Here is a 434,772-nt window from a genome sequence, read left to right on the forward strand (position 1 = left end):
CATCAATTTTTTGCAGCCTCTCACTTAGTTTGAATGTAATCGACATTTAATATTGCTCATTTTAAAGATCTTTTCAAGCACTATTGGTATTGGTAACATTATACACCCAAAATCGACCGTTTCTGTGTTATTTCAAGTTGAATACACTGATTTGAGCATGCACCAAAAAACAAACTCTTTTCACCTACCACATTATCTCTTTTTGTATTATAACTACAATAGAAGATTTATGAACGAGTCTCTTCGTTTTCTTATAAGCTACAAAAATGTTTTATATAGTTATTTAGTTAGAGGCATAGTTAAGGTATTCGCAAAAAACCGTCCGAAAAGGTGTCATTTTTCAATGAAAATGGCCAATTTTCAACCACGAATAACTCAAAAGTATTGTTTAAAAAAAGATATAGAATATAATTAGGTTTTCTAGCGACTTCCGTGGTTATTTTGACCAAAAATTTTTCCACACCCTTGAAGGGGTGGGAAGATCACCCCCAAGATACAAGTGCACGTTGGCATAGGGTAGAATTTGAATTAGGAGATAAGTAGAGGCTATTCCCAAAATTTCATTAAAATCCATGCAGTGAGTATAATTCGGAGGTAATATCCTGTTGTTGCTCTCATCGACTGGCGTATAAAGCAATTTTCTCCCCTAATTCACAGCATCTTTTAAGAACCTTTTCTAAACTTAACCATCGAAGATGATTGTGGTATAAGACATCAGTATGTTCTGTTTCTAACTCTTCCAAAAATGCTATGAACGCACGATATTTTAATCATTTTGAACGAATACAATTGACAATATTAGTTATAATTGAAATGACGTTGTCTACTTGCAAAACATTTTTGCATAACACCTGTTCTGGAAATTGTTCATGAACGTAACCTTTAAGTTTTCTGAACATCACAATATTTGCTCCTCTTACAGTTGAGTCCGCGAATCTTTACCCGTGATGCCGTTTGATGACTCACGGGTAAAGATTCGCGGATTCAACTGTAAATTTGGTTCCCCGTCGGTTGTTACACTTACTAGGGGGTTACGGGTTAATTTAAAATTTTTTAAACAGGTCCTGATTAGTTCAAAAATATCGTTTCCATTTGTTGAAATTTCATGGATTTCATTGAGGGAAACCGGCACATTATGTGCCGGAAACTCAAATAATTGCCCGCGTTATGTTGAAAATTTGCGGAAAAATCACTCGCTGCGAAAGTGTCAATTAATAGCTGCATTATCTATATTTATTTATTAATATTAGTAATAATTTTAAAAAATCTTTAAATGAAAATAATTTATTTTTTTCCGCGGGCCGCAAAAAAATGTATAAAGGGCCGCACTTTGCCCACCCCTGTAGAGTCTATATGTTTGGAAAGCAGATCACCTCGAGTTCTTGTCAACGGTACTCTTTACAGCTCGACGATTTATTTGTGAAGTTCTGCAACCGGTTTTATAATCCTACCTACAAACCATTCCAAATGCGATCTTTTAACAGGATAACGCAAGACCTCATATTGCCCGTGAAACCATGGACTTCATAAAAGGATCTGGTATAGAGACTTTGGAGTGAGCATCAAGATCAGCTGATTTGTCATCGATCGAACTTGTGTGGGATATAGTAGGTCGATACCTAAATCGATTGCCACGTCCTCCAGCAAACTTAGATGACCTGAGGCATGCATGGAATATAATATAGACCACTTAATTCGATCAATGTCCCATAGAGTAACTGAGTTTATAGAAAATCAAGGAGGGTCCACTCATTATTAATTTTTTGGCGAAAATCACGTTGCACATTGGTTTATAATTTTATCAAATAATAAGAATATTATAATGTATACTTCCATAAATAAATGTTTAGAAAATATATTTGTCCTTCTTGGTATTGCATTTTTTGGCCATCAGTATTTTTTAAAGTTAGGCAATTCTATTATTGGTATGTCAATAACTTATTAAAAGCTTTGTATGACCTATTGTGTCTCTGAATTGTTGCGCAAACAAGTGTGTTTGTATTACCAAGAATGATGTCCTGAGAGCTAATTATTGAGGTTTTGTGTGCTTTTCTTATTTGAAGTGGCTTCTCGCCAAATATGGAGGATATTGTAAGATACCAGATATTTAAGTTACTAACTTTGGTTGTACGTATTTAAGTATTCACTGATAAAAGCGCATCATTTATACTAACAAAACTAAAAATTTATATTAAGAGGAAACAGTAGCGATCAACAGGTAGCGAAAACGCGTTCCAAGATTACGGCTGTAATTTTGAATATTTTTTCGAGATATTTGGCACACGTATTCGTAATATAATTAAGAATGGCGGTACAGATCCCAATAGGGAACTTGCACTTTTTTTTATTAGATAATAATGTTCAGTTTTGTTTAAAAATTAGATTTCCAAAATTTCACGCTTCAAAAACTCGTAATAACTTAGAAATACATATTTAAAGTCTTCTGCGGTATAAAATAGTTCAAACGGATCGTGACGTCACATAGTTTTGCATTAGTTTTGATTATGATTATATTTCGCTGTGTCTAGGTAGACGCTAACGTGTACGAAAATAAAAAAGTTAGGTAGACGCGAATTAAACTTCATCAAGCCAGTGACGTCATTATTTAGCTTGCGCAGTGACTATATATTTTGGTACATGCTATTTTGATATGTTTAGTGTTTGTTTGATAGAAAAATATTTGTTAAGGGAAGGGAAGCAGAACTTTTCAGATGTTTCAAACTTAATTGTAATAAATCAATGTATATATATAAAAGTATATATTTAGGTTAGCAAAATAATTATATGTATTTAGTTTACATGACATATAGGTACAAAATATTGTTAAAATAATTTTTATACGTAAGTGAATTATTATAATCAACTATTCTAAATGCAAAATAAGCCACAATTTAACTAAAAAAATTATTTTATTAACGTTTCGACGTCCAAATCCGATGTCATTGTCAAAATACAAAAATTAGTCAGATTAAATAAATTATTAGAAGAATTTTTTTACTAAGCAACAACATTTTTGTTTATGTTAATAGTATTTTGTATTTTGACAACGGCACCCGATTTGGGCGTCGAAACGTTAATAAAAATCATTTTTTAATAATATTGTGGCTTATTTCCCATTATAAATAGTTAAAATTTTAGAATAGTTGATTACAAAAATGCCACAAGGATAATAGCTTCAGAACGAGTTAATTATTATTGTGAAAGCTTTAGGTCTTCCTTTTATTTTAAACTTGGACGGTAATACTATTTCATTTATAACTAAAAAAATATATATTAATTTATAGTCTCTTATTTTTTCGTACTGTTTTAAAATGTTCTTAAACTCATTAAAGGAACTAAATAATTATTGTCCACACTCCATAGTTAATTTAAAAACAAACACTAAACAAATAAAAAATAAGAAATCACTGACACTCTAACTTTTTATTTGCGTACACGTTAGCGTATACCTAGACACAACCTTATATTTAGGTATATTCTTCTTCTCCTTCTTTAGTTTATTGGCCTCCACCTACTTGGGTATTTGGTCAGCTCATCGTCGTGGAATAAGTCAAAAATATTTATATTCTAATGACATATATCGTATGTCATTGTAATAATATATACGTTTGTTAAAATTGAAGTTTTATACTGTTTTTGAAGGAAAGGAACGAATGTTTACTATTGAAAATAAAACCATTTTGTAAAAGTACAAATTTTCTATGAATAGTTCAAACGATCAAAAACACTTGTAACGTCACATAAATGTATTTTCTACTGACGTTTATAACGTCTAATTTAAAATTTTGTTTACTTTATTGGAAAAATCTAAACGTAAAACTGAGTGACGTCACGACGCGTTTTGGACCACCTGTTTTAATTTGAATTTTTAATCGTCTTTAGGGGCCAAACGAAAGACAAACAAAACTTTTTTATCTTTGATACATGTTTTAAATTATGTTCTGTTGTGATTTATAACATTTTTTTCGAATTTAAAAATTTATGCAAGTTCCCTATTTGAAAAATATAATAATATGTAGAAATTACTCTGTAATTAAATACAATATTAAAAAAAACGAGCCTGTACCGCCATTAAGAAGAGCAAAAAAATACACTTTCTTCAAATAAAGTTTTTTATCCGATGCCTAGATTTTGTGTCATTTTGGAACTACTAAAAGTTTTTATTTCATTAGTAGTTCCAAAATGACACAAAATCTAGGCATCGGATAAAAAAGTTTATTTGAAGAAAGTGTATTTTTTTGTTCTTCTTAATGGCGGTACAGGCTCGTTTTTTTAATATTGTATATAATTACAGAGTAATTTCCACATATTAATATATTTTTCAAACTGGACTCTGTACCGCCATTCTTTATTATATGATGAATACGTGTGCCAAATATCTCGAAAAAATATTCAAAATTACAGCCGCAATCTTGGAACGCGTTTTGGCTACCTGTTTGTATTAAATAGTGGGTTGTTACTGCCTTCTGGTTCTAATTAATTAAAAAGACTAAACACGTCTTACTATACATTATATTTTATTCACTGGTATCCAATATCTAAACAATAACATGAATGATTCATAGCGCCTCGCCTTACTACATACTAACTTCTAATAATTATTTGTATATCTATATCCATACTGATTGCTCAGCGTGTTTTTATACCTATCTGAACCATAACAAATATAGTTCAAGTTCACTCGTAATAAACATGTGATACAAACTATAAGCTATTGTTTTTATGTATGTTCAATACCCTAAAGGTTAATAACATCATATTTAAATTATGATTTATACAGAGGATTCATAATATACCACATCTCCGCCGTTTTTAAAAAAGAAAGTCATAAGAAGAGAAGAAGAATATCTGACGGTATATTCCTCTTTCCCTTTTACAAAATGTTTATGGTTACCTAATACTATTTTCAAAAATTAAATTTCCTAACTATCCTAACTAACTGTAACATGGTACGTTTCAGAGTTTTTTTAATCCTAAAAATTGTTTATTATTATCACTAATTCACTTTCTGTTCCGTCTTGCTTTTTAGTCTTTTCTCCATTCACAAAACAGTGTCTACATAAAAACAGTGACTAAACCTATCGGGATTTTTAATATAGTCTTAGTGCCTATATGCATCTCCTATAAGCAGGGGAATAATCTAATCTACCTAACTAAAAATCTCGTATTTAACTAAAAGTCCTAAGCTAAGCTAATATTACTCGAATAAGTAAAAAAATGTATCCTTTACTCTATTAATAATTCCTATTTCAGTCTTCTTTTGATTTATTTATATATGTCTTACTAACTTTAAAATAATGTACCTATAATAAAAATGTAATCTCTCTAAGAACTTCACTTTTTGTGTCCCTTTGCTTACTATCAACTAACACTATTGTAAGATATTGTCTATCCTTAATTCAAACACTTCCATTTTCCGCGAAAATTTAACCTGAATTCATTATATACAAAAAATAAGTTATTTATAGTTTACGTTACTTTAGAGAAAAAAAATTTACAGCTTTAATTCTTAGACATATTTCAATGATTAGCTACTTATTTGCTTAGTATCTTCTTAATTTTGATTCTTTTCTTGCAATTTTTATGTGTCTTCTTTCATTTTTCCCCCATATTTTCCTCTTCTTCTTCTTGTCTGGTACTACAACTCATATAATTCATTTTTCTTCATATAATAGCACTTCTACAGTGTACATAATTCATCTTCATATACATATTTCATATAACAATCATATATCATTTATCTCATATATCATTTCATATAACATCATAATCATCACTTCATATACTAGCTCCGATACCCTCGTTTTACCTTAATAAAAGAGGTTTCACTCGGATGTCTTAGTTCTCCGCCAATATTAACCCGAATTTTCGCCCTGATCTGTACGCACCATTTAGGTGGTATAGTTAACTCAAAACACGAAATAGGTATTTTATGCGGTTCAAATTCTTCTAAAAATATCACAACCTCAATCCCTTGCTTTGAGGCCGTTGTTTATTCACGAATAATCATGAATAAAATAGGTACCCTTCAAAACACAGAGTGGGTCTCTAATAAGCGTTCAAGCTTCTATAAATCACTTAGTACCTTCCTAATTTGACAAGAGCCGTGGCTTTCTTATTGTCTCAAGTTGCATGATAATATTCAACTTATAATATTGTTAGTTCTTCTTTTTATCTATATAGTTCTTCTCCAAATTCCTTATTTCGACTCATCAGGTCGGTTTGTTAAAAATATATCTCTTGTTTACAGCAATGTTTATCTTAAGCTCTTATATCAACGTATGTCATCACTAATCATTATTCATTAAAAAGAATATCATTTATCACTCAAAAAATATTAATTCAGGTTCATATCATACAAAATTTAACACAAAATCGATTAAAATGTATCTGTAGAATCAATAAATATCAATAATAAAAACAACTGGCTAACAAAAATTCAATAATAGTATACATATTCGACAAAAATTCAATAAAAATTCACAATAGCATATGCAAAAGTTAGATAAAAATATTCAAAATCAGTTCATATCTCAAAATTCGATATAATTTTTTTTGGAAAAAATTCGATATTCCATTTAAAAATAACCGTACTAAAAATCGAAATCGGATAGAGATTTTTCAAATAAATTTAATAACAATTCAAAATTCAATAAAAATTCAAGAATAGCATATATAATAAACTTCTATAAAAATATTCAATTCAAAAATCACTTCATATTTCAAAATTTATAGATATTCTTAAAAAAAATCGATACTTCATAAATTATTCAAAAATCAGCAAAGATAAATATTCAATGTTCAATAATAATATAAAAACGAGGGAAGCATTTTTAATAAAGATAGACATTCTTACTTACATTTTATTTCCACTTTGTCTTTTCACTGGGTTCGGTTCCTGTATTCTTCCTGGGTCCTGGTCAGTTTTCGCCGTCTTCGTTTCTAAGCTGGTGCCGCCATCTCTGCTCCTTTCAGAAGACCTCCTCTAAAATCCTGGCAGGGTCGCCATGTATTAAATAGTGTGTTGTTACTGCCTTCTGGTTCTAATTAATTAAAAAGACTAAACACGTCTTACTATACATTATATTTTATTCACTGGTATCCAATATCTAAACAATAACATTAATGATTCATAGCGCCTCGCCTTACTACATACTAACTTCTAATAATTATTTGTATATCTATATCCATACTGATTGCTCAGCGTGTTTTTATACCTATCTGAACCATAACAAATATAGTTCAAGTTCACTCGTAATAAACATGTGATACAAACTATAAGCTATTGTTTTTATGTATGTTCAATACCCTAAAGGTTAATAACATCATATTTAAATTATGATTTATACAGAGGGTTCATAATATACCACATGTTGATCGCTACTGTATCACCTTAACGAGACCCACGTGTTCTATATTCAAAAATGTACACACAACCAGACTTATATGGAATCACCATGTATTTCAAAGTTACATTTATTTCTTTTGAAAAAACTTGTTATTGTTGCGAAGAATAAAGGTTTTTATTGAAGATAAACAAATCTGTAAGACAATCGGATTGTACAGCTCGGTACGGTATAGGTTATTTGCTTGAGTTGCAAATTGAACGAAAATAAATAAACTAACTTTTGCGTCCAAAAACGAAAATATGCCTCATGTGGGGTTATAAAACTTACAACGGGGAAAGATTATTGGTCTTGTGGAGCAAGTAATGTTCTCAGAGGGACATAGCTGTAGAGCTATGCTAGGTAAAAACCTATGCCAGGTAACAGGAACTAGGAAAGCTCAAAAATAAAGCAAGGGAAAGTCACCAAAAAGTAATAACGGCTCGTCACAATCGTTTAATTGTCCAATCAGCTGGAAAACACCCAACCATTTCTCACCTGCAGCTCCAAAGGCAGCTTTTGGAAGCTACAGGTGTAACTGTTTCAGTTGAAACGATAAGAAGAAGAGTTCGTGCCAAGAAGTATACAGCAGGAGACAGTTATGAGTTCTCGAGTTATCCAGGCAGCATAAGATTGATCGCCTAAATTGGTGTCTTCTCCACAAAAACTGGAACATTGGGAATTGACAAAATGTGCTATTTTCAGAAAAAGTCAGGATTTGTGTAAAATCAGAAGACCCACGAAATCGTGTACTTAGAGGTCGAGGAAGACAAGCAAGAACGAAAACTGTCAGATCTGTTCACAAATATAAAAGGGGAACTGTAAGGTTTTGGAGTGGAATTGTGATCCGTAAAAAATCTCCTTTAATTTTCATCCAATCAACTTCAACTACTCACAGGTATGTTGATAACCTGTACCTGTAGTTAGGCTCTGGATAGGTGCAACAGGAGAAAATTTAATTTTCTTGCATGATAATGGACCTCCACATATCATTCGAGTGACTAGAGGAACATCATTGAAGCAGAAGGTATCCCTTGTTTGGAGATGCCTGCTTGCTCACCCGAGCTTAACCCTATAGAGTATTTGTGGGATATGCTTAAAAGAAAAATTAGAGTTCGTCGGGATAATCCACAAAACACCGCACGGCTAGTACAAGCTGCTCTCGAAGGATGGAGCAACCTATACCACAACAAAATGTTGATAATTTGATTAGGAGCGTGCCACGCAAACTGAAGCTTGCATAAGGACTAAAGGTGATAACACTGACTACCAAAAAACATAAAAAATAAATAAATAAAAAAATTTAAACATTATTCGTTTTACATTGAAATTTTTTATGCTATTGACTTTAAAACAACTAGTTTCAATTTGTTTGTTAAATACTTTATTGTTTAATTTAATTGTTATGAATTTGTTATTAAATTGTTTTAAAATAAATATTGTTTGACTTCATGTATTCGTTTTTTTTTTAATTTGCACGAAATAATAATAGGTCTGGATCCCGCGTATGAAAAAAAAGTTGATTAATAGCAAGCTGAAAATTTGTTAATAGCTTAAGGGTGTCTAGTCGGACAAACCTTGATATATGGGAACACTGGAACAGGGGAAGTTTTAATTGTGGAACACGTTAAAAATTTGGAACGGTCACACCACGAAAACGGCATATTTATTTTGTCCGACAGAACAGACTTAAACTCTCCAAACAGAGATTAAACTCTCATGCAAAAATCAGACTGCTATTTATCACCTGTCATAATTCCTGGCATTTGACATATTCTACATGTTCCACTCATTAAAACGCCCATTTGGTGATAAATAGCAGTCTGATTTTTGCATGGGAGTTTAATCTCTGTTCGAAGAGTATAAGTCTGTTCTGTCGGACAAAATACATGTGCCGTTTTCATGGTCTGACCGTTCCAAATTTTTAACTTGTTCCACAAATAAAACTGCCCCTGTTTCAGTGTTCCCATATATCAAAGTTTATCCGACTAGACACCCTTAAGCTATTAACAAATTTTCAGCTTGCTATTAATCAACTTTTTTTTCATACGCGGGATCCAGACCTAGATTCCATATAAGTTTGGTTCTGTGTATTATTGAAAACCGGAAATAATAATAGATCAGGGCCACAACCTTTGAAAATAGTGGAGCAAAATAGTAACAGCATGGAACTTTTTAGGATTTTTTTCCAATCGCTTTGATTCATGAATTTGCAATTTGTTGTGTATCAATGTAACACGGAATCTTACGTTTTTTGAGTAATTAAACTAAATTCTAATGAATAGTTTAAAATTTTTCATAACACTGAACATAACATAAAAACACTGCTTTGAATTTTTACTTAATTACAAATATCAAACGCACTAAAATTAACAACACAAAACACAATTACAAAACAAAACAATTCAATAGCGGGTATGTCCACCTCTCGCAGCAACGACTACCCGCAATCAGTTTGGCGTACAGTAAAGATGTGTATTGTCTAGGGAATAGCCCGATATTCCTCTATCTGGGCCATAACTGTACCAAATTTTCTGGGGGCCTAGGAGACGGCAAATACCTTTTTTTAATTCATCCCATAAATCCTCAATAGGATTGAGATCTGGACTGCATGAGGGCCATTCTAATCTTATCAATTCAACCACTATTTAACATATGTATGTTTATGAGTCAATCAGTGTTTTCATTTATAAAAAAGTGTACAGCTTTTACAAGAAAAGAGATATTCGGATAATTCAAAAAGCAAAATCTTAGGAATATCTCCAGAATTTCTTAAAATTAGGAGAAAATACAACTCTTCCCTTCACCCCGTATAATGCCATCTAAGTACTTGAAAATCGAAGTACAAATAATAAAGTTATAAATTGTCAAACTTAATCAAACCTTTTGAATGACGAAATTTTGTGCCGGTGAGTGTAGGTACTTATATACAAAACGAGAATCGTTCTGAAATCTTAAAATTAGTTTTGAAAAACGACAAATAGATTTTCTATTTTAAATATGCTTTTAATATGCTTATCTTTCTGAAAAACCTAATTATATTTTATAATTTAAAAACAGCCGAACTAGGACGAAGAAAGTGAATCAGTTTTACTTGGTTCATAAACTTTACTCTTCTAGTGATTCTAATGCGGGTGCATATAAATGCACGTCTATTATAGTTTCACTTAATATTTACGAGGTTGACCTTCGCGTAAACACGACCAGATTATAAAAAAACTCATCAAACAACAGACATAATACACTTTTTTGTCGTCGACGTTTTTTTGTTTTTTAATTATTGTCCTTAAGCAAAGATTAATGATCTGTTTCGTAAACCTGCTAGTGGGATAAATGGGCTTAATTTTTTTACACTTTATTTTTGTTTCATTGTTACACACTGCTCAAAAAATTTTAAAAAATATATAGGTACATATACCTAATTCGTTTTTGAAAATTTACAGCATTTTACAGCATTTTACAGCATTTACAGCAGTTTTTTACAATTTAGCATGTGAAAAAATTTACATTTGAAACATTTTTGTATATACAAAGAATTATGGAATAAATTCATTTTTTTCTTCTTCTGTAAAGAAAGGGAGATTCTTCTGTAAAGAAATCACGAAACAGGTCGATTTTTATTTTTAAATTATGAACTTTTGGCATATCAATACACTATTCCAAGAAATTAACGCACCACCTTAAAATAGGTGATATTTGAAGTCTCGAATTTCATAAACCTGTTGTTCAATTTGAGTGATTTTTTTAATATGTTATAGCTTTATTCGTTAACAATATCGCTGTACTAATATTGCTGCTAGACATGTAAATTGTCATTGTATACCGGGTGTACCAAGCAAACTGTGTTTTTTATCTAAAGTTCACCACACCCTCTGGAATATTTTAGCATTTATAAAATACTGAAATTAAAACCCAACTATAGCCTCAAGTTTTCTTAACATTCTGTTTTTGATTCACTCGCTTACTCTGAATAATAAAAAAGTTAGGTACTTTAACAACTAGCCATGTTCTACATCGATACATGGTGTTTCTAAATAAGTGCGACAAACTTTAAGGGGTAATTCTGCATGAATAAATAATGACAGTACCTAAACATATGTCCGCAAATTCTTCGTTTTCGAGATACGGGATGTTGAAACTTTTCTTACAAACTGGCGATTTATTTATTGCTCTAAAACTGGTTGAGATATGTAAAATGAAGTTTTAATATTTTCCATTGGCGCACATACGGGTCATATTACTCGTATGCACGCCAATGGTGAATATAAAATTCTTAATTGTATGTCAAAAAATGCGCAATAACTACTTTTAAAACCTACCAAATTTTAATTCAATATCTCAACCGGTTTTAGAGCAATAAATAAATCGTCAGTTTGTACGAAAAATTTCGACACCCCGTATCTCGGAAACGAAGCATTTGCGGACATACGCTTACAAAGCAAACTGTCATTTCTTTTTCATTCAGAATTACCCCTTACAGTTTGTTGCACACCCTGTATTGATGAAAAATATGGCTAGTTGTTCATAACAGATGCTTCAAAGGTCAGAATAGTCATGATGATTGCCAACCTTCGACGCGGAGGTGGCACTTAAAGAAGAAGTTTTACTAAATGTCTTTGTGTGATATGTGATATACGCTGTGATATGCTTCTTCTACTTTTTTTTTCTTGGCTTTACAACTCTAAGTGAGTCTTGGCCGCGTTTACTATTTTTCTCCACTCTTGCCGGTATTGTGCAATAATCTCCCATTTTTGTTGTAGGTACCTATATGTGTGTTGCATTTTTGTCCCATCTTACGTAAATCACTCGTTACTGCATCCTTCCATCTTTTTTTGGGCGACCGTCCCAATAACAATGATGTTCGTATCATGTTTTAAGCATATCCTACCAACATTCGTCGAAGTATATCCTTTTTAGTATATGCGTAGTACAAGCATAGCATGTACCATAAAAAACATTCTAAATTTCATGTTCTTTTCATGTGCTTCAAAGAATATTCTTGCACCGAATATACTGAGCACATTCGTGTACGTAGTATCTCGGAATGTTCGTAAAAGTTTATTCTTAGAATATACCTTAATCGAATATTCTTAGTATATGCGTAAGTATATGCAAAAGTATATGCTTAACACATACTTGTATATACTTTTAAAATATCTTAAAAAGAATATACTGTATGTACCTATAGGAAGAAGAATAATGTTAGCCTATAGGTTATCAACTTCGTTAAGAATAATAATTAATAAAGTTTAGGTATTTTGGTAGGTACTACTGAACTATCTAATTCATTTTTTTAAACCATTTTAATTGTATGGTAAAAAAGTTTAAAACTTAATTCTATTGAAGAAAAATGAGAAATTCTCGTTTCGTTTTCAACTGAAATGAATATAATATACCATGAGTATTTTTAGGTATAATTTTATTTTTAACTACATTACATTCAGGTAAAGGTCCACAACCAAACAACGTGAAACGGGAATCCGGAAACGGTCATTCATTGTCATTCTGACCCTTGCATTTTGCATTGCATATTATACCTGCACAGCGGAAGGGGGTAGGTAACAGATAACAAGGGCAAAAATATGAAAATAGTTTCCAGTACAGTTAGTTAGGCATTTGTGTCTACGCTGTTAGGACGAAGCGAAGACGAAGTATTTCTAGCTACAAGGATTAAAACATTTTTAAGAAAATACATAAATAACTTTTTTATTTTGTTTGCCGACAACTTGAAGATAATAAATTCATATTGGTACCTACTTCAATATTTCCTAAATACCTAGTAAGTAAAAGTATGTATATAGATACCTATACATTTTAGTAATTTACATACATATTATATTATATATTTGGCTATTATATAATATATAAGCAGCATTTTTATTTTGATGTGCACATAATAATAACTAAATATATTACTTTTATTTTATATATACCTACTTACCCATATAATATTTATTTATTATACATAGGTACCTATATTTTATATTTTATACTTACTTTTTACGTAATATTGTAGAATGTAATAACTACATTCTCATATGCAATTAGAATATGTAAATATGTTAGTAGAACCTAGGATGAGATTGGGTGATATTGAAAACATACTTCTGAGAAATATATAGCACATCCTTGGAATATTCTTTCCATATACTAAAAATATGTGCGATAGTACATTCTAAGTATATAACTAGAAGGTATATAGCACTTCCTTGGAATATTCTTCCCATATACTAAAAATATGTGCGATAGTACATTCTAAGTATATAAATAGAAAGTTTATAGCACCTCCTTAGAACCTTCTAAAAAGTATGTTCTTGGTATATACTAAAAAGAAGTGCGGTAGTACATTCTAAGTATATACATAGAACGTTTAAGTACTGTAATGTAGTATATACTTAGTATCTTCTCTGCACATTCGCAATGGTAATTACGCATATTCTCAGTATATACTTTTCTGAAAAGTATGTTCTATGAATCTACTAAGAACATGAAATTGTTATGTGGGGTCTGACCTTCTGCCATCGAGGCCAGAGGAAAATGCCCGATGATAGAAGGTCCAATCACTGTGTGATAGGTGTATTAAGATATTTTATATTAAATGATTATAAACTTCTTGTGTTCTAGTTTAATCCACATATACAACTATTGCCATAACTAATGCTTCGATTCTTTGTGCTTTGTTGATGGGGCGATTATGTATTTGTTTCATACTATAAGCTAGTACTTAAACTAGAAATAACTTAAATTTTATCCAAGCCAACGTGATTTTTAAAAACTAGACCTTTTGTCATACTTCATTTTAGTTCTAATTATTTAGGTGACTAATATGGGAATTTATTTCCAACGATTCCTTTTTTGGATGTCCTCTTCTTTTTTTTTCATTTCTCTATCCGTCAATATTGTTTTAACTTTTTAGTTCTCTGGCATTCGTATAAATGTAACATAATGTGACCAAACCACCTATCTCTTTGGGAGTTTGGGCGCATTTTTTTGCCGTTATTATTTGTTTTCCATATATCCCCATTAATTCTTTATTTGTTCGTCTTCTACAAAGATTTTATGTCGCTTGTATCCCTCTTAAGATTATCCCCCAAATTTTCCTTTTTTTTTCCAGATCTCACTTTCTTTTTTCCTGTTAGTTCATAAAATTTAACTAGCATACACCGTTGGTCTGAGTACTGTTTCGTAACTTCTTCAGTTGTAACTCCAATAAATTTTAAATCATAATCTAGTTTGCCTTGATCTCACCTACCGATCTTCCTCTGACTCATTGTCCCATCGACTGTTGCACCTTTATATTGTCTCTTTACATGCTTTACCAATCTAAGACGTGCTTTATGATGATTACCTTGATTAATTTTAGAAAGTCAGGTTCCCCGAAACTTCTATAAATTCAAAATTACAACGCCTGGGCCTCAAACCTTCCTCTTTTATTCCTCCATATTCTTCTTAGGACTTTCCGCCCAAAACGTTTAATTTTTTGGCGATTCTATGTAAGTGAGCACGTTTCCTACAATGCTAACACTAGTTAGCACTGCTCTTATTAGTGCTTTATAGGCGTCACTGTAATTTTTTCGGGGAGTCTTGAGGTCATCCGTCTTCTTAAACCATAGTAACACTTATTGACAATCATTATTCTTATTTGAATTTTTCCCATATTTCGCCTATTCTGTGAATTATCATAAATAAATCATCCTTTTGTATTCCACAACAGCAATAATTATCTACAAGTACCTGCCTATTACTACCTTTCACAGTCGCTGCCGTGAAGAGAGGCAACGTTGTCAAGAAAATTCTCATTTAGTTTCCATGGCCCTATCCTCCGTACACTGAATCGCATGTCTGACTGTTTGACCTATACAACATATTATTATGCTCTGATGTTTAATTATATTATGCTCTAGATTAATTAATTAATTATGTTAATTGCTACTCATGAAAACAAAACCAAATTTAATAAAACTTTCCAATAAAAAAATATTCTCCGGGCTAATTGATTTTAATGTATTACCTTTCGTTTGTGGCTTCTAGTATTTCTCGTTGCTTACTTTATCCAGGACAATATACTCAAAATTATATAAATTGTATAACTATTATTTATTTATATACTATACCACAAATATAAGATTCAAAATGTATGCTGAACTTTATTCTGTTGTAAAAATTTCTTATCTAATAAGAAAAACTTTAATTCTACTATCTCCTTTTTTAAACCAAAATTCATTCAAATGATTCGGTAGACTGTTCTTATTATTATATAAAAAAAAACAAATTTAATTTTCACTTTTTAAATAGATTACTTATATCTTCTATGAATTTATGAATGAATAAATTATGCTGTAAAACTGGTAAGTTGACAAAAAACAAATATGGTATGTAATATAAAACAACTCTCTCTTTTCACAAATAATCTGACTAACCTTTTTTATCTTCTTTGCTTCTTCTCATGGATTGTGTTGTCCTCGGTTCTCCCACAACGTGCTCCTCTGATGCTGTGACTGTCCTCCTTCAAACTGTTTCACAAACAAAAAACAGCACTCGCTCGAATTCTCTCCTGAATTAAATCTGACTCTGATACAAACAATATCAATCTTTATAATTCCAAGATTTCTTCTCTCAGCTCGATATCTCGTGCAAGTTGATATAAACCGGCTACTCGTTCCAGACAGAAACTGGAATCTATTCGGACACAAAGAGTTTGTACTTCTAGACTTGATCACGATTTCGTCTTAAACACGAATCTGCTTCAACGTCCACCAAATTAACCACTTTACACAAAAATACTACTTTCGAACTGGACTGGTTGCTTCCGATCTTAATTACACAGTGCATTATTTTCCCCTCATCAATCTGAAACTCAACCACTCTATTCTCCCTCCATCGGTTTCGTCGCCAGTCACAAGCATTCTCAACACATCATATCCCTACTTTCATTCTTAAGAGCAAAAATAGTATTGTAGACAAAATTTCTGTCTCGTCAATTTCCAGGAGATATTAAAATTTACTTACAATCTAGAAAAACCATCTTTCCTAACTAAACAAAATTATTTACGATCGTTTCTTTCTAGGAAACCATTTAGAAACATGGTCTATTGTTCACTCCAACGTGGCACAATTAACTTTCTAAAACGACCGTAATCTAGTTCATTGTTTCGAAATGTATTAATCCGTTCGTAGAAACTTTACCACTAAACTTTTACTATTCAACGAAACACTGCTTACGGCTAAATTATTTTATTTACAAATGTTGGTCATATACAGGAAAAATTTACGATCTCGTGGTCTTTGACATAAAATTAATTCTCTAAATTCTCCCCATAAAAATTATATAACAATATATTTGGTATTTTTTCATTTTCAGTACAGACGCTCTTAACTACCGGAATGCTTCGGTCAGAGACTCTATGAAGCTATGATGTCGATGTCATCTTCAACAACTTGTACAGATTTGTAGAAGATAGTGCCATTCGTTTTACGTCTCTTGGACTCTTTTATTCTCTTTAAAATCGTGTTTTAAAGAAATAATATCAACAGATACGTAAAAATTAGATTATAAAAGACTTATTTCCATTTATTTTGAAATTCTTGTGCTGGAGTGACTAATCATCCGAAAGAAAGCAGGTTTATTCCAAGGTCTACTTTAATGGTTTTTTTTTTCGGTGGCTCGTTAGTTGTGAATATGTTATTTGCATATATTTAGGAGCTATATGTAAACCAATAAAAAAATACAAATTTACATTAACCGTTTATTAAGTAATACTTAAATAATAAATTAATAAAATTAACTAAACATTTTTTTAATATCGGTGACTCGCGACTTAACCTCAGGCGTATTATCATTGGCAATTTCAGGCAAAAGTTCCATAAACACTTTACTTAAATTGTCAAATTCCTGCTGCCTATTTTTCTCTTTCAATTTGGTGCCTAAACAGAAAACAACATTTAAAGCTTCTTTTCTTAGCCTAGTGTGTTTTCCAACGCTTAAAGCACACTGAACAGATTTTAACACATCTTTAATGATCGTGTCTAAGCTTCCCTTTTCTGCATCAGTCAAGTTATCTTCGGATAAGAGCAATAGTTTATCCACATATGCATAGAGTGCGCCTACAATACTAACTTGAACGGATCTTGTGTTTGTTGGCAGACATTGTACAGTGTGTTGCGCTATAAGCTCTCTATACTTCTCTTGAGTAAATTTACTATTCGAGGGCCAAGCTTTACCTAACGTATCATACGCGGTTTCCTTCAACTTGATTTTATTTGCTCTATTTTTATTCGTTTCTTCGCTAGATACATCGTCACTTTCATCTTTACTATTCTGATCTGTCAAAATTGTTTGTATGATGGTGTACACATCTTCAAATTTATCAATTTGTAGAGACGATATTATTTCCCCCAGTGATTGTAAGGCTACGATTTTGTAGGTTATTTCTTCCTTTTTGCTTTCCTTCAGAACTGCTTCTACTATGTTCGATGTGTTGATGTCAGTGTCAGCCTTGATTGCGTCTCTAAAAATTAAAAAAATCACACATTAAATGGTTTTCTGGTAAAAATTAACGATAGTTGAAAGACTGATAAGTTTGTACACACTTGAATGAATAAGGGAAAATGAAAATGTAGTATGTCAAAGTGTGTAAATAATTTATTTCCTTAGCTGAGCGCTTTCGACATAAACGTCATCATCGGAGCTAATGGTCAAATACTAAAAAAGTACCGCTGCATAGAGGTGTAAACAAGTGCATCTTAGGAATGTAAATTTGATTTTTAAATTGTGAATGCTAACTTAGTCCTCCGTACAATAGCAAACAGCAAAAAAAACAGAAAGAAACGGCCACATACACGTTGCACAAAAACATATAAACTTTTTTCATGGTACGGGTGTCGATATCACCCGTCCATCCTTGGCCTAGTCAGTCAGCTGTTGTTACTAGGCCAAGGATGGACGGGTGATATCGACACCCGTACCATGAAAAAAGTTTATATGTTTTTGTGCAACGTGTATGTGGCCGTTTCTTTCTGTTTTTTTTTTTTGCTGTTTGCTGTTGTACGGAGGACTAAGTTAGCATTCACAATTTAAAAATCAAATTTACATTCCTAAGATGCACTTGTTTACACCTCTATGTAGCGGTACTTTTTTAGTATTTGACCATTAGCTCCGATGATGACGTTTATGTCGAAAGCGCTCAGCTAAGGAAATAAATTATTTACACACTTTGACATACTACATTTTCATTTTCCCTTAAAAATTAACGAGAAACAAATAAAAATTACAACCATCGGACGATTAACACAAGAAATTATGTGAAAAATCATATCAGTAGACTCTCTCTATAACGAACACGGGTATTACGAGGTTTCGCTTATAACCAGGTACACTAGATGTCCCATGAAATTCCAATTGAACTGTAACACCTCTATAACGAGGCATATTTGGTTATAACGAGGAAAAATGAAATCGAAGAATATGTTTCTTTAGCTATTTTAGCGCAGTAATGGCTATAAATAAATACACCAGCTGCCTGTATACAGAAATTCCCGACATATGTGTGATTATCGAGGCCAGTGCTGTAATAAAATCCACCGCCTATCATAAACTTCTTCCTGTTCTGTTTATCTATCGACCGATATTGAATATTGTAGGAAATTTACGATTTATGATGGCGAAGCCCTATTGTTGAGGAAGCAATATTTAGCATCTTATATTGCTCCAAATGGCTTCACTATAGGAAGTTATTGTTTTAGAAAACTATAGATTCATAAGTATGCACAACATTATTGTTGTCTGATATAACGAGATCAACTTATAACGAGGTGATTAGTCCGCCATTTCAGTTCTCGTTATAGAGGGAGTCTACTGTAAAAACAGGAGAATACCAAGTTTTTCAAGTAGTGGTATTAGTTAATTTTGGTTCCACTTTGTATGATCATCATTCTCCTTCTTCAGGTGCCATATCAGAATTATCCGACGTTGGCGATCATCACTGCGAAGGCTTCTCGATCTTCTGGAATACGGAATATAATTGTCCGCCATTTGATATCTGAGTCCATTCGCGAATGTTTTTTAATCAAGAAACTTGTTTTCTTCCTACACCTCTACGGCCTTCTATGTTGCCTCTCATCATCATTATCAAGACCTTTTATTCCTGCTGGAATGTTTGCCGCTCTTATAGGGCTTTTCATCGATTGTCATTTGTTTCGAGCTTTTGTCATGTCATGTCACATAATATTAGTATATCTACGTCATACGTCTTTGGTTTGTATCATTGGTATATGAATAACGTATGACGTAGATATATTAACCCACTAGCAACCACGGATACCATATGGTATCAAAATCCCTCTCAATATTATTGAGGCTCCACTGGAATTGTTTTAGTGGGAATTCGAATATTTTAAGTTTCAAGGTTAGCAGACATGACAGACTTTCATTCTATCTCATTTGTAAGCCGATTGCTGTATATTTTATTGGAGTGCAATTTTTTTTCCTGAATAGTTTTTATTTTCAGTCGAAATTGTGGATGTTCGACGGCGCAAGTATATTTTCGCAGTAGTATTGCATATTTTAGTAGAAGTTTGATATAAACGCTATTGTAAATAGATGAAATATTTGTTTTGAGCATAAATATTTTGAATCAATTTTAATTTGCTTTTGATATGAAGCCCTAAATTAGCGTGATACCATATGGTATCCGTGGGCGTTTAGGAGAAATTGTTTGCCAAAGCGTCAACACCATTGATTCTTATGTTACAAGAACTAAAAGAACCGAATTTACCATTTCTTACATACAAATAACTCGTTTGCCGGCGTAAGCTTGTTTTCCTTCCTTCGTAATCTAGGATTTGGAGCGGTAGGCACGACATGAGAAAATCGTATATCCCGATCATGCAATTTGACTAGCAAAAATTTGTTTAAAAAAAGGATCGAGGGAAGTATGAACAAGTGATTGAAAAAAATAATAGTATTCTACAAGTTCGTTGGATGGCCAATTGGCCAACTCAGTAGTGACAATGTGTTCTACACATCCTGTGTCCAACCATTACGACAGGTTCGGAGATATTCTCAGAACGAAAAAAGAAACATATTGCTGCCTCGTCCTCAATGAATTGAAGCCTATAATAAAAAGATAGGGGAACTGATCTTATGGACCAAGGAGTAGCTTCTTACCGAATTATATATGACTAATAGACGTAGCTATTGGGACCATGCAAATTCGGAAAAGCGACACCTGGTTTCTACGCTCTGCACTTTTATTCGCACTTTTAATTATATTGGCCAATCATATGGTCCTGGTTACTGGATAATTGTTAAGGCCATAGTCCAAAAAAAATAATAAGAAGAAAAAATAAGATTTAGGTTATGTTATTAAAACGTAAATAATTGTATGTAGTAAATAAAATTAGTTATTAAAATGCAGTACTGCAAGCAAAATACAATTAATTAAATTTACGTTTATATAATAATTGCATATCATATCAATATTGTGGAGCAATATATAATTTTTCTTCTTAAGTGACAATAGGTATGAAATGTAGGTGAATTTGACAATTTCAATTGACAATATGAATTATTTAAGAAAGTTGCAATTTTTCTCCGCTATTCGCGCACAATCGTTTCGCGTATCCCTTCCAAGTACTTGCACACCGCGAATACAGAACGCATGGTATTTATACAGAAAAAAATCGTAATACATCAAATCTAGATTTTCGACGGGAAACCGTTCAAGTTTATCTGAACAAGTATGGTACCGCTCCAAAAAGGGATAGAAGAACTGCTCTTAACAAAAATATTTTTCCAGATGCACGGTTTGATGCTATAGATCATTTCATATAAGATTTTCTTGAAGACGATATGCAGTTACAGATTGTAAATCTTTTGGCCGAACAATGTGCCAAAATTGTAACGTGGGATTATGTTTAATTGTTTTGCAGCATTTCATACAAAATGAATAATAGAACATGTTGTAATTTTTATTTACCAACACGTAATTTTGGTTTTAATTTTTGCAATAAAATAAACTTCAACGCCCACTGATACCATATGGTATCAGCATTTTTTTAACCCCTGTACATAAATTTTAGAAAAAAAATTATTTTTAGTCAGTTTTAACCAACATCTTTAAGATATATAAGAATTACCCAAAAATTCAAAAAAAAATTAATTTGGGCGTTAATGGGTTAATATTATGTGACACATGACAGAAACTCGAAACAAATGACTGTGAATGAAAAGCCCTATTTAGAGCTCATTGATATTTTCATCATTTCCTCCATTTTTACTCAACGATAGAAACACTACAGTCAGCTTGTCGAAAGGTTTGTTTCTTTTTGAGTTCTTACCTTGTAAATTTAATTTCAACTTTATTTTCAATTTTAGGCTACTGTGGATTTCTCTCACAATCAGGCAACGTCGCCGTTATGCTGCTAGGTTTCGTAACCTTACCGCTACTTATCTGTCAATTGTCAAGTTGAAATGTTCACTGTATTCGCGGTGTGCAAGTACTTGGAAGGGAAACGAGAAGCGACCGTGAGCGAGTCGCGGAGAAATATTGCAACTATCTTAAATAATTCATATTGTCAATTGAAATTGTCAAATTTACGTATATTTCATACCTTCTGTCATTGAAGCAGAAAAATTATACATTGCTCCACAATATCGATATGATATGCAATTATTATATAAAGGTAAATTTAATTAATTGTATTTTGCTTGCAGTACTGCATTTTAATAACTAATTTTATTTACTACATACAATTGTTTACGTTTTAATAACATAACCTGAATCTTATTTTTTCATATTATTTTTTTGGACTATGGTCTTGACAATTATCCAGTAACCAGGAATAATATAATTGGCCAATATAATTAAAAGTGCGAATAAAAGTACAGAGCGTAGAAATAGAGGTCGCTTTGCCGAACTTGCACGGACCCAATACCGTTGTTTACACTATTTATGTATGTATGTTGGTTTATAGTTTTTGAGTTTTGCTCGTGATTTTCTGTTCTTTTTCTCGTTTTTTCTTCTGGTCTCTGTATATATTTTCTGATTTTTAACAACTATTTTTCGACTTTTTATTGGAGCGAAATAATTTTCAAGTGCTACTACTCACAAAAACTGTTTCCCAGTCCACTTTGCATCATATTTTCACTATTTTCTTTCTTACTTGTATTAAGGCTGTTCTGAAAAGTAATAATTATACTCATATACTCACTGGCAACTGCTACAGATACTAGCCAACGCTTTTAAAAGTTTGTCCTTTCCATTCCAAGTTCTCCCAGATAAACCAGCCAGTAGGATCTCTATTAAAGAGTTTCTATGTTTGGCATCCATCGAACTTCCTAGTTTGTTGGCAACTGTAGACACAGCGTTGGCAGCCTAAAATACCAAAATATACTTTACATACATGAAAAATTCATTTTTAATTTTTTTAATACATCTTGTTTAGTTTTGTTCTGAAGTTATTTCCTTATGGCTTTTTTATAATCAACTATTTTCAATGGGAAATAAGCCACAATTTTACCAAAAAAATGATTTTATTAACGTTTCGACGCCCAAGTCGGGTGTCGTTGTCAAAATACAAAATAATACTAAATTAAACAAAAATGTTGTTGCTTAGTAAAAAAAATCTTCTAATAATTTATTTAATCTGACTCATTTATATCGGCAATTCAGAATGTGCGATTAAGAAGCTCGCTGTAGCGAACTCGGCTGGTTCAGTGTTCGGTTTTCGCACACAAGTTTTGGGAATTCTTCTTTTTCGAAGGACCAGCTGCTGGAAATGCAGCACCTATAAGGATTACTCTTTACAAGGGATAGGGAATGATTGGTAGGTAATAACACACAATGTTGTTTACAGAACAATAAAAAATATGTATATTGACGAGTTAAATGAATAGAAGGATACGTGAGAGATAGAAGATATTATATGTTTAAATTATAAGTTTAATTGTATGTGTAAATTATAAGTTTTATTGTGAGACAGCTTATACCGCGTAGAGTTTAACTTGTTGGAACAGCAAATCGTTTAGGTGCAATGACAACACCGCGACTTTGATGATGGGTGATTAAATAAGATGTACATTATCTTTTTTCTACTTACAGTTAATAAAGCTATGACACTAATTATTTGGTTAGATTTGTTGAGAAACAGACGAAAACTACCGCTCTTAAAATGCGGTGTGCTCTTGGCAAAGGTTGGTAACAGACTCTCTTAGTTTGTAGTTGGGTAGCTTCTAGCTTTGTTCTTTGGCGGGAAAGATAGTTGGCTGGTATATGGGTAACAAACTAGTTTTGAAGGGACAGGTACAAGGTTCTAATGTGTTGAAATATTGAAAATATTTGTTCACTGTAGGAATTTATGGGAAATTTATACAAAGAATATTATTCAATATTTACTATGGAATCTCTAACAAGACAATTTTACTGCCACCGTCGCATTTGGTTGTCTTTTTAAAGACAGATCACATGCTATGATTTTTTGTGGCGGATATTCTTGAGTTGGGTTGATTTCATGTAATCAAATGAACTACACTCAGGTGCAAAAAAATCGATCCACTAAAAATTTGGTCATTTTTGAAGTTTCGAATTTCCTAAACCTGTTGTTGGATTTGAGTGATTTTTTTACCACGTTATAGCCTTATTCATTGACAATATCGCTGTAATAATATTGTTGCTAAACAGTCAAACTGTTATTGTATACCGGGTGTACGAATCAAACTGTGCCTTTTTCTCAAAGTTCGCATCACCCTGTGAACTATTCTAGCATTTATAAAATACTGAAATTAAAACCTAACTATAGCCCCAGGTTTTCTTAACATTTTGTCTTTCGATTCATTCGCTTATATTGGATAATGAATCAGTTAGGTACTTTAACAACTGGCCATGTTCGTCATCAGTACAGGGTGTTTCTAAATAAGTGTGACAAACTTTAGAGGGTAATTTTACATGAGAAAATAATCACAATTTGCTTTATAATCATAATGTCCGCAAACGCTTCGTTTCCGAGATACGGGATGTTCAATATTTTTTTACAAACTGACGATTTATTTATTCCTTTAAAACCAGTTGAGATATACAAATCAAATTTGGTGGGTTTTAAGACGTAGTTATTGCACATTTTTTGACATACAATTAAGAATTTTATATTCACCATTGGCGCGCAAACGGGTATTATGACCCATAATATTACCCGTACGCACGCCAATGGTGAATATAAAATTCTTAATTGTATGTCAAAAAATGTGCAATAACTACGTCTTAAAACCCACCAAATTTGATTTGCATATCTCAACTGGTTTTAAAGCAATAAATAAATTGTCAGTTTGTAAAAAAATATTGAACATCCCGTATCTCGGAAACGAAGCGTTTGTGGACATGTGATTAGTAAGCAAACTGTCATTATTTTCATGTGTAAAATTACCCCTTAAAGTTTGCCGCACTTATTTCAAAAAAACCCTGTACTGATGACGAACATGGCCAGTTGTTAAAGTACCTAACTTTTTTATTATCCAACATAAGCGAATGAATCGAAAGACAAAATGTTAAGAAAACCTGAGGCTATAGTTAGGTTTTAATTTCAGTATTTTATAAGTGCTAGAATAGCCCAAAAGGTGATGCGAACTTTGAGAAAAAAACACAGTTTGATTCGTACACTCAGTATACAATGACAGTTTGACTGTCTAGCAACAATATTATTACAGCGATATTGTCAATGAATAAGGCTATAACGTGGTAAAAAATCACCTAAATCGAACAACAGGTTTAGGAATTTCGAAACTTCAAAAATGACCAAATTTTTAGTGGATCGATTTTTTTGCACCTGAGTGTATCTTTTAGTAAAGTCGTCCCAGGAGCGCAAACTCATCAATATTGGCAATATCATTTTAAAGTCTTCTACTTTAAAATGTATAATACATGTCTGAATTGCCGATATAAATGAGTCAGATTAAATAAATTATTAGAAGAATTTTTTTACTAAGCAACAACATTTTTGTTTAATTTAGTATTATTTTGTATTTTGACAACGACACCCGACTTGGGTGTCGAAACGTTAATAAAATCATTTTTTTGGTAAAATTGTGGCTTATTTCCCATTGAAAATGGTTGATCTTGTTTAGTTGTACTGTTTTAGTACAGCAGATAAATCTGCTATATCAACGTTATCTAAAGCTACTGACCATAAGTAATCATAAACCATTACTTGTCTGTGAAATTTTCGTGATGTTGCAATGTTTATAAGTGTATAAAACATTGACCATCAGGTGTAAGGCATTCGTATTTGTTATTAGATGTGAATATGTCGAAATAGTGTTAGGTAGATCAGTACTGTTATTCGTTGATAGTTGTGGTTCGAAACCGTCTTATAATGTAAATATAAAGTTCTTAAACAGAAGACGTTGACTATGAATTTATTTAACTAAACACCAAAAGACAGTTTAAATACCAACATCTGCCATTATTTACCACAAAGTGATAAATATAAGTGGAAAGCTTACCACAAATCTAGGTACATCTAAAATAAACATTTTTCCTCAAAACTAGTCAAAATTAATCTTTTTATATTAACTAATATATTTAATGGTAATAAACTACAATTTTAAATAAAAAATAGAGTATGTTTGACATTTCTATGACTAAGACTATTTAACCATCACATCAACAATATTACTCAAAGATCCATGAAAATGCTTGGCTTTGTTAAAAGGACAACTCGTGATTTCACGAACGTGTTCACTATTAAAATGCTCTATTGTTCTTTAGTCAGGACGCACTTTGACTACTGTTCTCCAGTTTGGTCCCCACATTATTTACACCTCAAGAACAAACTTGATAGTGTTCAACATAATTTTCTTAGATATATTGGGTTCAAAAAACACATCAATTATAATTATACAGATATGGAACGATTTTTGAATATCTCTTCTCTGGATGTCCGTAGGAAGCGTAAAGATCTTACAGTATTGTTTAATATTATCAATGGCATATATTACTGCCCTGAACTCCTTGCTAAAATATTGTTGTTTGTTCCACCACGATCAACAAGACCAATTCAAACCTTTCATATTTCTTTTCATAGATATAATTACTCATATTTTACTTTTGTTCCTAGAACACTAAGACTTGCTAACTCCCTAGGTGACCTTTTACTTTTTGGTAACTCTGTTGATGTTTTTAAGAACCATTTAACCAAATTAAATATTTAGCAATGTCATAACCTTGTTATTTGTTAGTAATTAATGTTTTGTAATTATTTTACTTTGTCATGTCTTTTTAAATGTTTTGTACTCTCTCATTTTATTCTTATATATTCAACACTGTAATTATCAATATCTTATTAATGTATTACCGAATTGGGCTTGCCCGTATAAATAAATAAATAAATAAGATGTAAATATAAACGTAAAATGTGACAAATTTCCAGTTAAAATTGTGTTTCATACCCATTAGAAGTAGTACATAGTTATATTTTTATTTTTGAGAATCATTTTTATACAAGGTTTAAATACTAGCAAATACCGATGTTTACCTGTGCTTTCATGGTCCACGAAGGAGATTCAAGTGCAGTCTTAAGTATATCGCAGATATTTTTCAAATTTTGTCTGATGCCAGTCTCAGTTCCTGGACTTTGTTCTGACCATATCTCATTCCAAATTTCTAAGGTTTTTTCTGTTTCCGGTGTTTTTTCCGCATGCATGGCAAAGAACACTAACGGCAGTATCACTTCGGCGTACGTTTTGAGAATCTCCTGGTTGTGTATTCCTATTGATTGTATGGTTAGAGCGCAGGCAGATCTTATAGAATCGTCTAAAAAATAGTAGATATATTGTATATAATGATAGAATTTGCAATAGAATATAAACCAAAATAATACTCAATTAATCATAAATATATGCATAAAGTAACATGGATTTTCGTTGACTTCTTCATCTTTTTTTGTATAGACATGACTCTGTCTGTTTTTTCAATGTGCCTCTAGTAAGTTGTCGTTCCATCGTTTTCGTGGTCTTCCCACTTATCCTCTTCCTATTGGGGAACCGTCTCTCGCTGTTCTGACTACCCTATTTGTTGTCATTCGGCTTATTTTCGTTAACGAAACGAAAAATCAATTAGATCATAAAAACAATAGATTCTTAACCGTCTGAAGCTAAAGGAGTAACAAAAATAAATACAAGTAAGGCACCTACAAGATAAAGTCGTAACAGAATAATTAGAGGAGAAATAAATACTAGAGACTGGAAAGAACAAATACCGACAATCTAGAAGAAGGATGAGGGATAACTTAACCCTCTTCTTGGCAATGTAACAAATTTGTAACATTTTCATTTTAGGTCCTAGGTAAGTTCCAGGTAACTTGAGGTATATTTTGTTAGTCATATTTTGTACTAATAATATAAAACTATCCCTAAATGGCAATAGTTGGCTTATATTTTTATTATTCCCGATTTCTGATCATTTCTAATTGATGCCATCTGTCATCTGTTGGATATATTTGATAAATTTTTGAGAACGTCCTCGACTGCTTTTAGTAACTTTTAATTTTTTGTAAGAAATAGTGTATTTTTTTATTTTGGTGATTGTTTTAGATTGTGCAAATCCTATAAATAGAAAGTGTACATTTTAGTTGTTTTTTGTTTCTTGAATTATAAAAAATCATCGCATATTTAGAAATGTAACAAATTTGTAATAAATTCAAATTTGGTACTTAGCAATAAATTAAAGGTAAAATTTCTATTTCATGAATTTTTAAATGAATCTAGAATGGCATTAATAGAAAGAAAACACACTTTTTACATTTTTATTTTGGTTTGCCAAGAAAAGGGTTAAACAACCATTGTAGAAGGGACAAAAACTAAGCATTGAAAAAACAGAAATTAGAAGGAGACCAAAAACTGCAAACGAGTACTAGACAAGAAAAACAAAATGAAAATAAAAAAAATCTGAAACAACAAAGACGAAAATATAACATATTATGACGCTAAAAAAGAAAGAAAATTAATATGTAGACAAAAAAGAGAAAACAAAGGGAAAATATCTAATAATAATTCAACACAATTACAGGTTTTAAGGAGAAAGAAACTTCTAGTGAGTTATTTGAAAACAGTCAAACGAAGAAAAGAAGCTTATTTTGACCCTATCTTTAGAAACGATAAGTATGGTTATTTGCACTTAGTCCTTGAAGAAAAGATCGAAGGAATACGAAGGAATACGAAGCAATGGACGAAAGGAATTGGTCCAAGTTGTCTTGGCTGCAAATAGCTAGAGATCAGGGAGCCCGGCACAATTATACGATTAGCACAAGATAGTGAAGAATTCCAGCTAATAGTCGCCAAACTTCTCCCTAATAACCGCCTTGCCAAGTTAATCTGGTAGGAAGCCCCCATAGGAAGAAGGCTCTTAGGACGTCCACGAATGCGATGGAGAGACAATATATGGTCAGATCTAAGAACAATGGGGCTACCCACTAACCCAACTATCATGAATGACCGTTCGAGATGGAAGCGAGTGTGCAGTCAAGCATGACCCACCCCGGGTTGTAGTGATATGAGAAGAAGAAGAAGAATATCCTATGAGGAGAGGATACATGAACAAGAAGAAAAAGTGAGTTATTTTCAACATATTTATGTGAAGACAAAATAAATATTTTTTAAACCCCAATATTTACCTTCTCTTTCAAAATACCAATTCTGTAACTTAGCAAATAGTTTCTCCAAACTAGAATCCTTGGCTGTAGAGACCAAATGCCCTATAGCTGTTGCATTGTGTTTTCTGATTGCCGAATTTCGATCTGTCAAACCGTTGACCAGCACAGCTAACAGCTTTCCTAAAAGTGGAAAAGAATATACATTAAAATATGAAACAAATTATGAACTACAATAAAACAAACTGAAAGTGTACTTCCACAAGATACTAGAACATAATTAATATTCTGATTTTTTTACTTTTCTTTCTTCTCTTTCTTTACTTTTTACGTTTCTTTATTTAATTACTTATTAGTTTTGGAATGGTTTATATCTTTTACTACAACCCCTCTAACTTTTTGCGCTTCCTAAACCACATTTATTTTTTCTCCATTCCCTAACTCCCTCGTATGTTGTACTAAGTTTTCAGTTAAATTACTATTATTTTGTTGAATAAAATACATTACATACAAACCTGTATAAGGTTGAACATCCTGTCCCATTTGCACCACTAGTAGTGTTATAAAATGGGCACAGGCGATTCTAGTACCTAAACCCACAGAGCTTTTGACCAAGTCCACTATTTTCGGTATCAACTCTTCTAAAATAGAGGCATCGGCAAATTGTAAGCTCTAAAAATAAAAACCAGAACATTTATCAATATAATTAAATTTCTTTCACTTCTACTTAAAAATCATACAATACAGTTGAGGAATCATTATTCAAATCGCATAAAAAAGAGTATGTGTATGTGTACTCATGTACGCACATAAGAAGTTATCCTTCTTTTGATTTAAATTTGAAAAATAAATGCTCAAAGTTTTCCTGGGACTATATTAATTTAATAGTGAATTAACGTTAGTTGTTAATAAATTAATTTCAAACGATATTCAAATTTTATTTTGAACCATCTTATTTAGTTTATATAATTAAATTTACTATCGAATGATACTTATAAAAGTTATATTTTATTATTTATTTAATATTTATTCAAACTGTCGTTTTTTCTGTCAGTGTGTAAAGAAGTATAACTTAAAAAAAATTTAAATTTTTTCAAAAATTAAGACATGACAAACAACCTTATAAGAATGTTGTGAGAATGAAATAATTTAAGAGCCTAAATGTTTAAAGAAAAGTACTATCTAAGGCTTACTTACCTTTGAAACCGTTTCCGTTGTAAAATGTGATTTAGCGATAGAAGCCCTAGCCTCATCCACTGCCTCTTGCGCTTCAGACTGGGCACCCAAACGGGTACTCAAATACGACAACTTGCTGGACTCCAATTCTCCGGTAGCTTGAAGAAGTGCGGGAATTAGTTTGGGTAAGAACTGTTTAAGTTGTTTCCCAGCAGACTTGACAAGTTCGGACACGGTCTGCAAACTATAACAATTTGCATTTGTTAATTTATGAAATTTTTAATAAAAAATCCACATTTTTATAAGTTATGGACATAAAAATAAGTACAGTATTATACTAGATTGTTCAATAAGTTTTGCGGTTCGATAAGAGAGGGCGTTGCTGCTAACCTATTTTTTTATGTTGGTACACTCTTATGTGAAGTATGTGAAATTTTATCTCAATCTGTCAATTCATTATTTTTTTAGAAGCCATTTAGTATCGATGTGTCACAGTATTTTTTACAATGGAAATAATCAATAATTATTATCGTGCAGTGATTGAATTTTTATTTTTGAAAGGTTTAGAAGCAACGGAAATTTATGAACGAATGTTGAAAGTGTATAGGACTCTTCGCCTTCAATTATTACTATAGAAAGTGGGTTGCTCAATTTAAACGTGGTCGTTCAAGCCTTGAAGACGATCCCAGGGCCTATTTTACCACTAGTCCCGTGAGGCACCTGCCTCGTGTCCGTATTTTAATGGGGCCCGGAAAGATCACCAAACAAAATATGTTGATTACAATAACAAAATAAATTTTCAAAATTCTTTCATTTTATGAGCAGGAAATGATAAATGATAACAATAAGAGTTATAATTAAACGATGTTTAATTGTTTAAATATAAATTTTATTTATTGTTACATAATTAATACATTTAAAAAAGTTATTATTAATATTAAATTATTTAGGGGCCCGAAAATTGTGTAGTGCCTCGGGCCTGATTTGAAGTGAAGTGGGCTCTGGACGATCCATGTCAAGGACGCCCAAAAACAGCAATAACACCAGAAATCGTAGAAAAAAAACACAGGATATGGTATTGAAAACTCGTCGAGTAACTGAAAGTGATTTAGTAGAATTCCTAGGCATCTCATTGGGCAGTGTAAGCAATATTTTGGCCGAAGTATTGGATTTCAAAAAGCTGTGGTCACAATGGGCGCCGCATTTACTGACAACGGAACACAAACATATTCTAATGCGACTTTCTCAGCAATATTTAGGGCGTTTTCGAAAGTATAAAGTAGATTTTGTGCGTCGATTCATCACAATAGATCTTGTCTTGGTCTATCACCATGATCCTGAATCAAAACAAGAGGTTAAACCAAAAAAAGAGTGGTAGAATCTGGTTTTTCGACTCCAAAACGAGTTTGTGTCCAGAAACCGGCCAAGAAGATTTTGGCATCAGTTTTTGGGATGTGAGAGGATTTTTTTATTACTTGCAAACTGATAAAACAATAAATTCTGGATATTATTGTAACCTTTTGGACCAGCTGAAGGAAAAAATCGTGAAAAAAGATCCAGTTTGCAAAAGAAAAAAATCCTCTTTCATCAGGACAATGCACCGGTCATATGAGCATTTTATCAATGGCTAAAATCCATGAATTAAAGTTCGAATTGTTGGAGTATCCACAGTATTAATCAGATTTGGTTCGTAACGTCTTCCATTTGTTTCAAAACCCAAAAATAATTATGCGTGGAAAGCGTTTTTCATCAAATAATGAGTAATAACAGCTGTGGAAGCTTATTTTGCAGTGCTTCCTGATTCTCCCTTCAGGGATGGAATTTATAAATTGAAATCTCCTTGGAACAAGTGTATTGATGCTCAGGGAGACTATACTTAATAATAAAGTGTATTTCAAGTCATAAAATTGTGTTTCTCTTATCTAATCGCAAAACTTATTGAACAACCTAGTACTTATATTTACCTCACAAGACGAATCTCAGCAACACTATTAGTTATTCCGTTATTGAGCAAAACAGGTAAAATAGCCTCTACCATCTTTACACCAGCCTTTCCTTGACTAATATCACAGCCACGTATACAAAGCTAAAATTTAGGAAAGAATATGGGTTAATAGATACATATTTAGAAAGAATGGGACAAAATAAAATAAATGTTTATAATAATTACAGTCCGGAGTATAAGCATTTTACTTTTTTGCTTATAATAAGGATTTTTAGTAAAATGGTTATTTTAAAGATATGTTGCTTATCTTTGTTTATTTTTCTTCTTATGATAAATTATAGTGAAATTTCATGTTAAAAATTTCAAAGTCTTAAGCAAAATTCTATGAAGTATAAAGAACTATAAAACTGTAATAATTCAATAAACCATAAGAATTTTAATCCCTTAGGCTTAAGAGATAAATGGGAAAACCCATCATTATACCTGTCATGTAATAAACTAATATTTATCTGCAGAGAGCCCAAATTTATTATATTGTAAAATAGTACCGGTACATTTGTCTAAATTTAAATACGCACCAATCATATCTGCAGATGTTGAAAAAAACTTTTTCTACGTATAAATATATGTATACAGATAGAAGACATAGCTTTTTACAAGAAAATTTTGAAAAACATATTATTGTTAATTGTTTTTATGCTAATGGCCATGAATAAAAAATATATTAATATGTTAATTATTTTTCGATTTTTTTTTATTATATTCTAGCTTAACACTTTGGAAATTTTTTATTTATTGTTAATAATAGGATAATTAAAAATAAATGTAATTTAATGTTAATGTCCTTTATTCATATTTATATCATTATACCCATGTTTAGTTACACTTTTTTTTTCTTGAACCTTACTTATTTCATAAAAACTTTGCTTATTTTTGCGACATTTTTTGCTTATACAGTATGTCCCTGTAAGTTGTATCCATATGGAAAACTTTTTTATTATTCATTTTACGAAAAAAAGTTATTCTTCATAAAAAGCTCTGCATGGTCCAAAACCTATGATTTAACCATCAAATATAAATTTTTTTGAATATTATACGAGGTATGTCAAAAAGTTTGAATTTCACTCAAGAGTAAAGTAGCTTTATTTTTCACAATATTGAAAATTTCTATTATGAAAAGTTGTTTGGGATTAAAAACTATATTCTAGTATGCAATTACATCCTTCTAATTTAAAATTTTTTTTTGAAAAATTATGGAAAGTAACATTATTTTCAGTTATTTCAATCCAGATAACTCTTTTATTATTAATTTTACGAAAAAAAGTAATTCCTAATAAAAGTTCTGCATAGTCTAAAATCTAAAATAAAACCATCTTATGTCAAATTTTATCAATTTTATACGAGGTATGTCAAAAAATATGAATTTCGCTCAAGAGTAAAATATGTTTATTTTTCACAATTTCGAAAATTCTTATTATGAAAAGTTATTTAGAATTAAAAACTATATTTCAGTATGTAATTACATCCCTCTAATTGAAATATTCTGAACTATAGAGGTACTTTACTTTTGATCTAAATTTATCTTTTTACATACCTCGTATAAAATTGATAAAATTTTATATAAGATGGTTGTATTTTAGGTTTTAGACCATCCAGAACTTTTTATTAAGAATCACTTTTTTTCGTAAAATTAATAATAAAAAAGTTATCACAATTGAAATAACTGAAAATATGTTAGTTATCCATAATTTAAAAAAAAAAAAAAAATTCAATTAGAAAGATGTAATTGCATATTAGAATGTAGTTTTTAATTCCAAACAACTTTTCGTAACAGCAATTTTCAATATTGTCAAAAATAAAGCTGCTTTACTCTTGAGTGAAATTCAAACTTTCTGACATACCTCGTATAAAATTTATAAAATTAAAAGAATAACTTTTTCCGCAAATCGCCAGGAAATTTTGACATTCCTGTCAAAATTTCTTGAAGAAAAAGTCAGGACTTCCTTACTGTAAGGAAATGATATTTCCGTACAGTTGTTAGTGTTCTACATAAATGATAATTCAACCTCAATACGTTTCCATAGTAACCCAAGTAATTTTATTAGGAATTTCAAAGCACCATTTATTTGGGAATAAAATTATCGCGTTTTTTTAAAATCAATTAATATCTGTCGAATTTTAAACGATTTGCGGAAAAATAGTATGTTTACCTCGTAGGAAAAGCCACATTCCTGGACTCTGTGTTGCTAAGTCTCGGCTTGCGCCTCGACTTAGCAATCTTCACAGTCGTCCAGGAATGTTAAGCTTTTCCTACCCGGTAAACAATGTACTATTTTTCGTAAAATGAATAATAAGAAAGTTTTCCATATGGATACAACTTACAGGGACATACTGTATAAGTGCTTATTTTGACCTTTCTGTCATGCTTATAATCCGGACTTTAATAATAATACTGTTCAAAAAGTTCAATTATCTTAGCGAATAAGCTTGGCGCTGATGCTAATTATGAGAGTAATAGCACTAAAAGTAACTCTTAAGTAAGACTTTAGGTTTAGAAAAAAATATATTTTTAAACTCAATCTCCTAAACTTACCTTACTCAAAATTCTAGCAGTCCTATTCGCAGTTATTCTCGTTTGTTCGTGATGGTCATCCATGACTCTGAACAATTTAGACCATAAATCGTCCATGTAATCTACAGCATCATGTATGGATCGATTGGATGATCCCTTCAAGAAATCCTGTAGTGCCAAACAACAAGATTGTCGCACTCTGTATTGATGAGAGTTGATATTTGCTAGCAGATCCACCAATATTTCATGGTAGTATTCATCTATCTAAAAATAATACAAATAATATACATATAACTACTCTATTTACTCTATTTTATGCGAATTTATTTAATCAAAAGGACGAGGTCCTAAACAAGATTATTGTAAGTTTTGAAGATGACCCTAAAAAGAAAGTAGGAAGCTAGGCACAGGAAAGTCTATCAAAGCATGTGATAATTTGCCAGGTGGAAATAACAGTAATCTATCACTGCGTGGAAGAAATAGGAAGGCAGGAAAGAACGTACCGTTCAATTGCCATCTTCACAGATAGCCAGGCAGCGCTTAAGACACTCAATTCTGTAGAGGTTAATTCTAAGCTAGTATGGTATTGTGTGGTGCCCTAAATAAACTAGAAGACCGTAGCAAGGTTACGGTAACCTGGACACGTGAGCATGATGGTCGTAAGAGCACTGAAAAAGTAGATAAAATGGTCAAACAAAGCTCATCTATGTCATTTGTTGGACCGGAACCCTTGTGAGCCCAGTAAATGAACGGGAAATACGGCGATACCGTGTAATTTTCAGGGGCAGCTCCGAATTGCATGAAAATTTGGATTTAGGTTCTACATACCCTCCACTTCAAAGTTGAAATTGTGCCGTTGGTTGCTTTTACTTGGGGGGTGACAGTCACCCCTTCTCGGGGGGTGAAAAAACATACATTCAAGACCGGAAATGGATAAATTGACTGATTTTAAGCAACTTTCGTTCTATAGAATTTTTTAATGCAAGTCAATGATACTTTTCAAGATATTTGCGATTGAAAATATTTATTTTTCGACAAAAAAACTAAGTTTTCAGACGGTTTTTTGCCAATAACTCAAAAAGTAAATATTTTATCGAAAAAATATCTTTAGCAAAAGTATAGCTTATAAAAAACCGAAAAAAATGGTGTATCAGTAAAGTCTATAACTCGCGTAAAAATAAAGTTGTAGCTCATGAAAAATACGTTCTTATTCGTCTAATTCCAAATCGAATATTTCAAGGTGACATCACCGAAAAATTAAGCACTTTTCGGGAAAACCCATTTAAACTTTTTTAAAGTGTTGAAGAAAAGCTTTATTTTAATCGTTTAAAAAAGTTTCTAGCATTAAAAATAAGCGAGTTACGCTCAAAATAAAGTTGGACCCCGTTTTTTGGTAAAAAAATCATGAAAATCTCACCGTGTTTAGCTCCCCAAAATGAAATTAATCGTTACCGCTTTACAAATAATTTACTTAGTTATCTATTTTTTATATGATCTGTCAGTTTCACCGGTTTAAAGTACTTATTTTTGAAACGGGTATATTTAAAAAACTTGAACGGGTCACTAAGCACGAGTGTATGCAAATTTTGAACAGCCATATCTTAACTAATTTGTGTCTTACGGAAAAACAAAATGAAACTAACATATTTATAATAGCCAAACCTACATTTTTTACTCTTTAAGATTTTTCTTATCAATTTTTAAGTTATTTTGAAAAAAGGAAATTTTTCAAAAATTTTTAGAAAATTTATTTTTACTATAAACCCAATTTTATTAATACAGATAATATAAACAATACACATACAGTTAAAGTAAATGGTAAAGCAGTAACGATTAATTTTACTTGGGGTGCTAAATAGAGGGAGATTTTCACGATTTTTATTTACCAAAAAAAAGGGCCAACCTGTTTTTCAGTGTAACTCGTTTATTTTTGATGCTAGAAACTTTTGAAAAAAACAAATGTAAAGCTTTTTTTAAATATGTTCTATGGGAAATAAGCCAAAATTTTACTAAAAAAATGAATTTATTAACGTTTCGAAGCCCAAAATAGTATTTTGTATTTTGACAACGAAACCCGATTTGGGCTTCGAAATGTTAATAAATTCATTTTTTTTTTAACTTTAAAAATGTTAATAAGCTTTTCCCAAAAAGTGCTAAATTTTTAGGTGATTTCACGTTGAAATAATCGGTTTGGAATTAGACGAATAAGAACGTATTTTTCATGAGCTACAACTTTGCTTTTGCTTAATTTATAGACTTTACTCATACACCATTTTTTTCGTTTTTCTATAAGCTATACTTTTGCTAAGAATATTTTTTTCGATAAAATATTTACTTTTTCAGTTATATGCGAAAAACCGTCTGAAAACGTAGTTTTTTTTGTCGAAAAATCAACATTTTCATTCGCGAATAACTCGAAAAGTATTGACTTACATAAAAAACTTTATAGAACGGAAGTTGCTTACAATCTGTCAATTTATCCATTTCCGGGCTTATTTTAAACACGCGTTTTTCACCCCCCAAGTAAAAGCAACCAACGGCACAAATTCAACTTTGAAGTGGAGGGTAAGTAGAACCTAAATCCAAATTTTCATGCAATTCGGAGTTGCCCCTGAAAATTACACTCCAAAACGGTCATTTATTGGACTATGTACGGCGCACAAGGACAGCAAGAAGAACAGCTACAAGAAAGTGAGTAACTCACAAATCTCTGGAATGGTGAAGGAATTCACCAGGACAAAGATAGGCGAAACAGTTCATTACAGAACATTCGCCAAAAGCGGATAGGGCAGTCGTAATAAGCAAAGACAGGAAACAGAAGCCCCAGTAGGTCTACTAATAGGGCACTGTAAGCTGAATAGGCAGTTGAAGCTGATAACCTGTGCAGATTCATGTCATCCAGAAGAAGAAACAGCCAGAGTCAGTCTCTTCGTCCTTATTACATCTTCTAAAAAGGATGAGGCTATAGAACTAGAGGACTTATAGGACTAGAGAATCAAAATAAATCTGAAGAGGTCCTCAATGGCACCTTATTGAATCTATCTATCTGGACACAGCTAAAATAGATTACTTTAACCTCAAAAGTACTAATTTTGATAGTTTTATTAAATTGCTTGAACAGTTTAATTAACAAATAAATGTCCACTTACTATTTTTCCTGGTTCTGGCACCAAAACTCTCCAAATGTTGTGCATAGATGCTTGGATATTGGGCGTAGGATCGTACTGATACCTGTACAATTTTGGGATTATAGTCGGCAAGAAAGCTTTCAGATCTTCGCCGCATTTTTCAGCAATGGTTGAGAAACCGAAGGCAGCTCCTTTCTTGGAATTCCAGATGGCGTTGTGGTTTGCTAAATGCATGAACTGGTAAATCAAATCGGGTTTGTTTAAGTCGGATGCTAACGAGCAAAGTTCTTTGTAGGTGGTTAAGTTGCCTCTGAAAGATTTTTTTAAATTGATGTTTAATTACGGCGTACAAATGAATTAACGTAAAATATGATTTACAAAAAATTAATACATATATTTTTTGTGGGTTAACTTAGGTTAGGTATAACATGTATATTTTTCATTTAACATGGTCATTACAAAACATTCAAAAGAGAAAGAGGTACTCCATTTCCAGTTAGAAAGGATAGATAAATACAAATATCTAGGAACATTGGTTAGTCAAAACGCAGAACAAATACAAGAGATTAAAAGCTGTATAGAAATAGCAAGGTCCTCGTTATAGTCTGCTGCTGTTGATATCATAGCCAACCTTTGATAGAAGATGGAACCTTAATAAGAAGAATATTTATGTGATAAAATTATGTGGAATTTGAAAATTCCTTCTCAGATATATTTAATTCTTGTGGCATCTGCCAATTCGGGCCTCTTCACTTTACGATCAGCTAGAATCAGTTTGTTGTTTATTTGGGTTTATATGACTGCGGACACTAAATTCGCCAAAATAGAATCAGTTCGTGGACAGTCCAGTACATGGTTTGATATACGCCCATTTAGACAAGGCGAAAACGGCGGGTTTGTTGGAAAAAATATTTAGACCTGGATCCCGCGTAAGAAAAAAAAGTTGATTAATAGCAAGCTGAAATTTGTTAATAGCTTAACGGTGTCTAGTCGAACAAACATTGATGCACGGGAACACTGGAACAGGGGAAGTTTTAACGGTGGAACATGATAAACTTGTCGTCCTGACAAGTTTATGATGGTGAAAAATAGCAAGTTGTTTTTAAGTTTATTCAATAGCCAACGTTATATAATATATGAAAAAATGTTTGTCCGACAAAAAGGTTGGGCATTTTAACGAGTCCGACACGTAGAACATGTCACATCACAGGAACTATGTTGGTGATGAATAGCAGTCTGATTTTTGCATGAGAGTTTAATGAAAAGTTAAAAAAGCAATTGGAAGTTCTGTCGGACAAAATTAATGGGAAATTTTCCTAGTCGGACATTCTAAACATGTAAGATATAGACAAAAATGTTGGTGATAAATAGCAAGGTAATTTTGATTTGTTTATGTACAAATTATATTTTGTAACGAAAAAAGTTATATGTCGGACAAAAAGTTTGGGCAAATCGAAGGAAATAAATAAAAAAACATTTTTTCAGAATGACTTAGTCACATATTGATAAAGCTATTTTAGTTGTATATTATTATTTATATTCACATATTTGCATGTGCATATACAGTCGGAAAAATGAAAGAATACCCATGAAGGAACATATAAAACACGCTGTATTTTCCTGTCACCGTGTCACAAAGAAAATTGTTCAGTGCAAGTACATGTAACAAGAATTATTACATGTAATTGCGCTGGCCAATTTTTTGTGTGACACGGTGACAGGAAAATACAGCGTGTTTTATATGTTCGTTCATGGGTATTCTTTCATTTTTCCTACTGTATATACATGCACACTCCAAAAACAGTGAGGTAAGTATCAATGCATGTATATATTGCAAAACAATTATTTTTTTGGGTGGAGTTTGTTCTAGATATTCTCAAAATGACAATAAAAAATGTCAAAGAACATGTGAAAGCAATCTCTTAGGGTTTTCTAATTAGGCGCATCAGAAAGTACGGAAAATTTCCTACAAAAAACGTTGTATACATTTTTTTCCATACTCAAATCTTAACCCTGTAAACGACATTGAAAAATGTGAAGAGTCTAAAACTTTGGTGCTTATAAGAATTATTATGCTTAGAAGTATGTATTAGAAGGCTGCATTTGTCAGTGTGACACTTTTGCCCGATTTCATCAACGATACCTAAATATTTAAGAATTACCTAAGTGGGTTTAGATATTTCCTAACTCTAAAACGGATTTCACCATACGATAAGAATTGCCTAAACCGCTTAAGCATTACCTTACGGTAGGATACGGATCTCGATCTCCCTAAACTTTAGGTATTACTTATCGTTGACAGTCAGGTTATATTTTTACAATTTTGACTAATGTACTTTTGAAGTTTGTCAATAATTTGCTTCTTACCTTAATTTTTCTATTATTCTGTAATATTAGGTATATTAGTTGTAATTTTGTATTTTCTTTTATATTATTAATATAATATGTGTTGGAAAATATAGAAAATCCTTTGGGAGTTTTTTACAGGTCTATTGACAAAATTATGTAGTCTACCTACTACTTAACAAACTAGTGTTGTGTTTCAAAAACCCATTCATGATATCACTAAAAGTGAGTATAGAAAAATTAATAATAAAAGAAGCAATTTTCAACATATTTATTTTAAAATTATTTTTTCATTAATGACAATTCAACTAACTTTAATTTTTCGACATTGTGAAATTTACAACTCTTTTCTTTTCCTCAATTTCACTGTACATACATATACAAATAATATACAAAACCCTAATTCACAAATAACAACTCTAAATAAAATAACTAACAGTACAAAACTGAAACCAACTTGGCAAACGAACAATAATGACAAATAATCGAAAAAGTAAGGTAATGTCATCTTATTCTTCTTTTTATTTATCAAAAATAGTTCAAACGTACCCGAAGTAATACCTAGGAAAGAATTTCCTAGATAGGCAGTTCTTTTAGTTGTGAAACGCTATAGTTCTTAAGTATTGACTTAGGAAGTTCCTATCGATAAGAATTACTTAATAAGGCAACTGTTTAGGTATCGTTGGTGAAATCGGGCATTAGTGCTATACAAAGTAGTATTTGAAAGTACATGGTCTCTGAGTTTCTGTTTGCCACGTGTGTTGGAAATTAAATTTTATATTAACTATGGAGTGTTTTTGTGTATATTTTTGAGTGTCAACAGTTTAAATTTTAAGTCGCCAAATCAAAAGTTAAACCATTCAACGGAATATTTTTGAGTAATTTTCGAACATTTTACAAAGTTAGTAAAATACTTGGTCATCAATTCAATGATATTCAGTTGCCAGGTAATTGTGAAAATTCTATTGAATATCATTCTTCGTGCTATAATGCTTTGCTTGATTGAAAAAGGGTACCTAAATAAATTATTACTAAAATTGTATAACGTAATTTTTCTCAACTTTCTACAAATGAAATAATAATGTAATTAATATATCACATGGCTAGAAATAATTTGCTGCCAAAATAAATCGATTAGTTTAAATTTGAAGCTACGATTGCAATTTATTATGAATTATTGTCAAAAGTGACAGTTTTTCTTAAATGGAAATGTATTCATAGACATAAGGGTAGACAGGGAATACAGTGCAAAAAGTCGATAGGTGGTCTATCTATCTCTTTTAACCAAGCGATCCCGCGCATGTGGCAGACAAAGATAGCTAGACCACTCAATCCATAATATAATTTGCCTGATCTACTATAAATGTATTACAGTAAGGTATCTAAATGATGTTGAGATAAATCGAAAGAAATCGATTGTAATTGATTGCAGGTACTTTTGACATAGAATAATCACCCCTTATTGAAATTTCAAAAATTATTTTTTTTAAATTGTCCGACTACAAAATCTACCCCTTATCTTTTTCCGACAACAGTCATTCTTGGTAAGGAATAATTTACTTAATTAAATTTCGTCTTTGTCGGAAAGCTATTTATCACCAGCATTTTTGTCTATATCTTACCTGTTAAGAATGTCCGACTACGAAAACTTCCCCATTAATTTTGTCGGACAGAACTTCCAATTGCTTTTTTAACCTTTCATTAAACTCTCATGCAAAAATCAGACTGCTATTCATCACCAACATAATTCCTGTGATGTGACATGTTCTACGTGTCGGACTCGTTAAAATGCCCAACATTTTTGTCGGACAAACATTTTCTCATATATTACATAAAGTTGGCTATCGAATAAACTTAAAAACAACTTGCTATTTTTCACAATCATAAACTTGTCAGGACGACACGTTTATCATGCTCCACAGTTAAAACTTCCCCTGTTCCAGTGTTCCCGTGCATCAAAGTTTGTCCGACTAGACACCGTTAAGCTATTAACAAATTTTCAGCTTGCTATTAATCAACTTTTCTTTCTTACGCGGGATCCAGGTCTAATTCCCATGAGATTTTTTTGCATAATCACATTCGTGAGACACCCCAGAACAAGGTTCAAGAAGTCGCCCAAGCAAAAAGTGGTCCCAATTTGTTTAAACAATGTTTTTTAAACAAATTACTTTTTTAAAAAACTCTGATAAAAATTATTATTATGAAAGTCAGAAAGTGGCTAAATCAAAGTTTAAAGCCCCCTCTACATGATCCTGAAGAAATTTGTGTCATTAATTTATTACTAAGCTGTTATTTTTAATTATTAACAATGAGCGGTAAGATCGTATTGAGGCGGCCGTCAATGCGAGTGAGAGTAGGATGCACTATTGGACCACCGGAATGGCATCTCTTTCGCACTCACCATTGACGGCCGCCTAAGACGTGTATGACGCTCCTTGTTAATAATTAAAAATAACAACTTAGCAATAAAATAATTACACAAATTTCTTCAGGATCTTGTACGAGGGGCTTTAAACTTTGATTTAGTCACTTTCTGACTTTTATAATAATAATTTTTAACAGAGTTATTAAGCCTCAAAAATCGCCATTTTTCGTTTTTTTTTCAATTTTAATTGCTAATAACTCGAAAACGATCAACTTTAGAGAAAAATTACAAGAGACCTTTTTTGTTTACAATGGTCCAAAAAAACCTAAAAAAAATTGTCCGGGCAAAAATATTGATTTTTGCAATTTGTTTAAAAAAAATTGTTTAAACAAATTGGGACCACTTTTCTCTTGGGCGACTTCTTGAACCTTATTCTGGGGTGTCTCACGAATGTGTTTATGCAAAAAAATCTCACGGGAATATTTTTTCCAACGAAGCCGCCGTTTTTGCCTTGTCTAATTACAAAATGCACGGAATCAAAATTTGACAATGTAGTCTGAAGGAGCATTAGTCCCATAATTTTTATCCAGCTTTTCTTTTGTTTTCTTTATCGTTTTATTTCTCAAATAATAATCAAAAATCGTTTTTTTTTATATATGCATCAGCTGCCAATAAGCCAAAAATATACTAATGGCGCACATCGTGCTAAAATTTGACATGTGTGCCTAAAAAAATTAGACTTTCTAGAACTAATGTTTTTTGTGAGATCGCAGCGCCCCAATCGGCAAAGGAGGATACTTATAAGACCACCAGATAATATATTAGCAGCACCTTAATTAAATTTAAACTAATATATTCGCAGTGGTACTTACCCCGTAGGTGACTGACCCAATTGGCCTTCTTCAAATAATTTTGTATCTGAAGTCACAGCTGCAACCTGTCGACTGCCAGATGTCAACTGCTTCACCAAAGCTTGTAGCAGTTCCTCCGATTTGTAAGTGTCGTAAACTACACACAATCCTTTTGAAGCGACATCTTGGATTATATCTACGAAAAAAAAGTATTTTAAATCACAATTTTAAAAAGTTAAAGACTGTTGTGTATTTATACTAAACTATAAACTAGACAAAACAATAATAGGGAACTTGCATAAAATTTTAAATTCGAACAAAATGGTATAAATCACAACTGAACATAATTTAGAACCTGTATCAAAAATAAAAAAAAGAATGTGTGTGTACTTTGTACGCACGTAAGAAGTTATACTTCTTATATGATTTCTTAAAAATAAATATACTTTAAACAGTTTGTTTTAATTTTTTTAAACACCAAACTAATTTTGTGCTTACCGCTTTCAAAAAAATAAAAAAAAAAGTATAGGATTGCTCCGGACGCGAACTCAAGACCTCTCGATCTCTGGCCGAATGCTATACCAAATAGGTTACGAAGACTCTGTCGGTATCGGTTCGGACGTACCTAATGACAACTCACGGTAACAAACAGACAAGGTGAAAAGTATAATAAAATATACAATAAAATGTTTTAATAATACTCATCTTACTCCTGAGGAAAACAAATCCAAAGACACAAAAATTATAATAAATATATCTACTATTATTTACTAAAAACACTAATATATTCTTTTCACACCTTTTCTTGCACTGATATATTATATAAATATATATAAATTATACAAATGTATATAAATTTTATGCATAACTTGAAAGATTCAGCAACTAAACACCATACTGTCTGTGTGCGCATGCGCGCAGTATTATGAAATTTTACTCTCAATCGCGCCTAAAGAAGTATAACTTCAAAAAGGTTTGTTTGTCTTTCATTTGGCCCCTAAAGACGACTAAAAATTCAACTTATACCAGCCACCCCAAAACGCGTCGTGACGTCACTGGGTTGTATGTTTACATTCTACCAATTGTATATATAATTCTGGATTAGACATTATAAACGTCAGTAGAAAATACAATTATGTGACGTTACAAATGTTTTTGATCGTTTAAACTATTCATAGAAAATTTGTACTTTTACAAAATGGGTTTATTTCCAATAGTAAATCTTCTTTCCTTTCCTTCAAAAACAGTATCAAACTGCAATCTCAACAAACTGGTATATTTTATTACAGTGACATACGATAAATGTCATTATAATATAAATATTTTTCCTTTATTCCCCGAGACGATCTGGCTAAATACCCAAGTAGGTGGAGGCCAATAAACTAAAGAAGAAGAAGAAGAAGAAGAATATACATAAATATAACCATAAACTGAACCACATAGTCAAACTCTGTGACGTCACGGGTCGTTTGAACTATTTTAAGATAAAGAAGACTTTAAATTTGTACTTCTAAGTTATTATGAGTTTAAGAAAGCGTGAAATTTTGGAAATCTCATTTTTATACAAAACTGAACATTATTATGTAATAAAAAAATGTGCAAGTTCCCTATTCCCTTTATCCTATCACATATCCTATTATATCTTATCATCACCTATTATATCCTCATAACTAATCACATATTTTGGAAACAATTCACAATATTCTTACCATTATTTTCACTCAAAAAGCCCATAAAGATGTTCTGCAACTGCTTTAGCCTCTTCGTGATAGGTTCCCTTTCTCCGCAACATTTGATCACAGCCAGTAACCAAATAGCTGATGCCTGTTTGGAATTAGGGTGGGATTGTTGGGCTAGACTTAAAAGTTCCCCTAGTAACCATTCCAAACTGTCGTCCGCCTGAGGTTCGCTCACCAGAGGTACATAATCTTTGGGTAGGGTCGTCCATGGGTTTCTAGCTTCTGGTGACCATATACCTTGACAGCACATCACCAGAGATTCTCCTATGGTGAAATGAACTTCAATATCTTTGGTCTGAAATTAAAAAAAAAAACGTTAATATCAATCACAATACTGACTTATCCATTCATTACTGAACGTAAGATCCCCCATTAACATCCAGTTAATTCTATTTTGCACCACTTTGATTTAGAGACCTAAAACCTAGTTTAAATCCTGACCAACATATTGTAGCATTTTTTTTTAACCTGGATAACACTGCTTCCCCTCTGCCTACCTAATGTCGCGCCGATTCATTCAGTTTTCAGTCATTCGTCATTCCACAGTGGCAATGCAACTCATTCTCATAAGCAATGTTGCCGATTTTAGAGCTTCCTTCATTGGGGCATATCTAAACAAACACTAGAGTCTGTATAAAAAATTCAATTCTGGAGGGCTGGGTATACCTGGCAAATATATCAGACCCATCCAAATGACGATTCATTTAGAGCAAACAGCATTGTATACAGTGATGAGCGCGCTAATAACTGGAAAAATAGCACAAAAGATGGAAAACGTATTAAGTTGTGAGATAAAAAGAAATGTAACTAGTCGAGCTGGGAAATTTAGCTATATTAACGTATGAATTTACATTATATTGATTGGTTCCCGCCTTTACACGTATCAGATGAGTATGTCAACTAAAACTGTCACTGTGACAGTGGCAGTTGCCAAACTCATCCGATACTTTAAAGGTGGGAAACAATCAACATAATGTAAATTCATAGGTTAATATAGCTCAATTTCCCAGCTCGACTAGTTTAATTTCTTTTTACCTCACAACTTAATACGTTTTCCATCTTTTGTGCTATTTTGCCGGTTATTAGCACGCTCATCACTGTATAAACTTACGTGCATAGAAATCGACCCACTTAAAAATGTGGTCATTTTTGATGTCTCATATTTTCTAAACCTGTTGGCCGATTTAAGTGATTTTTTGAACATGTTATAGCCCGATTCTTTAACAATACTACTGTAATAATATTGTTGCTAAACAGGTAAATTTTTATTGTATACCGGGTGTACCAATCAAACTGTGTTTTCTTCTCAAAGTTCGCATCACTCTGTGGAATATTGTAGCATTTATAAAATACTGAAATTAAAACCCAACTATAGCCTCAGGTTTTCGTAACATTCTGTTTTTTGATTCATTCGTTTATGTTGGATAATAAAAAAGTTAGGTACTTTAACAACTAGACATGTTCTTCATCAATACACGGTGTTTCTAAATAAATGCGACAAATTTTAAGGGGAAATTCTGCATGAAAAATAATGACAGTTGGCTTTATAAACGTATGTCCGCAAATGTTTCGTTTCCGAGATACGGGATGTTGAATTTTTTCTTACAAACTGACGATTTATGGTAGGGGAGCAAAGTATTCTAAATGTGCAGTCACTCAAGCGCTTTGGAGACCTATTGGGTTGTGAAGAGTAGGTCCTAAAACCAAAAAAAGTTTAGTAAAATTTTCCATTTTAGTGGGCGCTTGCCATTTTTTAATTTAATTTTCCATTTCCAACAATCGTTTTTTCCGATTATAACGCCATCTATCCATAATTCGAAAAAATGTTTCGAATAAAAGTTACTTATTTTTACGTAAGGAATCCAAATCTGCAATAAAAAATGGGGGTTCCTATTTAAGATTTTAAAGTAACCCCCCACCCCACCTCCATGGGGGTCGTGTTTGGTGCCATTCGATAGATTTTTCAAAAATATTGAGTAAGTGTATTTTACAGTTTTTCGATCTGATGTTTATTTCGCGAAATATCGCGGGATTCGTATTTAAAATATTAAATTTACCCCCCACCCCTCTCCGTGGAAAGTCGTGTTTGATATCATTCGATTGATTTTAAAAAAATATTGAGCACATATTTTTTAGTTTTTCGATCTGTCATTCATTTCGCGAAATATTCGCACTTTTCTTGTGAAACTTTGGGACTCATCCATTTCCTTACGCCCGGCTCAAATCGTCAGATTTTCGAAATATACACTATTTTGCATGTACTTAGCTTACCTTATCTTAATCTGACAATTTTGAGTTGTTTTAAGGACAGATTTTTTTTCGGGGCCCCCTTAACGAACTCCCCTGTCTTAAGAGCCAATATATGGTAGAGGTACATCTGCAGGGTACCAGGTTTCTCCCCATATGCTAATCTGACGCGCTCGAGTAACTGCAAAAATCCCCGCTTGGGCTCCCCTACCATTATTTATTGCTTTAAAACCAGTTGAGATATGAAAATGAAATTTGGTAGGTTCTAAGAAATAGTTATTGCGGATTTTTTGACACAAAATTAAGAATTTAATATTCACCATTGGCGTACATACGGGTAATATGATCGGTCATATTACCCGTATGCGCGCCCGATCGGTCATATTACCCCCAAAAAATTCAACATCCCGTATCTCGGAACGAAACATTTGCGGACAAACGTTTATCAAGTTAACTGTCATTATTTTTTCATGCAGAATTACCCCTTAAGAGGAAACAGTAGCGATCAACAGGTAGCCAAAACGCGTTCCAAGATTGCGGCTGTAATTTTGAATATTTTTTCGAGATATTTGGCACACGTATTCGTAATATAATAAAGAATGGCGGTACAGAGCCCAATTTGAAAAATATATTATTATGTGGAAATTACTCTGTAATTAAATACAATATTAAAAAAACGAGCCTGTACCGCCATTAAGAAGAACACAAAAATACACTTTCTTCAAATAAACTTTTTTATCCGATACCTAGATTTTGTGTCATTTTGGAACTACTAAAATTTTTTATTTCATTAGTAGTTCCAAAATGACACAAAATCTAGGCATCGGATAAAAAAGTTTATTTGAAGAAAGTGTATTTTTGTGTTCTTCTTAATGGCGGTACAGGCTCGTTTTTTTAATATTGTATTTAATTACAGAGTAATTTCCACATATTAATATATTTTTCAAATTGGGCTCTGTACCGCCATTCCTTATTATATTACGAATACGTGTGCCAAATATCTCGAAAAAATATTTAAAATTGCAGCCGCAATCTTGGAACGCGTTTTGGCTACCTGTTGATCGCTACTGTATCACCTTAAAGTTTGTCGCACTTATTTAGAAACACCGTGTATTGATGAAGAACATATCTAGTTGTTAAAGTACCTAACTTTTTTATTATCCAACATAAACGAATGAATCAAAAAACAGAATGTTAAAAAAACCAGAGGCTATAGTTGGGTTTTAAGTTCAGTATTTTATATATGCTAGAATATTCCACAGGGTGATGCGAACTTTGAGGAAAAAACACAGTTTGATTGGTATACCCAGTATACAATGAAAATTTATCTGTTTAGCAACAATATTATTACAGTGGTATTGTTAAAGAATCGGGCTATAACATGTTCAAGAAATCAATTAAATCGGTCAACAGGTTTAGGAAATACGAGTCATCAAAAATTACCAAATTTTTAAGTGGGCCGATTTCTATGCACGTAAGTTTAGTAAATAACTGAAAGTGACATTTAACTTACTTCTTTGGCGGTATTCAGCAATCCCTGTAGCACTTCTCTAGAATGAGGGAACTTTCCTCCAACGCACAACAACCCTAGACTTCTGGCAGCCTTTTCTCTAACTTTTGGAGATAACTTTGTGTTATTCATCACGTCCAGCAATTCGTTTACGATATCCATCTTTGTAACAGCGTCAATCGCCATCTTTTTGGCGTCGGGGCTTCCATTTTCTTTTGGTTTGCCATCTTCCAGAGGCAAATCACACACCCGACCTATCAAACCAATGCTGGTACATGCTGCGCTTACTAGAAGAGCGTTCTGATGCTTCAAAAATGGAACTAGAATTGATAAAAAATAAATCATTTTACGCAGTGGTAATAACCTAATAACTAGTACATCTACATAAATTTTACCTCAAAATAATTAGCAAAGAAATTATCGGCATTAAAAAACACATATACAGGGTGATTCATTAAGAATGTCCCATCTCTGAGTTGTAGATTCTAGACCCCAAAATATTAAGTTACAGGGTGTTTTTTTTTTTAAATTTAATAACTATTTTTACCGAGTACTTTAAAACTATTTGACATATCCTATACTGGGCAGAAAGTGTAGGTACTGTACATTCTACTAAATTATGATAAATAAACGCCATTGGCGAAATTGCTATTTAAGCGCCATATTTCCATTCTTAAATACTTTCTACGTAAATAATATACTCTTTATCAGTAACGTTAAAGTCATTAGTTATCGAAATATTTTTATCGGCACGAATGAAGAGTATATTATTTACATAGAAAGTATTGGAGAATCCAAAAAGTGTACCAAAATAGTAATTCCGCCAGTGGCGTAGAATGTGGGAAGGTTCAACCATTCTTTCCCCTGTCGTACGTCTCTAATATTAGCCAGAAAGGTTTATTTAACATTTTAGTAGGGTGTACAATGTAGCACTAGCGAATGGGCACCAGGGCGCCATTTTGTAGCAGTCCCACGAAGGGGCGCTATTTGTATAACACCATTATTATTAACACGTTAAATGCGTCTGATAGCTATATCTCAGCTCAATATCCTCCCATGTTTTTCGCAACGTTCGCAATATTGCACGTGCAAACTTGTTGTATTACATAAGCACACTCAGAGCCCTTATCTCTGCAAAGGAATTCACAACATAAACAAATCAGCTTCAAAATAAGATATTCCAGTCTCACAGTCGCCAAAAATACATTAGTAAAAGATTTACGAGTCCCGATTCTTTTGGCGGTGCGAAACATATCGAGGTCCCTCAGATAAAAGAGATATGAATATCCATGAGAACACAAGATCAATCCAACATTGTGAGAAACGAATTACGTAATACACTGAAACACAAACATGATTTTAAGTATACAGGGTGAAGCAAAAATAATAATGACTTTCGGACCGTTACAACAATACCTACACTTTCTGCCAAGCATGATAAGAATATGTCAAATACTTGTAAAGGACTGGATACAAATAGTTAATATTTATGTAATAGGGATGATTGATTTCAAATTTAAAAATTATTGTACCCAGTACTTTAAAATTATTTGAAATATCCCTATCCTACTTGTCAAAAAGTGTAGGTACTGTATACCCTACTAATTTATGTTAAATAATCGTTTCTGGCTAATACCAGAGGCGTACGACAGGGGAAAGTGAATTGTTGACCCTTACCAAATTCTACGCCACTGATGGAATTGCTATTTTAGCATAATTTTTAGATATTCCAATACTTTCTATGTAAATAAAATACTCTTCATTCATAACAATAACATTTTTGTTTTCGAGATATTTGAAGTTAAAAATTAAAGAGCGCAATATATTAATCAAAAAAACTGTGCCGTTTCATTTTCAACTTCAAATATCTCGAAAACTAATGACTTTATCGTTACGAATAAAGAGTATATTATTTACATGAAAAGTATTGGAGAATCAAAATATTGTGCTAAAATAGCAATTCCGCCAGTGGCGTAGAATTTGGGAAGGCGTAAACCATTCACTGTCCCCTATCGTAATGTATTTGATAGAAATTGTAGTAGTTATCAAAGACAGTTATTAAAAGCCAAAGAAAGAATAGGGTATAATATCTAGCCATCAAAGACGCCTTCAAATATTACACGCACAAATAAAAAGCGTATAGATAATCTTCTTCTTTCTTGTATTAATGCTGAAAGTTACTATAAACATTGCGATGAAATCAAACTTTATGTTCAGGTATATGACCCACACATTTTATGTTTAACGGAAACTTGTATCACTAGCGATTTTTCAGATTCTGAGCTACAGATCCCTGAATATGTAATGGTACGTTGTGATTCTAGTAGTCGTCATACAGGAGGAGTTCTAATTTATACGAAAGAATACATAAAAGTCAATAATATCAAAACATTTATTATTGACAAGAGTTTGTGGGTTTTGTCTTTGGATGTTGTAATTAATGGATCATATTATGGAATAGTGGGTATTTATAGATCGCCAAGTGGTAGTATAAGTGAATTCATTGATGTATTTTTCAAGTGGATGGATGATTATTATGAATCACATAGTAGTTGTAGTATAGTCATTGCTAGAGATTTCAACATACATTATGATAAAAATTGTCAGGGTAAAAGTAAATTGAAAGAATATATAGAAAATAATGGAATGCAGCAACTTGTAAATGAATATACAAGAATTTTTAAAGATTCAAAATCTATGATTGATCTTGTCATAAGTAATGACTATACGTTAACTGCTCATGTAGAAAAAAATTACATAATATCTGATCACTGTATTGTCCATGTGCTCAATAATAAAGTAACTAAAAGTGAAATCATTGAAACAAAACAAATTCGTTCTAAAATAATATATGATAATATGGTAAACATGTTGATTGAAAAAGATTGGGCATACTCTTCGGTAAACATCGATGAAGTTACTGATACTTTCGTCAGTAATATCGTAGATGTTTTGGATAGAGTGTCACCAGTTAAAACTGTGGAAGTTAAGAACTTTGGTAATAAATGGTTTGACAACACTTGTAAATTGGCAGTTAAGAATAAAAATATTGCTTATAAAAGATTTTTGTTTACAAACGATTGCGTAGATTGGAATAACTATAAAATTGAAAGAAATAACTGTGTTAGAATTTTAAAACAAGTTAAAATTAGATTTTATGAGTCAAATATTGATAGGAATAGGGGTAATTCTAAACAAATGTGGAAACATCTCAAACAGTTAGTAGGAACTAATAAAACTATATCACAATTTCAAAGTCTTGAACATGAAGGTGTAACATATAGTGTAAATTTGGCAAACATATTAAATCAATATTATGTTGATAGTATTAAAGATATTATTGTAAGTTTTGACCAAAATAGTGATATTAATTTAAATTTGCAGACAGTTGTTTCATCTGATGTAAATTTTGAAACTTTTGAGAGCATATCACTAAACCAACTATATGATATAATCAAATTACAATATAAAAAAAATAGTACGGATAAAGTAGGTCTTGATATAATCAAAAATCTATTTCATGTGTTAGGTTATCCTTTATTAAATTTAATTAATATGAGTTTAGAGAAGGGTCTGGTGCCCAAGCAATTTAAAATATCAACTATAGTTCCTGTTCCAAAAGTTCCTAATACTAATAAACTTGATCAATTACGTCCAATAAATATGCTCCCATTTTGTGAAAAAGTTTTAGAAATTGTGGTGTACAATCAGCTGATTAAATTTATTACTTCAAATAATATCCTGTATAATTACCAGTCTGGATTTAGAAATTCTCATTCATGTGAGACCGCATTACAGTTAGTTGTCTCAGATATGAAAAGTATTTTAGATACGACAGGGGTCGGTATATGCGCAGTTTTTATAGATCTCAAAAGAGCTTTTGAAACAATAGATCGTCATATACTTCTTTTGAAATTAAAGAAATATGGTTTTAACGGGACAGTTTTTAATTGGCTGGAAAATTATCTGTCAAATAGGTACCAAAGGACTAAATTAAATAGTGAAATGTCAAATCCACAGTTAAATGATATTGGTGTGCCGCAAGGCAGTGTACTTGGACCTCTACTTTTCATATTATACATTAATGATTTGGGAAACGTATTAAGCAAATGTAAAATTCATCTTTTTGCTGATGATACATTAATATATTTTTATGGGGAAGATTTTGTTGATGTAGTGGACACGATGAATCGTGAATTGCATTTATTAACTGAAAGATTTAAGTCAAACAAATTGAAAGTCAATGAGTTAAAATCCAAATACATGTTTATTGGTAATAATACTCTTTTCGGGAAATTCTTAAGTTTGGATGTTCACATTAAATTAAATAATGAAAAAATTGAAATGGTTCAGGAAATAAAGTATTTGGGATTCATATTGGATAGGGAACTAACTTTTAGTAAACATGTTGATTACATTTGCAGAAAGATAGGGAAAAAAATAGGTTTTTTTCGAAGAGTATCACCATTTTTGACATTTCAAACTAAATTAACAATTTATAATTCGTTAATATTACCTCACTTTTTATATTGTTGTTCATTGATTTACACAGGATGTTCTAATTATGACAGGCTTCAAATTCTCCAAAATAAGGCTATGCGAGTAATATTGACATGCAATCGATATACTCGAATTCAAGATATGCTGAAAACTTTAAATTGGTTAAAAGTTGAACATTTTATGTATGTCCAATCTATGACATTCTTATTTAAGATGGTAAACCATTTATTGCCTGAGTATTTGAACAGTCAGTTGGTCCCGATAGCAAATGTTCATGAGCATAGCACTAGAGCTGCAAATTCAATAAATTTTTATGTTAGAACAACCAACAAGTCCAGTTCAATGAAAAGCTTGTTTCATAAAGGAATTGTACAGTTCAATAATATACCTTATCACATCAAAAATAGCCATAATGCAACTATCTTTAAGAGATTATTTGTCCATTATATTAAAACTAAGACCTAGAAACCAATTGGCAATGTTTGTTGTACTTCCAGTGTTTTTATTTTTATTTTATTTTTTTATTTATATATTGAATGTTTCTGATTAATTTAATTTGACAATGCTTATTTCTTTATTTGTTTAGTCTCATGTTTTTAATTTTTGTAAAAATTTTTGTAATACTTTATGATAATTATACAGCGCTCCTTGCCTTGACAATTCTTATGTAATTTGTACAGGTGTGGAGTGCAATGTTTCTGTTTTGTGTATTATCTATTATGATAAATAAATAAATATCTATCTATCGTACGCTTCTGGTAGTAGCCAGAAACGTTTGTTAATAATCTAGTAGGGTGTACGGTAAGTACACTTTCTGCGAAGTATGAAAATGATATAAATATGGTAAACAGTTTTAAAATACTGGGTAAAAATAGTTAATAAATTTTTAAATGAAACACCCTGTAAGTCAGTACCGAGGCATATTTTATTTGAGTGATATGGGTTAAATCTTAATATTTTAAGGTCTAGAATCTACAACTCAGATATTGGACATTCTTAATGAATCACCCTGTGTTGTTCTGAAGCTATTTTCTTGTGGCATTTTTACAATTTTAACTATTTAGAATGGGAAATAAGCCACAATATTATTAAAAAATGATTTTTATTAACGTTTCGACGCCCAAATCGGGTGCCGTTGTCAAAATACAAAATACTATTAATATAAACAAAAATGTTGTTGCTTAGTAAAAAAATTCTTCTAATAATTTATTTAATTTGACTCATTTATATCGGCAATTCAGATACATATGATACATTTTAAAGTAGAAGACTTTAAAATGATATTGCCAATATTTATGAGTTGCGTTCCTGGGACGACTTTACTGAAAGATAGTTCATTCGATTACATGAAATCAACCCCAACTCAAGAATATCCGTCACAAAAAAATCATAGCATGTGATCTGTCTTTAAAAAGACAACCACATGCAACGGTGACATTAAAATTCTCGCGTTAGAGATCTCATAGTAAATCACGAGGGAAAACCAGGAAAAACCTCGTGATACTATCCCGACATCGTAAGTATTTGGTCTTACATTTAATTTACTCTCAAAATTAATACCAAATTCTGACTTTACTATAATTTTGTTTAAATTATAAATAATATCAATAATACATGGGTATATAAGTAATACTAAAATATAAAATATGTACTAACTCGACTATTGACTTACTAATTGTGGTATTTTCTTTCTATTGACTTCCTCTTTCAGTATGGGTATCCACATCCTACTGCATTCCACCGAGGAATTTGCGACACAATTGGTTTCGTTTAGCATAATTAGAGCCGCTTCTTTGATTTTTCTCTTTTTACTATCTGTTTCTTTCAGGACTATACTTGAATCTCTCCACTGAACTCTATGTTCATTATCCCATGCGTGTTGACATATTTGAGATCTATCAAATTCTCTATTTTTAATATAAGACTGATGTTCACTTATTCTAACGTTTAATGGTCTTGATGTTTCGTTTCACCTATATAAAACTGTTCGCATTCACAAGGTATTTTATAAATACAATTCTTTGTCCTTTCTTGTTCATTGTTAGGTTTAGTTTTAGATAGAATAGATCTCAATGTGTTGGTTGTTTTGAATGTTGTTGAAATGTTGAATTTATTTCCTATTGTTTTAAGTTTCTCGGATAGTCCTTTTATGTATGGTATTGATATTTTCCTCGTATTATTTCTTGTGAATGTTGTAGGATCCCGTTCTATGTTGTTCTGTTCCATTCGATCCAATCTTGACAATTCCTTATTTATAAACGATAAAGGATAATCATTTTTTAATAAAACAGATGTTAAGAATTGTTTTTCTTCTAAAAAGGAATTTTCGTTAGAACAAGTAATTTTGGCTCTATCATATAAGGATTTTATGATTCCCTTTTTAACGTTGATGTTGTGATTTGATTTTTTTTTTCCTGGTTTTCCCTCGTGATTTACTATGAGATCTCTAACGCGAGAATTTTAATGTCACCGTTGCATGTGGTTGTCTTTTTAAAGACAGATCACATGCTATGATTTTTTTGTGACGGATATTCTTGAGTTGGGGTTGATTTCATGTAATCGAATGAATTATCTTTTAGTAAAGTCGTCCCAGGAACGCAACTCATAAATATTGGCAATATCATTTTAAAGTCTTCTACTTAAAATGTATCATATGTATCTGAATTGCCGATATAAATGAGTCAAATTAAATAAATTATTAGAAGAATTTTTTTACTAAGCAACAACATTTTTGTTTATATTAATAGTATTTTGTATTTTGACAACGGCACCCGATTTGGGCGTCGAAACGTTAATAAAAATCATTTTTTAATAATATTGTGGCTTATTTCCCATTCTAAATAGTTAAAATTAGAATCACCCTGTATACCGAGTATAGATCCTGATTCGTAAATACATACCTAAAGATTCGATGCATAATTTCACAAGATCAGAATTCTGTTTCCTATTCACTGATAACTTCAGTTCAAGACATCTACCAACTGCTAGCAACGCACCATGTTGTTTTTCCAGAGTTTTTGTATTCGCTTGAGATATCAAATCCTTCACTTCTGTAGCTAAATCAGCATCGCTAGCAGAACAAGTCAAAATTATGGAGTACAGTAAAGAGCTGATCTCTCGAATTTCTTCTTTGATTGCCGACAATTGGTCCTTTACCCATTGGAAATTGTTTAGTACGTACTGATGTAAATTTGGGACACAACCCACCAATTCTACCATACAGCACAAAGGTTCCGGTGCTGCAAAACAGGTAAATATATTAGGCTGCTTAATAATAAGTTCTGTGGTTGGATTAAAAAAACACAATTTTATGATTTGAAATTCACTTTATTATTCAGTATAGTCTCCCTGAATATCAATAAACTTGTTCCAATGAGATTTCAATTTATTAATTCTTTATCTGAATATTGAAATCTAAGTGTTCAATCTCAAATTGATCCCTTGGGTGTTTCTTCCAAAATAAATTTTTTGGGCTTGACTAGATTTAAAAAAAAATATTGTTGTTAAATTTTTGAAAATAATGTATAAAGCACTTTGAGAGGTTCTTAATTAAATGTGATAGAAAGTTGAGCTTAATTCTTTTTATATATAGGTTTTTTGAAAAAAAAATGTCCATTCTAATGATTTACCTGCCACTCTAATGATAAAAAATAAAACAACCCCTAAGTTTACATCAAAAATCAACTTATATTAAAAGAAAAAAGAACATTTCATTTTAACATTTTGCCCCAAAAAAATGTAGAAATAATAAAAAAAGAAACATCAGCTATGTGAAACCATTCACTTGATTTCATTCCTTTACCATACAACATCTAAACTGAAGATTTAAATAAATTATCAATATAGTCATATTCTTGTATTTTGTAGAATCTACTGGAAACTGGTTCAGGTGGATGCACTAGCTGACATAAGATTCCATTTCTAGTAGTCACAGTTTGACGATCAGCGATATCTGGCCAGAAAAAACTTTTACCATTTTTCATCATAAAGTTAACAGTCATAATGTTTCGATCAATTTTTTCAATGATTCCTGAAAAAAAGTGTATAGCTTAATAAAATTTAACAATTAAATTTTAAAGTAAAGAAAAGCAGTATAGTAAAAAACTGTAGTCTCTTACCTGGATACCAATCATTATCAAAAATAGCTGTAACCCAGGTATCTTCACTAAATTCTTCTATTCCTGTAGGCCGAGCAGTGGCTCTTCCATTGTCATTTTCCTCACTTAAATATGAAGACTGTAGCGGCGCTACTTTATTTTCAATCGCATAATGAATACAATTCTCAAAGCTGCATTTAAAGCAGCTTAAAGTTCTAAAACTCAGCTCTCGAGTAATGTGATTCCAAGTTACTTGATGTGTTTGCATTGTCCCTTTATATGGCTTTAGTAGTGGATGCAGAAAAGCATCAAATTTTTCAATATTATTTTCATTAAGACATTTGATATGTATATTGCTGATGTTTTCTTGAATACATTTCACAAAGACATCAAAGTTATTTATGTCATGGTTAAATGTTATGAGTTGATCTGCAGTTCTTTTAATGGTTGCACCAATACCGTCTGGAGCTCCCTTTCCATGTCCTGCCTCTGAATAGTTCCAAGAAATATGTTGGATTTGTGGAAATAATTTTGGTAAGACTTGCTGTAGGTAAAAGAACATTTTTTTATTTCGATACTGGCTGCTTGGACTGTCTGAGAGAAAATGAATTGTTTTAAATTCAGTTTCTAACTCATGCTGGTAATGGTTTATAATTATTTCCATATGTGCCATTATGGAGGCAGGATCATGTCTTAAGGACTTGGAGACGGTACAAAAACTCTCTTTTTTTGATTTATGGTACATCATACCAGTATGAAGTGTTATTTGGTCTCGGGATGCTCCAAAATGCACAGACTGTGCTTCATTTGCATACTTGCAGAGAAAATTTTCGGAAAAATCTATATGAAATAGAATTTCATTTTTAGTTAGGCTTTCTTTTAATGTCTTCATTACTGAATATTGATGGTTAATTGTCAAAATATGTCGTAAAATTTTATTTTGATATAGTTCTAATTTCTGAATTAGTGTTGCTGGATTAGACCTCACTTTCTCCTTTTTGGTAATGTGAACAAGAATGTCCTTTTTAGTTTTGACACTAATTCGTTTTTCTTTTAGCGTAATCCACCTCTCATATTCAAATTTTCTTATCCACATTTCATCTTCCACATGGTAGAATATCTTCTTAAATTTGCAATTTTCACATTTTCGTTCCAAACATGCTTCATTGTATTTTGAACAGCACAAAGTTTCAAGAAGTGTATCTATGTCCTTTTCCAATATTATATTATTTGTATATAAACTTGTTATAAGCAATTTTACCTTTTCATGCAGTATACAAAGGCATGTATCCCTTCCCGTTAATTTTTGAGAGATGAACCAAAATGGGCGAACTTTACAAAATAAGGCATATGACACTTTCAATGATGGATACTCTGACTGAAACTTGTGAAATAAATTCTTTAAGGTATTGTTTAGGTATCGTTTTTGCATTTTTTGGCATTTTCTTGTAACTGTATCTTTTTTACCAGGGCATATACGAGAGTTTTCTTCTTGTAAATAGAAGTCATGTATGGTCTTTTTTAAAAAGCTAAAACCAGTAAATGATTTTCTTGTATGTATACACCGTTCTTAGGCGTCAACGCCCTTCGGTAGGGATCTATGGAGGAGTATCACCAAGCCGCAAGCCCTTATCCCTTGCCGTACCGCTCCTCCATAGGCCGATCCGACGCCAGTTTATCCAGACCAAGCCGTAGACTCTATTGAGTTTTATACTACGGCGTTGGCCTTTTATAAATTTCATGACCTAGCTGAGGCTCGAACCAGCGACAGCAAATCGCAAATCCACTAAACTTGTCGATAGACTGAGCCCCAGCCAACTGGACCGTCAAGACCGACTAAATGATTTTCTTTCGTATTTAAAAACTTCTGTTCTATTCCTATTGGCCCTCCTTAAACCTGGAAGAAGGAAATGTTTGGCATCTTTCAGTAGTTTATATTTTCTCAAGTTGGGACCCTCTATTGCCTTTGTAAATATTTGTTTGGACTTGTCATCTTTTAGGGATAAAAATTTAGAAGAAAGATCTTCTTTTAGAGCTTCTCCAAAAAGTAATTGTCTTTTTACTTCCTTAGGGACTGTTGGTGAATTTTTAAGTAGTTCTGTAACCTTTGACTGAGGAGATAAAACCGACTTTTTTTTCTTAATGGCTCTGTAAAATCTTTTTTTATACATTGCAAATTTACATTTTAATTTTTTATTTTCCTGTTGAGTTTTTTTTAGTTCCCTAAATAATTTCGTTTGGTTTCGTCTTTTAACCCTTTTTCCTTCCCTTTTTTGTCTGCTTACACTGCTAATAGGTGTACTACTAAATGACGAAGCAAAACTAGTGGACGGTTCATTTTCCTCAAAATTTACTTCTGGGTTTTGTTCTTCAGGCTCACCATTCTCACTGACTGGAGGTGTATTGTCATTTAAATTTTTGAAAAATTTCTGCCGGTTTCTATCTTTTTTTGAATTCTCCTTCCAAGATTTCCTTTTTGCTTTTAGTTCCCTGCGACTTAAATCCTCTTTTAATTTAACAATGCCCTTTTCCTTAGCTTTTTCATATATTTGATGTTTTTTTTTCCTGCTCTATTTTATATCTTTCTGCGTTATTTTTATTTTTTGTCTCCTTTTTTTTTCGCATTCCCTTTTTTTACGTTTTCTTTCTTCTTCACTTTGCTTTTTGCGTGCCATTATTTACTAGTCAAAGTTAGTTTTTCAAAGTAATCTACAAAGATAAAAAATAAATCATTAGCATGGCATAACATCATTAGCGTGGTTTAATTTGTGCACGCTAATGACGAAAATAAATAGCCACTCTAATGACAAAATGTGTATATTTTCTTATAAAAATTCCCTCAGTATTTTTTGAATAAAGAAAGATATTCTAATTAAAAGCTTATTTATTAGTGCCAAATATGATCATAAGTTAACTTTTTTAATTTTGATTTTTTCTGAAAAACTTACCTCCATTCTAATGACGAAGCTTAATACACGACCACGTGCACGTACTTTTTAACGCGTATCTCTGAAGACTAAATAAATATTGCGCAGGAAAAATACCTTAACTGTATTGTTGGAGGGGATAGAAATTTAAATATAAACGGTAATTTCCGGTTGGGTATATCACGCGGGAATTTTAAACTGTTAACTGTTGGTCCACGCTAATGACGCGGACAGTTGGGGACAAACTTTAAGCTGTCATATTAAGTTATTTATATTACATTTTAAAACTGTTGTTGTATGGTTGGAATAAGTGGTTATTAGGGTACATGTAAACTATTACAAAATAAGTTATTAAACCTCCATGATGAAAATATTGCTATGGATTCATTGAAAAATCAGGTCGGGGACATCCACGCTAATGATTTTTAAAATTTATTTATTTTTTTTTAAATAAGAAAAAGAGCAAAATATATAAGTTTTTATAAATTGTTTAAATTATTCTAAGGCCAAATGTTCTAACAAAGCAAAAAAAAATTGGTTTCTATTAGTTATTTAAAAAAAAACAAGAGGGACCTTAAAATGTTAGCTTGGGGAGAAAATACCCCTTAATTTGTAATCTCACATTATTCTTAACTTCCTAAACTTTTATAGTTTCACCGTATATAATTGAAACATTGGGAAACATATCTACATAGTAATATTTTAATAATTAGAGTCCATTCAACCTGCAAACTTAATAAATTGCCAAATAATATATTTTCCAATTGAACTTCCTAAGTTTTGGAATAGCTTTCTTTAAACTGTAGTTGCAAGCTTTCAACATATTCAAAGACCGTAGTTTGTTAAACTTCTTACGATGTCAGTTGGGACAAGTATAAAAACAAAATTTGACACCAAGTGTCGGCTTCTTCTGTAAAACATAGGGGGCGCAATAAAAATTAAATAATAAACTTTTATTGTCATTGACAATAACTCGGATTGTGACTCTGACAATCAACTTGGCATTGTGTATTGTGTTTAATATTGCTTGCCGTCTTTGAAACATGAGAAGGTATTTTTGCCAGATAACGATATGGCTTGAGTGTAAGCACATGTTTTTTTTTCGAACAATTTGACCAATTACACTTCAGTATTGTCCAATAATATACGTTAAAAAGTAATAAGCCACACCCAGGGGACTTTTAGTCCATTTGGACTAAATACAAGGAGTGATCAATTACAAATGTTTATACAGTTTATCTTTATTTCTATGTTCGCCGTAGAATTACTGACCGCACCTCAAACTCATTGAGCCTCTATTCATGTACACAAAATAATTTATTATTCGCTACTCGTATTTGCTTACCTGGATTGGCCACCATCAGATTTCTAACTAAATTAACGTATTGTATAACAGAACTTTCGTCGTTAAGGTCCACACTTTTCTCTTGAAGAAACGAAGCAATCATTGGAGTATGTTCGCAAGGATGTTTAAGGACGTCTCTTGTTAACGGAACGTCTAAATCTTTGATGAGACATAATCTTAAATAAACCAAAATCTGAAAATAAAAAGACAAAATCTGAAGAACAATTTTAATAAATTAAATAAAGAGATAGATACCGAAAAATAACACTTTTGGGTAAAATATTAGAATGGATTCTTTCGGAGAAAGGGAAGAGAAACAATAGCAGCAATGAATTTAGAAGAGGCAATAAAGTATTACAAGAAAACTGGAGAAGTATGGGAAATAAGGAAAAAGGCTTCAAATAAATATCCAAATAAATCCTCACATTAAGGAAGCAAAAAGAATAGGGCTAGAGATAAACCACCACAAACAGAGAAAGGTTCTCAGCTTTTAAAACGCCAGATTTAGTAATTTATCGCCTTTTCTGGCCACATGGTACAACCGCATACATGATGACATAATAGTGTTGTCGTCTCGGTCAGTATCGACACAGCGGGCACGCAGCGCAGTCACATCCTCGCTAAAATAACAAACCCTTAGGAGATATAAACGAAGCACGCTTGTTTACCCAAAATAAATTAATATATTACTGTTCGTTGTTTTACACTTACTTTAATTTCATAATTGTTTCCGTAAACCACCAACGGAACAGCTATAATCTCTAGGGATTGTAATGCGAAATGAATAAAGGAATGAATTTACTCAAAAACTAATCTATCCCATAACAATATTCTTACCTCCGTATATGTTGTGACACTAAATGGCAACAAATGGCTTCCCACCGAAAAACATTGCTTTTTAGCTTTCATAGTACTTTCTGCTTCGCCATGTATGTACTTAGTTATTTCTTCGAAAGATGGCATTATTACTTTGTTCTTTATTTTTTCTCTTGACAGATCAACATCATTCTTTCTGTTAGTTCCGTACAGTGCTTTAAATGCTTCTGTAGAAACTTCGTCTTTGCTAAAAATCATGAGGACTATGTAGTAGCGTGCTATCAAATTATTTATTGGGAAAATATTACAATAATTATATGAAGTTTTTGGCTTCTAAATCAGAGAACTCTTTCAAAATACCAGTATCACATTTTAAAATAGTACTGAACGTATTTTGGAGATGCGTTTCTGGGGCGACTTTATTGGAAGTAGTTTTTTAATTAAATGAAGACCTCGAGAGTATTTCTCAGACAAATAATGGTTGTTAAATATATTTTTCTGATTACGATTTTATACCTCTTTTATACTTGTATGTATTATCTAAATTTTTTATCATTTTAACGATAGAAAACTTACTTATCTCCAGTAGCCGTCAACAACAAATATTTTGATGGTACGTGGTCAGGAGGAAAAATTGTTGCCAAAGTTCTAGCAGCGGCGAATCTTACCATCGGTTCTTCGGATACTATTTTTGATTTTATTAGTAGAAACAAACGGTTTAATCTAAAAACAAAAAAAAATTAAGTTACATAATATATCCTTTAACGAGCAATTTTGTGTAAATCAAAAAAATAGGAATAGTGTGTATAGTAAATCTATACACCCTGTATAAATAATTATGTTAATGTTTATATCTCTGAATAGAGAATTAAATAGCCTTTCAAATGAGTTATCACACAACCCCTACTCTCATTTAATAAAATCATCGATTACGTCATCACGCTCAGATGACTAGTATCACTATAGTTTATTTTTTAACCAGGAGAAGTAAACTAAAAAGACAGATTCACACCCAAGAAAGTCACTAGAATAATAACCAAATACATCTTCTTTTTTGGTTGATCTAGTCGGCCCTCAACCTTAGTCCAAAAATATTATATTAAATTAATACGTCGCACAGTGGTTCAAAAACCCAAAAATATGGCCAAAATATGAAAGCGTTTTTTGATTTGCATGAAATTATTCATCCAGGGGTTTTTGAGGTCGCTAATTACGAATCTGAAGTCTAAACTGCAAAAAACAAAATGGCGAATGTAATATGGCAGATTTATTTATTTTAAATATATTTAATACCGTCGAAATTTGATATCTGGGGGTTTTTCAGGTTGCTGATTACGAATCTGAAATCGAAATTTCAAAAACAAAATGGCTGGTGCAATCCGCCAATTTTTTATTCCAAGATAAAATTCGATTATTAATCATATGAAAGTCAAAACTAATTTTTATTTTATTCTTTCAACAATACTGTACGTGGCCCTTTTATCTACTATTTTACACTACGATACTGAAATAACTAAAGATCTACAGTCATAACAACTACCTGAATGCCTCGGCATGATCTGTTTATTCTGCGTTGTTAACGATTCATATTGAAACTCATAGCGCAGAGCGCTTGTACAAAAAATCTCGCAAAACCAAAGGAGCAGATAGTAGCAGCTATTTTTTTGTATTTTAAAGAGAGAAATATAAGCTAAAAGATTATTGTAGTAACATCTTGGAATTCGATGGAATACATAACTATTTGGCTATCTGAAAATTTAATTTTTTCAAAATGTATACCTTCTTATTACCTAACTTCAACTTAAAATCTACTAAATATAACACATACATATACACATATTTTGATATTATCGGCTTTTATTAAAAATGTCTCCACGAATAACCTCCATTTTGCAGAATTGAATTTGCGCACTTCATTTTCGAGATATACGCACATGACTGTGCGTATAAAATATTCGTTATTCTAAACTGCGGGTATGTTCCGTACGAAGTAGTCCAGGAACCGAAGCATTTCACCTCGCAATTTTTACAGAATGGATCGATTTGCTTGAAAATTTGAAAATAAGTAGTGGATAGTTCAAGGATCAAAATCTATATGATGCCGAAAGGCGCTTTACCATGGGGGGCGGTTGCCACCCCATCTTAGGGGTGAAAATTTTTTATTATATTTTGACTGCAAAAGTTGATAAAAATATTCATTCTAAGCAAAAAATGTTCTATACATTTTTTTGATAAAATTAATAATTTTCGATTTATTCGCTATCGAAAGTGTTAGTTTTATACAGAAAAAATCAATGTTTTTTGATATTATACTCATTTACCATTCACTCAATTTTTGCCGTAGAAAAAATTTTTTCAAACCAAGTTCTTGGGAATTAAATAACCTACAATTTCATATAAAAACATTTTTTCGTATATCTGATACTAATGTTTCTATTCTGAAGAAAATGGCATTTTTTGCCAAACTACAAAAAGTCGTTATTCGCTTTTAACTCCAGTTTTTTTAAAAATAATCATTCTAAGCCAGTCAAACTTCTAGAATCTATTAATAATACATAAATAAAGAAGAATGAATAATGCCAATGACTAAAAGCAAGGCTAACTTACATTATTATGCTTCCAATTGGATTTCTTTTTTTTTTCTCAAAAAAATATATTGATTTTTTAACCGTAACCTTTTTAATTTTTATCTTAGAAAGTTTGGTAAAAAATAGTTTTGTAGGTTTTTACAAGATCTATAAGACTATTAATATTAAATTCTTTTAAAATCCTCAGTCGCAAAAAGTGGTGACTTTGAAAGGGTTGGTAAAGGTGATTTTTGCATGTTATTACAAGATTTAATTGTCAATAGCTCACTCAATTTTTACCGTAGAAAATATTTTTGCAAACCAAGTTCTTGGGAAGTAAATAAGCTACAATTTCATATTTAAATATTTTTTCGTATCTATGATGATAATCTTGCTATTCTGAAGAAAAGGAAATTTTTTACCACACTTCAAAAATTCGATATTTGCTTTTGACTCCATTTTTTTTAAAACTAATCATTCTAAACCAGTTAAACTTCTAAAACCTATTAATAATACATAAGTAAAGAAGACGAAGTAAGGTCAATGACTAATTTTATTCAGGGTAGTGATTAGGGGTTTGCTTTCAATCACTTTTTCGCTGAAAAATATAGGGTCTGACATTCTTTTCATTATAAGCCACTTAATTTTTGAGCTAAAGACTTTGTTTTATTTCTGGAGATAGATATTTTTAAATACTTCAAATTAGTTTAAACAAGTTATCCTCGAAAAATGCATAGTTTTCCCGTCTTTTGACTTTGAAACTACAATATTTAGCATTTGACGAAGAAGAGCTAACATATAATAAAGTATAGCTCGATTACTATTGGTCTTAAAAAAAATTAAAAAAACGGTTTTGTTTATTTTTTCAAAAGGTACATTTTTGTTAAGCAAAGTTGTTTTGATAAAACGAAAACTTTTTGAGTTATTTGCAGAAAACTGATTAAAAACATTAATTCTTTTAATATAAAACTAACACTTTCGATAGCGAATAAATCGAAAACTATTAATTTTATCAAAAATACGTATAGAACATTTTTTGCTTAGAATGAATGTTTTTACCAACTTTTGCGGTCAAAATATAATCAAAAATTTTCACCCCCGACATAGGGTGGCAACCACCCTTATGATAAAAGCGCCTTTCGGCATCATATAGATTTTGTTCCTTGGACTATCCACTACATACTCTCAAATTTTCAAGCAAATCGATCCATTCTGTAAAAATTGCGAGGTTTTGTCCTATTTTAAGCTTCATTACTTGGACTAAAGGTCTACTTTGAACTGAACTGAAAATTCAGATATAAGAGATATAGCTCTAGAGTTGCCAACACTGAATAGGGAATTTAATTCTCTTTTAGAAAATGTAATTGCCGAAACGTCGATTTTTTTTACTTTTGGCCAGCTTTTCGGGATTTTGGACCACTGTGGAGTCGCTAAAGAGTTCCAAAAACAACTGCTTTTTATATAAAAGCAGACTAACAATCTAAAAATTAAAGGAATAACACAGAAAACACAAAAATCGCCGATATAACTTAATTATCCTATAAAATGTCACTAGTGTCAAAATTTGATAAATGTCATTAGTGTCAAAATTTTATAACAGTGCAGTAAACTTGCCTGCGGTTGAACCAATTACAAACAGTCAATACAGCGCGGTAAATTTGAATCACTCCTCTTGGTTAAAAAAACAAACCATAGTATTATATCTATATACGCCAAAAAGTCCTAATTCAAAAATAAAAATCGACCCGCCTGAGAATTTTTCTTCAAAATTGCCCATTCAATTTATGCAAACTCAAATGTCCTCACTTATACTACAGTGTCGCGCCCGCTTAATTAGCAATTAAAAAACAAAGGGGTTTTCGATATTGTTTTCGATATTGTTTTGCAAAAAACTCCTCGGGATTTCATCAATAAATGTTTAAAGAATATCTACCTACCTTGGCAACATTGAAATTTTCAGTTAAATGTCCGATTCAGGGTTAAAATGGCCGATTTCGCGATTTTGTAAATTTTTAATCGCTTATATGTCAAAAACTGTTAACGTAAGAGAAAAGTCACTAAAGACTTTTTCTGTTTGGAATGATTCAGAAACCCTAAAAAAACTTTGTTCGATGCAAAAAAATAGTTTTAGGAAAAACCCCCAATCTTTCCCCTCTCTTGGCAAGGTCTATTATGCTGTTCAGAATAGCCTGTCGTTGTACACATTTCTTCTAAATGACTTACACACATAAATATGTACTTAAATTTAAACTTTACAGGAGAAAGTTTATTTTTTCCCTAAACTATGCACTTTTCGATCCACCTGGTAGATACACGTGCCGGGCTGATGCCTACCAGGTCATGGTTTTTAGCCTTGGTGTGCTATGAATTATCACTAGACAAATTTCTAGCCTTACAGGAAGGATATTTTTCGAAATTTTTAAATATATAAATTTTTTTATTAATATTCCGGGCATATTTGAGAAGGAGCATAAGTCAATTATAATTATTGAAGTTGTCACCTAACTTTATCTGCAAAAATCCGAATGCCACCTCAAAACAGATCCGCCCTGGTCTATCCGACTTGGTCATTAAACGTAATCAAGTGTATTCAGACTAAAAAAGTCTTAATTTTTGAATTGTAAAGAGGTTACTCACTGGAGTAATTCTACTTGTCTGTATTTTGTAACACAACAATTGCTTAATACCCTATTGGCAGATTGCTGTGCTCAATGGAGTTAATAAAAAATAAAAGTTTAAAAAATAAAATAAAAAAAAGAGTTTAAAGTAAGGAAAAATATACTAAACACTAATTTCAAAATAACTTTTACCTGTCATCTTTGTTGCACTCCTCTGGAAAAATGTCGTACTTATAAGCCAATATCAAATTCAAAAGCCCTTCTCGTATCTGCAACTTTAATTCTTGATTGGCGTTTTCCATGTTGGAGAAGAAAGTTTCCAGCAGTTCATCACTGTGGTAGACGGATTTTGGTATCCTGTGCGCAAGCATTCCTATAGTGACGTAAGTTTGGCCATGAAGAACTTCCTCGCCTTCGGATATCAATCGTCCTAACACTTTTAGGAGTGTAATGTCTACTGGCTTTAGAGATTCTTCAGAAGCACTAGAAAACGTTAAAGATTAAATAAAACTGTATTTGGTTATGAGCCTTTGAAAAGATTCCTATAGTCGGAAGTAGCAACACGCTATCTAGCCTAGGAACGCGAAAAACAGAGCATATAAGATTAAATGAGACAGACAGAGAGTATCTTTTATATTGACAATACCGCCACAATATGTCAAAAATCTGCTGATGCAATAAGAAGCTTATTATTAATTCCATTTTATTTTGGGGTTAATCCAAGCCAAGTGGTCCAAAGGTGGTTGCTTGACTATTTTTAATATTTTTTATTTTTTTACCTTTTAAACTTCAGTCTATAGAGAGTACAAAATTGCATTCATATTATTTTTAAAAAATTTGGTTTGCCGATGACGGCCATTTTTGTTAAAGCGTGTCGATCATTTTCAAGCAAAACATGGCTTCGCTCTTTAGCCAATATTTTGGCTAAGGTTTGTCCTAGAACAATAAATCAAAAACCAAAATTTTTAGAAAAGTATGCTCTAAAAAAATTGCCTGTAGCATTATTTAATTTAAAACTACCCTTGAGGCCTTAAATGAACCTCAAAGTTTGAAAAGGTAAACTGATAAAATTCCATTTTCAGCATTTTTTAAACAGCATAAGGCAAGCCGATAATGATTTGTAATTTTTTTCTGCAAAAGACATACATACGTACATACTTTAAATAAAAAAAGTTTGAGCTTTGAGACTTGAATAATTTATTTTTAAAAAATCTCAAAAATGTAATTTTTTCAAAAATCTGAAAGTTTGACCCCTTATAAAAAATTTGAAATTTGGCTGAATGTTAGCAAGTAGAATAAGAAGTAAAAATTTGGAGTTGCAGACTTACGTCATATAGGAGTTACAGGCCTGAAAAAATGGTCAAAAATCAAAATGGTCAAAATTTGAGCGTTTGCGGGCAGGGTATTAAAATTCAAATAAAGTGTCTAATGAAATAAAAATTAATTTATTTTCACCAGATTTCACAATGAATACAAATTTATACAGGGTGGGCCAAAGAAAAGAGTCCACCTCGATATTTGGCAATAGTTACCTATTAGATTTTAAAAAAATTCCGAAATAGGTCCATTTTTATTTTTATTACATTGCAACTTTTTGGCATATATTTCATACTATGTGACGTCATCCATCAGAGCGTGACGACGTAATCGATGATTTTTTTTTAAATGGAATAGGGGTCTTGTGGTAACTAAAAATACATTGTACTGCTGTCAGAAAATAGAAAAAATGTTTATTTCACAAATAAAAATGTCTTTTCGCTTAAATTAAATCACAAACAGCGTCCCACCTACCTCTTGTTGACAGTTTGAACATTTAATTTAAGCGAAAAGCAATGTTTATTTGCCAAATAATAATTTTTTTTCTATTTTATGACAGCAATAAAATGTATTTTGAATTAAATAAATTACATACATTCTTTATATACAAAAATTATTTTTTGGCCACCCTGTATAATTATATTATTGTTTATACTACTGAACAGAGAATTGAACACTCTTTCAAATGAGATAACATACGACCCCTATTCCCATTAAAAAAAAATCATCGATTACGTCATCACGCCCAGATGGATGACGTCACTGACGATATCACGTCATGGAGACGTATGAAATATATATAAAAAAATTGTAATTTAAAAATAAAAATCGACCTGTTTCGGCATTCTCTTAAAATCCAATAACTGCCAAATATCAAGGTGAACTCTTTTCTTTGGCCCACCCTGTATAAATCTGTATTCATTGTGAAATCCGGTGATAATAGATTAATTGTTATTTCATTAGACAGTTTATTTGAATTTTAATTACCATGCCCGTAAACGCTCAAAGTTTGACCATTTTGATTTTTGACCATTTTTTCAGGCCTTTAACTGAGGTAAGTCTGCAACTCCAAATTTTTACTCCTTATTCTATTTGCTAGTGGCTAACATTCAGCCAAATTTCAAACTTTTCATCCGTGCCCATTAGAGATATAAGGGATCAAACTTTGAGATTTTTAAAAAAATTACATTTTTGAGATTTTTTTTGAAAAACTTTACTAAAGCCTCAAAGCTCAAACTTTTTTTATTTAAAGTATGTACGTATGTCTTTTGCAGAAAAAAATTACAAACCATTATCGGCTTGCTTTATGCTGTTTAAAAAATGTTGAAAATGGAATTTTATCAGTTTACCTTTTCAAACTTTGAGATTCATTTAAGGCCTTAAGGGTAGTTTGAAATTAACTAATGCTATGGGCTGTTTTTTTTTAGGGCATACTTTTCTAAAAAGTTTGGTTTTTGATTTATTGTTCTAGGACAAACCTCAGTGAAAATATTGGCTAAAGAGCGAAGCCATGTTTTCGGTTATCGGCAAACTAAATTTTAAAAAAATAAAATAAATGGAATTCTCTATAGACTGAAGTTTAAAAGGTAGAAAAATAAAAAATATTAAAAGTAGTCAAGGAAATAATTTATATTGGACCACTTGGCATGGATTGACCCTTTGATTAATAAACTCTCTAATACAAATGTTATTTTATATAATAGTAAATTTTTGAGCTTCATTTGGTGTTTATAAATCTTGAGAAGGCATACGTCACAGTTCCTAGACAAGAGCTATGGAGATGTATGAGGGAGAAAAGGGTTCCTGAAAAGTATGTAAAACTCGTGAAGGGAATGAGCGTACACCAAAGTAAGGACTTGTGTCGGTGTCAGTATACACAAGTTGCATATTGTAGGTAAACATGCAGTTATTGCATTTAAAATATTTAATGTTCGACTGGTATGTTATTTGACAAATAATTACATGATCTCGAAGTCAGTTAAGTATGATCGCCCTAGGGCATTAAATTTAAATAACTAGTTAAATACTGTCAAGTTGACAAATAACAACCTAAGTAAAACTATGGTTACCATAATTACGTTACTACTATTGCTGGTAAATGTACTTATTTAAAAACTAATTAATTCAAAATGCATTTAATTTTTTTGCATATAAAGAATAATTTAGTCGGACATTAAACGTTGAAGGCACCACGGGTATTATAGATAATAACGCTTTCGGTCAACGTATATCCCTCGGGCCAAAGGCCCTCGGTATATACACCATTGCCCTCAAGCGTTATTATCCTTATAATACCCATGGTACCTTAATAACTATAATACTTACTAACGAATTATATTCCCTGCAAAATTAAGAGCCAATGTTTTCAGTCTAGTGTTGGTGTTAGCTCCAAAGAAGGAATCCAAAATAATATGGATACATCTAGGGAAAATGAAGCCATTATCTGTAACTCTGCACAACGCTGTTAATAACTTGAGACGAATTCTTGTATTAGCTGAGGTTTTCTTTAACTCAGGCTTCACACTCTTTAATATGGTTCCGGAGAACAAATCATATAAAGGTAGAGATGTCTGCGGCAGAGACCAATCGACTGACCTAAAATCCCAAAAATTAGGGTAAGAGCTTTGTGCAAGAACAGCATAAACGAGGTCTTGACAATGGAACAAAAAGCCAACTTAAGTTGGCTTTTTCTACCAACTTAAGTTAGCTCTTCTACCGACTTAAGTTGGCTTTTCTGTTCCGACCTGTGTTGGATCATTAAATTAAATCAAATTGAAAACCATGGAAAAAACTAAGTATCATATTGTGAGAAATATTTTATTTAGTTCTTGTTAGCCCGATCAGTAAAACACACAATTTTACGAAAACCTCCAAAAAAATAAAGGAAGGATGAAAATTTGGAAATAGGTAGTTGAAATTGTCTATAATTATATAAGAAAAAGTTTACAATTCTACATCCCCTCCATTTTACAAAAATTGGGAAATACGGGGTGAAAAATATTTTCTCTTGAGTGAAAAAATATACGTTCAAAATAGGCCCGGAATTGGATAAAATGACTAATTCTAAGCAACTTTTGTTCATTTGTTCTATAGAGTTTTTTCACTAAGTAAATACTTTTCGAGTTATTTGCGAGTGAACATGTTCATTTAAAAAAAAAACATGTTTATGGACGGTTTTTTTTTCGCAGATAACTCAAAAAGTAAGTACTCTAGCGAAAAAAATATTCTTAGTAAAAATATAGCTTATAAAAAATTGAAAAAAAATGGTGTACGCGTGAGGTCTGCAGACCCAGTATAAGCAGATTTGTAGCTAATGAAAAGTAGGTTCTTCTTCGTCAAATTCCAAATCGAATACTTCAATGTGAAATAACCAAAAAACAGAACACTTTTCGGGGAAAATTCATTATAACTTTTTTAAAGTGTTTAAAAAAGGTTTATTTTTGTTTAAAAAAAAATTCTAACATTAAAAATAAGTGAGTTACGCTCAAAATATTGTTGGTCCCTTTTATTTTTTGGTACAAAAATCGCGAAAATTACCCCCTAATTAGCATCCCAAATAAAATTAATCGTAACCGCTTCACAAGTTAATTTACTTATGTATTGCTTATATTATCTATAAGTTTCATTGGTTCAAAGTGCTCAGTTTTGAAAAAAATTGGGTTTAAAATAAAACATTTTTTTAATTTTGAAAAAAAAAATGGAATTAACTTAAAAATTATTAGTAATACCAAAAATCTTAAAGAGTAATAAAATGTACGTTTTGCTTTTCTGAATATTTTTCCTTTTTTGTTTCCTTGTTATACTAAAATTGATTATGCTACGGCTGTTCAAAATTTGCCTAAACTCGTGAACTCGTTCAAGCCATTTTAACTACAGCTTTTTCAAAAATAAGCACTTTGAACCGATGAAACTTACAGATCATATAAATAATACGTAAGCAAAGTAACTTGTGAAGTGGTAATGATAAAATTTATTTGTGATGCTAATTAGGGAGTGATTTTCGTGATTTTTGTACCAAAAAATAAAAGGGACCAACAATATTTTGAGCGTAACTCACTTACTTTTAATGTTACAAGTTTTTTTTTTAACAAAAATAATCCTTTGTTAAACACTTTAAAAAAGTTGTAATGAATTTTCCCCGAAAAGTGTTCTGTTTTTTGGTTATTTCACATTGAAATATTCGATTTGGAATTTGACGAAGAAGAACCTACTTTTCATTAGTTACAACTCTGCTTATATTGGGTCAGCAGACCTCACGCGTACACCATTTTTTTTTTCAATTTTTTATAAGAATATTTTACTAAGAATATTATTACTAAGAATATTTTTTTCGATAGAGTACTTACTTTTTGAGTTATCTGCGAAAAAAAAACGTCCATAAACATGTTTTTTTTAAATGAACATATTTACTCGCAAATAACTCGAAAAGTATTGACTTGTATTCCCCTCTATATTTGAAAAATGGAGGGGATGTAGAATTGTAAACTTTTTCTTATATAATAATAGACAATTTCAACTACCTATTCCCAAATTTTCATCCTTCCTTTATTTTTTTTTTTGGGGTCAGATTGTTCTTTGATCGGGCTATACAGGGTGTTTCATTAATAATTGTCCATATAGTAACTGGAGAAATCTTAGCACAAAATACGAAGATTTAACCTAAAACACTTAAATAAAATGTGGTTCCTTACTGAGTTACAGGGTGTTTTGTCTAAAAATTTAAAAATTATTTTTGCTCAGCATTTTAAAACTATTCGACATATCCTTTTTATACTTGGCAGAAAGTGCGACTACTATACACCCTACTAAATTATGATAAACAAACGTTTATAGCTACTACCAGAGGCGTACGACCGGGGATAGTGAATGGTTGACCCTTCTCAAATTCTACGCCACTGGAGGAATTACTATTTTAGTGCCATTTTTAGATTCTCTAATACTTTCTACGTACATAATATACTCTTCATTGGTAACGATAAAGTCATTAGTTTTCGAGATATTTGAAGTTAAATATGAAACGGCACAGTTATTTTGATTAATTTGCGATATGATTCAAATGATTAAAATTTAAAAAGTATTTGTACCCAGTACTTTAAAACTATTTGGCGTATCCTTATTATACTTGGCAGAAAGTGTAGGTACTGTACACCCTACTAAATTAAGATAAACAAACGTTTCTAGCTACTACCAGAGGTGTACGACAGGGGATAGTGGCTGGTTGACCCTTCCCAAATTCTACGCCACTGACGAAATTGCTATTTTAGTGTAATTTTTTGATTTTCTAATACTTTTTATGTAAATAATATACTCCCTATTCGTAACGATAAAATGATTAGTTTTCGAGATATTTGAAATTAAAAATGAAGCGACACAATACATTAATCAAAATAACCGTGTCGTTTCATATTTAACTTCAAATATTTCGAAAATTAATGAATTTATCGTTACGAACAAAGGGTATATTATTTTTATAGAAAGTATTGGAGAATCCAAAAATTGAACTAAAATAGCAATTCCGCCAGTGGCGTAGAATTTGGAGAGGGTCAACCATTCACTTTCCCCCGTCGTACGCCTCTGGTAATAGCCAGAAACGTTTGTTTAACAAAATTTAGTATTTTGTACAGTACCTATACTTCCTGCCAAGTATGAAAATGATACGTCGAATAGTTTTAAAATTCTGAGCAAAAATATTTTTTAAATTTTTAGATAAAACACCCTGTAACTCAGTAAGGAACCACATTTTATATAAGTGTTTTAGGTTAAATCTTCATATTTTGTGCTAAGGTTTCTCCAGTTACTATATGGACAATTATTAATGAAACACCCTGTATATGGAAGCAAATAACATAAATGTAAATAACTTACCCAATCACGCGCTTTAGCTCTGTATCAGATAAATTAGCAACACTAAATCTAGTATCTGAAGCAGCAACCACCAAATGAGCTAAAATTTCTTCGTTGTTAAAAATCCCCTGTCCCAAAAACTTGACAATACCCAACTTAATCTAAAATCATATCAAATATTTTATTAGATACATAGTATTATAGAATTCAACAGACATACCTCTTCAAGAGCCTCTGGTTTCATAGTAGTACTAGTAACTCTTTTATATGATGTTTCGCTCATGCAAGGAGGTACTGGCAGTGTCACATTGTTGGACTGATTTTCATTATCCACTGCTTGAGGTGACAAAGCACTAAAGATATAAAAATTACATAGAATGGTCTCAAATAAGCTGATTTTTTCTTTATAAATATAACTATGTAGATAGGAGGGTTCTCTATAAGTCATAAAGTCATAAAGACAAGAAATATATAGACTAAAGTACTTTATTGCTTTTCCAAATATGTTCCACCAAGATCAATACACTTTTGCATACGATCAAACCAATTGGTAAAACAGTTATTCCAGTCTTCAGTTGACACCTGCAAAATCGCTCTTTTAAAGATATTGATGGCTTCTTCAGTGACTAGAATCGCTGCCAACGTGCCAATGCATTGAATTCTTAATCTTTGGGAAGTGAAGAAGTCGTTGCGACTTGCATCGGGGCTATACAGTGGATGGTTTAACAATTCGATGTGTTATAGCTCCAAAAATTTAATTGTCTTCCAGTTCGTAGGAGTAAATCCAAGATTCGTTGCCACTAACAATACTATAAACAAATAAACATTTTTTGAACATCCTTTGTTGAACCATTTCAATATTCTTTAACACATTTAAAGCTGTTTTAAACAGCTTTTGCTCTTCTGTGAGCAAATGAAGGATCCCACAGGAAACTAACTCCATAACACCCAGTTCTTCATCATGTAGGATCTTTCCCTGCTAATTTCAAAAATTCACTGTATCTACACGACTTGTATCGCAATGAAACTCTGGATTTACGTCAACAAAAGGTTTAGGTCACATTTTTTGTCCGAAAGTTTTATTGGTGGCCCTGTATTAAATAGTGTGTTGTTACTGCCTTCTGGTTCTAATTAATTAAAAAGACTAAACACATCTTACTATACATTATATTTTATTCACTGGTATCCAATATCTAAACAATAACATTAATGATTCATAGCGCCTCGCCTTACTACATACTAACTTCTAATAATTATTTGTATATCTATATCCATACTGATTGCTCAGCGTGTTTTTATACCTATCTGAACCATAACAAATATAGTTCAAGTTCACTCGTAATAAACATGTGATACAAACTATAAGCTATTGTTTTTATGTATGTTCAATACCCTAAAGGTTAATAACATCATATTTAAATTATGATTTATACAGAGGGTTCATAATATACCACATCTCCGCCGTTTTTAAAAAAGAAAGTCCTAAGAAGAGAAGAAGAATATCTGACGGTATATTCCTCTTTCCCTTTTACAAAATGTTTATGGTTACCTAATACTATTTTCAAAAATTAAATTTCCTAACTATCCTAACTAACTGTAACATGGTACGTTTCAGAGTTTTTTTTTTATCCTAAAAATTGTTTATTATTATCACTAATTCACTTTCTGTTCCGTCTTGCTTTTTGAGTCTTTTCTCCATTCACAAAACAGTGTCCACATGAAAACAGTGACTAAACCTATCGGGATTTTTAATATAGTCTTTTAGTGCCTATGTGCATCTCCTATAAGCAGGGGAATAATTTAATCTACCTAACTAAAAATCTCGTATCTAACTAAAAGTCCTAAGCTAAGCTAATATTACTCGAATAAGTAAAAAAAAAGGTATCCTTTACTCTATTAATAATTCCTATTTCAGTCTTCTTTTGATTTATTTATATATGTCTTACTAACTTTAAAATAATGTACCTATAATAAAAATGTAATCTCTCTAAAAAACTTCTAATGTGTCTCTAAAAACTTCTAATAACTCTCTTGTACCTATAATAAAGATTTAATCTCTGTTGCTGAATGTCTAAAAATTTCACTTTTTGTGTCCCTTTGCTTACTATCTACTAACACTTATTGTAAGATATTGTCTATCCTTAATTCAAACACTTCCATTTTCCGCGAAAATTTAACCTGAATTCATTATATACATTTAAAAATAAGTTATTTATAATTTACATTACTTTAGAGCAAAAAAATTTACAACTTTAATTCTTAGACATAATTCAATGATTAGCTACTTATTTGCTTAGTATCTTCTTAATTTTGCTTCTTTTCTTGCAATTTTTATGTGTCTTCTTTCATTTTTCCCACATATTTTAATAAAAAAATTATCTTTTTTTCTCTTCTTCTTCTTGTCTGGTACTACAACTATATTTCTTCATTTTCTCCACATAATAACACTTCTACAGTGTACATAATTCATCTTCATATACATATTTCATATAACAATCATATATCATTTATCTCATATATCATTTCATATAACATCATAATCATCACTTCATATACTAGCTCCGATACCTTCGTTTTACCTTAATAAAAGAGGTTTCACTCGGATGTCTTAGTTCTCCGCCAATATTAACCCGAATTTTCGGCCTGATCTGTACGCACCATTAAGGTGGTATAGTTAACTCAAAACACGAAATAGGTATTTTATGCGGTTCAAATTCTTCTAAAAATATCACAACCTCAATCCCTTGCTTTGAGGCCGTTGTTTATTCACGAATAATCATGAATAAAATAGGTACCCTTCAAAACACAGAGTGGGTCTCTAATAAGCTTTCAAGCTTCTATAAATCACTTAGTACGTTCCTAATTTGACAAGAGCAGTGGGTTTCTTATTGTCCCTAGTTGCCTCATAATATTTAGCTTATAATATTGTTAGTTCTTCTTCTTATCTATATAGTTCTTCTTCAAATTCCTTATCTCGACTCATCAGGTCGGTTCGTTAAAAATATATCTCTTGCTTATAGCAATGTTTTTTGTATGTCATCCCTAATCATTATTCATTAAAAAAATCATTTATGTATCATTAATCACACAAAAATTATTAATGCAGGTTCATATCATACAAAATTTAACACAAAATCGATTAAAATGTATCTATAGAATCAATAAATATCAATAATAAAAACAACTGGCTAATAAAAATTCAATAATAGTATACATATTCGTCAATAAAAAAAAATAGCATATGCAAAAGTTAGATAAAAATATTCAAAATAAGTTTATATCTCAAACTTCGATAGAAATTTTTGGAAAAAATTCGATATTCCATAAAATATTCAAAAATAACCGTACTAAAAATCGAAATCGGATAGATTTTTCAAATAAATTCAATAAAGATTCAAAATTCAATAAAAATTCAATAATAGCAAATATAATAAACTTTGATAAAAATATTCAATTCAAAAAATCACTTCATGTTTCAAAATTCATAAAAAAAAAATCGATACTTCATAAATTATTCAAAAATCAGCAAAGATAAATATTCAATGTTCAATAATAATATAAAAACGAGGGAAGCATTTTTAATAAAGATAGACATTCTTACTTACATTTTATCACTTTGTCTTTGTTCCCTGGGTTCTCTGCATCTTCGTCCTGGTCCATCTTCGCCGTCTCCGTTTCCAATTTGTTACCGCCATCTCTGCTCCTTTCAGAAGACCTCCTCTAATCTGCAGGATCAGCCATGTATTAAATAGTGTGTTGTTACTGCCTTCTGGTTCTAATTAATTAAAAAGACTAAACACATCTTACTATACATTATATTTTATTCACTGGTATCCAATATCTAAACAATAACATTAATGATTCATAGCGCCTCGCCTTACTACATACTAACTTCTAATAATTATTTGTATATCTATATCCATACTGATTGCTCAGCGTGTTTTTATACCTATCTGAACCATAACAACTATAGTTCAAGTTCACTCGTAATAAACATGTGATACAAACTATAAGCTATTGTTTTTATGTATGTTCAATACCCTAAAGGTTAATAACATCATATTTAAATTATGATTTATACAGAGGGTTCATAATATACCACAGCCCCCTTTAAGAGGCTATATGCAAAACTAAAAAAACCAAACCTCGTATAAATTAATAACCGCTAGAACGATTTTAATAGAGTTTGATGGGTAAGGGTCCTCTAATGCCGCCGATATTATAGTGGTAATTACATTGTTGTCAAATCTTCCGTTTTTCTGGAAATCTAATAAACTTTCTTATTTTGAATGCAACACCCTGCATATTTTGTGCGTTTTGAAGTCCTTAAGAAATACTGATTATTTTTCACGTTATATTCCCTATACCTAAATGCCACAATTTCGGAGTTATTGCTAAATTTATTAAAAAAAAATTTAAACAAGTTATAAAAATCAATTTTTTCTGCCCGGGTAGACATTATTTTAGGTTCTTTGGGAGCGTTCAAGTATTACGTAACGCAATTTTTAAAGATTTTTGACCCTCCCCCCTCCCCCTACCTAAACGTTACGTAACACCCAAGTGACCATTTGAACCTAAATGGAAAACTAGGTTGCGAAAAGTACCGGAAACCCGGTAAAAGAACTTTGTTATTATTTTAATCGCATTTGAGGTAATAATAAAAACTTACAATCATCATCCAGCCTCTAAAGTCCACTGCTGAACATAGGCCTCCTCCTCTCGTTTCCAACCATGTCTGTCCTGCGCCGCTCTCATCCAGTTTTTATTTAGCTTTCTTACGTCGTCTGTCCATCTTGTAGGCGGTCAACCGACGCTTCTCTTGTCTTCTCTTGACCTCCATTCCAATAACCTTTTTGTCCATCGCCCATCTGTCATTCTGGCTATGTGTCCTGCCCATCTCCACTTGAACCTGGCTCTTTTGATGACGTCAGTCACCTTTGTTCTTCTCCTGATTTCTTCGTTTTTGATTTTGTCTCGCAGAGTTATTCCTAACATTGACCGCCCATTCTTCTCTGCGTTACTCTTAGTTTGGTAGCCGAGGCTTTAGGTAAGGTAAGTGTTTCTGATCCGTACGTCAAGACTGGGAGGACGCACTGATCAAATACCTTTCTCTTTAGGGATGTGGGCAACTCACTTTTAAGTTTCTCTCAGTTTTCCAACTGCTGCCCACCCAAGAACGATTCTTCTTTTTAGTTCATGTGTCTGGTTATCCCTGCCAATCGTAATTTCATGTCCAATGACATGAAATATGTTCAAAACTTAGAATAATAATATTTTATTACTAATTTTACATTTACATTTTCCCTGCTTGGCCCCATCCTAACATACATTTTTGGCTTCATCCTTTATTGTTCTTCTCATGCATTCTTCTATTTTATCTTTTTTAATAAAAACTTAAAATAAAATAACATATTTATTATTTCAATATTTTATTTTGCTTAGTAAAAATTTTTGTGTATAACAAATAATATACGATGTTGCCAGTAGTTTCGGAAAAATAGTGAAAAAAATGTGTAAAACTTTTTGTTCTTCAACGCCCTGTATCGTGAAAACGCATGCCGTTACATAATTTTATACTAAGCAAACCCCAATTATTTTTCAGTTTTTCACCTATCTTAGAGATCGTGTTACCTTTTTCTGAAACACCCTGTATATATAAGAAGGCACTTATGGAATAAAATTATTTCTGTCCTTGTTTTAATCAATTTTAAAAAACGCTGTGACCCGTAGATTTTCATATAAAAAAATGTGTACTTTTTAAACATAAATTTAAATGTACAGTATGATTCATGCAAGCCTACCGTAGTCCATAAGCTTTACTTTTTAACACTCTGTATATTTTTATATTTTTAAAAGCTGCTTAACAATCTGATATCATGGTCTTTATGAATAATACAGGGTGATCATTTAAAATTATAATGTATGGAAACCACTTATGGAATAAAATTGTTGTCATGTGTCATTATTTTAGAAAATTATAAAAAAGCTAGGATACGTCAACTTTTAAATTCAACTAGGTATAGACTATTTAAACATAAATTTGAATATACAGGGTGATTCACTCAAGTCTAGCATAGTCCATTATCTTTAATTTTAATTAAACACCCTGTATATTTTTGTTTTTAGAAGCGGCTTAACAACCTCATCTCAAAAATGTGTATTATGTAGGGTCTATTATGAATAATGCAAGGTGAAATTTTGAAATTATGTATAATTTTCGTCAAGATATTAATCACATAAAACTTTGAAATTAATAATTCAGGAATCTCACTTTAAATAAGGGTATTATTTTTTTTTTTTAAATATCTATCAATTTTCTAAACTAAGTATCAATATAGTGGGTTTTGTATTTAATGCTTTTTATTTAAAGACATTTTTAAATAATTTGAAAATTTGCGTATTTAAAACATAATGAATACCTACTGCAGAAAACGATTTCAGAAAACATACATGATTTATGAACATGTAGTTCCCTCTGCAACCTCTTAAATAACATCTGTATCTTTTAATCTTTTGTTGTGGAGAGAGGTCCATCTAATTATTGCAAACACATATTACTGTGCTTCATCTGTGTTACAAATTTTAAGATTTTTTCACTTGAATAGGTACTATTGTCCTGTTGTCGGAACATGAGCGGAGCGTGACGGTGCAACATAATACAATTCAGGAGTCTATGTAAAACATAAAAGAAGTCCCGTAGTTTTTTTTTTCATTTAAGTTAAAAAAGAATGTTACGTAACGCGCTGTTCGAACCCCCCTTCCCCCCATGTAACGCGCCGTAACGTTTTACAAGACCCCCTCCCCCCAAACTGCGTTAAGTAATACTTGAACGCTCCCTTTGGGTCATTGGGAATAAAAAAGATCTTTTGTAATTTTCCTTTAAAGTTAATCATTTCCGAGTTATAAACAATTTAAAACTGAAAAAAATCGAAAAATGACGATTTTCAAGGTTCAAAAACACAAGTAAAAAAAAACATTTTTAAAATTACGAAGTACCTAAATTCAAACTCAAACCTTCTTCTATCAGCCCCCTATAAGAATTTTTGGCACGTTTTATTCTAAAATATTGTTTTTTGAAGTTATACTCCTTTACGCGCGATATGAGGGTGAATTTTTATATATTAAAACCTATGATCCGGGCACATGCGCGTTATAACTTTGTTCTGATTGGATGTTCAGATGACATGTCAAAAATTATCCAATATGGCAGCTGTAGCACAGCTGTGGTGTGGACGGTTGACGATTTGGTTATGTAATGTATGGTTGTTGCGTGTTAAAATTTGTGGGAAGAGAAACAACAAAGGTTAGTTAATAGTTATACTGCCTTTTTGTAGTTATACTTCTTTAGGCGCGATTTCATTGAGGGTGAAATTTTAGTAATCTGCGTACACAGGCAGTATGGAGTTCATTACTAAATGTTTTAATTTATGTATTTATCAGTCCAGAAAAGGTGTGGAAAGAATATATTAGTGTTTTTAAATATATTTTTCTACAAACGTGTTAAAAATGCAATTTATAGCACTCCATAGGAGCGTTAAAAATGCTACTTTAAAGCACCGGTGCTTTAAAAATTTTAAGGCACTGCAGTTAAAAGTGAATTGTCAAATTGTGAAACGTCAAAATATTTATATTTCATTTAGTAACATTAATAGATATTAATAATACCTATTTACGAATGTTTCTTCTAAAATTTAGGAATATATTAATTTTATAATACATTTAAGTATGTAGTAATTTTCTTTACAATTTTTACGTACCAATTTGTTTTGTTTATACCTAATATCGCCGTTGTCTAGCAAGTGTCTGCGTAGATTAGCGGTATGTGTATTTAGCTACGGACCCGTTAGTACTTGGTTCGATTCCCACATAAGGAAATTTTTTTTGTTTATTATTAATGGTTATTGACATCTTAGACTATTATTATATGGACTTATAAATGATTAAAAATAATTAAAATAATTAATCGGGATGTTGCCCAACTATTTACTGGGTTGCAAATTTATAATAATTGCCTATTTCAAAATGCACTTTTGAAATGAATTTTTCTTATGCACAAATGAAATTTCAGATTTCTTATTCATTACAATAGTTCACAAAATTTCCTGACATTCTCACGAATCCAACTCACCAAACTGCATTAAAATCCGTCTTACTGCGCCAAAAATCGAGAGTAAGGCCTTTTTCTGTGCTTCAATGCCTCGACTAATTCGGCCAGAGATTGAGAGGTCGTGAGTTCGAATCCAGTGCAATCCTATACTTTTTTTATTTTTTTTTGAAAGCGGTAAGCACAAAATTAGTTTGATGTTTAAAAAAAATTAAAATAAACTGTTTAAAGTATATTTATTTTTAAGAAATCATATAATAGAAGTATAACTTCTTACGTGCGTACAAAGTACACACACATTCTTTTTTTTTTTTTTAATTGTTAATGAAGCGCATATGACAGGACGGGCGATCGGGATGCATTAACAACTAAAAAACAATGTTTTAAAATGAAATAAGAACAAATCACTTAACGGTAGCTGATACAATAAGGTTTGAACTTGAATTTAGGTACTTCGCAGTTTCAAAATATTTTTTACTTGTTTTTAAACCTAGAAAATCGTCATTTTTCGATTTTTTTTTTCAGTTTTAAATTGTTTATAACTCAGAAACGATTAACTTTAGAGGAAAATTACAAAAGACCTTTTTTGTTCCCAGTGATCCAAAGAACCTAAAATAATGTCTACCCGGGCCGAAAATTTTTTTTATAAAATGTAGCAATAACTCCAAAACTGTGGCATTTAGGTACACGGAGTATAACATGAAAAATAATTAGTATTTCTTAAGGACCTCAAAACGCAAAAAAATACAGGGTGTTAAAATAAGAAAGTTCATTAGATTTCCAGAAAAACGGAAGATTTGACAACAATGTAATTACCACTATTACTATTACTATAATATCGGCCGCATTAGAAGACCCTTACCCACCAAAATCTATAAAAATCGTTCTAGCAGTTTCCGAGAAATAACTGTGTTGGCATACTTTTATGTATGTTGGCTTCTCCACTTATTTTTCAGAAAAGTATAAAATTAAGCCTTACCTGTATGGCAACAGAATCATATCCAACAGAATCTCTAGCAGTTGCATCCTAATATGAAGCTTTTCATTCAAGCCAAAGAAATTTAGTTTCTTCTCTGGCTCAGTAGGGATTTTAACTTTGCCCAAAAGAGGAACAATTAACAAGAGCAATCCATCAATATGTGACTGAGGTTTGTTATCCAGAGCATTTATCACAATTGGGACCAACTCGATTTGTTTCTCTAATGTTAAACGAGGAAATCCAGTTTTTAGGTATATGATAGTGAAATTCTGCAAAGGTTAATCAATTTTATAAACATGCATCCATTTCTACTACAAAAATGTTTCAACATTACCAAAATTATGTTGTAGATCTAAACGAAACGTAATTTTTAATAGCCTTCATAAAATACTTACAGTAACAAATGAAGTTGCTGAAGGATCTTGATATTGAGTTAGTAGAGCCTCTACTGGTAACTGGACTTGAGGCCTAGATTTAAGTCTCCTATTAACATGTATCAACAATTCCATTACCTATAACGTATATACCAAAGAATTAATAAAGCATTAGAGAATCAAAAAAAATACACTGTGTGTCAGAGAAAACGGGCATATCCACAAAATTTATGAAATTTTATATTTTTTTATATATTTCTCCATCTTCTTTTAATTTGTTTTATGTTATTGGTGTACCGATCAAACTGTGTTTTTTTCTCAAAGTTCACCACAACCTGTGGAATATTCTAGCATTTATAAAGTACAATGGAACCTCGATAAGTCGGATTAATTGGGACCGTGGCCAATCCGGGTTATCCAAAATCCAGGTTAGCTGGAGAATATGGTAAAAATTAATAAAATATGTTATACTTACAGATAACCTTAAAAAATAATGGCTGTTTGCATTTTATAAACATGTCTGCAAATGCTTCATTTCTGAGATACAGGATGTTGAAGTTTTTCTTGCAAACTAACGATTTATTTATTGCTCTAAAGCCCGTAATATTACCCTTATGCACGCCAATGGTGAATATAAAATTCTTCATTGTATGTCAAAAAATGCGCAATACCTACCTACCTATTAAAACCTAGCAAATTTCATTTGTATATCTCAACCGGTTTTAGAGCAATAAATAAATCATCAGTTTGTAAGAAAAAATTCAACATCCTATATCTTGGAAACGAAGCATTTGCAGATATATGTTTATAAAGCAAACAAACAGTCATTATTTTTTCAAGCAGAATTACCCCTGAAAGTTTGTCGCACTTATTTGGATAAAACCCTGTACTGATGAAGAACATGGCTAGTTGTTAAAGTAGGTATAGTCTGTTCGCTAAACTCAGACACAACTGGCTAGTGATTTTAGTACGTAATTTTTTTGTTTTTGGCCAATTTTGCCAAAATTGGCAAAATTACTAACTATTTAGTAATTATTAACTATTTAGTAATTTTTTTTGCCAATTTTACGAAATTGGCAAAATTACTTGCTAAAATCACTAGCCACTTGTGTCTGAGTTTAGCGAACCAACTATACCAAACTTTTTTATTATCCAACATAAGTGAATGAATCAAAAAACAGAATGTTAAGAAAACCAGAGGCTATAGTTGGGTTTATTCAGTATTTTATAAATGCTAGAATATTTCACAGGGTGCGGTGAACTTTGAGAAAAAAAAAGTTTGATTGGTACATCCAGTATACAATTAAAATTTACCTGTCTGGCAACAATATTATTACTGCGATATTGTTAACGAATAAGACTATAAATATATTAAAAAATCACTTAAATCGGACAATAGATTTAGGAAATTCAAGACATCAAAATTACCCATGCTGTGAGGTGCTCCTTTTCTCTGACGGGCAGTGTATTTGTATGTATGTACCTAAGAAGAAATTTACCTTTTTTCGGACTCCCTCTTGCTGAGATGACAATTTAAGTAGCACAGGGGGTAAGAATTTACACAGAATATTCTGTAATTGGTCATCTGTTTCTGCTGAACCTAAGCGGAGAAATACTCTTTCCAAAAGCACTAAAACACATATTTTGATAAATACATCAAAGAAAATTGTTATTAAATAATTTGAATATAAATATAGGATTTGGACATTATAAAATGGTAAACAATGGAAGATGATAATTCATTTTCTTTGGGAATAATTATTATTATTAATACTTACTTAACTCATCAGCGGCTGCTGCCATGTTATTGAATTAAAATTTAAATATCAAGTTAATACACAAAAAACAGAATTTAATCCGGATTAAATTAAAATATAAATTTCCAATATCCAATGATATTGAAAATATTAGAAATTTATAAGAATATTCACACAAATGTCAGAATTCTTGACATTTATTGATTGTCATCCACATACAAAGGCTAAATAAATCTTCTTTCTTGATTTGAAGTAAGTTGAAAACAAAAAGAAGAAATAGTAAGGTTATTTTTTAGGCCAGCTGTTTTCCTTTTTAGTGTTTTGGTTGTTCTGTTTGACAACAAAATTCTTATAAATTTAAAATTGGATCAAATACAAAGTATGTATGAATTTATTAATTTAATTATTTACGCATGTATTGTACCAATTTTACAAACGTATAACGTCAACCTGTACAAAGCAAAAGTTGGGTGAACAAAAAAAATCAAATGTAGGATTACCTAAACAAAATTAAATTACGAACTTTCTTATTAGATAATCATACTCAAAACCTGAACTGATTTCTTAAAAGTTGTTGTTTGTAGATATTCCAAATAACTCGAAACTGTTGCTATGCTTATTCTTCTTTTGACATCATAACCCTTGATGGGTATTGGCCTGTCTGGCCTTGTCGTTTCATTCAGATCTCTCTTGTACCCTTTTCCTCCATTGTCTTATATTCCTGGTTTTCAGGTAGTCTTCTATATCATCCAACCATCTCGTTCTGGGCCTTTCTTTTTTTCTCTGGGCTTTCATTGTAATATTTTCTTTGCTATTTTTATATCTTCTTGTCTCTGGGCATGACCCATCCCTGTCAGCCTTTTGACTTTTCACAAATCTTACAATAGGTTTGTTCCAGCATGAACTTTTGGACGGTCCAGAAACCGTTACGAAACTACTTGTACCGTTTGTTGGGCGCATGTTCGTAATTGTATCGCCCAGTTATTGTTCCATGACGGTAATTTGGAAACCGATGTTGGAACGGTTATCTGACTGATAACTGATAACTGATTTATCTATCATTATCATATATTTGTCATTTTTGTTGGTGACAGCTTGTGTGCTTTTAGTCGATCAAAGGCTCAAAAAAATTAAAGAATTAAATCCTAGTGCGCAAGTCAGTTCAACCAGCACATTATGCATTTGCCCGATTACTGAAATGATCATCATGAAACTGTCACCGAAAGATCACAATTCTTGTTGGAACAGTGGGAAGGACGATCCGATGACAATCATATTTTTATTGGAACGGATTTTGTTTACTACCCAGGAGTGTTACCGTTTCATGACGGTTCGCGGTCGTGTTGGGACAAACCTATTATCATACCCTCCATTCAATTCATTAACCTCGTCACCCACCTTGCCATATACTTTTCTCAGTATCTTTCTCTCGGATATCCTGAATTGGGCTTCATCTTTTTTTGTCATTACCCAGGTTTCACAACCATAGGTTACTGCAGGTCTATCAATCAATCAATCTAATCTAATCAGAGTTGTGTAGATAGTCATTTTAGTTTGGTTGTCTAATAATTTTGATTTCATCAATCTTTTATTAGCATAGTATGGATGATTTCCACTGGAAATACATGCATTAATTTTACTACTTAAGGAATTCTTCTATATTATCATTAAAACTTGGCGCTACAACCCTTTGTGAGTCTTGGCCTGCTTAACAATGTTCTTCCATTCTGCCCTGTCGGATCTTGAACATATTCATTTATAATCTTATGAAGGAACCGTAAATCTTCTTCAAACCTTCTATGATGTAGTGACGAGATAATAAGTATTGAAAGTATATCATCGTATGTGTATTGCTGTCTAATACAACCAATTTTGTGAACGCATACCTTCAAAAATTTATTTTGAACTCTCTCGATACTGTAAATGTCACTATTATAATATAATATTATGAAGGAGACCAAATGCGAAAACCATACTTCAAAACCTATGGAACTAAACTAAAGTATAACATCTTTACAGCTTTTGATTGTGTAAATCACGACATTTTGATAAAAAAAACTAAATTTCTACTGAATTCGAGGTATTTCTTTGAATTGGTTCCAATCTTACTTGGGGAATAGGAAACAACTGGTTAGAGCAAGTGATACTGACTCTAGTCTCAAAAACATTGTACAGTAGAACCTCGATTATCCGTCAGGGCACCGGAACAAAGGTATGACGGATAATCGAAAAGACGGTTAACAGAACATTAAAAAAAATTAAAAGTGCACCTCTCAAATTTGATGTGTATGTTTTGTGTGACAATATAAGAAGGATTTGTGTACGTACAATCGAATCAATTTGGTTTAAAATATTCTAAAATCTTTGTTTGTTTTATTGTTACTCACATTTTGCAACGGGTGAATTTCTTAATCGGCTATCATCGTTAAGATTATGCAATGTATACTTTATTAGTTTCTTTTTGTTGAGAATACCACTCAATAATCATTGCATGTTCGATGCAGCTTCTCTAGCTTCTTTGCTCAAATCGAGCTTCTTCTCTTGCGTCTTCAAATATTTGTCAGTTGCAATAGCATAATCGTCATCGCCACCGTCAAATTCCAAGCCTGTGTCAGCTTTTGAATCTGTTTCGTCGGCCTCTGTTGCCATTTCAACAATTTCATCATCTGTCAGCAATCAATATCAGTTTTCATCCTCGTCACAAATTAACCATTCGTTTGGCTTATCGCAATGTTCAAAAAAATAAGTTAATTAAATTTTTGCTTATGTAGTCAATAAAACTTATGTAGGAATCCTGACGGTTAACAGAGGTGACAGTTAATGGAGAGACGGATAATCGAGGTTTCACTGTATGTTGTAAGAGGGGTACCACAAGGTTTAGTATTGGGTCCTCTATTTTTCCTTTTCTTTATAAATGACATCACTTATTTAAAAATCCATGGAAGAATTTTTCATTTTGTTGATACCAGTATCATTTGGAACAACTCTTCATGCACTTCTGATTTGCTTACAGTAGAAACCTGGTCTGACTCTAATTTACTCTCTTTGTATGTGGATAAGACAGTAGCATTATCCTATAAAGGACTCTTCAACCCTTGCTTCTTAATGACAACGAAATCAGTACCATTGATTCTGTAAAATGTCTTGATATTTTTTAGACAGAAAACTTAAATGGTCCTTTCTTGTCGCATTTTTAACCTTTCCCAGCCGATGAACTTAAACTTTCACTTTAGCCGAACAGGATATAAAACGTGTCCCTATTCGAAGTTGTGTGTCACATGCAGATTTTAAGGGATTTTTAGTCACCTTCTAAAAGTGATCTGTTAAATGAATAAAAAATCATTGTTATCAAACTCTAAGTATTAAAAGGTAATAAAAAAATATTACATCGTATTATCATCCTTACAAAGAATACATTGAACTGTTTTTGTGGCAAAGCTATGATTTTAACAAACTGGTTTAGAACACTTTTGACACATTCTTCTTGTCCTCTTGTCATTATTTTTGGGGCATACATGTAATACGAAACATGTAATACAAAACATGTAATACAAAACTTGAACCACATATTATACAGTGTGGAATACAAACGTATCCCACAAGTAGGTTTTTATTTCTAGTTAATTTGGATTACAAAATTTACATATCATTGCGATTAGTAAGATGGAAAAACCTACACATTAAAAAATGATAAAACATAATATGATAAATCCAAATATAATTAATTACAACAAAATTTCGCTTCGCACTGGCTGGGAAAGGTTAAGCAATAAACTAGCCTCTGCTTGCTATGCAATACGATTTGTTTAGCAATGAATGGAATTAATTTAGCATCTTCCAAAATAACATATTTTTCTTTGTTCGAGTCTCATCTTCCATATGGTCTTCTTTTTTGGGGTTCTAGTACAGCTGCCCAATCTGATCATCATTATGGCATCCACACTCCTAGCGGAGTGATTGCCGCCCTCTTTGGATTCTTCCGATTCGTTTGTCGCGGTGAATCAATCCGCATTTAAATTTTGGTTTTACAATTGGTTGTGTGACTTGGCATCTTCTACAATTTTTCTCCATTCGTTCCTTTTTTTGCTTATGGTTACCCATTCTCTGACTCCCATCTTAAAATCCTCGACTATCTGGTTCTCCCATCTAGTTTTGGGTCTTCCTCGTGGTCTGCCTAATACAGGTCTCCATTTGGAAATTTTCTTGATGACGGCTTGTGGATTTCTCTTTTCTATATGTCCCATCCATCTGAGTCTCTGTGCCTTGATAAATCTGATGATGTCTTCTCCTTTCAGAAGTCCTCTTACTTCGTGGTTCATGAGTTTTCTGAATTCATTATTATATAAGTTTAGTGGGTCTGCTATACTCCGAATTATTTTCCTCTCTAGGATCCTCAATCTTTCTTCCTCTTTCTGGGCCAGACACATTACTTCAGCACCGTATGTGATTACTGGTCTAATTGCTGCTTTGTAAATTTTCAGTTATGTATTCTGAGTAAGCTTCTTATCTTTGAGGAAGTTATTGTATTTCCAGTAGGCTCTGTTTCCTGCCTGGATTCTTTCACTGATTACGATGCTTCTATCATTAGTTTCATTAACTGAGACTCGCAAGATATTTAAAGTGTTCTACCTTTTCAAACTCATATTCACCAATCCAATGTTGTTTTTAAATTACAAAAACGAGCAATACAGTATCTGTTTGTCCTCAGAAGAACAACTCATTGCACAAGCTACTTCAAAGATTACGGAATTTTAACATTTCCCTCTTTATATATTTTAGAAACTGTTGGCTTAATTCGTAAGCACCTAATCAAGCAAGACCTAATCATGACTACTCCACCAGAAATTCACCCTTTGACGATTATTTACTGATCCCATCCACTGAGTTAGTAAAGAAATCTATATTATATTTTGCATAAAAGCAATACAACCATGTTCCTTTACAACTTAAATCTGCAACATCTTTCGCCAAGTTCCGTAAAACGAGAAAAGCCTATCTATCTGAAAGACCATTTTATTCCGTAGAAGAGTTTCTAAATGAATACCTAAAAATTACAGTATGTACTTTTATGTACAAGTAACTAGAGTATTTTTATCTATATTTGGGTATCATGTACAGCAATTTAAACTTTCCATTGTTTTATTATGGAATTTGAAATTTATTTAAATGTTGCAATAGATTGTTTTTGTTTTATTTCATTACTTATCTTTTATAAAAGGTATATTTGTTAAAATCCCTATACAGGGCTACATCACACAACAAACAGAACTAGTTTTCAATGGGTTGACCGATCATCATCAGTGTTTTCTTGGATCTAACATGCTAACCACCAAAATAAAAAATATTTTGGTAAAAGCCCTTTAAAATTAATCCGTCATAGGAACATATAAAAATGATGTGAATTTAAACATGGATGGTTAAAATATCCTTACTTACTTACTAACTAGCCAACGCCCACCCTTGGCATGTTAGCCATTTGGCGGCGCGCTGACCAGTATAGACGAGCCGTTTCTCGTAGGCGATCTTCATCCTCCTTGGGTGGGTCTGTTATCAGGGCTGGGCACTCTGGGAGGTGAGCAGCATCCATCTGGGGCTGATTACATAGTGGACAGTTGTCATTTTCACGGACGCCGATGCGATGTAGATGGGAGGCCAGGTAGTCATGCCCCGTAGTTGTTCTGAACGCGGCTACACTGATGGGTCTCGGCAAGTTGTGAGGGATTGGTGACTCTATTAGGTGGGCCCAAGATTTTCCGGCACCGGCTTGTATTTGCTGGTCTTTTATCTTCGCTTTGATTCCTCTTTTAATGGTGGACTTTGCTGATGTGTACGATTGGAAGCTAGGGGGCTGTGGAAGAGTAGTGCCTTCTTTTGTAAGTTCATCCGCCGCTTCATTCCCTTCAACACCGACATGACTAGGGATCCATTGTAAAGTAATCAGCCACCCTTTTTCCAGCAAGTTCGATAGTTGGACGCGGCAAGATATTGTTTAGGCACAGTCGGTATATCGATTTGTCGACAGGGCGAGGATTGCGGCTTGGCAGTCGATGAAGAAGGCAACTTTTTGGGGGTGTTAGAGATTCTCGAGACTTTTAGCGGCTTCGTGTATAGCAGCAATTTCGCCATCATAGTTGGTGAGAGGGGCACCCACAGCTATGGAGCCTTTGGAGAACGTTGAGACATATCCAGCTCCTGTTCTTCCCGAGTCCGGCATCGAGGAGCCATCGCAGTAGATGTGGAGCCACTCATGCGCTGGGTAATTGGTGTGTATCGTCTCTAGGGCGGCTTTCCTTAGGACAATGTCTGACGATAAGTACTTCGGGTCGTTATGGTTTTCAAGACGCAATTCTGTGTTTGGTAGACAACGGGCGAGTGTAGTTTGCGCTGGGAAGGGGGCGGCTTTCGACAGGTCAATGTGGTATTTTTCCATGATTTGATTTGCTACTGGAAGCGGAGTGGTTTGTGTTTTAAGACGTGAGGCTGCTTGTCTATATTCGTCCCATTTTTGTGGAAGTATTCGTCTTTGCCTTTCCCAGAAGGTTAACGCGTGTTGCTCTCTGCGGCATTGTATTGGTTCAATACCGGTCTGGGCTTCCATTGATGTAATCGGTGTTGATTTTGGAGCACCGGTGATGACGCGAAGGGCAGTGTTCTGGGCGTCTTCAAGCTTGGAGGTGGTGTTTGTACTCGCAGTTATTGTAGCTTCACTCCCATGGTTAAAATATCCAATGTTTCACGCTCGAGGTACCATTGAGCTAAATTTGACTTGTTCACATCATGGCTGAAGCAAGACTTGCTTCCATACAGCCATGACGTGAACAAGTCAAATTTAGCTCAATGGTACCTCGAGCGTGAAACATTGGATATTTTAACCATCCATGTTTAAATTCACATCATTTTTATATGTTCCTACGACGGATTAATTTTAAAGGGTTTTTACCCAAATATTTTTTACTTTGGTGGTTAGCATGTTAGATCCAAGAAAATACTGATGATGATTGGTCAACCGATTGAAAACTAGTTCTGTTTGTTATGTGATGTAGCCCTATAGGGATTTTAACAAATATACGTTTTATAAAGGATTTCATGTTTTTTTGCAATAAATGGTATACAGCCAACTACAGAAAAATTTTTCTCGTGGATTTTTTTTACTTATCTTTTATTTTGTATATTGACAATTTATGTAATTTCAGTAAATTGTAGATGTTGTCACTTTCTGACGCTTTGTAAGCTTTGTCCATAAAATTGTACAATGTTCAGTGACAATAAAGCATATTTCTCTTCTATTCTATTCTAAAGTTTGTACTGAAAACTGATTACAATATCTAAAAATTTTGTAAAAATGGTAAATCCGTAAATATATTAATAAATTTAGTTCCTAATTTTTAAATAGTACTAATATAATAAATTTTAGATTATCTGAAGATGTCTGTGAGACCTGATGACCATCGTCGAAAATGGGACAAAGATGAGTATGAAAAACTAGCAGAAGAGAGAATAAAGGAAGAGAAATACCAAAAAGAGGAAGCAGAAAACAAGAAAAAAGGAATTCCCGTAAAAAGAGAACTCCTAAAAATCCGTGACTACAAAGTAGATCTCGACTCTAAATTAGGAAAAAGCATTGTTATAAACAAAAATACTCCTACATCACAGTCTGGTGGATACTACTGTAATGTCTGTGATTGCGTGGTTAAAGATTCTATCAACTTTCTGGACCATATCAATGGTAAGAAACATCAAAGGAATCTGGGTATGTCCATGAAAGTGGAAAGAAGTAGTTTAGATTCGGTTAGGAAAAGATTTGAAGCGAATAAGAAAAAAATGGAAGAAAAAAAGAAAGAATATGATATGGCGTCTAGGCTACAAGAACTGGCAGAAGAGGAAGAAAAGTTGAAAGAGTACAGGAAGGAGAAAAGGAGAGAGAAAAGAAAAATTGAAGAGGATGCTGAAGAAGAACCACAAAGTGAATTAGCTAGTATAATGGGATTTTCTGGGTTTGGTTCGTCTAAAAAGAAATAAGGGACTAGTTAATTGTTAAATTTTTTTAGTGTCACTTTTCTTCTCCCAGATATAAATATTGTTTTACTGCTTGATTCTTTAATTTATAAATAAATGTACTATAAAAAATATTTACAAAGTATGTATATGTTAACCCTCCAGAGGACAAGTGAGGCATGTCAGGTATGTTCCAACTTTCAAATTGTATACAAAAATATAGTAATTTTGGTAGTTACTATTGAAATTGTAAAATTGTACCTGCGTAAAAGTTTTTTTTTCAAAATTATTACAATGTAATTATATATTGGAAATCAGATATGTATAATAATACATAAAATACAATATTTTAATCCACTAGTCTACAAAACTATTTAAAACACATGTATCTGGAAATAATAGGAAGAAAGAATCAAGCTACCTTACTATGAGATCACAGCCAATTCATAATCTGAACAAGAATTCGTTTTTACACTTTTTTTATACATATATACTTAGAGTATATACAGTAGGAAAAATTAAATATTGCCCATGGACGAGTATAGGCGTAAACAGAGGGGGTTTGGGGGTTATAACCCCCCTCCCCATTGGGATGGACTTTGAGCTCTATACGCTTAACACCATATCCTTCAAAGATCTTCCAGTAGTTGTAACCCCCCTCTTAGGATAATCCTGGTTACGCCTATGTGGACGAGCATATAAAACAAGCTGTATTTTTCTGTGACCGTGTCACAAAAAAAAATTGGCCAACGCAAGTACATGTAATACTTATATAAGCTGTTCTTACAGTACTGGTACTAGTTCATTATTTTCTGGAACATCGAAAAGATGTGCTTAATATGATCGCTCATGGGTAATCTGTCATTTTTCCTACTATATATAAAATTTTGTATTATTAGTATAAATTTTGTAGAATATATTGTACTTTAGCCTTTCTTTCACATTACTACTTTCAAGAGCTTGTATGCAGTGATTTGTACCATTTTATTAAAACAGCAATAACGTATATAAAGAAGTAATTTGCCTGTCTGGCAACAATATTATTACAGCGATATTGCTAAAGAATAAGGCTATAACATATTAAAAATATCACTTGAATCAGACAACAGGTTTATGAAATTCGAGACACCAATAATGACCTATTTTGTGACGCGCAGTGTACAAACAGGAAAAATGATTGGTAATATATTTATTATAAAAGTATAAAATATAATAAAAATGGAATAATGTGAACAATTGTCCCAGATTTTATTGGCATATCGGGCACCAGCATCTGAAATTAACAAAATATATTTAACAATAATACCTTTTTTTGATATATCGCCGCCGCCTACGAAAAGGATATCTCCGAAAAATGCCGTTAAATAAATAAATAAATAAATAGTTTATTTACGGCCAATACCATTTACAAAAATACCACCTATCACAATAGGTATAGGTAGTATCACAATCATAAATACATATTAAAATATAGAACAATACCACTATATAAAGACTGACAAATCAAAAATATATATATATACACATATATACATATATATATACACATACACACATATACATATTAAATACAATTTAGCATTTTTTTCTTCAATTTCTTCTTAAAACTAGGCAATGAACAGTCAAAAAAATCAATATCGATATTATTGGCCCCCTTAGACATTCTTAAAATTGCTTTGTTCTGTGCATAATTGGTGCAATGAAAGTCTACAAAAAATAGTTCTTTACTACGAGTATTACATTGAGGAACTCTATATTTTATCTTCTCAAGAAGTGTTGAGCAATCAACCAATCCATTAGCAATCTTATATAAGAAAACTAAATCAAGAAATGATCTTCTATTTTCCAGTGATGATAAATCTAATAAGTTGAGAATTTCACTATAATTGATGTTTTCAGATGGTATATTTAGTTTATATGCAATGAATCTTAGAAATTTTTTTTGGACTTTCTCTATATTATCGATGTGGCATCTGTAATAGGGTGTCCATATGCAGCTTGAATATTCTAATATTGATCTAACTAATGCACAATAGACAGATTTAAGACAATTTATATTATTAAAATCAGAAAGACTACGTTTTACAAAACCAAGCATCTTCAAAGCTCTATTAACAACAAACTCAAAGTGCTTAGTAAAACTCAAAGATGAGTCAAAAATAATGCCTAAATCTTTAATGGATGTTAAAATTTCTAAGTTTTTGTTGTCAATAGAATAGTTAAAGAGTGTAGGTTGTAAGATTCTGTGATATCTCATTATTTTACATTTATCAATATTTAAATTCAGTTTATTGTCACAACACCACCTGAAAAAATTATCAAGATTCTCTTGTATTAGAAGACAGTCATTTACATCTTTAACTACCCTAAATATCTTTAAATCATCAGCATACAGTAATATTTTACAATCGGAAAAACAGTTTAAAACATCGTTGACAAAACAATTAAAAAGCATTGGAGAGAGATGACTTCCTTGAGGAACTCCTGATAAGACTTTAATTTCTGATGATAAGCAATCATGAATTTTGACAAATTGTCTTCTATTTGTTAAGTAACTTTCAAGCCATGATAATAATGATCCATGAATTCCTAATGCAGATAATTTTTTAACTAATATATCCTTATTCACTCTGTCAAATGCCTTGGAGAAATCGGTGTAGATCACATCAACCTGCCACCGGCTCTCCAAGGCCTCTAAAATGAATTCCTCCAATACAAGTAGGTTTGTAGATGTAGATCTACCTGACATAAAACCATGTTGTTCATTTATTAGTATGGATTTTATTTTTGGATATATTTTTTCAGTTATTAACATTTCAAAGATTTTAGCAAAAATAGAGATTTTTGAAACTGCTCTGTAGTTCTCAATAGATTTCTTATCGTTATTTTTGTGTATCGGGGTAACATAACTATATTTCCATTTATCAGGAAAAACACCTTGAGACAACGACAAATTAAAAACTTTACATAAAACCTGAGAAAGGATGAATCTACAATTATAAACAAAAATGGGTGAAATATTATCAGGGCCGCATTTTAGATTAAGGTTTATTTTTTCTATGCTATTATATACATCTACTTCACTAATATCACAGCTATTAATATCGACATAATTATTATATAGAAACGATTTTGCTGTATCTAAACTAGAATTCGAACTTGTATATGCAGAGGCAAAAAAACTTCCAAAATAGTTACAAATTTGTTGAGGATCATCCGTTGAAATATCGCCATAATTCATAGTACTAGGTAATTCATAATGATTCCGTTTACTATTTACAAATTTCCAAAATTCCTTTTTATTTGACACAATCCCTTCTAGATCCCTAACATATACATTATAGCTATTTATTGATTGAGTTTTACATTCTTTTCTAAGATTTGAAAAAATTTTATAATCTTCAGGTGATTTTGTTAACTTATATTTTTGTGAGCTTGTTTTTTAGAAAAAATAAGTTCTTTCAATTCGGGTGAGTACCATTTTGGAAATTTGCGGTTTTTACATCTATGTTTTGGTATAAAAACGTCTATAGCATAATGTAATATTTCATATAACATGTGTATAGCTTGATTAATATTATTACTCTTAAAAATATCATCCCAATTAAAAGAACCGAGCTTAAGAATATCATCCCAATAATTCTTAAAAGAATTAAGAATAGAACTTTCAATGAACGCCGCGAAAAACATTATTTTTGATTATGTGATTGTGAAAATTATAATCCCTAATAAAGTGTTAGCAAAAAAAATTTATTTTTTGAGGAGTACCACTGTGCCGGCGCTAGGGTATAAGGTGCTTCCTGCAAAACTATCAAAGCCCCCCCCCCCAAATAAACAGATACTCGTTCAACCCCAGCCTCGGGGACATTATATGGGTTCTAATGGAACAGTGAGACCCACATGTCCGAAGATCAAACCGGTCACACTGCGTAACCTGGAGTTGTACCTATCTGACGGCCCATAACCTGGAGTGATATATATCTGACCACCAAGCTATAACACCATCCCTCCCCATCGCAGTACATAACGAATGAGGAGGCTTGGTAGGTACTTAACGTTACCTTGGATACTCTGGGTAATGCTCTATATTACTTTATATGGTTAAACCACCTGATTTTAGGGGTAGCTAGAAGAGCTTTTCTCCCTATTAATGACTTGATTTTGGACTTGTGTCCTAAAAATGTGTGTTTCGGGCACCGACTAAGTCGGTGTCCCGCTATCCGTAAATGTCCCCGGTAAATAAAGTTCGGGACAGTTTTATTGAACCCATCATCTGACAAAACAACTTCACTTGAACTTTTTTAAGAAATTGGCTAAGAGAACTAAGATTGTTTTTTGTCATTTCTTCTTTTTCGATTTGTGCCCCAGATAATTTTTTTTAATCCATTTTTATTTACCTACATAAAATTAATAACTTTAAAATCTCAAGATTATGCTTCTGCAGTAATGTGAAACTGTAATTTAATAATAGTACTGAGTACATAACAAATATAATTTTACATTAATTGAATGCAACACTAGATTCTTTAACTGTAGATACAGAGTATACACCTGACAAACTATTCTATATTATATTCACATGAAATAATACTAAATCTAAAGAGCTCTAAACTAAATTTTATGATACTTAATTAGACAGGCGCACAGTGGTTCAAAAAGCCGAAAAGATTGCCAAAATATGAAAGTGTTTTTTGATTGGCATGAAATTAGGCATCCAGGGGTTTTTGAGGTCTCTAATTACGAATCCGAAATCTAAATTGCAAAACACAAATGGCGGATGTAATATGGCGGGTTTGTATAGTTTAAATATATGTAATACCGTCGAAATTTGATATCCGGGGGTTTTTGAGGTTGTTGATTACGAATCCGAAATAAAAATTTCAAGAAACAAAATGGCGGATATTTTTATTCCAACGTTAAATTCGATTATTAATCATATGAAAGTGAAAACTAATTTTTACTTTATTTTTCAACAATACTGTACCTGACCCTTTTATCTACGATTTTATCCTACGATACTGAAATAACTAAAGATCTACAGTCATAACAACTACCTGAATGCTGCTGCATGATCTGTTTATTGTACAAAAAATTCTCGCAAAACCAAAGGGGCAGATAGTAGCAGCTATTTTTTTTAATCTTAAAGAGAGAAATATAAGCTAAAATATGATTGAAGTAACATCTTGGATTCGATGGAATACACAACTATTTGGCTATCTGAAAATTTAATTTTTTCAAAATATATACTTTCTTATTACTTAACTTAACTTAAAATCTACTAAATATAACACATATACAAATATTTTAATACTATCGGCTTTTATTAAAGATGGCTCCACGAATATCCTCCATTTTGCAGAATTGAATTTGCGCACTTCGTTTTCGAGATACACGCACAAGATTGTGCGTATAAAATATTCATTATTCTTAACTGCGCTTCTGTTCCGTACGAGGGTCAACTTTGAACTGAACTGGAAATTCAGATATAGGAGGTATAACTCTGGGGTTGCCAACACTGAATAGGGAATTTCATTCTCTTTTAGAAAATGTAATAATATTCTCGAAACGTTCATTTTTTTTTACTTTTGGCCAGCTTTTAGGGATTTTGGACCACTGTGAGGCGGCAAGAAAGCAGTATCACAATCTTGTTTATTTTACTAGAAATCATTCACTCCCTCTCATAACTGCTGATACAAAAATACCAACAAATTTGAAGAAAATAAACAAAGCATTCTTATTAAGACCCAAGTTGTTTGGTTGAAATATGATATCTTTGACCAATAAATTATATTACTACATGGTATAACAATTCTATGCACCATCGCATATTTTATTTTACATGTGTGATATGCAAAATTAACAAACACAGATTAGGGTATTATGACGAATTTAAACCACATTTAAAAATTAAATTTTTTTTAATAACAGAAATAATTGTTTTCGTCGGCATCTATTATGAACTAAATATTTTCTTTATAAATATTTTGGGAGTTATTATCTTCGCGGACACGCATATAAAAAAAATTGTATCGCCAACACTTATCAAAGAGTTATTATTTTCACTGAAAATGTATTAGGAATCACATTAATCATAGGTACCAGCGATACATATATGTACAATATTTTTTATACTCAATTAATTTTTAATATTAACTATTCCTCCTCGATCTTTTCTCCTTCGTACCCGAGTTTCACACACTAAGAATTTGAACGTGCGGTCGCTAGAACGCACAATGACATCCCAATGGAGGATCGAGCAATCCCATGGTAACTTTCACATTACACGGCGACTTCACCGAACGTTTCAACCGCCGTGTAATGAGAAAGGTACCATAGGTTACTCGAGCCACTATTGGAATGTCGTCGGGCGTTTCAACCATCTCACTTTCAAATTCTTAGCGTGTGAAACGGGAGTTTTACCCAAGAGAGGTTGTCTCTCTCTTGGCATGGGGTCTTCTTGTTGAAGGTGGATCTAGCTTTTACGATCCGCGCTCTTATCTCTTGGTTTTTGGTCCATTCTTCATTTATGGTTCCGAGGTAGTTGTAGTGCATCGCTCTTTCTACAGGAGTTTGGTAGATGTAGAGTTGACATTTTATCTTTTTATTGCTAATGATCATAAGCTTCATCTTCTTTACGTTTATATTGAGTCCATATTGTTGACTGTAATACGTGATTTTGTTCATAAGAACTTGTAGGTCTTCTATAGGTTGTCCGCAAATACTGATACCTGATGTTATTTAGCCGATATCCGTTTATAGTAGAATACCTTTTTCAGTTTCGTGCAAAACTTCGATAAATATTCTTTCAGAGTAGAGATTGAAGATTAGAGGAGACAAAATACAGCCTTGTCTCTGTACATTGATTGATGAAAATGAACTGTATAAACTAAACCAAAAGGGACATAATATGTCCCTATAATATTATTATAAACTGGGAGGATCTTACCTTTGGTGAACCTCCTTTAATATAGCTTTCAGGCATGATGTCTTTTACAACTGGGAATTTCTTAATACGTTTGCAACTATGTGTAATCGTATTATCTATTACATCAGTTATCAAGCTGGTTATAGTCAGAGCTGCGTCTTTTCCACATACTTTCGCTGTTTTGACGTAGTAACAATCCAAAATCGATTTGTAATTTCTGGAAATAAGTAAATCAGAATTGAATTCAGGTCAAATTACACCTGTATGCACGCCAATGGTGAATATAAAATGCTTAATTGTATGTCAAAAAACGCGGAATAACCACCTCTTAAAACCTACCAATTTTCATTTAAATATCTCAACCGATTTTAGAGCAATAAATAAATTATCAGTTTGTAAGACAAAATTCAACATCCCGTATCTCGGAAACGAAGCATTTGTGGACATATGATAAGGCAAACGGTCATTATTTTTTCATGTAGAATTGCCCCTTAAAGTTTGTCGCGCTTATTTAGAAATAAACTATTAATGAAGATCATAGCTAGTTGTTAAAGTACCTAACTTTTTTATTATCCAACATAAGCGAATGAATCAAAAAGTAGAATGTTAAAAAACCTGAGGCTGCGTAGTTCGGTGTTTTAGTTTCAGTATTTAATAAATGCTAAAATATTCCACAGTGTATGGTGAACTTTGAGAAAAAAAACAAAGTTTGATTGGTACACCCGGTATCAGGTTTAAAAAATTAGAGACATCAAAAATGATCCATTCTGTGGGGTGCCCGTTTGCTCTTACACGCAGTATTGTATATTTTTTGATTATTTAATTAAGTTTTTAATACTAGTTAAAGTATCCTAACAGGTTAAATCTTCGTATTAATTTTTTGCTAAAGTTTTCCTAGTTATTAAATGGATAATTCATAGTGAAACACTCTGTGTATGTATTAACATAATACGTACGCATGGTGCGCACTACGAGGAACGCAGCCAGACTTCCTCCCTCTTAACGTCAACTGTCATAAAGCCTACAGGTTTATTTACGCTAGATGTCATCTCAAGGAATTTTTTCTGACAACAATAAATAACAATGAGAAAATACCGGTTGTAACTTGTAAAAGCATCTGTTAGATTAAAAAAAGCAAATATTTACCAATACCAATGTGATTAGAGTGTATTAAGCCTTTTAAAACCAAAATAATCTTTCCCAAAAACGTAAGAAAATTTACTAACAAACACGTGTTTGTGTTAACATAACAAAGTGAAAGATTAGCGTATGAAGTGTGTGTTCCATAGTACCTACTGGTGAAGTGGTATTGATAATGAATAATTCAAAGGAGAATCAAAACGCAGAAACTCAGAGTTTTGCGTCTGTTGTCTCTGATAATGACGACTGTATGTCAGCTTATGAGGAAGAATCCGATATCACGGCTGCAGTCGAGCGAGATAAAGTCACCGCACAACTTGCTGCTGCAGGCCCAGTTGGTGTAGCAGCAGCAGCAGCAATTGTTTCAGCGAGAAAAAGAGAAAAGTTGCATTCTTTTGAGACCAATCCTATGATCCGTAAGAGGCAAGAAACTAGACTGCTAATGAACTTAGGAAAAACAATTGACGAATTTGCAATCAGAGTTGGTAAGCAGGCTGTAGTACTAGTAGCTACACCCAATAGTTATAATGTCTTCGGTGCCAAACCTCTGGAAGACGTAATTAGGAACCATAGGGATATGATCATGGATGATCTGGACAATGCACTTGCAGCTCATGCTCTGCCACTGATTAAGCAAGAACCTTTACTTTTCGATCTACCTCCACTAATCATTGATGGGATTCCTACACCTCTTGCAAAATTTAGTCAAGCACAGCTGCGAGCATTTATTCCTTTAATGCTTAAATTTTCGACAGGAAGAGGAAAGCCTGGTTGGAGCAGAGAATCTATGAGACCACTGTGGTGGCCTGAACAGCTACCTTGGGCAAACATCAGAATGGATTGTAGAAGTGCAGAAGAAAAAGAAAAGATATCTTGGACACATGCCCTCCGACAGGTTGTTATAAACTGTTACAAATTTCATGGAAGAGAAGACCTCCTCCTTGAGTTTCCAGAAGAAGATAAAAAGATCAACCAGGCAACAAAAGCTGAGGCTGATGCTACTATGCAGTGTACACCAACAGTACTTCATCCTATTACCAACTCAGATGGCATATACACTGCTGTACAAGTTGATCCTAATAACCCCATTATCACATTACCAGACAGTACTACTACCAATTTCCATTTCATGGTAATGGGTGATGGAAACCAGGTTCATTATATTCAAACAATTACAGACGGTGGTCCCATGGGTGAATACATCAACTTGAATTCTGTCACAAAGGCTACCTTAAATTCCGAAGGGCATATTACGTTGACAAGAGAAGATGGACATGGTAAGTTCTGCAAATTTTAATCATTATACCTACATACTAACAGTAGACATTTCAACAGTTAGCAGTATTATCAAAGTACCGGCTCCAGATTATTGCTCTATGGTGGCTAAGCTCCAGGCTTTTCAGACAAATAGTGATGGCACGATTTTTGCTACTAGGATTTTTGAACTATTAAAAGAGGAACATGATTCAAATAATAACGGACACGTTAACACTAACCTCCAATGAGATTCAAAGCCATTTTATGATGATTCAGGATGCAACAGTGTTGACAAAGACAATGCAATGCTTGACTGATGGTAACAGCGAAGAAACTATTATAATTAAACAAGAGCTTTAAATTTTTTAACTAACTATTTATGTGTATTTTTTTAGGATATCTGTTTATTAAACTTTTAACTAAGGATGATGAGTGTTTGGTTCCAACAAAATAATAAGTTTCATTGCTGTTTTTCCTTTTTTTTTAAATAAGCTTACAAATTCGGATCTCTTAATTTGTGAAGAAATTATATGAAGATATTTTTGTTGCATTCTTAATCTGTTAAATTGACACAAACAGTGTTTTTCAATCCTATTTCACTTTATCTGTACATATTAATAAGCAGTGCTGTTTTTGTGATGGTACACCATACCAGTACCTCTTGGGACAAAAAATAAAAAAAAACAACAAAATTATAGACAAATTCCTGAATTTTTTCGTTGCTCCCAAATAGCTTTAAAACGCCTTTATTAAAGCTAAATTTAAAAAGTTTTCCTGGGGGTGGACCCCTTATAAAAACTCCTCTGACCCCGTGGAACATTGCATACCGGAACCTGTATTGTTACAAAAACAGCACTGTTAATTAATAAGTATAATGGTACTCAAGGAGAGGTAAAAGGCCAATGAAACGAAAAATACCAAAAATTATCTACTTAATTTAAGTAAAAATAAATATAAAACAATTTATTATCATTACTTGCACAGTTTCTCAGTTTGGCTATGCTCGGTCCAATCTGGCGGACCGTTGCACTCTTCAAAATCGTCCCTAAGTTCATACAGGCAGGGATGATAAATCAAGAATTCTAAAAATATCCATAGTATTATTAAATCGTCAGCCTAATATGAAAAATAAGTTCAAAATATTTAATTTTAGACTCTTGATAGCATCCTCTAGCATTATCCAAAAACTATGTACGGATCTGTTTTCTTCTAATATAGTTTACTAGATTTTGCTAAAATTGTCAAAATGAAATTGCATAAGTCCATTCATGTTGAAAACCATATTTATGAAAACTGTAAGTCCCACAAGTCCGCTCTTGTTTGTGGCCAAACCGTTCAAACATATCAGTGCTTTTCTGATGTTTATACAACAAAAAGTCTTTTCATTGTAAACGGATGAGTGCCTAGGGCCTAGAGGATACAGGTTAAATTGACATAACATATTGTTTGACAAATTAAACAAATTGATTACTAAAAACATGAATGGAAATTGTTTAGGGACAATTATATTTAGTTCTATACAAGTGGAGTTATGCACAGTTAGTTTTTGTGTCTCCTGTAAAACCAGGTATTTTGGACTTATGCATTTTTCACATTAGGCTGACAAAATGTGAATATAGCAGCATTTAATACTTACGTCTAAAAAAGTCTTGATTCAAGCAACACACTTTATCATTAAGTGCTTTTACTCCAGCAACTAATGTAACATATAAACTATGAGGATTCTGTTGTTTGCAAACTGTGTAGTACTTTTCTACATTCTTAAGCTTCTCTTCTAATTTACTGCAAAACAAAAATTCATTAAATATTCCTTACGCCTGGTTGCACCAACAGATCTTACGCTTAAGTTGTGCCTTAAGTTTAAATATAAATGTAAATCCTTAAAGTATAAGCCGAGCTGGAGCTTAAGATCTGTTGGTGCAACCAGGCATTAATTACATAGAAAATTCTTATGTTTGCTGGTGATGTAAAACGGTTTAGAAGAATTCAATCCTGGAATGACACTTTTCTGTTACAGGAATATCTTAAATCGTTTTATGATTGGTGCAGTTTAAACAAAATGTTGCTTAACAAAAACAAATGTCATAAAATAACATTTATGAGTTTGTTTTCTCTATAAATAACTTGCCATTAGCTTCCTGTCATTCTCAAGCCACATCAATCAAGTAACAAACTGGGCGATGAAAGTACTGGGATTTATCCAATGCACATTTGTAGACCTGTCTTTCTTCACATTTAGAACACTATTGTGGTCTCGTTAGGCCCATTCTAGAGTGTTGATCAGTTGTATGGTCCCCATCATATAACTGTTACATTGAACAGAACGAAAGGGTCCAAAATAAATTTTTGAGGAAATTAGATTTTAAGAGTTGATACCGGAGAGAGGTATATGACTATCAGTGGTAAGAGTCAGTCTTGATTTACCAACACTTGAATCAAATAAGACATTGTTAGATTTATGTTTCCTGTACAAAGTCTTTAATGCTATTATATTGTCCTCAATTGTTATCACTTCTTGTTAGTCTTAAAATTACATAGTAGAAACAACAGACAATCAGAAATCTTTTCAATGCCATTTCACCACACTAATTATTTTATCAGTGAACCAACTACATAATTGGTCCAGAGTACTAGTAATCTGCTAAGACAAAAAAATATTTTTTACTCTAAAATTAGTTTATTTAAAAAACAACTAAAAGGTATCTTAAAATAGGTAAGTGATCTCTTTTACATGTCAGTCTTAGTCTATCCTTGGTAATAATAGATAAAAAAATTTAAAATCTGAGCTATTTCATAAAAAGGGCTCTACATTTTATTGATTATGTATTTACACAGAGACAAAGCATTATAAGGCCCTAAGAAGCCAGTATGAAATTACCACTTGATTTTATTGATGTATCTTTTGGTTGACCATTGATAACTCGTTCAGTGCCCACTACGACAATGTGTCATTACGGGAGTTTCGTCAAGGGTTTCACACGAGTGTTAGTGATAATACTGGGTTACTAAATGGAATATGCGTTTGTTCAAGAAGGGCAATGAATGTGTTAATTGAGCATATTTGTGCAATATTCTGCACATGGTAGCCAACTTATGTGAATAACCATGTATGACTGAAGAAAACATATAGGTACAGAAAAGAGTACACCATAGATATAGATGAAAAACGTACTAGAATCTGTAATATGCCAGAATAACTTAAGAATATACTTTCACATATGAATATAATGGCTATGCTGCATTAATAGATGTGGGGATGATTTATACATAAGAATAGACAAAAATATAAAAGGACTACATCGATAGGGGAAACAGATTCCCTACTGGACAACTTCCAATTGAAAAAGACACCCAAAAAAGTACTTCTAAAGGAGTTCTAATATAATTATCTACATAATGATATTAACGCTCGATTTCATAATAAGTTAAAGTGGACTTTAAGTTGGTACTTTTATCAAAGGAATTGTAATACACATTAAAGTGAACTTTAGTTAATGTTCACTTTAAGTTGATTATGAAACCAGGCGTAAGCATCTACAATCTCATACTTGCAAATAGCTTCTTGTTCGATAATAGCTAAATCAAAAATACTTTCAGGGCTCCAAACTTGTATACCAGCCAAAAATTTCAATAATTTGTCTTCTTCGCATGTGACAGTACATATTACATGGTTTATTGTTAATTCGCCTAAATAAGGAAAAGAAATTACTACATATTTTAGTTAAAAATTGTTTCTCACCTATTAAAAATATAAATAATATAATATACAGTTTCAAATTGACTTGGAGCATTCTATTTTCAAATTTCAAATATGAAGGAAGTGACTGTCACTGTCAACATCCGTGCCTTTTACTATGTAGCTACTTTAACTATAGTTTTTCAGAACAAGGAACTCATATTAGATGTGGCAACAGTGTAGAGCTGTCAAATAGAGGGCTTAATAAACTATAGACTGAGCAGACCGTAGCCGTAGAGTCCTAGTGAAGTGACGACACTATCTTTTTCGTTGTTTGTTGTGTCTCTATCTTGCATCAAGTAAGTTAACAGCGTCTCTATTTGTTGGGTATGAGAGAGTGAGGAGTTTTATTGCGCGAGATACAGGTCGAACAACCGCAAGAGATATTTTCGTCTGCTAGCCTAGCGTGGCCGGTATGCTTGCTCTATTTATAAATAGTTACGAACAAAGCCCGAATTTGGACAATTCCTAGAATTGTACGGATGATTGATAGATTGTCCACTTCTCGCAACGTACCCAGAGACATGTTAAGGATAGACCTGGCTAGTCATATGCCACTCAATGCATCGAGGTGTAACGCCGACATAGGATTGAGTAGTCTAGCCATCTTTGTCTGTCACATGCGCGGGATCGCTTGGTTAAAAGAGATAGATAGACCACCTATCGACTGTTTCCATGCTGTTTCCTCGTGACGCTTTTTTGGTGAGTATGCCGTGTCTACGCTTAATATGTCAATGATTGTACCCCCAAACTGTACCGAAATGGTCAGAATTAAAAATTATTATCGAAACTCTCATCGATTATTACTGACTAGCGAAATATTTATTTTGTATTCATACAGATATATTTAGAGGCCTTCTATTCACTGTTGCCAAATTTCAACGTTCGGGATGATCCCAGAAAGCACAACTGCAATCCCAGAATTCTATGGTGCTCTCTGTGCTAGTGTAGGGTTGAAGAAATGAACGAATTATGCTAGAATTGTCAATGTCAATAAATGTAAAATAAAACAAATTTAATTTTAATATAAATATCAAAATGAAGTATCTCCCATATAAAATATTATTAATTTGTTTATTAAATTATGGTTTATCTGCATTTGCTTTTGGACCCGATCAATGTATAAGTATTTGTAAAAGTGCAAAATTACCTACTTTAGAACTGGTAAGTCATTATTTATTTATAATTATTGTTGTTATTACCTGGACACCGTTTTGTTTAAGGATTTCTATGAACAAGTAGTTTGCCAAAGGGGGTGCAGATTTTTTAACATTATTAAGTATAAAGATGTACCCAACATAAATCAAACAAGGAAAGAATGCCACATTTGTAAGTACTGCTATTACCTGAATATTTTAAGTATTTATTAATTTACCACTGCATTTTGCAGCATGTGAAGAATCATATATTGTTAAAGAGGAGAAGGATATATGCCAGAAAGGCTGTAATTTGATGGCAAGAGAACAAGAGGTAAATATATAGGAGTTATTTATTAGTTAAATAAATTCCATAAAGGACAGGGCACACATCATCATCAACGGTGCTACAGCCCTATAAAAGAGCCTCGACCTTCCCAAGTCTATTATGCCAGTCAGTTCTATTAATTGCCAACTGTTGCCAGTTTGCTGCATCTATTTTTCTACCATCCTCATCTACACCATCCTTCCAACCGAGTTTTGGCCTACTCCTGTTTCTACTTCCCACAGGTTGTGACATAAGGATTCTTCTATGAGGGTTGTTCTGCTGTGATCTTGCTAGATGTCCTGCACATCTTAGTCCTCCTATTTTTATAACATACTTCATCTTTACCACCAAATATATGTTCTGTGCTACATTTTCACAGATACCACCGAATATTCCTCTCAGGATCCTTCGTCCAAATATAAGCAGAAGGTTTTCATGTGCGTTGGAGGTGGTCCAAGTCTCCTCAACATAAATATGTCAACACTGGTTGTATAAGGGTTTTGTATATGGTTATTTTTGTTTTTTGGGTTAAGTTTTTGCTTCTCATATATCTGCTCAGTCCAAAATAGCATTTGTTTGCTAGGATTATTCTTCGCTTGATTTCTTCCATCATAACATTCTCCTTGGTGAATTTTACCACCGCCTAAGTATGTGAATTTTACCACCACTTCAAAAGTAGAGTTATCAACCGCGAATTGGTGATGGATGTTTCTGGCTCACACAGGGCACATATCTTATGGAAAATGTAATGTCACTCAAAAACAATTAAATTTACATGAATAGATTCGTCTCGAAATTACAATCATTTCATATTATTGCACAAACTCTGAATTTTGATTAATAATGGCGTAAATTGTAATTAAAGTTTATGGAAATCATATTTTTGAAGTCCATAAAACTGTCATATTCATAAATAGTTCTAGTCTAAAATATATTATCCTATTGAACACAGCTTTAACCTAGCGTGAGGATGACCCTTATTTTGTGGTCCATTGGCATTATATCTATAAACCAAGACCTTAATTTTAATACCTCCAGAAAGATTTACAGAATCATTTACAAATGTTCTTTGATTGTGTTGCAACTTGCTCACAAACTTTATTTTCTCTCTCTATGCAAATTCCCATTTGATTTTAGATTGATTTATATCAATTTACGCCGTTATTAACCAAAATTCATAGTTGGTGCAGTGATATGAAATGAGTGTAATTTTGAGACGAATCTATTCATGTAAGTTTTATTGCATTTGAGGGCCATTACATTTTCCATAAGATGTGTGCAGTCTCATTTAGCCAGATTTTTTAACTCTAAAGTTGTTCTTGAAAGAATGTTTTTAAAAATTGTTTGTAAAATGATAAAATTTCGATTTTTCTGCTTAGGCAAACAAGGTGCTTTTATTTAAGCAAATTGCTTGTATCCAAGGCTGGATTGTAACCCTTTACTGCCATGACCAAAAATAATATCATTTATACCATGACAGGGTCATATTTGACCCCATTGATTTTTGTATAAAAAAATCTTACTTTTTAGAACTACTTTTACATTTTTATAGAAGACAACAATTTTGATTAATTAGTTGTTATTTTATTTAAAAAAACACTTGGATATCCAGTCAAATTACCATAGCTATGCACTTTCCAGAATTATAAAAAAAAATATTAAAAATGTGCAGGTTACAGTGGTGGATTCTAGGTATCATAGCTCCTCCCTGAAGGAAAAGGAATGGATTTAGATTTCGTATCTAAAAAAGACAAGCAAGTATAACCTTATTTTTCAACATAACTTATGATTAACGTCTTCATACTGGTATGACTTCTGCAACTAAAATCTCGATATTTATGGCAGGCACATTGAGCTGTCTATCTTTTGGTTTTTTGAATATGGACATATTTTATACATTCCTCCCTTTTTTGCTCACTGTGACTGTGGATTTGGTTTTCTAGATTCTCTTGATAAACATGTTTGCTGAGATCTACGAGTTAAACAAGCCTTTAAAGGTTCGGTTCTTGGCCTAAAGCAGTTAAAAAGATGATTCTTCTATTATTTAATTTGCTGAATTCCACTAAGCATTATGTTAACATTTACTCCTGCAATGCCCAAAATGCGAAACTATATTATTTGAGCCCATCTACAAGTTATATTTAACTATTTAGATGGGAAATAAGCCACAATTAACTTGAAAAAAAATAATTTTATTAACGTTTCGACGCCCAAATCGGGTGTCATTGTCAAAATACAAAATACTACTAAATAAACAAAAATGTTGCTTAGTAAAAATTCTTCTAATAATTTATTTAATCTGACTCATTTATATTGGCAATTCAGACGTTATTATACATTTTAAAGTAGAAGACTTTAAAATTATATTGCCAATATTTATGAGTTGCGTTCCTGGGACGACTTTACTGAAAGATAGTTCATTCGATTAAGTACATGAAATCAACCCCAACACAAGAATATCCGCCACAAAAAAATCATAGCATGTGATCATACAATATATAAATATGTTGTTTAAATTATAAATAATATTAACACATTCACGGACACGCTGTCATTGTATACATGCATTCTTATGGAGTAAATGACTTCATATGCAGTCATGACCGCGAATGTGTTAATAATAAATATTACCCATACTGAAAGAGGAAGTCAATAGAAAGAAAATACCAACGAGTAGTAAGTCAATAACATATTGAGTTAGTAAATATTTTATATTTTAGTATTACTTATGTATCTATGTGTTATTAATATTATTTATAATTTAAACAACATATATATTGTATATTAAAGTCAGAATTTGGTATTAGCTTTGAGAGTAAAGTAAATGTAAGACCAAATACTTACGATGTCGGGATAGTATTACGAGGTTTTTTCCTGGCTTTCCCTCGTGATTTACTATGGAATCTCTAACGCGAGAATTTTACTGTCACCGTTGCATTTGGTTGTCTTTTTAAAGGCAGATCAAATGCTATGATTTTTTGTGGCGGATATTCTTGAGTTGGGGTTGATTTCATGTAATCGAATGAACTATCTTTCAGTAAAGTCGTCCCAGGAATGCAACTCATAAAGATTGGCAATACCATTTTAAAGTCTTCTACTTTAAAATGTATAATATATGTCTGAATTGCCAATATAAATGAGTCAGATTAAATAAATTATTGGAAGAATTTTTACTAAGCAACAACATTTTTGTTTATTTAGTAGTATTTTGTATTTTGACAACGACACCCGATTTGGGCGTCGAAACGTTAATAAAATTTTTTTTTCAAGTTAATTGTGGCTTATTTCCCATCTAAATAGTTAATTATAGAAATGCCACAAGGAAATAGCTTCAGAACAACATCTACAAGTTCTGTCAGTTTTATAGCATGGGCATATTTCTTATTCAATGACTCTACCCCACCTTTTGTCTCATTGTAAAAATGTATAATCTCTAGCTTTCCATTAACGATTGTATTGGAATGATGCATAGTTGTCACTAAAGACACCTCACGATTTTTCTCAAGGACGAAAATACAAGGCTCTCACTTCCTGTAAAACCAAATAAGATAGAATTAGGGGGCCTGTTTTGGGGTTGAAATTCAGAACCTATCTTTAATTTCTTCCAACAGCTTGTAATTTCATTGTGACCAATCAGCAATCCATTATACACATTCTGCACTAAGTACATGTGGCATAACTTTTACAACAATACTCTGGCAAATGTATTATATTTTTGTAAAATTTTGAAATGTGTTTAATTCATAGAACAATTGTAACATTTTTGTTCAATACAGATTTCAGTCCTCTACAAAATACAAATAATATCTCATGACTTTTGTTTTATGATAACTTAGGAAGCTTTTCTATGTTTTTCTAGGACTCATTTGATGATTCTCCATAGTGCAGCCGATATGTGAAACAATTGTGCATTTAATGATAGAAGCATATAATTTGGACCACATATACTACACATATAAAGGTTCAAATTTAGATCTGAGGCCATCTCAGATTTTGCCTTTTACAAAAATGGCGGGCTTTCAAAATGCGACTATACATATGTGACTAATAGCACGATAACTTTTGAACGAGATGTCCGATTTCAATCAAATTTGGTATATAGGTTCTGTTTTTGATGTGTAAGATCGAGGTCTTGAACCGGAAGAATCGGTTTACCAGAAGTTGTGTTTTTCCTGGTTTTTATGTAAAAATATGTTTTTTTTTAATTCTTTCACCCTGTATGTAGTAAGTTTTCAAAAAGTTAATACCGCCATTGAAAAGAGCGTAAAAATATTTTTTAGGAAATATTTTGAACTTTTTAGTTATGTTATACCATTTAATAAATACATAACGTATCTTCACATGTACATATGTGCGGCAGGTTCATGCAAATATTATAAGAATTATTGTGTATTTAATGCTAGAAGCATATAATTTGGACCACATTATTACATACTACACATACAGGGTGGTTCATCTTATCCGCCTCGGTCTCTGTACAGAAAACCACTTGATATTTTAAAAAAATTTCTTCACAGAAATATACAGGGCCTTTAATACTACAACCTAAAAATAATGTGAATTATACAGGGTGTTCCAAAAAAGAGTGGTATATCAAAGTTATATTTTTTCTTATGGAATGCCCTATATCTGATGACATTAATGAATTGACCTTAAAAAATAAGCTATACTCTCATAAGGGTTACCTATACCTAAATACAGGGTGTTTTGATTTATTCCGATTTTTATAAAAATATAAGGTTTTAGAAAAAAATAAATATCTACGAATCTAAGAAGCAGTAACAAATTCTTTCTTGGATCTTAATAATAGACTATTTAGCATACTTAAACAGATGCTTATTGCAACAAAATTTCTTACAGGGTGGTCAAAATATGAGATTGTTCTATTAACAAATTCAAGCTGTAATAACTTACTTATTTTAAATGGAACACCCTGTATCTTACTAGTCTATCGCGTAGAAAATTTACTTAGCTTTCAATTTTTACTAGGGTTTCCTATGCCTATCTTTTTACAGGGTGGTCAAAATATTAGATTGTTCTATTAACAAATTCAAGCTGTAATAACTTACTTATTTTAAATGGAACACCCTGTATCTTACTAGTCTATCGAGTAGAAAATTTACTTAGCTTTCAATTCTTATTAGGGTTTCCTATACCTATCTCCCTTCATTTTTTAAATATTTAAAGATTTCCTAATTTGTAAGCTTTAAAAATTAGAATTAAGTACCTATGTCGTGGTTATGTACAACACATCACCAACACCGGCAATATACTTAAATATCTTAGTCAAGATAGTTTCATTAATAAAATTCACATTTTTATCATTTAATCACACAGAGTGTTCTTATTTTAAATGACACACTCGATATTCTATTCTTTATAATGGAAGATATTTAAAATCTCTTCAATTCCATGTTAACATTCTCAATACACATGTTATTCTGTAGATATAAATTCCCATGTTATTCTGTAAATACCCATGTTTACATATTTTTGTACAATAGGCTCGTTTTCGTCAAAGTAGCCGTTGCATTTAATTGTTTGTAATTGCGATTTAAAGATTCAAACAAAAAGTGGCGTTCTTAAATTTACTTAATAACCGTTGGGGTAAGATATGGAAAATACTTATACGGAATGAAATATAATTTAAATATCTTCCAGAATACGGCATCTAATATATGGTATGCAGTTTAAAATAAACGTATTATTCAATTTCACATGTAGGCCAAAATCAACTAAAATAATACAACACTCTGTGTGACTACATGATAACACTGAAAATTTCATTAATGACAGTATCTTGTTTAAGTATATTGCCTGTGTTTTGGTGATGTGTTGTACATAAACACGACATAGGTACCTACTTAATTATAATTTTTAAAGCTTACAAATTAGGAAATCTTTAATATTTAAAAAATGAAGGGAGATAGGTATAAGAAACCCTAATAAGAATTGAAAGCTAAGTAAATTTTCTACTCGATAGACTAGTAAGATACAGGGTGTTCCATTTAAAATAAGTAAGTTATTGCAGCTTGAATTTGTTAATAGAACAATCTAATATTTTGACCGCCCTGTAAAACGATAGGTATAGGAAACCCTAGTACAAATTGAAAGCTAAGTAAATTTTCTACGCAATAGATTAGTAAGATACAGGGTGTTCCATTTAAAATAAGTAAGTTATTACAGCTTGAATTTGTTAATAGAACAATCTCATATTTTGACCACCCTGTAAGAAATTTTGTTGCAATAAGCATCTGTTTAAGTATGCTAAATAGTCTTTTATTAAGATCCAAGAAAGAATTTGTTACTGCTTCTTAGATTCGTAGATATTTTATTTTTTTCTAAAACCTTACATTTTTATAAAAATCGAAATAAATCAAAACACCCTGTGTTTAGGTATAGGGAACCCTTATGAAAGTATAGCTTATTTTTTAAGGTCAATTCAATAATGTCATCAGATATAGGGCATTCCATAAGAAAAAATATAACTTTGATATACCACTCTTTTTTGGAACACCCTGTATAATTCACATTATTTTTAGGTTGTAGTATTAAAAGCCCTGTATATTTCTGTGAAGAAATTTTTTTAAAATATCAAGTGGTTTTCCGTACAGAGACCGAGGCGAATAAGGTGAACCACCCTGTATAAAGGTTCAAATTTAGATATGAGGCCATCTTAATTTTTGTTCCTTTTACAAAAATGGCAGGTATTCAAAATGACGACTATACATACAGAGAAGGGCTAAATTATGGAATAAATTAATTTTCTCTAAAATGGACGACTTTGGAGAAAAATCCCGAAACAGGTCGATTTTGATTTTTAAATTACAATTTTTTGGCATATATTTCATACTTGTGACGTCATTCATCTGGGCGTGATGACGTAATCGATGATTTTTTTAAATGAGAATAGGTGCCGTGTGGCACCTCATTTGAAAGGGTGTTCAATTCTCTATTCAATAATATAAACATTAATATCATTATTTATACAGGGTGGCCAAAAAATAAATTTTTGAATTAAATTAATTGACGAAAAAAGAAGAATGTATACAATTTATTTAACTCAAAATACATTCTATCACTTTCAGAAAATAGGAAATAATGTTTATTTGGCAAATAAACATTGCTTTTCGCTTAAATTAAATGTTCAAACTGCCAAGTGGTAGGTGGGAGGCTGTTTGTGATTTAATTTAAGCGAAAAGAAATGTTTATTTGTGAAATAAGCATTTTTTTCTATTTACTGACAGCAATACAATGTATTTTTAGTTAAATAAATTACATACATTCTTCTTTTTGCGTCAATTAATTTAATTCAAAAATTATTTTTTTGGTCACCCTGTATAAATAATGATATTATTATTTATATTACTGAATAGAGAATTGAACACCGTTTCAAATGAGGTGCCACACGACCCCTATTCCCATTTAAAAAAATCATTGATTACGTCATCACGCCCAGATGGATGACGTCACTAGTATGAAATATATGCAAAAAAATTGTAATTTAAAAATAAAAATCGACCTGTTTCGCGATTTTTCTCCAAAGTGGTCCATTTTAGATAAAATTAATTTATTCCATAATTTAACCCCTCTCTGTATGTGACTAATAGCACGATAACTTTTGAACGAAAAGTCCGATTTCAGCCAAATTTGGCATCAAGATTATTTTTTTTATGAATAAGATCGAGGTCTTGAACCGGAAGAATCGGCTTACCAGAAGTTGTGTTTTTACTGTTTTTTTTTGTGTAAAATTATGTAGTTTTTGTTTCAATTCTTTCACCCTGTATATATTAATTTTTCAAAAAATAATACCGCCATTGAAAAGAGAGTAAAGATATTTTTAAGGAAATAGTTTGAACTTTTTAGTTATGTTAATTACCATGTAATAAATGGATAACGTATTTTCACATGTACCTATGAGCAGCAGATTAATTTGAATGCCCGCCATTTTTGTAAAAGACAAAATCTGAGATAGCCTCATATCTAAATTTGAATCTTTGTATGTGTAGTGTGTGTTGTCCAAATTATATGCTTCTACCATTAAATGCACAATAATTCTTATATTATTTTTGCACGAATCTGCCGCACATAGGTTCATAGGTACATGTGAAGATACGTTATGCATTTATTAATTGGTAATTAGTAATTAACATAACTAAAGAGTTTAAAATATTTCCTTAAAAATATTTTTAAGCTCCTTTCAACGCCAGTTTACCTTTTTGAAAAATTAATATATACAAGGTGAAAAAATTAATAAATAAACAACATATTTTTACAAAAAAATCAGGAAAAACACAACTTCTTGTAAACCGATTCTTCCGGTTCAAGACCTTGATCTTTTACGTCAAAAAGGGAACCTATATAACAAGTTTGGTTGAAATCAGACTTTTCGTTCAAAAGATATCGTGATATTAGTCACATGTGTATAGTCGCCATTTTGAACGCCTGCCATTTTTGTAAAAGGCAAAATCAGAGGTGGCCTTATACCTAAATTTGAACCTTTGTATGCGTAGCATATGTGGTCCAAATTATATGCTTCTAGGATTAAATGCACAATAATTCTTATAATATTTGTACGAATCTGCCGCACATAGCTACATGTGAAGATAAGTTATGCATTTATTAAATTGTAATTAAGATAACTAAAAACTTGGGATATTTTTACGCTCTTTTCAATGGTGGTATTATCTTTTTGAAGAATTAATATATACAGGGTGAAAGAATTGAAAAAACAACGACATATTTTTACATATAAAAATCAGGAAAAACACACCTTCTGGTAAACCGATTCTTCCGGTTCAAGAGCTCAATCTTATACACCAAAAATAGAACCCATATACCAAATTTGGTTAAAGTTGGACTTTTCATTCAAAAGTTGTCGTGCTTTTAGTCACATATGTATCGTCGCCATTTTGAATGCCCGCCATTTTTGTAAAAGTTAAAATCTGAGATGGCCTCGAATTCAGTTTTGAACCTTTTTATGTGTAGTATGTGTGGTCCAAATTATATGCTTCTATCATTAAATGCACAATTCTTACAATATTTGCACGAATCTGCTGCACTACCACCCGTTTATAGTAAATGGATTGTAAATCTTTTGGTTTAGTTAAAACAAGAAATATGACAAAGGTGCTAGCTCCCTGAACCAATAATATCGAGCCTTACACACATGTGCACACAAACATAAAATCTTCCATTTTTAAATAAACGGGAGAGCTCTAAAGAACTATGTTCTTATACTCAATACTCACTCTTAAGTATGAAGGATTAAACAAATATTTTTTATGTTATAGACCTTTATATCCGCTTTCATTATCGAAACTGAGAACAGCATTGTTTTGGCGAGCCCAGACAGAGAAATCGAACTCGATCTACTTTCTGACCCTAGCATAAAGAGCCAGCTGGAAATTGGTTTCAACATTGACTACAAGATCCCCGCTACTAACATACGAACGATGCCCATAGAAATAGAAGAAGAGTTTAAAGTGAAGGAGACCGGAGATTGGTTAGACTGTGCTTCTCGAAATTCCGGAATACCAAGATGGATACTTCTATCTGCAATATTAACAGCTGTGTTAATTGCTCTTTGGCTCAGTTTTTCGTCTGAAAAAAGAAGCGGCTCTGAAGACGATATTCATGAAATTGATATTGCTGACGATAAATTGATTTTAACCAATGACGAGTTACCTTTGGCTAAAGATGAGACCATTCTCTATTTTGGACCTGTTGTTTCTGACGTTATTAAGAAAGAAGCACCGCCCAAATACACCGCTAGGAGTGAAGAAGTTTAAATCACTAACTATACTTGGTAGCTATAACGTTTTGATTATATCCAGCGAGTGTTAATAATTATTTTTGTCAAAAGATGTTGAGTGAGTGTCATTGATGTGTTCATGAAATTGTTATCTGAAGCAATTATTACTACGAGGGTCATTCTTAAAAAAGATTACCTATGCTGCTGAGAAAGAGTGCGATGTGCTGGGAGAAATCTGGCAACACTGCCTTACCTATCACCTCTCCCTCTCTCTTAAACACCAGTTTCGCCTCACTGCATTGCTCAGTGTCGGCCTAGCAGCCTTTGAAGATGGATGTCATGGTCGCTATTACCGTCAATGTGAAATTTATGCTGTGTTTTTTAAATGCAAAAAGGATTTCACCTATTGACATTCGTCGTTAGTTAATCAAAGTTTACGGGTAAAAGTGCATATTTGTTCAACATGTTCGCAAATGGTACACAGAATTAAGTGAAGATCGGAGCAGAAGGTCTTCAGATTTATCGTGAATTTCCGTTCAGCCTTCACTGAATTCTCTACATGTTGAACAGATATGCACTTTTACCCATAAACTTCGATTAACTGACGATGAATGTCAATACATATTGACAATATTGCATATTGCAATATTTTGCATTTAAAAAACGTGTCACAGCATTAATTTCACATTGGTCGTAACAGCGACAGGACCTCCATCTTCGACAGCTGCTAGGCTGATAGATACTGAGCTATGCAGCGAGGCGAAACTGGTAGGTAAGAGAGAGAGGGAGAGCTGATGTGTAAGGCTGTGTTGCCAGATTTCTCCGAGCACATCCAACAGCATAGGGAACCCATAAAAATTTAGTGATTGAACACTATAATAGTACTATAGACAAAATCTCTAAATCTTCAAATTGGCTATTTTTGACAACCACATTTAGAATTGCTATTAATGCATTATTGTGGCGATAATCTGTTTTTTTATTATTTCATGTACACATCACAATTCAAATATATCTATTTTAAAGGCTGTTCTGCCATCTTACAATTGATCTCATTTATATAATGTTAAGGTATTTTTGAATATCCGGAAAAATCACAGTATATTTGATCGCCAACCGCCACTAAAGTCATTCATTATTGTACTCATTTGCGGCAGTAAAGTAACACTTATTGTACTGAAAGAAGAATTTTACTTTACCTGCCGAGATTAATCGGAATTGAATGTAAGTGGTCGATGGCAGTAATCGATTATTTATTTGAGTTAACTTACAATTTATTTACTTTAATTATTAAAATATTGTACAAAATTTACGACATTGTTAATTAAATTGACGTCGAAAAGTAAAATTCTGTAGTATTTTGTAATTATATCCATATAAAATAAATCAACACTACCGATTTAGAATTATTCAATATTGATAAATATTGATTAAAAATCGAAAGCGGTCATCATGCAGAAGTCACCTGTCATCACTGTCATGAAATTTTTATTACGTCTAAAATTTAAAAAATTCCTAAATTGTAAGTAGGTATTAAAACCAATATCAAATTGCTGGCGATAAAATTTTGTATGCACCACGTCAGTAAAGACTCTTTATCGAACTCGTCTGTTATTCGCCTCACTCGCTATGCTCGTTCTGCTCATAATATCAGACTCGTTCGATAAAGAGTAACTTTACTGACTTGATACATAAATAACTATATTACTTAAGATCACAGTTAATTTATGTAATTAACTAGAATTAAACTATGTAGATGTGAATCTGTTTTACATGGCCAATTTCAAAGTAAAAACAGATTTGTATACAGCTCCTCAGAAATCAGGTGTAGACTAGCAATGACCCCAACTGTAATAACTAAATTAATTATTATTAATGATTAATTGTTATTTTTCACATTGCTTCGTACAAAGCTGAAACATGGACTCTAAAAAATCAATAGAAGTAGGATCAAAGTCTTCGATATGTGTGTCAGAATTCAGTCAGGTACAGTATTCTATGCGTGTCCCGGACAGAGCACAGAACCTGCCACAGAGTCGCAGCCAATCGAGACAGCAAGCTAACAATATTTAGAGTGTCACCAAGCCCTAATAAGGGCTCAGTGAATGAGGAGATAGTACTAATCGTTGGGCTGAAAAGTTCGTAGGCTAACATTATTATTCAATATTATTCACCTTTCAGGGCGATACAACGATTATAGCGGTCATACAACTTTTCAATACCATTTTTATAATACAATTTGTCTTTAGCTTCCAAATAAGCCTCAGCGCCTTCCTTTGATATTTTTAGAGTCTCAGCTATCTCGAACAACTTCATTTTACGGTCGTACAAAATTATTTTGTGGACTTTTTCGTCGGTAATAGCCCCTTTGGGTCGTCCACTGCGTGCATCGTCCTCGGTGTTCATTTCGCCTCGTTTGAACTTAGCAAACCACTTCTCAACGGTTGATTTTCCTGGTGCAGAGTCCAAATAATGTTTATACGCTGTGAGCTCGTAGGTAGAGGGGATAATTAAAAATTCGCGAGCGCCAGTAGTGACAAGTTTGTAAACCTTTACTGGGAAATTTGCTTTTTGACGTTCTGCATTAAGCGTTGCATATTACAGCTTTTAAATGTCTCACGAAAGTTGTTGTCTTAAAGAGTGTCGAAATACTGGTTATAATAGTAACTGTGTATTCTACAACTTTCCTGTCGCTAAGCATAAGGTGATTCAACGACAAAAATGGATTGATGCAATTAGAAAAAAGTAAGTAAACACAATTTTAATTTTAAAACGGTAGAAAAATTTGAGCTAAGGGATCAGTTAGCACACTCTCGAATTTTGACGGTTTCAATTTTACAATCCAATCCTGAAACAAAATTTGAATGCGTGAAGATAACGACCAATCACAGCAAACGTAGGATGCCGTTAACTGTCATTCATAAGTTAATATTTAAGAAGTATTATACTATAATTATATTAAATTATTATACTTTTTTGGAGAATAAATTTTTTCTAATATTAGTTGTCAACATAAACGTCAAAACGATATTATTAAAAATAATTAAATGAATAATAAATTCTGTACACACTGCTATTAATTATTGATTACAATCCAATTACTTCTTTACGTTGTAAATATTACACGATAAGAATTAAATAATAAGTTTGAAACAACTATTATTGGCTGTTCTACTGTCCTCTTTAAAATTCTGGCCCAAATTGGAACACTAGTCAACCGTTAGATGGCGATAGCAGCCATACCAGCGAAACTCACAGAGTATAGGCAAAACTTTTTTCTTTCCAGAAAATTTCCGGTAAAAGTTATACTAGTAATCCTGTAGGTAGGTGGCGATACCAGCGAAGCTCGGAGTGGATAAAGCCAAGCTTTGGCTTCATTCAACAGTATTTTTTTAATAGTTCGACAGCTGTCAAATTTATACACGCATTTTTGAAGGTTAGGGCTGACTAAAGATCATAATATGGATTTAATACTAGTAGTGACATCTATGTGCCAGCCTACTAACTTTTCATCCCACTTGTTACTGTGATTATCAACATTCTTGTGTGATTCCCATGCGCATCACTTCCTGTAGCATTATTACTACTATTGTTTGATCATAATTGTATTAAAGATGGCGAACTGTAATAGCTACAGTACAGACACAGATTGTTGCAATGCGGTATTGTATAGTTATTTTTTACATTTTCTAGCACTTTTTTGATTGCACACTCCGACAACTGACTTATATTTTAATGTATATCGTATATCCTGTGATTTTTCCAGTTATTCTCTATTTTTTCTACTTTCGAAAGTGAGAAACTGTACTGACTGGTGTTGTTTGTTATCGTGCTTGTTTATTATTACGTAATCTTGTAATGTTTTTTATTTATTTCTAGGTGTAATATTTACTACTATGTGATTATTGAATTTACCAAAGTAATTAATAAATCGTAAGCAATGTAAAGTAAATGTTGTTCTTTGTAAATTATTGAATTCTCTACAGAACGAACTGTGTATGAATATGAACAAGGCAATTGTTGTTTTAAACTTAGACATAATAAAATTAATTATCTATTTATTTTTTGGTGTTTTTTCCTGTGATTCCCACTTTTTTCTCTTAATAAAGTATTAAAAATAAGGTTCAAGATCAATTGTAGAAAATTGAAATAAAGGGGTTTTGAAGGATGATCTATTAAATGAAAATATTTTTATCTCTTTGCAACTTCCGGTTATACCGGAAGTTGCTTATAACTTCGTTTTTTTAAATGGGACACCCTGTATATTTTTACATTTTTGGATTCTCTTCGATGTCTTCTTTCTTGAGTTTTCTTAAATGGAACACCTTGTATTTTTGTATTGTAGTGAAATGATATTTTATAGTACTTTTTTGTTTCTTAAGCATCCCCTATACCTAACTGCTTTAGTTTGTGAGTTATTGGTGATTCAAGCTAAATATTAATTGCAACAAAAAATACGTAAAATTTTATTAGGTTGGCCGTGAAAATACTCAATCCCAAATAATTTTTCAGAAATAAATACATATTAATCCAGACTGGTCCTTAAAATTTCCAATAATGGTTTAGCTATCAAAATATCTACGTAGTTAAGATTGTTGGTGCGATTAACAATTAAGCACAAACTAAAGCAGTTAGGTATAGGGAATGCTTAAGAAATAAAAAAGTACCATAAAATATCATTTCATTACAATACTAAAATACAGGGTGTTCCATTTAAGAAAACTCAGAAAATACTCATTCCGAGTTTCGACCAACCCTGTATACTAAAATTAAAAATTTAGCCATACTAATGATTCTTAACAATAGTAGAGTATATTAAAAATCATTTGAACGTTAGTAGAGTTTTAGATGTCAAACTACTACAATTCTACAGGGTGTTAATTTTGCTACGAAATTAATAAAAAAACGTAAATATCTTTTAAAATACGCTGTATAATATTACAAAACCTCATATTTTAAGAAAGAAGACATCAAAGAGAATTCAAAAATATAAAAATATACAGGGTGTCCCATTTAAAAAAACGAAGTTATAAGCAACTTCCGGTATAACCAGAAGTTGCAAAGAGATAAAAATATTTTCATTTAATAGATCATCCTTCAAAACCCCTTTATTCCAATTTTCATGATTCTGTTGCCTTTAGTTCTCGAGATATTTCTAATAGGCCCTTTATTTGTCTCACCCTGTATACCCCTGTACATTATTTGTTACGTGTGGGGAGGTCTCACAAATACCTTTCACAGAGTTCCCTGGTTCGAAAATAAAAAAAAATAAATGACCCCGCAACTATCTTAACCGGTTCCGGTCAAATTTAGCGAAAGTTTGGTGAATGATAGCTCTAAAATCGTAGATAAAAAAATCAATGGCCTAGTTCTAAAAAACTACACTAACCTGCAAAATTAACCGCCCACCTTGTATTTCTTTCAATTTGCAGAAAATATTAATATTGGACCACATTTTATGAAAGCTACGGTGAAATAGCCCGATCAAGGAACACAAAACTTTACGAAAAACTCCAAAAAAATAAAGGAAGGATGAAAATTTGGGAATTGGTAGTTAAAATTGTCTATTATTATATAAGAAAAAGTTTACAATTCTACATCCCCTCAATTTAATGGAGGGGAATACGCCTTCTCGGGGGTGAAAAAATATACATTCAAAATAAGTCCTGAATTGGATAAAATTGTTAATTCTAAGTAACTTTTGTTCTATAAAGTTTTTGGACGGTTTTTCGCAAATAACTCAAAAAGTAAGTATTTTATCGAAAAAAATATTCTTAGCGAAAATATAGCTTATAAAAAAGTGAAACGAATGGTATCTGCATGAAGTCTGTTGACCCAGTAGAAGCAGAGTTGTAGCTAATGAGAAGTAGGCTCTTCTTCATCAAATTTAAAATCGAATATTTCAACCTCAAATAACCAAAAAAGGAGAACTTTCCGGGGAAAACTCACTACAACTTTTTTAAAGTGTTTAAAAAAAGGTTTATTTCTGTTTTTTAAAAAAAATTCTAACCTTAAAAGTAATATTGAGTCAAAATATTGTTGGTCGCTTTTATTTCTCGGTAAAAAAATCGCGAGAATCACCCCCTACCCAGATAGCACAAGTACGTTTTATGGACATCCCCAATGGACGTACATCTGTGTACATTAGAACGTCCAATGGACGTCCCGCTAAGGTACAATGGACCTCCAACGAACGTCCAGAGTTCACAAAATTGGACGTCCATAGAACGTCCGCTACAAACGTACAGTGTACGTTGTTGAAGCTTTCAGTGTACATTTTATGTACATTCAATGTACATCTGATGTACATTCAATGTACATCTGATGTACATTAAATGTACGTCTTATGGACATTTTTGTAGGGCACTTTTCAGAAAGCAATCTAGTGTCCATAATTTTTTGAATACATTCATAGCAAAAAGCCTTTAGGTATAGGAAATAGTTCCTATAATACTAAACTTATACTGTAAAGTATTACACAAAATACCTTTTTTATTTCTCTTTATTATAACTTTATTATGTATACTTTATTATAGGAACTTCATTAATGCACGACTGCACTTGCACGATAAACAGCAAACACAAAGATATCACAGTATGTATACACAGTACAAAGATAAACAGTATTATATTGTATGTAATAACTTAATAAAGACAAAATTCAGATTCAGATAACGGCGTCCTATAATGCATGCACATTAAAAGAGGTTTATTTCTGTTCTGTTCCTTCATGGTTCCTTCCAAACATTATTTCTTAGAACTTGAGAGTCAGTACGGTTGTATATTGCAAGCAGGTTTGCCATTCTGTGAATTATCATAAATAAATCCTCCTTCAGTATTCCACAACAATAACAGCGATAATCCCCTAAAATACCTGCCTAGTACTACCTTTTACGACCGATAGCGTGAAGAGCGACAGCGTTGTCAAGAAGATTCTCATTTAGTTTGGCGGGAAATTTAAGAGTTACCAAATGCACATTTAAGATTTAAATTGGTAGTGTCTAATTATTATTGTAAGTTCTATAATTACCGATGCGCGATGTAGCTCCGTTATTCTGAAAAAGTTTACCATCGTTTTATCATCATCTAATATTATATAGGTTTAATTAAAATAATTTTAGTGGTTCAGTGTTTTAATTCGATGATGAAAAAATATGTGACTACATTTATTAGAAACTTCTTGTATTCTACTAATAATATTGCTTTGATTAAAACAAGAAGCTATATATAATTACTCATAATAATAGTCGCATTTTGTGTAAAATCTCCATGGACCACAAATGGATGTCCAATGTACGTTGAAATCAAACGTCCAATGGACGTCGCGTAATGGACGTACATAGTACGTCCAGTTTTGGTCCATGGACGTTTGGACTTTAAATGTACGTTATATGGACGTCCATCGGACGTTGTGTGCTATATGGGTAATTAGCATCCCAAATAAAATTAATCGTTACCTCCTGACAAGTTACTTTGCTTATGTGTTCTTTATTTATGATCTCGTAAGTTTTATAGTCTTAAAGTGCTTGTTTTTAAAAAGGCTGTAGTTAAAATGGCTTGAACGAGTCACTAATCACGAGTGTATGCAAATTTTGAACAGTCATAGCGTAACCAATTTTTGTCTACCAGAAAAACAAAAAAATCCAAAATATTCAGAAAAGCAAAACGTACATTTTATTACTCTTTGAGATTTTTAGTATTACCGTTGATTGAAATATTAATACATCAATCAACGGTATTACTAATAATAATTAAGTTATTTTAAAAAAGAAATGGATTTTTTTTTTCAAAATTAGAATAAAAAAATTTATTTTAAAACCAATTTTGTTCAAAAATGAACAATACATAAGCAAAGTACCTTGTGAAGCGGTAACGATTAATTTTATTTGGGATGCTAATTAGGGGGTGATTTTCGGTATTTTTTTACCAAAAAATAAAAGCGACCAACAATATTGTGAGCGTAACTCACTTACTTTTAATGTTAGAAGTTTAAAAAAAAATTAAAATAAACCTTTTTTTAAACACTTTAAAAAACTTGTAATGAGTTTTCCCTGGAAAGTGCTCTTATTTTTGGTTATTTCACTTTGAAATATTCGATTTGGAATTGGACGAATAAGTACCTACTTTTTATTAGCTACAACTCCGCTTTTACTGGGTATACAGACTTTATGCGTACAGCATTCTTTTCATTTTTTTTATGAGCTATATTTTTACTAAGAATAGTTTTTTCGATAAGATACTTACTTTTTGAGTTATTTGCGAAAAACCGTCTAAGAACATGTTTTTTGTTGTTAAAAATAAACATACTCTCGCAAATAACTCGAAAAGTATCGACTTAGTGAAAAAACTCTATAGAACAAAAGTTACTTAGAATTAACCATTTTATCCAATTCAGGACTTATTTTGAATGTATATTTTTTCACCCCCGAGAACAGATATTCCCCTCCATTTTTGTAAAATTTTTGTAGAAGTGTAAACTTTTTCTTATATAATAATAGAAAATTTTAACTACCTATTCCCAAATTTTCATTCTTCCTTTATTTTTTTTGGGTCAGATTGTTCTTTGATCGGGCTAAAAACTACCTCTGAAGAAAATAAAACAATAAAATTATTGAAATAAAGTCGTTTATCAAGGGTTGCTTCGCAAAAATCCAATGTTTCAAAAACTCTGTAGAAAATTCAAACAAACATAATTTTGAAAATCATAGACTAATTAAAAAATATATGAGTATTAATCATGGGTGTTGCCGGCTCTGGCCCGTAGGACTTCTTGGAGACTGTTCACGATATCCGATTGGGGGATATTGTGCCACTCCTCTACCGCAGCCGTCTTTAGCTCTCCGAAGGATGTATGGGCTGGTACTCTTGCTCTTACCCGTTTTTTGAAGTTGTCCCAAATGTTTTCAATTGGGTTAAGATCGGAACTGCGTGCCGGCCATGATAAAACTTGAATCCCGACCTCATTAAGGTACTCACGGGTGAATCTTGTGGTATGGTAACGTTCATTGTCATGCATTAATCTAAAGTTTTCGTCAATCACATAAAATCCTTTATAAAAGGTATATTTGTTAAAATCCCTATACAGGGCTACATCAAAGACATAACTAGTTTTCAATCGGTTGACCGATCATCATCAGTGTATTCTCAGAATCTAACATGCTAACCACCAAAGTAAAAAATATTTGGGTATAAACCCCATATAATTAATCCGTCATAGGAACATATGAAAATGATGTGGTTTTGAACATGGATGTATAAAATATCCAATGTTTCACGCTCGAGGTACTATTGAGCTCAATTTGACTAGTTCACATCATGGCTGTATGGAAGCAAGTCATGCAGAATACTGCACACGTATCCAATACCAGCTTAGCTGCAGTTCTGCCTTACCCTTAGAAAACTACTGAAGCGGCAGACAAAATGAAGATCATGCAATTGGTTGTCAACGTTCTAGGTGAACATGACACTTGAAGAAGAAGCCAACCATATTTTTGTGATCGGTATCTGGATATAGGTAAAATGTATATGGACAGTTAAAAATTAATTACTACTCAGTTAAAAAAGAATGAATTTAATAAAATCAGTATATTTACATATCTTACAACACTTTGCACCAAATTTTCTTTAATAATCCGCAGCTGTATTGGCCAAATAATCTCTTCGTCCAATGTTTGAAGCTTGTTTGTTTTGAAGAGCCTCGAGTTTGGGACAATCTGTAATTCTGTGTCCAAGACCACCACAATAACTGCAACCGTGTTCTCCTGAAACATTAAAAAAGATTAATAAATATCTAGAAAAAAGACTGATTTTATTGAAGAAAATCGTGTTAGTGTATCCTACATGTTACACAAAAAAGCGTCAGTCTTTTTAACGTTACGGCATATGTGGGTGGTCCGACAAGTACTTAGCTTGTCCGTCCGATGGCGCCCCTATCGCAAGAGAAATCTACTATCGTGTAATACATTCTTGTAGAGGGTCTATGTCAAAATCTCAGCCGAATCCGACTCGTAGTTTTGTTTTTACCACATGTGTAAGCGGGCGTGTTTGGAGATTTTAGAGATATGAAAAAAAAGCAATATCGGTCTTAGCGATCTTAAGCAAGCGTATGGTGACTCTTATCCTTGAAAATGAGTTTCAACTTGGTCGCACGTCGGTATTTGATAAGCCACGTCCAGGTACCCTGAAAACGGTTACCACAAGGATGAGAAGAAAGAAGTCGCGAGATAGCTGAGACAGTAGGCATCTCAAAAGATTGCGTGAGTCATATCCTGCATGAAATTTTGGGCATAAGAAAACTGTCTTCAGTTTAAGCGTAATCCAAAGGAATTTCTACGTTACTTCATAACAGTCGACGAAACATGGTTCCACTGGTACACAGCAGAAACCAAGGAACAGTCGATCGATACAGTGGACGTCACCCAGCAAACGTACACTGAAGAGGGCGAAGACAGTCGATGTAGATTACACAAGGTGTAATCTACATATACAGGGTGTTAGTAAATAAGTATGAAAAATTTTAAGGGCTAATTCTACATGAAAAAATAATGCCAATTTGCTCTATAAACATATGTCCGCAAATGCTTCGTTTGCGAGATACGGGGTGTTGAAATTTTTATTTCAAACTGTTAATTTATTTATTGCTCTAAGACCAGTTGAGCTATGAAAATAAAATTTGGTGAGATTTAGGAGGTAGTTATTGCGCATTTTTTGACATACAATTAAGAATTTTGTATTCATCATTGGCGCGCATACGGGTAATAGTCTGAATTTTTTTAAAGAAATAAATAGTACGCCACTGAGATATTTCAAATTAAAAATTATTTTTAAATTCCACGTTTAATTTTTGATAAAAAACCTTTCTTGCCTTTTTTCATATGATGCACCGTTTTTATGCAGAAAAATAAAACATTTTGGCGCGTATTTTTCATTTCTTAGTACATCATCAAAAACAATCCAATATAATAATACGAAGACAATAATACGAAGACTTTCTGTTTGCAACTTCAGAGTAATCTTCTTTAGGTACCGTCTGCTCTAAGGAGGTTGGTAATCATCACAGCTATTTTCACTTTTGAGATTGCAGCTGAGATGAAGCAGCTAAGAAAAATAGCAGGAAAAACGAAATTGGACAGAATAAGAAATGAAGATATACCCTATTCCACGAAACGCCTGTTCTGGATTACTTCGACAACGAATATTTTACTGTGCAAAATAAAGAGAACAAAAGTAAATTGCAAATTACATTGTTGTTTATTGGAATAATTATTAGCGCCATTTACTTTCGTACTTCTTATGTTGCACAGTAAAATATTCGTTGTTGAAGTAATCCAAAACAGGCGTATGTTCGTGGAATGGCCCATATTAGACAAAGACTGAAAAAGGAATCGATAATAACCAAGATACAAAAAAGAAAATTAAAATGGTATGGACACATTAACAGAATGGACCAGGGAAGACTACCAAAGCAGGTGATGGAATCAAAAAGATATGGTAAAAGAAGGAAAGGGAGGCCAAAGAAGAGATGAATCGATCAGATTATAGAAATTGGACAGGAAAAAGGGAAAACACATCAACAAATAAAACAGTTAGCAAAAGACCGCAAGAAATGGAAGATATGGATACAGGATGAATAAAACCTCCGACGCCCCTGAGGGGCATAAGGAGTTTCGAGAAAGAAGAAGAAGAGATTGCAAGTCGATGGAACTGCAAATATACCACTTTCTCAGACTGTTGAGCCAGGAGACGCGCTTCGAGTAATACAATATATTAATTGACTTAATGTTGGTAAATGATTAAAATTCGAAATATACCTGTATTATTAGTGTTAGATATATGTTTTTAAATTAGTTGGAATTGTCGTTCGATAAATAAATATGGATTTCTTACCTCCAAGAGCCAAATATTTTTCACTTTCTGAACAGAGCTCAGCGAGGAATGTAGGAACTTTTTGTTTCGCCTCCATCAATAAATGTTTGAGATCCAACAGAACTGATTCATCGTTGGATTTGTTGATGAACGTAGTCGCCAATCCCTTGTTACCTGATCTACCAGTACGACCGATTCTATGAACTAAAAAAATAATAAATTCTAATTATTTATTATCTTGTAATTAAGAATATACAAAATTAACAATATCATTGAGTGAAGTTATATAAAGTTAAAAAACTTAAGAACAATATACAGCAAGGGAAAAACCCTTACTGTGTAAGATAATATGGATCCAAAAAATGTATATAATTTAGGCATAATTAGGTCGTTACAGAAGGTGTTGTTTCTATAATCACAAACAAAGCGAAGGTTGATTGATATAGTTTGTTTATGTAACCTCGCAAGTAAGTAACGATACTCACGTACCGTTTACTTTCATAGTCCAAAATAAAGAAAGATATAAAAAGCCCGAAGAGGGGTAAAATAGAGGACTATTAAGATTACTATTATAGTAGCAGTCGTACGAGATGGATGTCTGAACGACTACCCCGCGAAACAACATATTCTTAACCTTACGTTTATGGATGTTGTAAACTTTAAATAAAAGTATAGTTTAGAGTCGGTGTTTTCCTAAGTTCCGATAGTTGGCTCCCTTGCCGTCCTTTAAGGACCCAACACGACATGGCGACCCTAGCCGTTTGAACCTGGACAGCTGAGGAGCAAGATAAGACGAAGAAATAGTTATGGGAAATAACCAAAACAAGAAGAAAGAAGAACAAATATTTATAAACCAGGCGGGAAACAGCGGAGGCACCACAGCTACTAAAGAAAAGGGTTACGATATATCGATCCCAGAAATATTTGTATTGGTAGCTGCTGTATTTGGTAAATACATGCATTAAATGCCTAAATATATTAAGTAGGCCATGTAATTTTTTTTATTAGTAAGCTAACTAAACCATTATTGATTAATACTTCCTATTTCATAGTTGAACTTGAACGGAATAAGAATAATATTGCATAACTTTCTACATTTTTGCTTAGGTGTGATATCTATTAATAGTTTTTATTTTTATTTACTTTACTGGTATATACGGAAATATTTATGTAGTTGATCGATTGAAAGGAACATTGGGAAATATTTATTTATGTTCGAAGAAAAATTTCAACAAATTTTCGAGGAACTAAGAATATTGGACAGGAATTTGGGAAAAGATACTTTATAAATGGGGAAAAATTTCAACTTGAGAGTCAGCAAAAAATTGGTTAATACAGTAGAGTAAATAGTCGTACATTTGGCGCAATACGGCTCAAAATTTTAGATTTGCGTTAGCATAACATCGGCTAAATCATTTAATCTTCTTCTTCAGATGCAAATCCACTAATGGATGTTAGCGATCACATTTTCCATTAACTCTCTGTTCCTTGCAATGTGTATCAGAGATTATATGTCTTTGATCTCTGTCCGTTGCCTTATGTTTCCGAGCCAGGACATTTTCTTGCGTCCTATTCCTCCCTTGCCTTCAATTTTACCCTCGATGATAAGTTGAAGGAACTGGTATTTTTAGTTTCGCATGATGTGACCCAAATACGCCGTTTTCTTTTTCTTGATGGTTTCGAAAAGTTGACGTTCTTGGTTGATTTTTTTAAGGACATCTACATTTGTGACTTTCGCTGTCCATGGTATCTTTAGGATACGGCGATAAAGCCACATTTCGAAGGCTTCTAATCTGTTTATATCCCTATACGCCATAAAGCAGCACCGACCATACGTAGTACTTAATAAACCTTAGTCTCAATTGAAGATCGAACTCTGAACAGGTCAGTACCTTCCTGAATTCTACGAAAGCTTGTCGAGCTTGATCAATGCGACATTTTACTTCCCAGCCCGATGCCCAGTTTTCAAAAAGCCACGTTCCCAGGTATTTAAATTTACTCACTCTTTAAGTTTATTACGAATAGTCAATAAAAATTTTTTTATGTTTATTAATTGTTTAAATAAAAAATAGTACATTGTTTACCTCGTAGGAAAAGCCACATTCTGGACTCTGTGTTGCTAAGTCTCGGCTTGCGCCTCGACTTAGCAATCTTCACAGTCGTCCAGGAATGTTAAGCTTTTCCTACCCGGTAAACAATGTACTATTTTTTTATTTAAACAATTAATAAACATAAAAAATTTTTTATTGACTATTCGTGTATGGTTCCCGCGAATGCATATGTCTGCAACTTTTCATTCATTTGCATTGGAGAAAAGGCAGTCAAATTAACATCTAAAGATTTTATGCAAACTACTGAAGTAAATAAAAGAGTTTAAAAACGACCGACGTAATCCATGTGGAACAGTTTTCTTTAAATTTGAGATACATACACAATAACATTCGTGAAGACTTTGTCAAGTTGACTGGCGCTTATTAGAACATAAAAATAATTAGTGAAACTCAATAAAGAGGGGAAGAACAAGGCCTAACAGGAGAAGCATTGGGAAAAATAAGTATCTAACTTGTTAAAAGAACTGCACTTGGATCCGAAAAAATGTGTAGGAATTTTGAATGTCTTTATGGCACTCAACAGTTTGTGAAAAGTGGCTTAAAACTCACCTTTGTATCCATAATTTTTAAAAATTACTCCCAAATTCCCCGATACCCCTCCCCAAAAAAGTTCATGGCCCCTCCCGAAAATCTGTACTGGATCCGCCCTTGCCAAAGACTCTTGAGACATGGCTTCCGAATAAATGTTAAATAAAAGAGGGGAAAGCACACATCCTTGCCGAACACCCCTTCTTATATGTATGGTTTTGTAAATAGAATTGCCTATTTTAATTGTGCCGCTTGATATCAGTACAAGTTTTCAATGCATCTTATGTCTTTTTGGTCTCTATCAAGTTTCTTGAGGATCTGCATTAACTTGTGTTGGACACGATCAAACGCTTTTTCGTAATCTAAAAAGCATAGAAACACGTTCTTTCTCTGATCGTAATAATTTTGGACCAGCACCTGTGTTGATATTGAAATCTATATGACTAGTTTCTGACTGATTATGAACCATTTATAGAAACTTATGCGAATATCAAACTTTGTAAGTCCCTTATTTTTAACACCGCTAACGCTAAAAACGCAACTGCGCATGCGAATCGTCAGAAACCAGTCATGGATTGTCTCTTGTTTCCGCGAACAAAGCTTATGTTAAGAGGATGGGTAGTACGTATTTTCGGCTGGAATGCTATTCTAATGAAGATTCATTTTTTTCGAATCCTGAGAAAACTAATAAGTATTTTTGAAAAATTTAAACGCATAATGAAAGATTACGTTATTAGTGAGGGCCGAAAGTCCCTGAAAACTTCTATAATGTTTATTTTAATAAATTACAGAAGTGAAAAAGTACGAGAAAATTGTGTTATTTTTAATTTCAAATATCTCATTCAAAATAAACTTTTTATTTATTCTAATGGACTTTCGGCCCTCGGTAATAATTTAGTCTTTCATTCTGCGTTTAAATTTTTTAAAAGTATTAATTATTTTTTTCAGGATTCGAAAAAAATGGACCCCATGTCCGTGGTAATATTTTCCAAATCTATCTTTGTCTTACAACGCACTCAGTCGAATAGAATATTGTCAGCATATTGTCAGTCAAACAGTGACAATCAGTGACAATTTTAAATATTTGACATGGCATCGGGAATATTTTGAGTTGTTGATTAAATAATATTGATATATAGTGCATTTGATAAATAATTGATTTAAGACGTGAACTTAATAAAAAGTTATTTATTGTGTATTATTTGTGGAAGATCCAAGCAAAGAATACATCAGGATAATATATTCTGTGATCCAAGTATTTTGTTGTTAAAGATGTTCAAAATTGTGAGCGTTCCATAGTAACAATGTATATTATTAAAAAATCACTTTAACACTTTTCCTCTTTTCTCGATTGAGTATTAGTATTTGTTGTACAAATAAATTATTACAATCACTGAATACATAGTTAGTGAAAAAATTATCACATATTTATTAACTGAATTAATAATTTGCAATTATACAAAAAATAACAGTTATCCAAAAACATTCAAAAACCATCTCTTTAAGTTATTGACATTTTCAAGTAGAATGACATTCTAATAATGTTTACATATCCATACTAGTGTGAATTTTACTACACGTAATTTGCCGTGTAAGACAGAAAAAGTAGGGATAGCCGTAAAATATTTGCGAATTATGTACCCGTGGCCTTAATAACGTATTACCTACCATAATTTTCTACGTCATCGGGCATGTCATAGTTAATGACATGTTGAATATCAGGAAAATCTAAACCTTTGGAAGCAACATCTGTCGCTACGAGTACATCTTTTTCTTGTTTTCTAAAGGCCTCCACAGACCTGGATCGCTCCTCCTGATCTAAAAATTTGAAATAATATTTAAAACAAAAGAAAGATGTTATGGTCCAATTGAAACAATTAGGCGTACACGTCATAGATTTAATGACATCATAACCCACTGGTACAAACTTGACGGCAAACAAATTCAACAAATTTTTCCTCATATATATTCCTCATATATTTTTCCTCACGAATATATTATATTCGTTTTTTCGCCACTGTCAAGTTTTGCAGGAAAGCGCTGTTGCCAAATAAAAAATATATATTTATTTACCACAGCAGCTACCAGCTATTGCGACCGTGCAAGTTCGGCAAAGCGACCTCTATTTCTACGCTCTGTAGTTTTATTCGCACTTTTAATTATATTGGCCAATTATATTAGTCCTGGTTGCTGGATAATTGTCAAGACCATAGTCCAAAAAAATAATAAGAAGAAAAAATAAGATGCAGGTTATGTTTAGCAAACGTAAACAATTGTATGTAGTAAATAAAATCAGTTATTAAAATGCAGTACTGCAAGCAAAATACAATTAATTAAATTTACCTTTATATAATAATTGCATATCATATCAATATTGTGGAGCAATATATAATTTTTCTGCGTCAATGACAGAAGGTATGAAATATACGTCAGTTTGACAATTTCAATTGACAATATGAATTATTTAAGATAGTTGCAATATTTCTCCGCGACTCGCGCACGGTCGTTTCTCGTTTCCCTTTCCAAGTACTTGCACACCGCGAATACTGTTTCTCTTTCTTTTTAAGAGTGTGAAACAAAGATATCTATCTGTACTACAAATCTCAAACTCATGCTGTCCTATAGAAGGTTATGTCAGATTTTTATAAATACATATATAAACAAGCTGAAAATGCGAGCATTATCATAATGAAAACTTTGTTTATTTACGTATTTAAATTCATAATATGGAAAATTTCTATTATGAAAAGTTGTTTAGTATTAAATGCTATGTTTTAATATACAATTATATCCTAATTTAAATATTGTGAACTATAAAGGTACTCTACTCTCGAGCGAAATTCATATTTTTTGACATACCTAGAATAAAATTGATAAAATTTGAGATATGATGATTGCATTTTAGATTTTAGACCATGCAGATCTTTTTATGAAGAATAACTTTTCTTCGTAAAATTAATAATAAAAAAGTTATGAATGAAAATGATATTGGTATTCGTAATTTGAGAAAAATTTTCAAATATATTTTTTATCTTTAGAAGGATGTACAAGTAATTGCATATTAGAACATAGTTTTTAACTCCAAATAACTTTTTATAATAACACTTTTCAATATTGTGAAAAATAAAGACACTTTAATCTTGATCGAACTTCATATTTTTTGGCATACCTCGTATAATATAGATTTGATATCTAATAAAAATAAATAAATACAAAATAAACAGTAAATAGTGAAGTGTAATTTAACATTACATTAACATAAATAAATAAAATTTGTTTATCTGACATTTCAATTTTATGCTGACGTGTAGTTGCGTCAAACGAAAACAAAGTAGAGTTGACGTTTCTATGTCGGAAGAAAATGACAATTTAAAGGAGGCTTGTAACGTCACAATGACGACTTTGAGGTCGGATATCTCGAAGATGGTTAGAGATAGCGAAATGCCGTTTTCAGATTTGGATTCAGAAGACAAAACTACATAGGTATCCATCGCTAAGTTGCCTCTAGATATTTCAGGAGCGGCAACGCAATAACACACACACTTTTGCGAATTTATAAACGAAAAGTTTTCGTTGAATAAACAGTATGTCCCTGTAAGTTGTATCCATCTGAAAAACTTTTTTATTATTAATTTTACGAAAAAAAGTTATTCTTCATAAAAAGCTCTGCATGGTCCAAAACCTAAGATTTAACCATCAAATATCAAATTTTTTGAATATTATACGAGGTATGTCAAAAAGTTTGAATTTCACTCAAGAGTAAAGTAGCTTTATTTTTCACAATATTGAAAATTGCTATTATGAAAAGTTGTTTGGAATTAAAATCTATATTCTAATATGCAATTACATCCTTCTAATTGAAAAAAAAATTTTTGAAAAATTATGGATGACTAACGTTATTTTCAGTTATTTCAATTCTGATAACTCTTTTATTATTAATTTTCCGAAAAAAAGTTATTCTTAATAAAAAGTTCTGAATGGTCTAAAACCTAAAATACAATCATTTTATATCAAATTTTATCAATTTTATACGAGGTATGTCAAAAAAGATAAATTTAGATCTAATGTAAAGTACCTTTATAGTTCAGAATATTTCAATTAGAAGGATGTAATTACATACTGAAACATATTTTTTAATTCTAAATAACTTTTCATAATAACAATTTTCGATATTATGAAAAATAAGCGTATTTTACTCTTGAGCGAAATTCATATTTTTTGACATATCTAGTATAAAATTGATAAATATTGACATAAGATGGTTGTATTTTAGGTTTTAGACCATGCAAAACTTTTTATTAGGAATCACTTTTTTTCGTAAAATTAATAATAAGAGTTATCTGAACTGAAATAACTGAAAATAATGTTAGTTATCCATAATTTTTCAAAAAAAAAATTTTCAATTAGAAGTATGTAATTGCATACTAGAATATAGTTTTTAATTCCAAACAACTTTTCATAATAGCAATTTTCAATATCGTGAAAAATAAAGCTACTTTACTCTTGAGTGAAATTCAAACTTTATAACATACCTCGTATAACATTAAAAAAATTTGATATTTGATGATTAAATCTTAGGTTTTGGACCATGCAGAGCTTTTTATGAAGAATAACTTTTTTTGTAAAATTAATAATAAAAAAGTTTTCCATATGGATACAACTTACAGGGACATACTGTATATTTATTGACCACAGTAGCTACCGGCTATATTGTTTCTCTTTGTCTTAAAGAGTGTGAAATAAAGATTTATTGTGAAATAAAGATAAAGACTATAAATGTCAAACTCATGGTGTCCTATAGAAGGTTATGTAAGATTTTTGTTTATAGGGCTTTTCATCGATTGTCATTTGTTTCGAGCTTCTGTCATGTGTCACATAATATTAATATATCTACGTCATACGTCTTCGGTTTGTATCATTGGTAATACCAATAACGTACGACGTAGATATATTAATATTATTTGACACATGACAGAAGCTCGAAACAAATGACTGCGAATGAAAAGCCCTATAGATATAAGTTGGTTAAAATATAAACTGTCTTATGAAACTGTCTACACACTAAATTCTGTTACTTTAGGTTCTCTATTTCATTTTGATTCAAATTGTTGGATATTTTAATTGAATGGAATTAAAACAATACTATATTTGTATTTAGTCTTCCCCGATTATAATTTGAAAACAATATTTTGACATTATATTTAACCTCCAATATTATGACAGGCATCAGTTACCATTTCCAATCTCACCAACTGTAATAATGACGTCATATAAACTTGTTACTAACTCTAGCCAATGAAATACTCGCTATAGTAAACATGGCATGCCAAAAAAGTCTCGATTATTCCCTATATATTTTTTCAAATTTAGAATATATCAACAAGGGGAAAATTACGTGCAACCCTTATTGTTTGACTTTTGCTTTAGACGTGTAAAATAAAGGAAAAAGACAATCGATCGTACTCACCTTTTCCACCGTGAATCGCTACAGCCTCTACTCCCTTCAGAAGAAGATATTCGTGTATGGCGTCGACATCTTGTTTTTTCTCTGCGAAAATCAATACAGGAGGTGGTGTTTTTTGTAAACATTCCAAGAGATATACTATTTTTGCTTCTTGTTTAACATACTCAACTTCCTAAAACATAAGATTAAAGAATTAAGTGGTGTATTATTGATGTGAAACGTCTATTGCGGCGAGTTGAGACACGCTGCTAGGGGGCAACGCTTCGCAATCCGTGTAGCTCTTTTAACTCCCCGACTGCCTTTGGTTCGGTTGCATTTCTCACTGCGCTGAGCTCTAATACCCGAGTTCAAGTTTTGACCTAGGTTACTTATAGAAAGTCTAGTACTTTACGAAGTAATTTTCGGTATAACAGGAAGTACCTAGCATGTCTGTCAAAATATTTTATTTCGAAAATGCACACTTACTTGCACAACAAAATAAATACTTACTTGCACTACATTCATAGAAGCGGCTCCAGCTCGTCCCACGTTTATAGTAATAGGCTTTACCAACGCCGATCTTGCAAAGTTCTGAATTTTCTTCGGCATAGTTGCAGAAAAGAGCAGTGTTTGTCTTTGACCCTAAATATAATGCAGTTTTTATATTAAAATAATAATTGCTTTCGTTTTGAAAATTGAAAAAGCCTCACATAAGCCACTGATACTCGTGAACTAATGATTCTATCGAGTTCCATTTTTGACATTTAAAGGTGGCTGGTTTCTAAATCAGATGGAGTCGTTATTAGTGGCTCCATCTATATTCAAATCAGGAGTAATTAATAATGTATGGCAGTTACCTCAACTAGAACTCATATAATATAGAGTATGTACACACATATAATAATATATTTTAGGCACCCAATAAAAATCTGAAGGTTTTACTTACATTAAAATAAGAAAAAATTGTTCGAACATCCTCTTCAAATCCCAAATCTATCATTCTGTCTGCTTCGTCCATACAAAGATATCTACACACTGTTAATTTGACGATTTTCTTTTCTAGCATATCCATTAGACGACCAGGTGTAGCCACCATTATATGAACACCTCTATAATAGGAAAAATTTAAATATTATTTTACAATTATAAGAAGAATGTACAAGAAATACAATTCTGATAGCCACTTTACACCATGCAACTAATTGCGCAATTAATTGCACAATTTCTTGCAGCAATAGAAATTGCATCGTGTCATACGCGAATTGCACATAAAAGCTGCAACTTCTTGCAGCAATTTCTTGCTTCAAGAAGTTGCAGCTAGATAGAACATGTCCTATTTTTCATGCAATTTTTTCTGCAATTTGGGTATATTTTTAGTAACTTTTAAGGCTACACTGTTTGTTTTGACATTCTGTCATCCTAAATTTCAAACTAAACAATTTTTGACAAAACTAGAGGAACTTTTTACCAATTTCACGCTTCACAGATAACATTATTCTGGGGGATAACTTTAATTATGCAACATAGGGATTAAAGAAACTATATTCTATTTTTATTTCTTTTGTATTTAACAACTTGTTTCCTTTTGTAAATGAATAATGTATTATAGGTATACTTGCATTAGGTATTAATTGATTTTGTTATACATAATACATATTATACTTTTCTCAAATTATAATCTAACATTTTCAATCTAATATATCTGATAACTCTACTAAAAAAATTACATTTTTAATTTATAAAAACAACATAACCCAAAACTTATGGTATGTCAAAGTTTCTGTCCATTTCATGTCAGTTTATGCAATTACTTGCACTGTGTAATCACTTTATTGCAGAAAGCTAGATGCAACTTATTGCAGAAGTTCTTGCTGCAAGAACTTGTGCAATAAATTTCGCAATTACTTGCATCGTGTAAAGTGGCTATGAGAAATGTTTACTTTTATCTAATCTTGTTTATGTATTTTCCACTTTCATGTTGGGCGAAGAGTGTCATAATAGGTTTGTTCCAACACACAATTTTTGTACAGTCCAGAAATTGTCACGAAACTGCTTGTAGCATTTGTATGCGCATATTCATCATTTGTTCCGTCCAGTGACGGTAATTCGAAAACCGATCCTAGTGCGCAGTTCAGCCCAACGAGTATGATACTTGCATTTACCTATATAGGTACTGAAATGATCTTCACGAAACTGTCACTGGACGATCACAATTTTGTTGGAACAATCAGAAGGATGATGCGATCCTTAGACCATAAAGAGTGAAGCCAACATAATACGATTCACACAGCTGTGCGTGACGTCAGTTTACGGCAGAAAACGTTAGAGATTAGAAGTGTTTATAGGCGTTGTAAACTTCTTAAAGTGTTCCAATTTAAAAATTTTCCAATACACTATTTTTTTAATTATGGTGTTATCTTGCAGAGCATTTAATTGTACGCAGCGACAAAAAAAAGGGAAAACACCTAAAATCCAGTTTACAGCAGTATAATAAACAAGCGATTTTTCAAAAAATTGAAGAATTTATAAAGTATCTTAATTCACTCAAATATTCCAACAATGGTGAACCACTGCATCTAAGCCAAAAATAAACGGGTTTTATTCGTATGATGCGAATGCGAATTTGGAAAAATTACGTGAAGGATCATATGGATGGAGGTCTGAAGTATCTTTCGGCCTATAAACTTTCTCAGTATCACTGTAGAAGTTTTCTTTAGTTCTATTATAGGAGTCATGGAGGTTACAACAACAACCCAACGGCAAAAAAAATTTGAAGATGCATATAAAAGACTCTTAATGCACACAAGTGTTACAGGATCTACCCAGGCTAATTGTATAGAACAGGCACCTTCCACAATTTTAGCAATGAGCACAACAAATACTGTGAAAATGAAAGCTGTTGATCATCAACTCATTGACAACTCTAGAACTGATGAAAATAATAGGGAAATAATAACTAGTAACCATGATTATACTGTAAATAATTTAAGTTTTTCAAAAAGAGTCATCTTATGTTTGTGATGTTGTTGACTATATCGCTGGGTTTGTAGTTAAGAAGTTAAGAAAACATTACATTATTGTGCCATATGTTTGTGTGCAATTGAATGTGATAATTTACAATGTCCATTCATAGGACACAAAAATTATAGCATATCAAAAAATTTTTTAATTCAACCTTCTAAAGACGTCATTCATATTTGCAAAATTGCTGAAAGCGAAATTAGAATTATGTAGGTACAATTGAAAAAATTGAACGATTCTAAATTATTGACAAAATTGATCTTAAACGTGCATGGTTCTGTGTTTAGCGAATACAAAGAACATGTTTGATCATGATTTTGAAACAAACCATTTGTTTAATCGAATAAAGATAATTTGTTCGCATTATTGATACATCAGATTGTACCACGAAGGTGAAAAACTAAATAATGTAATAAGAGTTAGAAGTAAGTTAACAAAAGCTATTTTGTTTTGTGGTCATTATTTAATAGATTTCCTACATATTTTTTCACCTAACGTGAAACTAACACCCAAAAGAAAATTACTCTCCTTTAAATTTATTTTTGATTATCAAACAAGAAGAGATATACCAACGATATAATTCCAAATAAACCATTTATTTTTACAAAATTATTTTAAGTCAAAAATATTTATTAATTACTTTGCTAAATGATTTTTCTTCCATATTTTTTACAAAATATTAAGTTATACTACAAAACTACTTATATTACAAAAGTTATACTATAATTAATCTAAAATTGGGTAATTTTATTAGTGCTTTGCTAAGAATCCAAACGAGTTCTTGCCGTATTGTGACGTCACTTTCGCGGAAGGTCTTTGCTTCAACGGTTCGGTACAAGGCGTGTCTATAAGTTTTTATGGTCTAAGATGCGATCAACGATCATTTTTTGTTAGAACCTATTTTCTTTACTGCGCAGGAGCGTGATCGTAACATGGCGGTTTTTCGTTGTGTTGGAACAAACCTAATAAAAACAAATTACGTGAAGACATTCAAGGGACAAGAACTGACAGCCAGTATACAGAAATTATAGAAAAAACATGTACATAACTTGCATTTAATTGTCATTATGCTGCTCCTACTTCTCTATGACACTCGCCGATTCGAGGCTCGTGTCGTATCTGTCATACTCGCATCATATTGATATTGATCATCATTAAATGCTCGTTGCTTAATATATAATTATAGATGTGTCTACATACTTTTGAATGACTTCTAAAGCTTCTGTTACAGGAACTCCACCAATAGCCAAACAGCTTCTTATTAATGGCATACCATGTTTATTTAAACTGTTGGAATAATGCTGAATGATGTCGTAGGTCTGTTTTGCTAATTCTCTGGATGGGCAAATGATTAATCCATAGGGACCTTCGTTTTTTATAAAAGGGAGCTTTACTTCTTGCTCTAGACAGAACATTATTAAAGGTAAGACAAAGACCAAGGTTTTTCCTGATCCTGTAAATGCGATACCAATCATATCTCTGCCAGATAACCTGCAAAAAATCATAACATTATTTTGATATTTGCTTGAAATAACATAGGCAAGGATCATTAAATGCGCTGTTGAAGGCAAAAAACATGTCCAGGGCAGCCAAGATTCGAATTAATGAAACAACAGTGAGACCAATGGTGTTGTATGCATGTGAAACTTGGACAATGAATCAGAAACAAAAAAGAGCCAGAGATTTGGGAGAGAAAAATCAAATCGTTTTTGGTGGAAAAAAGGAAGATAACAGGGAATGGCGCAGAAGAACAAACCAGGAACTAATGGAGATGTATAAGAGATAAAAAAACACACAGAAAATCAGGACACAGAGAGTTAGATGGTTGGAATATGTTTCACGAATGTCACAAGAAAGAAACGTCCTAAGAGTTTTGTTAGCAGACCAATGGAAAAAAAGAAGAGTTAATGCCGTCCGAACTGACCTAGAAGAAATGGGTACAAGAGACTGGAGAGAACAAGTGAAGGAGCAGAAAAATAGAAGAATCTAGTCAAGACTATCTAAGACATGGGGGCCTCTGAGACCTTTAGTGCTGTTATATATAACAAATGAAACATAAGTTTTGAAAATAATTTTACCTAAAAGTCCTAACCTATTTGGATGTTTGATTTAGTTACATTCAATACAATAAACAAGGCATAGTTAGGACATAAAATAGTTAAAAAAGTTAATATGTACTTAAAAGAACAATACAGTATTTTATACACATCTTACACTGTGGGTATTCCTTGTATCTGAATGGGTGTAGGTTTCTTTATATGTTTCTCTTTCAATCCAGCAATAATACCTTCATGCAACTTCATTTCTTTGAATGTTTTCAAGGGAGGTGGTATTTCATCTCCTTCAACTAAAATACGAAGACTCATTCTTAACTTTTCGTGCGCTTGGGGAGGTTTCTGTAAAATGTATCTGGGAGGATGCCAACTAAAAAGTGGAAAAAATATGTACAATAAATTATTTGTATAAAACAAATTTGTAACATATAAGACAATTTTCTTAAGATATCACAATGAGGATAAAATCTCATATTATGTTGAGCACATGAAAAAACATTCATTTTATATCTACTAGTTTTTCTTTGAAAATATGACAATTGTAGCTCATAATTTTTTCAATTCTCGTCGCCTCAAAGCAACAGTAGGATATGTACATATCCTACTGTTGCACGAGTGCACCGATCAACCAGTTAAGTCATATTGGACCGATGCAGTGTGTATGTATATACGCATATACAGTGCACTCACATATCCTACTGTTGCTTTGAGGTGACGTTATGTTGTAAGCTTCGAAAGGTATCAACAATTTTGATACTTTCGTAAGATATGATAAAGGTTTGAAAAGTATAGATAACTGATGTTTTTGGCATTTACCTAGTATGAAAATAAACAATTTCATATTATAATTTAAAATTATGTATGCATAAATAAATAAAAATAAATAAATAAAAAGAAGGTATTACCTTGTTTTTATAGGATCTCTATACTGTATACCTTTAGCCAATTCAGATACACCCATAAGAGCTTTCTTTTCAGCAACTATTTCTAAAATCTCTTCTTCCTTTTTTAATTGCTTCTCTACAGCACTTACCTTCTTAGCTAAAAATTTAAATATTTGTTATAAACTGCTACTGGAGTTAATACTGTAATAAATGAATTGTAGAGGATATATCCGAGATATATTATAAAATATATCAAAATGCCCAGTGTTAATTTATGCCTAAGTAATGTTCGTTAAAATGCCTTTTATGGTTACGAAGACACTATTCAAGCCAAACAGCTATGGTCTACATCTTCTATTTTCACTAAAAGGTTTTAATAACTGGTCATAAAACATTGTAAGTATTACTTTTGAATATGAAACTGTAAATCATATATTACACACCTGTATTTTTTGTCATTCTATTTTTACTAAAAGGTTTCTTAATAGTCTAAAAACACGTTATTGCTTTGAATCCAAAGTAAAAGGCAATAAAAAAGCTTCCAGAAAGAAGAAAAAACACTTGACACTCACCTTCAGCTAACTTTCGCAATTCAGTATGTTGGTCAAGTAATGGAATGTTATTCTTTCTTCCCCAAATTTCATCTTCTTCTTCATCCTCGTTTGTTTCATTTTCACTTGAAGACTTTGGCTTATTCTGCTCTGTTTCTTTTAACTAAAACATAGTATAGTCCATAAGAGAGGTATTGAAACAATTGACAATGATTTATATACCTGTCCAAGTCGACCCAATTTTAACAATTGTTGTTTTTTCCTTTCTTTAACTGGTACATAGGGGACGTAATTATCATCAGAATCAGAGTTACTATTCTCTTCTCGTCGATATCTCTGTAAATTTAAATGTAATGTAACTCTTATATGAGCTATACTTAAACATAACTTACCTTTACAGAAGGTCCACTATCAGTCATCGTGATTTAATGTTTCATTTAATTTGAATTAACTTTTGAACGTAATCTTTTCTTTTACGTTTTATTTGTTTATAATTTATCATCAATAAATTCTTGGCTATTTTCTTCTTCTATTTATTTTATTTTTATATGAATGATAAACGTCAAATACACGTCAGTCAACTCTTCACACATGTTCAAAAAGTCAGGTTATGATTGTTAAATTTGTTCAAAACATTGCACAATTTACTTCATTTATTTCGAATTTCGAATAAAATATATAGAATGCCTCTTTGTTCTGCCAAGTGTGGCAAAAACGCTATTTTAAAAGTAAGTATATAAACTGTATAATAGTATAATACATGTTGTGTATTACAAATTAAATATCTTTTTTAGAGACCTAAAACATCAGATGTTTTGTGTAAAGAATGTTTTTTCGAGGCATTCGAAAATGAAGTACACTTTACAATTACTAAAGCCAAATTATTTAGGCCTAACACGACGGTAGCGGTTGCAGCATCCGGTGGAAAAGATTCGACAGTGCTAGCATATGTATTAAAAACACTTAATGAAAAGTACCAATATAATCTAAATCTAGTTCTTCTATCAATCGATGAAGGGATTACTGGATACAGGGACGATAGTTTAGAGACTGTAAAACAAAATCGTGACGATTATGAAATGCCATTAAAGATTATGTCCTATAAGGATCTTTATGGGTGGACTATGGATGAAATTGTTGCAGAGGTTAGTTATTTAACAATACAACAAATATAGCTAAGATAACATATTGTTCATTATCAGTGGTGCTACAGTCCTAGCTGAGCCTCAACCTTCCCCAGTTGTTTCTGTTAATCACCAGGTGTTGTCAATTTGCTGTGCCGATCTTCCTGGTGTCCTTGTCTACTCTGTCCCTCCATTTCAGTCTTGGTCTACTTTTACTCCTAGTTCCCACTGGTACTGCTAGTAGAACGTCTGGGTGAGTAACTTTCATTTGCTTGTGACACATGTCCATCCCATCTAAGCCTACCTATTTTTATGAAAGATATTACATATCTACCATTTACTATTTCTTTATACTTCTCATATAATTTGAAGTTATATCACCTTCTCCAAATATCATTCTCGCAGATTGGACCTATTATTCTTGGCTTTTTGAAGATGAGCAGACAATTTGTGTCTGTTTTGGAGATGGTTCATGTTTCTGATGCATACTTTAGCATTGGTAGGATGAGTGTGCTATATATTGGTAGTTTGGTTTTTGGCTTAACTTTATGTTTTTAGCTGCTTGTTTAGTTCAAGATAACATTTGTTCACTAGCAGTATCCTTTATTTTTTACTTCTTCAGATGTATCATCTTCAAGGGAAGAGGATAGGGACAATCGAGTAGACGGAATTCATATCAAAGATATTGAAGAAGGATTGGCAAGAATAAAGATTGGAAAAGCGGGAGGTGCCGATGACATAGATCCGGAGATGATGAAGTACTGGGAGAATGAGGCAAGCTTTGGTTACTGGAAATAATGAGGGAAGCATGGAGAACAGAAAAGATACCGAAAGACTGGGAAGAAAATTTATTTATACCAATACACAAGAAAGGAGATGAAGTGGAATGTGATAACTATAGGGCTATATGCTTATCATCAGTGGCATATAAAGTCTACACCGGGATAATAGAAAGGAAGCTCAGGAAAGAACTGGAAGGAAAACTAGAAGAAGAACAAGCGACTTTTAGAAAGGAAAGAGGAACAACAGATAATATATACATACTGAGAAATATAATTGAAAGGAAAAACGAAATAGGAGAAGACTTATATATTACGTTTATAGATATTACAGCTGCTTTTGATTCTATAAATAGAGAAGTAATATGGTCAGTAATGGACGATCTGCAAATCCCGCAAAAGATAGTAAGCATGGTAAAAAGTACATATAGAAACGTACTTGCTAAAGTACAAATAAACGGAAACAGATCGCCAATAATAAACCTAAGGAGAGGAATAAAACAAGGAGACAGTCTCAGCCCAGTTTTGTTTATATTAGTAATGGATAGAGTAATGAAAAGCGCTAAAAGAAGGTCAAGGCAATTCCAGTCAACAATAGGGTACAGGAATTTAGTACCAGTGAGAATGGAGGGATTACTATATGCAGATGACTTAGTAATAATAGCAGACAATAAAGAGAAAATGCAAAAATTAATCGATGTCTGGGTGGAGGAAATAGAAAATTTGAAAATGGAGGTAAATGTAAAGAAAACGAAGACCATGATAGTAACCCAAAAGAAAAGGGAAGAAATAAACCAAAAGATTTTTAGGTGCAAAAACGAAATAATAGAAATAGTCTCGACGTTTGAATACCTTGGAGTAATAATATCAGAGAATGGAAAGATAGATCAAGAAATCTCATACAGAGCGAAAAAAGCAAATAAGATCTACTATGCACTAAATAAAACAATATTTGGAAAGCAAGAAATAGATAATGAAATAAAACTGAAGGTATACAACGAAATCTCTGTACCAACTTTAATATATGCAAGTGAGACATGGGTAAACAATGCAAAAGTAGACAGTACAATAAACGCAGCGGAGATGAAGCAGCTAAGAAAAATAGCAGGAAAAACGAACTTGGACAGAATAAGAAATGAAGATATTAGACAAAGACTGAAACAGGAATCGATAATAACCAAGATACAAAAAAGAAAATTAAAATGGTATGGACACATTAACAGAATGGACCAGGGAAGACTACCAAAGCAGACGATGGAATCAAAAAGATATGGTAAAAGAAGGAAAGGGAGGCCAAGGAAGAGATGGATCGATCAGATTATAGAAATTGGACAGGAAAAAGGGAAAACACATCAACAAATGAAAGAGTTAGCAAAGGACCGCAAGAAATGGAAGATATGGATAGAGGATGAATAAAACCTCCGACTCCCCTGAGGGGCATAAGGGAGCGTTCAAGTATTATGTAACGCAGTTTGGGGGGTCTTGTAAAACGTTACGGCGTGTTACATGGGGGGAGGGGGGTTCAAACAGCACGTTACGTAACATTCTTTTTTAAAAAATTAGTTAATCCTTTATAAAAGGTATATATTTTAAGGTAAATATATACCTTTTATAAAGGATTTACTATTTTTTGTATTACATGGTATACAGCCAACTACAGGAAAACTTTTTCCTTGTGGATTCTTTTTTAACTTAAATGAAAAAAAAAATACGGAATTTTATTTATGATTTACATAGACCCCTGAATTTTATTATGTTGCACTCTCACGCTCCGTTCATGTTCCGACAACAGGACAATAAATAGTACCTATTCAAGTGAAAAAATCTTAAAATTTGTAACACAGATGAAGCACAGTAACACGTGTTTCCAATAATTGGATGGACCTGTCTCCACAACAAAAGATTAAAAGATACAGATGTTATTTAAGAGGTTGCAGAAGGGAACTACATGTTTATAAATCATGTTTGTTTTCTGAAATCGTTTTCTGCAGTAGGTATTCATTAATGTTTTAAATACGCAAATTTTCAAATTATTTAAAAATGTCTTTAAATAAAATGCATTAAATACAAAACCCACTATATTGATACATAGTTTAGAAAATTGAAAGATATTTAAAAAAAATAGTACCCTTATTTAAAGTGTGATTTCAAAATTTCAAGTGAATTTCAACATTTCACCTTGCGTTATTCATAATAGACCCTACATAATACACATTTTTGAGATGAGGTTGTTAAGCAGCTTCTAAAAACAAAATTATACAGGGTGTTTAATTAAAATTAAAGATAATGGACTATGCTAGACTTGAGTGAATCACCCTGTATATTCAAATTTATGTTTAAATAGTCTATACCTAGTTGAATTTAAAAGTTGACGTATCCTAGCGTTTTTATAATTTTCTAAAATAATGACACATGACAACAATTTTATTCCATAAGTGGTTTCCATACATTACAATTTTAAATGATCATTATTCATAAAGACCATAAATTCAGATTGTTAAGCAGCTTTTAAACATATAAAAATATACAGGGTGTTAAAAAATAAAGCTTATGGACTACGGTAGTCTTGCATGAATCACCCTGTACATATAAATTTATGTTTAAAAAGCACACATTTTTATATATGAAAATCTACGGGTCTCAGCGTTTTTTAAAATTGATTAAAACAAGGACAGAAATAATTTTATTCCATAAGTGCCTTCTTATATATACAGAGTGTTTCAGAAAAAGGTAACACGATCTCTAAGATAGGTGAAAAACTGAAAAATAATTGGGATTTGCTTAGTATAAAATTTTTGTAACGGCATGCGTTTTCACGATACAGGGCGTTGAAGAACAAAAAGTTTTACACATTTTTTTCACTATTTTTCCGAAACTACTGGCAACATCGTATATTATTTGTTATACAAAAATTTTTACTAAGCAAAATAAAATATTGAAATAAAAAATATGTTATTTTATTTTAAGTTTTTATTAAAAAAGATCAAATAGAAGAATGCATGAGAATAACAATAAAGGATGAAGCCAAAAATATATGTAAGGATGGGACCAAGCAGGGAAAATGTAAATGTAAAATTAGTACTTAATAAAAGATTATTATTCTAAGTTCTGGACATATTTCATGTCATGGGACATGAAATTACGATTGTCAGGGATAACCAGACACATGAACTAAAAAGAAGAATAGTTCTTGGGTGGGCACCATTTGGAAAACTGAGAGAAACTTTTAAGAGTGAGTTGCCCATATGCCTAAAGAGAAAGGTATTTGATCAGTGCGTCCTCCCAGTCTTGACGTACGGATCAGAAACATTTACCTTACCTAAAACCTCGGCTACCAAACTAAGAGTAACGCAGAGAAGAATGGAGCGGTCAATGTTAGGAAGAACTCTACGAGACAAAATCAGAAACGAAGAAATCAGGAGAAGAACAAAAGTGACTGACGTCATCAAAAGGATAGCTAACTTGAAGTGGAGATGGGCAGGACACATAGCGAGAATGACACATGGGCGATGGACAAAAAGGTTATTGGAATGGAGGCCAAGAGAAGACAAGAGAAGCGCCGGTTGACCGCCTACAAGATGGACAGACGGCGTCAGAAAGCTAAATAAAAACTGGATGAGAGCGGCGCAGGATAGCCGTGGTTGGAAACGAGGGGAGGAGACCTATGTACAGCAGTGGACTTTTGAGGCTGGATGATGATTGTAAGTTTTTATTATTACCTCAAATGCGACTAAAATAATAACAAAGTTCTTTTACCGGTACTTTTCGCAACCTAGTTTCCCATTTAGGTTCAAATGGTGACTTGGGTGTTACGTAACGTTTAGGTAGGGGGAGGGGGGTACATAAAAACGTTACGGTGCGTTACATGGGGGGGAGGGGGGGTCAAAAATCTTTAAAAATTGCGTTACGTAATACTTGAACGCTCCCTAAGGAGTTTCGAGAAAGAAGAAGAAGCAGATGTGTCATTACTGCTTTTTATGAGAACCCAGAAAGGTAAACTTATTTATGACCCCAAAATTGTTGTGGTCTCTGCTGAAATGATGTTCAGCATTTCTAGCTGTATCTCTGTTATTTGGAATGCTGTAATTTTATCTTTATGGTACTTTTTCTTTGTGTATGAGAGCTTTATGCAGCGTTTTTGTTTTTGATGTACAGTAGAACCCCGATTATCCGGGTGCGGATTATCCGTGCTGCGGATTATCCGTGCTATGATTTTCTATTACTCAAGTTACGTTTTTGAGGTTTTATCAAAATAGCGTCATCGTAAATCACTTGACGGAAACTCTATATGACGAAAGAGAGACTCATAATGAAAGATTTATTTTTCTGTTATTTTTTATGGTAGGTACTATGTATGTGTATACATACATGTACATATGTATTATACATAAGAAATGCATGTTCAGATTATCCGTGCTTTTCAATTATCCGTGCTCGTCGGGACTGAAGGGTGGCACTCTACTGTATTTCTACTGGGTAGAAGGGGTTCTACTGTATTTCTTTTGATAAATTAGTTTTTTTGTAGATAGGAAGAAAGAATAATTGTACATTTTGTGGTGTCTTTAGAAGACAGGCTTTAGACAGGGGAGCAAACTTATTGAAAGTAGAGTATTTGGCAACAGGACATAATGCAGATGATATAGCAGAAACTGTTTTAATGAACATTTTAAGAGGTGATCTGGCTAGATTAAGTCGATGTACATCAATTATAACAGTGAGTAATATTTGTTAATATAAATTATTGTTGGTGCCAACATTCTTTTTTTTTTGATAAACGAAACTCATACACAGCATGCCTATAGGTGTGTTTGGCATCCTAGCAGGAAGTTAAAGCACTCCTATAGGTGTGTTTAGCACTCAACCTGCTAACATTGAACTTACTTTGTTAGCTGTACAGTGTTAAAGAATTTGCTAAAATTTCTTGACATGTTTTAGGATAGTGGAGATGGTATTCCTAGGGTTAAACCTTTAAAATATTGCTATGAAAAGGAAATAGTGATGTACGCATACTTTAAAAAATTAGTCTATTTTTCAACAGAGTGCATTTTTGCACCAAATGCGTATAGAGGGCATGCACGAGTTTTGCTTAAAGATTTAGAAAAAATTGACCCAGCTGTGATTATGAACATTATACATTCAGGTATTTATTTTATTTCCAAAGCTCAACAAGCCTTGAAGGCCTAGGACTAAAAATACAATTAATACAATACTTATATATTACAAAACTTGTATCAAGTGGGATGGATTCTTGTCCATCTTCTTGACATCTTGTGCATCTCTTCATGAAACTATAACTTCGGAACTACTGACGATAAAGACCTGGTCTGACTCTAATTTACTCTCTTTTAATGTAGATAAAACAGTAGCACTATCCTATAAAGGAGCTCTTCAACCTTTGCTTCTTAATAACAGCCAGATCAGTACCGTTGATTTTGTAAAATTTCTTGGTATTTTTTTAGACAGCAACCTCAAATGGTCCCTTCATATCAATTCGTTAAGTAAGAAACTCGCTTCAGCTTGCTATGCAATAAGATCTGTCTCGAGGGAACTCAATTTAGCATCTTCTAAAATAACATATTTTGCGTTGTTCGAGTCTTATCTTCGATATGGTCTTCCTTTTTGGGGTTCTAGTACAGCTGCTCAATTTGATGTTATTTTTAAATTTCAAAAAAAGAGCAATAAGATATCTGTTTGGCCTCAGAAGATCTACACATTGCAGAAGTTACTTCAGAGATCACAGAATTTTAACACTTCCATCTTTATACAGCGTGTCTACTTGAGTTGGAAACATGGGAAATTTTTTTATTATTAATTTTACGAAAAAAAGTTATTCTTTATAAAAAGTTCTGCATGCCTCAAAACCTAAGATTCAATCATCAGATATCAAATTTTCTGAATATTATACGAGGTATGTCAAAAAATATGAATTTCGGTCAAGGGTAAAGTACCTTTATTTCTCTCAATATCGAAAATTCTTATGATAAAAAGTTGTTTGGAATTAAAAACTAAGATCAAATATGCAATTACATGCTTCTTATTGAAAAAAAAAAAATTTCTCAAATTTAACGATACCCAACATTGTTTTTAATTATTACAAATATGAAACTCGTTTATTATTCATTTTACGAAAAAAAGTTATTCTTCGTAAAAAGCTTTGCATGGTCTAAAATCTAAGACACAACCATGATATATCAACTTTTATTAATTTTATACGAGGTGTGTCAAAAAATATGAAATTCGCTCAATATTATAGCACCTTTATATTTCACAGTATTTCAATTAGAAGGATGTAATTGCATATTGACACATAGTTTTTAGTTCTAAACAACTTTTTTAATAACTGTTTTCAATATTGTGAAAAATAAAGGTACTTTACTCTTGAGTGAAATTCATATTTTTTGACATAACTCGTATAAAATTAATAAAATGTGATATCTGTTGGTTGCATCTTCGGCCTTATGACCTACAGAGCTTTTTATAAAGAATACCTTTTTTTCGTAAAAGTAATAATAAAAGAGTTATCGTATGTGTAATGAATCAAAACGAAGTTAGTATCAATAAATTTGAGAAAAATTTGGAAAATATTTTTTTCCAATTAGAAGCATGTAATTGCATATTTGAGCTTAGTTTTTATTTCCAAACAACTTTTTAGAATAAGCATTTTCGATATTGAGAGAAATAAAGGTACTTTACTCTTGAACGAAGTTCATATTTTTTGACATACCTCGTATAATATTCAGAAAATTTGATACCTGATGATTGAATCTTAGGTTTTGGGGCATGCAGAACTTTTTATAAAGAATAACTTTTTTTCGTAAAATTAATAATAAAAAAGTTTCCCATATGTTTCCAACTCAAGTAGACACGCTGTATATTCTAGAAACGGTTTGTTTAATTCGTAAACACCTTCATGTCTTTCCAGCAAGGCCCAATCATCTTTACTCCACCAGAAATGCAATCTTTGATATTTATTTACCGATCCCATCCACTGGGTTAGTAAAGAAATCTGTATTATATTCCGCAAAAAACTTTACAACCATCTCCCTTTACAACTTAAACCTGCAACATCTTTCCCAAAGTTCCGTAAAATGACAAAAGCCTATCTATCTTAAAGACCATATTATTCAATAGAATTTCTTGATGAATAACTAAAAAAATTGAGTTTCACACGCAATAGCTTAAACTGTCAATTCCTAATGTTGTATTTTATTTTGTTGTAAGTATGCATATATACTGCATATTAACGATTTATCTAATTTTAGTAAATTGTAGTTGTTATTGATATTATTTTTCTTTTGACTGTATGTAAGCTTTGTCCATAAAATTGTAAAAATTTTCAGTGATAAAGCATATTTCTATTCTTTTCTATTCCAATCATGTTTGTTGTCTACTAACTTCACTTACTATTCTTCTCCATTCACCCCTGTTTGTTGCTCTTTCTTCCCAACTAATAATTCCCTCATTTCTGAGATCTGCCTGTATGCTGTCAAACCATCTTTGTCTGGGTCTTCCTTTCCTTCTTTTTGTGATTGGGCTCCGTTTTAGGATCATCTTTGACATCCTCTTTCTTTCCATTCTTGACACATGTCCTATCCATCTCACTCCCTGTGTCTTTATTAATTGACAGATGGTTGGTTCATTATACAGTTTCCCTAGCTTCCTGTTACTACCATGTTTTTGCCTCCATATATAGCGCTGCACATGTTCCTTTTAGGCTATTGATTATATTCAAAATAAGATAGCTAAAGGAAACTACAACGTTAACGCGGTTTTATTATTTCATATGATCAATGGATATCTATATATGAAAAAACCGCGGAGTGCTACCATTTAAAGGGGTGCGTTTTTGAGAAATGGGTGAATTAGTCCCTGGGCACAGGTTACATTAGGGTGAGTTCTATGCACTTTTGGTACAAAGATATCTACATAAAAATTGTTGCTGGTTAAATTTCCTATCTACATATCACTTTTTAAAGTCAATGATACTTTTTTTCGCAAAAATATATTCAAAAGAAAAAGCACAAAGAAACCCAAAAGAAAGAAATTTTGTTTTTTGTCCCATAACTTTTGTCCACGAGGATATAGGTGTGGACATTCCTTTACAGAAAAAAACCTACATATTTCTTCTTTAAAATGTTGTTTAGTGGAGGTAATTAGGATTTATAGTTTTCAAAATATAATTTTTCAAAGTTCGCCACTCACAGCAATTTTGGGCAATTTTCTTTGTTATTTCGCAAATATTGTTCTGTAACTTTTTTCTGCGTATTTTTAGGTATATGCAATGTACCATTGCATATACCTAAAAATATGCAGAATAATAGGAATAGAAATCAATTACCTTTAAAATGGTCTAATGCAGTGATACTCAACCTGTGGCCCGCGGGCCGCATGCGGCCCGAAGGCTAACTAAAGGGCCCTGTGATCAAATTATTTGTCAAATTTAAAGTGTTTTTCAAATTATTTTATAGTGTGCCGATGTGTTTGAGGCGTGTGGCGGACAGGACAATTTAATGACTTTAATTTTAAATTATATTGAAATTTTTAAGAACTCTGATTAAAAAGCAAGGTATTATTAACTTTTAATAATAAATTATTAAAGTTAATGAACAAATACTCATTTTAAAAATAATCAATACTTATTTACTACATTGCAACGACCCATTTAGTAATCACAAGGAAAATTCAGGTCCGGATTAACAAAAAAAAATTTAATAATTGTTACCTTGAAACAACACCCTGTATATTAAAATTTTCCAAATTCGTTTGCACATTTGAAAAGGGCACAAAAACTTAAGTTGAATTGCTCGCTTCAATTTTTTGCGCAGATAATTTAATGACATTAATTTTGAAATTATATCAAAATTTTTCTTTTGAAAGTTCGAGTTCTTAAAAATTTCGACATAAAAAATTACAAAATTAAAATCATTGAATTGTCTGCGCAAAAAATGGAAGCTCCATTAAAGCTCTTTTCAAACAATGTGCAAACTGGTTTTGAAAATTTCAATATACAGGATGTTGATTCAAGGTCACAATGGATTTATAATTTTGTTTACTCCGGACCTGGATTTTTCTTGTGATTAGTAGTTGGGTGGTTTGGGTTCTAAATGTGACATATGTGTACCAAATATCAAAAAAATATAGAAGGTGGTTCTAAAGTTATGGGTCCAGAAAGAAATGGGCAAAATCGATAAAACACCCTGTAACTCGGTTATAAAGTCGGTGGAGCAATAAATTTAGTATGTCTAGAACCGCCTCATTTACCTCTATTCACCATTCAAGTATTTCCGTTTCCCAATGAAACACCCTGTATCTTCTACATCTACATACACATCTTCTACACTACTTCATCTAGATTGCAGCCCGCAAGCTGTGGCAATAGCTACTATGTGGCCCAGGAAAGAAAAAGGTTGAGTATCGCTGGTCTAATGTATAATATTGTACGACTTTTTTTAAAGAGATGGTTTTTCAAGGTTTTATACTTTTAACGATTTTTTATAATATAATATAAAAATAAAATATTATATAATATATTATATATAATATAATATTATGTTATATATAATATATATAATATTATATATTATGTAGTAATACTCTGTGTTGTAATTGGAGTAGATTGTAAATTTGCACTTAATAAAATGAAAAAAAAAATATTATGTAGTACCTAATATAAAAAAAATAGTATATTTTACATTTTTTACGATTATTTTTGAAATTTCTCATTATAACTTATTTTTTCTTGTACATGAATATACTATATATTGCTCAATAAAGAGGGCTTACTTTCTGTTCTTTAAAATGGTGCGTCATCTATATTTAAATACATAATGGAAACCGAGTGATCCCTTGATATTTTTTTACCTGTATTATTTAAAATTATTTCTTTTACAAAAATTACATAAACATTAGTCTTAGAAAACATCACTTTAGTTAAAATTATTTAAACGTTGACATTTAAAAAATTTTCAATATCAAAGTCCATCTCTTCGTTAGCAGTAGCTTCAATATCTTCCTCCGACACCTCAGTTATCTTAAGTTGTGTTCACTACGAGGCGCCAAGCCTTACACGGATCCATGTATCGTACTGTCGGCAAACGTACAACAAACACTGAGTAAATACGAAGGGGGACGACAACAATAGATACAAGGCAAGGATACAATCCATTGCTATCCGTAGTGAACAAACACTTAGGGTCGTTTCACTATGGAGAGCAATGGATTGTATCCTTGCCTTGTATCTATTGTTGTCGCTCCCCTTCATATTTACTCAGTGTTTGTTGTACGTTTGCCGACAGTATACCTGGTATTGGATACATGGGTACGATACATTGATCGGTGTAAGGCTTGGTGCCTCGTAGTGAACAAACCCTTAGGGTCGTTTCACTACGGAGAGCAATGGATTGTATCCTTGCCTTGTATCTATTGTTGTCGCTCCCCTTCATATTTACTCAGTGTTTGTTGTACGTTTGCCGACAGTATACCTGGTATTGGATACATGGGTACGATACATTGATCGGTGTAAGGCTTGGTGCCTCGTAGTGAACAAACCCTTAGGGTCGTTTCACTACGGAGAGCAATGGATTGTATCCTTGCCTTGTATCTATTGTTGTCGCTCCCCTTCATATTTACTCAGTGTTTGTTGTACGTTTGCCGACAGTATACCTGGTATTGGATACATGGGTACGATACATTGATCGGTGTAAGGCTTGGTGCCTCGTAGTGAACAAACCCTTAGGGTCGTTTCACTACGGAGAGCAATGGATTGTATCCTTGCCTTGTATCTATTGTTGTCGCTCCCCTTCATATTTACTCAGTGTTTGTTGTACGTTTGCCGACAGTATACCTGGTATTGGATACATGGGTACGATACATTGATCGGTGTAAGGCTTGGCGCCTCGTAGTGAACAAACCCTAAGATTTCCCACAATTAGTACCCATGCACATGCACCCTTTGCAGAATATTGAACAACTAATTCCTATCTTCCTACAACCGCAGTTTTTTGTACATCCTTTGGTACATTTGCATGCTATTTTTTCAAGCAAAGCTTGTGGTGCAGGAGCTTTGACAGTAAATATTGGAATTAATCCATATTTTGAAGTTTGCCCGGCCGAGTCAATTGGATCCAAACCTATTACCTATAAAAAATAAGATTCAATCATAACACACAATCACGCATAAAAAAGTTAGAATGAGGAATTTAAAAAATAATCCTAAAATCAAAAATCGTTGCAAGTATTTATTACAGTTCGAAGAAGCATATCTTATTCAAAAATATTCCTAGAATTTTTTATAATACACCATTTTAAAGTAAACAGAATAAGCTTTCTTTTTTATTATATAATATATACCTAAATGTAGAAAAAAAGTTATAATGGGAAATTTAAAAAATAATCGTAAAAAATATAAAAACTCGTTAAAAGTATAAAGTCTTGAAAAAGATAACCTCTTTAAAAGAAGTCATACAACATTATACAGTAGAACATTTTAAAGGTAATTGATTTCTATTCCTCTTACATGTACCATTGCATATGCCTAAAGTTACGTAGAAAAAAGTTACAGAACAATATTTGCGAAATAACAAGGAAAATTTCCCAAAATTGCTGTGAGTGGCGAACTTTGAAAAATCATATTTCGAAAATTGTAAATCCTAATGATCTCTACCTAACACCATTTTAAAGAGAAAATATGTAAGTTTTTTTTAAGTGAAGCAATGTCTATACCTATATCCCCGTGGACAAAAGTTATGGGACAAAAACAAAATTTCTTTCTTTTGGGTTTCTTTGTGGTTTTTCTTTTGAATATATTTTTGTAAAAAAAAGTATCTTTGACTTTAAAAAGTTATATTTACCCATATAGCACACAACGTCCGATGTACGTCCATATAACGTACATTTAAAGTCCAAACGTCCATGGACCAAAACTGGACGTACTATGTACGTACATTACGGGACGTCCATTGGACGTTTGATTTCAACGTACATTGGACATCCATTTGTGGTCCATGGATATTTTACACAAAACGCGACTATTATATTAAGTCCCAATACAAACTAAATGAGAATCTTCTTGACAACGTTGTCGCTCTTCGCGCTATCGGTCGTGAAAGGTAGTATATCAGGTACTTTTAGGGGATTATCGCTGTTAATTGTTGTGGAATACTGAAGGATGGTTTATTTATGATAATTCACAGAATGGCAAACGCGCTTGTAATATACAACAACGGTACTGACTCTAAAAATAGTTTGGAACAGAAACAGAACAGAGATTAAACCTCTTTTAATGTGCATGCTTCCTAGGGCGTCATTATCCGAATCTCGTCCTTATGAAAATACATCCTGTGATATATTTGTGTTTTCTGTTTATCGTGCAAGTGCAGTCGTGCATTAATGAAGTTCCTAGTTCCTATAATAAAGTATATATTATAATGAAGTTATAGTAAAGAGAAATAAAAAAGGTCTTTTGTGTACTATTTTTAAGTATAAGTTTAGTATTATAAGGAACTATTTCCTATAAAGGCTTTTTGCTATGTATCCACAAAATTATGGATACTAGATTGCTTTCTGAAAAGTGCCCTACAAATGTCCATAAGACGTACATTGAATGTACATAAGGTGTACACTGAAAGCTCCAATACAACGTACAATGTACGTTTGTAGCGGACGTTCTATGGACGTCCAATTTTGTGAACTCTAGACATTCGTTGGACGTCCATCGGATGTCCATTGTACCTTAGCGGGACGTCCAGTGGACGTTCCAATGTACACAGATGTACGTCCATTGGATGTCCATAAAACGTACTTGTGCTATCTGGGTAGATAGGAAATTTAACCAGGAACAATTTTTATGTAGACGTGTTTGTACCCAAAGTGCATAGAACTCACCCTAATGTAACCTGTGCCCAGGGACTAATTCACCCATTTCTCAAAAACGCACCTCTTTAAATGGTAGCACTCCGCGGTTTTTTATATATAGAGATTCATTGACCATATGAAATAATAAAACCCCGTTAACGTTGTAGTTCCTTTCTATAGTACATAATCAATAGCCTATTTCCCATCTTTCCAATTTCTAAGTATTTTCTTTTTTCATTGTCTACTTCGTTACCATACATCACTGTTAGTCCTGTCGCCAGGGGGGGTACAACGGCCTCGTTAATTCAGATGGACTTACCCAAATTTTTTTTATGTATTTTGACCCGTAGAACACGAATTTTTTGGGTAACAGTTGATCCGGATGTCGATAAGATTGTTATAGACCAAGAACTTGAGGAATCAAATAACAGCGATTTTTGGCAAAACAAAACAATATTTTGTATTTTTTGGGTCATTTTAAGCAAAAAATATTTCTACAAGTTTTTTAGTAGGATGCACAGTTTTCGAGATAAACGCGGTTGAACTTTCAAAAAATCGAAAAACTGCAATTTTTAAACCCGAATAACTTTTGATTAAAAAATAAAATAGCAATTCTGCTTAGCGCCTTTGAAAGTTCAAGTCAAATTATGTCGGTTTTGATTATTTGCATTGCTAAAAATTTATTGTGTTATTGCTAAACAAAGCTACAAACAACTAGTGCGTGAGTGATGTTTCTATGATTTCTCATTTAAAATCGAACGAGTAGGTAGAATAGGTACTAGTGCAATCAAGACTATTTCTACGTTACATGCGTTAAAACGCATGTAAAAGCACGGGAAACCCTACGTGTTTATAGCTTTGTTAATCAATAAAAAAATAAATTTTTACCAATGCAAATAATCAAAACCGATATAATTTGACTTAAACTTTCAAATGCGGTAAGCAGACTTGCTATTTTATGTTTTAATCAAAAGTTATTCGGGTTCAAAAATTGCAATTTTTCGATTTTTTTAAAGTTCAACCGCGTTTATCTCGAAAACTGTGCATCCTACGAAAAAACTTGTAGAAATATTTTTTACTTAAAATGGCCCAAAAAATACAAAATATTGTTTTGTTTTGCCAAAAATCGCTGTTATTTGATTCCTCAAGTTCTTGGTCTATAACAATCTTATCGACATCCGGATCAACTGTTACCCAAAAAATTCGTGTTCTACGGGTCAAAATACATAAAAAAAACTTGAGTAAGTCCATCTGAATTAACGAGGCCGTTGTACCCCCCCTGGCGACAGGACTATGTGGGCCTTATCACCATATTACTTATATATCCTCAGCTTTTTTTTCTCGATACATATTTGCGAAAAGTGGCAGTTTTGTTTTCTTCGATATGTTTCTATTTTGTTTTGTCCATTTAGTGGAAAACCGTCATTAGAGAAGTATATTTTAAACAGTATCTCTATTTTAGGTGAGACCATAAAAGTAAACGAAACTGCAAACATGCCGACACTGATGAATTGCACACGTTGTGGTTATGTATCTTCTCAAGAAGTCTGCAAAGCATGTGTTTTATTGGAGGGCTTGAACAAAGGATTACCCAGGCTGGGTATTGGAAAATCAAGCAAGGTCAAGAGGATACTAAAGGAAAATGAAGATAAAGCTAACAAAACATGTATAAAAGATGATCAGTGCGGTGATAGTGAAGATAAAAAATGTGTATGTTCAGGAAAGCAAAATTTGAGGCCAGTAAAATTGGATGATATTGATATAGAAGATTTAAGAATAAAGTAATTGTACTTTTTGTAAATAAATATTATTTGTATTTACTTTTTTATGTTTTTCATGTAATTTTGATTAATAACAGCGTAAATTGATATAAATAAATCTAAAATCAAATGGTTGTGTACATGAGATAGAGCGAGAAAACAGATTTTGTGAATGGACAAGTCATCAATCTTTCTTCAGGTGTTAAGACTTTTATCTTATAGATAATAAATGACAAAGCACACCAAAGTATAGTTCTTTTAATCGCCTTAGCTCATGAATTACAATTTTATGGACTTATGTGATTTCCATAAACTTTAGTTACAATTTACGTAGTTATCAATCAAAATTCAGAGTTCGCGCAACGATATGAGATGATTGTAATTCATGTAAATTTTGTTGCATTTGAGTGACATTATATTTTCTATAAGATGTGTGAGGTGTCCTTTACAATATTTTTACATGTAACTACATAGAAACAGGAGGTTTGGGTATAAGAAACAAAAGGCATATTTACACTTAAATTTTTAATTTTATTTTATATAAATACAACAACAAACCTAATAAAACCAATTTTTATATGTACAATAAAACAGTAATGGTCACTTAATATTTATGCAACATAAGCAACATTCTTTCTCTCGATGTGGGATCGACAAATTGGACAGAATTCATTAATTCCTAATGCACAATCTTCACATAAACATACATGACCACAAGGTAATAGGATAATCTAAAAAAAAAAACATAAAAATTAAGTTATCAGCTTATGGTACAAAGTTATATCAAGTTAAATAAAAGACGGAAGTGGTCTGGTAGAAATAATGATGGAGTGGAAAAAACAATAAAGGCATTTGGAGCACAATGAAATAAAGGAAAAGTGTTTTCCACTTCTACGCCAGTCAATGGGGGCAAGAAGAGGATATTACCTCCGAATTCTATCCTGCTGCCTGAATTTTAATGAAATTTTGGGCCTAGCCTCTACTTATCTCCTAATTCAAAGTCTACCCTATGCCGATGTGTGCTTTTATCTTGGGGGTGGTTCCCACCCCCTTCTTAGGGGTGGAAAATTTTTTGGTTAAAATTACCACGGAATTCGCTAGAGAACCTAATTCTAAGCAAGAACTGTTCTATATTTTTTTTTAAATTCCATACTTTTTGAGATATTCGTGGTTGAAAATTGGCCATTTTCATTGAAAGATAGTTTTTCAAAAATATATTTTCAAACGGTTTTTTGGGAATAAACGGTCGATTTTAGGTGTATAATGCGACTAATACCTTTTGTAGTGCTTGAAAAGACCTTTAAAACGAGCTATATTAAAGGTCCATTACATTAAAACTAAGCGAGATATGCTGCAAAAAAATTGATAACTATTGTATTTTAAGAAAAAATAAGAAGTAATTTTAACCCCCATCCACCAAAATGTAAATGCATCGTTTTCCTTCCACAATACCTTTTATTATAGTGTTATTTCTATGTTCAAAAAGTTGGACGGGTTTAAAATGAATGGTTTTTGAAAAAAAAGATCAAATTATAGAGAGCATTTTTAAATTTTCTTAAAAATCTTCCTTTTTCTCCATGTAACTTGAAAATGATAAGAGATACAGTAATAAAAAATAAAAAGAAAATTTGTATCTGAAAAAAGAGATACAGTAATAAAAAATAAAAAGGAAATTTGTATCTGAAAAAGCCCTACATTTTTGTGTTGTATCTTTTTTTCGTATCTCTTATCTTTTTCGAGTTACATGGAGGAGAAGGAAGATTTTTAAGAAAATTTAAAAATGCGCTCTATAATTTGATCTTATTTTTTTCAAAAACCATTCAATTTAATCCAGTCCAATTTTTTGAACATAGAAATAGCACTATAATAAAAAGTATTGTAGAAGGAAAACGATGTATTTAAATTCTGATCGATGAGGGATTAAATATACTTCTCATTTCTTCTTAAAATACATTAGTCATCAACTTTTTTGCAGAATATATCGCTTAGTTTGAATGTAATCGACATTTAGTATTGCTCATTTTAAAGGTCTTTTCAAGCACTACAAAAGTTATTAGTATCATTATACACCTAAAATCGACAGTTTCTCTGTTATTTCAAGTTGAATACACCGATTTGAGCATGCAGCAAAAAAACAAACTCTTCTTACCTACCATATCCCTCTTTGTATTTTAATTAGAAGATTTATGAAGGAACAAATGTCTTTGTTTTTTTTAACCTACAGAAATATTCTATATAGTTTCTTTGTTAGGTGCATAGTTTTTAAGATATTCGCAAAAATCCGTCCGAAAAGGTGTAATTTTTCAATGAAAATGACCAATTTTCAACCACGAATAACTCAAAAAGTATTGAGTTCTCAAAAAATAATTATAGAACAGTTTTTGCTTAGAATAAGGTTCTCTAGTCTCTTCCGTGGCTATTTTAACGAAAACATTTTTCACCCACGACAAGGGGTGGGAACCACCCCCAAGATAAAAGCGCATATCGGCATAGGGTAGACTTTGTTTCTTGAGCTATTCCCTACTTACTGTGAAAATATCAAGTAAATCGATGTAGTAGGATGGAATTCGGAGCCAAATACCCTCATTGACTGCCCTATTCATAATATTATCATAATAAGATTTAATAATAAATTTAAACAGAGAATATTTTTCCTAGTAAAGAAAACATGAAAAAAATTGTGTTGTAAAAAATAGATATTTTCGAGATGTTGTCGATAATGTAAAATAATAATATGCTTACTTCTTTGGGGTTCTCCTTACAAACTACACAAATTTGATTCTCATTTAAATCTTCATCCCTAATTTTTCTTCTCCTTTCTTTCCGGGACAATTCTAATTGTGATCTTTGCTGTTCTTCACTTTCCTTTTCTGATTTTATCCTTAAGTATTTTTTAACTATAAAACCCGATATGACTATACCGATTGAACCAAACACAATACACATAATTCTATAGTTTGATTTAGAGCTATTAAGTTTTTTTAATAACGAAAGAATTCCCATATTCGTTAGATAAAATGGTTCACCTTCCGTAGGTGGTTGCAGTTTTAGATTGCCATCTTTTTCAGAAACTAGTTCTCCAATTCCTTTAAAATATAAAAAAAATTGTCCAATTTTTAATGTTTAATAAATATTTAAAAAATGTACCTGTTATTACACTACCAGTTCGGAGCATTTTTTCTGTTGATTGTATCCCCCTTTGACGTATTCCAGCAAAAAAGCTCCAGATATGATCAATAACGCTAGGCACTGTTGGGTGAAAATTATCAGAAATCACATCCATATCTAGAAGAAAAAAATATATTTAACTTCTAGAAAATGCTAAATACAGTACAACCTGCCATATCCGGACGGTTCTGCGCCAACCGGATCTACCGAAATCTACCGAGAAAGGCAGTCCTGCTGTTGGACAATGCACCCTCTGATCCCGACCCAAAAGAACTAAAAGATGGTGAAATAATGTATTATAGAATCTATAAAACGTGTCTATCAATGAAAGGTATTGACGGCGTTGATTACTGGAATGTATGAAGGAGAAAACGTTTCAGAGACTATAAAAAAAAGCGGTCTTGATATCTAGATTTTTTCATATCTGGATCGGTCTGTCGCCACATTGATCTGAATATGGCAGGTTTTACTGTATATTGAATTTTACCATACTTACATATAGGTATATGGGGCCGTCCATTAATCACGTGAGACTCGAAAGGGGGGAGGGGTCTAGAAAAAAATCACGAAATGTCACAATACACGTGATTTAAAGGGTCTTAAACCCCACAATGTATTACCAAGGGGAGGGGGGTTAAAAAAGGCAAAAAAAAAGATCAGGTGATTAATGGACCGTATTACCTAGACTACAGTCTAAAACTGTGTGACAGGGAAGATTTTTTGTATGTTAGGGTAGGCATCTCTTTCTAATCGTCAGTTTATCAAATTGGCAGCATTGGCTGCTGATTAGAAAGAGATGCCTACCCCAAATAGAGACATTTTTCTATGTCACACAGTTTTCGATTGGAGCACACAGTCTAGGTATTATTTATCTATGAGTTTAACAAGTAATTACAAACCTAAAACCTCAGCACCGAGTGGATCACAAACTTCAATTTGGATGCCTCTAGTTTCCAAAGCGAAAGGCATAACATTGTGAACCTCTTGAATCACTCTTTCAGAATCTGCCCAAAACCCTGCTGTACTTCTCTGAATAACATGCTCCTTAATCTTTAATACCTGCACTACACCAGTGACTGTAGGCTTCGCATTACTTACTATGGGATTGCCTAGCGGTTTAACTGTACCCCTAATTGCTACATAAGATAACTTATGGTCTGGATGAGTTTCTACAATTTCTTTAAGGTCTTTATTTATTTCTAAATAGGGAGCACCTTGTATCAAAGCCATGGCATTTTTCTTTTTGTAGTACTGTCTTATACAGACAGCTAAAATGATGGAATCTACTCCTAAGGCAATACTTTCTCCCAAGTAATCCATTGAAAAGTTTTATAGATTTTTGATTTCGCTTTTGTTAACTTTTAATAATTTTAACGTTGTAATTTTGTACTTTGAAACTTTTTTCAAGTGAATATTTTGAAGACATTATTTTATTACATTCATTATGCAAAACGTCAAATTAAATAACCTAAAAAATATGATTTGGCCTTGTATCAAAGTATCAGGATCAACAGTCACCATGGTCGTTTAAACCTAGCTTAACCGTTGCCTAGCAACGCCTGACGTTTAGTTAATTTGACAGTTCATAAACAATCCCTAAACAAATTCGCGGGATATACAAAAGCGTTTTAAATATTTTTAAACATATTTTAATATAGTTAAATAATTTTAATTATATTTAGATATGGCTGAAGAAGAAAAGAAGAAGGAAGATGATTCAAAGAAAGTAATTCACACTTATCCACTTGTAAGGGTGAGTCATAAATTATTGATTAAACGAACTTATAGGGCTTGTCTATTTTGATGATTAAAAATGATTTTACGTATTTATAATTGTTTTAAACTGAATCTTGCTTATATTGGTGTTTTAGCATTCCGATATGCCGGAAGAACAACGTATTGAATCTGTGGAATTAGTTGTTACTGCATGTGAAAAACATTCATCAAATAATGAGGTAAAAATTTTCTTTCTTTCTCCCCTTCCTTTTACCCTATCCGGGTGTCGGATTTGGGCTAGCTATTTTAATTTTCATTCACCCATCTCGTCCATTCTTTTCTATTTCCTGCCATTATTGTCAATTCCTAGAGTAATTTTTCTCTAACTTTTCCCGCCTCTATACTATATACTTGCCTGTATCTGTTTTTTTTTCTTGATGTGCCTGTTTTTCTTTTTACGATGTTCTTTGCTTCTTGCACTTTTCTTGTAATTCTGTTGGATTTCATCTTCATCAGATGGCCATACCATGATACCAGTTCATTGTCTCTGCTATTTTATAGTGTAGGAAACAGAGGTAACTTCGCAAACTGGACACAAGTCCGGTTTTATTTTTTTCTGGTATATCGATCATGGGGTGCTTATTATGAGACTAACTTTTTCTTAAAAAATTTCGGCCCGGAACCTTCATTTTCATCCCTTTAAAGGGGGTAATTTGTAACAGCCCTTCCTTTACGTTTTGCAAAAAATGTCCTTGATAGAAATATAAAGAAGACTATATTTCCTACAATTTATTCTACGACAGCATATGTCTATCATCCACCGTTTAGCGGGGGTGGCGCCCCAAGTTTACAAGTTTTTAAAAAAAATGTTTTAAAAAAATATTTTTCCCTAACTGTAATGGGAATCAAGAAAAAGCCCTGCGGCAATTAATCACAAATAAGTGGCTGATTTTTTGGTATAGTTTCAATCATAAACAAGTCTGGCTAATTGGCTGTGCCAAATCCATTTTTCAGGAAAAAAAAGTTTCATTAAAGGCAATTGCCCATTTTTTAATTACATGGTGTTATTACTGTTACATTAAAAAAACCCCTTTTTGTACCATCTGAACCGCTTATGCTAAAGTAAAAAAACTTTCAGCGATTACCCATGTACTGGTGTTATTTATATACAAATTTGTATAATGCACCCCCCATTTTTCCCCGAAACCACCCCAAAAAAAAAGGAGAATTAATAAAGGAAATATGCAAACATTGATTTTGGGCCACCGCTGTGGGCTTTAGGATGCAAAGAACGTAAAATATGCATAGGTCATAATTTGTAGCTTACATTGTTTTCTTTAATTTGCCATAAGTACTTTATCAATAAAATGAACAGGTGACGAAAAAAAAACAAAAACTGGAGCCCGCCAAAGCATTTCTGAGGTTTACGGCGCCACTTTGCCGTAATTGTTGCTTATACGAAAAAATGCATAGGACCTTATTTGTAGAGCAAATAGTGGTCTTTAATTCTTTATAAGTTTTGTTTCAGAAAAATGCATAGGCAATGAGAAAATTGTAAAAACATGCTCGCCAAACTTATTTTCAGGGATGGGGGTAGTTTCCGCAGGGATGTTGCAATAACCATATATATTTATGAAAAACCCTATTATTGGAGCATATGCCCATATGGGTCAAAAAGCAAAAATACATTTTTTTCAACCGCTCCTTTTATTTTTTTTGCCACAGGGGTTGCACCAATTAAGATATCGCTTTTGTTGTCCATGCATGGGTAATAAGAACGTGCACAAAATGATATCATCATAACGGCTCTTTGGGCTCTTCTGATTCATTTGTCGCGGTGAATCAATCCGCATTAACATTTTGGTTTTACAATTGGTTGTGTGACTTGGCATCTTCTACAATTTTTCCCTATTCGTTCCTGTTTTTGCTTGTGGTTACCCATTCTCTTATTCCCATCTTCTTAAGGTCCTCGACTATCTGGTTCTCCCATCTAGTTTTGTGTCTTCCTCGTGGTTCTGCCTGATACAGATATCTCCATTTGGTAATTTTCTTGATGACGGCTTCTAGATTTCTCCTTTCTATATGTCCCATCCATCTGAGTCTCTGTGCCTTGATAAATCTGACGATGTCTTCTCCTTTCAGAAGTCCTCTTATACTTCGTGGTTCATAAGTTTTCTAAATTCATTATTACCTAAGTTTAGTGGGCCTGCTATCCTCCGAATTATTTTCCTCTCTAGGATCCTCAATCTTTCTTCCTCTTTCTGTGTCAGACATATTACTTCAGCACCATATGTGATTACAAATTATACAAATTTGTAAATAACACCAGTACATGGGTAATTGCTGAAAGTTTTTTTAATCTAGCATAAGCGGTTCAGATGGTATAAAAAGGGGTTTTTTTAAAATGTAACACCCTGTAATTAAAAAATGGGCAATTGCCCTTAAATGAAACCTATACCAAAAAATCAGCCATTTATTTTTTATTAATTGCCGCAGGGTTTCTTCTTGATTCCCATTACAGTTGGGAAAAATATTTTTTTTTAAACATCTTTTTTAAAAACTTGTCAATTTTGGGGCGCCACCCCCGCTAAATAATGGGTGATAGACATATGTTGTCGGGAATAAATTGTAGGAAATACAGTCCTCTTCATATTTTTAATAAGGACATTTTTTACAAAACGTACAGGAAGGGCTAAGTTTCGCAAAAACCACAAATTACCCCCTTTAAAGGGATGAAAATGGGGGTTCCGGGGCGAAATTTTTTAAGAAAAAGTTAGTCTCATAATAAGCACCCCTTGATATACCAGACAAAAAAATAAAACCGGACTTGTGTGCAGTTTGCGAGGTGCAACCTCTGTTTCCTACACTATTTTATTTATTATTGGTTCTTGGTTGGCCATTCTCCTAACACTCTCGTTGCTTAATTTATCCCATTATGGTTTTTCAACTATCCTCCTTAGGTGTTTCATCTCCATTGCATTTACCCTGCTCTTATGTTTTTTCAGATTTGTCCAGTTTTCACTTGCATATATAGCACAGTCGCGGTATCACTATATTATGTGTTATATATTTTTATAAAAAAACCTATACAGAAGTAAAAACTTCAAATTGTATTTTGGTATAAAATCGTTTATTTAAAAACTATCTAAAAGTCATCCACATGGATTGCAAAACGTTTTCGTTGTGAACAGAACATCTTCAGTGCCTGGAATGAAGTATTTCCACGTTAGATTAAGGCAGAAAGGTTAAAATTGTGACTGTCATAATATATGGCTTACATTATAAATTTTAATAAAATATTGTGACTATACTAGTCGATATTAAAAGATTAAATTATGTATGTGCCTAAAGAGCAACATGCTTCCCTGCTCAAAAAAACTAGGTACTTGCCATTTCAATTAGCACAGACCAACTGATATGAAAGGAAAAGGAATGACAAAGAGTGACATGACAAGAAAACGTAAACTCAATTTTTGGTTACGAACTTCAAAAAGTGTAGTTTTAATTTTTTGGATTTTAATTAAAATGTAAAGGTAGTTAATAACTGATTGAAAATATAATTAAAACTGTTAAAAAAAACATACTTCATTCCAGGCACTGAAGATGTTCTGTTCAGAACGAAAACGTTTTGCATTAGATGGTTTTTAAATAAACGATTTTATACCAAAATTTGAAGTTTTTACTTCTGTATAGGTTTTTTTAAACTATGGTATACAGCCAACTATTGGGATTTGCCCATTGATTTTATATATTTTTATCCTTGTCTCTCGTGTATGTTCTCTTTTTCCCATACCAGTATTGGTTCTAAACTATAGTAAAACTTATTTGATTTCTTTGCCTTATTTGTTATTTCCAGTCTATTTTTCGGTGAGATAAATTTTAAAATCTGAAATAAGTTTTTGTAAATACTTAGCTCTAAATAATATTATAATGTGTTTTTTAGGCAGCTGCAAAAATGATCAAAGAAGAGATGGATAAGAAACTCGGCCCTCCATTTCATGTGGTTGTTGGGGAAGGTTTTGGGTTTGAAATATCTTATGAATGTTCCAACTTACTGTATATGTTTTTTGCCGGTACTTTAGCCATTGTTATATGGAAGTGCTAATATTGAGATAGGTACCTTATTTTGGTACAAACATATTTATACATACTATATTTACCTTATATGCTTCCGATTTATAATAAAAATAGTATTTAATTCCAAAGGATTATTTTGTTCAATAACTTTTTTAAATATAAAGCATGGTGGTATACTAAACCGATTTTGATAATTGTGGTAAAAAAACCAAGTAGGTAAAACAATTCTTTAAAGGAGTTTCAGATATCAAGGTCGGCTACCAAACAAGAACAGGAAACTTCCTTCAAATTGGCAGCGGACAGCTTATTAAGAATGCCAAGAGAATCCTAAAAACCTGAAGGAATACTTCTATCGACTTTAACACATTCAATGCCCATCACAAGCGCCACTTGGCTGAATACACTTCGCGTCATATAAAACTGGTACACTTTTTTCCCAATGTAAACCTGTGTTCACACTGGACACAATGAATCACTTCGTTGTTGCCATCACAGATAACGAAATTGCACTAAATCTAAATACAAAAAAATACCTATATTAACCTTATTTACCTTAAAAATGTACCTATATTTCGAATTTTAATACATATATTTAATTCCACACTTGTTCACTGTAAAAGTTATTCATTCATTTTGTATTAATTTCAAATTTAATTTTTAATTTTTCCAGTGTGTTTTATTTATTGTACACAACTTAATACAGTTGTGTGCTACAATTTACGAGAAACCAATCACACCTCTCAATTTGACATTAAACATAATAATTTAATAATTATAAATAATCATAAATCGAACAGATCAATTTCAATCGAGATAAATAAAGAATTTGAACCTTAAATAAAACTCATCAATTGAAATAACAATATATTTTTATTTTTGTATAACTAGAGTATATAAAACATAGTTTAATTATGTATAAAGCTGTGGTATTATTTCTATTAGTGGTTCAGTCAGCGATAACGGTATTATAAAGATTGTCTCAAATGTAACTTAGAAATTTTATCTTACTTTGGCACACAGAAAAAGACCTGCACAATTCGCATTATCTCACACGAAGTTTGTTCCAGCAAAATTTAATGCGCACGCGCCAAACGGGTGCGTACAATTGTACAAAAATATCTAAAACCGCGAAGGTCACTCAGGTAGCAAATCAAGGAGAGGGGACAGTTAAACGCCTTGGTGCAAAAAGTAAACATCCATTTAAAATGCATTGTGCACGAAATCAGTGGTTTTGCGACATTGTCAGATAAAATCGTCGAATAGTAGTATATTTTTAGAATACATTTAATATTTTTTTAATAAACATGAATACCTATTACAAGTGCCGTGAAAAATAGTACATTGGTACACAATCCCGTAAAATTATAAACAATGTTTTAAAATTTACAAAAGAGGAACCAGAAGAAAATTTTACTGTGAAACAGGTAACAAAAACCGAAAAACCTTTGAAACCCGATTGATCTGACAACGTCGCGTAGCCAATGTTTTGGATCCGTCTGACCTTGGCGGTTTTAGATATCGCTGTTGACTTGTACATCGTCTAAGTTTTGTTAGAACAAATACCTAGTGAACATCTTGTTGCCTAATATATTACCTACATATTGAAAAATGTGTTATAAAAATATACTTCTAACCTATTGCTATTTAAAATTATGCAATACTGAAATAGTACATTATGATACAGGATATATAAGAGAATATTTATTAAAACATGCACAAAGATTATAACGGTACGATTTTTAATGAGCAGTGGTAAGACATTTGACATTCAACCATTCATTTTGTCATTATATTATACTTGCATTATATGTATAGGGCAGTCAATGAGGGTATTTGGCTCCGAATTCCATCCTACTACATCGATTTACTTGATATTTTCACAGTAAGTAGGGAATAATTCAAGAAACAAAGTCTACCCTATGCCGATGTGCGCTTTTATCTTGGGGGTGGTTCCCCGCGTGGCGTACTTTATACGCCACAAGAAAGTACACTTAAAAACAGCGGATTTGTTTATTTTTTTTTTTGAAAAAATACACTTAGTTGTTTGTTATAAACCTTATTCGGCATCAGTGAATACTTGGAGTTCCTTCTCAGTAAGCCAATTGGGATTTATAACTGAAATCATGGAATAACTGGATTCTATGATAAATAAAATTACTAATAAAAAAATTTTTTAAATGTGATTTTTTACAGGAAAAAAAGTATTGTTTATAAAGAAAAATATATTTTGTGCCATAATGACTAAAAAACAATTGAAATATGTACTTATATTACTAGTTATATTAATATAATCGTGGCGTATATTGTTCACCACCGCAAACAACAAATAATAAACTGTAAATTACGATCTTCCCAGAATGCCGATTATAACGAAACTAAAACTAAATTGTAAAGCACATTCCAGTGATAGGTTAGAGAGACAAACAAGGTCAAAAATTAAATTTTTAAATATATTTGCAGTAGAATTCTTATATCTGGCGTACAAAATACGCCAGCGCGTGTAGTTAAAGGTTAAAATGAGCAATACTAAATGTCGATTACATTCAAACTAAGCGAGATATTCTGCAAAAAAGTTGATGACTAATGTATTTTAAGAAGAAATGAGAAGTATATTATTTAACCCCTCATCCATCAGAATTTAAATACATCGTTCTCCTTCTACAATACTTTTTATTACAGTGTTATTTCTATGCTCAAGAAGTTGGACTGGATTAAAATGCATGGTTTTTGAAAAAAAAATAAGATCAAATTGTAGAGCGCATTTTTAAATTTTCTTAAAAATCTTCCTTTTCCTCCATGTAACTCGAAAAAAAATAAGAGGTACGAAAAAAAGATAACACACAAAAATGTAGGGCTTTTTCAGATAAAAATTTCCTTTTTATTTTTCATTACTGTATTTCTTATCATTGAGTTTAATATCCCAACTCATCTCATTGAAATAGTAAAAGAAACACTTAAAGTACAAAGCAGGGTTCGAATTCAAAACGCACTAACAGATACAATCCATGTTAGAACGGGCCTACGACAGGGAGATGCCCTATCCTGTATTCTATTCAACAACACATTAGAGAAAATAATTAGAGAGTCAAAAGTCAACACCAGAGGAACAATAATAACAAAAAGTGTACAAATATTGGCATTTGCAGATGATGTTGATATCATAGCTAGAAGCAAAAGAGAAATGATAGAAGCATTTAATGCTATAGAAAGAGCGGCACAAAACAGTGGCCTAAATATTAATGAAATAAAAACCAAATACATGAAGGCCAGCAAATCGACAGGCCAAAGAAACCTACAGAATCTGACAATAGAAGATTATAACATCGAAAGCGTAAAAAATCTAGGTTCACTAGTTACCGCAGATAACAATGTCAGCGAAGAAGTTAAGAGAAGAATACATATTGCTAATAAAACATATAATGGACTCATTAAACATCTAAGATCTAACAACATCACGAGAAAAACCAAATGCAAAATATACAAAAACCTGATAAAACCGGTCCTTACATATGGATCAGAGACATGGACACTGACGAAAAGCGATGAGAACTTATTAGGTACGTTTGAACGAAAAATCCTTAAGACACATATATAAGGGGGTGAAAGAAAATGACGTATGGCGCAGAAAATATAATTTTGAACTATACGCAACATACAACGAACCCGATGTCATAACATCCATAAAGATAGGACGTCTGCGCTGGATGGGCCATGTTGAACAGATGTTGGAGACCGAAACACCAAAATATATAATGAGGCAAACACCAGTAGGGAGAAGGTCAAAGGGAAGAACCAAACTTAGATACATGGAACAAGTGGAACAAGATCTGAAAACACTTGAGATTACCCACTGGAAGAACAAAGCAAGGAACAGAACAGAATGGCGGAAAATCCTAGAACAAGCCAGGACCCAAAAAGGGTTGTCGAACTACTGATGATGATGATGATCTCTTATCATTTTCAAGTTACATGGAGAAAAAGGAAGATTTTTAAGAAAATTTAAAAAATGCGCCCTATAATTCATTCATTTTAAACCCGTCCAACTTTTTGAACATAGAAATAACACTATAATAAAAGGTATTGTAGAAGGAAAACGATGCATTTACAGTCATATAAACCCAAACAAACAGACAAACAACATTTTCTTGGGTAGGAGTTAAAATTACTTCTCATTTTTTTTTTAAATACATTAGTTATCAATTTTGCTTGCAGCATATCTCGCTTAATTTTAATATAATGGACCTTTAATATAGCTCATTTTAAAGGTCTTTTCAAGCACTACAAAAGGTATTAGTAGCATTATATACCTAAAATCGACCGTGTCTCTGTTATTTCAAGTTAAATACACCAATTTGAGAATGTACTAAAAAAGAAACTATTTTCACCTACCATATCCCTTTTTGTATTATAACTAGAAGATTTATGAAGGCAAGTGTCTCTTTGTTTTTTTTTTATAACCTACAAAAATGTTTAATGTAGTTTTTTTAGTTAGATGCATAGTTTTTAAGGTATCCGCAAAAAAACCGTTCGAAAAGGTTATTTTTCAATGAAAATGGCCAATTTTCAACCACGAATATCTCAAAAATTATCGAGTTTTCAAAAAAAATTAAAGAACAGTTTTGCTTAGAATTAGGTACTCTAGCGAATTCCGTGGTAATTTTAACCAAACAATTTTAAACCCCTAAGAAGGGGTGGAAACCACCCCCAAGATAAAAGAACACATCGGCATAGGGTAGACTTTGAATTAGGAGATAAGTAGAGGCTAGGCCCAAAATTTCATTAAAATCCATGCACTAGGATAGAATTCGGAGGTAATATCCTATCATCGCTCCCATTGACTGGCGTAGTACTGGCGTTACAGCTTTTTATAAGCCTCGGCCTCCTTTATACCAGCTCTACATCATTATATCTCTTTTAATGGTAATCTCTGTTAAACTGAGAGTTACTCGCTTCGCACATCAGAACCGACTCACAGAGCACCTGGTGTCCAGTGTCACTGCTAAGGAACGTCATCTTCTGGAGTTTCGAGGGTTTTTGTCATTAAATTGATGCAAATAGATTACTCGGGCAGTTTTTGGGGTTGCAGAAAACTAAAACCTACACCCGGATTACCTGGTGTCTAGGGGCACGTCATCTTCTGGAGTTCCGAGTGATTTTGGCACTAGTGATGTTGAAAAAGTAACTATTCGTTACAAAGTACTAGTTACTTAAGAATACCGAAAGTAACGATTACTATACAGAGAGGCAAATCGTTACTTTGATTACTCGGATTACTTCGTTACTCCGTACCAATCGTATCAGAGCGAGTAACATCTATTGTATCTACTTTGATTACTCTTATTACTCCGTACCAATCGTATCAGAGCGAGTAACATATATTGTATCTACAACCAGTACACTTGATTACTTTCTACCAATCGTATCCTAGCGAGTAACGGACGGGACCAGTATTTTACGAGTGTTATCGAATATCGTTATCGGTATGAAACGTTTTAAGGATGTGAGGGTGAGAACATACAGTATTTCTCATGATCATCTTTCAGTGCGTCACAGTTTTTCGATTTCTTTCTAACGCATTAAATTGTATGTGACAGAAAAAAGGCACGTCGGTGATTACATTTCGTCGGTGACATTTTTATAACATTTATTCTAGTTATTCTAGTTGTCGATAGATGGCGCCATAATAAAAAAATATTTTTTTTTAATTAGATAATAATATTACAAATATAATCTGTATAATTTATAAGACTATACAAATCAAAGAAAATACCATTTTATAAATGCAAGAAACACATTTGATTTGTTTTTATTCCAAATTGAAAATAAAATGTGACAACTGTCAGATTTAACTAAAATGTCATGTTAGAATAAATGTCATCAATGTGTATTATCACGGACTTACCCTTTTTCCTATCATTTGTTACGCACTGAAAAATGATCATGAAAAGGGCAATAGAAGATGAAACAGAGGGAGATCGAGGTATAATGGTATACGTAAAATATGTAATGTATATCATTAACAAAGATCGAATGCGAGAACCCTATATTTTTATCTAGATACATATACAGGGTGTCCCGAAAAGATTGGTCATAAATTATACCAGAGATTCTGGGGTCAAAAATAAGTTGATTGAACCTCACTTACCTATATACAATAGTGCACACAAAAAAAGTTACAGCCCTTTGAAGTTACAAACTGAAAATCGATTTTTTTTCATATATCGAAAACTCCTAGAGATTTTTTATTGAAAATGGACATGTGGCATTCTTATAGTAGCAACATCTTAAAAAAAAATTAAAGTGAAATTTGTGCACCCCATAAAAATTTTATGGGGGTTTTGTTCCCTTAAACCCCCCCAAACTTTTGTGTGCGTTCCAATTAAATTATTATTGTTGCACTGTTAGATAAACACAATATTTTTAAAACTTTTCTGCCTCTTAGTACTTTTTCGATAAACTAGTGTTTATCGAGATATTTTGAATATTTGTCGAATCCACCACATATTTTTATATGGTTAAGTACGATTGTAGAGAGCTGTTAATAATCTGAAAATTTATTTACAATGTACATTTTTGGGTATATTTTGAAAAAGAAGTCACATCTCGATAAAAGGTTACTTATCAAAAATAGACTAAGAGGCAAAAAAGTTTTAAAAACACTGTGTTTAACTAATGGTTTTGTTTTGTTTTGTTTTTTTATTTCCACGGGACAAGCCCAATAAAATGGTACCACAATAATAGTTTAATTGGAACGTACACAAACATTTGGGGGGTTTAAAGGAACAAAACCCCCATAAAATTTGTATGTAAATATATTAAAAAAGAAGCCGTATCTCGATAAAAACTCGCTTATAGAAAAAATACTAAGAGGCAAAAAAGTTTTAAAAACGTTGTGTTTAACTAATGGTACCACAATAATGAATTAATTGGAACGTACACAAAAGTTTGGGGGGCTTAAGGGAACAAAACCCCCATAAAATTTTTATGGGGTGGACAAATTTCACTATAATTTTTTTTTAAGATGTTCATGCCATAAGGATGCCCCATGTCCATTTTCAATATAAAATCTCTAATAGTTTTCGATATATTGAAAAAAATCGATTTTCATTTTGTAACTTCAAAGGGCTGTAACTTTTTTTATGAGCACATTTGTACTAAGGTAAGTTAGGTTCAATGGAACTATTTTTGACCCCAGAATGTGTGGTATAATTTATGACCAATCTTTTCGGGACACCCTGTATATCTATACCTATACAAATTACCTATAACTGAGAACCTACTGAGAAATACGATTTGATATAACTGAGAACCTACTGAGAAATACCTTGTACCTACTGAGAAACACGATTCTCGTTATGATTACTTTATACAAGAGTAACGATTTGTAACGAATACTCGAAAGTGACAGTAATCAACATCACTATTCGGCACTACATTAATGCAAACAGATTACACAAGGGGTTTTTGGGGTTACTGAACACGAATACGCCATCAGCATTGACCCCCGGAGCACCTAATGCATACGGTCACTGCTAGGGCACGTCATCTTCTGAAGTTTCGAAAGTTTTTAGCAAACTCCTTATAAGTGACCTTGTGCCCAAGGTCACTGCTAAGGAGTTTGGAGGGTTTTGGGCTCCAGGTGCACCGTGGAGTACAATTTATTAAGTTTAATAATATTTATAGTGCAAGTATGATATCATTTACCAAGGTTTTTTTTAATCTCTACGAACGCTTTTAACAGAAGTGCAATAGTTATTCAAGTAAAAACAGTAATATAAAACAAGGGTAATAAAGGTTGCATTCAGATACTATATACACATATTTATACAAAGAGAACATTTAATAAAATATTGTTAAATTGATTCAGACCAGTCTTAAAAGAATTTACCACAAGATTTTTGTGTACATATTTATTATTAAAATTAGTTATTAATAATAATTATCAATTGTAAAGAGTAAATAAATAATGATTATTTTCAGAATTCCTATAAAATTGGGGTTTTTCCTGTGTTGAATAAATGTATGCTTCAATTTCTTTAATTTACTATTTTACTTCCACAAGAAACCGTTATCAAAATTCAAAATTTATTTTAAAAGTCTGTGATGAAATCGATGAAATATAACAGAATGATACCTAAAGCTTGTCACGCACGGGGAGCTAAACTATAATATATATATATTATAGATTTATTCGCGCAACATGCCCCGAACGTATCCTGAACCTCTCTCTGGGTAAGTTTAGGATACGTTCGGGGCATGCTGCGCAAATAAATATATAATATATATTATAGTTTAGTGGTTTAGCTCCCCGTGCGTGACAATCTTTATACGACAGATGTATGACATTACTCTAGGCTTCGACAGATGGCGTTACCGGAAAGAGAATTGTTCTTTAGCTGTCATCCAGCGTACATCATCTGTCAAAATTTTAAGCATTTTAAGCATCGTAAAATGGGGTGAATAGGAACAAAACTTCACTAACCAATAACAATAATCTTCCTAAACATATATTACTTTCGTTGGGCTATTTAATTTTTTTCAAGTTGGCTAACGTGATATGGCGTTAAGAAATTTAGGTTTGTGTTGTTGGCGTCACTGGTTCCTATGTTCTCGGCGTGAAAACAAAGTCGTTAATTTTGAGGTTTTTCTCATCTTAAAAAACTTTCTCAGTAAGTACAAAATCTCTGTCAAAATAGATTGAAGAGTACTCTTTTTTTTGTTTATTCTAACCTTTATAACGATATAAAATGATTGTATTTTGATTTATCTGTTAACTTTTTTTGTTAACAATAAGTATTACTGTTCACGTCATGAATTTGAGATATGTGGGGTGAATAGGAACATAATATTTACCGTGTTGCCATTCACCCTATACATTAGAAATTACTTTTTTTATCTAATATCTCCATAGAGTAAGACCAAACGAAACAACATCTCATCTAACGACAAATTATACATATTATATTGATCAAAACAAAGAGAATAGAAAGAACCATACCTTGCAAAACGTGTTTCTAGCGGTTAGCTATTGTCTCCAATCCAAAACAAACTTCTAACAGGGTTCTCAACCACGCGTGGTATTAATGAGCACAATTTTTCCAACTATTATGAGCACTAATTATCAGCATCCGGCTCGGAGGACCAAATGTGGATTCCGTAAATTTGAAATAAATATTTATACGGTTTTCTGCAATCATCAGAACTGCTGTCCAAAAAGTTTAAATGTATGTCAAGACGCAACAAGACCCATGAAGATTATGTGACGCAAAATAGTTGAGGAATGGAAAACAGGACCAACCTTAACATTAGCCTTCCAGTTAACATCAGCAATGTTTTATCTTATTCTGACAAATCTATATTTAATATCTTAAGTTTATAAATGATTCTAAGATAAAAATTTAAACATATTTATAACAAAATTCTGTGGCAAAAAGACTCTTTGTCTAATGCCATCTCTTTCTCTCCACACACACACACACACACACACACACACACACACACACACACACACACACACACACACACACACACACACACACACAAAACAGGACCAGGCAGGAATGAATACACAATAGCTAAAGACAAGTTTCTTAGACTATTAAAGAAATAGTCTTTCAGAGAAAAATGCCAAATCAGAGTTTAAAAAATATTTTTCTTTTCAACAATATATTTTTCCAACAATACAAACTTTATATTTATATGTTTATGTTACTTTACACCTTAGACACTTTTTACCTCTTTCTATTGACCCTAAAAATGTACAAATAGGAAGACAATAGTTTTTACAGGTGTTCCCATTCACCCCTCTTGGTGGGGTGAATAGGAACACCAGGTTTTGATTTTTCTTGTGATTAAAGTATTAACTTTAAAATTTTTTAACATTTAAATATCAAAACAGGAAAGTAATACCCAAATAACAATGCATAAGTTTTATGTTTGCAACATGTGTTACTGCCATTTTTTTCAGTTTAAAGTTGAAAACCGTTCCTATTCACCCCATTTTACGGTAGTAGTCGAAAGAGTGTGTTTGATGTTAAACTGAACATTTTTAATGATAATTCCGTGATAACTTTGTAATACAACCTACAGGCTATTCTATAGCTATAATAACCGAGTGAAGGAGAAGTAAAACTAATATTTATTTAAAGAGACGGTAGAGAGGACATTATCAAAAATTGTTCAATACTTCAATAGTCTTAAAACTGGTCTAAATTCAATTTTTTTAAAAGTAAAGTGTCTATATAATTATGAACAAATTTGAGACAACCACGAAAATATTATGTACAGGCTTCTTAAAACCAACAAACTACTGCGAATTGTTAACAACAGGTTATCTTAATCAATATAAGATTTATATGGAGAATAAAACATTATTATTGTATTCGATCGTTATATTGGGTACTGGTATAAAATAAGGAGGCATGATTTACCAAATTAAAATGTATATTTATGAATTCTGCTTCAGTTACTGAAGTAGAATTCATTATCAACGGAATGTCTCAAATATGCGAGCTACAGAAATATTAGCAGTGTTGACACAATTATACAAAATATAGTTTCTTGTGAAAATAACAAGTTCGTTTATGTAAGTAAAAAAGAGTAAGTTCCGCCATAAAAAAGATTTAAATTTTTGTCTCTTCTTATATTTACGGCTCAGTTCAAACAAATTTCGCATATTTATCATGCCCCCCATTCTATATAGTTACCTTATTTTCTTTAAATAAAACAAGACTATCTACGTATCTTAACATTGTACTCATAATTTCTTACAACCGAAAACGGTTAAAGATTAACATTTTAACTGGGATGGTCAAGAAACAGTAAAATACGATTAGTAAATACACACAACACATTAAAATGGCCCCAAAAGACAAATAGGAGGCTAAATAGTGCCTCATACCGAACACGTTTGTTAACAACACAATAACGAATAAGTTGTACAACTGATATAATGTAATTTTATAGAATTTATCATATTGATAATAAATACAATGAAACAATTATTGTTTAAATAACAGTAAAAATAGAACAGATGTAAACAGCAAGTAATAATAATTTATCAAATACAAGAAACATATACAGTGTGTTGGAATAAGTGTTACTCCCCCTATTAACTTATTTATTTTAGCATATATGTTTCGAACTTTACACGATCCCTATTCAGGTGACAGTCATAACTTTGATTTGTTTAAATGAGAAAGTACATCATGTGACACCTCATTTACTTGGCTTTTGAAATACTGATTACAAAAATCTATAATATGTACCTACTTTAATACTTTTTAACAGCGCATGCGCAAAATTTCGTCGAATGCCTTTTAAATACTTTGATTTTTTACGAATCCTGAGAAAACTAATAAGTATTTTTGAAAAATTTAAACGCAGAATGAAAGACTACATTATTAGCGAGGGCCGAAAGTCCCTTGGAATAAAGAAAAAGTTTCTTTTGAATAATATATTTGAAATTAAAAATCTCACTTAATTTTCTCTTCCTTTTCACCCCTGTAACTTACTAAAATAAACATCGATATAGAAGTTTTCCGGGACTTTCAGCCCTCGGCAATACTGTAATCTTTCTTTCTGCGTTTAAATTTTTCAAAAATACTTATTAGTTTTCTCAGGATTCGAAAAAAATTAATGGATTTAAAAAGCACTCGGCCGAAATGTTGCGCCTACGATCTTAAAAAGTATTATACATTTTTGTAATCAGTATTGCAAAAGCTTTTAAATGAGGTGTCACATGATATATTTTCCCATTTAAAAAAATCAAAGTTATTACTGTCATCTGAAGAGGGATCGCGTAAAGTTCGAAACATTGATGCTATAATCTATGATTATTTTAAAAATCGGCCTGTCCGAGCGTTTTGCTTATGTGCTAAAAATAAATAAGTTGATAAGGGGGGAGGCAGTAACACTTATTCCAGCGCACTGTATTTTTTGTAGGCTAAGTATTGGGTAATTTTGGAATAAACCTCGTAGTACATCTGGTTGTAGTAGCATGATACGATAGTTACACGCACTCAGATATTGATGATTATTTTTCAAATTGAAAAATTCATTCTATATGAAGAGAAAATATTTTCGATTACAATGGGGATGAATTTGAAGCAGTTTTTCAGGTATAAAAATTTAATTGAACCTCAGATCTATTAACCATTGCAAAATATGTGTGATGAATTATGCTGCTGTAGTTATTATTCTCTGATTCCCCTTAAAAAAGTTCTAAACCTACCACACTATGCTTTAGAGTACGTTGAAAAATAGAATAAATACTTTTTTTTTGTTAACAGTATTAGATTTAAATTTAGTACTTACACGATAGGCACTTATGGCAGTCGTTATTATATAAAATATAAAACAAAATACTTGGTTTTTTTTTCGCCTAATAGTCATACGAATAAAAATATTTAAATCTCGACCAGTACTAATCAAAAATAAATATAATAAAGGGCTAGTGATTAGAAGAATATTTGGTCACTATGTCTTTAGTAAATTTGGCAAGATGGAAGGCGATTTCCCTGATATTTCCGAAATGGAGTTCAAGAGATTTGGTGTCGTTATTCTGATTGGAGGTTTGTAGGGCTGAGCATTCGGGATGAAGTCTTGACACTAACTCTACCATCAGTTTCAGTCGATCTGCTTCTTGTTCCTGCAACAATAATTTCATTTTGCTGAGAATGTCAATTTGAGACCCCAAAAAAAATTCAAAAAAGTTTGCCTTACCCCCAGGCTTCCTCTAAATCCTCTCACGTAGGGGGAAAGCGGACAACAATGATTTACCAAGAATACGTAAGCCGTAGCAAAAATGTTTCAAAATAGAAATAATCTACCTGAGATAATTTTGAACAAAAATTAGCTCTTTTTGTGTAGAATGATTCGTTCTCCCAAAACAACGCTTAAGGGGATGGGTACGTATTTTCGGCTGCATTGCTATTCAAATGGGGATTCATTTTTTTCGAATCCTGAGAAAACGAAAAGGTATTTTTGAAAAATTTAAACGCAGAATGAAAGATTACGTTTTTACCGAGGGCCGAAAGTCCCTGAAAACTTCTATAATGTTTATTTTAATAAATTACAGGGGTGAAAAACTAAGAGAAAATGTAGTGTGATTTTAATTTCAAATATCTCATTCACAAGAAACTTTTTATTTATTCTAAGGGACTTTCGGCCCTCGATAATAATTTAGTCTTTCATTCTGCGTTTAAATGTTTTAAAAATATTTATTAGTTTTTTCAGGATTCGAAAAAAAAATGGTCCGTGGTGATATTTTCCAAATCGAACATTCGCTATCTTTGTCATACAACGCACTGAGTCAAATAGAATATGATGACAAGACAGTGACAGTTTTAAATATTTGACATGACATCGGGAATATTTTGAGTTGTTGGTTAAATAATATTGATAGTGTATTTGATAAATAATTGATTTAAGACGTGAACTTAATAAAAAGTTATTTATTGTTTATTATTTATGGAAGATCCAAGCAGAGAATACATCTGGATATATTCTGTGATCCAAGTATTTTTTTGTAAAAGATGTTCAAAATTGTAAGCGTTCCATAGTAGCATTATTAAAAAATCACTTTAACACTTTTTCTTTTTTCTCGATTGAGTATTAGTTTTTGTTGTACAGTATATAAATTATTACAATCACTGAATACATAGTGAAAAAATTATCACATTTAATAACTGAATTAATAATTTGCAATTATACAAATAACAGTTACCAAAGAACATTCAAAAGCCATCTCTTTAAAGTTAATGATGACATTGTCAAGTAGAATGACATTCTAGTAATGTTTACATATCCATATCAGTGTGAATTTTACTACACGTAATTTGCCGTGTAAAGACCAAAAAAGTAGGGATAGCCGTAAAATATTTTCGAAATATGTACCGATTGCCTTAAAGCGATTTTTAATGTCACTTGCGCACAATTTGACATTTCTTAGACTTAATGATACACAACTTGGTCTTCGCGCAAAAGTCTAAGAACGCGTGAAGCTCTTTTTACACTTAATACACTGATACAAGGTGCCTGGACGTCAATCAAGATATAATACGCATTTTATCGACTATAATAAAGCATTCGATAAAGTACAACATGAACAATTGAATCGTTTGATGTTGATAGGGGTAAGCGCCATTTTATACTTTTCGAGTTATAGTAAGAAACCCTTTATAGTAAGAAACCCTAGTTATAGTAAGAAACCTCTTTCTATATCCGCGTTATTTGATGCTGAAAGGACGCAAACACTGATGACTTGAATGGATATAGTTTATACTGCAAAACTGTACGAACGTTACTGAAATAACGAGAATCTTCTAATAAACGGAATCAATGTCGAATGAGTGGACAAATATGCATATCAACACCTTCAGCGCCACGGGTGGTTAACAAAATTTTCATTCTGGGCCAAAATGTTTTTTTGGGCGAATAGAGATTTTTATGTTATTTTAAGGTGACAAGCAATTTTTTTATTTATTTGCAGTTTATTTTCGTATTTTTCTATTTTTGTATGTTTATATGAATTTCTAGTTACATATAACCAGTTATACCAGGAAATTGGCTCAGGCCATAACATTATTCTCTACATATAAAAACTTAAGAAAGTGTATCCTTTTAGGAGACACAACCGATCGAACACAACGAGCCATGTGTATCTTTTTCGGTACACAGCGTTGAGGACAGTGTGTATCTAAAAGGATACACTGGCGCTGAGGGTGTTAAAACAATGATTAACTCCACAAATGATTACTTCCAGGAAACCAAAATTAAAATAGAACGGACTAGAGCAAATTTCAACAAAATAAGAAGAGTGTCCTGCACAAGGGATTTAAGTTTCTATAAACTTAATTAGAATACTTTGTAAGAGTTAAGATGTTTTATTCTTAATGTTGTTCTGAAGCTATTGTCTTGTGGCATTTTAGAATCAACTATTTTCAATGGGAAATAATTCACAAGTTTACCAAAAAAATGATTTTATTAACGTTTCGACGCCCAAGTCGGGTGTCGTTGTCAAAATACACAATAATACTAGATTAAACAAAAATGTTGTTGCTTAGCAAAAAATTCTTCTAATAATTTATTTAATCTGACTCATTTATATCGACAATTCAGACATGTATTATACATTTTAAAGTAGAAGCCTTTAAAATGGTATTGCCAATATTGATGTTGCGTTCCTGGGACGACTTTACTAAAAGATAGTTTATTCGATTACATGAAATCACCCTCAACTCAAGAATATCCGCCACAAAAAATCATAGCATGTGATCTGTCTTTAAAAAGACAACCAAATGCAACGGTGGCAGTAAAATTCTCGCGCTAGAGATTCCATAGTAAATCACGAGGGAAAACCAGATTGTGGTGGAAAACCAGATTATAAACCTCGTGATTTACTATGGAATTTTTAGCGCGAGAATTTTACTACCACCGTTGCATTTGGTTGTCTTTTTAAAGACAGATTACATGCTATGATTTTTTGTGGCGGATATTCTTGAGTTGAGGTTGATTTCATGTAATCGAATGAACTATCTTTTAGTAAAGTCGTCCCAGGAACGCAACTCATCAATATTGGCAATACCATTTTAAAGTCTTCTATTTTAAAATGTATAATACATGTCTGAATTGCTGATATAAATTAGTCAGATTTTAAATAAATTATTAGAATTTTTTGCCAAGCAACAACATTTTTGTTTAATCTAGTAATATTTTGTATTTTGACAACGACACCCGACTTGGGCGTCGAAACGTTAATAAAATCATTTTTTTGGTAAAATTGTAGCTTATTTCCCATTGAAAATAGTTGATTATGTTTTATACTTTGCACAAAAACGGCGCTTATGAAAAAAGAGAAGATGGATTTTTTGTCACAAATTGAACGAGGAATTCAACAATGATTTTTAATTTGAAATATCTCAGTGGCGTATTATTTTTGTTTCTTTAAAAAATTCATACCATTGCCCATGTACGCGCCAATGATGAATATAAAGCTCTTAATTATGTAAAAAATGCACAATAACTACCTCTTAAGGCTCACCAAATTTCATTACAATGTTGCCAGTAGTTTCGACAAAAACGTAAAAAATGTGTAAATTTTTTTGTACTTCAACGCCCTGTATCATGAGAACGGATGGCGTTACAAAATGTTTTACTAAACAAACCTTAATTATTTTTCAGCTTTTTACCGATCCTAGAGACGTTACCTTTTTTAAACACCTGTATATTTACTGTAAGAACTATAGCTTACCTTTGGCAAGAATGAAGCTAACCTACACACGGACACTTTAACTTTTTCGGCACTTGACACACATTCTTCTTTATCGGGTTCTTGAATGGCTTTACACAAATGTTGAATAGTCCATGTGATTTGTTCGGTACACTTTAAAATCGTCTCTCGGTTCTGTGGCGATGAATAAAGGCTTTGGGTACCTCTAGCGTCACCGTGTTTCATCTAAAATGTTATTGAGTATTACTATTAATGCATTGCCGGATAAATAAAATACTATAGTGCAGACAATTCATATAAAGAAAGATCAACATTGTATCAATAACAAGACAGATATTGAGGCTCTCCAATATACACTCCTGTCCAAAAAAATCGGGACACCTTAAAATGGGTCATTTTTGATTTCTCGAATCTCCTAAACATGTTGGTCCGATTTTAGTGATTTTTTTAATATGTTATAGCCTTATTCTCTAAAGATATGGATGTAGTAATAGTGTTGCTGAACAGGTAAATGTCATTGTATACCGGGTGTAACAATAATACTGTGTTTTTTCTTGAAAGTTCGTAACACCCTGTGGAATATTCTAGCATTTAAAAAATATCGAAATTATAACTCAATTGTAGCCCGAGCCTTTCTTAACATTCTGCTTTTTGACTCATTCACTTATGTTGGATAATGAAAAAGTTAGGCACTTTGACAACTAGCCATGTTTTTTATCAATACAGGGTGTTTCTAAATAAGTGCGACAAACTTTAGGGGTTAATTCTGCATGAAAAAATAATGACAGTTTGCTCTATAAACATATGTACGCAAATGCTTCGGTTCCGAGATACGGGATGTTGAATTTTTTCTTACAAACTGACGATTTATTTATTGCTCTAAAACTGATTGAGATATGCAAATGGAATTTGGCAGGTTTTAAGAGGTAGTTATTTCACATTTTTTGACAGACAACTAAAAATTTTATATTCACATTGGCGTGCATACAGGTAATATGACCGGGTAATATGACCCGTATGCACGCCAATAACTGACTCTTAAAACCCACTAAATTTCATTTAACCGGTTTTAGAGCAATAAATAAATCGTCAGTGTGTAAGAAAAAATTCAACATCCTGTATCTCGGAAACGAAGCATTTGAAGACATATGTTTATAAATCAAACGGCCATTATTTTTCATGCAAAATTACCCCTTAAAGTTTGTCGTATTTAGAAACGTAGTATACAGGGTGTTTCAATAATAATTGTCCATATAGTAACTGGAGAGACCTTAGCACAAAATACGAAGATTTAACCTAAAACACTTAAATAAAATGTGGTTCCTTACTAAGTTACAGGGTGTTTTATCTAAAAATTTAAAAACTATTTTTGCTCAGAATTTTAAAACTATTAGACGTATCCTTTTCATACTTGGCAGGAAGTATAGGTACTGTACAAACTACTTAATTATGTTAAACAAACGTTTCTGGCTATTGCCAGAGGCGTACGATGGGGGAAAGTGAATGGTTTACCCTTTCCAAATTCTACGCCACTGGCGGAATTGCTATTTTAGTTCAATTTTTGGATTTTCCAATACATTCTATGAAAATAATATACCCTTCATTCGTAACGATAAAGTCATTAATTTTCGAGATATTTGAAGTTAAAAATGAAACGACACGGTTATTTTGATTAATGTATTGTGTCGCTTCATTTTTAATTTCAAATATCTCGAAAACTAATTATTTTATCGTTACGAATGAAGAGTATATTATTTACATAAAAAGTATTGTAAAATCAAAAAATTACACTAAAATACCAATTTCGTCAGTGGCGTAGAATTTGGGAAGGGTCAACCAGCCACTATCCCCTGCCGTACGCCTCTGGTAGTAGCTAGAAACGTTTGTTTATCTTAATTTAGTAGGGTGTACAGTACCTACACTTTCTGCCAAGTATGATAAGGATACGCCAAATAGTTTTAAAGTACTGGGTACAAATAATTTTTAAATTTTAATCATATGAATCATATCGTAAATTAATCAAAATAACTGTGCCGTTTCATATTTAACTTCAAATATCTCGAAAACTAATGACTTTATCGTTACCAATGAAGAGTATATTATGTACGTAGAAAGTATTGGAAAATCTAAAAATGGCACTAAAATCGCCACTTCAGTGGCGTAGAATTTGAGAAGGGTCAACCATTCACTACCCCCTGTCGTACGCCTCTGGTAGTAGCTATAAACGTTTGTTTATCATAATTTAGTAGGGTGTATAGTAGTTGCACTTTTTGCCAAGTATGAAAAGGATACGTTGAATAGTTTTAAAATGGTGAGCGAAAATAGTTTATAAATTTTTAGATAAAACACCCTGTAACTCAGTAAGGAACGACATTTTATTTAAGCGTTTTAGGTTAAATCTTCTTATTTTGTGCTAAGGTTTCTCTAGTTACTATATGGACAAATATTAATGAAACACCCTGTATAGAAACACCCTGTATTGATGAAGAACATGGCTAGTTGTCAAAGTACCTAACTTTTTCATTGTCCAACATAAGTGAATGAGTCAAAAAGCAGAATGTTAAGAAAGGCTAAGGCTACAATTGAGACATAATTTCGATATTTTTTAAATGCTAGAATATTCCACAGGGTGCTACGAACTTTCAGGAAAAAACACAGTAGATTGTTACACCCGGTATACAATGACATTTATCTGTTCAGCAACACTATTACTACATCCATATTATTAGAGAATAAGGCTAAAACATATTAAAAAAATCACTAAAATCGGACAACAGGTTTAGGAGATTCGAGAAATCAAAAATGACCCATTTTTAAGGTGTCCCGATTTTTTTGGCCAGGAGTGTATTATATCAAACTAGCAAATACTGCAGACATAAATAGAAATTGTATTTAAGAAATGTTTAAGCAATTACAATGCTTATTGAAAATGGAGAATAGATAGCCGAAACGTTTAAGCAATAATAAAGTGTTTTATTTATAACAGATCGACAAAACCAGGTATTAAAGTTTCTATTTAAAAATTCACGATCAGGAAATAACAAACAATATAATGTGACTTACTTGGTTCTTCATTGCTTGCCAATTTGGCACTTTCCCGATTCCTTCTCTTGTTTCGTACATACTAGTTGGTCTTTGAATGCGCTTGCTTCTTCTAAAATCTATTTCATCAGCAGATACACCATTACTAACTGTCTCGTCACTTCCTTGAACCTGGAAAGTACAATAAAATTATTATTATCCTAAATATGTATTAAAATTCTAACGTTAATGTCATAATATAATCAGCCTTGAAGCGTAATTCTAATCTTCTCTTCCTTAGTTAGACTAGTATGTTAAAATAATCTCTCTCCTATCGCGCTACAGCCCAAGTCGCTGCCTGGCCTCCTCCAGCATCCGCCTCCACATATCTCTGTCCCTAGCTGCTCTCCTCCCTCAATATATCTTTAGCATCGGTTCTCACTTCGTCTATCCACCTCTTTCTTGGTCTTCCTACTGACCGACGTCCTATCATAGTTCCGCCAAGTGTTTTACTAGATGTTCTCTCGTTATCCAGTCTTATAAGGTGACCTACCCAGCGCAATCTTTGTATTTTTGCATAATTTGCTATAGAAGGTTATAACGGTCCGAAAGTAATTATATTTTTGCTCTATCCTGTATACTAAGTCCGTTAATCATGTGCTGTGTTTCAGAGTATTACGTAATTCGTTTTCTCACAATGTTGGATTGATTTTGTGTTCTCATGGATATCGATAGATTCGATCTTTTATCTGAGAGACCTCGATATGTTCCGTACCGCAAAGGAATTGAGACTCGTAATCTTTTACTAAATGTATTTTTGGCGTCTGTTAGACCGGAATATGTTATTTTGAAGCTCATTTATTTATGTTGAGAATTCCTTAACAGAGATTAAGTGGTTCTGAGTTGTTTATATAATATACTTGTTGGTATCCAGTGGGCCAGCTGTGCGAGAAGCTGGATCAGCGAAAAACGTGAGAATGTTTAGAGCTGAGACATAGATATCAGAATTTCGTTGAGTGAATCCTATTTGCGGGAGAATAAGTTATTACCTTTGAAGGCCTGGTTGAAGTTTGCTTAAACCTTTTCTATTCGTTTTGAGATAAGAGTGGAAATTGGCGAATTTTTTTGATTGGTAAAACCGGGCATGGTTGAGTACGATACAAAAATGGGGAGATGGAGTGAGTTTTGGGTGTTAGAGGAGTTCGAAGTATATTCGAGATCAGTTATGAAAGATCAGTTCTAAGCAGTCGAAAAGAGCGATCAGTTCTAGAGAGCTAGAATAAGAAGTTTGTGCCTTTCCGTCAGCAAGCCTTGCATTGCTGACGGAGAAAATTGTTGAAAATAGTTCAATGGAGAAAATTAGTTGTTTGTATTTAGTACAGTTTCTTGTGAGTTTTTGTTCCAGAGCCGAAGTAGGCTCAAGTGGCTGCTGTGGTCGTAGAGAATGTAAATTCTCGACCGTATTTTGTGTTTTTAGTGATGGATTAAACACATCCATTAGTTTTCTTTTGTCGAAAAGTTCTTCGTTTCTTTCAATTAAGTTTAATTAATAACAATAATAATAATATAATATACACGAACAATGGAATTTCATCTCTAATATAATTAGTACCTGTACTTTGTCTGTAAAATTGAGTGTCGTTATGTGCGTGACAACAAATGTGCCGTAACATCAGGACAATGTTTAACACCGTAACTGCCGCATGATGAATGGACTATGGATCAACCACGGATAAAGGACACATCAAGGTACTTGCGCTGTTTTTAATTGTTGAACTCTTACGTTTTCTTGCGAATTGATGAAACTTTATTTTTTTTTTTTGATAACAACTTTGCTGAATTTTTTTTGTTTCAATAAAGTAAGAATTATGTTTAATTACTAGATTTTCTTTACCAATCTCTATTATCGTTATAAAGTAATCACGCATGAAAGTAGCCTACGGTAAGTACAGATATTTCAAATAACCGGCATTCTTAGTTTAATATATTTTTAAGTAAACATATGATATGATATTTTCTTTTTTAATTATGGCACCCCCCGAGCAGTTGAGTTTCAATTTTATTTAACATCTATTAAGAATCCACACCCCTAGGTCTCTGACGACTTAGAGCTACCGAGGTATATCAAAAAGTTAAGTAGCACCAAGTATATTTTTATATTTTGTTAAATTAGTCATGTTACATATTTTTTGCCTTTGTTATCTATAGGCGTGCTACATTAAAATGTCGCCCACTGTGTTTGGGGTATACCTAGTGCCACAAGGTTCTTTGTAATATTAGTATAACTCGTAGTTGAACCTTATTCTCCATATACCATTGGTGCCATTGTCGCAAATGGGTCCCAAAATCCTGCTTAATATCTTCTTTCAAAAGTATTAAGGTTTATTGTCTTTTCAGGCATGACTACTCATGACTCATGTTTTTACGCCATATGTTGCTATTGGTCGTATGATGGTTTTATATATTTTAAAATTTACTTCTCTATGGATGTCTTTGGATCCAAACACCTGTGACAGAGAGAAGTATGCTTTGTTAGCAAGTATTTGATTCTGTATTTCCTCCTCCTAGCTGCCATCCTCAGCTGTCTGTTTACCCAGGTATGTGAGTTGTTTCACTACTTCTCTTTTAACGTTGTCTATTGTCAAATTTTGCAAGTTTCATTGGTTCCTTGCTTGTAAAGGGTCAAAATCATCAGCGAAAGGCAAAAATCTCCTGATAAGGACCGTAGTCAAGTAAGTACAAAAATCTTACCTGTAAATGATTCTACGAATATAAACTGTAAATACTAACCTCTGAAATAAACTCCAATGAATCAAATCCGCTATCTCCATTCGTTCTGGACGTCAATTTACCTTCAGACAATCTACTCCTAAGATCCGTATTTTCCGTTTGCAACACTTTTACACACTGCCTCAACTTCATTACTTCGGCTCGAAGATCTGTGATGGTATTATCAGAGTTCTTCAGCTGCTTCGTAAGCTGTTCCAGGACTTTATTCGTTTTGCTAATACTATCTAGAGATACTATACTGTCTTTGTCGCTGTTGCTGGTCGGAGGTTTGTCTGATCTTGGAGACTAAAACAAAATCATTGATTTTAAAAATACCGAGATATGAGTAGAGATATATGGTTCTTTTCATGAGCATTTTTCAGTGCGTCACAAATGATAGAAAAAAAGGTAAGTCCGTGATAATATACATTTTAGTGACATGACATTTTAGTTAAATCTGACAGTTGTCACATTTTATTTGCAATTTGGCATAAAATCAAATCAATTGTGTTTATTGCATTTATAAAATGGTATTTTCTTTGATTTGTATAGTCTTATAAATTGTACAGATTATATTCGTAGATATATTATACAGGGTGTAACAAAAATACAGGTCATAAATTTAATCACATATTCTGGGACCAAAAATAATACGATTGAACTTAACTTACCTTAGTACAAATGTGCACATAAAAAAAGTTACAGCCCTTTTAAGTTACAAAATGAAAATCGATTTTTTCGAATGTATCGAAAACTATTGAAGATTTTTGATTAAAAATGGACATGTGGCATTCTTATGGCAGTAGCATCTTAAGAAAAAATTATAGTGAAATTTGGACACACCATAAAAATTTTATGGGGGTTTTGTTCTTTTAAACACCCCCAAACTATTGTGTACGTTCCAATTAAATTATTATTGTAGTACCATTAGTTAAAAACAATGTTTCTAAAACTTTTTTGCCTCAGTACTTTTTCGAAAAATCAGTTTTTATCGAGATATTTCGAATATTTGTCAAATCCACCACATATTTGTATATGGTTAAGTACGATTATGGAGACTTAGTAATAATATGAACATTTATTTATGATTTACATTTTTAGGGCTATTTTGAACCATATTCAAAAATAAGTCATATCTCGATAAAAGGTGCCTTTTCGAAAAAATACAAAGAGGCAAAAAAGTTTTAAAAACACTGTGTTTATACCACTGTGTATATAATGGTACCACAATAATAATTTAATTGAGACGTACTCAAAAGTTTGGAGAGGTTTAAGGGAACAAAATCCCCATAAAATTTTTATGGGGTGCACAAATTTCACTATAATTTTTCTTTAAGATGTTCCTGCCATAAGAATGCCACATGTCCATTTTCAATAAAAAAATCTCCAATAGTTTTCGATATATTCGAAAAAATCGATTTTCATTTTGTAACTTCAAAGGGCTGTAACTTTTTTTATCTGCATATTTGTACTAAGGTAAGCTAGGTTCATTCGAACTATTTTTGGTCCCAGAATATGTGATTTCATTTATGACCTGTATTTTTGTTACACCCTGTATAATTCGGAAATATTTTTTTTTCGATTATAGCGCCATCTATTGACAACTAGAATAAATGCTATAAATGCCACCGACGAAATGTAATCACCGACGTGCGTTTTTTTCTGTCACATGCAATTTAATGCGTTAGAAAGAAATCGAAAAACTGTGACGCACTGAAAGATCCTCATGAGAAAAAGCATACCAAGATTTGACTAGGGAATAAATAAATTTTTATCTATAGTAAAATTCTGAAGCGATCGTCACGAAAGTAACGTCACGAAATAGTTGGAAGAGTTTATTTACGCGACGTGGGGAGTCCTATATACTATATATATAGTAAACTTTTTTAATGTTATTAAAATCTATAACAAGGATAATAACTAATAGTGGTTTTATGTATTTTCGAATGTACATAAAATTGTTAAAATAAATAAATAAGCTTTGTAAATCGATGATTTAAAAAAGTTTTAAAATAAAAAATAATAAACAAATATTAAAATAATATATTCATTTTTAAAACTACATATTATTTAAATTTTCAAAATATAGAAAACATAGTATTAAGCCTCGCGCTAGGCTACATACAGTACCGCATACTGTACCACCTTTTTTTACAGAACAGCGAATCCGTAATACTTTGAAGGAAAACTATACTACACAATAAAAGTATGAACATTTCAGATAAAAAGATTAAGATGAGCAAGCCAATGCCCTAACATTACATTATTTACTATGGCTTAATTAATATTACAGAAATTAACATTACCTCTTCATCGGGAATAACAGCATAATCATCATCAGAAGCTACAGAGTCATACAGAGGATCTTCGTCTACAGTTGACACTTCCCGCAGTTGTGAGATATTACCTGAAATTTTTTTTATGCAATGAATTTTGTTTTTGGTCTTTATTATTATTTTTATGACTATTAATGACGTGACTCTACAGGGTGTCCCGGAAAATAGTGCGTTCCTTAAAGGTCTAGGCAGAGGGCACCATGTAGAACAAAAAACTCTTATAACATTTTTTTCTAAATGCAACCGTTTAACCAAAAAATTAAAATACATTTTGGTATGCAAATTTAAATCTGACAACTATGTGCGGTACGCAAAAAGCATAGACAGTCCCATGTAAATAGATAACTAGAAGATAGATAGTAAACAGATAGTTTTAAAGAATCCTGTTTAGTGTCAATGCCGAAAATGTTTTCGAATCGCAAGTGTATTACCTATTATGTTATTACGTTGATTATTTATGGCAGATCACTAAATGGAGAGGCATACTATAATTATTTTCTTTCAAAATGTTTTGCCGGTATTTCTCGTCGTATGAATGGTGTTTGTGAAAGGTTACTTGAAACATCTATTCGGTATAATAATTATTTTTAAGTAAGTACAACTTAGTTATTTTAGTTCACAAGTAAACAAATTACTGAGACATTATCTGGTGTATTTAAGTTCCACTGTAAACTATTAAAACTATGTAATTTAGTTAAAATCCTCAGCAATACTCAGCATTCAACACATTTAAACCTTACTAAATACATAATACTAGTTCAGTTAAAAGATGTGTTTTTATGTTAAAAGATGTGTAATTCGTTTAAAATTATGCAATAGGTATTTCAATACATTTCAAAAGAAAATAATTTTAGTAAACAAATAGTAAATACATAAGTACCTACTATTAGGTTGGATTATTTTAAATACTGTAAATCACAAACGAGTTCTTATTATCTGTTATTATTCCGTAGTGCGTCCGATGTTGCCAGTTTATTAAAATTTCCAAACATTAAAATACAGGTATATGGAAAACAATGTTAACTTTTTTTTGAAACGGTTAACTTTAGAAAAAAATGTTATAGGACTTTCTTGTTCCAAATTGTGTATTCTCTCCATACCTTAAAGGAACGCACTATTTTCCGGGACACCCTGTATATCTGATTAGAAGAAAAATTAAACTATTATGACTTACTTTTATCAGATACCATCTGTCGTCTCTGCGTATCAACTAAAATATCGTATACCAAACTTTTAAGCTCGGGAGTCGAAAATCTAGCCAGTTTTTGTCTTCCTTGGTTTCGTGTAGTAGATAACGTGTTGTCGACTGGTAGAAAAGGGACGTCATTAAGGTCTGTAGTGTCAGCACAGCTGAGCCAAACTGCAAAATTTAATTGCGTCTTTATTATATTTTAACTAATTAAAATATCTTTATTATCGTCATCAACAAAGCTGTACAATTACTTGTAGGTATTATTACCAATGCATGTGCGTATTAAATTTATATTTTTGAGGAGGCCTATTTACTGATGTTGGGGGTTTTTACATTTCTTCTTGCTGCTGCACTCTGTATGCCAGTCCTTAGTAATTAAGTCTTTTACATTATTTTGCTATGTTGTCTTACAGTCTTCATCTGCATCTAGTCCATAGTGGAGTCCAGTTGGATATCCTTATCAACATCTCTAACCATGATATAATATATTAAACAGAGGGAGCTACTGAAAGACAATAGTAAAACTACTGGACCTAAGAAATCAAACCATGAGGATTTTCAAATATTTTAGTCTAGGTTCTTGACTTGATGAGAGACTTTTCTTTTTTAACATGTTATAAATAAATAATAATAAGCCAGTAAAAATAATTCCTAGTCAGTGAAGAAATTAAAAGAAGAATAGTGCTCGCCAATAAGTGCTACTATTAAGAAGACAGATGGGCTCAAAAATACCTAGAAAAATTAAATTGACGGTCTACAAAACACTAATAAGCCCAGTGCTAACATATGGCTCAGAAACTTGGTAACTTAGAATGACCAAGAAAGAACAAGGTTTGTGGCGCAGGCGTTACAACTGACGTTGTACAATTCATTAAGGTAGCACGCCTTAGATGGATAGGTCATGTAATCAGGCGAGAGGAAGCTGCCATAGTCAGAAAAGTTTTTGACCGAAGAGGGTCGATAAGACATCGAGCAAGAGGAAGACCGAGACTTCGCGGTCAAAAAAAACTGGTACACTTTTTTTCCCAATGTAAACCTGTGTTCAGACTGGACACAATGGCTCGTGAATCACGGCGTTGTTGCCAGCATAGATAATGGAATTGCACTAAATCTAAATACAAAAAATAACGTTCAAAAATCATAGTGGTGAATCGTAAAACGGGCCATAGGTAACTCAATGTAAAATTTTAAACTGTTAAATTCCTCCTTCAATAATCATTTTACAAGGGTTTGTAGGGGATTAAAATCTGTATTAAAAACAAAAGCTAAAATTGTTCTAGGATTTAAACACATTCCAACATTTTGGAAAATACCTACATTTGCCACGTGTTTAAAAGTTAGGCCCACGTTATTATTTACCTGATTGTTCGCACACTATTGACTGAATAAAACATCTTTATTATTATTACTTTCTCCTCAACTGAGACTATCTTATCAATTTTATTATTTTTTAAACAAGAAATGATAAAATAAAATTTTGACAGTTCAAAAATTGTCAATATTTATAATAACTTCACTGTGACCGAACGCAACCGACACACATTATGGTAATGTGTGTGGCCTAACTTTGGCGTATTTCTGTGAAAAATTCTTATTATATGATAAGATTATATATCATGATTCGAAAAAAATTAATACATTTAATAAAACACATTGAACATTTTGACAGGCGTCATTTTCCACCTATGTGCTTAATATTTCAGCAGTTTCGAATTTTATTGTAATACATAATATTTAAGTTCCACACTTGTTCACTGTAAAAGTTATTCATTTTCTATTAATTTCAAATTTTAATTTTTCCAGTGTGTTTTATTTATTAGTATCCCACAACTTTACGAGAAACCCTTCACATTTCTCGATTTTAAATTAAACATAATAATTTAATGTCATGTCTAGAGTTATTATCTGTCATTCATGTCATATCTGTAATAAAAGATAATACAACAGGAATTAATTTATGGGTACTTAATTGAGATGATGGAACATTACAAAATTAATAAGAGAATTTTTTATGATGTTTAAATAAATGTGACTGACTAATCGAGAATGCTCGATGTTGTTTTAATTTTTAGTAAACCTACTAAAAACTTGCGGTCTGCCGCACAGCCCTGCTTTTACCTGGTTTGATATAATATTTTAGTTGAACTGGCAACGTTGCCTAGAAATAAGAATGACATATGTGACAAGACCAATTTACACAACTAGAAAAACACGATTTTCGGTTATACGACTTGTACCAGTTTTTTTCGGTACGAAGTGTACCAAGACAACACAGAAACTGATTTTTAGAATCTATTGGAATTAGAGCATGGAGAAGAGTTGCCAGAGACAGGGGCGAATGGAGGATTGTTCTGAAGAAGGCTTTGGCTCATAAAGAGCTGTAACGCCACTGATGATGAAAAATAATTCCTAACACTACCAATACTTACTTGCTTCTGTCTCCCTCCTATCTACTTCATCATATACATCCATAGCTAGTTCTTCAAAAACGTGATTGCTTAACTAAAAATAAGATAATAAAGAGTATTATTTTTAAAAAATATATTATTTGCCACAGAAATAAAAAATCACAATTATTTATAAAATTCTAACAACCAAGTCATCTAAACATTGTCTTTACAATGCCTTTAGATCGTTAATAGGGTACATTAGCGCGCAGAAAATGCGTTTCAAGACTGCAGCTTTATTAAAGTCGATTATCTAGAACAAGAAATCGAACTGACTGACTTGGCAACATTTAGCGCGCCTATGTGTATAATTATTATAATCACAATATTGTGCCTTCATTTTTGTTAGTGTCACATACTGCAGACACACTTTGCCGCACTTTCGAAAAAAAAATATTGATGATGCGCTGATGTAGCCTCTTAAGAAAACTATCTTGCCCTGCAATGTAGGCTTTTACAGCGTCTATCATCTCTTTGCTGAAAAAAAATTTATGACCTCTAAGATATTTTTCGATAGTTTCTTGTAGACAGATAACTGTAGATAACTAGGTACTACTCAAAAATTTACTATTGTGTAAGTTTATATATTCGTATTTTCTATTTTTAAACAAATTAATGACTAAATTGAAGGGGATGGTACATAGTTTCGGCTCCAATGCTATTTAAATGGGATTCATTTTTTTCAAATCCTGAGAAAACTGTATTTTTGAAAAATTTAAATGCAGAATGAAAGATTACGTTTTTACCGAGGGCCGAAAGTCACTGAAAACTTCTGTAATGTTTATTTTAATAAGTTACAGGGGTGAAAAACTAAGAGAAAATGTAGTGTGATTTTTAATTTCAAATATCTCGTTCAAAAGAAACTTTTTATTTATTCTAAGGGACTTTCGGCCCTCGATAATAATTTAGTCTTTCATTCCGCGTTTAAATTTTTTAAAAATATTTATTAGTTTTTCAGGATTTGAAAAAAATGGACACCATGTCCGTGGTGATATTTTCCAAATCGAACATTCGCTATCTTTGTCATACAACGCACTGAGTCAAATAGAATATGGTGACAAGACAGTGACAATTTTAAATATTTGACATGGCATCGGGAATATTTTGAGCTGTTGATTAAATAATATTGATAGTGTATTTGATAAATAATTGATTAAAAAAAAAAAGAAAAAAAGACGTGAAATTAATAAAAAGGTATTTATTGTTTATTAGTTATGGAAGATCCAAGCAGAGAATACAACAGGACATATTCTGTGATCAAAGTATTTTGTTGTTAAAGATGTTCAAAATTGTAAGCGTTCCATAGTAACAATATATTATTAAAAAATTACTTTATCACTTTTCCTCTTTTCTCAATTTAGTATTAGTTTTTGTTGTACAGTATATAAATTATTACAATCACTGAATACATAGCTAGTGAAACAATTATCATATTAATTAACTGAATTAATGATGCAATTATACAAGTAACAGTTATCCAAGAACATTCAAAAGCCATCTCTTTAAAGTTAATGATGACATTTGTCAAGTAATGTTTACATATCCATACCAGTGAGAATTTTACTACACGTAATTTGCAGTGTAAAGACAGAAAAAGTAGGGATAGCCATAAAATATTTGCGCCCATGCCCTTAATCAACAAAAGAAAAGACATTATCAAATACCTTTTGTAGTTTGGTCAGTGATTGTGAATTTGATTTAAATCCAGTCTGTGGTATATAAAAATGGATTCCATTTGTGTGATCTGGCTTCCTAAGTGATAAGTAATAACTGAAGGTATCAGTGACTTCATATTGGCTGTCTGTGAGTCGATTTATTAAGTCTTTATTGGTTAGGGCTCTGGAAATAAACAGATAAAAAATTAATATATAGCAACATATTCATTCTCTGAGGAAAAACTAACAAATTTTGAAACCGTTAGACAGAGTGCTTGTTGCGCTCTCTAAACGACTGAATTTGCAACTTGGCTTCGTGTAGCAACGAGATAAAAATGGTTTTTCATTTTTATTAGGTAAAAAATTGTTCTAATTTAAAATGCATTTATGTTTACCTCGCATAATCGATAGGCGTTTTTCCTTGACTGTCAGGGCAAGATGGATCAGCTCCATACACTAACAATAATTCCACTTGTAGTTTCTGATCAGATTTAGTAGCAACATGAAGTGGAGTAGATCCCTTTTCCTACAATAGCAAAAGACAATGCAAAACTTTTGAGATGAATAGAAAATATGTTACAGGCTTAACATTTAGGCTTAACATTTAGATTCAGACAGTACTGGGTGAGGATTACCCCGTTTACTGCAAGCAAAACAACAGAATGAAATGAAATCGCTGCACTGTCGTTGCTAGTTTTATAAATATTATGGTATAGCTAAAGATCTGCAAAATTGCATATCTACATAATGAAATTTTATGTTGTAGAAGCTAAAGTACAAAACTTCGTTACATCTAAACTTTAAATAGATAGCACTCATAGAATAATATTAAGTGGTTGGAATACTTCCGTATAAGTAGGTCTTGATCTAGCTGGAATTCGGGGGCCTGGTCTGGTTAGCTGTTGGAATTTTGGTTCTGGCCAGATTGGCCATGTACCAAATCCTGTACATCACTACATAATAGAGATAGTGCAAACACTCGTGACCACGGCGCAGTAGACGAAATTTGGTTTGGTCCCTACTTCCATGCGAAACGCACTGTGCTATGCAACGTGAAAATGTCCACCTTCGCGCAGTTCCATGGTCAGGAGTGTTTGCACTATCTCTACCTATAAGTATACTTACATCATGAAAATAGTTGGGGTCTGCTCCTAAAGCAAGTAGTCTAAATGATGTTTCCAGGTTTGGAGTTCGTACACTAGCATGGAGTTGTTTTCCCAGCTCATTTTCTACACTTATCAGCCCATCTTCATAGTTTTCTCTGAATGCATATGTGCACTGAAGATGTTTTTGTCTAATGTATTCCTGCTTCACACTAGTAGAACAATATTTTATTGATTTTGTATATTTAAAAACTATTTAATTAATCTAATATACTAAACATCAGCATGCATAGGTACTAACTGTTAGATTTTTTACTGCCTTTAATACATTATAATAACTCATTCTCCAATTCATTGATCATATTAATATAATATACCTAAGTGAAAGCAGCTAAAATGTTGAGATTTATCACTTTTAATTCAAAAGGGTTATTTTTTGTTTGTATCTACTTGTATGAGCTCTTTAAATGTATGTTATATTTACTGTAATGGGGGTTTCCTGTCACAATAAATAAATAAATTACAAATACATTAACCCTTTCAGTGTGGCGTTAAATAGTAGGGAGTTGCGCAGTGCGGTCCTGCTCTGCTTAATTAAAAGTTAATGGGACGAGAGTGCATCAGTGCGCCTTTCGCATTTTATCCACAATTAACAAAGCACACCAGTGCGCTTTCCACATTGAAAGGGTTAATTAAATGCATAAAAGCCAACATAGCAACTTATTAACCTTTGTAAACCTGAGCGAGGTGCAGTTCGCTCCCAGACTTCAATTTGTGGCCATATTTTCAAAAATATTTTTTATTTAATTTCCTTTATGGTATGTTTCTTAAATATATTTATAATTTAGCATAAGAAAATTTTGATAGATTGTTGTTTATTCCAACAAGTTGTAGCCTTGGGGTTTAGCCACTCCTCGTGACTGGGGGGCGTTAATATAATAGTCTTCCTATGATGAACAAGGTCATCATAGTCTCCCACTCGGTTTATTATTGTCATGGACTGGCTCATGAGAAAAAGCAGCAACCGTTAAACTAGGATACACTGGAATACCTTTGAACAATTAGATTTGAATATGCAGATGATGTATGCCTACTTTCAGTAAAGAGACAGAGCATGCAGAAAAAAGTGAGAAATTAGCCAAAGAAGGTAAAAAAGTGGGTATTGAGATAAACATGAATAAAACTGAATTAATGAAGATTAACACATTGGGAGAAATGGGCGTACAAATAGAAAACCAAGAGCTGAAATCAGTGGAAAGAGTCAGTTATCTAGGAAGCATACTGAACATGACAGGAAGAGTAGAGGAGAATATTTAAACATGAATTGGCAAAGCACAGACAGCATACTATATGTTAAATAATACAGTAGAGCGTCGATTATCCGAACTAATTGGGGGACATGAATGTTCGGAAAATCGATTTGTTCGGATAATCGAACTATATAGATATAGTCATACATATTTATCCACAAGTTAATTAAAGCCATATTTATTTATATCTTGATAATGACACATAGCAATTAAACAAAAAAGTGCAGTCTTTGCAACAACACATTTTTGGATAGAATATTGAAGAAAATTGAAGATATTTTAAGTGTTAATTACTAACGCTCACTCGGTACTTGACTGCGGGGCGCTGGAGTTCGGATAAGCAGTCATTCGGTTGATCAACGTTCAGATAATCGACGCTCTACTGTATATGGAAATCTAATGAGATAAAACTGGACACCATAGTAAAAAATTTTCAATGTAAAGGCAGTACTGTTATACGGATCACAAACTTGGAATAACAAAACATAACACTGGAAAGATTCAATCCTTCATCAATAAATGCTTAAGAAAAATTTTAAGAATATTTTGGCCCAAGGAGATCACAAACTCAAACTTATGGAAAAAAAACTAAACAAGAACCAGTACATAAAGAAACAAAGAGAACATGGAAATGGTTGGGCCATACTCTGAGGAAACGGGACACAGACATAATGAAACAAGCATTGGAATTCCATCCTCAAGGAAAATGGAAACAGGGGAGGCCAATAAATACATGGAAGAAAACAATTATTAAAAAAGCAGAAAATGTCAGCCTAACCTGGAAAGAAGTCCAAGAAAAATCACAGGATCAGCAAAAATGGAAAATGACTGTAATGCCCTGTGTTCCACTGGGAACGAAGAGAATAAGTGATGAACAACCCTACTGTATTTTTATGTTACCTTTTTTACATGTCTCATATCAACAGGAAAGACACTAATAGATAAAAAATGTGTAAACAGGACTTATTTAGTGAGGCAATATTTACAGCAATTTGATTGGGTACAATGAAACCAAATTTTATCAATATACCTATTATCATTGAATAGATAACTAAAAAAGCTAAAACCCATAAAAATGAATGAGTAATAGATAAACGAAAAGTAAATTAAATCAAATTTATGAATGAACAACAAACTAGAGTATGTATTGTTTTATATCTACATAAGTACAATATTATAAGGTGTTTCCTGTATACATGCATTATATTATTTTTTGTCCTCCAATTATTCTATTATTAGTCATTACTCATTTTGTAAATACTCCCACATGATTGACACTTGTGGAAGATTAACAATAACATAATTATTATATTTGTGTATTGCACAAGACTCTAATTTTGGTTGAAATGAGAACAAACACAAAATAAAGCTGACAATAAAGTTATACCTTAAGGGATCTTTAGCATTTGGCTTCTTTTTCATTAATTTTCCTCCATTTTCAAGTAAAGCATTCTCCCAAATGTTATTCGCACCGTTATTATTTAATGCATAAACCATCTAAAACATAAATAATGAGTTCTCTTTAACATACACCAATTAAAAATATTTACATTGAGTTGATTTGGTTGCCATGTACTTTTTGGTATAGACTTGACCTGAGAGATGTGTCTTCCTAAACTTCTGTGGATGCTGCAGCACTGAGTGCATAATAATATTCCTTTATTCACTGAGGCCCAAGTGGCTTCTGAAAATCCGAATTAGTTAGTGAATTAATCTGTGTGTAACTACATAAATTGTTAATAAAATTTACCTAGAGCTCCGCAGTCACCGCATATTTCCATATTGTTATGCTTGGATTTTGCACGAGACATTGTTAAATTGTCACTGTTAACAGATAATATATTTAAAACTAAATAAAAATACAAAATAAACACAATAAAAATATAATTATAAATAAGACTACTACACCATTTTTATTTTCATGTCAACTACTAAACGTCAAAATTCTTATTCTCTAGGAAATTTAGGTAAAACGGACGTTTCGTTTTGAGACACAGCCAAGGCTTTAATTTTTTTTGACATTCGTAAATGTCCACTTACATCAACAATTCGCGAACTCAATCGACTATAGGTGGCAGTGCAGTTGCATGAAAATGGTCGATGTAATTGGGATATCGTATTTTTCTATAATTAATATTGTTATTGATGTAATTCATTAATATAAATAAATTACTTATTAAATGAACACATCCGAAAGGCTTTCAAACGACGTCCATACATAGGTTAACGGATGATTAGTTTATATTTTCATCCCAATTCCTCTAGTTCCAAATAAGCGGCAGCACCCTCGCTTGAGCTCGCGAATAAATTGAATAAGAAATTGACAAAGTTATTCAAGGCCAAATTTAACGTGTACAAAATGTAGGTTTGTAAAAGAAAATGAAGGAATTTGATGAAATAGCACAATTGGATTATTTTGTCAAATTTCTTTATTTTCTTTTTATTCACGGCAAAATTGGGTGCTTTGTATAAGTCAAATTTGACCTTGAATAACTTATATTCAATTTATTGTTGATGTAAAGTGGGCTTAACATAAGGTCAAAAGATTAAAATATGGCAACAGTGAATAGAAGGCCTATAAAAATATCTGTTCCTGTTTTGGCGAGTTAAAAACTTTTCCAAGAAAAATACCTTCTCTTTTGTTTCTAAGAGAAAGTGCTGGTGGACCAAAATTCAGGTGTAGTATTAAAATTAAAGAAATAAAAAATCTGCTGTTATATAAATAAAAAGGAAATAATTTTTTAAACTCTTTTGATGATATAAATAATAAACGCATCAAATTTTGGAAAACTTTTTAATTTTGATGGATAAATGGAAATCTTTTGGGTATAGAAACATTTATAATAAATGTATTTTATTTACTAATGCCTGTGTCTATTGTCTAAATAGAATAAATAATATTTTGTGCTAATTTAATTAAATACATATAACTCTTTAAAATTGTATTCTTCCCGCTATGGGCTCACTATTAGATATAGGGAGAGATTAAATATCCAGCACGCAACCGCGCTGTTGCCAGATTTACATATTTTCTATTAGCGGGAATTTTAAAATCTCGAATGCGAGTTGGTTTAAAATTTGACAGTTGTGTTTTCTCGAATCGGAATCTTAACCTTACTTTTGTGATTATTTATTTACAAATATGTAAATAAATTCAAACAAGTATTGTATGTACCTATTGTGTTATAATTTAAAACTCTTAATTATGTTAGTCTTTAAAAAAAATGAAGCCCACAAAAATACACTTGTTTACAGTGCAAATGATTTTTTAATGGAAATAGGGATTTAGGATTTCATTTGCAGGAAAAACATGGGCAACCTACCCAGTTCGTAAAATTGCAATTCAAAAACTCTTTAGGTAAGTATGGGTAACTTTCGCATTATTATTTATTTTTTAAGTATTAAGGTTGATGTTGATATCAAAAAGTTAGATTTCAAAGGTAGTTTTATGTAGGTAGATACTAGATAGAGGCCATTCCACGAACATACATCTGTTCCAGACCATCGCGACAACGAATATTTTAGTGTGCAACATAAGAAGTACTAAACTAAATTGCAAATTCCATTCTTGTTTATTGGAATAATTTCTAGAGCCATTTACTTTCATACTTCTTATGTTGCACATTAAAATATTCGTTGTTGCGATGGTCTGGAACAGACATATATTTGTGGAATGGCCCATACAAGTAAGCTATGAGTAGTATAACTTCCCATGTAGTCACCTGTTATGTTTTTGTAGATTTTACTGTCTGGATGGCACAGGAAGAGACACAAAATAATATTCAGTACTGCAATCACAGGAGTACATAGAGTATGTAGAGATATAAGAAAACAGCTGTTCAACATCACCTGACACCGTTTAGTTTTTAGAAAATGAAAAGTCTTTAGGTTGAATGCGATCTGCAGTATCTTGCATTGCTACATAATGAATGTGTTTATATATGGTATTTTTTATTGAATAATCTATACAGGAACAACTAAATGAATGTATACATATATTGCAGACATTGCATTTAGTTTTTTAGAGCAGCAAGTTTTTTTGTGTTTCAACAAGGTATTCAGTTTTTTTTTCTTTTAGTATATACACATTATTATCTTGTAAAATAGCAAGCTAATACAGTTCGGTATCTAGACGTTATGGAGCATTCAACAGGTTTACCTTTTTTAAGCTTTATAACCCTTTCAACAGTTTTATTCCTTAAAAACAATAACAACTGATTTTCAATGGTCATATTATTGGTATTTTAATTCCATAATCCTTCCTATAACAATAGGTGCATTGTTGGAAGTTATTACAGTAGTTCTGCTGGAAATACTTACCAAAATTGTATGTATCTGCATCATTTACAATTTTACCCAAACACCTATTAATACTCTATCTGAATCTAACATGTATTGCAGCTCTTTCAATGTCTTGTATACATAGGATTTTTTCAGAATCAGATATTTCATTAAGATTTACTTGCCATGCCTTGTCTATGTACCAGGGACATAACAGTCTATTAGGAACAGAACCCATTACATTCAGGCATTGTAAAAAGTGTTAGTTATGTCTGATATGAAAACATTTGACTATATAATACCAGCACACTCATGTATTTTTTCAAAAAAAGTTGGTAAATAAAAGTATTTTTTATGAGCCCATGAGTTCCATTAGTTGCGATAAGCGATTTACCAAACTTAATTAATATTTCCTTTTGCACAGTATTCATGGAAACACATAAGACAAAAATCATTATTGTTTAATTCGGGAGGATTATCAATAATTGAATCGTTTATTTCAGAAAGGGGTCAAGTCACAAGTATCCACTTTTGAGAAAATAAAGTTTACACACTGTTTACATTCAACAAACAATCACATTATATAAAATAAAAATTCTACCTAGCAACCTGGAGTATTTGTTAAAAAATGTTGTATTTTTTAAAAATGTATCTTGTTAAATTGTTTAAGAAAAAAAATTAATTTTTTGCACTCATTTTGTCAAGATTTGTCACTTGACCTCTTTCTGAAATAAACGATTCAATTAGTATGCCCTGTTGTTTGTAAAATAATATTGGACATAACCCGGTCTGTAAGCATTCACTTACCCACAAATGAACACTGGTTGCGTCATCTTTGTGCCTACATCCATCTTTCAAATCAACGTCATAGGAGTGTTTAATGTTCGTGTTATCTTTTCTTGTAAGTAAATCAACTCTCAATAATATTTAAAAAATGGATTAGTGGTAACATTTTTATTTTAAATTATATTGTGTATATGTAAATATTTTACTTACATTTTTGAATATGCCCATAATGTGTTTTAAAATATGTTACTTTTATGTATTGTAATATTCCTGCACAACAATCAGTTTAAATATTTTTAGATATTAGTATTTGATTAGTACACGAAATGCAGAGATGTTCTCTCTTCTATCTTAAGAGCTGATTTAATCTCTACTTGTATCTGTAAAGTTTATCATTTTTCCCATAGACAATTTCAACACTTCCGGTTCCTCAGCGTCTATCCAAACCTGTTACGATGACATAATCATATTTCTCTTCTCTTTCTCTAGGTAATCTAGTCTAGTAATTAATTCTCGAACTGTCTTGTTTGTATTAAATATCTTAATTATGTACTTATTTTATTTTTTTAATGAAAATTAATAAATCAACCATATGCGGCACAGGATACAAATGTTTTCGGAAATATATCTATAAAAATTTAATTACCTCTTTTGTATACGACATATCGATACATTTTTGGCAAAGTAGCGTAAGTGACATTTTTGAAAATCATGTTTTTCCCATTAAACTAACGCTATTATTGTTCAGAAGGTACTGCCAAAGTGTAGTAAGCCTATACATATATATTATGTTTAAAGTAATTCTAGGCTTACTACACTTTGGTAGTAATTTCTAAACAATAATAGTGTTAGTTTAATGGAAAAACATGTTTTTCCCCAAAAATGTCACTTACGTTACTTTGCCAAAAATATATCGATATAATATAATAAGTAAAAACTATTTTTATAGCTAGGAATTACTTTATTGAACAGTCTTAACCTTCGGATGACCAAGCGGGGGAAATTGTGACCCCAGCTTAGGTTTTTCTTTAATAAATTCAAAAGTATTTTCAATTTTTAACTCATTATTTTTTTATTTGACTTTAATATCATTCTAGATATCCTCATATTTTGAAATAAAAAGAATTCCCTATATTTTACGAATAAAAAATATATTCTGAAGTTGATGTTTAGTAAAATAGCGTCTATTATGTGTAATTCCAAGTAGTGTTATGCTAATGACGTCGACTTTGCAAAGTAACAAGGCACTTACTCAACATACACACTACACATGACACTAATACTCATGTTGTGACTGGCTGAATGACATAAAGTCCATGCCATAAAAACAATTTAAAAAAAATAAAAAAAAAACTTCATTTTTTTGTTAAATGTTATTTTTGACCATTTCCCCCCCCCCCTTGGTCATCCGTGTAACAAAAAAAAGGTTGGTCATCGGAAGGTTAAACCTGTTCATAAATTTTGTTACTATATTTTTTAACTCCGATTATAACAATAATAACTTTTTAGTTTAGATTTAGGTCAAAGTCTGTAATGTCATGTTTTATGTATAGTATTTTTACTACAAAAGCGATATTACGTAGGTCAAAATTTTTGACGTAAGAGAACTGTCAAAACATTAGAATGTGACTTTTCATTATTGTCATTTTATTATAAACATGGCAATAATGAAAAGTCACAATCTGATGTTTTGACAGTTATCTTACGTCAAAAATTTTAACCTATGTAATATCGCTTTTGTAGTAAAAATACTATATTTTTTAGCCCTAACACATTTGTAGGTAGCAAATCATATTTGTTATTCTTATCTTATTTTAATTATGTTCATTTTTTTGATTTAACGAAATAAACCTATCAATAAAAAAACTGTTGTTTAGTTGTGTACACCCAAAAACTAACTTGATGTAATACAGATGTCAATTGAATATGACGTAAATACATGTCATAAAGATGTCTTACGTCACAAAATTACCACAATAAAACGTTGCCACTAATTGCTCAATTTAATGTCATTCAAGTTAGATGTGATGAATAGGGCTTTTTATTCACAGTCATTTGTTTTGAGCTTCTGTCATGTGTCACATAATATTAATATATATACGTCATACGTTATTGGTAATACCAATGATACAAATCAAAGACGTATGGCGTAAATATATTAATATTGTATGACACATGACAGGAGCTCGAAACAAATGACAATCGATGAAAAGCCCTATTGATGGCAAATTGGTCATTAAACCTGACATCATATTTTGGTCATGTTTAGGTCTCCTACCAATTAAGACTAAAAAAACATGTCATTTAGACTTTACTCTGTTGGCTGGTCAGTTAAAGGATTTGAAATATATGGATTACTGAATTTTAAAGAAAGCTGCATTAAATATAATGAAAAAAGACAACCTATGACAATAAAACATTAATAGTTAGTCTTTGTTCTGCTCATACTTAACATAATCGTCCTATTTGAAGTCCACATACTGTGTAATAAAACTTAAAGCCACTTTGTGGGCGTTTTTGACATTTTCATAATTGTCTTTAATAGTAAAATGTATGTGTAACACAATAGATGTAAAATTATTATTATTAACACATTTACGGACACGCTTTGCCTGTAGCCACGTCTTCTTATGGAGCAAATGACTTCATATGCAGTCGTGTCTGTGAATGTGTTAAATAATTAACAGAAAAAATTATTTTAATTGCTTTAGCTTTCAATATAAACCACAATAATACCACCATTAATTTTTAAGTATATTATGTAAGAAAATAGAATTTACCTAATAACTCACCTCGCCGCCAGGTAAAGTAAAGGTGCTACGTCACTGAAATGTTTTTTCATTTTGATTTATTTTGTTGCTTTAGTTAGCAGATACATGATGGGAATTATTCATACAATACATATTAATACTATTAAAACTAATACATATGAATACTATTAAAACTAATACATATTAATATTCTAAATAATTATTTAATACTAAAATAAAGAAAAATGTCTATCTATACTACATTAATTGAGACATTTTCACTTTTCTTTTCGCAGGATCCTTGGGATTTTAAAGCTGTGTCTCTATCTTTATCTTGTTTTGTACAATAATTATTGTTTGAGAATGGCATACATACATAATAAGATGCTTCATGTTTTTGTACTCCTGTGACTGCAGTACTGAATATTATTTTGTTTCTCTTCCTGTGCCATCCACACAGTAAAATCTACAAAAACAACAGATGATTACATGGGAAGTTATACCAGTCTATATTCCTTGGTTATACCACAGTATAGGAGGAATTCCTCCTAGGCTGTGGTTATACTACTTATAGCTTACTTTTATCTAATATCTACCTACATAAAACTACCTTTGATATCAACATCAACCTTAATACTTAAAAAATAAATAATAATGTGGAAGTTATTCCATACCTACCTAAAGAGTTTTTGAATTGAAATTTTACCAACTGGGTAGGTTGCCCATGTTTTTCCTGCAAATGAAATCGTAAATCCCTATTGCCATTAATTTGCACTGTAAACAAGTATATCTCTTTTGGGCTTAATCTTTTTAGGACTAACATAATTAAGCGTTTTAAATTATAACACAGTACATACAATACTTGTTTTAATTTATTTAAATTTGTAAATAAATAATCACAAAAGTAAGGTTAAGATTCGGATGTCAAATTTTAAACCAATTCGCATTAGAAATTTTAAAATTCCCGCTATGTAAATCTGGCAACAGCGCGGTTGCGTGCTGGATATTTAATCTCTCCCTTAGATATATAAATAGGCCCTCTATTTGACAGCCTGTGAATGTTGCCACATCTCTTCTGGACATCGTAGACGGCATGCCGGCATAGAGCATTCAATTAATAGATATGTTTTGTAGTGCATAGTATTAAAAAAAGAAGATTTGATTATATTGACAAAGACAGATGATTGTGGCGGCAGGCCGGCAGGTTTTGTACTCGGAGTCGGAGGTTTTTTGTATTTTATAAAAATTGATTTAGAAAAATGTTAGATAGTATTTTAATTGTTAATTATTAATTTGTTGTTTTAAGTACTGAATCTTGTTCTAAACTTTAACCAAAATGAGTACCGGTGAATTAACAGACTGTTGCATTTATTTAGAAAGTGATAAAGTATCTGAAAGAAAAAAGTATTGCACAAAACTAAATTCTATCTTGGAAATTCAAGAATCTACCAATATATTAAACCGCGGAAAACCCGTCTCTTGGAAGAGACTTATAAAATCTTTGCAGAAATGTATTAAGAAGGTATGTATGGTTGTTCAAACTTAAAAACTTTAAAAATACAATGTTCTGAATTGTTCAAGGATGCCGAGAAAACATTTGAAGATTCCAAGAAAAAGAGTGGTTCAAGCAATGTTCCTGCAAATTATTTAAGTATTGAATTGTTTGTTCAAGTTGTTACCAAGGCCATTAAAGAAGGTAATAAATAGCTGGTTTGTAGAATCTTAGTAAATATGGATATTATAGGTACCTATACATACTTCTAAAAGATAGTTGGAAAACACTATGCTTTTAGCTTATTTTAAGAAGTGGCTGAAATACTTCGGTCGATGTGATGCCATAGAAAGTTTATGTGCTTACAAAGGTTTCTCTTGAGCCTTGTTTTGCCAACAGATCTGCTCATTCATTCATTCATTAAGGTTTGCCAGGTTGTAAAGGAGATCTTTGCAGTTCCTCCACAGTTTTGGCGAATGGAATTTCAGAATACCCACTTGGCCATCTGTGTAAATGTTGATTCTCTTAGCTTTAGGGTCTTCATCAATGATTTCATTAATGCATGCCACCAAAGCAAAAACTTCAGCCTGGAACACTGTTGTAAATTGTGATAGGCTGTAAGATTTATTATACAGTAAAACCTCCATTAACTGAAACATCGTTTAACCGAAACGGCTGAGAGTTTCAATAATTTCGTTAATAAATAACCCCCCCCTCCCAATTATTTCGGTTAACCAAAGTTTTACTGTAATTGCATGTTTGCCCAAAGACACCTGATCCAGTTTTAGATTCCATCAGTGAACCATATTAAGTCCCCATTAATATTTGATACTTTTTGTTCTCTATCTAGATGGTATAAAATCGTTGGTGTGTCCACAATAGGTTGTGTCCTAAAATCCTCAGTCCAATAACAGTATTTTATTCTATTAACTTGTAAAACATATTTCAGATGGAGAAATAAATATCAATGAGTTGGTTAGATATATACTAGGATGCATGGATGATATCCAGATGAAAAAATGCTATGAAAAACAGTTGTTAGATATTTTACAGAAATGTATATTGTCAAATTCCAAATGTAGAGGAGCTCTAGAAGAGGAGGATTGGGAAGGTAAGTTGTTTTTTTTTGTTAAAATGTATTGATGTATTTGTGTTTATAACTATGCCAGTGCTTTCCAAATCTTTATGATATGTAGACCACGTTTTTGGTTTCCATAGACTTCTGCCGAACTTTTCTAAATTTGATGCCAGGGCAACATACATATTCTTAACCTGTTCGCTACTAAGTGACTCATATATGAGCCACATCGATTTTTCCCATAGACCAGCGTCTCACCCATGAGCCGAGGATCACACTTCACATAATGGAAATTTAAATAGCTATTGGGTGGAATGCATAAAACGTAGTACCTGCTAATGCTTCAAGTATGTACTCCATTTTTGAAGATTTTACTACACTTAAAAAGCATTGAATGCTTTGTAAGTGTAATAATGCTTTGTAAGTGTAGTACATACTTGAAGCATTAGCAGGTACTACGTTTTATGCATTGTTACTATTTAAGAAAGGAGATAAAAAGGATATAAAGAATTACAGACCCATAACTTTACTAAATGTGATGTAGAAACTATTAACCAAGATATTAACAAACAGATTAACAATTAAATTAGATGGATACCAGGCAAGAGAACAAGCTGGATTTAGAAAGAGCTTCAGTACAAGTAACCACCTTTTAACAATGAAGATATTAATCGAAAAAGGTAACGAATATTATATCCCACTATACATGGCATTTATTGACTTCGAAAAACCATTTGATAGTGTGGAACACTGGGCAATAAAAAATTCCCTACAAAACAGCAGAATAGACTACAGATATACCGACTTAATTACAAATATATATGATAAGGCAACAACAACTATTAAGCTAATGAAACAAACAGAGCCTATTAAAATAAACCGAGGAGTAAGACAAGGAGATACCATCTCGCCCAAGCTATTCAACCAAGCGCTAGATCATGTGTTCAAACAACTACACTGGGATGGCTTGGGTATAAACATAAACGGGCAATATCTGAATCACTTACGATATGCTGATGATGTTGTATTAATAACAGAAAGAAGTGAAGAATTGCAAAGAATGATGGAAGAACTAGATAGAAAATCGACAAAGATAGGACTGAAGATGAATTACAGTAAAACAAAAACCATGACCAATCAACAAGAAGAACTAATAATTACAGTGGCACAAACAAGAATAGAACAAGTAAAAGAGTATATATATCTAGGACAAATCACTAGATTAAATAAAGAAAATCAAACCGAAGAAATAAAGAGAAGAATAAGATTGGGCATCATTCGGAAAACTGTCTTATATTCTAAAGAACAGAAAATACCCGCAATACCTAAAAACAAGAGTATTCAATCAATGTATACTCCCTGTTCTAATATATGGCTCTCAGACATGAACGTTTACAAAAGAAAATATGGAAAAAATAGCAAAGACAGAAAGATCCATGGAAAGACAAATGCTGAACATTAAACTATCAGACAGGAAAAGAAACGAATGGATCCGTAACAAAACAAAAGTGAAAGATGTCTCTACCCAAGTAGCAAAGCTTAAATGGAAGTTAGCCGGACACACCCTACGGCAGAAGGATGAAAGATGGACTAAGATGATTGATTATACATTGGAGACCGTGGAACCACAAACGAAAAAGGGGAAAGCCACAGATGCGATGGTCGGATGACCCGAAAAAACACACTGGGTCAAATTTGGTGCAAATTGCCCAAGATAGAGAGGCGTGGAAGAAGGAAGACAAGGCCTATATCCAAGGATGGATGTTTAGGGCTGATTAGATAGATAGAGACGTTTTATGCATTCCACCCAATGTCTATGAGAACGAAACTTAAATACCCCCTTGGTAGCGAACATGTTACAAGTTAGCATGGTCTATTTTGAAAAAATCCGAGGCTTGGTGATCGGTTCTATGAGCAATATTCGTTTTTACCGTGGTAGGTCGCTAGCCTCACCCTCGAACCCTCCTCCTTTATCCGGGCTTGGGACCGGCAACCAGCTGCTGAGCTACTCAGTTCACCCAACAGCGGATAGGCGGAGTTAGATAGCTGGCAGTCAACATCACAGCTACGAATACAAGCTCAAAATCGGTAAGAACAGGCCAAGAGACCTATTATAAGAAGAAGAAGAAGATGGTCTATTTTAAAAACTGAAGCAATTCACAAATATATAAAAATTGTATTTGGCATTATTTTGGTTCTTTCCTTTATATCAATTATGTATATAAAATTTTTTCTTTTTAATTAAGAATAAATAGAATCTTTATATATTTTTAGAAATATACTGTAAGTTGAAGCGTTTACTAGAAGAATACAATGATAATTTAGTTGTCTCTCACTGTTTTATGATTCTAATTAAATACGGTCCAACACATGGACTTCCTCCTAGACTGCTGAGAAAAGAATTTGACTTTATGACAAAGATTTGTCAAAAGGTAACACTAAGGTCACCAAAGTCTATTCAAGAAGACATCATAGAGACTGCCCTCGACTTTTGCAAACACGTAAGCGTTCTTTTGTTGTTACTTATTTGAGATTTATCAATAAAAATATGTAGCTTACTAGTCTAAATGAAAGGAATATGAGAAGAAAGAGGTCTATAATACTTTCTTTTACCATGACTACATTTAGACTGCTGGTTTTGGGTTCTACTGTACCTACACATCACATTATCAGGCAGCAAGTACAGAATTTATCAACTAGAACAACATAAGAAGGTATTAAACATTATACCAACTAATATTCTAAAAACCATCTTGTGTTGTGGTTATTATATTCTTAACTCATGACCTGATAATCTGGTGCCTATTTTATAATATACCACAAAACCGATATTATGAACTTATTAAAGAAATGTTGAGTAAAGATCTTTTTTGCATCTTTTTTTTCCTTTTTTTTATTTACCTCTGTGTAAAATGGATTCATATATGCTAATATTTCTTAATTTTTTAGACTGCCAAAGATAATCGTGTATCATGTTGCAAATTTGGAGAAGAAATATTCACATCTTTATCAGGTTTATATGAAATGAATGGAAAACCTGAAAAAACAAAGGTAATTTTTAATAATATAATAGGAAAGAGAGTTTACATGGATTTTTTAATAAAGATTATTCTGTTCGAGATAATGAAACACTTTGAATGATTATAAATAATTATAATTGAATTTGGCTGTATCTTTGTTTGTGTGCAGTACCACTTATTGTCCTTTGTTATATTGTTAATATAATAAAATTCATCATCATCAATGGTGCTACAGCCCTATAAAAGAGCCTCGACCTTCAAAAGTCTATTATGCCAGTCAGTTCTATTAATTGCCAACTGTTACCAGTTTGCTGTGCATATTTTTCTACCATCCTCATTTACACCATCCCTTTATCTGAATTTTGGCCTACCCCTATTTCTACTTCCCAGAGGTTGTGACATAAGGATTTTTCTAGGAGGATTGTTGTACTGTGTTCTTGCTAGATGTCATGTCCATCTTAGTCTTCCTATTTTTATAAGAGATACTACGTTTTTACCACCAAATATATGTTTAGTGGCATATCTCGTAGTTGTATCCCCTCCAACCATTTTCACAGATGCTACCGAATATTCCTCTCAGGATCCTTCTTTCAAATATAAGCAGAAGGTTTTCATCTGCCCTTACTTATTTTAGGTAACACTGATGATGCTCTTGTTACAGAGCGAAAACGTTTTGTTCATATGTTTGTAGCCCTTTAGGGCTTTTTAAACTAATATACCTTTTACCAAGAAGAAAATTTTTTATTAAATTTCACTTGTTTTCATCTGCCTTGGAGATGGGCCATGGCTCCGATCCATATGTCAACACTGGTTGTATAAGGGTTTTGTATATGGTTATGTTTGTTTTTTGGCTTACGTTGTAACCTCGGAAACCTTTCTTGGATGGTACTAGAAAGGTCACCAATGGAGACACTGCGAACGGCAGCCAGATGGTTGGTGGAAAGCGAGTTGTGGGTTCAAAACTAGCTTTTGGAACGTGGAATGGGGCCAATAGAGGAAATAGGTAAAGATAAGACAAGAGAAGGTAGGTTAGAGCAGAGAGAGAAACATATAAAAAGATAGGTAGGTAAAATTACCATCAAAAAGAAAAGAGATACAGGGCGCCACCTAACTTTTTGGGGTTACAAGGAGAAAATTAAGAAACCTGAGAAACGAAAACAGGTAAGGAAAGATAATGAGGTTCTGAGACCAAATACAAGAAAAGATATGAACAGTTAATTATTAAAAAAAAAATAAATGTTGTCAAGACACTACCTAAAGAAATAATAAATATATTCGGTGACAGTCGTCCACCTACTTACCTACAAAACTTATTCTACGTGATCTTTCTCCTGGTCGAAGATAATCTAGTGATAGGTTATGTTACTTAGCAAATATGTAGAGGTAATCTCTTATCAGGAAACTTATTAGGAGTAGATAAATAAAATCGTGAAATAAACAAAAAAACAATATATTGAGCAAATGGTTTACCAGAAGGGTGAATCCCAAAAAACAAGTAATAAACAGGAGACTATATACACAAATCAAAACTGTACCAACAATTAATGTGTGGTTGGTTACATGTGTAGAAATAAACAATAAATATGATAAAAGAAATACAAGTATCGTATAAAATCAAGCATCTATCATTAAAGATACTCTGCTGTTTAGGCCTTATCTCGAGATAACTGATATGGTAAATTTAATGATAGATAGAAAATATAAAGAACAAATATAATAAAATTAAATTCAAAAACCACCCGCACTCGGTTTTATAAATAAACCAATCGCACAGCTTTTAATTAAATAGTGAATGTTTGATAATGAAAAGTTTTTATTTAATGAATAAAAAGTTCTATTAATGAAATCGCTGTCCTTAAGTGAACTAGATTACATCGGTGGTTAGCCTTAACCGCAGATGAAGAAATATTTGAGGTAGATAGCCTGTAGATTAGCTCTACTTTTGGAGATAGTTGTAGGTAGTATAATTAAGATACCCACAGTAATTCCTATGATGTTGCCTTTTAAATTGCACTGAATCTAACTTTATTTTAACTATAGTTTATTTTTTAACCAGGAGGAGTAAACTAAAAAGACAGATTCACACCCAGGAAACTCACTAGAATAATAACCAAATACCTCTTCTTTTTTGGTTGATCTAGTCGGCCCTCAACGGTAATCCATAAATATATAAAATTAATACGTCGCTAAAGAGTTCCAAAAACAACTGCTTTTTATTTAAAAGCAGACTAACAATCTAAAAATTAAAGGAATAACACAGAAAACACAAAAATCGCCGATATAACTTAATTAACCTATGAAATGTCACTAGTGTCAAAGTTTGATAAATGTCATTAGTGTCAAAATTTTATAACAGTGGAGTAAACTGGCCTGCGGTTGGACCAATTGCAAACAATTGCAATACAGCGCAGTAAATTTGAATCACTCCTCTTGGTTAAAAAACAAACCATAGTAATCAAGCACTGAAGTTACTTATATTGTGATTTGGATCTAATCGGATGTTAGATCTAAATCAGGAAGATGATAGAGTGAATTCACACTCAGATAAGATAATTGAGTGACTTCTCACTCCCAAGATATATTCCAGATATTAGATACGAGACAGACACGTCTGCACTTCAAGATACTCAGCCACCAACCCTTTCCTATTCGCAATATTTTCGATGCGTTTTCTCTAAAAAAAGTGGGGATATATCACCTCTCAAAAAAATGGTAACTTCTAAAAAAGAACCGACCTATTTTCGTTTTTAGGTAAAGTACAAGTAACGGTACATCATACAGACACCGAAAAATGAAGTCAAGGGACCTAACGGTTGTTTTCAGAAGGGGAAAGTTATTCAGTCAAAAGGTTTCCTTTGAAATAGAACTTAAACGGAAAGTAGCAATAAAACATTGCAATACACATCCCCGCTTTGAATAGAGTGGAGTAGGAGTACCTAACGGGATCTTAGTAGTAAACTTGTTGGGAGGTTTTTTAACGGTACCTTTTATACTAAACAGATTACAATAACAACAGGCGCTCTATAAAATAAGAGACTTTCGGTCTATTTCCAAAACATTGTATTTCGGAAAACCTGCAATAAAAAAAATGGTACCGTTTATAATAATAAACTCAGTTATTTGCAGATACGGCCATAGGCGTACCCGGAATTAGTGCTAGTGGGCTTAAAAATTACTCTAAAAGGTATATTAATTATTGACTAATCCTATTATATAAAAAAATTTTACAACGTTTCTGCTTCTCATATGTCTACTCAATCCAAAATAGCATTTGTTAACTAGGATTATCCTTCGCTTGATTTCATCTGTCAATGACATTCTTCTTGGTGATCAGGGAGCCTAAGTATGTGAATTTGTCCACCGCTTCAAAGGTAGAGTTATCAACCGTGATTTAGTGACCAATGTTTCTGGCTCTATTGTTGGGTGTTGATGCCATCATCTTAGTTTTGTCCTCATTTCCTTGCAGACCCATATTTTTGGAGGTATTTGAGAAGGTGATATACATTATTTCTAGCTCGCGTGTTGTGCGGGCAAATAGATCCACATCATCTGCATATGCCAAAATTTGGGATGATTTATTAAAAATATTTCCTCTTTTGTATGTTCGGGCATCTCTTATCGCCTTTTCTAGAGCTATGTTGAAAAGGAGGCAGACTAGCGCATCTCCCTGTCGCAGCCCACATGCTTTTTAAAATGCCTGCGATTGTTCGCCCTAATAATAAAATTCTTTATTTTAAAAATATAGTATAAAGCTTCACACAAGAGTGGATATTTTTGAGCACTTTAAAAAGTTTTTATTAAACTCTTTTCTAATTTTTATTATTAGGTTATAGATCACCTCTTTTTTATTTCAGGAACTTTTAGTACAATTTTTCCTCTTCCAAATGATAATCCACCATCCGAACGGTGTTCCAGAAGGCCATAGCGCAGCTTACGCCAATAGTTGGGACAACTGGAAGAAAATCGTAAAAACTATTTACAGTATAATCTCAAAAGAAATTAGTTTATATTTTAAGTGTTATCAAAAAAACAGGTCCTTTTTCAAACAAGAAAATGGGGGGACGAGTTTATGCTCAGTTTTTTCCAGACTTCACGCAGAAACAGTCAAACAGGTAAAAAATTTATTTATTTTTATTTATTTATATACGGGATTACCCCCATTATAAAACATCAGTATAAAATCAATCACTGCAATTTCTTATAAACTAGAGTAAAATTAAAGTATTAATTACACATTAAACAAAAACAAAATATTAATATTTATCCATAACACATATTACATCTATTACACAAATCAATTAAAATAAACAAAAAAGTACCTGTCAAGCTCTTTTAATCCCATTCTTAAGGGGTTACATAGGTCTTGCGGGTAAAAAAGTGACTTAAAAAAAATTATATCTCGAAAACTAAAAACTATTTTTATTTATAATTGGTACATGTAAAAGTATAGTACTTAAGGTACTATTAAAAAAAATTTCAGCCAAAAATATTCATTTTTGTAGAGTTGACTGCAATTTTTCGACAACAGCCTTTTTTTGCGGTGGGCAGCATAACAAGTCCAGTCTCATCTGAAATCAACAAATCAAAAAGTTTCTTGTATTTTATACCTCTGGCTAGTGAATGAACGAAGGAATTTTTATTAGGTGAAGTTGTTTTTGTTTTATAAAAAAAAACTACTTTAGAATGGTCATTTTTGAAAAAATGAGAAAAATTGGGGTCGAAAATGTGTTTAAACTTATGTAAAATCTTCAAATTTCATTTTTTTTTAATTCCTTCGTTCATTCACTAGCCAGAGGTATAAACTACAAAAAACTTTTTGATTTTTTGATTTCAGATGAGACTGGACTTAGTTATGCTGCCCACCGCCAAAAATTGGCTGTTGTCGAAAAATTGCAGTCAACTCTACAAAAATGAATATTTTTGGCTGAAAATTTTTTTGAGAGTACCTTAAGTACTATGCTTTGACATGTTCCAATTATAAATAATAATAATTTTTAGTTTTCGAGATATAATTTTTTTAAAAAGTCACTTTGTTTACCTGCAAGATCTATGTAACCCCCTAAAAGCAGCTAAGGAGACACCAAATATTTCCAAGTTATTCTCGTTTATAATTTTATTATAAATTAATCGGTTAATTTATTAATCGGTTACACGATTAATAAATATCAATCGTGTATAATTTGTAATGCTAAAAAAAATTGCCAAATAAAAGTAAAAACTCATTAATCAAGGTTATTAACAATCTGAAAACACCAATGACATTTTTATTTTAGCTGTTCATGTGTCCAGATTTAGATGTCAGTATGTCAATCGACTGTTCCTATAATCCATCACAAAAAAGGCAAAAAGTAAATTTAAGTATGAGAGGATTAATTGATCAGATTCAAGACTCCAAAAATTGGTTATGGTATGTATTTGTTTCATAGATAATTTTGAATCATTTAAATTACTCTACAGTCATTTGTGGTACAAATTTCGAAAGTACGCTTCTTCTTCTTATGGTGCCTTGTCCCTAAGCACATTGACTATTACATTTGTCCATTTAATCTTATTTGCAGCCGCCTTGAATAGTTCTGTGGAGGTCATATTCGCCCATTGTCGTAGGTTTTGAAGCAATGATTTGCTTCTTCTTCCTAGTCCGCTTTTGCTATTGATTTTACCTTCGATTATAAGTTGGAGAAGTTCATACTTTTGATTTCTTACGATGTCACCAAAATATTGTGTTTTCCGTTTTTTTGTTATAAACATAAGCTCTCTTTCCTTATTCATCTTCCGCAAGACTTCCGCATTTGTCGTATGGCTCATGTAGGATATTCTGAGCATTTTACGGTAACACCATAGTTCGAATGCTTGGATTCTTTTTATTTATTTATTTATTTATTTAACAGACGAACTTTTTCCTTACAAAAAATTACAATATACAGGGTGTTTCATTAATAATTGTCCATATAATAACTGGAGAAACCTTAGCACAAAATACGAAGATTTAACCTAAAACACCTAAATAAAATGTGGTTCCTTACTGAGTTACAGGGTGTTTTATCTAAAAATTTAAAAACTATTTTTGCTCAGCATTTTAAAACTATTCGATGTATCCTTTTCATACTTGGCAAAAAGTGCGACTACTAGACACCCTACTAAATTACGATAAACAAACGTTTCTAGCTACTACCAGAGGCGTACGACAGGGGATGGTGAATGGTTGACCCTTCTCAAATTCTACGCCACTTGAGGAATTACTATTTTAGTGCCATTTTTAGATTCACCAATACTTTCTACGTAAATAATATAGTCTTCATTGGTAACGATAAAGTCATTAGTTTTCGAGATATTTGAAGTTAAATATGAAACGGCACGGTTATTTTGATTAATTTATGATATGATTCATATAATTAAAATTTAAAAATTATTTGTACCCAGTACTTTAAAACTATTTGGCGTATCCTTATCATACTTGGTAGAAAATGTAGGTACTGTAAAACCTACTAAATTAAGATAAATAAACTTTTCTAGCTACTACCAGAGGCGTACGACAGGGGATAGTGGCTGGTTGACCCTTCCCAAATTCTACGCCACTGACGAAATTGCTATTTTAGTGTACATTTTTGATTTTGCAATACTTTTTATGTAAATAATATACTCTTCATTCGTAACGATAAAATGATTAGTTTTCGAGATATTTGAAATTAAAAATGAAGCGACACAATACATTAATCAAAATAACCGTGTCGTTTCATTTTTAACTTCAAAGATCTCGAAAACTAATGACTTTATCGTTACGAATGAAGAGTATATTATTTTCATAGAAAGTATTGGAGAATCCAAAAATTGAACTAAAATGGCAATTTCGCCAGTGGCGTAGAATTTGAGAAGGGTCAACCATTCACTTTCCCCCGTCGTACGCCTCTGGTAGCCAGAAACGTTTGTTTAACATAATTTAGTAGTGTGTACAGTACCTATACTTCCTGCCAAGTATGAAAAAGATACGTCGAACAGTTTTAAAATGCTGAGCAAAAATAGTTTTTAAATTTTTAGATAAAACACCCTGTAACTCAGTAAGGAACCACATTTTATTTAGATGTTTTAGGTTAAATCTTCGTATTTTGTGCTAAGGTTTCTCCAGTTACTATATGGACAATTATTAATGAAACACCCTGTATACATATAATTAACAAATAAACTGTAGTCATACATTACATATTTCAAAAGTAGGTATTAATAACATCAATGTCTCAATTTCTTTAAAGTATTATTGAATGCGGATACAGATGAATTAAACAAATCAACACTATCTTGCAAATGATTGGCAGTTTTCATCATCCTTGTAATTGTCTCATTTTAGCCATAATTAGTGTGATGAAACTTTATTCTAAATAGGTCAGAAGAACGTGTAAGTTATACTTCTTTAGGCGCGTTTGGGAGTGAATTTATATGTGCGCGAATTCATCAAAAGTCTTGGTCCTGGGCGCAGCTCAAACGTTATACGGGCTCTGATTGGGTATTAAAATGACCTGTCAATAATTGTTCAATATGGAAGTTATAGGTAAACAAATGTTGTGTATATTAGTTTTTATTGTTGTGAGGACAAAGACAAAAGAAAGTTTATAATTGTAGTGACTTTTTAAATAGTTTTAAAAGCAACAGGTACGTAATTGTAAATGTTTCAGTATTGTAATAAAGAATTACATACCTATTTGGAAAATGTAAAATGTACCTAGCTTGCTGGTAATGCTTTGATTTACATAATTTGATTACCAACAAAATTTCTACCAATCTTCATCTAATATATTGATTTTTTAGTCTATGTTTTGTTGTATTTTAATATTTTAATTCCACAAAAATCAAACTAATTTGATACTAAGACTGTCAAAAAAGTTTTAAACTTTCACTTGGTGTATCTTTCCACATCACTAATATGTCTAAGTGGTTAAATTATGTGTGCGTTGATTTCAAAATGTAACAACCTGATATACGCTCTGAGCTTCGCTGGTGTCGCTCCTGGCGGATAACTAATTCAACTTTCACTGGTAATTTTTAAATTTATTATTTAATTGTTATCGCTTAATATTTACAACGCAAAAAGTAATTAAATTGTAATCGATTTTTTTAAGATTTTGCTAATCATTTTGACGTTCTATTGATAAAATATGAATTTCTTACTTCGGATACTTTCACAATTGTCGTGTAGATGGCGCAGATTAATTTATAATTACATATTACAGAACATTAAAAAAACTTAAATTCAGCATTTAAAACGTAAGGTATTTAAGGTAAAAATATATACCACAGCTTTGACCAACTAATATTTTTTATAATTAATGATTTTAATTTTAATTTTAAATTAATCACTTTGACATTTATGTCAAATTTCCGGTAAACGTTTACAGACTTGCCACTACTGGCGCTCGCGAATTTGTAAATATCCCCTCTACGTACGAGCTCACAGCGTATACGCAGGTTCGATCCCCAATTCATATTTTTATTTTTTGTATACATTTTATGATTGTAAGTATATTTATTATATTTTTTTTTTCAGAAAATACGTATTTAGTTAAAATTTTTGCCAACAATTATTGTTCAGAAATCATTTCTTTGTTTCATTTTTTAATGTGTTTGCGTGTGTTTTATTCTTTAATTTTTTTAATTTTTGGTATTGTTTTAATAAAAAATTTTGGAAAGTAGTAAGTATTAAAATTAGTTTAATATTTACATAAAATATAAATAAACTGTTTACTTGATTTCGTTGAAATCATATAATAGAAGTATAACTTCTTACGTGCGTACAAAGTACACACACATTCTTTTTTTGTGTTGCTTCTTTCATTGTCTTCAACACCTTAGAGCAAGGTGGAGAAAACATAGCACTTAAGTGTTCTAGTTCTCAATGAGATACCCAGCTGGCGGTTGCATAGAACTTTTTGCCTTTTGTAAAACACTGTATGTGCCTATTCCAGACATGTTATCTCTAGTGAGTGGTCCCACGTTTCATCAAGATTACTTCCAAGGTACATTATTCTTATTACTCTTTCCAGATCTGTTCTGTCAACATTGACCTTTACTCTTCTGTTTTGGTACTTGCTGATGACAATTAACTATTGACACAACATAACATAACACGTAAACATCCAATTAACTATTGAAGATACTGTGATTGAGAGTGTGGATAACTACAAATACTTAGAAACATGGATAACATCAAATGTAGACCAAACCAAAGATTATTAAGACACGTATTGAAATAGCATGTGCATCATTCATTAAACGTAAAAAGTTTCTTTGTTGTCGGGATATAAGGTTAGAACTACGCCTAAGGATGCTTCGATGTTACGTGTTCTCTACTCTTCTTTATGGCTTGGAAGCGTGGACGTTGAAACAAGTCCATTTGAATAAGTTGGCCGCCTTTGAATTTTGGTGTTACAGAAGAATCCTACGAATATCATGGATTCAAAGAATGTCGAATGTGGAAGTAACTAGAAGGATAGGAAATCAACCGGAAATAATACTAACTATCAAAAGACGAAAACTTCAGTACTTGGGACATGTGATGAGAGGGCAAAAATACTCATTATTACAACTTATTATGCAAGGCAAAATCCGAGGAAAGCGAAATGTGGGAAGACGAAGAACATCCTGGCTTAAGAACTTACGGGAATGGTTCGAATGCAGTAGTGCAGAGATATTTAGAGCGGCAGTCAACAGGGTCCGCATTGCCATGATGATTTCCAACCTTCAATAGAAGATGGAACTTAAAGAAGAAGATGACAATTATTTTTGAATTCAATTTCATTCCAATTTCTCTACAGGCTGTCGTTACTCGGTCCATTAGGCATTGCAGTGCTTCAGCATTTTCTGCCAGAATGACTGTATCATCAGCATATCGCACTTTATTTATACATTGAAAGTACGCTATATAAAAGAATATCAAAAGTGTGTTTCTAAGGTACTGGTGAGAGATCTTTAGGCTTACATGTCATTAAGCTAATTTTTTAAGTCAAGAATGAATATGGTTATTAGAGATCAGTCTAACCAGCATCTACAATCTAGAGGGTATCAAAATATCATTCGCGCTCATGGATCTACGGTTCACCTTCGCTATTGAAGAGAAGTCTCCTAACTTCTTGTTGCTTCATACATATGTTTTTTCGAATTTATTTATTTTTAATTTTTTAGGATACATCTTGTAAGGTGCTTGATCCAAATTCATCCCAGTGTTATAGAAATAGATGACTATGTTGCTCTCCTAGAAATATTATCTTCGATTCAAATTGAAAAGAATGAACATGACATCGTTGAAAATGTCTATTATTGTTTATCGACAATGCTGCACATGGAAAATAGTTTGGAAGTAGGATTCCACCAAGAGAAATTAACAAAGTTGTGGAAGATTATCGGAGAAAATACTACTAGGTATGTTTTAATATTTTAACCGTAATTGTTCAAAAATCCTTTGATCTAGACGAAAATTATAAAAGATTTATTTGTGTATTTTTTCTTAATTTTTGGTTCTCGGTGTAATGTTAAAATTTTTATTCCTTTAATTTTTTTACCCGTGTTGAGCTGCCCCCCCCCCCCCCACTTGCAAAAATTAAAAAACAAATAGCCCTGATTTATGAGCTATTTATGAGCTCTCATATTCCGCAAACTAAAAATTTTGAGCTCGTTCCACTGAGCAGGAATTTAATACCCTAGTGTATACCCTGAGTCAGCACCCCCCCCCCCCCCCACTACTTAAAAATAGGAATATTGAATCGGTTTTTGCGGCAGAATTACGAGCTATTTATGAGCTCTTGAAATTATATACTTTCGATTTTTGGGCTCATCCCCTTCACCCCCAAACAACCCTTTAATTGATTTAACTTAAGAGAAAGATGCTGAGAAAACTTAAAATATATCGTATTGCGGATATAATTCATATAGCTTATATACTCTAAGAATAAACTATTAAATCAAGAGCATTTCGATTATTGAGCTACAACCCCTTCGCAAGAAAACCACCCTATCTTCCCGGCTTAAGAGAAAGTTGTACTTAAAATGCATTAAACTAATTATTTGGCGACTACATATCATTTAATAATTTATAAGCTTCCAAATTACGCGCATTTAGATCAGTAAATTACAATTTATTTTGTATAGTGCAGTCACTGAAGGTAAAAATCAACGATTACCTTCAATTTCGGTGAACCTTCATCGATTTTCACGAAAATTGATCAGTGGTTAGAGGATAAGTCAAGAAACAAAGGTGACATGGTACCACCTTGCGCCTTTACCCTGAGGGTGGATACCGCCCCTTCTCGGGGGTGAAAATTATTTTATAAAAAATAAATGCACAAATCAATAAAAGAACAAACTAAAAGCAAAATTTATTATATAAAGTTAATAAAATAAGTCAATACTTTTTAAGTTATTAAAGATCAAAGATTTTAATTATTTGTGAAAAAAATGCATGTTTTGAAAAGGTTTTTTGTAAATCACTAAAAAACTTTAAGTTTTTACAAAAAAGTTAATAGTAGTTTAATTCGTATAGCTTATATTCTAAGAATAAACTCTTAAATCACGCGTCTTTCGATTATAGAGCTACAACCCCTTCGCAAGAAAACGACCCCATATTCCCGGCTTAAGAGAGAGTTGTTCTTAAAATAATTTAAATTAATTATCTGGCGACTACATATCGTTTAATAATTTATGAGCTTGCAAAATATACGCATCTCAATTATTGAATTGCCATTTTCTTTCTATAGTGCAGTCACTGAAGGTAAAAATCAACTATTACCTTCGATTTCGGTAAATCTCCATTTATTTTCACGGATTGACAATAACAACTTGGGGTTTTAGCCTAGGGTATATGTCAGCCCTTCTCGGGAGTGAAAATTACTTTATTAAAAATAACCCCACAAATCGAGAGAGGGACAAATTGTAAGCAAAATTTGTTATATAATGTGATTCAAATAAAATTCAAATAAATCAATACTTTTTGAGTTATTAAAGATCAAATATTTTAATTTTCGGAAAGAAAATGCATGCTTTAGAGCGATTTTTCATAAATGAATCAAAAACTGTAAGTTTTTACAAAAAAGTTTTCATCACTAAAATTGAAGCTAATAAAAAATATAATAAATTGCTTACTTGAAAAACCCTTTAATGTTAATTTAAAGTAAGTTATTGGTAATTAAATGTATATTTTTTTCCGCGACTGTTTAAATCTAAGGGTTCAAGCTTAAATAACGGGAAAGAGATGCATTTTATAACACTTAGGTACTAAATACTTGTCAAAGTACTTAGAAATACCTATGAAAAATAAGATCCAGAAAAAGTTGATAGTATCAAAATCCGCTCACCAATTTTCGTGAAAATGAATGGAGATTTACCGAAATCGAAGGTCATAGTTGATTTTTACCTTCAGTGACTGCACTATAGAAAGAAAATGGCAATTCAGTAATTGAGATGCGTATATTTTGCGAGCTCATAAATTATTAAACAATATATAGTCGACAAATAATTAATTTAAATTATTTTAAGTACAACCCTCTCTTAAGCCGGGAATATGGGATGGTTTTCTTGCGAAGGGGTTGTAGTTCAATAATCGAAAGACGCGTGATTTTAGAGTTTATTCTTAGAATATAAGCTATACGAATTAAACTACTATTAACTTTTTTGTAAAAACTTTACACAGTTTTTCAGTGATTTACAAAAAACCTCTTCAAAACATGCATTTTTTTCACAAATAATTAAAATCTTTGATCTTTAATAACTTAAAAAGTATTGACTTATTTATTAACTTTATATAATAAATTTTGCTTTTAATTTGTTCTTTTATTGATTTGTGCAGTTATTTTTTATAAAATAATTTTCACCACCGAGAAGGGGCGGTATCCACCCTCAGGGTAAAGGCGCAAGGTGGTACCATGTCACCTTTGTTTCTTGACGTATCCTCTAACCACTGACCACTTTTTGTGAAAATCGATGAAGGTTCACCGAAATTGAAGGTAATCGTTGATTTTTACCTTCAGTGACTGCACTATACAAAATAAATTGCAATTTACTGATCTAAATGCGCGTAATGTGGAAGCTTATAAATTATTAAATGATATGTAGTCGCCAAATAATTAGTTTAACGCATTTTAAGTACAACTTTCTCTTAAGCCGGGAAGATAGGGTGGTTTTCTGGCGAAGGGGTTGTAGCTCAATAATCGAAATGCTCTTGATTTAATAGTTTATTCTTAGAGTATATAAGCTATAGGAATTATATTCGCAATACGATATATTTTAAGTTTTCTCAGCATCTTTCTCTTAAGTTAAATCAATTAAAGGGTTGTTTGGGGGTGAAGGGGATGAGCTCAAAAATCGAAACTATATAATTTCAAGAGCTCATAAATAGCTCGTAATTCTGCCGCAAAAACCGATTCAATATTCCTATTTTTAAGTAGTGGGGGGGCTGACTCAGCCCCCCCCCCCACAATAGGGTATTAAATTCCTGCTCAGTGGAACGAGCTCAAAATTTTTAGTTTGCGGAATATGAGAGCTCATAAATAGCTCATAAATCAGGGCTATTTGTTTTTTAATTTTTGCAAGTGGGGGGGGGGGGCAGCTCAACACGGGTAATTTTTTTACTCTCCGTTTCTTTTTAACCTATGTTCTCTCCAAAGACTCCTACACAAGTCCAGGACATGCACTAATTGTTCATGCCGTACTTTGTCGAATGCTTTATTATAGTCAGTAAAACACGCATATACATCTTAATTGACGTGAGATACCGCGGGTAATTGAAATCGCGGATATCAATACAACGGATATGGGGACACTACTATATCTTGTTTATCTGTTTTAGGGCATTTGGCTTAAACCAACACAAAGACGCCACCGAAGCCCTCTTAGAAGAATTAATCGGCAGAGGAATAGTAGACTTCGATGACATTCTTCCAACATACCAATCTGACGTCATCAACTTATCACTACAGAGCATCAGAACGTACAACGCTGGCTTACATCACATGATCCTGAACAACGATCTGCAGAAGAAAGAGTGTATAATAAGAAGCGTACTAAAACCCCAGACTCACACAGGATGTCACTATCTTCGCAGTAAAGATACCGCCGCATTCCTAGTAAGACTGATTTTAAAACAGTGGCAATCCAAAGACCAACAACCAAAAAGTGAAGCAGTAGACGAGTATGACAGATTAAAAGAAATTTATTTTAAGTCGTTGTTGGACGAGGAAACATTGACATTAACAAGTAGCATCCAAACTACGGATGTTAAAGCTTCCCCAGATATACAGCGAGAATGTGTTACGCTGCTAGCTACAATGGCTTCAAATTTTGTAACAGATAATGACAGTGTAGAAGTTTTGCTAAGTAAAATCGCGCTCTTGGTGAATATTGCTAGCTGTGTGACGGAGTACCAGATAATGTCCGAAGAAGATAGTAAAAGTTGCTGGTTTGAAATGATAAAAGGACTTTTCGAAGCTGATACTCTTACGGAATTCAATTTGACTGAGTATAAAAGCGAGAGAGAAATCAAAAGACTTATAGATTGCGTTAATATTCTGAATGACTTATTTTCATTGGATGTTGCTAAGTGGACAATGGATAATCTCAAGGAATTGTTTCCGTTTCAGTTGTTAAAAAAGCTTTTTGACGTTTTAAATCGCCTACAAATCGGTAAGTCTGTTTTTTATCTAAAACTAATATCTAAATAATTTTTATCGAATATCTTGTATCTCTTTGTATTTATTAATCCCTGTATAGGGTATTTATACAGGGTCAGTGGGGAAGTACACACCAAACTTTAAGGGGTAATTCTACATGAAAAAATAATGAAAGTTTGCTTGATAAACAACTTTTATTCTGTATAAAATGATGTGTGTTCGTTGGAGAATTAAGTAACGAAACTCGAAGGAAATGCACAAGTTTATTGAGTTGTTAACATCTTAGGGTACAAAACGATACTAAAATAATGAATACAAACTATTTCTTAAAATCTTTCATAGTCCTGGCACATATCATTGACACCTCAAAATTATCAGCGTGGGTGTTTCTCATCTCCGATGTAGACTAGATAGTGGAATAAAAACACACACAGTGGCGTGCTCGCCATAACACCTTCCTCCTGAAGACCGAAGCTGAGGTGTCCAAGAAGGCCTTCTTTTGCAGCTTCGAAGTTTTGGCTTGTAGTGTAGAGCCTCGCTGGACATGCTCCGCACAGGGCAGGTAGGGCCACATGAAACAAAGAAACCAACCGGCAATAACTCATTCTATTTTTGTTGTTATGAGAAGGCCGTAGATGAAGTGTACCACAAGGTAATCGAATTATAATATGTTGCAGTTATTGATTAAAATCTGTTTATAATATGCATAATGAAACTTCATATCTGCTACTTGCCGTGTTACACTTCAACTTCGTTTAGTTAATCGCATCATAAAATGGTTTTACATTATTGAAATGAAATTTTCAAATAACCTCAAGTACTTCCGTGAGAACGTGGCTGTACACCGGAACGGGTCGAAAACGTTGCAGCGTCTCAGATCAAGTGGATTTACACTGGAACGGGTAGAGAGCGAGTGGAGAACGTTGTACCTTCAGGATCAAGTGGCTTTACACTGGAACTGGTCGAAATTCTAAACTGTATGTAGTCGGTATGGTAGCCGGGATGTTGTTGCTTGTTGTGGAAATGCTTCACCGTTTCCAGGGTCGAGTGGCTTTTCACTGAAGCTGGTGGTTGAGAAGATTTCACGAAGTTGCTAGTTGCGCCTCCCCAGAACTTCCAAATTATTTTGTGGCTTTACACAACAAGTGGCCTTACACTTGGAATTCTTCAAAGTTGCTTACGGGTTCATTCAGTTTTCCTTCCTCGTGGCCTTACACTCGGAACTCAAATACTAAGTCACTAATTCTCCAATTTCCCAATTAACGATTAAAATCGATTAAAAAAAAGGCTTTACTTTTTCTAATTGGAAATTCTACTGACTGCGCTACTTTTATTCTGTATAAAATGATGAGTGTTCGTTGGAGAATTCAGTAACGAAACTCGAAGGAAATGCACAAGTTTATTGAGTTGTTAACAGCTTCGGGTACAAAAGATACTAAAATAATAAATACAAACTATTTCTTAAAATCTTTCATAGTCCTGGCACATATTGACACCTCGAAATTATCAGCGTGGGTGTTTCTCATCTCCGATGTAGACTAGATATTGGAATAAAAACGCACACAGTGGCGTGCTCGCCATAACAAACATATGTCCGCAAATGCTTCGTTTCCGAGATGTTAAATTTTTTCTTACAAACTGATGATTTATTTATTGCTCTAAAACCGGTGAAGGTATGCAAATAAAATTTGGTGGGTTTTAAGACGTAGTTATTGCGCATTTTTTGACATACCTATAATTAAGAATTTTATTTTCACCATTGGCGCGCGTACGGGTAATGGTCTGAAATTGTTTAAAGAAAAAAATAGTACGCCTCAGATATTTCAAATTAAAACTTATTTTTGAATTTCTCGTCCAATTTCTGACAAACAATATATCTTCCCAATCTATTTTTTATACGACGCTTCCTTTTCATGCAAAAATAAAACATCTTAACGCTTACAAAGTATTTGAAATAAGTTTTTACACATTCATATAGAAACTTCGTCAAATACTTTGTAAGTATTAAGATGTTTTATTTTTTGCATAAAAACGAAGCGTCGCATGAAAAAAAGCGAAGATAGATTTTTTGCCACAAATTTAATGATAATTTCAAGAATCATTTTTAATTTGAAATATCTCAGTGGCGTACTATTTTTTCTTTAAAAAATTTCAGACCATTACCGGTACGCGCGCCAATGGTGAATATAAAATTGAATAATGGTGAATGTAAAAAAAGAGATACTTCTTTTGACAAGAGATAAGGAAAGGACCCTAAATTTAATGCATTTTTTTTTGTTTATAGATCAAAATAGAAGTTCCACATTGCTTCCAAAGTTGAAGATATGTATTCTTCAAGCTTTGTCAAGTTTTGGATGCCTTTGTGGAAACGTTCTAAGCACAAATCAAAAGAACGTGTTGGAAGTATTAGCAGTGCCTAATTACAGCAACAATAACGACGATGATTACAAATTGGTAAGAATTTCACCCCTTAGCTAGGGTAATAATCAGCCCAACATTTTTTAATGACAATGGGGTCAACTACACCTCCCGTCAGAGAAAATCCACAAAATGGGTCATTTTTGATGTCTCGAATTTCCTAAACCTGTTGTCTGATTTAAGTGATTTTTTTAAGATGTTATAGCCTTATTCTTTAACAATATCGCTGTAATAATATTGTTACTAGAGAGAAATTCACACCGAGAGTGCAGTACGGCTAAGATAGGGCAATACATTTCTAATGAGGAATAAACGCACAGGGTTGTCAGTCTTCACCAGTTGTTGATTGCTCTCTCAAGAGCGTCGCACAGGAACTGTGACAACACTGAATGCGCATTCCTATCTTAACCGTACTGCACTCCCAGTGTGAATTTCACACTGTAAATTGTCAACATGTCGCGGTAAATTGTCAATATATACCGGGTTTACCAATCAAACTGTGTTTTTTTCTTAAAGTTCACCACACCCTATGGAATGTTCTAGCATTTATAAAATACTGTAATTAAAACCCAACTATAGCCTCAGGTTTTCTTAACATTCTGTTTTTTTTATTCATGCGCTTATGCTGGATAATAAAAAAGTTAGGCACTTTAACAACTAGCCATGTTCTTCATCAATACAGGGTGTTTCTAAATAAGTGCGACAAACTTTAAGGGGAAATTCTGCATGAAAAATAATGACCGTTTGCTATATAAGCATATGTCCGCAAATGCTTCGTTTTCGAGATACGGGAGGTTGAATTTTTTCTTACAAACTGACGACTTATTTATTGCTCTAAAACCTGTTGAGATATGCAAATGAAATTTGGTAGGTTTAAAGAGATAGTTATTGCGCATTTTTTTGACATGCAACTAAGAATTTTATATTCTCAATTGGTTCGCATTCGGGTCATATTACCCGCCAATGCAATGCCAGTGCAATTATATGTACGCCAATGGTGAATATAAAATTATTAGTCGCATGTCAAAAAATGCGCAATACTCTTAAAACCTACCAAATTTCATTTGCATATCTCAACCGATTTTAGAGCAATAAATAAATCATCAGTTTGTAAGAAAAAATTCAACATCCCGTATCTCGAAAACGAAGCATTTGCGGACATATGTTTATAAATCAAACGGTCATTATTTTTTCATGCAGAATAACCCCTTAAAGCTTGTCGCAGTTATTTAGAAACACCCTGTATTGATAAAGAACATGGCTAGTTGTTAAAGTACCTAACTTTTTTATTATCCAACATAAGCGAATGAATCAAAAAGCAGAATGTTAAGAAAACCTTAGGCAATAGTTGGGGTTTAAATTCAGTATTTATAAATGCTAGAATAATCCACAGGGTGTGGTGAACTTTGAGAAAAAACACAGTTTGTTTGGTACACCCGATATACAATAACAATTTACCTATCTAGCAACAAATTATTACAGCGATATTGTTAAAGAATAAGGCTATCACATAATAAAAAAATCACTTAAATCGGACGACAGGCGTAGAAAATTCGTGACATCAAAAATGACCCATTTTGTGGGTAGCCCGTTTTCTCTGGCGCACAGTGTAAGATATCGTTTGAAATGTAAAGTACCACAAGAAAAATGCTTCAGAACACATTTTGTTGTTAACAGGCGTATCTTTTTAAATCGTAATTGACTAAAAATATATTATTAAACAAACGATCTATTAAAAAAGTATTATATTTTCAGTGTATGTCGTTTCTCAAAACGGTAACATTATCCCAACCAGGAGTTTTGACTGACAATATTCTCGAAAACGTCTTACAGTGCATTCAAGAGTTGTGCATGGAGAGATATCAGGATAAGGCAGAAGATATACTACATATGTTACATGGTATGTATTTAAATTTTATACTTAAATTAATTATGTATAAAGGATACCCTCCGTTAAGATAGGCAAAATACCCCCACTCCCAGAATTCCATTTTTTTTTTCATTTTTTTATATTCTTCAATCTATGTATGTGATTATAAAATAATACTCAGCGCAATTGTATCCCTCCTCCCCTCCCTCTCCCCACCCAAAACGTCTTTTTTTCGTTTTTATTTTTTTGGGTGGGATGCAATCAATTTTAAGATATCAAAAAATTCACAGGCATAGTTGAGGCTTTTACAAAACGTCTAATTTTATAAAAATTAATATTTATTATTTATTAAATTTTATTTAATAAAAAAGAGTATATTTTTTTGAGATGGCTGCAGGTCTAATTTTTTTATTGTCTGTATTTTATGGAAAACTATATTTCTAATTTTTTCAGATTTTTCCGTAAGGTGCGCCACCTTAAAAAATTCGAAAAACTTTTTTTTGGGTGCTTCTGGGGATTTGCCCCATTTTATTTATTTCAAAATAGATCAAATTCATTTTTTTACGTTCGATGTGATTAAAAAATAAGACTCAGTGCAATTCTGATTAAATTAGTTTGTTACTTTCGATTTTAACGTTTTTTTTTTTGGTTTAAGGTATGTTTCCCCACATAGCTAAATGTAGAAATATGGAATTCAAAAATTTATCTGTGATGCTGCTGAAACCTTTTTATGACAACATCAAAAGATATGGGCCTAGTGTGAAGTTGGCTCTACTCAATTGTCTACAAAAACTGTGTGAGGTAATTAAATTTTTGTTTGGTAATATTGGTGCGAGTAAATATTAGATAAACACAATATCAGCTTTTTTAAGGAGGGGGTGGTTTGAAAATTATGAAATTTTCTATTTTTTTATTTTAAATGAAAGTGCCTAACTTGATTGAATACTCGCTAAAAAATTCATATTGATTGGAGCAAAATTACCGGAGATACAGCATGTTGAATATCCCTATATCCCTCTTATGTAGATTGTTCCGCGATTCAAAAACATATTCCGGTGTGCATCACTTCACGATTTGACAGACAAAAAAAGTTATTGAAATAAAAAGTTTTCAAAATTTTAAGTACGTTTTTCTCGAAACTGCTTTTTTAAAAGACAGTGTTACGTGGAGCAACTAACAAAGCTTTTGCAAAGTAAAGAGTTTAAATGTCCACCGCAAAATCCATTTTTTTGGAGCAATCTGTAAAAGTTAGCCGCCGTTGGCTTATTTTTTAATATTTTGCCTTGAATTTTTTTTATATTCTTTGAATGGTACTTCATATGTTTATTTAATTTAAAAATAAAATAATTGTACCGTAGTTTCAAAGAAAATTCACAAAAGTGTGCTTGAAAATCCTGATTTCAAATATACAACCCCCCCCCCCCACTCATTTATGAGAGTTTCTCAAAAATAGTTGTTTGTGCAGTATTAAGTACGAAATATTTAATAAATTTTACTAGAGTAATGGGTTTTATTCGAAAATTGTATTTTTAATATCTGTACATCTCTGTTTGACGTAAAAGAAGCCCGTTGTAGTTTTAACCCCTTAATGCACAGTTTTTTTTTAAGACCAGCCAAAACAAAACAATTTGTTTTTAAAGAAAAAGGTGATCCTAGTGCGCAGATTAGCCCAACCAGTACTTGCGTTTATTATATTACTGAAATGAACGTCACGAAACTGTCACTGGACGATAACAATATTTTTGTTGGAACATTCTGAAGAACGATGCGATCAACGATCATCTTTTTGTTGGATCGTATTTTGTTTACTGCGCAGGAGCGTGATCGTTACATGATCGTTTTTGGTTGTGTTAGAACAAACCTATTATCATTTTATTATATTTTAGTAAAATATATATTGAAAAATGAGCGCATTAGAATATGAATATGCACATTTGTCGGAAAGTGGCGCATAAGGAAGAGATCAGTCGTAAGTGATAAGTAGAAAAAGGATATATTTTTGTTGCTTTCACATTGCTATTTTCAATTCTCGATTGCAATCGAGTGTGAAAATACAACATAAAATACAACGCCGCTCGAATTATCTCGAGTGTGCACAATTTGGACAGTTTAGTGTACTCGAGTTAACTCGAGTGTGCACGTTTAGGGGTTAAGTGACACCTCATATGCGCTCTTGCCATATTTAATTAGACGTTTTCGCAGGTTTTAACTGATTTGTATGATATGTCATATTTTAAGTTATGGAACAATGGGTTATGGGAATATATTTATGATGTAATTCTGAGAAAAAACCATATTACTGACTTAATGTTTTATGTTTAGCTGGATCCGTGCAGCACTTTCACAAAGTGGGAAGGTACCGAAATAATCCGGTTCGTCCCGGATTTTTTGATAAGTGATTACCAGGAAGTGCGATTGAAGTCAATCGATGTCTTGGTCACTTACTACAACAAGAACTCCGATACTAGCAATATTGAAGACATCCACAGACAAGAAGAAATATTTGTGAAAGTCTACGAAATGGTAAGTTGTTGTTTCAAATAAATTGGAAGAAGAATGTCATTGGTATCATCAAATATAGTTATATTTATATAAATTCCCCGGTTTCCGTGTAAAACCGTGTTGAATTCAAGTACACCGAGCTTTCGACTTACTCTCTGAAGTGTTCATCAGATCGTCCGGGATCTCAGTCTAGTGAGCTCCAGATCATTTCACGTGTACACTGTTCACTGCACTAATACTGCATGTATATACAAACACTTTTATTTCACAATTTGCGTTTAACAAACTACTAAGTTTAAATTCGACCACTTTGTTTACAGCAATAATTAAATAGTTAAAATAATTAAACGTTTTTATGATCGACTTTTAGTGAAAATAAAACGATGAAAAAATACAGATACATATATGAAATTGCGACGTGTCGTGAATTGCAAGTTCTAGGATTCCCTCTTGTCTTCTTCGCTTCATCATCCATCTGGCTTGCAATTTTTAGAAGCCATGGAGGTGTTACCAGGAAAATGGTCCAATAAGTTTTCAATTAAATATCTTTTAAAAATATTTTTAAATATTTTTATTAGGATGAAAATTTTGACTTTTATATACAGTGCGGTGGAATAAGTGTAGCCCCCCCTGTTAACTTGTTTATTTTAAGAATATAAGCAAAACGCTCGGGCAAGTCGATTTTTAAACTAACCATAGTATATTATAGCATCAACGTTTCGAACTTTACGCGATCCCCCTTCAGGTGACAGCCATAACTTTGATTTTTTTAAATGGGAAAGTACATCATGTGACACCTCATTTAAAAACTCTTAAAATACTGAGTTCAAAAATGTATAATACTTTAATCCTGTTTAAGAGCGTAGGCGCAACATTTCAGTCGATTCTTTCTAAATGCAATCATTTTTTTCGAATCCTGAAAAAACTAATAAATATTTTTGAAAAATTTAAACGCAGAATGAAATATAATAGTATTCTCGATGGTCCAAAGTCCCTGAGAACTCCTATAATAGGTCTGGATCCCGCGTATGAAAAAAAGTTGATTAATAGCAAGCTGAAAATTTGTTAGTAGCTTAAGGGTGTCTAGTCGGATAAACTTTGATATATGCGAACACTGGAACAGGGGCAGTTTTAATTGTGGAACAGGTTAAAAATTTGGAACGGCCAACGGAATTTGCCACGAAAACGGCACATTTATTTTGTCCGACAGAATAGACTTAAACTCTCCGAACAGAGATTAAACTCTCATGCAAAAATCAGACTGTTATTTATCACCAAATGGGCGTTTTAATGAGTGGAACATGTAGAATATGTCAAGTGACAAGAATTATGACAGGTGATAAATAGCAGTCTGATTTTTGCTTGAGAGTTTAAGTCTATTCTGTCGGACAAAATAAATGTGCCGTTTTCGTGGTCTGGCCGTTCCAAATTTTTAACCTGTTCCACAATTAAAACTGCCCCTGTTCCAGTGTTCGCATATATTAAAGTTTATCCGACTAGACACCCTTAAGCTATTAACAAATTTTCAGCTTGCTATTAATCAACTTTTTTTTCATACGCGGGATCCAGACCTATAATGTTTATTTTAATAAGTCACAGTGGTGGAAAAAAGAGAAAAATTAGTGTGATTTTTAATTTCAAATATATCATTCAAAAGAAACTTTTTGTTTATTTTAAGGGACTGTCAGCCCTCGGTAATAATCTAATCTTTCATTCTGCGTTAAAATTTTTCAAAAATACTTATTAGTTTTCTCAGAATTCGAAAAAAATAAATGCGTTTAAAAAGAGTTCGACCGAAATTTTGGGCGTGCGATCTCAAAAAGGATTAAAGTATTATACATTTTTGAAATCAGTATTTTAAAAGCTGTTAAATTGATGGACTTTACTATTTAAAAGAATCAAAGTTATGCCTGTCACCTGAAGAGGGATCTCGTAAAGTTTGAAACGTTGATGCTATGATATACTATGATTAGTTTAAAAATAGACCTGTCCGAGCGTTTTGCTTATATTCTTAAAATAAACAAGTTAACAGGGGGGGGGGCAACACTTATTCCACCGCACTGTATGAAATTGTGTATAGGAACCTTCCTCTAGTCATTTTAGAATACGATTAATATTGCAAATATTGCCATTAAAGATTCTAAAGTAACTCAAAAATATATTGCATAATTTTTTTGCGTATAAGTCATTAGAATAACATTTTTAATCATAATAAATTTACACACCACCATTGAACTGCACTCGTTTCTCGTCGAAAACCTTTATGAAGTCTGTGAATTTCGAGTATAGTCAAATATTATTAAATTAATTGAGTGTGTATAATATAGAAGTAAGATTTCATTTGTCCAAAAGTCCTTACATACTTGTTATTGCTTTTCAGAAACTAACAATCTTTTTTTTGTCCATTTAGAGTGTATCTGTCTTTAACATAGACGAAATAACGACAAATGAAAGAAGAGTAGACGAAGTCATCTCTAGAACAGCTAGCGTACTACTTACTTTTGGAGAAATAGCAACAAACTGTGATAATTGGATAGAAGAAAGTATATATTCGCTGATGAAAATAGCATATACTAAAAATATCGGTAAGTCAACATTATTTTCTAGTAAGTACACAAACTATACTAAAAGTTTTGCACAAATAATAAAAAGAACAGTATTTTTGGGAAAAATTAGCTTGATTGTTTTTCAAAGTATTCGCCTTGACTATTAAACTATTTTCTTTAGGTGCCGTGTCCATATTCAGACGTTGGCTGTCATCATGTTAACAATTTCCTGAAAGCTTTCTATATCGGCTGCTGCGCGAAATAATTATTTTATTAAAAAAAAAATAATAAAAAATCAATGGGAAAATATCTGCATTAAATTTAATGAATCTATAAGTTATTCTGGAATAGAGAGTTGCTAATTTAAACTTTACAGTAGATTTTATTATTCAAATAATTTAAATTATTTTTGCAGACAAACCTTTGCATTTTATTAAAAAATGCAGAATCAAATGAAACTTTAACCAAAAATTGGCTTTATCTTGTCATGTCATGTCACTCTTGTCAAATTGTATATCCACTTCCTAATTTCTCAGTTGGTCTGTGCCCATTGAATTGGCAAGTACCTAGCATCTTCGAGCAGGGAACCATGGCACCCTTTTAGCATGTGTTCCACTTTATCTATCAACATCGACTTGTAGTCATAAAATTTTAATATATTATATTATATATCTAGTGGCTAAACACCCCTTTAGGGGTTACGCCGCTTACGCTCTCTAGATCTATGTTTTGAGGTAGATCAGTCCTCATGTTCGTTATTTAATTTTCTCTGTTATTTTTCTCCACTCTTTCCTGTCTCTGGTTTTCCCTTTCCAATGTCGTATGCCCGCATTGTTGAGATCACTTACTACTTCTTGTAACCATGTAGATCTTGGTCTTCCACGTCTTCTTTTGCCAGCTGGTGTCCATTCCAATATTGAGTATATCGTCGTAGTTGATCCGGATCTCCATATGTGTCCTAGCCATTTTGCTCTTTGCTGTTTTATTTTACATACTATATCCTCCTCAATTTCTTCCAGTAACTCAAGGTTCGTTCTTTGTCTAAATTCATTGTCATTTATTTTTATTGGTCCTAATATTGCTCTTAGTATTTTTCTTTCTTGTATTCTAAGGTTTTCCTCTTGTTTTTTTGTCATGCTAAGAGTTTCGGCTGCATACATCATCGTCGGTCGAATTATTGTTTTGTATACTTTCATTTTTGATTTCTTACTCAATAACTTATTTTTAAGTAATTTTTTATTTGCATGGAAGCTCTTATTTGCTGTAATAATCCTTTCTTTGATTTCGGTTTCTCTTTCTCCATTGTTTGTTATTAATATTCCTAAATATTTAAATTTTTCGACTTCTTCAAAAGTGTATTCTCCTACTCTAACCTTTCTGTTTTCAAAGTTTTTGTCAAATCTCATTATTTTGGTTTTCTCTTGGTTTATTTTTAATCCCATTACTTTTCCTTCTGTTACCATTTCGTTTAACATTCGTTCCATTGTTTTTCTATTTTTTGTTATTAGCACAATATCATCAGCGTATGCTATTATTTGTCCTTCTCTCGTTCGGAGGGTGCCTTTGTTGATCTTCCTGACGACGTATTCTAGGGCAAGATTAAACAGAGTTGCTGATAATGAATCTCCTTGTCTCACCCCTTTATTGATGACAAATTCTTCTGTGTCGCCTACTTGAGTTTTTATACTAACTACAGTTCTACTCATTGTCATTTGTATTAATCTTCTTAATTTATGTTGTATTCCCATTTCTTTCAGAGCTACCATTAGTTTTGATCTATTTATTGTATCAAATGCTTGTCGAAAATCTATAAAAAGCAGTTCAATTTCTATTTTATATCCATGAGCTTTTTCCATAATTTGTTTAACTGTATGTATGGCATCTGTTGTAGACTTTCCCTTAACAAATCCGCATTGATAGTGTCCTATGATATTCGTGGTAGCTTCGGTCAGTCTTCGTTGTATTAAGGCGGACATGATTTTATATGCTGTGTTTAATAGCGTCAGTCCTCTGTAGTTTTTACACATCTGTTGATCTCCTTTTTTATGAATCGTGATAATTTGTCCTTTGTACCATTCTTCCGGCATTTTTTCTTCGTCCCATATGTCTTTTATTAAATTGTATAATCTATCTTTTAATTCTTCACCACCATATTTTATAAGCTCCATATTGATACAGTCCGATCCTGAGGCTTTACCATTACGGCTGCTATTAATAATTTCCTCAACTTCCTCTTTTGTTGGTATTTGTAGCTGGTTTCCTAACATCATTGTCTCTTCTCCTCTGTTTTCATTTAGGTCTTGATCTTGTTGTTCTGTTAATAATTCTTTAAAATAGTTAGTCCAAATTTCTTTATACTCTTCATCGTTTTCTGATACTTTTCCATTTTTATCTTTTATGCTTTTTATCTTTCCTTTAAACGTTTTGTTCTGCTCACTAATTTTCTTATAGAATTCTTTTGTGTTTCTGTTCTTACTCTCTTTTTCTATTTCTTTTATCTTATCATCCAACCACTCACGTCTAATTTTCCTTATTTTTTTCTTACATGCATGCCTTATTATATTGTATTCTTCCCTATAATCCTGTCTATTTGTTCTGATCCACATTTGTCTCATTTCTACCTTCTTTTTTAACATTTTATGGCATTCTTCATTATACCATTCTTGTCTTTTTTTGTTTCTTTTTATCCCTACGTGTACTTCCGCTGTTTCATTTATACATTTTTTTATATTTCTCCATTCTGTTTCTATATCCTTTGTAGGTTTAGATTGTTCCTTCAGTTTTTTGTTCATGTCATCAGCATATTTAATCCTTATGTCTGGAGTATTCAGTTTTTCTACGTGCCATTTATTTTTTGTTGTCGTGTTTTTTAGTGTTCTTTTGACTTTTTGTCTTACTTTTGCAGTCACCATAAAATGGTCTGTGTCTGCATGTGCACCTCTGTAGGACCTCACGTCTGTTACCGATGTTTGCTTCCTTCTTGTAATCAGAATATGGTCTATTTGTGACCATGTTTTTTGGTCTGGGGAAATCCACGTCACTTTATGGTATTTGGGATGTTCGAATTTTGTACTAACGATAATCATATTGGTACTAGATGCTAGATTACATAATCGTTGGCCATTGTCGTTAGTTTTTTCGTGTATTGTGTGCTTACCTGCTACTTGGTTAATGTAGTCTTCCTTACCTATTTGGGCATTAAAATCTCCCATTACCAGTATTGTGTCTTCTCTAGGTAACTTCTCCATTTCTCGTTCGAGTTCCTCATACAATTTGTCTTTTTCCTCCGCAGTAGCACTTTCAGTTGGGGCATATACGTTTATGATTGATATATTAAATGGTTTGGCGTTAATTCTCAGGTAAGCCATACGTTCATTTATTGGTTTAAATTGCATAATGTTATTTTTTATTTTTCCCATAATTATGAAAGCAACTCCATATTGACCTTGTTTTTCATGTCCCGAGTACTGTAGTGTGTACTCAACGGTAAGTCAACATTATTTTCTAGTAAGTACACAAACTATACTAAAAGTTTTGCACAAATAATAAAGAGAACAGTATTTTTGGGAAAAATTAGCTTGATTGTTTTTCAAAGTATTCGCCTTGACTATTAAACTATTTTCTTTAGGTGCCGTGTCCATATTCAGACGTTGGCTGTCATCATGTTAACAATTTCCTGAAAGCTTTCTATATCGGCTGCTGCGCGAAATAATTATTTTATTAAAAAAAAAATAATAAAAAATCAATGGGAAAATATCTGCATTAAATTTAATGAATCTATAAGTTATTCTGGAATAGAGAGTTGCTAATTTAAACTTTACAGTAGATTTTATTATTCAAATAATTTAAATTATTTTTGCAGACAAACCTTTGCATTTTATTAAAAAATGCAGAATCAAATGAAACTTTAACCAAAAATTGGCTTTATCTTGTCATGTCATGTCACTCTTGTCAAATTGTATATCCACTTCCTAATTTCTCAGTTGGTCTGTGCCCATTGAATTGGCAAGTACCTAGCATCTTCGAGCAGGGAACCATGGCACCCTTTTAGCATGTGTTCCACTTTATCTATCAACATCGACTTGTAGTCATAAAATTTTAATATATTATATTATGTAAACCATATACGATGAGGTTAACACTATTTACAGTGTGCTAGTTTCAAACTACTCGGCAGGATGTAAGTATTCCCACATTTTTCATTTTAACAGTCACAATTTTAACCTTTTGCTTTAAACTAACGTGGAAATACTTCATTCTAGGCACTTAAGATGTTCTGTATAGAACGAAAACGTTTTGCAGTCCATGACATTCTATAGTTTTAAATAAACGATTTTATACCAGAATACATCTCGAAGTTTTTACTTCTGTATTGGTTAATTATTTTATTGTGGACCACATTATTGTCTAATATTACGGTCATGATAGCTTCTTTCGACCTCTACATCTCTTTCCCTTCAGTATTCCTTGAAGTATAAGGCGAAGTAAATGGTATTTAGGTCCTCTAATTATATGTTGTTCTGAAGCTATTTCCTTGTGGCGTTTTTATAATTAAGTATTTTCTATGGGAAATAAGCCACAATTTTACTAAGAAATGAATTTATTAACGTTTCGAAGCCCAAATCGGGTTTCGTTGTCAAAATACAAAATACTATTAAAATAAACAAAAATGTTGTTGCTAAGTAAAAAAATTCTTCTAATAATTTATTTAATCTGACTCATTTATATCGGCAATTCACACGTATATTATACATTTTAAAGTAGAAGACTTTAAAATGATATCGCCAATATTTATGAGTTGCGTTCCTGGGACGACTTTACTAAAAGATAGTTCATTCGATTACATGAAATCAATCACAACTCAAGAATATCCGTCGCAAAAAAATCATAGCATGTAATCTGTCTTTAAAAAGACAACCAAATGCAACGATGACAGTAAAATTCTCGCGTTAGAGATTCCATAGTATATCACGAGGGAAAACCAGGAAAAAACCTCGTGATACTATCCCGACATCGTAAGTATTTGGTCTTACATTTAATTTACCTTCAAAAAACTAATACCAAATTCTGACTTTAATATGTTTAAATTATAAATAATATTAATAATACATAGATATACAATAAGTAATACTAAAATATAAAATTTGTACTAACTCGATATGTTATTGACTTACTAATCGTTTCACCTAATGTTTCACCTAAATAAAATTGTTCGCATTCACAAGGTATTTTATAAATGCAATTCTTTGTTCTTTCTTGTTCATTGTTAGGCTTAGTTTTAGATAGAATAGATCTCAATGTGTTTGCTGTTTTGAATGTTGTTGAAATGTTGAATTTATTTCCTATTGTTTTAAGTTTCTCGGATAGTCCTTTTATATATGGTATTGTTATTTTCCTCGTATTATTTCTTGTGAATTTTGTAGGATCCCTAAAACTAAACCTAACAATGAACAAGAAAGAACAAAGAATTGCATTTATAAAATACCTTGTGAATGCGAACAATTTTATTTAGGTGAAACATCAAGACCATTAAACGTTAGAATAAGTGAACATCAGTCTTATATTAAAAATAGAGAATTTGATAGATCTCAAATATGTCAACACACATGGGATAATGAACATAGAGTTCAGTGAAGAGATTCAAGTATATCCTGAAAGAATCAGATAGTAAAAAGAGAAAAATCAAAGAAGCGGCTCTAATTATGCTAAATGAAACCAATTGTGTCGCAAATTCCTCGGTAGAATGCAGTAGGATGTGGTTACCCATACTGAAAGAGGAAGTCAATAGAAAGAAAATACCACGATTAGTAAGTCAATAACATATCGCAGCGGTTCTCAACCTTTTTGAGTGATGTACCACCTACAGTTATTTTTATTATTTTTGGTACCACCTATATTTTTAAATTTAAATAAATATGATGCAGATGGTGGCGGTATACATGGTGGTATATGGCGAACGAAAAATCATGATGCACCCGTGTGCATCACCGTACTGAGCGGACAGTCAAGCATAATGCACACGGGTGCATCACCGTACCGAAGGGGTTAAGAACATCTTCATTGGAAGTGTGTGCAACCCACGGTATTTTTAGGATCCGTTGATAGCACCACAATTCGAATGTTTCTAATTTGTTAAGCATTGTGGTTTATAACGTCCATGCCTCACATCTATATAATAGGATAGACCACACATAACATTTCAGGACTTTCTTGTGAATGTCTATCTACAGGTCTCTGTTACATAAAACTGGTTTCCAGGTCATAAAAGCCATACATAATATTTCGACCCTGGTTATTATCTCTTCATGAATGAGAGGCACAATTTACATTTAAACAGCTACCAAGCTATTTAGTATCTATCTCCTCTCCATTAAGGGAATCTTTCAGGCATCTTGGATATTAGTGCACCCTATGTAACGCACAGCTGAATCTTATGTTTGTGCGTCACAGTGTTGCCATACCATTTCTTTCATAATTTCAATCAATGATAAATGTACCTACAAGAATAATAAAATAAGAACGTTTACTTCTCCGTCATTATACTAGGTAGAATGACAAATGAGGTGTGAAATGAAAGCTTATAATCCAAGGATAGTACTAAAGGTGAGAAATTAGACCTAGATTGTCTGTCCCTCAAAAAATAAGCATTATATTGGGGATTTCTAATGTTGACATTAAAATTTGCACTATTTGTTTTCTATAAAACATTTTAATCTAAAACTTACTAGAAAACTTCTTTGTACTCTCTACTTTCAAATAAACGTGATTAAGAAGCTAAATTTTAAACTTCGTCACACAACTTTTGCGATTAAACTTTGCAATGCACAACCACACCTTTTTCTTTGAAAAATTTATAACCTTTATCATGATAACAATAAAAACTTGAAGCAGGTACCTTTGTCTTCAGAAATGTTAGAGCTATATACTGTAAAAGTTTCAGAAAAAAATAATAAAATGGAACAGAGTTGTAGCGAGGTAAACGCAAAAAACGTGATTTCATTTTTTTTTTATTTTTAGGTTAAAATTTCGATTTTGACAATATTCCCCCACATAAAATTCAAAATAAACCTCATTTTCGTTTTCAGCACCCTCGAAAATATAAAGTATGAATAAAATTAGTCATTCACCCCTCCGTGGTCAGTATCTCGAAAACTAAGCGCTTTTTTGAGGGTGTCCCGCTCGTGTATAATATCACAAAAAATTGTAACGTGATAGTATGAAAAAATAGAGGAGACGGCAACGGTGTTACAAGTGATGGTCGGATCCAATGCCAAAATCTACACAGACATATTAGGTGTTGTTCTGAAGCTATTTTCTTGTGGCATTTTTACAATTTTAACTATTTAGAATGGGAAATAAGCCACAATATTATTAAAAAATGATTTTTATTATTAACGTTTCGACGCCCAAATCGGGTGCCGTTGTCAAAATACGTTTTGATTTTTATTGTTTTATAAGTTTTATTGTTAATAATAAAAATCATTTTTTAATAATATTGTGGCTTATTTCCCATTCTAAATAGTTAAAAGACATATTAGGGTGCACTAATATCCAAGATGTCCAATCTTTCTAACTGCCATCTAGGTTGTCTTTGAAATATTGATTTTTAGGCCTCTCCGGTAACTTGCTTCACTGACTAGATTTACTAATGTCTGGATATCTTCTAAATTTTCTGCAAGAACGACTGTATCGTCAGCGTATCTGATATTGTTGATTACCTCTTCTCCTAATCTTACTCCCTCTCGTCTGTCACCTAATGCATCTCTAAAGATTTCTTAATAGTATAGAATAAAAAGAACCCTGTGTTACTCCAAGTTTGATGGGGAATTTTTCAGTACGACTACCTCCAATTGGGATAGAGGCTACTTGATTGTAATATAAGTGTTTTAGCAGTTTTATATCGTAGTGGTCAAGTCCTGCTGCCCGCAGGTAATCGAAAAGTGCATCGTGTTGTGCTCGGTCGAATGCCTTCTCGAAGTTCCATAAAAACCCACTTGTTAGGACTAGCAAAAGAAAGATCAAATTTCCCCAATTTGAGGGAAGTGTTACTGAAAATTTCTTGTCTCATACACACCCACATACTCTACACTGATTATGTCTCCAATTTGCTTTTTGCTGTTTTGTAATTATATATTGAAGATTATTTCTCTGAATTCTTCTCAAATCCGATAGAAGGAACTCACAATGTCAATGAAATGAGCTCAACTTACATTCCCATTTTAAACATTTCGATCGTTGTTTATTATTTGTTTTAGATTCCTTGGATAAAATAATTAAAATTATTAACAAGCGAAAGTTTCAAGACTTGGAAAGTAACATATTAGAAACATACATTTCCTATCTGATTCAAAAATGGTGCGCCGATGGCTATTCGTTCGAAAATTTCCAGTATACACTATTCAACTGTTCCACGAAATACGAATTTTTCAAAAAATACTTCTCCAAATGTGCTCCAATCTTGATGACCACTGACGCCGCTGACGATATTATGAAAGTTGCTAAAGAACTTCTAGCAACAGATACGAAACTTGTCGAGGTTTGTTTTTAGTACACTTATATTAAATTAGACTTACAGTTAAACATAAATAATCGGTACTGTTTTGTATTTATTAACATCGGGATTTGGTGTTGGTCTTAAATTGTTCTTCTTCAAATTTCATCTTCTATCGAAGGTTGGAAATCATGGCTGTAGGGACCCTGTTGACCACTGCTCTAAACAGTTCTGCACTACTGTATTCAAACCATTCTTGTAAATTCTTAAGCCAGGATCCTATTTGTCTTCCACAGTTTGCTTTTCTCGAATTTTGCCTTACATAAGTCATAATAATGCATAGATGTGCCTTCTCATCACATGTCCTAATTTCGTCTTTTAATATTAAATGCTATTTTCACTTCATTTCCTATACTTATATATATATAATAAGCGAGTCTTCTACAGCTGTCGCCGCTTCTCGTATCCTAATTTCCAGCGATTTCTGTCGAAGCAATCTTCAGTTTTTAAGTCTCTGGCGGTCATTGCATCTTCGACATCTTCTCTCCAGGATCGTCTTGGTCTACCGCGTTTTCTTCTTGTGGGTGGAGTCCATTTTTCTATTTTTTTCGGCCATCTATTTTCAGGCATTCTCTGAAGGTGTCCATACCAGTTAAGTCTTTTGGCTTCGATTGTGTCTATTATATCTAGATCGATTTCCATTTGTCTCCTAATATCTTCGTTTCTCACCCTATCAAGTCTAGTGAGTCGGCAACATCGTCTCCAATAGTTCATTTCCATCGCCTTGATTTTTGACTTGTTTCTTTGGTTGATTTCCCAGAGTTCAGCGCCGTACAACCCAATACTTTCTATTATTGTTTTATACATTTTTCTTTTATTTTCTTTTGTTATTTTATTACTCCACAATAGTCCGTGTAGCTGTCTGGTGGCTGATCTTGCTTGGCCAATCCTGGAATGTATTTCGTCGTTACTCCCTGCTTTTGAAGATATTTGGACTTCTAAGTATTTGAAGACTTCTGTTGGATTTATAGTTCCCATTTCAATTTGTAGGCGTTCTGGTGTTTCTCCTACAACTAAGTACTCGGTTTTTTGTATATTAATTGTAAGGCCCCACTTAGTGTACTCCCCTTCCAGTTTTCTGAGCATATAGTCTATATCACTCTCGTCTTCAGCTAGAATGGCTTGGTCGTCAGCGAAGTGTATTGTGTACAATCTATCGTCAGCGATTGGGATGCCCATATTGCAGCACTTTCTTCTCCACAGTGAGAGTGCCTCATTTAAATATATTTTAAAGAGTGTAGGTGCTATGCAGCAGCCTTGCTTTAGACCCTTACTAATAGGAATTTCTCTCGTTAATTTGTTTCCAGTTTTAATGTTTACCGTCATATTTTTGTAAAGCTGTTGTACTGCTTGTATATTTTTTTTGCTTATTCCTTGTTTTTCCATTGCTATCCAGAGCATTGAAAGTGGTACACTATCGTATGCCTTTGTCAGATCAATAAAAACTATATGGGTGGAAAGGTTGTGGGCTAATCTTTTCTCAATAACTTGCTTTAGAGAAAATATGCTGTCCATACAGGATCTGCCTGCACGAAAGCCATTTTGTTCTTCTGCATCTGTCATCTCTTTTTCAATTTTATTTTTTATTATTTTTCCATAGAGTCTTGAGAGTGAGTTTATGACACTAAGCCCCCTGTAGTTTGAACAATTTTTTCTATCTCCTTTTTTGTATATATTGTGAATATGTGCTTTTGTCCTATACTTCTATTGGGACCGTGCAAGTTCGGCAAAGCGACCTCTATTTCTACGCTCTGTACTTTTATTCGCACTTTTAATTATATTGGCCAATTATATTAGTCCTGGTTGCTGGATAATTGTCAAGACCATAGTCCAAAAAAATAATAAGAAGAAAAAAATAAGATGCAGGTTATGTTTAGCAAACGTAAACAATTGTATGTAGTAAATAAAATCCGTTATTAAAATGCAGTATTGCAAGCAAAATACAATTAATTAAATTTACCTTTATATAATAATTGCATATCATATCAATATTGTGGAGCAATATATAATTTTTCTAAGTCAATGACAGAAGGTATGAAATATACGTCAATTTGACAATTTCAATTGACAATATGAATTATTTAAGATAGTTGCAATATTTCTCCGCGACTCGCGCACGGTCGTTTCTCGTTTCCCTTTCCAAGTACTTGCACACCGCGAATACTAAAATCACAATAAAGAATGTACTAGAAATAAACAAACCGTTGAATGTTACTAGGGGCACTCCCGAATCATGATTTACAATGTATAAACTTTGTAAATCATGATTTGGGAGTGCTTCTTGTAACATTCAACGTGTCTTGGTTTGTTTATTTCTAGTGCATCTTTATTGTGACTTTAGTATAGTTACTTCCACGTTTGACATTCTTTGAATCCATGATATTCTTAGGATTCTTCTGTAACACCAAAATTCAAAGGCGGCTAAAATCATTCGGATGCCCTTGCTTTAGTGTCCACGCCTCCATACCATAAAGAAGAGTAGAGAACACGCAACACTGAAGCTTCCTTGGGAGTAGTTTTAACCTTATATACCACCAACAGAGAAACTTTTTAAGTTTAATGAATGATGCATGTGCTATTTCAATACGTAGCTTAATTTCTTTGGTTTGTCTACATTTGATGTTATCCATGTTCCTAAGTATTTGTAGGTATCCACACTCTCAATTACAGTGTCTAATAAACAATTGGATTAGTCTGCTAATTTAGTCATGATCATGCATTTAGTTTTCTTCAAATTCACCTTCAGCCCGTATTCATGACAGCATTTGTTAAGGTGCTTCATTACAGTCGAGAAAATGAAAGAATACGCATGAACGATCATATCAAGCACATATTTTGGATTTGCTGCCTTTTTCTATAAATAACAAACGAGAGAGATAGATTATTAAGTGTTGTCTACAAAGCAAAAACGTTATCCAAGACATACGCAGTTACATATTTATAATTGACAGAGTGAGACGGCGATACAATTGTTCAACGTAGTTATATTAATTTAGTAGAAAATTTAAACTCACACATTTCTGTACTTCTAAATATCATTCTTAGAAAAACATTCAACATGAGTAGAGATGATGATTGTATAAACTACTATTCGAGTAATCGTGCTGGTCAACTATAATCTGACTGATTCGATTTCTGTCACTTTGGCAGTGAAACTGGGTTATGTTCGGTAGAGTTTATAAATTTTAATAATCAGTCGTATTTACTTGAATAAATTCAGTTCTTTTAAGAGCTATTTTGATATTATATTGTATGTTTGGTTTGGTAAGTATTTATTTAATTAAAATACGTCAATAAAATTTGTAAGTAATCATCTGTCAATATGGTTAACCTCTGTCTATGAGTTCGCCAAACGTGTACATATTACTCTGACTTTTCAATGTATGAAATTACAGATTAGTATATTTTTACGAATGTACATTTATTTGCAGATAATGTCTGGAAAATGATCTGGATATCTAATGATCTGAATTCATTAAGTTTACTTTCATTTCAATCACTTAATGCAGCTGACATAAACGACATTTTTTAAATTCCTGTTACTATTTACGTCCACTGGCAACTTTAACATGGAGAAATTCATAATACTATATTTGCTTACTCATTATTTTTGTATTATTAATCTATATCAAATAATTAATTACAATAGTAATAGTAACATTCATCACCAATAAATATATATTATCAGAAAAAGAATAACATCACAAAAATTTTTTGAATAACATTCTTACTCAGCGAAAAATCGTACGGTGGGGTAGTAGTCACATCCGTTTATTTTCAGTATTAACTTAGTTTATACTTTGTTTTGACTAGAAATTTTTGATTTGATTCATATGCATATCATCGATGACGCATGGGTATTCTTTCATTTTTCCGACTGTACATTCTGTAAATCATTGTTATCCGTCATTATTACTGTATCGTCTGCAAAACGTAAGTTATTCAAAGTTTGTGCATTGATTGATATACCCTCTATCTATTGAATATGAAAGGGCTTCTTTAAATGCCACTTCATGTGCCAATCGATGGGCACATCATCTGGTCCAGTAGCTTTGCCATCTTTTATGTTTTTGATGGCATAGATGACTTCTTCTCTTTGTTGGTGGTCCGATATCATCTGCGATTCCATTTTATATATTTTTTTCATGTATCTTTTTAGATTCCGCAACAAGTGGCGTCGTCAGTGTTCATCTGTTCGTGTAATGGAACAATGAAGGTTTATTTCGATGTATTAATTTGCTTATTTAATAATCATAATTCCAATTATACTTTTGTGGTTGATTTTATGATAATACCTACCTACTAATTGAAATACAATATATATTTTATGTGCACTTCTTACTATAGGAATAAATTAGATGTTTATAATCAATATTGATTTTTTTTTTTTTTAGAAAACTGCAGCAAAAATATTTACTCGTATCATATGCTCCGATCTTGACAATATGACAGCTAACATATTGGTCAAAAACAAGAGCTTGCTCCAGTATTCCAAGGTAATGGAGCACACATCTCTAAAGGATGCTTTACAAAATAATTTAGATCAAATTGTAGTAGGAATATTGGAATTTTTAACTGACGAAAATGGTATAAAGTCTCATTTTGGAGAAACTGTGATATTTTTCGTAAAGAACCTTAGTTCAGTTGATGTCGGGAAATGTTTCAAATTTCTGGAAGTAAGTAAATTCATTTTTCTACTCGTGTATTATTATTGACCGAGCACATCGTATAAAACGATAATTATCATACGCAGGATGCTGTTTTAACCAGTGATAAATTCGATCGGAAACATTTGGATTTCAATCGGGAGGCTACAAGGATATATGATTTTGATCTCTTAGACCAGTCATCAGCGGTAAAAAACTGTAAAACCGGGGAATTTTGAGAATCAACACAGATTTTAATAAAAATTTGGATTCAAGCTCGGTTGATCCTCTTCTTCAAAATCTACCCTATGCCGAACCGGGCGTTTGCCCTGGGGGTAAAAACAACCCTATCTAGGGGATGAAAATTTTTTCAATCAAAATAACTATGGATGTCGATAGATTGGCCAATTTTGAGTAAATTTTGTTTTATAATTTTTTTTGCAAAGTTGATACTTTCGAAGTTATTAGCGATTAAAACTATGCATTTTTCGTTGAAAAAACGTTTTATAACCGTTTTTCAGGAATAACTTTAAAAAATTTTAATTTTATAGAAAAAATCTCAAGAGAAAATAATTTACTCAGAAGTAAATAAAAAGATTCGTGTTGGAAAGAACTATAAGTTTATTAAAAAACCTTTCAAATGAGCTCTGATAAAAGTTTTTTGCATAAGAACCGACTGACTTATGACGAAAATAAAGTCGCCCCCTGCTTTTTTTGAAATGTAACAATTAAACCCTCGTCATAACAATTCTAATAGAAATGAATAGCTTCCCACTTGAAGTTAACTTTATTTAGGTATAGTTGATATGATCCGTGTGATTTGACCGGTTTGTAATGCTCAGTTTAGAAAAATAGTTGATTAAATCAAAAATGACAATTTTTAAAAAAGTGCATTTGTCCTAAATAAACCTATAAATAAGTATTCATGATGGAAAAACAAAAAAAAAATCAAAATTTTCAGTAAAAAAATCCTACAATTAATATTTGAAACATTTTTTCATATTATGAATACTTTTAGATTTAAAAATGAATAACCATTTTCAATTTCGTTGCAAAACGAAAATACAGCCGCATCATATTCTAGTCCAATCAGAGAGTGCAGCAAGCACCTCTACCGGTTTCGAAACTTATTAGTCTCTCATCAGGAGGCACATATGCTGCTCTCCCTGATCCAACCAAAACAAAACCCCAGCGTGCAGTCCCGGATTGCAACGAACGAAATGGCATAGATGCCCTAGCGGCAACTGCTACAACAAGATTAAGTTTTCACTCTAATGGCATATAAAACAACATAATGCTATTCTACACCCCACCAGAATGAAAACAATGGGAACCTTCTCTGGTTACACCTCCGAGGCTTCTACAATATGCAAGCCATACGGATGCTGAGACTAAGGAAGATGAGGGAATTCTACAATTTACAATTCACGTCCCATCTGCTCAGCAGTTAGTCTTACTTTTAGATTTATTTAAGAAAAATGCACTTTTTTAAATTATAAAAATGTCATTTTCGATTTAATCAACTATTTTTTCTAAACTAACCATTCCAAACCTGTCAAATCACATGGATCGTATCAATTATACCTAAATAAAGTTAATTTCAAGTGGGAAGCTATTCATTTCTATTAGGATTGTAATGACGAGAGTTTAATTGTTAGATACATTTCAAAAAAAGCAGGAAGCGACTTTATTTTCGTCAGTCAGTTCTTATACAAAAAACTTTTATCAGAGCTCATTTGAAAGGTTTTTTAATGAACTTTAAAAGATGTTTCTCAAGCTTTCCCAAACCATCAACCATCATTTAAAGGGCAATAACTTAGTCGTTATTGGGTTTCATAGGGTTTACATAGATTTTTTCTATAAAATTAATGTTTTTAAGTTATTCATGAAAAACGGTTATAATGAAAAATGCATAGTTTCAATCGCTAATAATTTGGAAAGTATCAACTTTGCAAAAAATTTTATAGAACAAAATTGACTCAGAATTGGTCAATCTATCGACAAAATAGTTATTTGGATTGAAAAAATTTTCATAGCCTATATGTGCTTGTTTTCACCCCCAGGGCAAAAGCTCGCTTCGGCGTAGGGGAGATTTTGACAAAGATTATAAATACTACCTAAGTAAATCCAAATTTTCAAGGAAATCGACCTTGGTTCTCAAAATTCCACGAGAATCTGTCTAATATGTGGAAATAACGTCAACAAACGTTACTATTCTTTTTCTCATAGAAATCTTTCAGTGCGTCACAGTTTTTCGATTTCTTTCTAACGCATTAAATTGACAGACATTTATAACATTTATTCTAGTTGTCGATAGATGGCGCTATAATCGAAAAAAAATATTTACGAATTATATAATATATCTACGAATATAATCTGTACAATTTATAAGACTATACAAATCAAAGAAACTACCATTTTATAAATGCAATAAACACAATTGATTTGTTTTTGTGCCAAATTGCAAGTAAAATGTGACAACTGTCAGATTTAACTAAAATGTCATGTTAGAATAAATGTTATAAATGTGTATTATCACGGACTTACCTTTTTTTCTGTCATTTGTGATGCACTGAAAAATGCCCATGAAAAGGACTTTAGTATCTCTCGCTAATTTTGTATTACCCACCATACAATTTTTCCGTATCTGTGTATGTATATGATTTTATTTAAAATGTTTAATGTTCAAACATGTGGCTGACTTACATCAATCGAAATTTAATATTTTTTATGTTTCAGACATTCCTTTGTAACAATGAACCCCTAGCGAACTTCTTAACAAGCTCAAATCTTTCTAAGTTCGAAAACGTCCTACTTGAACTTAAATGTAACATATACAAGAGCCAAGTCTTCATGGACAAACTAAAATGCCTCTACGCTTACAGGTTTTTTGTAAACATGATCACGAGCGTGCTAACACCCGACAGTTCCTGGAGATATTTTTTTATAAGGGATGTGATAAACACGCTGTTTAATATTATCGACAATAATCAAGACTGTACAAGAATTGAAACCGCAACATTCAGATTCTTAAATAACTTTCTCAGACAGATTTTTAAATTTTTGGCCACTAAGGATTTCTTTCACGATACTGTAAGCTCTTTGAAAAAGTTTTACGTTACCAAAAGTAGTATCAATAAAGAGTGTAAGGAACTGTTGGTGTTTTTGGTAGTAGACAATGCCAGATATTTTGAAGAACAAATTAAAACTTTGGACAGCTTTCCTGATCATGAAGACTTCTATGCAATAAGAAAACTACAGAAAAAGATAAAGTACGGCGACCAGGAACCTGGAGTTGAGGAGGAGATCGAACAGTTTCTGAATCACAAAGATATTTTAACAAAAGGAGATAGCTTGCATCATTTGCGAGAAATATTGTGCGACCAAAAAGATAAATTAACTGGATTATACGACAAATTGCAAAATATTAGAGGTTTTTCGGAGGACTGTGAGCAGAGTTTGGTGCATAGATTGGTCTGCACACTGTCCCAATTGAGTTATTCAGCTGACCAAAATGTGAGTAACCAGAATAAATACAAAAATTATTTTTTTTACTTTTATGTTATAAATTTCATTCTTTCATTGCTTTCATTAAAATGCACAATCTATATTTTAGTAAATATAGAATCTTGTAATAATAGGGAACTTACACATTTTTTTTATTACATAATAATTTTCAGTTTTGTTAAAAATGAAATTTTCAAAATTTTACTCCTCAAAAAGTCATAATAACTTAAAAGTACAAATTTAAAATTCTCTGTGTATTTAAACCATTTCAAACGACCCAAAAAGCGCGCGAACACTTGTGACGTCACATCATTATATTTTATAATGACATTTGTCGTATGTCATTGTAATAATATATTTATGTCTTAATAAAAACACTCAAATATTAGTCGGAAATGACAACTATCAAAATATTTATAAAACTGAGTATCATAACGAAAGCCAAACCTAACGAATTAATGGCGAGGTCGTCAAATACTATAATAAGAAAATCTACGGTTTCGTTTTGATTTAAATCTGTCTCCCTCCATCCTCCGATAGTACTATTTCTAGGTCTACCTGTTGTCAAGGAAGCTCTGAGGAAGACAAATTTACACCAACACGGCCATAGTTTCTCGATATAAATTAAAACTATTTATATCGCAATATAGTTAGAACGCCCTCTAACGGGGAATAAGTGAAATTAATTTCGACTCGATTCAAGTTCTTTGTTTAACCCAGGTATGACAATACCAAAAGGCACCGCTAGGAAAATATTCCAATTTGCGGTTCAGAGAACCCGTATGAAACGAGTCTGTGTACTATAATTAGTCCATGTGGTGAGACCGCTCCCGTCTGAAAAAAATTTCTGATTCGGTTTCTTTGTGGATTCCTATTCAAAAATGTCCCCTTTAAACAAATCTGAAGGGTGCCGGGCGGAATTTTTGGGCAGAAATTGTTTAAACAATTTTTTTAAACAAATACAAAAGATCATGTTTTTTTTTTCTCTGGAACATTTATTTTTAGATTTTTTGGGTCAATCTAAACAAGAAAGGTATCTTGTAATTTTTCTCAGAAATTGATAGTTTTGGAGTTATAGGCGATTTAAAATCTGAAAAATGCGAAAATACGTATTTTCGAGGCTTAAAAACTCATATTTATATGAGTATTTTTGAGGTTGCCAGATACTTAGATTGAAGACTGAACATTCAGCTTCAAGATTCTGAAGAGTGATCGGGTCTAACTGTAATTTATACCGTTGTTTTTTAATTTGTTAAATATGCGTGTTTGTAAAATCTCCTATTTTCCTCCGAAAAATATTTTTTCTAGATTCTTTGGAAAATTCTAAATAAAATAAGTTTCTTGACATTTTTCTCAAAAGTGAATAGTTTTTAAGTTTAAGCGATTTAAAATCCGAAAAATGACAAAAAAACGCATTTTCGGATTTTAAATCGCTTATAACTTTAACCCTATTAACTTTTGAGAAAAATGTCAAGAAATTTATTTTATTTAGAATGTCCCAAAGAATCTAGAAAAAATATTTTTCGGAGAAAAATAGGAGATTTTTGAAAACGGAGCGCGCCGCATCGGCAAAAAAATCGGATAAACACGCATATTTAACAATTAATAAACAACGGTATAAATTAAAGTTAGACGCGATCACTCTTCAGAATCTGGAAGCTGAATATTTAGTCTTCAATTTAACTATCTGGCAACCTCAAAAATACTAATTTGAATATGAGTTTTTAAGCCTCGAAAATGCGTATTTTTGCATTTTTCAGATTTTAAATCGCCTATAACTCGAAAACTATCAATTTTTGAGAAAATTTACAAGATACCTTTCTTGTTCAGAATGACCGACAAAACTTAAAAATATATGCTCCGAAGCAAAAAAACGTGATCTTTTGTATTTGTTTAAAAAAATTGTTTAAACAATTTCTGCCCAAAAATTCCGCCCGGCACTCTTCAGATTTGTTTAAAGGGGACATTTTTGAATAGGAATCCACAAAGAAACCGAATCAGAAATTTTTCCAGACGGGAGCGGTTTCACCACATGGACTAAATACAGAGTATGGCATTAGTAAAATAAGAAAATCTACGGTTTCGTTTTGATTTAAATCTGTCTCCCTCCTCCTTGACAACAGGTAGACCTAGAAATAGTACTATCGGAGGATGGAGGGAGACAGATTTAAATCAAAACGAAACCGTAGATTTTCTTATTTTACTAATGCCATACTCTGTATTAGAGTACACAGACTCGTTTCATACGGGTTCTCTGAACCGCAAATTGGAATATTTTCCTAGCAGTGCCTTTTGGTATTGTCATACCTGGGTTAAACAGAGAACTTGAATCGAGTCGAAATTCATTTCAAATACTATAATGATATGACGTCACGACCAATAAGGGCGCGTTTTGGGATGCCTGCTATAATTTGAATTTTTTCTCGATTTTAATCGTCTTGATATGAAAGACAAAAAAGTTCATTGTTTTTTTGCATCCATTCTTGACCATCCATTGATCTGATGCCATCAATCCATCTGGTGTGAGGTCTGCCTCTGCTGTCTGACGAAACAATTCCAATGGTTATCTTCCTGTGTCCTGCTTAGTTCCATTTTAACATGGCAATTATTTGGATTACATCTTTTACTTTTGTTCGTCTTCTTATTTCTTCATTGGATTTGCGATCGCTGTTCTTAATGCTGAGCATTCTCCGTTCCATAGCTGTTTGAGCCACCTGAAGTTTGTGGATTATGTTGTTGTTAAAAGCTCATGTTTCATTTCCATATGTCGGAGCCGAAAATACGTATTGATCGAAAGTTTTTGCCTTTATATATCTACGGAGGTCCTACAGACTCTCGCATTTCGATGTCCTCCTTTTTCGGTCGGTCCATTCCTCCTCATTTATAGCTCTATCTCTCATTATTCCTCTGATTCCTTCTCTCCATTCTAATGCTGGTCTTGCGGTCTTCCGCTCCTTCTATTCCACGGAACCTAGTTTAAGGCCTGTTTTGGCTATCGTTCATCATCCATTCACATTACATGCCCGTACCATAAAAGCTGTTTGGATTATATTGTATCTACGGTATTGTAAATCCTTCCTGTTCTTCTTCTTATTTCTTCATTTGAGATGTGATCAAGATTTTGCCTTTAAAGCATATAATAAGCTTAAGTTAAATATTTTTTGTAATCTTTCAAATTCTGCCCATGCTAAGGAATGTCTACTATTTAAATCAGCCTTTAGGTTAAGCTTTGATAGTTCGATTTTTTGTCCTAAGTATATATACGACTCAACCTTTTCTACATTGTTATTGTCCAGAGCTATATCCTAGAGATTCGTTTACTGTTTTTATTTTTAATCCTATTTCTTTTGATGTTGTATATAAATATCAGTCATCTACTCTATTGTTGCTTAAGGCATTAAGAATTGCAAAAATTCTATGGAGTCAAATGCCTTCTCGTAATCTACCATAGCCATCTGGAGTGTTATATTGTATTCGTTTAAGTTTTCGATTCTTCTTTTAGTGCCATCTCTGAAACGGAGATGGCTAATCATAGCTATTCGGACTTTAGAGACGGTTGCTCTGAAAAGTTCATTTGATATACATCCGTACTATTCTCTCAGGTTGTGTAGCCATGATATTCTACGTCTCCATATACTTCGTTTTTCTTGTATCTTTCCCTGCATAATCAGTTGGATCTTGATGGTTACTTTTTGAATGCCTGTAATTTCCTCGTTTTCATCGTATATTAGTTTTGTAATTAGATTTCTTCCTTCGCTTGTTTTCTTCTTCCAGTCTCTTACGACTTTCTTTTCTTGTATTTTCTTGATGTATTTCATTTAAGTGTCTTATTTTGTACTTCCTTAAATCTATCCTAGACTCTTTCTTAATTATCTTGTTGATCCTCGTTTTTGTACGTAAAACTTTTTCTTCTAGGTGAGTTTCGAAGCTGCAAGATGCCTAGGTGAAATAGGTCCGATAAATTTACACACTTTAGTTTTGCAAGCGGAAAAAAACCTGGTTCACGTTCGACAGTCTCCGTTTGAGGTTATATGCGGCACCAGTATTTTCCTGTTAACTAAGTACCTTATTGACTGTGATGAAGATGTGATACGGAAATCTAGTAAAATGTTATATGTGGCGTTGGAAACCAAAGAAGGAAAGAAACTTGTAGGTAAGAAAATTTCTTTATTTTTATACAACGCAAGTGAAACAGTTTGTAACATTAATGGCAAATACCCAAGCCTCGACGGAGGGCGCCATTTGAAACATTATTACGTCAAATGCCAGTGAAACATTGATGCAAAATAAAATTTTGACAAGATGTTGATATGTCATATAAATATGTGACGTGCTAACACAATTTGGAACAAGTCCTCGGTTGCTCATAATCGGAAGAGATATGGGGTGGTTCTTTAAGGGATGTTATTAATATACTCTTATTAGCTTAGAAATAAAAAAAATAAAAAAATAAAATATTGGGCGCCACTGGTTACCTTAAGGGAACCAAAAATTATACAAAATAGAAACTTTAAAAGAAAGATAGCTAAATCAAAATAAAACAAAAACATAGTCAAATAAAAAATATATAAAATACTTTTATATGAAAACAAATATGGTGTGAAAACAAATATAGCGTGACTTACCTTATCTACTCTATACTCAGCCAATTCTTTATTGTTCTTACGATACAAGAGATAAGGAAAAGAGAAATAATAAATTTGTATTTTGCAAATCAAACATTATTTATTAAAACCAAAAAATGAATTTATTAATCTGTGATCTCACGGTGTTACAGATAGAGATCGAGATTACCAAACAAAAAAATGAAAGAACAGTTTTACATAACAAAAAATAATACCTTGTACAATCATTGTCCTGATTCTTCTTGGTGGTTGTTAAGTCCAAGGCGCGATTTCACTTCACTAAAGTCACTCCACAATATTAGTAGATACAGTAACAGTACATAATTGATGAAACCATAGTTCATAGAAAAATTTTTATAGAAAAATTCAGCATTGTATGCATTCCGCATTCTCAAAATAAATTAGCACTACTCGAACAAAATATTAAAAAAAAAAAGAATTTGTTATCTAGTTCTTTAAACGTATTCAAAATTATACAAAAATAAAAGCATGCTTTAAAAGAAAACTTCTACTTTTGCTTGCATGTCAAGAAAGATGGTACCAATATAGGGGTACGAAAATATCGCGTTCGCTTAAAAACAGCGGAACGCGGTGGCCTATGGCTTGCTTAGGCCGTACTAGAACAAACACTAACTCAAACACAAAAACTTCTGCAATAAAATTGCACAAACTTAACTGGAACTTCAACACAAACTGGTAGCTCAGATGTCGCTGCGAGCAGCGGACACTCCGAGGCCTCCACTTTTTGACTTGTCGACAGCTCTAACCAAAACTGAATGTTTTCACGGCACCTCCGAACTAACTCCCTCTCCGACTCTAACCTCGACCAGATTCCTACAATCATTGTCCTGATTCTTCTTGGTGGTTGTTAAGTCCAAGGCGCGATTTCACTTCACTAAAGTCACTCCACAATATTAGTAGATACAGTAACAGTACATAATTGATGAAACCATAGTTCATAGAAAAATTTTTATAGAAAAATTCAGCATTGTATGCATTCCGCATTCTCAAAATAAATTAGCACTACTCGAACAAAATATTAAAAAAAAAAAGAATTTGTTATCTAGTTCTTTAAACGTATTCATAATTATACAAAAATAAAAGCATGCTTTAAAAGAAAACTTCTACTTCTGCTTGCATGTCAAGAAAGATGGTACCAATATAGGGGTACGAAAATATCGCGTTCGCTTAAAAACAGCGGAACGCGGTGGCCTATGGCTTGCTTAGGCCGTACTAGAACAAGCACTAACTCAAACACAAAAACTTCTGCAATAAAATTGCACAAACTTAACTGGAACTTCAACACAAACTGGTAGCTCAGATGTCGCTGCGAGCAGCGGACACTCCGAGGCCTCCACTTTTTGACTTGTCGACAGCTCTAACCAAAACTGAATGTTTTCACGGCACCTCCGAACTAACTCCCTCTCCGATTCTAACCTCGACCAGATTCCTACAATCATTGTCCTGATTCTTCTTGGTGGTTGTTAAGTCCAAGGCGCGATTTCACTTCACTAGTCACTCCACAATATTAGTAGATACAGTAACAGTACATAATTGATGAAACCATAGTTCATAGAAAAATTTTTATAGAAAAATTCAGCATTGTATGCATTCCGCATTCTCAAAATAAATTAGCACTACTCGAACAAAATATTAAAAAAAAAAAAGAATTTGTTATCTAGTTCTTTAAACGTATTCAAAATTATACAAAAATAAAAGCATGCTTTAAAAGAAAACTTCTACTTCTGCTTGCATGTCAAGAAAGATGGTACCAATATAGGGGTACGAAAATATCGCGTTCGCTTAAAAACAGCGGAACGCGGTGGCCTATGGCTTGCTTAGGCCGTACTAGAGCAAACAGTAACTCAAACACAAAAACTTCTGCAATAAAATTGCACAAACTTAACTGGAACTTCAACACAAACTGGTAGCTCAGATGTCGCTGCGAGCAGCGGACACTCCGAGGCCTCCACTTTTTGACTTGTCGACAGCTCTAACCAAAACTGAATGTTTTCACGGCACCTCCGAACTAACTCCCTCTCCGACTCTAACCTCGACCAGATTCCTCAACAAAAACGCCCTTTCAAAAAATCAGAAATTTACACTCCCAATGGCGACCATCAGATACTTAATCGAATAAGCATAGACCAAATATTTTTCTGCCAATAAGATAGCGAGAGAATGATAATAAGAACATCCCACTGAAGCTATAATTCTTCTTCCCAACCAATAAGAAACCACTCACTTTCACAAACTCACTCAGAGCCTCTTATCGACATTCCAACTCAAGTGGAAAGAATTCTGTCTCACAAAAACATTAAATTATTTTGATATTTAGCCGAAGACAAACAAATACTCTACTTATTAAAGAATTATGACCAAAATTCCTTTGTCGGTTGTTAGATAAATTAAAAAATAGAGATACGAACACGCATGAGAATCGAGAAAAACTACGTAATACCGAAGCTTTATGAGAAACACTCGAGGAAATAAGAATTTATCGATTCAATACTGTGAGAAACAAATTACGTCATACCTACACACCTCCAAAGCGATAGATTTGCGAGAACTCAACAATCTCTGAAAACAAAAATGAATTCAACGAATCTAACATACAGGGCGTAGCGGAAGTCAGTGATTAGATAATACTAATGACCTTTGCACCCGTTACAAGTTTCAAAAATATAGGTACAGCAATATGCATTGTGCATGAATTGTATTTAAAGAAAACGATGAGAAAACATTATCTCTCAGCAACAATTAAGTAACGGGAGTATTATTTTTACCAGGAAGACCAGGAATTTGGTACGATTGTACCTTTTTTTCTTCACTTTTTTGGTCACATTGGGATCTGACTGTGTATTTTTTTACAGCCTCCAATGAGAGAGAACTTACTACGCAGCTTTAATGTAAAGAGAGAACCTAACTTCCTTTAGAAATTAGATATTCATCTTTGTAAATTATAGGGCACTTTACAGAGGCCACGAGCCCAGAGATGAGGGTTGAATCTTTTTAAACCCACCAAATTTTCATTGGTAGCCTAACGACACATCCTTGGGATCTACAAGAAGGAGCGGGCCAGTTACGTAGAAGGAACCTTAAACACTGACATCATCGATCTTTCTTCATGAAATCGCAGGCATTAATTTATTTATTACACCTTGCCTCCACACAGTATCGTACCCTGTTGAAAGTCAATGAAACCAGTAGTTATTTTTAGTTGTTTTTGGAACAACTTTGTTTCAAAATCAGCTGTTTCTATATATGTAGTTAGTCAGTGCTAGGACTTGGTCTATGCAGCTGCGGTTTGGTCTAAATCTTTACAAAAGCAGTCTAAGGATGACAATAAGAAGAAAAATTGTGGAAAAATATACTAAGATATTTTTTGAAGTTATACTTCTTTAGTATATATTTAAGTATTATAATTTTTGTATCTTTAGATTTGTCTACCTCGGGAATAATAAGTACCTAATATTTAAAGTATTTTTATACTTCACTTGGTCTATTTGACACTATGTCTGAGAAATCTTGTAGTCCGCACCCGCACAAACAAAAGGAGTATAGCTCAGTGGTAGAGCGTTCGACTGGAGATCAAGAGGTCCCCGGTTCGAATCCGGGTGTTTTCTAATTTTTTTTTAATTGTTGGTATTGTTTTAATAAAAAATTTTGGACAGTAGTACGTAAAAATTAGTTTAATCTTTAAATAAAATATAAATAAACTGTTCGAAAGTATATTTATTTCGTTCAAATCATATAATAGAAGTATAACTTCTTACGTGCGTACAAAGTACACACACTATTCTTTTTTTTTTTTCTGTAAATAATTTGTTGAGTCTAATTTAACGTCATTTTCAGGTGAAGGTGCTGACTTGGGCTACGGTCCTATAAACAAAAATTACGTCATTCCATATTATCCTACATCTTCCTCGCGACCTCAAAAAGTTAATGTTGATTTAAACGGATTTATAGAAAAAATTGACTCGGACGAACTTTGGTGTCCACGGCAGAATGTTACCCACAATTCTTGGATAAATTTATTAATCTCAAGTATGTTAGAGACTTTTGTCTCTAATGACTTTTTAAATGGACTTAAAGAAATTTGCAAATCTAAGGTAAGTTATTTATATCGTTTATTTTTGTAACTTGGTATTGTACAAACGGTAAGTGACTTTGTTAACCACTAATGAACTGCTAAAAATCATGCTTCTTCTTTTGGCACCATAACTCTGGATGGGTCTTTGCCTGTCTGGCTATGTACAGCTGGTTCCTAAAAAAACTGATAGGACTCTTAGTAAGATTTGATCATTTTGAGCAGTTTATTTGATTGGTCTGACATTTATTATATTTATTATGACAAACAAACAAAAAACAAACAACTCATTACATATTATGTTAATTCATAAATTGTTATAATTATTAAGGTCTAAATTTTGATATTATTTTGAATTTCTGCATTTTATAAAGAATATATAAATGATATGTTTTTACATAAAATAGAGATGTTGTTATTATTTTTATTATTATTAAGGAATAAAACAAACGACTTAACTAATGAAACTGTGGCATAATTCTTGCAGTTTTCTCATATTCAAAAGGATTCTCTTCTAATCTCTCCAAAAGCGTACTATCTTCATGAGCGGTAGGTATTTTTGGTCTTCCAGAACCTTGCTTTCTTTCGAGAGTTTCTTGTTCTCTCCATCTTTTATTAATATTAGTGACCAACCATCTTCTAACTTCGTTACAATTCTTGCTTTTGGTTCTTTACTAGCATGTGGAGCCATTTTTTGAAGTTGAACAGAATAAGTTATCTGACAAATTTTAAGATTTGGCAGTGACAGTGACAGTATGTAAATGATAATATTTATCCTTCAAAATACACTGCTCAATTTTCTACAAAATACGCTTTAAGAGTCGTATCAGTTTTTTTAAGAACCAGCTATACTTCCATTCAGACCTGTCTTGTGCCCTTCTCCTCCATTGTATTACATTAATAGTTTTCAGGTCGTCTTCCAGGACATCCAAATGTCTAGTTCTAGGTCTTCCTTTTTTTTTTGTCTTCAGGTCATCTTCCGGCATTTTGTTTCTTTTTACACTATCAAAAGCTACACTATTAAAGTCTATATACATATTATATAGTTCCATGATGTCGTATTCACAAACTTTTTCCTGAATCGTTTTTAGTATGATATATTGGCTATTTGGCCTATTTGGTGTGAATCCATTTTGATAATCACCGATTATATTCTCGGAGTATTCTAACAATCTACAGGGTGATTGATTAGTGGGGTAAAGCTCAATAGATCCGCTATAGTAATAGACAAAAATTGTAGCCAACTTTGAGCTTCACATTACAAAATTAGTTAGAATGTTACAGGTTGTTAGATAACACAATGGTAGACCAAACTTATGTTTTTTTAAATGGAACACCCTATATTTTATTTTATATTCGAAATCCTGTTAACTTCTCCATCACAAAAATATAAAGGTTTGTTATGTTATACAGGGTATTTACAAAGTTATAACCGATTTTGTATGAAAATCGTAACAAGTTCAAGTACCTGTATAAATAAAAATAAGCACAACAGCAATGGTTTATTAATGCCATAGTTTTTTATTTATTGTCAAAATTTTTAAGAATGATTGACATTGCTAATTTTCTTTATATCAAATACTGGGTGAGTCAAAACGCCAGTACATTATTTTCTCAGTAGTGTTAAATGGAAACCCTGTATTTTATATAATTATTGAAAAGTAACATTACTGTACTTTAATTTTTATATAACATTCCCTATGTCCAAATTTATTAGTTTTCGAGATATTTTCATTTTTCAGAGCAAATTATTTTAGGTGTCTAAATTTTAAGTAAGCCATGACTGAATTGACAGTTGACGATTACTGATTATCAATCCAGTAACAATGTAGCAAATAAAGAAATAAAAATAATTTATTAGTTATACATTTTACAAAAAATAAAAAACACAACCACAACATGCATCATTTTTGAAACAATTAAAAACTAGTTTTTTATGTAAATAACGAAAGAAAATTAGTAATAAATTTTACAAAAAAAAAACACACAAACACAAAAGACAACATTTTGTGAAGACAATTAAACACTACTTTTGTATGTAAATATAACAATGTAACAAATATAAAGAACGAAAAATAATTTATCAGTAATACATTTTAAACTAAACATGTTTGAAATAATTAGAAGCTACTTTTAATAAAATATTTTTAATTTTTAATTACATGAGGTGTTCAAAATTACCTCCTAACACATTTATGCATGCCTAAAAACTATCATTGATACTACTTACTCTACAAAGCATTTGTAAATTAACACATCGAAATACAATTTGTATTCTATTTTTCATCCCATCCCTTGTTGTTGGAGGTATTTTATAAACTTCATTATTATCGTAACCCCAAAAAAATCAGTCCAGTAATTCTGGTAATTTGGGTGGCCACGCTACTGGTCCCTTGAAAAATGAAAATATCTCGAAAACTAATAAATTTAGACATAGGGAATGTTATCTAAAAATTAAAGTACAGTAATGGTACTTTTCAATAGTGCTATAAAATACAGGGTGTTCCATTTAAAATAACTGAGAAAATGTACTTGCGTTTTGACTCACCCTGTATTTGATATAAAGAAAATTAGCAATATCAATCATTCCTGAAAATTTTGACAATACGTAAAAAAATATGGCATTAATAAACCATTGCTGTTTTGCTTATTTTTATTTATACAGGCAGTTGAACTTGTTACGATTTTCATATAAAATTGGTTATAACTTTGTAAATACCCTGTAAAACATGACAAACCTTTATATTTTTTTGATGGAGAAGTTAAAAGGATTTCGAATTTAAAATAAAATATAGGGTGTTCCATTTAAAAAAACATAAGTTTGGTCTGCCACTGTGTTACCGAACATCCTGTAACATTCTAACTAATTTTGTAATGTGAAGCTCAAAGGTGGCTAAACTTTTTGTTATTAACTTTTATTGCTATCTATTATTATAACGGATCTATTGAGCTTTACCCCACTAATCAATCACCCTGTATTATAGATAATATAAAAACGAATTATGTATCGCTCTAATGATCTCCTTTCTTATAATATTGGCTGTATAAAGCTGCCTTATAACTGCCCATTCTTCCGGCATTTGCTCCTTGGTGCATATTATCATTATTAGATAATGCATTCTTCCCCAGAGTTGGGATCCTCCATGTTTTGTCCATAGTCCATAATCCTTTATTGTTTTGTAGTTTCTGTATTATCTGAACTACTGCTTCATAACTGGGATTTTTAATGTGCTGCTCCGCTGAATAGTATATTGTCTCGTTTTGTTCATTTTCATTGTCTGCATTTAGGTTTCCTCGAAGTATTCTTTTCACCTCTTTGTAATATTTTGCTAAAAATTATGCTACGCAAATAAATTTTATTTTATAATTTACGGTATAGACTGTAACGATTTCCATTACTAAATACACAATGTTTGTTATTTCAGGTCGAATTCTCTGAACATCTGTTACCACTTGTAGTGAATTTATTAGTGTCGGTTGGCCATAGATCAGTAATCACCACATTGTCCAAAAATATCGAGTACTTTTTCTCTGAGCATTGGAGATTGACAGTACGAGAAAACACAAAAGAAGAATTAATCGCAGTCAACAAAAAATCTGTTAAATGTATGCTGAACGTGGTGAATTATGTACGTCTAATGAAAAATTGCAATCCTTACAAATCCAGGTAGGCTTTAGAATATATAATAATAATGGAGTTTATTTGTTGCAAATAATTATACATAGTAAAAATAGACTCAGTTTCTCACAGAAGTTGTACGAACAACTTGTGCGTGAGGGTTAAATTTTGATTATATTAAACAACACTAATTGATTTTAAAATTTACAAAAAGGAATCAAACATAGTCTTTTTCGCTCATATGTCTCCAAATTTGGGCTCCTCTTCTCACTAACTTAGTTACTGTTAAATGTTGTTTATCGGACCTACGAAATCTCTCATAAAATTCAAGAAAGGATTGCTAAACATTTCCCATGGGAATCATCTGGTGGGACTTCGTTTTCTATGAGAATTATCATGACTTTTTTAATGTGTTTTATCCATTTTTATAATCATTTTCACTATTTAAACACTTATAAGTGACATAACATTAAGAATTGATAGTTTATACGTTTAATGTCAATGTCACGGTGCCAATCGTCATTTTGACTGAGAATCTTGTTTGTTGAACATTAACATTTAGAGGCAATATCACCGCGCGGAAAACGCGTTCCAAGATTGCAGCTTTAATTTTGAATATTTTGTCGAGATATTTAGCACACATATAATATGTAATATACTAAAGAATCACGCTACAGAGCCCAATTTTGAGAAATATGTTAGTATGTAGAAATTACTCTATATCATCATTCTCTTTGCCTTATCCCTATGCGGGGTCGGCTTCCCTAATTGCATTTCTCCACACAATTCTATCCTGGGTCATATCAATATTAATCCCCTTTACCAACATGTCCTGCCTAATCGTCTCCCCCCACGTCTTCTTTGGTCTTCCTCTCCTACTCCTTCCAGGAATCTGCACTTCAGCTACTCTTCGTATTGGATGATTAACGTCTCGACGTTGAACATGACCAAACCATCTCAACCTATGCTCTCTCATTTTGGCATCAATTGGTGCCACACCTAGACTTCCCCTAATATACTCATTTTTAATTTTATCCTTTCTTGTCACTCCACTCATCCATCTAAGCATTCTCATCTCCGCCACATGCATTCGTTGTTCCTCTTTCTTTTTCACTACCCAACATTCAGTTCCGTACATCATAGCCGGTCTTATGGCTGTTTTATAGAATTTTCCTTTCAGCTTCATTGGAACTTTTCTGTCACACAACACACCACTCGCTTCCTTCCACTTCATCCATCCAGCCCTAATTCTACTGCATGCATCTCCATCTATTTCTCCATTACTCTGTAATACCGATCCCAGGTACTTAAAACTATTGCTTTTTACAATCAGTTCACCATCCAAAGATACCATTTTATTTGTAGTAACTCCATCTTTAAATGAACATTCCAAATACTCTGTCTTTGTCCTACTAAGTTGTAAACCTTTTTCCTCCAGAGCTCTTGTCCACTGTTCCAGTTTTTGTTCTAAGTCTCTTTCACTATTTCCTACTAACACGACATCATCAGCATACATTAAGCACCATGGAATGTTACCCTGTAGTTTCGCTGTTATCTGGTCCAAAACTAATGAGAATAAATACGGACTAAGCACAGAGCCTTGGTGCAATCCTACTTTCACACCTGTCCTAACACTAGTCGTTACTCCCTCATACATATTCCTCACAATCTGTAAATATGCACCAGGGAGTCCTTTCTTATTGAGTGCCCACCACAGAATCTCTCGGGGAACTCCATCATATGCTTTCTCAAGATCAATGAATACCATATGAGCGTTTGTTTCTTTACTGCTGTATTTTTCCATCAACTACCTTATAATGAAAATTGCGTCTGTTGTTGATCTGCCCTGCATAATTAAATAAAATATTACAAAAAAGAAACTGTATCGCCATTAAGAAGAACAAAAAACACACTTTCTTCAAATAAACTTTTTTATCCGATGCGTAGACTTTGTGTCACATTGGAATTAATTAAAATCAATTATCTATAACAAGAAATAGAACTTGACTGACTTGGCAACATTTAACGCGCCTATGAGTATAATAATTAAGTGCCTTGGTTTTTGATAGTATAGTCACCTTAGAGTATGGAAAATTTTTTACCCTCTCCCTGGAGTGACCGCAACGAGAACGAAACTGAAGCCAAAACCAAGTTAGAACCAAACACGAGTGCCAGTGGCGTATCGCGTAGGCCAGAAGAAACTATATAAAACTACATAATTAAATAATATTGCTCGTAGGTTTAGTTCAATTTTCTATTTTTATTAATTACACAATATTATGCATGGCTTACATAGAAAGATTGAAACAAATAACAGTATTTTAGTATGTTGAACTTTTATACCCACTCAAAATTAAACAGGATTAGGAATTAGGGGATGTGACGAAAACAAACTTTTTGAATTATTGATTTATGATAGATATCTTTATTTCACATAGGTCGCAAAATTTCGGCTCCAATACTGTATTTAAATAGGATTTATTTTTTCGAATTCTGAGAAAAAAGTTACAGGGGTGAAAAACCAAGAGACAATTTAGTGTGATTTTTATTTTCAAAGATCTCATTCAAAAGAAACTTTTTATTTATTCTGAGGGACTTTCAGCCCTCGGTAATAATTTAGTCCTTCATTCTACGTTTAAATTTTTCAAAAGTATTACTTTTTTCAGTATAGGGCTTTTCATTCACAGTCATTTGTTTCGAGCTTCTGTCATGTGTCACATAATATTAATATATTTACGTCATACGTTATTGGTATATAACAATGATACAAACTAGAGACGTATGACGTAGATATATTAATATTATGTGACACATGACAGAAGCTCGAAACAAATGCCAATCGATGAAAAGCCCTATAGGGCTTTTCATTCACAGTCATTTGTTTCGAGCTTCTGTCGTGTGTTACATAATATTAATATATCTACGACATACTTTATTGGTATATAACAATAATACAAACCAAAGACGTATGACGTAGATATATTAATATTATGTGACACATGACAGCAGCTCGAAACAAATGACAATCTATGAAAAGCCCTATTGGAAAAAAATGAACACCATGTCAGTGGTAATATTTTCCAAATTGAATATTCGCTATCTTTGTCGTACAACGCACTCAGTCGAACAGAATGTGCTGACAAGACAGCGGCAATTTTAGATATTTGGCACGGCTTTAGGAATAATAATAACGTTTGATCCAAAATTATTGTCACCATAGGTGGCTCTCAACGACAGAGATAGATATACAGTGCATGTCTGTTCTTAATTCAGATATACTACTTTCCAGTTTACGTCAACTTTGCAGTGCACGTCAACTTAACAAGAAAAGGTAGGTTATGTAGAGATGTTGGTGGTGGACATATACAGCATCCTGTTTGATTTTATTTATTATTGTTACTTATAATTGTGTTAATTCTTTTTATTTTAGATTAAAGTTCTGTGTTAAAGGCTTTGACTGATTTTTTATGTTTTATAACGTTAATCAAAATTAATTGATAAAAATTCAGATTAAAGCAAGACATACGTAATTTTTTGCACGGCTAGCTTTGATCCAATAATTGTGTATCGCTCGTTATCTTGAGTTGTTTATTAAATAATATTGATAGTGTATTGGCTAAAGAATTTAAAGGCCGCGTCTCACCATCAAATAATTTGATCAAACAGTTTGAGCAAACTTGACGTACTTGAGGAAGTACGTCAAAGTGACGTCACAATTGCAGTTTTTTTGAAATTCTAAAAATCTGTGCTCTCACTATCAGTCTAGTTTGATCAAATTTTTTGTATTGAGTTGTCTAACTTGTTTGTACTTTATTTAAAATTAAAATTTTTCATTATTATCCACAATGAACACTCAGGATGTGACGTCACTAACTGTCACTTTCAGTTTGCTCAAACCAGTTTGATCAAATTATTTGATGGTGGGACGCGGCCTTAAGACGTGAAATTAATAAAAAGTTATTTATTGTTTATTATTTATGGAAGATCCCAAGCAGAGACTACACCAGGATATATATTGTGATATAAGCATTTTGTTGTTAAAGATATTCAAAATTTATCTAAGCATTCCATAGTAACAATATATTATTAAAAAAATCACTTTTCCTCTTTTCTCGATTAAGTATTATCTTTTATGGCATAGTATATAAATTATTATAATCACTGAATACATAGTTAGTGAAAAATTATCATATTAATTAATTGAATTAATAATTTAAGCGATGATACAAGTAACAGTTATCCAAGAACATTCAAAAGTCATCTCAAGTTAATGGTGACAATGTCATTGTCAAGTAATGTTTATAGTATTTTTACTACAAAAGCGATATTACGTAGGTCGAAATTTTTGACGTAAGAGAACTGTCAAAACATTAGAATGTGACTTTTCATTATTGCCATGGCATGTTTATAATAAACATGGCAATAATGAAAAGTCACATTCTCATGTTTTGACAGTTCTCTTACGTCAAAAATTTTGACCTACGTAATATCGCTTTTGTAGTAAAAATACTATATGTACGTATCCATACCAGTGAAAACTTTACTACATATAATTTGCCGTGTAAAAAAAGAAAAAGTAGAGATATCCGTAAAATATTTGCGCCTGTGCTCTTAAATAATTTTTTTACATATAAACAAAGTAAAATCAAGCAATAAAATGTTTAACAACAAAAAAAGTCAATAATATGTAATAACAATATACGCTATTAATTCTATTTTCGAAGTTGCCACAATATATTTTATAATTTCATTTATTTCGTACCGTTTCGTACCTACACCACTGGTAAAATGGTGATTTTTTATGTTACTTTTAATTTTACATGTAAATTTTTCTCATTTTATAACTTAACGATGTAATTTTAATTATGAAATAAGGTACATTGAAGTGTTAATTTTCAAATTATTAACCATTTAAGAGGCAATATCTAAGAATATAGGAGTATTTATTGAATTTTCATCTACGCACACATAACAGAAATATTTATTTACCTGTAAAATGTAATTCGCACTTATTTCCTGTTGCTGTCGCTTTTACAACCGTAAGCCGAACACATCACCATTTTAAAGAGTTAAAAAAATTGCTAGTTTTCACTCAGAAATCGCACAAAAATCACTAATAAAACTAGTGGTGTCAAACATCAATGAGAACCAACCGTATTAAAATACGGCTTCACTTCCGTTCGAAAAAGAGATGGCGTGATAGTTCTCCAGAGAGAGAAAAAATTTTCCATAAATTTTCCATGCTCTAAGATAGTCACAGTACGTATAGATACGTAGTGTCACTGTCACTCTTATACTACCGACGCATTGTTGCCGCACTGCTGAAAGTTCGCAGAACTTTTGAAAAAAAAAATTGAGGACGCGCTGATGTGGCCTCTTAAGGTACTAGTACACTTTAGAAGACCAAAAAAAATCATTTTTTTCAAGAAATTTTTTCTCAGAATCTTTATTAAAAATGAACATATAACTTTTTACATATTAATATCTAACTCTTATAGAGTAAAAAAAATCTTTTTTCATTTAAGCACGTACACTAATATTGTAGAGGGCGCAAAATCGTACTGCATTTGAAAAAGGAAGTTCTCTTACGTGACAATTTACCACAATTTGACCAAAAAATAAAAACTAAATATTTTTTAACCATGAAAAACTGAAGAAAAATGGGCGATTTTTTCACAAAATTGTCACGTAAGAAACATTCCTTTATCAAATGCCGTACGATTTTTGAAGTTATACTTCTTTACGCGCAATATGAGGGTGAATTTTTATATGTTAAAACGTACGATCCGGGCGCATGCGCATTATAACTTTGTTCTGATTGGATGTTCAAATGACATGTCAAAAATTATCCAATATGGCAGCTGTAGCCAGAGATATGTAAAGAAAATAGATCAGGCTAGTCATATGTCACTCAATGCATCGGGGTGTAACGTCGATATCAAGTACGGTGGTCTAGCTATCTTTGTCTGTCGTGTGAGTGTGAGCGTATCTACCAAGAGGTGGGAGTTATGGAACGACAGTTACACACAGGCGGCAGCCATCATATGCTAGAGAGAGAAAGCTAAGCGCCGGTAGAGAGAGATGGATAGACCACCGACCAGAACTGCTCCGCGTTACGCTATTTTTCCGAGTTGGCCAAATCTATGAGTATAAGATCTTTGGCTCTAGCACAGCTGTGGTGTGGACGGTTGCCGGTTTGGTTATGTATGGTTGTTGCGTTTTAAAATTTGTGGGAAGACAAACAACAAACAAAGGTTAGTTAATAGTTATACTGCCTTTTTGAAGTTATACTTCTTTAGGCACGATTTCATTGAGGCTGAAATTTTAGTAATCTGCGCACACAGGCAGTATGGAGTTCGTTACTAAATGTTTTAATTTATGTATTTATCAGTCCAGAAAAGGTGTGGAAAGAATATATTAGTGTTTTTAAATATATTTTTCTACAAACGTGTTAAAAATGCAATTTATAGCACTCCATAGGGGCGTTAAAAATATTTTTGGTCTTCTAAAGTGTACCAGTACCTTAAGAAAATTGTAGCTTTTTCCCAAGAAAAATAGTAAATTGCATTAAGGTGCCACAAGAAAATAGCTTCAGAATAATATATACCATCATATTTCTAGTTTTTTTTTGTAATATACAGCAAAATCTATGTTATCTAATATATTTTTCAGACCACTTGATGAACTGACAGTCAACAGTCTTAAGGTAGCAAAGGCCGCAGCGTTTTGCGCCAATCATTTTTGTGCCCTGTACTATTCAGAATTATGGTGTCAACAAATCGTCGAAAATCTTCAAAGTGAAAACCCTGTATATTGCGAACAACGCTCCACTATGATCGATTTCATATACGAACATGAGGAACCGGAAGTAGGAGAGACTTTACACAATATTTTAAGAAATGTAAGTATGCGTTTATTTTGATTGTATTACTCAGTAATTGTAATGCCCGTATTTATACTCGGTGTTCAAGTCTCTGTTGTGTTTTATAAACGATATTTCGGCTGTTCTCCTACAAAATTAGGTATTTTAACCCTTTGCTGTCGAGCGCGATGACGAGTAAAGTGTCGTGTGTCGTACAGGTCGTTGGCATGTATTACATGCCTACTGAACTACTCGTCACTGTTTGACACATGAAAGTGCACTGAGGTCGTCGTAGCCGTTTAATCAGTGTAATATTTCTAACAGCGGTATTTAAAATAGCTCCACCTTTTTTTCTATTTGTTCTAAAGTATTTATATTTGGTAGAATTAAACAAAACATGTTAAACTGGCTACAGGTTGAATTTAGAAATATTAATCTATGTATGAAATTTAATAAAAAAATGTTTCATCCGGCAAGCAGATGGGTACAGATCGACCTATATTCGGATCTTAGACTATATGGCCTCTAACTCTGCCTGAGTTAAATATTTTCTTGTACTCATGTTAAAAATACTAACACAATATTTATAAAATCAACAGAACTCCATATAAACACTTCTCTTTAATTGAAATGAAATCATGTTTAGCACGTGCACTGTCAAATATAAATATATTCAAAACATTTACCAGGATTTGCCGAAAAACCGATATGGGAGCTTCTCAACCGAAATTTACCGAGCAATCCAAATATCCCGTTAAAATTGTCATCTATTGAATGGTTAACGAGTTATAAGACTTTAGATTTACGGCATGCTAGAGATGCCAACGACTAAATCCGTATTTTACGATTTTCATGTATGACATGCCAGGCGACCTGTGGGCAAAATTGTTAGTAAATTTATACGAGTTGTAATGGTGTCATGTATTACATGACAACGACCGCAAAGGGTTAAGTAAATCTGATGGATGACATCAAATAAAAAGAAGATTCTGTCAATTATTATCATTCCACTATTTAAAGGTTACAGTTTTATTTTTTCTAAATCCATCCTCCTGCTCTATCTTTTCTCTTTCTAATAATTTTGTAGAATTGTTGATAGATGGCGCTAATAAATCGTATTTTTCCGATTATAGCGCCATCTATCAACAATTCTAAAACGTGTTCTGAATTAACGTTACTTATTTTTTCACGATGAATCCAAATCTGCAATAAAAAAGGGGGTTTTATTTATAATTTTAAAGTTACCCCCCCACCCCACCTCCAGGGAGTGGGGTGGAGGGTTGTGTTTGATGTTATTCGATAGGTTTTTGAAAAATATTAAACGCGTGTTTATTGTTTTTTTATTTCGAAGTATATTTCTCAAGGTATTAGACCGTTTCTATAATTTACCTATGGTATCACGATAAATCGTTTTTTCCTATTATAGCGCCACCTATCCACAATCCTAAAAAATGTCTCGAAGAAAATCTGCAATAAAAAATGGGGGCCTCCATTTAAGATTTTAAAGTTACCCGCATCCCACCTCTAAGGGGTGGAGTGGGGGCTCGTATTTGTTGTCATTCGATAGATTTTTGAACACATATTTTTCAGTTTTTCGATTCGATGTTCATTTCGCGAAATATTCGACCGTCCCGCTACTTTTGGGACACCCTGTATGTAACTATATTATGTATTAATTTTTTTTCGAATCTTGAGAAAACTAATAAGTATTTTTGAAAAATTTAAACGCATAATGAAATATTACAGTATTATCGAGGGTCAAAAGTCCCTGAGAACTTCTATAATGATTATTTTAATAAGTCACAGGGGTGAAAAAAAAAAGAAAATTTAGCCGGATTTTTAATTTCAAATATATAATTCAAAAGAAATTTTTGTTTATTCTAAGGGACTTTCAGCCCTCGGTAATAATGTAATCTTTTATTCTGCGTTTAAATTTTTCAAAAATACTTATTAGTTTTCTCAGGATTAGAAAAAAAATGAATGCGTTTAAAAACAATTCGATCGAAATTTTGCGCATACGCTATTAAAAAGGATTCAAGTATTATACATTTTTGTAATCAGTCTTTCAAAAGCTTTTAAATGAGATATCACATGATGTACTTTCCTATTTAAAAAATTCAAGGTTATCACTGTCACCTGAAGATGGACCGCGTAAAGTTTGAAACATTGATGTTATAATATACTTTAATTATTTTAAAAATCGACCTGTCCGAGCGTTTTGCTTATGTGCTAGAAATAAATAAGTTATTAAGGGGGGTAACACTTATTCCAGCGCACTGTATAACTAATATGTTTTTCCCTATTTTGTTATTTTCAAGTTTTTAGATTCGTTCGTTGGAAGTCCAGTATTTTTTTCAGCAAAATATTAATTTCTTGCACCATTTTTCATTGGTATTATTCATTACCGGTATTTCTTTTTTATTTTCAATTTATTCCTATTTCAGTCCTTTTATTTCATCAGAGATTTTCTTCATCTTCTGCTTTTGTTCTTTTTGTTGCTTTCTTATTCGTCATCTTTCTTTGGCGATCTGGTTGTTTTTTTTTTAGTTTGTTTAAAAGCATCCAAAACATCTTCGGCTTTTTTTTTTCATTTATCTGCTGCAAAATCATCGGAGTCGAAGCATTTTGGTTACACCGTGGTAGGAAATGGTATTTAGTTCAACTCTTCATAAATACCCGTTCCTCTCAGTGCAGCAATTTCTTTTTATACCCCATTCCACGAATACACGACCCTCTTGGATTATCGCGACAACGAATATTTTACTTTGCAAAATATGAAGAACGAAAGGAAATTGCAAATTATATTGTTGTTTACTGGAGTAATTATTAGAGCAAAAGACTTTCGTACTTCTTATGTTGCACACTAAAATATTCGTTGTCGTGATAATCCAAAACAGTCGTATATTCGTGGAATACACCATATTCTTTAATTGATTTCTTTTTGTAGCGCAGTTCTTTTGGAACTGTTGAAAATATTCGTTCCCACCTCTATAATTGACAAATTTTAACAGTGTTTATTAACTTTCGGGCTTTCCTGATAATAACTTCTTATTTTAATGAAGGTTATAAAAATATTCGGCGTTAATGGGTCAAGTTATCTTTTATTAATAAAACAAATAGAAGTGAATGGATTTTTATCCTGTTAACCTAATATTACCTTCAAAAATTTTTTTTATTCATATTAGCAAAAACATTTGCACAAACTTTGCGAATGAATAAGCGAATATTCTCTTATTCATTCATGTAAGTGCCCTAATATAAAAATTTACTAAAAAGATCACAGTAATATTTATAGATTTACAGCAATTAAAGAGAAAATGACACACCACAATTGCAATAATTATTTATTTAATGGTTTTACAAAGAAATTACTAGTAATTTTCATACTTTTGCCATGTGATACATAATAATTAAAAATCATTTGTGCAAAAATACCTAAATGTACAGTCCAATATCATCTTCTTGAAGGACAGCATCCGTGTAAACCTTATATTCACTGCTATTTTTGAACACACCTTGAGCTGCTTGAGATAAAACCCCCAGTAACTTATTTTTCGTCTCCGACACTCTGATGAACGTCTTCATGATCACGGTATTAGCTTCTGCAAAAGTATTAGAAGTGTCAAATACGTAGATCTTTTGTCCAGTAAGTTCTTTGATCTCGTTTGCTAATTTCAGTTGATGTTTTAATGACTCGCGGACGAATAAATCAGCGAACTTATCTGCAATTGCCGAAGAAGTATCCATAATGATCAATTTCCACAAAATCTGAAGTAAGTTTGATGCCAATATTTGTTCTTCTACGTAATACTGACTTGGTAGGGTCTGCACAAATCACGAACACTTACTGTGGTAAAATACAATATAAAGGTGTAGAGAGCAATAATGCATTATTTATACTAGTGCATTTTATGTCGGTACTTCCCCCAAATATAATGATTATTTAGCAAGGTTTATGAGTGAAGGGTTCATGTACCTCCGGAACTCGTTATGCAATTATTGTGCTGGTTATTTTACTGCAAATTTATCACGTTGTTGCGATAAATTATATGTAAATACGAATTTACGTGCATATTGACAATATGAGTGTGATTTTCAAGAGGAAAATTCGTATGAAACTCCCTTGCATTTAGGAAACTAAAAAATTAACTCAAATAATATAAAAAACATTAAATTTAGACAGTGGGATAATACAGTAAAACATAAGCTATTGGATTATAGAAACTGTATTATACACTGCTTAAAAAAATGAAATATTTGTGAAATGATGTATTAAATTTTAAAAGGAATTCTATTGTATTGAATTGTTTTGTCCTATTTAATGTATAGTCCAGAAAGCCACTGCGCATCCGCTAGGAAAAATATTCCGATTCGGATTTTTTGCACAATCTTACTCAAAAAACACCCCTTTTAACAAATGTGCATTTTGCCAGGACCAAAAGTGGATCAAAAATTTGTTAAACGATTTTTTTTGTTTTCCTGAAATTATTTTTTTGCATGGAACAAAGTTTTTTTTAGGTTTTTTGGATCATTCCAGACAGAAAAGGTCTTTAGTGACATTTCTCTAAAGTTGATAGTTTGTGACATATAAGCGATTAAAAAGAAAAATTGCGAAATTGGCCATTTTTAACCCTCAAAAACTATGTGAAAAACTGAAAATTTGAATGTTGCCAAGGTATTATTTTTCTTATGATCATCTTTCAGTGCGTCACAGTTTTTCGATTTCTTTCTAACGCATTAAATTGTATGTGACAGAAAAAAAGGCACGTCCGCGATTACAGACATTTACAACATTTATTCTAGTTATTCTAGTTGTCGATAGATGGCGCCATAATAAAAAAAATATTTTTTTTATTAGATAATAATATTAAAAATATAATCTGTATAATTTATAAGACTATACAAATCAAAGAAAATACCATTTTATAAATGCTAGAAACACATTTGATTTGTTTTTATTCCAAATTTAAAATAAAATGTGACAACTGTCAGATTTAACTAAAATGTCATGTTAGAATAAATGTCATAAATGTGTATTATCACGGACTTACCCTTTTTCCTATCATTTGTTACGCACTGAAAAATGCTCATGAAAAGGACAATAGGTAGATATTCTTTAAACATCGATTGATGAAATCCCGAAGAGTTTTTTGAAATACAGTATTCAAAACTCCTTTGTTTTTTAATTGCTAATCAAGCGTGCGCGACACTATTTTCCACCGACAGTATGGTGCAAATGAAAGGAATAAATTCGTTATTTTGTAAACCGGCGACTTTAAGGAAAATCCCGAAACAGGTCGATTTTTATTTTTATGTTGCGATTACAGGACGTAATCGATGATTTTTTTAAATGAGAATAGGGGTCGTGTGCTAGCTCCTTTGAAAGGTTCTTCAATTCTCTATTCAGTAATATAAATATTTATATAATTATTTATACAGGGTGTCCTTGTACTTCTTTTTTTGTCAAATAATTTAATTGAATAAAAAAATTTTGGACACCCTGTATAACTAATTATGTAAATGTTTACATTACTGAATAGAGAATTGAAGAACCTTTCAAATGAGCTACCACACGACCCCTATTCTCATTTAAAAAAATCATCGATTACGTCATCACGCCCAGACGGATGACGTCACTAGTATACCACATATGCCACAATATCATAACTTAAAAATAAAAATCGACCTGTTTCGAGTTTTTTCCTTAAAGTCGCCGGTTTACGAAATAACGAATTTATTCCTTTCATTTGCACCATACTGTATACACATGCAACGGTGGAAAATAGTGTCGCGCACGCGTGATTAGAAATTAAAAAACAAAGGAGCTTTGAATACTGTATTGCAAAAAACTCTTCGGGATTTCATCAATCGATGTTTAAAAAATATCTACCTACCTTGGCAACATTCAAATTTTTAGTTTTTCACATAGTTTTTGAAGGTTAAAAATGGCCGATTTCGAAATTTTTCAATTTTTAATCGCTTATATGTTAAAAACTATCAACTTTAGAGAAAAGTCACCCATACCTTTTCTGTGTGGAATGATCCAAAAAACCTAAAAAAAACTTTGTTCCATGCAAAAAAAAACGTTTAAAAAATTTTTAACCCACTTTTGGTCCTGGCAACATGCAAATTTGTTAAAAGGGGTCCTTTTTGAGTAAGATTGTGCAAAAAATCCGAATCGGAATATTTTTCCTAGCGGATGCGCAGTGGCTTTCTGGACTATTAGGAAGTAAGTAAAAAATACCGTTTTTGGAATTTTGGAATAATTCAGGCATCTAGCAAACTTTTTAGTTAACATATACCTATATACATGCAGAGTATTCGCTGTTGTTTTTTTTTATTATGTTAACACACAAGAAGCCTTATAGGCTTAGGGTAAACTTACATTTTTTATACAATATACATAATATGTACAGGGTTATTCACTATATGCTGACCCCCTTGTAAACTCGAGTCGAGTGCTAGCTCATTTGAAAGGTTATTCAATTCCCTATTCAGTAATATAAACATTAACAGGATTAATTATACAGGGTGTTCAAAAAAAATTTTTAATTAAATTAATTGACACAAAAAGAAGAATGTATGTAATTTATTTAATTCAAAATACATTCTACTGCTGTGAGAAAACAAAAATAAATGTTTATTGAACAAATAAACATTACTTTTCACTTAAATTCAATGTTCAAGCTGCCACCCATTTGCCTCTTGGCAGTTTGAACATTGAATTTAAGTAAAAATCAATGTTTATTTGTGCAATAAACTTTTATTTCTGTTTTCTAACAGCAGTAAAATGTATTTTAAATTAAATAAATTACATACATTCTTCTTTTTGTGTCAATTAATTTAATTCAAATAATCAGTAAAATGTATTTTAAATTAAATAAATTACATACATTCTTCTTTTTTTGTCAATTAATTTAATTCAAATAATTTTTTTGACACCCTGTATAAATAATTATCTTAATGTTTATATTACTGAATAGAGAATTGAATAACCTTTCAAATGAGCTAGCACACGGCCACTATTCTCATTTAAAAAAATAGTCGATTACGTCATCACGTCCAGATGGATGACGTAACTAGTATGTTATATATGTCAAAAAATCATATTTTAAAAATCGAATAACTTTTGTATTTTACATTTTTTTCTAATTCTGTAAATAAAGCAGTTTACAGAGGGGTCAAAATATAGTGAATAACCCTGTACAATCCGAAGTTCCCGCAATGACCATATTTGTACGAAGAGAACAATTACAGAGCAATCATTAGAGTGGTAGAATAAGCTATAACATCTGAACTTTATAGACTTCGAGAAAGCGTTTGATCGTGTAGGGCGTAAAGCTTTTTGGAAATTACTAGATAAATACGGAATGCCTCCCAAGTATATCAGAATTATAAAACTGTTCTGCGAAGGGTCCACAGCACACATAGTCTACGAAGGGAATTTAACAGAACAAATAGATATTGGTATAGGAGTAAGGCAAGGCTGTGTGCTCTCTCTGACCTTATTTCTGATAGTTATCGACTGGATCATGTCCAAGGCTACTAGTAATAAGACTGGAATAAGATGAATGTTTTTAACCAACTTGAGGACGATAAGATATTTGCAGATAATATATGCCTTTTAACAGAAAAAAGACAACTTTTACCACATGTAACATGCAACGCAAAACTGAAAAAGTAGCACAGGCAGGGAAGAAGGTCGGAAACGTCTGAAAAACTAAGATAATGAAAATAAATACACCAAAAGAAACGGAATCAAAAATGGTAGAAATTTAACTACTTGGGCAGTATTTTGAACAACAAAGGAGGGACGAAGGAGGACGTAAAACGGAGAATAGGCCAATTTACTGTCCAAACCGCATATCAAACCAAGACTTATGGACAAAAACTAACTTCACTCGTAATATCGATAGTTTTTATTATAATAATATGTTTTGAGTATTTTAAAGATATGAAAATTGGTGTGGAGAAAGAGGACAAAAATAATTAGGTGGTGGTTCGAAAATTATGATCCTATTGTTTATATCTTTGCCGTAAATGCCGGTCAACTTTGACCGGTTGTATCTCAGGAACCACTCATCACAATTAAACGTTTTTTCTTTTAAAAGAAGCGTCCTGCCGCTTTTTTCCAATACCGTTTTCATGATTTAATTTAATTTAATATTTCCCGAGATATTCTATTTGTTTATAAGCCAAAAAATTGTTTATCATTTTAAAATATTCCTGAGGCCGCTTAAATAGTCCAATTTCAATTCTGTAAAGTACATTAGATAGGTACAGTGTCTTTTTATACAAAAATCATAGTTATTCTTATGTATCGTAATTATTGGGGTTATTATATCGACCGTAAATTTTTAATTAACAATTCAATTGTTACTAAACTGTTCATTAAATTTCCATCGGCTTCTGGAATTATAATCTATCCGAAAAGAGCTTTTATATTACCAAATTATTTAATTATTGATAAACAATTACTTATCTAAAATTTTAGTTGAAAATTAAAGATTTTGTTGGAAAAACCCGCATTTTCCCGGAAAATTTTCGTCAAAGTAAATCGGGAAAAACACGTCTCTATGCAGAATTTAATTACGGTGAATTATTATTTGGGTATTTTTTGTGTAAAGTTAAAATCTTTGGAGTTATAGAGCAAAAATTAAAAAAAAACACGATTTTCGGGCGCCATTTTGTTTATAAAAAAGTAGCACACTATCTGCGGACTTTGCATACCTATATTATTAAAATTATATAAAATATACAAACCTATATTATATAAAATTATTGGTAAATAACTTTTCCCAAAAAATGGCCTATTCTCCGGTAATCTGCCCAGACTATGATGTCATATTCGTGTTCAGCAACCCTAAAAACCCCTCGAGTAATATGGATGTATCAATTTAGTGCGGAAAACCAATGAAACTCCAGAAGATGACGTGCCTTATCAGTAACCCTGTGCATCAAGTACTTCGGGGGTCGGTTCTGATAGCGTATTCGTGTCCAGTGTCCCCAAAAATCCCCTAAATAACAAAATCTGGCCCTTACTATACTGATTTTGGCATGTTTATGCACTTTTGGATGTACATATTCTAAAATGCAATTATTCATTTCAAGCCATTTTTCTATTGTAGACTTTTTCCTGACGTTATCCTGAACACAATGCAAAAAGTTTAAAGATTCTTGGTGCTGAATTTAAAAATCGATTTATTCCGGTGTTCTTATTGCTAAATGCCTTTGTCTTTTGTGGTGCCATTCTTCTGCACGACCATGTTAAAATATACAAACTTAAGGGGCTATCCTAGTGTAAAAGTACGAAATTCATATACTTTTTTTGGGAATTTCTAAAATAAAAAGTACTGTACCAATTGTTTTGAAAATTTGCATGAGCATTTATTATAAAAAGAAGTACATATATGTAAAACAATTTTCATAAAATAATACTGAAAATTAAACAATTTGTACGCCATCTACTGGCACCGTGAAAATAAAAACATAGCTTCCCTGCTGCAGTGATTGGGACTATATTGGGACCGTGCAAGTTCGGCAAAGCGACCCCTATTTCTACGCTCTATACTAAAATTCGCACGTTTAATTATATTGGCCAATTATATTAGTCCTGGTTACTGGATAATTGTCAAGGCCATAGTCCAAAAAAATAATAAGAAGAAAAAATAAGATTCAGGTTATGTTATGAAAACGTCAACAATTGTATGTAGTAAATAAAATTAGTTATTAAAATGCAGTACTGCAAGCAAAATAAAATTAATTAAATTTACCTTTATATAATAATTGCCTATCATATCAATATTGTGGAGCAATATATAATTTTTCTGCTTCATTGACAGAAGGTATGAAATATACGTCAATTTGACAATTTCAATTGACAATATGAATTATTTAAGATAGTTGCAATATTTCTCCGCGACTCACGCAGGGTCGTTTCTCGTTTCCCCTTCCAAGTACTTGCACACCGCGAATAGACAGGACCGGTGATAACGAGCCTGCAAGGGATGCGCTGCAGGCGGGCGCCCCTCTTTGGAGCGCGCCAAATGAGCTTTTTTTCTGCTGGTGTTATACAAAATACTAATTTAAAAGAAACCGAAGGGCGCCTATGGTAGTTTTGCAGGCGGGCGCCTATGGTAGTTTTGCAGGCGGGCGCCGTATACCCTAGCACCGGTACTGCTAATAGAGATCCTGAAACATAAAATTTCAAAGTGATTATTGAAATATGTTATTTCCTATACCATCAACTAAGATTTTTGAAAAATATTAAAATTTGGAAAAATGACGAAGTGTTAAAATTTTTTTTTAAATTAGCTAAAACATTTTTAGTTTCAAAAACCTCCAAATTGACATTTTTATCCGATCAAAAAACCCCCAGTTGATGGTTTAGAAAATAACTTTTATTTCAATAATAACTTTGAAATTTTATGTTTCAGGATCTCTATTAGTCCCAATCACTGCAGCAGTGGGGCCATGTTTTTATTTTCACGTTGCCAGTATGTAGATGGCACATAAATCGTTTAATTTTCAATATTTTTTTTATGAAAATTGTTTTGCATAATACATTGCATAAACCTCTTTTAATAATAAATGCTCATGCAAATTTTCAAAATATTGGTACAGTACTTTTTATTTTAGAAATTCCCAAAAAAGTATATGAATTTCGTACTTTTACACTAGGATAGCCCCTTAAAATATACAATTAATTTTATTAGATACAGAAAAAACAACTGTCACATTTCACATATTTTACTAAAGTTTTTACACATTTTTACTAATCATGCACTTTTTCCCTTCAAGTAGTTCAAATGTACAGTCCAATATCATCAGCACTTAAAACAACATTACTGAAATGCCTATATTCACTACTCGTTTTGAAAGCAAACTGAGCCGATTGGGATAACACTCCCAGATCCTTATTCTGCGAAACATAAACTCTGATATTCTGAATAATGATGATTTCAGCGTCCACAAATGTATTAGATGTGTCGAAAATGTATATTTTTTGTTTCTTAGTTACTTCTTTTACTTCAGTTGCTAACTTAAGTTGTATTTCCAATGATTTCTTAACGAATTTGTCGGCTATTTCATCATTTAGCGTTCGAATTTCACAATTAATGCCCGTAAAGGTGAGCATAGAAGCCAAAAACAGGATTAGAAGTTTCATTTTTAGATAAATTGGTAATTTACTGGAAATATTACTATTGCTATTAGTTTTACTTTTATTAATAAATATTTTTGAATTATTTTACATTGAATAATATTCACAGATGATAAATACGTATATATCAAACAATTTTGTGTTTATTTGTATCGACAGGTTTTAAAGGTCAACAAGAGGCATATTACTAATCTCTAAAGCGATTATGCAGAAAATTTTTTGTTTTACTAATCACAACAATCATTTCGCATACACGTATTAATCAGTTAATACGTATTTAACATACATTAAAAATGTAATAATATTAGTAATCTGGAGAAAATGTACCGAATGAATTGACCATCATCAAACATTATTCGCAACATTATGAGAACATCACACCTTAAGCCTATTCGTAAAAATGGTCTCAAAAACAAGCTTAAAAACTTTAAATACACTCACCGGCACAAAATTCCGCCACCCAAAATTTTTGATTAAGTTTGACAATCTATAACTTTATTATTTGTACTCAGATTTTCAAGATTCTTGCATCAGTTTGTAGGTACATGTATTGGTGTCGTTCGTTATTATTCCGGTAGTAACAAATGTTTCCTTAGATGGCATTATACGGGGGTTAACGGAAGCGTTGTTATTTCTTCTAATTTTAAAAAATTCTGTGGAAAAATTGGAGGGCTGATTTTGTTTCATACTCCTTTTGTGTTATCCTGGAGGTATCACTAAGGTTTTGTTTTTTGAATTTTCCGAATATCTCTTTTATTGTAAGAGCTGTAAATAAAAACTTGCTTTGAAGGTTTATTTCATTAAAATTATCAAGCGCACTAAAATTAACAAAACAAAACATAATTAACAACAAAATAAAAAAATTTAATAGCGGGTATGTCCACCTTTTGCAGCAACGACTGCTCGCAATCTGTTTGGCATCGAATAAATATGTGTTATCTTTGCCTGGGGAATAGCCCGATATTGCTATATGAGAACCATAACTGTACCAAATTTTCTGAAGGCCTAGGATGTCGGCGAATAACTTTTTTTAATTCATCCCATAAATGCTCAATAGGATTGAGATCTGGGCTGCTTGCGGGCCATTGTAATCTTATTAATCCAACCTGTATTTTATGAGTCAATCAGTTTTTTTATTTACAAAAAAATGGTACAGCTCTTACAAAAAAGAGATATTCGGATAATTCAAAAAACAAAATTTTAGTGATGCCTCCGGGATAGTATGACAGGACTATGAAACAAAATCAGCTCTTCCATTTTTCCACAGAATTCTTTCAAGTTAGGAGAAAATACAATGCTTCCATTCACAACTGTATAATGCCAGGCAAGCAATTTTTTTTGTTACCGGAATAATACAAAATGATATCAATACATATACAGGGTGTCCCGGAAAATAGTGCGTTCCTTAAAGGTATAGGTAGAAGGCACCATGTAGAACAAAAAACTCTTATAACATTTTTTTCTAAATTCAACCGTTTGACCAAAAAACTATAAAACATTTTGGAATGAAAATTCAAATCTGGCAGCTCTGTGAAGTACAAAAATCTAAACGTAAATAGTCCCATGTTTAGTAAACAGATAATTTGGAAGAATCCTGTTAAGTGTCAACGCCGAAAATGTTTTTGAATCGTGTCTTCATGAGTAATATTATGATATTATGTTGTTTATTTATGGCAGATCAATAAATGGAGAGGCATAATACCTACTAAAATTCTTTCAAAATGTTTTGCTGGAATTTCTCGTCGTATGAGTTATGACTGTTATGAGTGCATGTTACTCTATGAATTCATGTGTTCGCAAAAGTGGTGGTTCAGTTAAAATATGTGTTTTCATCTTAAAATATGTAAGTATAATTCGTTTAAAATTAGGCCATATTTCAAAAACATTTTAAAAAAAATTATAGTCAACAAAAATAGTAAGTATTAGGTTGGATTATTCTAAATACTGTGAGACACAAACGAGTTCTTATTCACCAGTGCGTAACATGTTGCCAGATTATTTAATTTTCTGAAGATTAAAATTCAGGTATATGGAAACCAATGTAATCTTTTTTTTGGAAACGGTTAACTTTAGATAAAAATGCTATAGGACTTTTTTGTTCTAAATTGTGTATTCTATCCATACCTTAAAGGAACGCACTATTTTCGGGACACCCTGTATGTACCTACAAACTGCTGCAAGAATCTTGAAAATCGGAGCACAAATAAATAATAAAATTATAAATTGTCAAACTTAATCAAAAATTTTGGGTGGCGGAATTTTGTGCCGGTGAGTGTAGAAAAATTCATCATCATTATCATTCACTCACCTGATTACATGTTCTATCAAAAGTAACATAATTAACGCAGCAACAAAGGCACTTGGAGAGGGGAAAGTAACGAACACTAACACATTTATGAAAAAAGAAAAGCCCATGGTTTAGAGTGAAAGCGAAGAAAAAATTTGATGAAAAGAAGAAAGCCTTTTTGACAATACAGAACACAACAAATACAACAGGCATACAACCCCTAAACAGAAATGAAACGAATACTTTAGACAGAAAAATAAAAAAGGGAACACTGGGAGATATCAAAACAGAAAAACATGACTTTTACGGAAAACAAAGAGAAATATGACCAGACTACTTTCGATCCCTATTAACTAAAAGTGACGATAATGAACCAACAACACCAGAAATGACGACAAACGAAGAAATAAACATTGAAGAAGAAGAGGTAAAGCAAGTATTAGGGAAATTAAAAATAGAAAATCACCAGGAGATGACAGAATACCGAAAGAACTCCTAAAGTACGGAAGACCAGATCTGACCAAGCATTTATTAAAACTAATCAAAAAAATAGAACACAGGCAGAAGAACAACAAGGTTTTTGGTGGGGAAGATCTTGTACCGACGCTGTATTTATGAGGCGAGTGCAAGAAAAATCACTAGAATACAATAAACCGGCATGTTTATGTTTCGTGGACCTTAAGAAGGCATTTGAAGAGAAAATTTAACATGTTAATTTCCTAAAAATAAACAAAACGCATGAGTATCACTACAAATTTTCTTCTTCAGGTGCCATCTCCGCTACGGAGGTTGGCAATCATCATACCTATTTTAATTTTTGAGGCAGTAGCTCTAAATAGTTGTTTTGAGCTGCATCCAAACCATTCTCGCAGGTTCTTCAGCCATGAAATTCGTCTTCTTCTGATGCTTCTTCTGCCATCTATCTTTCCTTGCATTATGAGTCGCAGGATGCCATACTTCTCGCCCCGCATCACATGTCCGAGATACTGTAGTTTTCTTTCTTTAATTGCAAGTTCAACTTCCTTCTCTTTACCTATTCTTCTTAGTACTTCGTTGTTAGTAACTCCATCTACCCAGGAAATCCTCATAATTCTTCTATAGGTCCACATTTCAAAGGCGTTAAGTCGTCTCATTGTCTCTACATTTAACGTCCATGATTCCACTCCATAGTATAGTTCACTGTATACGTAACATTTTATTAGGCGTACTTTAAGAGCTAATGTTAAATATTTGCTACATAGGACCTTTTTCATTTTCATAAAATTAGAACGTGCTTTTTCGATTCTGACTTTGATTTCTGCAGTGTAGTCATTATTTTCTGTTATAAGTGTTCCTAGGTAAGTGTACTTTTTTACTCTTTAAATCTGTTGGCCCTCTACTGTTAAGATTTCGTTAGTATTATGGTTGTTTTTACTAATTTTCATAAACTTCGTCTTTTTGATATTAAGAGAGAGTCCGTACTCCCTACTACACCTTACCATTTTACTCATGAGTCTTTACAGATATTGTAAACTATCGGCTATTATTACTGTATCACCTGCATATCTGATGTTGTTAACTAAGACTCTATTTACTCTTATGCCGACTGTTTCATCTTCCAGAGTTTCTTACCTCTTCAGAATAAGCGTTAAATAATAGAGGTGATAGTATGCAGCCTTGCCTGACTCCTCTCTTTATTTTCATTTCTTCATATGTCTCTTTTTCAATTCTTACTATTGCTCACTGATTGTAATAGAGGTGTGTTATTAGTCTTAAGTCTCTTTTATCTAGGTTTTTAGTTTTCAGAATTTCCATGAGTCGATCATGTTTTACTTTATCAAACGCTTTATTGTAGTCTATAAAACAGACGTAAAGAGGACGGTTAACATTCAAACATCTCTGTGTCAGCACGTTGAAGGAGAATAATGCCTCTCTGGTACCCATACCATTGCGGAACCCATATTGAGTGTCACTAATATCCAGCTCCAGTTTAGAGTGTATTTTGGCGTGGATAATTTTCAGCAGAATTTTCAAGGTATGTGATATTAAGCTTATGGTTCGGTAGTCACTGCAATCTTTGGCATTCATTTTCTTGGGCAAACAAACAAATGCTGATGTCATCATTTCTCTAGGGATGATTCCCGTAGTATAGATAGCGTTGAACAGTTCTACTGTTATGTCCAGGTTTTTCTCGTTGACCAACTTTATCAGCTCGCTAGGTAATTTATCTGGACCAGCAGATTTATTGGTTTTCATAGAGTCTACTGCCTGACTAACCTCCGATTTGGTTATCTCTGGGCGCACATCTCCGGTTTGGCTATCTATGGATGTACTAACTTCTCTCTGGTCATGAAATAGTTCCTCGATGTACTCTTTCCATCGTCGTAATTTTCGTTCTGTCTCCATTATAATATTTCCATTTTTGTCGAGCAATGTATTTGAGGTTCTTCTATTTCCTATTCCGGCTAGTCTTTGACTTTTTTATGTAGGTTGAAGTTGTCATATCTGTTTTGCAATTCTTCTATTTCTTTACATTTTTCAGAGAAGTAGGTTTCTTTAGCCTCCCTAATTTTTCTTCTTATTTGGTTTTGATGCTGTTTATAGCGGGTCTTATTGATGGTTTTGTTTTTTCTTCTTTCATTCATCAACTCTAGAATTTCCTCCGTCATCCATTCTTCTTTCTTATATTTGGTTGTTGTAAGTACTTTCTTACTTGGCTCTAATATAGAGGTTTTGAAGAATTGCCACTGCTGTTCTACGTTGCAATTATTTCCTGGGTTTCTGTCTAGATTTGTGTTGATTTCGTGTTTCAGATTTTCTTTTGTTTCTTCTGACTTTAGTTTCTGTATGTTAAGTTTATTGTTGATGCTGCTTTTTTTAGTGTCTTTTTTAGTTGAAGTTGAAACCTAGCCTTAAGAAGACTGTGATCAGAAGATACATCCGCTCCTGGATATGCCTTTACTGCCTGAATTGAGTTTCGATATCTGTGCTTTATTAGGATGTAGTCAATTTGATTTCTGACGATTTTGTTGTCTTTGTCAGTTGGAGATTTCCATGTATAAAGGAGTCGCTTAGGTAATTTAAAGAATGTATTTGCGGCTATAACATTATGCTCCTGGCAAAAGTCAATTAGGCGATCCCCTCTGTCGTTTCGTTCGCCAAGCCCCTAGGGTCCTACATTAGGGTAGCATTTTCCTTCGCCAATTTTTGCATTGAAATCACCCATTGTTACTGTTATGTCTCTAGATGCTGTGAGATGTAATGTTTTTTAAGTTCGCTATAAAAGTTTTCTATTTCTTCATTTTTGTGCCCAGTTGGCGCATAAATCTGAATAAGGTTCAGATAATAGAATAAGTGACGGAGTTTAAAATTACTAGGTATCACATTATCTGGCTACGAAAAGCTCAAAATGTGGAAGATCAAGTGAATAGAGCAAACAGAGCCGCAGGTTGCCTGAATGAAACAATATGGAGAAATAAAAATATTGGGAAAGAAATGAAAGGCAGAATTTCCAAAATAGTCAACAGAGAGAATAAAAGTAATGCTAGAAACAGCAGAGATGAAAACCATTAGAAAAATCGATGGTAAGACCCTATAGGACAGAGCTAGAAGAACAGATATTCGACGTAGATGCAAAGTGGAGAACTTCAAGAACTGGGTATAAAAGAGAAGAGTGGAATGGAACGATTAAATAAGCATAATGACACCAAATAGGCTAGTGAAAACGGCGAGGGACAGTTCCACAATAGGAAGACCACGAAATCGGTGGAATTAACTTACTGAAGGTAAATTAAAAAACAGTCATGTCTACACAAAAAGATAAAGAAGAAAAAGACAATAATAAAATCATTTTTTACGTTAAATTGTGGTTTATTTTCCATTAGAATAATAAATTACAAAAATGCCACAAAGAACAACAATAGCTTCAGAACAACAAAAAGTCAAATCACACGACAGCAAATGTTAAAAACAAAAATAACAAAATAAAAAAAAACAAAATAAGTTTAGTACAGTTTATTAAAAAAGTATAAAAAGAAATACAATAGTGTCAGTTAAGAGTTAAATTTTACATATTTTCAATAATTCATATTTCTAGATATTTTTTTGTCTCGATTCTGCATAACAAAAATAAAAATAATTATCTTATCATTTTGATTACCTATTCATAGATTAAAATGTATTAAAAATTATTGTCATGTTAAAATTAATATACCTAATCAAACTATTTTAATGACACGATAATAAATAACATTGTTTATGTATAAATTTTTGAATTATTGATTAATAAGTGATCGTATTAAGTATTAAAAAATATTTTTTTCAACGAAATAAATGGAATTTGATTAATATGTTTATATGGGATTAAGCCACAAATTATTTATTGTTGTAATGAAAATCACATTTTTAAAGAACTAATGTTTTACTTTTCGATAACAAAAATTATTTTAAATTCTGGGAACATGTATAACCCAGTTTTATTAGTTGAGTAGGCTAATAAAACTTAAAATAAGTTATACATCTTCCCAGAATTTTTAGAATATTTTTTAGAACGATTTCTGTAGTGGTAATCGAATCGTCAAACATTAGTTAATTAAAAATTTAATTTTCGTTACATCAATCATTGTGGCTAAATTCCATATAAACATAATACATAAATTAGACATGTTACAAGAAACAGAAAGCAGATACAGAACTTTGTTAAAAAATAAAGTTAATTTTAAAAATTAAACATATTATACAATAAAAGTTTACCGTTCACTGTAGTTCTGGACTACACCAAAAATTTGCCAGTTCTTAAATGTATAGACCTACTTCGTCAACATGAAGATCTTCATTGGTGAACTTCTTGTATTGATTGCTGGTACTGAATGTCATCTGAGCCGCTTGGGATAGCACTCCTAGTTGCTTATTTTTGGTCTCCAAGACTCTGATGTTCGCCATAACAACGATGGAAGCATCTGCGAATGTGTTGGATGTGTCGAAGACGTAGATCTGTTGGCCGGTGATGTCTTTTATTTCTTTCGCGATCTTCAGCTGCAATTCCAGAGATTTTTTGACAAACTCGTCTGCGATATCGTCACTTGCTGTTGGAATTCCATAGATAGTTTCAGTTAAGACCAGAAGAACTGCCAAAACTACGATTTGCACCTTCATTTTTCGGTTGAAGTCGAACTTTAAAATTTAAAAAATATTTTTCGATGTATGTAGACGTATCTGTCTAATCTGTGATTGTCGATAACTGAATTGGAATAGATTTAAAAATCGAAAATTCCCAATTTATATACGCTTGGGGTGTCATCGGTACTTCCCATAGGAGCCGTGTTTGTTCATGCAAGAATTAAAGGTCAATCTAAGTTTAGATAGATATAAATGCGTAGAAATAATTTTTCGTGGGAATGGTGTGTCGCATATTTGTTCTGTGGAATTTTGGGAACGCCAAAGCTATTTTTTTTATTGGATAATATACAAATAGACTTTGTACTATATAAATTTTGCGTATTTATTTCTTAAATAAATAATTTTCGTAATCTTCTTTAAACTATAACATAGTGTACAATACTATAACATAGTGTCACTATAATATAGTGTACAAAAAACTTATTATTTGTACACTGCTCAAGAAATGGGTTTTCAACCCATTTCGGGAAAATTCAGCTTGTTTGTATGATTTTTGGAGGTCAAATCTCTCACGATTTGACTAATAAACTGGCAAATGCATTATTTTTTTGTAAAGTTTAATTTTTAATTTTTGTTTAATTCGTAGAACAAATCTAACATTTGTTTTTAATAGCGATTTTTCAGTTCTCTACAAATAATTTCTCATGACTTTTGGTGTAAAATAATTAGGGAAGCAGGATTTAACAATTTATAATTTCCCATTGAGTTTCCGATGGCCGGTTTGACGATTCGCCACCCTGTAAATGACATAATTTAAACGTTAACAAATCTATGCCGTATAGCTATTTCTGTTGAATTTGGCCCTTTTAATGCCTTGATCTTATTTATCTCTTACTGCCGTTTTAGCAATTTTATTTTTATTGTTATACAGGGTGTCCCGAAAAGATTGGTCGTAAATTATACCACACATTCTGGGGTCAAAATTAGTTCGATTGAACCTAACTTACCTTAGTACAAATGTGCTCATAAAAAAAGTTACAGCCCTTTGAAGTTACAAAATGAAAATCGATTTTTTTCAATATATCGAAAACAATTAGAGATCTTTTATTGAAAATGGACATGTATCATTCTTATGGCAGGACCATGTTAAAACAAAATTATAGTGAAATTTGTCCACCCCATAAAAATTTTATGGGGCTTTTGTTCCCTTAAACCCCCCAAACTGTTGTGTACGTTCCAATTAATTCATTATTGTGGTACCATTAGTTAAACACAACGTTTTTAAAACTTTTTTGCCTCCTAATATTTTTTCGATAAGCCAGTTTTTATCGAGATGCGCCTTCTTTTTTAATATGTTTCCATAAAAATTTTGTGTGGGGTTTTGTTCCTTTAAACCCCCCAAATGTTTGTGTACGTTCCAATTAAACTATTATTGCGGTACCATTAGTTAAACACAGTGTTTTTAAAACTTTTTTGCCTCTTAGTCTTTTTTTTGATAAGTCACCTTTTATCGAGATGTGGCTTCTTTTTCAAAATATACCTAAAAATATAAATTGTAAATAAATTTTCAGATTATTAACAAGTTTCTATAATCGTACTTAACCATATAAAAATATGTGGTGGATTCGACAAATATTCAAAATATCTCGATAAACACTGCCTTATCGAAAAAGTACTAAGAGGCAAAAAAGTTTTAAAAACATTGTGTTTAACTAACGGTGCCACAATATTAATTTAATTGGAACGTACACAAAAGTTTGGGAGAGTTTAAGGGAACAAAACCCCCATAAAATTTTTATGGGGTGCACAAATTTCACTTTAATTTTTTTTAAGATGTTGCTTCCATAAGAATGCCACATGTCCATTTTCAATAACAAATCTCCAAGAGTTTTCGATATATGAAAATAAAACGATTTTCATTTTGTAACTTCAAAGGGCTGTAACTTCTTTTGTGTGCACTATTGTATATAGGTAAGTCGGGTTCAAACAACCTATTTTTGACCCCAGAATCTGTGATATAATTTATGACCAATCTTTTCGGGACACCCTGTATAAGTAGTTCTTTGTCCCTTGAATCTTTGTTTTGCACGTATCGTTCCATTCTTCTTTTTTATCATCGATAGCCACTTTTACTGGATTTGCCCACCATCTGGTTCGTTTTTGGATTTTAATTATTTTCTTAATTTTACAGGAATCTTTAGCCGATTAGTATATTATTTTCTTTTATTTTTTTTTCATTTTTCATCTATTTTTTTGAGCTCTTTTATAATTTTTTTTACTTCTATGGTGTCTTGTTTATTTTATTTTCTTACTTTGGTAGATGTTCCATATTTTGTGTACATTTAGTTTCCTTGTTTATTTTGTTATACTGTATATTCTCTATTTCTATATCTGGTGTCTCTATTTCTGCTTACTTTTTTCTCATTATTGTTACGTCTTTTCGTTTGTAGGTCTTTTGAATAAGTTTTATACTCTATGATGCTTCTTGCACCTCTTTCTTCGGCTATGAGTGTAATTCTACGATTTATTTGTTGTTCCCATGGGCTGTTTCCTATTTTCATATTATTGAATACTCATAATACAAAATTGAATCATTCTATCTCCGCTTCAATTTCTTTCCATTTCTCTATATTCTTCCATGTATACCTATTTTTGAGAGTTTCTTCATCTTATCATGTTCTGATTCTGGAGATCATTCGCTAGCTCTTCTTTTTTTCCGATTTTGTATAATTTGTTGTTATGTCTCTGGTCTAGGTTCATTTGATTCTTTTCCATATTCTAAAATATCTGTTTGCGTGTTCATATCTGTTTGCACGTATTAATTTTTTTTGTGAATTTGATGGCCTTGGCGTATTTAATTTTAAAAAGATTATTTATTTAGAGATATAAAAACTGAGAATAATGGAATAGAATCGTAGGAAATGAAAATGGTATTGTAAATGTTTAAGATAATGACAAATAATAAATAAGTAAAGAAAAAAACGAAAATAAAAATGAAGCAGAAATATGAAAATTAGGTACTTAGGGTGTTAAAAGTAATACAGTGTAAAGAAAAGGAATAATTAAAGATAGTGCTTGAAGAATTAAATTTATAGGTATTTATATGGGGTGTCAAAAAAGTAGCGGAATTGTCGGAAAACTGACCCCCCCCCGTCCACCTGGGGTGGGAGTAACTTTAAAGAGTTAAATAGAACCCACATTTTACATAAAAATAAGTAACTTTTATTCGAGACATTATTCGAATTGTGGATAGATGGCACTATAATCTGAAACGGTTTATCGTGATACCCTAGGTAAATTATTATAGAAACGTTTTCATAACTCAAGAAATACACTTCCAAATGAAAAACCAAAATAAATGTGTTTAATATTTTTAGAAAACCTATCGAAGGATGCCAAACACGACTCCCCACTCCAACCCCTGGGAGGTGGGGTGGGGGTAATTCTAAAATCTTAAATAGGAACTCCCATCTTTTTTATGTCTTTTCGTTGGTGTTTTATTTGAAGTTCCCCCTAAGGCAAATTTCTCCTCTCAATGCAAATGTCTTGGTCCTTCACTACCAGGGGGTGGAGTGGGGGGGGGGGGTTGTGTTTAGTGTCATTAGATAGATTTTTGAAAAGTATTTTTCACTTTTTCGATACGATGTTTATTTCGAGAAATATTCGACCATCCCGCTACTTTTAGGACACCCTATAGCTTAATTTGTAAAAACAGGTACCTATTAATAATAATAAAGAAAATACATACTTTTGCATTATGTATTTTAAACAGTATTTAAATGGAACTTTGTATAGTCCGACATAGTTGATAGATAATATCTAAGAAGATCCCTTATGTGTCAAATTATCAAGCTTTTGTCATATTGCTCGTAAAAATAATAAATACATTCTAAATAATTGTACGTAAATACAACCCTTCGATTAACACAAAGTAATAAAAATGTGTACTGTAGAAAATATTCGTTTTTAGTTCAGAATTGTACATACATAAAGCAAATACCACCATCGGTGAACCCCAGAAGAAATGGAATTCTACGTTTTTTGCAAACATTTAAATTATCATAACACTGATAGCGTTCAAAAATTCTTTGAAATAACTATTTCGACGTAATACAGTGGCGTTATCAGTATATTTGCAGTTATCGAGTAAATATTAGTTTCCGTTGATTTTAGTAAAATCTATTTGTTTAGTTTATAACTATGTGATACTAAAAGTTTATTTTGGGGAAGAAACTAACATTTTTTTTCAATTTCTGTATGAATAGAGTATATTGTGTTACTGGACAATTATCTATTTGATTAAATATGTTCATATTAAGTTAAAAAATGTAACAATGTTTTTCTGGAATATTATTCGATGCATGACACGCCTCGACTTTTATTTTTCTTTTCCTCTGGTCCAGTATTTTCGTCATCCATTATATTCCAGCATATTTGGTAACCCTCCAGCGGACAGGCGAAATAAAATTACACCAACACACACGGGTGAGGCCTGTGAAGACCAAAATTAAAAATTTCGAAAAAAATAGAAATGAAATAAAACTTGAAACTATACAGGGTGTCCAGAAACTCTACCGACAAACGAAGACAGGAGATTCCTCAGATAATTTTAAGACAATTTAACCAAATTCACTTTGTCCGAAAATGCTTCCTAAGGGAGCTAGAGCTCTTTGAAGATGGCGTCTTGTCATTAGTTTTTCTTAAATACCTCCAGAACGCTTCTAGTTACAAAAACGAAAATTGGTAAACATATTTATCTTCCAGAGATAAATCGATTCGATCCATTGTGAATTTCTAATACCAGTCATAGGCGTCCGTTTTGGGTGGGGCAACGGTTATTTTATCGCATAACTTTTTTGTCTTTAACTTTGAAGCAGTTTTGATACTAGATTTTTAAATTGTGAGGTATTCTAGTACTAAAAGGTACTCTTGCTTTAAGTCGATAGGACACACCGTTTCCAAAAAAATCGATTTGAAAATTTTTTGTTTCCTGAATTTAAAAAAAAAATTGAAAAAAAAAATTTAAAAAAAAAACGGTGTATTTTACCAACTTGAAGCGAGAGTAACTTTTAGTACTAGAATACCTCATAATTTAATAATCTAGTGTCAAAAATTCTTAAAAATTGAAGACAAAAAAGTTATGCGATAAAATTACAACCGTTGACCTACCCAAAAGGGACGCATATGACCGATACTAGCAATTCGCAATTAATGAAATCGATTCATCTGTAGAATTTAAATAAAATTACCAGTTTTCTTTTTTCTAAATAGTTTTCTTTTGAAATTTTTTTATTGATATTAAAAAAATGAAAAATTTTAAAATCGATTTTTTTAGAAACCGGTGTATCCTATCGACTTAAACTAAGAGTATCTTTTAGTAATATAATACCTTAAATTTTAGTAATCGAGACTCAAAAATGCTTAAAAATTAAGAACAAAAAATTATGCGATAATATAACTGTTCCCCTACCCAAAACGGACGCCTGTGACCGGTACTAGAAATTTGCAATGGATGGAATCAATTTATCTCTTGAAGATAAGTATGTATACCAATTTTTGTTTTTCTAAATATAAGCGTTCTGGAGATATTTAAGAAAAAGCAATTACCAGACGCCATCCTCAAACAGCTCTAGCTCCTTTAGGAAGCAATTTCGGACTAGATGAATTGGGTTAAATTGTCTTAAAATTACCTGAGGAATCTCTTGTATTCGTTTGTCGGTAAAGTTTCTGGACCCCCTGTATATTTATTAGACACTACTAAATCTAGTTAGTGAAGCAAGTTATCGGAGAGGCCTTAAAATCAACATTTCAAAGACCAAGTGGATGGCAGTTGGAAAGATTAATATAGATCAAGGTCTGCTTTCTCTTGATGGAGAGGAGATAGAACGGGTAAATCATTTCAAGTAACTTGGCAGCTGGTTAAATGTAAATTGTGATTCTGATGAAGAGATAATAACCAGGATCGAAATATCACGGAAGGCTCTCATGACGTGAAAACCAGTTTTATGTAACAGAAACATGTCGATGAATGTTCGAAAGAAGGTCCTGAAATGTTATGTGTGGTCTATCCTATTGTATGGTTGTGAGACATGGACGAAAAACCACAATGCTAAACAAATTAGAAGCATTCGAATTGTGGTGCTATCGACGAATCCTGAAGATATCGTGGGTTTCGCACACTTCCAATGAAGATGTTCTTCAAGTGATGAATTCAGATCGCCTGCTCATAAACATCATAAAGAGGAGAAAAACAGAATACTTCGGCCATATAATTAGAGGGCCTAAATACCATCTACTTCGCCTTACAATACAAGGAAAAGTGGAGGGAAAGAGATGGATTGGTCGAAAGAAACTTTCATGGTTGCGTAATATTATACAGTGGTCTGGTTCCACGGTAGAAGAATTATTTCGCGCAGCAGCCGATAGAGAGGTTTCAAGAAATTGTAAACATGAATACAGTCTGAATACAGACACGGCACCTAAAGAAGAAGATATAAATATCTATTGTGTATTGATATAATAGAAGCGTTTGCTATAAAAGATCAATAAAAGATGACATTCAAATAGGGTAGACTATAAAAACTGTTATAAAAATTACAATAAAACTTTAGATGTAATGCAGAGTTTTGTTGAAGACCCACAATATATCCTCACGCAGAGCTACACAAAAATATGATGTGCAGCTCCCGGAGCGAACCATGGCAGGTGAGAGAAATCCTGTCTGTGTAGAGACAGTAGAGTTTAGGTGGGCGTACGACCGTCCACAGCGTTTCTCATCGGCCATGGTTTGTTCCGGGAGCTGTGGTCATTCTTCAGTCTTGCGTGTATTCATAAGAATATTTTATTTAAACCCTACAAAATTCAGTTGTTGCAAGAGTTATATGAAAATGACTACGCCCTTAGATTACAGTTTAGTGACGTAATGATGAATAAAATTGTAACTGACGAGAACGTTGTTAACAAGATATGTTTTTCCGCCGAAGCAATATTTACACTGTGGCAAGGTAAATCGTCAGAATTTAAGGTATTAGAGTAAATCCACCATTGGATACGTTAAAACCATACTCAAAGATCACAAAAAGTAAATGTATGATCGGGTATAGTAACTACTCAGTTAATTGGGCCGTTTTCCATAGAAGAAAATTTAACAAGCGATAATTATCAAATGCTACTTAAAAATGAAATTGTACTTGTCATGAAAAACAAGTTTTGGAGCCAATTTTAATGAAATATGGTTTCAGTAAGACGGAGCTCCGGCTCATTTGGGTGTAAATGTTCGGCATTATTTAAATCAGACATTTTGGTAGATTAGGTAGTATTGAATGGCTTCCTCGTTCACCCGATTTGAACTCTAAAGATTATTTTTATGGGAGATACTTGAAAAGTAGAATTTATTATAACCAGCAAGTATTGCAAAGCTAAGACAAATAATTATCGATGAATCCATATTAATTTCTAGAGCAACATGGAGAAATGTAATAGACGCATTCTATCATCGTTTAGAATATTGTGAAATTAACGGAGGATATTTTAAACACTTGATTAGGTAGACATTAATTTAGCAATGTAGTAAACATTTAATTGTTATGTTAAATTTTGCTATACATAATTTGAATAAAAAAAAATTGTACATTTCAATACCAGTTGAACTGATATTGAAGAGGAAATTTCAATAAAAGTACAATATACAGGGTGTTGTATTTAAAAAAACAAAGTGACTTATGAAATCAGAGAAATGGAAAATCTGGCAACGTTACAAACATCACAATTCAAAATTAGTATATCCCTGTATTTGTACAATTTTGACCGTCCATTTAGCTTCCAGATTTTTAGTCCACTCCACTCTGTATAACAGAAAACATGTTTATTTTTCAGGCTTACAAATCCATTGGAGACTTCGATGCTCTACCAGGCTGTGGAATTTCATTTCTCCTTCAACCGAAATACCGAGTCGAACATTACAAAGAACAAGGCAAGTTCGACCAAGTCATTCAATTCTATGCGAACGCGACTACATCTCTTGGTTCGTCCTCGAAAGAATTGATGGATAGCTTCAAGAGCAACAGCTTGTATCAGATCCCCGTAATTTGTTCTAAATTAGACGAGCCCGAATATGAGTGTTTGTGGAGGTTGGGGCACTGGAGCTTCGAGGAGAAAAAACGAAATGTGAACAAGACTACGATAGTTCATGAAGATTTTGAGAAATACAGGTACGTACTTACTTACTATTACTCCGTGGTGTTACAACCCTTCGTGGATTTTCGCTGACTTGACAGCATGTCTTCATTTATCTCTCTTGAGCAATATCCATCCAATTTTCCACGCTCATAGCTTTAACGTCTCCTGCTATATTATCTCGCCACCGGAGTCGAGGTCATCCACGTGGACTTCTTCCAGTTTGGACTTCCATTGGAGTTTTCTTAACTTTATTTCTTTTCTTGTGTTAGTGTTTGCATATAGTTCTTCGTCTTTTTTAGTTCTTATCCTATATTGTCCTGCAGCTCCATCAAGCACAGTCCCAAAGATCTTCCTGAGTAATAATAATAGTAATAATCTTCCTAATACAGCTAATAAAGGTAGGTACGTCTTTTACGTAAAATCGATTTTAGGTAATTGTTGTTCTATTATCCAACCCTCCAGTTCCAATTTACAAATCTTTGTTGTAAACTTTTTGTTATAATTATGCATTTTGTCTTTTTTTGTTGAAAAAGTTAAAATGTTAAATTTTGTTCCGGTTATATTAAATTGGTGCAGCATACGTTGTAAATCATCTTTACTTTTGAGAGATTAGTATTGCGTCGTCTCCATAGCCGATTAGTCCATGTGGTGAGACCGCTCCCGTCTGAAAAAATTTCTGATTCGGTATCTTTGTGGATTCCTATTCAAAAATGTCCCCTTTAAACAAATCTGAAGGGTTCTGGGCGGAATTTTTGGGCAGAAATTGTTTAAACAATTTTTTTAAACAAATACAAATGATCACGTTTTTTTGCTGTGGAACATATATTTTTAAGTGTCGTAGGTCATTCTAAACAAGAAAGGTATCGTGTAAATTCTCTCAAAAATTGAGAGTTTTCGAGTTATAGGCGATTTAAAATCTGAAAAATGCGAAAATACGCATGTTCCAGGCTTAAAAACTCATATGTAAATTAGTATTTTTGAGGTTGTCAGATAGTTAAATTGAAGTCTAAACATTCAGCTTCAAGATTCTGAAGAGTGATCGTGTCTAACCTTAATTAAAATCTTTGTTTTTTAATTGTTATATGCATGTCCATCCGATTTTTTTGCCGGTGCGGCGCGCTCTGTTTCAAAAATGTCCTATTTGCCTCCGAAAAATATTTCTTATAGATTCTTTGGGACATTCTAAATAAAATAAGTTTCTTGGCATTTTTCTCAAAAGTTGACAGTTTTAAAGTTATAAGCGATTTAAAATCAGAAAATGCGTTTTTTTGTCAATTTTTACTTACGCTTACTTAAGCTTACTTAAACTTTAACACTATTAACTTTTGAGGAAAATGTCAAGAAACTTATTTTATTTAGAATATCCCAAGGAATCTAGAAAAAATATTTTTTGGACGAAAATAGGAGAGAAAATAGAAAAAAAAATCGGATAAACATGCATATTTAACAATTAAAAAACAACGATATAAATTAAAGTTACGCGATCACTCTTCAGAATCTTGAAGCTAAATGTTCAAATTAAGTATCTGGCAACCTCAAAAATACTAATTTAAATACGAGTTTTTAAGCCTCGAAAATGCGTATTTTCGCATTTTTTTAGATTTTAAATCGTCTATAACTCGAAAACTATCAATTTTTGAGAAAAAATACAAGATACCTTTCTTGTTTAGAATGTCCCAAAAAAACTAAAAATATATAGTCCAGAGCAAAAAAACGTGATCTTTTGTATTTGTTTAAAAAACTGTTTAAACAATTTCTGCCCAAAAATTCCGGCCGGCACCCTTCAGATTTGTTTAAAGGGGAAATTTTTGAATGGGAATCCACAAAGAAACCGAATCAGAAATTTTTTCAGGCGGAAGCGGTCTCACCACATGGACTAGATTAATTTAAGTTTTTTTCTCCCATTTGGTCTTTTTTCGTTCTTACTTCTTTTATTATTTCATCCATGATCGGGTTGAACAATAGAGGGATCAGAGAATCCCCTGTCTTATTCCATTGCCAGCTTCAATTGGGCCAGTTAGTTCTTCTACTCTTACTTTTATTGTGTTGTTCTGGTTTCCGGTAGATATTTTCGATCGTTTTAAGTATTCCTATGGGTATCTCTCTTGCGTACAATAAATGGATAACGTCCTTTAATTTGGCCCTGTCAAATGCCTTCATAAGATTTACGAAACATAAATATGCCGGTTTGTTGTATTCTAACGATTTCTCTTGAACTTACCTCATTATAAATATAACATTGGTACATAATCTTCCCGACCTAAGACCTTGTTGTTCTTCTGCTAGTGTTAGAATTTCATTTTTATTTGCTATCACTTTGGTTGTTAATTTTCATGTTGAGTTTAATAAATGAATTCCTCTGTAGTTCTGCCGGGTCCGATTTGTCTCTCTTTTTAAAGAGAGGCATTAGGATGCTTGATCTCCATTCTTGTGGTATTCTGTTCTGTTCTATCAATTTTAATTCTTAAAAAGTAAAATGTTTGTGTTTCATTTTAGGTTTTATTCTCTAAAGGCATTACACGATAATAACCAATGTGCTTTCGAGGAGTCATTTAACTGTCAACTTTTGAACGTGGTGAATGATATAAAGAACATCAGTTTGGAAAGCAGTCACAACTTGTATCCAGCTTTAACCCAACTGCAGTCCTTAGTGGAGATCGAAGATTTTTACTGTTTTGTGAAAAATGGAAATCGAGCTCCATTGACATCGAAGTGGAAGCTACAAGATAAATTTATTAGAAAAAACGATTTTCAATATGTAGAGCCGATATTTACTCAGCGGTTGGTTATGTTGAGGGATTACCTACAAAAAGAGGCAAACGATGACGTTATGCGACAATATGTGATTGATTTGAGCTTGGACTTCGCAAGTAAGTATATATTTAATTGATTATACAGATTTGTCAAATCACTACAATTCTACAGGGTGCAATTTTTAATCTTGTAATATTCATTTAGAATTATGTTCTTCTTCTTTATGATTATATTTTAAGATCGGGCCAAAGACGAAGGACACTTCAAAGAAAGTTCAACAATTTTGGAAAATTTGAAAGGAATTTCTGGATTAAATAGCGAAACTCTGAGCAAAATTGATCTGGTGGACGTTCAGCTGTCATGGTCAGTCAACAATACACTTGTCGCTAGACAGATACTCAATAGGTTGTGCAAAAGCGACCAAATAAGTCCTAGGTAAGTACTCTCCTAATTTTTTAGATAGAACTAGCAAATGAACTGCTACGCTTATCGAACCTATTTGGCAAATTTGCTAGCAAGACAAGTAAGTTTGCTAGGTACCTTGTTTATTAAAATTGCAGGAGATTGTCAGAGGTGAAAGAAAAGGTCGGAAGTCATCCGAAGGTGTCATGTATATACCTTTTATGATTATGTTAGTAGTCTTTAAACTAGTCTTCTTCTTCTAAAGGTGCCTATCTTCTAGAGATGTTGGGCGACCATATTGACCCATCTTATTCTATTCACAGCAGCTCGAAATATATTAGTTGTCGTTAGTCCAGTCCATTTCCTAAGATTGGCCAGCCAGGATATACGTTTACATTCAGGGCCTCTCTTGCCCTCAATCTTGCCTTGTAGAATCAAGTGTAGAAGCCGGTATTTACTAGTACGCATAATGTGGCCGAAATAAGCCAATTTTTTGTTCTTTACGGTGTTGCTAATTTCTTTGTCTTTTCTTATCCTCTGGAGCAGGGGTCACCAATTAGCGAACCGCGGTCCGCATCCGGACCGTGAGCTAGTCTTGTGCGGACCGTCAATAAATTCAGAATATACCTAGTGTTTGGCAATTTTTGTACTATGTTTGGCTCAACTTATGTGCGCTTTATCAAGAATGAACTTTATTAAAAATCGGTAGAGATCTCACTTAACAGATGAATATTTCAACTCCCTAATGAGACTCAGTTGCACTAAACTCACTCCAAAATTCAGACAGGTTGTACATAAAAAAATGTCATTTTTCTCTCTGATAATTTAATTTTGTAAAGAGTTTTCTCCCTTATTGTTATATTTATTAATCATTAATTTTGAAATTAAGTAAGCTGTAATATAAAATTGTGATGTGCATTTTTTTTATATTAATTTCCTCTCTACTATATGTTAAGTAGGAGTACTTTTCAGATGTGTATTTAAGGCCATGGGTACATAATTCGCAAATATTTTACGGCTATCCCTACTTTTTCTGTCTTTACACGGCAAATTACGTGTAGTAAAATTCACACTGGTATGGATATGTAAACATTACTAGAATGTCATTGTACTTGAAAATGTCATCATTAACTTAAAGAGATGGCTTTTGAGTGTTCTTGGATAACTGTTATTTGTATAATTGCAAATTATTAATTCAGTTAATAAATGTGATAATTTTTTCACTAACTACGTATTCAGTGATTGTAATAATTTATGTGTACAACAAAAACTAATACTCAATTGAGAAAAGAGGAAAAGTGTTAAAGTGATTTTTGAATAATATATTGTTACTATGGAACGCTTACAATTTTGAACATCTTTAACAACAAAATACTTGGATCACAGAATATGTTATCCTGATGTATTCTCTGCTTGCATCTTCCATAAATAATACACAATAAATAACTTTTTATTAAGTTCACGTCTTAAATCAATTATTTATCAAATACACTATATATCAATATTATTTAATCAACAACTCAAAATATTCCCGATGCCATGTCAAATATTTAAAATTGTCACTGATTGTCACTTTCTGACTGACAATATGCTGACAATATTCTATTCGACTGAGTCCGTTGTAAGACAAAGATAGATTTGGAAAATATTACCACGGACATGGTGTCCATTTTTTTCGAATCCTGAAAAAAACTAATAAATACTTTTAAAAAATTTAAACGCAGAATGAAAGACTAATTTATTACCGAGGGCCGAAAGTCCCTTAGAATAAATAAAAAGTTTATTTTGAATGAGATATTTGAAATTAAAAATCACACTAAATTTTCTCTTAGTTTTTCACTTCTGTAACTTATTAAAATAAACATTATAGAAGTTCTCAGGGACTTTCGGCCCTCACTAATAATGTAATCTTTCATTCTGCGTTTAAATTTTTCAAAAATACTTATTAGTTTTCTCAGGATTCTAAAAAAATGAATCCCCATTTGAAAAGCATTGCAGCCGAAAATACGTACCCATCCTCTTAATTAAAATAATTTTCAGATTTAATAAGTTTGCAACAATCACCTTGCATTGAAACTAATGTAGAAAAGATAACATGTTAATTAGCATTTTGTACTATGATTATTTATTTTAAATTCCTTAGTTTCCTTTCTACAAAATTGAAGATGTCTAAAAATTCAAAATATAAATTCCTAATTTTTAAAATATTCTCAGTAACAATTTACAATACTGCTGTTTTCAAAATATACTGATAATAACATCAAAACAATAGGTACACAATGAATTTATATTTTATTTATTGTACCAGGAAAACTTACAGAAAAGTATACAGTAACCAAAAAACAATCAGATATTATTAGTTTTCCTTTCCATATGAGTCCATGTGTGAGACCACTTTCGTATGAAAAATGTTTCTAACTCGATTTCTTTGCGGATTCCTGTTCAAAAATGTCCCCTTGAAACAAATCAGAAGGGTGCCGGGTGAAATAATTTTTTAAGCAAATTCAAAATTACTTTTTTGCCTCGAAAAATGTATTTTTAGGATTCTTGGGTAATTATAGACAATAAAGGTCTGTTGTCATATTTCTGAAAAGTTGATAGTTTTCGAGTTATAAGCGATTTAAAATCTGAAAAATGCGAAATATGCATTTGCGATGCTTGAAAACTCACAAGTTTTAATAAAATGACAGATCTTTTTTATTTAAGATGACCCAAAAATGGTAAAAACATATTTTCATGGACAAAAAAGGTGATATTTTGAATTTGTTAAAAAAAATGTTGAAACAATTTCTGCCCAAAAATTTCGCCCGGCACCCTTCTGATTTGTTTATAGGGGATATTTTTTAACAAGAATCCACAAAGAAACCGAATCAGAACAGTCAGACACAGGCAGCATAAATCCGGACCCCGGAAGTGTCATAGGTTTTCGAAACGGACCCTCAGGGAAACTAATTGGTGACCCCTGCTCTGGAGAATAGTTATGTTAGTTGTGTGGTGTATATATGAGACCCTTAACATAGGTTGATAACACCACATTAAAAATGCCTCTAATTTTTATGGCATCTCATGTGACTCCAGCTTTCTACTCCCTCGAAAAGGACACTAAAGACGTAACATATAAGAAATCGTATGCGTATATTAATATTTAAAGATAGGTAGCAGAGACTCTTCCAAGACCGTTAAAAGAGCTTCTTGCTTTGTCAATGCTGGTTTTTGTTTCGTAGCTATGATCTCAAGTTTCCCAATGTTTTCCATAATATGCTATTGCAGCCCAAATAGCATATTTTCTCCACTCTTTCTAACGGTGTATCGCTTATTGTAATTTGCGCGTTTATGTTAGCGTAGATTTGTTTTACCTTTGTTGAATCTGAATGCACTGTATAGGGGAGTGCAATTAGAACGAAAATATGCATTGTTTCGGAAAAATTCAAAACAAGCTTATATTTTTCTAAAACTTTTTTTGTTAGTTTATATAGGTACTTGTTAAAGTAAAAAGTTCTACTCGCAAATTTGGCCGCTAATTGTTTATTAATTGTTTAAACAATAACAATTGATTCGTATAAATAATTTTAAAAATTTCGTTAAATTCATCATTTTACTTTGATCAAATATGTTTGTATTTTGTTTTTGATTATGCTGAATCCGAATATGGCATTGCAATTTGAAAATTCTTATACAGAAGCTCTTATACAGTATGTCTGCGTAGCTAGGAACCACATGGAAAACTTTTTTATTATCAATTTTACGAAAAAAAGTTATTCTTCATAAAATGCTCTGGATAGTCAAAAATCTAAAACTCAACCATCAGATATCAAATTTTATCAATTTTATACGTAGTCCAGGGTAATACGGTTTTTTCCATGACACTCGAGCAGCCAGGGTACTGAAGCGTTTTTTCGACAGGTAATACCTATAAGAGCAAATTGTAACTATTTCCTGCGTAGGATCTGGCGGCCATTTTTATTTATAAACAATTAAGTGTCAAAAAATGGCATTTTTCCCTTTTTTTCAAATCAATGGAAAACAGTGAAAGTTATGGTTTTTTTAATACAAATATCTTTGAGATTATGGAAAAAGCTTTAAAATGACGTATTACAAAGTTTGATATACTCATTTATGGTTAATATAATTGCGAAAAAAGGTCGGAATTGCAAAAAAAATTAATTTCGCAATAACTATTGTAAAAATTAGTGTACAGCTTTGAAATTTTTGTCATATAAGGGTTCTTTGGTGCTTAATATGTGATAAAAATTTCAAAGCGATTCATTCAATTGTTTAAATTTTATTCAAATTGTTTATCCCAGAGAGCATTTGTTTTACAATAACATAAGTCAGAAAAAAATGACGTTAGAACCATTCCACAGGTGTCAAATGAAATAGCATGAGCTATATTTTCAACTTGGTTTAAAAAAAGCGAATAAAAAATGCATTTATTAGTAATAAATAATTATGCAAAAGTATCGTAAATCTTTCCTTATAAACTTTTTATTTTGTTATATAAGAAATTATATATATTTATTACAATTTTTTATCAATTATGATATAAATAACATTACTTGGTAGTTGTGCACTTAAAACAGGGTAAAAAGGTTAATTTTTTTGGAAAAAGTTATTCAAAAAGTTTATAAGGAAAGATTTACGATGCTTTTGCACAATTATTTATTACTAATAAATGCATTTTTTATTCGCTTTTTTTAAACCAAGTTGAAAATATAGTTCATGCTCTTCCATTTGACACCTGTGGAATGGTTCTAACGTCATTTTTTTCTGACTTATGTTAGTGCAAAAAAAATGCTCACTGAGATAAACAATTCGAATAAAATTTAAACAATTGAATGAATCTCTTTGAAATTTTTATCACATATTAAGCACCAAAGAACCCTCATTTGACAAAAATTTCAAACCTGTACACTAATTTTTACAGCAGTTATTGCGAAAATAATTTTTTTTTGCAATTCCGACCTTTTTTCGCAATTATATTAACAATAAATGAGTATATCAAACTTTGTAATATGTCATTTTAAAGCTTTTTCCATAATCTCAAAGATTTATTCTTCATAAAATGCTGTCTCTGGTCTAAAATCTAAGATACGACCATCAGATATTAAACTTTTTTAATTTTATATGAGGTATGTAAAAAATATGAATTTTTCTTAAGAGTTAAGAGCCTTTATTATTCACAATATTTTAATTTCAAACAACTTTTCTTAATAACAATTTTCGATATTGTGAACTGTAAAGGTACTTTACTCTTGAGTGAAATTCATATTTTTTGACATACCTCGTATAAAATTAACTAAATTTGATATTTGATAATTGCATCTTAGATTATATACGATGCAGAGTATTTTATAAAGTATAACTTTTTTTCGTAAAACTGATAATAAAAAAGTTATCAATAGGTTCCAAGTTACGCAGACATGCTGTATAGGAGCTAAAAAAAAGTTTTTGCTGAACATTTATTATTGTTGAAGCTTATTATTAAATGTATTTTAGGTAAGTTTTACAGAAAAAAGTTTTGATCACTTTGTATAAACATTTTTTTAGCTGGTAATTTTCGGTTTTTGTATTACATTTTTGTTATCTTTCTTAATTTTCTCAAAAAGAAATAGTTTATTTCATTTCTAAAGTAAAATAATTTAATGCATTTTAAAGATTGCATCCTAAGCTTTAAAAAATCACTTATAAAACTGTAATAGATCTGTTCAAACTTGATTAATACCGTCTTAAAATGGTGGTAATTCTATAAAACTATAAAAATTTCAAAAATTACATTTTTTGAGACGTCATATCATTTGAATTCAATTTTTGAGATTTTTTTTAATGAAACATCATTTAGTAAGATGCTTGAAAGGTAAGTTGTGCAAAATTGTGAGTTTTGTAAGAAAAATTTATTAGTTACACATTTTTAAATCATTTTTAAACAAAATTCATGTAAGGCTCACTTTCCGCCCACACCTTACTTATGTCCATACATTTTATTTCTTTATATTACAACCATATTTACTTATTACATTTATTATTTTCTACGTACATTTTATTTCTTTCTATTTCATATAGCTTACTATAAAATAGCTTAATTATTCTTCTTTCATATTCAATTTGTAAAATTTCATTTGATCAATTAGTTAAAGAATTACATTAAAATAACTCAACCGTGCACTTCGCCGTACGCTAATTTACAGTGCGCCAATGTTTGTGAGAAGGGTGACTTTAGCGTTATCAATAAAAAAATATAGAAGATACAGATTTAATTTTAGAAAATTCTTTATATACGTTTTTTTTGTAAAATTTTCTGAATTTTTCAATGGTTAAGTCAGTTTTTTTCTATAATTTATATTTTCGGAGTTATTTAAAAAAACATCTAATTTCGTAGTTCATTTGTTTAATAAAAAATGAAGTATCCACTTCTCGAGTAGAACTTTTTGATATGTTGTTTATTAAACATTTCTTAAAGCGCGTGATACACACGCAATCTTTAAGTACGCGGGTTTAAAGATCGCGGACTTACTCGGCTCGCCGTCGGTGATACACGGCAGACTTAAAGTACGCGGTTTTAAAGATCGCGGTCGCCGTCGGTAGCAAAAAATTTAGAAACTGTCCTCGTGGTTAAATTTTTTATTTTCTGTGTACCTAATTTTGCTGAAATCTTGTGTTTTTTAGTAGAGTTTGATTAATTTTTGATCAGGTTTTGTTAAATAGAAGAATAATTTGATTTTTTATAAGTGTGGTAAGCTGTCAAAATCATGAGCACTTGTTTTTGATCTATTTTAATTAATACAAGGTAGGCATAAACAAACAAAATATCATAGATAAGATGGTAATATTTTCATCAGAAGGATAAAACAGCCTATAAATAATTAGGTTTACTCAAAAACAAATAATCAAAATAATTTAGTATAGCTTAAAATAGTGTTTTACGGTTTTCTCAAAACTTATAAAATGTAACTTGTCTCCTTTCAACAATAAACGATTAAATTATTTCTAGGCAATTTGCTTAATTAGTGAAAATATAAGTATAACTTTAAACGCAATAACATGATGGCTCGAGGCTCGTGGCAGTGATACACGTACGGGTTACGAGTAAGATTTCAAACTTGTTGGATCGACGGCGTACTTACTCGGCGGACTTAAAGTACGCGTACTTGCGGTGATACACGCGCGAGAAAGGTCGCGAGCCATAAGTTCGCGTACTTACTCGCGTGTGTTTGATTTTTTCCGAAGTGAAAATCTATATGCACTCTCTTAGTAAATATACTCTAATAATTTGACAATTATCTAATAGTTTTGATGATTTCAGATTAAAAGCGACCGCTTTGAAGTTGACAGGCCAGTATTTGAGTGAAACCAACGCAGAAAATAGCTCCACTATTATCTCAGATTATTTTCTCGCCTCGATTCAACAGATGGGAACCGTTAGAAGCGATGTTGAAGACAGGAAAAATGTCATGGACACGTATGATAAACTTGCTCTTTTTGCCGATAGAGAATATGTTCAGGTAAGTTTTCATACGATTTCATTGGTTTGTGATTCATTTTTAGCCGTTTAGTGCAGTCGTCAGAGATAAAAATGCCACTTAACCTCTAAAAATCATATGAAAAAGCTGAATTTTGCTGAAAATATCAATTTTTGGCCTCCCAAAGAAGATACAAAAAATTTTGCCACTCCTACCTCCAGGGGTGGCGCTAAAATCCTTATGGTACAGATGGGGTCGGAAAACATCGATTTACCAAGATTCTGCACGCCGTAGACAAAAAAATTTCAAACAAAAAATATGGCTGAGATAATTTTGAAAACTTTCAGAAACAGCGCTTGAAGCGACCGGCGATTTTGAATGTAAGTTTCGCGCGCGATATTAATTTTTCCCATTGTTAGAGCCTAATTTTCAAAAGCTATAACATGAAAGTTCGATTTTGAGTTTTGACAACAAATATGAGGCATTTGAAATATGATTAAAAAACGCTTAATGAAAACTTCCACATTACAAACGACCTAAAACATTTAAAACTACTTTTCGATCGAATAAATACACTTTTCGAAGCCTTACAACTTCACACAAATTCCACCCCATGCCTTTGGGAAGCATTTTCCGTATTTGTGGAAACATTTTGCGTGCCGTGAGATCGTTTGTAATGTGAAAGGCTCTAACAATGCAAATTCCACAGTGACCGGTCAATGAAAGTGATAAATTTTATTGATGAGAATCATAAAAAATGGCAAAAATCGTGCAACCTTTATTTATTTAACAGCTTTATAGAAATTCAATTTCATTTGCGACAAATCGCAAAAATTTTATACGAAAGATCCACTCTTTACCTTTAGAACGCATTTTGATTTTTGTCGATAGGACACTCTGATCAAAAGATATGTACCATAGTGTTAATACAAATTTTGTTTAAACAATTGATTTCCCGCGCGTAACTGACATTCAGAATCGCCAGTCGCTTCAAGCGTTCTTTCTGAGAGAAATGTTCTAGACAAAAGTGCTAGTAAGCATTTGTGTTCAAAATTATCTCCGTTACATTTCCTGTTTGCAACATTTTTTACGTCATACATCTTCTTTGTAAATATGTTTTCCGTACGTTCTCTGTGTTTTAAGGGGAAGCCTGGTAGGATTGATAAGAGTTTTTTCCATCTTTTTTAAGGTCCCAAAACTGACATTCTCAGCAAAATTCTGCCTGGTTGTCTCCATTTTAGAGATATCTCTAACGACTCAACTAGTTCTCAACATTGATTATATTATTAATTTTCTCTTCATTAGATAATGACGTACATGAAATCCGATTTATTTCAAAAGAAGATCGCCACTATGGAACAATCCAAAAAGGCAGCTTCGAGTATTCAAAATCAAAGAGACAGAACGTATGAAGAAGCTAAAGCCGCTGCAGTTCATACTAGAAATAGTAGTATAGACGAACAGGAAATAGAAAGTACCAAAATGGAATGTAACCAGTTTTTGAAATTAGCCCTAAAGTAAGCCATCATTAATACCAAAAATTGGTTTTAGTCCTGTCGCCAGGGGGGGTACAACGGCCTTCTTAATTCAGATGGACTTACCCAAGTTTTTTATGTATTTTGACCCGTAGAACACGAATTTTTTGGGTAACAGTTGGTCCGGATGTCGATAAGATTGTTATAACCAAAGAAGTTGAGGAATTACATAACAGCGATTTTTCGCAAAACAAAACATTTTTGAAGTTATACTTCTTTAGGCGCGATTGAGAGTAAAATTTCATAATACTGCGCGCATGCGCACACAGACAGTATGGCGTTTAGTTGCTAAATCTTTCAAGTTTCAAGTTATGTATAAATATATCAGTGCAAGAAAAGGTGTGAAAAGAATATATTAGTGTCTTCCTCAGGAGTAAGATGAGTATTATTAAAACATTTTATTGTATATTTATTATACTTCACCTTGTCTGTTTGTTACCGTGAATTGTCATTAGGTACGTCCGAACCGATACAGACAAAGTCCTCGTAGCGTATTTGGTATAGCATTCGGCTAGAGATCGAGAGGTCTTGAGTTCGAATCCGGAGCAATCCTATACTTTTTTTTATTTTTTTGAAAGCGCTAAGCACAAAATTAGTTTGGTGTTTAAAAAAATACCAAATGAATTTAAAACAAACTGTTTAAAGTATATTTATTTTTAAGAAATGATATAATAGAAGTATAACTTCTTACGTGCGTACAAAGTACACACACATTCTTTTTTTGTATTTTTTGGGTCATTCTAACCAAAAAATGTTCCTACAAGTTTTTTCGTAGGATGCATAGTTTTCGAGATAAACGCGGTTGAACTTTCAAAAAATCGAAAAATTGCAATTTTTGAACCCGAATAACGTTTGAATAAAAAATAAAATAGCAATTCTGCTTACCGCCTTTAAAAGTTTAAGTCAAATTATATCTGTTTTGAATATTTGCATTGCTAAAAATTTATTTTTTGATTGTTAAAAAAAGCTATAAACACATAGTGTTTCCCGTGCCTAATACATGCGTTTTAATGCATGCTACTTAGAAATAGCCCCGCTTGCACTTTTACCTCCTCTACGTACTCGTTCGATTTTAAATGAGAAATCATTGAAACATCACTCAAGCACTAGGTGTTTATAGCTTTGTTTTAACAATAAAATAATACATTTTTAGCAATACAAATAATTAAAACCGATATAATTTGACTTGAACTTTCAAATGCGGTAAGCAGAATTGCTATTTTATTTTTTAATCAAAAGTTTTTCGGGTTCAAAAATTCCAATTTTTCGATTTTTTGCAAGTTCAACCGCGTTTCTCTCGAAAACTATGCATCTTACGAAAACATTTGTAGGAACATTTTTTGGTTAGAATGGCCCAAAAAATACAAAAAAAATGTTTTGTTTTGCGAGAAATCGCTGTTATGTGATTTCTCAACTTCTTGGTTTATAACAATCTTATCGACATCCGGATCAACTGTTACCCAAAAAATTCGTGTTCTACAGGTCAAAATACATAAAAAAAACTTGGGTAAGTCCATCTGAATACAGGAGGCCGTTGTACCCCCCCGGCGACAGGACTATTTGTTCTATTGAATTTTACTTTCATTCATTAGGATCTGAACAAATTCTCAAGCATCCATCAGGTTTTTCAACTATTATAATATTACTAGACCATTGTTTAGGTTCATAAACCTTTAATACTACACCATTGTTAATCATCGTGTTCATTTTTTTTAAATTTATTTAGAAGTACTTGAAGTAACCTTCTTGATGGTTTTATGACTCCTTCTGCATTCATATTTATTTTTATTGGATAATATTCAGGAAATTCACCTATCCCTTCAAATATTTCATTATTAATTTTCATAAATTCAGTTTTGTTACTTTTACCATGTCTACTTTACTCTTTCATATTTGCTTAATCATATTGAATTCTTTACGTACCTTAGGCCCTAAAATAGGCCTTACATTTTTGCCAACAACAGCAAGTTCTACATCACCTACAGTCCGTCTAATTTACTTACCGTTGCACGTCATTATCTACATTAGAGATCTAAGTTGACATTGTTGCCCAATTACAAAAAATTCTTGAATTCATTTTAAATCAAATACATCACAAAATTTTTGCGAAAGTGGATTATACAGCAAAACAAATTAATATTCAATGTAAATAAATAAAAACTTTAGAAATAGAAAACAAGAATCAAGTTATAATCTTAAGTTAAAGTAAATAATAAAATCAGTAAATATAATGAATCAAATACTTATAATAAAAAATATAAACAAATATGAAGTGTCATCACCGCAACTGTCAAATAAATATAGTTACAGTGTATTCCGAACAAATGTGCTTCATAAAAACGCTTTATAATCCATTTATACAAATTAAATGAAACATATTATTGTGTATTTCATTAAGTTAACATTAATAGAAATCTTTAAATATTATTTCTACGCGTATATACCAAAATATGTCCAGTGGCTGTAATGCCAGTGTACTCGGCAAAGTGATTCTAAAAAAGAACACACCTACCGCCTAAATATTTCGTGTTGGTATCATGTGACGTCACGGGCTATGACGCGGATGACGTGCAACGGTAAATAAATTAGATGGAGTATATACATTTTATTGATTTTACCTATCTTTTTGAAAACTTGACTGGTAGAATATTGACCTGGGCGCCAATATCCAACTTGGAGCTGATCTTTTGGCTGTTTACCTCTACGTCCTGAGTCCACATTTTTTCTACACAGTTAGCGAACCCAACTTTTGTATCTACATCAATGAGATTATTGATATCGTCTATGTCCTCAGTTTCATCAACATTAATTTTTTGTATTTGTCTATTATTATTGTACCTTGGATATTTATTTTTACAACCCACAGCAAAATGGTTAATTTTATTACAGATTGTGCACAATCTGTAATATTTGTGTGGGCTTTTCATCGATTGTCATTTGTTTCGAGCTTGTGTCATATGTTGTATAATGTGTTTATAATATTTATATACGCTGTGAGCTCGTGCGTAGAGGGGATATTTACAAATTCGCGAACGCCAGTAGTGACAAGTTTGTAAACGTTTACTGGAAATTTGACATAAATGTCAAAGTGATTAATTTAAAATTAAAATTAAAAACATTAATTATAAACAATATTAGTTGGTCAAAGCTGTGGTATATATTTTTACCTTAAATATACTTACGTTTTAAATACTGAATTTAAGTTTTTTTAATGTTCCGTAATATCTAATTATAAATAATCTATTATAATCTTAGCGCCATCTACACGATTATTGTCAAAGTATCCGAAGTAAGAAATTGATATTTTATCAATAGAACGTCAAAATGATTAGAAAAATCTTAAAAAAATCGATTACTATTTAATTACTTTTTTGCGTTGTAAATATTAAGCGATAACAATTAAATAATAAATTTAAAAATTACCGGTAAAAGTTGAATTAGTAACCGCTAGGAGCGACACCAGCGAAGCTCAGAGCGTATACACGGATTATACGACATATGACAGAAGCTCGAAAAAAATAACTGTGAATGAAAAGCCCTATATACAGTGTTAAGCGCGCTAATAACCGGCAAAATAAAGCAAAAGAAGGAAAATAATACATTGTGAAGTAAAAAGAGATGAAGCTAGTAGAGGTGGAAATTATCGATATAAACGTATAGATTAACAGTACATTACATAGTTTTCCACCTTTAGAAGTATCCGAGGAGTATGATAACTGTCAATGTGACAGGAATATTTTATAAAAAAAACTCCTGTCACAGACGGCTTAAGGTGGAAACTATGTAATGTAATGTTAATTTATACGTTTATATCGATAATTTCCACCTCTACTGTTTTATTTATTTTTATTTCACAATGTATTATGTTTTCCATCTTTTGCGTTATTTTGCCATTTATTAGCGCGCTCATCACTGTATATAAAAGAAAGTTGTGTTAGTTACCAACACTTTTAACTCGAGAACGACTGAACATATTTTTATAATTTTTGTGTTTTTGGATTTGTCTTCGTCGGGAATAAAATAATAATAGTCCAGAAACCGAAGCTTTTCACCTCGCAATTTTTACAGAATGAATCGATTTGCTTGAAAATTTGAGAATAAGTAGTGGATGGTCCAAGGATCAAAATATATATCATGCCGAAAGGCGCTTTTACCATGAGGGTGGTTGCCACCCCATCTCGGGGGTGGAAATTTTTTATTATATTTTGACTGCAAAATTGATAAAAACATTAATTCTAAGCAAAAAAACGTGCTATACATTTTTTTTTGATAAAATTAATACTTTTTCATTTATTCGCTATCAAAAGTGTTAGTTTTATATCGAAAAAATCAATGTTTTTCGATATATACTCATTTGCCATTCACTCAATTTTTGCTGTAGAAAAAATTTTTTCAAACCAAATTCTTGGGAATTAAATAACCTACAGTTTCATATTAAAACAGTTTTTCCTATATCTGATGCTAATCTTTCTATTTTGAAGAAAATGGCATTTTTTACCAAACTAGAAAAAGTCGTTATTCGCTTTTAACTCCAATTTTTTTTTAAACTAATCATTTTAAGCCAGTCAAACTTCTAGATCTAGAATATACAGGGCGTAACAAAAATACATTTCATAAATTAAATCACATGTTCTGGGACCAAAAATAGTTCGATTGAATCTAATTTACCTTAATACAAATGTGTACATAAAAAAAGTTATAGCCCCTTGAAGTTACAAAATTAAAATCGATTTTTTCCAATATATTGAAAACTATTAGAGATTTTTTATTGAAAATGTACATGTGGCATTCTTATGGCAGGGACATCTTAAAAAAAATAAAAGTGAAAGTGCACCCCATAAAAATTTTATGGTGGTTTTGTTCCCTTAAATCCGCCCAAATATTTGTGTACGTTCCAATTAAATTATTATTGTGGTACCATTAGTTAAACAAAATATTTCTAAAGCCTTTTTGTCTCTTTGTAATTTTTCGATAAGTCAGTTTTTATCTAGATATTTTGAACATTTGTAAAATCCAACACAAAATTTTACATGGTAAGTAAACTTGGACAGTTTTATAACTTAGTAAGTTTTACACTTGGACTATAAGTATTAAAATAAGTAATAAAATTAATAAATGATTAAAAAGCATTCTTAATATTATTACTTGTACACTCTGCCAAAATATCCTATTTTGGTATCCATTTTATTCCATTTCTGCTATCAACGGCCATACCAGTCTGCCGGTTTTCGCTCAATCACCTAAGTCCAGCAGTTTCGACCGCAGATATTTGGATGGGTGACCTATCGCGTGGGAATTACTTAAGTACTTGTTTTTTTTTATTTTTGTAACTATTAAAATTTATATAAGTAGAATACTTAATCTCACTGATCTCTTTCACTTGGTAATTTTATAATGGGATTAACCTTTTACAGATATTATCTTCTTTGTCTGGTACACAGCGACGACAAAGACATCCGAATATTCAGAATAATGTCTCTGTTCTTGGAAAACAGAAAAAATCTCGAAATTAGCGACACCATAAAAGCACATCTACCCTCTTTACCGAGTTACAAGTACATTGTGATGCTGCCTCAATTAATACCCCATTTATCGACAGACAACGAAATTGACATCTTTAATAAGTACGTCTCCGTAATTATAGAGAAATGTGCTATGGAACACCCTCATCACACACTACCTTTGTTGCTTTCTTTGGCTAATGCACACAAAGACCGAGAATTTGATAAAGTGCCTACTAAGACTTCTAGTAACGATGCTAGAATTGCTACAGCAAAAGAACTTATCAGGAAGTTAAGAAATAAAGGGTAAGTGCTTAAATTAAAATATTCTCTACAATTAAGGCACTATTTGTGTAGTTTTACCATTGTTGATAAAATAATAGTTGGTCAACGCAACGAATAAATTTGTTTGATTCTAATTGAGACAGTCACCAGATGTCCCCACAATTTATATCAGGGTGTAACGCGTAACTACGATAAGTCCAAAATTCATAGACACCAAATTGGATAAAGTAGTTCCATTTTATCTTTGACCATGCGGTACGATTCATTTTCAAACAAATTAAATTAAAACATAAAGTGAAACGTACGCCGATGTGTATAGTATACAATGCTGAGCACGCTAATAATCGGCAAAATAGCTCAAAAGATGGAAAACATAATACATTGCGGAACAAAAAGAGATGAAACTAGTGGAGGTAGAAATTATCGTTATAAACGTATTAATTAACATTTCCCACCTTTAGACGTCTGTGACTGGAGTATTTTATAGAATTCTACTGTCACAGTGACAGTTGTCATACTCCTCTGATACGTCTAAAGGTGGGGAACTATGTAATGTAATGTTTTCCATCCGTTGAGCTATTTTGCCGGTTATTAGCGCGCTCATCACTGTATAGTATACAGTATATAAAATGTATGTATATACACATCGACGTTCGTTTCACTTTATGTTTTGACTTAATTTGTTTGAAAATGAATCATGACGCATGGGAAAAGTTAGAGTGGTAGATCTTTACGACCCTATTCAAAACACACCAACTCGCATACATACAGGGTGATTGATTAGTGGGGTAAAGCTCAATAGATCCGCTACAGTAATAGATAGCAATAAAAGTTAATAACAAAAATTGTAGCCAACTTTGAGCTTCACATTTTAAAATTAATTAGAATGTCACAGGGTATTCGATAACATCGTGGCAGACCAAACTTATGTTTTTTTAAATGGAACACCCTATACAGTCGGAAAAATGAAAGAATACCCATGAACGAACATATAAAACACGCTCTATTTTCCTGTCACCGTGTCACAAAGAAAATTGCCCAGCGCAAGTACATGTAATAATAATTATTACATGTACTTGCGCTGGCCAATTTTTTGTATGACACGGTGACAGGAAAATACAGCGTGTTTTATATGTTCGTTCATGGGTATTCTTTCATTTTTCCTACTGTATTTTATCTTATATTCGAAATTTTAACTTCCCCATTACAAAAATATAAAGGTCTGTTATGTTATACAGGGTATTTACAAAGTTATAGCCAATTTTCTATGAAAATCGTAACAAGTTCAGCTCCCTGTATAAACAAAAATAAGCACAAGAGCAATGATTTATTGATGCCATATTTTTTTATTTATTGTCAAAACTTTTAAAAATGATTGACATTGCTAATTTTCTTTATATCGAATACAGGGTGAGTCCAAACGCAAGTACATTATTTTCTCAGTAATTTTAAATGGAACACCTTATATTTTATATCACTATTGAAAAGTACCATTATCATACTTTAGTTTGTATACAACATTCCCTATATCTAAATTTATTAGTTTTCGAGATATTTTCATTTTTCAATGGACCAGTAGCGTGGCCACCCAGATCACCAAAATTTAATAAACTGGACTGATTTTTTGGGGGTTACGTTAAGAATGAAGGTTATAAAATGTCTCCAACAACAAGGGAGAGATGAAAAATAGAATACAAAGTGTATTTCGAAGTGTTAATTTACAAATGCTTCGTAGTGTAAGTAACTCATTCACTCAACTCATTTTGAACACCTTATGTAATTAAATATATAAAATATTTTACTAAAAGTAGCTTTTAATTTTTTCGAAAATGTTGTATTTTGTGTTCATGTTTTCTTTTTGTAACATTTTTTTACTGATAAATTATTTTTCTTTCTTTATTTGTTAGATTTACATACAAAAGTAGTTTTTAATTGTTTCAAAAATGTTGTATGTTGTGGTTGTTTTTTTTTTTTTGTAAAATTTATTACTAATAAATTATTTTTCTTTCTTTATTTCCTACATTGTTACATTGATTACCGGATTGATAATCAGTAATCTTAAATTATCAGTTTTTAAAAATTCAGTCATGGCTTACTTAAAATTTGGAAAGATTTAGACCCCTAATTAATAATTTGCTCTGAAAAATGAAAATATCCCGAAAACTCATAAATTTAGACATAGGGTATATTATACAAAAATTACAGTACGGTAATGGTACTTTTCGATAGTGACATAAAATACAGGGGGTTCCATTTAAAATTACTGAGAAAATAATGTACTTGCGTTTTGACTCAACCTGTATTCGATGTAAAGAAAATTAGCAATATCAACCATTCTTAAAAATTTTCACAATCAACAAAAAAATATGGCATCAATAAACCATTGCTATTGTGCTTATTTTTATTTATACAGGGAGCTGAACTTGTTACGATTTTCATATAAAATTGGTTATAACTTTGTAAATACCCTGTATAACATAACAGACTTTTTTATTTTTCTAATGGGGAAGTTAAGAAGATTTCGAATATAAGATAAAATAGGTATAGGGTGTTCCATTAAAAAAAAACATAAGTTTGGTCTGCCACGATGTTATCGAACACCCTGTAACATTATATATAATTTTAAAATGTGTAGCTCAAAGTTGGCTACAATTTTTGTTATTAACTTTTATTCCTATCTATTACTATACTAGATCTATTGAGCTTTACCCCACTAATCAATCACCCTGTATTAAGAAAAATAAATATATGAAGAAAAAATTTAGAAATTGAATTAATGAATGTCATGCTACTATACCTTAATGTATTAGCTGAAGCTGAAGTTGCTGTAGAAGTAAGCTGAAGTAGCTGTAGAAGTAAGCTGAAGTCATCTAGAAGAGTAGAAGTTGTAGAAGAAGTTAGCTGAAGTACTCTATATTAATTCAATTTCTAAAAAAGATATTCTTCCATATATTTATTTTTCTTAATATGTTTGCGAGTTGGTGTGTTATGAATAGGGTGATTATCTAACTTGGTGTCTATTAGATTAGATTAGAAATATGCTTTATTGTCATGAAAAATTTAACAATTTTATAGACAAAGCTTGCAAGAAACATAAATAAGAACAAGAGCAAAACACAATTTACTAAAATTATATAAATCGTCACTATAAATAAAACGTAATCAAGTGAAATAAAAATCAGTAGCAATATATTGCAAAATTGAAAAAAAAATTGCTAATTGCGTAATCTACCTTAAGAAATTTAATAAGTTAAGCTGCTGCATATGACACTCAAATATATATTAAGATTCTACTTATACATAAGAATACTGTAATTTCTTAGTTATTGGTTAAGAAATTCTGCTATTGAATAATCTGGTCTTTCAGATAAATAAGGCTTTTGTCATGTTACGGAACTTAAGGAGAGATGCTACAGATTTAAGTTGTAGAGGGGGATGGTTGTATAGTTTTTTTGCTGAATATAATATAGATTTCTTTACTAAGTCACTGGGCGGGATCGGTAAATAGATGTCAAAGGTAGAATTTCTGGTGGAATAGTCATCTCTAGGTCTAGCTGGAAAGACATGTAAATGTTTACAAATTAAGCAAACAGTTTCTAAAATATTTAAAGAAGGTAGTGTTAGAATCCTGTGATCTTTGAAGTAGCTTCTGCAATGTGTTGTTCTTCTGAGGCCAAACATATATCTTATTGCTCTTTTTTGTAATTTAAAAATATCATCGGATTGGGCAGCTGTACCAGAATCCCAAAAAGGAAGACCATATCGAAGATGGGACTCGAACAAAGAAAAATATGTTATTTTGGAAGAGGCTAAATTCATTTCCTTCGAAACAGATCTTATTGCAAAGCAAGCTGAGGATAGTTTCTTGCTTAACACATCGATATGAAGGGACCATTTAAGGTTGCTATCTAAAAAAATACCAAGAAACTTTACAGAATCAACGATACTGATCTGGCTGTTATGAAGAGTTAAGGGTTGAAGATTTCCTCCTTTATAGGATAATGCTACTGTTTTATCTACGTTAAAAGAGAGTAAATTAGAATCGGACCAGGATTTTATTGTGAGTAGATCAGAAGTTATAGTAGCATGAAGAGTTGCGATATTTGAGTTGCTCCAAGTGATACTGGTATCGTCAGCAAAAAGAAAAACTTTTCCATCGATTTTTAAACTAGTGATGTCATTAATAAAGATAAGGAAAAGTAGAGGACCCAATACTGAACCTTGTGGTACCCCTATGCATTTGGATTTATCGTAGTTACGCGTGACATGGCAACCCTGACAGAAATGGTGGTGACATCTGGCGACTGTCTCAATTAAAATCAAACGAATTTATTCATTGCGTTGACCAACTATCCTTTTTTAAACAATGGTTTTACCTCTACTAACCGCCTGTTTTGCTCTTCACCATTTTAGGTTATCACAATCAATAGATAGATTGAACCAAGTATCCACGGCTCTTATTAACTTAGCGTATTTCGAACACCCAAAAGGAAATAACGATACCAAAAAGGAGTATGACATTCCGAGAAATCAGATCATTACCAAAATCGAAAATTATGTTGACGTTTTGGTACCTACTTATCAACTCCCAGTTAGCGTTAAGAAAGATTACTCTAATATCGTTGGTAAATATTTATTCTTAATATGTAGACAGATTGGGGACTTGTCAAACGTCCTCTTGTAAATTGGTAGTCATGATTTTCATAAAAAACCTCGGATAGTGGATATCTCTGGAAAGCCCATTGCTGCTGCCACAGTTAAGAAAATATCGTTGTTGATGCTGAGATTCGAACTCGTGCGCTCTGGTTTATGAAGCCAGTATCTTGCCGCTGATGAGAGAGCTTATTGAATGCTACGGGGTTAGTGGAATAATTTGTGTATGATGAGAGAGACAGAGAGAGAGAGAGAGAGAGAGAGAGAGAGAGAGAGAGAGAGAGAGAGAGAGAGAGAGAGATCAATCTGGCTCAAATTCTCGAGCTCGGTTCTTTTATTTAGTGCAGATGTATGTTTAAGAATATGGCACATTTCAGGGAAGGATCTCTTTCGATAATTTTGTTGTTTGTCCAGTATTTTGACGTTTGTGAAGTCAATCTGATGTTACGTACAAATGGCATGTTGTGCAAGGGCACAAGGTTTCGAAATCTTGATGTCTCTTTTGTGAGAGGTTAGACGACCTTAAAGAGAGCGGCTGGTGTGGTCAATGTAGCAGGAGTTGCATTCTGTACAGGGGTCAATGAAGTTTTGGATTTAGAAAACAATCTTCCTGTTTTGATGTTTTTAGAGCTATTTTATGGTGTTTAACAGGTAAGTTTTTGAGGAGTTAGTAAACTTTTTCGTGATTTATGGCAAGTATTAATAGAAGCATATTTTGTGGCTTATTCGGGGTGAACGATTGTTCAACTGTACGATGTTGAAATAGACACTAATTTTTCACCATTAGGTGCTTCTGCAATAGAGTGCCCAAAGCATTTGGAAAATAGATCTTTATTGATGATAGATATGGGATAGGAGTTATCAATGAGAATGAACGAGACTTGTACGAGGTTCTGTATCTGTAGAGTAGGGAGTGTGAGTCAAGTCCCACAGCACTTAAGCCACAATTGACCCATTGTACATCCTCCCAGGGGGTTGTCGTCCTTAGTTCATCATCCATCCTGCCATTTCCAGGAAGGCGGACAAATCACCTGGTGACATCTCCCCTATATCGGCAGGTGTAGGCCAAGGCTCGCCGAACCCATATTCTCTTATTGACGATAACTCCGGACATTCACATAGGACATGCTCGACAGTTTCGTCATCTCGTTCACACCTCCTGCATAGAGATGTGTCTACTAGCCCCAGTGTGTGGAGGTGTTTTCTTAGTTGGCAATGGCCAGTTAAAAAACCAACTGTCAAGCGTAGGTTTTTCCTGGTCATTCTCAAGTACTTTTCTGATGTTGACTTCCCAAGGTTCCTTAGTGTTACCTTGGCAAGTCTACATCCTGGCCCTTCTTCCCATCTTTTCACGGTTTGCGTGTGGGAGTGACATTTGACAATTTCCGCAATTGTTGCAGTTGACCAGCCAAAAAGATCACCAGGTCCTAAGAGTCTTAGGCCTGCTGCCTTCCTAGCTAGCTGGTCAGCAATGCGGTTGCCTTTATTTCCGTTGTTTACCCACCTCAGGATGATGTTGTTACCATCTGAAGCTTGGGCTAGTGATTCATGGACTCCATTACTAGCCCCCACCGTAGTAGGGCTGGATATATGCCGTCAGGCCCTGGTGACTTCAAAGGGGCGAAGCACGATATGGCCACTCTTATCTTTTCCTCATTAGTTAATGTTCTGGCAAGATGCCCGTCATTTGGTGTGGGTATGATTATTTCTTCCGTCCAGTTCGGTGCTTTTGAAACGCTAGAACCGGGGAAGTGTGCTTTCATCAGGACCTCAGCACTTTCGCAAAGGTTGGAAGTTTTGCTTCCATCTTCCTTTGTTAAACTCTCTGAGGTTTGATTGATAAATATCCCAATCCTCTTTAAGTTTGGTGCGTTTTGCTTTATTAAAAGAAGTTCTTGCTGTCTTTCTAAGGTGTTCCAGTTCGGTGCACCACCAAGAGTTGGTCTTGCGACTTTCCTGTACCATACTTATCGGATAGGATTTTTTTTAAGCGTAGCTTATTTTATTTTGGATAGATACCGTGTACCTTTCCAATTCTGTATTAGTTCCTGGAGTTAAAGCCTTTTCATTCCGCAGAGCATCTTCTAAGAGGCGGTTGTAGAGTTCTACATCCTTCCTCCTAGGGTCGCGAGATTTGATAAGGCTTTTTTACAGAATAATAATATAGGTCAACCAGCGGTGATCAGACATAGAGATGTCCTCTGAGACCTGCCAGTTCTGAATTTTATTAGATATTTCTGCTGTTGCTAGCGTGATATCTATAATTGTCTATTTAAACTGACTATTTAAGATATACAAATCTTTACTAATAATATAGTTATAAAGAGACTTACCTCGAGAGTTGTTATCTTTGCTGCCCCAGCCTAGATGGTGAGAATTCGAATCGCAGCCGATAATAAGTTCTACCTTCTGGCTGAGACAATGGTCTACCAGATCTTCCATCTCCTTTGTTGGTGGTAGGGTGGCTGCATCTGAGGGTAGGTAGACCGATGCTAGTATCAACTCTCTGTTTTTGCCTTTTCCTCATGGGCATTTTACTTTAACAGCAGTTACGTCTGAGGTGCAAAACTGCACCAGGGGGGAGGCTGATTTTTCTGGGAACATATATTGCTGTTCTCGGTTGTTGGTTGCTTGGTAAGCTGAAGATTTGACCATTTAGACTGCCAAAACCAGTTATTTTGGTCTTAATTATCCAAGGTTCTTGGATTACTACTACTGCATCCTCCTTTACATCTAGGTGGGGCAGAGTGACACAGAGTGTCGCGGTTGCCACTTTTTTGTGCTGACTTGTACGAGGTTATATTTATATCTAGTTGGGTGTGCAAGGTGGTAATTTAAGAAACGGTTGCTCGCCATTTGTTTCCTGTACCACGTACAGTATGTTTCTGTACCCAGTATGTTATCCTGTGTGCTAATGATTCACATATCTAAAGAAGCATTTTTTTTCTATTATTCTAATGGATCATTTTTATTAACTTTATATTTTTTAAGGTATTGTATCTTTTAAATCAAAATACAAAATCGCCGGTGGAGTAAATGTACCCAAGAGAATATTATGCAGAGGGACAGACGGAAAATACCACTCTCAACTAGTCAAGGGCAAAGACGATCTTCGTCAAGACGCCGTAATGCAACAGGTTTTTAACATTATGAACAATCTTCTGTCTTACAACAAAACCACCAAGCATCTGCGGATAAGGACCTACAAAATCGTGCCTTTATCTATGAGGAGCGGGATATTGAAGTGGGCCGATGACAGTATGCCCATCGGGGAATATTTGACAGGAAACGGAAAGGACAATCTCGGTGCACACCAAAAGTACAGGCCTACGGACAAGTCACCGAACACGTGCAAGAGTGTATTTTTGGTAAGTACACTTATACAGCTGATACCGTGATCTTTATCTTTGTCTACTTACTGTGGAATTTACCCGCATTTCTAATTAACGTTGATACTCTGCAATACTTCAATTGCTGGGATTTTGTAACTGTTTAAATATTTCCTTCCCATCTCTATTCTTAATAGTCTAGCCGCAACATAGGGGGTCCCATGGACACTTTTAGTTCGCCGCTATTTGATGGTGGTATTATAGGTTTTTTGGGTCGCTGAATCCAATGGAAGTGGTCAGGAAGCCCAAATGTGGTGCGTTTAATTGTTATTAACAAAATTAGGTGTTTTTCAGGAATTATTAGAAGCCCTGTAGATAAATTGATAGTGTTAAGGTCTTCTCTGGTGTATTTTTGGTCGTTGAATCGAATGCGACTAGTCGCGATTACTCAAAATATGTTCTTATTTTGTTAATAACAAAATAATAGTTTATTCGCCGAAAAGCTCGAAATGCGCTATCTACAGCAAGTTTGTAGTCTTTTTCATAGTATTTTTATACGCTAAATCGATTGCCGCTAGTCGTGATAGCTTAAAACACGTTCCGACGTTGTTATTTAAATTGTTGCAAAAATAACGGTTTATAGTACGTTTACTCACGGTTTTTGCTCTAAATTTTAAAAAACCACTTGGATTGACATGAAATTTGGCATACACGTAGCTAACATGTCAAACAAAATAAGTGATATTTTGCCGATGTCTGCTTTTACCCTGGGGGTGAGTTTCACCTCATTTCGGGGGTGAAAAAAGAAACCTTTAAAATGAGTCCGGAAGTGGATAAACTGATTAATTCTAAGCAACTTTTGTTCTATACAGTTTTTTCACTAAGTTAATACTTTTCGAGTTATTTGGTTTTTTTGTTGAAAAATGAACATATTCACTCGCAAATAACTCGAAAAGTATTGACTTAGTGAAAAAACTGTATAGAACAAACGTTGCTTAGAATTAATCAGTTTATCCAATTTCTGACTTGTTTTAAAGATTTCTTCTTTAACCCCCGAAACGGGGTGAAACTCACAACCAGGGTAAAAGCACACATCGGCACAATATCACTTGTTTTGTTTGACATGTTAGCTACGTGCATGCCAAATTCCATGTCAATCCAAGTGGTTTTTTTAAATTTAGAGCAAAAAGCGTGAGTAAACGTACTATAAACCGTTATTTTTGTAATAATTTATTAATAACAACTCGGAACGTGGTTTAAGCTATCACGACTAGTGACAATCGATTTAGCGTATAAAAATACTATGAAAAAAACTACAAACTTGCTGTAGATAACGCATTTCGAGCTTTTCGGCGAATAAACAATTATTTTGTTATTAACAAAATAAGAACACATTTTGAGTAATCGCGACTAGTCGCATTCGATTCAGCGACCAAAAATACACCAGAGAAGACCAGAATACACCAGACTATCAATTTATTTACAGGGCTTCTAATAATTCCTGAAAAACACCTAATTTTCATAATTTGTTAATAACAATTAAACGCACCACATTTGGGCTTCCTGGCCGCTTCCATTGGATTCAGCCACCCAAAAAACCTATAATAGCACCATCAAATCGCGGGAACTAAAAGTGTCCACGGGACCCCCTATGTTGCGACTAGACTATAACGTATATTTATAGATCATCCCAAACTCTTTTTTCAGTGCGTCACGCGTCAGTCATGCACGGAACTGAATAGAAAACTCGGTTTTAAGCGGAGACCAGAATTTGTTTTCCAATGTACGAAATCTTTAGATCTCCCGCTCTTTTGGATTTCGTTTTGTTTATAATAGAATCATGTCGCTGTTCCGTGTGTTGTAAATTATTTTTAATAATTTGCTATAACATGAGAGAAAGATTTGGTTTCGATTCAGTAAGCGCACCACGAATCGCTCGGAGGAGTGCAAGAAGGTGAAATGTGCATGAGCGAAAGTTGGTGGTCTCTGTATCGAAACTAAATCTTGAACTGTCTTTCTTTTCCTTCGTTTACTCACAAAGTGTATGAATCAAATTCGTTGGAGTTTTGCATAGATAAATTGACGTGCCGCGGAATGTAAATTGTAGATTTCCCACGTCTATCCATTTATCCTTCGTTTGCTTTGCAAAGTATAGAAAGCTCGGATTTAGGCTGTAGCCAGAATTTGTTTTCCGACGTAAGAAATCTTTAAATCACTTTCGATTTCGTTTTGTTTAAGAGTTTTTTCATTTATAATTTTTATTAGTTCCATTTAAAGATAAGTTCCATTTAGTCATAAAGGCAATTAGAAAATATAGAAGAAATTATAAAGATGAGAAGATACGGTCAACAGTTTTTATTCATTATATTAACGAGGACTTACTTTTAGGTCTTCACTGATCCGTTTATAATAATTTTTAAATTATTTACACTTTACACTAAAAGTTTTTCAATTTGTGTTTTGACTTACCCTGTATTATATTTAAAAAGTATTAGGAAAATCAACAGGTGGTTGCTTTTGTATTCCTTTTCAATTATGCAGGGCGTTGAACTTGTTACGATTTTTATCGAAATTTGGTTATAATTTTTTAAATAACTCTTTATAATGCAAAGCGCTTAGCAATGGATGGAAGTCAAGCGTGTTTTAAATTTAAAATAAAATATAGTGTGTTTCATTAAAAAGCATATTTGATGCGGTACAGTGTGGTGTCAATCCATGCCAAGTGGTCCAATATAAATTAAGATGGTTGCTTGACTATTTTTAATATTTTTTATTTTTCTACCTTTTAAACTTCAGTCTATAGAGACTACAGAATTCCATTTATTTTATTTTTAAAAAATTTAGTTTGCCGATGACGGACATTTTTGTTAAAGCGTATCGATCATTTTCACGGAAAAGATGGCTTCGCTCTTTAGCCAATATTTTCACTGAGGTTTGTCCTAGAACAATAAATCAAAAACCAAACTTTTTAGAAAAGTATGCTCTAAAAAAACGACCTGTAGCATTATTTAATTTCAAACTACCTTTAAGGCCTTAAATGAACCTCATAGTTTGAAAAGGTAAACTGATAAAATTCCATTTTCAGCATTTTTTTAACAGCATAAGGCAAACATTTTTTTCTGCAAAAGGCATACGTACATACTTTAAATAAAAAAAGTTTGAGCTTTGACACTTGAGTAAATTTAAAAAAAAAATCTCAAAAATGTAGTTTTTTGAAAATTCTCAAAGTTTGACCCATTATATCTCTGATGGGCACGGATGAAAAAATTTGAAATTCGGCTGAATGTTAGCCTCTAGCAAGTAGAATAAGGAGTAAAAATTTGGAGTTGCAGACTTACCTCATATAGGAGTTACAGGCTTGAAAAAATGGTCGAAAATCAAAATGGTCAAAATTTGAGCGTTTGCGGACAGGGTAATTAAAATTGAAATAAACTGTCTAATGAAATAAAAATTAATATATTTTCACCAGATTTCACGATAAATACAAATTTATACAGGGTGGGCCAAAGAAAACAGTTCACCTTGATATTTGGCAGTTATTGGATTTTAAGGGAATACCGAAACAGGTCGATTTTTATTTTTAAATTACAATTTTTTTATATATATTTCATACGTCTCCATGACGTCATCAATCTGGACGTGATGACGTAATCGATGATTTTTTTTAATGGGAATAGGGATCGTATGTTATCTCATTTGAAAGAGTGTTCAATTCTCTGTAGTATAAACAATAATATAATTTAATTATTATACAGTGCTAGTCAAAAGTCTGTACCCCCCCTCGTATCTTTTGACCGGTTATACTTATAATAGTGAAATTTGGAGGAAGGAAATGAACGGACGTAGGCTTCTTAACTAGTCATGACAGGTGACGTAAAAGTGACAGATGACTTTACAGCGCCACTGTGACAGATAATTTTAAATGGTACCCTATGGTAAGCGACACCTCGTTTGATAGGTATTGAAAATACCTATTCAGCTATACTAATTTTGTTTAAGTTTAAGCTCATTTGGATGAATAAATGAAATAATATAAACTTGTAGTTTCGCATTTAATTAATAAAAATTCAAACCTCCGCCTATGGTTACTTGTCAAAAAGGTTGACGTTGACGTAAAAACTACTAGAGAGCTGAAAAATGTCAACTTTTTTGACAAAATAACCATGGGCGGACATTTCAATTTTTAAGAATTAAATGCGAAACTACAAAGTTATATTTATTTCATTTATTCACCAAAATCAAAATCAACTTAAACCCAAAAAAATTAGTATGACTGAAGAGATATTTTCAATACCTTTCAAATGAGGTGTCACTTGCCATAAGGTCCCATTTAAAATTATCTGTCACAGTGGCGCTGTAAAGTCATCTGTCACTATTACGTCACCTGTCATGACTAGTTAAGAAGCGTACGTCCCTTTATTTCCTCACTCCAAATTTCACTATTATATGTATAACCGATCAAAAGATACAAGGGGGGGGGTACGGACTTTTGACTAGCACTGTATATAATATATATTTAATAATAAATGGTATTATTATTTATACAGGGTGGCCAAAAGATAATTTTTGAATTAAATTAATTGACACAAAAAGAAGAAAAAAAAATTATTATTTGGCAAATAAACATTGCTTTTCGCTTAAATTAAATGTTCAAACTGTCAAGAGGTAGGTTGTGATTTAATTTAAGCGAAAAGAAATGTTTATTTGTGAAATAAACATTTTTTCTATTTTCTGACAGCAGTAAAATGTATTTTTAGTTGACACAAGACCCCTATTCCCATTTAAAAAAAATCATCGATTACGTCATCACGCTCTGATGGATGACGTCACATAGTATGAAATATATCCCAAAAAGTTGCAATATAGTAAAAATAAAAATGGACTTATTTCGGCATTTCCTTATAATTTAATAGGTAACTATTGCCAAATATCGAGGTCTACTCTTTTCTTTGGCCCACCCTGTATAAATTTGTATTCATTGTGAAATATGGTGAAAATACATTAATTTTTATTTCATTAGACAGTTTATTTGAATTTTAATGACCCTGCCCGCAAACGCTCAAATTTTGACGATTTTGATTTTTGACCATATTTTCAGGCCTGTATCTCCTATATGACGTAAGTCTGCAACTCCAAATTTTTACTTCTTATTCTACTTGCTAGGGGCTAACATTCAGCCAAATTTCAAATTTTTTCATCCGTGCCCATCAGGGATATAAGGTGTCAAACTTTGAGATGTTTCAAAAAATTACATTTTTGAGATATTTTTTGAAAAAATTTACTCAAGTCTCAACGCTCAAACTTTTTTTATTTAAAGTATGTGTACGTATGTCTTTTCCAGAAAAAAATTACAAACCATTATCAGCTTGCCTTATGCTGTTAAAAAAATGGTGAAAATGGAATTTTATCAGTTTACCTTTTCAAACTTTGAGGTTCATTTAAGGCCTTAAGGGTAGTTTGAAATTAAATAATGCTACAAGAAATTTTTTTAGGGCATACTTTTCTAAAAAGTTTGGTTTGTGATTTATTGTCCTAGGACAAACCACAGTAAAAATATTGGCTAAAGAGCGAAGCCATGTTTTCAGTGAAAATAATCGACACGCTTTAACAAAAATGGCCGTCATCGGCAAACTAAATTTTTTAAAAATAAAATGAACGTAATTTTGTACTCTCTATAGACTGAAGTTTAAAAGGTAGAAAGATAAAAAATATTAAAAATAGTCAAGCAACCACCTTTGGACCACTTGGCTTGGATTGACCCTGTGATGAAACACTGTATGCATTTATAATTAATTTTAAAATGTGAAGCTTGTTCTTGTGCGATCAGTACTCACCTGAGGGACCTCAGATGTTTGGATTCAATAAGCGTCTCTGTAAAGATAATAAAGTCGACTTAACTAAGTAACAAAACATACTCACATTACATATTAAGGCCCATTTATACATACCCGGGCCGTGTCCGTTCCGGGTCAGTGCCGAGTCCGGGTATTTTTAATGCAATATTTACATACAACCGGGTTGTGGCAGTGTGCGTACCGGGCCGAATAAGAGAGGAAAACGTTATTACATATCTCTGTGTAAAAGATAGTTGAAAATATTTCGGCTTGGATAGAAGATCTCACCACACAATATCTATTGCTTGTCTGTTTTCCAGCAGTCGCGTTCACAAAACAATAAAATTGTGTTTATACAAGTCCCTGCGATCCGTGTCATTTTCGTGCATCGCCAGTGCCGACAGCAAAAATATCGGCTGGGATTAATTTCAGTCCGGGCCCGGACGGGCCCCGTCCGGGCAACGCCAATGTATAAATATACTCATAAGAGTACATACTGTTTTTTTTTTTGGACCGGGCCCTGTTTTAACACGGAACGGACACGGCCCTGATATGTATAAATGGGCCTTTATAGTACACATTACTCCCCTGAGCTCGTTATAGCAATTACGTGGCTAAAGTTTCCAAACCAAGGTCAGGGAACAAAACAAAAAAAGTAATGTTGAAATATGTAGTAACTAATGAACTTTATTTTACAGAATTGTGCTCGCAAGAGTCCTGAAGTCAAACTAGAAATATACAAGAGACTCTGCAAGGATCTCAAGCCAGTATTCCATCACTTTTTCGAAGAATTCTTCTCCCAGCCTGCTATCTGGTATGAAAGAAGGAGAGCATTTATACACAGCGTAGCTACGACCAGTATGTGTGGATATATTCTAGGAATTGGTGACAGGCATACTAGCAATATTTTAATAGATAAAACAACGGCTGAAGTGATCCACATCGATTTTGGTAAGTTTTTTAAGGAGAATAAGGTTTTAGATTAAGGGGGTGGGGGGTATGGTTTGAAATCAACATTTGAAGTACATATTTGTGAATTTTTTTAATGGAAGAATAATTTTATTTTTTAATTAAATAAACATATTCAGTACAATTCAAAGAATATTAAAAAATGCAAGGCAAAATATTGAAAAATAGATCAAAGGTGGCAAATTTTTACAGACACCTAAAATCATGTGAAACAAAAAATTCAAAAAGATTTTATTATATAGCTTATAAATTTCACGAAGTAACGCTGCCGAGTTTTTTTAGTTTTAACGATTTTTGAATTTTTGGTGTCACTCACAATTCAAAATAACGAAATTTCTTATAAAAAAAGGGTGAAAATCAACATATTTATTATTGTTAAACAAAAAATTAGCATAAAACAAAAAATATTTCGACAGCGATACCTCAAGAAATGTCTAAAGAAAATCTGTGCAAAATTTCAGGTAGATTGGTTAACCTTCCGATGACCAACATTTTTTTGTTACACGCATGACCAACAGGGGTAAAAAATGACCCCAAGTCAAAAATGACATTGACAAAAAAATTAAGTTGTTTTAAGAAATGTAATAATGTACTCGTAATTTTATTGTTACTATTGTATCAATAAATTATAAATAAACATTATTAAAACATATTTTTAATTACAACTGAACAAAAACAGGAATCATCATTCTTAACTTAGAACTAAAGAGATTTTCAAATATACACTAATTACGTCACCACAGGTTTAGCAAACAATTTTTTTTCAATGTTGAAATGTTTCTTACATTCAATTCCACATAATAGACGGTATTTACTTAATACAGGGTGTCTGCGTAACTTGGAACCATATGGGAAACTTTTTTAATATCAATTTTACGAAAAAAAGTCATTCTTTATAAAGTGCTCTGCATAGTCTTAAACCTAAGATGCAATCATCAGATATCAAATTTTGTCAACAGTATACGAGGTATGTCAAAAAATATGAATTTCGCTCAAGAGCAAACTACCTTTATATTTCAAAATATCAAAAAATTTTATTATGAAAAGTTATTTGTAATTAAAAACCATATTAAAATATGCAATAACAGCCTTCTACTTGAAAAAAAAATTGAAATTTTCCCAAATTACCGATTCCGAACATCATTTTTATTTATTAGACATGTAATAACTCTTTTATTAATAATTTTAGGAAAAAAAGTTATTCTTCATAAAAATCTGTGCATGGTCTAAACCTCACGATGCAACCATCAGTTATCCAAGTTTGTTAATTGTATACGAGGTGTGTCAAATAATATGAATTTAGAAAGAATTCTAGAATATTTTCAACAAAATAACCACATTTTTAGACGGTTTTTCGCAAATAACTCAAAAAGTAAGTATTTTTTTGAAAAAAAACGTTCTTAGCAAAAATATAGCTTATAAAAAAGTAAAAAAAATGGTGTACGCGTTAGGTCTCTATATCTCGCAGAACCAGAGTTATAGCTTATGAAAAATAGATTCATATTCACCAAATTTTAAATAGAATATTTCGACGTGAAATATCCAAAAAATTAAGCACTTTTTGGGGAAAACTCATTATACCTTTTTTAAAGTGTTTAAAAAAAGCGTTATTTCTGTTTTTACAAAAAGTTTCTAGCATTAAATTTAAGCAAGTTACGCTCAAAATAAAGTTGGTCCCTTTTGTTTTTGCAAAAAAAAATCGGGAAGACCACCCCCTAATTAGCAACTTAAATGAAATTAATCGTTACCGCTCCACAAATTATTTTACTTATGTTGTGTTTATATGATCTGTAAGTTTCATCGATCCAAACTGCTTATTTTTGAAAAAATTTGGTTTCAAAATAAAATTTTTAAAAATTTAAATTTTGAAAAATATGCTTTTTTTCAAAATAACTTAAAAATTGTTAGAGATACCAAAAATCTCGAAAAACAAAAAAAGTCAGATTTGCTTTTCTGAATATCAAGTATTTTTTTGTTTTTCCGTTAGATAAAAATTAATTAAGATTTGATGTTTCTAAATTTGCATACATTCGTGATCAGTGACTCGTTCAACCCGTTTTAACTACAGCCCTTTCAATAATAAGGACTTCGAACCGATGAAACTTACAGATCATATAAACAATATATACACGAGTCAAGAAACTTGTGAAGTCGTAACGATTAAGTTCATTTAAGATACTATTTAGGGGGATACTATTTACCAAAACCAAAAGGGACTAATTTTATTTTGAGCGTAACTTGTTTAATTTTAATGCTAGACATTTTTTTTATAAAACAAAAATGAAGCTTTTTTTAAACACTTTAAATAAGTTGTAATGAGTTTTCCCCGAAATGTGCTTCATTTTTGGTTATTTCACGTCAACGTATTCCATTTGGAATTTGACGAATATGAACCTATTTTTCATTAGCTATAACTCTGCTTCTACTAGGTGTAGAGACGTGATATATACACCATTTTTTAAAAATTTTTACAGGCTATATTTTTGTTAGGAATGTTTTTTCGACAAAATACTTACTGTTTGAGTTATTTGCGAAAAACCGTCTAAAAGCGTGGTTATTTTGTTGAAAAAATGAACATATTCACTGCCAAATAACTCGAAAAGTATTGACTTAGTGAAAAGACTCTACAGAACAAAATTTACTTAAAATTAGCCAGTTTATCCATTTCCTGACTTTCTTTGGACGAATATTTTTTCACCCCCAAGAGGGGTGAAAACCACCCCCAGGGCAAAAGCACATATCGGCACAATATCACTTTTTTTCTTTGACTTGTTAGCTATGTGTATGCTAAATTTCATGTCAATCCAAGCGTTTCTTTAAAATTTAGAGGTTTTGCAATATTTTACCGTTAAAGAACGGACTAAAAGGATTCCGGTTAAGGCTATGGGTACATAATTCGCAAATATTTTACGTGTATCCCTACTTTTTCTGTCTTTACACGGCAAATTACGTGTAGTAAAATTCACACTGGTGTGGATATGTAAACATTACTAGAATGTCATTCTACTTGAAAATGTCATAATTAATTTAAAGAGATGGCTTTTGAATGTTCTTGGATAACTGTTATTTTTATAATTGCAAATTATTAATTCAGTTAATAAATGTGATAATTTTTTCACTAACTATGTTTTCAGTGATTGTAATAATTTATTTGTACAACAAAAACTAATAATCAATCGAGAAAAGAGGAAAAGTGTTAAAGTGATTTTTTAATAATATGTTGTTATTTTGGAACGCTTACAATTTTGAACATCTCTAACAACAAAATACTTGGATCACAGGATATATCTGATGTATTCTCTGCTTGGATCCTCCACAAATAATACACAATAAATAACTTTTTATTAGGTTCACGTCTTAAATCAATTATTTATCAAATACACTATATATCAATAATATTTAATCAATTTCTCAAAATATTCCCGATGCAATGTCAAATATTTAAAATTGTCACTGATTGTCAGTGTCTGACTGACAATATATGCTGACAATATTATATTCGGTTGAGTGCGTTGTAAGACAAAGACAGATTTGGAAAATATTACCACGGCATTGTGTTCATTTTTTTCAAATCCTGAAAAAACCAATCAATATTTTTGAAAAATTTAAACGCAGAATGAAAGACTGAATTATTACCGAGGGCCGAAAGTCCCTTAGAATAAATAAAAAGTTTATTTTGAATGAGATATTTGAAATTAAAAATCACACTAAATTTTCTCTTAGGTTTTTCACCCCTGTAACTTATTAAAATAAACATTATAGAAGTTTTCAGGGACTTTCGGCCCTCGCTAATAACGTAATCTTTCATTCTGCGTTTAAATTTTTCAAAAATACTTATTAGTTTTCTCAGGATTTGAAAAAAATGAATCCCCATTTGAATAGCATTGCAGCCGAAAATACGTACCGATCCTCTTAAGGGAACCATTGTCGCTGGAAATTTACCGCCTGAGCAGAATGGACGTGAATTATAAATTGTAAAATTCCCTCATCTTCCTATAGTCTCAGAATTCGCATGGCTTGCATTTTTAGAAGTCTCGGCCCGGATGGTGTTACCAGAGGAGGTTTTCCGTTGTTTTTAGTTTTTGATCTGGTAGGATATAGAATGGTATTTTAAATATCATTTTTTTTAGTTTAGTTTTTTATTAGATTAAAAACTTAAACTTTTTTTAACAAATTTCTTTTTGTTAACAGGTATTGCATTTGAGCAGGGACGAGTTTTACCAACACCAGAAACTGTTCCTTTTAGATTAACAAGAGATATGGTTGATGCAATGGGAGTCTCTGGAGTAGAAGGGATATTTAGAAAGTAAGTGTGTATCATATTGTAAGAACTACCAATTTAGATGGGAAATAAGCCACAATTAAATTGAAAAAATAATTTTATTAACGTTTCGAAGCCCAAATCGGGTTTCGTAGTCAAAATACAAAATACTACTAAAATAAACAAAAATGTTGTTACTAAGTAAAAAAATTCTAATAATTTATTTAATCTGACTCATTTATATTGGCAATTCAGAGGTATATTATACATTTTAAAGTAGAAGACTTTGAATAGATCTCAAATATATCAACACGCATGGGATAATGAACATAGAGTTCAGTGGAGAGATTCAAGTATAGTCCTGAAAGAATGGGATAGTAAAAAGAGAAAAATCAAAGAAGCGGCTCTAATTATGCTAAATGAAACCAATTGTGTCGCAAATTCCTCGGTAGAATGCAGTAGGATGTGGTTACCCATACTGAAAGAAGAAGTCAATAGAAAGAAAATACCACGATTAGTAAGTCAATAACATATCGAGTTAGTACAAATTTTATATTTTAGTATTACTTATTGTATATCTATGTATTATTAATATTATTTATAATTTAAACATATTAAAGTCAGAATTTGGTATTAATTTTTTTGAAAGTAAGTTAAATGTAAGATCAAATACTTACGATGTCGGGATAGTATCACGAGGTTTTTTCCTGGTTTTCCCTCGTGATTTACTATGGAATCTCTAACGCGAGAATTTTACTGTCATCGTTGCATTTGGTTTGTCTTTTTAAAAACAGATCACATGCTATGATTTTTTTGTGGCGGATATTCTTGAGTTGGGGTTGATTTCATGTAATCGAATGAACTATTTTTCTGTAAAGTCGTCCCAGGAACGCAACTCATAAATATTGGCAATATCATTTTAAAGTCTTCTACTTTTTTTTACTTAGCAACAACATTTTTGTTTAATTTAGTAGTATTTTGTATTTTTACAACGAAACCTGATTTGGGTTTCGAAACGTTAATAAAATTATTTTTTCAATTTAATTGTGGCTTATTTCCCATCTAAATAGTTAATCATAAAAATGCCACAAGGAAATAGCTTCAGAACAACATTAAGAACTACCTAACTAAGAAAACGTACAATTTTTGGTATATTTCTTTTATTGTTGAACGTAGTCTTCTGTTTGCTTACTATACTTGATAAAATGCTTTTCCAACTTTTTATTACTTCTAAAAAGTTAGTTTGCTTAAGGTCATCAAAGCAGTGTGAAGATATGATTGATCGTTCGTTGTAAAACAGCGACTTTTGATCCCTTTGTTGTAATTTTAGAACCATATATAAAATCACAAAGTGCTATATCTGGTGAATTTGGCGGCTTGTTGATCTATTCATATTCCAATTCGTGTAGTTTTGTTTTTGCAACAGTCCCATAGTAAGCTTAAAATAAACGAAACAGAATGAAGTATATGACCGTCAAAAGAGCACCTGACTATGAAAATAATATCTCAATAGACAACTATATCATTGAATGTGTGGATGCCTTCACATATCTGGGCACAGAAATCAATCAGAAGAATTCCATAAGTAGCGAAATTAATGCACGTATTTTCAGTGGAAATCGTACATACTATGCTAATGAAAGATTGGTGACATTGAACCAAAATTACTATCTATAGGGCTTTTCATTCACAGTCATTTGTTTCGAGCTTCTGTCATATGTCGTATTATCCGTGTATATTAGTATTATCCACAGATTATACAACATATGACAGAAGCTCGAAACAAATGACAATCGATGAAAAGTCCTATAGAACATTGATTAGACCCGCAGTACCCTATGGTTGTGAAACCTGGGTAATGACAACAAAAAATGAAGTCCAACTCAGGACATTCGAGAGACAGATACTGCGAAAAGTATATTACCCAGTGCAAGAGGAAGACGGCACATGTAGAATCAGGAGAAACGACATGGTTAATGAACTGAATGAAAGGTATGATATTGTAAGATTTGTGAAAAGTCGATAGGAAGACGAAAAAAGAGAGCCCAGAGCGAGATGGTTGGATGACGTGGAAAACGACCTCAAAACCATGAATATAAGACAATGGAGGAGAAGGGTACAAAATAGATCTGAATGGAAGGAAGCCAGACAGGCAAAGACCCATCTTAGTCCAGAAAGCCACTGCGCATCCGCTAGGAAAAATATTCCGATTCGGATTTTTTGCACAATCTTACTCAAAAAGGACCCCTTTTAACAAATTTGCATGTTGCCAGGACCACAAGTGGGTCAAAAATTGTTTAAACGTTTTTTTCTGTTATTTTCCTAAAATTATTTTTTTTGCATGGAATAAAGTTTTTTAGGTTTAAGTTATGATATTGTGGCATATATGATATACTAGTGACGTCATCCATCGGCGTGATGACGTAACCGATGATTTTTTTAAATGAGAATACTGCCGCCCTTAGGAAAAACACCGCATATGCAAAAATTATGAAAATTGAGTTAGGAGCGAAAATTTGATCTAGAGGGTTTATATTACATGATTATTTAAAAAAAGTACAGTATTTACAACCCCAACTATATATTCTGAAAGAAATACTAAACCCAGCATCTACAAAAACATGCGTGGAACTAAGGAAAAACACCACAACTACAACATTACTTAGGTAAAACCCCGCATATACTTGTCGGAGCCTGCAGTTACTGTGTTTATTCTAAGCAATACCCAATTGCGGTGTTTTTGCTACGTAATTGGCGCGGTTTATCAATTTATTTACTTTCTTTTCAACTTGTGTATGGTGCGATTGTGTTAGTTTGTGTCTTAAGAAACAACGTAAAATTTTTAATGTTGAAAATCAAGTAGAGTAAGTAGTCTAGATTAAAAAAAATTGCTTAAATACTTTTTTTTTAATTTGCTTAAAAAGTTTTTTGTAGGTACATAAGTTAAAACAATTTAAGATGTTTTAATCATATTCATTGAATTTGTAAAATAACATAATAATTTAATTCACCTACAATTACATTTCCTTGTTATACATATTGTAAATTCTAACGCTATAGCTGCTCAAGATATTTGTATTAAGTATTTCGAACCAGGGCACACCTTCATGCCCGCCGATAGTTTCCACCATCAGGTGGAACTGTTTAAAAAAAGAAAAAAACCTACGATTTTAATGATTTTGTGACAGCTGTTGGAAAGGCAAGTTTAAAAAAGGTTACAATAAAAAGAATGCAGCATACAGATTTTTTTAAGTGGGAAAATTTCGCGTTACAAATAAAAATTAAAAAAATAGAGAAACGTCCTTACTTGGCGAAAATAACAAATTGTTGCCAACAGGGGATTATTTTCTCTAAAAAGTACAAGTTAACAAATAAATCCGATAGTATGTTTGAAATAACTTTTCTTCAAAATAAAGTTTTAAATAAAAAACTTCCCAGTCCTCAGGCATTTACATCTCCTTGTGGAGTACCAAAAAATAAAAAAGAAACCCTTATTAAAAATCTAAAAATCATAATGCCTTCAAATAGATTACAATTTTGACAAAACCTTGAGTAAGATAAGAATTAATAAAATAATTTCTTTATATATTTAATTTTTTTTTATTTTATTTTAAATTTTATTTGTTAGGGTTTAATCGGTATAATAAATGTGTTTTTTTTTATTAAATATGTAGATTTAATAAATTATTCAAAAACTCATTTTGTTGTTTAACTATATTTTATGTAACATTATGCTAAGAAAAAATATCGCATATACATAACATCCGTAGATGCTGTAGTTTTACTTAGCAATTCCTAATATTACTTACAATTTTTTCCCCAGTATCTGCCGTAGTAGGCATAAAATTAGGATAAATTACTGCTGCTTTTTTTTAAACACAGTTTATTTACAGACTTATTGATATAAAGTAAACTCGTTTCTAACCGCATTGTTGTAACAATTTTAGCACCTTTTAAAAGTTGCAGATTCTTTGAAGTCAATTTACTCATTTTTATAAATACTGTAGATGCGGTGGTTTTCCTTAGGAGGGCAGAATAGGGGTCGTGTGCTAGCTCATTTGAAAGGTTCTTCAATTCTCTATTCAGTAATATAAACATTTACATAATTATTTATACAGGGTGTCCAAAAAATTTACAGGACAGTGTACAGGACACCCTGTATAAATAATTATGAAAATGTTTATATTACTGAATAGAGAATTAAAGAGCCTTTCAAATGAGCTAGCACACGACCCCTATTCTCATTTAAAAAAATCATCGATTTCGTCATCACGCCCAGATGGATGACGTCACTAGTATACCATATATGCCACAATATCATAACTTAAAAATAAAAATCGACCTGTTTCGGGATTTTTCCTTAAAGTCGCCGGTTTACGAAATAACGAATTTATTCCTTTCATTTGCGCCATACTGTATACACATGCAACGGTGGAAAATAGTGTCGCGCACGCTTGATTAGCAATTAAAAAACCAAGGAGTTCTGAATATTGTATTGCAAAAAACTCTTCGGGATTTCATCAATCGATGTTTAAAGAATATCTACTTACCTTGGCAACAAATTTTCAGTTTTTCACATAGTTTTTGAGGGTTAAAATGGCCGATTTCGCAATTTTTCAATTTTTAATCACTTATATGTCAAAAATTATCAACTTTAGAGAAAAGTCTCTAAAGACCTTTTCTGTTTGGAATGATCCAAAAAACCTAAAAAAAACTTTGTTCCATGCAAAACAAATAATTTTAGGAAAAAAACAAAAAAAAAAACGTTTAAAAAATGTTTGACCACCTTTTGGTCCTGGCAACGTGCAAATTTGTTAAAAGGGGTCCTTTTTGAGTAAGATTGTGCAAAAAATCCGAATCGGAATATTTTTCCTAGCGGATGCGCAGTGGCTTTCTGGACTATCTAGGGTTTTGGTCGCCAAAAGAACAAGAAGAAGCATAGTAAACGGGTGCCTTGTCCTGATCAAAAAGAATTGTTTATGGGGAAAACCGGAGTTTTTGCTTCATATCGATGTAGCAACAGCTGCACAGTGCACCCCAGTTATTGCTGTGTCCTTTTTGATCATGTATCAATGTGAATTTTAGATATAGTTTTGATAAAGACATGGAATACCTGTCGAAACGTCAAGTCAACAAATAAAAATGTTTAGTTCTAGTAGTTTTTTAATAATATCTGGTTTTAAATGAACCTATTCCCAAGAAACTTTTTTCAAAAAATATAAACTAAACCTTCAATAAATTAAATAAACTATAGCAATATTCTAAAAATACACATATTTTGCAGATCATGTGAAAGAACCATGGAAGTTTTACGTCAAAATGCCCAAACTATCAACACAATTTTAGAAGTATTGCTCTACGATCCACTGTACGCATGGACTGTTACTTCTGCAGAAGCGAATAAACGCCAGACTGAAGGGGACGAAGAAGTTGAGCCTGAATCTACAGAGTCTCCAGAAGGTAAGAAAATCAGGCAGTGGCGCCATCACAATATTTTTATTTTGAGGTTATCTCAATTCTAAAAAAAATCCAAAACGGTAAAGGACACATCCTATGTCAAATATAATGTCACTCAAATGCAATAACAATAAAACTTTTCGTTTATAAATTCGCAAAGTCTGTATATTATTGCGTCGCCGCTCCTGCAATACTTATAGTCCAGGGTAATAAGGTTTTTTCCATGACACTCGAGCAGCCAGGGTACTGAAGCGTTTTTTCGACAGGTAATACCTATAAGAGCAAATTGTAACTATTTCCTGCGTAGGATCTGGCGGCCATTTTTATTTATAAACAATTAATTGTCAAAAAATGGCATTTTTCCCTTTTTTTTTTCAAATCAATGGAAAACAGTGAAACTTTTGGTTTTTTTAGAACAAATATCTTTGAGATTATGGAAAAAGCTTTAAAATGACGTATTACAAAGTTTGATATACTCATTTATTGTTAATATAATTGCGAAAAAAGGTCGGAATTGCAAAAAAAATTAATTTCGCAATATCTATTGTAAAAATTAGTGTACAGCTTTGAAATTTTTGTCATATAAGGGTTCTTTGGTGCTTAATATGTGATAAAAATTTCAAAGCGATTCATTTAATTGTTTAAATTTTATTCAAATTGTTTATCCCAGAGAGCATTTTTTTACAATAACATGAGTCAGAAAAAAATGACTTTAGAACCATTCCACAGGTGTCAAATGAAAGAGCATGAGCTATATTTTCAATTTGGTTTAAAAAAAGCGAATAAAAAATGGGTTTATTAGTAATAAATAATTATGCAAAAGTATCGTAAATCTTTCCTTATAAACTTTTTATTTTGTTATATAAGAAATTATATATATTTATTACAATTTTTTATCAATTATGATATAAATAATATTACTTGGTAGTTGTGCACTTAAAACAGGGTAAAAAAGTTAATTTTTTTGGAAAAAGTTATTCAAAAAGTTTATAAGGAGAGATTTACAATACTTTTGCACAATTTTGCACAACGAGCTTTATTTAAACTGTTTAAACAAATTAAAAGAGAAGTTGTTAATTCTTAAACATTTTGTCGTCAGATTTCGTTAGTTTCATGTTTACTTAAAAACGTTGAGTGATAAACATTTTAGATTATAATTTTCGCCAACACAGGAATAAAACATAATTCATGAAGAAGTTTTCTGGAAAATTTCAAGTCAAAATATGCAATAAGGAAAATGTTATGTGACTTTATAGACGAGTGGCACTCTTAAAATAACGCTTATTTCTCGAGATACTGACCACGACGTGGTGAATGGCTAATTTTCGTCTAACCTAAAGTTTTGATGGTGCTGAAAACGAAAATAAGGTTTATTCTAAATCATCATTTTCATTTATAACTCTTGTATTTTTCATTTCTCGAAGGAAAGTTATTGTTCATAAAAAGCTCTTCATGGTCTAAGATTTATGATGAAACCATCACATATCAAATTTTATTAATTTTATACGAGGTATATAAAAAATATGAATTTCGAGTAAAGTATCTTTATAGTTCACAACATTAAAATTAGAATGATATAATTGCACATTAAAACATATTTTTTAATTCTAAACAACTTTTCGCAATAGCAATTTTCAATATTATGAATTTAAATACGTAAATAAACAAAGTTTTCGTTATGATAATGCTCACATTTTCAGCTTGTTATTAATAACGGCGTAAATTGTAATTTAGGTTTATGGAAATCACATTTTTGAAGTTAATAAAACTGTTATTCAGAAATACTATTAGTTTAGTTGCTATTGAAAACAGCTTAACCCAGCGTGAGCTAAGCCGATTAGAGGAACATACTTTGGTGTATCCAGAAATACCAGAATAACCAATGAAGAACTACTAAGAAGAATAGAGAACAGCAGAGAGATACTGGATTCCATATTTGGGTCATATAACAGTGGTGACAGATATGAACTCCTAAAATTAATAATGCAGGGAAAGATTCAAGGAAGACGCAGCATAGGTGGAAAAAAATGTCCTGGCTGAGAAATCTCAGAGAATGGTTTGGATGCAGCTCAACTGAACTCTTTCGGACTGTAGTGTCAAAAGTTAGAATAGCAATAATGATTGCCAACGTTCGTCGCGGAGATGGCACGAAGAAAGAAGATACTTTGGTGTGACATGCGAAATTATACCTACTTTATTATTTATAAGATAAGAGTAAGCCTCTGCCTTAATACCTGCAGAAAGGTTGATGAAGTGCCAATTCACAAAATTTCTTTTCTCTCTCTCTAACTCGCTTATACAGGGTGATTGATTAGTAGGGTAAATCTCAATAGCTCCGCTATAGTAATAGATAGCAATCAGCTTCACATAATAGCTTCACATTACAAAATTAGGTAGAATGTTACAGGGTGTTCGATAACACAGTGGCAGACCAAACTTATGTTTTTTTTTAAATGGAACACCCTATATTTTATTTTATATTCGAAATCCTGTTAACTTCTCCATCACAAAAATATAAAGGTTTGTAATGTTATACAGGGTATTTACAAAGTTATAACCAATTTTGTATGAAAATCGTAACAAGTTAACTCCCTGTATAAATAAAAATAAGCACAACAGCAATGGTTTATTAATGCCATATTTTTTTATTTATTGTCAAAATTTTTAAGAATTATTGATATTGCTAATTTTCTTTATATCAAATACAGGGTGAGTCAAAACGCAAGTACATTATTTTCTCAGTAATGTTAAATGGAACACCCTGTATTTTATATCATTATTGAAAAGTAACATTAGCGTACTTTAATTTTTATATAATATTCCCTATGCCCAAATTTATTAGTTTTCGAGATATTTTCATTTTTCAGAGCAAATTATTTTAGGTGTTTAAATTTATCTAAATTTTAAGTAAGCCATGACTGATTTGACAATTGAAGATTACCGATTATTAATCCGGTAATCAATGTAACACTGTAGCAAATAATAGTAGATTATACCACGAGTCAATAATGATGGCTATTATTCCCGAGGAATATTTACGAACCGAGCCGCGTTAGCGGCGAGGGAGTAACATTCCGAGGGAATGAGAGCCATTATTGCGAGTAGTATACTCTACTTTATCTACGACAAATTAATTAATTTAAGATTTTTAATGAACAACTTTATTTGTTAAAAACATTAAAATTAGTAATAGTACAATTAATAAACTGAATTGGTTGAGAATCATCATTAACTTTAGTAGAGTTTTTAATTATATTATATTATACGTTTTATTATAAATGGATTTCGATGTTTCAGGTATTAAGGTAGATGCTGTTGCTGTAGCTAGTTCTACAATTTCTGGTGGTGTACAATTAAAACATTCTTCATTTTCGTCCATCTCAACACAAACTGTCAAATATACTATTCGTTTGACAGTGACACTTTTTGAGGTTGATTATTTTGTTTCCGTGGTGAATTTTGTGATTGTTGTGCCAGAGGGATTAATAGCTATTAATCCCGCATTATTAATCCCTAAGGGATTATTATATGGCATTATATTGCAAACACCACAAGTATAATACATATATTATGTATCAGTCGTAGATAAAGAAATAAAAATAATTTATTAGTAATACATTTTACAAACAAAAACAACCACTACATGCAGCATTTTTGAAACAATTAAAAACTATCTTTTTATGTAAATGCAACAAATAAACAAAGAAAATTAGTAATAAATTTTACAAAAAAACACAAACACAAAATACAATATTTTGTGAAGACAATTAAACACTACTTTTGTATGTAAATGTAACAGTGTAACAAATAAAGAACGAAACATAATTTATCAGTAATACATTTTGCAAAAAAACATGTTTGAAAAATTAGAAGCTACTTTTAATAAAATATTTTTAATATTTAATTACATAAGGTGTTCAAAATTATCTTCTAACACATTTATGTACGCCTAAAAACGATCATTGAATGAGCTACTTACTCTACGGAGCATTTGTAAATTAACACATCGAAATACACTTTGTATTCTATTTTTCATCTAGTATTCATTTGGCTTTCGACAAATAAACATCACATCGTATCGTTAGCAAATGAATTAAGCCATAATTACAGTAATTAAGGTGATAATTAAAAAACGATTGTTATTAAAGTTAGAAAGTTTTTATTTGCAAAATTAAAATTCGACTGTGATAAGATACAAAAGTTTTATCTGCACAAATAAATAGTTACACTGTTAAATATTTCATGGAATATATGGCCTGGAATAGTCCAGGCAATCTCGGGCCATAGTGTGAGATGGGTGTACTGAAAAATGGAAAAAGACAATATGGTTTCCCTACCGACAACATCAAGTGAAACATTACTTTTTCAACAAAATCAAGTGCTCTTTACTGAGAATCAAGCCAGAAGTCAAAATGAGCAGATGTTATACAACGCCTGGTTACAGGAAAAACAAGAAAGAGAAAATCTACATATCGTCATACAACAAATGAAAATCCAAATAGATACCCTACAAAAGAAGATAGGCGAAGAAAAACAACAGCACAATGAAGATATAGAATATCGCACAGACGACGAAGAACTGAGTAAAGAAACGGAATGGATTCGAGTCCAAAATTCAAAAAAAAGGAAGATAAGCAACTCCCCAAAGGAAGTACAGCCCCACTCCCACCAACAGAGAAGTAAACCAGATGAGACACAAACGGCACGTAAACCACCACCAGTCATTATAAACAAATTGGAAAAATACGACACCCTAGTCAGCCACTTATCAGGTAAGCAAATATCTTATCAAACTAGCATGCTTGCAGGTGGAAATATAAAAATTAATGTCAAAGACGAAAATAGCTACAGAAACCTAACCAAGACTCTAAATGACACAAATCTCGAATGGTATTCGTTTGAAGATAAACAAAATAGACCTCTAAAAGTGGTTGCAAGAAAACTGCATCAAACTTGCCAAGTTAAGAACATAACGGAAGACCTAAAAAATAAGGGATATAAAATAGAAAACGTAACCCAATTACTAAGAGGAAAGGACAAATCGCCACTGCCACTTTTTGCACTTACTTTTAGTAAAGAGGAAAATACAAAAAAAGTGTATGAAATTACGGAAATTTTAAACATGAAAGTGACGATAGAAGCTTTCAGAAAACCGAATTTGATTCCACAATGTAAACGGTGTCAAGAGTACGGACATACACAAAATTATTGCAGAAGAGAACCGAGATGCGTAAAATGCATCGGAAAACATTTAACAAAAGATTGTAAGAAGCCACAAGATAAAGAACCCAAATGCATACACTGTGGTGGTGCCCACCCAGCTAGTTATAGAGGTTGCACCACTGCTATATCTCTTCAAAAATTACGGAACAAACAGAGACCTACAACCAAACTACAAAACAAGGCAGCAGACATGGAGAATCCTACGCAAATCCATCCAAGAGAGGTTAACCAAAACCAAACATATGCCCAAATAGCCTCTAACCAGCCAAAACAACCAGTAGAGAATGATCTCAATTCGATATCAAACATGCTACACATACTAATAGAACGCATGAACAATCAAGAAGAATTCAATAAAAAAATCCTAGAAAGATTAAATAGCATAGAAACTAGTAGACGATAAAATGGCGGAAGAGTTAAGAATTTTACATTGGAACGCAAACGGCCTCTTGCAACATCAGCAGGAGATGCTGTTTACCTTAAATAACCAAAAAATCGATATATGTTTAATATCAGAGACACACTTCACTAAACAAACATATATTAAACTGAGAGGATATCAAATATATCAAGCTCTTCACCCTAGAAACACAGCTAGTGGAGGAGCAGCAATAATCGTTAAGAGTAATCTAATTCACCTCGAAAGAGAAAATATAGAGACTGAAGCCATCCAGGCAGCTAGTATAAGTGTCAAAACAAAAAAATATGAAGTAACAATAGCAGCTGCATACTTTCCACCCAAACACAATCTAAAAAAAGAAAATTATGTCCATTTGCTTAACACGCTTGGAGAAAAATTTATTATTGGTGCAGACTTTAATGCTAAAAACACTGTATGGGGTTCAAGGTTAACCAATACAAAGGGTAGAGAACTACATGCAGCAATAGAAAAGATAAACGGTAAATGGCACTCAACTGGAAAACCAACATATTGGCCCACTGATCAAAATAAAATACCAGACTTAATTGACTTTTTCATTTCAAGAAAAGTTGCAACAAATTTTATGAAAATAGAAGAAGTTGATGGTCCCAGTTCTGATCACTCTCTAATACTACTCACAATCAGTGAGCATATAATACTAAGAGAAAATAACCCAACATTAACCAATAAGAGAACGGACTGGTCTAGCTTTAGACAGGAGTTAAGTGACAGAATTGAGCTTAATGTACCAATCAAAACTAATGAACAACTTGATGAAGAAACAGAGACACTAAACATAAATATACAACAAGCAGCTTGGAATAATACCAAACAAATTATAAGAAAAACCAAAGGACAAAATTATCCCAAAGAAATTCGAGAACTGGTGCAAAGAAAAAGAAAAGCCAGGAAGACATGGCAAAAAAGCAGAACTGCAGAAAATAAAAATATATTAAACAACCTCACCCAACAGTTAAGAAGGGAAATAGATTTAATTAAAAATGAATCAGTAAACCAATACCTAAATGATCTGACAGATGACCAAACCACTGACTACTCGTTGTGGAAATGTACAAAAAGAATAAATAGACCAACGCAACAGATTCCGCCGATTAGAAAAGAAAATGGAACATGGGCAAGAGATGGAAAACAAAAAGCAAATCTTTTCGCTTTATACTTGGAAAATGTATTCCAAAATAACGAAATGGGAAATAATCATCAAGCTGAAAACGAAGATGATCAAAGCACTGAAATTGATTTGAACAATACTGATCAAGACATAATAAAGCCTACTACTCCTAAAGAGGTTACCAACGTAATCAAAAACAATATCAATCCCAAAATGTCTCCAGGATTTGACTTAATAACAGGAGAAATACTACAACAATTACCTAGAAAGGCCATCGTAAAAGTCACAAACCTTATAAATGCAGTATTCAGGTTGCAATATGTACCAATAACGTGGAAAACATCTGAATTAATCATGATTCCCAAACCAGGGAAACCAACCAACAAGGTAGAATCATATAGACCAATATCTCTGCTACCAATTTTATCCAAACTATTTGAGAGGATATTGCTAGCACGAATGCAACCTATACTCGACCACAGGGAAATTGTTCCTTCCCACCAATTTGGATTTCGCAATAAACATTCAACAATAGACCAAATTCATCGAATAACAGATATTATAGAGAGATCTCTGGAGGAGAATAAAATATGCTCAGCTATTTTTCTAGACATAGCAAAAGCATTTGACAAAGTGTGGCACAAAGGCTTGTTACTAAAATTAAAAAGATATCTTCCCATCCAATTTGTACATCTAATAGAATCATATTTGGAAGATAGAACTTTTAGAGTTAAACAGGAAGGCGAATATTCAGAATTACGGCCAATTAAAGCAGGAATCCCACAGGGCAGTGTTCTGGGACCCATACTATATTTATTATATACTTGTGACATACCTGTTACAGAAAATATTAAACTGGCAACATTTGCAGACGACACTGCAATACTAGCAGTCGGTGAAACATTCGAAGAAACAACTAGACACCTGCAAAATGCAGTAAACAAAATAAACACCTGGAATAATAAATGGCGCATAAAAATCAATGAAGGGAAATCTGCCCATATCGATTTCACCTACAAAAGAATAAATAGTCACCCAGTTAGAATAAACAATAAAATCGTTCCGTACAAGAAAACAGTTAAATATCTAGGGCTATATTTGGATAGCAAATTAAAGTGGCAGGAACATATCAGAAAGAAAACCGAAGAACTAAAACTGAAGTACAAGAAGTTATATTGGTTATTAGGTAGAAGCTCACAACTTACAATCAAAAACAAAGTATTAGTTTACAAACAAATGCTCCAACCAGTATGGTCCTATGGTCTACAGTTATGGGGCTGTACTAGTGAGAGTAACTATGCTTGCCTTCAAAGAGTCCAAAACCGAATACTAAGAAACATAGTCAACGCTCCATGGTATATCCGCAACAAAGACCTACATCGGGAACTTCGTATAGCAACAATCAAAGAAGAAATAAAGAAGATTGCCAAGGGTCACGAAAAACGACTCCACAACCATACAAACAGGGAAGTGTTAGAACTTTTAGATAATCAAAACCTAGTCCGCAGGCTCAAACGCACCAAACCTTTTGAACTTGTGTGATAGTGATAAATCTATAAAAATGTCAGTGTCAGTTTAAATTCGGACAGTGAACCTAGCCACAACAGTGATGTGTGCAACAATAATTATTAATTTCTAAGGTGAACCGTTGGGAATACCTAGGACAGTACAGTAGTAGATTAAGTTAAATGTAAAATGCTGGTTAGTCTTAAGATTAGGTGCATTGTTAATTTAATAAATAATAATAAAAAAAAATTTTTCATCTCATCCCTTGTTGTTGGAGGTATTTTATAAACTTCATTATTAACGTAACCCCAAAAAAATCAGTCCAGTTTATTTAATTCTGGTGATTTGGGTGGCCACGCTACTGGTCCATTGAAAAATGAAAATATCTCGAAAACTAATAAATTTAGACATACTGAATGTTATCTAAAAATTAAAGTACGGTAATGGTACTTTTCAATAGTGATATAAAATACAGGGTGTTCCATTTAAAATTACTGAGAAAATAATGTACTTGCGTTTTGACTCACCCTGTATTTGATATAAAGAAAATTAGCAATATCGACCATTCTTGAAAATTTTGACAATACCTTAAAAATATGGCATTAATAAACCATTGTTGTTTTGCTTATTTGTATTTATACAGGGAGTTGAACTTGTTACGATTTTCATATAAAATTGGTTATAACTTTCTAAATACCCTGTATAACATAACAAACCTTTATATTTTTGTGATGGAGAAGTTAACAGGATTTCGAATTTAAAATAAAATATAGGGTGTTCCATTCAAAAAAAAAACATAAGTTTGGTCTGCCACTGTGTTATCGAACACCTTGTAACATTCTAACTAATTTTGTAATGTGAAGCTCAAAGGTGGCTAAAATTTTTGTTATTAACTTTTATTGCTATCTATTACTATAGCGGAGCTATTGAGCTTTACCCTACTAATCAATCACCCTGTAGACCCATTTGATTTTAGATTTATTTATATCAATTTACGCCGTTATCAATCAAAATTCAGATTTGGCGCAATGATATGAAATGATTGTAATTTCGAGACGAATCTATTCCTGTAGATTTTATTGCATTGGAGCGACATTCTATTTTCCATAAGATGTGCGGTGTCCTTTTAAATTCTCTTATAATTTATTTCGAGTATGTTGTTACTTAAGTTTAAATTTTTAGTGCCCCATAATGTTTCCGCTGAGAGGGCTCTACTCCGTCTTCGTGAGAAACTTCAAGGTACAGAGCTTGGTCATCCGAGAAGTATAGAACATCAAGTAGGTGCTTTAATACAACAAGCGGTGGATCCTTCGAATTTAAGTAGACTCTACCATGGCTGGCAACCTTATATATAAAAAAAACATGCCAAAATGTATATTTTTTATTACTAGTGATTGTTTTGTTATATTATTTGTTACTTTGAGCGTATTAATTGTTGTATCATGTATCTACATATTTAACACGTTCGTGCTGTCGTGTACCACATATGGTACATGCCGGCTCATCTTAACAGCCGTCATGTACCACATGTGGTACACAGTGTATATATATACACCGTTATTAGGCGTCAACTTCTTCTGGTAGGGTTCTGTGGAGGAGTATCACCACCCCGCAAGCCCTTATCCCTTGCCGTACCGCTCCTCCATAGACCGATCAGACACCTAGTTATTCATATTTTTTTTGAGATTGATACAACCTGAACAATTTTTTTCATTTTCTTATATTTAATATGTGTAAAAAAATAAGACTAGGCGCAGTTTTAGCCCGCCATTTTCTCCCCTACACCCTAAAACGTATTTTTTTTATTTTTTTTTTCGGTGGGTTAAAGAGAATTTAAAAATTTTCACATGCGTAGTTAAGGCTTTTACAAAATTGTCTATTTTTTATAGACCTATAAAGGACACGATATAAAATTTCTCTAGATTTACCTGTGTATTAGTTTCTTACGTTTAATAATTATTTTAGTTCCTATCTTAATATGTGGCCTTATTAGATTTTTTGCTACATTTATGTTTGCTTATTGTTCGTATTAGTTTTTGAATCTCCAGTGAACACCAATTGTTTATTTTTTGGTATTTGTTTTTTTGTTTGTTAATATTTGTTTGTTTTTTTTTGTTATTTCGTTCATTAACAATAAACAATATTCAGCTTAGAATCCTTCCTTGTGGAGCATATTTTATAAGTTATAGGAGTTAAAAAATAATAGATCTGATATTAAGTGATCGTTAACCTAAGAACAAACTAATTAAAGTCGTAATTAATTTTTATAATAAAAACAATTCGTATATTTTTTATAAAAGTTTAAAATATAGTATATAAAATATAGTTTTTTATGACTATATCTGTAGTACATGTTACGCATTTATGTTTACGTAAATATATGTCATGTTTTGTATAGTTTTAACTATTTTTTAAGTTATTTATGTTAACAATTTTCGTTGTCTAGATCAGCGGTTCTCAACCTGTGGTACATATACCAGTGGTAGTACATAATCTTATTTGCGCTGGTACGCAAAAACAAAGCCAAAATCAGCACCACTATTATAGTTAATTAGATTATCTAGCTAGATAGATATATCAGTTAGGGAGTCCAAAAAAATAAAAAGTATTTTGTGGTACAGGACTCAAAAAGGTTGAGAACCACTGATCTTTGACATCGGTTAGAATATAAGTCAACTGTTACCATAGTTTAAACTAGTTTTTAATGTTGTAATATATTTTTGATACCAGTAAAGTTTAAATTGTTTTGTAAATTATTGGTGCTAAATTTTTTTATTATCTAGACTCTTTGACATCGCCTAGCATAAAACAAAAATGTTGCCATAGTTTAAACTAGTTTATTATATTTTGTAATATATTTTTGATATCGTATATTTTTGGTTTTGATACCTTTACAAAAGAAACGTCTTCAAAAATTCCGTGCAACTGTGTCCCACGTCCATAATCGAGGATTAATGGTCAATTATTATTTTTTCTGGCTAATAAAAGCTGCCTGGCCAAAAACAAAAAAATATATTGCAGGATACAGAAACATGCAAGTAGTGAAAGTAGAAGCATATTTGCATGATATAGTGCTTGTGCTTATAGCAAAAACATAAAAAAACCTTTAAAAGAACATGACAATGTGAACAGAAGAATTAAAATCATACAAATTAAGGGCAAACACCGAGAAAACTAAAGTGATGGTAGTAACAAAAAACAAAACAAAAATAAACATCAACATTGAAGGAAATATACTCGAACAGATTGAAGTATACAAGTATTTAGGGATAATTTTGAATAATAAAGGGACAAAAGAAGACAAGATTGGTGCCAGAATAAAGTCAGCATCTAGAATATATCGCCTACTTAACCTACGGGGCAGAAAACTGGGTACTCAGCGAAAAACAAACAAAGCAACTCTAAGCAAATGAAATGAAATACTTGAGGAAAGTGCTGAGGAAGTGTTAGAAGAACAGTCAGAAAAAGAAACGAAGACAGACAAGAACTAGGAACAAAATCACTAAAGGATAAAACAAGAAAAGAAACATATGGTGGGGATTCATGATCAGAATGAATGAAACCAGACAGGTGAAGAAGATATGGGAAGCGAGAAAAATAGGAAAAAACCGTTGTATGGACGTAGATCTATAGCATGGCTAGCCAATCGTAGGAAGTGGACTGGTCTAACGTCAATTGATCTATTTCGAGCTACTGTGAATAGAATAGAATGGGTCAATGTGGTCGCCAAAATCTCTAGAAGATAGGCACCTTAAGAAGATGTTACCTTCATTTATCCACGGTTCTTGAATAAGCACCATGTTAATGATCTTCTCAGCTATTTTTGACACAGCAGTGCCAGTGCCAAGGCTATCTTTTGTGCTGCAAATTGATCTGTACGATCTTGAATTTGCAGTTTATTCATTTTTGGGCCTCCAACAGTACCTTTTGTAATTTCCTCCACCTGCATAGATTCTCTTTCGGTCTCCTACAGTTTAATAAGTAGCGGTTGCAGGCTTTGATACCTTAATGGTTTCCCCCGTTTGGTTTTTCTTTCAACGGAATATTACTAGCTCGCTGGAAAAGGCTTTTTGTTTTGTTTTCTTTCAACGAGATACTACTAGCTCGCTGGAAAAGGTAGTAAGGCTTCCATTGAAGCCTTTTGAGCTCTTCTTTTGACTCATTATATGGAGACCTCCGTTCATGGTTGGTGTTGGAGCTTAGAATCTCCCAATGAATAGTCGTGAGTTTAGGATTTATTCAGAATAAAATAGTTAACAAAAAATTTTTATTAACGACTTTATTTTACAAATAAAACATAACTTTAACATCTTTACCACTTAATATTTAAAGCGTTTGTTGATTTTTCCACGGCATGATATTGGGTATGTAATATCAAAGAACACTTGTCACTATCTTCACCCTGCAACCAACTGTCATACAGCTCTTTAACAACTTTGTTACTTTCTGGCAAATGTGTTGGAAGAGAGTCATAAAGTTTCTCGATCTCCAACAAAAGATCTTTGACAGATCTACCTTCCTTTGGTCTAACCTGGGCTCCGCCATTTAAGCAACCTAAAATAAATTTACGTATAGTTTTAAAATAACAATAGGTAGGGTTACCATATGTCCGGATTTCGTCCGGATTTGAAAGACATGTCCGGATATGAGAAATGTCCGGATTTTTTTGCTTTACTAAAAAATGGTAAATACTAGGCCCAACAGTGGGAAATTTCATTCTGCGCAGCACCTTAGGTCTAAAGTATGTTAAAACATAGGTATATGTATTTTAAACTTTCAGAGATTTTCAATGTTAGTTGCATATTTTAGCGAAACAGCTGTACTTTTAATGCTGCCAGATGCATTTCGCATATATGTACATAATGTACAATGTAGAGGTAGCAACGCAGTCAAATTCACATTTTATATTTTCTACAACACCTTGGACTACCCCTGTCTGGATTTGGCCTTAATAAATTATGGTAACCCTAACAATAGGGAACTTACATAAAATTTTGAATTCGAAAAAAATGTTATAAATCACAACATAACATAATTTAAAACATGTATCAAAGATAAAAAAGTTTTGTTTGCCTTTCGTTTGGCCCCTAAAGACGATTAAAAATTCAAATTATACCAGCCACCCCAAAACGCGTCGTGACGTCATCCGGTTATATGTTTACATTCTGTACCAACAAAGTAAACAAAATTGTATATAATTTTAAATTAGACATTATAAACGTCAGTAGAAAATACAGTTATGTGATGTCACAAGTGTTTTTGATCGTTTGAACTATTCATAGAAAACTTGTACTTTTACAAAATGGTTTTATTTTCCATAGTAAACCTTCTTTCCTTTCCTTCAATAACTATATCAAACTCCAATCTCAACAAACTGATATCTATTATTACAATGACATACGATAAATGTCAAATGTCATTAGAATATATATTTTTTCCTTATTCCGCGCCGATGAGCTGGCCAAATACCCAAGTAGGTGGAGGCCAATAAACTAAAGAAGGAGAAGAAGAATATACCTAAATGTAACCATCTTAGACAAGGAAAGAGAGAGGACGAGTAATCCTATGACCAAAAGTGAAGCCAAACCGACACCAGAGATTTTGATCATCGACGTATCTTTGGGGTATTGTTATGCATTGAGTATTTAAAATGAAAACATGGTATTTAAAATGAAGAATTTGTGTATGGTAAATGTTTTATTAAGTTGCTCATATTACGTACATATGTTTTAATACATACATATGTTTTTATTACGAATTTTAGATTATGATTTACTTTATTTTTTATGAAATTTTAACCTTCAACGAACACCCACCACTGGCAACCCATTGTTATTTTTGACGTGACCGCCATGTTTTTGGTGACAAATAAACCAAAAATTGGCTTCACTTTTGGAACGTGTGTGTTAAATGAGTGTTACCCGTCCTCTCTTTTTTCCTTGTCTAAGGTAACCATAATCATAACTATATAAAAAAAACTATGTGACGTCACGGTTCGTTTGAACTATTTTATACTGCAGAAGACTTTAAATTTGTATTTCTAAGTTATTACGAGTTTTTGAAGCGTGAAATTTTGGAAATCTCATTTTTAAACAAAACTGAACATTATTCTGTAATAAAAAAAATGTCCAAGTTCCCTATTACCGCTTTAACTTTAATTCCTGAAGCTTCGTAGCATTATGTTCAAATTCTATAGCAAATATTTTTTGTTAAAGTAGTTTAAATGTCTATTAGCTCCGTGCATGACTGACGCGACACCTAGCGTAGTCGCCTGAAATTTTTGGCGAACACAATTTGACGTTAAACATATGGTATACATATGACATATTTGACGTTAATGTAATATTTATTTACCATTTTTGATCAAATTTATTACACAAATAATAAGTTCGACTGTCAAATAAACGTCAAATTAAAAAGCTAATATCTGAAAGTTCTCTAAAGAAAATATCAATTTTAAGTGTACATCGAAAGCAAGTAGGCAGTGTGAATTATTAATAAATGCGTATTTTAACATTAGCTGGGTCTATTGAACTATTAATTTTATGGTGTGTGTGTAACACAAAATGGAAATGATGGCAATAGGAATATATTTTTTTCTCATGGTCATCTTTCAGTGTGTCACAATTTTTCGATTTCTTTCTAACGCATTAAATTGTATGTGACAGAAAAAAGGCCCGTCGGTGATTACATTTCGTCGGTGACATTTATAACATTTATTCTAGTTATTCTAGTTGTCGATAGATGGCGCCATAATAAAAAAAAATATTTTTGAAGTGAAAACTTCTTTAGGGACATTGTGCGATTTCTGGATAGGGGAAAAAGCATTGAATTGGCGACCGTCATCACTTCGGCGAAATAAATTTTGTACATATATAGATATATTATGTGTATGTATATATAAATTGTATAGAAGTATTTAAATTTAAAATAAATGTAAAACCTATTTTAGGATGGGGAAAAACGATTTATTTCGCGACCGTCATCTCTTCCGAGATCGACATCTATATTATGTGTATGTATACATAAATTGTATAAAAGTATTTAAATTTAAAATAAATGTAAAGTCTATTTTGGGATGGGGAAAAATATTGATTTCACGACCGTCATCGCGACCGTCATCGCTTCGACGAAGTAAATTTTGTACGTATATTATTATAATGTACGTATAATAATACTAATATTATTGAAGTGAAAACTTCTTTAGGGACGTTGTGCACTTTTTAGATGGGGAAAATGTATTGAATTAGCAACAGTCATCGCTTCGGCGGAATAAATTTTTGAGGTGAATAGTTCTTTAGGGACGTTGTGCACTTTTTAGATGGGGAAAAAGTATAAATTAGCGACCGTCATTGGTTCGACCAAATAAATTTTTGAAGTGAAGACTTTTTTAGGGACGTTGTGCACTTTTTAGATGGGGAAAAAGTATTGAATTAGCGACCGCCATCGCGACCGTCATTGCTTCGACGAAATAATGTTTTTAAGTAAAAACTTCTTTAGGGACGTTTTGCCCTTTTTAGATGGGGAAAAATTATTGAATTAGCGACCGTCATCGCGACCGTCATTGCTTCGACAAAATAAAATTTTAAGTGAAAACTTCTTTAGGGACGTTGTGCACTTTTATATGGGGAAAAAGTATTGAATTAGCGACCGTCATTGTTTCGACGAAATAAATTTTTGAAATGAAAACTTCTTTAGGGAGGTTGTGCACTTTGAGATGGGGAAAAAGTAATGAATTAGCGACTGTCATCGCGACCGTCATTGCTTCGACGAAATAATGTTTTGAAGTGAAAACTTCTTTAGAGACGTTGTGCACTTTTCAGATGGGGAAAAAGTATTGCATTAGCGACAGTCACCCCGACCGTCTTTGCTTCGACGAAATAAATTTTTGAAGTGAAAACTTCTTTAGGGACGTTTTGCACTGTTTCGATGGGAAAATAGTATTAAATTAGCGACCGTCATTGCATCGACGAAATAAATTTTTGAAGTGAAAACTTCTTTAGGGATGTGTCCTTTTTAGATGAAGAAAAGTATTGAATTATCGACCGTCAGCGCGACCGTCATTGCTTCGAAGAAATACATTTTTGAAGCGAAAACTTTTTTAGGGACGTTGTGCACTTGTTGGACGGGGAAGAAGTATTGAATTAGCGACCGTTATTTCTTCGACGAAATAAATTTTTAAAGTGAAAACTTCTTTAGGGACGTTGTGCACTTTTTAGATAGTAAAAAAGTATTGAATTTGCGACCTTCATCACTTTGCCAAACTAAATTTCGTATGTATATATAATATGTGTATGTATACATAAATAGCATAGAACGTACGCAACGCGTATATTATAATATAGGTATAGCACTTCTTTTTGGATGGGGAAAAGCATTGAGCTCGTAATTTATATCATATAAGAAGTTTTCACTTCTGTCGGCACTCCCGTGAGTGCTTTAATTTTTTTTTTAATTAGATAATAATATTACAAATATAATCTGTATAATTTATAAGACTATACAAATCAAAGAAAATACCATTTTATAAATGCAAGAAACACATTTGATTTGTTTTTATAACAAAATGAAAATAAAATGTGACAACTGTCAGCTTAACTAAAATGTCATGTTAGAATAAATGTCATAAATGTGTATTATCACGGACTTTAGTTATTTATGTACCAAGTCAGTAAAGTTACTCTTTATCGAACGACTCTGATATTATGAGCAGAGCGAGGCGAATAACAGACGAGTTCGATAAAGAGGCTTTACTGACGTGGTGCATACAAAATTTTATCGCCAGCAATTTGATATTGGTTTTAATACTTAGGTACATACTTAAAATTTAGGATTTTTTTAAATTTAGACGTAATAAAAATTTCATGACAGTGATGACAGGTGACTTCTGCATGATGGCCGCTTTCGATTTTTAATCGATAGTTATCAATATTGAATAATTCTAAATCGGTAAAGTGTTGATTTATTTCATATGAATATAATTACAAAATACTACAGAATTTCACTTTTCGACATCAATTTAATTAACAATGTCGTAAATTTTGTACAATATTTTTAATAATTAAAGTAAATAAATTGTAAGTTAACAAGTTAACTCAAATAAATAATCGATTACTGCCATCGACCACTTACATTCAATTCAGATTAATCGCGACAGGTAAAGTAAAATTCTTCTTTCAGTACAATAAAGTGTTACTTTACTGCCGCAAATGAGGGCAAATGAGTACACAATAATGCATGACTTTGGTGACGGTTGGCAATAAAAATTATTATTCAATCACTCTTCGCCAAAGTTGTCATATTTCGCCGCTACGGGCGCTGGCATAGTTTCGTCCACCACGGTCACGCACGGAGCGAATACAGCTAAATTTTTGAGATATCAACAATAATAAAAAGACACTACATCGTCTTGACAATATACATATACAGATACATTAATGGATTCAGTATTTGGATCTAGTAGTCTTTTTGTTTCATTTTATTGATGTCTGATATATTAAAAAGTTTACCTGAAGGACAAGCCATGACTTCCACATAGTGATACTGGGATTTTCCCCTTTTTAGCTTTTGTACCAAATTTTGTATGTTTCTAAATCCATTAGCTATGGCAAACCTTAAGACAACCTCACCGTTTTTCTCCAGAATAACTTCTTTGAAATCTGGATTCCTAAAACCATGAATCAATGCATGTAACTCCAAATAAATCTCAATTTTCTGGGATTAATAATACCAATATCGCCTTCCCTGTTTATTGCGTCATTAACGATAAAAATACCGTGGGCAGATGATACGACACAACTGTAACTATGTGCTGAGCCACTAGAGGGTAGTTGTGTCGTTGTTGAAATATGCGACATTTTAAACTTTGTTGCAGAAGAACAATGACACAAGCTTCAATTTTGCCACGCATGACTTTTAGTAAGATCACTTTGGACTGGAATGTTGGTTCAATAAGGACGTAAGTGTCTTTTATGTGATTATTCCAGTGGCGGCTCGTACCACTTTAAGAAGGTAGTGCCAGAACTCGGGCAGCCGCCAAAATTTTTAGTGACAAATTCACGATATTGTCAAAAAAGGTATACTTACAACAAAAACTAAAAAATTATATGCGCGGATACTTTTATCTTATGTATTTTTTGTTTATTGATCTGAGGTGCCAAGCAATTGTCCAACATTGATCAAGACAGTTCCGTAAATTAATTAATAATAAAAACCTCTTAACCTACCACCAGCATTTACTGCTGATAGTGCTTGAAGTTTGTTATTACGATTTAGTTTCTATTTACCAATTTATAAAAATAATACTATTTCATTATTCACACACATGCACAAATTTTTGTAATGTCACTTTTAAAGTTTACGATATATGAAGTTCATTTTGCTATTTTTTGGTTGCAAAGTTTTCAATGACTTTATTAATTATTAAAATTATCAATACAATTTACAAAATGCTTTTCTGCAGATAGCATACCTAAAGCACTATGTTTTAACATAGAAAAACAGCGTTCTGCTTCAGATGTTGATATAGGAATGGTAACTAAAAAACTTAAAAGTTGTATAGTTTCTTCAAATGTGCTTTTTAAGCCTTCCCTCTACAATAAAACCGATAGCGAAACAGCCCCAGAGGTAGTACTTAATTCGTCTCGCTAATACAGTACCTACTTCTAATTCAGTTTTAAATTGAGTTTTGCTTAAAAATTAAAATTGTCTCCATGTTTTATTAAGAAATGATTCGGAGAACTAATGCTTATAAGCAGAAAACTTCTCCGACATAAATAAATTAGAAGCAACTAAATGTCCGGAGAAGGTAGACCTTTGAAAGATCTGGTACTTTGAATAATATGAACCTTTAAGTCGTTGTCTAATTCGGCGCTAAAATTGACCAGCTCCTTAAATATGCCTCTATTTTCTGAATGTTCTTTTTCGTCGTGACCTCTTAAAGCTAACTCGAAAGCTCCACAAAACCTTCTTCATTGTCAATTAATAAATTAAACTTAAGAAATAATCAAAATATTATTTATACTACACCCACGATCATGATGCCCTAAAAGTTTAATTATAAATACAAAAACTTTTTAATAGAAAATATACATAATAAAAGCGACAAACCAGCACGTAAAGAAACTCAACCTCGTGCTCGGCACAGAGATTCTCATTTTAAGGTATACTAATAGTCCAATATAGCTCTTTATCTGTCACTTACATATAATGCTCGTAACATCTTTCTCTCTTTAGTCGTGCCAATACTGACTTTAGCACGAAGGAGATTCTCCTGTCGAATAATCTCCGCTGTCGGCAAGGATTTTATTACGCCCATAGTTGCCATATTTTAAATAATTTATGAAGATCAAAAGAAATACACACAAAAAAATTAACAGGAATTAAAAAGTTTTGAAGATAAAAAATATGTTTCTGCATAGTTAGCAAGGTAGTGCCATGGCTTTATGGCACTAGCACACGGGCCGCCACTGGATTGTTCGACTAATTTTGTGTATCATTTAATGTCTTAACTGTACTTTAACACATTGCGTGTCACGCTTTAATCGGGATAATAGTCTCACGGACCATTGATATCCACGGCCATGTCATATACACGTATGTGTATATCAAAAATGAGCGACGTGGCCCCTGGCAAAATATCTGTGTCTCTCGTATATAGCGACGTGGCACGCAATGTGTTAAACAGTTGTGTAACTATTAATTTTTGTTCTTTATCCAGCATGACTGTTCTTAGCGGTATTGCTGATCCAAAGATTATGAGTTCAACTTAATATTGTGTTGGTTTCTTCATGATGAAGAACAATTTTAAGTTGAACAATGACACAACTGTAGATAGGGTTGAAAATAGGGGATTAAATTAAGATAACGAAACAGGGATGAAAATAAAAAAATAAAAGCCAGTGTTGTAAGGATAAATGCCATACCGATGCTCCTGGACGATTACTCTTGATTTAGTCACTATTTTAAATATTTAAAAATGATTTTGTGCTCCCCTGAACAATTTTGTTTTTGGCAGTTACGTCAATGTTCTTCCGGGGCGGCAATATCGTATTAACAAAAAACCTAGACCTAAAATATGCCCATTAAAGGACATAAGCAGAAATACTAAATGGCGAATAAAATCAAGGGACCTCTACTATTTTGAATGAAGACAACTACTTTAATATTTAAGATTAATAAGTTTAGGGAAACAGGGAAGTCTTCACTATTTAACTTAAATATTAGTTTATGGATGAGGGTTCCCATGCTTTCTGGAATTTCTTCTCTAGAAAGGATATAGTTGGATCAATCTATACAGTCTTATTATTTGATGCAATATTGATTATTAGACAGAAAATAGACTCGAATGGACATGGCATGTGATACGCAGTAACGACAATCGCCTTTGGGACCGTGCAAGTTCGGCAAAGCGACCCCTATTTCTACGCTCTATACTAAAATTCGCACTTTTAATTATATTGGCCAATTATATTAGTCCTGGTTACTGGATAATTGTCAAGGCCATAGTCCAAAAAAATAATAAGAAGAAAAAATAAGATTCAGGTTATGTTATGAAAACGTCAACAATTGTATATAGTAAATAAAATTAGTTATTAAAATGCAGTACTGCAAGCAAAATAAAATTAATTAAATTTACCTTTATATAATAATTGCATATCATATCAATATTGTGGAGCAATATATAATTTTTCTGCTTCATTGACAGAAGGCATGAAATATACGTCAATTTGACAATTTCAATTGACAATATGAATTATTTAAGATAGTTGCAATATTTCTCCGCGACTCGCGCAGGGTCGTTTCTCGTTTCCCCTTCCAAGTACTTGCACACCGCGAATAAACAATGTGTTTTGGGAAAGGACAGACTGGAGAAGGTTTGTAGAACGGCCTAATAGAAAAAGGTGGAAAGATGCAGTCAGAGAAGATCTGGAAAAAATGGGAGTGAGACAATGGGAAATAGAGGCACATGACCGACAAACATGGAAGGCAATAGTAAATGCGGCAAAGACTCACGAAGAGTTGTAACGTCATTGATGATGAATATTGATAATGTTAAAAGTTACAAAAATTTAATACCTTACAGATTTGTACTCTAAATGATCACAGTCTTCACTAAACAAGTCCCTTGCAGCATACTTAAAAATATGATCGGCGTATCCACCTGATCCCGATCCAATATGTTTCACAAGTGACGGTACAATTTCTTCTGTGAGGGAGTTCCAAGGTTGCGAAAATTTTCCGTTTTCCAACGTGTCTAAAGATATATTGTCTTTCATCAACATTTGCTCCAATTCAACTAAAAGTAAAAAACTTTATTGTTAATGTTCAATGGGTTGCATGTGAGAGTCCATTTTGAATAAAGTAAAAGACAGACATACTCTCAATCATTTATTGTAACTCCCGACGACCGGTTTCACTCTCTATAATATGTAGAGCATCTTCAGGTCAACAGTTACCAGTAACTAAATTATACAAATAAAAACCAGAGTTAGAACAATGTCTGGTTATAAAAGATGCTAAAAAGATCCATAAGATCAAGCCAATATTGAACAATATACATAAAAGGTTATTAAGACAACAGACAAATACATATTATGCACATATACATAACGGCACCAACAAACGCCCTCATGTCTACAAACACATGCAAATGTATGCAGTCTATAATTATGCAATGATAATGTGTTGTACTTACATTCCGCTACAAGGGGCACCTTCTTGAGTATCCAATAACATGATTTATCGCTCAAATTATGCCAATGGGGGTATGGTGGAATAAACGGAAAATGTTGTAAAGGTTAACAATTATATGGAAAAGTTTTTGAGGGTGGTGAGATAAGTGGCGAGAGACAGCCAACAAATCTGTTTATTTTTGTTTGTGAAGTAGTTTAAAAGTGGATGTCATATATACAATAATTTTAATATGTAACGGTTTTAAAATTTTTTATCTATATTTATTAAATGATTTCTATTTATTTATGTGTTGGTGAAGGTAAGGCTGACAACGTTTGGATCAAAAAAGTTAATACCTGATATTGGTGTTAACTCTGGTCGTGCAATTATAACCCAATTGTTAAGTTCAATGCTCCTTGATGTTCCAATGTCTGGAGCAGTGGAGACTGCTAATACAATCATTTAGGTACAATTCTGACCTTTCCAAGTGTTTCTTCCTTTGTACGACCACTGCTCCTGAGATTGGAACATCAAGGAGCATTGACCTTAACAATTAGGTTACAATTGCATGACCAGAGTTAACACCAATATCAAAGCCAATATCAGATATTAACTTTTTGATTAATGTGTTTGTAGACATGAGAGCGTTTGTTGCTGCCGTTATGTCTACGTGCATATGTATTTGTTGTCTTAACGACGTTCTACAGGTTCGGCAAAGAATTAAGGATTTGCATGAAATTTTAGTATGTTATAGTTTACTTAAAAAAACTGAGACTTGATTTTTTAAAAATTGTTTTACCGTACCGTTTAATTACTATTAAGGGTCAAAGTTAAGTTTTAACATGGGCTCTTATGGGAATTCTTAAAAAGTTAACTTTTGACACAAATTTACGATTTTTAATTATTTGTGCTTAAATTAAAGGTTTTTTTGTAAGGAATAACATATTAAAAAATGAGGATTGTTTACCGTACCATTATTTAAATTAATTTATTATAATTAATTCCGTAATTTATTATAATTTATTTTTATAAAGTATTCAATACTGAAACATATGACTTGAGTATTCTGCTATAAATGCATTGTTACCAACTTTCGCTTGCATATAAGTTTCCCCCCTTTCCTCTGAGAGGCATACCCCGCAACGAAGGTGTAGAACGTCGTTAATAACCTTTTATGTATGTTGTTCAATATTGGCTTGATCTTATTATGGATCTTTTTATGGTTTTTATTATCTTCTGGTTTTTTTTTAGCGTTTAGTTACTTGTAACCGTTAACCTGAAGATGCTCTGCATATTATAGAGAGCGAAACCGGTCATCAGGAGTTACAATAAATGATTGAGAGTATGTCTGTCTCTTACTTCATTTTATTGTTAATATATTATAATATATTATTTATTCTAAAGACGAATATTTAGATGGTAGTTCCAGTGTAACGATATAAAGACAGCGACAAAACTGTCATGGAAGTTCATTAGGAAAGAATAAGGATTACAACAAATTTTAAATGGTTCTGTATAATTCTTTCTCTTTATAAATTAATGATACTTACCAGGTGTAATTACACAATCCACATCGGGTCTATTAGTTTCCTGGGAAAAGAAATCGCTTCTAGAAGCTTCCAGCTTTTTGTCATAGCAAGGCATAACAGCTACATGGTATATGTGGGCTTTGGGATACTTAGGTTCTAGTTTTTTAGTTACATATTCCTTCAATAACGAACCCATGAGTTGTTGTGGTGATTTTGCTGTTGATATGTATGGTAGAATGTAGCTGCCATGAGTTTTTTCTGCGTAACACACCCAACCTTAAAATAAAAGAAATTAATATGAACGGAATACTTTTAGTAGTGTACAGAAATATAAGAAAACAGAGCACAGAAAAAAGAAATAAGGCTCTGAACGAAGTATCCATATGGGTTAAAAAAATAAATTGGTATTAGTAGAAGAGAAGACAGAGGTCGCCATACTAAAAGGAAAAAGAAAGAAGGACTCTATGAAGTTCTGGGGGTTCAACTTGGTGACTGATACACTTTCACAAACATATAGAGAGGTTTGTCATAAGAGCTGAGCACTGCCACTTCTATACTTTGTTTCACGTTAAGAATAGAATGTGCTGCACAAGTGACAGTAGCAGTTGTACCAATCCAGTTAATGGTAAAGAAGAGGGTGACTATGTACAATACGAGAAAGTGGGATATAAGGAAGATCAGAGAGTAAAGCAGAAACAATAGTATGATACAAATAAGAAATTAGACAAGGTCACTTTTCACACTAAGGCATAGGCGTAACCAGGAGGGGTTTTGGGGGTTATAACCGCCCCCCCCCCATTGGGATGTACTTTGAGGAGCTCTATAAACTTAACCCCATACCCGCCAGAGACCATCCAGTAATTGTAACACCCCCCCCCCCCCGGGGTCATTCTGGTTACGCTAAGGTGCCCTTCATAGCGACACAGCACTAAGACATAAGCCCAGTTCAACGTCTCGTTTGGGCCCCTTTGTGTGCGCGTGTGTTTTTCTCCTTTTTTATTATTGTTATTACTGATAATGATTATATTTACCTGGACAACTAGATGCCAACATTGGCAAAATATTTTTAACACCATCGCTATGAGTTGCTCGATATCTTCTTATAAATTCCTTTTGCGCTTCTAAAATGGCTAAATCATCAGCAATAGTCATATCTACTACCATATCTGCCCCTAGTTGTTTAAAATACTGACAAAGTTTTGCAGCACATTCATCTGGTTTAAGATTGTAGCGTACCGCTAAAGACAATACAGGCTGTATGGATAAACTTACAATGACTATTTGGATTTCAGTGACCACAGCATCGCCATTTATCTATAAAAATATTAGATAAGGACTATGTTTTACAAATGGAAAAATACTTAAATGTAGAGACTACGACTGTTTTTTGCTACAATGAAAATTTTACTGTGCAACATAAGAAGTACAAAAGTAAATTGCACAATTATTAGACACATTAGACATAAGTAGGGACATTAGTTGGGTAGTCAAAGATGGCGCCGGGCATACAGACGTGTGTCCAATGTGCTGATAATTTTATTGTAAATAATAAGTATATCGTTTGCGATTTGTGTATTAAACCATATCATTTGCATTGTGCTAAAGTGAAAGATCAAGTGTTAAAAATTAAACAAGATTGTGTTAATTTAAAGTGGTTTTGTGGCAATTGTTTTACGATAGCTGAAAATAGACTTAACAAAAACGAGTCTGAATATCAACTTAATGAAAAGAAAACAAAAGAAGTATTGGAAAAAACTTGTAAGTTAATTGATCTTATTGAAAATAATGGTACACTAACAAACAGTCAGCGTCAATGGAGCGATGTTGTAAAAACGAAAAAAACCGAACCACTTACTATAAAACCAAAAAATCAAAATCAAAATTGTTTAACAACAAAAACTGTATTAGCACAAAAATTTAGTCCAGTTGATATAAATGTGTCGGTTGAAAATGTTAAATCTTGTGCTAAAGGGTCGATTGCAATTCATTGTAATAATAAGGAGTCTTTGGATAATTTGAAAATTAATGCTGAAAAAGTTCTTGGAGCAGATTATGAGATAAAAATTGCAAGTATATCTAAACCTAAGATCAAGATCATTAATGTCCACGAAAAAGACATTGAAGATATTGACAGCTTTGTTGATAGTTTTAAAAAACAAAATTTGACTGACGGTATAGAAACTTACATTAAAATATTACGTAAATATAAATCGAAAACTAATAACCGTAATGCACTTAATGTAATAGTGGAAATTTCAGCAGATATATTTAATTATCTAATTAATGAAAAGGAAAAAATACATATAGGATGGAATAACTACAGATTTTTTGAACACGTAAATATTATTCGTTGTTTTCGGTGCTGGAAATTTGGACATTTCGCAGATAAATGTACTTCACAGGATGTTTGTCCATTATGTGGAGGTCAACACAAAAAAGATGAGTTACTAACGATAATTTTACTTGTGTTAACTGTAAATATGCAAATGAAATTCTTAAACTTAAACATGTTAATTATAACCATAATGTATTTGATAGAAATTGTAGTAGTTATCAAAGACAGTTATTAAAAGTCAAAGAAAGAATAGGGTATAATATCTAGCCATCAAAGACGCCTTCAAATATTGCACGCACAAATAAAAAGTGTACAGATAATCTCCTTCTTTCTTGTATTAATGCTGAAAGTTACTATAAACATTGCGATGAAATCAAACTTTATGTTCAGGTATATGACCCACACATTTTATGTTTAACGGAAACTTGTATCACTAGCGATTTTTCAGATTCTGAGCTACAGATCCCTGAATATGTAATGGCGCGTTGTGATTCTAGTAGTCGTCATACAGGAGGAGTTCTAATTTATACGAAAGAATACATAAAAGTCAACAATATCAAAACATTTATTATTGACAAGAGTTTGTGGGTTTTGTCTTTGGATGTTGTAATTAATGGATCATACTATGGAATAGTGGGTATTTATAGATCGCCAAGTGGTAGTGTAAGTGAATTCATTGATGTATTTTTCAAGTGGATGGATGATTATTATGAATCACATAGTAGTTGTAGTATAGTCATTGCTGGAGATTTCAACATACATTATGATAAAAATTGTCAGGGTAAAAGTAAATTGAAAGAATATATAGAAAATAATGGAATGCAGCAACTTGTAAATGAATATACAAGAATTTTTAAAGATTCAAAATCTATGATTGATCTTGTCATAAGTAATGACTATACGTTAACTGCTCATGTAGAAAAAAAATTACATAATATCTGATCACTGTATTGTCCATGTGCTCAATAATAAAGTAACTAAAAGTGAAGTCATTGAAACAAAACAAATTCGTTCTAAAATAATATATGATAATATGGTAAACATGTTGATTGAAAAAGATTGGGCATATTCTTCGGTAAACATCGATGAAGTTACTGATACTTTCATCAATAATATCGTAGATGTTTTGAATAGAGTATCACCAGTTAAAACTGTGGAAGTTAAGAACTTTGGTAATAAATGGTTTGACAACACTTGTAAATTGGCAGTTAAGAATAAAAATCTTGCTTATAAAAGATTTTTGTTTACAAACGATTGCGTGGATTGGAATAACTATAAAATTGAAAGAAGTAACTGTGTTAGAATTTTAAAACAAGTTAAAATTAGATTTTATGAGTCAAATATTGATAGGAATAGGGGTAATTCTAAACAAATGTGGAAACATCTCAAACAGTTAGTAGGAACTAATAAAACTATATCACAATTTCAAAGTCTTGAACATGAAGGTGTAACATATAGTGTAAATTTGGCAAACATATTAAATCAATATTATGTTGATAGTATTAAAGATATTATTGTAAGTTTTGACCAAAATAGTGATATTAATTTAAATTTGCAGACAGTTGTTTCATCTTATGTAAATTTTGAAACTTTTGAGAGCATATCACTAAACCAACTATATGATATAATCAAATTTCAATATAAAAAAAATAGTACGGATGAAGTAGGTCTTGATATTATCAAAAATCTATTTCATGTGTTAGGTTATCCTTTATTAAATTTAATTAATATGAGTTTAGAGAAGGGCCTGGTGGCCAAGCAATTTAAAATATCAACTATAGTTCCTGTTCCAAAAGTTCCTAATACTAATAAACTTGATCAATTACGTCCAATAAATATGCTCCCATTTTGTGAAAAAGTTTTAGAAATTGTGGTGTACAATCAGCTGATTAAATTTATTACTTCAAATAATATCCTGTATAATTACCAGTCTGGATTTAGAAATTCTCATTCACGTGAGACCGCATTACAGTTAGTTGTCTCAGATATGAAAAGTATTTTAGATACGACAGGGGTCGGTATATGCGCAGTTTTTATAGATCTCAAAAGAGCATTTGAAACAATAAATCGTCATATACTTCTTTTGAAATTAAAGAAATATGGTTTTAACGGGACAGTTTTTAATTGGCTGGAAAATTATCTGTCAAATAGGTACCAAAGGACTAAATTAAATAGTAAAATGTCAAATCCACAGTTAAATGATATTGGTGTGCCGCAAGGCAGTGTACTTGGACCTCTACTTATCATATTATACATTAATGATGTGGGAAACGTATTAAGCAAATGTAAAATTCATCTTTTTGCTGATGACACATTAATATATTTTTATGGGGAAGATTTTGTTGATGTAGTGGACACGATGAATTGTGAATTGCATTTATTAACTGAAAGATTTAAGTTAAACAAATTGAAAGTCAATGAGTTAAAATCCAAATACATGTTTATTGATAATAATACTCTTTTCGGGAAATTCTTAAGTTTGGATGTTCACATTAAATTAAATAATGCAAAAATTGAAATGGTTCAGGAAATAAAGTATTTGGGATTCATATTGGATAGGGAACTAACTTTTAGTAAACATGTTGATTACATTTGCAGAAAGATAGGGAAAAAAATAGGTTTTTTTCGAAGAGTATCACCATTTTTGACATTTCAAACTAAATTAAAGATTTATAATTCGTTAATATTACCTCACTTTTTATATTGTTGTTCATTGATTTATACAGGATGTTCTAATTATGACAGGCTTCAAATTCTCCAAAATAAGGCTATGCGAGTAATATTGAGATGCAATCGATATACTCGAATTCAAGATATGGTGAAAACTTTAAATTGGTTAAAAGTTGAACATTTTATGTATGTCCAATCTATGACATTCTTATTTAAGAAGGTAAACCATTTATTGCCTGAGTATTTGAACAGTCAGTTGGTCCCGATAGCAAATGTTCATGAGCATAGCACTAGAGCTGCAAATTCAATAAATTTTTATGTTAGAACAACCAACAAGTCCAGTTCAATGAAAAGCTCGTTTCATAAAGGAATTGTACAGTTCAATAATATACCTTATCACATTAAAAATAGCCATAATGCAACTATCTTTAAGAGATTATTAGTCAATTATATTAAAACTAAGACCTAGAAACCAATTGGCAATGTTTGTTGTACTTCCAGTGTTTTTATTTTTATTTTATTTTCTCTTTTTTTTTGTTTATATATTGAATGTTTCTGATTAATTTAATTTGACAATGCTTATTTCTTTATTTGTTTAGTCTCATGTTTTTAATTTTTGTAATACTTTATGATAATTATACAGCACTCTTTGCCTTGACAATTCTTATGTAATTTGTACAGGTGTGGAGTGCAATGTTTTTGTTTTGTGTATTATCTATTATGATAAATAAATAAATATCTATCTATCTATCTAGTACTTTTATACTTATGTTGCAGATAAATGCAACGTTACTTATGTTGCACATAGTAAAATATTTCTTGTTGCGATAATTTCCAAAAACAGATGTCTATTCATGGAATATACAACTAAATGAATTATATGTTCTCTTAAGTTACATTTTACACATGGTGTTCATTGAATACCCACTTTGCATATTAGAGGGCAATTGCCAAAAATGGGATGAACTATCTGGCCATTTTAGGTTCTTGCATTCGGCTTAAAAGAACCATACTATACTTACAATTTTCAACTTTTTATTTGCTTCCAGAACATCCCGTAACTCTGCCTCACTTTGTTTTGATATTAAGACACTTTCAGCCGAAGTTATACAGCCAGAACATGCTAAACAGTCAGCCAAAGTTATCTCAACTTTTTCTAGCTTTTGGGCACTCCCATCCTAGAACATATAGAGCTTGAAATAGTATTAATTGTACACAAAATAACTCACCTCTTCAATTTGGAAATAATCATCTGATTGTATTTGTATCTTAGCTCCTGTTTTACTTCCTGGCTTTTTCTTGATTTCTACGGGTTTAATACATTCCTAAAAATTAATTTTGTTAATTTTTTAAATGTATTTATTTTTAAATTAGTGTTTCTGCTAAGAGTTATGCTCAATATAGGAAATTATTATTATTTAATCAATATTATTAATATTGGTTTATTAAACTTTTTGTTTATTCTAAGAGACTCTCGACCCTAGGTAATAATGTAATCTTTTATTATTTATGAGTTTAAATTTTTCAAAAATATATTTATTAGTTTTCTCAGAATTCGAAAAAATTAAAAATCATAGTTCTGAAATTTTGAGCTTATACTCTAAGCTGTGTAGCTATAATACAGTCCAACATAGCTGCAGCCCAACTCAGCACATTCAAGAGAAAAATACTGAGAAAAGTACAGTCTGACCAAATTCACTTGAGATTTGGATGTGCACTGGTATTGACATTCGGTTTTTTTGAATTTTATTTTGGTAACATCTCGAAAAGAAAAATACCTGCAGAGTGTAGGTACATTCCTGTCTCGCTTACAAGATCCATGGTTTCCACATTATCTTTGTGCGCATCTCAAATACAAAGTGAATTTGGTCAGACTGTATATAGCTCAGTGCAATGCAAGAGCAAAACAGCACATGGCGAATCAGGATAAATGACGAGGTTAATGAATTGAACACAAAAAGTGATAATATAGTATCTATGTGAATTACTTCATTAATCAATAATTTTTTTTTTAATTGTTAGTATTCAATCAAGGAAGGTAATATATTGACAGAACAGCAAGAGATACTAAGAAGATGGACAGAACATTTTACGGAAAAGCTTGAAGGAGATGGGAGTGAGACGAACCCTGATATACCATTAGACCAAGCAGACAACAGAGAAAAGAGTCCACCAACAATAGCCGAGATTAGAACAGCAGTAGACAAATTAAAGAACAATAAATCACCGGGATCGGATCAAGTAGCATCGGAATTACTGAAGGAAGGAGGAGACGCACTACAGAAAACAATACATGTATTGATAACAAAGATATGGTCAAATAAACAGCTACCAGCGGAGTGGAATAGTGGTATTATTGTACCATTACATAAAAAAGGGAATCAGTTAGAATGTGGAAACTACCGTGGAATCACGCTGCTGAATGCAGCATACAAAATAATGTCCAACGTCATTTATGAAAGACTTAGACCACACGCTGAAAAAATAGTTGGCAGGTACCAAAGTGGCTTCTGTAGACAGAAGTCAACAATAGACCAGATATTTGTTCTGCGACAGATCCTTGAAAAAACAAGTGAACATAACATCGACACACACATCATCTCTTCATAGACTTCGAAAGCGCATATGACAATATAAACCGAGAATTCTTAATAAAAGCAATGAAAGAATTTAATATACCAACACAACTAATAGAACTGATAAAAGAATCTCTAAAAGAAGAAAGTAAAATCCGGATACAAAACGAACTAACGGAAACAATAGATGTGAAAAAGGGACTACGCCAGGGAGACGCTCTATCATGCATCTTGTTCAACATTGTACTCAAGAAAATAATGAGGGACACAACAGTCAATACTCGAGGAACAATAATTAATAAAAGCGTGCAAATACTAGCATTTGCAGATGATGTTGACATAATTGCAAGATCAAGAAGAGAAATGATAGAGGCATTCAATCAAATAGAACGAGCTGCACAAAATAGTGGCCTGAAAATCAACCAGAACAAAACAAAATATATGCAGGTAAGTAAAAACACAGAAATAAGGCAGCCACAAAATATAACAATAGGAGAATACAACATTGAGGGGGTAAAAAACTTTACATACTTGGGATCCCTAGTCACATCTGATAATAACGTAGCAGAGGAAGTGAAGAGGCGAATATTTATTGCCAATAAAATTTACCATGGCTTAATTCGGCAACTAACATCAGACAACGTCGCAAGGAAAACAAAATGCCAAATATACAAAACCCTAATAAGACCGGTACTCACATACGGCTCAGAAACCTGGACACTCACTAAAAGAGAGGAAACATTGCTAGCCACCTTTGAAAGAAAAATCTTGCGACACATATATAAGGGCACAAAAGAAAATGGAATTTGGCGAAGAAGGTACAACTTTGAACTATACGAAATATACCAGGATCCAGATATCATAACATTCATTAAAATAGGACGGCTGCGTTGGATGGGACATGTCCAAACAAAATATTCAAACAGATGCCAGTAGGAAAAAGAAGAAGAGGAAGACTGAAGCTGAGATATTTAGAACAAATAGAAAATGATATAAAAACCTTAAAAATAAAAAACTGGAGAAAAAAGCACGAAACAGATCAGAGTGGAGAAGAATCCTGGAACAGGCCAAGACCCAGAAAGGGCTGTCGAGCCAATGATGATGATGATGATTCAATCAATTAATTAACTGATATAAACAGGAATCTACTTAACTTTAAGAACATATAAATCGTATAATTAAACTTAACATGGGTCTAAGAAATACGATCTCAAAATATTAATTTTATAGAATATAGTTTTCATAGTTTGTATTAGAAAGATATTTACTTGTGAAGGTGTAATAAAATCATCTAAATCTGTTAATTGTAAAGCTCCGCTAAATCTTGACATTGCATCAAAGTTGTGTAAGTTACACTAAAAAGATTAAGATGTAAAATTCACGTAAACATTTGTAATCTCATGAAAAGAAAAATGAAAAGTCAAAACATTTATTTTTGAGGTTATGTTATTCTCATTTACCATTTACGTCATTTACTGTTACTGTCAGCAGTACATTTCTTCTTTTTGATAATAAGATCCTTATGAACTATTCTGTCTAAATCCTGACCCACTACTTTGTGCCGTGTAATTTGGGTTGCCTATATAAACTTGAATCGGTGAAATGGGCATATAAATCATGATACTATAAATAAAGTTATCATGATATAAATTTATAAATAATAAAGTTTTGCTGTATTAACCACTTTAAAAATTCACATTGTAAGGCATGAATGAATCAAATATGTAGTACCTTTTTTGCAGATTTATTTAAAAATGAAACTGAAAAGTTATTACTATAAAGAGCGATATATATGTATGTACTATGATACTATAAATAAATAACTTTATTTATAGTATCATGGTACACTTCGCGTCATATAAAACTGGTACACTTTTTTTTCCCAATGTAAACCTGTGTTCAGACTGACAATTATTGTTCGTGGATCACTTCGTTGTTGCCAACACAGATAACGGAATTGCACTATAAATCTAAATACAAAAAAATAACGTTTAAAATGTATATTTCGAATTGTAATACATATATTTAAATTGCACACTTGTTCACTGTAAAAGATATTCATTTTGTATTAATTTCAAATTTAATTTTTAATTTTTCCAGTGTGTTTTATTTATTCTACACAACTTAATGCAGTTTTGTCCTACAATTTACGAGAAACCAATCACACCTCTCGATTTGACATTAAACATAATAATTTAAAGTCATGTCAAGATTTATTATCTATCATTATTTTTGAATTGAAGTATTTTCATAAATTATAATAAAAAATGAATCAATGTATGGATACTTAATTTAGATGACGGAAAATTACAATTGTTTTAGTTTTTTAGTGTATTAAAAAATGCGGTCTGTCGCACAGCCCCGTTTTTACCTAGTTTGATATAATATTTTAGAATAGAATAGAAATATGCTTTATTGTCACTGAAAATACAAATTTTATGGACAAAGCTTAATTAAAGTCAGAAAAAATAAATAAATAATATCTAACAATAACAATAACAAATACAATTTTCTGAAAGTTGATAAATCGTCAATATAAAAAAATATACATAAATACAAAATATAAGTTAATAAAGTAAAGAAAAAAAAACAAAATCGATATATTGCAACAATTTATAGAAATTGCAAAGTGAATATACAACAAAGTAAACTATTTATAGACATAGGAACTAATAAGTTTAAGCTACTGCATGTGACACCCAAATATAGATTTTCGTTGAACTGGCAACTTTGCCCTAGAAATTGGAATGACACTTGTGACAAGATCAACTTACACAACTCACAACTTGAAAAACACGATTTTCGGTTATAAGAGTTGTACCCAGGGCCACGCCGCACAGTGGTTCCAAATGCCGAAAACGTGGTCATTAACCTTTAAAAGCGTATATTGTTTATACATTTCGGAATTACTTTCTTTCTTAGGGGTTTTTGGCATCGCTGATTACGAATCTGACCTTATTTTTTCTGAAAAACAAAATGGCGGATCCAACATGGCGGAAAGAAATTGAAAGTATCAATCAAAACGCAATTTTTTTTGTCAGATGTGGTAATTTAAGGTCGTTGCTTACAAATATAACATTACTTTTTATTAAAACAAAATGGCGGATCCAATATAGCCGAAATAATTTCGAAAATTTTATTTTAAAGGCACATGTGTTTAAAAATTTATATTATAAGGGGTTTTTAAAATTGCTGATCACCAATACATTTTGATTATGAAGTACAAAATTCAAAACCTATTACTTATGTACAAACACCCATAAATACTCCACAATCGCCAGAATCATGTAATATGCGTCATTTTCCACTTTTGTATTCAAACAACTGCCAGCAATGCATAGGCAGTTATAGGCAGCTAAACCAAAGTGATTCTGTATCTTCTTACAATATATATTAAGACTAATAAACATTAGTCGCAGAATTATGCAGAATTTTGTACTTTTTGAATGTATCTTTACAAAAATTTGATTATTTCAAGTATATTTTCACTATTTATGTAGTAACAAATTTAAGGCATTTATTGTTACTAAAATTTAAGTTAACCTACATCTTACATTACTACATACTTAAAAAAGAAGAATCTACTTTATAGCCATAAAATTGATAAACCACAAAACGTTTTACAGCGTTTTCAATATACGCGTTCTTTTAGACTTTCTCTGCCATTACCTCGGACGTGGCTCACTTGTTCCTGAGCTGTGAACCACAATACATACAGTCTGATCCTTATACCTGCGTATTACGACTTTACGATAGTATGAGAAAACAACTGTAAACATGAAAATCCCTAGATAGGGACTTTTTTCTTCTCCTCATGACCACGTTTTCAGCATTTGGAACCACTGTGCGCCGTCCATAAGGGCGGAGAGGGGCGGTGCCCCCCGGCGCCGTACCAAAAAGGCGCCGGCAGGTGCCGAAAAAAAATTGACAATACCGAAATTATCAGAAATATTAGTAATATTTTATTATCTTGTAAAATTGAAAATTTACCAATCGTAGGTAGATATAAAAATAGCAGTTATTATTACTTTGATACCCTAAGCGTACGAACCGTTATTTCTCTCATTAAACTGAACTATTACTCCATTCACTCACGAAAAAAAATTGCAAAACCTCTGAATTTTAAAGAACAGCTTGGATTAACATGAAATATGGCATACACATTACATAGCTAAAATGTCAAAGAAGAAAATGATATTGTGTCGACGTGTGTTTTTGCCATAGGGGAGTATGCCCCTTCACGGGGGTGAAAAAATATACGTTTAAAATAAGTCCGGAAGTGGATAAACTGACGATTTGTAAATAACTATAAAGTTAAGGTGTTCTATAAAGTTTTTATATTACTTAAGTCAATATCTACTTTTCGAGTTATTTGCGAGTAAATATGTTCATTTTTCAACAAAAAAAACCACGTTTTTAGACGGTTTTCCGCAAATAACTCAAAAAGTAAGTATTTTATCGAAAATATATTCTTGTAAGAACTTTTGAAAAAAGGCATTCCCTTAAATTTTTTTCAAAAATAAGCACCTTTAAATGGTGAAACTTCCAGATCATATAAATATACCTACATAAACGCAGTAAATTGTAAAGCTGTAACGATTAATTGCATTTGAAATTTAAGCGGAGATTTTTACGATGTTTTTTACCAAAATAAGGGACCAACTTTATTTTTAACGTTACTGGCTTACTTTTGCTGCTAGAAACTTAAAAAAATTAAGGTTTTTCTTAAGAATTTAAAAAAGTTATAACGAGTTTTGCCCGAAAAGTGCTTCATTTTTTTGTTATTTCACGTTGAAATGTTTGATTTGGAATTTGACGAATAAGAACCCACTTTTCTCGAGCTGCGACTCTTCCTCTACTAGATCTACTGACTTCATGTGTGCACAAGTTTTTTAATTTTTTTATAAGCTATATTTTTGCTCAGAACATTTTTTTTAAATAAAATATAAACTTTTTGTGTTATTTGCGAAAAACCGTCTAAAACCGTGGTTTTTATGTTGAAAAATGAACATGCTCACTCGCAAATAACTCGAAAAATATTGACTTAGTGAAAAAACTGTATGTGCAACAAAAGTTGCTTACAATTAGTCAGTTTATCCACTTCCGTACTTAATTTTAACGTAGGTATATTGTTTCATCCCCGACGACGCAATATCAATTTTTTTTGTTTGTTATAAATTAGCTATGCGTAATGCGCATGCCAAATTTCATGTCAATCCAAGCGGTTCTTTAAAATACGGAGCAAAAAGCGTGAGCAAATGGACTATAGTAATAATTATATATTTATTATTTGTTTTCTGATAATGTAATAGTTATTTTTTGTAAATATTTATAGTATTCATAAAAACTTATCAGTACATTACTTTCCTGCTGCTGAAAATATAAGAGCAGAAAATAAGGGTTACCCAGAGGGCAATGCTAAGAATCACAAGGGAACAGAATACCAAATAATATCAGCCAAAGAACAAAAACCAAAGACATAGTAGAACATGTAGCAAAAAAGAAATGGAGATGTGCAGGTCATGTGCCAAGAACACCGAACAACAGCTAGACTGAAAGATTATTGGAATAGCGACCGCGGGCTGACAATCGGTTAAACGAAGCAGAGATCGACCACCAACGCGCTGGAGTGACGATGTAAAGAGAACTGCCGGGAACTGGATAGCTGGTAGCTCAAGATAGGGAGACATGGAGAAACTTAGAGGAGGCCTATGTTCAGCAGTGGACGATAACGGTTAGATGATTATACTTTCCTAACACATAAAAAATAGTTTGTAGGTATACCGTATAACGATTCACTAAGCTACAAAAAACTACTTACAAAGAAAGGAGGAAAGGGCGCCTAAAATTACTTGCCCCGGGGCGCTTGAAAGCCTTTGCGCGGCCCTGGTTGTACCAGTTTTTTTTTGACGCGAAGTGTACTATGTACCTATGCTGTGATTGAATAAAATAAAACAACGTTTAGATACCTATAAAAAAAATCAAAAATTTTATTAAATTTGGGAAAGTTTTGGGTAATTTTTTTCTTAATCATCCACTCTTTTTGCACATTTTATATTTTAAACTTGGTATCAGAGCTGATGGGCAATATTTCAAAATTTAAATACTTTTTTTAAGTATGTGTTTAAAACTTTGGACTTTAGAGTAAATAGGTAGGTACCTATTTAAATGCCAAGTATTTAAATACTCTATAATTATAAATAAGTATTTGGTATTTCAATGCTCTAAAACTTAAAGGGGGTGTTCATGTATTATTTACGTAACGCGATTTTTGAAGATTTTTGACCCCCCTATCCCTATGTAACCATAGGCGTAACCAGGGGGTTTTGGGGGGTTATAACCCCCCATTCGCGGTGTGTAAGTACTTGGAAGGGAAACGAGAAACGACCGTGCGCGAGTCGCGGAGAAATATTGCAACTATCTTAAATAATTCATATTGTCAATTGAAATTGTCAAATTGACGTATATTTCATACCTTCTGTCATTGAAGCAGAAAAATTATATATTGCTCCACAATATTGATATGATATGCAATTATTATATAAAGGTAAATTTAATTAATTGTATTTTGCTTGCAGTACTGCATTTTAATAACTAATTTTATTTACTACATACAATTGTTTACGTTTGCATAACATAACCTGCATCTTATTTTTTCTTCTTATTATTTTTTTGGACTATGGCCTTGACAATTATCCAGCAACCAGGACTAATATAATTTGCCAATATAATTAAAAGTGCGAATAAAAGTACAGAGCGTAGAAATAGAGGTCGCTTTGCCGAACTTGCACGGTCCCAATACGCTTACCCACGATACCCCTCGGAGACCTTCCAGTAGTTGTAACCCCCCCTAGGATTATCCTGGTTACGCCTGTTTAGGCAATACGTAAAGTATCCTTAACAATAGTAACCTATACTTATTGTACGGTTATAGAGTATATTCCCATAGGTAAGCTGGTTAAGAGTAGATAACGATTTTTCATATGTAATTTAAAGTATTATCTGCATAAATGGCACAAAGAATATTTGCTACGAGAGGTATATGGTTCAAAATGCATACAGTATCACGACTAATAAGTTATGTTCACATACATGTAGAGTACTTACAGTTTTATTCCTTGATGACGTGTCACATCAGAGCTCTGATTGAATTCCATAATCCATTTGGTTCATTTGTAAGGCACTCACTAATACGCTAAATAAATCATCGTCGATAATACTGAGCAGATTGAATTATCTGAGCGGTATAAAACGATAGCAAAAAAAGCCGGTAAAATGCGGCCTTTTTACGAATAGCGGGAGCGTCGATAGATTAGAGATGATTCTCGTTAGAAAGCTTTTGACGATCTGCCCCGGCGAGGGGTTCAAATGCGAGTCTCAACAATAACCTGGAGTTTCCAGAAAGGTTACATAAATACTACTTGAATTTTAAGTAATCAGTAGTACAGGGGCGTAACTAATTATTTTAGTGAGCCGTGTATAATATATTTATTGTACATATTGCCGGGGGCGACAGGCGAGAGAGATGGCCTATATCACCTCGAAGAGAGGGGATTGGCAAAGATGTGCACAACGATAAGAAATGTTTGAAGAAATTAGAGTTTATATACACAAGGGGTAACAACGATAAAATGGAGGAAAACGATAAGTTTTCCCCCTAGGGATAGATTTTAATCTTCCAGGGGAATCACAGCGATTTTCGTAATACCACGAAGAAAATCACCGTGAGTAGTGTGAATCTTGACAGTACGAACTAGACCATCCTTACCAGGCAATACATCTATTACCCTGGCAGTTGGCCATAAGAGTGGAGGAGTACCATCCTCCTTCAACAGAACCAAATCCCCGATCTTGACAGGGTCAGTAGGGTCGGTCCATTTATTTCTTTGCTGCAGGAGGCAAAGATAGTCTTTTTTCCACAATTTCCAAAATTGCTGTTGAATTTTACTAATACGCTGAAAAAGATTCAACCTATTTTCAGGTATCTCTGAAACACTTGGTTCAGGGGGCGCGGTTAAACTTCTTTGAACTAAGAAGTGAGCTGGAGATAGGAAAGCGAAGTCATTGGCGTCAGACGACATCCTAGTGATGGGTCTCGAATTTAGAATAGCCTCGATTTGGCATAATACTGTGTTAAACACTTCAAAGGTGAAGTGGGAATTTCCTATAATTCGATAGAGGTGATACTTCACACTCTTTATTCCTACCTCATGGAGGCCGAATTGATGGGGGTTGCGGGGAACACCCATCTTGAAAGTTATGGAGTTTTGAGTACAGAATTCCTTAATCTGTTCCGAATTATTTTGATTTAAGAAAAAATCATAGAATTCGCGCATTTCATTTTTTGCCCCATGGAAATTTGTGGCATTGTCGCTCCAAATAATACTGGGCGTGGATCTTCTGGCAATAAACCTTTTCAGAGTAAGAATATAGGCTTCTGCGCTTAATCCTGTGACGAGTTCGATATGAACACATTTAGTGCTCATGCAAATGAAATAGGCTACGTATGCTTTGTAAAGCGGTGCCTTCCTCAAATGTGAGGACTTAATTAAGAAGAACCCCCCATAGTCCACTGAGACGACTTGGAAGGGTCTAGTGGGGAGTACACGATCGGGATGCATATCTGCCATCTGTTGAACAGAATTGGGTGTCATGAATCGGAAACAGTTTACACACTTACGAATTAAGCGTTTAATCTGTCTTAATCCGTCAATTGGCCAGTACTTCATTTTGACATACGAAAGTACTGTTTGCGCGCCTGAATGTAATAACTTATGATGAGCTTGAGTCAAGATTAGTTCTACAACTCGACATTTAGAAGGAAGTAGAATGGGGTGTTTTTGATTATACGATATGGGGGCGTGTCGGAGACGTCCTCCCACACGAATCAGCCCATCATTATGTTGTAGGAAGGGGTTGAGTTTACGAATGGCTTTATTGGTCACGAGTTTAGCATTTTTCAATTCAAGAATCTCTTTTTTAAAGTAGATACTTTGGATATACCTGATGATCGCGTGATCAGCGATCTCCATTTCGGGTGGCGTCAATATATCCGTATCTCGTGGAGAGTTATTTATTTTCTTTTTAATATTACTGATGAATCTAAAAAGATAAGCGACAATTCTTTGAATTTTACGAAAAGAAGAAGATTTAGCGAATAGATTTTCAAAGGTGTCGTTGAGTTCGTGATTTGTTGCTATGTTTGAGACAACTAACTTCCTTAATTCAGGAAGATCATCCTGAAAATGAGGAATTTGATGAAGAGAAAAATCGATGGGATTGTCTCTAATAAAGCTAGGTCCGCATAACCAGTCTTCGGTGGTCTGGGGATTATCAAAGACATTTATCCCTCTGGAAGCGGGGTCAGCGATGTTTTCGTGACTTCTGACGAAATGGAAATCACAAGGAAAGGTTTCCAACAAGGAATTGACCTTTTGAATTCTGTTTTGTACAAAAATGTTCCAAATGTGTTTTTTAGAAAGTATCCAAGACAAGGCAATTGTAGAGTCAGCAAAGAGATGAGATGAAGATATACTCAAATTTTTCTTGAAGATGTGAAAAAGTCTATGAGCCAGAGTGACTCCCAACACTATTCCACAAAGTTCCAATTTGGGGATGGTGAGTTTATTTTTTAGCGGAGAAATTTTGTTTTTAGAAGCGATAAGCCGCGACGATACAGAAAAGTCTGAGTATGTCGCTTTGAGATACACACAAGTGCTGTATATTTTTTCCGATGCGTCGGTGAAAATAATTAATTGAACATCAACAACTTTCTTTTGTAAAAGTAAGCATCGAGGTACCTTGACCTCTTCTATAGTTTTGAATGTCGATAAGAGGTTTTGCCAATTTTTCATAATGATGGGTGAGTCAATGGGTTGATCCCAGTCCAGTTTCTGGGACCATATTTCCTGTATCAAGAGCTTAGCGTTCACAAGGACAGGGGATAACCATCCTAGCGGGTCATACAAAGTAGCAATGTAGGAGAGAATAGTACGTTTAGTAACAACATTAGCCAATTTGAAGATAGGAGTTTTAAACGAAAAGTGGTCGCGTTCTGAATCCCAGAATATGCCTAAGACTTTATCAGATCCCGTGAAGTTAAGACTGACTTCAGAGACGGGATTTAAATTGTGTTGAGACAGAAATTCTGAAGAACTGCAGTTCCACTTGTGGAGGAGGAAACCATGGGTTTCTAGCAAAGAAGTTAATTGTTCGAAAAGACAACTTAATTCATGAAGACTGTCAGCACCGCTGATCAGGTCATCCATATAGATAGATTCTTGCAGAACACTAGTAGCAAGTTCGTGGGTATGTTTGTTGTTGTCAGCGATGTGCTTGATAACTCTTTGAGCGATAAATGGGCTACTTGGGAGCCCGAAGGGTAATCTTTGAAATTGATAGCACCGTAAAGGCTGCTGAATATTGTCCCTAAAGAGAAAATTTAACAGAAATGTTTCAGTGGGACAAATGGCGATTTGTAGGAACATAGCCTTGATGTCGCCTACTAGTGCGAATTTAAACTGACGAAACTTAGCGAGAATGTCAAAAAGTTCATGTTGGACGACATAACCTTTGTCTATGACGTCACTGAGGGAGATTCCCGTAGACGATTTATTGTTTGGATCGAAAACTATACGAGTGGAAGTAGTAGAGTTGGATTTGAAAACGGGAAAGTGAGGGAGAAAGTAATTAGGTTTACCTGAGTCATTTAGCATTTTTAACGGCACTTGAATTATTTGTCCGTTATTGAGATATTCCGATATAATGTCCTGATATTTTTCCAATAAATCAGGGTTGAGTTGAAAACGTTTCTCGAGACTGAGAAAACGTCTTTTTGCCGAGAGAAACGAATTTCCCATGTCTATATCTTCGATAGGGAGTTTGAGATTGAGTGTGGACTCATATCGTCCATTGGGGAGAACATTAACATGTTTTACAAAATTAATTTCAGCGGGGTGATCATTAATGAGATCGGTGTTCTGAGGAGCGGCTTCTTCCAGCTCCCAGAATTTTTGTAAATGATCGGATAGTTCCTCGTTGGACACTACCGGCTCATTTACGGCGGAAGGAGTGTTATGAGAACAACAAGTAACGAGAGAGTTTGAATAAAATTCCAAAGCCTTTTTAGTATTTTTCGACTTAAGAGCAAAGTCTGGAACTGACCCTGATATCGTGTACCCGAGTAGAGTGCGTTGAAGAACGGGAAGACCTTTTCCCAAACGAATTATTTCAGGTTGAATGATATCGTTATACAGGTCTGCACCGAGCAGGATACCAATTGGGGATGTTACATGGAACATCGGATCACCTAATGGTATCTCTGAGGGTATGTTTAGTTTGCTCGCCGAAATAGAAATTTGAGGAAGCGGATTTGTTATCTTTGGGAGTACAGAGCACGAGATGTCAAAAGGAACGTCGTTAGCGACAGCGAAAATTGTTGTATCTACAATAGATTGAGACGAGGATGAGGTGGAGTTAATTCCATTGATCCGTAATTTTCCATCTCTAGTGGTGAGTGACAGTTCCTTTACGAGGTCAGCACTAATAAATGAAACCTGTGAGGCCGAGTCTAAAAGTGCCTTTGCGAAGACCCTCTTGCCGCTAGGAGCGACAAGATAGACCTGGAGTGTGCTTAATAACACCAAATGATTATCAAGCGAGGCTGCAGATAGAGCCATTGAATGTGGAGTCGAATTTTGAAGATTAACTTCCGTTTCAGGAGCTCTAACATGTGAGGGCCCCTGTTGTGAATTACCCTGTGTATGGGAGTTATTTGAGATAGCGGTTTTATTATGATTATTTGAGTTGTGTTGGCCAACAGCCGCGGAAGGGTTACTATGACCCGTTTTGTCGAAATGGAGCAACGTGTGATGACGAGATTTACAAACTATGCAAGAGAATTTGGATTTACACTGATCGAGCATGTGAGACCCAAGACAATTAATACAAAATTTATTTTGTTTGACAAAACTAAAACGTTCTTTAGAATTCAACTGCTTGAACTGAGGACAAGAGTAGATCGAGTGAGAGTCGTTGCAATAGGAACATTTCTTAGGACCTAAGCGAGGCGAAAGGTTACTGGTAGAAGTGTCTGAGGCTAGGTGTAAAGAGTGTCTGGAAGTAGTAGTCGATTTTGGTTTTGATTGAGATTGAATATTCTCAAGATGAACAACGCGTGTCTCGATTTCCCCTAGAAAATGGACAAAATCAGGGGTAGCTTGGCTACCACCGGATTGGAACTCAAGAGCCCTAATGGTAGGTGCGTCGAGTTTCTGAGTAGCGATATGTATGAGAAGTAAATGCAAGAGATCTGAAGGGGGCCTATTCAAGTTCAATAGGGCCTTGAAATTATTTGACATGACCGTATGAAAATTTCTTAATTGTGAGTGATTTGCGTTTCCAGAAATAGGAGGCGCATCAAGAATTTGAGAGATGAGAGTTTTGATAAGCGATTTAGAGTTGGCGTACCTTTGTGTCAGGTTATCCCGGGCTATTTTGTAATTGTCACCTGTGAGTGGGATATGCTCGAGAAGCGTCAAAGGCTCGGAAGTTAGAAAACTTTTGAGGTAAATGAGTTTTTCCAGATCACTTAATGTAGTATCAGATCCTATTATTGTATCAAAGGTCTCAATGAATGAATTGTATTCAGTAACTAAGCCACTAAATGGTTTTAACTGAATACGAGGGAGGTTTACTGTTCGTTGCCTAGCCATAGACTGTGAGGTTAGAGAAGAATTAGGGTCAAATTGGAGGGAGGGGGTAGCAGTCACATTAGAACTTTCAATGACCTCTAACCTTTCTTCCAATAGAGAAATTGTATCCAAATATTTATCAAAAACCACAGAGGAATCAGTAGAGGGGGTAGGTTCCTCGGGGATCGTCTCCAGCACATTTTGAGCATCGCGGAAAAGTCCGTAAGAATGTTTGAGTTGTGAAATTATTTCACGAATTTTATATTTGTTTAGAGAATTAAGAGTTGTGGGAACCGAATCAGCCAACTTGGTTATATCAAGTTTTGCGGTGAGCCTCTGTCGGTTATATTTTGATCGGTCAGCCATGTTGCGAGAATGTGAGATTAGATAGATTATTTGCAAATGTCTAAACCTATAAATCGATGCGAAAATGAGAGAATATGTACAATATATTATATATTACACGTTTAATAGTGTGAGATTGGCTTAATAGTATCACCCTGTATGAGCGCAGATTAGTATATGAAATGCAAAACTATAAAATTTCAAAATATATGCAATTTTCCAAAATGGGTATTTTTCAGCAAGTGTGAGACACCCTTAACAAGTATTTAAATTAATTAAATTGAAGGAAAAAACAATTATTTATTTTCTATAGTTTTCTAGAAGTGTAAAATGAGCTTAAGCGAAGCTAAATGTAGCAAAAACTTACAATTTATGCAAGAAAACAAAATTATTTTTAATAATTTTTGTAACCTGTGAACCAGGCTTAATCGGATTCAAAATTATAAATTTAATTTAAATCAAAAGGTTGAACAAACAATGTTAAAATTATAACACCCGTACTATCAGCCAAGAAATGAGTACACTTTTTGTATACTATAAACAGAAAAATATATTTACGAAAATAAAATAATGTAATATATGCAAATATTTTTTCATACAAACAAAACGACTCCTTTATTTGAACAAAGCAAGTAGTTTCTGAAATTGCACGTGTAGACCGGGCTTAACAACCTACCAGCTATTGTAGAGACGTGCTGGGTTAAATACTGAGAATTTGAGTGCAGAAAGAGAGGAATATTTTATTTTTGTGCCGGGGCGGCGTGGCTTGGAAATTTCCAAATGCAACAGAAAGACACTATAAATGAAAAACCGTTATTCTCAGAATAGAGATTATCAAAATATGCAAATACGAAGGACCTTGAGGATTTAATTAATAAATAATTAATATGATACGGCTCGATGGAACAGAAATGTTTAGGCAATACGTAAAGTATCCTTAACAATAGTAACCTATACTTATTGTACGGTTATAGAGTATATTCCCATAGGTAAGCTGGTTAAGAGTAGATAACGATTTTTCATATGTAATTTAAAGTATTATCTGCATAAATGGCACAAAGAATATTTGCTACGAGAGGTATATGGTTCAAAATGCATACAGTATCACGACTAATAAGTTATGTTCACATACATGTAGAGTACTTACAGTTTTATTCCTTGATGACGTGTCACATCAGAGCTCTGATTGAATTCCATAATCCATTTGGTTCATTTGTAAGGCACTCACTAATACGCTAAATAAATCATCGTCGATAATACTGAGCAGATTGAATTATCTGAGCGGTATAAAACGATAGCAAAAAAAGCCGGTAAAATGCGGCCTTTTTACGAATAGCGGGAGCGTCGATAGATTAGAGATGATTCTCGTTAGAAAGCTTTTGACGATCTGCCCCGGCGAGGGGTTCAAATGCGAGTCTCAACAATAACCTGGAGTTTCCAGAAAGGTTACATAAATACTACTTGAATTTTAAGTAATCAGTAGTACAGGGGCGTAACTAATTATTTTAGTGAGCCGTGTATAATATATTTATTGTACAACGCCTATGTATGTAACGCACCCTAATGGGGTGCGAAATGGGGTATGAAATACATATACAAAAAGCGTGAATGAATAAGAAAAAAAATTACAAAAAACTTAGGTACATTTTTAGTATTTCAATACTTGGTATTTAAATACGTTTCAACATCGGTATTTGTATTTATGATACTGTCCCAAATTTACTAAAATTTGTGATTTTTTATATCTAATTGTTTTATTTAAGTCGAGCATAGCCACAGTTATAGGTATTACCTACAGATCACTCTTTATAGTACTTAATAACTTTTCAGTTTCATTTTTAAATACATCTACAAAAAAGGTACTACATAGAATATATTTGATTATTTCATTCATAGGAGATTCTGACCAATAGAAAGCTACAGAAATCTAAATTAAACTGATAACTTTTTTGATAATTGCCCGTCGTCAAGCATATTACGTCAGATGCCCTTCGTTGCTACGAAAAAAATACATTCAGTGACATTAATGACAAAAATGTTTTAAAAATTATAAAAGTGATGACTGATGACTTTCAACCGTCAAATACATGTTTATAACAACTGTGTGTTTAGTACTAATTTGTACTTACATAAATAAATTACAATAAAATTTTGGTTTTGAACAGTTTTGTTCATGAAATAATCGCAACAAATTGCACTCGATCTCTAAAATTAATATAGAATTTTTGCCCTCGTGACACTTCGACATAATTTCACTCGCCTACGGCTCGTGAAATTAAAACTGTCAAAGTGTAGCTCGGGAAAAATTCAATAATTTTAGAGCTCTTGTGCAATTACTACTGATTATTACATTCATAGGAGATTGTGATCAACAGAAAGCTACAGAAATGTAAATTAAACTGATAACTTTTTTGATAATTATTGCCCGTCGTCAAGCATATTCAATTAATGCCCTCGTGACACTTTGACATAATTAAAACTGTCAAAGTGTCACTCGGGAATAATTCAATAATTTTAGAGCTCTTGTGCAATTCATAGAGGTATATATTAACATAGAGGGAGCCTACCTTCCGCGCTTCCTGACGACAAGATCTCATGGACTGGTTTGCTGCATCTCTTTCTAACACATTGTATCGAAAATCTATGATGACATTCAGTGTGAATATAGGCACGGAAGAGGAGGACAACTGTAGCAGCTTTACTATGCGTAAGAGTGAAACAGCACTAATCCAAATAAAAAAGATGGTGTCGTCACTTCGCTCTGAATGACACTCTCTCTATGCTAATATATAACTCTATGGTGCAATTACTACTGATAATTTGATTCATTCACAATGTGAATTTTTAAAGTGATTAATACCAGAGACATGTAAAAGGATAGACTTGGCTAGGGATATGCCACTCAATGCATCGGGGTGTAACGTCGACATAGGATTGAGTGGTCTAGCCATCTTTTACAGTCACATGCGCGGGATCGTTTAGTTAAAAGAGATAGATAGACCACACCGATCGACTGTTTCCATGCTGTTTCCGCGTTACGCTTTTTTGGTGAGTATGCCGTGTCTACGCTTAATATGTCAATGGTTAATACAGAAAAACCACAGAATAGAAAACAAGTTGTTTTCTATTGTTTTGTTTTCTATTCTGTGAAAAAACTTTATTTATATGCCCATTTCGCCGATTCACGTTCATATAGGCAACCCAAATTACACGGCAGAAAGTAGTGGGTCAGGATGTAGAATTGCGTCATATGAACTACTCACATCAGCTCATCAGCAACAGGCAACACGTTGCATGTGTCATGTGTTTCTTTATAGGTTAGAAAAAAGTTTTTCTGTCGTATCGTGTTCAAACTTTTGGTATTTTTACCAATTATTCAATTAAATTAATTGTAAATTTTTTTAGTACTCAAGCATAAATCATAATGGAGTGTTATGCAAATAAATTGAAAGAGTTTGCCAAAGAATTATATTCCATTAACGCTATAAAATTTGGAGAATATAAGACTAAAATTGGGATTATGACTCCTGTTTACTGTGATCTAAGAGTTATTGTTAGCTATCCTAAACTACTGGTAAGAGTAATGCAATTTTAGTAAAAGTACTAACAATTATTTTACTACTTTAATTCATATTTAAGTCATATCATTGAAAACATAAATACATACTGACAGACTTTTTTGTACATTACTTTGTACTAAATTGATAGTCTTCTTCTTTAGCATGGTCTATCATGCTAGTAGGTTACTGTACTACTGTCTGTTTATTACCATCAAGTCTTCCCCGGATGATGAGGTCCAGCATTTTCACCATCATTTTGGTGGTCCTACCCTGTAGTCTTTTACCTACTTGGTTTTTGCGCTTTTAACGAGTCTGCTGTCCTCCATTGTCTTTTATGTTTGTTCCAATATCTTCGTCTCTGGCAAATATATTGGCTCTGACCCATGGTCAGCGTAGCTGACACATGTTTTTTTTCTACAAAATCAGTTATCATATGCAATATTTTCAACCACATTGTCCCACGGACCTCACATCACTATTCAAAGTAATTACAGCAAACAATACTCTAAACTTTACTAACAAACTGTTACAACACTATTCAAAATAATTAAATTAACCACTACCTCCTACCTAAAACGCTTCTCATATGCTTTGTCATGGTCAGTTGTAAACAAGAAAGGAACAGAAACATTACCACTTTTAAAGCGTTCTACAGTCATAAAAATGAAAAAATAAAAATATTTGCTGTCTTTTTCTATAACAAACGTTTGTTATTTATATACAAAGTAAGTGATTGATGTGATCGTTCATGGGTATTCTTTCATTTTTCCGACTGTAAGTGTATGTTACCACGATTATACAATTTTTGATAATAAAAGTGTCATATTTAAATATTTTCTTTCTTTTAAGGTGACTCTATCTGATCTTATGATTCAGAAAGTAAATAATATAAACAATTTTAACCTACTATGTGGAGTTCCATATACAGCATTGCCCATTGCAACTGTACTGTCTACAAAAACAAACATTCCCATGGTGATGCGACGAAAAGAAGCCAAAGATTACGGAACAAAGAAACTCATCGAAGGAATATTCGAGCCTGGTCAAAATTGTCTCATAATAGAAGATGTCATAACTTCTGGCAGTTCAATTTTGGAAACTGTAAAAGATCTTAAAGACGCAGGTTTGAATTGTACTGACGCTCTTATTTTATTGAATAGAGAACAAGGAGGTGAAGCTTTTTTGAATAATAATGGTATTAAGGTTCATTCTTTGCTGGGTATGATGCAGCTAATGGAAATGTTGAAAGAAGCAGGTTGTGTGGATGAGAAAATGGTAGAGAAAGTAAGAAGCTATTTGGCTTCAACGAAAGTTGATAAAACAGCTTTGAATCATATTACAGAAAGTAAGTTGTTTAAAATTTTGATTGTATTTTGAATAACAGGAGGTACCAAAAGTAAATTAATTCACTTTGATGGGACTTATATAGAGTGAGTTTTATGTTTGGAATGCCTCAATTATCTAGGAAATAGCTTGCACGATTATTATAGATTTTGGTGGGTAAGGTTTTAATGTGACCGATATTATAGTGGTATTTACATTGTTGTCAAATCTAGCGTGTTTCTGTAAATCTAGGAACTTTCTTATTTCAAATGGAAAACCCTGTATATTTTTTGCATTTTGAAGTCCTTAGGAATTACTTATGGACTTCAAAACGTAACGAATTTTTTTTTCATGTAATATTTCCTACACCTAAATGCCGTTATTTTGGAGTTATTGCTATTATAGTATATGATGTAGACAATATCTTACGTTCTTTGGATCATTGGGAACAATAAAGGTCTTTTGTAATTTTTCTCTGAAGTTGGTTGTTTTCGAGTTATAAACAATTTAAAACTGAAAAAAGAACAAAAGATGACAATTTTCAAGGTTCAAAAACACAAGTAAAAAATATAATTTTTGAAATTACAAAGTACCTAAATTCAAGTTCAAACCTTCTGTCAGCTCCTCATAAGAATTTTTGGCATGTTTTGCCAAAATGAAGTAAGCCCAAATTACTTATCGGGAACTGATAAAATAAGGTTTGAACTTGAATTTGGTCACTTCATAATTTCAAAAATAATATTTTTTACTTGCGTTTTTGAGCCTTGAAAATCTTCATTTTTCGTTGTTGCCAGTTTTAAATTGTTTATAACTCGATAACGTTTAATTTTAGAGAAAAATTATAAGAGACCTTTTTTGTTCCCAATGATTTAAAGAATCTAAAATAATGTCTGCTTGTGCCGAAACATTTGTTTTTTTTTATAATTTGTTTAAATGTTTTTTATTTTAAATAAATTTTCTTTCAAAATAATCACTATTTCTTAAAGATTTCAAAACGCAAGAAATATACAGCGTGTTCCATTTGAAATAAGAAACGGATTATTAGATTTCCAGAAAACGGAAGATCTGACAACAATCTAAGTACCTACCACTATAATGTTGGCCATTTTAGAAGAATAGGGGTCTACCCCAAAATCCCGACAGCCACAATACCGACGGCCAAAATCCCGACATGCCAGAATCTCGACAGGCCAAAATCCCGACAGGCCAGAATCCCTACAGGTTTGATAAGTTTCTTTTTAACATGTAATTACATTTATTTCTTGTTTTTTTGTTTATGGCCATCTGTTTTTTATTTTTTGTTACTAAACAAAAGTATTTTGTATTAAAAGTATTAAACAAAAGTCGGAATTTTTACTTATGCGAGGATTGTTGCATGGCGGGATTTTGGCCTGTCGGGATTCTGGCATGTCGGGATTCTGGCGTGTCGGTGTTTTGGCCGTCGGGATTTTGGCTGTTGGTATTTTGGCTGTCGGGATTTTGGGAGACACCGGAAGAATAGAGACCAAAATATATAAAAATCGTATAAGCCATTTCCGAAGTAATTGAGGTGTTCCATACATAATCTATTCTATTCTATTCATAAAACTCACTCTGTATTGGTATTAACCTAATATTATGCTGATGTTTGCTATTATGTTTTTTAAGATCGGCTTAATGTGTCATTCCGATCCAGAGCTCTGAAAGCCAAAAACCCTGTTGCACAAAAGCTGTTCCAAATAATGCAGACGAAACAATCAACCCTATGCGTAGCAGCAGATCTGTTGCATTCAACTGACTTATTAAACTTGGCAGAAAAAGTGGGTCCAAGCATATGTGCCCTTAAAACACATATCGACATTATGGAAGACTTTCATCTAAATTTGATTGGTCCCTTACAAGAAATAGCCAAGAGGCATAATTTTATCTTATTCGAGGATAGAAAGTTTGCTGATATTGGAAAGACCGTGGAGTATCAATATAGTAAAGGTATGATTCATTGAAAATTTGACCCGTTGAGCTGCCCCCTCCTTGCAGAAATTAAAAACAAATAGCCCTAAATTACGAGCTATTTGAGCTTTCATATCCTGCAGATTAAAAATTTTGAGCTCCTTACACTGGCCAGGAATTTAATATTTTTTGTGGGGGGAAGGGGGCTGAGTCAATGTTGATTCAGCCCTCCACTATTGAAACATAGAGATATTTAGTCGATCTTTGCGGCAGAATTACGAGCTATTTATGAGCTTCCGAAGTGATATAGATTCGATTTTCAAGCTCGTCCGATTAACCCACAAACAACCCTTTAATTGATACAACAAAAATGTTGAGAAAAATTAAATATATCGTATCGCGGATATAATCCGTATAGAGTGTAAATTCTACGAATAAAGTCCTAATTATTGACTCTACTCATTTCGATTATTGAGCTACAACCCTTTCGCAAGAAAACCTCCCCAACTTCCTGGCTTAGGAGAGAATTGCACTTGAAATGAACTTGAATGAAAAGAATTGAACCTTACTAATTGTACTCTAAATGACTCTACTCATTTCGATTATTGAGCTACAACCCTTTCGCAAGAAAACCTCCCCAACTTCCTGGCTTAGGAGAGAATTGTACTTGAAATGAACTTGAATGAAAAGAATTGAACCTTACTAATTGTACTTAAATCTCTCTCTTTTTCTTTCTTTCTCTCTCTCTCTCTCTCTCTCTCTCTCTCTCTATCTCTCTCTTACTCTCTAAAATTCGAATAGCTATGATGATTGCCGACCTCCGTCGCGGAGATGGCACTTAAAGAAGAAGAATTGTACATACTTAAAATGAATAAAATTTATTATTTTGTCACAAAATGAATAAAATTAATTATTTTGTCACAAAATAAAATTAATTATTTTGTTACAAAATAATTAATTTTATTCATTTTAAGTACAATTCTATCTTAAGCAGGGAATATGAGGAGTTTATTCTTAGAATTTATACGCTATACGAATTATATCCACTATACGATATTTATATTTTAATTTTTCTCAACTTTTTTCTCTTGAGTTGAATCAATTAAATAATTGTTTGGTGCTTAAGGGGATGAGCTCAAAAATCGAATATATATCACTTCGAAAGCTTGAATACATAGCTTGTAATTCTGCCGCAAATATATATTCAATATCTCTATTTTTAAGTAGGGGGGGGGGGAGTCAATGTTGTCTCAGACCAGACAAAACAAAAAAAATAAATTCCTGCCCAGTGTAGTGAGCTCAAAATTTTAATCCTCAGGCCATAAGCTCATAAATAACCCGTAATTGAGTAATTTAGGGCTATATGTTTTTTAATGCCTGTAGGAGGGGGCAGCTCAACAGGAGTGGAAGTTTTTTATCTTATTAATTTTTTTATCAAATTGCTTTTGTAGGAATATACCAAATATCATCCTGGGCACCTTTGATCACGGTTCACTCTCTCATGGGCAAAGGAGTTCTTGATGCCATAAAAAACAGTACAGGATTACAGGAGAGGGGAGTCTTTCTTTTAGCTGAGGCCAGCGCAGCTGGTAACTTGATTACAGAAAGTTATGTTAAAGATACACTAAAAATGGCAGAAGAATATTCAGATCTAGTTGCAGGTAAGAGATCTTTCTCAAAGCTTAGCACTTACACCCCTTGTGTTCTAAGGGCCTCAAATAATGAATTTTATGTTTCTTCTAGGAGTCGTTTGTCAAAATCCGTTATTTTTAAACAGTCATGGTCTCATCCATCTATGCCCGGGAGTCCAAATAGAAAAAAAAGGGGATACCTTAGGCCAAAGGTATAACTCCCCAGAAACGGTGGTCCTAGAAAAAGGTGCAGATATCGCTGTAGTCGGCAGAGGAATCACGCAAGCTCCAGATCCCGCAACTGCAGCTGAATCTTACAGACAACTGTTATGGAACGCATATGAAAGAAGACTTGAACAAAAAAGAGATTAAAAGGAAATGTTCAAAATATATTTAGGTAGGTTCAAAATATATTTGCCCATATCGAATAATATGTCTCCAAATATATACATATTTCAATATCTTCTCGTCAAATTTTAGGACCATTAAGGCTGATAAAAGGAATTGAACTTTTTATATTCCAATATATTGATAGTTCTAGAGACATTCCAGAAAGTTATATTTTTATTATATGTAAAATTGTATGTTATCAAATAAATATTTTAAAATATGTTGTAAGTCGCTGTTCAAAGTACAAACAAACCTATAACTATAGTACAACAAGAAAATGAGGAGGTTGACGCTACATTTAACAGAATCTACTAATTGTACGAGGTGCAAATCAAATATGCCATTTACTAATAATTTACTAATAAGAAAGTAAAACCTTCCGGGGGCTGTCAGGCGTTTGTCGGAATTGAGTATAAAGAACGCCATGACTCGGTAGGAAAGATTCTTCACCAGGAACTAGCTAGAAAACTTGGACTTCTCCAGACCGACCATCTCCCTTATTATCAATACGTCCCTGATAGAATGCTTGAAAACGACAACTACAAGCTATATTGGGATCGGACTGTGCTCACAGACCAACGAGTGGCACATAATAGACCGGATCTCATACTAGTTAATAAACTTACTAGGAAAACAACATTAATAGATGTGGCGATATCTAACAACAATAATCTGCTTGGTAAGCACAACGAAAAAATCGCCAATTATAGAGATCTCGATATACAAATAAGGAGACAATGGAGAATGGAAAGTACCCAGACAATACCTATTGTTCTTTCTACTACTGGAGTCATTCCGAAGAACCTCATAGAAAACATAAAAAAGCTGGGTCTAAATGAACATCTTTACAAGACCATGCAGAAAGCTGTACTACTCGCAACGGCCAGATGTGTACAAAATTTTTTGGGAGATACACCTGCATACCAAGTCACCTAGGGCTCGATAACACGGAAAGAGTCCCACCAGAGTTCAATCCTTTTGATACCGTAGGTATCTGGGATGAGTCAATTTTCCCCTTAGAGCCCAAGTTGAACCTTGGCCTCCTTTATTTTTTGCCTCCGTCCTTGCTTGTCTGTGGCTGCTCTTCTCCATACACGGACTCCTAAAAGGGCTTGTGCGTCGCTGTTTACTGTGTCTTCCCAGCGCTTTCTTGGCTTTCCAACCGGTCTCTTTCCCTGCATTCTAGCATTCAGTGCTCTTTTTGGTAGCCTATCCTCTCCCATTTTTATCACATGTCCGGCCCATTGCAATCTTTGTATTCTAATGACGTCATGACAGTCTGCTTCCTTATAAAGTTGATAAAGTTCGTTGTTGTATCGATTTCTGAAGATTCCGTTTTCCCTCACAGGTCCTAGTATTCTCCTCAGTACTTTCCTTTCGAATGTGTCGAGTTTGTTTTTGGATGTTTCTTTCAGGACCCAGGCTTCACTGCCATATCATGTTATTGGTCGAATTAAAGTTTTATAGATTCTCATCTTTGTATTTCGGTGGACATTTTTAGACCGAAATATATGGGAGAGGGCAATATAAGCTCTGTTAGCCTGCGTTATTCTCTTCTGTATTTCTCCTTCTCCATCTTCTGATCCGTTGGCATATATTTCTACTCCCAGGTATGTAAACTTTCCAACCGTTTCAATGTCATCTTCATGTATAATGTTTTGTGGGACTATATTTCTTCTCGTCTGAGTCATTATTTTTGTTTTTTTCTGTGTTAATTTCCAGACATAGCATGTTTGTTTGTGTTTTTAACTCTGCGTATGTTTCCTGTGCTCCTGTTGATGTTCTACTCATAATATTAATATAATCGGCATAAGCGGCCAGTTGAACCGTTCGAATGGTCAGTAGGTTTCCTCGTCCAGTTTGCATTTGCCTAACCGCATACTCCAGTGCCAGGTTAAACAAAGTTGGGGCCAGCTCATCTCCCTGTGAAATGTTGAAAAAGTCTGTCCGGTGGTTTTGTATTCGTACATGCCTGAGTTTCATCCATTGTGGCTTTAATGAGTCTTATTAGCTTGTGTGGTATTGCCAATTCAGGCAATATACAGGGTGTCCAGAAACTCTACCGACAAACGAAGACAGAAGATTCCTCAGATAATTCTAAGATGATTTAACCCGATTCATTTAGTACGAAAATGCTTCCTAAGGCAGCTAGAGCTCGTTGAAGATGGCGTCTTGTAATTAGTTTTAGAACGCTTCTATTTAGAAAAACAAAAATTGCTACGCGTATTTATCTTCAAGATATAAATCTAATCCATCCATTGCAAATTTCTAGTACCGATCATAGGCGTCCGTTTTGGGTAGGACAACGGTCATTTTATCGCATAACTTTTTTATCTTTAACTTTTATGCATATCTGAAACTGTATTATTAAATTGTGAAGTATTCTAGTACTAAAAGGTACTCTTGTTTTAAATCGGTAGGAGCCACCGTTTTCTAGAAAAATCGATTTGAATATTTTTCGCTTTATGAATTAAAAAAAAAATAAAAAAAACTGTTTAGAAAGACGAAAACTGGTAGATTTATTTATATCCCAGAGATAAATCGATTTCATTAATTGCGAATTTCTAGTACTGGTCATAGGCGTCCGTTTTTGGTAGGTCAACAGTTATTTTATAGCATAACTTTTTTTAAATAGGCTTAGATAATAAAATTATAAAATTGTAAAAATATCACACAAAATTGAAAAATGTATCCATTAAGATAGTATAACACTCTGTAAATTTAGATAATAAGTAGGCTTAGATATTAACTTAAAATTGTTATTGTAATACCATACAAAAAACACAAATAGTCTGGCTAATAGGCTCTGTCAAAGCCATTAATAAAAAAAAAAACTTTTTGTCTTGAATTTTTGAGCATTTTTGACATTAGATTATTAAATTATGAGGTATTCGAGTACTAAAAGTTACTCTTACTTTATGTTGGTAAAATACTTCTTTTTTTGTTGAAAAGTTCTTTCATTTTTTTTTTCAAATTCCAAAAACGAAATACTTTCAAATCGATTTTTCTAGAAAACGGTGTATCCTATCGACTTAAAGCAAGAGTACCTTTTAGTACAAGAATATCTCACAATTTAATAGTCCGGTGTCAAAAATGCATAAAAGTTAAGGACAAAAAAGTTATGCGATAAAATACCCGTTGCTCTACCCAAAACGGACGCCTTTGACCGGTACTAGAAATTTGCAATGGATGGAATCGATTCATCTCTGAAAAGTAAATGTGCATACCAATTTTCGTTTTTCTAAATAGAAGCGTTCTGGAGGTATTTAAGAAAAACTAATTTCATGACGCCATCTTCAAAGAGCTCTAGCTCCCTTAAGAAGCATTTTCGGCTAGGTGAATTGGGTTAAATTGTCTTAAAATTATCTGAGGAATCTCCTGTCTTCGTTTGTCGGTAGAGTTTCTGGACACTCTGTATAGTATAGTTTGTTCCTTTTGACTGAGTCGTATGCTTGTTTGAAGTTTACAAACACGTTGTGAACATCAATATCGTGTTCCCATGATTTGCTCAAGATCTGTTTGACTCTAAATATTTGATCCAGTGTCAATCTTTACCGTCAGAAGCCCGTCTGATACTCTCCAATAATATTTTCTGCTAGTGGTTGGAGCCATTGGTTTATAATATACGTGAGGACTTTATATGCTGTACATAACATGTCCCTAAAGTTTTCGGAAAAAATAAATATGTATTTTCTAGTTGTACATTAAGTTTATTTTATTAACTAAATACAGGAAATTAAGTGTACATATTTAAGGTTTATAATATATTTTTATAGAACAGAAAGAGGTCCGTGATCTTCGATGGCACGTAAATTTGGTCTTGCATGTGCAATAAGCCTTTGGACTGTTTCTAAATCGATCTCACAAAATTTTTGCAAAACTCTTTGCCTTAGCTGATCTTAATTTTGGGCTTCCCAGCCATTATTATACACCGTTCGACTCAAAACGGCCCAGAACTCTTCTACAGGCCTTGCCTGAGGTACATTTGGTGGGTTGTCGCGCTTGAGAACAAAATTTATATTTTGAGCAGTTAACCAATCTCTCATTCTCCTGGCGTAATGGCATGGCGCTAGTTCGGACCAATATATGATTTTATCATTGGGATGATAATCATTTATAAATTGAACAAGTTTTGTAAGACACCTGTCAACGTAAATGTCAGCATTAAGAGCTTCCCGCGAACACGCCCAACAAACGGCTGTGAAACACCTGCTTCTGAGCACACCATACCAAAATTTTATTGGCAAATTTCACTTTTCCCTTAAACCTAACTTCGTCCGGTTCATCTTGTACATTGCGTGTATAAAATCCGTCGTTGCCCTTCATTTCGGAATTGGATAAAGTAAAATACTTTTCATCATCCATAATGAGACTTTTACCAGGAAAATGAACACGTCTCAATGTACTGCAGCATCTAGGAATTTTTTCTAACTGGGCTGGTGTGTACTTAGGAGCCTTTTTTTTATATCGTTTTAAATTATTTCTAGAAATTGTTCTACTTACAGTCATTCGTGAAACAGTATATCTTCGGCCAACATTTCGCAAAGAATTTCCTAATTGGTTCTCCATGCTCTGAAATAATCTCTGTTCCCGAGCAGGAGTTAAAACTCTTGGTCTTCCACTTTTGGGCAAATTAATACCATTTCCACACTCTTTACCTGTCTGGTAAATCGTTGACACAGAAATATTTTGAGCACTAAAAATTCTTAAAATATCGCTTTTTGGTCATGTCCAACTAAACGATAAAAATACTTTCACGAATATTAAGTTTGTTCGACATCTTAACGAACCGTATTTGTCAAAACCATTGTTTATATCGTTTAAGTTGTTTACTAACTTTGGTTTCCAATGACAACTTGATCCAATGCTTCCTACCAATAATAGTTTTAAATCTAAAATTTTCCGAAAACTTTAGGGACATATACGTTAGTAGAGAGATTCCACGGTAGTTTTTGCACTGAAGTTTGTCTCCTTTTTTATAGATCGGGCATATTATACTTTTCTTCCAGTCGTCGGGTATTTTCTCTTTTTGTCATATATCTTTGATGAGCGCGTGGATGTGACTTGCTAGGTGGTCGCCACCTACCTTATACATACAATTCTGCTGGTATTCCGTTTATGGCTAAATCTGGAGAAAGTAAATAATATCTGATCTTAATATTTTGATAGCCCTACTTATAGTTTAGTAATTAATACGTGGCCCTACAACCCTTAAAAGGCCTTAACCTCCTCGATCTTTTTCCGCCATTCTGTGAGGTATTCAAAATAAAGTCTTTTCAATGTACTTACATGTTTATTATAGATATATAAAGCAAATACATGGGAAGCTATTTTACTACATACCAAAAAGTTGGATCAATAAATATAAGGTATAGTAGACAAAACATCCTTGTTGAGGATCGATAAAAAATCATGATTGTCCAACTAAAAGGGTTTATATATTACAAAATAGGCTCTACTGCAGATACGTCAAAATATAGAAGTACGAGTTCCTATATGAATAAATTTGTACTCTAGAAAATCTCACAAACATATAAAAAATATTTTATCTCATAGGGATTTTGCACAACTGAACTTTTTTTAGTACTAATCTATTTTCAGAAGAAATATAGGTTCGTTACAAGTACTCAAATGTTTTTGAGGGTGTGTTGAATAGTTCAGTGCCCATTAGGTTTGGTTCAACAGTGTTTTAAATACGCAAAATACACGAAACAATCTACGTTAAAGGAAAAGCTTTAGAGAACGTACCCAGAATTACTTGGGGTGTGATCCAAACAATGGGACCGCAGCCTCGAAATAAATAGTCCAGAAAACCACTGCGCATCCGCTAGGAAAAATATTATGATTAGGATTTTTTGCACAATCTTACTCAAAAAGGACCCCTTTTAACAATTTTGCATGTTGCCAGGACCAAAAGTGGGTCAAAAATTTTTTAAACATTTTTTTTGTTTTTTCCTAAAATTATTTTTTTTGCATAGAACAAAGTTTTTTTAGGTTTTTTGGATCATTCCAAACAGAAAAGGTCTTTAGTGACTTTTCTCTAAAGTTGATAGTTTTTGACATATAAGCGATTAAAACTTGAAAAATTGCGAAATCGGCCATTTTAACCTTCAAAAACTATGTGAAAAACTTAAAATTTGAATGTTGCCAAGGTACACTATTTTCCACCGTTGCATGTGTATACAGTATGGTGCAAATGAAAGGAATAAATTTGTTATTTCGTAAACCGGCGACTTTAAGGAAAAAACCCGAAACAGGTTGATTTTTATTTTTAAGTTATGATATTGTGGCATATATGGTATACTAGTGACGTCATCCGTCTGGGCGTGATGACGTAATCGATGATTTTTTTTTAAATGAGAATAGGGGTCGTGTGGTAGCTCATTTGAAAGGTTCTTCAATTCTCTATTCAGTAATGTAAACATTTACATAATTATTTGTACAGGGTGTCCAAAAAATTTTTATTAAATTAAATTATTTGACAAAAAAAGAAGTAGAAGGATACCCGGTATAAATAATTATATAAATGTTTATATTACTGAATAGAGAATTGAAGAACCTTTCAAATGAGCTAGCACACGACCCCTATTCTCATTTTAAAAAATCATCGATTACGTCCTGTAATCGCAACTTAAAAATAAAAATCGACCTGTTTCGGGATTTTTCCTTAAAGTCGCCGGTTTACGAAATAACGAATTTATTCCTTTCATTTGCACCATACTGTCGGTGGAAAATAGTGTCGCGCACGCTTGATTAGCAATTAAAAAACAAAGGAGTTTTGAATACTGTATTGCAAAAAACTCTTCGGGATTCCATCAATCGATGTTTAAAGAATATCTATCTACCTTGGCAACATTAAAATTTTCAGTTTTTCACATAGTTTTTGAGGGTTAAAAATGGCCAATTTCGCAATTTTTCAATTTTTAATCGCTTATATGTCAAAAACTATCAACTTTAGAGAAATGTCACTAAAGATCTTTTCTGTTTGGAATGATCCAAAAAACCTAAAAAAACTTTGTTCCATGCAAAAAAATATTTTAGAAAAAAAAACAAAAAAAAAACGTTTAAAAAATTTTTGACCCACTTTTGGTCCTGGCAACATGCAAATTTGTTTAAAGGGTCCTTTTTGAGTAAGATTGTGCAAAAAATCAGAATCGGAATATTTTTCCTAGCGGATGCGCAGTGGCTTTCTGGACCAAAAACGACGCATTGACATTGTCAGAAGCGCTTTCAATACGATGAAAACAGTATTATGTAATGGAAAACTGGAAATAGCTATATATGAACAGCTTATTTCAGAAAGGGACCCGAGTCAGTTTTTTGTTATTTTTTGTTAAGAGTGGATTCATTCACTATGATGGTAGACACATCGTTTATGGTAGAATGGGACCCGATTCATTCTAGACTAAAATCATTATTGATATTTAAGTTTTTGTCAGTTTCAAGAAGGAACGAATAGATCTCGGTTAGTTGTTTAATATCTGTTCTTCTATTAATTGTCTGTTCATTCTGATAAATAAATGCCATTTCAAGAAAAGTCCTTTTGTGATAGTTCTTTTCATTTGCTAAAATTTTTACAGACTCAAAGTCCATATTGTGGCTTTCATTTACAACATGTGTAGCTAAAGAACACATGTCTGGATATAATCTACAATCACTTTTATGACTTGTAATACGATTTTTAACTCGTCTAGTTGTTTGGCCAATGTATTGTTTGTCACAATCAATACATGGTATACTGTAATCTACATCAGACAAGAGTTCCTTTGGTGATCTATCTTTCATTCTTGAAAACAGTTATAAATTACACTCACCGGCACAAAAAACGGGCACCCCAAAAATGGGTCATTTTTAATGTCTTGTATTTCCTAAACCTGATGTCCGATTTAAGTAATTTTTTTAATATGTTATAGCCTTATTCTTTATCAATATCGCTGTAATAATATTGTTGCTAGACAGGTACATTGTCATTGTATACGAATCAAACTATGTTTTTTTTCTCAAACTTTGGAACACCCTGTGGAATGTTCTAGCTTTTATAAAATACTGAAATTAAAACCCAACTATAGCCTCAGGTTTTCTTAACATTCTGTTTTTTGATTCATTTGCTTATGTTGGATAATAAAAAAGTTAGGCACTTTAACAACTACCCCTGTTTTTCGTCAATACAGAGTGTTTTTAAATAAGTACGGTAAACTTTAAAGGGTAATTCTGCATGATAAAATAATGACAGTTTGCTTTATAAACGTATGCCCGCAAATGCTTCGTTTCCGAGATAGGGGGTGTTGAAATTGTTCTTACAAACTGACGATTTATTTATTGCTCTAAAACGGTTTGTGAAATGCAAATGAAATTTGGTAGATTTTAAGAGGTAGTTATTGCGCATTTTTTGGCATACAATAAAGAATTTTATATTCACCATTGGCGTGCATACGGGTATAAAATATCATGGACACAACACGTAACAAACACGGAAACATTAAGAAAAATGAAAAAAGAAATACTCAACATTATGAAGGAAAGAAAATGAGTTGCTTTGGTCACATACTAAAAAATGAAAATATGAGTTAATGCGATTGGTTATACAGAGGAAAGTGGAAGGAACAAGAGGACGGAGATGACGATGCACGTCCTGGTTGAAAATTTTAAAGCAGTGGAGTGGAAAAACAACAATAGAACTCTTCAGAACCTCTGCAGACAGAGTAAAATGGCCCATGATGATTGCCAATGTCCTTAAAGGATGAGACACATGTAGAAGAACTCCAACGTTCGACCAAATGGACAAAACCTTAGCACCTATGTTCTGACTCGCGGCAGTTTGTCCTCTTTCTTGATCATAAATACCAAACACCAAAGTTCTCGAAATTAACTTTTGGGAGATCTGACTAATCTAGGTCAGAAGAGACGTATGGAAATGGGAAATGTCCAAATTAAAGTGCTAAACATTTCTTGTGATGAGAAAACCATAGAAAAATACCCAACAAGAAGAAATATTTTGTAGTAATACATATAAATAATAATAATTTAAATTGACAAACTAAGTTCTCAATACAGGGTGAGTCACCTCTAACGGGACGGAAGATTAGAGCGGAATGGTAAAAGATTTGAAAAATTTTTTAAATTAGTAGTTTGTACGTTGATAAAATCTACATTTTAAAATTATTTTGAAATATACAGGGTGTCCCAATAAATGACGGCGTATCAAAGTTATATTTTTTCTTATGGAACACCCTGTATTTTATTGCATTTTTTAATTGTCCGCAAAAATAAGGTATAGTTTCATAAGGCTTCCCTATACCTATGTACAGAGTGTTCTGAGATATGGTGACTTTTCTTAAAATGTAAAGGTTTAAAAGAAGGCTTATTCTCAAATTATTTAAGAAATTATGAAAAAAATACTTTTACATCTAAATAGTTGGATATTGGTTTAATGTATTCCATGATTAATTATTACACAATTATCTACAGGGTGTTCAACATTTACAGTTTCATTATTGGATTATTCAATGTGTCATATGATGCTTATTTTAAATGGAAAACCATGTATATTAATACACCATTATACTAAAGGGAGTCACCTCTTTCGAATGGTATATGGATCTCCTATACCTAAGTCTAATCGTTTTTGCGTAATTTACAATTATTTAAATTCTTAATCTGTAAATCGAGTTTAAAAAAAAGATGTATCTCATTTTATGACATCGTCATTTTATGACAGTACGGCCTGGTAATTATCAAAAATTAAAACATTCGTGTATGATATTCAAATTTAATTGTTCCTAAAAATGAATAATCACGTTATCTACGAAAGAGTAGACATGGTACTTTGCATTGGGGAGTGTTTGCAAAATTGTATCTTACCTTCTTAAGTTTACGCTCAAAAGTATCCTGATAGAAGACATCCAAAAAAGGACGTTTTTGAGAGATTTCAATAGATTCCGTGCTACTGGTAATGTTGTATACGGAAAGTTAAATAAAAATAAACCAGTTATTTGTGATGACGTCAAGGAGCTTGATGTCCTGCTTTCTGTTACGGAAAACCCAAATACTAGTAAAGAAAAAAATTCGGGTGAATTGTAAATCACTCAAACGACTGTTAGAATACTTAAGAGAAACCACTATTATCCCTATAAAACTCAACTACACCAGTATTAGACCAAACAGGACTATGATAAATATTTAACTTATCGTTTATAGACTTTAGACTTTATAGAAGATCCTGATTTTTTTAATGATTGTATACAGACCAATATACCTACTTTTCATAATAATGGTCTAGTAAATAGACATAATTTTCATTTCATTATGATACAGTAAAAAACATTTATTTCGTACAGTTTAAAAATCGAGAGTAACTATAAATATTATTTTTAAAATCAATTTACCGTTTAAGAAAATTGTAAATTACGCAAAAACTATAACTCCTAGTTATAGAACATCCCTATACCATTCGAAAGAGGAACCTGTGCTTAGTACAATAATTTATTAATATACATGGTGTTTTATTTAAAATAAGCATCATATGACACAATAAATAATCCAATAACGAAACTGTAAATTTTGAACACCCTGTAAATAAATGTGTAATAATCAATCATGGAATACATTAACTATAAAATAATTACCAGACCGTACTGTCATAAGGTAACAATGTCATATAATGCCATTAATTAACTACATCTTTTGTTTTAAAATCGATTTACAGATTAAGAATTTAAATAATTGTAAATTACGCAAAAACTATGAGACCTAGGTATAGGACATCCATATACCATTCGAAAGAGGTAAAAATTTTTAGTATAATTATTTATTAATATACATGGTGTTCTATTTAAAATAAGAATCATATGACACATTAAATAATCCAATAATGAAACTGTAAATTTTGAACACCCTGTAAATAAATGTGTAATAAATAATCATGAAATACATTCAACCAATATCCAAAAATTTAAATGTAAAAGTAATTTTTTTATAATTTCTTAAATAACTTGAAAATAAGCCTTCTTTTAAATCTTTACATTTTAATAAAAGTCAACATAACTCAGAACACTCTGTACTTAGGTATAGGGAAGCCTTATGATACTATACCTTATTTTTTGCAGACAATTAAAAATACAATAATATATAGGGTGTTCCATAAGAAAAAATATAACTTTGATATGCCGCCATTTTAAAATGTAGATTTTATCAACTTACACACTACTAATTTAAAAAAAATTTCAAATCTTTTACCATTTCGCTGTAATCTTCCGTCCCGTTAGTGGTGACTCACCCTGTATATTAATACATAAACCGACAATAAATATCGTTCTACATACCACCAGATTGAAAACAGTGGGAAACCTCTCTGGTAGATGAGGGAATTTTAAAATTTGTAATTCACGTCCCATCTGCTCAGCGAGGTAAAGCTCCAACGAGAAGGTTTCCTAAGTACTGCAAAAAGAGTAAATAAATTAAACATTAAAAATGTATAACCATTTTCAATTTCGTTGCAACCCGAAAATGCAGCAGCATTATATTCTAGTTCATTCAGAGAGTGCAGGAAGAGTCCATACCGGTTTCGGGGCATTTTTGCCCTTCATCAGTAGACACATATCCTCTTCTCTCTGATTGAACTAGGATACTTCGACGCGTGCCGTCCCGGATTGCAACGAACGAAATGGCTGGGGTGTCGTAGCGACATCTGCTAAGAAACAAACTAAGTTCTCAATCTAATAATACATAAACCGACAATAAATATCGTTCTACATACCACCAGATTGAAAACAGTGGGAAACCTCTCTGGTAACAACCTCCGAGGCTTTTAAAAATTATAAACCATGTGGGTGCCAAGACGATCAGAAGATGAGGGAATTTTAAAATTTGTAATTCACGTCCCATCTGCTCAGCGTGATAAATGATGGGTAAATGATGCTCAGATGAGACTTGAATTACAAATTTTAAAATTCCCCCATCTTCTGATCGTCTTGGCACCTGCATGGTTTATAACTTTAAAAAGCCTCGGAGGTTGTTACCAGATAGGTTTTCCACTGTTTTCAATCTGGTGGTATGTAGAACGATATTTATTGTCGGTTTATGTATTATTAGATTGAGAACTTAGTTTGTTTCTTAGCAGATGTCGCTACGACACCCCAGCCATTTCGTTCGCTGCAATCCGGAACGGCACGCGTCGAAGTATCCTAGTTCAGTCAGAGAAAAGAGCATATAGGTCTACTGACGAAGGGCAAAAAAGCCCCGAAACCGGTATAGACTCTTCCTGCACTCTCTGATTGAACTAGAATATAATGCTACCATGGTACAATAAATTTCCAAACTACTGCATTTCCAAAATGCTACTGCATTTTCGGGTTGCAACGAAGTTGAAAATGTTTATACATTTTTAATGTTTAATTTGAATTGAATTTGTCAACACCCTTGAATTAAACCATGGCACTAAAATATTACAACGGGTACTACCTATAGATATAATATTAAAACATGTTTAGTATCTGTTATAAATATTTCAGCTTCATATGAATATAAAGTATACAAATTCTAAAAATTTTACACTCTAATCTTGGTTTTTATTTTTAATTGCTTATAAATATCTTAGTTATTACCTTCGGAGATTAATACTTTTGTTTTAGTGCAACTATCGTATGCGGTCTACCCCGAGGGAGCAGTTTATCGATCGCAATTTAAAAATTCGTGAAGGAATTGCGCAAAATAATGAAATACCAGAAAAAATATTTATTCACAAGTAATAAAAACATCTTAATTTAAGAGAGCAATTCAGTCAATGATTCTGGTTTAACCTTTAACTACACGCGCTGGCGTATTTTGTACGCCAGATATAAGAATTCTACTGCAAATATATTTAAAAATTTAATTTTTGACTTTGTTTATCTGTCTAACCTATCACTAGAATGTGCTTTACAATTTGGTTTTAGTTTCGTTATAATCGGCGTTCTGGGAAGATCGTAATTTACAGTTTATTATTTGTTGTTTCCTACAATATACCTACGCCACGATTATATTAATATAAGTAGTAATATAAGTACATATTTCAATTGTTTTTAGTCATTATGGCACAAAATATATTTTTCTTTATAAACAATACTTATTCTCCTGTAAAAAATCACATTTCAAAAAAGTTTTTATTAGTAATTTTATTTATCATGGAATCCAGTTATTCCATGATTCCAGTTATAAATCCCAGTTGGCTTACTGAGAAGGAACTCCAAGTATTCACTGATGCCGAATAAGGTTTATAACAAACAACTAGGTGTATTTTTTCAAAAAAAAATTAAGCAAATCCGCTGTTTTTAAGTGTATTTTCTTGTGGCGTATAAAGTACGCCACGCGTGTAGTTATATTATAACTTGATGCGCGGGTAGTTAAAGGTTAAAAAAGTTATGCTGGCCCCCTAACCAAGATGAGTATGGTGATATTTATATAATCTTAAAGAAATAAGTTTTTTGTATATTCATGACATTGTTTATTACCACTTAGCAATAAACATTTTGCCTACAAATAGTTTGCTGCCTTTCATTATTGTGTGCAAACCCTTCTGAGAAAAGATTATGGTGTTGTTTAGTCGCTCAGGTACACCACAACCTATAGCAGAAACGCAACGGTAGATCGCATACTGTAGTGGCACCATTGTTTTAACATTACACAATAAAATAACGGAGTAAAAAAGTGAATAAACGCTAATAGCAAAAATATATTCTAAATAATTGTTTTTTAAGTATGAACTAAAGATAAACATTATGCGTAAATTTTTTCCAAAGTTGTTTCACATATTAATCGTCTTTGGTGGTTGATACCAAAGGGGAACGTTTTGAAAAATATGAGAGCGTTAAGTCATTAACATTTGCATTTCTATTGTGGTGATTTTCTGATTTATAAAACTTGCATCAGACCTGTTATGACCTAAGTAAGGCATTGAATTAAGAGAAGATACCAATAAAACCAAAAGCATGCTACGAACAGCCGAAATGAAGGCATTAAGAGCAATAGCAGGGAAGACAAGAAGAGATAGAATACGCAACAACATTATCAGGGAACAAAGTGGAGTGCAAGATGTAGTCAGATGGGGCAGGCAAAGCCGAAGAGAATGACTCAATCATGTAAAAAGAATGGAGGAGCACAGACTACCAAGAATTGCTCTACAAGGAAAACCAACAGGTAAGCGTCCACCGAGGAGACGGCCAAAAAGATGGAGAGATAGCTGGCAGTCTACCTCTCAAGAAATACTTCAACGTCGGAATTAACAGATTGACAGATCTACAACAAGTATAAGAAGAAGAAGAAGAAGTGATTTTCTGGATCCCAGAAAAATGCAGAATAGGTTTAAAAATAATATATTTGTCTTAAAGCGACAAATCCTCAGCCCATCTATCTATATAAAAATACTAAATTGTCCATTGTTGAACGGAGGTCTCCCAAAGTATTTGCCGCTCCCTCTATCTTGTATCCTGTTTATCCAGTTTCCAGCAATTCTATTTATGTCGTCGGTCCATCAGCTGAAAAGCCTGCCTCTATTTCTGTACGCTTCATGTCTCGGACGTCGTTCCACTATCTTTCTTGTCCACCGCTCATCCATCATTCTACCAACATGTCCGGCCCAATTCCATTTTAGATGCAAAATAGCATCAACAGCCTCTTCCTTAATGTTCCTGATCACTTGATTTGGAACTGGATCCTTTTAACTTATTTCCAGCATTGCTATTTTTCTGCATTATATGTTTTTTGAAAACTTTCCCTTTTAGACATAAGTAGCATCAGACTTAATATGTACTTGAATTTTCGAAATTCTGCTCAAGTAAGATCTACTCTTCTTTCAATCTCATGAGATTGAATGTCACTTTCGATGCCTATTTTATGCCCCAAATACTTATACTTAGTTATTTGAATGACGTTAGCATTATTTATTTGTAGAGCAGCATTAGTCACTGGATTTGTTTTTTGGGTTTTTGTAATATTTATTTTCAAACCAATTCAGCCACAATAAAAATTAAGGTAAGGTTTAATTCATTGTATTTTCTATGTCCGAATCTTACAGTTTTACTTTTATGAATCAGGAACATAACCCTCTTACCTCATCTTACCGTTAACCCAAAGACATAAGGAGCAAAACTGCAGTGTCCCTTCTGGTAGTTTTGGATAAAAACTTGACTTCCCAGTGTCACGTTCATAATACTGCCGTGATAAGGTAAAAAGCAGTAAGTGCCAAAATAATGGTTTTGAGTTATTTGTAATTTAAGATTTTTTCTTTCACACAATTTATTATTTCTTTAATTTTAAGCAGAGAAACGTTAAAAAACATTAAAAAATATGCATTCATTTTTGACAAATCAAACAATTGTGTTACTTGTTTTTTGGCTGAAAATTCAGCAGTTACTGCTTTTTTCCCTAATAATGAAGTTGTTTTCTTAAGCAAAAATGTAGAATTGTCAGCTTTATGTAAATATCGGTTTTAAAAATAAAACAAAAATGCAGAATAAAGCGGTAGTGTAATCAAATGTAATTCACATTAGAAAAAGAAAAAAGTCTTAATTAATTACATAATATTGAAAAAACTTTTCGAAATTTATTAAGTCTTCTACGTCATCTTCTTTTAAGGAAAGCCAAAAATGCCGTCTGTTTTCAGGTATGAGAGGGCACAGTTGCGAAATTATACCTTGTTTCTTTTGCGTAGGGACATCTCTACAATTATCGCGTAATTTACTAGGAATTTCTAGTTTATTTTCTGTCATGTGTTTCGTTTAACGAATGTTAAATCAGGTGATGTTTAAATGGCCCTTATGTCATGATAATAATACAAACTTTGAATACAAATGTGAAGGAAAATAGCAGTATCTACTTTACTAAGTAGATACTGCCATTTAAATTTACATTAAAAATTATGTTCCAGATCTCTGTGTAGGCAAACAGCGGTAATTAGTTATTTATTACGTTGAATACTGCCCGTTACCATCACATTGAGAGTTACTTTGTTAGTTACTGTTTTTTGCCATTGGTAGTTCTGGTATAAGTTGACTATAAATGTGCACCAAACCCTTTGTAAAGGTAAGAGCGGTTACTACTTAGGTAGGATACATTAATATCTCATTTTTGACAAAAATGTCACTTACTGTCTTTTACCTTAACAGGTCAGAATATCTTGGAACCCTCCACAGTCCCCTATCTTCGAACATTCTCTTTTCCAATAAGATAATATCAGGACCTACACTGCAGCTGTCGCTTCAATATTCTTCCGTCAAGGTAACGCCACTGTTCTTCCATGACCACCAGGTTCACCAGAACTGCCTCTCATTGAACATTCCACCTCATTCTAAGCATGCGTCGTCGAGTAGATAAGTGCATTATCTTAAGAGGAGCTCTAACTCATTACTGACGTTTAAGGTGATGTACTACTTCAATTGTCAGAGAAATTTAACCAATTAATAGATACAGTCTATAGGTACTTTATGAATACACTCTATAGGTACCCATTATATCACCAAAAAATTTTTGAAATATATTTACGTTTAGTGAGTTGTATTTTCAATGTCACGATATACAATATTATATTATTTACATTCTATCAGAATTTAATATGTAGGCATAATATTTATCTCTAGTTTTTTTCTATAAATAATATAAAAATAAACATACTAAAATGTTGTTAATAACATTAACAGGTTGGACGTTTTCTTTTCTTTACCTTTGGAAAATTGTGTTTTTATAATGTGTTTACACGCAGTACCCAGGAGAGTATGCCCAGCTTCGTGGGAATTACATGTCCACCTTTTGTAAGGCAGAATGAGTGCCGCTTCAGAGGCTGGTCGTTTCCAGACGGTTCGCGTCCAACGATCTAGTTGATACAACACAGGAAACCAGTATGGTCTGCAGGAAAAATTACAGGAGAACTGCACTGGACACTGCAACTAGTCACATCAACGGTCATCAATAGTCCATGCAACTTTGAAAAAGCCAAAAAAAGGAAGATATCCCTTCAAAAGATGGATGATATTCTTGAATAAATTAACCAGGGACGAACAGAAAAGTAATAACCATCCAGGGTCGTGGTTCGCCTGTGGAAAGAACTAACAATAAACTGTCCAGGATCGTGGGTCGTTTGGGCGTCATGTTGCCGGGTTGTTATCACAGCTCCATCTTATACCTTGTGGCTTGACGCCAGATTGTGTGAGAGTAAATCAAGCAAGGCAATCAGAGTGAGAATACTGATAGTGCTGTACTGATACAGTGCTGTATTTTTCTACACTTTTAGCAATAATTAATCATAAAATTGTTTGACATTAATTCGGTTTCACTTAACTTTGTTTAGTGGAATCTATGGATGAATCAAAACATAAAATGTATTAGGCCTGAAACCCGCGTACCAAAAAAAATTATTAATAGCAAGCTGAAAATTTGTTAATAGCTTAACGGTGTCTAGTCGGACAAACTTTGATGTATGGGAACACTGGAACAGGGGAGTTTTTAATTATTGTGGAACGTGATTTTAATTCTGGAACGTGCCATCCTGCCAAGTTTATCATTGTGAAAACTAGCAGGTTGTTTTTAAGTTTATTGAATATCAAACTTTATACAGTGCTCTGGAATAAGAGTTACCCCCCCCCCTTATTAACTTATTTATTTTTAGTATAAAAGCAAAACGCTCGGGCAGGTCGATTTTTAAAATAATTATAGCATATTATAGAATCAATGTTTCGAACTTTACGCGATCCCTCTTCAGGTGACAGGCATAACTTTTATTTTTTTAAATGGGAATGTACATGATGTGATTCCTCTTTTAAAAGCTTTTGAAATACTGATTACAAAAATGTATAATACTTTAATCCCTTTTGAGAGCGTAGGCGCAAAATTTCTGTCGAATTCTTTTTAAACGCATTAATTTGTTTCGAATCCTGAGAAAACTGATAAGTATATTTGAAAAATTTAAACGCAGAATGGAAGATTACATTATTAACAAGAGCTGAAAGGCCCATAGAATAAACAAAAAGTTGCTTTTGAATGATATATTTGAATTTAAAAACAGACTAAATTTTCTCTTTTTTTCACCCCTGTGACTTACTAAAATAATCATTATAGAAGTTTTCATGGACTTTCGACCCTCGATAATACTGTAATATGTCATTCTGAATTTAAATTTTTCAAAAATACTTATTAGTTTTCTCAAGATTCGAAAAAAATGAATGCATTTAAAAAGAATTCGAACGAAATTTGGCGCCTACCCTGTCAAAAAGGATTAAAGTATTATACATTTTTGTAATCAGTACTTCAAAAGCTTTTAAATGAGGCATCACATGATGTACTTTCCCATTTAAAAAATCAAAGTTATGTCTGTCACCTGAAGAGGAATCGCGTAAAGTTCGAAACATTGATGCTATAATATAGTATGATTATTTTAAAAATCGACCTGTCCGAGCGTTTTGCTTATGTGCTAAAAATAAATAAGTTAATAAGGGGGGCAACAGTTATTCCAGCGCACTGTGATAGCTGTATTAGCGCACTAATATATGAAAAAGTATTTGTCCGACAAATATTTTGGACATTTTAATAAGTCCGATACGTAGAACATATCAAATGACAGGAATTATGTTGGTGGTAAATAGCAATCTGAGAGTTTAATGAAATGCTAACAAATCAATTAGAAGTTCTGTCCGATAAAATACACGGGACGTTTTCGTAGTCTGACTTTCGAAACCTGTAACCTGTTCCACAATTAAAACTTCCCCTGTTCTAGTGTTCCCTTACATCAAAGTTTGTCCGACTAGACACCGTTAAGCTATTAACAAATTTTCAGCTCGCTATTAATAAACTTTTTTTGGTACGCGGGATCCAGACCTATATCATATTCCAAAAAGACATCCAACCTGCTTTATCAAACATACGATTTACACAGTGGTCAAAAATAAAACAAAAACAACAATAAAAGGAACTTAAAAAATGCATACGCTCAAGTAACACAACTTGTCTTTGTACTATTATTTAAAGCAAATTTTTGTACCATACCATACATATTGTAAAAAGGAAACGCACAGAGTACATTAGTTATTTTGCTTTTTATTTATCACAATCGAGTAAATGAGGTAGCCTCAAAAAGTGACTAGGGCGTCATATCTACTACATATTTTTATACTCTGCTTTTTTTAGAATTCTAGTACTTAATTGGTATACATAAAAGAAAAAATAAATGTTGAATTGGTTCAAAATTAACATTACATATGAGGACCTTAGAAGTATAGGGGTATATAAGTGACATTTATGTAAATATTGATATAACTGCACCACTGAACTGGAAATATTTCATTCTGTTTGGTGGTAAAGAGATCTAAGCGATAAGTCTAACAGGTGCTGCTTTCTAGCGCCAAGTTACTTAATCTCCAAGCCAACTATAGAGAAGAGATACAAGTGCGCTTGTACCCCTGTTACACTGTGTCAGACCGTTAGTTGAGTTTGTTATCATTTTGAATGGGTAGTGCCTGTAGTGGTATAGCTCCTTTAAAGCAATATTACTTTGTTGTTAAAGTAATACTTTATTTTAAACAGCAGTGTTTTACGTTTTCTTTATGTGGCACGAAGGTCAGGCGCCAAGTGGATGTCAGGAAATATCACATTGTCTCATAAGCCTTCCCCCATCTGTGAAACACACAATTCGATCAATGCGACACATAAAGTCACATTTAGCGACAATTGTGGAGGCCAAAAAAAGTCATCTAACAGTCAAATTTTGGCTCTACATTGTTAGAAATACTAATATTCAAACAGTAGATCATCGCTTTTTTTTATAAGTGGCCACTCTAAAACTTTGGTTTTGTAGAATTAGAAAAGAAAAGAATCAAAAAAGACCTGTAGGTACCTTAACATTGGGATGAGCTGGTAACTTCTACAAGTAGAAAGTTCTTTACAGGGCAGACGGAAAATGAAGATTCTTTAGACTTTCAAATACTTGCACGTTACTTCAAGAAGAGCGTAAGTGGAATACAAAGTATGCAATGTTTACATTTTCAGCAGGACAAACTTTTAACCCTGTTTTACAAGAAATAGCATAGAAGAGTTTAGTGAGCTATCTATGAAGCCCACTCGAGCTGACAAAAATTCTGCCCTTCTGCCAGATCTATTGCCAGAACTGATTGACAGAAGGCCGCTCATTAAGCAAGCTAAATATTCAAATCTTCAACAGTTACTCAACTACGTATTCTTTTCGTCAAGATATAAGAAATTTGACCTGACGCTGGTGGGATGTCCCTACCGATTTAGTATCATAATAAATAGTTGACGTTACTAATCCCTCAATTATCTTTGCGACGGGTGGCAATAGTTTTGGAACAGCTACTAGGGCCGTACTTTATATTATTTACAGAACTGACTCGTTACCTATCAATGCAAATAAATTATTAAAATTAAAATTTCTAGACAATGTATTAAAAATTTTGTTTACTGTAGACGAATTCGTGTAGTCATCTGAAATTAACTTGCTTGAAATCAATTACAAACGATCACAAACAATTTTTATGTCCAATGCGCTCATTACGTGAATTTTATGGAGTTAGATTATAATGTGTTTTATATCGTTTTCACTTTAAACAAAATGGACTTCCGATAATGCAGCTTTCTATCTTTAAATTAAAGAATCATTAGAAAGAGCATTAGTTAAAGATAAGATATACCTCTAATTATTATTCTATAGCTTTACACATAATTCTCATGCTTATAGGTATTTAGGTAAAATTAAGTATCATTTATTTATCCAGAAAACAAACATTATGGAACATTATGAAAGGGGGGCAAACATATTTAAGTTTGACATTTGCACATTCAGTCAGTTATTTTCTTGCATTTAGATAGAAGGTTAGATCGTGAGCATTCAAGTAAAATGTCTGAAGTCGGTGAAGCTAGTGCTAAGTGTAAAACACGTGTACATTTATCTGATGATGCCAAAGAAATTATTAGGAATGTTTATCAAACTGTGAAAGAAGATAATCCAAATCCAGAAGACGGTAAATTCCTCATCAAGACAACATCTCGACTGACAAGGATGCCATATAGAACAGTGTGGAAAATTGTTACGAATAGAATTCAACCTCGTAAAAAGCGGAGTGACTTTTCTACACATAAAGCAGTAAATGAATAAGACGCTGAGGTAATTAGAAGAGCAAAAAAAGCGATCATCAATAATGGATTCTCCTCGTCTAATTAAATGGAGAAATGAATACTTGGATGCTATATCTAAATTTAGAGATGAAGGAAGACCGATATTTTATCTAGATGAAACATGGTTCGATACCCACGATACTGCTCAAAAAGGTTGGACAGACGATTCTATTAAATGTGCACCCAATTATCCAATTAATAGAGGTCAGCGAATAATTATTCTGAACATTGGATCCAAAAATGGCTGGCTTGGAGGGGAAAGTTTTTTTTTACTATCGGCAAAAAACATTAAAGATTCAAAGCTGGACTACCATGAAAATATGACGAGTAGCTTGTTTAAGGAATGGTTTGAAAAGAAGCTGTTGCCAAATTTGCCTTACATACCTATAACTACATAGATATAAATACGTAATAAATATAATGATATATTTAAATTTATGTTTATTATTCCAACCCCATTAAAATATTATATCTACTTGAAGACTTGAATTTTTTTGTTAAGGGGATGGGTACGAACTTTCGGCTTTAAGCCGTTACGTTATTACCGAGGGCCGAAAGTCCCTGAAAACTTCTAAAATGTTTATTTTAATTAGTTACAGGGGTGAAAAACTAAGACAAAATTTAGTGTGATTTTTAATTTCAAATATCTCATTCAAAAGAAACTTTAATTCATTCCAAGGGACTTTCGGCCCTCGGTAATAAAGTAATTTTTCATTCTGCGTTTAAATTTTTCAAAAATACTTACATATTAGTTTTCTCAGGATTCGAAAAAAATGATTACATTTAAAACACATTGAAAATTTTGACAGGCGTCAAAATTTTGCATTTGTTCCTTTCCCCTTAATTTTAGCGAATCCGCTCCTGGAGGATTTGTTGTTTGTTATTATGATACTAAATCGGTAGGGACATCCCACCAGCGCCAGGCCAGATTTCTTATATCTTGACGCAAAGAATACCTCCAATTTACCATGAGGTTTTCACAAATCTGCGACATGATGATCAACAAGCTGGAGAACTAGCGAACTCAGAAGAAGCAGAAGCCGAAAATGACAATATGGATCACCATTAAGACACTGATGTCGGTGAATCGTATGTTAATTATGTATCAGTGTTATGGTAAAGAATAAATTTCTACAAAAGCTTTAGTACCCGTACTTATTAGTAAGTAATAATTTTTCAATTTCATTACTCTACCTACACTCTACAATATGATTTGGTATTGCATTTGAAAAGGAAACATTAAATATTTAAAATGTAGTGGTCGGAATTTTTACTTATGCGAGGATTGTTGCATGTCGGGATTTTGGCCTGTTGGGATTCTGGCGTGTCGGTCTTTTAGCCGTCGGGATTTTGGCTGTCGGGATTTTGGGCGCCACCGGTGGTAAACATATTTTTTTTGCAATTCATCATCTAAGAAGGTCAAAACTTCTCTAACGAGATACAAGAGCATATTAGGGATAGCTGACTTATAAAAAATGTGTTTTCGGAAAGAGCATAAATGGGAAGAGATCCAAGACGGCCTAGAAAAAGGTGGAAAGAGTTTTGGAAAAGAGGATTTGGGAAGAGCTGCAAGACGGTCTAGAAAAGGGTGGAAAGAAGCAGTCCGTTTTGCGAAAGAATATACGGGAAGAGCTGCAAGACGACCTAGAAAAAGGTGAAAAGATAGCAGTTTTCGGAAAAAGGATATGGTTCCGACACGTCGGGAGCCCTGTATGTCGGGGGCCCCGTATAATTGATACGGCCGTAGCTTATGAAGAGTACAGGAGAAAACAAGGAATGTCACATTTTCATGAATTTTGGCTTTTCTCGCCTTGTGGTAGCAAAAACTGAGTACTATCTACTTTACTATCGATTCAGAACAGAAATATCAGTCTATATAATTTTTTTAAGAATTTGTATCCAGGCGAAGGACCAGTATTGTCCGCACGCCACTGGACAAAAATAAGGAATGTTAGCAGTTTTTTGGTGCATTATTAAATTAATAACTTAATATAGATTAATATTATATTAAGATTATAGACCAATAATTACTAGAATTCTGCTAAGAATTTCCTAAGTAGTTTTTAGATATAAGAATTAAACCTCTATTGGTGTTTATCTCAATATGTATAAAAGGTGACATTCCTTGTTTTCCCCTGTACTCTTCATATTATGTTTTATTTATATTAATTTTGAACCAATTACAAATATGTATTGAATGTCTTACGTTTTAATGATTATTCTTTATATACAAGCAAAGTTTTTTCCTCATTAAATTTAAAAATTATAATATCTGTTGAAATAAAATGTGATTCAATAAGAATCCTGTATTTTTAATAATATTGTAGTATGTATATACTTATATTACAAGTATATTAAATGACACTCAATACATATATAAAAAACTCTAACAGCCAAATTTTGAATTTCATTTTGATTTTGTCTTGTCAAAAGTCTTAAACTACATCCTATTAAATTTTAAAGTAGATCAAATCTACGTCGATAGCTAATCTTTTACAAATAAAAAATATCACAGCCAAAAATTACCACGCCAATTTTTTGTAGTTTTCCTTCTTCTTCTTTTTTCATCACATTTAGTACTAGAATTTTCGACTGATTTGTAAAGTGTTTAAGGAAGAATACAAGACGAAATCGTCATATTATTGGAAGCAATAGGAGCAGGCACTTGTAGGTGTAGTGCCTGAGAGGTTGTACCTAGAAACAGATAACATTAAATCCTATAGTCATATCTAGTAAACTACTGCGAAAACATTAATGTATTCAACACAATAATTTTAACTTCCACTTCTGAAATCATTATTCGAAGTGGAAATCGAAACGTCAAATAAACTTAATTCTTTTAAAGTAAAATTGTGGCTTATTCCACCTACAATAGTAAATTGCATTAAGATACCACAAGAAAATAGCTTCAGAACAATATTGTTAAACAATTAGCACACAATGATATCTAGGTACTAGCTTTACTGTTACACATAGGTTGCTACATTTTTACAAATTGGCGCTCAACGTGGGGCTTCGTGGTTTGCTCCATACGTATATAGCGTTTACCTCTCCCAGGATATATATGATGTCCTGAGGATGTTATGGGCAAGATAAATGATCTACTTGCTTTACTGTTTCACATCGGTTGCTACATTGTTACAGTTTGTCTGGAGTTCCATACACTTTTTGTCCAATGCTTCTCTCTTTATTTTTCAATATTTATTTTTATTATTTCGTTTGTCTAGCATATTGCTGTCTATTTTCCCATTTTTTGTACGTAGCCATTTTTAGCATACTTGTTTTTTTATTTTGAATCCGTCTTCCATTTCTTCTGTTACCTCTTATTTACATATTTCTTTTTTTCAAATTGTCCTAAAGTTTCTCGTGCTACCGCATGTATCAATTCGTTGATGTGTTCATGCATTTATTCGATGTTTTCGTATTATGCTTGTTTTCCGTCTAATTGTTCTTGGCATAATTTTCTAATGTTTCTAAGGAAAGGCAGCTTTAAATTTAATTCGAGAAACGCCGAAGCGGTTCCCGAAGCGAACTAAATGATGAATAGCGGACACAAGAGAATCTACAATATACATTATACACCCATGTCCAAAAGTTTGGAATACGTACAAATAATATATGTACACCTATGGTGGTTTCAAAACTGTTGTTGATATTCATTCTAGATTCTAGAGCGTCTTTAAATGAAAATAATAAAAAATTTGAAACCTTTTTTTTCATTTTGGTCACATTCAACTGATTAGCGTATTAGCACATTTCAGTCTTTGTTTAAATTTGAGTTGAGCCGTTTAAAAATACATAGAAACGTGATATCTCATTTTGACAGATCTAGAGTAATTGCTTTGTTACAACAGTGCTTTATTCAAAGTGATATCGCGAATATTGTTGATGTTACTCAGAGTGCTGTATCAAACATTAAAAAAAAATCCAAGATACAAATGACGTAAAGGATCGCCCCAGAAGTGGTAGAAGTCGATGTACAACAGCAGTACAAGACCGGCAGATAACATTGATAGCTCGAAGAAATCGTCTGGAATCTAAAAGTGGTACAGTCGAACCCACTTATTGGAGTAGCCATTGTGCCAAGTAAAAATATTCCTATAACCGGGATATTCTAATAACCGATCATAGGTGACTAATAAAAACGTTTCGGTACCTCAAATTTCTATTCCTTAAACCGGGATATTCTTGTAACCGGTATTCTAATAAGCGGGTTCGACTGTATATCCAGAGAAATTGCTAGGCTTCAAGGACTGAATATTTCACGGCAAACAAAAACACTCAGACTAAATGCGGTAAATTTGTATCGTAGAAGACCCTTACATGTTCCTAAACTAACCTACCAACACAAAATAGTAAGGTTGCAATGGGTAGAGAAATGGTGCACTATGGTCCTAACTGGAATAACGTGATGTTCTCTGATGAATCAAAAATTGGCTTGGTTTCTGATTCGCGAAGAACACTGGTTTGGAGGGCCCAAGGACGACAAGCCCGACTAGAAACAGCTTAATCGCGTGTCCCATTTGAAGGTGGCAGTATCATGGTTTGGGGTGGTATTATGAGTGGTACACGGACGCCACTGCCGGTTCTGGAGAGAAGAGTCACTGGTGCTGTGTACATCGAGGAAGTTTTAAATCCTGTCGTGTGTCTATTCCGAGGGGCAGTAGGTGATGGATTTGTGTTTATGCATGACAACCCACCTCCTCATTGAACAGCAGCAGTACAATTTTTTTTGGAAGAAGGAATATCTACATTACAGTGGTCCTCGAATTCCCCCGACATGAACGTCATTGAACATGCTTGGGACATTCTCAAAACACGCATCAAGAAGCGAAACAATCTCCCCATGGAGAAACCATACTTCGAGAACTAGAAGATGCTGCCAGTGAAGAATGGGACAGAATTCCGCAAGCCCAGCTCGACCAGTTAATCGGCAGCATCTCAAATCGCCTACAGGCATGCATACAGGCCAATGGAGGAAATACTGATTATTAGTTTTATTAAAAATTATTTTTATCTATACTAATTTATTTTTAAATGTAAGTTGTACATTGTAAGTTTTTCACTCCAATATATTAAATAATTTTTTTGTATATCGGTTATCTGGTTTTGAGATTTATTTAGTATTGATGAGAATTGAAGCAAAATGATGTTTAACTATTTAGAAGAGTTTATATATAAAAATCAATAAAAAGATGAAATATTCCAATATTCCAAACTTTTGGACATATGTGTACATCTATGGTGTACGTATCATTTGTACACCAAAATTGTTGTTTGTAAAAATTGTTGTTCAAATCTAGATACTACGAGAATCAATAGATAATTCATCACAATTTATACAAGTACTTACTTTGTTGCGACAGTTCTGCTTTAACTCTCCTAGCAATATGCGACCTGGTATGCTTTCTCAAATGATCCTTCCTGTAAAATCCCTTCCCACACTCCGGACACAAGTGCCTCTTTTCACCCGAATGAATAACAAAATGGAGAGTGAGTTGTTCCTTCCGTTTGAACGCCTTGAGGCACACCGTACACACGTATGGCCGCTCCGGGTTGTGAGACTGCTTGTGTCTGGTTAAATGGTCTTTCCTCTTTAGACCGGCACCGCAGATGTCACACACGAAACGTCTTTCCAAAGTGTGGCCTACCAAATGCTGCTCTAGTAGTTCTTTTTCTGGATAAGCCATGTGGCACTCGGGGCAGCAGTAGAGGGTCGAGCCGTCTAAAGCCGTTGTAAGACGAATTTCACCTAGAAAGATTTTCCGTTTTTTTATAATGTATGAAATTTATGAAATATGTAATTTACAATGTGTAGGTATATTTTAATATTTATTGATAATAAACGGGACAAACTCACTGTTGAAAAATCAACATACTTTTTTGCTATTTTTGTTTTCCATCATACAAGTCAAAGTTTCGCTTACCAAGACCTTCTAACTATCGAACAATAGACTGTTTTTTCATACAATGATGTCGAACAATGCACAATACTGCAACCAGTGTCGTTTCGTTGAAAATGAAAATCATGATGTGAAAGGAAGTAAAATGAAAATTTATATAACCGATAATTCAGGATAAATACTAGGAAGATTTAATGACAGGTCTCATTTTATTTATTTGAGATGAGTTAGGTTTTCTACTATGTATGTTTTGCAACTACATAAAAGAGCTCTTCCTGGATACGAGGCCACCAATTAACACCACAAAGTTTACGAATACTGGTCCTAGTATTTTAAAAGCGGAAGTAGACAAAGCCACCAAAGCAAAAATGGGAAATCTCCAGGCTCTGACCAAATATCATCAGATTGGCTCAAACTTCTGGATGACGACATTGGGTGCATTCGGACGACCACAGGGATAGAAGAAGATATTTTGCAAAGTATTATAACATATTTCATGGACCTATATAAGACTTACCTGGTTTAGGTCTGGGCTTCCTTTCCTTCTCAACTTTCTTCTTCTTTTTCTTCGTTTGTGCAACATTCTGAATCTGACCAGTGTTCAAAGTGTTTAACGTGTTCAAACTATTAATCGCCAAATTGTTCACGGTAGACCCAAAACTTGTATTTAGATTTAAATTCAACGAATTATTTTGAATTAAATTGTCGGTATTATTAGGAATATTAAGCTGCTGGATGTTTTCTTTCTTCAAGTTTTCCGAAGAATACTTCAGAAAATGATGGATGCTTAACGGTAAAGTAGACGACGGCAGATGGGACAAATAGTTGGCAACGGTGGCGCTGGGCGTGGTCAATGATTGCCAAGCAGAAGGCATAGTAGGATTGTTTTGGTTTTGTTCAGGTTGGCTGATTTGCGTCGGGGGTTGTTGGACAATTCTTTGCTGGTTTTGTGGAGGTGATGATCTTGTTTCCAATTTAGGCTAAAAATAAATCATTATATATACGTATACAGCTTTTAGGTTATTGATATTTGTAGACTTTGAGAAAGCGTTTGACTCAGTCCAGCATAGCTCCATGTTAAGAAGTGCACTCTTACAGAGTGCAGTATTCAGCAAAAGTACAAAACCCCTCTTCGAAGTATATATAATAGCGCAACAGCTGCATGTAGGGTGACAGAAGACACAAACATATTTCCCTTGGAGAGGGGTAGTAGGCAAGGAGAACCTATCTCTTCTAATTCACCGCTTTGTTACAGAGTGCTATAGGAAACAATAATTGGGAAAATATTGTAGTCAACATCAACGGAGAGTTTCTGAACAACTTGAGGTTTGCAGACGAGGGTAGATCATGCCTGCCAACTTCTTCAAGACCTTCAGAGCTCTTAGACACGAGTTAAACTTAAAATTAACTTTTCCAAAACAGAATACGTGGCCAATCTTGTACTGGCCAAAAACATCTTAACTAATGGCACGCAAATTGAACAAGTGTATACTTTTAAATACACTACTCAACAATTGAAGTGGATAATTTTAAAATTCCTAAAATTAACATATAAAACTATTTTTAAAATATTTGCCTGTACTATACTCTATATGCTATCTTTATTGCCAATATTTTTTGCATGTGGTTTTGTTCTCCCTATTCTTATCGGCCCTTATCTCGTACAAAGAGAGAAATGTTGTTCCAAACATGAATATATCATTCGTATAAAAGCGCTTTTATTGGCTTTACCAGTTGTAAATAAGTCAAGAAATCTATTTATCACAAAAACATTATGCCGCAAAGACGTTTAGAACTAGTGCAGCTCGAGCAATTAGTTCGTTGGATCCAACAAGGCATAACTCAACAAGAGGTTGATATGAGGCTAAATGTGTCGCAAATTGTGATAAGTCGTGCATGGAATCGGTATGCAGCAACTGGATCTGCAACATACAGGCATGGAGGAGGAAGAGAACGATCTACATCTCGTCGGCAAGACCGTTTTGTAGTTCTGACGGCAAGAAGAAACCCAACATTCACGGCTTCCAGAATTAACAGTATCTTCAGGCATGCTACTGGACGAGCGATTTCCAGTCAAACTGTCAGAAGACGGTTACATGCATCCAATTTAAGGGCTAGACGGCGTGCTACCCATCCACGACTAACTAGGGAGCAGCGTGCATGCAGATATCGCTGGGCGATGGAACATTATCAGTGGAATTTCGAAAATTGAACGAATTGTCTCTTTACTGACGAGTCTAGATTTGGTTTGTATACGAATGATGGCCGAATATTGGTGTGGAGGGAAAGAGGACAGCGTTACAATAAAAATCTGAGAGTCCCAACCACTCTTTTTGGAGGTGGATCCGTTTGCGTGTGGGGAGGCATATGTTTTGACGGTCGCACGGACTTAGTCGTCTTAATTAATGAGACAATGACTGCTACACGATATCGAGACAGATTCATAGTACCAATAGTTGTTCCATTTTTTGGTGCAATAGGCGAACAATTTGTTCTGATTGATGATAATGCTCGCCCTCACCGTGCGAGAATTGTCAACGAGTGTATAGAGTATAGAAGCTCATGGCATTACAAGAATGGAGTGGCCACCGTGTTCACCTGATATGACTTGCATTGAACATGTTTGGGCCGAAATGTCTAGGCAACAAAACAGGCTCCTTCAACCGCCCCAAACCTTAGATCAGTTGGCCAATACATTACTAGCGATTTGGGAACGTATACCGCAGCAGTTCATCAATAATTTAATAAGAGGTCTTCCAAATAGAGTTAGAGCGCTAAAGCGACACAGAGGTGGACCCACACACTATTAATTTTTCTTTTCGGGATATTAGAAATTGAGCAGTAATAGAAATTTTAGGTTGTTAATTTTAAAATTTTTATTTATTTTCTATTTTTTTTTTCTTAAAGAATTTCTTTCTTATATACATTCTTAACATACGTTAACTGTAGAAATAGGACACTTAGGCGGTCTCAAAAATACCATACATAATGGGTCTTACTACATTAATAACAAAGATACCGGGTGTTTTATCTATTTTGCCAATTTCTGATTTGGTTCATAACTTTTTACCCACACTGTATATTGATTTTATATTTGACACGCAAATATTATTTAAGGTGTACAATAAATTAATTTATTTACAATTATAAAAAATCCAGGTCCGGATTAAAAAATATTGGAAAAATGTTCCGACCCAAAAACAACACCTTGTACATTAAATTTATTTAAAATGGATTTTGCATTTGAAAAGAGGATGAAAAACTAAATTTAGTGGTATACTTTGAATTTACGGCAAAATGATTTTTCTGGTAAAATTTTTAATTTGAATTATGAAATTATGTGAATTGTGAGAGCTTGAAGTAGAAAAAAATTGAAATACGACTTAAAACTTGTTAATCACACTGTATCTTTATCTATCTTTAAACTTAAATCTAATTTTTTAATGTGTCCAATCAATTAATTTTTTACAATTATAAAAAATCCAGGGTCGGATTAAAAAATGTTGGAAAAATGTTCTGATCCAAAAACACACTGTATATTAAATTTTTTTAAAATGGATTTTGCATTTGAAAATAGGATGAAAAACTAAATTTAGTGGTATACTTTGAATTCTCGGCAAAATGCGTTTTCTGGTAAAATTTTGAATTTGAATTCTGAAATTATGTAAATTGCAAAGCTCGAAGTAAAAAAAAATTAAATGTGACTTAATTTTAATTAATACCACCATTTAATCAAAATTGGTAAACTATTAACATTTCAGTGTTTCTTTATTATGGCTACAAATAATTCATAACAAATATTTACCTTTAATTAATGAATAAATAATAAATAGTCCTCAACAAAATACATAAAACACACTGAAATGTTAACATTGTACCAATTTAGATTTAATAATGGTATTAATTAAAATTAGGTCGCATTTTATTTTTTTTCTACTTAGAGCCCTCGCAATTCACATAATTTCAGAATTCAAATTCAAAATTTTACCAGAAAAATCATTTTGCCGAAAATTCAAAGTATACCACTAAATGAAGTTTTTCATCCTCTTTTCAAATTCAAAATCCATTAAAAAAAAATTAATATACATTATTTTGGGTTTTCTTTGGGTCGTAACATTTTTCCAATATTTTTTAACGCGGTCCTGGATTTTTTATAATTGTAAATAAATTAATTGATTAGAAACATTAAAAAATTATATTTAAGTCTAAAGATTAAATATACAGTGTGGTTAACAAGTTTTAAGTCGTATTTAAATTTTTTTTCTACTTTAAGCTCTCGCAATTCACATAATTTCAGAATTCAAATTCAAAATTTTACCAGAAAAATCATTTTGCCAAAAATTCAAAGTATACCACTAAATTTAGTTTTTCATCCTATTTTCAAATGCAAAATCCATTTAAAAAAAATTAATATACAGGGTGTTTTTAGGTCGGAACACTTTCCATTATTTTTTTAATCAGGACCTGGATTTTTTACAATTGTAAATACATTGGTTGATTATACACCTTAAAGAATATTTGCGTGGCAAATATAAAATGAATATACAGTGTGGTTAAAAAGTTATGAACCAAATAAGAAAATGGCAAAATAGATAAAACGCACCCAGTTTCTTTGTTATTAATGAAGTAAGACCCATTAAGTATGGTATTTTTGAGACCACCTAATCGTCCTCTTTCTACAGTTAACGTATGTTACTTTCCCAATGAAACACCCTGTATATACTTCAATTAAAAACGGATAAATACCTTTTCCTTTTGTTTTTCCTGATGTTGTTGACCCTGCTGAAGCATAACCGCACACAGCTCCTGCGCCAATTCCTGAGGTTCAAAATGTTGCCGTTTGTCTTGTCCATTGCTGGAAGATTGCGTGTATATTGTCTGGTTGATGTAGTTGGTCTGGAACTTACTAGAATTTACTGTGCTCAGCATCTGCTGCGGATTAGCATGGTGATGTTGGGTGAAGGATGGTATTCCATTGGCAGTATATCTTTGGTTAGTTTCTGGCGGTGGACACAGTGGCGTAGTGGCGTTGCCTTGCGAAAATTTCGCCGCGAATTGATGAATCGTTGGCAGCGCTGTTGCGAAATGCCCTCCGAATGATGGGAAATTCATAGTTTGTCTGTAAAACAAATAAATGGTTTAATCCAGACTAATAGTCTAAGATTCGAATAGGAGGTCGATCTGTACCCATCTGCTTGTCGGATGAAAGCTTGTTTTTATTAAATTTCATACATAGACAAATATTTATAGCATGAGTTGCCTAGCAAAATCGTGTCATAGCTATCCTTAAGGGGGGCGTAGGGGCTAAAATTAACATTTCAAGCACATTTTTGTGATTTTTTTGGAAGAATGATAAAAATTATTCTAATTTTAAATTAAATAAGCGTATTCAATATAATTCAAAGAATGCTCAGAAAAAAATTCAAGAAAGAATATTGAAAAATAATCCAACGGTGGCAATATTTTTAAAGACACCTCAAAAAAAATGGATTTTGCGGTGGACATTCGAACTTATCATTGGATCATGGTAAACAAAAAATTCAAAAAATTTTATTAGCTTATATGTTTATCGAGATCTGTCGAGTTTTTTAGTTTTATCTAATTTTGACTTTTTGATATCACTCAGAAATCAAAACAACGAAATTTTTTGCGCAAAAAAGGATGAAAATCAACATATTTATTATTGTTAAACAAATAATAAGCATAAAACAAAAAATATCTCAACAGCGTTACCTCAAGGAATATCTAAATATATACAAAATTCCAGGTGAATTGGTCAAGTAGTTTTTGAGTTACAAAATCTACAGCCTGACAAAAGCAGTTTTGAGGAAAACGCGTTTAAAGTACATATTGTCAACTTTTATTTTCAATTTCTTTTTTGTCTCAAATGGTAAAGTGATGCACACCGGAATATGTTTTTAAATCGCGGAGTAATTTACAAAAGAAAATAAGAACAGCTGTTGACCGTTTCTCACTGCGCTCAAGCGCGCTGGCACGAACTTGCTGCAAAGCGAGTCGAAGGTAGGGAGATAGTGTTGAATAGCCCTACCTTCGACTCGATTTGCAGCAGGTTCGCGCCAGCACACTTGAACGTAGTGAACAACGGTCAACAGCTGTTCTCATTTTCTTTAGTAAATTACTCCGCGATTCAAAAAGATATTCCGGTGTGCATCATTTTACGATTTGAAAGACAAAAAAGAAATTGAAAATAAATGTTGAGAATACTTTAAACGCGTTTTCCTCAAACTGCTTTTTTCACAGGCTGTAGACATTGTAACTCAAAAACTACTTGAGCGACCCACCTGAAATTTTGTATATATTTTCTTTAGACATTCCTTGAGGTAACGCTGTCGAGATATTTTTTGTTGTATGCTTATTTTTTGTTTTACAATAATAAATATGTTAATTTTCACCCTTTTTTGCAAAAAAAAATTCGTTGTTTTGACTTCTGAGTGATATAAAAAAGTCAAAATCGAGAAACTCATAAGCTAATAAAATCTTTTTGAATTTTTTGTTTAGCATGATCCAATGATAGAACAGCAAGAGATACTAAGAAGATGGACAGAACATTTTACGGAAAAGCTTGAAGGAGATGGGAGTGAGAAGAACCCTGCCGAGAAATAGCCGAGATTAGAACAGCAGTAGACAAATTAAAGAACAATAAATCACCGGGATCGGATCAAGTAGCATCGGAATTACTGAAGGAAGGAGGAGACGCACTACAGAAAACAATACATGTATTGATAACAAAGATATGGTCAATTAAACAGCTACCAGCGGAGTGGAATAGTGGTATTATTCTACCATTACATAAAAAAGGGAATCAGTTAGAATGTGGAAACTACCGTGGAATCACGCTGCTGAATGCAGCATACAAAATAATGTCCAACGTCATTTATGAAAGACTTAGACCACACGCTGAAAAAATAGTTGGCAGGTACCAAAGTGGCTTCTGTAGACAGAAGTCAACAATAGACCAGATATTTGTTCTGCGACAGATCCTTGAAAAAACAAGTGAACATAACATCGACACACATCATCTCTTCATAGACTTCGAAAGCGCATATGACAATATAAACCGAGAATTCTTAATAAAAGCAATGAAAGAATTTAATATTCCAACACAACTAATAGAACTGATAAAAGAATCTCTAAAAGTAGAAAGTAAAATCCGGATACAAAACGAACTAACGGAAACAATAGATGTGAAAAAGGGACTACGCCAGGGAGACGCTCTATCATGCATCTTGTTCAACATTGTACTCGAGAAAATAATGAAGGACACAACAGTCAATACTCGAGGAACAATAATTAATAAAAGCGTGCAAATACTAACATTTGCAGATGATGTTGACATAATCGCAAGATCAAGAAGAGAAATGATAGAGGCATTCAATCAAATAGAACGAGCTGCACAAAATAGTGGCCTGAAAATCAACCAGAACAAAACAAAATATATGCAGGTAAGTAAAAACACAGAAATAAGGCAGCCACAAAATATAACAATAGGAGAATACAACATTGAGGGGGTAAAAAGCTTTACATACTTGGGATCAAGGGCGAATATAAGGGGGGGGCCGAGGGGGCCCGGGCCCCTCCCGAAATAAAAATAAATACAGTCGAACCCGCTTATTGGAATAGCCTTTGTACCAGGGAAAAATATTCTTATAACCGGGATATTCTAATAACCGATCATTGGTGGCTAGTCGAAATCAGTGTACCGAATATACGTAATAATATTATTTACATACTATGCCAATGTGTAGTTTTACATACTATGCCAATATGTATATCATATAATGTACACCTACATAATCAGTATATGTAAATGGTTTTAGGTCTTTTTGCGTCAATAATACAGTAGTGTAACTACTACTTATCTATGTATGTGTTAAATACCAAATTACATTATATTATATATGTGAATGAATACAGTAGCAGTAGGTAATTAATATAAAATGTATGCAATATGTAGATATGTAAATATTTTCTTATTAAAATGCATATAACAAAATTACTTATTTTTTCTTGAGAAATTATCGGTAATTATAGCTTTTGTTGTTAATCCGTGCGGTCATCCTTAATCCATTGGTTGAATGGAACTTTTATTGGCGGCAAGAAATGGATGAATTGAATTTAACAAAGCCATAAGCCTCTCTGGGTGAATTCTAAATAAACTGCTTCTAACAATTTTATAGCAGGCAACAGTGCCTTTGTGTAGACAAATAAAAATTACTTTATGACCCATGCATTTGTCGGCTAAAAATCGAATTGGTACTCGTAACAAAGTAATAAATATTTATTACCCTAATAATATCTAATCCATAATCCTTGACGACTGACCATAATAACCAAACATAATTTAAATTTTTAGTAAAATTGTAAAAAAAAAATAGTCGTTGACCTGCAAAATATGCTAATAAGCGGTATTATCTAATTAGAACCTATTCCAATAAAAGGATAAATTTATTAAGGAGTAAATGGAAACGTTTCGGGAACTCGAATTTATATTCCATAAACCGGGATATTCCTATAACAGGGATTCTAATAAGCGGGTTCGACTGTAAATGAAAAATGGTTGATGAAGTTAAAAAATACAAGTTAACACAAAATATTGAAGTGGATGGAGATTGATTGATTTTATGGAGATTGATATATACTGTTTGTTGTGCATGCTGGCTGTTCGGAAGGATTTATCCAAGGAGCATAACTGGTTTATAGAGCCTACACTACTATTTTATAGTGGAGATTATCATTGTCAAATGAATTCCAAAATTTTTGAAAAATATGTAATAGAAAAATTGTTAAGACATTAAACAAGAAAAAGGGGAAAAAGCTCGGACTCGGAAGTAGGTGCTAATTATGGTAACCCCTCACTTACGTCCGTGCATTATTCTCCCCTTCCTTTTTTGGGATCTCCCTAAACGGCAACTTTGCTCAGAGTCGTTCTTAACGGAGCCAGTACATTTTACTTACTACCGCTTTAATTTTAGCGATATGGCAACGCTGTGCGGAACGTTCTCGGCGCATGCTGTGTTGATTGTTTTCAGAGAAGCGTCAGTTACAAACTGCAATTAAGTGGTGTTGAGTTTGCTTTATTTGTTATTCGTTTGTTGTTATCCGTTGTTATATAGTTCAGCTCATTTCGTTATGAAGAGACAAGCTTCAATTGAAACCTTTTTTACGAAAAGGCTAAACGTAAGTGAACCTAGTGAAGTTAACTGTGCCGTTAGCAATGATGCTGCGTCTTCTGTTGTTGCTACTACGAGCACCGATCCATTTCCAGTAGCAGAGGACCGTAACCAGTTAGGCTTATTACAAGTAAGAGCAAACAAATATGATATTGGACACTATTGTCAAATCAACTCTACTCAAAGCTTAACAAATGAAGAAAAAAATTCACTGTTAGAAAATGTTTGGAAACCTCCGATTGGATATAAATTTCTTACTATTTCTAGTTCAAACCATGCTAGATCTTTTCAAATGAAATGGCTAGAAGAATTTAAGTGGTTAGCATATTCCGAGGAAAAATCTGGGTCATTTTGTAAATACTGCGTAATATTTTCTCACTCCGAAACTGTAGGAAAAGGAGACCACCAAATGTCAGGGGCATTGGTAAATAAGGCTTTCACTAATTTGAAAAAGGCAAAAGAAGTATTTGGTAAACACGAAAAATGTACATATCACAAACGATCAATTTTGGTAGCTCAAAATACAAAATCTGTTGTAACTAAAAAATCGGAGAGTGTTATCAATCAACTAAATGCTCAAAGAATAATAGATATTAAAGAAAACAGGAAAAAGCTTATTCCTATAATAGAAAGTATAAGATTTTGCGGGAGGCAACAAATAGCACTAAGAGGCCACCGTGACAGTGGACGAATAGGCTTAGAAGAGCCAGAAAAAAATTATGGAAATTTCCGAT

General features: G+C 32.5%; 15 protein-coding genes across 16 annotated transcripts; 7 read left to right on the forward strand and 8 right to left on the reverse strand.

Moving 5' to 3' along the window:
• Positions 1-17,117: 17,117 nt before the first annotated feature.
• On the reverse strand, positions 17,118-86,346 carry LOC114332448 (proteasome adapter and scaffold protein ECM29). The gene is made up of 24 exons (XM_050652321.1): positions 86,167-86,346; positions 85,888-86,018; positions 84,410-84,526; positions 84,015-84,283; positions 75,152-75,284; positions 74,953-75,092; positions 71,413-71,682; positions 67,963-68,253; positions 63,162-63,308; positions 62,607-62,832; positions 61,770-61,962; positions 56,301-56,639; positions 48,904-49,220; positions 45,114-45,438; positions 43,426-43,600; positions 37,864-38,152; positions 34,736-34,978; positions 32,162-32,283; positions 30,219-30,441; positions 29,537-29,693; positions 29,046-29,204; positions 26,910-27,187; positions 22,596-22,759; positions 17,118-17,893 (listed from the first exon to the last, which is right to left on the reverse strand). The coding sequence occupies exons 1-24, from the start codon at positions 86,189-86,191 to the stop codon at positions 17,167-17,169; spliced, it is 5,460 nt and encodes a 1,819-aa protein (XP_050508278.1). The 5' UTR covers positions 86,192-86,346; the 3' UTR covers positions 17,118-17,166.
• On the reverse strand, positions 56,945-58,211 carry LOC126885652 (uncharacterized). The gene is made up of 2 exons (XM_050652324.1): positions 57,519-58,211; positions 56,945-57,430 (listed from the first exon to the last, which is right to left on the reverse strand). Exons 1-2 carry the CDS (start codon positions 58,168-58,170, stop codon positions 57,213-57,215), a joined length of 870 nt encoding a protein of 289 aa, XP_050508281.1. The 5' UTR covers positions 58,171-58,211; the 3' UTR covers positions 56,945-57,212.
• A 35-nt stretch (positions 86,347-86,381) lies between the features above and the next one.
• Positions 86,382-94,274, forward strand: LOC114332846 (zinc finger matrin-type protein 2). Its single transcript, XM_028282628.2, has 2 exons — positions 86,382-86,524; positions 93,560-94,274. Exon 2 carries the CDS (start codon positions 93,571-93,573, stop codon positions 94,162-94,164), a length of 594 nt encoding a protein of 197 aa, XP_028138429.2. The 5' UTR covers positions 86,382-86,524; positions 93,560-93,570; the 3' UTR covers positions 94,165-94,274.
• A 1,040-nt stretch (positions 94,275-95,314) lies between these two features.
• LOC114332838 (uncharacterized) lies at positions 95,315-107,958 on the reverse strand. Its single transcript, XM_028282619.2, has 6 exons — positions 107,202-107,958; positions 107,011-107,149; positions 105,099-105,244; positions 104,439-104,544; positions 101,087-101,282; positions 95,315-95,413 (listed from the first exon to the last, which is right to left on the reverse strand). The coding sequence occupies exons 1-6, from the start codon at positions 107,251-107,253 to the stop codon at positions 95,333-95,335; spliced, it is 720 nt and encodes a 239-aa protein (XP_028138420.2). The 5' UTR covers positions 107,254-107,958; the 3' UTR covers positions 95,315-95,332.
• On the forward strand, positions 102,085-103,889 carry LOC114332830 (DNA-binding protein Ewg-like). Its single transcript, XM_050652323.1, has 2 exons — positions 102,085-103,482; positions 103,541-103,889. The coding sequence occupies exons 1-2, from the start codon at positions 102,381-102,383 to the stop codon at positions 103,708-103,710; spliced, it is 1,272 nt and encodes a 423-aa protein (XP_050508280.1). The 5' UTR covers positions 102,085-102,380; the 3' UTR covers positions 103,711-103,889.
• Positions 107,959-108,143: 185 nt separating the features above from the next.
• Positions 108,144-122,477, forward strand: LOC114332736 (transmembrane protein 59-like). Its single transcript, XM_028282539.2, has 4 exons — positions 108,144-108,362; positions 108,422-108,527; positions 108,589-108,668; positions 117,956-122,477. The coding sequence occupies exons 1-4, from the start codon at positions 108,237-108,239 to the stop codon at positions 118,451-118,453; spliced, it is 810 nt and encodes a 269-aa protein (XP_028138340.1). The 5' UTR covers positions 108,144-108,236; the 3' UTR covers positions 118,454-122,477.
• A 5,494-nt stretch (positions 122,478-127,971) lies between these two features.
• LOC114332606 (ATP-dependent RNA helicase abstrakt) lies at positions 127,972-145,425 on the reverse strand. Its single transcript, XM_028282430.2, has 12 exons — positions 145,266-145,425; positions 145,096-145,209; positions 144,895-145,036; positions 144,344-144,479; positions 143,599-143,808; positions 142,585-142,875; positions 139,310-139,472; positions 138,874-139,005; positions 138,388-138,556; positions 134,589-134,738; positions 130,303-130,485; positions 127,972-128,177 (listed from the first exon to the last, which is right to left on the reverse strand). Exons 1-12 carry the CDS (start codon positions 145,290-145,292, stop codon positions 128,041-128,043), a joined length of 1,854 nt encoding a protein of 617 aa, XP_028138231.1. The 5' UTR covers positions 145,293-145,425; the 3' UTR covers positions 127,972-128,040.
• Positions 145,426-145,452: 27 nt separating this feature from the next.
• LOC114332667 (cytoplasmic tRNA 2-thiolation protein 1) lies at positions 145,453-161,448 on the forward strand. Its single transcript, XM_028282498.2, has 5 exons — positions 145,453-145,601; positions 145,668-146,018; positions 151,302-151,490; positions 151,712-151,916; positions 161,091-161,448. The coding sequence occupies exons 1-5, from the start codon at positions 145,557-145,559 to the stop codon at positions 161,411-161,413; spliced, it is 1,113 nt and encodes a 370-aa protein (XP_028138299.2). The 5' UTR covers positions 145,453-145,556; the 3' UTR covers positions 161,414-161,448.
• Positions 161,449-161,898: 450 nt separating this feature from the next.
• On the reverse strand, positions 161,899-166,012 carry LOC114332676 (mitochondrial E3 ubiquitin protein ligase 1). The gene is made up of 4 exons (XM_028282508.2): positions 165,456-166,012; positions 164,536-164,673; positions 164,131-164,474; positions 161,899-162,119 (listed from the first exon to the last, which is right to left on the reverse strand). The coding sequence occupies exons 1-4, from the start codon at positions 165,874-165,876 to the stop codon at positions 162,000-162,002; spliced, it is 1,023 nt and encodes a 340-aa protein (XP_028138309.1). The 5' UTR covers positions 165,877-166,012; the 3' UTR covers positions 161,899-161,999.
• Positions 166,013-166,048: 36 nt separating this feature from the next.
• Positions 166,049-170,478, forward strand: LOC114332798 (dynein axonemal light chain 4). Its single transcript, XM_028282577.2, has 3 exons — positions 166,049-166,309; positions 166,428-166,511; positions 170,216-170,478. Exons 1-3 carry the CDS (start codon positions 166,241-166,243, stop codon positions 170,375-170,377), a joined length of 315 nt encoding a protein of 104 aa, XP_028138378.1. The 5' UTR covers positions 166,049-166,240; the 3' UTR covers positions 170,378-170,478.
• Positions 170,479-178,580: 8,102 nt separating this feature from the next.
• Positions 178,581-204,347, reverse strand: LOC114332595 (ARF GTPase-activating protein Git). The gene is made up of 13 exons (XM_028282421.2): positions 204,164-204,347; positions 203,964-204,097; positions 203,801-203,910; positions 201,126-201,315; positions 200,396-200,526; positions 200,010-200,184; positions 198,328-198,400; positions 195,881-196,066; positions 194,677-194,777; positions 192,392-192,676; positions 189,644-189,793; positions 186,602-186,805; positions 178,581-182,998 (listed from the first exon to the last, which is right to left on the reverse strand). The coding sequence occupies exons 1-13, from the start codon at positions 204,222-204,224 to the stop codon at positions 182,801-182,803; spliced, it is 1,998 nt and encodes a 665-aa protein (XP_028138222.1). The 5' UTR covers positions 204,225-204,347; the 3' UTR covers positions 178,581-182,800.
• Positions 204,348-211,422: 7,075 nt separating this feature from the next.
• Positions 211,423-356,011, forward strand: LOC114332584 (serine-protein kinase ATM-like). Its single transcript, XM_028282413.2, has 33 exons — positions 211,423-211,752; positions 211,812-211,926; positions 212,672-212,833; positions 215,075-215,301; positions 215,750-215,851; positions 219,675-219,932; positions 221,094-221,227; positions 225,991-226,227; positions 229,646-230,478; positions 232,750-232,919; positions 234,639-234,783; positions 235,409-235,554; positions 237,076-237,276; positions 239,666-239,840; positions 248,057-248,337; positions 252,747-253,028; positions 255,738-256,514; positions 260,421-260,658; positions 264,986-265,242; positions 268,646-268,887; positions 275,512-275,740; positions 302,122-302,456; positions 304,921-305,294; positions 305,418-305,613; positions 312,881-313,079; positions 314,343-314,554; positions 319,987-320,379; positions 324,772-324,983; positions 328,003-328,379; positions 334,873-335,125; positions 339,335-339,449; positions 344,689-344,864; positions 354,323-356,011. The coding sequence occupies exons 1-33, from the start codon at positions 211,567-211,569 to the stop codon at positions 354,493-354,495; spliced, it is 8,412 nt and encodes a 2,803-aa protein (XP_028138214.2). The 5' UTR covers positions 211,423-211,566; the 3' UTR covers positions 354,496-356,011.
• Positions 356,012-357,393: 1,382 nt separating this feature from the next.
• On the reverse strand, positions 357,394-377,382 carry LOC114332631 (probable cytosolic Fe-S cluster assembly factor AGAP009023). The gene is made up of 8 exons (XM_028282458.2): positions 377,193-377,382; positions 374,578-374,673; positions 374,371-374,526; positions 369,375-369,657; positions 368,365-368,619; positions 366,218-366,437; positions 362,650-362,807; positions 357,394-357,694 (listed from the first exon to the last, which is right to left on the reverse strand). The coding sequence occupies exons 1-8, from the start codon at positions 377,253-377,255 to the stop codon at positions 357,453-357,455; spliced, it is 1,473 nt and encodes a 490-aa protein (XP_028138259.1). The 5' UTR covers positions 377,256-377,382; the 3' UTR covers positions 357,394-357,452.
• A 14,884-nt stretch (positions 377,383-392,266) lies between these two features.
• Positions 392,267-398,014, forward strand: LOC114332643 (uridine 5'-monophosphate synthase). 2 transcript variants are annotated; one of them, XM_028282474.2, is made up of 6 exons: positions 392,267-392,535; positions 393,371-393,866; positions 395,492-395,812; positions 397,225-397,434; positions 397,517-397,801; positions 397,885-398,014. In XM_028282474.2, the coding sequence occupies exons 1-5, from the start codon at positions 392,386-392,388 to the stop codon at positions 397,774-397,776; spliced, it is 1,437 nt and encodes a 478-aa protein (XP_028138275.1). In that variant the 5' UTR covers positions 392,267-392,385; the 3' UTR covers positions 397,777-397,801; positions 397,885-398,014. The 2 variants fall into 2 exon arrangements, with proteins under 2 accessions (XP_028138275.1, XP_028138269.1); XM_028282468.2 differs by having other exon boundaries at positions 397,517-398,014.
• A 23,240-nt stretch (positions 398,015-421,254) lies between these two features.
• On the reverse strand, positions 421,255-429,960 carry LOC114332657 (gastrula zinc finger protein XlCGF48.2-like). Its single transcript, XM_028282487.2, has 4 exons — positions 429,594-429,960; positions 425,365-425,827; positions 424,298-424,696; positions 421,255-421,638 (listed from the first exon to the last, which is right to left on the reverse strand). Exons 1-4 carry the CDS (start codon positions 429,957-429,959, stop codon positions 421,553-421,555), a joined length of 1,314 nt encoding a protein of 437 aa, XP_028138288.2. The 5' UTR covers position 429,960; the 3' UTR covers positions 421,255-421,552.
• Positions 429,961-434,772: the final 4,812 nt, after the last annotated feature.

Source organism: Diabrotica virgifera, chromosome 5 (assembly GCF_917563875.1).
Source record: "Diabrotica virgifera virgifera chromosome 5, PGI_DIABVI_V3a".
Lineage (NCBI taxonomy): Eukaryota > Metazoa > Arthropoda > Insecta > Coleoptera > Chrysomelidae > Diabrotica > Diabrotica virgifera.

Excerpts from the sequence above, each read along its gene's own strand:
- LOC126885652 (XM_050652324.1), bottom strand. The coding sequence starts at position 58,170 with ATGGCACATATGGAAATAATTATAAACCATTACCAGCATGAGTTAGAA. Across the intron at positions 57,431-57,518 it reads TGATAATGATTGGTATCCAG|GAATCATTGAAAAAATTGAT; the intron begins GTAAGAGACTAC and ends ACTTTTTTTCAG.
- LOC114332448 (XM_050652321.1), bottom strand. The coding sequence starts at position 86,191 with ATGGCAGCAGCCGCTGATGAGTTAA. Across the intron at positions 75,093-75,151 it reads AACCAGAGGCTCTTGAAGAG|ATTAAGTTGGGTATTGTCAA; the intron begins GTATGTCTGTTG and ends ATATGATTTTAG. Across the intron at positions 34,979-37,863 it reads TGCCAGAACCAGGAAAAATA|ATAGATGAATACTACCATGA; the intron begins GTAAGTGGACAT and ends TATTATTTTTAG.
- LOC114332846 (XM_028282628.2), top strand. The coding sequence starts at position 93,571 with ATGTCTGTGAGACCTGATGACCATCGTCGAAAATGGGACAAAGATGAG.
- LOC114332830 (XM_050652323.1), top strand. The coding sequence starts at position 102,381 with ATGAATAATTCAAAGGAGAATCAAAACGCAGAAACTCAGAGTTTTGCG. Across the intron at positions 103,483-103,540 it reads GACAAGAGAAGATGGACATG|TTAGCAGTATTATCAAAGTA; the intron begins GTAAGTTCTGCA and ends ACATTTCAACAG.
- LOC114332838 (XM_028282619.2), bottom strand. The coding sequence starts at position 107,253 with ATGCTCCAAGTCAATTTGAAACTGTATATTATATTATTTATATTTTTA. Across the intron at positions 101,283-104,438 it reads CAAACTGAGAAACTGTGCAA|AAATTACAAATCGATTTTGG; the intron begins GTAATGATAATA and ends ACTTATTTCCAG. Across the intron at positions 95,414-101,086 it reads TTAAAGGAGGTTCACCAAAG|ATGCTGGTGCCCGATATGCC; the intron begins GTAAGATCCTCC and ends TGTTAATTTCAG.
- LOC114332736 (XM_028282539.2), top strand. The coding sequence starts at position 108,237 with ATGAAGTATCTCCCATATAAAATATTATTAATTTGTTTATTAAATTAT. Across the intron at positions 108,363-108,421 it reads AATTACCTACTTTAGAACTG|GATTTCTATGAACAAGTAGT; the intron begins GTAAGTCATTAT and ends GTTTTGTTTAAG. Across the intron at positions 108,669-117,955 it reads TGATGGCAAGAGAACAAGAG|ACCTTTATATCCGCTTTCAT; the intron begins GTAAATATATAG and ends TTTATGTTATAG.
- LOC114332606 (XM_028282430.2), bottom strand. The coding sequence starts at position 145,292 with ATGACTGATAGTGGACCTTCTGTAAAG. Across the intron at positions 145,037-145,095 it reads AATTGGGTCGACTTGGACAG|TTAAAAGAAACAGAGCAGAA; the intron begins GTATATAAATCA and ends ACTATGTTTTAG. Across the intron at positions 143,809-144,343 it reads AGAGATCCTATAAAAACAAG|TTGGCATCCTCCCAGATACA; the intron begins GTAATACCTTCT and ends TCCACTTTTTAG.
- LOC114332667 (XM_028282498.2), top strand. The coding sequence starts at position 145,557 with ATGCCTCTTTGTTCTGCCAAGTGTGGCAAAAACGCTATTTTAAAA. Across the intron at positions 145,602-145,667 it reads GCAAAAACGCTATTTTAAAA|AGACCTAAAACATCAGATGT; the intron begins GTAAGTATATAA and ends TATCTTTTTTAG. Across the intron at positions 151,917-161,090 it reads TATGAACATTATACATTCAG|GTGAGACCATAAAAGTAAAC; the intron begins GTATTTATTTTA and ends TCTCTATTTTAG.
- LOC114332676 (XM_028282508.2), bottom strand. The coding sequence starts at position 165,876 with ATGGATTACTTGGGAGAAAGTATTGCCTTAGGAGTAGATTCCATCATT. Across the intron at positions 164,674-165,455 it reads ACTCGGTGCTGAGGTTTTAG|ATATGGATGTGATTTCTGAT; the intron begins GTTTGTAATTAC and ends TTTTTCTTCTAG. Across the intron at positions 162,120-164,130 it reads GTAAGGAGAACCCCAAAGAA|ATTATCCTATTACCTTGTGG; the intron begins GTAAGCATATTA and ends TTTTTTTTTTAG.
- LOC114332798 (XM_028282577.2), top strand. The coding sequence starts at position 166,241 with ATGGCTGAAGAAGAAAAGAAGAAGGAAGATGATTCAAAGAAAGTAATT. Across the intron at positions 166,310-166,427 it reads ACACTTATCCACTTGTAAGG|CATTCCGATATGCCGGAAGA; the intron begins GTGAGTCATAAA and ends TTGGTGTTTTAG. Across the intron at positions 166,512-170,215 it reads AACATTCATCAAATAATGAG|GCAGCTGCAAAAATGATCAA; the intron begins GTAAAAATTTTC and ends TGTGTTTTTTAG.
- LOC114332595 (XM_028282421.2), bottom strand. The coding sequence starts at position 204,224 with ATGTCTCGTGCAAAATCCAAGCATAACAATATGGAAATATGCGGTGAC. Across the intron at positions 189,794-192,391 it reads CATTGGAGTTTATTTCAGAG|GTTCAAGGAAGTGACGAGAC; the intron begins GTTAGTATTTAC and ends TGTACTTTCCAG. Across the intron at positions 182,999-186,601 it reads TAGCTTCATTCTTGCCAAAG|GAACAAGAAGCAGATCGACT; the intron begins GTAAGCTATAGT and ends TTATTGTTGCAG.
- LOC114332584 (XM_028282413.2), top strand. The coding sequence starts at position 211,567 with ATGAGTACCGGTGAATTAACAGACTGTTGCATTTATTTAGAAAGTGAT. Across the intron at positions 235,555-237,075 it reads GTCTACAAAAACTGTGTGAG|CTGGATCCGTGCAGCACTTT; the intron begins GTAATTAAATTT and ends TTTTATGTTTAG. Across the intron at positions 344,865-354,322 it reads ATCTACAGAGTCTCCAGAAG|TGCCCCATAATGTTTCCGCT; the intron begins GTAAGAAAATCA and ends TTAAATTTTTAG.
- LOC114332631 (XM_028282458.2), bottom strand. The coding sequence starts at position 377,255 with ATGTCAAGATTTAGCGGAGCTTTACAATTAACAGATTTAGATGATTTT. Across the intron at positions 374,527-374,577 it reads ATTATTTCCAAATTGAAGAG|GATGGGAGTGCCCAAAAGCT; the intron begins GTGAGTTATTTT and ends TATATGTTCTAG. Across the intron at positions 357,695-362,649 it reads AGTCATGGCTTGTCCTTCAG|GTTGCTTAAATGGCGGAGCC; the intron begins GTAAACTTTTTA and ends AATTTATTTTAG.
- LOC114332643 (XM_028282468.2), top strand. The coding sequence starts at position 392,386 with ATGGAGTGTTATGCAAATAAATTGAAAGAGTTTGCCAAAGAATTATAT. Across the intron at positions 393,867-395,491 it reads TTTGAATCATATTACAGAAA|ATCGGCTTAATGTGTCATTC; the intron begins GTAAGTTGTTTA and ends ATGTTTTTTAAG. Across the intron at positions 397,435-397,516 it reads ATATTCAGATCTAGTTGCAG|GAGTCGTTTGTCAAAATCCG; the intron begins GTAAGAGATCTT and ends TGTTTCTTCTAG.
- LOC114332657 (XM_028282487.2), bottom strand. The coding sequence starts at position 429,959 with ATGAATTTCCCATCATTCGGAGGGCATTTCGCAACAGCGCTGCCAACG. Across the intron at positions 425,828-429,593 it reads AGGAAAAACAAAAGGAAAAG|CCTAAATTGGAAACAAGATC; the intron begins GTATTTATCCGT and ends ATTTATTTTTAG. Across the intron at positions 424,697-425,364 it reads GAAGCCCAGACCTAAACCAG|GTGAAATTCGTCTTACAACG; the intron begins GTAAGTCTTATA and ends AAATCTTTCTAG.